The 407,565-nt window shown below is 42.3% G+C and overlaps 9 protein-coding genes, 2 long non-coding RNA genes, 2 other non-coding genes and 1 pseudogene across 31 annotated transcripts; 9 read left to right on the top strand and 5 right to left on the bottom strand.

The window, feature by feature from the left end:
• Positions 1-45,289: 45,289 nt before the first annotated feature.
• On the bottom strand, positions 45,290-65,840 carry THOC3 (THO complex subunit 3). Its single transcript, XM_072756553.1, has 6 exons — positions 65,481-65,840; positions 64,544-64,700; positions 62,351-62,555; positions 58,969-59,130; positions 58,748-58,848; positions 45,290-45,941 (listed from the first exon to the last, which is right to left on the bottom strand). The coding sequence occupies exons 1-6, from the start codon at positions 65,745-65,747 to the stop codon at positions 45,778-45,780; spliced, it is 1,056 nt and encodes a 351-aa protein (XP_072612654.1). The 5' UTR covers positions 65,748-65,840; the 3' UTR covers positions 45,290-45,777.
• A 68,702-nt stretch (positions 65,841-134,542) lies between these two features.
• SIMC1 (SUMO interacting motifs containing 1) lies at positions 134,543-215,668 on the top strand. The gene is made up of 10 exons (XM_072756550.1): positions 134,543-134,836; positions 167,761-169,233; positions 172,400-172,632; positions 173,387-173,456; positions 184,781-184,935; positions 190,495-190,647; positions 192,504-192,632; positions 205,595-205,751; positions 205,857-205,941; positions 214,827-215,668. Exons 1-10 carry the CDS (start codon positions 134,708-134,710, stop codon positions 215,087-215,089), a joined length of 2,847 nt encoding a protein of 948 aa, XP_072612651.1. The 5' UTR covers positions 134,543-134,707; the 3' UTR covers positions 215,090-215,668.
• LOC112928496 (large ribosomal subunit protein uL6 pseudogene) lies at positions 137,078-137,724 on the top strand (annotated as a pseudogene).
• Positions 215,669-215,762: 94 nt separating the features above from the next.
• On the bottom strand, positions 215,763-230,193 carry KIAA1191 (KIAA1191 ortholog). Of its 4 annotated transcripts, XM_072756551.1 has the most exons (10): positions 229,650-230,050; positions 228,489-228,596; positions 228,149-228,233; positions 227,295-227,431; positions 225,568-225,746; positions 222,590-222,716; positions 219,677-219,801; positions 217,664-217,770; positions 217,330-217,472; positions 215,763-217,221 (listed from the first exon to the last, which is right to left on the bottom strand). In XM_072756551.1, the coding sequence occupies exons 5-10, from the start codon at positions 225,715-225,717 to the stop codon at positions 217,013-217,015; spliced, it is 861 nt and encodes a 286-aa protein (XP_072612652.1). In that variant the 5' UTR covers positions 225,718-225,746; positions 227,295-227,431; positions 228,149-228,233; positions 228,489-228,596; positions 229,650-230,050; the 3' UTR covers positions 215,763-217,012. The 4 variants fall into 4 exon arrangements, with proteins under 4 accessions (XP_072612652.1, XP_025862533.1, XP_025862542.1 ...); XM_026006748.2 differs by lacking the exon at positions 227,295-227,431 and having other exon boundaries at positions 229,650-230,193; XM_026006757.2 differs by lacking the exons at positions 227,295-227,431; positions 228,149-228,233 and having other exon boundaries at positions 229,650-230,193.
• A 2,658-nt stretch (positions 230,194-232,851) lies between these two features.
• On the top strand, positions 232,852-232,958 carry LOC112928813 (U6 spliceosomal RNA). Its single transcript, XR_003236797.1, has one exon. It is a non-coding gene; the product is annotated as a U6 spliceosomal RNA (small nuclear RNA).
• An 8,788-nt stretch (positions 232,959-241,746) lies between these two features.
• Positions 241,747-250,315, top strand: ARL10 (ARF like GTPase 10). Of its 2 annotated transcripts, none has more exons than XM_026006714.2 (4): positions 241,747-242,049; positions 242,714-242,915; positions 246,293-246,468; positions 248,203-250,315. In XM_026006714.2, exons 1-4 carry the CDS (start codon positions 241,867-241,869, stop codon positions 248,374-248,376), a joined length of 735 nt encoding a protein of 244 aa, XP_025862499.1. In that variant the 5' UTR covers positions 241,747-241,866; the 3' UTR covers positions 248,377-250,315. The 2 variants fall into 2 exon arrangements, with proteins under 2 accessions (XP_025862499.1, XP_025862494.1); XM_026006709.2 differs by having other exon boundaries at positions 241,795-242,193.
• A 1,880-nt stretch (positions 250,316-252,195) lies between these two features.
• On the bottom strand, positions 252,196-258,204 carry NOP16 (NOP16 nucleolar protein). Its single transcript, XM_026006730.2, has 5 exons — positions 257,932-258,204; positions 257,735-257,843; positions 256,386-256,455; positions 254,460-254,566; positions 252,196-253,929 (listed from the first exon to the last, which is right to left on the bottom strand). Exons 1-5 carry the CDS (start codon positions 258,036-258,038, stop codon positions 253,786-253,788), a joined length of 537 nt encoding a protein of 178 aa, XP_025862515.1. The 5' UTR covers positions 258,039-258,204; the 3' UTR covers positions 252,196-253,785.
• On the top strand, positions 254,844-256,884 carry LOC140598640 (uncharacterized). Its single transcript, XR_012001168.1, has 3 exons — positions 254,844-254,964; positions 256,157-256,212; positions 256,311-256,884. It is a non-coding gene; the product is annotated as an uncharacterized lncRNA (long non-coding RNA).
• Positions 258,205-258,318: 114 nt separating the features above from the next.
• HIGD2A (HIG1 hypoxia inducible domain family member 2A) lies at positions 258,319-259,240 on the top strand. The gene is made up of 2 exons (XM_026006738.2): positions 258,319-258,472; positions 258,827-259,240. Exons 1-2 carry the CDS (start codon positions 258,319-258,321, stop codon positions 258,991-258,993), a joined length of 321 nt encoding a protein of 106 aa, XP_025862523.1. The 3' UTR covers positions 258,994-259,240.
• Positions 259,241-259,526: 286 nt separating this feature from the next.
• LOC140598639 (uncharacterized) lies at positions 259,527-260,518 on the top strand. Its single transcript, XR_012001167.1, has 2 exons — positions 259,527-259,661; positions 260,435-260,518. It is a non-coding gene; the product is annotated as an uncharacterized lncRNA (long non-coding RNA).
• A 609-nt stretch (positions 260,519-261,127) lies between these two features.
• Positions 261,128-280,860, bottom strand: CLTB (clathrin light chain B). 2 transcript variants are annotated; one of them, XM_026006722.2, is made up of 6 exons: positions 280,460-280,860; positions 275,219-275,265; positions 267,076-267,193; positions 266,726-266,837; positions 264,936-264,989; positions 261,128-261,637 (listed from the first exon to the last, which is right to left on the bottom strand). In XM_026006722.2, exons 1-6 carry the CDS (start codon positions 280,644-280,646, stop codon positions 261,466-261,468), a joined length of 690 nt encoding a protein of 229 aa, XP_025862507.2. In that variant the 5' UTR covers positions 280,647-280,860; the 3' UTR covers positions 261,128-261,465. The 2 variants fall into 2 exon arrangements, with proteins under 2 accessions (XP_025862507.2, XP_025862510.2); XM_026006725.2 differs by lacking the exon at positions 264,936-264,989.
• Positions 270,557-373,202, top strand: FAF2 (Fas associated factor family member 2). Of its 6 annotated transcripts, none has more exons than XM_072756545.1 (12): positions 270,557-270,713; positions 281,546-282,016; positions 339,397-339,465; positions 354,297-354,431; positions 356,527-356,603; positions 359,110-359,248; positions 360,843-360,928; positions 361,022-361,113; positions 362,680-362,857; positions 363,812-363,983; positions 364,652-364,795; positions 369,960-373,202. In XM_072756545.1, exons 3-12 carry the CDS (start codon positions 339,418-339,420, stop codon positions 370,140-370,142), a joined length of 1,254 nt encoding a protein of 417 aa, XP_072612646.1. In that variant the 5' UTR covers positions 270,557-270,713; positions 281,546-282,016; positions 339,397-339,417; the 3' UTR covers positions 370,143-373,202. The 6 variants fall into 6 exon arrangements, with proteins under 6 accessions (XP_072612646.1, XP_072612645.1, XP_072612647.1 ...); XM_072756546.1 differs by lacking the exon at positions 270,557-270,713 and adding an exon at positions 281,167-281,321; XM_072756543.1 differs by lacking the exons at positions 270,557-270,713; positions 281,546-282,016 and adding exons at positions 304,990-305,159; positions 312,299-312,343.
• LOC140598818 (U6 spliceosomal RNA) lies at positions 289,277-289,383 on the top strand. The gene has a single exon (XR_012001375.1). It is a non-coding gene; the product is annotated as a U6 spliceosomal RNA (small nuclear RNA).
• Positions 373,203-391,177: 17,975 nt separating the features above from the next.
• On the bottom strand, positions 391,178-407,299 carry RNF44 (ring finger protein 44). Of its 9 annotated transcripts, none has more exons than XM_026006665.2 (11): positions 407,157-407,299; positions 396,084-396,235; positions 395,689-395,905; positions 395,108-395,275; positions 394,545-394,718; positions 394,275-394,436; positions 394,067-394,191; positions 393,664-393,751; positions 393,453-393,574; positions 393,211-393,310; positions 391,178-393,034 (listed from the first exon to the last, which is right to left on the bottom strand). In XM_026006665.2, exons 2-11 carry the CDS (start codon positions 396,188-396,190, stop codon positions 392,972-392,974), a joined length of 1,326 nt encoding a protein of 441 aa, XP_025862450.1. In that variant the 5' UTR covers positions 396,191-396,235; positions 407,157-407,299; the 3' UTR covers positions 391,178-392,971. The 9 variants fall into 9 exon arrangements, with proteins under 9 accessions (XP_025862450.1, XP_025862468.1, XP_072612650.1 ...); XM_026006683.2 differs by having other exon boundaries at positions 395,689-395,875; positions 407,157-407,289; XM_072756549.1 differs by having other exon boundaries at positions 395,689-395,811; positions 407,157-407,237.
• Positions 407,300-407,565: the final 266 nt, after the last annotated feature.

Genomic DNA, 407,565 nt, shown 5'->3' with positions numbered 1-407,565 from the left:
ATCGAGTCCCACATCAGGCTCCCTCCATGGAGCCTGCTTCTCCCTCTCCTGTGCCTGTGTCTCTGCTTCTCTCTGTGTGTCTCTCATGAATAAATCAATAAAATCTTTTTTAAAAATAAATAAAGTAAAAATAAAATAAAAGTATAATAATCCCCACCACCACCAGGGGCATTAAGGTAACTAAATAAAATAATGTCTGTAGATATCCCCTAGCACAGTGCCTGGGCACATAATGGTACAGAAATAATGACAGCCACTGCTACAAAATGCTACTATTACTATGGCAAGACTGATGAAGCAAATGAGAAAAGGAGAATAGGAAATGGGAAAGAAGGAATGAAAAAGATAAGGAGAAGAATTAATTTCAGTAAAAATCCTCAAGTCACCCAGGGCGCCTGGGTGGCTTAGTCTGTTAAGCATCCAACTCTTGATTTCAGCTCAGGTCATGATCTCAGGGTCATGAGATCAAGCCCCATGTCAGGCTCCACACTCAGCATGGAGCCCACTTGTGATTCTCCCTCTCCTTCTCTTCCTAACCCCCCACCCATTAATCTTAAAAAAAAAAAATCCTTAAGTCATTTAAATAGTAAACTGGTAACCTGGATTTAAAACCAACTCTCATGTCTTTTCACATAATATATACAAAACAAGCTGAGAGGCAGGGGTTGCAAGTGAGAAGGGGGACAGGAGGGAAGAACTGCCTCTTCCAGGAAGTTCTCATTAGCTCAAAAGAGACTTAGCAATGTGATTAGTTATCTGTTGCTGCATAACAAATTATCCCAAAATTCAGTGGCTTAGAACAATAAGCATTTATTTTTCTCTCACAGTTTCTGAGAGTCAAAGATTCTGGAGTGGCTTCACTGGGTAGTTCTAGATTAGGGTCTCTCATGAAGTTGCAGTTACCATGTCAGCTGGGGCTGTGGTCTCATCTATAAAGGCTTAACTGGGGCCAGAGGATACAACTACAAGATGGCTCAGTCACACTGGTGGCAAACTGGTGCCAGCTGTTTGGCAGGAGGCTCCCTCTCCAAAGGGCTTCTTAAGTGTCCTCACAATATGGCAGCCAGTCTCTCCTGGAGTGAGTAATCCAAGAGAGCAAGGTGGAAGATGCAATGTCTTTTACGACCTACCCTCAAAAATCACACCATCACTTTTGCAGTATTCTGCTGGTCACAGTGTGGGAGGATCCTACACAGGGCATGAACAGCAGGAGGGAAGATCCCTGGGAGCTGGGGGCTATCTTGGAGGCTGTCTGCCTCAAAATGCATCCTTCCACCCACCTTCAGCCCCTAGTCAGCAAATACTCCTTCATTAATCCATCCACTCAGCAAACATATCCTCATTCCTTTTTGCCTTCAGCAAACTCTTCCCAGGGTACCTCCCCATGGCCAAACACTGGGCTAGGCCCTGCCTTGTAAACCTGAGTCTGATATGGTCATGGGAGCTAAGAATCCAGACATGCACACAAACACACAGCAGAGCATCATGAGACAACATTTGGATTTTTCCCAAATAGACTTGGCTATAAGCCTAACTTGTTATGTTGAAGCCATTTGATCTTGAGCACATTATCTCAGGGCCTCCATACAAACAGATAATAATACTTGCTCTGCCCAGCTTTGCAACAAATGTATTAAAGTGCCCAGCAAATTGCACATTCTCAATAAATGATGACTAATGCTATTATATTAATATTGCTGCCCTAATAAAAGGAGGATTGTACTCCCAAACTGGACAGCAGCCCCATCTAGGTTTCCCGTGCCCCTCAAGAGAAGGCTGGGCTCTTGTACCCCACGGCTGGCCCCCAGCACCTGCCTGCCACTTCCACTCAAAGGCCTGGCTGAGTCCTGTGGTGGCTGTGACAGCCAGAGGTCTCCCTGGCTGCCAGCCCTAATCAGCAGCTCCAGCCGAGACCTCAAATTGATTTGCCATCGTTTAGCTGGGAAGCGAGAGTTCTTCTTGACTCGCGGCCAAAATCCATTTTGAGAGCAAAGTAATCACCTCCATGGCGGGTGTCCGGAGAATGTTATAGAGATCTAGGACAAAAAGTCTCCATCCTACCACCCAGAACCACTGTGTGTGTCCTCACAGGGCAGCATGTCCCCCCACCCCATGCTTCACGCGTTCTAATGCAGTGAGTGCCTCTCAAACTTTGCAGCAAATGGGACAATCTGGGGATTTTTAAGAAATACTGGGGACTGCCTTGGGCCCCCAGATGTTCTGACTCAATTGGTAAGGGCTGTACCCTGGGCATCGGGGTTCTTACAAGATCTTCAGGTGGTTTGAAAGGGCAGCAAGCCTGGTGAACTGGTAATCTAAAGCACATAGCATCCGCATGCACATACCTCTGCATTATTCAAACAATTGTTTATCGAGTACCTATGATGTGCCAGGCACTGTTCTAGAAGCTAGAGATAACACAGAGAACAAAGTGGTTGTCCTCATGGAATTGACATTCTAGACAAAGAAGGCAAACAAAAAAACAGAAGAATAAGAGAAATATATATTAGACAAGAATAATTGAGAAGCCACGTGTGGCCAGTCAATTTTATATGGCACTTGGGTCCCCCAAACATCAGCTGATAGCATCTGTGCTGTCTACTGCTGACCAGCATCTGATCCCCATCCTGGACCCAGACTGAGTCTTCACCCCAGCCACACAGAGATGCCAACTCACACAATAACCCCAACCGTGGCCACATGCTAAAGCCCGACATAAGCAGAGTGAGGCTTGACCCCATTGACAGACAAGCCCTAAACTTGATAGTCCCTGGCCATTTGTTCAGGACCCCAATTCTCCCATGAACCCAGCACTTCATTTGCTCTAACCCACCTCCCTGGCCCTGTCTCAGGTCCCAAACTTGGCCTTACTCGGTGCAACTTCCCCTACAGAAAAAACTCAGGTTTTCTAAGGATCTTTACTACTAGGATCTAGACGCACAAGAAAACAGATGGGCTAAACAGATGGGAAAGGCCTCAGAGTGGTAAGGTCCCTTGGAGGGCATCCCACTTTACCCCCTCATTCTATAGCCAGGCCCAGAATGGTTAATAAGTAACTCACCTCAAAGTCACACAGCAGCAAGTTGGCAGTGGAACCAGAATCAGGACCCAGGTCTCTTCTTAATCCAGGGTTCTTTTCACTACTCCATCTTGCCTTCCTCCAAGAACCACGGGAGCATCACCTATCTGGGAAAACAGCCCCCAGAATTTCCTCTAGGAACCCACTCTTCCTTTGTTCTCTACCCATGACTTGGGTAAAATCCAGTCCCATAGTCCCCTGATTCGTTCGGGGCTAGACGCAAGACTCGGGCAAGGCAAGGCAGGACAGGGAGGCCTGCTGAGATGTAGCAGGTGCTCTGGTTCACTAAACCTCAGGACCACAGGTGACAGTGGCTGCTGCCATGTTGCCATCTCGTGGGGGCTGAGGATGAAGCCCAGCCAGGATGGAGAGGAGATTTGAGAAATGAGGGAAATGAAGGGAGGGAAATGAAGTTGTGGGACATCCTCTGACCCTCAACCTACCCATACCTGGAGAAATTCTCACCTGCGACCTTTTAGTCAAATGGATCAGTAAATCTCCCTGGTGTTTAAAGCCAGTTTCGGCTGGGTTTCTGCCACCTGCAGGCCTGACCATTATAGACAGGAATTCCTTTCTGGCTCTCCCAGAAACTCTCTTACCTGCATCAAATCATCCTACTCTGACCCAGGCTGTCCTTTTGCCCTTTGTCTCCTCCATTCTTAGAGTCTCACAGAGGGGTGCCTCTCCCTCACATGGCACTGGCTTCTCTAGCTTCTTCTTTATTGTGTTGGGCAGGACAGTGGCTACCCAAAGATGTCCATGTCCTATTCCCTGGAACATGTGAATACATTGTTACCTTATATGGCAAGAGGAATTAAGACTGCAAATAAAATTAAGGCTATTAATCAGTTGACCTTAAAATAGAGAGATTATTCTGTATTTTCCAGTTGGGCTCAATGTAATCATCAGGGTTCTTAAAAGTGAAAAAGGGAGGCAGAAGAGAGAACCAGAGAGATGGTAGCATGAGAAGGACTCAGACCACCCTGCTGGCTTTGAAGATGGAGTGCCCACAAGCCAAGGAAAGTAGAAAAGGCCCCAGGAACAAAAGGCAAGGAAATAGATTCTCCCCTATAGCCTCCAGAAGGAACGCAGACCTGTCCACACCTTGATGATGGCACAGTAAGACTGAGCCCCATCAGATTTCTGGTCTTTAGAATTATGGGAGACTAAATTTGCATTGTTACTGAGTTTGCAGCAATTTGTTACAACACAGACAGGAAACTAATACACATATCAAAAGATCCTGATGTTGGAATTTGAGAGATTGGTTGACATTTCATTTCTTCTGTAGCCCTACTTAAGCACTTACCATATGTCTGACTCCGCTGGATGCTAGAAAGAGCAAGATCAACAAGACACCCAACCCTGGCTCTCCAGGCTCCCACAGCTAGCTGAGGGCAGGAGACAGATCTGTAGTCAACTCTGATGGACAGTGCTAAATGCTATGATGCAAAAGCATGTGGGATCCTATGAAAGCCCACAGTAGAGATACCTAGACCTGCTAAAGTGGGAAGTAGGGTGTTCAGGGAGCATCTCCTGGAGGCGGCAAAGCTGATCATACAACCAAAAGTGGGGAGAGGCATTCCTGGGAGGGGGAACAGCATGAGCAAAGGCTCAGACTGGGAGGGAACACAACACATTGTGGTACCTGGAGTATGCAAAGGATTGGAGGGGAACATGCAAAAGGTGGAAGCAGAGGCTGCAGTAGAAGTGAGGCCACATGGAGCCCAGAATACCAGGACAAGGAACACAGACTTCATCCACAGGTGCTGGGGAGCTACTGAGAATTGTAAGCAGGAAAGAGATATGGACAGGCAGCATGGAGGGTCAACCAAGGGCTCAGAGACCAATGTGGAGACTCCAGGAAGAAAGGAAAGTTGTATGAGCCAGAGAGCAGCCATGAGAATGAAGTGGAAGGAGACAATGGAAAGCTAGTGAAGGGTTGGCTTGCCTGTGGCAAGTCAGGGGAGGAATGGAGTTGGGAGTGACTGTGCTCTGGTCTGCACTAGTGGGCAGACAGTGGAGCCCTTCTCCAAGATGGGATGCCACAGAGGCAGAGCAGGGCAGGGGGATGAGAAGAGGTGGAGTCTGTGGAGCCTGGGAGCACCCCTGGGAGATGTCCAGGAGGCAGCTGCTCAGCAGGAAGTCTGAACTGGAGGTAGCATTTGAGCCATCACTGCTGACCTTCAAGGCCCTACAAGCTAATGACCCAAGGGGCTGGTGGTAAAGAAGAGAAGTCTGGGGGAAACTTAACAGATTTCTCTCCACATGAGAAAAGGAAAAATGACGTGGGAGATGGGTCTACACTATGGAAGCAGCAGTATGCAGCCTTAAGAGTACAAGTAGAACTAGTGGGATTCTCAGAAACAGTACTAGGGGTGAGGTTCCAATAGACACCACAGCCCAGCTCAGCCAACCATAGTAGCCAAGAAGCCCCCCGGATGGGGGTACACCTTTCAGAGGCCCTAGGAACCAGCACTGAAGTCAATCCAGCTCCCTGCCTGCGTCCAAGGATGCCCATGACACTATCCCTGCTGACAAGGAGGGGCTTGCTCCATGGTGACAGGTGTAGGGAATCCCCAACTCAGCCTTACCCTCATATGATGAAAGGAAGGTGTCCCCTAGCCCAGAAGAGGCAGAACCAATTGCAGCACCACCCCCCCCACAACTCCCATGGCTGTTTTGTTCCCTCACCTGCCAAGCTCACCATCCTAGGGAGCGCCTAATAACTGGCTGCCAAATTCCCTGGGGACAGACTAATGAAGCTGCCCTCCCTGCCTCCCACCTCCTCTGGGGCCTTGGCTCTGAGCCCCACCCCTTCCCATTTACTCCCACCCCTCCTGTCCCTCTCTGAAACCTCCCATGCTCCCTACTGAAGTGCTCAGGCCTAAGGGCCTCCATCTGGGCCCCAAACTGCTGGCCTTTACATAAGAAAAGGAGCTATGGGCTCTGGGAGAGGCCACAAGGGAACTATCTGGGGCAGGACACCGTGGGGCCAGAAAGAGAAGCCCCTGTCCATGCCTCATTTTCGAGCATCCTCAGCATGGGGAATCTCTCATTGAGTATCTGCTGTGTGGCTATGGGATACAAGTAGCTCAGGCCACTCGCCACATTTCAGGGGGTGTTGGGCTGCAACTGAGTCTCTGGGCCCCAACATTAAAGGAGCCCCAGCTGAGAAGAACCAGCGCTTGGACATCAAATGGGCACCACACCCTCTTAGTATGTGACCTTGGGAGAAGTTTCCTAGCTTCCTGGAGCCTTGGTTCCTTTCTCTGTAAAATGGGGACAATCGGATACCACCACCTCACACAGGGAAGATGAAAGGAGGTCTTATATGTAAAGCACTTGACATAGGGCCCGGCCACAGAATGTTTGCAATAAATTACATGCCAGAATGTTTCAAACTGCCCTCCTCACCAAGGTGAGGTGTCCAATCAGGATGTGGTTTCCCTGGAAACAGGTTTCTCTGTACAAAGTGTCAGTGGATGCCCTGGGGACTGGACTCCCCTCTCTTGGTTCCCCTGGGCTGGTTCTGTCCCTCCTGGAGTTTGTAAAACTCTTTCCTCCTTTTGGTTAACCACTGAGAATCCTTGGAGGCCCTCAACAGGCAGAGTCTTGATGCCTACTCCATGAATCATGGAGGCTCAGATGCTTCCATCACAACTCCTTGCTCCAAACAGCAATCCAGAGAGTGCAAGGAGGGCATAGGACAGCTGCCCGCCACACCCAAGGTGTGGACCATGACCAAACCAATTCACTGGCATAACTCCTCCAGCACCAGGGACTATTGCACTGCCATGCATGCTGCTCCTGGGGCCAGGTGCCTTTCCCTAAAGGGCTCCAGGTAGGCTTTACTGACTCTGGCCCAGATGCCCCAGGCTTCCCTCAGACCGAGGTCATAAGAGATCAATGGACGGGTCTGTCTCCACAGCCCAGGCTGTGGGGATCTTCTGGGGCTCTGTGAGGAACACCCACTGAGTTCTCCAGCCAGCCATCTCCCCTTTTTTCTGGGTGCAGGACCCCAATATCCCCTGGCTGCAGGTCGGTCATGTGAGAGGCCTGATTTGTGAGAGGACCACATTCCCCTAGCCATTCAATTGTTCGTTGAAGGTCATGTGACCAAGTATGACCAATGAGAGGACCATATCCTCTTAGCCACTTGATTGGTTCAGGATGGTCACGTAACCCCGGTGTGATTAGTGAGAAGACCACATTCTCCTAACCATTAGCTTGGTGATGGCCTTGTGACCCAAGTTTGACCAGTGAGAACTCTCTCTAGGACTTTAGCTGGAACCACTGGGAAGAGACTCCCTCTATCCTTTGCAATGGCTCTCCCAGCCCAGTGAAGGCGTGGAGCTGCTAGCAGCCATGTGCCACCTGGGACGGGAGCTCACAGAGCAAAGCGGAGCTGAATGATGGTATCCCAGTTTGAGCACCAGGCAATTTTTCTTCCTTCAGATGCCAAGGCTGCCCCACATGCCACAGCAACCCAACTTAACAGCTCTGAGCTGCACACAGATGGTCTTGAGAGTGCTCACACTCACATTCTGAGGTGAGCATTAACCAGTGGGCTCAGAGTCAGACAGAACTGGGTATGGAGCTCTGCATTCCTGTATGCTTGATTTTGAGCAGCCACATCTTCTGCATGAGATTTGGTTACATCCTCCTTGAAATGGACTTAGCACTTGAAGGCAAGCTGGGAGACCCCATACTATTTCCTGCGTTAGAATGTACTACTCCCATTGTCTTGTGAACTTCTACTTAGCCTTCAAAGCCCCACTCACTGTCACCTCCAAGCAGTCTTATTCCTTCCACTAGGCCTCCACAGAGATAATACATATCAGAAGTTTACTATATGCTAGACATTGTGCTGTTGCATTTAATCTGCACAATAATCCTAAAAGACAAGAACTAAAATATCCCTGTTTTTGCAAATGAGATACCAGAAACTCAAAGAGTTTAATTAATTTACCCAACAACCAAGATCATACCCTCCACTCTAGTCTTATAATTATCCATTTGCTTCATTTTGCTTTCCTGCTGCCTCCAACAAGACTTTTAACTCCTGGATCTTGTTCATCCTTGCATCCCTATCCACTCACCAGGGAGCTTTTAAGCCAGACCAAAGCATCCATTCACATGCTGACCACCGAACCCACAAGTACCACCTCCTATTCATCTTGTCCTCCCATAATCCAAATGCTTGCCCACCCCCCCACCCCCCACTCAGGCCCTAGCATTTGCTGAGTGTCTACAGGATAGACAAGGAAGACTGAAGTCTAATGTTCCCAGGGGCCCACTGGATATGCAAGAAAGAAAAGTGGTATAGGGAGATTTCAGTTAATGGGGTACCTGTCCCCTCCGGAGCGCCGGCATCTCTCTGCAGATTTGGAAATATCTGCTAGACACATCATTAAGTAATCAAAACAAAGGTAGAACCTATTATAAATGAAAGAGAGCTGAAGGCATAGCTATTCATATTTGTTTGTATCTGCATTTTTTAAAAATGGAAGGATACAGGAGAATCTGATACAAGGCTTTATTTGTGGTGAGGGGCTGAGAACACAATGAATGATGACAGGTTTGGGAGTCAGACTTTTCATTCTTTACTGCCTTTTATTGTTTTGGTTTTCGAACCCTAAGAATGGATTGTCTATTTAAAACAAATTTTAAAATGTAAATCACAAAAGAGTAAAGTCCCACTCATCTCTAGCAGACTGTTGCTATGCAAAGGTACAGGCCCTGGGTTGTAGGAATTTGCAATTATTCAGAAGAAACCAGAATATAGGAGTTTAATGTGAAACAGCCCCATTTTTTAAAATGTTGGTAATTAGCAGCACATTTTTCATACGTTAACATCATTAAAGTTTTGGGGTTTATCTTATAATCACTGGCATGTCAGAGTTTGTGAACTTTTTTTCCTTAATGGTACATAAAATAGAAGCATATTTTGCAAGAAGTCTCATAGTAGAGCTGATGAGATAATACAGTAATGGTAATATAAATAAATGTTTTCACATGTTTGTCAGCCAAAGAGAGCATAATTGAAGGCCTGATAGGTTCAGGGGCCTAAGGGTCTGGCCCCCCTCAGCCATCCAGCTCCCTGATGCCATGTACCACGGCACACAATGAGGCCAGGTCCTTAGTCACCCTGGTTCCTCACTGGGGAGAGGGCGTCAGACACTACCACCAGGGCCCAGTACTGGGGCTGGCAAAAGTAGATGCTAATAAATTGTATTGAATGGATACAAAACTGGCAGAGAGAATGATCTAGAAGACAAATTGGAGTTGGAAGTTGCCTCTCAATCCACCTAGACTTGACCTCAGTCTCTGGACCCAGCAGGTGCACCTCAGAATCATGTCTGGTAGACCATGCAGCATGTTTCTAGGCAGCCACATGTCTACATGTGAGACATATTTTTGAACTTACCACATGCCCTCACATGGGCAAGATTGGTCTGATGCTCTTCCATCCTCTAGATGGAATAAAAGAAGTCTTCCAAGGCGGAGAGAGTGCAGATTTCTCTCTCTCTCTCTCTCTCTTTTAACCAGCATCTGCTGCTTTTTATTTTGCTCACAGTGTCTCAGTTTTCCTTTGAGACACCTCCAATCCCTAACTTCCCATCAAGAGAGGCTGACCTCATCCTTTCTCCTGGGCCTCCTTCTCAAGATGGCCATATGACCCAGAGCTGGCCAGTGTCAGCCCTGGAGTGTATCCTAACTAGTCATCACTGGGGGCAGGTTGGCCCCTCTTTCTGCCAATGTTCCTCAGCTGGCTGGATGTGGGCCTGGAACTTTTGGGGGTCACCTTTAGCTCCACGAGGGCAGATTGCCCGAGAGTGGAGGCAACACAGAGGAATTCAGGACTTAGAGATGTGTGTGTGTATATAGAAAAAGAGATTTAGATTTATCCTGATGAAATCCTTTGAGCTCCCGCATCCATCCATTCCTGAAGTCAATTAATTCCATGTTGCCAATTATGTGAACATGTGAATTCCTTTCATTATTTGAATTATTTTGAGTCAAAGTTTTATCACTTATAAATATCCTCAGGAATGCCTGAGTGGCTCAGCGGTTGAGTGTCTGTCTTTGGCTCAGGGCATGATCTTAGGGTTCTGGGATTGAGTCCCGCATTGGGGTCCCCACAGGGAGCCTGCTTCTCCCTCTGCCTTTGTCTCTGCCTCTCTCTGTGGCTCTTATGAATAAATAAATAAAATCTTTTTAAAAAATCCTCAAATAACTACCTATAAAGTTTGCAGGAGCTACCATTTATGGAGTCCTTATCAATTAACCAGGCAATAGCTAGGACTTTTTTTTATCTCTGTCTTACAGACAAGTGAACTCACAGGTTTGGGCGTAGATACTGTGATAGAAATAAAGACCCTATTACCCACTTGGCAGAAAGTAAAACCATCAAGCAGAGAGCCCTCAGCTACCAGTACCTTCAGGGACTGCCTTAGCAGCAGAAGACCATCTCACCTGAGGTGACACCTTGTTCCCAGGGCTTCCAGGGCCTTTTGCCCCAACCTAGAACAACTCTAAAGGATCATACCACCTTCAGGACTCACTGCAGGGTTGAAGCTGAAGCTTCAGTCAGCAACCTGATTTCTCTCTCTGTTCAATCCTGTTTCTGTCCCTCCCCCTCCACAGGTGTTGATCCTAAGAATAATTCTTAATAAATACCCCACATGCTGAATTCTGTCACAGAGTCTGCTTTCTGAGAACCCAAACTGTTACATACAGTTGGTACCAAAATTGGGTCAGTAAAGCAGACACCAGGATGGGAGTTTGGAGCTGAATCACCTGCAGCCCAGCTGGCTGAGTGATGAACTAGGACTGACAGGGAATCCATTAATTGGTGTGGTGTATTTAAGAAATATGGAGGAATCGATAACTTATAAGGACAATTGAATTGGGTAGCTGTCGTTAAACCTCATTGATCCGGAAAACGATAACAGAGCTGAGTGTAATTAGTCAGCAATTAAAAGCTAAATGTGAAAGCTAGGGGCCCTTCTTTTGGTGTTTCTCATCTCCTGCCATGGAAGGGCAGAAAACATGAAAACTTGTCCCAGGCTCAATTCCATCCAAGACACGACCACACTCAAGATCTGCCCCACTTCTCCTGATGCCATTGGGCCAATAACTAGGGTTAAATCATAACATAAACTAGCTGTGGACACATTGGGCCCCATGTGGAAAGATGGGGGCTATCCCCCAAAGTGGCTGCAGTACCTAGTCAACACAGGACTGGATTGGGATGGAGGGTGAATGGTCAACAGAGCCAGAGCATAAATCCAGACAAACGGAGCGTTTATCAGTATGGCAGCACCCACCCAGAACACAAGATTTAACACCCTCCCAAGTGCCCTTGGAGATAGTACAAACTCACTCCTGCAACAGTCTCCAGAAGCATGGAGAAATCAGTGGCCCACGTGTAGTGAGAAGTGCCACAGCAAATGTTGAAGAAGGGATTGAAAGACTCAGAGAAGCAGGCCTGGCGGAGGGGACGTCCTATACTATGTAAGGTCAGAACCCCCCGCCTCCAACCAGAAGCCTATGTTGCACAGAAGACCCAGAAGACATACCACCTGCAAGACTGTCAGGAGTGCACTGGTGAGTGGTTCCAGCATAATTTGGGGATTCAAGGATAGCTCTTCTCTCTAGGCTGGGGCTGATAGGGAGGAGTTACCATTGTAAATGAATCCACTCATAGCAGTGGGGATAATGGAGCCCTGAAAACATGGGAGACACCTGAAGGCAGGAAGATCCAATTTCATGAGTGGTAAGGTAGAGGGACAGGCAGGAGAGCCCAAGCTGCAGAGGGTCGGAGAGTTACTAGAACATGGCATCCCTAGAAGCAACATAGATGGGCTGCCAACCAGGGTACTACTCCATCTACATAATAAAAAAAAATCTAGGATAGTCTGAAGGTGAATTCCTGAAGTTTAGGATAGGTAACTAAAGATAGTCACCCCAATAAGAAGTAACAATCCCTTCCCCCGTTTCATACCTGGGCAGGTTTACGACCTGGAAGCCATTGGTTGAAGGAAAGCCCATGTCCCCAGGAGGAAGGATGCTGCAATAATACACAGCAATGATTCCCCCAGTCCTTTCCTCACGTTACTCAGGTAACTGAATACTGTGGAAAGGGAAATACTCAACCATTTCTAGGACAGATAGAGAATGGAAGATCACTTTGCTACCTGGAAACTCAAAGCATCAACATGGTCCCTGTTAAGGGGGCCAAGTGATAAATGGAGTTCTAGCCCAGACCCTGGTCACAGCAGGTCCACTGCATCCCACCCAGTGGTCTCCAAATGTATCAAAATACACAGACCTAGTAACCAGCACAACCTCCCTTATTCTGTGAGGTAAGAGCTGTCAAGGTGGGGAAGAACAAGTGGATGCCTCTGAAACTGCCCCTTGTGGGTAAGATAGTAAATCAAAACTAGTATCATATCCAGGGAGGAATGGTCCTCTCTCTTAGTGCTACTCTCAAAGATCTAAAGAATGCAGGGGGTGGTAATTCTTATCCTAGCTCCATTTAATTCACAAGTCTGGCCCCCATAGAAACCAGGTAAATCCTAAAGGATTGTAGACTGCCAGAAACACAACCAGTAGTAGTCCCAAGTACATCCCCCTTGCCAGGGGTGGTCTTGCTGCTAGAGCAGATCTGTGTGAAATCAAGTACATGTTACAAAGCCATTGATTGCTCAGTGTATTCTCTTATATCCCAATCAAGAGAGAGAATCAGAAACAGCACATGTTTATAAGAAAGAGACAACAACATACACTCGCCACTTTCACCAGGGCTCTGTCATGGTAGTCCAAGATCAGGACCATTCATACATGCTGCAGAATATCACACCGTCCCATTACACTGATGACGTCATGCTGCTTGAGCCAATGAATAATAGGTGCCTAGCTTGCTGGAGGCCAGAGGATGAGAAAGAAAACTAATGAGGATCCAGGGGCCCACTATGTCAGTAAAATTTCTAGGAATTCTGTGGTCTAGTAAAGACTGGGACACACCTTCAAAGACAAATTATTTCCCCTTTTACCTCCCATCATAAAGAAGAAAGCACAGCATCTGATAGGTAAGTTTAGAAGCAAAATATTTCGTACCTGGGAGTACTATGACATGAAGGGCTGCCAAGGCCCAGAGCAAGGAAGAACTCTGCCAAAGGTTCAGGTTGCTGGCACCAGCACCTGTATGGCTTGGGCCATCAGACTCAGTAAACTGTATGATGTTAGACATCATACACTGACAGGTGATATGTGAAAGGGTGCTCTGTGAAGTGCCACAAGCTTTGAGGGGATACCCCAGAAATTCTGGAGCAAGTGCATATAATTTGTAGCGAAGAATTATACATGTTTTGAGAAAAGGGTTGTGGTGTGCTCCTAGCTCTGGTAGAGACAGAGTGCTCGATTATGAGACATCAAGTGATCATGTACCCAGAACTGCCCATCATGAGTTGGGTCTGTCAGAACCACGGAGTCAGAAAGTGGGTTATCCTGAGTTGAATATGAGCAGGACTTGTGTTCACCAGCAAGCTGCACAGTAGGTAGAAAGACTCCTGTCATCCACTACTGTTGGACTGGTACCCCACCTGGGATCCTGGGCCACCAGCTACAGAGGAGGACAAAACCTTAGATTGATTTGGGTCATTATGTGGTAGATGATGACTTTGGACTCTTCCACCATAGAAAGACCAGGAATATAGACATGTTCCTGACACAGATTGCTCTTCCTTGCACACGGCTTTCTACACAACAGCATATGAGGTGTTAGATCCACAGGTACTTGATCCCACATAACATCACTTCAGACCAAATAACCCATCTTATAGCAATAACCCAGAAGGTGGGGGAGTGAGCTGCCATCGCACACCCCAAAAGCTGCTGGCCAGATGGAGCAAAATAACAGCCTGCTGAGACATAGCTGAAAAGCAACCTCAGAAACAGTACATCATGAGATTTGGGCATCATCCTCCAAGACACAGTATCACTTTAAATCAAATATCTTATATGGCACTGTGTCCCCAGTGGGTGGGATACATGGGTCTAAGAAACAAGGGGGGACGCTGAAGTGGCCCAGCTTACCATCACTCCCAGTGACCCACGTAGGAATCTGTGCTCTCCATCCCCTCAACTCTGGGTTCTGTGGGCACCTTGTTCCCAAAGGGAAGGTACTTTTTATTTAGTGGGCACAGGAAGAGTCCCTTAAACTATAGACTACAAAAATAAAATAAAATAAAAAATAAACTATAGACTACAACCACCTCCTTGGTACTTCGGGCTTCTTGAGTCAGGGAACCAGCAAGCAAGAATCGTCGCCATCCTGGTCAGAGCAACTGATTACTCTGGTCATCAGGAGGAAGTCACACTTGGGGACAGAGAGAATATGGTGACTCATAGGTGATCCCCTTGGGTGCCTCTTAATGCTCCTTTGCTCATTTTGATGGTAAATTACAAGTGCAGCCACCCTGGCCTAAAAAGGGCATGGTGACCAGAGTCTCGTCCCCACAGAGCTGTCACCTGACAGTGACACCTTGAGTGAAAAATACAAGCTGAAACCCCATTGCTGTCCTCATGGCTAATGGAGGAAGAAGCTGAAGAATGTTGGTTGCAGCTGTGATACCACAAAAGCTTCAGTAGGAAGGGTGAGGGGTTCTGTAGTTCATTCACTAGCCTTCTTTTTCAACTTCCCTCCAAGAGGAGCCTCTCCCCAGAGAGGCCCAAGGAATAGCCTGTGGTGGGCTCTGTGAGGTACCACCCAGGTCCCCCTGCAAGAAGAAAGCAGTAATTCCCCCAGCTTCTGGGTGTGCTGCTGGCAGACTGTTTCCAGCCCCTCATGCTCCATGTAGTGGCCTATATACAATGACAGATCAACATGGGGCGCAAAGGTCCAGCTCTTTGCCTCAACTCAGAACAGCCCTGAAGAGCCATCCCATCCTCAGAACTCTGTGCAGGGCCAGCTGAACTTTCATCAAGACAGCATTATAGGTCTGCTTCCTCCTCTGGCTAGTCCTGTGTCTGTCTCCTCCCTTCATACTGATCTCAAGAACATCCCCTGGATAAACTCCCTGGATATTGTATTGCAGAGACCAGCCCAAGACCATACATTGCCCTTGAGTGACAAATACAAGCTAAAAACCCACTGCTGTCCTCATCCGAAGCCCATGCATGCTCCTTCCTCTAGAGCTTCTCTGGCCCCTTTACCGAGAGGTCCCAAAAGTCAGCACCCAGAAGGGGAGACACAGAGCGAACCTCCTGATGGAATTCCCAGCACTAGTTCAATTACCTAAGCTGCTCCAGAATGACTGGTGGCATTGCTGAGTCCCCATTCCCGGGATGGGGGAGAGCAGATGTTCAGCCTCAGTTTCCCCAACTCTAAAATGGGACCAATAAAGATGTACCTGTGCATCTTGTGCAGCTTCAAAGTTTGCACATTTGCAAGGCTCCTGGCATGCAGACACCTCTCCGTGAATGTGGCCATTATTATTCAGGAGCAGCAGAGCTAATTAGCCACGTCGCTGATGCAACAGGAATTCACAGCCAGCAACTGGCCTGTGAGGGGAGGATGAGGCTAGAACATCTCATTTTGACAAATGGCTTTTGTTTACCCACGACTGGCAAACAAACACTCCATGACATGCGGCTAATCACCTAAAAATAACAGCACATATGTTCCCTCTAAGGAGTGTTCCTTGCTAACAAGCACAGTGGCCGTGGGGTGCTGGAGGGGGAGCAGGCTTTGCAATCCTTTCCCTACCCCACAGCCCCATGAAAGCCTGAAAGCTCTGGACATGCACGTTCTGAGTACCCACACTCAACTCCATCAGTCCCACACAAGCCCACCCTGGCTCCAGCCCCCAGCTGCAATCCTGGGGTCAGTCCTCTCTGCCTCTTGCCAAGACTGGCACCCCAGTGTCCCAGCTGGAGCTCCCAGCTCCAGCTCCACAGTGCCCCTCTCCCCCCTGCCCTGGATTTAACTCACAGATCTGGTACAGAATCCTCTTAGAACCCTCCATGGCCTCCAGTCCACAAGGCTGGGCCAGCCTCATTTTCCATACCAACTTGGCCAGCAGTACTCAACGTCTCCTGGCATCCTGAGCACACCATGAACTCTCAAGCCTCAGGCCTTTGCAGATGCCTGGATTAGGGCCACTTCCATCTACCTTCTACCTCAGTACTCTCAGCCAAGCCAGGCACAGCTTTCAATGACATCTATACTAGTGACATACAAGGGTCTTCTCCCTGAAGCCCAGGTCCGTGTGTCCAAGCATGTCCTGGATATCTCTTCTTGGTTGAAGAGTAGGTATCTTAACAATGTGTCCAAGCATACACACATGCATGCGCGCGCGCGCACACACACACACACACACACACACATACACACATACACGTGCACACATATCTCCTGCCATTGTCTTAGTATTTCCAGTTGCTAAGGCCAAAAGCCATTGAGTCTTCTTTGACTCCTCTCTTTCTCTGCCACCCCGCAACCAACCCATTAGCAAATGGGGTCCCCTCCATCTTCCAAACATGTCTGGTGCCCCCTCAGCACTTCCACACTGGCCCCCATCTCTCACCTCCCATGGGCCCCCCAGCTTCTGCCCATGCCTACTGCAGTCTGGTCACAACATAGCACCCAGAAGATCCCTTTAAAATTGATCACATCCTGTCCCTCCTCCGCTCCAAATCCTTCAGCGGCTTCTATCTCAAAGTCAAGCCAAAGACTTAGAGAGAAAGCAAAACACTAGGGTGGCTAAATTTAGCAAATGAAAATACAGGACACACAGTTAAATTTGTATTTCAGAGAAAGGCAGTCTTGCATGGCTCATACTTATACTAAAAAATTATTTGTTTATATGAAATTCAGATTTAACTGGGTGTTCTGTATTTGTCCAGCAGCCAAACCCACAGGGCAGTCCCTACTCCCCACACTACCTGCACGCCCACCACCCTCCCGGCAACTCCCTGGTTCTGCAAGGGTCCTCCACCTCAGGGACTGTGCACTGTGTTCCCTCTGCCTACAGTTTTCCCCGAGTCTCCATCTGGCTCACTCCCTTGCCTCCTCCAGGCCTCTGCCCAAATGGCACCTGTCACCAATCCCTACCCTGAGCACCCGATACAAAACAGCAAGCACCATCACTACTCTGCTTTACCCCTCTCCACAGTACTGTCACCCCCCACCAGAAAGTCATTTCCTTGAAAGCAGAGATTTGTCTGTTTTGTTCACAACTGTATCCCTGTCCTTAGAACATTGCTTGGCACACAGTAGCAAGCAAATATTTTGTTTGATTAATGACATCTCTGCTGTCCCATGCCTAGGCTACCTAGGCTACCTCTAACTGCAGGTACAGCTCCATGTCCCCTCCTCTGAAAGAATCTCCTTGATGACACACATGTGCTCCAGGCAGAACATGTCACCCCTTACCCCAGCTTCCAGGGGCTGGGTTGGCCATTGCCACAGCATTACCTAGTCTGTCCTGGCTGATTCCAATCCCACAGCACCAAAGAACTTCAGGTATGTTGTCACATTTTGCCACAAAAAATAAAAACAGTGATGGAGATTAGCAACGTGTTAATGAGGACCATGAGACAGTACATTTGAAATCAGGATGTGTGGACAAAATCCAGGCTGCAGAGTCCCTAAAATCAACAGCCTGCCTTACCCAAATTCATGGCAATGGTCTCTCCCTTTACCAGAATTCCCACTCAACTGGCGGCCCCGCAGAGGTGAGAATCATGTTCTGTTCACCGTTTTATTGCCAGTGCCCAGTCAATAGCGGCCCATGGGAAACACTCAATAAATGTGTGAGTGAGTGAATGAATGGAGTGAATATTTGAGTAAAGAAATGCATAACTTAGGAAACAGAGTTCTGTTTCTAAGGCTCCCCGTGGAGGCTGGCTTAACTCCCATTGTCCCCAAAGGCATAGAATTTTGCTGTTTAGCACCACTAAAGAACAATCTTGAAAGAGAAGCAAAAGGAGAAGACGAATATGCCATCACATCCCTCTGGTTCACACTCCACAAAGCACATCCACATTCATGAGCCTCTCAGCAGCCCTGAAGAACTGCTTTAACTACCCCCTGGTCCAGATGAGGAGATGGACCCAAAAAATGGAGTTATTTACAGAAGGCCACACCATGAGAGGTGAGAGGTGCAACTGGGACCCAGCCACCACACAACACTGCCTCTCCAACTGACCAGACATTACAGTGACCCATGGGGAAAAGGTATTATATTCCCTGGATTCTTTGCTGGACAGTCCAGGGAGGGAGGAATCAGACTGCACAAGAGGACAGACTCTGCCCAAGTTAGAGCTGCTTTGCTCCTCCCTTCCCACTGGGCATCCTTGAGACCAGGCCTGGTTCTCCTCCCACCACATCAGCATTGTTCCCTCTCTGCCTCTCACCACAGTTCCTTTGCCCGCACCAGCTTCAGAGCTATCCCTACACAGGCACCTAGCCTGAATCACTGCATTTGTTTCACAAGTTTTTGGATATTAATGTCATTCTGCACTAATGAGTCCAGCCTACTTGGTCCCAGCTGGAGCATAGAAGATCGGCTGATTAATTGGTGCAGAGCTTTTGGAGGGAGGCGAGGAGAGTCAGGGGGGAAGGCAGAGAAGAGTGGTTTCCAGCATAGAAACACTTTTCCTTGGCTTACCAGTGATTCCTCCCCTCACTCCCACTCCATCCTTAAGTTTTCAGCTGGTTATGGGGCAGAAACTAGAAGGCCATCCCATCCTTAGCAGCTTTGTCCCCAGTTCAGGAGGAATGAGACCCATGGACACAGCCCCAGGGTGCATAGGGGTGGGCTGGAGAACACAAGTCAGGAATTGGAAGACTTGGTATCTGTCTCACCCCAGCTCTGCTCAGTGCTCCCTAGGGCAAGTTGTTGACCTCTGTGAGCTTCATTTTTCTTGTTCGTAAAATAGGGACAAAAATCTTACCATAGCACAGAGAGCTTAAAGTTCTCAAGTTTGATTATTTGGCTTCTGATTCCTACTCCTTCATTTATAGTCTATGTGGCCTTGGGCAAGTCACTTAATCCCATCTGCCAAACAGGAGAGTGAACACACCTACCTGAGTAGCAGTAAGGACTGAATAAGCTAATGAAGATGCTCTGCTTGGCCTGGCACCTGGCAGGATCAAGCGCTCAATAAATGGTAGGTACTATCACCATGTCCAGCAACAGTCAACTGGTTAAGTCTGTGGAATACCACACAACCTCCAAAAAGGATGCATACAAGATGGTGTGGCCCAGGAAATGCCTGTGTTAAAATGCCTCTGTACTATATCTACTTGAGGGAATCTTACCTCCAATTTACAGAAGGGGTGGCCAAGCCTCAGAGAAGGGGCTGGATTTGTCCCAGGTTGCAGAGTAAGTAAACAGCCATGCGGGAAATGGAATGCAAGGAAGACCTGCCTCAGAATGCAGACTCTTTCTTCTTTGCTACAATTCCTGCACGTCGAATTTTTAAAAATGATTTATTAAAGTCTTGAGCCTTGCAGCCATTTCGCTCTGATTTCTGTCCATGTGATCATGATGTTCTTCTGCCATAGATAATCACTTTTTAAGGCAGATATTAATGCCTGTCCTGTGCTCCCCATGTGGCTCATGGGCAGATCAAAGGAGCTAATGGCTGTGCAAGGGCTTTGGGAACAGAAAGTGCTGGCCTATAGGAGCATTACAGGATTTGGGTGGTTTGGCTTAACATTAAACATTCATTCATTCACTCATTCATTCACTCCGCATTCCTAGAGCCTAAAAGTACAAGTTCTAAGCTTCGAAGACACAGCAGTGAACAAAAGAGATAATACTCTGTCTCCTTGCATCTGACATCACCATGGAGGAAACAGACAGCAGGCAAACAGAAACAGGTATTACAGAAGAAAATAAAGCAGGGTAAGCACACTGGGGAATGAGGCTTTTTTGTCTACAGTATCATGGAAGGCCTCTCTGGTAAGGTGGCACTGGAGCCTCAGATTTAAACAAAATAAGGCAATAAAATCATGACTCCAAGGGGAAAGCTTTCCAGACAAAGGAAACAGCAAGTGCAATGGCCCTGGGGCTGGAGTAGCCTTTTTTTGTTCAAGAAACAGCAACGCCAGTGTGGCTGGGGTGAGAGGAAGGTAACAGGAAAGGGGGTGCAGTTGAGACAGCAGATGATGGGGGCCTTGTGGGCCATCATAAGAACTTCAGAATTTATACTGTTCTACTCAAAGAGTCTAGCGTATCACGTTCTCATTTGTATTCTTTGCATGACCTTTACCTTCCAATAATTTCCTATTTCCAACTAGATAAAACCAAACTCCTTGGCATGGCATTCAAGACCTTTCAGAGTCCCAGCCCCTACATAATTTTCCAGCTTCCAATCTCTTGGCTCCCTGCCCCACCTCTAACCCTGCATCACACACATCACAGAGCTCCCCTCCCCGCTCCTCAGTCTTCACTCAAGCCACACTTAAATACTCGGTGAGCACCTACCAGGTGCTGGGCACTATGGAGGTGCTGGGAAACCATGGGGAACAAAATCATCTCTGTTTCTGCACTTCCAGCATCTAGCAGAGAACACAAACAGTAACCAGCGAAGTAGGGGAAGTGAGTAGGTGGTTTCCATGAGCTGTGGGGCCATGGCTAAAGCTAACAGGGCACCTACCCACTCTGGAGTGGGAGGTGGTCAGGGAGATCTGAGAATGACCAGGAGTCAACCCAGGGCAGAGGTGGGAAAAGAAAGACCCACCCTCCTGCCGCTCCCAGGGAGCAGCACATGGGACATCTGCAAGAGGAGAGAGGAAGAGGCAGGTCTCACAGGACCCTGGGGCCCCAGCTAGGACTTTATACTGAGGCCTGTGCAGGGTTTGGCCGCCAAGGAGGCACTCTCGACTCCCCTATCTACCACATTCTCTGCTGCCCCAGCTTCCTCTGGGGCACCTGAGTCAGGCCAAGAATAGAGCTCAGCAAACAGGCAGTGCCTGCTTGGCTCACTGCTGGGTAAACAGGACTCTGCCCAGCACCTGCGGCCTCCACTCAGCCCACAGCTGCACAGGGATAAATATTTGCCAACAGCCCCATCTTGCCTAATGACTGTTTGGGCATCCGCTAGGCAGGCTGGTCCCAAAGGGACCTGGCAGGAAGGGGGACAGCCCTGGGGGACCCCAGCACCCCACTCCCTTGGGCCCTGCAGTGCAGGACCCAGAATTGGAAGGTCCACAGCCAGCACGTCATCACCAGCACATCAGTGGGATTCCAGGGTGCCTGATGCCTAGAAGCCAAAGAAAGTGAATGACCTTGAGAAGGGCAGCCCTACACCTGGCCACAGAGTATCAGCCAATGCACCCCATCCACCCTTCTTACTCATTCTCTTCCCCCTCCTCCTTCCAAATATCAGAAATACATGCTAAGAATACATTACTTCTCTATCAGGTAGCTGGAGAGGGTAACTGTACACTTCCCTTTGTGCGTTTTGATGAATGTTTTCACCTCATGCATTATTATTAATGGTAGTCAGATTCAAGGTAGTCAAATAAGCAAAGTAAGTAATATATGTTTATAATTTTTTAAAAATCTAATTATTAGTAAGTTGAAGATAAAATCTCCTTATCCATTATTTCAACGTTCTAATTGAATTTCATCTGAATTTTGGTAAGATTTCATTTTTGTTTCAACACAAACAGCATTGTGCCACCCATCCTGTTCTCCCCTACCAATATGGTGTACCCTAGACACCTTTCCACACCCACACCTCCAGGGCTACCTCATTCTCAGCAGCAGCTGAAATGTATTCCATAGTTTGGATGCACTGTGTTTCATTTAGACAGTCTCCATTTTTTTAAAGATGTTATTTATTTATGGAGAGAGAGAGCACATGCACTAGCAGGAGAGGGTTAGACGGAGAGGAAGATAGAATCTCAAGCAGATGTGAGCGGAGCACAGAGCCTGATGCGAGGCTCATTCCCGCAACCCTAAGATCAGGACCTGAGCGGAAACCAAGAGTCAGTCACTTAACTGACTGAGCCATCCAGGGGCACCTAGACAGTCCCCTTTTAAAGGGCATTGTTTTCAGTTTTTGCTGTTATAATATTGTACTGAACAGCCTTTTACTTGCATCTTTGCATATTTGTTGGTGTTTACCTGTAAAGTAAATTTCAAGCAGGAAACGTGCATTTTTACATTCAACAGACATTGCCAAATTACCCTCCAAAGAAGCATGTGCCAGCCCATGAAAGTGTCTGTCTCCTCAGCCCCAGGTGTTAGGCAATATTTAGCTCTTTAACAAACTCACGAGTGAAAATGATCTCATCTTTATTTGTGATTCTTAATTATTAGTGAGATTGGACATTTTTCAGGTGTGTGTTTGTTGTCTATATTTCTTTTTCTGTGAACTGCCTCTTCATACACTTTGCACACTTTTTTGTAGGGGTGTTCTTTCTTTGCTTTACTTCAACAATGTTTGAGCACCTACTCTGTCATGGGTATTGTGCTCAACAACCTTTTGTGAAACTTGGGATAAAGTATGTCCACACATGAGTAGGCATTGGAGGCAATGAAGAGTTCCCATATGGGACATTCCCAAGACAAAAGAGAGTCACCAAGCCTTGATTTTCTTTACCAGTAAAATAGAAAAAAAATCAGTAATTCCTATCTGTTAATGGGGGGGGGGGGGGGGAGCACAAAACAGTTTGTATAAGCCAGAGTAATTTCAGGTGCAAGTGACAGAAAGTCAATCAAAATTGGCATAAACAGGACAACCCGGGTGGTTCAGCGGTTAAGCACCACCTTCAGCCCAGGGTATGATCCTCGAGACCTGGGATCGAGTCCCGCATTGGGCTCCCTGCATGGACCCTGCTTCTCCCTCTGCCTGTGTCTCTACCTCTCTCTCTCTCTCTCTGTCTCTCTCTCTGTCTCTCATGAATAAATTAATAAAATCTTAAAAAAAAAAACTTCAAAAAAATTGGCATAAACAGGAAAAAAGAAATGCATTTAGGCATGGCTGGATCTAGGTACTCAAACAACAATATCAAATATCATCTGTCTCTCTCCATCTTTCAATTCTGCTCTCCCTGTATTGTGTTCATTCTTAATTTAGATGTGCTAAGATGGCATCAGCAACTTGAGACACATCCCATGGATATGTCACAGATTCAACAACCTGTGAAGAGTGACTGTTTTCCATTAGGCCCAGCAAAAATCCAGGGATGAATTTTGATTGATCCCAACTGGTCATATGTCCACCATCAAGCTAATCAATGAGGCCTGATTAGATCACATAGATTAGCCCTTATGAGAGATGAGGATGAGTCCTGCATGAAGCATACACCCTGAGTCTGAGGATGGGGAAATTCAACATCCATTACTGAAAGAAAGGGCAGGCTAAAATTACAGATATCCCTACACTGGATTCTAGCCCAACCTCATCTATGTGATGTTGGACAAATCACTGCTCCTCTTTGACTTATAAGTTCCTCATCTGTAAGATTTGGACATCAAGCTCAATCACTGATTTTTATATGTTATAGCAGCAGAAATTTTTGTTTTTCAATTAATAATATATGGAGCTTGATATAGAAGAGATAAGAGCTATGTTTTCTTAGAAACTATGTTTAATCCCGTTTTAGAGTAGACCAGGACTTGTTGTAATAACAAACCCCAACATCTCAGTACCTTAACACACAAAGACTTGCTTCTTATTCATGTCACAGTTCAGTGACATTCAGGAAGCACTTCGTGGCAGATCCCCAGCTCTCCCAATGACCCACCATCCCACTATCTTGTGATTCTGCAATGATAAAGCCCTGACCCCTACAGAAGGAAAAGAAAAAGAGCATATACCATTTCTGCCCATATCCTGGTGGCCCTTGACACCCAGTCACATGTCTCCATTCAAATGCAAGGGACTCTGGGAAATGTCTTCCTCTGCCAGTAAAAGACAAGTTTTTTTGGTATCTCTGCCACAAACTATAACATTTACTTATTATAAGGTCAATCACTGAGAACAATAAGATTTTTTTAACAGATCAAAAAGAATAGGAATTTTTTTTTTTAAGATTTTATTTTTCTTGGGCAGCCCCGGTGGCGCAGCGGTTTAGCGCCACCTGCAGCCCAGGGTGTGATCGTGGAGACCCAGGATCGAGTCCCACGTCGGGCTCCCTGCATGGGGCCTGCTTCTCCCTCTGCCTGTGTCTCTGCCTTTCTGTGTGTGTGTGTGTGTGTGTGTGTGTGTGTGTGTGTGTGTGTGTCTCATGAATAAATAAATAAAATCTTAAAAAAAAAAAGATTCTATTTTTCTATTCATGAGAGACACAGAGAGAGAGAGAGGCAGAGATGCAGACAGAGAGAGAAGCAGGCTCCATGCAGGGAGCCCGATGTGGGATTCGATCCCAGGTCTCCAGGATCATGCCCTGGGCTGAAGGTGGTGCTAAAGCACTGAGCCAACCGGGCTGCCCAGAATAGGAAGTTTTTTTTAAAAAGAATAGAAAATTAGGTATTATGATGACAGATGCAGTCATGTTTCAACCTCAGCAATAACTTTAAAGCCCTACTCTTTTTACAATTATAAATATGAAGGTAATCCCTGGTTGCAACGAATAGGAGTTGGAGATACTAGTGGTATTTAAAAGTTTGCTTTGTAATTTCAGTATTCTTTTCAATTACACATACAGAAACAAAAGGAGAAACTTTAGGGTCAAGCCTACACATACCTGAGTTAACAGCTTAAGAAACCATGCTGGTCACCTCCAAAATGTTAATATTTAGCATGCAGTGTATCTGAGGTTCTTGTTGCATTTAATACAATGTTTAAACAGTTAAACATATTTAAAAGGTGAAGTTCAAGTGTGTTTGTGGAAGCCTCTGCTTTGGAGAGCACAGTGATGGGTGGGTGACCTCTGAGCTTTACACTCAGTCCAACAGAGTGGAGCCCTGCTGGGTGTCCTCAGGCAAGATGCTTTACTTCATTAGGTATTGGTTTTCTCATCTGTCATAAGGACGGCTTAGCAAACTCAAGGGACTTGATCAGAGAAATAAAAATAAAAAAAAAAAGAAAAAAGGACAGACCAAGGTGTACCACTGTACCACACAGACATCTGTACTCAGCTGGCTGCCTGTAATTTAGCAATGTGCAAAGAGCATTCAGTTGAAACATATGAAACCCCTGTTTTAATAGATCAAAAACAGCGAAATATAACCATATATTTGCAATATATTGCATATTATATACAATGTAATTTTGCATATAATATAAACTAATATATGAACGCTGGTAGCCTGTGGTCCTTTTCTAGCCCATAAACATGTTTTATTTTTATTTTTTTTGACATGTTTTATTTTTAAAAACACAAACTGAGATTTTTCAGATGAAAAGCAGACTTCTGGCCTCTCTTTAGAAAAAAAAAACTGGGCAGCCCGGGTGGCTCAGCTGTTTAGTACTGCCTTCAGCCCAGGGCCTGATCCTAGAGACCCAGGATCGAGTCCCAAGTCAGGCTCCTTGCATAGAGCCTGTTTCTCCCTCTGCCTGTGTCTCTGCCTCTCTGCCTCTCTCTCTCTCTCTCTCTCTCTCTCTCTCTCTCTCATAAATAAATAAAATTTAAAAAGAAAAAAAAACTGTGAGCAAACATAGGAGAAAACCTTTATGATCATTGGTTAGGCAAAGATTTCTTGGGTATAACATAAAAGAATGATTCAAGTAAAGTTGGTAAATTGGACATCATGAAAATTAAGAATTTCTGCTCTTCAAAAGACACTGTTAAGAGAATATAAAGACTACATACTTGGGAGAATATGTTTGCAAATCATATATCTGACTTAAAACAATATGTATCCAGGCCATATATAGAACCCTCAAGTCTTTAAGGTCACATATGATTCCATTTATATGAAATGTCCAGAATAGGCGAATCCCTATATAGAGAAAGAAAGTAGATTAGTGGTTGCTTAGGCCAGGGGGAAGAAGGGTATCCTGGGGAGTTGTGGGGTGATAGCTAAAGTCAATATAGTTTGAGGTGATGAAAATGTTTCGAAATTGACTGTGGAGATAGCTCTTTGAATATACTAAAAATCACTGGATTGTATACTTTAAATGAGTATATTTATGGCACATGCTTTTTCCCCCATTTCCTGGAAGGTACTCCCTCCTGATGGCCATGTGATGCTTCCCTCCATTTAGGTCTCGGCTTAATGGTCATCAGAGGAGCTTCCCTGAACCTCCTATATAAAACAGGATCTCCACCTCCCAGTACACCTGCCCTGTACCCTATTTCATTTTTCTCCACAGCACTTAACCACCCTCTCTCAAGTATTTATTTGTTCACTACAATAGATCAATGACATTGATAGAATAGATCAGGGACATTGTATCTTATTCACTCTATGTCCCTGGTGCCTACAACAGTATCTGAGTCAAAGCAAGGGCTTGATAAAATATTTGTTGAATAAATGAATCCCAATTTTACAAACAAGGAAACGAAGTCCCACAGGTAGTAGGTGGCAGAGCCAGGATGCAGTCCCAAAGCTCATCAGTTTGACTTTAAAGGATGTTCTTTTAATTAGGATCAAGTGGAGGGGGCCTCGGAGCACAGGCTTTGGAATCAGAAAGACCTCGAGCTAACCTCGTATGTCTTTACCATTTGGAATCACTGACCTTTGATAATCTGTTGAAAGTTTAGGCTCTATACTCTCAAAAAGGGACAGAAGTGCAAATGTAAACCATTTTGCAGATGACCATAAGGAGCTCTTGGGTACTCTTTGGTAGCTTTCCTGAGCTTCCCGGCTTGTATCTCTCGACAAGTCACCTTAGCCCTCTGAGTTTCAGTCACTGCCCTGAGGTGGAGATAGTGACTGCCCTCTCAGGGTTGAAGGCAGATGTGAGGACATCAGCATGATCATCTAGTGTTCAAATACTGTCTGTCTGCACTGCCCCTGACCCATCGAGCCACGGTGTGACAAACTGGGGAAACAGACTCAAGAGGCCTTGTTCCAGCCTGTGTAACTCTGAGATCCTTATTTTCTATAACCCGTGCTTGCACCCACCAGGAAAATGAGATTATTGCTCATTTAACAGACAGGATAAAATGAAATAGTTGAAAGCCCTTAGGAAACCCTAAAGTTTCCTGGAAACATTTCCCAAGACATTCCCACTGAATGCCACAAATTGTTTTACTGTTTCAATTTCAGCTACAAAAAGCATTCAACAGACCCAGGCCTAAGGAGTTCAAGGATAATTCGGGTCAAATCCCATTATACCAAATCCTCTCATAGTGCCACTTTGCTGCACAGAGGTACCTGGTGACTTTAATCCCAGAGCCTCTCTGGAGATGTATGGTGCTAACTGGCCAGCTTCTGGGTTTCCACCACAGGTGGCCTAGCTTTCTGTTTCTTCTGTTCTGCTAAAACAGTTATCATCCATCCAGTTTCTTTCCAGCCTCCATAATTTTGTTGCTCCTGTTACATCCTCTCCCGTTTTCTTAGTCATTGTGAGTGAATACCCTTTAAAGCTTTCTTTGTAAAAAAAAAAAATAAATAAATAAAAAATAAAAAAAATAAAGCTTTCTTTGTCACTAGAGGGGCCCTTGGTGAGGGAGCAGAGGAATGTGCACCTGCTCAACCCACCATGTCAGACCAGAAGTTCATCTTTGCTCAAGCTCATTAGTTTAGGATTTCGTCACTTGTAAGTAGAGTTGTGACCCATGTAATTATTATTTCCCTTTGCAGATGAAGAATTCAAGATCCAGAGAGGGCAATCTATAGGCCCAAAGTCACACAGCTGGCATTTGGAGTGATGTCAAGATTGGATCTCATATCTGCCTGACTCTACAGCCAGTGTTCTCTTCCTCCTTCTCCTTACCCCTTACCCAGTCCTACTGTGTCTAGCAAATAAGATATTTTAGTAAATTAAATTTGGAGGAAGTAAATCTTGGTGGCCAAACATTTACACAGAAGTCTGACAAAAATCAGAAGTCAATACATTTTGTCCAACAGAAGTGGGGAGTAGTAGCCTTCTACACTGACTGGAAGGCTGATATCTGCATCTGAGGCCTCCCCTTTCCTAGAATTACACAGTAAACAAGCCAAGGAGAATTATAATCAAGTGTTTTAAATAGTATCCAAAAATTTAGTCTGGAAGGTTGTTATGGGCTGACTTGTGGTCTCCCAAAGACCATATGTTGAAGCCCTAACCTCCAGCACCTCGAAAGGGGGCTGTATTTGGAGATAGGTCCTTTAAAGGGTGATTAAGTTTAAATGACTGGACCAGCTTCACTATTGCTTATCTCTGGTGATTTCTGTGATAGGGGAAGGGAACATGCTGCACGGCCTCACCCAGGCCATCAGGACCCTCTGGAGTTAGAGGGCTGAGTGGAGTAAATGCGTTCAGAGTCACATAGCCCTCTAAACAGAAATCAGGCCTTCAGAAGGAGGAAAGAGAAATGTCACTAGAATTTCCTATTTTCCTTTGCTTCTATCTGCATGTCTGCTTAATTCTTTCAAGTCAGTGTCTCCACAGGGCAAAGAATGTGTCTGTAAAATGATAGCTATGCTATGCTAAGGGGGTAAACAGGGTTGTCAGCTCTACTTTAAAAAAAAAAATCCCTAAGAGAGGATATAATTGGCCTCGTTTAGGTCACATGCTCATCATGGCCCAATCACTGTGGCCAAGGAGATGGAATACCTGCCTGGCACAGCTAGGGCCAAATACATACACTACCTTGACTAGTGGCAGGTGCTGGGTTGCACAGACAAAATCACAGGAATCCTCTCAATCATATCGATAAGGCATAGTTGTTGCAAGAATGTACTCTAAGTTTCTTTTTTTCTTTGGTATCCAATGTGTCTTCAATTTCTTTTATTTTCTCAACCCACCACCCTCACCCTGCTCTCCAGCCCCAAATTTGCCAAGCTAAAGAGCAGGTCCTGGGAAAAAACACAAAAAAACAAAAAACGCATGGGTAAGTTTTGTCTAAGCAGGCTCTGGCTCCCTTATTAACATCTCTCTCATTTAAAATAAATAAATCCAAGCCAAAGGAGCTTGAGTAAACCACCATGTCCTTGAGACTCAGATTCTTCAGCTGTCAGGTAGAGTTAGTAACAGTCCCTACCTCAGAAAGTGCTTGTGATATGAACCAAAATGACACATATGAAATGGGCTCTGAACATACGGTAGCGACTTAGTGAATGGTAACTATTATGTTCCATCCCATTCTGTACTTTTACAAACCCAGTCAAAAGGCAATCTCACTAAAAAGAATTATCCAAGAACATTTCAAAGCCTCCTCCATGGCCAAAAAAAGACCATATCACCTTCTCCCCAGGGAGCCCCTGTCCCTTGGTATCACCCTCCATACCTCCACCTGCGACTCTGCACACCCAAGCTGAGTCCTCTCCACCCGTTTCTGAGAGTTCAGATCTGCACACTCCCCTCCAACTCCTCCCTCCCCACCCTCCAGTCATCTGTGCCACCCAGCCCAGCTGGGCAAGCTGCCTATCTCTCTAACACCTCACCTACTTCATTATTTTATTTTCCCACTTGTCCCACTCTGCGAAAGCTTGGAGCACAAATAATCACGCAAGGCAGGAGACCCTGAGAGCCAGCCAGATGCAGCCCCTGACCCCTGGTGCCATGCCCCCACCCACAGCTCCCACAAACCTACCTCTGGCCTTCTGATGCTCCCCTTTTCCTCCGCATACCTCTCCTATCACTCCCATGCTGAGCAACCAGTGCTTTCCAATCCCCACCTCTCTTCCCTTTTGCTCTGCCCAAGACTGCTCACAAAGCCAGGCCAAGTTCCAGCCCCTCCATGTCCACGGCTCTGGCAAAAATGCTCAATTCTTCTATTGGGCAGGATTTGTTAGCTAGGGCACACTCTGAAGTAGGTTGAGGGAAGGTGTAGTTGGAAGACCACTCATTGAGATCCCTAACCCTCTACAAACTGTAGGCTCATTAGCCCTGTGACCTTGGAAATGTTACTCTGTGAGCCCACCTATTTATCACCCCTCCCCCAACAAATACTTCTAAAAATGTAATACCAACCCTTACTTCATGTGACTCTGTTTCCCCTCCGGAACTATGAGGGCAGCACAGTGAGTGAGGACGAGACTTAATCCCCTTCTAGATTGTGTGATGTTGGACAAGTCCCTTTGCCTCTCTGCAGCTAGGTGCCTTCATCTGTAAAATGGAATGATCTGACACCTGCCTCAGGCTTGATTTGAGAGACAAAACAATCACAGCATAATAGGAACACACTTTGTCAAACTGTTGGTTCTCACGGAGGAAGGTTTCTTCTAAGGTGGATTTTGAAAACAAAATAATGGAATAAAAAGATCAAGAACACTTCTGCTTGCAGCAAATTGGAATAATGGAACAGATTTAACACAACAACAACAAAAAGTGAGAATATGAAACCATTTTCAAGACAGTGGACACAAGGCAATATAAGGCAACCAAGGATAATGACCCCTGTAGAGAGAAAATGAATGAAGTGAGCCCTACAGTTACCATACCTCACTGCCTGGAAGGAGAGTCCTGGCTTGTGGTTCAGGGAGCAGGAAGACACAGGCTGGCAGACAGCGTGAGTTGATGAGACAAAGCTGAGAGCTGGGAGGTACCAGGGTGTCTATAGGATGAACCACAAAGTGCCAGAGAGAAGTGAGCACATGGGGAAAGCTGTGGAGGCCCCTGGAGCCTTTAGCAAAGCACTGAGCAGTGCATGTGAGTTTGTGAGGAAACTAGCTGAGGCCCAGAAAGGCTCATCCTGTGAGAGTGTTTGAAGGACAACTGTAGGCCCTTGCACAGGCTGGGAACCATGCCTGTTCCTACCATCTGGTCTGTAAGGCCCCAAGCTTCACAAAGTTTAGGTAGAACACTCACAGTCCTGCCTTCATAAGGAACAATTAGCCCTTCACTAATACAGGCTCTGCTCCTATGTAGTAATCTTGAAAGTGAAATACAAAAAATAAACTGTTTTCAAGTAATTAAACTGCTTTCTAAAATAAAGCTCAAGACTTTTTGTAGAAAAATTAAAACAGCTAGCAACCAACCAGGTAAAACTCACAATTTTTGATATCCAATAAGAGATTTATAGGCATGGAAAGAAGCAGGAAAATATGACCCACAATGAGAAGAAACATCCATCAAAATAAGTCTAGAGCCAATACAAATGTTAGAATAAGGGCAGCCTGGGTGGCTCAGCAGTTTAACACAGGCTTCAGCCCAGGGCATGATCCTGGAGACCTGGGATCGAGTCCCACGTCGGGCTCCCTGCATGAAGCCTGCTTCTCCCTCTGCCTGTGTCTCTGTCTCTCTCTCTCTCTCTGTGTCTCTCATGAATGAAAAAAATAAATAAATTCACTTCAAAAATGCATATTGGTATCAGTCCAGCTGTGCCTTCTGATGATAGCAGACCTGGGTAATATCTGACTGCAACTGCAGGAGGGACTCCAAGGGAGAACTAAGAAGGAAAGTAGAATTTTGGGTCACGGATTTTTTTCAGTAGCCATGGACCTTCTTTTCAAAGGAGTCTTTTCTACAAAAGGAATGTGTATAAGTTAGAAGTGACTAAGACAGACCTTCCTTGGCTGACTCTGAAGAGGCTAGTGTTCCCAGAATGTTGCCCTTGGCCCTCTCCTTTTCTCTGCATGTTCTCTCTGAAAAATCCCAAACTCCACCATGATCCTAACCATAAGCTTTATGTCTGTGACTCTCATATCTATACTTCTAGCTGTAGGAAGACCTACCCAACTGAGCCCTTCCTAGTTTTTAGACCCACAACATCATGAGCAAAATAAAATGGTTATTTTCAGCCACTAAGTTTTGGAATGACTTGTTAAACAGCAACAGTGACCAGAGCCATGGCTCACCTTCACTACTTTTCTTGCTCCTTCCCTCACTAGTGCTGGTCCTGCACTTATAAGCCTCCCTTATCTCATAGCCCTCTATGCAGGGCCTCATCCAGATATTGACCCATCCTGACTTTCCCACACCTGATCATTTCCAGGATCCGGATTCAGAATAGTCTGGATGGCATATCAAACGTGGATAAATCTAACCAGTCTTTTGTGTTCTCAAAGTTGTTCACAGTAGTAATGTACAATTTTGCTTTCCCTTTTAGTGTATTAGTATGGAAAGGGAAGAGATGTAGGCATAGGGAGGATTCACTTTATTCTTTGTCTTATTTTCCTTTGATTATGATGGCAAAAAACTTTAGAAAAGTTTCTAATATCCCATAACATTATGTATATTAATACTTTATCATATTCAATATATTATGTTAAAATATATTTATATATAATTCATACTTATATATAATATATAATAAATACAAAATATATTTAATATGTAAGAATGTATTTGATATGATATATATTTTTCAGAAAGGTAACTAAAGGTCCCCCTTCCTCTGTCCCTCCCCCTGCTCGTGCACTCTTTCTTTCTCTCTCAAATAAATAAAAATCTTTAAAAAAATTTTAAAAACGCATGCACACAAACTCTTAGATACAGAGAACTGATCAGTGGTTGCCAGAGACTGGGAGTGAGGAGTGGACAAAATGGGCAAAGGGAGTCAAAAGATACAAACTTCCAGTTGTAAGATACATAAGTCATGGGGATGTAATGTACATCATGGTGACAATAGTTAGTAATTTTGTATTGTATATTTGCAAGTTGCTAAGAGAGTAAATCTTAAAAGTTTTCAACACAAGAAAAAAATGTTTGTAACTATGTATGGTGAGGGAGGTTAACTAGACTTACTGTGGTGAACATTTCACAATACATACAGATATCAAGTCATTATGTTGTACACATGGAGCTAATGTAATACTGTATGTCAGTTATATCTCAATTTTTAAAAAATGGATCCTAGATCTAAATGTAAAACCTAAAACTACACAGCATCTAGAAGAAAACATAGGGAAAAAATCTTCATGGCCCTGGGTAACACAGTATCTCAAAGAGTTCTTAGATCTAATACCAGAAGCATTACCATTAAATAGATCAAATAGATAAATTGGACTTCATCAAAATTAAACACTTCTGTTCTTTGAAAGACACTTTTAAGAAAATAAAACAAGTCACACACCGATAGAAAATACTTGTGAAGCATATGTCTGTTATCCAGAATAAATAAGAACTCTCAAAACTCAACAGTAAGAAAACAAACAACACAATCTTTAAAAATATGAGCAGAACATTTGAACAGACTCTTAACTAAAGAAGATATACAGGTGGCAAGTAAGCACATGAAGAGATGCTGTACATCATTAGTGATTAGAGAGGTGCTACCTAAAACCACAATGAGATATCATTACATGCCCATTAGAATGGTTTAATTAAAAAGACTAACCATGGCAAGGGTTGGTGGAGATGCAAAGGAACCAAAAGTCTCATGATGGTGAAATTAAATGTATACTTACCATATGATTCAGTCATTTCACTCATAAGTGTTTACCCAGGAGAAAAGGAAATATATATCCAAAGAGTTATACACAAATGTTCATAGCAGCTTTGCTTGTAATAGCCAACCACTGGGAACAAAGCAAATGGCCATGAATAAGCAAATGGATAAACAAATTGTGGTATACCTATCCAATGGAATACTATTTAGCATCCAAAAGTAATGCTGTCTACAGAAAGAACATCATGGCTAAATCTCAAAGTAACTATGCTGCTTGAATGAAGCAAGACAAAAGAGCTATATGATGCTATTTACATAGAACTCTAGAAAATGCAAACTATGGGGTGCCCTCATGGCTCAGTCAAGAGTCTGCCTTCAGCTCAGGTCATGATCCCGCGTCCTAGGATCAAGCTTTGCATCAGGCTCCCTGCTCAGTGGGGAGTCTGCTTCTCACTCTCCCTCTGCCTCTTCCCCTTGCTCATGCACCCTCCTGCTCGCTCTCTCTCAAATAAATAAATAAATAAAAATCTTTAAGAAAATAAAAGAAAAAGAAAATGCAAACTAATCTACAATGCCACAAAGTTGATCAGCGGTTTCTTGGTAAGGAGATGGAGAACAGAGATAAACAGACACGAAGAAGTATTTGTGGGTGGTAAGTATGTTCACTACATTGATTGTAGGATCGGGTTTCATGAGAAAATGCACATGCCAAAATTTAGCAAACCATACACTTCAAATATGTGTAGCTTATTGTATGGCAATATGTACCTCAAAAAAGCTGTAAAAAAAAAAAAGATAATGCTTATATAAAGGATCACTGCTACATCCAGTACAATTCACTTCAGGTCTTTTTTATTTTTATTTTTATTTTTATTTTTAAATAATTTTACACTTACAGAAGAATTGCAAAGATGACACAGAGTTTCCAAATTATCATTCACCCAGCCCCACTGATGTTAACAACTTACGTAAGAATGTACACAATTTCACCACTTCCTCTTCTTCTCTAGGGCAGCCTACTGTAGTCCAAAAGACCAGTCCTCTCCAGTAAGAAGGTCTAGGCCCTGGCCTCAGCTCCAGCTTTATGCCTGCTGCAGTCAACACTCCACATTTCGGACAGCTTACCATGTTCAATTCCAGCCCCATCTCTCATTACCTCCAGATCCTACAGCTAACTGCATCCTACATGTCTCCCCAGCTATTACACAGATGGCTCAAAAGCAGCACAACTAAAAATGAATGCATAATTGTTTCTGCACCCCAAAAAATCCTCTTCCTCCTGTGGTCTTGAACTTAGCAAATGGCATTGTACCTATCATGCATCAGACATCTCAGAGTCTTCTCTGACTCCTCTCTCTGTTAGGGTCCACAAACAGTAAGAGACCATTCAAGTTCTGCTAACTCTTCCTCCACGTCATTCAACTCCACCCCTTAGGCCCCATCTCCACTGTCCACATCTTTATTCAGGCCCTGAGGTCAACTCTCCTACAGTTGTCAGAACAGGCCTTAAACACTCCTGTACTTCTAGTCTATCCCCCTGACCCTCCTGCTTAGGATGATCTTTCTAAAATGCCCAGTACCCTAAGTTACTTCCTCCTTCCTAAAAACCGTACTGGTTCCCAAATGCCCACAGGGTGATATTGTGGCTTCAGGTATGATATTCAAGGTCCTTTCTGAAACAGCCTTCAACATCTTCTCTTAACTATTAGCCAGCCAGTTCACACCTTGAAGGAGCCATCAAGTTAAATGGAAGTCCTCCCCATCCCAAGCCCACAAGGCATCCTCATGCTTTTGTCCCTCAGCCTAGAAAGGTGTTTTTTTTTTTTTTTCCCATCTTCCCCACTAGGAAACTCCTACCCATGGTGCAGCTCGATTTTTACCCTCAGAATGAGCCTTCTACGAAATAGTAGGAAGAACTCCAAGTCCCCTTTTGCATACCACCAGAGCCAATCATACATACTCTAGAGGCAGTTTTCTGTGTCTTCATCCACAGTATGTGAAAGGCCACCAAGCAAAGACTGATTTTTACTGATCTCAATCCCTCACACCACCATAGGATTGGGGACCTTACAGACACATTGATGGCTACAAAAATGGATAAAGACATAAGCAGACATATCAATCACAGAAGGGTGGAGACAAAAGAAGACTCACAGAAAGATGAACAGAAAATGGATGCCTGGACAAATGGACAGAAGAAGACATAATAAGCACTTTGAGGGCAGAGGCTATTTCTTATTCAACTCATTTGCATACTGTCTAGAATGGAGCTGATATTCAGCCTATGTGGCTGAAGGAGTGAATGAAGCACTAGGTTATTGTGGTAAAGTTTTGGACTAAGAGTTAGAAGATCGGATCTTTAACTCTATCTGTATCATGTCATCTGTATGAACACGAGTGACTTCGCTCAACACCTTCAATTTACTCTTCTGTAAAATGGGTAGACTGGCTTAAGTGATTTTTAAGGTCTTTTCAAAACACTGTGTTCCCTGATTTGAAGCTCCCCAAATCCAAAAGAAGGCTATGGGATAGGAAGTGGAGTTACAGTAAAGCAAACGCATGTTTATTTACAACTTGTCCTAATGCAGAGCCAATTCCAGATCCCTGCCAACAATGGGAGAGAAAAGTTAACACACTCCAGATTAGACTGTGTTCAAACTGTCTGGCTGAAAGCCTTGTGGTGGAAATGAAAGACAGGCTGATGGTGGAGCCTGAGGGGTAATTCAGAGGGAAACATGAACCCTCCCCAAGTTGAAAGGAAGGAGGGAAGGGACAGGCTACACAATGCCTCCCAAGGCCCTTGACTGATGGCCAAATGCACTCTATCCAGAAGGATGGTTGTTTGTTCACAGAGCACGTGGCCTGTCCTCCCAGAGTCACACCTGGACTCCCAACATGCTCTGGAGTCATATTTGTGCTCAGAGCGCATCTATCATTAGTTACAGACTGCTGTGTGCCAGGCACTGTCTATCACCTCATCGCTTCTCCCAACAACCCGGGGAGGCAAGAGCGATGATCCTCACTTCTTGGAGGAGGAAAACGTGGCCAATAAGTGGCAGATTGAAAACTTGAACCCAAGGACTTTGGCTGCCTGTCTGTGGACAGCTGCCCTGGAATTGGTCAGGTAGCAATGCAGAGACTTCAGATTTCCTGCCACACCAAACTATAGTGACACCTGCTGGAGCCTGCCTGATCCCTCTGCAATATGCTCCCACACTGCTCAAGCCTCCAGTGTTGACCCATCACTCCCATTTCACAGATGGGGACACTGAGACTCAGACCAACAGGTGAGTGAGCCAGCCACGGTCACACGGCTTGTAAATGGTGACTCTGGCATTCCCTCTTCGCTAGTGAATCAATCTATTCCCATGTGGCAGCTGGAATGGACATCTGTGATTTTGCCTAAACATGCATTCTACCTACCCCTAGGAACAGCATCTGAATTTTCTTTGGAAATTCACACCCACACCCCACCAGCTACCAACTCAATCCATGTTATTTGGGCCAACCTATATACCCTGTACTTTCCCAACCCCATGCAGGGTGGGCAGATGATCCCCTTCGTTCCAATGAATGCATGTGACCAAAGATGTCCAGTGAGACTAAGTCCCAGGACATCAGAGCACATCATTGAGAAAGAGGCACCCTCTTTCTACTAGGATTTCTGAGCTGGTAAAAGGGAAGCCAGAAGCTGCCAGGGGCCACCTGAGACATCGCAAAGGGACAGCCTGCCAGAGAGTGAAGCCAACACAGAGAAAAGCAGGAACAAGAGATGGGGAGACACAATTTTCTAAGGACCTGTTTTGAGACCTGAATATATTCCAGGTACACGAGCCAAATAATTGTCTTTCTACTTAAACCAGTTAGAGTCAAGTGTCTCTCACATGCACCAGAGAGGCCCTGAGTCAATAAAACCCCTTCATCACACTGAACTATCATCACTAGTGTCCTTGGCTGTTGACTAGTTAGACCCAGGTCACTTGAGGGCAGAGACTGGGTCAAGGCCACCACTGTGTCTCAGTGGCTGATTCCAAGCATGCCTGATGAATATTTGTTGAATAAATAAAAACCCAGCTTGGCTCAATGCTCCCTCGTGAAGCTGGGGGCATATTGGGCCCAAGAAGACTGACTTCTTTGGCCGGGCCCATTCTTCTCTCTCCTCCACCCATCATTTAAGGCCTAATTCAAAGGCTGTCTCTTCTGAAACTGGCCCACAGCCCTACCCTACTCCAAAAGTGCTCTTGCACACATCAGAGCATCCATAGAATGTTTCTACCTTGTGCAGTAATGAGCACCCATGACTGACCTCTCTACCCAACCAAGAAGTCCTGAATACAGGGTCTAAAATGGTATCATTTATATATCGAGCTAGCACTTGTCACTCTCCAGAGCTCAGAAAATAATTCCTGAATTCAAGGGCTCATCTCATTCAATAAACATACACCAACCCCTAGTATACACCAGGCACTGAGAATACAGAGGTGAACACAGCATGATGGTTAAAAACAATGACAATAACAAGAGCTAACATTTACTGAGTCATTTATTACCTTGTGCCAGGCGCTGATCTAAGCACTCTGCCTGTATTAACTCCTTTAACCCTCAAAGCACACTAGTGAGTTAGCTACTACTATTATCCCCCATTTTACAAGTGAGGAAAGTAAGGCTCAGGTGTCAAAGAGTTTGCCCAAGGTCACAGACACGGTAAGTGGCAGAGCCAGGATTTGAACCCAGGTAATCTGGTTCCAAAGCCATACTTGCAGCTGGTCCACTATGCTGTGGGATCATGAATACTTAGTAGGCTGATCTGGCATAAGCCCAGCCTTCTCCTTCCTAACGTCTTTATACCCCACTGCTGGAAAGAGGTAAAAGTAGAACTGAACATACCCAACATTGCTGACACAAAGACCTGGATTCTGAATTTCTAATAGCACCATTCTTTGGCCAAATGTATCCGACTGTAACCTCTCTAAGTCTCAGTTTCTTCAGGATTAATAATACCTCATAGGCAGTTCTGAGGGTGAAAAGAGTAAATATGTGAATATCACTTAGCACAATCAGCAAGAGCAGATTGCTATCGCTGGTACCTTTTATTATTCATGCAGAATAAAGCAACTCATCAATGTACAGGACTTGGCACAAGATGTGCCATCAAATACTATCAGTATAGTTCTAGTTTCTTTTCCTTCCTGCACCACACTCTATGACCTTGGAAGAGCACCCACACTTCTCTGGAACATTCAACCAGTGCTGTTTACCACGCCCCTAGAAAGCCCTGCTTCCAGCCAGCCTCCAAAATGGATTAAGGATTTGGAATTCCCTTTCTTTCTCCACCCACAGGATCAAAGGGTACAGGCAAGGGCTGAGGAGCGGGGGAGGAATGCAAGATGGAACAGGCCGAGCTTTGAACTGGCAGAAGAACAACTGTGGTTCATCCTAGGCTCTCCTGAGCTGCAGGGCCCAGGCCCCCATGGTCTGCTCTGCTTGTGCCCTTGAGAAATAAACACAGCTGCCAAGAAACAGGACGCTTCAGCTATGGTTAATCCTCAGCCACAAGACAAGCAGGAACTCAGAGGTGCCCTGTGCTGCGAAGTGTTTTCCAAAAACGTCAGCAAACACACAGAGCAAGGAGGGAGGGGAGAGCACAATGCAAACACACAATTAGGCTTCAGAGCACGAATAAAGGCTGCGCGCGCACACACACCAGCGCCAGCCTTCTGGACGCCCACCTCCCTCTGGGCGGTCTTGCCTCCTCTGCCCTCTAGTGGCCAGACAGGGACACGCCCGCGGGTTTGAACCAGTGCTGGAAAGAGGTAAAACCCGGCGCCAAGGGGAGGATCACAGGGCTTGGAGCCTGTCAGAGAAACCAGGTCCCCAACTCTCCATCCCTCACCACTGGCCTCGCTCAGCCTCTCCTTCACCTCTCGCTAGCACCTCTGCGACAACCTCCTCACTGGTTTTAATAAAAACGAACAGCCAAGGGAATGCTGACTGCAGGCACTGTGCTGAGAGCTCTTACGTTATCTCATCGAATTCTTATACCACTCTTTGAAGTGGGCAGTATCCCAGCTACAGATGAGAAACACACAGAGGCTCACACGGGTGAGGAAATGTACCAAATGCCCCATGGGTACCTACAAGTGGAAAAGAGGAGTGACCACTGATGGGTCGCGTTTTTCGAGGACAAGGGTAGTAAAATGTTCCAAAATTATCGTGCAGCTCTGTGAATATACAAAAACCCACTGAATTGTATTGCATGTGTATCAGTTTCCTATTGCTGCTGTACAAATGACAACTCAGTGGCTTCAAACAACACCAATTTACTCTTTTATGGCCTGGAGGCCAAAAGTCTAAAACCAAGGTGTTGGCAGGACTGTGTTCTTCTGGAAGCCTACGGAGGAATCTGTTTCCTCGTCTTTTCCAGCTTACTGAGGCTGCCTGTACTCCATGGCATTGGCCTCTTACTGTATCTTCTGTGTGTGTCACTCAAATCTCAAGTTCTAATGTCACACTTCCCTTTTATCTTTCTCACCCATTTGCCTCCCTCCTTATAAGGACCCTCGTTATTACACTTGACCTACCAGCATAATCCAGGATAATCTTTCCATCTCCAGATCCCCAATTCATTCATATACCCAAATTTGTTTTTGCTAGGTAAGGTAACATATGCACAACTTCCGTGGATTAGGACATAGACATCTTTGGAGGCCATCATTCAACCAATCACAGTATGTGCATAATAAAACTGTTGTTTAGAAAAGCATGGGAGTGCCTTCTGAATTAAGATGTGAATGGTGAGAAAGACGTGGTGTGGGAAGAACAGATCTGGGAAAGTTCAAAGGGAAGCCACTGCAGTATTTTCAGCAAGGGAGAGACACGATCTGACTTACTCTCCCGCAAAATCACTATCGCACTGAATTGTCACCATCTCCACACCAGGCTGTGGGTTCCCAGGGGGCAAGGACTGGCTGATCTTCATACCTGTACCTTCAGCACTCGGCCCAGGCCTGCCACAGGGTAGGTGCTGAGTGGCTAGCAGAATGAGCCCCCTTGCCCCTCATAGCTTATTTCCCTTTGGTTCACCAGGCCAAACCTTTCACCTAGATTCTGCCCATCAGCATCATGACAGCTTTGCCACAAAGTACCACATGAAATCCAGTGTTGATGGTGCACGGTCTTCTAAGAATCCCAAGCCTTTATATCTGTGTGATTGGTACGAGACATCAAGATCCGACTGAACCTAAACAGTTGGAATTCTGGACTCATGCGTGGGGCTTCAAACTAACACACTGACCAGGTGACCCAGGGCAAGTTCCCCAACCTCCCTGAACCTCAGCTTGCATCTGTAAAATGGGTCCAAGGTATAGTAGTCTGATCTTCCCCTCTTATACAATGCCCAGCACTCACAGGAAGCTCACACGTTTGGTCAATCCCACAAAGATTCCTTTCTACAAACAGGGTAAGAGGGCAGAAACTCGACTATGCACTTCAGCCACCATTATGGATACAGACCACCAAAGATGTTCAATAAACAAGCATAGGCCTGATCGTCTTCAACCTGAACTCCATGGTGCCATCTCATTTCAGGAGAGAAACTTTTCCCCAAATTAACTTTAATCCTCACTCTGGGTACAGTTGACGAGCACGTACAAATGGGCCTGTGCCCAGTCCAGATCTCCTTTGGGCCTCAAGGACATGCTCAGATGTTTTGACAGATTCCTTGCCTTACCTGCGCCATTGCCTGACCTGTATCCTAGCAGCCTTACCAAGAAGGTAAAAGGAAACAAGCTGAGCTTAGTAACTTGCTCTTGGCAAATCTAGGGTGGTCCCGGTGACCACTGTTCCTTTTAGATACAACACTTCTTAAGAGTGATTTAATTTCCAGGAGAGGGACTTGGTGATGCTCCGGCTGGGTAAATTGTACCCAGTGACTTTGTTGATAGGCCACTGCTGGCTGGACGGGCATATTTTTATACTCTGCCTGCTTCTTCTAAGGGCTGAAAGACTGAGGTGATGGATGCCTTGAGTTCAACAGCTCACGGCCCCATTTGAGCAAAAATTCAAACATGTAAACTGCTAGTAAATTTGTAAATCATTAAATAGTTTTAAATTTAGTGTCCCTAAATGCTAACAATGGGTCGTACGTAGCTCTATAAATGGGCACTAAAAAATAAGCGTTAATTATTTCTTTGTCCAATTCCCGCTCCCTTTCTCCCTTTCTCCACTGTCTTCTTTATAACCTTATAACCCTCCCTTTTGCACACAATGTGGTTAGCTCCGGCACAGGGAAAGCCTCATAAGGTAGGAAGACTTCTATTGTACACAGATATAATATGAACACCTACATAATAACAGCCGCTGTTTACTGACCATCCACAATGTGCCAGGCATTTTACAAATGTCAACTCAGTTCTCATAAGCTATAGTATTATTATGTACATTTCAAGGATAAGCAAAACTATGGAGGTGAGGTAAGATGGCCAAATTCTTCCAGAACAAGGATTTGAATCCAGGTCTATCCAAGTCTGCCCTACTCAGCAGGCCGCACTACTAACCAGTATGAACCAACATCACCAAGCCCAACACCTCCCTCCTTTCTCTCCAACCCCACCTCACATTCCACCTGACCACCTCCTCCACATCCCAGAACACGGATGCCACCTCTGCTCTGTTCCAAGCTGAAGCACCCCTTCTCACATGCCCCTCTCCCACAGCCACACCCTCTGTATTCAAGACTTGCACTGAGCCCACCTCCTCTCCATCCAATCCTCTCCCAGCCTGCTCTGCTAATAGGAGCTTTACCCTCCTCCTCCTCTTACTTCCCCCACTGGTGTGCACAGCTCTGGCTTACACTCCGCTTGTCCACTTGCACACACAGCCATCACGGACCCAAACAGACTGCAACAGAAAGCAGATGGGAGTATTTCTCCTCTGAACCTCCCATCACGTCCAAGGGTGGCAGATAGGTCTCCTCTCTTCACAGCACCTACTTCTGGAATGACGGATGTGGCTCACTCAGTTCTAGCATTTAGAGCCACGAAAGCTGAAAGACTGCTGACATGTCTCTGCGGCCAGCCTCTGTGGATTCCCATTAGAGGCTGCTCCTCCCCGAGGAGAAGGGATGTGCTAAGCATCTCCCGCACACCAGGGGCTGTGTTAGACCCTCTTTACAAATATGTTATGTCCTTTGGTTCTCCAAACCACCTAAGGAGAAGAGGATTTATCATCTGCACTTTATGGGATGATGCAAGTGGGCTCAGGTCAATCACTGCTGGAGTCAAGATTCAAATTCCGTTCTGCTCACCTATGAAGACTGCCCTCTTTTCACTGTACCGCACTGTCAGAGGGAGCAAAGGAGGTAATACTTACCTACCCGCATATAGGTGTTGCTGAGTGTGCAAGGCACTTCTAGGTGTACGATCTCTACTCCCCTTCTGAAGGATAGGACTCACCTTTTAACTCTGTTCATGGGCTTTTCTTCCCCTTCCAAAGAAGGAAGACATTTTCTGGTCCCTTTTGTGATTAAAACCCTTAGGGAGTAAAATACATCTTGGAAACAGGAAAGGGAGTATGGGGTTTATCTACCCCACTGCTGGTCATTCTAAACTAAAAGGCCACACCCCTAGCAGCTCATAACACACCCATACACAGATACACACACAGTCTTCACTCCAGAGCTCACAGAATTGAACTCTTCCTGATTCCCTTTTTTGGATTTAATTACATCTGGTCAATACTCCCTGCACTAGCCTCCCAATCCACTCCCAGGACACCTGCTCCCCATCCCCATAGATCAGGGTAGGGAAATAATCCTCAAGGCACACACATATACCTCACAGGATCTTAACATCTGGCAGGTTTCATCCTTCCCTATTACCTAATGCCATGGGGGAACCAGAATCATAGCACAAAATATACTATAATCTTAACTATCTATTTCTCAGCCTTACTTGTAACTCAAGTCTACATAGCAATGGGTCATTGGCATAGCAAATCCCAAACTTTCTTTACCAACTATAGCCTAACTCAGAGCAGAACTCATCATCCACTTCTGAATTGCCTGTGTTTAGACCTGTATTACATGGCTGGACTGACATCAATTGCTAGGTGACCATGACTGGTTCCCTTCCTGCTCTGAATTAGACAACTCACTCAAACCACAGGGGCATCAGGTCTGGGACAAATTATGCATTTCTCCAAAAGGAACCCAGCTTCTACATCTCCCCAGGACTCTGAAATCAAGACACAGAAATGTTGTGAGCAAGGCCCTGAGAGTCAGCAAACATTGCCACAAGCTGGAGCTCTTTCCCCACAAATCAGTGTTTCCTGTTGCTACAAGTGTCCCCCTAGTTGAAAGCAGCAAATCTCTTAGTGAAAAGTTGAGTGGATCACTACTTTACACAAACCCAGAGGAAAAAAGTCTACATGGATCAAGGGAGAGGGAACTGATCAAATACTAAGATCTAGACTAAATCTTGGTGTCTGATTCCAATGTTAAAGGGGCTATATAGAGAAACATAGCAGCATCCACAGGAATGACAGACAACCATAAAAATAAAGATCAGTGCACCACAGTTTGCTCCTAGTGACACGAACACTGAACTTCTGACATAATGAGGTAGCATGCTGGTTTACAACTAAAAAGAACCATCTTCAGGGAAGGTCACAGGCAGAGCCTGTTCTGGGCGCTGAAGGAAACACTACTGACTGAACCTGAAGAGTGGACTCAACCAATCACTCATTAAGTTGGACTAAGAGTCAACTTCTTAGAGCCAAGGTTTACTCATTTGTAAAATGGGAATGGCAAGTGAAATAAGAACAGCCATTGTCAATAGAAGGCATGTGGACCTCTAAGCAAACCTAGATTTAAATACTGTCACTTAATGAGTTAAATTTCCTAAAGTAGTAAAATGGTGATAACACCCAACTGCAGGAGGGTGTTGCAAAAACTGAGTAAAGTGCTTATTACAGTACCAAGCCTAAGAAATATCTAATAATTAAAAATTTCTATTAAGACTTACTGAGTGTTTATAATACTGCTTAACATGGTGCTGAGCATTCTGCATGTTTTACCTTATCATACTTGTCTACTCTGCAAGATTTGTATAAACATGTTTGTGTAAACATGTTTCTATACATAAATAAGACAACAGAAAAACTCCTAAAAGGATACACACAAAAATGCTAATAGTGGTGAGTGTCTCTTGGGAGAAAAATACAATTTTTTCTTTTCACCTACTTGCTTTTTCCAAAATTTTCTATGAGTATCATTTAGTGAGGTGTATTTTTATGTTTTCAATCCCAAAATACATTAAAATACAATGAAAATCAAAAACTGCTCACAGGTAATTTCCTACACAAGCCACTTCTTTTGGAGGTAAGAGCTAACAAAAGTTCTGTTTTCCCTGAAGAACGAGCATGTGCCCTGCTTTTCAGTAAGAATTGACTTATCCCTTCTTCACTTTGCCGCCAGGGGGCACAGCCAAAACTTTAGTTCAATCATTCAGTCAGGTTCTCATTTTTTGCATATTTCTATTTTAATTTCCCCAGTCTCGCCTTCCTATTCTTATCTATTATGTCTTATTCTGATTTTGGATTTATTTATATTTTATTACTTTTCTCAGTGTTATATCATAAACGTAGTCTATAAATCCTTTGTATATTAAGGTGAGGTATACATACACACAAAATGAAGACTTTAAGGACTGCTATTGCCCATACACTTCAGGCTGGGCATTTCATAGAATTCATGCTGCATTTCACAGAATTCTTGGTTAGGACATTAAATGACAGAATTAATTACAACCTCTAAATTTAATTTGAGATTTTTTTTAATGCAAAACTGCAACATCTTCCAATATGAGCAACAATAACAACACAAATACCATTAACTTTTAAAGTCTTAGAAGTCCCATAAAGTCATCTTTATTAAATGTTCAACTCGAAAAATTATATACATTTCTTTTTACTATAAAAAAATCTCCATTCCCATCTCACCCTTCCTCACTCACTCCCCCACTCAAGGTAGGTATTGTCCAAGCAGAAGCAAACCCAACAAAGTCTACCATATACCAAAAAGCAGAGAAGACAGGAGGTCCCCAGAGGATAAGATATGCTGATGTTATCGTGCAGAGCCCTCCTGCCCTCCTCTAGGGAACTAGAATAGGGAAACTAACAAAGCCTTGTATAATTTATACCAATTTACAAATACCTTAGGTGTCCACCAACTCCAAGAGAACAGACCAAACTAATACACAAAGGAAGGCCTCTGCCAGGGCCCCCTCTCCCTGAGATCCTCCTATCAGGAGTCATTAGGAAGCCCAAACAGCTTCACAGTTCCTGCTTCCCGACTGCTGTCATATTTGCCATCTTTGTCATCACAGGCAAACGCCAGCAGAGGCCTCTTGGGGTGCCAAGCCACGGTGAAAGTTGGAGACTCACACTGCACCTCCCATAGCTTGTCTCCTATAAAAATCAATATAGGGAAACCAATCAATACATTAATAATAAGAAACCATATTCATTCAGTACTTGCCTACATTAAATCATTTAATCCATTTTTTAAAAGATTTTATTTATTTATTTGAGAAAGAGAGAGAGAGAGCATGAGCTGGGCAGGGGGGGCAGAGGGAGAGAAAGAGGCAGACACCCACTGAGCAGGGAGCCCGATGCAGGGCTCAATCCTAGGACCCTGAGATCATGACCTGAGCTGAAGGGAGACACTTAACCGACTGAGCCACCCAGGTACTCATCATTTAATCCACTTATTAACCCTGCAGGATAGGTACAATTATTATCCAATTTTATAGAGAATACTGAGGCACAGAGAGAGCACAAACCAGTAGGTGGCAGAGCAAGATCTGAATGTAGAGCCTATGGTCTAAACATATTCTACACTCCCGGGGAAAACAGTAACAGCAGTTAATATTTGTTGAGCACCTCTTAAGAATCAGATGGATTATATTTTATTTTAATAAAGGATAAATACAATACAGCAAGGCAAGTAATGATTTTAAAGCCCTTTTTACAGGGACGCCTATGTGGCTCAGCTGTTGAGTGTCTACCTTCAGCTCAGGGTGTGATCCCAGGGTCCCCGGATCAAGTCCCACATCGGGCTCCCTGCATGGGGCCTGCTTCTCCCTCTGCCTGTGTCTCTGCCTCTCTCTCTCTCTGTCTCTCATCAATAAATAAATAAAATCTTTAAAAAAAAAAAAACAAAAAACTCTTTTTACAGAAACAGGTGACTGAACAGTTAAGTCATACCTCAAGGAAGCAACAAAGTCAGCACATGAAGTCTGTTTCCAAAGCCACAGATCTTTCTGCTAAATCACAATGCTTTGCAAATCGATTTTTTTCCCCAAAAATGTCATTCTTCCTACTCGTTGAAATTAAGTATGATTTTTCTTTTTTTTTCTTTTTTTTTAAGTATGATTTTTCTAAAGCCATTATTCCTTTAGTCCTGCTTTACATTTTTTTCAACTTTAGGGTTAAGATTAATGTAGTAAAACATTAACAATGTGGTGCTAACGATGCAGGATATATCAAATTATATACTTCAAACTAGACAACAATACAGTAAATAAATTATATTTCAATAAAGCTGTTTAAATATATATTTATATACATTTATATACATTTAAATATATATTTATATACATTTATATACATTATAAATATATATTTATATACATATATGTGTGTAGACAGAGAGATTCTTTCTGTTAAATAATCCAATTTCAGGGACAGTTAACCACTCTTCATGATGCTAGTATCTGGCAGTCTAGCTTTATGTCTGAGCAAATTTTTGTATTACACAAACATAAGAATTAGTTTCAGAGGCTGCTACTCCCCCTTTTACTCCTTTTTAGGCCTTTAACTCCATCATTTGTCAAATCATTTGGGATTGTTGACAATAAAGAAAGTTATACAGTTCAAGAAAACCAGAGTAGACATAAAAAGGCCTTCTAAAACGTTTCCTAAATAACCATGTGGCTTCATAAACTTTAACATCTTGACAGTTAAAAAAAAAAAAAAAAAAATCTTGACAGTTTTATTGGAAAGTTTAATCTCTGAATGATAAACAAGGTGCTATCTGGGTGAGACTGACATTACTACTCCAGACCACTGAAGTTCTAAAAGACTCAGTGCAGTATATATGGTGTGTGACTAAAAAGCTGAAAGTGGACTGTTAAAATACATGCTATCAGAAATAAAATTAATTCTTACTTTGTTTTACCTTTAACCACTAAAAATACATAAGACACAAAATCTCAATATACGATTCCAATTATACATAGTATAGTGTGTGTATATACACACACACAAAGATGTATAGATATCTATATATAAAATATCTTCATAGATATATAAATATCTATATATTTAAAGAAGACTGGAAGGAAATATACTATGTTAGGAATTCACTATCTCCAAATTATGGACCCATGTGACTGTTAATTTCTTCTTTATATATTTGTCAGCATTTTCCAAATACTCTATTATATGCATATATTATTCTTATTTTACAAACTAATATACAAAGCATGCTTATTGCATAAAATTCAAATAGTGCAAAGGCACAGAGCAGCACTAGGCAACAGAAACTTTTGTGATGGAAACATTCTACATCTGCACTATCCAATACAGAAATCACCAGCCTTATGTGACTACTGAAGTCATTAAAATGAGCCTAGGGTGACTGAGGAATTAAATTTTTCATTTTATTTAATTGGTTTCAGTAATAGTAATTAAATCATAATTTAAATTAAAATTTATCTTCTTCTAGTCTTCTAAGTCTGAAATAAATTCTTTCAAAAGTCTTTCTACGAATTTGGCTTTAGTGTTTTTATCTAAATGGGAACATAATACGCATTGACTGGCTACTTGCTTTGCTCATTCAGTAAAATGCCTTACCAATCTTGCATTTCAGCACATATAGACCTATGTTTTTCTCTTGGAACACTGTAATATGTATGTATCACAACTTATTTAATTAGTCTATCATAATGAAAATTTAGACTATTTCCCTTTTATGTGTAAAACAGTGCTATAAATAAATTGTGCTTCCCTTTGATAATCATCTGACTTTTAATTTTTAGCCTAGGTTATAGAGAAAAAATTTAACGTTAAAAGTATTTGTCTGAACCACTTAGAAAAGTTAATACAGCCATCTGTGATATATTCCTGAAAGACTGATTATATGTGAACTAAATCATATTTTAGGGGCACCTGGATGGCTATGATAGTTAACAGCCAGCTCTTGATTTCAGCTCAGGTCATAATCTCAGGATCCTGGGATCGAGCCCCATGCTGGGCTCTGCCCTCAGCAGGGAGTCTGCTTAAGGATTCTCTCCTTGTCCCTTGTCCCCTTCCCAAGCTTGTGTACTTTCTCTCTAAAATAAATAAATAAATCTTAAAAAATGAAAAATCAGGGGCACCTGGGTGGCTCAGTGAGTTAGGCATCTGCCTTCAGCTCAGGTCATGATCCCAGAATCCTGGGATCAAGCCCTTCACTGGGCTCCCTGCTCAGCAGCAAGTCTGCTTCTCTCTCTTCCTCTGCTGCTCCTCCTGACTCACGCTCTCTTTCGCTCACGTGCACGCTGTCTCTCTCTCTCAAAGAAATAAAGAAAATCTTTAAAAATAAATTAATAAAATAATAAAATAAATCATATTTTATATGTATTAGGTGAGGTAGACAAACTTGCACAAAGATGACATGGGAAAAACAGGCACATGCAACAACCCTTCTGTAAGTGGTTTGGTCCTTCACAAAATGTGAACACCTTGGAGTCAGTCAGCAATCCCACTTCACTGGTTTACCCCAAAGGATGACCTAAAATGAAGTCCATGAAGAATATTTCTCACAGCACTATTTATAATGGTGCAAGGTGAGAAACCACCAAAGAGCTGGGCAAGTAAAGTATCTATAGGCAATACTGGCAGTTTAAGAATATACTGATACATTCAGTAGAAATCTAAAATGCATTAAATGTGGCAGTGGAACTCAGCCATCACCATGTTAAGAAGCTGTAACATTCTCAGGTGTGCCAGGCATAGCCTGGAGCAAGAGACTATCCATACATCACACAACAAAGGTGACACAAAGGAGCTTTGTATCTTTTTTTTTTTTTTAATTCTATTTATTTATTATGAGAGAGAGGCAGAGACATAGGCAGAGGGAGAAGCAGGCTCCACACAGGGAGCCCAACATGGTACTCGATCCCGGGACTCCAGGATCCCACCCCGGGCTGAAGGCAGCGCTAAACCGCTGAGCCACCAGGGCTGCCCAGGAGCTTTGTATCTGAGTGGCTGGACAACACTCACCATAATGTTATCAACAGTAACATTTTTAAATTGTGGAATTTCAATTTTTTACTTTATTCTTTGATGTTTTATATACAGTTTAAATTCCTTTACTAAAGTATCATCTATTTCCAAAAACAATAAAGCTATATTACAAAATAAATCTGAGGGTAAAGCACAGAAGATGGCATCCTAAGCTCACCTCCTCCCACAGACACACTGAGGCAACAAGTGTGTCTACTGCATTAACTCTGAAAATGATCTGAAGACCATCAGAAGAGACCTTCCACAGCTAATCACAGAGAGAAGGCCACACTGAAAGGGTAGAAAGGGTGGAGACATGGCCAGGAACCAAACCCCTGGTGCAAATAACCACAAACAGGAGTGCCATCACAAGCATGGAGGAGTGAAAGGATCAAATTCCACAAAGGGCAATCCTGGCCCTAAGAATCTACATTGGGAAGACAAGTTCCCATAATGTCTGGCTTTGAAAATCAGCAGGGCTTAACTCCAAGAGCTTTAGAAATCAGTGGGCTTAACTCCAGTTGAAATGGAGGGCAAAAGAGCCAGCACAATACTAAGTATCTCAGCCAGAGACAGCACTGAAGAAGCAGCTTGAAAAGCACCTAGGGTATACATGAAGGAGACGTACTAATTTTAGGGTGTGTGCAGAAGGGCAAACATGCAGATTTCTCCAGGTATAAAAGAAGTACTGGTGGGTGCCATTTTTCTTGCCCTCCCTGCGTCTAGATAGCTAGATGCTTGCAGAAGCCAATTCTAACACCCTCTACCTACCTTGTTAGCAACACATGCCATGCCCCAGTATTACCCTACCACCCATCCTATCCAACCCACTGGCCTCCGCAGGTACCCCTCCAAAGTGACTCCTGCTCTGGAGGACAAAGGAGATAACCCTACACACCAGCTTGCCCACAGTTCCTACAGCTGGGCCTCTTAACTGGCTGCACAAAGATCAAGCCCTGCCCTTCTATGTACCTGCAGCTGTCGCAGAAGCTAATTACACACAGCTAGGCTGAATGCCAGCCTCACCCACAATTAAGCCCATAGCAGCTGCAGCCAGGCCTCTCAACAGCATGGGAGGAAGTAACCCTGCACAGTGCTCCTGCAACAGGCAAAGCAGGTCACTGCAGCCAGCTGGGCTGAGGGTCAGACCCACCCATCAGCATGCCCATAGCAATCACAGCTCAACTACAGCAGGCAGCAGGAGGGTGCACTCAGCCCACACAGGGGACAGCCCTAGTGTGCCTGGTTCTAGTGACCAACGCAGATAAGTCTACAGGGCACCACAGGGCCTCTTCTATGTATAGCCACACTTTCAAGGTCAGGAGATATAGCTGACCTACATAACACATAGAAATAAACACAGCCAGACAAAATGATGAGACTAAAGGATATGTCCCAAATGAAGAAACAAGACAAAATTACAGAGAAAGGACTAAACAAAATAGAGATAAATGATATGTCTAATAAAGAGTTCAAAGTAATAGCCCTAAAGATACTCAACTGGACTTGAGAAAACAGCTGATGAACTCTGTAAGAATTTCAAGAGATAGAAAATGTAAAAAAGAGCCAGTCAGAGCTGAATACAGTAATTGAAAAGAGAAATACACTAGAGGAAATCAACAGCAGGTTAGAGGATGCAGAAGAACGGATCAGAGATCTTGAAGACAGTAACAGAAACCAACTAAGATGAATAACAAAAAAGACAAAAAAATAATAAAAGAATAGGTGAAGGAACCTCTGCAATACCATCAAGCATGATAAGATGTACACTGTAGGAGTCCCAGAAGAAGAGAGAGGAAAGTGAACAGAAAATTTATTTGAAGAGATAACAGCTGAAAATATATCCTGAATCTAGATCCAGGAAACAAAGAAAGCCCCAAACAAGATGAACCCAAAAAGGTTCACACCAAGGCACATAACAATTAAAATGGCAAAAATTAAAGATAAAGAGAGACTCTTAAAAGCTAAAGAAAAGCAAATAGTCACATGCAAGGGAAAACCCCTAAGGCTACAGACCAGAAGGGAGTAACATGAAATATTCAAAGAGCTGAAAGAAAAAAACATACAGCCAAGAATACTCTACCTGGCAAGGCTATCACTCAGAGGTGAAACAGAGTTTCCCAAACCAAAGGGAGTTCATCACCACTAAACCAGCCACACAAGAAATATTTAAGGGAATTCTTTAAGTGAAAAAGAAAAGGCCATAATCGGAAGAAAATAATGAAAGGAAAAAATATCATTGGCAAATGCAAATATATGATTAAAGTTAGTGGACTAATCACTTATGAAAGTTAAAACACAAAAGCAGTAAAGTCGGTTATGTCTATAAAAATTACTCAAGGGATACACAAAATAAAAAGATACATAATATATACATACATAATATGGTATACACATAAAATGTAGAGGGGGTAGCAAAAATTCAAAAATTCTGCTTAGAATGTGTTCAAAATTAAGCAACCATCAATACAGACTGCTACACACATAGGATGTTATATATGACCCCTATGGTAACCACAAATCAAAAACCTATAATAGATATACAAAAAGCATTAAGAAAAAGTAATCCAAACATAACATTAAAGAAAATAAACCACAAGGGAAGGGTGATGGGCATTAAAGAGGGCACATGATGTGATGAGCACTAGGTGTTACACTATATGTTGGCAAATTGAATTTAAATAAAGAAAAAACAATTAAAATCCCAAGGGAAGAGAGCAAGAGAAGGAACAGGGAAGAACTACAAAAACAACAGAAAACAGTGAACAAGGGCAGCCCTGGTGGCGCAGCAGTTTGGCGCCGCCTGCAGCCTGGGGTGTGATTCTGGGGACCCAGGATCGAGTTCCACATCGGGCTCCCTGCATGGAGCCTGCTTCTCCCTCTGCCTGTGTCTCTGCCTCTCTCTCTCTCTGTCTATGAATAAATAAATAAAAAATCTTAAAAAAAAAAAAAGTGAACAAAATGGCAATAAATACATATCTATGAATAATTACATGTAAATTAACTATGTGGTCCAATCAAGAGACGCAGGTTGACTGAATGGCTGAAAAAACAAGATCCAACTATATGCTGCTTACAGGACTCACTTCAAACCTAAAGACACATACAGACTGAAAGTGAGGGGATGGAAAAAGATATTCTACACAGATGGAGCTGAATAAAAAAGCTGGGGTAAAAATATTTTTATCAGACAAAATATACTTTACAAAAAAGACTGTAGCAAGAGACAAAGAAAGGCATTAAATGATAAAGAAATCAATCCAACAAGAGGATGTAACAATTTTAAGTATCTATGTACCTAACATAGGCACTAGGAACACCTAAATACATAAAGTAACATAAAGAAACATAAAGTAACATAAAGAAATATAAAAGGATAAATTGACAGTAATACAATAACAGGGGACTTTAACACCACACTTACATCAATGGATAGATCATCCAGACAGAAAATCAACAAAGAAACAATAGCTTTGAATGTTACATTAAACCAGATGGACTTGACAGATACATACAGAACATTCCAACCAAAAACAACAGAATACAGATTTTTTTTTTCTTAAAGATTTTATTTATTTATTCATGAGAGACAGAGAGAGAGAGAGAGACAGACAGACAGACAGGCAGAGGAAGAAGCAGGCTCCATGCAGAGAGCCCGAAGTGGGACTTGATCCCAGGTCTCCAGGATCATGCCCTGGGCTGAAGGCGGCATTAAACTGCTGAGCCACCCAGGCTGCCCCACATTATTTTCAAGTGCACAGGAAATATTCTCCAGGATGGATCATATATGGTAGACCACAAAACAAGTTTCAATGAATTTAAAAAGACTGAAATTTTATCAAGCATCTTTTCTGACCCACAGTGATATGAAATTAGAAATCAATTACAAGGAAAAAAAAACTGGAAAAAACAGACACACACAGAGGTTAAACAACATGCCACTGAACAACCAACACATCAATGAATACATTAAAGAGGAAATCAAAAAACCCATCAAGACAAATGAAAATGGAAACACAACAATCCAAAATCTTTAGGATGCAGCTAAAGTAGTTCTAACAAGAATGCTTATAGCAATACAGGCCAACCTCAAGAAACAAGAAAAATCCCAGATAAACAAAACAACCTTATACCTAAAGACACTACAAAAAGAACAAAGCCCAAAGTTAGTAGAATGGAAGGAAATTAAAAGAATTAGAGCAGAAATAAATAAAATAGATACTAAAAAATATTAGAAAATATCCATGAAATCAAGAGCTGGTTCTTTGAAAACATAAATTTGATAAACCTTTACCAGACTCATCAAGAAGAGAGAGAACTCAAATAAATGAATTCAGAAATGAAAAATAATAACTGACAATACAAAAATACAAAGGGTTATATGAAAATACTATGAAAAATTATATCCAAATTGGACAACCTAAAAGAATGAATAAATTCCTATACACATACAATATTCTAAAACTGACTCAAGAAGAATGAGAGAATTTAAACAGATCAATTACTACAAATGAAACTCAACTGGTAATCAAAAAACTCCCAATAAACAAAAGTCCAGATGGATTCAGAGGTGAATTCTATGAAACATTTAAAGAGTTAATACCTATTCTTCTCAAACTATTCCAAAAAAAAAAGGTGAGGAAAAACTTCCAAATTCATTCTATGAGCCCAGCATTATCCTGATACCAAAAACCAGGCAAACACACTACAAACCAAACAAACAAACAACTGCAGGCCAATATCCCTGGTGAACATAGATGCAAGAATCCTCAACAAAATATAGTAGCAAATCAAATTTAACAATACATTAAAAAGATCATACACCATGATCAAGTGGGATTTATTCCAGGGATGCAAGTATGATTCAATATTTGTAAATCAATCAATAAGAGAAAGGCAAAAACCATATGGTCATCTCAATAGACACAAAAAACAAATTTGACAAAATAAACATCCATTCTTGATAAAAAAAAAATTCTCAACAAAATGGATTTAGAGGAAATATACTTCAACATAATAAAGACCATATATGAAAAACCCGCAGATAACATCATACTCAATGGTGAAAAACTGAAAGCTTTTCCCCTAAGATCAGGAGCAAGACAAGGATGCCCACTCTCACCATTTTTATTCAACACAGTCCTGGAAGTCCTGGCCACATCAATCAGACAAGAAAAAAACCAAAGGCATCCAAATTGGTAAGGAAGAAGTAAAACTGTCAGTATTTGCAGATGCTATGACACTATATACCAAAAACCATAAAGATTCCACAAAACACTATTTGAATAAATGAATTCTGGGGTGCCTGGGTGGCTCAGTTAAGTGTCTGCCTTTGGCTTAGGTCATGATCCCAGGGTCCTGGGACTGGGCCCTGGTCGGGCTCTCTGCTTAGCAGGAAACCTGCTTTTCCTTCTCAAACTCTCTCTGTGTCAAATAAATAAATAAAATATTTTTTAAAATAAATAAATTCAGCAAAGTCGCAGGAAACAAAACTAATACACAGAAATCTGTTGCATTTCTATACACAAAAATGACGTAATAGAAAGAAAAATTAGTAAGAAAACAAACCCATTTACAATTACACCTAAAAGAAAAAATCTGGGAATACATTTAACCATGGAGGGAAAAGACCTATACTCAGACATTGAAGAAAGAAGTTGGGATCCCTGGGTGGCGCAGCAGTTTGGTGCCTGCCTTTGGCCCAGGGAGCGATCCTGGAGACCCGGGATCGAATTCCACATCAGGCTCCCGGTGCATGGAGCCTGCTTCTCCCTCTGCCTGTGTCTCTGCCTCTCTCTCTCTCTGTGTGTGACTATCATAAATAAATAAAAAATAAAAAAATAAAAAAAAAGAAGTTGAAGATGTCACAAATAGAAAAATATACCATGCTCATGGACTGGAATAATTAATAGTTAAAATGTTCACACCAACCAAAGCAATCCACAGATTCAATGTAATCTCTATCAAAATACCAACATTTTTCACAGAACCAGAATAATCCTATAATTTATATGAAATCACAAAAGACTCTGAATAGCCAAAGCAATCTTTGAGAAAGAAGAACAAAACTGTCGGTATCACAATCCCAGTTTTTAAGATATACTACAAAGCTATAGTAATCAAAACAGTATGGCACTGGCAAAAAAATAAACACATGATATATCAATGGAACAGGATAGAGAACCCAGAAATAAACCCACCCCTATATGACCATTAATTAATCTACAACAAAGGAGAAAAGAATATGCAATGGAGGGCAGCCTGGGTGGCTCAGCGGTTTAGCGCCGCCTTTGGCCCACGGCCTGATCCTGGAAACCTGGGATCGAATACCATGTCGGGTACCCTGCATGGAGCCTGCTTCTCCCTCTGCCTGTGTCTCTGCCTCTCTCTCGTGTCTCTCATGAATAAATAAATAAAATATTAAAAAAAAAAGAATATGCAAAAAAAAAAAAGAATATGCAATGGAAAAAAGTTTCGTCAACAAATGGTGCTGGGAAAACAGGACAGCTACATGCAAAAAAATAAAATTGGACCACTTCTTACACCATACACAAAAATAAACTCAAAATAGATTAAAATGTGAGATCTGAAACCATAAAACACCTAAAAAACAAAGGCAGCAACCTTTTGGACATCAGCCTTAGCAACATATTTATGGATATGTCTCCTCAAGCAAAGAGAAACAAAAGCAGAAATAAACTACTGGGATTACACCAAAATAAAAAGCTTTTGTGTAGCAAAGGAAACCATCAACAAAATAAAAAGACAACCTACTGAATGGGAGAAGATATTTCCAAATAATAAATCCAATAAAGGGTTAATATCCAAAATATATAAGATTTATATGCTCAACACCGAAAAAAAAAAAAAAAAAAAAAAAAAGGTAAGCTAATTAAAGAGTGTGGTGCCTGGGTGGCTTACTCGATTGAGAGTCCAACTTTCGATTTTGGCTCAGGTCATGATTTTAGGGTCCTGGGATCAAGCCCCACATTGGGCTCCATGCTTACCAGGGAGTCTATTGAGATTCTTTCCCTCTGCCCCTCCCTCCACACTCTACTCATGCTCTCTCTCTCAAATGGGTGAATGAATCTTTAAAAAAAAAAGAGACAGAAAATCTGAAAAAACATTTTTTCCAAACATATACAGATGACCAACAAACACATGAAAAGGTGCTCAGATCACTGATCATCAGAGAAACACACATCAAAATTACAATGAGATACCACCTCACACCCATGAAAATAGCTAGTATCAAAAAGATAATAAAAAACAAATGCTGAACTGGAGGGTATTATGCTGAGTGAAATAAGTCAATCAGAGAAGGACAATCATCATAAGGTTTCACTCATATGTGGAATACAAGAAATAGTGAAAGGGATTAAAGGGAAAGGAGGGGAACTGAATGGGAAAAATTAGAGAGGGAGACAAACCTTGAGAGACTCCTAACTCTGGGAAACAAACAAAGGGTTGTAGAAGGGGAGGTGGCCGGGGAATGGGGTAACTGGGTGATGGGCACTCAGGAGAGCACTTGATGGGATGAGCATTGGGTGTTATACTATATGCGGCAAATCGAGCTTAAATAAAAACAAATGTAAAATTTAAAAAAAAAATGTTGGTGAGGATGTAAAGAAAAAAGAATCCTCATACGCTGCTGGTGGGAATGTAAATTGGTGCTGCCACTATGGAAAATGATATGAAGCCTTCTCAAGAAATCAAAAATAGAAATACTATAAAATCCAGTAATTCCACTACTGGGTAATTACCCAAAGAAAACAAAAACACTAATGCAAAAAGATATGTGCGCCCCCACATTTATTGCAGCATTATTTACAATAGCCAAGATATAGAAACCACCTAAGTGCCCATGGATAGATGAATGGATAAAGAAAATGTGTAGATAGATAGATAGATAGATAGATAGATAGATATACACACACACACAGTAGAATATTAAACAGTCATAGAAAAAGAATGAAATCTTGCCATTTGCAAGAACATGGGTAGACCTAAGGAATATTAAGCTAAGTGAAATAAATCAGACACAGAAAGACGAATACCGTATGATTTCACTTATACATGAAATCTAAAAAACAAAACAAGTAAATAAACAGAAACACATTCATAAATACAGAAAATTGTTGGGTGTCAGAGGGGAGAGGGTTTGGGTGATAGGTGAAATAGGTGAAGTGATCAAGAGGTACAACTTGCAGTTATAAAATAAGTCATAAAGTACAGCAAAAGGAATATAGTCAATAACATTGTAATAATGTTGACAGTGACTACATTTGTTGTAATTAATGACTAATGCACTTAAGTGTCAAATCACTGTCGTACATGAAACTAATATAATACTATATGTCAAATATACTTTAATAATAAAAAAAATTAATTAAAAATAAGTAAATCTGAGAAAATTCTCTGTAAAATGTACACTCTCCTCCCATTTTTCTATTTTCAAACTCTGTTGGTTGTTTTTAAAGCAAATTACATGTATTTTGGTAATTCCTAAAATTATTTTTAAAAATATGCATTTAAAAAAATATATGCATTTTTTTAAGTTCACATACAGGCAAAATATAGGGAAAAAGTATACCACAACACTAAAAGAGATTGTATTTAGAGGTGGGACTACAGGTGACACTTTATTCTTTCTCCTATTTTCCATATTTTAAAAATGTCATCATAATAGAGGAATTAACAGTTAATAAAATGCAAAATATTTTCCTAAATCACTTTCTTTCAGACCCGCCCCTTTCTCAACTCTTTGCTCCCTTATGCACCTGACTATAACAGTCATAATAAACAAGCCTGTCCTAAGAAGAAAATTTATTTATGCTAATGCAGGTGTAGTAGTAATGTGAAGATGAAAACACACGACAGGAAAAGTCCTGATGGCTGCAGATGACAGACAGAAGACTCATTACAGTAGTGAAGGTTTCAGTTACCTGTCTCTACTTCGGCAATGTCAATAAAATGATCTTCTGAAGCTGAGGCCAGCATTTTTCCATCATGGCTAAAACTGAGGGTCCTCACAGGCCAATCCAGCCTAATAACAGAGAAGAAAGAGGAGATGTTAGAATAACCCAGTAAGAGAAGGGCACAATTTCACCCAAAATGAAATCAAATTAATTTATCCAACAAGGAAAGTGCTGGCAGAACCACTTACCTGGAAAAGCACCGAACACACACCAACTCATCCACATCCCAGAGGCTGACCAAGGCATCTGCACTTCCTGTGGCAAAGTACTTCCCCATGGGGTCAAACTTGATACAGATGCAGTTGGAAGGATGGGCATTGATGGACTGCACAGGCTTCAGCTCTGGGTAGCTGAGAAACAAGACAGACAGCAATTAAACTAGGGGAGGGGACTATGGTCCTAAGATGACAACAGGAGATACTGAAGAAGAAATCAAAGACAACAGAACAAATATCAGACTGCAAGTAAAACAAACTTTCCTGGACTTAAAAAAAAAAAAAATTAGATTATCGTCAGGCTTTTCTGACACTAAGACTTTATGACAAAAGAAAACGGGGATAATATATTTAAGATGTATAAGAAAATATGAATCAAAGATTTTCATGTACAGCAAAATTGACTACCAATTATAAAGAGCTCAAATACTAAGCAGCACAATTAAGTATCTATAAGTTTAATAAGCATATAAGTTATAGTAAATATGAACTCAGGGAATACTGTCCATGAACCTTTCCTGAGGAATCTAAAGAATGAACTGTGACAATCAAAATGACTAGAGACTAATCAGCATAAGACTGGTGATGAGTATTACATATACAGCCTCTTGTAGAAACTATATATGTAAAAGAAAAGCATAGTATATTGTAGCTCTATACTCTGACAATATATAGTATTAAGTATATTTTTTAATACAGAAGAATGAGGAAAGCAATGCAAAAAGCAAAATTTACTATTTTAAGTAATCATATTGGTGGCAGTAGTGGTAATAATGTTATTCTGAGATATCTCTACATATAACATGGATAAATGTAATAAGAAACTGTGGGATATTCTATTTCTATAAATCCCTTGTGTCCCTTGAGAACCAGAATACTCAAATACTCAGTTTGGAAGGAGTTATTTATAATATAGAAGATGTTTAGTAAAATTCCACTCATCTTGAATGTTTTTTTCTTTTCTTTTTTCTAAAGATTTCATTTATTTATTCATGAGAGACACAGAAAGAGAGGCAGAGACACAGGCAGAGGGAGAAGCAGAATCCCTGCAGGGAGCCTGACGCAGGACTCAATCCCAGGACCCCGGGATCACGACTGGAGCCAGAGGCAGATGCTCAACCACTGAACCACCCCCGTGTTCCTCACTCTTCTTGAATTTTAATTGAAGTCATCAATATAAATTCACAATGCACATAGTTTACTTTTTTTTTTACAATATACACATATAATTCTTTGCTCTGTCCACTAGAAAGGTCTAGAAATAATGACCAAACCATGAGAATGATAAATGCTTCCATAGCTCCAATATCATTTTCTCATAAAAAGAACCCAGCGATTCTTAGAGGAATTTCTGATTAAAGGTCTGAGGCAGAAAACATACAAGATGAACTCAGATATCCTGTCAGACCAGAGAGCAACAACCTGAAGACTACTAGGATTATGTTAAAAAAAATGACTCAGGAATCAACCTGAAGAGGCTCCCATTAGCTAAAGATGGGATAATTTGAGTTTCTATTAAGGATAATTACTCCAACAGATTGAAATACATCTACCATGCTTAAATACATGAGTTTATGAGTCTTAAAAATACAACCTAGCTCATCATTTTTGGAGGCAATAGAGAACTAATTCATTATCTGATGACAAAGGGAAAGAAGCATTTATCCCGCCTTTTCTAAGTAAACTATATTCTTTTTTTTTTTTTTTTTTTTTTATTTATGATAGTCACAGAAAGAGAGAGAGAGAGAGAGGCAGAGACACAGGCAGAGGGAGAAGCAGGCTCCATGCACCGGGAGCCTGATGTGGGATTCGATCCCGGGTCTCCAGGATCGCGCCCTGGGCCAAAGGCAGGCGCCAAACCGCTGCGCCACCCAGGGATCCCAGTAAACTATATTCTTAAGTAACCAAATAGTTGATAAGAAGTATCTTATATTCCAACAAATAAATTAGCATACAAAATTAGTAAAATCGAAACTAGGAGAATCTCTGCAGGTTAACAGCCTAGCTTTCCAACAGCTATATTATAAATAAAAGAAGGATGAAGAGAAACTTGGTAGTTTAACAAACTTAAAAGACACTAATTTTTTTTAAACAGATGAAACCAGAGTATCTAGAAATGCATACTTGGTAGCTAAAACTATACAGAAATACTATAAAAATCAAGATAGTGTTTCCTTTTGAGGAAAGAGAATTATGACTAGGAAAAATACATAGACAGATTTCTGGGATGGCCAGCAAATTACTATTTCTTGACCTGGATGGGGTTACACAGATAACAGTTCATTAAGGCATAAGTTGTTTTAAGTGGCTTTCTGTATATGTTTTATTTTCTAATAAAAAGGCTTTTTAAAAAAACTAAAGAATCCCCACTTGAATAAAATTCAAGTTGCTAAGCACAGAATTCCAGCCTTTTATAATCTGGTCTCAGATTATACTTCAACTTTATCTTCCCATTTTCAGGCCCTCTCTTCAGACACCTTATCATCCACCATTCCCAGCAATTCTGACCTACCAACTACTTTCCATATAGAATACGCTCATTCACACCTGTTTCGTCCATTGTATGACTGCCTTGTGCTGATTCTTTAAATTCTACTCAGCTTTCAAGGTCAAGCTCAGAAGCTGCCTCCTTCAATCCTCAACTCCCACAGTCAATCTAAGTTTCTTTCCTGGGATGCCACAGCAAACTCTCAGCCTCTCTTCAAGAACCTATTTTATACTGCCTTGCACGGCCCATACAGAATAGCAGAAAGAATAGAGCCCACAGACCTGAATTTCAATTCCAACACTCCATTCATTTACAGAATATTTACTGAGATCCTAACTCTGTGTACCAGATATTAAAGTAAGCACTAGGGATTCAATGGTAATATGTGGTCCCTACATTCATGGAATTTAGAGTCTAGTGGAAGATATAGGTAAGTAAACATGTAATTATAATAAAGAATGAGAAATGCTTCCAACAGGAAGTACATAAAATAAGCTTCTAACCTGGAAAGGTAGGAAACTGATGAAGATGGCTTCCCGGAGAGAAAGTGATATTTAAGGAGAGACTTTACGGGTACAAATTAGCCATAATTCAAGGTGCACCTACTTCCAGTGCTCAATAGTTGACTAGTGATTTAACCTCTCTGGATCCCAGATCCTCATCTGTCAGATAAGACTCATACTATCAACCGCATAAAATTTCTCTAAGGACTCATATAAGGTGCCTGGCTCAAAGGTGCTCAACGGAGGTTAGGATTCTTTATTACCATGTGTCCTTTAAGCTCCTTCAGCACATCTAATTCATCTCTGTATCTAACACAGCACCCAGGGCAAAGATATGACAGTCCCTAAACTACAACCCCCTCACCTGAGGATGTTGATACAACCATTGCCATTTGTCAGGAAGAACATGTTATTGTCATTATTCCAGGAGATTTCATTTACTTCAAACTTGAACTGCTCTTCCGCCTTAGAACGGTGTGTCTTGGCATCAATAAAGGTCACCACATCATCCTTGTTGCCTACAGCTATGGTCTGCCCATCAGGACTCCAGCAGATATTTATATTCTCCCCTAGAAACCCAGATATAATCAGTAAGATATTGTTAGCCCAAAATCCTGCAGAAGTTTATTTTTTTTTAATCTGACAAAGACCAGAGCTATTATCTCCAAATTCCATTTACTAAGGTCCGAATCAATAGAAGGGAATGGGCAGCCTGGGTGCCAGGTGGCTCAGCAGTTTAGTGCCACCTTCAGCCCAGGGTGTGATCCTGGAGACCCCGGATTGAGTCCCACATCAGGCTCTCTGCATGGGGCCTGCTTCTCCCTCTGCCTGTGTCTCTGCCTCTCTCTCTCTCTCTCTCTCTGTGTGTGTTTCTCATGAATGAATAAATAAGATCTTAAAAAAAATAAAATAGAAGGAATGACCACTTACTCACCAATTATGAGTCCAGAATATTCATCTACAAATTTCCCGCTGTGGGTCCTCACTATAATTCTCTAAAGAACACATTATTATCCCCATTCTACATATGAAGATATGGAAGATATGAGAGATGAGTCAAACTGTCAAAGCAGTGAAATAAAAGAGCCAAGATCTAAACTAGATTTGACTCCAATGCCTGATTCTTTTTTTATTTAAGATTTACTTATTTATTCATGGGAGACACAGAGAGAGAGGCAGAGACATAGGCAGAGGGAGAAGCAGGCTCCCTCCCAGGACACCGGGATCACAACCCAAGCCAAAGGCAAATGCCCAACCACTGAGCCACCCAGGCGTCCCCAAAGCCTCTGCTTCTCAGACCAGCATTCCCTAAACTCTGGTCATTTATACTCTGGTCATTTATATGCCACTTTCACAATTTTGTTCTATCCACGTTAACAGCTATATTTCTTGATTCAAGATTTTTCTTAAAATTAACTTAAAAAATTTTTAGTTAAATAAATTTAGTTTCCATTTAGTAATAAATTTTATGGGCTAGTTCTTTTTTCCTGGTAGGCATTAAAATAAACACACAGCCGACTTTTAATGTTCATCCACATACCACCTAAATCATTCATGCATCACCAGTTGTCTACTTGGAGAAAGCACTGTAACATTCCGCCTCCACAGACAAGACTTGTCAACAAAGCCCAATGGACCACAGTGAACACATCGATTAAAAATTTCATCAACTTTATCAATTCTATGATGCATATATTTTCACACTTAATTCTTTACAACGTATCTTAAAATGCATCAAGATGCATCTCAAAAGTTTTGGTGGATCATGGTTATCTAGAAACTTTTCTTTCTTAACAACACATAAAACGTCGGTACACCTTATAATCTGTGACATGTTAGTCGATAAAATATAAGTGGCCTCAAGGTTTATAGGATAATACCTGGTAGAGAATAGATTCTACAAATGTACTGCACAACCCCCAGGTCATTTTCTCCCAGACCTCCAAAACTATTCATTCCAAGATCAGCCATTCTAGCCTAGCAGGAGTTTCCCAAATTCTCCATACATCTGCACATGCAGCTCCCTCCTAGAGCTGCCGCTCACTCCTCACTCACCCACTGGACCCCGGACCACTAAATCCCTATTAGCTATTCTAAGAGTTTGCTCAAATTTTGTGAGATCTTGCTTGTCTCCACAGGCAGACTAAGCACTTCCATTCTATTTTTTTTTTTTTTTTTTATGATAGTCACAGAGAGAGAGAGAGAGAGGCAGAGACACAGGCGGAGGAAGAAGCAGGCTCCACGCACTGGGAGCCCGATGTGGGATTCGATCCCGGGTCTCCAGGATTGCGCCCTGGGCCAAAGGCAGGCGCCAAACCGCTGCGCCACCCAGGGATCCCCGCACTTCCATTCTAGATATCCCTCTTGTAGACATCTCCAGTATAACATGAACCATATTAGGGTTTTAGGCCCTAGGAGCTGGAGATTGTCATATTCAGCCCAGGATGTCCCCTACCTAACACAAGGCCAAACACAGAGAAAATGTTCAGGAAATGCTTGTTGAATTAAATTACTAAAAGTAGCTCATCTTCCTATTGCCCTCTCTCTGAAGAGTCACCTTTAGTGTTCACAGTGGCAATGCATTTTGTAGTCCTCACGTCCCAGATGCGAATGGTTTTGTCTCCCGACGCGGTGACAAAGAGGTCAGGATTACTCGGATGCCAACAAAGCTGGTCCACACTATCCCCATGTCCCCGATAATTGTTTTCTTTGACCTGAAAGAACAGAATCCAAATGTCACCTTACACTTAAGTACCTGCCTCCACATGTAACTTCTCAGCTTTATTTAAACCAAGGCACCTTATGCCTAACAAAGACAATTTAAAAGAAACCAGTCCTTCCAAGTTCCTTCCCCAAAATTCTTCCCAATATCCCCTTCTCTTCCTTTCCAATCATTCTGAATTGTTCTGAGGTTTGGATTCCACATGAACGCCCTTACTCTTTTGCCTTCCCTGGACTTCCTCCTTCTTTCTGGTTCTCCACACTTACTCTACCACCGACGTTCCCGATTTTCTTGCTCACTCCCACAGGAAGTGCTATTATTTTCAAAGGGGCCCACCACACCCTCATGGGGACCCCACCACACCCTCATGGGGACCCCACCACCACCACAGACCCTAGCCACTCCTCACCACCACACAACTCCTTCCATCACTCTCACGCACCCTCACCTCACTCCAGGCCCGTCCACCACCAGTCTTCATCCTGTCCTAGCCTCCACTCCCCGCTCATCTTCACAGCTCCTTTACTGCCACACTCCCTCGCACCCTCACCTCCCTTTTACCACCACCACCTTCCTCTCCACCACACCCCCCAGATCCCCAAGCACCACTCTGGTCACTCCAGCACTCTACCGTGCACTACATATCCCCCTTAGCCCCACACCCGTCCTCTCCCCTCGCCCCCACCCCCCTTTCCGCTCCCACTCTCGCGCTCAACACCACACCTCGCTCTACCTCAGCCCCTCTCTCTCCGGCCTGGACCGGTCAGCTTACCAACCGGTCCTTCTCCAGTAGGAAAACGCTGGCCGTCTTGTCGAAAGACCCCGAGGCCAGGCGACGCCCGTCGCAGCTCCAAGCCACCGAGTGCACCTTGGCGCTGTGTGCAGGGAATTCGCGCGTCTTGCTGTGGCCGCGGAACAGCTCCTGCATTCCCAGCACGTAGCGTGTTGGGCCACTGGTCACTGAGCACCAGGGAGCCATTGAGCCAGGACCACTCTGGCCCAGCGCCGAGGGCCCCATGGCCGCCGCAGGGACCGCCATGGCGAGCTCCCAGTACCCCGCGTCGCTACCGCCGCTTCGGTGCAGTCAGGCCTGCCGCCGCCGCTGCACGCATGCGCCTGGAAGAACGGCTCGCCCCTGCACAGCCGCAGTGCGGGCCATCCGGGAGGGGACTACAAATCCCGGCATGCAGCGCGCGCTCCCTTTTCAAATAGTAATGATTAGGATTTAAGTTTCCTTCATAGTTAGTGATTCTGAGCTTTTGAGGGCATATTTCCCCCTTATCTACTGTCTGGTAGATATATTTGTATCCCTGTGTAATTAAAAAAGAAAGCCAGGGATCCATGGGTGGCTCAGCGGTTTGGCGCCTGCCTTTGGCCCAGGGCGTGATCCTGGAGGCCTGGATCGAGTCCCGAGTCGGGCTCCCTGCATGGAGCCTGCTTCTCCCTCTGCCTGTGTATCTGCCTCTCTCTCTCTCTCTCTCCCTTTCTCTCTCTGTATGTGTGTGTGTCTTATGAATAAATGAATAAAATCCTTTAAAAATAAGTAAATAAATAAAATAAAAGCCAACGTTATCCCTCCAAACCTCAATTCCCCATCAATAAAAAAAGAGTAGATTCTCCACCCCTCAATCCCCTCCCTTAAGAGCATAAGGCCTCCGACTCTGGCCGGAGAAGGACCAGCTGGTAAACTAGAGGTTTTTAGGGGTCCAGAGCAGGGAGGGAAGGGATTGAGAAGGGGCCTGGGTATGTCTTTAAATAAACGAATTCTCCGATTTTTAAAAGTACTATTGATGAAGGATAGAAGCAGGAAAATGTTCACCTCTAGTCCAAAAGGCTGATCTGCAGCCTGCATAGTTCTGATGAGGATGAAATACATACTGATTGCTACATTCTTAAAGGGTCTCATGACTGCGTGTATATCTCACGAATACTTAATATCAAGATGAATGATAAGCACCAGAGAACTCTTTTGAAAATAGTTTTATGAGTAGAAATTTGAAGAAAAGACATAGGATCTAATACTCCCTGCACATCCTGACACCCTTGAGCACTAAGCATGTAACTACTGTAAAGTTGCTCCCGCTGCCGGTGGTGAGAAAAGAGGCTACGAGGCCAGTGGATCCGAGAAATGAACTTTATTGCAAGCACCCTCGGGCGAGGTTTTCCCAATTGGGAAGTTCCTGGGTGGAAAGTTTCAGTTTCCTGATGGTGATGGGGAAAGTCCGCCGTCTTGGAGAGGGTTGGGGGGGTGATCCTCCATTTTGGAGTCTCGGTTTCCCAGCCGGCCCATCAACTACTAACTTCATACAGCAGGAGTGCAGATCCTTCTGCCCTTAAGCCCTAACCCCATGCCACTTAAATAAACTTACTAAGTTATACCATAAAACATCTCAAAAATTCTTTCTTGACCATCATGCTCAATGATGCCACAACACTACATGCACATGATTATATATACAAAAACATAAAAGATACAGAGTAAAAAGTAAATGTCCACCTGTGTCACCCCCTCTCCTTGGATTATTCCCACCCTCTGATGCCTACTTTAAAGCACAAGTCCAGCAGTTTCCTGCTGAAGAAACAACTAATGAGCTGCCAGAGCCAACCAAGGCCCTGGAAAAGGACTGTGGGCTCCGGGAGGGTTTTGGTGTTAAGCCGGTGGGTGGAAATTTGTTTAAAAACAAGCAGCCCCTGGGTGGCTCAGTCTGTTAAAAGTATCCAACTCTTGATCTCAGCTCAGGTCTTGATCTCAGGGTCAAGCCCCTCGTTGGGCTCCACATTGGGTGTGAAGACAACTTTAAAAAAAATTTTTAAAGGTAATATGGCACTTGGTAACAAATGTAGAAAATACAAAAGGGAATAGAGGGGATGCCTCGGTGGTTCAGTGGTTGGGTGAAACCTTTGACTCAGGGCATGGTTCCTCTGTCCAGGATCAAGTCCCACATCAGGCTCCTGCAGGGAGCCTGCTTCTCTCTCTGCCTATGTCTCTGCCTCTCTCTCTCTCTCTGTGTCTCTCATGAGTAAATAAATAAAATCATAAATAAATAAATAAATAAATAAATAAATAAATAAATACACACACATGTAAAGCAAATAGCTCTGAGAAAAGCCTTAGTAAGTGAGGCCCTTCTCTTTCCCCAATTTCCTTCTCTACCCCACTACAATCACAAATCCTTGTAGACTTCAAAGCTTTCTGGACTCCAGAAAATACCAATCAAGCTCATTAAAATCTTAGGTTAGGAGATTGTTTGGTGTTTAGTTTTCTCTCCTTAAACTTTTATTTTCAGGAACTGACTTCATATGCTTGCTTTTTCTTTTTTCCTCCATACACAGAGGATTTCTATCTCCAGGTTCCAGGTAAGGAAACTAAAGAACAAAGAGGCAAAATGTTCTGCTCCAGATCACATGGCTGCTATTGGACAGAGCAAAGATTAGAACTCAGCTGTTACGACTCCAAAATCTACACTCTGATTCTCAGTACCTGAAATCTCCATGTTATGAACATAATTCTTTGTGTTTCTATATTAACTTTGTATTTTTGAACATCATATATGTTCTTTATTTCACTTTCCCTTGTGCTCTTTTTCTATATTCTGTAAACACAAATGTTAGATAAGTGTATGCTTCTGCTCTTCACTGAGACAGAATCTGATACAACTGTTTTGAAGTTAGAATAGTATATGTGGCTATGTGACTGAAGCCAGAGAATCTCAAAGGAGAGATAAAATTCAGGGAACAGAGAGGCATGGGCCATTTTTTTGAAGACTTATATTTGGAAAAAAATCAAATGTACAGAAAAGTTGCAATATAGTAAGAATGCTGTTAGACCTACTACCCAGATTATCTAGTTTCAGCATTTTGTTTCATTTGCTTTCCATATACATATACATATACATATATTTCACTTAAATGTTTGGGAATAAGTTGCATATATTATTATACTTTACCAATAAATTTTTCAGTGAATATTTCCTAAGAACAAGGATATTTTGTTTCCTATCCCCAATATAGTTATCAACTCTGGTAATGGTTAGTAACAAAGAATTTAATCTACTGTCTATATTTCAATTATGTCAATTTAGCCAGTAATATCCTTTAGAGCATTTCTCCAGTTCAGGATCTAGTCTAGGATCTGATACTGTATTAAGTTATCATGTCTCCTTAGTGTCCTTGAATCTATAAAAATCCCTCAGCATTTCTGTAACTATTGGGATATTCACAGTTTTTGAAGACTATAGTTGATCTATTATTATACCCCCTTTGTCACCAGAAATTCTCTTTCAGGGGCTGATTTTTGCTCAAATGCTCAAACTCCAAAGAATATTTTTATATATCGGTGTAATTAGGATTTTTAGGGTCACTCAGGGCAGAATCAGGACATAAATAATAACACCAGAGATGTGAGGCTGTATAGAGGGAATTTTCAGGGGGAAGGGAGGTTGGGAGCCGCGTGCCAGGAAGGGGTTAATGGATCGAGCAATGGCTTTCGGTTGACTCTTCCAACCGCGGCCCACCTGTCTCACCCTTGTTGTTGAAGGCTTGTGGCTCAAGGACCCATACTATTGCTATCTATTCAAGGGCGCATACTGTTGCTATCTACTGTGAAAGGACATGTCTGGAGAACTAAGCTTAAAATATCCTGCTTGTTAAACAACCCTGCTTTATAAAAGAGTGAATAATACAAATAAAGTTGGCATTGTGGCTGAATCCAGCCATATGTCCCTCCTGCTCCCACTCTGTTTATGTCTCTTTTCTTTTCCTCATTCCCTTATCCTCATCCCTGGACGGTTGTCGCCCCGCCCCCAGCGCCCACGACAAAGGGAGACATCCTGCAGTGAAGGAAGAGTAGAAAAGAAAGAGGGAGGCTGGAAGTAGAAGTCTTTTGATCCTGTAGGACTTTGGAGAGCTAATGTAAAGAAAGCAGGAAGGAGCCTGTCACTCCAAGCAAAGCATCACCGTGTAGGTGTGTATCAATCAGGGTTCAAACAGAGAAGCAAACTGGTAGAAGATATATATTAAGAGACTTATGGGAAGGAATTGGCTTACAAAACTGTGGGTGTTAGCCAGGCAGATCTAAAATCCACACAGCATACCAACAGAACAGGCAGGCTGGAACTCTGGGACATGGACTTGGAAGGTATTGTCCACAGGAAGAATTCCTTTCTTTAAAAAAAAATATATTTTATTTATTTATTCATGAGAGACACAGAGAGAGAGAGAGAGGCAGACACAGGCAGAAGGAGAAGCAGGCTCCATGCAGGGAGCCCAATGGGGGACTCAATCCCAGGTCTCCAGGATCACACCCTGGGCTGAAGGCGTCACTAACCGGCTAAGCCACCCAGGCTGCCCAAGAATTCCTTTTCTTTTTTTTTTTTAAATTCTTTTTTTTTTTTTTTTTTTTTTTAATTCTAATTTTTTTTTTTTTTTTATTTTTTATTTATGACAGTCACACACAGAGAGAGAGAGAGAGAGGCAGAGACACAGGCAGAGGGAGAAGCAGGCTCCATGCACCGGGAGCCCGATGTGGGATTCGATCCCGGGTCTCCAGGATCGCGCCCTGGGCCAAAGGCAGGCGCCAAACCGCTGCGCCACCCAGGGATCCCAAGAATTCCTTTTCTTGGTGAAGTCTCAGTCCTAGCTTAAAGGCCTTTCAACTAATTGAATCAGGCTCGCCCAGATAATATAAAATAATCTCCTTTATTTAAAGTCAACTGATTGTGTACTTTGATTACAACTTCAAAATACCTTCACAGAAACATCTAGATTAGTATTTGATTGAATAACTGGGGACTATAGCCTAGCCAATCTGACACATCAAAAAGACTATCACAGAATAGTAGAGGTTTGGGTCTCCCGAGCAAGATAGACTCATTACAATTATCAAACAAGTGAGGAAATCAAACTACAGGAAGGATACAGAGCTTGAGTTCAGCAGCTTAAAATTTTACTTATGAAGCCGATAGTATTATAATTCTATAATATAGCTAACTAATATTGGGAACTAAAGAAGACTTTTTCCCCCCCAAAAATGACCTCATTACTGCAAGGATTATTTAGAGAAGATTCTGGGATGATGGCCAAGTAAGAACCAGGAACCTGTCTCCCCAAATAGATAACAACTGCACTAGAAGAATCTGTCTGATGTAACTATTTTGGAGCCCTGGAGATTATTTAAGGCTTGCAACCTCAAGGAGAAGGTTAGGACAGTAAATTGCAGTTAAGTTCGTTTCAGCTTTTAGAACAGAAGCAGCTACCTGTCTTCCATCTCTAGCACCATGGCAGACAGCTGTGCACATGTTCTGGAAAAAAACCTGCACACAGCCGGCCCTGGGTGAGCAGCAAGGACCAGGACTCTGTCCTCCAAATATCAGGAATATGTACTCTGATTGCTGATGTCTACTTCTGATCATAGAGGTACAAAGAGGCAGACAGCCATTTTTGTTAAACCTGCTCTCCCTTGCTACAAGCCTCTCTTCTGACTGAAGTGACTTGCAAGATATTTAAAGGTCCATACCTTTTTACTCCTTCCTTTTGTTTTTCTCTCTTTCTCCTTTTGGAAGCCACACATTAAATACCAGACATTCCAAAACAACTGCATATATGGGGAAAATTAGAAAGTAAACACATGCCCAGGGAAAGGTTCAGAAAAGACCTGAGAAACCTTAAGTTTGTACTTTGGGCTAATCCTCACAGAGGGAGAACCTACAACAATAAAAAAAACAGGAACAGTAAACAAAAACAATAACAATAATGGAACACCTGGGTGGCTCAGCAGTTGAGCATCTGCCTTTGGCTCAGGGTGTGATCCCGGGGTCCTAGGATCGAGTCCCACATCTTGGCTCCCTGTGAGGAGCCTGCTTCTCCCTCTATCTATGTCTCTGCCTCTCTCTGTGTGTCTCTCATGAATAAATTAAATTTAAAAACAACAACAACAACAAATAGCTAACCCTGGGAAATGAAGAATCTTATTTCCAGAGTTATCACATTCAAACGTCCAGTTTTCAAAAGAAAAAAATCACAAGCCATAGAGAAAAACAGAAAAATATGTCCCAAAGAAAAATAATAATAAATTAATAGAAACTTTCCATGAAAAAAGATCTGATGGAAGATATACTACATGAAGCCTTCAAACAACTGTGTTAAAGGTGCTCAGAGAATTAAAAGAAGATATGGAGAAAGTCAAGAAAAAAAAGGTATCTGAACAAAATGAAAATACAAATAAAGAAATAGAAAACCTAAAAAAGAAACCAAGAAGATATTCTGGAGATGAAAAGTACAATAACTGAAATGAAAAATTCCCTATAGGTATTCAAAGGCAGATTTGAACAGGCAGAATAAAGAAACAAAGAACTAAGGATAAGATCATGGCCATTATTGAATCCAAGAAACAGGAAAGGGAAAAGATTGAATTAAAGTAAAGAGTGTAAAGAGGCTGTGGGATGCTACCAAATAAACCAACATACATATAATAGGGGTCCAAGAGGGAGAAGAGAGAGAAAGGGGCTGAGAAAGTATCTGAAGAAATAATGGCTTAAAACTTCCCAGGTTTGATGAAAGACAAATATAAACATTCAAGAAGTTCAACAAACTCCAAGTAAGATGAACTCAAAAGGACCCACACAAAGACAGATTATAATCAAACTTTCAAAAGCCAGAATGGATACAGAGACTCATGAAAGCAGCAAGAGAGAAACAACTCATCCCACACAAGGATCCTCAATAAGATCATGAGCAGATTTCTCATAAGAAGTTTTATAGGCTAAGAATCCTACATCCAACAAAACTGTCCTTGAAAATTGAGAGAGAAATTAAGACATTCCTAGACAAACAAAAGTTAAGGGAGTTTGTTACCACTCACCTTTCATATAAGAAATGCTCAAGAGTCCCACAGGATGAAAAGAAGAGGCAATAGAAAATAATTCAAAACAATATGAATAAATTAAGATCCCAATAAAGGTAAATATATGGGCAACTATAACAATGGTTTGTAACCCATGTTTTGTTTTCTACATGATTTAAGAGACCAATATATTTTTTAAATTATCGGTCTAAAAGCTAGTGTTATTGTAACTTTTTTTGTAACTCCACATTTAGTTTCCTACATAAATTAAGAAACTCAGCACTTAAAAGAATTACTAGTTTATGTCTGGGGACACACAATGTATAAAGATAGTAATCCCATAATATCAACAACTAAAAAGGATGAAGACAAAGCTATTAATGGAGCAGGGTGTCTATATATTGTTCAAATTAAGTCAGAGTGTTATAACTTTGGGATGTTAAATATAATCTCCAGAGTAATTACAATGAAAATAGCTATAGAAATATACAAAAGGAAAAAAAAAAGAAATATACAAAAGGAATTAGAAAGGAATATAGATATTTTGAGATAAAAAATCAACTAAACACAAAAGAAGACAGTAATGTAGGAAGCAAGGGACCAAGAAAAAAGCCATAAGGCATGTAGAAAACAAACCGAAAAGTGACAGAAGCAATCCCTCCTTGTAAGTAATTACTTCTTTCTTTTAAGTATAAAAGAAAACACACTGGGTGTGAAGCCCAACACAGGGCTTGAACTCACAACCCTGAGATCAAAACCTAGGCTGAGATCAAGAGTCAGAACACTTAACCACTTGAGCCTCCCAGATGCTCCTCCATCCTTATACGTAATTACCTTAAGTGTAAGTAGCTTAAACTCTCCAATCAAAAGAGATTGGCAAAATGAATAAAAATATATGAACCAACTATATGCTGTCTGTAAGAATTCACTTTGGATCCAAAAACATAAATATATTGAAAGTGAAAGGATAGAGAAAAATATTTCATGAAAATCATAACCAAAGGGGAGCAAGTTAGCTTTATTAATATTAAACAAAATGGACTTCAAATCAAAAATAGTTTTCAAGAGCCAAAGAAGGACATTATGTATTAATAAAAGTTTCAACAGCTAAAAGATATAATTACAAACATTTATGAACCTAATAATAGACCACCAAAATATATGCAGCCGAAACTGAAATCATTTTTATTAATGTCTGTGAAAAATAAAGATATATATGAAGAGATCCCTAGACCTAACCTCCAGAATACACTGACTCTTGTTTTATCTATTATTCTTCCCACTTTACTAAACCATTGCAAAGAAAGATACCTGGGTAGGAATTCTTGCAAAATATTAAAGCATCTTCCTTCTAGGGAAACAGCATAACCTGGGCAGAGGTTAGAGTGGCAACTAGGGCTTCTATTCACAGTCAAATCTAGGTGACTGTAAAGAGGGCTCCAGGAGAAAATCTCTGGATTCTGGGATCCTGCATTGGATAATTAAGAAGTTTGGAATTTGCCCATTTCTTCCAGATTGCCTAATTTGCTGGCATATAATTTTTCATTGTATTCTCTTATAATTGTCAAAAAATAGTGTTGGGAAAGCTGGACAGCAACATGCAGAAAAATGACACTGAACCACTTCTGACACTATACACACAAATAAATTTAAAATGGATGAAAGACCTAAATGTGAGACAGGAATCCATCAAAATCCTAGAGAATAACACAGGCAGCAAACTCTCTGACCTCAAGCCATAGCAACTTATTACTAGACATACCACCAGAGACAGGGGAACTAAAAGCAAAAATGAACTACTAGAATTTCATCAATATAAAAAGGTTCTGCATGGCGAAGGAAACAACAAGACTAAAAGGTAGCCTACAGAATGGGAGATATTTGCAAATGACATATCCAAAAAAGAATTAGTATACAAAATCTACAAAGAACTTACCAAACTCAACACCCAAAAAAATAAATAACCCAGATAAGAAATGGACAGAAGACACGATTAGACACTTTTCCAAAGAAGACATCAGATGGCTAACAGACACATGAAAAAATGTTCAATATCACTCATCATCAGGGAAATACAAATCAAAAGCACAATGAGATACCACCTTACACCTGTCAGAATGGCTAACATGAACACAAGAAACGACAGGTGTTGGAAGGATGCAGAGAAGGGGAACCCTCTTGTACTAGTTGGTGGTAATGCAAACTGGTGCAGCCACTCTGGAGAACAGAATGGAGATTCCTCAAAAAATTAAAAATAGCTACCCTACAACCTAGCAATTGCACTACTAGGTATTTACCCAAAGGATACAAAAATATAGATTCAAAGGGGTACATACACCCCAATGTTTATAGCTGCATTATCAACAATCGCCAAACTATGGAGAAAGCCCAAATGTCCATCGACTGATGAAGGGATAAAGAAATAAAGAAAATCACATATTGAAAGCAGTTTTTTTATTTGAATTTTTCAAAGAAGGATCAACAGAACATATTCTTATCCATTTTAAAAATGAATAACAGGGAAAGAACACAAAGATCCATGAAACTCAATGCAGAAGACTCCTGACATATTTATTGTTCATGAATAATAAATATCCCTCTTGTCTAGAGAGAGGATAGTGTGATTTCCAGATGCTCATTCTTTTCTAGTCTCCTCGTGTAAACAGAGAGTAAATAAAAGGCTGGCCTCATATAACCCCACACTCTTCATGATATAAAAAAATGCAAGATCAAGGATCTCCCACACCAGTGGAAAGAGCCACCTTGCTCAGAACAGCAGGATAGTAGAAACTTTTTAAGTAAGACACCCCAGATCCTGCAATGGTAGGGACAGGCTCTTCACAAAAGTAAACTCAGACAAAGGAGTCATTTGCTTCAGTGGCTTCAGCTCAAGACAAAAGGCAAATGTTAGGAGAGCCCCCTGAAAAAAGCCACATTGATTTTAGCCTTGTACAGAGCCCAGCCCTGTTCAAACCAAAACTGGCTTTATGGATTGTGAGGATACTGTCAGGGGCCTGAATCCAGAGGGGAGACTGTGGCTTAGGTGTATGTCTCATGAGCAGAAGGAAAGTCAGAACAAGAAGGAACCCCAGACCCCGGCAGAGCCCAGAGCTGTACATTCCTGTGATTATGGAACCTCCTACCTTGAACAAAGTGATAAATGCCACAGCCTCCGAAGGTTTGAATGTTCTAAGTAGAAGCTGGCAGTTCAGAGAAAAAGACAGACATCATGAGAAAATTATGGAATTCAAAGCACAGCAGCTCTTTCCATGTTCCCAGGAGTCAAGGGTGCCAGGTCCCACAGGCTATGCTGATCACTGCGCTGGGTCCTGTCTCAGTGTGTACACTTCTACTTAGCCACAGAGTTCTCCTCCAACCCCTCCTAGGAAGAAAATTTCTCTCAGAAATCTTTCATTCCCTGTAGAGAAAAAATAATACTCATATTAGTACACTCTCTGAAGAGCATATTTTCCTTTCCAAACCTATTTGTTCCTTTTAATAGGAGTGTGGTGTGTATAGTCTCCATCGCATTTGAGATCAAGGTTGCTGGGATAGCAGTAGCTTGGACTAGAGAAAGGAAGAGATGAACATCTGTGCCTAGTGACTGTCTACTTCAGCTTCTAAACTGTGTCCCAGGCCATGGAGGGAGAATGATAGTAGCACTGCACGGCTACTAATAATTGTAGCACTACAATTCTGGCTTCCTCCATTTGTACCTGTTCACATATCCTAATATTAGGTTCATTATTTTCCTAATCCTTCCATTAGATAAGACAAAAAAAAAAAAAAGCTTCCATGCATATTTTCAGGAGCCTTCAAAAGTGACAAGCTCCAACGAAGACCTAATCACAGGATCTGGTCAATATTGTCACTTTATACAATTCGAGGGTAAACTGTAGCGTGGGTGTGGTTATAAGGATATAATAGGGCAATAAATGCTCCACTTAACCTCCAGGGATGATAGGAGACAAGCAACCTCATATATCACAAAAGTAAGAAATGAAAATTTGAGGTAGCCCTCCCTGAGTTCAGAAGGGTTAAGAAAACTCTATGTCTCCGTATCTCTTGGTATGAGACTAGCTGACACCCACACATAAGAGTCCTTCCCCTTCTTAACGAGAGCTGAGAAGTTGGGTAGTGAAAATGTGGAGCAGTTACCCCTTCTCCTTTGCCCCTTTCCCATATTCTAGAGCATTACAGAACACAGAACTGAAGTGTGTGTGAGGGCAGGGGAGTTGTCAAGGAGGTTGCTGGGGACTGGTTCATCTCTCTGTCCCAAATGAAAAGTGTTCATGGGTTCCCTCCTGCCTACCTCAACCCCAGAGAAAGGACAAACTGTGTAAGAGAGCATGAGTAGAAACATACATGTAGTGATCTCGGCTACTGATACCTGAACACTATGGCTCTCCAGGGGTGGGATGGTAAAGCAGTTTTCTTTATTCCTCTACCCACCCCCAACAAATGAATGACAAAGGGAAGGGATGGAAGTTCTTTTTTAAAAAAAATTCTTTTACTGGAGTTCAATTTGCCAACATATAGCATAACACTCAGTGCTCATCCTGCCAAGTGCCCCCCTCAGTGCCCATCACCCAGTCACCCCAACCCCCCCAACCTCCCCTTCCATTACCCCTTGTTCATTTCCCAGAGTTAGGTATCTCTCATGTTTTGCCACCCTCACTGATATTTTCACTCATTTTCTCTCCTTTCCCTTTATTCTCTTTCACTAATTTTTATATTCCTCAAATGAATGAGACCATATAATGTTTGTCCTTTTCCAATTGACTTATTTCACTCAGCATAATACCCTCCAGGTCCCCCCAAGTCAAAGCAAATGGTGAGTATTTGTCATTTCTAATGGCTGAGTAATATTCCATTGTATACATAGACCACATCTTCTTTATCCATTCATCTGTCGATGGACACCGAGGCTCCTTCCACAGTTTGGCTATTGTGGACATTGCTGCTAGAAACATTGGGGTACAGGTGTCCCGGCGTTTCACTGCATCTGTATCTTTGAGGTAAATCCCCAGCAGTGCAATTGCTGGGTCGTAGGGCAGGTCTATTTTTAACTCTTTGAGGAACCTACACAGAGTTTTCCAGAGTGGCTGTACCAGTTCACATTCCCACCAACAGTGCAAGAGGGTTCCCCTTTCTCCACATCCTCTCCAACATTTGTTATTTCCTGTCTTATTAATTAACTTTTCCCCATTCTCACTGGTGTGAGGTGGGATCTCATTGTGGTTTTGATTTGTATTTCCCTGATGGCCAGTGATGCGGAGCATTTTCTCATGTGCTTGTTGGCCATGTCTCTGTCTTCCTCTGTGAGATTTCTGTTCATGTCTTTTACCCATTTCATGATTGGATTGTTTGTTTCTTTGCTGTTGAGCTTAATAAGTTCTTTATAGATCTTGGATACTAGTCCTTTATCTGATAGGTCATTTGCAAATATCTTCTCCCATTCTGTAGGTTGTCTTTTAGTTTTGTTGACTGTTTCTTTTGCTATACAGAAACTTCTTGATGAAGTCCCAATAATTCATTTTTATTTTTGTTTCTCTTGCCTTCATGAATGTATCTGGCAAGAAGTTGCTGTGGCCAAGTTCAAAAAGGGTGTTGCCTGTGTTCTCCTCTAAGATTTTGATGGAATCTTGTCTCACATTTAGATCTTTCATCCATTTTGAGTTTATCTTTGTGTATAGTGTAAGAGAATGGTCTAGTTTCATTCTTCTGCATGTGGATGTCCAATTTTCCCAGCACCATTTATTGAAGAGACTGTCTTTTTTCCAGTGGATAGTGTTTCCTGCTTTGTCAAATATTAGCTGACCATAAAGTTGAGGGTCCACTTCTGGATTCTCTATTCTGTTCCATTGATCTATGTGTCTGTTTTTGTGCCAGTACCACACTGTCTTGATGACCACAGCTTTGTAGTACAACCTAAAATCTGGCATTGTGATGCCCCCAGCTATCCAAAACCAGACAAAGACTCCACCAAAAAGGAGAATTATAGACCAATATCCCTGATGAACATGGATGCAAAAATTCTCAACAAGATACTAGCCAATAGGATCCAACAATACATTAAGAAGATTATTCACCATGACCAAGTGGGATTTATCCCCAGGATGCAAGGCTGGTTCAACACTCGTAATGAAATCAATGTGATTGATCATATCAGCAAGAGAAAAAACAAGAACCATATGATCCTCTCAATAGATGCAGAGAAAGCATTTGACAAAATACAGCATCCATTCCTGATCAAAACTCTTCAGAGTGTAGGGATAGAGGGAACATTCCTAGCATCTTAAAAGCCATCTACGAAAAGCCCACAGCAAATATCATTCTCAATAGGGAAACACTGGGAGCCTTTCCCCTAAGATCAGGAACGATGATGTGGTATATATACATACCATGGAATATTATTCAACCATAAACAAGAATGAAATCTTGCCATTTGCAATAACATGGATGGATCTAGAGAGTATAAGCAATAAAATCAGTCAGAGAAAGACAAATACCATATGATTTCAGTCATTTTGGAATTTAAGAAACAAAACAGAGAAAAAAGAAAGAAACAAAAATCAGACTCTTACCTATAGAGAATAAATTGATGGTTACCAGAAGGGAGGCATGTGGGAGAATGGAGTGATATAAATGAAAGGGATGAAGAGTACACTCATCATAATGAGCACTGAGTAATGTACAGAACAGAATCACTATACTGTACATCTGAAACTAACATAACACTGGGTGTTAACTATACTGGAATTAAATTTTTTAAATTTTTAAATTTTTAAATTTTTAAATTTTAAATTAAAAACAAAACAAAACAAAATCAAGGTGGCATTCCCTCCAAAGCCTCCAGGAAAGAATCTTTCCTTGCCTCTTCCAGTGGCTGGTAGCTTCTGGTGTCCCTTGGCTTGTGGCGGCATAACTCCAATCCCTGCCTCCATCTTCACATGACCTTCCTCTCCAAGTGTCTCTGTGACCCATCTGTCTCTCCTTCTATTATAAAGATCAGTATGTAAAATTCAGTTGCTTTTCTAAATATTACCAATGAACAGCTAGAAACTGAAATAAAAATACTCTTTACATAGCATCAAAAAATAGAAATACTTAAAGATAAATCTGACTAAAGCTGTGAAAGATCTCTAAAAACCACATAATAGGGCAGCCCAGGTGGCTCAGTGGTTTGGCGCCGCCTTCCACCCGGGGCGTGATCCTGGAGACCCCAGATCGAGTCCTGCGTGGGGCTCTCTGCGTGGAGCCTGCTTCTTCCTCTGCCTGTGTCTCTGCCTCTCTCTCTTTCTGTGTCTCTCATGAATGAATAAATAAAATCTTTAAAAAAAATAAAAACCACATAATATTGCTGAGAAAAAAATCACAGATGATCTAAATAAATGGAGAGATACTCCATGGATTGAAAACCCGATATTGAGAAGATGTTAATTCTCCCCAGTTTGATCAATGTAATACCAAACAAGATGCAGCGGGCTTTTTGTGTATGTATAATAAACATTGACAAACTGATTCTAAAGTTCACGTGAAATGGAAAATTCCTAGAATGGCCAAAACAACTTTGGAAAAAAAACAAAATTGAAAAGCTTATATCACCTGATTTCAAGACTTGTTATAAAGTTTTGGTAACCGGGGATCCCTGGGTGGCTCAGTGGTTTAACGCCTGCCTTCAGCTCAGGGTGTGATCCTGGAGTCCCGGGATTGAGTCCCATGTCGGGCTCCCTGCATGGAGCCTGCTTCTCCCTCTGCCTGTGTCTGTCTCTCATGAATAAATAAATAAATCTTTAAAAAAATAGAAATAAAGTTTTGGTAACCCAAACAGTGTGGTGTTGACATAAAAAAAGCAAATAGATCAATAAAACAGAATATATATAAATATACACATAAATAATGGATTTTTAAAATATAGACTTCATTTACTAAAACAGTTTTAAGCTTACAGAAAAATTGAGAAGATAGCACATAAAGTTCCTATATACCTCTCACCAAGTTCCCCCATTATTAACATTCTACGTTAATATAATACATTTGTTATAATTAATGAACCAATATAGATACATCATTAACTAAAGTCCATCATTAAGTCAAATTCCCTTAGTTTCAACTAGCATCTTTTTCTGTTCCAGGATTCTACCCAAATTACATCTTGCTGTTATGTCTTCCTAGGTTCCTCTTAGCTAAGACAGTTTCTCAGACTTTCCTTCTTTTTGATGACCTTGACAGGTTTAAGGAGTACTGGTCAAGTATTCTGTAGAATGTCCCTCAATTGGGATTTGTCTGATGTTGTTTTCATTAGGCTGAAATATGTGTTTTGAGGAGGAATACTTTAAAGATAAAGTGCTTTGTTATATCAATGTTATATCCTAGCAACATGATTTATCTGATGAAGTTAACCGTCATCCTCTGGCTGAAATAGGGTATTTCACTTTTCTCCACTATAAAAGTACTCTTCCCCTCCCCACTTTCCTATACCATACTCTTCAGAAAGAAGTCACTACACACAGCCCACACCTGAGGAGTAGAGTTATACTCCACTTCCTTACGGGTAGAATATCTATATAAATTATTTGAAATTATTTTTTAAAGAGAGATTTTTCTCACCTCCCTCATTATTTATTCAATAATTTATATCAATATAGACTCATGGATATTTATTTTATACCTTAGGTTATAATCCAATACTACCTTATTTATATCTCTTGTTCAAATTGTTCAAATTGGTCATTGGGAGCTCCTTCAGTTGGCTTCTGTGTTCCTTTGACAAAATCCCATTAAAATAGTATTTTCTTTTCTTCAGCACCTCCTACATTTTTGGGTCTACAAAATCCTCCGGGTCCCTCTTGTATACTTCCTGTCCTAGTGATAAAAATAATCCACTTCTCCAAGGAGCCCTGGGCCTTTTTATTGGCATATGGTATTTAAAAACCAAATTTTGGGCATTAGGTGTGCATTCATTGCTAACGGAGTCAATATTTGATTTTAACAAAGGTGCAAGGGCAATTCAGTAGAGAAGGCAGACTTCCCAACAAATGATGCTAAAGCAATTGAATATGCAAGTGAGCTTGGGTCTATACTTTGTTCCAAGCTCAAATTTATTATAAATAAAGATCCATTACAGAACATATTGATGAGTTGGACTTCATCAAAATTCATGCACTGTTCTCTGGAAAACACTATTAAAAGAATGAAGAGACAAGCCACATATGGAGGAAGAATGTTTACCTAACCAAGTGTTGATCTGATAAAAAAAAAAAAAAAACTTTAATCCAGAATTTATATTTAACTTTTATGACTCAACAATAAGAAAACAATTCAATTTCTTAAATAGATAAAATATTTGCACACATCTTCCCAGAAGGATATATGGGTAGCAAACGAGCACACAGAAGATGCTTGCCAATATTTGTCATAGGGGAAAACATATTAAAACCAGACCTATTAGAATGTATAAAATTAAAAAGATTGATCATGCAAAAAGTTTGAAAGGCTGTGGAGAAACTATAGAACTATATGTGGAGAACATATAGAAATATGTTCATTGGAAAACATTCTAGCAGTTTCTTAAAAAGTTAAACAAATATCTACCATACGATTTAGCCATTCTACTCCAAGTTATTTAATAAAAAGACAGGAAAGTATGTGTTCATTCAAAGACTCGAATACAAACACTTCTTACTTATCTCAGTCCTGAGCACCACAAACCTGCAGGCATACAGACACTCAAGAAATTCTGATAGATAAAGAGACCAATGGATAGATTAAAAGAGAAGGCCTGGGGATGCCTGGGTGGCTTAGTCAGTTGAGCGTCCAGCTCTTGGTTTCAAGGCTCTTGGTCTCATAATCTCAAGGTTGTAGAATTGAGCCCCACATCAGGCTCCACACTCAATGGGGAGTATGCTTGAGGATTATCTCTCTCTCCTTTTGCCCCTCCATGACTCATACACACTCACTTTCTCTCTCTCTAAAATAAATAAATCATTAAAAAAGAGAGAAGAGTAGACTGGAAGGAAATAGGAACAGATGATGAATGGACAGGAAAATAAACAAATAGAAAGCTGAATAATATGTGGACAAACTGGTGAGATTAAAATAAAGAAATGAATGGACAGAGTCAAATGTACAAAAGGTGAAGAATAATGGATAGAAAAAAGGACGGACAGGAAAAAAGTAGATAAAAACATGGAAAGATAGATGGGTGAATGAAGAGACATATGTATTACATGGATGGATGGACCAGTGAACAAAGAGTTCATAAGCACTTCAAGGGCAGACCATTCCTTCTTTATCTGTTTTTCCAATGCCAACAAAAGGACAAGGCATAGGTAGTTAGATACTCAGTACACATTTTTTAAAGGAATGAATGAATGAATGAGGTACTGGGTTATTGTGGAAAGGGTTTTAGACTAAGACTCAGAAGATCTCATTTCCATCTCTGTCTATATCCTCAAGTTGTCTATGTAAATATGAAGGACTTCACTCAACACCTTCACTTTACTCTTCTGTAAAATGGGTAGACTGGCTTAAATGATTTTTAAGGTCTTTTCAAAACACTGTGTTCCCTGATTTGAAGCTCCCCAAATCCAAAAGAAGGCTATGGGATAGGAAGTGGAGTTACAGTAAAGCAAACGCATGTTTATTTACAACTTGTCCTAATGCAGAGCCAATTCCAGATCCCTGCCAACAATGGGAGAGAAAAGTTAACACACTCCAGATTAGACTGTGTTCAAACTGTCTGGCTGAAAGCCTTGTGGTGGAAATGAAAGACAGGCTGATGGTGGAGCCTGAGGGGTAATTCAGAGGGAAACATGAACCCTCCCCAAGTTGAAAGGAAGGAGGGAAGGGACAGGCTACACAATGCCTCCCAAGGCCCTGGACTGATGGCCAAATGCACTCTATCCAGAAGGATGGTTGTTTGTTCACAGAGCACGTGACCTGTCCTCCCAGAGTCACACCTGGACTCCCAACATGCTCTGGAGTCATATTTGTGCTCAGAGCGCATCTATCATTAGTTACAGACTGCTGTGTGCCAGGCACTGTCTATCACCTCATCGCTTCTCCCAACAACCCGGGGAGGCAAGAGCGATGATCCTCACTTCTTGGAGGAGGAAAACGTGGCCAATAAGTGGCAGATTGAAAACTTGAACCCAAGGACTTTGGCTGCCTGTCTGTGGACAGCTGCCCTGGAATTGGTCAGGTAGCAATGCAGAGACTTCAGATTTCCTGCCACACCAAACTATAGTGACACCTGCTGGAGCCTGCCTGATCCCTCTGCAATATGCTCCCACACTGCTCAAGCCTCCAGTGTTGACCCATCACTCCCATTTCACAGATGGGGACACTGAGACTCAGACCAACAGGTGAGTGAGCCAGCCACGGTCACACGGCTTGTAAATGGTGACTCTGGCATTCCCTCTTCGCTAGTGAATCAATCTATTCCCATGTGGCAGCCGGAATGGACATCTGTGATTTTGCCTAAACATGCATTCTACCTACCCCTAGGAACAGCATCTGAATTTTCTTTGGAAATTCACACCCACACCCCACCAGCTACCAACTCAATCCATGTTATTTGGGCCAACCTATATACCCTGTACTTTCCCAACCCCATGCAGGGTGGGCAGATGATCCCCTTCGTTCCAATGAATGCATGTGACCAAAGATGTCCAGTGAGACTAAGTCCCAGGACATCAGAGCACATCATTGAGAAAGAGGCACCCTCTTTCTACTAGGATTTCTGAGCTGGTAAAAGGGAAGCCAGAAGCTGCCAGGGGCCACCTGAGACATCGCAAAGGGACAGCCTGCCAGAGAGTGAAGCCAACACAGAGAAAAGCAGGAACAAGAGATGGGGAGACACAATTTTCTAAGGACCTGTTTTGAGACCTGAATATATTCCAGGTACACGAGCCAAATAATTGTCTTTCTACTTAAACCAGTTAGAGTCAAGTGTCTCTCACATGCACCAGAGAGGCCCTGAGTCAATAAAACCCCTTCATCACACTGAACTATCATCACTAGTGTCCTTGGCTGTTGACTAGTTAGACCCAGGTCACTTGAGGGCAGAGACTGGGTCAAGGCCACCACTGTGTCTCAGTGGCTGATTCCAAGCATGCCTGATGAATATTTGTTGAATAAATAAAAACCCAGCTTGGCTCAATGCTCCTTCGTGAAGCTGGGGGCATATTGGGCCCAAGAAGACTGACTTCTTTGGCCGGGCCCATTCTTCTCTCTCCTCCACCCATCATTTAAGGCCTAATTCAAAGGCTGTCTCTTCTGAAACTGGCCCACAGCCCTACCCTACTCCAAAAGTGCTCTTGCACACATCAGAGCATCCATAGAATGTTTCTACCTTGTGCAGTAATGAGCACCCATGACTGACCTCTCTACCCAACCAAGAAGTCCTGAATACAGGGTCTAAAACGGTATCATTTATATATCGAGCTAGCACTTGTCACTCTCCAGAGCTCAGAAAATAATTCCTGAATTCAAGGGCTCATCTCATTCAATAAACATACACCAACCCCTAGTATACACCAGGCACTGAGAATACAGAGGTGAACACAGCATGATGGTTAAAAACAATGACACTAACAAGAGCTAACATTTACTGAGTCATTTATTACCTTGTGCCAGGCGCTGATCTAAGCACTCTGCATGTATTAACTCCTTTAACCCTCAAAGCACACTAGTGAGTTAGCTACTACTATTATCCCCCATTTTACAAGTGAGGAAAGTAAGGCTCAGGTGTCAAAGAGTTTGCCCAAGGTCACAGACACGGTAAGTGGCAGAGCCAGGATTTGAACCCAGGTAATCTGGTTCCAAAGCCATACTTGCAGCTGGTCCACTATGCTGTGGGATCATGAATACTTAGTAGGCTGATCTGGCATAAGCCCAGCCTTCTCCTTCCTAACGTCTTTATACCCCACTGCTGGAAAGAGGTAAAAGTAGAACTGACCATACCCAACATTGCTGACACAAAGACCTGGATTCTGAATTTCTAATAGCACCATTCTTTGGCCAAATGTATCCGACTGTAACCTCTCTAAGTCTCAGTTTCTTCAGGATTAATAATACCTCATGGGCAGTTCTGAGGGTGAAAAGAGTAAATATGTGAATATCACTTAGCACAATCAGCAAGAGCAGATTGCTATCGCTGGTACCTTTTATTATTCATGCAGAATAAAGCAACTCATCAGTGTACAGGACTTGGCACAAGATGTGCCATCAAATACTATCAGTATAGTTCTAGTTTCTTTTCCTTCCTGCACCACACTCTATGACCTTGGAAGAGCACCCACACTTCTCTGGAACATTCAACCAGTGCTGTTTACCACGCCCCTAGAAAGCCCTGCTTCCAGCCAGCCTCCAAAATGGATTAAGGATTTGGAATTCCCTTTCTTTCTCCACCCACAGGATCAAAGGGTACAGGCAAGGGCTGAGGAGCGGGGGAGGAATGCAAGATGGAACAGGCCGAGCTTTGAACTGGCAGAAGAACAACTGTGGTTCATCCTAGGCTCTCCTGAGCTGCAGGGCCCAGGCCCCCATGGTCTGCTCTGCTTGTGCCCTTGAGAAATAAACACAGCTGCCAAGAAACAGGACGCTTCAGCTACGGTTAATCCTCAGCCACAAGACAAGCAGGAACTCAGAGGTGCCCTGTGCTGCGAAGTGTTTTCCAAAAACGTCAGCAAACACACAGAGCAAGGAGGGAGGGGAGAGCACAATGCAAACACACAATTAGGCTTCAGAGCACGAATAGAGGCTGCGCGCGCACACACACCAGCGCCAGCCTTCTGGACGCCCACCTCCCTCTGGGCGGTCTTGCCTCCTCTGCCCTCTAGTGGCCAGACAGGGACACGCCCGCGGGTTTGAACCAGTGCTGGAAAGAGGTAAAACCCGGCGCCAAGGGGAGGATCACAGGGCTTGGAGCCTGTCAGAGAAACCAGGTCCCCAACTCTCCATCCCTCACCACTGGCCTCGCTCAGCCTCTCCTTCACCTCTCGCTAGCACCTCTGCGACAACCTCCTCACTGGTTTTAATAAAAACGAACAGCCAAGGGAATGCTGACTGCAGGCACTGTGCTGAGAGCTCTTACGTTATCTCATCGAATTCTTATACCACTCTTTGAAGTGGGCAGTATCCCAGCTACAGATGAGAAACACACAGAGGCTCACACGGGTGAGGAAATGTACCAAATGCCCCATGGGTACCTACAAGTGGAAAAGAGGAGTGACCACTGATGGGTCGCGTTTTTCGAGGACAAGGGTAGTAAAATGTTCCAAAATTATCGTGCAGCTCTGTGAATATACAAAAACCCACTGAATTGTATTGCATGTGTATCAGTTTCCTATTGCTGCTGTACAAATGACAACTCAGTGGCTTCAAACAACACCAATTTACTCTTTTATGGCCTGGAGGCCAAAAGTCTAAAACCAAGGTGTTGGCAGGACTGTGTTCTTCTGGAAGCCTACGGAGGAATCTGTTTCCTCGTCTTTTCCAGCTTACTGAGGCTGCCTGTACTCCATGGCATTGGCCTCTTACTGTATCTTCTGTGTGTGTCACTCAAATCTCAAGTTCTAATGTCACACTTCCCTTTTATCTTTCTCACCCATTTGCCTCCCTCCTTATAAGGACCCTCGTTATTACACTTGACCTACCAGCATAATCCAGGATAATCTTTCCATCTCCAGATCCCCAATTCATTCATATACCCAAATTTGTTTTTGCTAGGTAAGGTAACATATGCACAACTTCCGTGGATTAGGACATAGACATCTTTGGAGGCCATCATTCAACCAATCACAGTATGTGCATAATAAAACTGTTGTTTAGAAAAGCATGGGAGTGCCTTCTGAATTAAGATGTGAATGGTGAGAAAGACGTGGTGTGGGAAGAACAGATCTGGGAAAGTTCAAAGGGAAGCCACTGCAGTATTTTCAGCAAGGGAGAGACACGATCTGACTTACTCTCCCGCAAAATCACTATCGCACTGAATTGTCACCATCTCCACACCAGGCTGTGGGTTCCCAGGGGGCAAGGACTGGCTGATCTTCATACCTGTACCTTCAGCACTCGGCCCAGGCCTGCCACAGGGTAGGTGCTGAGTGGCTAGCAGAATGAGCCCCCTTGCCCCTCATAGCTTATTTCCCTTTGGTTCACCAGGCCAAACCTTTCACCTAGATTCTGCCCATCAGCATCATGACAGCTTTGCCACAAAGTACCACATGAAATCCAGTGTTGATGGTGCACGGTCTTCTAAGAATCCCAAGCCTTTATATCTGTGTGATTGGTACGAGACATCAAGATCCGACTGAACCTAAACAGTTGGAATTCTGGACTCATGTGTGGGGCTTCAAACTAACACACTGGGGGATCCCTGGGTGGCGCAGCAGTTTGGCGCCTGCCTTTGGCTCAGGGCTCGATCCTGGAGACCCGGGATCGAATCCCACGTCGGGCTCCCTGCATGGAGCCTGCTTCTCCCTCTGCCTGTGTCTCTGCCTCTCTCTCTCTCTCTCTCTCTCTCTCTCTCCCCCTCTCTGTGACTATCGTAAATAAATAATAAATAAAAAAAATTAAAAAAAACAAACAAACAAACAAACAAACTAACACACTGACCAGGTGACCCAGGGCAAGTTCCCCAACCTCCCTGAACCTCAGCTTGCATCTGTAAAATGGGTCCAAGGTATAGTAGTCTGATCTTCCCCTCTTATACAATGCCCAGCACTCACAGGAAGCTCACACGTTTGGTCAATCCCACAAAGATTCCTTTCTACAAACAGGGTAAGAGGGCAGAAACTCGACTATGTACTTCAGCCACCATTATGGATACAGACCATCAAAGATGTTCAATAAACAAGCATAGGCCTGATCGTCTTCAACCTGAACTCCATGGTGCCATCTCATTTCAGGAGAGAAACTTTTCCCCAAATTAACTTTAGTCCTCACTCTGGGTACAGTTGATGACCACGTACAAATGGGCCTGTGCCCAGTCCAGATCTCCTTTGGGCCTCAAGGACATGCTCAGATGTTTTGACAGATTCCTTGCCTTACCTGCGCCATTGCCTGACCTGTATCCTAGCAACCTTACCAAGAAGGTAAAAGGAAACAAGCTGAGCTTAGTAACTTGCTCTTGGCAAATCCAAGGTGGTCCCGGTGACCACTGTTCCTTTTAGATACAACACTTCTTAAGAGTGATTTAATTTCCAGGAGAGGGACTTGGTGATGCTCCGGCTGGGTAAATTGTACCCAGTGACTTTGTTGATAGGCCACTGCTGGCTGGACGGGCATATTTTTATACTCTGCCTGCTTCTTCTAAGGGCTGAAAGACTGAGGTGATGGATGCCTTGAGTTCAACAGCTCACGGCCCCATTTGAGCAAAAATTCAAACATGTAAACTGCTAGTAAATTTGTAAATCATTAAATAGTTTTAAATTTAGTGTCCCTAAATGCTAACAATGGGTCGTACGTAGCTCTATAAATGGGCACTAAAAAATAAGCATTAATTATTTCTTTGTCCAATTCCCGCTCCCTTTCTCCCTTTCTCCACTGTCTTCTTTATAACCTTATAACCCTCCCTTTTGCACACAATGTGGTTAGCTCAGGCACAGGGAAAGCCTCATAAGGTAGGAAGACTTCTATTGTACACAGATATAATATGAACACCTACATAATAACAGCCGCTGTTTACTGACCATCCACAATGTGCCAGGCATTTTACAAATGTCAACTCAGTTCTCATAAGCTATAGTATTATTAGGTACATTTTAAGGATAAGCAAAACTGTGGAGGTGAGGTAAGATGGCCAAATTCTTCCAGAACAAGGATTTGAATCCAGGTCTATCCAAGTCTGCCCTACTCAGCAGGCCGCACTACTAACCAGTATGAACCAACATCACCAAGCCCAACACCTCCCTCCTTTCTCTCCAACCCCACCTCACATTCCACCTGACCACCTCCTCCACATCCCAGAACACGGATGCCACCTCTGCTCTGTTCCAAGCTGAAGCACCCCTTCTCACATGCCCCTCCCCCACAGCCACACCCTCTGTATTCAAGACTTGCACTGAGCCCACCTCCTCTCCATCCAATCCTCTCCCAGCCTGCTCTGCTAATAGGAGCTTTACCCTCCTCCTCCTCTTACTTCCCCCACTGGTGTGCACAGCTCTGGCTTACGCTCCGCTTGTCCACTTGCACACACAGCCATCACGGACCCAAACAGACTGCAACAGAAAGCAGATGGGAGTATTTCTCCTCTGAACCTCCCATCACGTCCAAGGGTGGCAGATAGGTCTCCTCTCTTCACAGCACCTGCTTCTGGAATGACGGATGTGGCTCACTCTGCTCCAGCATTTAGAGCCACGAAAGCTGACAGACTGCTGACATGTCTCTGCGGCCAGCCTCTGTGGATTCTCATTAGAAGCTGCTCCTCCCCGAGGAGAAGGGATGTGCTAAGCATCTCCCGCACACCAGGTGCTGTGTTAGACCCTCTTTACAAATATGTTATGTCCTTTGGTTCTCCAAACCACCTAAGGAGAAGAGGATTTATCATCTGCACTTTATGGATGACGCAAGTGGGCTCAGGTCAATCACTGCTGGAGTCAAGATTCAAATCCCGTTATGCTCACCTATGAAGCCAGCCCTCTTTTCACTGTACCGCACTGTCAGAGGGAGCAAAGGAGGTAATACTTACCTACCCGTATATAGGTGTTGCTGAGTGTGCAAGGCACTTCTAGGTGTACGATCTCTACTCCCCTTCTGAAGGACAGGACTCACCTTTTAACTCTGTTCGTGGGCTTTTCTTCCCCTTCCAAAGAAGGAAGACCTTTTCTGGTCCCTTTTGTGATTAAAACCCTTAGGGAGTAAAATACATCTTGGAAACAGGAAAGGGAGTATGGGGTTTATCTACCCCACTGCTGGTCATTCTAAACTAAAAAGCTGATATATCACACTGATATATCACACACCCCAAGCAACTCATAACTCATACATTCCTCTGGTACCTCGCAGAACTGGTCTCTCCTGCTTCTTCTGCTGGTATTCCATGCTGCATTCTCCTACTGAGGAGAGCTTAGCTTGCTCTCCTTGGAACTAACTGCTTCAGGCTCATTGAATGTAAATGCCTCTGGCTAGGACTCTGTCTCTCAGCTCTGGTCTTCCAATTTTTCACACCAGGCCCTCTTCTAGGATCCCAGTTACTCAACTTCATTCCTAAACAGGATAACATAAAGGAAATAATCCACAAGGCGCAGGCATACATCTCACACCTAAATAGTGGCATGATAAATAGGTTCATTCTTCTCTGGATCTTAGGCTACAAAATACTTGGGTCTCAGTAAAAGACTAGGAACAACAACAAAAAACACAGCAAAACAAAATGAAATACCATCCCTCCTAGCTTACTAGCTAAAAATTTAGATGAGGAATGATGAGATATGCCTAGACTGACCAATCAATAAATAGCCAGATGTGGGGTGCCTGGGTGGCTCAGTTGGTTAAGCATCTAACTCTTGATTTCAGCTCAAGTCATAATCTCAGGGTCCTGAGATTGAGCTCTTGTCAGACTCCATGCTCAGTGGAAAGCCGTCTTAAGAGTCTCCAGGTTCCCTCCACCTACCCCCTGTGCCTCTCTCTCTCTCTCTTTCTCTCTCTTTTCCCCTCTTACATGCTTTCCCTCTTCCCCTTCCCTCCTGCACTCTCTCTCCTTAAAAATTAAATAAATAAATAAATAAATAGCCAGATGTGACCTTGACAAAATTGGAGAACTGGCCTAACTAGAGTTCTGAGTCTAAGTCGCTGTATGTCATTTCTCTGGCAGATCCTCAAGCTCCACACTCCCTTTCTTGGCTGCTCTCTAGGGCTGGATATCAAACCATTTAGGATTGTGTAGCCAAAGAAAGAAGGGGGTGGACCATGACCTTCACAATTAGCTGAGGCAGCCACAAGCTGAGGCTTTCTTCACTGATAGGTGTATTAACAGTTTTCCTGTTGCTACAATTGCTCCTTTAGCAAAAGGTACGAATCTTTTCTTCTTTAAATGATAAGGGTTAGGGTTTGCTGCTTTTGTTTACCACGTACCCAGAAAAAGAAAATAAAGTAATCTGTATTGATGGGGAATTGCTGTTAATAGATCAAATAATACCTGGATCAAACCCTTGAAATTAACAGAATTAAGTCTGCAGAAAGCCACATAGCCTGTAGGTAAAGATTATTGGGAAAAACACAGGATGCTTTGCTTAAGATAATGACAATGTAGCCTGAGGAGGTAACAAATGAAAAAGGCTGTACATTCATTGCAGTCACAAGGCAAAGGGCCACTGCTTTTGCTAACAAAGATAGCATTACTGACACACGTTGCTGAGATGTTCAGCCAACTCAGACCAGGAAAAGGAAACACTTACCACCTGATCACAATCTTTTTTTTTTTTTTTTAAGATTTTATTTATTTATTCATGAGAGACACAGAGAGAGGCAGAGACACAGAGGGAGAAGCAGGCTTCCGTGCAAGGAGCCCAACATGGGACTCAATCCCAGGTCTCCAGGATCACACCCTGACCTGAAGGCTGTGCTAAACCGCTGAGTCACCCAGGCTGCCCACCTGACCACAATCTTGATGAAGCCAAATGGACCAGCACTAGAAGGACAAGCCAAACAATCTTGAAGTTTACCCAATCTCTGACCAATCAGAAGAACCCATAACCCCAAGCCCCCTACTCTTGATTTTTGCCCTTACAAATTCTCACTTGCAAACCATTGGGGAGTTTGGGACTGTTTTCCTAGGTAAGTGCCACACCAGTAAGTAAGCCTATCTTTCTGCACTGCAAAAGCTTGGTGTCAGTTTTGTTTGGTTTTATTAATTGTCTTGCTGCACATAAGCAAAACCAACTCTCATTTGGTTATACCCTTTGCATTTCCATTTTTTTAAATTTATTCATGAGAGAGAGAGAGGCAGAGACACAGGCAGAGGGAGAAGCAGGCTCCATGCCAGGAGCCCGACATGGGACTTGATCCCTGGACTCCAGGATCATGCCCTGGGCCAAAGGCAAGTGCCAAACCACTGAGCCACCCAGGGATCCCGACCCTTTGCATTTCCCAATGCCAACGAGATATATACAGAAATGGAGCAACAGCAGCCGTTAGAATGGTGGATAACTGCAAAAGCAACCACCAATACATCCCAGTTTTCTCTCATTGGCCTTTCACGGAAATCATGAGAATTAGTGCTCCCCTGGCACCTGAACAGCAATATACTGCCAACATCAAGTAGTAGCGAGCTTGTTTACAACATTCTTCAGGAAAGATGGGAAGGAGCTGTTCTCAGGGCAGAAACTGGAGATATGGCTGCAGAGCTCACTAACCTAGGCCAAAAGTCAATGCCTCAGAGCCATGGTTTACTCATCTGTAAAATGAGAATGGCCATAATTGCAGAGACAGCTTAGCCCATTGCAATAGAAAAATTTAGACTTTTGGGGGCACCTGGATGGCTCAGCTGGTTAAGCATCCAACTCTTGATTTCAGCTAAGGTCACGATCTCAGGGTCATGCGACCAAGCCCCGTGTTGAGTCCTGTGTCAAGCTCAGTGTCAGTCTCCACACTCAGTGGTGAGTCTGCTTGAGACTCTCTCTCCCTCGCACCCCATCCATGCTCTCTCTCTGTCAAAAAAATAAATCTTTAAAAAGAATAATATAGACTTTTCGACAAACTTGATCCTAAATACTGTCACAGTATAACCTTGAGTTACTTAATTTCCCTGAAGCTATAATTGGTGGTGATAATTGAGTTTGAGAGAGATCTGTTGAGACAACTAGGTAGCGGCTTATATAAAGTGCTTATTACAGTACAAGCATATAAGACATGCCCGATAAATGAAAATGGTCTATTAGCAGTTACTGGATGTTTGCTTACACTTTGGCTACAATATTACTTACAATTGTACTGAATACTTCACATGATTTATCTTGTCATACTTGCTTTTGCTTTCTCTACCCCTCAAAAGATTTTTATGAAGATAAAACAAACTAATATATATTTTATATGGAAATATGAGCACAGGAAAAGTCCTAAAAGGATATACATAAAAATGTAGTGGTTATCTCATAGAGCTATGTTTATGGATGATTTTTTTTTTTTAAGATCTTATTATTTAGTCACGAGAGACACAAAGAAAGAAGCAGAGACAGGCAGAGGGAGAAGCAGGCTCCCTGCGGTCAGCCCCATGTGGGACTTGATCCCAGGATCCCAGGATCATGACCTGAGCCAAAGGCAGATGCTCAATCACTGAGGCACCCAGGCATCCCTTACAGATGATTTTTGTCTTATTTTTACTTACCTTCCTTTTCAAACTTTTCTACAAACATCACTGATGCCATTTTGGTTCTGGTTTCTTTTTTATGCCAAAATACTAAAAAACAAACAAACCTACATGAGTCATTTCTTTTGGACATAAGAGCTAAAAAAAGTTTTGCTTTCTCTTAGAAGCTTGCATGTGTTTTTCTTTTAATTTATTTATGTACTTATTTTTAAAGATTTTATTTTTAAGTAATCTCTATACCCAACATGGGGCCCAAACTCACAACCCTGAGATCAAGAGTCATGTGCCTCACTGACTGGGCCAGCCATATTTTTCTTTTTAATAATAAATGTTAGCTAATGGTATACCCTCTTCACCTTGCCAAGGGAACTAAAGGCAGATTTTTATTTTATTTCATTTTTCTGAGCCAATTTTTTTTTAAAGATCTTATTTATTTATTCATGAGAGACACAGAGAGCCAGAGACAGAGGGAGAAGAGGCAGAGGGAGAAGCAGGCTCCATGAAGGGAGCCCCACGTGGGACTCAATCCGAGGTCTCCAGGATCAGGTCCTGGACTGAAAGTGGCACTAAACCGCTGAGCCACCAGGGCTGCCCTGAGCCAAATTTTAATTCAATCATTCAATTAGGTCCTTAACTCTTTGTATATTTCTCTTCAATTTCTCTGCCTGCCCTAGTCTTGACTTTCTATTCTAATTTATATTTGTCTTATCCTGATTTTATATTTTATTACTTTTCTCAGTGTTTGTCATAAGCCACCACAAACCCTTTATAGAATGAAGCCTGGTATACAAACACACACATATACAACTGCTAATTTTTAAGAATTGCTGTTGCCCATGTATTTCATTGCACATTTCACACATTCCACAGAGTTCTTGGTTACAACATTAATGATAGAATTATAGTAATCTTTAAATTCTATTTCTGATATTAAAAAAAAAAGTAAGGGTACCTGCATGGCTTAGTTGGTTAAGTGTCTGACTCTTGATTTTGGCTCAGGTCATGATCTCAGGGTCATGAGATTGAGCCCCAAGTGGGCTCCACACTGGGCATGGAGTTTCTTAAGATTCTCTTTCTCCTCTGTCTCTGCCCCTTCTCCTCCCCCACTCTCAATAAATAAATAAATAAATATTAAATTTTTTTCAAAAATGCAAAACCACAAAATCTCCCTGTAATGACATAATTTTAAAAGCCTTAGAATTGGGTCACTTTTATTAAATGTTCAATTCTCAAAATTTTGTGTATATTTTATATTTATATAATTAAATTTATATATTTTATGATATATAAAATTTTTAGAATTTTTTTTTTTTATGATAGTCACAGAGAAAGAGAGAGGCAGAGACACAGGCAGAGGGAGAAGTGGCTCCATGCACCGGGAGCCCGATGTGGGATTCGATCCCGGGTCTCCAGGATTGCGCCCTGGGCCAAAGGCAGGCGCCAAACTGCTGCGCCACCCAGGGATCCCTAGAATATGTTTTTTAATTTTAAAACCTCCACACTATATGTTCTCATTCATTTGGGGAATATAAATAATAGTGAAAGGGAATATAAGGGAAGGGAGAAGAAATGTGTGGGAAATATCAGGAAGGGAGACAGAACATAAAGACTCCTAACTCTGGGAAATGAACTAGGGGTGGTGGAAGAGGAGGAGGGCGGGGGGTGGGGGTGAATGGGTGACAGGCACTGAGGGGGACACTTGATGGGATGAGCACTGGGTGTTATTCTGTATGTTGGTAAATTGAACACCAATAAAAATTAATTTATTTTTTTTTTAATTTTTTTTTTTTTAATTTTTTTTATTTATTTATGATAGTCACAGAGAGAGAGAGAGAGGCAGAGACACAGGCAGAGGGAGAAGCAGGCTCCATGCACCGGGAGCCCGATGTGGGATTCGATCCCGGGTCTCCAGGATCGCGCCCTGGGCCAAAGGCAGGCGCCAAACCGCTGCGCCACCCAGGGATCCCTAAAAATTAATTTATTAAAAAAAATTCCTCCCTTAAAAAAAAAAAAACAAAAAAAAACAAAAAACCTCCACACTATTCCTCTCCTTCCCTACCTACTCCACTAAATTCTGACACATGTAAGCAATAGCAAGCCCAACAAAGTCACTCCTAAGGAAAGAGGTCAGAGGCACTAATAAAACCACTCTCTCAAAACCCTGGAATAGAATTTCAAGAGGTCCTCAATCAGAACCTAATGCTACAGCCAATGAATCATCCCACAGTAACTTTATGCCACCATTCTTAAACGAGGGGCCTCCCTCAGGCTGGGGAAATAGGAAGTTGGCAATTTCCTACTCCTGGAAAAGATACTGAGGCAGTCAATTCATAAATACTTAAGATGTTTACCAACTTCAAGAGAACAGTTCAAATACACAAGGGAAGGCCTCTGCCAGCACCTCCTCTCCCTACATCAGGTCCTTTTATCAGGAATCCACAGGAAGCCCAAACAGTTTCACAGTTCTTGCCGGCTGTTGTCATACCTACTATCTTTGTCATCATAGGCAAATGCCAGCAGAGGCCTTTTGCAGTGCCAATGCATGCCAAGGTCAGAGACCCACACTACATTTCTTGCTTGTCTCTTATGGAAATCAATATAGAAAAACCAATAAATTATGTTAATAAGAAAAATGTACATTTATTAATATTTGCCAACATTAACTGACTTAACCTGATTAATAACCCTATAAGATAGATACAACATTACTGCATTTTACTGAGAGCACTGAGGTACAGAGAGGTCATAAGCCAGTAGGTGACAGAACAAGATTTGAATGTAGGCCAGTTAACTTAAGAACCTATGCTCTGAATCCCTATTCTCTATTCCCTGGGAAAACAGTAATAGCAGCTGATGTTTGTTGAGCACCCCTTATGAATCAGATAAATTATATTTTATTGAACGCCAATGACAACCTAGCAAGGCAGTTTTCTTTTTAAATTTTTAATTGCAAACAGTAAAATTAGCTTTTTTTCATGTACAGTTCTGTGAGATTTTAAACATGCATGCATTTTTATAACCATTACCACAGATAGGATATAGAATAATCCCAACCAAGGAAATAATTCCCTTGTGGCTAGCCCTTTGTACTCAAACTTCCAACTCTAACTCCTGGCAACCACTGATCTGGTCTCTGTGCCTCTATTTTTTCCTTTTCCAGAATGTTATAGAAATAAAATATTATGTAACCTTTTGAGACAAGGTTTTTTCCTTACTTAACACATCTAAGATTCACCCATGTCTCTGTGTGCCTCAATAGTTCATTCCTCTCTATTGCTAAGGAGTATTCCACTGTGTGAATATACCACAATTTGTTTATTTATCCATTGACAGACATTTGGGTGGTTTCCAGCTTTTGACAACTTGAAGTTACTCTGCTACACACATACACACACACACACACACACACACACAGATGTTTGTGTGAACATAAGTTTTCATATCTCTAGGATAAATCCCTAGATGTAGAATTTCTAGGTCATATAATACTTATATGTTTAACTTGTTGAAACAATTGTCAAGCTGTTTTCCAAAATGGCAGTACCATCTGGCATTCCTACCAGAAATAGGAATGTTCCAGTTACTCCACATCAGCACTTCATGTTGTCAGTATTTTTTAATTTAGCCATTCTAATGAGTATGAATATTTCATTGTAGTTTTTTTTTCATTGTAGTTTTAAACATTACTAGTGGTGTTGAGTGTCTTTTTAGTTGTTTATTTGCCGTCTTTATATCCTCTATGGGGAAAAGTCTGTTCAAATCTTTTGCCCACTTTTCATATTGGTTTGGTTAAGTTTTGCTGAGTTTTGAGAGTTCTTTTTTTTTTTTTAAGATTTTATTTATTTATTCCTGAGAGACACAGAGAGAGGCAGAGACACAGGCAGAGGGAGAAGCAGGCTCCATGCAGGAAGCCCCACGCGGGACTGATCCTGGATCTCCAGGATCACATCCTGGGACAAAGGCGGCACTAAACCGCTGAGCCACTGGGGCTGCCCAAGTTTTGAGAGTTCTTTAAGTACTTCAGACCAAATAAATTTTCTTATGTATGTTTGCAAATAATTTCTCCCAATACGGGGCTGGCTTTCTACCTCTCTTAATGGTGTTATTTTTCAAAGCAAGAGTTTTTCATTTTCACTAGGTCCAATACATCAACTTTTACTTTATGGATCAAGCTTATGTTACATCATCTAAGAAATACTTACCTAACCCAACAGGAAAATTATTTTCTGCGATTTTTCTTTCTAGGAGCTTTATAGTTTTATGTCTTATGGGTAGGTCTGTCATCCGTTTGGAGTTAATTTTTGTATGCAACATAAGGTGTAGGTTGAGGCTCACTTTTTTGCATGTGAGTAATCAATCCAGCACCATTTGCTAAAGACTGTCCTTTGTCCATTGGACTGCCATTGCACTTTTGTCAAAAATCAGTTGGCTCTATTCATGATTTTATCTTGTATATATATATATATATATATATATATATATATATATATATATATATTTCATTTGTCTATATGACTTTCCTTTCACCAATATGCTGTCAACACAGCTGCTTTACAGTGTATCTTAACACAGGTAGTGAAATCCTCTCTGCTTTTTCAAAGCTGTTTAGTTTTTCTAGTTCCTTTCCATATAAATTTTAGAACCAGCTATATCTACAAAGAAGCTGTCTTAGTCCTTTCGGGTTGCTTTAAGAGAATATCATAGAATGGGTGACTTACAAACAACAGAAACTGATTTCTCTCAGTTCTGGAGGCTGGTAAGTCTAATATCAAGAACCTGTAGATTCAGTGTCTGGTGAGAGCCGCTTGCAGTTTCACGGATGGCTGTCTTCTCGCTGTATCCTTACATGGTAAAAGAGGCAAAGGAGCTCTCTGGGGTCTCTTTTGTAAGGGCACTATGCCATTCATGAGGGTTCCACACTAATGACCTAATCACTTCCCAAAGGCCCCACCTCCAAATACCATCCCACTGAGGATTAGGTTTCAACATATGAATTGTAGGAGAGTTGAGAGCATAAATATTCATTCTGTAGAATAAGCTTTCAGAGGCTTTGATTGGGATCGCTTTAAATCCTTAAGTCAATTTAGGAAGAATTAACGATATTGAGTCTTCCAGCCCATGAACACAATATGTTTCCATATTTATCCAGGTCTTCTCTAATTAGTGTTTGGTAAAGCATTAATTTCAATCTCACTATATAAATAAATAGATGATTTAACTAAGGTCATACTTTGTAATGGTGCCAGCATTTTGAAATAAGTTTCATCTGCCTCCAAGGATTTAATTCTTTCCACTAAACCACACTGCCTTACAAATAGATTGGTTGTTTTTTTTTTTTTTTTGCCAATGTTTTATTTCTTTGATTCATTGAAATAATATATGACTTTTCCCCAAGCTGTTATTCCTTCAGCTGTTTTTTTTTATCAATATCAGGATTATGATTAAAATTAAAATAGAAAAATGCTTACAGTATGCTGTTTAAAAATGCAGGATATAAAATTATATCTACTATATGATACCACCCACATAAAAAATACATATATAGAAAAAATGCATTAAAATATATTAAAATTGTTAATGATTCTGACATAGGCAGGCCAGGTCCAAGGACCTCAAGCAGGTCCCACAGGACCAGCCAAGAGGAAACCTGGTTTCACATAGGATGGAATCAAATGCAAGCCAGGAAGAAGTGAGAGTAGAGTTTATTGAATAATGTAAGTGATAGACTATAGCAGAAAAAATGGCTGGGAGACTCAGAAAGGGAGAAGTCTCCCCATTGCTCGGGGTTAGGGGCCTATATTGGAAAGGCGTCCAGGATATGTGTTCTTTCAGGAATCCAGGGTAGGATCCAATCAAGGCAAATGTGAGGTGAACAATAGGTGTTATTCCTTAAGTCGCCAAAATTAGGGGGTATTGACGCCAGTGTTGACAAAGGTTTGTTCTAAGCTAATATGCTGTAATATGCTCAGGATCTGGTTCTTCTTAGAAGTTATCAGGTGTATGGGGGCCTGTGACAAAATTCAGAGAATGATTAACTTTCTTGCATCCACCTTGGAGTGGGAACATAGCTTCTTTGGCTTATTCAGATGCAAGGTGAAATACAGAACATGAGTAAATGGGGCCTAGGGGAGAAACAGAGCATTTCCAAAATGGAGTCCCTTCAGTTTCCTTACTCAATTCTGAGTTATAGATCTATGGGTAATTGTTAATTTCTTCTTTATATCTGTCAGCATATCTAAATGTTCTACAATGAGCAAATATTATTACTATTACTTAACATATAAAGACATGCTCATTGCATAAGATTGATACAAGAATAAGACATCATATGTACCTTTCATCCCCTATCCACTTCATGCTCCCAATGTATTGAGCCTGATGTATATACTTCAAGGACTATTTCTAATCACTTAGTTTTAGTATTTTTTGACTAAATGGGAACACATCACACAACACATTGATTTGCTACTTTCTCTTCTCATTCAGTTATCTTATCTTGCCCATCTTATACTTCAATACCTGTAACTCTTCCTCATTCTTTGGTACCTCATACTATAGGATGAAACTGTAACTTATTTAATTATTCCCTTTCTAATGAAAATTTAGGCTATCATTTATGCTATTCAATGATGCTGTAATTGACATTCATGTTATTACTTATATAAGAACACTGTTTTTGTTTTAACTTGGGTTATAGAAAAAAATCATATATTAAAGGTATCATGCTGAACTGTTTTTTGAAAAGTAATGCAGCTATATTTGTAATATCCCTAAAATATTGTAAGTGAATTAGTCACATTTACATGTTTTAAGTGAAGTAGATAATTAAAAGAAACTTGCACACAGATGGCATGGGGAAAACAATTCATCCAGTGGTGCTAAGAGCATACACTGAAATAACCTTTCTGCACGGTGGTTTAGTCTTTCATAAAATATGAACAACTCTAATCCATCAATCCCATCCCACTTTAGTGGTTTACTCAAAAGGATGATCACATGAGTAAAATAGAAGTACATAAAGGATAATCACTGCTGTATTCTTTATTATACGTAAAGATTAGAAACCACCTATTAGTTGGAAATTTTAAGTACATTCTGGTATAGTCAATGGAATTTTAAGTAACCATTAAAATTGACAGTAGAGCTCAGTAGCCATTGCCATGAGAAGCAAAAACATACTGCTAGGGAGATGAACAGGCCACAGAGCAGCAGGAGAATATCCCTATTACATGAATAAAGAGTTACATAAAATTGCTGCATATCTGGATGGCTGGACAATGCTCACCAGAATGGTATTCTTCACAGTGGTTAACTCTTTCTTTTATATATTTTTTAAAGTGGGCTCCACACTCAGCATGGAGCCTAATGTAGGGCCTGAACTCAGGACCCAGAGATCAAGACTTGAACTAAAATCAAGAATCAGATGCTTAACCAACTGAGCCACCCAAGCATCACATTCTTTTACATTTTTTTTATTGGAGTAAAATTCATATACCATAAATTCCAAATCTTTTCTCCAACTGTGTCCTTTTTTTTCAACATTGTTTTGGCTATACTGGGATCCCCTGCATTTTTACTTTATTTTCCTTATTACTACCTCACCAGCATTAGCAAGAAAGAATTTGTCTTCTTAAGGGACGCCTGGGTAGCTCAGTGGTTGAGGGTCTGCCTTCTGCTCAGGGAATGATCCCGGGGTCCTGGGATGGAATCCTGCATCAGGGAGTCTGCTTCTCTCTCTGCCTATGTCTCTGCCTCTCTCTCTGTATCTCTCATGGATAAATAAATAAAATCTTTGAAAAACAAAGAATTTGACTCCTTAAGACAGGTTTATGTTATGACTATCACTATCAGGTAATGAGGGAGCAAAGGGTTTGGAAAGTATCAGGTATCAAGGAAAGCTATTTATGTAAAATATTTTACATTTTAATAATTGAATTCTTCCATAATGATGACATTTTTTAAATATAGAGTAGGAGAAATGAAGACTCACCTGTGGTGTCATCATATAGACCATCTCTAGTCATGTGTATTTCTTTTTATCTTTTTCCTATATATAAACCTAAACAAGTATATTTCTCATGTAATTTAGAGAATTAACAAAATATTTATGCTTCACTTTAAAAAAAAAAAACAAAATGAAAACAAAGCAGAACTTGAAAATGGAAAATTGAGAGAACAGTATTCATTTTACAAAAGAATTCTCTCAGACTTTTATTTTTCAATGTGGCTTTATTGTTTGTGGAAATGTTATAGTCTTAAAATATTCAAACTATAGGGACGCCTGGGTGGCTCAGCAGTTGAGTGTCTGCCTTCAGCTCAGGGCATGGTCCTAGAGTCCTGGGATAGAGTCCCACATCGGGCTCCCTGAGTGGAGCCTGCTTCTCCCTCTGTCTGTGTCTCTGCCTCTCTCTCTTTGTCTCTCATGAATAAATAAAGAAAATCTTTTTTTAAAAAACCTCAAACTATACATAAAAATTTTTAATTTTTAAATTAAACTTAAAATTCTCCTATTTAAAGTTAATTACTATTGGGATACAGTGATAGAAGAGAAACTTATAAATTAAAAGAAGTTGACTTTGCTAGCCTAGGGAAAAGACCTGACCTATCTCCTTCAAAGACTCATTCAAGATAGTCCTAGTCAGTAGAAGGGAACTACCATTTATGGATCACAACTAGAAGTCCAGTACATTCACCTATAAATTTCCCCATCAGTCCTTACAATACTCTCAGACACATTTTAACCCCATTTTACAGATAGAGAAATGGAAAATAAGAGAAATTAGCCAAAGTGTCAAAGCTATTACATGGATGAGTAAAAAATATGTAATGAAGTTTCACTCCAAAACCACTTAATCTTTTACACAGGCATTAATCATTCACACATCATCTTCAGAATTTTTGTCCTATCCACTATCAGCTACACTTTTCTTTATTCAATAATTTTTTTAAAGTAGGCTCTACAACCAACGTGGGCCTTGAACTTATAACCCCAAGATCAAGAGTCACATGCTCTACAACTGAGACAACCAGGCACCCCTCTTTATTCAATAATTTTTAAGGGGGCTCATTTTTTTTTAACTTAAATAAATTTAGTTAATCTTAGGTAATGAATTCAATGACCTGGCTATATGTTTTTAGTAAGCTTGAAAATACACCCCCACTCTGTGTTTGTCTCACTCTTCTCAGTCCTACCCTCTTATTTACCCCTATCCTTCTCCTCACCACAGTCTCTATCCTCTCCCCTCTCCTCATCCAAACACCTTCTCCCTCCTTATTCCTCCTCCTTCCTTCTCCTCATTCCCACCCCATCTTCTTCTGTACCACCATTCTCTCCTCTCCACCACAATATACTTCTCTATCTTTCTTCTCCCTGGCTCACCCTTGAGCCCTGATAGCTAACTGATAGGTCCTGGTCCAGCAAGAAGACACAGACCATTTTGTTCAAGGACTCCAAGGCCAGGAAGGCTCAATGGCAACATATACCCTATGCCATGAACTCTCACATCCTGCTGTGGATGTAGAACAGCTCAAAATCCTAAACACTTATAGGACAGGCTTTAAGTCACTGAGTTCCAGAGGGCCACTGAACCTCGACTGCTGGTCCTGAGATAGGATCCCATTGCTGCCAGAACCACCACAAGGAGCACCTGATCAACAAAATCACTGTGAACCATAGCCTGTTCTCTGGCTGCTTCCATGTGAATGCATGTGCCCAGAAGTGAGGCATGAGGCAGAGGACTACAAAGCCACACTGTGTCCCAACACACTGAAAATCCCAGCATGCAGCACATGTTCATCTTTGTCCTTTCAAATAGTGATTTTGCCTTAAAAATTTTGAGAGAGAAGCAAACCACAAGAGACTCTTAACAATAGAGAACAGGGGATCCCTGGGTGGCTCAGTGGTTTAGTGCCTGACTTTGGACCAGGGCATGATCCTGGAGTCCCGGGATCGAGTCCCACATCGGGCTCCCTGCATAGAACCTGCTTCTCCCTTTGCCTGTGTCTCTGCCTCTCTTTCTCTCTGTATCTCTCATGAATAAATAAAAAAATCTTAAAAAAAAAAACAATAGAGAACAAATTGAGGGTTGATGGAGGGAGGTGGGTGTGGGATGAGATAGATGGGTGATGGGTATTAAGGAGGGCACTTGTGATGATGAGCACTGGGGTGTTACATGTAAGTGATGAATCACTGAATTCTATTCCTGAAAACCAATCTTACACTACTTGTTAACTAACTAGAATTTATTTTTTTAAGATTTTATTCATTTATTCATAAGAGACAGAGAGAGAGAGAGAGAGAGAGAGAGAGAGAGAGAGAGAGAGAGAGAGGCAGAGACACAGGCAGAGACACAGGCAGAGGGAGAAGCAGGCTCCATGCAGGGAGCCCGATGTGGGACTCGATCCTGGGGTTCCAGGATCAGGCCCTGGGCTGAAGGCGGCGCTAAACTACGCTAAACCGCTGAGCCACCAGGGCTGCCCAACTAACTAGAATGTAAACAAAATTTTGGAAATAAATCAATAAATCACTCATCTATTCAAGAAAAAAAGTATATAATTTAGTGCTTTTAATATGTTCAAAAGTTGTACAACCATCACAACTACCTAATTTCAAAACACTTTCAGGAGCAGCCCCGGTGGCGCAGCGGTTTAGCGCCGCCTGCAGCCGGAGGTGTGTGATCCCTGAGACCCGGAATCAGGTCCCACATCGGGCTCCTTGCATGGAGCCTGCTTCTCCCTCTGCCTGTGTCTCTCTCTCTGTGTCTTTCATGAATAAATAAATAAAATCTTAAAAAAAAAAAACTTTCAGAAATTAACAAGTAACCATTTACTGATACAGTCACTCCTCATTCCCTCCTCTCAGCAATTACTAATCTACTTTCTGTCTCTGTGGATTTACCTTATCTGGACATTTCATATAAATGGAATCACACAATATATAGCCTTCTTTCACCTAACATAATGTTTTCAAGATTCAGTGGGCAGCCTGGGTGGCTTAGCGGTTTAGCGCCTGCCTTCAGCCCAGAGCCTGATCCTGGAGACCCAGGATCAAGTCCCACATTGGGCTCCCAGCATGGAGCCTGCTTCTCCCTCTGCCTGTGTCTCTGCCTCTCTCTCTCTCTCTCTCTCCCTGTGTCTCTCATGAATAAATAAATAAAACCTTTGAAAAAAAAGAGATTCATCAATGTTATGGTAGATATCAGTGCTTATTCCCTTTTATGACTAAATTATATTCCATTGTGTCCCATGGATATTACATATTTTGTTTATTTAATCATCAGTTGGTGAACATTTGAGTTGTTTTCACTTTTGACTATCATAAATAATGCTACTATAAGCATTCATTTTTCTGGGAACATACGTTCAATTGCAGATTTCCAAATATTTTCTTCCATTCTACAGGTTTTCTTTTCATTTTCTTACTTGTGTCTTCCGAAACACAACAGTTGCTGCAATTGGTTTTTCTTCACTTATGTGAAGTCCAACATATCTAGTTTTCTTTAGTTGTTTGTGCTTTTAGTGTCATACCTAAAAAAAAAAAAAAAAAAACCTAATCCAAGGTCACTGCCTAATCCAAGGTCAAAAAGATATTTTATTCTTAGAGTTATTACATTTAGGTCTTTGATACATTTTGAGTTAATTTTTGTATATGGTATGAGATAGGGGTCCAAATCCAGTAAACATATTAAAATCAATTACAACTTGGGGCACCTGGCTGGCTCAGTCAGTGGAGCATGCAATTCTTGATCTGAGGATTGTGAGTTTGAGCCCCATGTTGGGTATAGAGGCTACTTTAAAAATATGAATAAAATCAGTTGTATCTTATATATTGGCAATAAACAACTAGAAAATAAAAATTTTTTAAATATCATTACAAAAGCTCCCTGACATGAAATAATTAGGTATAAACTAACAAAACATGTTCAAGATAAAACTATAAAATTCTGATGAAATAAATTTAAAAAGATTAAAATATAATAAATTAAATAAATAAATAAATAAATCCTACATAAATGGAGAGGCATATCATGTTCCTGAATTGCAAAACTGAACATAATAAAGATCTCAATTCTCCTAAATTGACCTATAAATTTAACAGAATTCCAGTCAAAATCCCAGCAGGATCTTTTTCTATAGCTATAGAAAATTGATTTTAAAACTAACATGGAAAGGCAAAGGAACTAGAAAAACAAAATAAGTTTTAAAAACCAAGTATAAAGTTGGAAGAATCACATTATCCAATTTTAAGACTTATGATACAGCTACTGTAATCAAGACAGAATGGTCCTGGCAACGGAGTACACACAGATAGAGTCATACAATATATGACTTTTAATGTAGCATATCTTCAGAAGTAGACCCACACAGATATGACCACCTGATTTTTGTCTAAGACACAAAAGCAATTAAATATAAAATCATAGGGTTTTTTTTAATCAATAAGTGGCATTAGAACAACTGGACATCCATATAAAAGGAAAAGAATATCAACCTACACCTTACATTTTATACTAAACTAACTCAAAATGGATCATAGACCAAAACCATAAAATCTTCATGATATGGAATTGGACACAATCCCTGGTGATTTCTCCAAAAGCACAATTCACAAAAGAAAAGCTCATAAATTGAAATTCATTAAAATTAAAAGCATTTGTTTTTGCAAAAATACTGTTTAAAAATTAAAAGACAAGCTACAGACTCAGAGAAAGTATTTGCAAATAACATACTCAAAAAGGATGGATTTATGCTCAGAATATATAAATAACTCCCCAGAAAAACAAAAGGAAAACAACTCTATTTATGGGCAAAAGACTTGAACACTTCACTAAATAGGATACAAATAGAAAAGAAACCCATAAAAAAAAAGAAAAGAAACACATAAAAAAAATACTCGACATCATATGCCATTTAAACATGATTTAAAACCATGATGTCATACCATTGCACATCTATTTGAATGACTAAAATAAAGAATAATTATAATAATTCCAAGTGCTGACAAGGATGCAGAACAAGTCAAACCCTCATACACTGCTGATGGGAATACAAAATGATACAGTCAATCTAGAAAACAATTCAGCAGTTTCTTACAAATCTAAAAACACTCTTACCATTTGAACCAGCAATCTCTTGGGTATTTATCTTAGAGAAATGAAAACCACTATTTACAAAAAGAGCTTATGGCAGCTCTATCCATAACTGTCCAAACTGAAAACAACTCAAATGTCCTTCGATTAGGTAAATGGATAAACTGGTACATCCGTCCAGTGGAACGTTACCCAGCACATATCAATAGTGCCTAGATGAATCTCAAAAGATGTGCTATTTGAAAGCCCATATCAAAAGTTATAAACAATATGATTCTATTTATATGACATATATGATAAGACAAACTACCAACGGATAGCAGTTCAGTGGTTGCCAGGTTGGCCCCAGGGAAGGTCATCTCCATAAAGAGGTCCATAATGGAGGGCTTGGGGGTATGTGTTAGTTTCCCAAGGCTGACACAGATAAAAGTACCACAAAATTGGTTGTCTTAAAGCAACCAAAATTTATTCTCTCACAGTTCTGGAGATTAGAAGTCTGAAATCAAGGTAATAACAGGGTGATGCTCCTTCTAAAACCACTAAGAGAGGAGCTTACTTACCTCTTCCAGCTCCTAGTAGCCACATCCTTACATTTCTTGGTTTGTGACAGCATAACTCCAATCTCTGCTTTTATCTTCACATGACCCTTTCCCTGTGGGTGCCTCAAAATTCACATGGTATTTTCCTTCTTTTTAAAAAACACTGGTAGAGCCTGGAGGACTCAGTCAGTTGAGCAACAGACTCTTGGTTTCTGCTCAGGTCATGATCTCAATTTCATGGGATCAAGCCCGACTCTGTGCTCAGCAAGGAGTCTGCTTGTCCCTCTCCCTCTGCTCTCCACCCCACACCCCTGCTCTCCTTCTCTCAAATAAATAAATAAAATCTTTAAAAAACACCAGTTATATTAGATTAGAGCCCACTCTAATGGCCTCATCTTCACTTGATTACATCTCCAAAGACTCCTTCCAAATAAGGTTACATTCACAAGTACTGGAGGTTAGGACTTCAACCTACCTTTGAAGGAGCAGGGGGGCAGGAAGGATGTAACTCAACCCATAAAAAAGTGATAGAACTGTGTTGACTGATTACAATGGTGGTTTCAGGAATCTGTTCATGTACTAAAACTGATAGAATTGTACATTTTTAAAAGCTACTATAAATATAAACACAAAGCAAAAAAAAAGGAAAAGCACAGGTATAGGGATGTCAACTTTCATTTTGCCAAGTAAAGGACATTAAAATATATATAACTGCCACCATTTAATATTGTCCTCATTTTGTTGAAGAAAGGATTGATGACTACCAAAAAGTAAGAACAGATCCAGCAAATGTTTCATTGACTCTGATTGGCTTGCCTTAGATTATCTATAAAATAGTCATTGAAGCAAAAGAGATGCATAGTTGCCCACTTTTTTTAATAGGCAAAATAGGTTAAACAGAAACATGTTCTATAAAAATAGTCCCTTCCTCTCCTGTTGCCCAGTTCATCAGCTTTTCCCAGAGACAACATTGCTACCAATCTTCTGGCAACCTCCCCCCCAAATTCTTTTACTATACAGTCACATATGTGTGGGTGCATGCATGTGTACACTCCCACACACACTCCCACACATACAGATGGTGGCATACTGTATACACTGTGCTGTATCTCCCTTTTTTTTCCACATAATAATAAATCCTGGAAGTTGTTTCATTTCATCACATAGAGACCTGCTTTCTGTTTTTAATGAATGCATAGTATCACAAAACATGAATATACTGTAAAAATTTTTTTTTAAAGATTTTATTTATTTATTCATGATAGACATAGAGAAAGAGAGAGAGAGGCAGAGACACAGGCAGAGGGAGAAGCAGGCTCCATGCCAGGAGCCCGACAAGGGACTCAACCCCAGGACTCCAGGATCATACCCTGGGCCAAAGGCAGGCACTGAACCGCTGAGCCACCTAGGGATCCCCTGTAAAAATGTTTTTCATTTCATTCAACAATCTCTCATAACAGATATCAGAAAGTCAACATCATATAAGTAGAGTGTGGATTATTTTCTCTAAAATCATGAAATTGCCCCCATTTTTCTGCCCTCCAATATCTTATAAGCTATTCCTGTAAGGTATCCTTAAATGATTTGAGACTGTCCCATCCAGAAAAATCTCTTAGTCCTGCAAATGTATACATTTCACTACCCAATCAATTGTAGGAATCATTTCTAAATGTGTTCAATAATCACAGACTTGGCTGAAGGTGGAAAATTGGTCAGTTTCTCCATGCTGTTCTCTAAGCAATTTGTTCCTATTCTCATTTCATAAAGGAGACAGTTACTTTATGTTTGAATTAAAATGATACACATTGAAATAGTGCCATAGTTAAAATATAAATAAAGTCTCACCATATGCAGAAAAAAGAAGCAATGCAATCCCCATCCCACCCCCAATTTAAAACATCTGCCAAGAATTTCATAATTCAAAACTAGCAAGCCAGGTTAATTGTATACTGTGCTTACGTAGTTACCAAATTGGGCATCCTTCAGCTGGCAAAAAGAAAAACTAGTTTTTATGTGCCTTGGAAAATTTCCCGAAGTTAAATTTTTACTTGTCCACTCTACATTTGTTATTGTAATGCAATATCATCTCTATGTTGCATAACAATGTCCTTTAAATATTCTGTTAGGTAATACTTTGTTAGGTAATAATTCTGATTACAGAGCTATTAAAGGTGCCTCTCAAACATGAGGAAACCTTAAGAGGAAGACCAGTCATCATGAGATACCATGTTGACGATTTAAAGAGTACATTCTGCTGAAGAATATAAATCATGCTAAGGAGTTTTTAGAAATCAGCATTAAAACAAATACAAGTGACATTAGTTGTTAATTTAGAAATTCATGTGTTCTGAATTATACAAAAGTTTTAGATTTGTGTCCCCCTCATAATGACAACTGGCCTTGAAATTCCTTCAAAATTTTCATCTCTACTCTGGGTTTTAATAGCAGTGAAACACCTGGCAAGCAACATAACTTCTCAGAGCCTCAGTTTTCTCATTGAGAAATGGGGATAAGAATAGGATTTGGTTTTCAGAGCTCTCCCGAGGATTAAATGAGATAATTCGCATAAAGTGCTTTTTGAAGTGATTCTTACAGAATAAATGATCAAGGAAGGCTCATAGTAAATGTAGTGGTAGTTTTGTTGTGGTTTATTTCAAAACATTAGTTGGATTATTGCTCCCTCAGATCTGATATAGCTGCCTTATCTAAATCCACCAGTTTCAATATAAATCAGAACAGTGGTTGCCTATTGAGAGAAAGGGGTTGAGGATTGACTGTAATGAGGCATGAAGGAACTTTCTCAGGCGATGGAAATCTCTCTATTGGGGTGTTGGCTGTCAAATTTCATTGAATCATATCCTTAAGATTAACACCATTTCACTGCATATAAACTTTCAATTCAATTTTTAAAAATTAGCATCTTATGCTAATGACTGCCCTACTGACAAAACAAAGGCATCATTTCTTAGTGTTTAGGAGGTAAAGGACAGAAATTATTTTTGAGGCCATACAAACAGAGAAAACTGGTTTTTCTTCCCGGCCTAAGACTACAAAGTCCCAGAGATGGGAGAGCGGTAGAAAACAAATAAAGGAAATTAGAAGCAATGTAGTAGCTTCAAGCTCCATGCCAGCTTCCGTTCATCTAGGTTTACGGCAGAGGGAGAAGGCGATGAAGTGCCGATTGAAATCTGGGGGACCCAAGGATGAGACATGTGTACCACCTCTTGTCTGGCTTTTGAGAGTAGTATTCCCATATATGTCTCCTGTATCAGTGGACAGGGGTGTGCAGTGAAAAGGACAGGATGTTAATCTGGGTAAGGGGTCAGGGAGACTGCCTAGATCTCTAGACTCTCCCCTGTACATCTGAATGCCCCAGACTGGTCAAGGCAGAGAGGACAGTAACAATAGTAACGATACATTTGAAGGCCTACTGTGTTCCAAGTACTTTTCTAAGTGCTTTATATGTATTATCTCAGTTAATCCTCTCAGAAATCCTATGTAAGTAGGTACTATTATTATTCTCTTTTTACTGATTAAGAAAGTAAGGCCAGGATGGCAAAGAAGTTTGACCAAGTATAGTTAATAAGTGGTGAAACTTGGCAGCGTGTATGCAGATCCCTCTATCCTCCAACTTTTCTTTTACAAAATTGTCTTTGCTATTGTGAATCGTATTAGAATCAGCTTGTCCTTCTACCAAAAAAAGCCTGCCAGGATTAGGGTTGGATTGATTCTATAAATCAATTTAAAGAGAATTGGCATTGTAATAGTACTGAATTCATGAATATAGTGTATTTCTCCATTTGTTTATGTCTTCTTTAACTTCTCTGAAATTTTGCACTATTTAAATTTTCAGTGTACAGGTCTTGCACATTTTTTGTTAAATTTATCCCTTAGTATTTCATATCTATTGATGTTATTATACTTTCTTTTACTTTTTCAATTTATTGCTACTATATAAAAATACAATAAATGTTCTTTATTGAGATATAATTCACATACCATAAAATTTGCCCTTTTAAAGAATATAGCTAAAAAAAAATACAGAATATAGCTCAGTGGTTTTAGTGTATTCACAAGGTTGTACAATCATCACCACTAATTCCATAACATCTTCATCACGGCAAAGAGAAACTCCATATCCATTAACAGTTGTTCCCCATTTCCCCTTCTCCCAGGCCTGCAACCAATCATCTGCTTCTATTTCCATGGATATATCTGTAGAATTAATTTTTATGTATTGACTTTATATCATGAGTCCTTGATAAACTCACTTATGATTTCTAGAGTTTTTGTAGATTTCTCTGGATTTTCTACATATGTGTTCATGTTAACTGAGTGACTGAATATGTGATAGACCATATATGACAACAGAACTCTAACCCACAAACTCTGCAGCAACTGCTCTAAGAAGCAAAATAACAACCTCTGAAGCAATCAATCCAGAATGGTCAGAACTTGATCAGTGACTGTTTGTGTACTTTTTTTAAATTTTATTTTAAAGATTTATTTATTTATTTATTTATTCAGGAGAGGCACAGAGAGAGAGAGAGGCACACAGGCAGAGGGAGAAGCAGACTCCATGAAGGGAGCCCAACATGGGACTTGATTCCAGATCTCCGGGATTAGGCCCTGGGCTGAAGGCGGCGCTAAACCGCTGAGCCACCCAGGCTGTGCCTTGTTTCTTGATACTACTTCTAACTCAAGACTAATCAGAAAAAGACAAACATGCTCCCCAAACCATCACATCAGATGCCACTTCTAGTTAATTCACCTCTAGCTTCCCTATGATAATAGCCCCCAATCTGGGCAGACTTGAAGCTTTCCCTTTTTTTTCACTATAAAGCTTTCCAGCCTCCCTATCTGACTTTGAGTCTCTGCCAAAGGCAAGTAGTAGTGGCTAATCTCCTATGACAAATTCTGAATAAATAGCCTATTTTCATTTGGGTGGTCTTCATTTCTGAATAACGAGTTTTACTTCATTCTTTCCAATCTGTGACCCTTTTATTTCTTTGCCTTGCCTTATTACTCTGGATAGGACCTCAAGTACGATGCTTTAAAAAAGTGGTGAAAGCAGACATCTTTAGCTTATTCCTCATCTTAAAATATCAAAGTATTTTTAATGAAATTAAACTGCTATAATATTAGACTTCTTTCGATATATCTAAAAATATGGAATAATAGTTTTCTTTTTTTTTTTTAAGATTTTATTTATTTATTCATGAGAGACACACACAGAGAGAGAGAGAGAGAGAGAGGCAGAGACACAGGCAGAGGGAGAAGCAGGCTCCATGCAGGGAGCCCGATGTGGGACTTGATCCTGAGAGTCCAGGATCACACCCTGAGCCAAAGGCAGGTGCTAAACCACTGAGCCACCCAGGGGTCCCTTAGTTTTATTTTTAAATATTGGAGTACCTGGGTGGTTCAGATGGTTAAACATCTGCCTTTGGTTCAGCTCATGCTCCCTGGGTCTTGGTATCTAGCCCTGCATCTAGCTCCCTGCTCATCAGCGAGTCTGCTTCTCCCTCTGCCTCTGTCTCTGCCTCTTTAAATCTTAAAAAAAAAAAGAGAGAGAGATTTTATTTATTCCCTTGGGAGAGAGAAAAGGAGTCAGGGGAGAGGCAGAGGGAGAAGCAGGCTCCATGCAGGGAGCCCGATGTGGGACCGGATCCCAGGTCTCCAGGATCATACCCTGAGCCAAAGGCAGATGCCCAACCGCTGAACCACCCAGGTGTCCATAAATAAAATCTTTTAAAAATAAATAAATATCAATATATGCAGAATGTTAATAAATCTTTTATAACTCTTTAAACTTATGATGAAAAAGCTTAAATTTTTGTGCCTAAGATTGCGAATCTGAGAAACCACCAAGGAGCCAACACCGATGCAAGTACACGAGGGTTTATTTACAAGCTCGAGCTTGGGTCCAAGTATACCCGACACAGCGGAGCAGGGACTTGGACCCCAAGGTGGGTTCCACCTTAGTTTTATGGGCTGGTCTAGGGGATCTCCAGAAGGGGTGGAAGAATTTCTCAAGTTCTGTTTACATTCTGATACGGGGCTCTCAAGGGCATTAAGCTGTAAGCTGTTTTTTCCTGTAGCTGAAGCAAGGTAAATTTCAGCTCTTATTCACAGGGGCCTGAGATGGCTGTACTTGTGCTAACGCTGAACTTAAGGACCGGGATGAGCAAGGAGTTGTCTGCCATTATACACAATGAGGATGCAGAATCAGAAATTAAAGAGTTATTAAATATAAATAAAATTGCTCTATGCACACCTGAGATTGTGACTGAAATTTAAATTCACATTATGATTATAATAATTATTATGATAATTAAAGAGCAGGGAGCCTTCTAAGACAGATGCTGTGTTTTGAAAACCTCCAGCTGGGGGGAATTACAAATAAGAAAGAACTTTCCTTAATTGTCACAATCCCTTCTCTCCCTGGGCATCACCTTACTAACTAGAACTGAAGAATCATATTTGCAACGCTAATACCTGGCCCTGGGGAAGGCCCACAGCTATCCATCTGGTCTATTTACAATCTCTAACTTCCGAAACAAAGAGCTGCCCAAGCATCAGCAGAAGTTCCCAGGAACCAAAAAGCAAGGATCCCCCAAAAGAGAAGAGCAACCACTGCAGGCTGGCATCAACTTAGTTGGGAGTCCTGTCTGTCCACCCATCACAGAGAACCATCTGAAGAAATAGTCAGGGATTAGGCAGAAGAGGTGCCTGCCCCTCATTTTCCCCCAGGAAAACATTACTTACCAAAACAAGGCACATTCTGCACACTTGGAGTCCTAGGTAGAGTCCCCCAACCCCAGGGAGCTAGAGTAGGGACTTAGAACAAAATCCAAGAAACCTCAGCTCCCCAGGGGATCCAGATCCTGGGACTACTCAAGTATGGAACTGGGCCAGAGGGGTTGTTGTTCAGTTTTAAACACCAATTCTTTTGGCATCTTAGTCCTTTCCCTGGTAGGAGGCATCCCAGACTGCACCTTTCTAGCCCTGATGAAAAGCAGGAATAAAAAGCGGGAGATGGGGAGCTGTACCCTCTAATTAATTCTGCATTGGAACTGGATTAGGTTGAGTAGAATGCAGACAACTGGGAGTTCATTACTGACAACAGAAATGGCACTGGAATTTGTCAGGACCAGAGCAAGATGGCCTTTTAAGTGAACTAGCCATACCAGCACTAACATAAAACTCAGTTAAATAAACAAATACTATGATACAAATAATTTCAGTTAAGTTCACAGGTTATAAGATCAATACATAAAAATCAATGCTTTTTCTATTTAGTAATGATGAACAATCTGAAAATGAAATAATTCCATTCACAATAGTATCAATAAGATAAAATGCTTAGGGAATAAATTTGGCAAAAGAAATGTAAGACTTGTACACTGAAAACTACAAAATACTGCTAAGAGAAATTAAAGAAGATTTAAATAAGTGGGAGATAAATTTCATGTTCATGGGATTGGAAGACTCAATCTTAAAATGGCAATTCTCCTCCAAACTGATCTATAGATTCGATACAATCCTATCAAAATCTCAGCTACCTTTTTTGCAGAAGCTGACAAGATGATCCTAAAATTCATATAAAAATTCAAAAAGGGGCACCTGGGTGGTTCAGTCAGTTAAGTATCTGCCTTTGGCTCAGGTCATGATCTCAGGGTCCTGGGATGGAGATTAGCATCAGGCTCCCTGTTCAGTGGGGAGCCTGCTTCTCCCTCTCCCTCTGGCCCTCCCCTTCACTTGTTTTGTCTCTCTCTCTCTCAAATAAATAAATCGATCTTCAAATAAGTAAAAATTCAAAATACCTAGCATAGTCAAAACAATTTTGAAAAAGAACAAAGTTGAAGGGTTTACAGCTCCCAATTTCAAAATGAATTATATATCTATATAAATCAAGACAATGTATGGTCATAAAGATAAACATATAGATAACCCACACTTAAGGAGATGGGGATTTGGGACGCCTGGGTGGTTCAGCAGTTGAGCATCTGCCTTCGGCTCAGGGTGTGATCCTGGAGTCTTGGGGTTGAGTCCCACATCGGGCTCCCTGCATGGAGCCTGCTTCTGCCTCTGCCTCTCTCTGTGTGTCTCTCATGAATAAATAAATAAAATCTTAAAAAGGTGGGGGGGAGAAGGGGATTAGACTCTACTCTTAAAGAGGAATATTAAAGAATTTGTGTCCATATTTTTAAACCACCACAGACCTTGGGTGATTTTTTTTTTAAGATTTATTTATTTATTCATGAGAGACACAGGCTGAGAGAGAGACAGGCAGTGACACAGGCAGAGGGAGAAGCAGGCTCCCCACAGGGAGCCTGATGTGGGACTCAGTCCTGGATCCCAGGATCATGACCTGAGCTGAAGGCAGGTGCCCAACCACCGAGTCACCCAGGCATCCCGACCTTGGATGATCTGAGTGAGCACTATATCTGTGGAGTACTGAGGGACAGGCTATAGTGGGTTGAGAAGTCAATGTGAGGCTAGGAAATGGAGGCTGCTAATGTAGATCATTCTGTGGAAGTTTATAAAGAAGACTAAAGAAATGGGATGGAAGCCAGAGGAGAAAGTGGAGTGACAAAGTTTGGGTTGTGGTTGTTTTTAAGATGGGACAGACTTATTCATGTTTAAGATCATAGGACAGAGATGGGAAGGAGTAGCAGGATATACAGGTAAGGGAAAGAACATGTGAGAGTGTAAGGTTTGAGGATGATGGGAGGGAACTGCATGCAGAGTATAGCTGTAGAACTCAGGCTTAGATGTGATGAGAAACAGCAAGAGGGGCAAGAGGAGAGGGTAGACGTGGTTGTGGGTGCATTTGGAGTTTGGCTTGGGGAGGATGAAGGAGTTCCCATCTGATGGTTTCAATTTTCTTTGTGTGAAAAACAGCAAGGTCTTCTGACAGTATGAAAGGAGATGGAATAGTCAGAAATTTAAGGAGAGTAGTAAATGTGACGTAAATAACTGTAGAAGAGTGGGAAATCAAATTGATGAGAAAAATAGAGAATCACACAGAAGTGTTGAGGGAGGATATGATGTTGCTAATCATATTAGTCTGCTGGAATTATAAGGAAATCTCTTAAAAGGAAGAGCAAATGGTATCAGATTAAAAGAGCAAAGCATGGGGTACCTGGCTGGCTCAGTCAGTATAGCATACAATTCTTGATCTCAGGGTCATGAGTTCAATCCCCATGTTGGGGATGGAGCCTACTAAAAAAATAATAAATAAAAACACATAAACACATGTGTTAAAAAAAGAGAAAATCATAACCTCAAATTTCCAGAGGGGGGAAAAAAACTGAAACAAAAGGGAAGAGCAACTTGAAGTTTCTCCAGCCTCAGAGCCAAGGGATATGGGGAAATAGGAATGAGACACAGGCAACAAATAACGTCATCCTCTGCAGCTTTTGTAAGCACCTGGCAGTAAGAGAAGTGAGTGTCAGTATAAGCACCTAAGCTAAAGAGGCAAGGCATTGCAGTGCCCATGGTAATAATATGGTTGTCCTCGGTTCTAGTTCTAGATATTAAAGAATATTCTACATTCAGCAGCAAGTCTGAATTCTTTCCTGAAATTACTGGCAACAAGATGTGATAAATAGATGTAGCACTCACATGTGGGCTAATAGGGAACTTCAAAAATTAAGATGAGTACCCAACCAAGAATGACAAAACATTTGAGGAATGTTTTAACATCAAAAATGAGAGACACCACATCCTACAAAAGAGAGAATTAACACCTAAGGAAATAGAATAGACCAAACAGAACATGCCTTAGTTCTTCTCTTCTCTGAGCTAGGGAGAAGAAACTGGCTCAGTGTGCCTTACACCCAAGCCCCAGCTTCAAAATTCACAAGTCAAGAATTTGCCTCTTTGTATTCTTGTTCTATTGTGACAATCTCCCTTAAGGCCAAAGGATGACTCAGAGGCTAGTCATCTGAATAGAGAATTACATATTGGATAAAAACACATGGGTTTAAATATCAAAATATTTTCCCAGCACACCAAACAAAAGATTATGTTGTGTACATTACAATGTTAATGTAGCAAACAGTAGAATTCAAGATAGAAAGCACTAAAAGGAACACGTAGTGATATTTCATATCAATAAAAAAACAGTTAAAAAAACTATTGAATTTTTGTATATCTCACATCAGAACTTTTAAGTAAACAGCAAAATCTAATATAAATGTCAGACTTTTTAAAAAGATTTTATTTCTTTATTCATGAGAGACACAGAGTGTGAGAGAGAGACAGAGACACAGGCAGAGGGAGAAGCAGGCTCCATGCAGGGAGCCTGACTTGGGACTTGATACTGGGTCTCCAGGATCAAAACCTGGACCGAAGATGGCGCCAAACCACTGAGCCACCCAGGCTGCCCAAATGTCAGACTTTTAAGTAAGGGGATGAATTTTCTCCCTTAATACCTAATGAAATGCGCAATAAATGGTATACACACATATTGTCAGCATTAGCCAAACTGGACTGGTGTGCAAGAAAATAACCAGAAGAGTCTGGAGTGAATAAAGAGGTCCAACTTAGCTTAGCCCCCAGGAGCATTACTAGTGAATTAATAAGATCCTGAAGATTCTTGCTAATGGCATCAAACCCAGAGTGATCAGAATCCTTATCATTTACCTCTTCTGACTAAAGAGTAGTACATATGGCTCCTGGAGAATGGGGAAGGTAAACAATGGGACTGACTCACACACAAAAGAATAAAATTCAGAACAACCCACTGAACTGGGAGAATGTCCTAAAGAAGAAATCCAAATGGACAATAAACTTTGAAAAGATTGTTTTAAAGCCCACTACCAAAAGCCTCCAGGAACATATCCATAGGAAAGAAGATTAGATTTACCCTCCTGCAGCAAGGGACAAAGTACTCCAGAGGAACTGTAGAGGCCTTAGCAAGGGGACCTCAGAAAAGGCTTCTCATAGTATTGAGACTTGTGCTGGATTATTCCCAGAAAAGTTAAAGAAGTAGGGTCCAGTTATGGATTGAAGGTTGTCAGAAAGTTGGGGCAATTTAGTGGCTGTATATCTCAATAATTTTTATCTAGGAAGCATGAGGATTGAAGCAAGGCTAAAGCTGTCATTGGTAAAAGAGAAGCTGTGACTCAGTTTAGTCAGAAGTGGGGGATGTTATATGGTTTTTATGGTCTTTCTCTGTCTTGTTCCAGAAATGGTCACAGAGTGGTCTTGTGTACCTCTTATTTATATTCTAAGAAGTATTGTTTTGTTGAAGATTTTATTTATTTATTAGAGAGAGAGAGAGAGAGAGAGAGAGAGAATTTATTTATTTATTTATTTATTTGAGAGAGAATTTATTAGTTTCTGTGAGAAACAGAGCATGAATGAGGGAGAGGGCAGAGGGAGAGGGAGAAGCTGACTTCCCTCCTGAGCAGGGAGCCCAACCTGGGGGTTCCTTCCTAGGATCCTGGGATCATGACCTGAGCTAAAGGCAGACACTTAACTGACTAAGCGACTCAGGCACCTGTAAGAAGTATTGTTTATGTTTATTTGGAAACAACATGGCCTAGCTATTGGTTGCCAACAAGGAAGTTTTATACCTTCTCAAGAAAACCAACCTTCCTAGTAATAAGATAAATAAAAACCATATCAACAAATATCTTTTTTCATATATCAGATTGACAAAAATAAAAAAGTAATAATACCCAGTGCTAAAGGAAATATAAGGAAATAGTTTTTCTCATACATTATATAGTATGAATTGCTATAGTTTTTATTATTATTATTATTGTGGAAACTTCAAACACATATAAAAGAAGACAACGAGGGGATCCCTGGGTGGCTCAGTGGTTTAGCTGCCTGCCTTTGGCCCAGGATGTGATCCTGGAGTCCCGGGATCAAGTCCCACATCAGGCTCCCTGTGTGGATCCTGCTTCTCCCTCTGCCTGTGTCTCTGCCTCTCTCTCTTTCTGTGTCTCTCATGAATAAATAAATAAAATTTAAAAAAAAGAAGACAATGGCATAATTATACCAACTTCAATCCACTTTTCTCCCTCCAGTACTTTTCTGAAGCAAATTATTTCATCCATAAGTATTTCAGTATGTATCTCACATCTAAAAAAGTCCCCCCATTCCTTAATTTAATGAAATATCTAGTGTTCAAATTTCCCATTGTCTTATAAATGTACTTCTTAATTTTATAGTTTACTTGAATTGAGATCCAAGTAAGGTCCACACACAGCTTTTTAAAGTAATATGGCATTATACATTAAAAACAAAAAATATAGGGGTGCCTGGGTAGCTGTCAATTAAGTGTCCAATTCTTGATGATTTCAGTTCAAGTCATGATCTCAATATGGTGAGATCAAGCCATACATCCGGCAAAAAAAAAAAGCCTCACATCCGGCTCTGTGCTGGGTATGGAACCTGCTTAAGATTCTGTCTCTTTAAAAAAAAAAAAAAAAAAAAAAAGATTCTGTCTCTTTTCCTCTGCCCCTCCTCCCACCCTGTTCCCCCCAATCAAAAAACATTTTTTTAATTAAAAAAATATACATATATACATACCCTCCAATCTAGTGATCTTCATCCTAACAATCTAAGATCTATGAGAATATTTATTGTGGCATTGGTTGTAATAACAAAAAACTTAAGAACAGCTTAAAAGCCCATCAATGGAGGAACTCTCTATTGATGAATAAGGTGTGTATCTATACTATGGGTAACTATGTGGCTATTAAAAAAAATCAACTTTGATCTGTAGCTACTGATCTGGCAGGCTGCCCTGATGAATAAATAAAGGATGTAACTGAGAAATATATTTAGTTTATGATCTCACGTCTGTATAAGCATATGACAACTCACAACCTCATATATATTTTATAAATTTATTTATATGTGTATACATGTATCTGTATATCTTTTCTACTAGGCTTACATGGTTATGGAGAAAAATACATGGGCTCACATACCTGCGCAAACACATTGGTTACATGACAGTGGTCAAGGGAAAGTGCATGACAGCAAAAGAAACAGTCAGCAAAACTAAAAGACAACCTACAGAATGGGAGAAGATATTTGCAAATGACATATCAGATAAAGGGCTAGTATCCAAGATCTATAAAGAACTTATTAAACTCAACAGCAAAGAAACAAACAATCCAATCATGAAATGGGCAAAAGACATGAACAGAAATCTCACAGAGGAAGACATAGACATGGCCAACAAGCACATGAGAAAATGCATCACTCACCATCAGGGAAATACAAATCAAAACCACAATGAGATACCTAGGATCTGGGATCACACCAGTGAGAATGGGGAAAATTAACAAGACAGGAAACAACAAATGTTGGAGAGGATGTGGAGAAAGGGGAACCCTCTTGCACTGTTGGTGGGAATGTGAACTGGTATAGCCACTCTGGAAAACTGTGTGGAGGTTCCTCAAAGAGTTAAAAATAGATCTACCCTATGACCCAGCAATTGCACTGCTGGGGATTTACCTCAAAGATACAGATGCAGTGAAACGCCGAGATACCTGCACCCCCATGTTTCTAGCAGCAATGTCCACAATAGCCAAACTGTGGAAGGAGCCTTGGTGTCCATCGACAGATGAATGGATAAAGAAGATGTGGTCTATATATACAATGGAATATTACTCAGCCATTAGAAACGACAAATACTCACCATTTGCTTTGACTTGGGGGGACCTGGAGGGTATTATGCTGAGTGAAGTAAGTCAATCAGAGAAGGACAAACATTATATGTTCTCATTCATTTGGGGAATATAAAAAATAGTGAAAGGGAATAAAGGAGAAAGGAGAGAAAATGGGTGGGAAATATCAGTGAGGGTGACAGAACATGAGAAACTCCTAACTCTGGGAAACAAACAAGGAGTGGTGGAAAGGGAGGTGGGGGTGACTGAGTGACAGGCACTGAGGGAGGCACTTGATGGGATGAGCACTGGGTGTTATGCTATGTTGGCAAATTGAACTCTAATAAAAAGTATACAAAAATAAGGGGGAAAGCCCATGAAGTAAGAGAAAACAAGAATAAAAACAGACTAGCAAAATGGGAAAATATTTATGGTATATGTTAAATAAAATGCAGAAATCAAAACTCTACCCATAATATTGTTGCAAATATGTAAAACTGAATATGCATGTAGTGTAAAAAAGACAAAAAAATTTTATTTAAATGGTGAATTTCTACCTAGAATTTTTTTCAAAAGAAAATAACATTGGAAAAAGAAAAATAGATTACATTATTAATGTTATATGTGTGTGTATATATATTCATAATAATCAAATAAATGCATATTAGAACAAAAAAATGACAGCAAACCAATTTTTGTCTATTTAATTTTGTCTATCAAAAATATTAATGCAGAAAATGTTCACATAATTATGTTGTACAAATAGTGTTGATGTAGTTTTGGAATGTTGGTGAGGTCCAGAGCTGATGGCCAAGAAAGAATTATTGAAATATCTTTGGCGCATAAAAGGTGATTTTATGAAAGCACAAGGACAAGAGCTACTGCCTCGGGGTTGTGAGGAATGGCTGATTATATACTTGGGAGTTGGGGGCGGTAAGGAAAAAAGAGAGGTGTTCAAGGCTTTCATATGCTAAAGAAGATTTACAGGATCTTTACAGATTTACTGGGGGCCTTGCTATTGTCAAGCTAAGGTTGTTTTTCCTTCTAGTAAGGCACTAACATCAAGATAATTGGAGCATTCTGGAGGAATCTTAAACTCCTTCTATTACAAGTTCTTGTTAATGGGCTGCAGGTAATAAAGAAACTTAATTTTGTTTCCTTTCCCTTTTGTCTCTGTTTCCCACAACTTTCAAGGAAGGGAAAAGTGGTGTTAGGACTCCAGGAAATTGAGTTATGGGTCTCTGGAAGTTAGGCTATAGATAAGAATGCTTTTTCCTTGTAAATCACTAAAACGTTGTTGAACTTATAGGGACTCCTGTCTTGCAGGACTGTGATCTCTATTAGTTAACCATTTGTTTTTTTCCTTCCCCTAGTTTTAGGGAAGCCAGGAGTACCTGAGGTGAGGAATGTCCCACAGACCCCACATGGTGGGGGTGTTGGTTTGTGGGATGTCAGCTAATGCTTTGTCTTCAGCTTGCCTTCTGCTTCCTCATCAGTGTGACCTACTTCATTTCTTTCTTAACTTTGCAGATACCAAGGCAAACCTCATACTCAGTCAAAACTGCCCAAGCAATCCTGGGATGCCTAGTTTAATGCAGTGTCACCTCATAACCCCTATAAAACTAAAGTTGGCATTGTGGTCATTAATGCAATTTGTGGTCTGAATTGGTGTCCTAATCCAATTATTACTCCAACCAGAAATGTAAATTTCTTCGCTCTGTATTTTCTACTACACTAACCGCTAATGAACAAGTTGTTAGGTACAAAGACAAGATTTATGCAATTCATCCTCCCCCAAATCATTTCCTACATTATTCTAATTTAATGGATTGCTTTGTGCACAGGTTCTTTCGAACTCAGCTTGCACAGAAGGCCACCAGTCCTTGAGGTAAGCTGACTCAAGTCTCCCACGACTTCCTCCATTCAGTTTCAATTAATGAATTACCATAATGCCAAATGTTCCTTCAAACAGTATGCACCACTCAGACAATTGTAAACAGAAATGTAAAGTCAACATTAAAATTGCCTGGCCATACAAGGATTCAAAATGTGCTTATAACTATGTTTTAATACTATTATTCACTTGAAAATTACTTTTTTCTTTTTTCCCTTCACAGCATTTGCAGACTCCCAGGAGATCCAGGCACCAAATGGAGGAGATTTAGAATTTTAAGAAGCTTATTGATGAAAGCAGCTAGGATGATAACATCACCAATTAGCCTTTTAGTTCAATTTTAATTTAGAGCAGATTACCCTTTGCAATCATGAGCTCCTATTTAGTTCCTCTTTCTTTTCTCCCACTCCTCAACTTGGGCTATTCTCCCACCAAACAATGCTACTTTGAAATTCTGACAAACGGGGCAGCCCGGGTGGCTCAGCGGTTTAGCGCCGCCTTCAGCCCAGGGTGGGTACCTGGGATCGAGTCCCTCGTCGGGCTCCCTGTGTGGGGCCTGTGTCTCCCCCTCTCTCTGTGTGTCTCTATGAATAAATAAATAAATAAATTTTAAAAAAAAAGGAAATTTTGACAAACAATCTGGCTTTTGAAAAATCAGCAATTTTACTTCTGTAATCTAACTTAAAGGGATGTTTGATTCAGATCACAAAAATGCAAGTACAAGAAGCCTGAAACTGCAGTATGATATTGTAAACATCCTAACTATTCATTATGAGGTAACTAGTTGAATAAATTATCCAAGTAGTGTAATACCTTGCTCAATAATACCTTATCTGTTTACACAAATTCTACTGATAGCTATTGAAAAAGATGTGCCTAGGAGGAAAAAACAGTGAATGTATACAAACAGCTTCAAGGAACAAAACTACAAACAGCCAATGAATATTTGAAAAGTATCTCAACTTCATTCATAATAAGTAGATGCAAATTAGAAAATAACAATTTTAATTTATTTGATTGGCAACAGCTTAAAAATTTGAGGTAGGAAACAAGCACTGAACACTTCTGTTGTAGTATTATTTGGTGCAACCTTTCTGGATGATGATTTGGCAATTTCTAGCAATGTGTGAAACACATACACCTTTAACCCAAGCCCCAGTGCTTAAAATTTTCTCTATGGATATGTGAGCAATCCTTGTTAAGATAAGTACAAATAGGGATCCCTGGGTGGCGCAGCGGTTTGGCGCCTGCCTTTGGCCCAGGGCGCGATCCTGGAGACCCGGGATCGAATCCCACGTCGGGCTCCCGGTGCATGGAGCCTGCTTCTCCCTCTGCCTGTGTCTCTGCCTCTCTCTATCTCTCTGTGACTATCATAAATAAATAAAAATTTAAAAAAAAAAAAAAAGATAAGTACAAATATGTTCTTGCAACATTATTGGTAATAGTAAAATCAAAACTGCATAATAAATCAACAAACAAGCAAAACCCTGGAAACAACCAAATATCCATCATTGGGAACTGGTTAAATAAATTGTGGCACATCCTAACAAATGACTTCCTTTAGGCAGCTGTTAAAAAAATATATTTACCTTGTAGTTAAGGAATGATCCCCAAAATACATCAAATGAAAAAAGCAGAATAAATACTCTATGTGTGATCTTTTTTGTGTTAAAAACAAACAAAAAAGAGAAAATACATATATGTAAGTAATTTTGTATGCTTTGAAAGATTCACAAGAAAGTAATAAAGGCATTTGGCCTTAGAAAGACTGAGCTAGAAAACGGAGGGTTGCTTTAAACTTTCACTTTTTATTTTGTAACTTTTTGTAGCATGAATTTTTCTAATCCCATAGATGTGTTTCTTTTAGTTTTACAAACTGTTCAATATAGGATATCAAGGTTGAGAGAATGTGATACACTTTTTTGTTTGCTTCTTTGTGCTTTTCTATTAAATAAGAAGAAACATGTTGTACTATTTAAAAATATTGGGAAGCCTGGGTGGCTCAGGGGTTTAGCGCCGCCTTCAACCCAGGGCGTGATCCTGGAGGCCCCTGGATCAAGTCCCACACCGGGCTCCCTGCATGGAGCCTGCTTCTCCCTCTGCCTGTGTATCTGCCTCTCTCTCTGTGTGTCTCTCATGAATAAATAAATAAAATATTTTAAAAATAAAAATAAAAATATTATTATCAGCCAATAAAATGGATAATGTAGATCTATATTCACTGACATAGCAAACTGTAAGGATATATTTTTTTGAACTAAGAAAGCCAATTACAATACAATGTGCATAGTATGATCTTGTTTGTGTAAAATTGTGTGCACCTGTGAGTATTCACCATTCAGAGATGTTTAGAAAGATGTTATCAAAGTGATGATATGGTTACACATTCTGTTTTATAACAATTCTCAATTGCTTTAATTTTCTCAAAATGAGGATGTATCATCTTTAAACAGAGGATACAACAAAATTTTTATGAAGATTTTGACATCTACTTGATGTCTCAACAAATTAGAAACAGGAATAGAAATGAGGAAAGGATAAGAAAATTATATAAGTTATGTACAATGAGAGGCTGCCTACTAAAGCAGTCCAGTGGAAAAGCTAGGAGTGATCTGAAACTGGGAGATCACACCTGGAATCCAGCAGGAAGGACAGAGTGTTCTCTAAGGCATGGTAGAAACCTGAGCTGGCTAGCTGTAGCATAAACAAAAGTGTTCCTTAAGCACTGACCTTGCCATCTAATGAAAAAAAGAAAAATGAAAGAAAATCACAACCTTTGAAAAATGTATATCCACCAAAAAAAATCCCATTAATAAGGCAGAAAGCTCTACAGCTTAGAACATTTTTACTGCAAATGGCAGTTTCAAATTTCCATCTAAAGCAGACATGCTCTTTGGATAAAGCTAAAAATATATGTTATTTTGCTAAGTTCATATGGATACAAACAAATAGAAGAGCTCTAGAGGAGGAAACACAGAACCACTAAAGATGGGGAACTGGGATCAGGATGAAGGAGGTGGTCAAAGGAGTCTTTAACATTGTCCACAATGGTTTAATTTTTTGATAAAAGGAAAATATTCACATATTTCATTGTGGTAAAATACCCATAGAGTTTACTATTCTAAGCATTTTTTTTTTTTACATAGGCTGCAATGCCTAGCATGGAGCCCAGTGTAGGACTTGAACTCACAACCCTGAGATGAAGACCTGAGCTGAGACATAGTCAGACACTTAACTGACTGAGGCACCTAGGTGCCCCATAAACCATTTTTCAAAAGACTTTATTTGACAGAGAGAGAGAAAGAAGCAGGGAGCCTGATGCAGGGCTCTATCCCAGGACCTAGGAATCATGACCTAAGCCAAATGCAGACACTTAACTGACTGAGTCACCCAGGTACCCCTCTTAAACCATTTTTTAAAAGATTTTATTTATTTATTCATGAGAGAGAGAGAGAGAGAGAGAGAGAGAGAGAGAGGCAGAGACACAGGCAGAGGGATAAGCAGGCTCCATGCAGGGAGCCCAACGTGGGACTCGATCCCGGGACTCCAGGGTCCTGCCCTGGGCTGAAGGCAGCACTAAACCGCTGAGCCACTGGGGCTGCCCCAAACCATTTTTAACTGTAAAATACAATGGCATTAGGATATGGACACATTATCATGCAACTGTTACCACTATCCACTTCCAGAACTTTTTCATCTTCCGAACAGAAACTCTGTACCTATGAAATAATGCCCCATACTCCCTTCCCCTAGCCCCTGAAAACTCTATTTTCTATTTCTATGAATTTGCCTATTCTGGTTAGCTCATATAAGCAAAACCATACAATACTTGTCCTTTTGTGACTAGCTTGTTTTATTTAGCATGATTTCCTCGAGTTTCCTCCATGTTGCAGCAGATGTCATAATTTTCATACTTTTTAAGGCTGAATGGAATTCTAATTTATCCCTTCAACTATTGATGGACACATATTATTTCAACCTCTTCCCTATTTTGAATTACTTTGCTATGAAGATAGGTGGATAAGTATCTGTTTGCACCCCTGCTTTTAATGCTTTTGGGTAAAATACCCAGTAGAATTGCCAGATCATATGGTAATTCTATGTCTAACTTTCTGAGGAACTGCCAGACTGTTTTCCACAGCTGCAACATTTTACACTCCCACCACCAATGAGCAAGGGTTCCAATTTCTCCACATCCTCGCCAAAACTTGTTTTCCATTTTTTAAAATAACAGCCATCATAATGGGTGTGAAATGGTTTGATTTACATTTTCACGTATTTTTTTAAAAGATTTTATTTATTTATTCATGAGAGACACAGAAAGACAGAGACACAGGCAGAGGGAGAAGCAAGCTCCATGCAAAGAGCCCGATGTGGGACTCGATCCTGGATTCCCTAAGCCAAAGGCAGACGCTCAACCGTTGAGCCACCCAGGGGTCCCACGTATTTTTTCATACTAAGTTTTTATTTATTTTTATTTTTTTATTTTTTAAATTTTTATTTATTTATTCATGAGAGGCACAGAGAGAGAGAGAGAGGCAGAGACATAGGCAGAGGGAGAAGCAGGCTCCACGCAGGGAGCCCGACGGGGGACTAGATGCAGGGACTCCAGGATCACGCCTTGGGCCGAAGGCAGGCACCAAACCACTGAGCCACCCAGGGATCCCCTGAGATTTGTTTTCTTCATTCATAAACTAGGGCAGCTAAGCTCTCTGAGAAAGAAGCCATGTCTATCTTGTTCACTGTTTCATCCCCAGGTGCTAATAAGGTGCCTGGCACCCAGTAGGCACTCAATACTACAAGTTTCTCCTGACATCCAAAACTGGAGTGCTCCTGTGAAAGCTTTCATAAGTTGAAGTGATATAATAAAGCAAAGAAGTAATTACCATGAACTTAAATGGAATTTTCTGGGTGTTTCCAGACCGAAAAAATAGCCTCTCTTAGGTTTTTCCATTATAGCTCACATCTTGCTAATAGTTGACAAAATAAATAGAGTAAAGCACAGATGTTCACGGATACAGTTCAAAGCTACAGTGGCTTAATGCTGAGATGTTTAGGGTAGTTCCTGGGGATGGAGCTTGGCAGGGCCACTCTCACTGCTTGGGGTGCATGCTGCCTTTATAACAGCTGGCAGCAAACAAATGCTGAACACTATGTTTTTTGCCTTCTTTCATTAGAGTGAAAATCCTCTTCAAATTTATTTTGGTTAGCAAAAACAGATACTAATGTAGGTCTTCCATAAAAGCAAAGTGGTATATGTGAAACTTTCAAAAAGTGGGAGATACCTATACAGTATTCATTGGATGAATAAATGACTGCATTAGCCTTTCAGTTTATATGGGATTAATGTATGACTTAAGGGGAATAAGTCTATGAACTACCACCTTGAAATACACACACAAATATTATTCAGCCATAAAAAAGAAGGAAATCCTACTATTTGCAACAACATGGATGGACCTTGAGAGCATTATGCTAAGTAAAATAATTCAGAGAAAGACAAATACTCTATGATCTCACTTTTATGTGGAATCTAAAACATCAAACTTTTAGAAACATAGAGTAGAGTGGTGGTTGCCAGGTTTGGAGGGCAGGTGGTGGAAATGGGGAGTTTTTAATCAAACAGAACAAACTTTCAGTTTTAAGATGGATAAGAATAGTAAGTTCCAGGCATCTAATGTATACCATGATGATGATAGTTAATAATACTGTATTGTACTTAAAAGTTGCTTTGACAGTAGAGCTTTAATGTACTCACCATAACAAAAACAACAAAATGGTAATTATGTGAGGTAAAGGACACGTTGACTAACCTTATTGTGGTAAACATTTCACAATATATATGTATCAAAATATCACATTGTACATCTTAAACTTACACAATGTTATATCAACTATATCTCAATAAATCTGGAAAAAAATAAGATAAACCACCCAGAAAAAAAAAAAGAAAAGAAAAATACACATACATACTAACCTTTGACTAAAACACCATCATTCTGGAAGCCTTGAGTAAACAGAGTATTTCAAGACAGAACCAGGATGACCAAGAAAATGTAAGTGACACTACTTACAGTTTTAAGAAAAGCAACTTCAGAGCCAGTATTCTTCCATCTGGATTGTCAAATAAGGACAAGGTACTTTTCAAGTGTACTCTTATTACACAACCAGGGTTATGTTTCCTGAATTTTAGGCAAGATGGCTGATGAAAAAGATATATACAATCAGAACATTTTTGTACCCCTAAAGTCCTATCGCTTTTTTTTTTTAGATAAAGAGAGCGTGGACACAAGCTGGGGAGGGAGGGGCAGGAGATGGAGGGAGAGAGAACTTAAGCAGGCTCCATGCTTAGCATGGAGGCCAATGCAGGACTTGCTCTCACGACCCTGAGATCATGGCCTGAGCCAAAATCAAGAGTTGGAAGCTTAACCAACTAAGCCACCCAAGCACCCCAGTCCTATTACTATTTTTATGCTTAAAAGTTAGTTACTAATATCATACATTCTGCAATAAAAGTAGAATTTTATTTTTTCCAATTAGTTCATATATCCATGAATGAATATTACTTATTGTAGATGGCAACCATCCATTACTTCTCCCTAGCTGAAGACTGGGCCATTCAACTTATTTCTACCCCATTCCCTTCCCACAATTTGAAAGTGCAGCAAACTACCTTTTCCCATTCCTCAAGCTGAGAACTTGTCTGAAAGTCACTGAACCACTGACTTAAACAAGTCCCTGATGTCCTTTGGGTGTGAAGGAAGGGGAGAAAAGAGTTAGTTGGCACTGAGATAGGGGTCATCAGGACGAAAGCTGCCTGCATTTCCATAACTTCTTGCTGGCACTCCCCAAGAAGCCCCTCCAGACAAGGATCCCCCACCAATAAAAGGCTATCTGTTAGATTGCCCCTGGCAAGCCCTGGTGGGGATATCTGGGAGAAAGACGTTGAGACTGATTTCTCCTAGGTTGGGAAGTACACAAGGGAGGCCCCAGAGAGCAACCATGTGCCCAGTCCAAGTAAGACTGCTGGCATCTGGACTCTGGACACACTGAAGAATTGTTACTGTAGTAGCAACAACCAACAGAAAGAGAGCAAACAACTCTTTCTGGACAGTCTTGCCGAGAACATTCTCTCTTCCTCCTCCTGATCCCTACTTGGGAAGAACAAGAGCCAAGGGGAGAGAAGACATTACCCACTAAAAGCTGTTGTAATCACAAGTCCACTTGCACCAGAAGAATGGGAAGAGCTATGAATAAAATATGAGAGTAAAGATTTAAAATGGCAAGCCTAAAACATTATACTTGGAAAGTTACTGAAAGTGACTTCATAGTTATGGGACCAGAGTAGGATATTCTTTTTCTAAAAATATTTTATTCATTTATTTATTTGAGAGAGAGAGAGTGGAGGGGGGGCACGGAGAGCCGAGGGGAAGGGAGAGGGACAAGCAGATCCCGCACTGAGTGTAGAGCCCCATGTGGGGCTAGATCCCAGGACCCTGAGATTCTGACCTGAGCCCAAATCAAGAGTTCGATGCTTAACCAACTGAGCTACCCAGGCACCCCTGGAGTTAGATTATTCTTAAGGAAATTCACTGTCAGGGAGCAAGAGGATTTCTGGAGACAATGATAATGGTTATCAGAGAAACAATGAAAGTGTTTCATATTTATATCTCACAAGTTAAGATTTCTCAAACTGGTTATTATCATAATTTATAATTATTTACTAGTTTATTGTTTGTCTTCCCCTCAAACTATAATCACCATAAACCAGAGGCCATGTGTAATTCTGTTCACTACTGTATCCCTTGAGTACAGCATATGTGCTCAACAAATAGTTAAATGAAGATTCCTTATCTTTTAAAGATACAAACTGAAATGTCTCTAGAATAAACAAAGTGATGTCTGGGATTTACTTTAAAATAATTCAGGAAGGTGGGATTGAGAGAGTGGGTGAGGATATAAGTGAAACAAGATTGATCATTCTTGATGCTGGATGATGGGCACATGGGGTTCATTATAATCTCCTTTTTTCAACTTTTTAAAACTGTGGGAAAATCATAATTCACTTTCCTAATTTTAATTTTTACTCATTATAATATGAAAACATTCAAATTTACATAAGTTAAATATCTATTTAACTACTATGTAGATTTGACAATGTTAACATTTTGATATATTTGATCTATCCATATTTATCCACCTACACATTTGTCTATCTTATTTTTGATGAATTTCAAAGTAACTTAGGACATCAGTACACTTCACCCTTTAACACTATAGCATACAAAATTTACCATGTCTTTTTTTAGGATAAAAAGTGAAATCATATATTTACTATATGTAAATATAACACATAATTTACAAATATATATATATCTTTATACTTAAAATTTGATAGTGTTATGTTTGTGTTCCCCTAAAATTCATATGTTAAAACTCTAACCCCCAATGTGATGGTATCAGATGATGGGGTTTTTGAGAAGTAACTAAGGTTAGATGAGACATGCAGATAGGGCCCTCATGCTGGAATTAGTGGCCTTATAAAGAAGAGAGCTCTCCCTCTCTCTTTTTCTCTTTTTCCCTTTCCCTCTTTCCCTTCTACTTTTTCTCTCTCTTTCCCTTCTCTCTCTCTCCCTCTTTCCTTTCCCCCCCTCCCTTCTTCCCATTTTCTCTTCCTTCTTTTTTCTCTCCTCCTTCTCTCTCTCTCCCCGCATGCACCCTCCGGAGAAAGACCACATAAGGATATAACAAGAAATCTGCAACCCAGAGAGAGAGGAACCAAATTGTCCAGCACCTTCATCTTGGACTTCCCAGCCTCCAGACTGTGAGAAAATAAATTTCTATTATTTAAGCAATCCAGACTATGTCAATTTGTTATGGCAACCTAAGCTAAGACCTATGTTACTAGGAAGCCACTAAAAGGGGTTTGATCACATACTCTTTTTTTTTTTAAGATTTTATTTATTTGTTCATGAGAGACACACACACAGAGAGAGAGAAAGAGAGAGAGAGGAGAGAGAGAGAGAGAGAAAGAGGCAGAGAGAGACACAGGCAGAGGGAGAAACAGGCTCCATGCAGGGAGGCCGACGCCGGACTCGATCCTGAGTCTCTAGGATCACTCCTTCGGCTGAAGGCAACACTAAACCACTGAGCCACCCAGGCTGCCCCTGATCACATACTCTTAAAGATCATTTTGCCTGAACGTGGAAAAAGAAATGAAAGAGGGCAAGAATAGGTTCAGGAAGCCTAGATAAGAGGCTGCTACATAGACTGGGCCAGAGGTGATTTTAGCTTGCCTAAAGTCCTAATAGTAGAAGCCTAAAGAAGTGAATGGGTGCAAAAAATATTTAGGAGATAAAGGAACAGGACTTGGTGACAAAGAGGTAGAAATCGAGCATAATGTTCAAATTTCTCACTTGAACAATTGCTGGCTAGTAGTACCACTACTCATTGAGATTGGTAACAAAGAAGAAGCAGGCTTTATTTTTTATTTTTCTTTTGAGGGGACAGTTCAGTTTTCGACATATTCAACTTGAGACACCTATAAGACTTGATACACATTTGGATATATATATCTGGAGCTCTGAGGACAGGGCGGAAGATAAACTTAGGGAGTCGTCGGCATGAAAATTATCATTTAACGCCACAGGAATAGGGATCCCTGGGTGGCACAGTGGTTTAGCGCCTGCCTTTAGCCCAGGGTGCAATCCTGGAGACCCGGGATGGAGTCCCACGTCGGGCTCCCCGTGCATGGAGCCTGCTTCTCCCTCTGCCTATGTCACTGCCTCTCTCTCTCTCTCTCTCTCTGTGTGACTATCATAAATAAATAAAAATTAAAAAAAAAATAATAAAGCCACGGGAACAGTTGACATTGTGTATGGACAGGTGTGTGAAGGTAGCCTATGTGACCTCTCATAGGAGGTCACCTCTCTGAGGAACATTAAGATTTAAGGAGTAGAAGAGCAGGAGCCATCCAAAGAGACTGAAAAAAAGTGGTAATAGAGGTGTAGAGTCACAGAAGCCTTGAGAAGATGGTGTTTCAAGAAGCAGGGAGTTAAATAAAATATTTAATGGCATTTGGTAAAGATAACTTTTTTAAAGATTTATTTATTTTTTCATGAGAGACACACAGAGAGAGGCAGAAACATAGGCAGAGAGAGAAGCAGGCTCCATGCAGGGAGCCGGATGGGGGACTCCATCCCGGGTCTCCAGGATCACGCCCTGGGCTTACCGCGGTGCTAAACCACTGAGCCACCCGGGCTGCCCCTGGTGAAGATAACTTAATGAATCCCTTCACATCAGGGATGATTTCAGCCATTAGACCAGAACTTCTGAAATCCATTGGCAGTAGACTCCTCGCCCACCAGACCAGTGGTTTCCAATGCGTGGTTTCCCCAGAAGAGCAGCATCAACATTACCTGGGAAATTTGTATTACCTCAGAAATACAAATTCAGAGCTCACATTTCCTACCCCAGATTTAGAAACTCTGGGGTGGGACCCAGAAATGTTTGAACAAGTCTTGGCGATTGTGATGGTCTCTAAAGTTTGAGAATCACTGCACTAAACAGTACTTAGGTAGCACCTGATAATCATCCCTTCCAGAACCAATCCATCTTTGGATAAAAACATTTTCCCAGTGAATCTGTCGACACATATTACCAAGCTGCTGGAGCGTGAGCAACGGGATTTTGGTCAATAACCGCACATTTATTGTAACACAGAACTTAATTCGATTTTAATTGTTGGTACAGCTACAACCAGCCAACTACCTACCACTTCTATGAGGTATATCTTTTTTTTTTTTTTTTGATCTTTATAAGTTTCCTCACTCATAACATGTCATTATTCCTGGCGTGTACCACCTCGTGGCTTCTCTGTGCATTTTTTCAAGTATGTGATCCTGCTACCAACTGGACAAGCGTCTAAATCTCACAGCGTAAATTCCTGAGTGAGTCACAGATTGTTGGTGAAACTGCCAATTGGTACGATTTAGCAGCAGTAAATTGGCATCATTCATCAAAATAGCAGAAACATCACCTCTGACCCAGTAATTCCACTTCTAGGAATTTATCCTACAGACGTCCTGCACGTGTGCAGAGGGGAGTGGGGCCTCCGTGCCCCGCTGGGCCACAGGCCAGGCCACCTACCCTCAGCCAGCGCGGGCTCCTCCACAGGGTCCTTCCGAGGGCAGGCCCCTCCCCTCCAGGCCGCTCCCCAGCAGCAGTCTGTGGACGCGGGCTCTGTCAGAGGCCTGTTCACACCTCGCTTCACACTTGGTCAGTTGGAAGCAGGTGAGGAAGCCCTCGCAGCCTCAGCGTCACGCACGCACCACCGCAACACCGGCCCAAGCCGGCTGCGACTTGCTTTTCTCACTCTCTTTTCCTCCCTCCCCAGGAAGGGAGGACCAGCGCCCCCGCCCCGCACAGCGCCCGCAGCCCGCCGCCCGCCGCCCGCCGCCGGGGGGCAGGCTCGGGAGGGGCGGGGCGGGGCGGGGCGGGGCCGGCCGGCGGGGGCGGGGCTCGGGGCGGGAAGGGGCGGGGCCGGCGGGGTGATGGCTCCGGTTGCCGCCACCGCCGCCACTGCCGCCGCCTCAGCAGCAGGAACCGAAGCCGCCGCCGCCGCCGTCGCTGCCGCTGCCGCCTGGGTCGCCGGGCGCCCGCGCGCTGCCTTGGCCGGGGCCCGCAGCCATGGAGGACTTCATCGTGATCTCGGACGACAGCGGCTCCGAGAGCTCCGGGGGGGCCCGCTCGGGCAGGGCGCGGAGGCTCCGCCGGGCCCTGTCTCGGACCCCCGGCGCTCTGCCCCGCCGGACCGTGGTGAGTGAGCGAGCCGCCTCTAGCGAAGCCGCGCCGCGGCCGGAGCGTCGCCCCCCTCGGGCCGCGCATCTTCGCCTCCCGCTCCCCGCCCCCCGGCTTGGCCCGCTGTCCCGCGCGCCCCCGCCCCCCGCCCGTCGGCGCCTCCCAGCTGCAGCCGCTTCCCGCCTCGCCGCCCGCCGGCCTCTCCCGCCCAGAGGAGCGCGTCGGGCCCGGGCCCGGGCCCGGGCCGCGGCCGCCGGGCCTCCCGGGCCTCCCGGGCCTCCCGGGCTCCCAGGCTCCCGGGCTCCCGGCTCTGGCCGCAGCGGGCCGGGGCTGGCGACGGGGGCTGAGCACATGGACGGCGTCGGGCGCGCCTGCGGCGGGGGGTGCGGGCGCCGGCTGCAGGCAGGGGTCTCCGGCCGGGCCGCGGGCTCCGCGGGACCCCGGGCGGGGGGCGGGGGGCGGGGGCGTCGCGGTCCTGGGGGCTGGCCCGGATCTCGAGGCCGGGACGCGGGAGCGTGTAATTGTGTGGCCTGTGGTGGGTACAGATGTGTGCAGGGAGGTAACAGGAGCCTGCGCTGGGAGAGAGGGAAGCGCGGGCCTGAGCCTGAGCCAGATGGTGGCGGAGCTCCAGGGCCTGGCAGCCGAACGAGGGGCCCGATTTTGGAGTTCTGCAGGAGGGCGATTTATTTCGCTTAGCAAACGTTTACCAAGCTCTAGAGGAATAGGGAGGGAAACATCTTGCTCTGTTTCCTTTTCCCTCAAGCCCCTTAGCCTTTGTCCTTTTTCCTGAGATGGTGAATGAAATATCTATGGCCCCTGCCTTTCTAGAATCCTCCACAGATATTTACTGAACCCCTAATGTGTGCTAGATGGACTAGGCCCAGGGGGATACAAAGGAGAACACAACATCCGTGGTGGTCCCTCTCACGGAAGGTGATACATTCAACAAGTGAGTATTGAGTACTCAAGGGGTGGGAGGTGGACAGGCTTTTTCTCTACCACAAGACTCAACATCAGACTTCCAGCAGTGTTCGCAGCCTCCTCCCCAAAATAAAAGAATTCTTATGCTGCTCTTATTTGTATAGATCTGTAACCAAGAGTTTAAGGAAGACACCTTTATTCATATGCATATCTCCTAGTTTCTGCTCCTTTGATCTCAGCCAGTTTGCAATCCCTATGTCTCCACAGGGAGCCCCTGCTGTGTCCCAGGTATAATGCTAAATGGTAGGTGCTCATTACAAAATGAATGCCATGCAAAGCCAATTAACTTAGAGTCCTAAGTGGCCATGGTTCAAGCATGAAGGATTCTCAGGAAATCTCAGTTAAGAATTTAAATGAGATGGACAGACAAGAGATTTTCACGGTAGAAGTGAGCCAACTTGGTAAGTGAATGGCAGTGTGTAGAACACAATAGATCCACAATTAATGTTTATTGGATGAAAAAATGGTTGAAGGAAGAGGAGAGAGAACAGTTCAAGCGGATGTTTGGTAAGTGAGAGTGAGTACAAGAGTAGGAGCAGGTTTGCAGTAGAAGGGATGCTGCATTCAGTTTGGACCTCAAAGAAGAGGACTGTGGAACTCCAGAGAAAAGTCAGGACTGGAGAGAATTGGTAATCATCTAAATAGAAAAGAGCGCTGGGGGCCGAATTGATGACGAAGATGAACAGTGAAAAGACTATAGAAAGGAAAAAAAGGTGGAAGGAAAAAATACTGCAGAATAACTCATAACTATGCCTTTCCTCCTGTCTTCCTCTCTCCTATTGCTCCTTCTCTCAGCCTTTCCTCCTGTCTTCCTCTCTCCTGTTGCTCCTTCTCTCAATCCCCCTTTAACTTTGTCAACCTACCAGCTCCTTTTTCTTCCAGGTATTGCCCAACTTTCCTCATCCTGGCCCAGCTCCCTTCTTCAAATGCACAGATATCATCCTTATCCCAATCTGTGGTGTCTCTTGAGGCCCTTCACTATATGAATGAGTACACTCAAACTGCTCCCCTCCCCTGTGACTACCCAACCAAGCATTTTGATCTTGAGCCTTTTGAATAGTACTCAGTGTAAATCTTGCTTTTCCATGTATTTACTCCAATTTTCTTAAAAACTCAAGGCTCAGTCCTTTTATCACTCTTGCAAATTAAATAGGGTGGTAGGATAACCTTGTAAAAGATCAGAAGCATTGTGCAAAGTTAAAGTGTAAAACTCCTTTGTCTACCTTTCCCTGAAGACCCTGAGGGAGACGCTCTCTCTTTGCCACATCTGTTGCTAGAATGAAGACCATTCTCAGCAATCACCCTGAAAGGACATACTGTGATCGTGAAGGCCCCAGAGGAACCCTGCGAAGGGACTTCAATCACATCAGCGTACAACTCAGTCTTCTCGGAAAGAAAAAGAAGAGTTGACAAATGGTGGGGAAATAGAAAAGAACTGGCTACCGTTCGCACGTTCTGTGGTCACGTACAGAACATGATCAAGGGCGTTACACTGGGCTTCTGTTACAAGATGAGGCCAGTGTATACTCACTTCCTCATCAATGTTGTTATTCAGGAGAATGGTTCTCTTGTTGAAATCCGAAATTTCTTAGGTGAAAAAATACATTCACAGGGTTCGGATGAGGCCAGGTGTTGCTTGTTCTGTATCTCAAGCCCAAAAAGATGAGTTAATTCTTGAAGGAAATGACATTGAACTTGTTTCGAACTCCACTGCTTTGATTCAGGAAGCGACAACTGTTAAAGACAAGGATATCAGAAAGTTTTTGGATGGTATCTATGTTTCTGAAAAAGGAACAGTTCAGCAGGCTGATGAATAAGATCTGAGTTGTCCAGCAACAGGAACAGCAAGATGCCAGATGATTTTTCAGATTTATTTGTGATACCTTAAGAATGCAATAAAAAGTATACTCATTAAAAAAAAAAAATAAAAAGACCCTGATGTCAACAGAGACCTCTGTTCAAATCCAGGTCTCACACATAGCAGCCGTGAGAGCTTGGGCTCCTTTCTCAGCTTTTGCACTTGAAAATGTTGATACTTGGCAGGACTATTAGAAGTTTTTTTATGAGGCAATGCAAGGAAAATGCCTAGCATCAGTGATAGCTTTTGATACACTTTGTGCTATTTCTCAACCAAGCTTTGACTTTCTCAAGCTCGGCAGGCAAAGAAATAAAAGAAACAAGTTTTATTTATTTTTCTTTTTTACAAATATTGACTGAAGAAAAACAACTTGCTTAAATTCAGGAAATCAGAAAACTATCTCCAGTGCTGTAGTTAACATTTCTGAACCCCTAGTCCTTAACTTGGGCTCTAGTCTTCATTCAGTTTCTAAAATGTTTCTCTGTTTTCCATAATACTTAATTGCTTTTTGTTTCCCACTTATAAAAGCTAAACGTGTTCAGATAATTTTTGTTGACCTAACTATAAAAAGTTTAGAAATATATGTAGGAGAAAATCTTAGAAACCAGTATTGACATTTTGAAGTATGTCTGTCCAAAGTTTTATCTGTAAATGCCATTGTGTATTCATACATACCTGTGTGTCTTCCCCATACATGTTTTTGCAAAAATGAAATTTCACTATACATGTGGGGTTTTTCTTAAGATTTTATTTATTTGTTCATGAGAGACAGAGGTGGGGGGCAGGCTCCCTGCAAGGAACCTCATGTGGGACTTGATCCTGAACCCCAGGATCATGCCCTGAGCTGAAGGCCGTGGCTCAACTGCTGAGCCACCCAGGTGTCCCTTTTTTAAGATTTAATTTATTAAAAAAAAAAAGATTTAATTTATTCATTTTTGGAGAGAGTGAACAAGAGCAACAGAGTGCTAATGCAAGCAGAAGAAGGGGCAGAGGGAGAGGGAGAGAATCCCAAGCAGACTTCATATTATGCTAGGAGCTGGACGTGGGTGGGGCTCTATCTCAGGACCTGAGCTGAAACCAAGGGTCAGATGCCTAACTGACTGAACCATCAAGGCTAAGCATGTGGGGTTTTTAGTTTGCCTTTCGATGCACTTTTTATCTCTTGCTGCACCAGTAAGTACTTGCCTCCCCAATATATATTTTTTTAATTTTTTTTTATTTATTTATGATAGTCACACACACACACACACACACAGAGAGAGAGAGAGAGAGAGAGAGAGAGAGAGAGAGGCAGAGGGAGAAGCAGGCTCCATGCACCGGGAGCCTGACGTGGGATTCGATCCTGGGTCTCCAGGATCGTGCCCTGGGCCAAAGGCAGGCGCCAAACCGCTGCGCCACCCAGGGATCCCCCCAATATATATTTTTTAATGAAGAGCAACTTTTTTAAAAAAGATTTTATTTATTTAGGGCAGCCTGGGTGGCTCAGCAGTTTAGCGCCAGGTCCAGGGCCTGATCCTAGAGACCCAGGATCGAGTCCTACGTCAGGCTCCCTGCATGCAGCCTGCTTCTCCCTCTGCCTGTGTCTGTGCCTCTCTCTCTCTCTCTGTATCTCTCATGAATAAATAAATAAATAATCTTTAAAAAAATAAATTAAAAAAAGATTGTATTTATTTATTTGAGAGAGAGAGAGAGAGAGCATGAACAGGAGGAAGGGCAGAGGGACCAGTAAGCTCCCTCCTGAGCAGGGAGCCCAACATGAGGCTTGATTCCAAAACCTTGAGATCATGACCTGACCCACAGAGGTGCCTGTCCTTCTCAATATTTTTAATGTATTTCATTGTACAGATTTATAATCTATTAAAGGATATCATGCTGACATTTCTCAATTTTCTCTGTCATAACCTATGTAAAGTCCTTATGGGGACAGTTGGGTGGCTCAGCAGTTGAGCGCCTGCCTTCAGCTCAGGGTGTGATCCTGAAGACCCAGGATCGAGTCCTATATCAAGTTCCCTGCATGGAGCCTGCTTCTCCCTCTGCCTATGTCTCTGCCTCTCTCTCTCTCTCTCTCTCTCGGTCTTTCATGAATGAATAAATAAAATCTTTAAAAATAATAATAATAATAATTTTTTAGCCTTGGCACGTCTGGGTGGCTCAGCGGTTGAGCATCTGCCTTCAGCTCAGGGCATGATCTTAGAGTCTCAGGATTGAGTCCCACATTGGGCTCCCTGCATGGAGCCTGCTTCTCCCTCTGCCTATGTCTGTGCCTCTCTCTCTCTGTGTGTGTGTCTCTCATTAATAAGTAAATAAAATCTTTTTTTTTTCTTTTTTTTTATACATGTCATTTCTAAGTGGCCAAAGTTTTAGGCATATCAGAATCACACACACACACACACACACACACACACACACCTCTTCATACCCTTCGAAAAATACAGTAAAATTTGATCTCAGTTATATACATTTCACCTTACGATTGTTAGCACTTGGCACAGTAACAGGTACATACATAGCCAGTATCAGTAAATGTTTGTCCAATGAGAAGTCACAGGGGAGTGCTAAGTCCAGAAGGTGAGCAGGATCAAAGTTTAATTTCTTGGACTAAAGACGTCATACTCATGAGCGTCTGCTCTTTAATTCCCCATTTCTGTCTCTTGTGTCAGAGAGGTAGTGAGTGGTATAGAAATAAGAACACAGGACTAGGAAAGGGAGAGAGAAAGACCTAAGTCTTGGCTCTGCCACCACCTAATTTTGTTACCCTGGGAAAAGTATTCTCTAGGGTCCTTTTTTAGCACAAAATACACACACACACACACACACACACACACTATGGCACTGTTTTTTTTGTAAATTATTTTTATAGCTGAAGAGCAAAACCACTTCATCAATTATAAAGTGTCATAAAATGTACAGGTCATAAAATGCACCACCGGGGCTGTGCAGTAAATAAAATCTTTAAAAAAAATAGTAATTGTTTATCCTTGTTCATTTGCTTGTTTAGGATAAGTTCCTCTTAAAAGTAAGAGTTGAAGTCAAAAGATATGCCCTCTTTGAGACCTCTTGATATATATTACCAATTTTCCTACAGAAATTGTGCACCAATTCTCACCATATCCTTTTCTCTACTACCTAGTCACCCCCAGATGTTATCAATTTATTTGGTAAAGATTTACTGAACTTACTATATGCCAGGCATTTGTAGGCACTGAGAATACAGCTGTGAATAAAACCAAGTCCCTGCCCTTGTGGAGGTTCTATTTAAGTCAGGAGGAGACAAACAATAAACAATCACCTAAATATAATGTCAGACAATATACAGAGCGTTAGAAAAAAATAGACATTTTTGTTTTTTTAATCTTTGCTAATATGATAGCCAAATTCTATGAGGTGTCATAGTTTTAATTTTTTTTCTTTGGTTGTGAGTCATTCTTTCAGTAGATACTTTTAAGCACATACTCTGACCCTGGGGACCAGAAGTAAATAAGGTAACAATGGACCTACATTCTAGTGGGGAATTATAAGCAATAAACAACTAATAAATAATAAGTGTAATAGTAACTTGGATGGAATTGGGAACATTAGATTGTGTTTTCAAAGAAGGCCTTTCTCTGAGGAGTTAATATTTGACCTGAGAACAAATGACAGACTAGATTTGTTATGCGATTTAAGGAAATAAGGTAGCAGCAAAGGGTGCAACAAAAGCAAAGACTTGGAAGTAGAAATGGCATGACTAAATAGAGGAATGGAAAAGCTAATTACAGCCCCCTTAGCTTGTAATGAGTGAACAAGAACCCTAAGAGATGAGAAGTAGATAGCCTAGGTCATATAGGATTTTATAGACCACAATAAGAAGTTCAAATTTTATCCTTATGTAATAAGAAATCTTTGAAAAGTTTCAGGCAGGGGAATGACAAAATGTGATATACATTTTTTAAAAGGTGACTTTAGCTACTGTGAAAAGATAGGATTGAAAGGTAAGGTAACCCTATACTTTAGTATACAAATGGGAATCCTTTTGCAAATGAAAGGGGTTGCTGACTAGAGGGGATGTCAAGCAACAGGTAAAAATTGGAACTGTCCCAAACAAACCAGAAGTATAGTCACCTTTTTTTTTAAGAGGACCAAAGTGGAATTAAATCATTTTTTAAGATTGCTGCAGTAATCCAGACCAAAAATAATTGTAGGTTCGAATAGAGTGGGCAGGGATACTGGAAGGATTTGGTAGATATTTAGGAAGTAAAATCAACAAGTCTTAGGAACTTGGATGGGGACAGTGAGGGAAAGGGAGTAATCAAGAATGATGTCCTGGTTTGGGCCTGAGCCACGATGCATGTTGGTGTCCTTCATTGAAATGAAGACTTGGAGGAGGAACAAGATTGGAAGAAAGATACAAGAGTTCTGTTTTGAAAATGTTGTAAGTTAAGATGCTTATAGAACAGCCAACTGGAGATGCAAGGTATATTGTTTGTACTGAGTTTGGAGGCCGGGGGAGAAATTCTACGGACACAAATTTGGTGTCATTGGCACATAGATTGTAGTAAAATCATTTATCTGAATGAGACATCTAGGCTAAGAATCTACAAGAGGAAGAGCATCCTGGACATAATGGTAGGGCACACCACAGTGACTAACTACCTCAGGTGAAGGCAAGGGAAGGAGGAACAACTAGTGAAGTCAGAGGTCAGAGCATGCTCAGCATGTAGTAAACCTGGACATTTCTATCACCAGTAAATATATTGGATATATATAGAGAGAGGGAGAAAAAGAGATTGTGTGTGTACATGTGAGAATTACCTGTTCTCCTATTGGGGTGTTTTTGTAAATTTACCTTACATATTAAAGACTTTATGGGTTGAATTGGGTCCTCCAAAAAGATATGTTGAAGTCCTAACCACCACTACAGAAATGTGATCTTATTTGGAAATGAGGTCATTGCAGATGTTATAATTCAAGATGAGGTCATGCAGAGTAGGGTGGGCCCTTAATCCAATGTGACTGGTGCCCGTATAAGAAGACATGAAGACAGAGGAAGAACACCATGTGACAATGGAAGCAAAGATGGGAGTTGCAGCTGCAAATCGAAGAATGCCAAGGATTTCTGGTGATGCCAGAAGCTAAGAGAAAGGCTTGGAACAGATTCTTCCCTAGAGACTTCAAGGGAGCATGGCACTGCAGAAAGCTTGATTTTGACTTTTAAGCCTCCAGAACTGTGGGAGGAAAAACTTCTGTTGTTTTAAGCCAGTTTGCAGTAATTTGTGCTAGGAAACTAATACAGCCCGCTGTGTCATACATATTACATTTCCCCCCCAAACTTTTGACTTATTTTGGTTCTCTACAGAAGTTTTAAATTCTTATGTTGTCAGTCCTATCACTCTTTTCCTTAGAAAGGCTTTCCTCTTAAAATTATAAAAATATTTTTTACATTTAATTTATTAATCCACCTGAAATCAGTTTCAAAAAAGGGTTAAAACAGTAATATTTTTACTTCCGGTTGGTTAGCTAGTTGTCCCAAAATTGTTTATTGAATTATCTACCGTTTCTACCCAGTGGTTTAAAGAAATACTACATTTATCAAATGGTAAAATTTTATATATTTTTATGTTTATTTTTGGACCTTCTATTCTGGCCTTGTTATATGCTACTTTAATATAAGCAGAAGAGGGGCACAGAAGAAGAGCCTGGCTGTGTCTGTCAGTAGAGCACGTGACTCTTGGTCTCAGGATTATGAGTTCAAGCCCCATGTTGGGCCTGGAGCCTACTTTATTATTTTTTTTAAAGATTTTATTCATTTATTCATGAGAGACACAGAGAGAGAGAGGCAGAGACACAGGCAGAGGGAGAAGCAGGCTCCATACAGGGAGCCCAACGTGGGACTTGATCCCAGTTCTCCAGGATCACACCCTGGGCTGCAGGCGGCGCCAAACCACTGAGCCACCGGGGCTGCCCTGGAGCCTACTTTAAAAATAAAAATAAATAATCATAATCAGAAAAAACTCTTCATTGATCTTTTAAGAATTTTTTTGACTAGTTTTGTGCATTTATTCTGTCATAACTTTAAAATCATTTGGTCAACTTCCAAACAATTTCTACTTTTAAAATTGGGAATACACTAAATTTAGAAATCTATAGTTTGTGGGTGGTGTCTTTACACTTTTATATATGTATTTATGCATCTTTTATCTTTATGGGGTTTTTTATTTGTTTTATGTTTAGATAGATCTTTTCTTCCTGAGATTACTTTCTATTTATTTCCTTTTTATTGGTCTTTTACTATCTCATTTTTAACATGTAGGTCTTTAATTCATCTGAAATGTTTTATATGACTTGAAGTATGCTCACCATTTTCCATATACTGTATTGCCAAATTTCTAAGATAGTACCAAATTGTAATATTTGCTGTCAACTTACAAATAGCTTTTCAGGAAAAAAAGAAACTAATACGTGAAATGTGAGACCAACAACTAGATGCATTCTGATTCCATATGTATGGGAAAAACATTCTAGATGTTAGAGTTTATAATATATGATGTTAATCAGTTGTCTGGGAATAATTTCTCAGTTATCTTTTTCTTCACTTATCTCAAACACATTTTTTTTAAAGATTTATTTATTTATTTTAGAGAGAGAGTACAAGTGAGTAGGGGGTAGTGGATAGGTGTAGAGAGAGAATCCTGAAGCAGACTCCATGCTGAATGTGAGCCTGATGCAAGGCTCCATCCCAAGACCCTGAGATCACGACCTGAGTTGAAACCAAGAGTTGGCCACTCAACCGACTGCACCACCCAGCTGCCCCTTGAAACACATTTTTTTTTTTTTAAGATTTTATTTATTTGAGAGAGAGCACAAATGGGGAGGGAGAAGCAGACTCCCACTGAGCAGGGAGCCCAATGTGTGGCTTGATTCCAGAACTCTGGGATCATGACCTGAGCCAAAGACAGATGCTTAACTGATTGAGCCCCGAAACACATTTTTAACACCAAATTATTTTACACACTTATATCTGTTTCTGGATTTTCTTTTTGTGTTTTATTGATTTGTCTATTCTCAATGACAGAATTCTACTGTTCTATTTCTGTGGTTTGATAGTATTTGGGGGGGTATCTAATAGAGCAATTACATCTCCTTATTCCCCCCCCCCCAAAAAAATTTCTTGGTGATTGTACCCATTTAGTCCTCCAAAAGAATTTTAGAATAATTTTGTCAAGGATATCATATATCAGGATTTCTTTGGATCAGACAATTCTTTGTTGTAGGAGGCTGTCCTGTGTACTATGGAATGTTTAGTTGCATCTTTGGTCTTTGCCCACTAGATGCCAGCCAGTAGCAGCACTCTTCCTCTCCCCTGACTTGTAACAATGAAAAATGTCTTCAGACACTGCCAAATGTCTCCTGAAGGGCAAAATTGCCACTGGTACAGAACCACTACACTAGATTTATAAGTTAATTTAAAAAGAATTAATATCTTTATAATACTATCTTTCTAATTAGAAACATGGTTTAACTTTCATTTTATGAGGTTTACTTTTTTGCAATCAATAAAACTGTCTTTGAATCCTGTGCCTTTCTTATCCTGGAACTAGTGTTCTGATTTTGAATGACTGGTTACCACATAGGATTGAGCATGTTAATCATGGTGAGCCTCACATAGTAAAAGTAGCTAGCATTAATGCCAACCAGTATGCTAATCAAGTACTTTGCCTACATTAATTCATGTAATTTCACTGTAGCCCTGTAAGGTTAGTACTGTTACTTTCCCAATTTGATAGATGAAGAATCTAGGTAAGGTCAAGCAGGTGCTAACTGATAAAGCAGGTTTACCACTACTAGTCCCAATCTTGAAAATCCTGGGGTAAACTTGCAAACCTCTTACCAGGTTTCCAAGGGCACCTCCTCTGGAGATACTAGATATAAATGGATAAGTTGAATAAAGCAAGTTGCAAAATATAATTCTGTTTTTTTTTTTCAGTGTATCATTTGTAAGAATAGACCCATTGGGGCCTTTTAAATAAAAAAATTTTTTTTTAAGATTTTATTTATTTATCCATGAGAGACACAGAAAGAGAGGCAAGAGACAGGCAAAGAGAGAAGCAGGCTCCATGTAGGGAGCCCAGTGTGGGACTTGATCCTGGGACTCCAGGATCATGCCCTGAGCCAAAGGCAGACTCTCAACTGCTGAGCCACCCAGGCATCCCAAAAAATTATTTTTTAAACTCTATCATAGACTTTAAGATATTTTTAAAAATCATCTCTTTCGGGATCCCTGGGTGGCGCAGCGGTTTGGCGCCTGCCTTTGGCCCAGGGCGCGATCCTGGAGATCCGGGATCGAATCCCACATCAGGCTCCCAGTGCATGGAGCCTGCTTCTCTCTCTGCCTATGTCTCTGCCTCTCTATCTTTCTCTCTCTCTGTGTGACTATCATAAATAAATAAAAATTAAAAAAAAATAAAATAAAATAAAAATCATCTCTTTCTCAATCCCTTCCCCCAAATATAAGTTCACTGTTGGACATAGCCATATCCCCATCAACTAGCTTAATGCCTTAAACAGAAGCAGTGCTCAGTAACTATTTATTCAAGGAGAAACAAAATTTGTATTACTGGTTTTCTAAGGAATCTTTTACTCCTGGTAAGTTTTGTTACAGTAATGTCTCCCTTCTATAATGGGAGAGCCAAGAAATAAATAATGGTGCCTGGGATCAAGCCCCACATTGGGGATGAGCAGGAAGTCTTCTTAACCCTCTCCCTCTGCCCTTCTCTGCACTTGTGCTCTCTCTCTCTTTTTTTTTTTTTTTAAACATGTCTTTTGTTGTTTTCTTTTTTTTAATTTTTATTCATTTATGATAGTCACACAGAGAGAGAGAGTCAGAGACACAGGCAGAGAGAGAAGCAGGCTCCATGCACCAGGAGCCCGACGTGGGATTCGATCCCGGGTCTCCAGGATCACGCCCTGGGCCAAAGGCAGGCGCCAAACCGCTGCGCCACCCAGGGATTCCCTCTCTCTCTCTTTCAAATAAATACAATCTTTTTTAAAGTGGGGAGGGAGGATGCACCTGGGTGGCTCAGTTAATTAAGTGGCTGTCTTCAACACAGATCATGATCCCAGGGTCCTGGGAACCAGCCCTGCATCAGGCTCCCTGCTCAGTGGGTTGTCTGTTTATCCTTCTCCCTCTGCCCCCCCACCACGTGTGCTCACATTCTCTCAAATAAATAAATAAAATCTTAAAAAAAATAAAATAAAAAATATTAATACCTCATTCAGATTATTGCTCATTTTGCTTACAATGGTACTCCTAGTGCATAACATGATTCCTGACACATAGCATACATTCAACAAATATTTTATCAACTGCATGTTATTCTGATATTCTAAAAAATACCATAATTATTGGATCAGCCCCTTACAGATTTTAGGTTTTTTTGCTATTACACACTATGGTGTGATGAGCTCTCTTGCATGGTCATAAGAACATGCTTGTAGGACAAATTTCTTATGGTGGAATTTTGGAGTTAAAGAATAATGTGTATTTATAATTTTAATATATGCCATTTTGTGGACATAGTGCATTCTCTGTGGGATCCTAGTATCAGAACCCCAGAACTGTGTTTGCGGAACTCCCATCTTTGGAGATACCATCTGTTTTTTCCCAAATAAGCTGATATGCCAGATACCTTCTCAGGCTTCAGTCTCAGATACCAGTCAGATATACTTACTCTAAACTTTAAGTAGGAAGCTGATGATGGGAAGAAGCAGAGTCAGTGGACTCCATTTTGGTGAGATGGCATCAGCAATGACATTTAGCAATTATAACAGTTCTGGTGGCAGAGTACAACACTGGTGCTGCTGGCCATATAGGCTGGGGTGTTTGTACACAGTGACTGTGATAGTGGGGCATTCAGTTGTGCAACATGGTTTGCAGCACCAGATTCAGACTGTATAGATTCCAAGCTTAGTTTTCAGGCACTTGTCTGGATTCTAGAAGCTACTCATTAACCTTTAATAAGTTCCTTTTGTGGTTAAATTAGAGGGGTTTTGAGGGGGATTTGTTTTGTTTCATACTTGCAGTTAAGATCACTGATTGATACATAGCCACCAGATTATACTTCCAAAAGATTATAACATATATTCTTATACAAACTGTATATAAGAAACCTGTTTTATTGTACTGTAGCCAACCTGGGTATTATCAAACTTTTTAGATTTGTGCCAAATTTCATAGTCTAACGTTCCGATTTTCTAGAATTTTGCTGAAAGGAAAAACTCTTCTTAAATGGTTAGCTCATTAAATGCTGTCAAATTATCGATTCAATTATATGAAAAACTCATAAACTAAGTTTTCATTTAAATTGGACCTATTTTCTGTATATTTTAATTACTGAAGCTCTGCAGTTTATATTTAGTAGGGATTCCTATGATATTGTGATTTTTCCTATGATATTGTGGGCCAAGGATATTTGATTATTCAGATGACAATATATATGTATTTCTCATGTATATTTGGTCTTCATCCTTGGTTCTTGGCTCACAGCTCTCAAAACCCTTGAAACTTCTTAAGTGATGAGACTTTAAAGATGTTCTTTGTTATGTTAATGAGGTGGCATTTAAAAATCACCTAAGGATGGAGCTGTTTGCCAGTGAAGCCAGCCATGTGATTAGAGGATTGGAATTTCAGTCCCATCCTTTAACCTCCAGAGAGTGGAGAGGGCCTAGAGATTGACTTCAACCACCAATGACCAATGATTTAATTAATTGTAACAATGTAATGAAACCTTCATAAAAACCCAAAGGACAAGATTTGGAGAGCTTCTGGGTTGGTGAACTCAGAAGTGCTGGGAGAGTGGCACACCTAGAGAGGATTTAGAAGTTTTTGGAACTGAGCTCTTTACCTGTGGAATCTGATTCTATCTCCAGGTAGATAGTGTCAGAGTTGAGTTGAATTCTCTGACATTGGTGTCTGGGAGTTGCTTGTTGGTATGGGGAAGCCTTCACCAGATGCAATGAAATTGGATCCAGGAACCCTTTTCACCTCCTCACTTATCTTTTGTTTTCCCTTATAATTTTTTATGTTATTCTTGACCTTTTTCTCTTTCAGATGAACTTTTGAGTCATCCATTCCTTTTAAAAATACTATTGGAATTTTGCTTGGTATTTATTGAATGTATAGATTAATTTGGAAAAGAACAAACACTTTTTAAACTTTAAGATTTTTTTACAAAAGCTACATGAACAGACAATCTGAGTAGGCCTATATCTATTAAATTGAATCAATGATTAATAACTTTCCAAATTAGAAAGCACAAGTCATTTGCTGGAGTCAAATCTGTCAGGCAGCAGTGTTCCTGGATAGAGGAAGAACAGAGGCCAAGGAGCAGACAGTAGATTGCACTGTATAGGGATCCACTGGGTTGCACTGGGAGAAAATGTTCCTCTTCCTGGAGTACTTTTGTAAGAGGGTAGGTATATTGCCTCTCCAAGGACAAGGGATCCATTTAAGGCCATTCAACAGCAGAGGACAGAGACACGTGCTGAGGACGGATAACTTGGTCACAGCTTTTTGCTGTACTTCACCATAGACTCCAGGCACCTGCGTAGCTGTGCAACTGCTTTTCTGGGACAGTGGCACTGGATGCAGCACTGGGAGGCTCTCCTCCTGGGAAGGGGAGTGCATTTGCACCTTTGCCAGGGGTCCTTTAAGATTTGGAATTTTGAATCCTAGCCATGCACCAGAGACAAAACATGGGAGAATATTGGCACAGGCATGCCAATGCCCCATCACAGACAAATCAAGGGCAGGGATCCAAAGGAGGCCTGGGTCACAGGAGGGGAGATTGTTCCCTTTTCTGTGAGGGCTTCCTGAGCAATGGCAGCCACGAGTTCCCCTCCTTGGCTGAGAGGGCAGGGTGAGACCATTTTCCACCACCACCCCCTTCACCCCCAGCATAGTTGGTCTTCAGTGAGCAACACAGTGCCCTTAGTAGAGGCTAGAGACTAAATCCACCAAACCCTGCTCCACTGTACCCTGCAGGGGCATCTTTACTAGGACAGGTCTGACTGTGAGCCAGTACACCAAACAGCATCCCCAGAAGACCAGCAGTCACCTTGCATGTACGAAGTCTACTGATCACAGAGTGCTCCAAAGAGTCAGCTTCAGTTCTGGTGGAAACAGGACCAGGCTTTCCTTCAGGTAATACAATGACACTAAATTCATATCTATCAGTAATTACTCTGAATGTAAGTGGACTAAATGCTCCAATCAAAAGACACAAAAGGTATCAGAGTGGATAAAGAAACAAGACCCACTGATATGCTGATTACAAGAGACTCATTTTAGACCCAAAGATACCTCCAGATTGAAATTGAGGACATGGGGAACCATTTATCATGCTAATGGACATCAGAAGAAACCTATAGTAGCCATACTTGTATCAGACAAACTAGATTTTAAAACAAAGACTGTTATAAGAGATGAAAAAGCGCACTATACCATAATAAAGATATCCATCCAACAAGGAGATCTAACAATTGCAAATATTTAGGTCCCCAACTTGGGAGCAGCCAAATATATAAATCCAATAATAACAAACTTAAACTCATTGATAATACAATAATAGTAGGAGACTTTAACAACCCACTCACAGCAATGGACAGATCATTTAAGCAGAAGATCAGCAAGAAAACAATGTCTTTGAATGACACACTGGATCAGATGGACTTTACAGATATATTCAGAGCATTTCATTTGGCAAAATACACATTCTTTTCAAGCGCCCTTGAAACATTCCCCAGAACAGATCACATACTGGGTCACAAGTCAGGCATCAACTGGCACAAAAATATTTGGACTGAAACAGAAAGAAATAGAAAATTTCAACAGACCCATTTCCAGAAAAGAAATTGAATCTGTAGCCAAAAATCACCCAACAAAAAAGTCCAGGGCCAGATGGCTTCCCAGGGGAATTCTGCCACTTAAAGAAGAATTAGTAAGGGGCACCTGGGTGGCTCAGTTGGCTAAGTGTCTGCCTTCGGCTGAGGTCATGATATTGGGCTCTTGGGATGGAGCCCCATGGTCAGGCTCCCTTCTCAGTGGAGTGTCTGCTTTTCCCTTTCCCTCTCCCTGTGCTTGCTGCTCTCCCTGATTGTGTGCACACGCGTGTGCTCTCTCTCCTTGCTCTCTCTCTCTGTCAAATCTTTTTTTAAAAAAGAAGAATTAATACCTATTCTTCTGAAACTGTTCCAAAAAATAGAAATGGAAGGAAAACCTCCAAACTCATTCCATAAGGCCAGCATTATCTTGATTCCAAAACCAGCCAAAGACCCCACAAGAAAGGGGAATTACAGACTAGTATCCCTGATGAACATCGATGCAGAAATTCTCAACAAGATACTAGCTAATCAAATCTGACAGTACATTAAAAGGATTATTCACCACAATCAAATGGGATTTAATCTTGGACTACAGGGGTGGTTCAATATCTGAAAATCAATCAACATGCTACACCACATTAATAAAAGAAGGGATAAGAATCATATGATTCTCTCAGATGCAGAAAAAGCATTTGACAAAATACAGCATCCTTTCTTGATAAAAACCCTCAAGACAGTAGGGATAGAAGGAACATACCTCAACATAATATGGCCATATATGAAAGACTCAGAGCGAATATCATCCTCAATGGGGGAAAACTGAGTTTTTCTCCTAAGGTCAGGAACAAGACAGAGATGGCCATTCTCACCACTGTTGTTCAACATCCTGCTGGAAGTCCTAGCCTTAGCAATCAAATAGCAAAAAGAAATGCATCCAAATCAGCAGGAAAGAAAAGCAAACTTTTACTCTTCACAGACAACATGATACTCTATGTAGAAAACCTACAAGACTCCACAAAAGATTACTAGAACTGATAGATGAATTCAGCAAAATATAAATATAAAATCAATGTACAGAAATCTGTTGCATTTCTTTACACCAATACAATAACAAAGCAGCAAAAAGAGAAATCAAGGAATCCATCCCATTTACCACCAACACCATAAGATGCCTAATAATAAACCTAACGGAAATAAAAGATCTGTACTCTGAAAACTATAGAACACTTATGAATTAAGTTAAAGAAGAAACAAAGAAACAGAAAAACATTCCATACTCATGGATTAGAAGAACAAATATTGTATAAAACAATTTATACATTCAGTGCAATCCCTATCAAAATAATGCCAGCATTTTTCACAGAGCTAGAACAATTCTAAAAATTATATGGAGCCACAGAAGACTAAATAGCTAAGTAATGTTGAAAAAGAAAACCAAAGCTGGAGGCATCACAATTCTGAACTCCAAGCTGTATTACAAATCTGTAGTCGTCAAGACAATGTTGTACTGACACAAAAATGGACACATAAATCAATGGAACAGTATAGAGAACTCAGAAATGGACCCATAACTATATGGTCAACTAATCTTCAACAAAACAGGAAAGAATATCCAATGAAAAAGGTCTCTACAACAAATGGTATTGGGAAAATTGGACAGCAACATACAGAAAAATGTAACTGAACTACTTTCTTATGCCATACACAAAAATAATTAGAAAATGGGTGAAAGACCTAAATGTGAGACAGGAATCCATCAAAATCCTAGAGGAGAACACAGGCAGCATCCTCTTTGACCTCAGCCACAGCAACTTCTTTCTAGACACATCTTTAAATATAAAGGAAACAAAGCAAAAATGAACATTGGGATTTCATCAAGGTAAAAAGATCTGCACACAGAAGGAAACAATCACAAAACTAAAAAGCAACCTATGGAATGGGAGAAGATATTGGCAATTTGTCATTTCTTATAAAAGGTTAGAACCCAAAATCTATAAAGAAGTTATCAAACTCAACACAGAAAGCAAATAATCCAGTTTAAAAAATGGGCAGAAGACATGAATAGACATTTTTCCAAAGAAGACACAAAAAGGGCTAACAGACGGGATCCCTGGGTGGCGCAGCGGTTCGGCGCCTGCCTTTGGCCCAGGGCGCGATCCTGGAGACCCGGGATCGAATCCCACATCGGGCTCCCGGTGCATGGAGCCTGCTTCTCCCTCTGCCTGTGTCTCTGCCTCTCTCTCTCTCTCTCTCTCTCTCTCTCTCTCTCTCTGTGACTATCATAAATAAAAAAAAATAAATAAATAAATAAAAAGGGCTAACAGATGCATGAAAAGATGCCTAATATCACTCATCACTTCACACCTGTCACAATGGCTAAAATTAACAACACAGGAAACAACAGATGTTTGCAAGGAACTGGAGAAAGGGGAACTGTCTTATACTGTTGGTCGGAATGCAAACTGGTGCAGCCACTCTGGAAAACAGTATGGAGGCTCCTCAAAAGTTAAAAATAGAGCTAGCTATCTTTTGACCTAGCAATTCCAGTACTAGGTATCTATCCAAAGAATACAAAAATATAGATTTGAAGGGGCACATGCGCCCTAGTGTTTATAGCAGCATTATCCACAATAGCCAAATTTTGAAAAGAGCCCAGATGTCCGCCAATTGATGAATGGGCAAAGAATATGTCCATATGCAATGAAATATCAGCCATCAAAAAGAATGAAATCTTGCCATTTGTAACAACATGGATGTAGATAGGGTGTATTAAGTGGAAAAAGTCCGAGAAAGACAAATACCATATGATTTCATCATAATAATCACTAAATGGGTGATGGGCATTAAAGAGGGCACTTGTGATGAGTACTGAGTATTTTTTTTTTTTTTTTTAGTACTGAGTATTATATGTAAGTGATGAATCACTAAATTCTACTTCTGAATCTTATACTACAATATATGCTAGCTAACTTGAACTTAAATAAAACCTTGGGGGATGCCTGCGTGGCTCAGCGGTTGAGCATCTGCCTTCAGCTCAGGGCGTAATCCCAGGATCCAGGATCGAGTCCCACATTGAGGTCCCTGCTTCTCCCTCTGCCTGTGTCTCTGCCTCTCTCTGTGTCTCTCATGAATAAATAAATAAATCTTTAAAAATAATAAATAAATAAAATCTTGGAAGAAAAAAGAGATGGAGTGGAGAAGATGGCAGAAGAGTAGGAAGACCCTAGGCTCACTTCATCCCATAAATACAACTAGATAACTATCAAATGATCCTAAATACCTCAGAAATTGATCTGAAGACTGGGAGAACAAACCACAACTAAAAGTAGAGAAGAGGCCACATCAAAGAAGGTAGTAAGTACAGAGACATGGTTTGAAACAAACAGATAGTGGCTGCTGTAGTAGGGAGGGAGCCATGGGCACAGAGAAGGGTGAGAAACTGATGAGTACACAGGGCAAATGAATCCCGTAGCTAGCAGTTGGCTTGGAAAGCAAGAGGGGCCAAATTTCATGAGTTCTTGCAACCAGCATGGAGTTTTAAAGGTCATCAGGCTTGGCTGGGATAGAACCAGAGGGCATTGCTCTGCTGTTGGAGAGAAGGCAGGCAAACAATCCGCGGACATACAGCATGGAAACAGCAATCACAAGAGTACCTGGGGCACACAGTGAGGTGTTATCCACTCATCTTAGAGTGCATCCCAGAGAGACAGTGTCAGCGGAGAGACCCCTCCAGAAACAAAGGAACTGCTGGTACCATTTCCCTCCCTTGCCCCTCAACATAAATACAGAGCCACATGTAAGAATCAGAGCAATGCCAATACTCACTACCTAACTTATTTACACCAAGCCCCACCTACCCCACAGTCCAGTGGAACCAGCCCTGGACCACCCAGTCATGCTTGCCTCACTCCCAGCATAGTGGGCTTCCTCCCCCAAAAGACTGGCCCAAACCCCTGCTCACACCTTGTCTCCCAACTCAGGAGTTTTGCAGAGCCTCTGTTCTGGTGCCAGTGGTGACAGGTCTTATTTCACAAACAGACCAGAGCATGCGTAGCTAAAATGTGCCACATTCAGGCCAGGGACCAAACACTGCCCACTCAGTGGTCCAGAACCTTTGGGATGCAGCAAAAAATAGTTCTAAGAGGAAAGCTTATAGCAATACAGGCCTACATCAAGAAGCAGGAAAAGAATGAAATAAACAACCCAACTTTATAGGAGCTAGAAAAAGAACAAACAAAATGCAAAACCAGCAGAGGGAAGGAAATAATAAAGGCTAGAGCAGAAATAAGTGATATAGAAACTAAAAACAAAAACAAAAAACTGAACCAATAGAACAAAGAAACCAGGAGGTGGTTCTTTGAAAAAAATCAATAAAATTGATAGACCTCTAGTGCCAGCTTATCAAGAAAAGAGAAGTGACTCAAATAAAAATGAGAGAGAACTAATAACCAATACCACAGAAATACAAGAGAATATTATGAAAAACTATATACCAACAAATTAGACAACCTAGAAAAAATGAATAAATTCCTAGAAATATATAACCTACCAAAATCGAGGCAGTAAGAAATAGAAAATTTGAACAGACTTGATAACCAGCAAAGAAATTGAATCAGTTATCAAAAACTCACAACAAAAGTTCAGGACCAGATGGCTTCACAGTCCATGTCTACCAAACATTTAAAGAAGAGTTAATGCCTATTCTTCTCAAACTAGTCCAAAGAATAGAAAAGGATGGAAAACCCAAATTCATTCCATGAGGTCAGCATTACCTTGATACCAAAACCAGATAAAGATGCTACTAAAAAAAGAGCTACAGTTTAGTATCCCTGATGAACACAGATGCAGAAATCCTCCACAAAATACTACCAGAATGAATTCAGCAATACAGTAAAAAAAATCATTCACCATTGTCAAGTGGGATTAATTCCGGGGTGGCAAGGGTGGTTCAGTATTTGCAAATCAGTCAACATGATACATCATATCAGTAAGAGAAGTATAAGAACCATATGATCATTTCAATAAACAGAAAAAGCATTTGACAAGGTACAACGTCCATTCGTGATTAAAAAAAAAAAACCCTCAACAAAGTAGGCTTAGAAGGAACATACCTCAATGTAATAAGGCCATATATGAAAAACCCACAGCTAACACCATCCTTAATGGGGAAAAACTGACAGCCTTTCCCCTAAGGTAAGAAACAAGACAGGAATGTCCACTCACCATTTTTATTCGTCGTAGTACTGGAAGTCCTAGCTACATTCAGGCAGATAGACAAAGGGATGGATGGAAAGAGAGAAAGGGAGGGAGAGGGAGGGAGGGAGGGAGGGAGGAAGGAAGGAAGGAAGGAAGGAAGGAGGAAGGAAGGAAGGAAGGGCATCCAAATCAGTAAGGAAGAAGTAAAACTTTCATTATTTGCAGATAACATTGTACTATATGTAGAAAATTTTAAAAACTCCACCAAAAAACCTACTAGAATTAATAAGCAAATTCAGTAAAGTCGCAGGATACAAAATTCATATGTAGAAATCTTTTATGGGCAGTCCAGGTGGCTCAGTGGTTTAGCGCCGCCTTCAGCCCATGATCCTGGAGACCTGGAATCGAGTCCCAAGTCAGGCTCCCTGCATGGAGCCTGCTTCTCCCTCTGCCTGTGTCTCTGCCTCTCTTTCTGTGTCTCTCATGAATAAATAAATAAAATCTTTAAAAAAAAGAAATCTTTTACATATTTATACACCAAAAATGAAGCAGCAGAAGGAAAAACTAAGAAAACAGTCCCATTTATGGGGTGCCTGGCAAGCTCAGTTGGGAGGTCATGCCTCTCTTGATCTTGCAGTCATGAGTTCAAGCCCCATGTTAGGTGTAGAGTTTACTTTAAAAAAAAAGAAAAAGGAACAATCCCATTTTTAATTGCACCAAAAATAATAAGATACCTGGGAATAAACCTAACCAAAGAGGTGAAAGACCTGTACTCTAAAAACTATAAAACACTAATGGAAAAATTTAACACAAAGCAATAGAAAAGACAGTCCATGCTCATGGATTGGAAGAACAAATATTGTTAAAATGTTTATATAACCCAAAGCAATCTACACATTTAATGCAATCCCTATCAAAATATTAACAACTTTTTACACAAGTTGTTCCAACTTGTGTAAAACTTTAGAACTTAAGAATTGGAACAAACAATTCTAAAATTTATATGGAACCACAAAAAACCCTGAATAGCCAAAGCAATCTTAAGAAAGAAGAGCAAAACTGGAGGCATCACAATTCCAGACTTCAAGTTGTATTACATAGCTGTAGTGACCTAAACAGTATAGTATTGGCACAAAAATAGACACATTGATGAATGGAACAGCATAGAAAACCTGGAAATGAAACCACAACTATATATGGTCAGTTAATCTTTTTTTTTCATGGCTTTCCTCTTTATTTTTATTAAAGTTCGATTTGTCAACATATAGTATAACACCCAATTAATCTTTTTTTTTTTAAGATTTATTTATTTACTTTAGAGAGAGCACATGCATGTAAGCAGGGGGAAGGGCAAAGGGAGAGGAAGAGAGACTCTTCAGCAGACTCCCTGCTGAGCCAGGAGCCCAATGCAGGGCTGGATCCCAGGACCCTGAGATCATGATATGGTCAGTTAATCTTTGACAAAGCAGGAAAGAACATGCAATGGGAAAAAGACAGTCTCTTCAACAAATGATGTTGGAAAAACTGGACAGCAACATGTAAAAGAAACTGGACCAGTTTCTTACACTATACAGGAAAATAAATTCAAAGTGGAGTAAGGACCTAAATGTGACACCTGAAACCATAAAAAACCTAGAAGAGAACACAGACAGTAACCTCTTTAACATAGGCTGTAAGAACTTTTTTCTAGAAATTTCTCATAAGGCAAGAGAAACAAAACCAAAAATATTGGTACTACATCAAAATATAAAGCTTTTTACACAGCAAAGAAAACTATCAACAAAACTAAAAGGCAACCTACTGAATGGGAGAAGATATTTGCAAATGACATATCTGATAAAGATTTAGTATCCAAAATATGTAAAGATATTCTAAAACTCAACACCCAAAAACCAAATAATCTAATTTAAAACAGGGCAGAAGACATGAACAGATAACATTGCAGATAACATTGTACTGAACAGACATTTCTTCAAAGCTGACATTCAGATAGCCAACAGACACATGAAAAGATGCCCATCATCACTTACAATTAGGGAAATACAAATCAAAACTTCAATGAGATATCACCTCATACCTGTCAGAATGGCTAAAATCAACAACACAGGAAACAGGTGTTGGCAGGCATACGGAGAAAAGGGAATACTCATGAACTGTTGGTGGGAATGCAAAGAGGTACAGCCATTGTGAAAAACAGTACGGAGATTTCTCAAAAAGTTAAAAATAGAACTACCCTATGATCCAGCAATCATACTACTAGATATTTACCCAAAGAATACAGAAACTAATTCAAAGGGATGTGTGTGCCCTGATGTTTATCGCAGCATTATTTACAATAGCCAAATTGTGGAAGTAGCCCAAGTGTCCATCGATAGATGAATGGATAAAGAAGATGTGATATATATATATAATGGAATATTATTTAGCGATAAAAAGAATGAAATCTTGCCATTTGCAATAATATGGGTGGAGCTAGAGAGCATAATGCTAAACGAAGTAAGTCAGAGAAAGACATACTATATGATTTCATTCATGTGTGGAATTTAAGAAACAAAACATTTGAACAAAGGGGGAAGAAAGAGACAAATCAAGAAACAGATCCTTAAACTCTTGATTATAGGGGATCCCTGGGTGGCGCAGCGGTTTGGCGCCTGCCTTTGGCCTAGGGCGCGATCCTGGAGACCCGGGATCGGGTCCCACGTCGGGCTCCCGGGGCATGGAGCCTGCTTCTCCCTCTGCCTGTGTCTCTGCCTCTCTCTCTCTCTGTTTGTTACTATCATAAATAAAAAAAAAATAATAATAAACTCTTGATTGTAGAGGACAAACGGATGGTTACCAAATGGATGGGTTAAATAGGTGATGGGGATTAAGAAGTGCACTTGTCGTGATGAGCACTGGCCAGTATATGGAATTGTTGAATCCTCATACTGTATACCTGAAACTAATATAACTATATATTAACTAACTGGGATTAAAATAAAAACTTAAAAAGCCAAAAAATACTAATAAAACATATCTAAAATGTTTTTAAACAAATAACCATACATAGGCATCCATTCATGGTTAAAAACTCTCAGCATACTACAAATAGAGGATGAACTTCCTCAACTTGATAAAGAACATCTACAAAAATCCTATAGGTGATAACCATACTTAATGTAAGAAACTTGAAACATCCCACCAAGATTAGGAATAAGGCAGATGTCCCCTCTCACCACTGCTTTTCAACATCATACTGGAAGTCCTAGCTGATACAATAAGAGGAGAAGAAGAAGAAGAAATAAAAGGTATACAGATTAGGAAAAAATAAATAAAATTGTCTTTGTTCACAGGTGTCATAATCATCTATGTGGAAAAAAACCCCAAAAGAATCAACCAAAAAACTCCTGAAACTAATAAGTGATAATAGCAATATTGTCGATGCAAGATCAATTTACAAAAGCCAGTCATTTTCTATGAACAGTGAACAAGTGGAATTTGAAATTTAAAACATACTACCATTTACATGAGAACCTTAAAAAATAAGATAGTATAAATAAAGTAGGTAGAAGATCTATATGTGGAAAACTACAAAACGGATGAAAGATATCAAAGAACTAAATAAATGGAGGGATATTCCATGTTTGTGGATAGGAAGACTCAATATTTTTTTTTTAAATTTTTATTTATTTATGATAGTCACAGAGAGAGAGAGAGAGGCAGAGACATAGGCAGAGGGAGAAGCAGGCTCCATGCACCGGGAGCCCAATGTGGGATTCGATCCCGGGTCTCCAGGATCGCGCCCTGGGCCAAAGGCAGGCGCCAAACCTCTGCGCCACCCAGGGATCCCCAGGAAGACTCAATATTATGAAGATGTCAGCTCTTATGAACTTGATCTGTAGATTCAACACAATTTCAGTTAAAATCCTAGCAAGTTATTTTATAAATATTAATAGGATAAGTGAAGTTTATATGGAAGAAGCAAAAGACTGCAGATAGCTAACTCAATCTTGAAGGAAAAGAACAGAGAACTGCTACTACTTGACTTCAAGACTTGGTACAAACTACAGTAATCCAAACAGTGTGGAAAGAATAGACAAATAGTTTGATGGAACAAATTTGAAAGCCCAGGAGTAGACCCACATTAATATAGTCAACTGATCTTTGACAATGGATCAAAGATAGTCTTTTCAACAAATGGTGCTGAAACAACTGGACATTCACATGCAAAGAAATGAACCTACACACAGATCTTACACCTTTAACAAAAGTTAACTCAAAATAGATCATAAACCTGAATGTAAAACTATAAAAATGTAAAACTATAAAACTCCTGGAAGAAGGCAGCCCCAGTGGCGCAGCGGTTTAGCGCCGCCTGCGGCCCAGGGTGTGATCCTGGAGACCCAGGATCGAGTCCCGCGTCGGGCTCCCTGCATGGAGCCTGCTTCTCCCTCTGCCTGTGTCTCTTCCTCTCTGTGTGTGTGCCTCTCATGAATGAATAAATAAAATCTTTTTTTTTTTTAATTTTTTTTTTTATTATTTATTTATGAGAGTCATACAGAGAGAGAGAGAGAGAGAGAGGCAGAGACATAGGCAGAGGGAGAAGCAGGCTCCATGCACCGGGAGCCTGACGTGGGATTCGATCCCGGGTCTCCAGGATCGCGCCCTGGGCCAAAGGCAGGCGCCAAACCGCTGCGCCACCCAGGGATCCCTGAATAAATAAAATCTTAAAAAAAAAAAAAAAAAAACTCCTGGAAGATAAAGTAGAGAACACGTACTACATGAGTTTGGGCAATGACATTTTTTTTTTAAGATTTTATTTATTTATTTATTCATGAGAGATACAGAGAGAGAGAGGCAGAGACACAGGCAGAGGGAGAAGCAGGCTCCATTCAGGCAACCCGATATGGGACTTGATCCCAGGATTCCAGGACTAGGCTTTGGGCCGAAGGCAGGCGCTAAACTGCGGAGCCACCCAGGAGTCCCCAGGCAATGACTTTTTAGATGCAACACCAAAGACATGATCCATGAAAGAAATGGTTGCTAAACTGGACTTCATCAAAATTAAAAACTTCTTCTCTGCAAAAGACAATGTCAAGAGAATGAGGAGACAAGCCATAGACTGGGAGAAAATATTTGAAAAAGACACATATGATAGGGCAGCCCCGGTGGCACAGCGGTTTAGCGCCGCCTGCAGCCCAGGGCGTGATCCTGGAGACCCAGGATCGAGTCCCACGTCAGGCTCTCTGTATGATACCTGCTTCTCCCTCTGCCTGTGTCTCTGCCTCTCTTTCTCCCTGTCTCTATCAATAAATAAAATCTTAAAAAAAAAGACACATATGATAAAAGACTTATCAAAAGTATACAAAGAACTCTTAAAACTCAACAAAAAGGAAATGAATAACCCATAGGAAATGAATAACCCAATTTAAAAATGGACGGAGACTCCGCTCTATAAGCCCATGGAAACGAGCCTGGGAAACCCCTTTCATGAAGACTTTCACGAAGATGGTGCCGAAGGCCAAGAAGGAAGCCTCTGCCCCTCCCAAAGCCAAAGGCAAAGCGAAAGCTTTGAAAGCTAAGAAAGCGGTGCTGAAAGGCATGCAGAGTCACAGAAAAACAAACAAACAAAAAAACCAAAGAAGATCCGCACGTCACCTACATTCCGACGACCCAAGACCCTGCGTCTCCGAAGGCAGCCCTTATATCCTCGAAAGAACGCCCCCAGGAGAAACTAGCTTGATCACTATGCCATCATCAAGTTCCCCTTAACTACTGAGTCAGCCATGAAGAAAATAGAAGACAACACACTTGTGTTCATTGTGGATGTCAAGGCCAATAAGCACCAGATCAAACAGGCTGTGAAAAAGCTCTATCACATTGATGTGGCCAAGGTCAACACCTTGATCAGATTGGGATCATCTAAACTGAGTCTGGCTATAAATCTAAATATAAATTTTTTCACCAAAAAATAAAATAAAATAAAAATGGACAAAATGCCAAAACAGATACCTCACCCAAGAAGGTATACAGACAGCAAGTAAGCATATGAAAAGATGTTCAACATCATATGTCATTAGGGAATTGTAAGTTAAAACCAACATGAGATACTACTACATTTGGATTTTAGAATAGCCAAAATCTAAAATACCGATTATACCAAATGCTGGTGAGAATGTAGAATAATAGGAACTCTCATTAATTACTAGTGGGAATGCAAAATGCTACAGTCACTTTGGAGGACAGTTCAGCTTTTTACAAAACTAAACACATTCTTAGCCATATAATCCAGCAACCATGCTCCTTAGTACTGACCCAAATGAATTGAAACATTTTAAACACATGGAAAAAAAAAAAACAGCACACAGATGTTTATAGCAGCTTTATTCATAATTGCCAAAACTAAGATGTTTATCAGTAAGTGAATAGATAAGTAAACTGTGGTACATCCAGATATTGGAATATTATTCATTGCTAAAAAAAATTAGCTATCCAGTCTTGAAAAGACATGGAGGAAAATTGAATGCATATTATTAAGTGAAAGAAGCCAATCTGAAAAGATTACATGCTCTGTGATTCCAACAACGTGACATTCTGAAAAGTCAAAACTATGAAGATGAAAGATCAGTGGTTTTTGGAGGTTAGTGGGAAGGGAAGGCTGAATAGGTGGAATGTGGAGGATTTTTCAGGCAGTGAAGCTATTCTGTATGATACTGCTGTGATGAATACATGTCGTTATACATTTGTCAAAAACCTTGGGATGTATAGCATCGAGAATGAACCATAATGTAAACTATGCACTTTGGTTGATAATAGTGTGACAGTGTAGGTTCATCTTTTGTAACAAATGTGCCATAGTAGTGCAGGATACTCATAGTGAGGGAGATTATATGTGGGGAGAGGAGTACATGGAAATGCTCTGAAGTTTCTCAATTTTGCTGTGAACCTAAAACTGCTCTAAAAAATATTATTAATTTTTAAAAAGATTTTATTCATTTGAGATAGAGAACACAAGCAGTGGGTAGAAGGAGAGAGAGAAACAGGCTCCCCACTGAGCAGGGAGCCCAGTTTGGGGCTCTAGCCCAGAACCCTGGGATCCTGACTTGAGCTGAAGGCAGGCGCTTAACCGACTGAGCCACCAAGGTGCCCCAAATTTTAATTAAATAAAATTAATTAATTTAAATAAAAGTTATATGTACCAGTCCAAGTAATTCAAATACTTTTAAGGTAGTATTAGTCCCTAACTCATTGTTTTTTTTAAAGATTTATTTACTTATTTGAGAGAGAGATTGAGCATGCACAGAGAGAGGAGATGCAGAGGGAGGGAAAGATGGAATCTCAGGCAGATACTCTGCTGAGCTCAGAGCCTAACAGGGGGCTCAATCCCATGACCTCAAAATCATGACCCAAGCCAAAACCACAAGTTGGATGCCCAACTGAATGAGCCATCCAGGTGCCCCTCCAACTTATATTTTCCAGTTTCTTTGGCTTTTGTCACATTTTTTTTAAGTTATTTATTTTTAGTTTCAGCTTTATTGAGGTATGATTGATGAGTAAAGTTGTAAGATGTTTTAAAGTGTAGGGATGCCTGGGTGGCTCAGTGGTTGAGCATCTGCCTTCGGCTTGGGGTGTGATCCTGGAGTCCTAGGATCGAGTCCAACATTGGGCTCCCTGCATGGAGCCTGCTTCTCCCTCTGCCTCTCTCTGTGTGTCTCTCATGAATAATTTTTTTTAAAAAAGATATTTAAAGTATACATTGTGGTAATTTGATACACAGTATATTGTGAAAGGCCTCCCTCCATCTAGTTAATTAGCAAAACTTATATTTTCTTAATCAAAATTTCACACATTATAAATGAACTTTAGTGTCATTTTGTCACGTTTTCTAAAAATCCTCAGCATTTTAAATCAAGAGTTTAACATAGATTCACTATTCTACAATACATCATCTTTCTACTCAGTAATGGTTAGAATAGTGCTTTCGTATATTTAGACATTTAGGATCCTTACTTAAATAGGCTTTTAAAGTTTTCTTCATGTAGGTCTTCAAGTTTTCTGGTAGGTTTATTCCATGACCTCTTTACTTTCTTTTATTAAATTATATGTGTAGAGATATCACACACACACACACAAACGGGGGGTGGGGAATGTATAAAGCAAACATAGTAGAACAAATTAAGTTTAATCCCATGCAGTCATATTGCCAGTATTATAAAAGTCCTAATATGTTTCTTGGTTCAGTGTATATTCTACCTCCATGCCCTGCTACCTTCCTTCTCCCAACTACTTCCTGATTTTCATCATGATCTCTTGCATGTCTCTATAGTTTTATTATCTGTGTGTGTATCTAAATAATAGTTTGCTTTTGCCTGTTTTTGAACTTTTATTGAATGGAATCTAATTGAAAACACTTTTTCTGTTCACATCACTTATGATACGGCAAATATGTGGAGAGTTTTTCCTTATACCATCTAATTCTCTAGTTCTCTTGACATCAACTGGGTGTCCTACAATTTAATTCAATTCTGATACTACCTGGCATTAGTGTAGAACCAACAGGTTAAGGGCTCAGTCCCACATGACTCCCCCCACCATTTCAAGTAATTGCAAGTAGTTGGGCCCCTGGTTACCCACCACTCTGTCTAATTTGGCTAAAAAATGGGGGTTCCCATGACTCCCTTCCTAAGTTTTGATAATAATGGCTCACAAAACTCAGAGAAACATTTCACTTTCTATTACCACTTTATTATAAATGAGGCAATAATAAAGCCAGATGAAGAAAAACATAGGGCAAGGTCCAGAAGAGTCCTGAGTGCAGGAGTTTCATTTTCCCCCCAAACAGATAACCAGTACCATTAATTGAAAGTCCATCCTTTTCCTCCTCATCTTTAATACCACCTCTAACATAAATCAAATTTTCCTATATGTATGGGTCTTTTTGTAAACTTGCTCTTCTGTACCATTTGTCTGACTGACTAGTACCAGTACCACACTGTCTTCTTTAGAAATGTCTTGGCTATTCTTGGTGAGCTCAAGGAGGGGCTCTATCTCAGGACCCTGAGATCATGACCTGAGCCAAAATCAAAAGTCGAATGCTTAACTGACTGAGCTACCCAGGCACCCCAATAATTTATTTTTTCTTCTTAAGAATGGATGCTGAGGGCAGCCCGGGTGGCTCAGCGGTTTACCGCCGACTTCAGCCCAGGACGTGATCCTGGAGACCCAGGATCGAGTCCCACGTCTGGCTCCCTGCCTGGAGCCTGCTTCTCCCTCTGCCTGTCTCTGCCTCTCTCCCTGTGTCACTCATGAATAAATAAATAAAATCTTAAAAAAAAAAAAAAAAGAATGGATGCTGAATGTGTTATCAAATGCTTTTTGGTGTCTTCACATGATCATATGATTTTTTCTTTATGTGGCAAACTATATTAATTTTTTTAAATGCTAAACTAGGTATGATTCCTAGGGAGATTCACCTTGGTTTGCTGGACTTAGTTTATAGTGTTTCATTTAAGATTTTTATGTCTGTGTGCAGACGTGATATTGACTTATAATATTTCCTTCTTGTACTTTCAGATTTTGGATCAAGTTTATGCTAAGTCATAATATGAGTTGGAGGTATCCCTTCATTTTTTATTCTTCTAAATAGCTTATATAAAGTAGAATCGTTTTGTTCCTTGAATTTTTAGCAGAACTCTCCTTTTAAAATCAGTTTGATCTGGAGTTTTTTGAAGGAAAAATTTCAACTACTGATTTCATTTCTTTATGGTTAAGGAGCTATCTTGATTTTTTTCTTTTTTCTTAAGTCAACTTAAAAAATACCTTTTCACTATGATAAATTTCAAACATGACGAACAGAGCAAACTATATAATGATTCCCCACATACCCATCACTCAATTTTTTGGGACAGTTTTGCTAAGCTTTATTTTTCCAAGGATTTATCTATTTCATCCAACATCCCAAGTTTTTTTTTTTTTTTAATGTAGAATTGTTCACAGCATCTTCTCATCTTTTTTATCTTAAGAACATCTGTAATTTTATCTTTTTCATTCTTAATATTAGTTATTTGTGCCTTCATTGTCTAAATTTTATCCTGTTTGCTAATTTTAATAATCTTTTAAAAGAACAAACCTGTGACATTTGCACTTCTCTGATGTTTGTTCTCTGTTTCATTCATTTCTGCTCTTGTTATTATTTCATCTCTTCTTCTTTCTTTGAGTGTATTCTGTCCTTTTTCTGCTACCTAAAAGTGTGTGCTTAGCACATTAATTTTCTTCCATTCTTTTCTAAATGTCTAAGTGTAAATTTTTTTCTACACAATTATTTTGCTGCATGTCACATTTTAATATCTAGTATTTTTGTTACTGTTCAATTCTGAAATTTTTCTAGTTTCTATGATTTGTTCTTTGACCTATATGTTATTTTGTCATACTTCTTAATTTACAGTTGTATGGAGTTTGTCTTAGTTACTTTTTTGCATTGCATTCTAACCTAATAGTATTTTGGTCTGAGTGATAATCTTTTGATGTTGACTAAGATGTACTTTGACTCCTGGTATGTGATAAATTTTTGTAAATATTTCATGTAATTGTGCATAACTATTCTGAGTCCTTTAGATGAAGCTTGTTAAATGTGTTAGAATCTTCTGTATCCATAATAACTTCTTTGTTTGCATTATCTATCAATCAAAAAAGACATGTAAAAATTTCTCACAATGACTGGATATTCCTTTTTCTCCTTGTAATTGTATCTATTTTTGCTCTATGAAGATTATGTTATTAGGCATACAGTTTTGAAATTATTATATCTTGATAAAATAAATCTTTTATTGTATAGTAGCCTCTTTATCTCTAGTAATGCTATTTTCATTGAAATCTGTTTTGTCTGATATTAATATAGGTATACCCACTTCTTTTGGTTGCTTTTTTCTTGTTATATCTCCTCCCATGTTTTTACAAATATATATATGTATATATACTTTACATAAATATATATATACTCTATCTATCTATCTATCTATCTATCTAGATATCTATATAGATTAATAGATGTATCCATTCTAGCGTTTTTTAGGTTTGTTGATCAGAGTATCTATCTAGCTAGCCCTTCTGATCAGAAATGGAATTTTTTTTTAAATACTGGAGTTGATTCTAATAATACCATATAGGGGATATTTGCAATCATGTTCATTAATGAGCCTGATCAGTAATCAGGATGATATTATTTGTCATCCATACTGAAACAGCTTTGAGAGTAAAAGGGAGTACAATATTGTTTCAGGCTTATGGCACAGAAATTAATTATAGTACCATTGGCTAGATCATCAGGATTTATGAACTGCCCAATCATTTTGGCAAGTAATGGAGGTAAAGATAAGTTTTCCAGTAATTAATCTAGTTAGGGCTCAGATTTACCCTGTTGGTTTTATAACTGTTATTGTATTACTCTGCATATCTGACTATAAACTGATTATATATTGAATGAGGTTTTACAGAGAAAGAAGGAAACAGACCTGGGTTTGAATGTCTGTCTCTATGGCTTAATTGTATAATCCTTAGGTAATGACCTAACCTCTCTGAACTCCATTTTCCCCATCTGTATAAAGAAAATTATAATGCCTACCTGATAGGAATATTGTGAAATTAAAGATATGTGAAAGCACTCAGTATGTTCTTAGCACATAGCAGATTCTCTTATGTTAGCTTACCTTCTTCTTTAGTTTCTGCTGCAAATTATCCTGTGTATTTGCTTTTCCAAACAAAGGTTGCTTTTTCTCTTGTGACTTAAGGTTGAAATCTTCCCTACTACTCCCCTGTTTACTTTGGATCAGAAAAAATTTCCCACTATGCCCTCAGTTATATGCATGTGGCATTTGGATAATTTAAGAAGGTATAGAAATTGACAGTAGTAAAATTTTGACCAAAGGAAATAGATTAATGCCTATGTTATATAAAATGTTTATCAGTGAAGTGAAAAGGTAAAATATGATTATCCTTAAAAGCTCAAATGTAAATCTTAGATAAAGCAAAGACTCCCTACTTGACCTTTTATATTCTCACAATCCTTTAACAGGACTTCATTGACTTAACTAGAGAAACCAGACCAAGGACAAAGGATCGCAGTGGACTCTGTGTGATTGACCTGACGAGAACTGAAGAAGAAAATAGACCTATTGCCACACTTGACTTGACTCTAGAACCTGTTGCTCCCTCCCAGAAAGAGCCAACTAATCTTCAGACATGTGCCAGCCTCTCCAGCAAAGAGGTGATGGAAGGGCGGGTAGACAGAAGCTCTTGGCCTGCAGCACGGAGAATCATTAACAGCGATCCTGTGGATTTGGACCTTTTGGAAGAAACCACATTTGAAGGTCCGCAACCCCCTACATCCATCAGTGGGAACTCTGTTTATTCAACAGAACCAAATTGTAGCTCAACTACATTCAAAGGTGACCTTGGCTTCTTGGCAAGCCTACAGCTATCTTCAGATGTTTGCTCCTCCTCCCCAACAAGCAATAACAGTAGCAGCAGCAATCAGAGGGCACCCTTGCCATGCCCACAGCAAGATGTGCCTTGCCCACCACAAGCCTTGCCGTGCCCATTTCGAGCCTTGCCATGCCCACTGCGAACCTCACCATGTCCACCACGAGCCTCCTCATGCCCACCACGAGCCTTGTCATGCCCATCACAAACCATGCAGTGCCAACTACAGGCTTTGCCTCACCTGCCTCAAGAAGTTCCACGCCCTCCTCAAGATATGCTGTGCCCTCAGCAGACTGTGCCAAGCCCACCTCCAGACTCATCATGGCAACCTCAGCACTCACCTAGCCCACCTCAAGACTCACTGTGCCCACCTCAAGACTCTCCTCTGGGCCTACCTCAAGATGTACCAGGCCCACCTCAAAACATATCATATCCACAAGATGTGGCACATTTACAAGATATGCCACATTCATCAGAAGATGTACCACAGTCACCAGAAGACGTGCCACAATCACCAAGACACGTGCCACAGTCACCAGCAGACATGCCACAGTCACCAGCAGATGTGCCACAGTCACCAGGAGATGTACCACAGTCACCAGAAAGTGTGCCACATTCACCTGGAGAAGTCCCAGACTTCCCAGGAGATATGCTCCATTCACCTGGAGATAGGCCATGCTTGCCAGGAGACATGCCACACTCATTTGGAGACTTGGCTCAGTTACCACGAGACAGGCCTTACCCTCTCCAAAATGATGTACAGAACCATGACACTCCTATGGAAGTCTCAGCTCCATCCTCTCCAAGGTTCTCTCCCAGTCCACAGTCTCCACAGTCTGAAACTTCCTTAGAGAAAGTTCCTTGGCTCTCTGTCACAGAAACTCCAGCCAGAAAAGAGAGATCACTGTCAGAGCCTGCTAACCCCAGGTCTGCCCAGGTACAAGCACGAACACCACAGGGTGGGTTATACAACAGACCATGCCTGCATAGACTGAAGTACTTCTTAAGACCTCCGGTGCATCACCTCTTCTTCCAGACACTAATACCAGATAAAGACACAAGAGAGGTGAGCTAACATGTCTTCCCCTAGGGATTAGGTGTTGTTTGTATAGGCCTCACATGAAGTTAGTATGCTAAAAGGAGTCCATGCCTGAGAGAACAGGCCCAGGATAAATTCGTTATTTTTATCTTTCCTCCTCTTGTGGAATTACCTAGTGTAGAGTCAGACCTTGGTTCGAATTTCACCCCCATGGTTAGCAATTGGCACTGTAGAAGTAACTATACCTTTCTGAGCCCTAACTTTCCTAGATGTAAAATGGAGATAAGAACAGACCTCAGGATCATTAAATGACATAACATACTTAAAGTGCCTATTAGAGTGTCTGGCTCATTATAGGCCTTCATTAAATAATTCTCTTCAATCCCTATACCTTTCCCTTCCTGATACCCTTGTTACAGCTCCCATATCACAGAGATAGTGATACTCTTGATACTTCAGTGCCTCCAAAATTACTACTTTCTGACTTTGGGGGAGGAAATTCAATTTTAAAATTTTAATGGGGATGGGTCTTATTGAGCTGAGAACTAAACCAGATGCTTTTCTTAGCAGATGTAAGGGGGAAAAAATTGTGGCTAAGTCCTACAATATGAAGCTATTTTTTCATTATCCATAACCATATTCTCAACATTAAGAAGACTGGCTTGAGGTAGTCCAGGAATTCAAAATGCGCATTCTTGAAGCAATCACCAATCCAGCATAGTGTGTATCAGGCATTCATGTTGATTTGGCCTTTGTCCTCTCATTTTTACTGTTGTTTTATCTTCTAATATGTTTTCTCTCTTCTGAATTACTGTCCCCAACCAGTAGCTCATCCTATTTTTTCTTGTGGGTTTGCCTCAGGGTAGTGATGCATCAAGACATTATAAAGAGCACTTGGGGGACTTGAGAAAGTTTGTGTTTCCCTAGTCAAGGCTGTAGTGCTTTGTAGGAACTGCCCCAACTAGAGAAGCTGCCAGTAGATACAAATGGGGATACCACATCCCCTTTCTGTGTAAACATTGCTTAGATTAAAAGATGGCAAATAAACCAAATAAAAGGGATTTTTCCTCTTAATCTTTATTTCTTACTTTAAAGAAACTCGGCCATCTAGAGTTCATTTGTAAATCTTTTCTGTCTCTCCTATGATTTTTTTTCTTAGGCTTTTAATAAATACTTCTTCACTGGGTCATTTTTCCCCCAGAACATGTTAGCCAGTCCCCATGCTGCCATTTACCAGCCATTGGCCTTAAATCTTTGAGTCTCTCTTGTTTTAACTCTAAAATAAATCATGATAACCATATTATAAAGTTATTTGACTTAAAAGTAAACACATAAACCACAAAGCCACCATACAAGGCCTAAAGAAATGTTTGATAAGTATTAGTTCCCCTTAAGTATATGAGCATCAAAAGAATTCATTAACTTTGTTTGTAGCTGTCCCCATTTGTAGGCAAGAAATTAATAATATAGATTCAAATATAGGTAAAGTGCCTCACAAATAAAATAGTAATCAAAGCAAGATTTTTTGTTTTTGTCTTCTCTGGCTCTTAATTTTCATTAAGAGGTACAGTATTGGTCTCTGATCAGTGATATCAGGGTTTACTCTCAGGTGATTTGAGGCATAAGGAAAGTTCACTGGACTTCTCTAGAAGATTTTCTAGAAGGATAATTCCACCCATCTCTGTTTTATTGTTATACATAAGCTGTCAAATCTTTGGTTGATGTTTTAAGTTTAATACTTATTCTCAGATTTTAAAAATATTCTTAATATAAAACATTTTAAAATATAAAAAATTAATTACTTATGGTGCTATAGGTCAGCATTTATTATTGTTAATAATTTTGGTGTATTGCCTGCTCAGTTGCCTTTTTATACATAGGCATTTTAACTTTTTTTAATGATGGGGATTTTTAACAAAAATATATTTATTATTGTTGGTTTTATTATTTAGAGGTAGCATGAATGTAGAGGGTAGATCTGGAATTATACCACCCATGTGTGAAATCAGCTTCTGCCATTTGTTGCATGACAAATGCTTACTCTAAATCTCAGTTTCCTTATCTATAAAATAGAAATAATAATAGTACGTTTTTATTAGGGTTTGTGAGAATTAAAGTGAGGGTAAAGTAAATGTTCAAAAATTATTCTTGTTGTTACATTTCAATATCAAAAACTTAAATATGGGGATCCCTGAGTGGCTCAGTGGTTTGGTGCCTGCCTTCAGCCTGGGGTGTGATCCTGGGGTCCTGGGATCAAGTCCTGAATTGGGCTTCTGGGTGGAGCCTGCTTCTCCCTCTGCCTGTGTCTCTGCCTCTCTCTCTCTCCCCCCCTCTGTGTCTCTCATGAATAAATAAATAAAATCTTTAAAAAAAATTAAATGTTTTTTTCCTTCTGATTATGAAAGTAATGTGTATCAGTTATGGAAAAATACAAAAGAGCATATAAAGGAAAATCATCCATAATTCCACCCACCACCCAGATAATAGAAAACCACTTTTCACATATTCTCTCCCAGTCTTTTTACATACATACATACTTTTGGGGGATATAGGGGAAGCAACTTAACATTTACTGTTGACAGTAAATCAACAAAATGGGATTCTTCTTTTAACAATAAAACATATTTAAAACATTTTTCTTCATCTCTTTATTTCAGTATCTGATATAGTATCATAACTACCCCTATCTTCTCACCCTCACTACAAAATCAACTTAGGCTAGCTATTGACTCTTTTGTACGTTTTTTTCTATGTTATATTTTATTATAATATTGTAATATTTTATATGTACAACTTTAAATTCTTATTTTTTTAACTTAATATACGTATTTTCCCATGTCATTAAAAGTTTTTAGGTAAGACTTTTCAGTCTTTTTATTTTTAATTATGAATATTTCAAAAGCATGGAAAATTTTGCTATCTATCTAACCTATTTCAGAACCTCTTGTTTTTATGTCTGTAGAAATCTATCTTAGGGGCACTTGGGTGGCTCAGTGGTTGAGCGTCTGCCTTTGGCTCAAGTCATGATCCTGGGGTCCTGGGATAGAATTCCGCATCAGGCTCCCTGCAGGGAGTCTGCCTATGTCTCTGCCTCTCTCTCTCTGTGTCTTGCATGGATAAATAAATAAAATCTTAAAAAAAAAAAAAAAAGAAAAAGAAACCTATCCTAATTTCTTTCTTTTTATCTCTACAGAGTAAGGGTCAAAAATTAGAACCCATTCCTCATCGAAGACTAAGAATGGTAACAAACACCATTGAAGAAAATTTTCCCCTGGGGACTGTGCAGTTTTTGATGGACTTTGTGTCACCCCAGCATTACCCACCCAGAGAAATTGTGGCTCACATCATCCAGAAAATCCTGCTCAGTGGCTCTGAGACTGTGGATGTCCTGAAGGAGGCCTATATGCTTCTCATGAAAATTCAACAGTATGAACCTTAGATGTTGGTGAATCTCCTAGGGAGCCTGAACTCAGGGCATAGCTCTCTTTTGCCTAAGCTTGATTCAGCTAATCATTAGAGAGGGTGACTTAGTATGTCAGTGTTATTTGGGTTGCAATTGACAGGAAACCCAATCCAAACTAACTTTAACAGCTGATTAAAGAGAATTTAATAATTCATGTTACTAGAAACCTAGGAATAAGACTTATTTCAGTTCAGAATGGTTACCAGAATCCATTTTTCAGTCCTGCTTTGTTCCCTTTTCAGGGTCTACATAGTAGTCTTCTTAGTTCTAGCTTTTATGAGAGAGAGAATCCACCTCCTTTATAATCACACAAGAGTTCTGTAATTGAGTCTTATAGGCTTTAATTGGCATAACATAGAACATGAGCCCATTTTTTAACCAATCACTGTGAAGTGAGAGATAGAATATCTTGATTGGCTATATATGCTTCACAGGCTTCATCCTAGGATCCTGGTAGATAAAGCTAATGGGCTAAGAGTAATAAAGAGTTGATTTCTTCAAGGCAAAATTAGGATAGTGATGCCTTCCAAAAGAGAAGTGGATAGTGAATAGCAAAAATACTGAAGTTCCACTACCCTCAGATGGCATAGTATCATGTCAAAGGATGGGCAAGAGCAGTGAGGATAAGAGGAGTTTTCTTGTTTCTGGCATCTTTTACATCCCATCCCCTCTTCATTGAACTCTCCAGAATTCTAATTGATGTCTCTTGACTTTCAGGCTACATCCAGCTAATGCCAAGACAGTGGAGTGGGACTGGAAGCTGCTCACTTATGTTATGGAGGAAGAGGTAACATAATAATTATGAGGGTGTATCTTTTGCACAAGAAGTTTTAATTAGAAACAAATGTGACAGCAAATCTGGTAGTAAAGTCTTTGCCATTACTCCCTCCTTTTACTCTCACCCTGATAAAAAAAATTCCTGCTGAAATGGTATATGCTGTCTTCCAATTCAAAATTAAGTACATTTACTTATTCCTCTCCTTCTTGAGATCCCATTAAAAAGAATAGTCAATGAATAGAGAAAGATATAAATGCATGGCAACAAAAATAAGGGGAAGGGCAAGAAACCTGAATGAAAACTAGAAGAACTAAAGGAAATGTAAGTGTTGACTGGTGAAGCTAGGGAGAGAAAGCCACAGGCTATAATATATGCAGCCAAGGAGAGAGGAAATCTGCACTTAGAGCAGAGCACTCAAGTCATCATGGGATCAAGCCCTGAAATGGGCTCCTTGCTTAGCACGGAGTTGTTGTGTTTTTGTTTTCAACTCAGAAACACAACATATAGAAGAGGGTTGGAGTCAGACATAGGCTGTAAATCTGTTGAAAGCTTGTAGATGGAACTGACAAACTCTCCATTCTTGAGTACAGGAAGTTCAGTCATCAGGTTACCAAATTAATTTCAGGCAAAAAGTCAGAGGATTTATTGTCTAAAAACATTGAATGAACCATCTGTCATAAACAATGGCACCTAGTATAGAGTTAGTATTCCAGAAAAAAAAGTTTTCTACATTCTGACTTTTAGGGATCCCTAAACTTACTTGCCAGCTTTCTGTCTGCTCACCCACAACACTTGGATGGAACAAATTACTTTCAATTTAAATGTCTGTACTCAACAAAACTATTATTCAAGTGTGAGTGTAGCATAAAGACAAGCAGGAACTTGAAAAAATATCTCCACACCCCATTTCTTTGGTTACCTAAAGGTATGCATCAAAAGAATAGGATAATAATAAAGAGGGAGGTACAGGATCCAGGGAACACTAGATCTAATCCAAGAGAACAATGAAGAGAATTCCTAAAATTATGGTGAATAGTAGACCTAGAGAGCATTCAGTCCAGATTGGAGCAAAATAATTTAGAGCTTTATGAATGATCTGGGAAACTACCAAGATGATAGACAAGGAAGCTCTAGACTATTGTCCTCCTATAAAGATGCCATGCTAAAAACAAAAAACAAAACAACAACAACAAAAAACATGGACCAGAATACCTCTGTGAAAACTCTGGAGATCAGTTGAGAAGCTTTGGTACCCAGGAGAACGCATAATCAAGAAGGGACTCAATGAAAGCAGTAGGAAATTTTGTGTTATTTTGTGTGTTTATACTTCTCCCCTCCCCAGCATAGCATGATGCAACTGGGAGAAAACCTCATATTCCCCAGGTCTCCCCTCAGTGTCAAAACAAAAGAGTAGACTTTGAGTCCAGTGCCCTGGCTTGTTAGGGAACTGTGCAAAGGACAGTTTTGTCTCACCTGATTCAGATCACCGATGAGAATAGTGGGATAATTTGGAAGCTGCTGAAAAGTGAAGTGACCACTGCCACATGTTAGAGCTTCAGGGATTTGTAGTTCCACAGGCAGGTAAGAGAAGGACAATAGTCTATGTGCTCCTGAGAAGAAACAAAAGCAAGCAATTTGGGAAATTAAGACAGATAAAAGCATAGATACAAGCCCAGAGAAAACACATACCCAGCAGAGGCCTGAGAGTCCAGAACTTTAGTCCAGGCTAATTGGTGAAGATCTTACCCTTAATAAACTCAGTGGATAGACTGGGGAGGGTATTTGTTTTTTTAAATGCATAAACCTCAGCAAAAGATTACAAGGCATACAAAGAAACTGGGAAATATGTCCTAGTCAAAGAAATAGAATAAAGTTCCAGAAACCAACCATAAAGAAACACAGATTTCTCAACTTCATGACAAAGAATGTTTTTAAACTACCTTAAAAATGCACAAGGAGGGTCCTGCGTGGCTCAGTTGCTTAATCATCCAACTCTTGATTTTGGCTCAAGTCATCATGGGATCAAGCCCTGAAATGGGCTCCTTGCTCAGCACAGAGTTGGCTTGGGATTCTCTCTCTCCCCCTGCTTCTGCTCTGCACCCAACTCATGTGCACTCCCTCTCTCAAATAATAAATAAATCTTTTTAAAAAATGTACAAGGAGCTAAAGAAGAGAGGTAAACAACTAACTGAAGCATGAAAATGATGCATGAACAAAATTAGAGTATTAAACAAAAAACTATTAGAAAGAATCAAACATATTCTGGAGCTGAAATAACAGAATTGAATAATTCACTAGCAGACTTGATGGGCAAAAGAAAACAGTCAATGAACTTGAAGAAAGGTCATTTGAAATCATTGAATCAGAGGAGCAAAAGAATATATAATGAAGAAAATTGAAAAGAGCCTAAGGGACTATGGGACGTAATTAAGTGGACCATATATACATTATGGGAGTTCAAGATGGAGAAGAGAGAAAGGGGCAGAAAGCTTATTCGAAAAAAATAATGACCTAGAACTTCCCAAATCTGAGGAAAGAAATGGATATTTAGTTTTATAAAGCTCAACTCCACTATGGTTAAACCAGAGACCCACAACAAGACACTTCATAATCAAAGTGTCAAAAGTTAAAGACAGAATCTTGAAAACAACAAGAAAAAAGTGATTTACCATATAGAAGAGAGCTTGTATAAGATTTTCAGCAGATTCTCAGCAGAACCTTACAAGTCAAAAGGCAATGGGATGTTATATTCAAAGTACTGAAGGAAAAAAAGCTACCAACCAAAAATACTGTATCTGGCAAACTCATCCTTCAAAAATGAGGGAGAGCAGCAGGAGAGAAGCAACACATCACATACAAGATCTCAGTAAGATAATAAGCAGATTTCTCATCAGAAATTTTGAAGGCCAGAGGGTAGTGGGCAGATATATTCAAAATGCTAAAAAATAAAACTCAACCAAGATTCCTTTATTCAACAAAACTGTTTTTCAAAAATGAGACAGAAATAAAGACATCCCCAGATAAACAAAAGCTGAGGGAGTTCATTTCCACTAGCCCTGCCTAGCAAAAAAAGCCTAAAGGGGATCCTGCAGAGTATAATGAAACACCGAATAGTAACTTGAAGCCATATGAAGAAATAAAGATGTCAGTAAAGGTAAATACATGGGCAATCATAAAAACTACTATTATTGTAACATTTTATAACATTTGGTTTTGTATATGGTTAAGTGACTAATTCAAGTTTCATAATTATTATTATTTATTTATTTATTTATTTATGATAGTCACAGAGAGAGAGAGAGAGGCAGAGACACAGGCGGAGGGAGAAGCAGGCTCCATGCACCGGGAGCCCGACGTGGGATTCGATCCCGGGTCTCCAGGATCGCGCCCTGGGCCAAAGGCAGGCGCCAAACCATTGCGCCACCCAGGGATCCCAAGTTTCATAATTATTAATCTAAAAGCTAGTATTATTATAACTTTGAAATTCCATATTTTTCTTTCTACATAATTTAAGACACTAATGCATTTAAAAGAATTATTAATTTGTTTTGTATAAAGATGTAGTTATATGACATCAACAACCAAAATAGAGCTGTAAAGGCACAGTTTTTTTTTTTAAGATTTTATTTATTTATTCATGAGAGACAGAGAGAGAGGCAGAAAGAATCAAACATATTCTGGAGTTTTAGAATATTCTGGACACAGGCAGAGCGAGAAGCAGACTCCATGCAGGGAGCCTGATGTGGGACTCAATCCCCGGACTCCAGGATCCCATGACTCCAGGATCCCGCCGTGGGCTGAAGGCGGCGCTAAACCACTGAGTCACCGGGGCTACCCAAGGCACAGTTTTTATATATTACTAAAGTTAAGCTTGTATAAATTCAAATTAGAATATTATAACTTTAGAATATTAATTGGAATCATGATGATAACCACAAAGACAATAGCAATAGAAATACACAAAAGGAAATGACAAAAGAATTTAAACCTTTCACTATAAAAAATCAACTAAAAATAAAAAACAGTAATTCAGAAAATAAGGAACAAAAAAGCTATATGACATTTATTTATTTATTTATTTATTTATTTATTTATTTATTATTTATTTTTAGTATGAATCTATAAGGCATTTAGAAAACAAATAGCACGATGACAAAAGTGCATCCTTCCTTATCAGTAATTGCTTTTTAAAAACATTTTTTTTTTTAGTAATCTCTACACCCAACTTGGGGCTCAAACTTATAACCCCAAGATCAAGAGTCGCATGCTCTATCAACTGAGCTCTTTTACTTATCAGTAATTGCTGTAAATGTAAATGAATTAAACTCTCCAATCAAAAGACAGAGATTGATGGAATATATTAAAACACATGATCCAACTACATGCTATTTACAAGAAACTCACTTTAGATCTAAAGATATAAGTAGATTGAAAGTGAAAGAATGGGAAAAGCTACTCCATGTAAATAGTAACCAAAAGAGCACAAGTGACTGTACTAATATGAGGCTAAAGAGACTTTAAATCAGAAAATATTATAAGAGATAAAGGAGGACAGTACATTAATTAAAAGGTTCAATATAGCTCTAAAATATAACAATCATAAATAATTATTATGTAATGACAGACCATCAAGATATGAAGCAAAAACTGACAGAATTGAAGGGAAAAATAGACAACTCTATATTAATAATTGGAGACTTCAGTGACCCACTCTCAGTAATTAGTGGAATAACCATAATGGAAGATAATTAAGGAAAGAGAAAAATTAATGCAATAAACCAACCAGATCAAATAGTTATATACAAAATATTCTGTATTCTATATATACATACAACAGCATACACCTTCCTTTTAGTGCACACAGGACATATTCCATGATAGACAATATGTTAGGCCACTAATTAAGTTCCAATAGATTTTAAAAGATCGATATCATACAAAGTATCTTCATTCTGTGAAACCAGCATCACCATGATATTAAAGCCAGATATAGACACTAGAAGAGAACTGCAGGGATCCCTGGGTGGCTCAGCGGTTGAGCGCCTGCCTTCAGCCTAGGGCGTGATCCTGGAGACCCAGGATCGAGTCCCACATCAGGCTCCCTGCATGGAGCCTGCTTCTCCCTCTGCCTGTGTCTCTGCCTCTGTGTGTGTGTGTGTGTGTGTGTGTGTGTGTGTGTCACGAATAAGTAAATAAAATCTTTAAAAAAAAAAACAGAAGAAAACTCCAGACCAATATCCCTTATGAACATGGATGCAAAATCCACAGCAAAATACTAGCAAACCAAATTTGGCACCATATCATATGGATTATACATCATAATCAAGTGGGATTTATCTGGGAATACAAGTAGTTCAATATACAAAAATCAGTAAGTGAATTACAGTACATTGATAGAATGAAGGACAAAAACCACATGATCATCTGAATTGATGCAAAAAAAACCCACATTTGACAAGATTCAACACATTTCATTATAAAAACACTCAAAAAACTAGCAATAGAAGGAAACTATCTCATAAAAAACACATATGGAAAAACCCACAGCAAACATATTCAATGGTGAAATACTGAAAGCATTTCCTCCAAGACCTGGAATAATGTAAGGATACCAACTTTTGTCACTTTTATTCAACATAGTATTGGAAGTTCTAACCAAAGCAGTTAGCAAAGAAGGAAAATGAAAGACATCCAAATTGAAAAGCAAGAAGCAGAATTATCTCTTCATAGATAACATGATCTTATATGAAGAGAGCCTTAAAGATTCCATACAGAAAAATTAGAGCTAATAAACAAATTCCGCAAAATTGCAGGATACAAAATCACAAAAATCAATTGCATTTCTGTATACTCACAATCTGAAAAGGAAATTAAGAAAACAATTCTATTAGCAATAGCATCAAAAACAATAAAATACTTGGACGCCTGGATGGCTCAGCTGTTGAGCACCTGCCTTTGATTCAGGATGTGATCCCGGTCCTGGGATCAAGTTCCACATCGGGCATCCTGCATGGAGCCTGCTTCTCCCTCTGCCTATGTCTCTGCCTCTCTCTGTGTGTCTCTCATGAATAAATAAATAAAATCTTTTAAAAAAATAAAATAAAATACTTAGGGGTTAAGCTAACCAAGGAGATGAACAATTTATACACTGAAAACTACAAAACATTACTGAAAGAAATGAAGAAGACATAAATAAATGATAAAGTATCTCATGTTCATAGATTGAAAGATTTAATATTGTTAAGATGTTAGTAGTATCCAAAGTAATCCACAGAGTCAGCACAACCCCTATCAAAATCCCAGCAGCATTTATTTTGCAGAAATAGAAAAATCTATCCTAAAATTCATATGGAATGTCAAAGGATCCTGGGTAACCAAAACAATCTTGAAGAACAAAGTTGGAATACTCATTCTTCTTGATTTTAAACATATAACAAAGCTACAGTCATCAAAACAGTGTGTAATCTCATAAAGACAGACGTATAGACATGTGGAATAAAATGGAGAACAAAAAAATTTTTTGTGAGTATGGTCAAATGATGTTCATCAAAGGTGCCAAGACCATTCAATGGGGGAAAAGATAGTCTCTTCAACAAATGGTTTTGGGAAAACTGAATAGCCATATGCAAAAGAATCACATTAGACCCTTATCTAATACCATGTACAAAAATTAACTCAAAGTAGAAAAAGATCTCCTATATCAGACCAAAAACTATAAAACTCTTAAGAGAAAATAAAGGGGAAAGCTTCATGACATTGAATTTGGCATTGTTTTCTCAGATATGACACCAAAGACACAAGCAAAAAAAGGCAAAAATAGACAAATGGAACTACATCAAAGTTTAAAACTTTTGTGCATCAGAGAACATAGGAGTGAAAAGGCAGTCTATGAAATGGGAGAAAGCATTGTAAAACCACATTTCTGATAAAGGCTTAATATCCAGACTATATAAAGAACTCCTATAACTCAAAATTTAAACATTTTACTACAGAACTGACAGAATTAAAGGGAAAATTGAAAAACAAAATAGGGGATCCGTGGGTGGCGCTGTGGTTTAGCGCCTGCCTTTGGCCTAGGGCACGATCCTGGAGACCCGGGATCGAATCCCACATCGGGCTCCCAGTGCATGGAGCCTGCTTCTCCCTCTGCCTGTGTCTCTGCCTCTCTCTCTCTCTGTGTGTGACTATCATAAACAAATAAAAAAATTTAAAAAAAAAGAAAAGAAAAAAAAATAACCTGGTTTTTAAAAGGGCAAACAATTTGAATAGACATTTCTCTAGAGATGATATACAAATGGCCAACAAGCATATGAAAGGATGCTCAGTATCACTAAACACAGAGAAATGCAAATCAATATTGCAATGAGGTATCTTTTCATCAGGATAGGTACTATTAAAACAAAAAAAAAATTTTAAGGTTTTATTTATTTATTAATGAGACACAGAGAGAGAGGCAGAGATATAGGCAGAGGGAGAAGCAGGCTTCCCTGCAGGGAGCCCAGTGCAAGATCTTTGGCCCTGAGCCAAAGACAGATGCTCAATCACTGAGCCACCTAGTTGCCCCTAAAATAAAAAATTTTAACAGAAAGTAAGTAGTGGCAAGAATATAAAGAAATTAGAACACTTGCCCACTGTGGGTAGGATTATAAAATGGTACAATTGCTATGGAAAGCTGTATGGTGGTTCTTCAAAAAATTAAAAATAGAATTACCATATGACCCATCACTCCCACTTCATATATTCCCACATTGGTATATATGTAAAAGAATTGATAGAGGGTCTTGAAGAGATATTTGCACATTCATGTTCATAGCAGCATCATTCACAATAGCCAAGAAGTAGAAGCAACCAAAGTGCCTATCAACAGATGACTAGGTAAACAAAATAGGATATATGCAGATAAGATGAAATACTAATTCTGCTTTTAAACAGGAAGGAAATCCTCCCATCCTATGCTACAACATGGGTGGTAGCATAATGAAGACAAGATACTAAGTGAAAAAAGCCAGTCACAAAAAGACACTATATAATTTGATGTACCCAAGGTGTCTACAGTAATCATTTTACTATAAAAAACAGGGCAGCCCGGGTTGGTCATCAGTTTAGCACTGCTTTTGGCCCAGGTTGTGATCCTGGAGACCCGGGATCAGATCCCACATCGGGCTCCCTGCATGGGACCTGCTTCACCCTCTGCCTGTGTCTCTGCCTCTCTCTCTCTCTCTCTCTCTCTCTGTCTCTCATGAATAAATAAAAAATCTTAAAAAAAGAAAAACAAATAGGGGTGCCTGGCTGGGGGGGTTCAGTTGGTTGGGCTTTCAACTCTTTATTTTTTTTTTTAAGATTTTATTTATTTATTCATGAGAGACACAGAGAGAGAGAGAGAGAGAGAGAGGCAGAGACACAGGCAGAGGGAGAAGCAGGCTCCATGCAGGGAGCCAGACGTGGGACTCGATCCCGGGTCTCCAGGATCAGACCCTGGGCCGAAGGTGGCGCTAAACCACTGAGCCGGGCTTTCAACTCTTGATTTTAGCTCAGGTCTTGATCTCTGGGTCATGGGTTCAGACCCCATATTGGGCCCCGCATTAAGCTCTGCACTGGGCATAGAGCCCACTTAAATTTTCCAAAAAAAATTTTTTAAGAAAATAGAATGTGGGTTACTAGGGGTTGGGGAAGAGGGAAATAGGGTATTATTGTTTGATGTGTATAGAGTTTCATATTACAAGATGGAAAAGTTCTGGAGGTCTGTTGCACAACTATGTGAATATACTTGACAGTACTGAACTGTAAACTTAAAGATGGTTAAAATAGTAAACTTTATATGTTTTTGCCATAATTTTTTAAAAATTTAGAAAGAAAATAGGTAATCACAAATGTTGCCACAAAAGCAGAGATACAGGAAGTCTCATACATTGCTGGTGGGAATGTAAATGGCACAGCCACTTTGGAAAACAGTTTGGCAGTTTCTTTAAAAAATTAAACATGAACTTATCGTATGGCCCAGCTATTCCACTTCCAGGTACCAATCCCCCCAAAATGAGAATATATGTCTAACAGAGGCTTACATGGGAATGTTCATAGCAGCATTAATCGTAATAGTCAAAAAGTAGAAACAACCCAAATGTCCATCAACAGTTCAATGGAAAAGCAAAATGTGCTTTATTCATACATGGGAGTACTATTCAGTAAAAAAAATAAATGAACCCTTAAAAATAAAATCTTAAAAAAAATAAAAAATTACATGAACCCTTGATACATGCTATGATATGGACAAGCCTCAAAAAATATTAAGCTAAGTAAAAGGAAGCCACATACACAAAATCACATATTGTATAATTCTGCATATATGAACTGTCCAGAAGGGCAAATCAGTAGAGTAGAGGAGTGGTTGCCTGGGGCTAGAGGTGGGAATGGGAATTAACTGTAAACAAGTATGGGAGATCCTATTTCAATCATGAAGATGTTCTCTTTTTTTTTTTTTTTTTTTAAGATTTACTTACTTATTTTAGAGAGAGAGCAAGAAACCACGCATGAGTAGGAGGAGGGACAGAAAGAAAGAATCTTTAAGCACACTCTGCACCAAGCATGGAGCTTATCATGGGACTCAGTCTCATGACCAATGAGCTCATGACCTAAAGTGAAACCAAAAGTTGGACACTTAATCAACTGAGTTATCCAGGCACCCCTATGAAGATGTTCTAAAACCTGGGCAGCCCAGATGGCTCAGTAGTTTAGCACTGCCTTTAGCCCAGGGCCTGATCCTGAAGACCTGGTATCGAGTCCCCCCTCGGGCTCCCTGCATGAAGCTTGCTTCTCCCTCTGCCTGTGTCTCTGCCTCTCCCTCGGTGTTGCTATAACATCTTTATCTTACAATGTGGGGGTTTAAGACATACTACCTATAGATGATGGAACGTAGATCAAGATAGTTATTTTAGAAGAGAAGCAGGGAAGTGGCATAAGTGAGTTAAATCCTTATCTAGCACAGCAGAAGCCAATAGGTAATGTCTAAAGTTGATAAATCAAAAAAATAGTGATAGCATATTTTTTAGAGATGTTTACAGTAACTTTCAGAAGAAAGAGTTTAAAAGTTCCCTCGAGGGTACTGCTGGGGGCAAGCAGTAGTGGAGAATGGTGTTAGTGGAAGACTTCCATCATAAATCTAGTGCAAGTACTTGATTTTTCAGAAATCATTTGCACCAATTAATAAGGATTAGAGAAAAAATATACACATTTGAAAGACAAAGTTATCCCATCCCCACCTCCTCTTTAAAAAGAAAGAAATCATTTGTGCTTACAGTGGTCATTATTTTTCCTACTGACTAAATCGTACCCTAGTCCAGGAGTGTATATTCTCAGAATATATGCCTACTCCCTGGTGTTTGAAAAGTTCCTAAAGAGCCCAGAAATGGTTTGGGGCCTTACCCTTTGAATTTTCAAAGCCTGAGCTCCTGGACCTGGGTCCCAGCACTTGTCTCCCAGTAAAGGGAGACCAACAAATGGTATGGGTCTGCCTGGTGTGTCACAGGTACTTACATTGATTTTGGTATAGTCAGGGTTATCACCACAAAAATCACAAAGACACTGAGACTCAGAAGGGTGAGTTGAATAGTGTGGATATGAGTTTAAAACAATCAAACAGGGACACCTGGGTGGCTCAGCGGTTGAGCATCTACCTTCAGCTCACAAGATCCAGGATCGGGTCCCACATCGGGCTCCCTGTGGGACGCCTGCTTCTCCCTCTGCCTATGTCTCTGCCTCTCACTCTGTGTGTGTGTCTCATGAATAAATAAATAAATCTATAAAAAATTCAAACAAAAATAAATATATAAGGTCTGTGTGCCATCAAAGCCTACGTTCTTTATCTCCATCAGTTGGGCTTTCTTATGATCATTTCACCTGTAACAGAAAACCCAGCTTGCTTAAGCAATAACAATATACATCAGTTCATGTTGCTAGAAATTTAACAGTGGTATGAACATCATGGTTGCTGACCCAGCAGCTCAACAGGATCATTTAGAAAACAGTTTTTGTCTCTCCATTCTAATATCCACAATTTGGGGTTTATCCTGAGACTGATAGTCAAGTTTAGTGAGAGACTGACTTCTCTCATGGTTATCTATTTCCTAAAATTAGGAAGTCTGCAGCACTGAGCCTCCAAGATCTGGGACTGCCCTATTTTCCCTCTTTTGTAATGACCTAGACTGCCTGCTCTCTCTCAGGAGAGGATTTTAGGTACAGACACATTGTTGACACATGGCCTTCCCTTGCACTTGTATTTCTGAGAACCCAATACTCAGGAAATTGAGAGGAAATACTTTTCATTTTTTCTTCCATAGGGACAGAATCTGCCTGGGCGAGTCCTTTTTCTGCGTTACGTGGTCCAGACCCTGGAAGATGACTTCCAGCAGATCCTGAGGAGGCAGCGACAGCATCTGCAGCAATCCATTGCAAGCACTGTGCTGTCCTGTGACAAGCAGCCCCACAATGTCAGGTAACCAGCGCCTGAGCCTGGGGGTGACAAGAGGTTGGGGCGCAGGTGAGCAGCTACTTAAGGCTCAAGAACATTGACTGGATTCTCATCCCTTTATGTCACTCAATAGTGTAATAGGGATAGCTATTAAAACTATAGATGATCCTAAAAGGCAGTCTCTCTGTACCAGCTATGTGTTGGGCACTGCAACTTTTGTGGTTTTACTCAAGACCATCAGATGCCCTTTGGTGTATTTCAGAATTGTCCAGACACCCTCAGGAGACCCAGAGGGAAACTTTAACTTATGTAACTTATAAAAGCTGCTTTTATAGAATCAGGGCAAGCAAGAGCTTCTGGAAGCTTCAGAGCAGGGAGGTACCATATCCTTATAAACGTGATTTTTAAATCTATAAATAGATTTCTAGAGTGGTGATCTCAGGCCAGAATTTTCCGCTTGGGACTACAACCTTTGCTTTTTTTGGAAAAGGTCCTCACCAGAAAAAAGTACCGGCATCACTGAAACTCTTCCATTCATATTTATGGTCCCATATATTCTTGCATGTTTGTTAAAAATAGTTTTCTACAGGCCAATATGGGATATTGACTATTATAACTACTTTAGGTAGAAAAAAGGAGGAAGCTTCATATTGTTTTGAGCATCATCCAGCTTCCCTGCTTAGTTTGCATGACCGTTTTCATCTTCCTAGATGCGGCATTTTATGTAAAGTTTAAATGTTAGTGATTATAGGACAGAAAATCAGTAAGTAGGGAATCTACAAAAAGCATGGGATAGCATAATTGGGTTTTAAATAGAAAAATAACCATTTTATTAATGAGAGCAACTCTACCAGCCATTCTGCTTTGTGAGAATCGGATTGAGTGGAGACAGGAGAAACAAACCCACTTGATCCAGTCATATTAGTTGCTTCCATTTCTACTTTACACCATGCAGAGTATGACCTTGGGTTTAAGGTTTAAAGATAAGCATTGTGGCTTCTAAGTCAAGCCAGATCTTCCTTTTGTTTTTTATAAATGAGAAAAATCTGTTCAGATGGAGGAAAAACATGCTGTCTGATTCACCAAGAGACGGATATTAGATTGAGGCTGTGGTAACACAGATGTATACATATGTTTATCAAAATTCAAGTAAAAACCTGGTGCAATTTATTATATATAAACTATACCTCGAAGATGAGTTTTTGTTAATTGAAGTAATAGCTGACGCATAGTGTTATATTAGTTTAGGTGTACAATATAGTGATTTAAGGGGCACCTGGGTGGCTCAGTTGGTTAAGCATAGGCCTTTGGCTTGGGTCATGATCCTGCGGTCCTGGGGTCAAACCCCATGTCAGGTTCTCTGCTCAATGGGGAGCCTGCTTCTCCCTGTTTCTCTCTCTGCCACTCCCCCTGCATATGCTCTCTCTCCTCCCTTTCTGTCAAATAAATAAATAAATAACATCTTTAAAAAAATAAAACAACAGTATAGTGATTTGACAACTCTATATGTTATGCTATGCTCACCACAAGTATGGCTACCATCTGTCACCACACAACACTTCCATAATATCGTTGACTTCATTCCCTGTGCTGTACCTTTCATCCCTGTGACTTACTCATTCCATAACTTGTAGCCTATACCCCCCAATCCCCTTCACCTATTTTACTCATCTTCCCACCCCTTGTGCTCTGACAACCACCAATTTGTCTTCTGTATTTATGAGTCTGTTTCTGGTTTTTTGTTCATTTTGTTTTTAGACTCCACAAATAAGTGAAATCATATGAAATATGAAATGAATAATACGAAATCATATTTGTCTTTTTCTGACTTACTTCATCTAGAATAATACCCTCTTGGACTATCCATGTTCTCACAAATGGCAAGATCTCATTCTTTCTCGTGGCAGAGTAATATTCCAGCGTATGTATGTATGTATGTGTATATATACATATATGTATCACATCTTCTTTATCCATTCATTTATTGATGGATACTTAGGTTGCTTCCATGTCTTAGCTATTGTCAATAATGCTGCAGTAAACATAGGGGTGCTGTTCTGAACAAAAGACACAACAGCCATGTTTCTGTTTTATTATTATTTTAGAAACCTAATAGAAACAGAAGAGGAAAGGAATTTACACATAGATGAAGGTACTAGTAGGCAATAAATGAGAATAAGGCAGTGTTACATTAAATCAGGTGCTTACAACATCCAACCTCATCAGCTGGGGAAACCCTATGGAAACATCCAGGCTGGTGTCATGAGCTGAGGGCACCTGGGTGGTTAAGCATCTGCCTTTGGGTCAGGTTATGATCCCAGAGTCCCGGGATCAAGTCCTGCCTCAGGCTCCCCACAGGGAGTCTCCTTCTTCCACTGCCTATGTCTCTGCCTCTCTCTCTGTGTCTTTCATAAATAAATAAATAAAATTTTTAAAGTCATCAACTACTTTGATTACTGATTATTTATATATGCCCTAATTTTTCCTTCTGAAAGTTTTTAGAATCCTCTTATTGCCCAGTATGTTTGCTGTAGGTCTGTATTCACCCACTATACTGGGCATTCAGTCTAGAAACATCCTTCATTCCTAGAAAATAGAGTTTTTAAGTCTGTTATCATGTTTTTAATTTCCAAGGACTTTTTAACTTTGTCTCTTATGTCCCCTTTTAAAATTAATAAAAAGTATTCTATTCTTGTTTTCTTCTTTCATGGACCCATACATTCTCATATCATTGATGATATTATGGCTTTTGTTTTTGTTTATTCTCTGTATAGTCTTATTTTCTCCTAAATTGCTTTTTTAGGGGGAGAGGGGAGTTGGTCTTGGCTACTTTGACCTTTATTTATCTCTCATAATAGAATATTTCCATAAATGTCTGGTAAACCTTGGTAGTCTATCCAAGTTTAAGGGTGACAGACTTAACAGCTGATGGGAGTTCCGAGTACATGGGAGGAATTGTCATTTCTGCACTTCCCTGTAGGTGGAACTGACTGCCTATTTATTTATTTATTTATTTATTTATTTATTTATTTATTCATGAGAGACACACAGAGAGAGAGGCAGAGACACAGGCAGAGGGAGAAGCAGGGAGCTCCATGCAGGGAACCCGACGTGGGACTCGATCCCGGGTCTGCAGGATCACAACCTACCCAGGCTGCCCACCATTTCTTAAAAAATACTTTGTCAATGTCTTCAGGTCTTTCCTGTTGGGCTGGATAGGTTTTCCAGAGAAGACTTCCTATTTTCTACATAAAGGATAAAGACTGGGATGCCAAGATTTTGAAAGACAAGTGTGGGAAAATAGCAAGAGTCTCTGCGTTCAGCATGCATATGTTTACGTCATGCCCCTGTTGTGCTTTGATGCCCTTGCCTCCCAGCTGTACCTGATATCCTAGTACAAAGACCCTCTGTTTTATCTCTGCAGGATGTTAACCTGTAGTTTAGGGTCTAAAATTTTCTTGAAGAGCTTACAAACCATTATGCTTATTTTCCCTTATATCCTTTAATTCTCACTTCAGAGAAGACTTACACTGCCATTTGCACAGCTTATTGAAGATTCCTTTTTTTTTTTTTTCTTTTTTGGTAAATAGGATTAGGTAGAATTGCTTTTCTCTATTGCTTTTGCTCTACTCTTCCTAAACCAGTTTTCTCAATTCTACTAAGTCAGTTAAAATCCATCCCTCTGGGCAGCCCAGGTGGTTCAGCAGTTTAGCACCGCCTTCAGCCCAGGGCCTGATTCTGGAGACCTGGAATCGAGTCCCACATCAGGCTCCCTGCATGGAGCCTGCTTCTCCCTCTGCCTGTGTCTCTGCCTCTCTCTGTGTGTGTCTCTCATGGATAAATAAATAAAATCTTTAGGAAAAGAATAAATAAAATAAAATCCATCCCTTTGCTAAAGTCAGATTAAGAATCATCCTTAAGGGGCATCTGGGTGGCTAAGTGGTTGAACATCTGCCTTTGGCTCAGATTGTGATCCCGGAGTCCTGGGATCAAGTCCCACATGAGGCTCCCTGAAGGGAGCCTGCTTCTCCCTCTCCCATGTCTCTGCCTCTCTCTGTGTGTCTCTCATAAACAAATAAATAAAATCTTAAATTAAAAAAAAAAAAAAGAATCATCCTTAAAGGGAAGGAGCACATGGGTAGCTCAGTTAGTTAAGCATCTGACTCTTGATTTTCAACTCAGGTCATGATCGCAGGGTTGTGAGATCAAGCCACACATTGGGTTCCATGCTGGGCGTGGAGCCTGCTTACATTCTTTCTCTCCCTCTCCCTCTGTGCCGACTCTGACTTCTCTTCCTCTCTTAAAAAAGAAATCATCCTTAAAGCATGAGGGGCAGCCCTGGTGGCTCAGCAGTTTAAGTGCCGCCTTCAGTCCAGGGCGTGATCCTGCAGACCCGGGATCAAGTCCCACGTCGGGCTCCCTGCATGGAGCCTGCTTCTCCCTCTGCCTGTGTCTCTGCCTCTCTCTCTCTGTGTCTCTCATGAATAAATAAATAAAATCTTAAAAAAAAAACCATGAATACACTTGCCTTATTTAGTTAATTGGTAACTTTTGATTTTATGATTAGCATCTCTTAATTGACTCCTCAAATCAAAGGCTGGGACCTTGACAATTACCTGCATCTAACCATGCATCCATCCCCCATCACCTACTTTTGCACCTTCCTGCACCCAAAGTGATCAACATACTGAATGTGCATCATTTCCTTTCCATTTTTATGTAATTTTATATCTAAAAATGTGTTCCTATACAGTATATGTTTATATTTTAGTTCCTTTCTGCTGTATATTAAAGGATATCATGCCATACATAATCTATTGGGACTTATTTTTCACTTTATGTTATAGAGTACTAAGGTTTGTCCATACTGTTACTTATCACTGTAGCTTACTCATTTTCACTACTATGTAGTATTCTATTTTGTGAATATACTTCATTTCCCTTCCATCCTCTAAAATTTCACTGTTGTTGTCTCCTTTCCTTTCTTCCCATTCCTTGTGGATTTTTTAAAAGAATTATTTACTATAGCATCAGTGGGAATTTAGGAGGTAACAAAATTAGAAGTGTGTATAAATCTACCATTTTTACCTGGGTTACCTAAGTGATCATCAATAGTAATTTTGACTGTTTGAGATGGTTTTACCTTACTAACTTTTAGAGCCTTCACCCTGTATATAGTATGACTCTATTGCACATACTCTAAACCTCAGTTATTTGCATTAGTAGATGATACCTAATCCTAGAAAGCCAGCAAGGACCTGAGTGGTCATCGGGTCTGACTTTCCATCTGCTCCAGGAAATGTTCCTGGTCAGGAGGCCATGGATACTCTTTGACCTCAGAGGTACCTTTCAATAATCTCAGGAAAATGTCAATATTTCAGCTAGCTGTTATAAGCTTACTGGAATTAAATGTAGGGTTTCCATTAGACTTGTTTAAATATTGAAAATCACCTAAGATCCCTCTTCATTGCCTTTGGAGAAATCTAGGGACTTCAGAGCCCAGGTTTAAGGCTGTGGTTTTGAGCACCATACAATAAGACAGAAGTTTAAACTTTTTTTGTTCTAATCTTTTTTCCATTGCAGGGATGTTATCAAGTGGTTGGTCAAAGTAGTAACTGAAGATGGATTAACTCAGCCCCCAAATGGGAATCAAACCTCTTCAGCAACAGGAATCTTGAAGGCCAGCAGTAACCATCCTTCTCCCCAGGCCAACCTGACAAAGAACACCAATCAGCTGTAAGGGGCAGGCACAAATTGTCTTTCCCAGGGCTGTTGGGATTTATTGCAGTAAAGAACAGCAGTATTCCTAAAAGAAGTTTCCACAAAATTAACAGGCTCTTGAAACATAGGCTGATTCTTACTAAAGACTGGCTTAGTTTGTCTAAATTCTGTGCCAAAGTTTAACAAAAGCAGATGCTTTCCCTCTCAGATGAATAGGACTTCACTAAGTGAACTTAAGTTCATAAAGTCGAAGTGAAACAAAAGCTAGGGAATTTTGTTTCCTGGATTCTAAGTGACAGTGCAGGGTTGCAGCTGCTCATCACTTCAGATGACCATTGATGGAAGAGAAGTCATGGATAGTGGGTGTTCCAGCAGCCTGTAGTCCTCAGGGAACTTTATGTCTCTCCTCCAGTCCTGAGAGAATAGCAATTCAACCTGCAGATTCTAGCAGGTTATAACAGCAATGACTCAGACCAGGGCAGGTCCCATTACCTCAGACCACACTGAGAAGAGATTCTTGATGTTTCTTTTATGGGCTTGAGAGTGGTTTTGGCATTTTTTGAGAGATGCCAAGATTTTAGGATCCAGAGCTGTCCTTATAAGTAACCTACCATTCCATGTCAGTCATACTATTAAAAGCCAGTCACATTTGACATTTCAAATACAACATTTATGCCTAAATTCATAACACTATTTTATAATCTAGTTTCCCCAATCTAATTTTCATATAAGGCCTATGGGTTTTAACTAATTGAAGAGAGAATCTTGTATTTAAAGGGAGAATGTTTAGAACAATGAAGCACTTGCTTGACTGGGTGGGGGAGGCCCTAAAGTAGGGCTATCTTAGAACCCTAGTATATAGTTCCAAGAGAGAAGCAGACACTATTCCTACAATAGAAGAAAATCTTTATCATAATCTATTTTATTACTATTATTTATTATAAGTAAATATTGCTAGAAATAAAAATAAGGCCCTTGAAAAGTCAGTTTATCATGATCTTAACGATGGGCACTACCATTTACCATTAATAAGTGTGAATCTGCCAGATATCTTACACAGAACTTATAACTTCATGAAAAAGATGGTATTATTCCCCCATTTTAGAGATGAGAAGACTTGGGCTCAGAGCAGTTTAGTAACTTCTCAAAAGTTGACCAGCTTATGATCATAGAGCCTGTAATGTCATTGCAGAATCTGATGCCAAAGCCCCGGCCCACCTATTGTGTTACTAGCTGAAGATTTTCTGAAAACAGAGCCCTTTCTTCCATCACAAATAAAAATGCATGTTAAAAAAGCCTGACTTCAGGCCAGGCCCACCTTTCTGAGGGAAAGCCTAGATTCTTTTTGCCATATCAGCCTGGCTTTCTCCCACATTTAGGTCTTGATGGGAGAGAGGGTCACAGTCCACCAGCTGAAGTTCTGAGACTGAACTTTGTAAAAGATAATTGTAAAGGAATCAGTGACAGGAAAATCATATGGTAAATATGTATTTTCTCCTGTATCAAAGAAGTTCAAGTGACTAATAGTCATCCTGGACCCGTTTCTTCATCTGGAAAATAGAGAAGTTATAGGTTAGATCCTTAAAGCTGTCTAGATCCTTAAGATCAAATGTTTCTATCTTTGAATTTAAAAGGAGCTTGCTTTTACAGCTCAACCACAAGTTCTGAGAGGTTCAGATAGTATGATCTGGCAAAAGGGATTCAGGTAGGTGAAATTGCTAAATAAAAGCATGCTGATAGCTTGAGTAGTTCTTTCTGACCTAGTATTTGCTTTACAAGATCCTTTCATAGACGGGAGGGGACCTCTCAGCTAGCAGGGTGGCTCTTTGCCACATTCTCCCACTCACTTGTATTCTATGTTCTGGGCACAGGATTGTGTGTCAGCTGCAAAGGATGCTGTCCATAGCCGTAGAGGTAGACAGGACCCCCACCTGCAGCTCCAATAAAATTGCTGAGATGATGTTTGGGTTTGTGCTGGACATTCCTGAGAGGAGTCAGAGGTGAGTCTTAGTTTTATTTCTGTTTTATGTTCTGGGAATAGAATATCTTTTTTTTTTTTTTTTTTTTTACAATTTATTTATTTATTTTAGAGAAGAGCGAGTAGGGGTGAGGGGCAGAGGGAGAGAGAGTCTCAAGCAGATTCCACACTAAGTGTGGAGCCTAACTTGGGACTCAATCCCACAATTCCAGGATCACGACCTAAGCCAAAACCAAGAGTCAGATGCCCAACCAACTGTACCACCCAGGTACCCCTGGGAACAGAATTTCAAAAGAAAATTCTGAGCAGTAGTTAAATTGGGGGGAAAAAAAGAGGTAGAGAGATAGTTCCTGTCTCTTTAACCTTTTGGGGAAAAAAAAAGGTTCTCAATGAATTATGTGCAACTAAGGCATAGGTTCTTGAAACAGGCAGGATACCATAACTGGAGCCTACAGTTTCTTATTTAATTCATTTGGCTAATAACTTTACTCATCCCTCAAGGTTCAGCTATTCCCTGATCCTCAACCATAGAGCCTGATATAAATGTTCACTAGAGGCTTGATGAATGAAGTAGGCATGTCCACTATTAGGGGAAGAAGAGGTGAGCCAAGAATGACAACAGTTGGACCTGTAGAAAAAGCCCAGAGAGTAAGAATTAAAAATTCAGTTTCTCTAAGCATGAATTAGTAAAGCATTCCCTTAGGAGGGAATAAAGAAATAGAGTTCTTGGCTAGGACCAACAATTCCTCCCTTTAACCAGTAATTTTAGAATCTAGAGGAAAAAAATAAATGAATGAATATGAATTCATGAATAGTTGCTAGCACAGGAAATAACCATGAGAGAGCCATTGTAACCCTTGGGGAAATTATCTCCATCAGCTCTATGTCTGACTTCTCATGCCTAACCCCTAAACTCCCAGTTGGCAGCCAAGACTATTATACAGTTCTGGTTCTTCTATTAGAAGAAAATGTCAAATCAAATAGTGCTGTAATCAAGATTTAATAAAAGTACCCCACTAAGATTAAGAAAAACATTTATTGGGTCCCTGCAATGTGCCTGTAATTGTCTGTTATATTTTCATGAAACTATGATGTTATTCTCCCTATTTAGCAAATGAGAAAAATACTCAAAATAAGGAAATAATTAATCCAAAGTTACACAGCTAATTAGATTCATACATATATAAAGCCAGGACTTTTTAATCCCAAGTTCAGTATTCAAAGAAGTTCATATGTTATAGCAGTCAGATCAAAAGAAGTGTACATAAATGTCATGCTTGCTCTATCACTTTGTCAGGATTATTTCATTTGGGTCCAAATCCCATACCATTCATTCATTTAAGCCCAGATTCTTATGAGAGATGGGAAATCTAAGGAATGGGTAACTATAAACACATTTAGACTTAACACTGACAAAAATAATTTAAATAAAGCCTGATCCTATTTTAAAACTCAGAATGGGCAAATTGACAATCACCCAGATTATACTAGAATATAATTTATATAGCCTTTACTTTGATTTATTTAAAATTTTTTTAAGTTCAGATATATGTTACATACAATTTGTATAACTAATTTACACAAATATTCCATGGGTTTTGACAAATGCATAACCGTATGACCTATCATGTTCCAATGGTTCATTGATAGTATATACAAATCCTGCAACCTTGCTAAGTTCACCTATTATATCTCCTGGGAATTTTTTTTTCAGTTTTCTTGGGATTTTCTATATACACAATCATATTGTCTACAAATAAAAACACTTAAGTTTAACATCTTCCTTTCCAATTAATATTCCTTTTGCTTCTTTTTCCTGCCTTATTATATGGACTAGTAATCCAACAGAATGTTGGAGAAGTAGTAAGAGCAGACATCCTTGCCTTATCCCTGATCTTTGGGGAAACATTCAGTCTTTGACCATTAAGTGTAATGTTAGCTGTAGATGTTTCATAGGGGTCCTCTATCAGATTGAGGAAGCTTCCTTCTATTTCTAGTTTATTGAATGGAGTGCTTTTATGAAGAATAGGTATTGAAATTTGTTAAATATATTTTCTGTATCTATTGAGATAATCATAATTTTTCTTCTTTATTCCATTGATGTGATGAATTACATTGATTAATTTCCTAATGTTAAACCAACCTTCATTCTGGAATTAAAAAATTGTACTTGGTTGTGATATGTTACCCTTTTTGTGTATTGACAGATTCCACTTACTAATATTTTGTTAAGGGCTTTCTCATCTGTGTTTACAAAAAAATATTGATCTGTAATTTCATTTTCTTATAATGTTCAACTTTACTCATATTTAGAGAAATATAAATTAAAAACTACAGTGAGATACCATTTTTCACCTATCCAAATAGAATTTTGAGGTACAATAAATACACTCCATTAGAGAAGTTTTAAGAAACCAAGTACTCACACATTGCTGGTGGTAATGCAAAATGGTACAAATCTATCAGGAATTTTGCAATATCTAACAAAACTAAGTGTACATTTACCTCTCGACTCAACAATCTCACTTCTAGGAATTTGCCCTGAAGACACACTTCTAACAGTATGAAAATACGATATGTAGGATATTCATTACAGCATGGTTTGTAATTGTAAAATATTAGAAACAACCCAAAAGCCCATACATAGGGCAGTGGCTGAATAGCTGTAGTACATCTACCAAGTGGAATATTAAGCAGCTATAAAAAAATAAAAATTAAAAGTAGGAGCAAAATTACTGAGCTGATTTCCAAAATATATTGTTAAGAAAGCAAAATACAAAAGAGTATGCATAGTAAGTATATGTATCTTTTTGTAAGAAGGGAGAAATTTTTAAATGTGCATGATTATCCTCATTTGTCAAAAAAGTTAAGATAAATGGCAAGTTAAGATAAATGGCAAACTAATCAAATTGCTTATGTACAGGGAATGGATGGGAATGGGCTGGAAAGGAGAAAATGTAGGCCAGAGTAATACTAGTGGTGGTGTTGGTGGCATAATACTTCCAAGTATACTTCTTTGTATAGTTAAAACTTTTAGGCTTTAGGAACCACATTAATGTTTTATATTCTCAAAAAAGGAAAATAAGTTAACAAGAGAGTTGAAAGATATATCAACAAGGGAGGGCCTAAGATGGAATACAGACACAAATTAACCTGTGTTTTAATAACATAACTGGAGTGAAGGAAGGGGTGTGAGGGAGAACAAGCCCAAGTAACTTTTTTTTCAGTTTTTATTTTTAAATAATTATGGATTCATAGGAGGCTGCAAAAAAACAAAACAGAGAGGTCCTATGTATCTTTCACTCTGTTTTCCTCCAGTGATTACATAACTATAACTCTTACATAACTATAGTACAATACTATATATTGTATTACAATGATTATTACAGTGATTACATAACTACAACTCTTAGATAACTATAGTACAATATCACTAACAGGAAATTAACATTGGTACAATCCATAGAACATATACAGATTTCACCCATTTTATATGCACTCATTTGTGTGCAATGTGATCACATGTAGATTCATGTAACTATCAGCACAATCCAGATATACAGAACTGTCCCATCTCCACAAGGATCCCTTTCCTTTTATGGCCACACCATCCATCTTCCCCAATCCCTGGCAACCACTAATCTTTCCGAGTAATTTAAAACATAGTATTTGGACTAAATACTCTCAGGCTAAAGAGAAAATGAACTGTAAATAAATACTGAACTCTAGTTAGTAGATTCTTTTTCACAGAGGTATGAGTTAACAATTCAAAAACTATCTTATATGTATTCTAGGATTAAACAAATAAATGTATTGTGGATAATGAAAGCCAAGTTTCTTATGGTCAGAGAAGAGAGTTACACATATGAAAAGGGGAAAGGATAGAAGGAGCCCTGTGGTGCTAGATTGAAATTGGAGGTATCAGTATGAACTTGTGGTTTCTAACAAATATAGATAGATAAAGGAATAGATATAGATGTGTGTGTGTATTCATACATCTTTTTCCTACCTCTACCCACTGAGAGAACATAGAAATAATTACACCTTAGTAGCAATAAGCTCACCTAGTACTCAGACATTTGTTTCTAAATACCAATTTACAGTAAAAGAAACCAGAGTTTCTTGAAGAAGAGGATAATTGCACAGCTAAGGTAGGGAAAAATACAAGATGAACCTGGAACATCTTGTGCCAGGAAGTAAGGAAATGTTCAAAGGATGTTCAGAACATGGTAGGGTAAAGGGCTTCTACTGACCAAATCTGGGATAATTTAGGCATCAAAATAAATATTGAGAGTAAAAGACTGTAACTATTAAATAAAATAAGAATCTATGATTCTAATACTGACAAGAAGGAAGGAAGAGAAGGGATGTTCTTCCTTACAGTTGAAAGCCAACTAATAAATGTAAAAAGAAACAATGAATTAGGAAAAAATGCCACTTGACAACCATCATAATAGTTAATTCAGGTATGAATGGATATTAAAATGGTGAAAGTTAAACAAAAAAAAATGGTGAAAGTTTGTGGAGTATCAAGGTATTTTCATAATCTCAAGGTATATTGCCATAAGATATTCATTAATTATAATGGGAAAAATAATAACTTTAGAGTGGAGGCATTACCTTAGTCACTAAGTGTTCAAAGTTAGCATTAACAATAAGACAAGTTGGCATCGTATGCCTTTTCATATGATGCACTGAGAAAAACAATATAATTCTTGCAATACTCTTGCCCAAAAATGCATAACCTCAATCTAATTGTGGAGAAATATCAGACAAATGAGAAATAGTCTATGAAAAAAACTGACCTGCACTTTTTTAAAATGTCAATGTCATGAAGGACAAAATGAAGTTGAGGAACTGTCCCAGTTCAAAGTCAAAGGACTTGCAAAAACAGTCAACTGAATGCAATGTGTAATCTGTGATTTTCTTTTGCTATAAATAGCATTATGAGGGCAATGAAAAAAATCTGATTAAAGTTCTTGGATAATATAATAGCATTGTAATAAAATTAATTTCCTGATTTTGATCATTGTATCTAGTTATCTAAGAGAATGTCCTTGTTTTAGGAATTATACAGTGAAGTATTTAGGGGTAAATGGGCATGATGTCTGCAACTTACTCTCAAGAAGTTCAGAGAAGAAAACTGAAAAACAGAGGGAAGGATAAAGAAGATGTGATAAGCATTTGGTGAAAAGTATTAAGGGTGTTTGGGAATTCTTTGTACTATTCTTGCAACTCTTCTAGGAGTCTAACAAAAAGTTAATTTAAAAAAAAGGTATATTTGTTGTAAATATTATATAATCTGGATTTTTTTAGTCATCTGATAATCCCTGCCTTTTAATGGGAGTTACTTATTCTATTTACATTTAATTGTTGGTTTTATATCTGTCATCTTGCTTTTTGTTTCCTACTTGTCTCTTTTGTCCTTTGTTCATTTTTACCTCTTTTTCTGCCTTCTTTTGGATTAAGTATTCTATTATTTCATTGTATTTTCCTATTGGCTCTTAGCTTTTTTTTTTTTTTAAGATTTTATTTGTTTATTCATGAGAGACACAGAGAAAGAAGCAGAGACATAGAGGGAGAAGCAGGCTCCTATGTGGGACTCAATCCCAGGACCCTGGAATCACAACCTGAGCCAAGGCAGGCACTCAACCCCTGAGTCACCCAGGTGCCCCAGCTCTTAGCTTTTTATAATTAAAATTTTATTTTGACATAATTATATATTTGCACTAATTATAAGTAATAATACAGAGAGATCCCATGTACTCTTTACACAGTTTCCCCAGTGATAAATATATTGCAAAACTATAGTGCACTATCACAGCCAGCATATCAAGATTGATACAAGCCAAGATACAGAGCCTTTTCATCACCACAAGGATTACTCACGTTGCCATGTCATAGGCATACACACTACCCACCCCCACCCTATGTTTTCTTAACCCCTGGCAGGTAAACTGATCTCCGTTTTTATATTTTTGCCATTTCAAGAATCCTTTTTTAAGATTTTATTTATTTATTTGAGAGAGAAAAAAGAGAGAGAGAGAGCACAAACAGGATGAGGGGCAGAGGAAGCAGAAGATTCCCTGCTGAGCAAGGAGCCCAGTGCATGACCTGAGACAAAGGCAAACGCTTAACCCACTGAGCATCTTCCTGCAAGGGTCCCTTTACATACCCAAGCACCTCTCATTTCAGGAATATTTTATTTTATTTTATTTATTTTATTTTTTGTTTTTTATTTTTTTTAATTTATGATAGTCACAGAGAGAGAGAGAGGCAGAGACACAGGCGGAGGGAGAAGCAGGCTCCATGCACCGGGAGCCTGATATGGGATTCGATCCCGGGTCTCCAGGATCACGCCCTGGGCCAAAGGCAGGCGCCAAACCGCTGCGCCACCCAGGGATCCCCTCAGGAATATTTTATAAATGGAATTATACAGTATATAACCTTTTGGGGTTAGCTTTTTTTCATTCTGTATAATTCCCTAGAGATTCACTCCGGTTGTTATGTGTATCAATAGTTAATCAGTTTTTATTACTGAATAGTATTTCATGGTGTGAATGTACCATGGATTTTTCTTTTTAACTACCCCTTGAGGATATCTATTTCTTTACAGTTTAGGACTATTAGGAATAAAGCTGCTATAAATATTCATATATTTCACATAAATCTTCATCTGAACATAAGTTTTCACGTCTCTGGAATAAACGCCAAGGAGTATGATTTTTGTATCATATGTTAATTGCATGTTTAGTTTTTAAGAAATACCAAACTGGCTGTACTATTTTACGTTCTCACCAAAAACATATGTGTGATCTACTTTCTCTGCATCCTGGCCAGCATTTGGTGTTGCCACTCTTTTTTATTCTAGCCATTCTAATAGGTTATGGTGATATCTCATGATTTTCATTTTTATTTCTCTAATGGCTAATGAATTTGAACATCTTCTCATGTGCTTATTGCCATCTGTATAACTTTACTGAAATGTCTCTTTTTTTCAGTTTCTAAGTGGATTGTTTGCTTTTTCACTGTTGAGTTTTGAGAATCTTTCTGTATTCTAGATACTACTTTCTTGTCAGATCTGTGGTTTGCAAGAATTTTCTACTATTTTGTAGTTTGTCTTTTCAGCCTCTAAACAAGATCTTTCACAGAGCAAAAGTTTTAAATGTTTATAGAATACAACTTAGCAACTTTTCCTTTTATGGATAATAGTTTTGTGCCAAGATTCCTTGGGATTTGTTTACACAGATGTGTGTCACTGTGTCATCTGCAAACAGGGACAGTTTTATTTCTCCCTTTCTAGAATCTTTATGCCTTTTATTTCCTCTTCTTGCCTTTTTGCACTGGCTAGAACTTCCACAACTATATTGAATAGCAGTGGTAAATGCAGACATCCTTGCCTTTTTTAATGATCTGGGGGAAAGCATTCAGTTCATTATTTAATTATTTATTAAAATATAAACCCATCATTAATTATGATGCTAGCTATGGGGCTTTTTGTGGATGTTCATTAACAAGTTGAAGAAGTTCTCTTTTACTCCTAGTTTTCATTATGAGTGGGTATTGAATTTTATCAAATACTTTTCAGCAAATGTTTTAATGTTTGCTCTTAGCATTACAATATGCATCCTTAACTTACTATAGTCTGCCTTGAATTAATATTATATCACTTAACATATAATGTAAGAATCTTAAAACTGTATTTCCATTTACCCTACTCATCCTTTGTGCTTTATTGTCATACATTTTACTTTTATATAGCTATAAACTACAGAACGAAGTCATATTTTTGTTTTAAACACCTACTTGTTTTTAAAATAAATTTAAGAGATGATGTGGGGAGGGTCTTTTTATTTACACACCACAATACTGTGATTTATACTAAGAAATATAGATTTAGTCTTCATCCCATTTCTGGCACAGAGCTCCTAAAACTCTTGGACTTCCTAAGTGAGAAGAGAGAAAAGTGTTTTTTTATTATGTTAATGAGGTGACTTTTGGAATGTCCCTAGGGTAAGAGTGGGAGCTGGTTGTCCAGGAACTTTGTCCCAACCCCCCAACTCCTACCCCATCCACTCCTACAAGGAGGTGAGAGGGTCTGGGGATTGAGTTTAATCACAAATGATCAGTGATTTAATCCACCATGCCTATCTAACGAAGCCTCCATAAAAACCCAAGAAGACAGGGCTCTGGAAGCTCACAGTACAGTGAACCCAGGGAGAATGACAGCCTCAGAGAGCTTGGAAGCTTTTCACCCCTTCCCACATACCTTACCCTATACATCTCTTCCATCTGGCTGTTCCTGTCCCTTTATAAAAACTGGTAAACTAGTAAGTAATTTTTTTTTTTTTTTTAGTTTTATGAACTGCTCTAGCAAATTAATTGAATCTGAGGAGAGAGACCTGGGAACCTCTGATCTACAGTCAGTCATCCAGAAACACAGATGACAATCTCAATGTGAGAGTGGCATCTGAAGTGAGGAGGGAGGGAGTCTCATAGGACCAAGCCCAGAGACCTGTGGGATCTGATGATGTCTTCAGGTAGAGAGTGCCAGAATTGAGTTAATTGCTTGATGGTATTACAAAAAAAAAAAAAAAAACATACACGGGACCCACACAGTTACCATTTCTGGTGTTCTTTCTTAAAAATTCAAGTTCCATTTGATGTCATTTCTTATCCACCCAAAGAACTTACTTTTTAAAGTACTTTTTGTAGTGCAGGTTTACTTGTAAGAAATCCTCTCAGCTTTTATCTGAAAATGTTTTTATGCCTTCAATGAGGAATGGCATTTTTACTTGATGTAAATTCTAGGTTGATAGGTTTTTTTTTTCTTTATTTTAAAGATGTTCCATTTTCTCCTGGTTTGCCAATGTAAAGTTATTAGAATATCTAACTATTGTTCCCCTCTATGTCCATGGGTCTTTTTTCTCTGGCTGCTTTATTTTTGATTTTCAACAATTTGGTTATGATACCTACGTGTGATTTTATTTACATTTATCCTGCTTGGGGTTTACTAAGCTTCTTAAATCTGTGAGTTGGTTTTTTTCATCAAATTTTGAAACAGTTTGACCATAATTTTTTTGCCCCAAACTCTCATCTTATTCTGGGGATTCAAGTGCATGTATGTTGAATTGCTTGACACTGTTTCACAGATCAGCAAGGTTCTGATGTTTTCTATTTGCTTTGTTTTGTCTTGACATTTTTCTCTATTTCAGTTTGGATAGTCTTCAGGATCCCTGACCTTTGCTTTCACCTTTGCTTTTCAGTGCCCGGTGTGCTATTAAGCCTATCTGGTGGTCTTTTTTTTTTTTTTCTTCCCATTTCAGATATTATATTTTTCAGATCTGGAGTTTCCATTTATTTCATTTTTTATAGTTTCTGTCTCTCTTTGCTGATAGTCCCCACCTAGTCACTCACTATATACATCTTTGTCGATTGGTTGGTTGGTTAATTTTGAACATTTATAATAGCTGTTCTAAAGGCCTTGTCTACTAATTCTAACATCACTGGACTTTGTTCCTCTGGACATTTTGCTCCTGGTTATGAATCATATTTTCCCACTTTTTCCTATGTCTAATAATTTTTTGCTGTTTGCTGGACATTATGAATGCTGCCTGTTTTTTTTAAAGAGTATTGAGTTTTATTCTGCTATGCAATTGATTTGCTGGCAGATTAGCTTTTTCCTGCTGAGGGTTGTTTCTAGCATTTGTAAGAGTGCTTCTAAAGCAGACCTTGTTAAAGGGCTTGAGTCTTGAGGCTAGTCCTTTTGGGGTCTCAAATGAAGGCCCAGGATGTTCAGTGAGGTCTCTCCACTCTGGCTCATTGAAACCCCAGTGTCTCTCAGCATTGGGAAATCTCCAGAATCTCCACTCAGCTCACAACCCTCCAGTTGCTATTCTTTCTCAGCTTTTTGAGCTTCTTCCTGCACATGTGCCAAGGTCCCCTTTACACACATTTCTTAAACTCCTTCTCCTCCAACACAAATTCCAGCCACCTCAGCTGTCCTGACTGCCAGTCTCTGCTCTGCCCAGCAAGCCTACTGTTTTGTGTTTGGGGCCCATATTTTCCTCTGCCTTAGTTAGAAAATGTCCCCCATAAGAAATCTGGGATAAATGTGGGGTTTACCACTTTTGTTTCCCTTCTTTTAAGAATAACAATACTTTGGGGACGCCTGGGTGGCTCAGTGGTTGAGCATCTGCCTCTGGCTCAGGGTATGATCCCGGGGTTCCGGGATCGAGTTCCGCATCAGGCTTCCTGCGTGGAGCCTGCTTCTCTCTGCCTGTGTCTCTGCCTCTCTCTGTGTGTCTTTCATGAATAAATAAAATATTTTTTAAAAAAGAGTAACAGTACTTTGAAGCAGCTTGTCCAATGCCTGAAAATAGTTATTGCATATATTTCTCCAGTTTTATAATTGTTAATGACAGGAGGGTAAATCCAATACCAGGTGTTCTATGAATCTAGATGTTGACCTTCCTCTATATCTTGTTTTTGAAATTCAAATATCAATTGCAATAGATATTGTACCTCCATTTCCTACTATGGCCAAGGCATTAAAATTACGTTTTTATCTTTTGTATATTTCTGAGTTTGCCACCTGTGGATTATAAAAACAAGACAAACACAGGCCCTAGAAACAAAATTAGAAGAGAAGATACAGTTTGAAATAAAAGGTTATTGAATAGGAAAACTGTCTTGTGAGAGAAATAGGCCAAATACAGAGTAGAAATTGGACTTTTTTAAAAGATTTTATTTATTTATTTCAGAGAGAGAGAGTGCACATAAGTCTGCCTGAGACTCCCCTCTGAGCATGGAGCCTCATGCAGGACTCAGTCCCATGACCCACAAGATCATGACCTGAGCTGAAACCAAGAGTTGGGTGTTTAACCAACTGAGCCACTCAGACGCCACTAGAAATTGGACTTAAAAAGAATTTGGGGAATATCTTGCAAGTGTAATCATTTGGAGTTCCTTGCATCAAAGAAGAAAACTTGTGGGGCACCTGGGTGGCTCAGTCAATTAAGCATCTGACTCTTGATCTCAGTCCAGGTCTTGATCTCAGGGTTGTGAGTTCAAGTCCTGTGTTGGGCTCCACACTGGATATGGAGCCTACTTAAAAAGAAAGAAGAGGGACACCTGGGTGGCTCAGTGGTTAAGCTTCTGCTTTCAGCTCAGGGCGTGATCCCAGGATACGGGATCGAGTCGCACATCAGGCTCCGTGGGGGGAGCCTGCCTATGTCTCTGCCTCTCTCTCTGTGTTTTTCATGAATAAATAAATAAATCTTTAAAAAAAAAAAAAAAAAAGAATAAAATTTGTCAGAGAAGATATAAAATGATTTTCAAATCACTAAAGAGATAAAATGGAGTTTCACAAATATTATAGACTTTAAAACTTTTGAATATGGTGCCCGGATGGCTCAGTGGATTAAGCATCTGCCTTTGGCTCAGGTCATGATCACAGGGTCCTAGGATTGAGTCCTACACCAGGCTCCCTGCTGTGCAGGGAGTCTGCTTCTCCCTCTCCCTCTGCCTGCCTCTCCCTTGCTTGTGCTCTCTAATAAAGAAATAAAATCTTTTAAAAAATAAATAATCTTTTTGAATAGTAAGGCAAAGGTTAAAAATTTTCATTTTGCTTTATAAACTTTGCTTTTATACGAATAATATATGTGCCTGGTGCAAAAACAAAAGGAAAGGGAGAAAAGAAAAGTGAATAGATACTTTGTGATTTATCATTTTTATAAATGGCAGTGAAGAACTTTCTATTTTTCCAAATGTTGCAAAACTACAAAGGGGCAAGATGTTGTAGGAGAAAAACCTCTTGGATTGGGGATAGCTTTGTTCCTCATTGCTGCACCTCTTTATATGTTCACAAGCTATCTGCTTCCAGAACTGCTCTAACCAACAGACCTGACAAGGACTGACAAAAACCTATAAGCTAACACTTTCAGGAAGTCCAGAGATACAATCTGTGCATCTGAGATTTATAACATTCTTTTGGAGGCTGACATTGCTTTTAGAACAATGAGCCACGTGGGTGGCTCAGTCAGTTAGGCAACTGACTCTTGATCTCAGTTCAAGTGTTGATCTCGGGTCGGGGGTCCAGTTTCCACACTGGGTGTGGAGCCTACTTTAAGGAAAAAGAAAAAAAAAGACCATAGAACAATGAGCTAGATTAACCTTCCTGAAGCACAACTGCAGCTTTGTAGCTCTCCTTCTCTGAGACTCTGAATATGCTCCAGTCCACCTTTGCTGGTCAAGCCCTGCTTTAGGCAGAGTGACAAAGTCAAAGGCAAGAGTCCCTCTGCAACTCTCAAGTCCTAGACTTGAAATTTAAGAAGTTGCAATGCCCACAGCTGTGTACTTTTTACTTCTTTCTTTTTGTCCAGGTTTTTCCCCCTTTGGTGTAATGCCTCCTGCCTTGAGCCTTTTTTGCTCCTGCTAGACCACTGTCCCATGCCTCCTCCTCCATTAGAAGGCCACACGAGGTCCCCTGACCAAATGTACTCCCTCCTGTGTGTATCTCTGGAGCACCACAGGCAGCTCACATACAGGTGCACTGGCCCTACATTTTATTTAGGTCCCCACTGCATACATTTGCCTCTATTCAACCATCAGCTTTTTGAGAGAAATGCCTTATTTGGTGTATCTTCATATTTGCTGTGCCAAACAGTATCTGGAACATTGTGGACATTTAGAAAGATTTATTCTCAGTATTAATTCTCTTACAATATGAACTTACTCTTTTTAATGTGTCCTAAACTTTTCCAAGTATCAAAGACTTTCCCTCTTTTTGGCAGTTGTTAATTCATGAACAAATCCACCTCTGCCTCCTTCACAAGCTTCTTGTGAATATGTAGGCCTCTATCATATTCCTTCTTAGCTATCTCTGTTTTAGGGCAAACATTAGAGCTTTCAGGGGGAATTGTGGTATATGTTACCTTAAAGTGATAGTGGTGATGGTTAGCCCTCTTTCTCTTCTCCACACAGGGAGATGTTCTTTACTACCATGGAAAGCCACCTTCTGCGCTGCAAAGTGTTAGAAATCATATTCCTCCACAGCTGTGAGACGCCCACCCGCCTGCCCTTATCTCTGGCCCAGGCCCTCTACTTTCTGAACAATTCCACATCACTGCTCAAGTGTCAGGTACATGCTTCCCCGCCTCAGTCAGGCCTAGAACACCTTGCCCTTCACCCTTGAGCATGTAACTAAAGAGGGCACCTCCTACCAATTGCTTTCACTTCTCCGCAGTCGGATAAAACCCAGTGGCAGACGTGGGATGAACTGGTTGAGCACCTGCAGTTCCTGTTATCCAGTTATCAGCATGTGTTAAGAGGTAAGCATGTGTTAAGAGGTAATTTGTTCACAAACAAGATTGTATGGGAGTCTCACAATGGCCATTATTATGAATTGAAGTTACATGGGGGATTCTAATTTGTTAGCCGAAGTAAAGCATCGTTCCTTGGTTATAGCTATAAAGAACAAAGAATGGCATGTTTGGAATCACTGCTACAAAACAGAAGAATTCACATATTTTTGTTATGGCAGATAATACAGTGGTCCTTGCAATTATTAAGTTGTATAGGTAAACAGAAGTCATCATACCGTGAGAACTATTCTGCAATGACCTGATTAGCCCTGGCATCTTACCCTGGCCCATCATTGCAGAGTGTCTGTTGGGTCATTTGTTCATTGGCTATGGACATTGTAAACATCTGTCAATATGATACAAATCCAGAGCAAATCAGTGGCAAGGTAAAAGCATAGCATACATCTTGCAGAAGCTGTAAGATACTCTAAAGTCTGTGAAAGTGGCTTTCCTTAAGTCCCAGGCAAAGCCAGTGATCAAGGAGGATCCAGGAGAGTTAGACTAATTAATGTTCAGGAAGTAAATACTGACCAGGGTAATAATAGAATAGCCGCTTCAAATGAGAATGATTTTATTAGCCAAAGATTAATAAGGCCCTTGGGAAAAATGATGTAATTATTAATTCTAAAAGGAAAAATAGTTACTTTTTTTGCAGATTTATTTATTTATTTATTTATTTATTTATTTATTTATTTGAGAGCAAGAGAGCACATACAAGCAGGGGGAATGGGAGCAAGAGAGGGAGAGAGAATCTCCAGCAGACTCCCTGCTGAGCATGGAGCCCAAAGTGGAAATCATCCTACAACCCTGAGATCATGAGCTGAGCTGAAACCAAGAGTCAGGCATTTAACCAACTGAACCACCCAGGTGCCCTCCAGAATAGTAACTTTTTAGGGGAGAAAACATATTTCTCTTAATGTGATGCCCTGAGAAGGACACATCATCACTTAGGTGCTCTTGCCAAAAATCCATAACCTGAATCTAATCACAAGGAAACGCCAGACAAATTCACCCGGAGAGACCTTTTACAAAATAATTGGGCTGTACTCTTCAAAAGTGCCAATGTCTTAAAAACAAAGACAGACAGACAGCCCAGCCCGGGAGGCTCATGGGTTTAGCACTGCCTTCAGACCAGGGTGTGATCCTGGAGACCATGGATCGAGTCCCACGTCAGGCTCCCTGCATGGAGCCTGCTTCTCCCTCTGCCTCTGACTCTCTCTCTCTCTGTGTCTCTCATGAATAAATAAATAAAATATTTTTAAAAAATAAAAGACTAAGAAACTGTTCCAGATTAGAAACAAACTAAAGCACATTTATACTAAATGTAAAACATGATCCTGGATGAGCTCCTGAACCAGGGAAAAGAAGCTATAAAGTATGTTACTGAAATGATTGGTGAAATTTCAATGGATTAGATCATAGTATTAAACTAATATTTAATGTCCTATTTTTGATAATGATCCTGGCTTATGAAAATAAATGTCCTCAGTCTTAGGAAATCCAGATTGAAGTACTAGAAGGTGGAAGGACACAATGGTCTACTCCCTCTGAAATAGTAGGAGGGAAAGTACATATTTATACATAAGTATATGTAAATATATAAATAAATGTATATATAAGACAAATTTTATATTTACTTACCATGATCATGTTGAGGTTAATTTTAGCTCAGTAATGCCACTGGGGAAGGTACAATGGCCTTTATCCCCTCTCGGGTCTGGAACTGAGGAAGCTATTGTAGAGAAATAAAAAACAAACACTGAATTTAAGACAGATTTGGGTTTGAATCCCAACTCCACCACTTACTCTGCTAACTTTATGTCTCTAAACCTCACTTTCTTCTATGAAATGGGGACAGTAAAATAGAATTTCCAACACTGATAGTTAACAGATGGGAGAAAAAATAGTGAGGACTCAGTCCGTGGTAGTTGAATCTCAGGCTGCTTCTTTGCCCACCAGGAGTAGGCTACAAAATCTCTTATGTTTCAGGCTCCTGTAACTAAAACTTCAAAGTGTGTCGTCAAGGCCATGAGATATGTGGTTGTGTAGTTTGTGCATTTTTTAGAACCCTCAAAGAAAGGTACATGTCCTTCTCAGAACAAAGCCCCAAAGGCAAATTCCATGTTATATGTAGCCTCGTCAAGGTTTACATAATTGTTCTTTTGGAGATCAAACAGAAAGTTTAATATTAAAGCAGCCTGATTTTACTTAAAGTTCACCTGAACACTCCTTATTTACTTCTGTTTTGCTTCCCAGGGAATACAGCTGGGCCTTGGGCAGTAGTGACTTAAGATGGAAATGGGACCCACTTTCATTCCAGAATCTTTTTATGCTTCTAACAAGGGAGAGGAAAGCCTTTAGACTAGTGTATATTAACCAAGAATAAATGAGGTGTGTTCCAGCGCTATTTTATCCTTACCATTCTCTCCACTTTCTTTGGAAACTGAGAGTTAAGAGGGAGAAAAAAATATTTAGAACCAATAGTTTGGAAACAATGTCCTCCAAAGATAGCTAAATGGTACCCTGAAATGGTCAGTATCCTTGTTAGTAGGCTTTTTACCATAAGGGCTTCTTAGTCACCTCTGCCCTCTGCAAGTGGTCTGAGGACATTGTGGAAGACATTTGGGGTCAGCCTGAGTTGTACCATGGGTGAGAGAAGGGAAGAGGATGGGGAGCCCAAGCTTGTCCTTTGCTTAGGGGAACGTGTTAGCATAGGGAAGAGAAGAAGACAGACTAGGTAAGTTCGCATACCCAGACATTTGTAACCCAATAACCCCGTGAGGGTGAGTATCATCCCCTTTTTATAGATGAGGAAACAAAGGCTGAGAGAAAAGTAGGTGCAGAGCCAGGATTCCAACCCAGGTCTGCTGCCAAAAGTCTGTGTGCAGCAAAAAGATGCTGGAGGGAATCATTAGGGGAGATTAGAGGGAGAGAATCTCAGGAATTTCCAACCCCTCATTAGAAACTCTCTGTATATGGTGAAATTACTTCTGTACAAACCCTTGACCTTGGGGAGAAGTATATGCTGAAGCCCCATATTCTGTAAATATTTCCAAAGGAAGCAAAGCAGCCCCACAGAGGCAGAGATGCTGGGCCACCCACTGAGCTCGCCTTCTCTGGCCAAGAGAATCAATCCCACCATACCCCAGCTCCATAGCCATGCAGCTCAAGTTTGAGCCTCAGCAAAGTTGCAAATTGCTTTATGCCATGAGCTCTCCTGATACTTGTGAATTAATACCTCTTATTTTGAAACTGTGAATGCTTAAGAATTTAAACACCCAGTATTTAAAGGAAGAAAATACCTACTTTTCCTGAATTCCACTTGGCTAGACAGCTTAGGCAGGATGGCTTACAGAAGTCAGGCCTCAGTTCACACTGAGGAGAGACACCAAGCCTTCCTACAAAGAGCCCTGTTCAGAGAGGAGAGAAAAGCAGATGCAGACAAGATGAGTTCAATTCATATATCCAGGCAAGAGATATTTACAAAATGCCTTCTGTGTGCCTGGCTTATTGGGAAAACTTCAACGAATAAGACCAACATGACCCCTGCCCTCACAGAGCTTACTGTGAAGAGATTGACCCTAAACAAATAATCACATAACATATAATTACAATTAAAATAAATGTTCAAGGAAAGGAGAAGTGTCAAAAAGGCACCTAATCTATCTTTGGAGGGACCCACAAAGGTCTCTCTGAAGAAGTGGTACTTCACCTTGGATAAGAAGTATTGGTTGGGCTCCTGGGTGGCTCAGTCGGGAAAGTGTCTGCTTTTGGCACAGGTCGTGATCGCAGGGTCCTGGGATCAAGCCCCACATCCAGCTCCCTGCTTCATGGGGAGCCTGCTTCTCCCTCTCTCTCTCTGCCCCTCGCCCCCAACACCCCTCTCATGCTATCTCTCTTTCTCAAATAAATAAATAAATGAATAAATGAATAAATAAATAAATAAATTCTTAAAAAAAAAGTGTTAACCATGTGAATAGGGCAGAGTTTTCCAGGATATTAAAAAATAGCATGTCCAAGGGCCCTGAGGCAAGAAGTTGCTTAGTGAGTCCAAAGAACGTAGAACAAGCTAGTAAGACTGGAATATAGACAGCAAGGGGAGAATTGTACAAGAGGAGACTAGAATAGTAGATGGATAGGGCATGAAGGGCCTTCTGGGCCATGTTAAGGAATGTCAACTTGATTTGAAGAGTGAAGAGAAGCCATCAAAGTGATTTTGCATAAGGTTGCTCTGCCCGAGGTATGGCAAGTAGTTTTAGTTTTGCAGAGGACTGAGAAGGTCCTGGGAGGGGTCATGGTGGCTTGAATGTGGGCAGTGCAGCGGGGAAGGTAGTGGTTGGAACAGAAGCACTTTGAAGATCAGTTTGTCAGGGTTTGGGTGGCTGAGGCTGAAGTATGACTCTAGGCTTCAGCCACTGCTGACATAAATGGAGGAAAATCTGCAGAGAAGATAAAAAGCTCAGTGTAACTGTTGGGTTGGAGATTCCTGTAGTGATGATGATGATGATAAAATAATAATAGTTCCCTTAGGGGATACCTGGGGGGCTCAGTCAGTTGAGGTGGGACTCTTGGTTTTTGGCTCAGGTCATGATCTGAGTCGTGAGATGGAGCCTTGCGTTGGGCTCCACACTCAACGTGCAATCTGCTTGAGGTTCTTTCTCTCCCTCGTCCTCTGCTCCCTCATCCCCCTGCTCTTAATAAATAAATAAATATCTTTAAAAATAATAATCATAGTTAGGGTATCCCCAGTGGTCCAGCGGTTTAGCGCCGCCTTTAGCCCAGGGCGGGATCCTGGAGACCTGGGATCGAGTCCCATGTCAGGCTCCCTGCGTAGAGCCTGCTTCTCCCTCTGCTTGTCTCTGCCTCTCTCTCTCTTTCTGTGTCTCTCATGAATAATAAATAAAATCTTTTTTAAATTAAAATAAAAACTAAATATAATAATCATAGTTATGCCTAGGAACCTGATAAATAATAATAATAAGCAAAACATCTTGACATCTTGCATGACATTGTGTCAAACTACCCTTTGCATAAATCGCCTTGCGCAGTGTTCCCAATAGCCTCTGACGTAGGACCTTTCATGCCTACTGAAGCAGAAAATCCAAGGCCTTGCCAACTGGACCAGAATGGCTGAGGTCCCCTGGCCAGGAGTTCCTCCCCTTGGACAGGCTTGGATGGAAACCACCACCACTTGCCTGAATGTCCCCTATTACCTTAGGAAACTCCAGATCCTTCCTGCTCCCACCCCAAGTCTTCCCTGTTCCCTCTCTTCAGCCAGTTCTTTCCATTTCCTCAAAGTCATTTAGTATTTTTCAGAGTAGCATATGCCTTAAGAAACTCCATTTTACTGAAGGGTTTTTGTCCCCCTACACCCAGTCTCCAGCAGCAGCAGAGTAAAGCAGAGCACACTCCAGGCTCGGCACCCTCCGGATACTTCATTTGCTCTCAAAGGCCAAACTCCACGTGGCTCTGCGGCCAGCCTATCTTCCAGTCTCATCTGCTACGGCTTTCCCTTACCACTCACATTGTATCTCTAGTTCTCAAAACAAGCTTTTTCCTGCCTCAGGGCACTTACACTTGCTGTTCTCACTACCTGACCTGCATTTCCCCTTAGACCTTTGCACAATTGCCTCCTTCTCATCCTTCAGGTCCCAGCTCAGAGACCGTCCCTGACTAGAGTGGGCTGCTTCCCTCATCCCCCAATACCACTGTTTACCACAGTATCCGATTTATTTCTTTGATTGTACTCACCAAAACTGTAATTGTTTTTGCTGGCTAATTAACTGTTAGGCTTCCCCCAACTAGTCAGTTCATCAGGGTTGGGCCCCGGTCTCAGAGACTGGCGCACTTCCAGAAGCATTGTAGGTACTCACTGGAATTTTTGTTGATTGAATGTTGAAGGGGCCCTGATAGGACATCTCAAGGCAGTCTTGCTTCCTGTTTCCTTTTCAGACACTGTAGTGTATTTGTTATACTTTTTTTCACTTCACCGTTAAGCCCAGTGCTATAAATTTAGAGGGACTTTACCTGAAAAGATACCTGAAGGTTGAAGAAAAACATACTAAGCATATTATTTGAAAATGTAAAAATAAGTTAATTCTGTATTTCCCATATTTCTGGATAAGATGTAGTTCAGTCCTAATAACTGTGCTAGAAGAGGTGCCATTGTCCCCATGTTATAAATGAGGAGATGAAGAAAGTGATGTGCTAGCGAATGCTGGTGCATCTGGGAGTCCGCAGGTCCTCGGATCTTTCCTCCATCCATTCACTTTCTCCATGACTTGTGCTCCTTTGCCTGAACTCCCTGTACTTCCAGAATCCTATTGGAGCTGATCTGTGGATTTGGATGAAGACCTTTGTAACTTCTTTTACTTTTCCCCAGTATTTTTATTTTTGGACCTACAGAAAGGTTGAACGAGAGGTGCAGTGAACACCCATTTACCTTTTATGTTGATTCACTGGCTAACATTTTGCCACATTTGGTTTATATATTGATCCACCTAAATAATTTCTTTTTGATAGTTGAGAGTAAGTTGTACCATCATAATTCTTCATGCCCAAAGATACTTCGACCTAAGGGTAAGGATATTCCCATACAACCACAATTCATTATCGCACTCAACAAATTTATCTTCCATAGAATATTCTCTAATATGTCCTAGTAATATCCTTTATAGGTGGCTGGTTTTGTTTTGAGCCAGGTAACAATACCACACATTGTGTTCGGTTGTTGTACGCTCTTTGGTCTTTTACACACTTCCCACCCTTTCCTTGTCTTTCATAATACAGACATTTTTGAAGATCCAGGCCAGTTGTCTTGTAGCCTATCCCATAATTGGGGTTGTCTAATTATTTCTTGTGATCAGAGTCCTGTTAAATCCTATCGGCAGGAACTCTGAAGGTTACACTCCTTCCCAGTACATGACAGCAAGAGGCAGTAATATCAGTTTGGTCCCCTTATTGGTGATCATTTATCACCAATAAGGGGACCATTGGTTAAATGTGATCATTTGGTTAAGGTAGAGTCTATCAGATTTCCCCACTGCTGTCTTCCGTTATTAGTAAGTCCAGAGAGTGAAACTTTGAGACTGTGAATATCCTATTCAGCCTTTCACTTAAGAGTTTTAGCACCCACTGATGATGGTTCTTACCGGAATCAGTTATTCCAAGAGTAAATTAGAAAGTGGTTACTTTCTAGTTATACACTGCTTCTACAGTTATTAACTGGCCTTTTTCTGCAAAAAAGATCTTTCCCTTCTTCCTCCCCTCCTTTTTTATTTACTATGGACTGGGCACTTTTTAAAACTTAATGTGTATAATCCATTTTTGTCATTATTTTTTATGACCATGTCCAAAATGTAGCCAATAAGAGGCCTCTTCAGGCTGGCTTGTTCTTTTGACATGTTCCCCTGTGTGTATGTGTGTGTGCGTGCGCAGGTGTGCTTCCCCCCACTATTTTTAAGCACTCCCTTACTTTCTTATAAAATATGTTCCAGGTTCACCTCGTAATTTCCTTGCCATAGTCCTAGAATCAGCCTCTCCTCCCAAAAAAATTCTCGTTTCTCTTGGTAGGGAATGAGGGAAAGCATTAAGAAATCAAGATCTGGGTGCTAAGTATGCTGATTACTACTGGGGTACCAGCTTTTAGACCCTTCTGACGACAGAGCTAGTAAATTACATAATTTGTTTTAGAAATATACGTTCAGGAACACCTGGGTGGCTCAGAAGTTGAGCTTCTGCCTTTGGCTCAAGTCGTGATCCCAGGTTCCTAAGATCAAGTCCCGCATCAAGTTCCCCACAGGGAGCCTACTTCTCCCTCTGCCTATGTCTGCTTCTGTGTGTCTCATGAATAAGTAAATAAAATCTTAAAAAAAAAAAATGAGTTCATACCAATACCTCAATTTCCACTCCCTCAGAATTCTTCCTCTCTTCCTATTCTGTAACTGAGTCACTCTTCTCCCACTGCTGCAGAAGGCCATTGTCTTCTGAGATGACTGGCACTGCTGTCCACAATCTGTTCCAGCTGATTTTGTGTTTTTATTTGGCAGGTTTTTTTTTTTTTAAGTTGTCCTCAAATCAGAAATATGAAAGACTTTGTCCTAATGTAGGGCATGATCCTGACACCCAAGGCCAGCTGCCAGCTGGCACCCCACTTCTATCCCAGATTGCCTTTCTCCCCAGCTCTCTGTCCAACTGTTGATTATGTGATTCTTCTGATAAGCCCATTCTCAAATGCCAGCGTGTCCATATCTACCCCCTGCCAGCCCTCCCCACTTCTGTATTTAAAGCTTTCAAGGCCCAATAAAATATTACCTGCTGTCTGGAAAAAAAATATATATATATACCCTTATTTTGAACATGAATATATTTATTTGATCTATCATACAACATATACAAAACTGTTTCTTTTAAACAATTATTACAGCAGACCAACACTACAGCAAGCTAAGAAACTAATTCAATATTTCTTTGCAATTCTTTTTATACTTAGAATCAATCTCCCTGAAGATACTAAAAAATCACATGAGTGTTTTTCAAGTGGTTATATCAACTTGAAGTATAGTTGCATTGTTTAATCTAGGGTCATTATTTAAATCCACAAAGATGAAAAACTAAGACAATGATAATCTGTACAATTTTAGTATGCAAAACTTGAGGACCAGAAAGCCAAGAACAAAGGACTTTTGAGAAATGGAGTGACCACAGATACTTAAATGGCCTTTGGCTTGTACTCCAGTAGCCACCAGTCAAGTCTTTGCCCAGACCCTGCCTACTAAAATTGGACTTCTACTTAAGTCATAAAGGAAAAAAAAAAAGTTCAGAAGAGTTCAACTGACTTTTTCCTCTTGCAGAGCACTTACGGAGTTCAGTGATTGATCGAAAAGACTTAATCATCAAAAGGATTAAGCCCAAGCCCCAGCAAGGGGATGACATCACAGCGGTGGACGTGGAGAGGCAGATTGAGGCCTTCCGCAGCCGCCTGACCCAGATACTGGGGGAGCCGCTTGCGCCCCAGCTCCAAGACAAAGTGCACTTGCTGAAGCTCCTGCTCTTCTACGCGGCTGACTTGAACCCTGATGCAGAGCCTTCGCCCAAGAACTGGAGCAGCCCCTGAGGCCCTGCTAAGCACTGAACACCAAGAATACCTCTTGAATTCTATCTCCGACTACTTGCAAGTTCTAAAAGTAGCTGAAGTAGTTAAAAATCTTACAGGACCAAACCTATCTTATTTATCTGTAGGTTATAATGACTTTCTAACGCTTTAGTAAATACCTTTTTTTGATATTCTATCCTAGCCTGTTCTCTAATATGGCTTAAATATACAAGGTGTATATATTTTTTAATAAATTATTTATCTATACTTTTTTGGAAACAGGTATTACTATATGCATTATATGTTTAACATTTCCATTCAACATGTGAAACAAGAAGCCCTCTGCTGAACAAATTCTGGACATCAATGTATGTCATTCAAGGTACCAACAACCTGTTTCGGAAAAGAAAGACTCATTTCTCCCTGATGGAACACAAACATCCTATAGTAGAGCTGTTCTATTGCCTATGAATTTGACTTTGTGGCCAGTCTGTTAAGATCTAACGTAATGGGGGTGGGGGATAGAAACAAAGGAATGGAGTGTGTTACAAATAATTTGATGTTAAAAGGATACAATAAAAAGGCAACGGTTTTTCAAAATGCCAAGTTTACCATGCTTAGTTTCTATGACTCTAAGTAGGCAAAATGTAAGAACTCTTAAAAAGACCCCCCCCCCAAAAAAAAGCTATCCACATTTGAGAAAGCAGTTTAAGAAGTTTATTGTCAAAACAAATAAGAGATACAAGCATAACAGAAGACACAAATAAATTAATTATTCTGATCATTTTAGACTCCAGGGCTTCCCAATGAAAGGTCAGCTCGGCTCCCATGTAGACACGATATTATCCAGAACAAAAAAACAGTGGGAATTTAAGCCAGTGTTTAAGACAGTAACTGACCATATACATGGTGAGAGAAGAAATTAAAAAGTGGCTTCCTTAGTTCCTTTCCTTAGTAACATATATTTATAAAAGTATGCAGCTCTTTCCAGGGGACAATGATTTCATATAGAAGAATTTTAAATTCTTCCACCTCCCAGAAAAAAAGGTTTTATGCTTGGCCTGGACAAGAAAATCCAAATAGAAAACAAACAAAAAAATCAAAATAGGGTGACACTAGTTTCACATGAACCTCAAGACTATCATCTAAATGTAGGTACCACCTTTTCTGTACTTTAAAGTTTGACATCCACTTATCTATAGGAAACCAGTACACTGAATTTTCTCCCTTAGGAAGTTTTCAACCAAACTGGAGTTAAATTAATCTAATTTTAAAAGTGCAAAAAAGGATATGCAAGACTAGTGTTTGTTCTGTGACACATAAAAGAGAAGCATCCCTCCAACAGTGCTAGCCAAAGAGGTGCTCTGGTAAGAAGTGGCTACAGGATGAAGTGATCTGTAAGGCCTACCAAAACACAAGGACAGCCCTGGTTCAGCACAGAAGGGGGGGTCCCTGCCAAGTCTGGCTGTTAACTGTACCCAGATCTCAAATAGATGTGAGGTCCCCCAACTGACAAGGCTGGAGCACAGAGAAGTGTACAATCAAGAGGGCCAAAGTCTCAACTAGTTTGGGAACACCTGTGTTCCATGATTTGTCCATGCACATGTTTACAGTGGTAAAGAAATCAAGAAGCCTCAGTTCTGGAACAACACATTGTTTACCTAGTAAGCAATGATCAAAGTTCTTGTCTAAGGTTAAATGATACAAAAATGGGTATGAGATCCCCCATACATCACTGCTGGGATTATTTAACTTTAAACCACACAACTTCTAACAAGGACAAGCTTTGCATTAACATTTCTCAAAAGCCAATCATATCTCTAGCTCCAGCCTCAGTTTAAGAGGTTTTAAAAACAAAAATAACTTTCCTATGTCAAAGCCACGGTAAAAGGGGAGTTGGGTACAAGATACCCTCTATCCAGAGTCCCTGGAATACAAAGAGCTCTAGAAGCCAGTGGGTGTGAGCACATTTAAGTCACGAGGTTTGAGATTATGGGTCCGTGGTGGTGGTTTCTTCCCTTCCATCACTGGAATGTCCATCTTGGGCGGCTTGAAGGTTGCCGGATCTTCAGCCATTCGGGTGGCCTGGACACGGATCAATTCCATTGGAGAAGGCTTCTGGGCTCCTCTGTAACTCTGGGTGGCAAAACCTCCTACAGAAGCAAACCAAAAAGCAAATTATTTCAAAATTAGTAGGCAGCCCCCAGTATACATGGTAAAATGCCATCCACATGGGTTTTTCTTGAAGGGGTTGGCTTAACCTGAATCAGACTTCTGAAGAGATCTTGGTCCAAAGAGGCTCCATTTATCCGCCAAGTTTCTGTCCTTGTCTCCACTTGCAGAATCCATGGTGCTAGGATTTGGGCCAGGTAAGGCTGTGGAAGAACCAGAAGCAAACCAGCCTCTGAAAGAGAAAGAACAAAGTGTACCCTTATATCCCCTTCCTACACCTCTAGAAGCATCTCATGCCAAGAGACTAGGAACTGTCAACTTCCCCTGCTCCCTGAAACCACAGGCTTAAATTCCAATTTTGTATGCAGCCCTCGCTTTCCTAGAAGCACACTGCAGCTCGAGAGGCTCACAGGAAGGGCTCACCTGGACTTCTGCTTAGGGGAGGAGTGGGGGCTGCTGCTTGGGGTAGACTGGGCTGAAGCTGGCTGCTTCTCTTCTCTTGTTATCTCTCCACTCTGTAGCTTTAGTTTCTGTTCAGATGGGTTAAGAAGAGAAACTTTTCAAAAATGAGAGCTAATATCAAACAGCTAGGTAGGGTGTAAAAACTTGGTTCCCACTTTAACTTCAGGCAAAAGGATAACCATTAGTAGGTAGCATAATTTTGGATTACAGAACAGATATTCCTTTGATTTTGCCATATTAGACAAAATTCTATCTTTAAGAAAATCTGTTCCTTCTACCACATATCTCAAATAGCTCTGTACTAAATATCACATTAGTTTTTACTTTCGGAGATGTCTATTCCACACTTGCCCAGCCAGCCATAAGTGGAAGAACCAGAACTCAAGCTGTTGGCCTTCCTGGCCTTTCAGGTAGGGCCTCCAACTCTCAAGCTGCTTCTCCTGCCAGATACAAGCCTAGCGCTTCCTGGTGTCTCAAGGCTAAGACTCAGGCATTGCTATTCCTCTCCAGCTAAATGCTTTCTCTGTTGAGCCTGTCCCCTTTCCGCCCTTTTCCTCCCATAGCCAGTCACTCTGGGTTCCCTGGGCACTGTAAATACACCTCTAACATACAGACTAGCTGTCTAGGAGAGGAGAGACAAATCTCCTTCTCAGTTCTTCTAGATCAAGGCCCTTCCACTGTCTGTGTGCTCCATGTCTAGTAAGCCCAAGCTACATTTCAAACAAATGTGCATGTTCTCAAATACTCAACATATCAATTTATGTAAGCTGGGACTTCAGCCATCCTCATGTTCTACTTATGTGGCTGAGATGCAGAAAATGGCCCAAAGTCAACTCTACCATTATACAGAGTACTGCTCACTTGCAGAATTCAACTCACACCCATCCTGGAAGTTATCAAAGACAGTGCCTCTCTCTGGAAGTATATGTCTTGTCTGAGAGCTTAAACTGGCCACCAACCCCAACCCAATCCCCTACAGCAGTGCTTTTTTAAACTTAGGATGCAAAGAATCATCTGGGATGCTCATTGTAAAAGCAAACAGTCCACAATGGCTTATATCCTTGCCCACAAGCCACCAGATCTGTATTATGATACATCCTTCTATATACTATATACCACCTGGGCTGCCCTCCAAGGATTAACATAAAGATTAAGTAAACCAAGTGTCTCGTAGGTCATAGGGCACTATTAAGTACCAATTGCCATTCCTACAGAAAATCCCTTGAAACTATGTCATTCATACAACTGTTGAGTCATCATTAACCTTATCAAAAATTGGGGATCCCTGGGTGGCTCAGTGGTTAAGCGCCTGCCTTCAGCCCAGGGTATGATCCTGGAGTCCCAGGACTGAGTTCCCCATCAGGCTCCCGCATCAGCATGGAGCCTGCTTCTCCCTCTGCCTATGTCTCTGCCTCTCTCTGAGTCTCTCATGAATAAATAAATAAAATCTTTTAAAAAGCTTTATCAAAAATTATTCTTCACTCATCCCAATTTTGGAAATGGAAAGGCAAAAACATGTCAATTCTACATTTGATTTTAATATTGTTAAAATTAAACATAGAACGTGATATTCCTTCCCCACTAAAGTATTACTTGTTAAGACTGCCCGATTCTCCTCTCTCCCTCAAAGATGATCACTCTGGTACACAAAGTACCCACTTCATTGTTTGTAATGTGCTCACAAACATCACATGTGTAAGCTCAGGGTCTCAGCCGCTCCTCCTAACCATAAGGACATAAGGCAGATACCCCCAACTTTGTGGATGAATACGCAGAAACCACCAGGCTAAGAGCTCTGGAGCTTTCAAGAAAGCGCCACCATGGTGGGACTAAACCAGTTCTGAACTGCTCACCTAAATCTTTCCGTTGCTCTCCACAATCCTCACCTAAATGAGCCAGTAACTTCTAAGCCACAGCATGTCTTAAGTTATGAATGAGGAGGGCTTTTTTAAAGTTCCTAAGAAACAAGCTTACGTGGAGCGCTTCTGCCACTCGAAGGTACTTGGTCTCCTCAGTGGTAAGGCCCTTGTGTGGTGTGTAGCCAGCATCTCTCAGCCCTGCCTGCTGCTCAAAACGCTGAATGCTCTCCTGGGTCTGTTCTGGGAACAGAGGAGATGATAGTCATGCCCATTCCCCTCTCCTACCACAAACAGGGAGTTCAACACAGACATTCATGGTTCTCTACAGAAGCAAAAGACCACACTGACTATCTGAGGAAGAGGGATCCCCCAGACAAGCATCACAGCAATAATGCTGAACCTTGTATAAAAGTTCTCTAACTAGGAAGCTTCCCTCACACCAAGCTCAGAACAGGTTACTCCTAAAGCAACAAATATCCTCCAGGGAAACACTCCTTCCCTTCCTTTTGTTTGTACCCTGACATTTTCTTTGTATTTAGAAATACAACATGGAGGGGGATCCCTGGGTGGCTCAGGAGTTTAGCGCCTGTCTTTGGCCCAGGGCAGGATTCTAGAGCCCTGGGATCGAGTCCCACATCGGGTTCCCGGCATGGAGCCTGTCTCTCCCTCTGCCTGTCTCTGCCTATCTATGTCTATCATAAGTAAATAAAATCTAAGAATAAATAAAAAATTAAAATTAAAATTAAAAAAAAAAATACAACATGGAGAAGGCAGCTGACATTCAGAAACAGTGCAAGTTCTCCACGTGTAAAGTTTCCTCAGCCCGATTCACCACACTCATTCTCCACAAAGACTTCTGCCAGAGAGAAATGGGTCACATCTAGGCTGGATGGCACCGAGGTACCAATTAGATCCAAACCACAAAGCACATGCAGTGAACTAGACAAGGTCTACCAATCCCACGTTTCTCGTGTATAAGATCTGCCATCACCACACCTAGCATGACAGACAGGCCTAACTCAAGGTTAGGGCAGTATGACCGGACATCAGTAAGTCAGTCATGCTGTGGACTGACTGACAGCTATATGTTTGCTTAATCTGCACCCACACTACATAATGCACCCCTTCATGCAGGAATGCGGCAGCTATGGACCAAAAGCCTGGACACCAGATGTCGTCATGACTTAGTCATCCCCTTCTGAGGAACTATTTCATTGTCATTAGAAACAGAAGCAAAAAATAAATAAATAAAGAGAGAGAGAGAGAGAAAGAAAGAAAAAGAAACAGAAGCAAAGAAAAAAACATGTAGGGACGCGTCTGGGTGGCTCAGCAGTTGAGCATCTGCCTTTGGCTCAGGGCGTGATCCTGGGATCCAGGATCGAGTCCCCACATCAGGCCCCCTGCATGGAGCCTGCTTCTCCCTCTGCCTAGGTCTCTGCCTCTTTCTTGGTGTGTTTCTCATGAATAAATAAATAAATCTCAAAAAAAAAAAAAAAAAGCACGTAAAGATGTTTTCCAGTATTACTAGGTAGCCACCTGAAAATTTAAAAAGCAGGAAAGAATTTAATGAATTATAGTACACGAATACCTGGATTTTAAATGCAGTGATTGGTTCTTTAAGACTAGAGCAACATCCAAGTTCATGGTAGTATTAGTTGAGAAAAACAGAATGGCATGTCTACTACACCTGTGATTATATAAAGATATACATCAAAGTGGAAGTGACCAGACAAGTACCTGAGTGACAGTAGCACACTGGGCTATTACAGCATTCTGTACTGCTGATGAACAGTATTTTCAATGAAGAAGTTAATACTGTGCTATGACTGTGAACAATGACTAAGCTCTCTAACACTGCCACGATACATTCCCAAGCTGGCAAAATACATTCCCAAGCTAGCAGCTGCTGATTCAAACAATGCCTTTATGTATGAATAAAAAGAGTCCAAGTAAGAGTTTGGACTTGTGGTTTTTAGGTGAATTCTCCAGGAATTGCCCAAGACAAGCTGATGCCCTCCTGGAGCCAATAAACAAGAGCTCCCGACTTCAAAACTGAGCCAACCAAGGAAAACTTCTATGTGCTCTGCAGAGCTACCGCTGACAAGCAGAGCTGTGCCTCTAATAGATGTTAACTTCCCACAGCATCTAGAAGGGCCCTCCAGAACCAACAAGTTTAGTTAACTTGTTACAAGGTTTTAAAAGTTAAAAAATAAAAAAAGCAAGCTCTCATTTCTGGTCTCATTAGAGCCACATACCACACACTCTTAAGGCTAAAAATGGGGCAGCCTGGGTGGCTCAGCAGTTTAGCACCACCTTCAGCCCAGGGCACAATCCTGGAGACCCGGGATCAAGTCCCACGTCAGGCTACCTGCATGGAGCCTGCTTCTCCCTCTGCTTGTGTCTCTGCCTCTCTCTCTCTCTTTCTCTGTGTGTCTCTCATGAATAAATAAGTAAATAAAATCTTTAAAAAAAAAAAAAAAAAAGGCTAAAAATGCTTGAGGCACCAAACTTGCCTCAGGTCCAGGAGAAGAAACAACTTTGAGCATTACAATTAAAAAAAAAAGTAGTAGTAGTGCAGGGCAGGTGGGAGATGCCTTGGTGTATGTGTCACCTTCTCCAGGAGAGCCTGAGACAGTCACAGCAGCAGCTCCAAGCCACCAAGCACTGGGGCCACCTAAACCTCCCCTCAGCCTGCCAGCCAGATTTCTCATTTCATGGAGATGGAAACTGTCTTGAGAGTTAAGTCACCTGTTCAATGCCACACTGATGATGTGGGAAAATAAGATTGTATCAACAAAGCAACAGGAGTGTACCTAAATCAACTGAGATACTTAATATTTGGCAAATCTTCCAAGTAAGTGGATCTTCAACACCAGTGCATCATCAACCAAGCTGACAAGTGCCAGCACAGTCAGGACATGGCCTGCTAAGGCACAGGAGTTTGCAGAATCCCCCACAGCTAGCTTACAGGAAGCCCAAACTTTTCCCACCCTTACTTCATTCTATTCTGAGGAGGAAAAGTGCTTACTTGTGATCAGAGAATTCATGATGACATGGGTAGCTTTAGCCTTCACCACAGGGGCCTTGTCCACACTGTCAGTGGCCGATGACATGGTCATGGCAGGGGAGGAGACACTGGTCTCTCCTTCCTCCGCCTGTTCAAAAGAGGTAAGGAGGCGCTTGAGCAGGGCAGAGGGGTCACATGCCAAAATTTACTCTTTGGGGGAAGAAGTTGCTAAAATATCTTTCATTTGATACGTAACGATCCGAAGGAGGGGGCTGGCTGTCTCCGCCCAGTGACATAGCTATTATCCATAGTGACAACATACAAAGACGTTATATGCACAATATGAATTTGTACAAGTGGGAAAGCAAGAATTTGAAGCTGTGAGGTCTACTACCTGCCCAGCCTCTGTCTGTCCATTATCCTATGCTACTGTGTCCTTAAGAAAGTAGAAGAAACTCTTATTACTAAGCCCAACCAGGTATCAGGCATTATGCCGGCTTTTGCTTAATCACTGCATTTGCTAAGTAGTTCTCAAACTTTGCTGAGCATCAGAATCCCATGGGAGGACTTGTTAAACAGATTGTTGGGCCCACCCCAGAGCTGATGAAGGGTAGGGGTAGAGTGTGCTCAAGAATTCATGTTTCTAATAAAGTCCCAGATGATGCTAATGTTGCTAGTACCCAAGACCATACTTTGATGCCTGCTGCTCTAAAAGTTCAAGTAATAGTCTTTCAAGACAAACCAAAAAAAAAAAAAATCTAAGTAGCTCCTCATCTTTCACATGAGAGGGCTGAGACATAACGCCTTCTGTAATCTAAACACCAGAAACTATGCTTCGGTGGAGCGGGGAGAAGAAAACTGTGTTTATTCTGTTCTCTGCTTCTCCAAAGAAACTGAGGAGAAAGATGGTCCAACAGAAGGAGAGCAGAAGAAAGTACTGAAAGGCTGCATCCTTGTTACAAAATAAGATCTGCATCTTTTAGCTATAACCCGACTCAAGAGGGGCCTCTGCTTCCTTACTTGGAGCGCAGTTGACGGTCTGGACCCAGAGAATCGGGACACATGAGAGAATGCGTGTAAGGAGTCAAGCCAAGCCTTCCTATGAGACGGCAGTTGTTCCAAGCTGTCAACCATTCCAGCTGGGGCTTGCCAGAAAACAAAGCCCACCCCTTGCCCAGTGTTACGAGTAAGCAGCAGCCTTTAGGATGAAAAGGGTGTGCCCCTTCAAAGCACTACCAGAAGCCATGCTGGGGGCACCTGGTGGCTGAGTCATTTAAGCATCCGACTCTTAGTTCAGGCTCAGGTCATATGATTCAAGGGCATGTGATCAAAGCCCAAGTTGGGCCATCAGCAAGGAGTCTGTTTGAAAGATGCTCTTCCTCTGCCCCTCCCCTCATTTGTGTACACTCCCAAAGGCTCTATTTATTTAAAGCAATAAATAAAATCTTAAAAAAAAAAAAAAAAAAAAAAAGAAGAAGAAGAAGCCATGCTTGTTTTCTGCCCTTGTCCCCGGAGTCAGCTGCTCCGGCCTCGCAGTCAGGCTGCTGAGCCTTTTTCCCCTAGCACTGCCTGTACTTTCTACACTAAATATTTTCTCTTTAACAAATGACTAGGTCAGATTTCCATAGATAACTGACCCAAGGAATTCCCCCCAGAGCTGTAGGGGATGCTTTCATAGAAAGAAGCTCCCTATTTTGAGAGCTTTGTGGGGAAGGCCAAGGGGGTTCACTAGAAAGGAAGGATTAAATATAGCTCTACCAAGTGAAAGTTAATCAAGGAGCCAGGAGTCACACTACTGACACCCAATGTGTCAAGCCTTTTAATCCTCTTTTGTTATCCCCACTTAACACCTCCATGATCTAAAGTATTTTCATCTCTCAGGTGGGAGATACTGTAACTGAGGCGTAAAGCTGTGTCCTCAAAGTCATTGCTAGTACACAGACCCTTAAGGGATTCACATCTAAGTCAGCTTAAGCAGCTGCTTACTGTGCACTTTCTGCCATGCCCTGAGCTGTCACCGGTTTAAAGTTCAGTGAAACTAGCTGCAGATTAAATGGCCTCACCAGAACTTGGCAAGCCTAGCTGATTTGGGCTACAAACAGTGCCAACTTTCTTGCATTCTTGGTGACTGGAGTCAGAAGTGAGAGAGACGCAGGCCCTGCAGTCAGGACACATGTCTGCTACAAGCATGTGAGAATCAAACTGCACAAAAGGGCTGGAGAGCAGATCAAGGTGCAATGAGGAACGGGTGTGTGTGTGTGTGGGGACCTTAGGAAGGAGGCATCTTTTATGGAGGATGGCAATGGAAGAGCCATCTGAGGCAGGAGGAACAGCATGAGGAAAAGCACAGCATGTGTTCATAAAAGAGCCAATGTTTCCCTTAATCATTCAATGAACATTTTTTTGGAACCTACTTTATGCCAGGTCCTCTGCTAGATACTGCAGATGAGGGTACAAAATTAGACATGGCCCCTGACCTCAAAAAGCTAATGGGAGGTGATAAAATAATGTAGGGATTATGACAGGGGTCCGTGGTACAGGGGAGAGCTCAAAGGGAGAGGTACTGGGACAGGAGGGAAATCCTCACAGAAGAGATGTCTGAGCTAAGACTTAAAGGATACCATTTATCAGGCAGTGGGAATGGAAACAGGGGAGGGAGAACAGGATGGGGACTGTAAACATCCCAGGCAATGAGCAATGTGACACAAAGACTTGGAGGCATAAGATTCCCACTGAAGAAATCTTAAATAATTTGCATGGTTGGATCATGGGACAGGGGGGATGACACAGAAGAGTCTCAGGTAGGAAAAGACATGGCCATTCTAGTTTGAATTCACAAGAATAAAAAGGCCCACCAACTCCAGCTGAGGCACTAAAAACACACAGGGATTGGTAATTGCCCAATTCTATGGGTGTCAGGAGCCATGGAAGGCTTCTGGAGCAGAGGAAGAAAAACGAAGAGGTTGGGCTTGCCAGAAGCAGTCAGTAGAATCAGATACCTTGGCAAGGTGCTGATACTTGCGTTCTGGAATCACTGGCTTCCAGGGGATGCTGCCCATGTCCGATGGAGGAGGAGTCATGGGTGTAGGGTCCTCGAGGGCATCATCATAGCTGAAGGCCCGGCGGTACATCCCAATAGGCAGGGACATCTTGCCTAGAGGCCCACTAGGCTCAAGAGCTAAGAAGAGAGATACCTGTCAGGATGGGTTTGGCAACTGAACATGCTAGTATCTCTAAATTCAATTCTAGGCAGGAAAGCTCTGAAACACTCTTCTTCTGTGACAGAGCAATAGGTTCTTCTGGATAGCTAATCCATTCAAGGAAAGGTAACAGGACTAAAGTCCTTTCTTTATTGCCTGACACTTTGAATTCTCCACTTTACCCATTCAGAAGCCCTAATCCACTTTTATGGAGTAGAAAAAACAAAGTTCAACTTAAATTTACCTAAGCAAGGTCATACAACTTCAAAGTACAGTTTGGAATCAAAATCCTAACCTATGATTTCAAAGCTTACATTCTTTATGCCACAGAAGCCACCGCACAGCAATGCCAAGGCTCTCAATTCATGCAGGACTGAAGATAGGAAGTTCTTGCTCCCAGTTTATAGATAAGGAAAACTAAGGCCTAGTGGTAAAGTGATTTGCCAAAGCTCATACACAAAGTAGCCAGCTGGGGCTCAACTGCAGATCTTCTGACATCCCTTCCTGCTCTACCAAAAAAAAACAAGAGTGATGTTACAAGAAATATTTAATAAAACAATTTGCTATCCAGTGTCACCTCTAGTTTTAAGTACGCTGTATGACTTAGACAGCAGAGCCAATTTCCATCACAGAAACTGTGAGGGACAATCACTCTCATAAGACACTGCCAGCTGATGCTGCCATTTCTGTTCACTGGAACTGACTGGCAGGATGTCCCACGGTGACGCAGGCACCCTATTTCAAGGGCACTCTCAGTTCTGCCAGACCAGAGAGCAAAGTTCATTTTGTTTGTCTGCCTAATCCTTTCACAGCAGAACCAATGTCCAGATCCTGCCTTCAACATGACATTTTCCTTCTTAAAATTATACCATCACTCTCTAAGACATAAACTTCAATGGCATTAAGTCCCAATCAGGCAAAAACACTTCATTTAAACAGCAAAGGAGAACAAGCAGTTGTCATTTTTATTACTATTAATAATAATTACTAACAAATCCATATAAATAAAGAATTAGTGGTTGCCAGGGACTGGGATGGAACAGATGAGGAGTCATTGCTAATGGGTACAAGTTTTTCTTTTCAGGGTGATGCAATATTCTGGAAATAGATGGTGGTGACAGTCATACAACCATGTGAATATACTAAACACCACGACATTGTTCACTTTAAATAGGAATTTTATGGTATGTGTATTCTCCCAATTAAAACAAACACATAAGCAAATAATGATTACCAAATACCCTTCCTTGCTGGGCAACTACATCCCTCATCTTACCTAATCCTCATTAAGCAGATATTCTTCCCATTTTCCAGCTCAGGAAACTTAGGTATAGGTCTTAAGTGACACCCAGTTAGCAAGGTGGAGACTGCAGAACAGATCTAAGCCAGTGCTCACACTCTCCATGCAACACTCCGTGCTCCCCATGCTACAAAGCTTTACCCTTATGAGTGCAACCCTATGGCCCAGATGGTTACAGGGAGTTTATGGTAATCACAACAACAATCAAAGACAAACTAAAACGCACACTGATGATGTAAGAGACATCCAGAGATGGATCCACATCAGGAGACATGGGGGAAACTCCTCTATTAATCCACTTAATTTGGGAGCAATTTCAAAACATCTTAAAGACTCCTCCCAGCAGCCATCCCAACAGCCTTCCTAAAAATAATAATAAAGTCAGCTAAAATTTAGTAGGAAATATACTCCTACAGATAGAGACAAAAAAATTGAGCAGCAAATATATATTCATCACTAATTTTTAACTCACATTTTCACGTTATGTTTAATCTTCAACAGCGACCTTGAGAGAGGCACTATCTCTTTACTGAGAATCAAAATTTGAGTGATTCAGATTTGATTAAAACTCACTGGCCCTTCCCACTAAAGAGATAAGTGATTTCAGTAACCCAGAAAGTATTGCCCTACACAGGCCCAGGACTCATTAAACATTGCTGTGAGCATTCTCCTAACTGCCCAGGTTTAATATGCCTTCAAATCAGGCTGGTGTCGTTTTTGCCCAGACCTCCATTCTGCCCACTCCCTATCATCTCCAAAAAGGAGAATAAGTATCATCGTTTTGGTGCATATTACAAGAACTACACAACTTATTCTGAATTCTTATTTGGTATCTACAGGAAAGTGACAAATTTGGCACACCCTTAGGTATGAAATGACTGTTCTCTTTCAAGTTAGGGTCTGGGTTCATATGCTGGCTGGGTGGCTAATAATATTTAAATTTAAATGATACCAAGTTTAAATACTTGCCTGGTGACAGAAAGTAACTATTAGTATATGGTTGAGGAAAAAAAAGTGGTTTCTATCTAGCTTAAAACATTAAGGGCAGAACAAGACTTTATCAAAAAGAATTAAGTTTACCAGGCACTTCTGGTTGTCTCGAAGCCATTGAAAGACTGGGATCCAGATGTTTTCTATATAGAATTCGGAGCTGAGTCCCTGCCACCTAATAAAAATAACAAAGGGCATGTTCTTACAGTGAACACCAAAGAATAGCTCTAAAGCTGTTCTTCTGACAGGCACACAGTTTTATAGCTTGTTTACAAGGTTGGAGCACACATAAAAGAGCCAATAGGTGACAAACACGACAAAGGAGATTAAAAAAAATTTTTTTTAAGGATAAAGTCAAAAGTCTCATCCATGGATGATCTTAACACATGTGGTATGACAGACACTATACGTAGTGAAAAGGTCACCTTACCAGAGTGAAATGATGATTATGCTGACAGACAGGTATTAATGAGGAACATTGTCCAGCGGCTGCAAATTAGTAAAGCTGCTTGAGGAGAGTCCATCCATTTCAGAGGTTCTAAGAATAACAAACAACCAGCATTGGTACAGCCTTCAGAGTCTGTCAAACACCTTCGCCTACGATCATGTATTCCTCACAACAACCTTGCAAGAGTGATTACCCACATCATTTTAAGTAAATTAGGACTTACTTAACCAACAGCAAAGGGCTATTTACCATAATAGGTACACTCATTCTCCGTTGCTAACACTAATATTCATAAGGGTTTTATACAACGTTTATCTTGTGTTTTAACCCTTGCAGCAAGTCTGCAAAGCAGGCATTATTTATCCCCTACAATTTTAAAAGAACAAAACTAAAAATCAGGAGATGTGTGTATGTGATTTGCCTAAGGTCACAGATAAGTGGCCCATCTGCAAGGCAGGTAGTTTCACCTCCATTTTCAGGGGAATTAAAACAAAGCCCTGAAAAAGCCCAGTTACTCTGAACTTGCTACACTGCCCCTCTACCTAAGTTCAGAGGACGAGTTTGTTCTTCATTAAAGACCATCAAAGAAACCAAAGTTCAGCCATTCTCCGGGCCCAGGAAGCTTTCCGACCCACATTCATCCCCTTCCACTTCCCTTAACGCGTTCCACTCCCCCGCAAAGCTCACGCAACTCCTTCACGGGATACAGAACAAAGCCACCAGGATCTGAAAGGCCAGGTCTGACCCAACCCCCCTCCCAACCCGTGGGACTAAGGAAAAGGAGATTAAGGCCGGGGCCTGGGACAAGCCAAAGGTTCTCCGAGGGCAGGCAAGGCGGAGGCGTGGGGGTGAGAGCGAGGAGTGCGGGTCCCGGGCTAGGCCGGTCTGAGGAAGCCGAGGCGGGTGCGGGGGACGCAGCGGGGCCATCAGAGAGAAGTCCCACTGGGAGACCCTCACAGAAGACAGGGCAGGAGAGGAAAGGGGCGGTCGGACCGAGCTCTGCGCCTGTGTAGGGGTGAAGGGAGAGGGACCGAGAGGCCCTGAGTCAGCGCCTCGGTGGAGGTGGAGGAGCCGGAGGTGCGCCCCTTCGGATGCAAGGAGGACGCGTCCCCAAACAGGGCCAGGCCCGGGCCCTCTAGTTACCTGTTCTTCCGCTGCCGCGGGGCTGCCTACAGCCGAAGCTGCGGCACTAAAGAGGCTCTGAGGACCCACGTCTCACGAGACGCTGTGGCGCAGTCGGAACCCAAGCCATGGTGTGAGCGGCGCTGTGCCCGTGGCGACGCCGAAGGCCTCGAGCACTGACCGGGAAACTCCGGCTGCCGAACGGGCCGGCGGCCTTTCCGTAAAGCCTTCCGAGGTCTCGTCACATCACGCGAGATTTGGCCCGAGAGGCGTTTAGGACTTGCTGGGACCTGTAGTCCACGGTGGGAAAGGCCCCACGACTTCCCTGGCAGCGTGAGTCGGAGGACACAGTTCTGTCCGCAGAACCAGCCATCTCCCTGAGGAAAAGCCACCCTTCACCACAGCCCGTGCATTGGTCTGTGGAGGAGTCCGATGGAGATAGCATTGAAAAGTGACGTCCGCAAAGCCATTTGGCGGAGGGGAAGTTGGGACCCAGAGAGATGGGAAATCACTTGACTTAGGTGAAGGGAACCGGCACCCTCCTCCAGAAACAGCTACGCCCGGCAGGGTTCATACGAACAGCACAACCGAGGAGCCCCTACTCTCTGCACGGTAAGGTGGTCCTAATATTTCCATTTTACACCAAGGAACGTGACACTTGGAGAGGTGCCAGGTCAAATGTCATACCCTGAAGGAAAACTTCTCTTTTTTTTCTTTTCCTTTTTTTTTTTTTTTTTTTTTAATAAATATGGTGAAGCAACAAAGTTGAGGAAATAAAATAAGATGAAAAAAAATCTACTCCCATTTCTACCCGAAGTCCAAAGCTTGACATCAAGGCTCATCTCGAGGGCTCTGAGGACTGAAGTGGATCTGCAGGGCAGGGCAGGGCAGGGCAAGGTTCTGCATTTGCTCTTTGCCAGGCCTACTAGCCTGAGAGGCTTCGCTCCTACAACTTTAAACTTTGAGTGCTGTTACCATGGTGCTTGAGTGAGCCACCAATTCAAGCCTTTTGTGGATTCTATAGTTAGCTTATGAATGAATAGCACAATTACATTGCAGTGTGATTTTTGTGTGTGTTAAAAGTGTTACTTTGGCAGCATCTGGGTGGCTCAGTCCGTTAAGCAGCCGAGTCTGATTTTGGGATAAAGTCATGATCTCAGGGTTGTGTGATGGAGCCTCCTATCTGCTCCACAGTGAGGGCAGAGTCTGCTTGTCCCTCTCCCTCTGTTCCACCCCCATCACTTGCTTGCTTGCTCACTTGCTCTCAAATAAATAAATAAAATCTTTTAAAAAAAATTGAATGTGTTAATTTGGAACTTTTAAAACATTGCTATATAATTTTTTACATTTTGCAGAAGCAAAGCTGACACCTTACCCTCCTCCATCAAGAGGATAGACTTCATGGCACAGTTCAGTAAAGGGGGAAGAAACAGGACTTAGTGCTATTACATAAATAATAAGCATCAGCTTGTTTTCATCACCAAGTAAAACTAAAGTATTTCCTAAGTAAAACAACTTTATCCCTGACTTTAACAATACAAATTTCTGAACCTATGCATTATGTTGATCATCATCATGTAAGAAAATGGCTGTTTCCCACAAAAAAACAAACAAACAAACAAACAGATTAAACTTTTAACCTTCACAATCTTATAGGGTTTTCCCCCTTTAAGTGTGTGTTGTATTTTTTATTGAGGAGCAGATTATTTTAAAGCCTGGTGTCCCTTAGAAGCCTTCTTTGCAAGTACACTTTTTGAAAGGGTTTGGTTGCACAGGTGAGGATTCAGTCACAACTATGTTTTGAGCTGTTTGAGCTCAGGCCATCTTTTGCAGCTCTTGGGATGGATTTCTTACAGCAATAAAGGTTCCCCTTTATCCCCTTTTGTGCTTTCTTCTGATGCTGGTTTTGGTTCATAGGCAAGCCTGCTTCCATTTCTATGCACAGCCACTTTTTTCCCCAGGGGTGGCAGCATCATTGGGAAGTTGGTCCTTGAGGTCTGACTGTATGGTTAAGTGTCTGGGGGCAGACAACAGTCAAGGGTCCCTGTATGTAACTGACCAGGGAATCCCGTTGCCTTCTTACATATGTTTACAACATACACTTAGTATGAAACTAATTTTCTAAATCCTTTTGCCTCTGAATTGCCTTTTTGCATTTCCTTGGACATCTCATACTTTAACAAATTTGGAGCCTCAAAAATTAGAATTAGGGATCCCTGGGTGGCGCAGCGGTTTGGCGCTTGTCTTTGGCCCAGGGCGCGATCCTGGAGACCCGGGATTGAATCCCACATCAGGCTCCCGGTGCATGGAGCCTGCTTCTCCCTCTGCCTATGTCTCTGCCTCTCTCTCTCTCTCTCTCTCTCTCTGTGACTATCATAAATAAAAAAATTAAAAAAAATTTTTAAAAAAAAAATTAGAATTGACCAGGATCTCTTGTACATCCACCCTGAATGCCCCAAAGCATCCTACATTCCTACTTCATGAGGGTGGAGGCAGGCAGCAGGATAGAGTTCTGCCTACCTGCCTTCCTCTGGACATCTGCGCTCTCTGGCCAGTCCAAACCCGCTCCTTAGACTTGCCAACATTCTCAGCGACCCATCAGCAGACAAGAACTTGTTTACTGAGAAGGGAGCAAGTGGGGCATTTTAGCACTTCTGGGGTTTCTAGACTCAGAGCTCTATCTGGAAGCCTGCCCCATATATCATCACGGATGAGGTATTTCCATTGCCCACTCAGCTGCAGAGAAAACTAACACTCTCAAGGGGACCTTGGCAAAGATATCTCAGCCAGGAAATGGCAGAGTTGAAATTCAAGCCCAGGGCTGAATGCCCTGCTGATAGTTTGGCCGATGGCTGTCCTTGGCCTCAGCTACCCCACTTTTAATACCCCTGGGGCAAGAGGGTTGATGGCACGTTCCCACGGAGGAAAACAAAACAAAACAAAACAAGAAGTAACATCTCCCTCTAGTGGTGAGGGGGAAAGATTTCACTGAAGAGATTAATTAAAAGATCAGTTGGGCCAACTGTCAGGCTGTCCTTAGAGACCAACTTCTCCAGCCTGATATTATACAGGTGGTGCAACTAAGGTACATCGAAGAGAAGGAACCAGGCCAATGTCACACCATTAGTCTGGGGCAGTTAATTAAATAGAAAATGTGTTCTTGTGTTTTACTTAATGTCAGGCATGATGCTCAGAGCTTGGGGACACCAAGCTGGGTGAGGATGTGCTCACTTTAGCAGCACATATACTAAAATTGGAATGATATAGAGAAGATTAGTGTGGCCACTGAGTGAGAGATACGCTGGGAAGGAGGACACAGTCCCTGACTGTTATGGGCTGAATTGTGTCCTCCCAAAAGTTCCAAAACCCAGTGACTCAGAACAGAGCAGTATTTGGAGATAAAGTCTTTAAAGGATAATTAAATTAAAATAAGACTGGTGTCCTTATAAGTAGAGGAAGAACCCCCAGGGTTGCACACACATAGAGGAAAGGCCATGTAAGGACCCAGTGAGAAGGCAATTAACTGTAAGTTTAAGAGGGAGGGCTCAGAAGAAACCAAACCTGCCACCATCTTTATCTTAGACTTCCAACCTCCAGAACTGTGAAAAAATAAATTTCCGTTGTTTACACCACCCAGTCTATGGCGGTTTTTATGGCAACACTAGCAAACTAACATGAGGAAACAGACAATGAATAAATGGTTATGAATAACTACAAATCAAATGTCATGAAGCAATAGCACCAGGTGCTATGTAATAGAAGGGCTGACTCTGGAAGGTCAGGGGAGGTTGCCCAGAGACATACAAGTTGTAGAGGCAGATAAATAGGTAGAGGGTGCTCCAAGTAGGGCAACAGGGTAAGGGCAATGACTCAAAGGTAGGAGAAAGCCTGTGTCTAAAGAACTGAGAGGGCAGCCCGGGTGGCTCAGCGGTTTAGCGCTGCCTTGGGCCCAGGACGCGATCCTGGAGTCCCACGTTGGGCTCCCTGCATGGAGCCTGCTTCTCCCCTCTGCCTCTCTCTATATATCTCTCTCATGAATAAATAAATAAATCTTAAAAAAAAAGAACTGAGAGAAAGTACAGCTGGGGGGTGGGGGAGCCCCCACCCCCAATACAGTTGGGCTTCATAGGCCAAGGTACAGAGTGTGGTCTTTTCCCTGAAAGCTAAGAGAGGAAGTGGCCATCTCAAAGTAGATGTAGTGTAAACAACTCTAATGTCAGCCTTTGGTGAGGAGGAAAGGGACAGTTAGAAAGGTTAGTTGCAATGTGCCCTGGTGTGATTTTTGTTAGGCTAGAATCACTTATCTGGATGGCAGAAATTAGCGCATTTAAATGCAGTTGGGAAAGAATCAAGCAGAGAGGGAGGTGTGGAAGATGTGAGTGAGGGGTTTAGAGCCCTGGGAATCAGGAAGGGGCCCAAGGGATTTGGTAAACTACTTAGGGCCTATGAGCCTTTCAGGGACTTACAAAGAAAATCTCTGAGTGCTAAAAGTAAAATCATTGCCTCCAAAATTTTTTTTAAACCATGAATAATCAATATTAATGTTTAATTAAGTGCCTGAACAATAGATTATTATGTCAATTTTCTTTTATGACAGTGTTTAGTGTTCATAAAAATGGCATTTACATTTGAAAACAATTTGGGGGGCAGCCCTGGTGGCTCAGCGGTTTAGTGCCACCTTCAGCCCAGGGCCTGATCCTGGAGACCCAGGATTGAGTCCCACGTCAGGCTCCCTGCATGGAGCCTGCTTCTCCCTCTGCCTGCGTCTCTGCCTCTCTCTCTCTGTCTCTCATGAAAAAATAAATAAAATCTTTTTTTAAAAATGTAGACTACTCTCTCCTAGCCAGCAAATGCCAATGCATAATTTACTTAATTTATTTCCGGAGCCTTTGGTAAGCCCCCTATGCTTGAATTAATGCCTCTCCTCATATGTGCTCTTTTTCTCGTATCATTGCATTATCACAGTGTCCTGTATTGGAACTGCCTTTTGATTTGCTTATACTCTTTAGCAACATTTATTCAGACCCTGTGATGTACTGGGCAATATGCTTAGCACTCTACATGCGCTATCTCATTTTACTTTTACTATATCTCAATTAGATAGGTTCTTTGGTAACATCTGGCTTACATATGAGGAAATTGGGACTTGGAGAAGTTGCTCAAGCCAGACAGCTAATAAGTGGTGGAGGTAGGCTTTGAACCTGGGCAGTCAACCAGATACTTCTAATATCCTATCTAGGAGCATGTTCTTGTTAGGAACCTTCTGACATATTTGATACTAAAATGCCATGATGTCTGCAACTAATTCTCAAAGATTTTGTGTGTATCTGTGCATTTATGTGTGTATCTGAATATACACAGAGAAAGAGATAAATAGATAAACCAAAAAGGCAAAATGTTAACAGTTTGTGAATCTAGATGAAGGATTTACAAGCATTCACTAAGCTATACTTTAAACTTTTGTCTATAGGTTTGAAATTTTTTGAAAGAAAAAAATTGGGAAAAATCCAAATGTAAAGTGCTTTAGTCAGAATTCACTAGGTTAAATGGAGAGAAACTCAACTCCACCAGTTTAGCTCACACAATCCTTCTTGAATACCTGAAACCAGAGGCTCAAATTTTCTCAACCTTCAGGTTATCTTTATTCTCTCTATGTTTATAGGGAACATGAATGCTGATAGCGCTCCAGCTTTATTTCCACCAAGAAAAGTATGGCTATTTCTCTTTTTTATAATATTTTATTTATTTAGTTAGTTAGTTAGTTAGTTAGTTAGCTAGTTAGTTCATTTTTGGATACATATATATATAGAGAGAGAGAACAAGCAGAGGAGTGGCAGAGGGAGAGGAAGAAGCAGGCAGCCTGCTGAGTAGGGAAACTGATGCAGGATTCAACCTCAATACCCTGGGAACGTGACCTGAACCCCCCGGATCATGACCTGAGCCAAAAGCAGACACTTAACCAACTGAGCCACTTGGGTGTCCCAGAGTATGGCTATTTCTCTAATCCAATTTGAAAGTCTCAAACACTTGCCCTGGCTTAGGTCAGTGCTCCCTCCCACTGCAATCAATCATCTGTGGTCAGGAGCATGTTACATTAGAAAATGTTAGTTTTGGGGGACCTGGATGGCTCAGTCTGTTAATCGTCTGCCTTTGGCTCAGGTCAGGATCCTGGAATCCTGGGATCAAGCCCCACATTAGGTTCCTTGCTAAGCAGGGAGCCTGCTCTTCCCCCTCCCTCTGCTGCTTGCCCAGCTTGTGCGTTCTCTCTCTCTCAAATAAATAAATAAAAATCTGAAAAAAAGAAAAGAAAATGTTAGCTTCCCTAGGAATCTTGTGATAGGGATAGAAGAAACATTCCCACAGGAAAAGGGGGAGGTGACAGAAAGCACATAGTAGGTGCAATCAGTAACTGCTCAACCAGGATTGATGAATACTGAAAGGAGGGGAATTATGCTAGGTGCTGGAGGTACAGCAATGACGCAGTCCCTGCCCTCAGGGACCTTCTACCAGAGGAGACAGGCAATAAACTGATACTCATCCAAATTACTAATTGAACAAATGGAGAAAGGATATGAACAATCACAGAAGAATAAAACTGAATGGTGAATATATAAAACACATACAAAGTTGCTCATTCTCAGTCCAAATAGGAAAAATACCAATAAACAAAGAGATATAAGTTCATTTCTGTCAGATTTACAAAAGTTTTAAATTTGATGATACTATATGTTGGCAAGGTTATGGGGAAATAGAGACTGAATATGTTTTCATATTATGGATTATAAATTAGGATAACAATTTTGGAGAGCAAATTGGCAATATTGACCTTGAGAATGCACAAAAAGAACAATTCAGCAATTCTATTCCCCAGGATACTTTAGAAAAGTTCTCACAAACGTGCTCAAGGAGATGCCTCTAACACACATCACTGTGAGCACAAAAATCACATCACTGTGATAGCAAAAATGGGATCAACCCAACCATTTCAACAACAGAAGGAAAAAAAATAAATTGTGATATATTCACACAAGGGAATGCTACTACACAACATTTGTAATGAATGAACTAGATCTCTATGTATCAACATGGTTGATCTCAAAAACATCACGTTGGATTAAAAAAGATAACAATAGTACATTACCTGTAGAGGCCACTTTTTTTTTTTTTTTAAGATTTTATTTCTTGGGATCCCTGGGTGGCGCAGCGGTTTGGCGCCTGCCTTTGGCCCAGGGCGCGATCCTGGAGACCCGGGATCGAATCCCACGTCGGGCTCCCGGTGCATGGAGCCTGCTTCTCCCTCCGCCTGTGTCTCTGCCTCTCTCTCTCTCTCTGTGACTATCATAAATAAATAAAAAATTAAAAAAAAAAAAAAAAAGATTTTATTTCTTTATTTTGAGGGAGAGAGCACAGGTGCACATGTGCTTGAGTGAGCTGGGTGAGGGCAGACAGAGAGGGAGAGAATCCCAAGTGGACTCCACAGTGAGCAAGGAGTCCCACATGGGGCCAATCTCATGACCCTGAGATCATGACCTGAACCAAAACCAAGAGTCAGATGCTCAATTGACTAAGCCACCAGGCATCCCCATAGAGACCACTTTTAGGCAACAGGCTTGAGCAATGGGAACTTGAAAAGGCAAGAGGGCCAAAGTGACCACAGAGCTGATGCAAACAGGCTCATCAAGCGACCCACCTTGAAATAGCCATAGGACCTAGCTGACCAATTACAACCAGGCACAGTTCCAAAGATTACCAAAAAAGGGAAAATTCCATACAGTCCCTTACTTCCTCACTCTACCCTATAACAATAGCCCCTTACAACCACCTCATAGCAGACAGTCTCTCCTTTGCTGTCCTGCCTGCTGCTCCCTTGCAGTGTATCAATAAACTTTTATCTCTTTTGTCCTGCCTTGGGTGTATCCTTTCACTGCCCATGCCAGTCCCCATCTGATCAGGAGGTGCCACACTACCATTTATGTAAATTATTAAACAAAAAAAAAAGTTTTGATATGTATGTAATGAAAGTATAAAAACATAAATGGGAATGATACACATCAACTTGAGGATAATGGTTATCTCTGGAGATAGGAATAGCACCTTAGTTATACTTCAAAAAATTTTTTTAATAAAAAGGAACATGGCAAAATGCTAATTCTTCAAGTTTTGGTCAATACTTGGATATCTGAACAGGTTTATTTTACATATTTAATAATTTTTAAATTTAAAAGCATTAAGAGGGGATCCCTGGGTGGTGCGGCGGTTTGGCGCCCGCCTTTGGCCCGGGGCGCGATCCTGGAGACCCGGGATCGAGTCCCATGTCGGGCTCCCGGTGCATGGAGCCTGCTTCTTCCTCCGCATGTGTCTCTGCCTCTTTGTCTCTCTCTGTGACTATCATGGATGGATAAAAATTAAAAAAAATTAAAAATAAAAAAAAATAAAAATAAAAAATAAAAGCATTAAGAGCCAATTAATTAAAATGATGTAGAACTCAAGAGCTTGTCTATATCTGTGAAAATGAAATATCCTAAAATCCAACTGAGGACACATGTGAGGGACTTCAAAGCCAATCCCTTGAGCTTCCCTTCTTGTTCGGAAGAAAAGTTTGATTGAATGAGTGTACCTAGATTCCAGGATCTGTACAGGATCTCCCTGTACAGATATTCCAAAATATTGAAAGCATAGTTTTCAAGACACACAGATCTGGTTCAAATCATAGCTGCCTCATTTATTCACTATATGATCTTAGAGAAACCACTTCCTCTCTCAAGTTTATTTTCTCTTTTATGAGATGGAGATAAGCTGACCAGATGGCAGACAACACAAACCGGCCACAGATTGAGAGATATCTGAGAGTCAGAGGGAAGCTGGCAGAAGGGAGAGGCCAGCCCTATGGCCATCAGAAATGGGCTGACTTGAATACAGACAGTGGCAACCCAGAGCAGAAGACAGAGCTCCAAGAAGGGAATCAGGCCCTGTCGGTTTTCAGACAAATGTACCCTTTCTTTTTCCCCACCTTGCCCTGGGCAGACCTTGTCCACTCCTATCACCATTATTATCATAAGCTGAGAAGGTGCTGGCTGGGTGGGGGGAGTCAGTAACAAATTACAGTGCAGTGAAGTGGCCTGCACCTCAGCAGCCTCTCTTCCACCACTCCTCTTCCCTCTCCCTGTACCCTAAGTGCTAAGTTATAGCAACTGGGAGGCAGGGAGCGGGTGATGGCAACTTCTAGTAAGAATCTTACCTGGGTCCAAGGAGGTACAAAAAGGTTCTCCAGAGATACAGTTGTCTGCTCAGAACAGTACCAACTTGAGGTGTAGACTGTGTAGACACCAGAGAGTCTCCTTCCTAACTTACCAGGAATAGTTCAATCTACACTTGGGCTATGCCACCTCCCCCAGGCACTAGCCCTGGCCCCAGGGAAAGAGGAGCTCACAGGAGCAGATAAGAGATGCCTGAGAGGCACACACCCAACAAGAGAAAAGACAACATACAAGACTACCTTATCCAGGCACACCAGAGTTAATGGACTTGGCAGGACAACAAATGAAAATAAGCATTTTGAATATTATTCTAAAAAAGAAAAGAGGATTTTGGAAATATGAAGGGAGAAATAAGAAATCATAAAGAACCAACTACAGAACCAGATATAAAAAATGTAGACAAGGGATGCCTGGGTGGTTCAGCGATTGAGCGTCTGCCTTAGGCTCAGGGCATGATCCTGTAATCCTGGGATCCAGCTCCACACTGGGCTCCCTGCGTGGAGCCTGCTTCTCCTTCTGCCTGTGTCTCTGCCTTTCTCTCTGTGTCTCTCATGAATAAATAAATAAAATCTTTTTTTTTTTTAAAGAAAAATGTAGATGAAATAAAGCCTTCAAAGGCTGTGGTGAATAGCAGAGTAGATATAGCCAAGGACCAAATATGCAAGTATGAAGATTAGGTTTAGAAAATTTCCTAAAAGGTATGACAAAGGTATAAATAACTGAAAAGTAGAAGGTTAAGCCAGTGTAGTCTGAGCTGGCTACTTCTGGATAGTATGGTGCATGATATAACCAGTGGACCCCTTGGTCTGGAAGCTACTCCTGCACCTCTCATTGTAAAGTGGGTCCCCTCATTGGATGCTATCTTGTTTGCAGCTGCATTCTGTAGATCCAGCTTGATCCAAGTCATTATCCTTGGACTAATTATTCATGCCAAGTGTCATATAAACATGGCAGGTTTCCAGTTAATTTAGTCATTAGGAAAACAATTCCCAGGAGATGAAGACAAACAAATGTTTGCATAGCAGTACACTTTACACCAGAACAAAGCCTGATATATAGTAGATGATCATTAAATGTCAGTTCCCTGCTGCCCTTCTTGCTCCATCATCAGAGACACATAGTATTTATCCTAGTAGAGATGGGAAACCACTGAGGAATTTTTTTTTTAATCTTTTTATTTATTTATGATAGTCACAGAGAGAGAGAGAGAGGCAGAGACACAGGCAGAGGGAGAAGCAGGCTCCATGCAGGGAAGCCCGACATGGGATTCGATCCCGGATCTCCAGGATCGCGCCCTGGGCCAAAGGCAGGCGCTAAACTGCTGCGCCACCCAGGGATCCCCCACTGAGGAATTTTAAGCTGAAAAATGACATTGCCAGCTTTTCTTTGTAAAGACTGCTATATAAGCAATATGGAAGTATAAGTTTGCAGTGGTTATCTTTAGAATTTAATCTTTAATTGAAGAATATCAGATGGGGTTATGATTGAAGAGGAATTAACATCATCCAGAGATGGATATATTGACTGATGGGACTTTTGTCTTCTCTTTTCTCAGAAGGTAAAGAGTGACTCTTTTTACGATGGTTATTGCATCATGGTGGAAGCACAAAGTTAAAAGAGGATATAAAAGTAAAACTGGATGCAGAGGGGTGGACTGTGCCAGTCATATGCCAGTTTAGTTTACTCATGGCTCCATCCCTCACCCTTCACATGCTCTGCTCTGTATGGGGGCCAACCCCTGACAATACCATTTCCAAAGTTTCCTCCCCAAATGGTCCAGTTAGTTTCAGTCAATGGCAGCCAATGCCAGGCAAGAGACTGAAAAGGTTTGGATAGAGAGGCGGGTGAAAATCAAGAAAAGAATGTGTCAAGGAAGCCAAGAGCGGAGTATGTACAATTGATTCAATTCTCCAAATATTTCTTAAGTGTGAACTCTGGGCCTCAGTCTTACACTGAGCACATCAGACCCTAAGATGGCAAAGGCCTGGTCAACATCCTCAAGTAGAATGACAGAAAGATAGTTTCAGGCAGACACTGTGACCACACAGGATGACTGAACTCCAGCTGAGAGACAAGAGGATGATCACCCACTGTGTGTCAGGAGGCAGGAAAGGTAAGGCAAGGCCTAATTGGACCTTGAGAAGCCTTTAGTTCTCAAGGGATTAAGTGCTCTCTTTTGAAATGACATAAAACTTACGTGAATGCCAAGACCAAATCCCATAAAAAATTTTTTTCTTTTCTTTTCTTTTTTAATTTTCTGACTGCAAAGCTCTGGATAAACTCATTGGTGCTAATTTTCTCTTTGGGAACCTTGCGTTCCTGTCCCGCCAAGGAGGTGATCCCCCAAGGGATGAGCTGGCATCCTGACCAGGTTTTGAACGGCATCTCTGCTAAGTCTTCATTTAACAATGTGAAATGGTACAAGGAGGTCAAGCAAAATGAGAACTAAGATGTTAACAACAATTTAACAAGGAAGCATCTGTTAGAGACCCAGATGAGAGCAGTTTCCATGGGTGGGTTGGGTGAAGAATAGGAAACACACATTATCCAGAAGGGCTGCAATGAAAAGGAGAGAGAGGTAGTGACAAGTAAGGGAGGACAGTTTCCTGAAACAAGAGAGCTCTGACTTTCCCTTCTAAAAAGCACTGTTTTACGAAGTGAACAAGAACATCGGTCAACTAACCACTGGGCATACAGAAGTGCTCGGGAGGTGCCAGTTTTATCACCATCTCCCGTCCTGCCCTAGCTCCGCAGCCGAACCTGGCATCCGAAGCGGGAAGCCCCCGAGCTCCAGTGGGCGGCCCAGTGCCGCCGCCCGGCCGCGGGCGCCTGTCGCGACAGCAGCGGTGCATTGTGGGGCTTGTAGTGCGGGGCCGGCGGCGGGTGGGTGGGCGCGGACGCCGCAGTCGCAGCGGGGCCATCTTTCGCGGGCCCGCGGGTTCGGCCTGTGCACCCCGCACCCGTGGCCCTCCCCCGGCCCAATGGCTCCGCGGCCGCTGAGCCCCTTGGTGCTGGCGCTGGGCGGAGCCGCGGCCGTGCTGGGCTCAGTACTCTTCATCCTCTGGAAGGCCTACTTCGGGCGCGGACGGGAGCGGCGCTGGGACCGGGGCGAGGCCTGGTGGGGCGCGGAGCCCGCCCGCCTCCCTGAGTGGGACGAGTGGGACGTGAGTGCCGGGCCGGGGTCTGGGCCTCGCACGTGCAGCCGGGGGTGTGGCGCCCCGCGAGGGCAGAAGCGCCAGGATCGGGGACTTGGCGCCGCAGCCCGCAGGCCCCGTGCGAAAGGGCGCGCGGCTGGCAGCGGGGCATCCGTGAGTCCCAGAACCGGGGGTTGGGTGGGCCTTTCAGGGGGTGTGAGGCACCGCCCTGCGCGGCCGCGAGCCTTGGGCTTCTTCGTGAGCGGCCGAGCTCGCAGGGCGCGGTCCCGAAGCGGTGTCGAGCCCGCGCCCGGGCCAGCCCGCGCTCTCCCGGCGCCTGCGCAGTGCGCGCAGCCCGCGCCTCGGGCTTGCCGGGAGAGGCCGCCGCCCCCTTCTTTGGCCCCAGGGCTGGTTTCCTCCGTGGTTCCCGCGATCCTGGACGTGGGGATTGTCAGGCTGAGGAGGCTGAGGCATCGCGAATGAAAGGAAGTTCTCCGAGGTCACTCAGGAAAGCCAGAAGAACCGGGTTTGGGATTCAGGACTCCAAAGGCAGCACCGGTCTCACTGCACCAGACCTTGCTTGCCTGCCGGTTGACGGGTGGAGGACGGGGATGGGCGCTTTGGTGTCTTCGATCTTCCCTAGGGAAGGGTTCGGAGGGAGGGTGCCGGCCGCAACCTGACCTGTGCCCTGCAGCCTGAAGACGAGGAGGAGGAAGAGCCGGCGCTGGAGGAGCTGGAGCAGCGCGAGGTGCTGGTGCTGGGGCTGGATGGCTCGGGGAAGAGCACGTTCCTGCGCGTGCTGTCCGGGAAGCCGCCGCTGGAAGGCCACATCCCCACCTGGGGCTTCAACTCTGCGCGGCTGCCCACCAAAGACTTCGAGGTGGACCTGCTAGAGAGTGAGCAGACCCCCCCACACACACATACCTTCTCCCCGTCACCTCAGTTGGACCCAAGCCGGGGATTTTTGCCTGGGGGTGGCTCCAGCACGTATATCTAAGCAGGACACGATCCTGTATGACATTCTTCCCCTGCTTCTCTGGGCACAGGATACAGTTCAAGCTCTGTATTTTGGCATGATGGGCCATTCATGATCGGGCAGTTCCAACTTGGTCACTGACTGTCCCTCACCCCAACTGAAGCTCCTATGCCTAACACTGAGATGCCAAAAGCCACAGTTTCCTGTATGCCAAGCACTTGACAGGCATTACTTAATAAAATTCTCCCAACAACTCCCAAAAAACTGGAAACAGTTGTTACCCTTGTTACATACATGAGGAAAGGGAAGCCCAGCAAGTTAAATAATTTATCCTGGCTCACCTAGCTTGGCAGTCTGCTAATGCAGACTCTCTGGCTATAGGCTCTCAATTTTAAGCACCATGACACATTGCTTGTTTCTGAAGGGTACTTGCTGTTTTCTTTTTTCTTTTCTTTTCTTTTTTTTTTTTTTTTGTCCTGTGCTTGCACTGTTCCCTCAGTCTGGAAAGCCCTTTTTCTTTATTTCTTTTTTTAAAGATTGTATTTATTTATTCATGAGACACACAGAGAGAGACAGAGGCAGAGGGAGAAGCAGGCTCCCTGATGCCAGGACCCTTGGATTACGACCTGACCCAAAGGCAGATGCTCAACCACTGAGCCACCCTGGTGTTCCTGGAAAGCCCTTTTTCCCCTGATAAACTACTACATCTCCTTCAAGATTTAGGTGAGGGTCACATGGGTGGCTCAGCCAGTAGAGCATCAACCTGGTCTCAGGGTCATGAGTTCAAGCCCCACATTGGGTGTGGAGCCTACTGAAAAAAATAATGACTCTTTAAAAAAAAATTTAGGTCAAACAATATTCCTGTGAAGCCTTCTCTGACTCCCAGGTTAGTCTAACGGCTCTTCCTCTGAGCTGATATTTGCCTCTTACCAGCCTATGTCCCTGACTAGCAAGCACTTGGGACACAGATGAGTCTGATCCAGCTCTGGCCCCTGGGGCCCTGCTTCAAGCAGGTAACTGGAAGAGCTTGTTGAGTGAGTGATCAGAGAGGTTCTGGGCAGCCCCTGTCTTCAGTGTTAGTCTTCTTGAGATTCCAGGAGAGATTGGGTCTATTGAGAGGACAGCAGTACTTAGTGACCTATGTCCCAACCACAGACTTGGTGGGAGAGCTAAGTGGACTTCCTGCCAGCCAAAGGGCTCAGACCATAAAGACTGGTTGAGTTTAGTTAAGTGCTAGGTCGTGGGATCAGATTCTGAGGGTCTGCCTACATCTTTCCTTCCTGATTGTGGCAAATATTGATATTCACCTGGAATCTGGCCCAGGTAAATATCCCATTGGGATCTCCCTTTCTTGTGCCAGGGACACAGAAGGGTCAAGTGGGATTCTGCACTTGACACCCACTCTGGTAGACAGTACCCCACAACCCCCAGCCTTGGGAGAAAAGTTTGGTGTTTTTATATTACCCAAGAATCTGACTGGTTGCAATCCAGGTTCTATAAGGTCACTCCTGGATTCAAACCCAGATTTCCCATTCAAGTCCTGGAACTTTCCCTTCCCACAACAACTCCCTTGGTAATGGTCTACAGTGCCTGGACTGGAGCCCAGCCAAGAATGAGCCCTTTGTGGATCTTTCATGACTGCCCCCCACTCCACCCCCACCCTTGCCCCACCACTTCCTATATCCTATCCATTTTATTAGCTAGTTCTTTCAGCTTTATTTTCCAATAGATTCTACATCTGTCTACTCCCTACTTCCGCCACTGAGTGCTTGGTCTGAGCCACCATCATCTCAGTACTATAACAGCCTCTTTGCTGGTCTGCCTGCTTTCACTTCTGTCCCCAGTGTCAGCCAGCAGTATCTTTCAGAAACCCATGTCACTCTTGTGTAAAACCTGCAAGGGGATCCCTCACAGCCTCACTGTAGCCTGACAGCCCCTGTGTGGTCAAGCCCTGAGCAACCTTTTTGGCTGTGGCGTCTTCTTCTCTCTGGCGCTGCCTTGGCCACCCTGGTAGCCTTCTGCAGATTTCTCAAACACATTGAGCTTGCTCTTCCCTCTGCTTACAGTGCTTTCCTCTGCGTCTTCCCTTAGCTAGTGCCTTCTCATTATCTCAGACTCAGCTCACATGCTGCCTCCTCAAGGGAGACCTTCCCAGACCACCCAATCCAAAGCCACCCCCAGCCATTTTCATTTTTCTCTTATTTCCTTCCTCTCTGAAATGTGCTTATGTGCTATTGCTGTGTCTATCTTGGTTACAGAGTGAGCTCCTTGAGAGCAGGGCCCTGTCTGCCTTGCTCACCTCTGTATCCCCAGCACCCAGATCAGTGCTTGGCACCTAGTAAGCACTCAGTAAATACTTGTTGAGTGCCTGCTATGTGCCAGGCATTGTGCTGAGGGCTTTGGGGGGATCCAGATGTAAATAGCTGTCTCAAAGGGCTTAGAGTCCAGTGTCAGAAGTATATCCAAAAACACTAGGATGCAGCGTGGTTAATAGAGGCTGTGCAGAGGGGCAGAGAGGAACAAGAAAGCAACCCAAGTTGGCAGCACCACAGGGGTGGCCATGTGGTGGCAAGACTGGTGGCAAGACTGAGCATGCTGTTTGTGAAGAAAGAAAATGGGGTGACCAAACTGAACAAGAGACATTGAATGGAGAATGGCTGTGCACAGGCTGGGCAGGGAGTCCTGGCTTTGACAACACCATCACTGTCCTGGGAGAAAGCTAGGAAGCTTTTTTTTCCTGCTTTGGCAGGAAGCAGCCCAGGAAAAAGAACCAGAGTATGATTTATTTTTTTATTTATTTTGCTTTTTAATTTTTTAAAAAGATTTTATTTTTATTTTTTCATGAGAGACAGAGAGAGAGAGACATAGGCTCCATGCCAGGAGCCCTAGCATGGGCTCCTGGAGATTTGAGACTTGATCCCGTGACTCCATGATCACGCCCTGGGCCGCAGGCAGACGCTTAACCACTGAGCCCCCCAGGCATTCCCAGAGAGTACAATTTAATGAGTACCTTGTATGCTAATCTATGAAAGGTGCATTGTGTATGGTATCTTTTGGTTTTGCTGCAACCTGTTAGTAAGGTTTACTGAGGAGGAAAATGCTGCTGCTTGAAGGTAGTGACTTGCCCAGGGAGCCCAGCTACCAGAGCCAAAGATAACCTGGATTGGCTCCAGAGCCTGTGGTCTCCCTTGCCCTGGGCTGATGGAGCCTTGAGAAGCTGGAAGTGGGCTGGTACTGGGGCTATATACAGAGAGCCAGGGCCCAGGGAGGCTCAGCTGGCCCCTGGCCTCTCCTCAGTCGGTGGCAGCCAGAACCTGCGCTTCTACTGGAAGGAGTTTGTGAATGAAGTAGACGTGTTGGTGTTCATGGTGGACTCGGCTGATCGGCTGCGGCTGCCCTGGGCCCGGCAGGAACTGCACAAGCTGCTGGACAAGGACCCTGACCTGCCTGTCGTCGTGGTGGCCAACAAGCAGGTGAGGGCCATAGGCAGCTGGCTTCGGCCAGTGGGGCTGGATCCGCTGATCCCTAGACAGGGGCAGGGAGCACAGGAGAGCGACTGAGGCCCAGGCCTGAGACCTGGAGCACTTGGCGGAGATACTGTCCCTTGCTCTTCTACCTGTGCCCTTCTCTCATCCCTGATCTCTTCCTCTGTCTGCCTTCCTCTTTGCTCTGTCACCCATCATCCTGGGGAAATGAGAAAAATAATGATTAAGCATCTACCGTATGTCAAGTATGGTTTTGAATGACATTTCATATTATGCTTCTAATTGAACCTACCAGGCATGGGATACTATTCCCATTTTACAGATTGGGAATCTGAAGCTCAGAGAGGTTTTATAATCTCCCTAAGGTTGTACACCTTGAAAATAGTGGAACTGGGATGTCTGACTCCAAAACTTGTGCCTTTTCCACTCTTGCCACATCCTTCTGATCTTCTAAATCAGAGAGCTAAAGCTGGGAAGTGATAAGAAGCTAAGCAGATTGAAATAACTATAGTAAATAACATTTATTATAAGTGTGCTTATAGTGTGCCAGGCTAAGCACCTGACAATCATTAACTCACTTAAATCCTACAAAACCCCATGATAGGCCTCATATTATCCCTCAGTGCCCAAAATTAAAACTGGTAGGTGGCAAAGTCAGGACTTGAACTCAGCTATTCCTCAAAGATCCTGCTCTGAACCACGCTATACCCCTGGGCCTTTAGCTCAACAACTCTCAGCATAGACCTAAGACACCATTCTCAATACATACTAGGTAAAACCTTGTCACAGGACAGAGTTCACTGTCATTTTTCCCATGGCCTTGCACATGTCCCTGAGAGCTGTGGCACTTGTTTCTAACCTTGCTTGGAAAGATCTATACATCTTTTGACCCCAGTTTCCCCTGCCTATCAGAAAATCTTTGACAATCATTTATAAATACGTGACCATATGTCCTGGTCTGCCTGGGATGGTCCCCGCTTATGCCTGTTGTTCTGGTATAATTATTAATAGTGCTCACTTTAAGTCTTAGAAGTACCCTGGTTTGAATGATTATATCGCCATTCTAATTATAAACTATAATGTATAGCAGTCTTGAATCTACAGGAGATAACACCTAAGGTTCTGGCATCACATGAATTGCTCCAAGAATTCTTTTAATTTGGGGTCAGGGTTGAAATTAAAATGTACCCTCATCAGCCATGCTCTGTATATAGTGGCCTCTTTTTTGCCTTAGTATCTAGGAGTCTGGGGGAGGTGAAGCTCTTGTCTGGAAATGACCCTACTATAAGATCTCCTCACTACTGAGTTTATTTAGGAAACTGAGCTAGGATTCTGTAAGGGTTCCAGGCTTGGTCATCAGACCAACCTGAGTTTGAAACCTGGCTTTGCCACTTTGTCCTTAGCTAAATGACTTCACCTCCCTAAGCCAGTTTCCTCATCAGTCAAGTGTAGATTACCTGAATAAATCCAAGTGCCTCTTACAATGCCTGGCTTATAGGAAGTGCTGTTTCTTACAATGGCTGATGGTGGTATGAAAAGAAGGTTGGTACAGAGTCAGAGATGACGAAGAGAATTTAGACCAAGGGGCCCAGAGGCCACTTCTGGAAACTTAGACCCCAGTGTTCCCCAGGGTAGCCAAAGAACAGTTCTTTTCATAGATGACAGTTTTGGTGCTGGGAAATTGTCAGCTGTGTTCCAACTGGCTTCTCCATCTCATCCCAGGACCTGAGTGAGGCCATGAGTATGGTGGAACTGCAACAGGAGCTGGGCCTGCAGGCTATCGATTCCCAGCGAGAGGTTTTCCTCTTGGCAGCCAGCATCGCCCCTGCAGGACCTGGCTTTGAAGACCCCGGCACCGTGCATATCTGGAGACTGCTCTTGGAGCTTCTCTCCTAGGCTGGCCCCCACCTGCTCACCACTCAACCCTGGAGACCCCAGTTCTGCTGCTCCGACTTCTCTACAACCAGCTTGGGCCTGAGGTGGGACCCATGTGGCAGCACTTCTCTCTTCCCACCCTCCAGAGCAGGGCCTGGGCAAGGTCAAGAACCACACAGAAGCCTTCCCGGTGAGGTGGCCATGAGACTGAAGTTTGGGAAGGTCAGGGAGGCAGACAGCAGAAGAGCTTAGTGTCTGGCTCACTCCAGGCTGAAAGTGGATCCAACTTTCACCCCTGAAGGCACCCTCCTTCTCTGATGAGTATATTAAGGTGCTCCGCAGGCTCAGTTCTCCCCTCTGTAGTTTTGGTGATTGAGTATAGTGTCAGAAGTACACTCCCAGTAACTTCATGCCCCTCTCATACCAGCAGGTTCTGGGCAGTACACAATGAGCCTTGGCTCCAAGCTTGACCAGCTGGCTCAAGGCCTTGTGCTATCTTTGCCTCTCTGGCCCTGGGGCCCTCATTGTTTTGTTTGTTTGGTTTTTGGTTTTTAAGATTTTATTTATTCATGAGAGACAGAGAGGCAGAGACACAGGCAGAGAGGGAGAAGCAGGCTCCATGTAGGGAGCCTGATGTGGGACTCGATCCCAGGACCCCGGGATCACATGGGGCCCTCATTCTTAAAGAGGTGGTCTCCATAGTTTTTTCTAACTTAGAGATACATTTTTCAGCCACGAAGGTAAGAAGTGCTAGGATGAACCTGAAGAACCTAGCAGGTTCTGGAACCTCCCTGCTTCTGCAAGCCAAGGCCTGCCTGCCAGACTATAAGTATCAAGTGGTATTCACTCCTAATCAGAAAAACAAAAGGCTTCCCCGCCCACCCATGCCCAATCTGGAGACAGAAGCTGCTGCTCTTGCCCTAACTGTGCCAATGTCCACGTTTACAGAAGTCTGGGGAAGGAGCCTGTGGCCCTGGGGAGAAGACTGTCAACTGGAGCTGGGTGTTGGCCTCAGAACTGTATTTTAATTATTTATTTATTTATACGAGGAACAGACCAAAGTTTTAGGTTCTGTTTCTAGGTGCTGTTATCAAAACCCCAGATAATGGTCATGAAAATTTGTGTTTTTGAGGAAATAGCTGGAATTTTGAGACATGTGATAACCTTTACATGTAAGTGGGCACAAAGCTTTAGCTTTCCCACTGTAATCGGTCTTATACTTTACATTGATCCACATGAACTGTATCTCCACCACTTGACCTAGTGTGTCAAAAGGACACAGCCCCCTTCCATGTAGATGGTGACTCCAGGAGAGGACATTTCAAGCGTGTAAATCCAGGTAAAAAGAAATGGGAATTAGCAGATCAGCCGAAGGTACCTGAGGCTTTGGTACCTGGACCTGCTGACTCCCCACCTAAAAGTTGGACAGAATTTCTGTTCTCTGCAGTGCACACACCATGATTCTGTTTCTGGTGATCAGCCAGTTTGTCTATATACTGACATTTCTCTTTAGTGCAGGCAAAGGAAGGAGGACTTTGTCTGCCAGGGACCACTGAGTAATCAATAGCCACAAATGGACTTTTTTTAAAGAGGAGATATCCAACTCAGTTTGTTTTTTGAGACTAAAGATTATGTGCCTTCATTTCATTTGATGTTGACTCAGTGTGCTTCAGTTCCATGCTGTGGCCTACATGAGAGGAGGCACAGGGAGGGAAAGTAGTGTGGGAAGCTACCAAAGTCCAGCAGTGGGACTGCTGTTGAGAGTGGCCTGCTATGCTCTTGGGCTGTGGTATATCAACATAATCACTGTTCTTTGAAATTCTGATTAACTTTCTGCAGAAGAAAGAAGAGATTTCTCTGCTTTTATTTTAAATATTTAAGAAATGACTTAGCTTTTAGAGTAGCCTTTGAAACTTTGCCAGCAACTTTTCATTTTGACATTAAAAGACTGTGGAACTTCTTTGTGCTATAAGCTCCACCTTGTTTTCCAGTGCTTGACATTTACCTCTGGAACCAGCATTGTTGTAGGAGACCCCCCTTTTTTTTAAGATTTATTTATTTATTCATGAGACAGAGAGAGAGAGAGAGACAGAGGCAGAGGCAGAGGGAGAAGCAGGCTCCATGCTGGGGGCCCGACCTGGGATCCGATCCCGGGTCTGCAGGATCATGCCCTGGGCTGAAGGCGGCGCTAAACTGCTGAGCCACTGGGGCTGCCCAGGGGACCCTTTTCTAATTTAGATCTGCCTTTGGTCTAATGAGTATCATAACGTAATTTTCAAAGTCCCCAGTGAGAGTGAACTTGAATAGTTTAACTCTATCTACTTGAGCAACCTTTGAAGACCACTCCCAGAATGGAAAGGTCCCAGTGGTACACCAGAAGATACATACCACTGAGGAGGGCTAAAGGTCCAGAGTACCACCGCTCTGATACTTGTGCAGAATATACATGTTCTCTTGGCCTGGGAGTGTGCCCCACTGCATTTGTGGCGCACAGCTGTGCCCCTCTAGTGGGACTGCTGGCCTGGCCTCTGTGCAGAGTGCCCAACAGTGCTCATCTGCTGGTTTCTGCCAGGACTAGACTGGGTGGAAGAGGCTGCTCTTGTGAACACCCATGTGCCTGGCCTGTGGTGCTCTTACCCAGTGGCTCCTGAATGTGACCTTTTGATTCAAAAGCCCAGATCAGGGATCCCTGGGTGGCGCAGCGGTTTGGCGCCTGCCTTTGGCCCAGGGCGCGATCCTGGAGACCCGGGATCGAATCCCACATCGGGCTCCCGGTGCATGGAGCCTGCTTCTCCCTCTGCCTGTGTCTCTGCCTCTCTCTCTCTCTCTGTGACTATCATAAATAAATAAAAAAAAAAAAAAAAAAAGCCCAGATCAGCTGCTCCTGGGAACCAGCCATTGTTCATCTCAAACTTTCTGAGCTAGCCTGGGTGACACTATTCCCCATCACTGCCCCAACACCATAGCTCCCAACCTACCTGAGCGTGGGATAGGGGTCAAATGTTGGCCCCTCCTATTCTAATGAAGGCAACTGGAAGGAAGGCTCTGGACATGAGAGCACAGGTAGGCATTCCACATCAAAGGCAAGCTTCTGCTTGCCTCCTGAACTAATGTCTAATCATTCACCCTGGCACTGATGGCTTCTGATACTAAGAATCACTTAATGCAATGTGGCTTCTGATCATCCATTTTCTCACCTGCTGCCAACCCTCTGAGGAGCCCAAAGCTTGGTTGAGTGGATGGTCTAAGCAAGAAGGCTCCCAAGACCACCACCTTGACTGGCTGCTTATCCCAAGGAGTCTCCTCTGGTACCTCTAGGTGCCCAGAACTGCTGCCTGTAAGCCTGCACAGATTGGTGTCCAGCAGTAAGGATGGGAGTGGGGTGGTGAAATCAGTTCATCACAGAGAGGTGATGAAAATCTTGAGTTTTGCCTGTCTGCCTGAATGAAACACTAAATTCTGCAAAAAATATTTCCACTTGTCTTTGGAAAATATTTTATTCTTTTGCTTGTTTAATACCAGCTGGCAGCACTTTGGAACTAGCTGCTGAAACTCACCTGTAATATTCATCCTCGTGCACCTGCCCATGCCTCAGACCTGGAATAGCCTAAGGAGTTTCCTGTCATGTTTGTTGGCTCACATCCTCAGTCCTTCCTAGTAGCTATGAAAAGAACCACCAGCTTCTCATGTGCTGCCTCTGTGAGGTGGGCCCATGAGGTACATAGGGAGAAGTCCCAGCAAAGAGTTGGATGTAAAGAGGCCTTGCTATCCCAGCCCAAGCCCTGTGAACCCACACCCCATGGTTGCCAAGGACAAATTGCATAAAGGAGAGCCAGTGGCTACTTGAGGCACAAAATAGATGCCCCAAACTCAAATATTGTTTTATTTGAATTCTGATTTTGAGTATTACAGTTCCAGTGAGGGGCAGGTAAGGAGGGTGGTCGTAGGATACTTCCAGTGACACAATCATTTGTCAACAGCAAATCCCAGTGCCCTAGCCCTTCAGTGTACCTGGAAGTGAGGTGGTAAGGAACATGGGTTTTGGCCTAACTCCAAATCTTTTGGGAGATATCCAAAACTGGCTGCCCCATCCCTGGGAGCCAGAAGTTAGGATGGAGCATTCCCCCAACAGCTGCCTTGGGCTCAGCTCTGGATTCCCAAGGAAGGTGCCTGCACTCAACCCCAGTCTGGTAGGGGACATCAAGCAGACGAAAAGGCAGTTATGACTGGTATGTATTGCTAAGCAAGTCTGGGTTGTAGGGACAACAGGATGGGTGACAGTAGTAGGAAAGACTTCCTAAAATTGGCACCTGAATTGGGTAAAGAAACAAGCGGACAGCTTTAAAGGCCAGAATTCGGAATGCTGTGTAAGATGTGTTCTGAGGTCGAATAAAAGCCCTCACAAGCAGGGAATCTGGCTGGCTCAGTCGGTAGAGCATATAACTCTTTATCTCAGGGTCATGAATTCAAGCCCCACATTGGGCGTGGAGCCTACTTATTTAAAGATTGAAACAAAAAACACACTAAGCTGCAGATTAGATTCCAAAAGCTGTGTGCACTGCTCACAAGGGTTAGTCACTGTTAGGAGCTAAGCCAGCTACGTCCCATAGGAGGGGTTTCTGGGACCCTGTCAGTTTCTAGCCTGCCCTGACATGGGACTGAAGAGGAGGATAGCAAGTGAAAGCCCAGGCTTAGCTGTTAGACCAACCTGACTTCAAACCTCACATTGACCTATCAAGCCTCAGTCTCCTTACCTGTAAAATAAAGCCACAGACCTTAACAAGGTTTTATGTGAAATGACCTATGTAAAAACACCCAATTCTTTTGAAGAGCAGTAAGAACCAGATTAGAGGGGGAAACATTAAAAATGAGAGAGATTTGGTATTGTAATAGTTGGATATAGTGTTGGGGAGACAGACCTTGCCCAAGCACTCCAGGGTTAGCAGCAGGCTTCTGTAGAAGGGTGAATGCTGTGCAGGAAACCAAGGCAGAACAATGGAACCAAAACGGGACAAGAGGAGGGAGGCCACACCTAAGAGGGTGTGGGAATGCAGCACATAAAGGGTTAGATGGGCTCTCTACCCTGAGTTGATTTTCACAGGGGCAGTCCTGGCACTTGGCCATGAGGGGAACACATAACCATCAGAAAAATAAAATAGCCTTGTTTTATTACGTACAGACTGTATGTAAACCACCCACTGAAAACAGTAGGTTCTAGCTTTTTTCAGGGCCCTCAGAAGCCTCTTGGAGACAGTTCCTTCCCCAGAGAAGGGAATGTGAATGTGTCTATTTGCATGTGTGTATAACCTTTTGATTCCATGGGATTTGACCAGCCTCATCTAGCCACATGCCCCTTCTTGCCTTAAACCCTGGCTTCCAGCTTCTCTGGTCCAGGAGGAGACCTCAGCCCCCAGGGTAGGTATCAGCCAATCACTCAACCTCCATCTTATTCTTCTGCAAAGATTCAGTGAAGGTTTGCCACTCCGCTGGGTAAAAACGCCTATAGACGTTGATCTTATTCCGAATCTGTTTTGGGGTATCTTGATAGTAATTCTTCTCGTCCCGGGCCATAGCCTAAGAAGGGAGAAGGGTCACTTGAGGAGGGGCTGGACAGGCAAAGGTTCGATCCTACTACTGCCTGAGTTGGGCAGGTTCCTCACCTCAGAAACCCTGGTGTATGTGGGGAAAAGGGTGTAAATGCCCTTCAGAACCAGGCAGGAGTTGGGGTCAGATGAGTAGTTAATGTCCATCCGTGGCCAGCTGATCCCACTTGGGCACGAGAATCCAGTGTAGCCAGATCTTCTAATTTTTAAGAGGTCAAAAACATGAACTTTCATTTGAAAACTCCCATAATTAAAATGGCACCTCATTCAAGTTCTTTAAAAATACCATGCAAACAAAACATCTCTGTGAATAGAATATGAATCACAGGGCAGTCAGTCTATCCTGGCTATAATCATCTGTCAGTAAGATAAATTTCCTATAGTCTCTATTTCGTTCATTTCCACTCAGTCTCAGGCAAGAGACAAACAGATCAGACCCCATATGGTCCAGGATGCCTTCCCAACAGATCCAAGTTTTTGGATCTGGCCCAAACCACTCACCTTGTAGTCCTCCCCGTGATTCTCCACCATGTAGCGCACATAGTCAATAAGGTCACGAGACAGTGTGTTTCCTTTCTTTTCTGGGAGGCTGGCTTCTGCCTCTAGGTCTAGGGTGAAAGAAACCAGCACACAGAAAATGAGGTTTTGCCTCCTGCACTTTTTGAGTTGTCCAGTCATCCTTTCACCCCATCCTAAACCATGGCCATCAGATGGGCTTTGCCTCTCCATCCCCAAATTCAGTGCCCTTCAGCTGCTGCGATCCCAGGCTCTGCCTATGACATAATCATCTATCAGTATGGCAACCACCTAAAAGGCAAGTTACTTCTCTTTGGGTCTCAGCTGGGTAAAGGGCAGGCACCAAAATAATAATCTCTACTTACTACCAGGTCCTAGGGAAAGAGATGAAGATACACTGCCTACCACAGGTTGGGACTCTCTTCCATCTCTAAAATTCGTGGAGAATTTCTTTTCTTAAAGTGTTACAACAATAACATGAAACGGAAAGGTATGTATGAGAACTAATGCTGCAAGAACCCGGGCCTGTAGCTGGGCCCAGGTGCCTCACTGCTCCACGTGAGGGCAAAAGCAAAGTTGTGGAACTAATTATGGCTTCACTTTTAAAATAGCCAGGGGACACCTGGGTGGCTCAGTCAGACATCTGACACTTGGTTTTGGCTCAGGTCACAGTATCATGGGTCGTGACCTCGAGCCCTGGTTCGGAATCAGTGCCAAGCATAGAGTCTGCTTGTCCCTCTCCCTCTGCTCTCCCCTCACTCTCAGTCTCTCCCTCGCTTGAGCACTTTCCTTGTCTCTCTGGAATACATACATAAAATCTTTAAATTAATTAATTTAATTAAATAGCAAAGCGAATGCTCCCCATATCTCAACTAGGAGAAAAATTGCTCACGGAAACAAGGTGGTTAAATGTTATCTAGAGGTTAAGTGCAAAACCCCTTATAGTCAAAAATTATCTTTGACTTGGTTACCAGCAAAATGGGAGATTTTGTTTAATGGGTAGTTTCAGTTTTTTTTTTTTTTTTAAAGATCTTTATTTATTTATGCATGATAGTCACAGAGAGAGACAGAGACACAGACAGAGGGAGAAGCAGGCTCCAAACCGCTGTGCCACCCAGGGATCCCGAGTTTCAGTTTTGAAGATGAAAAAGTTCTGGGGATCTGCTGCATGACAACATAAACATACTTAACACTACTGAGCTATACAATCAAAAATGATTAAGATGATAAACTTAATGTGATTTTTTTTACCATAATTTTAAAAAATCCTTTAAAGAATGAGAAGTAAAACTTTTAAAATCTGTAAGTACACCTGATTTTATTTATGCAATCCTATGTAGTAATTCTTATGAGAATCACTGATAGGCCAGCAATAGGGACTCCAGGTATTCTCTTATCAAATGTCTGGCAATTTAAAACCCTTTTACCTTCAGGAGAACGGCTAAACATCTTGGACAGGTAAAGGAAGGATGGATGGAGAATTTCAGAGTATTCCTGCTTCCCTGCAGAATTTATTCTGCTCTGTTTTAACACTGTCACTCTAGCATTAATGTACATGAAACTGATTTGCCACTGAAAAGATTAAATGAGATGGTGGAATCTGTAAAAATCCATTCATCCTTAAATTCATGACAAGCTGAACACATGCCTAAGACTTACTGGTTTCTTTTCTATCGTCTCAGGCACCTGGCTGCATCCTCCCTGAACATCTGTGACCTCCTTCACATGCTAGAATTTAGTAAGTAGACTGAAAATGTCCCAGAGACACAGTCTCAACTTTATAAGCCCCGAACCAGCTCCCTTCTTCCCTCTGAACCTCGGTTCTTCCATCTGTAGAATGAAGACATCTGAAGGCCCTTCTAGCCCTGACGGTAGAGGATGGTGACCTAAAGGAATGTGGCCAGCACCCACCATTGAGCACATAGGGCTTCCGCACAAGCTCCTTAGGCCTCTCCTCTATGTCCACCTCCATGGCCTTCACCTGCAGGGAACAGAGCCTGTGAGACCAGTAGACAAAGGAAGGATCCTGGATGAGGGAAAATTCTAGAGGCTCCTGCCCATCCCAACACAACTGCATTACCTATAAGAATCCCTACACAAATTCAGGCAGGAACAGATGACAGAGAGAACCAGTGCTCCAGAGGCTTTATGGTTTCCAAAAGGAACTCAAGGAAGCAATTCATCTTTCTATGCCTATCTATAAAATGGGCATAATATTCCTTGCCTACTTCACATCATGTTTGCTAATCAAATGAAACAATGGCCATGAAAGCTTTTTATAATTTACAACGAGGAAACATCAGATATCTTCTCTATGAAGAGGAGCAATCTGACAGAGCTTGGTTACAGCATCACATAAATAGTAGTGCCACTTTCCTCTGGCATGAAGGGATAAAAAAAAAAAAAAAAACTTGTCTAAAAGCAATGTGATAAGGGTGCCTGGGTGGCTCAGTTGATTTAAGCATCTGCCTTTGGCTCAAGTCATGATGTCAGGGTACTGGGACAGAACCCTGCATCGGGCTCCCTGCCTCAGCAGGGAGTCTGCTTCTCCCTCTGTCCCTCTTCCCTGCTCATGCTTGCTCTCTCTCTCTCTCAAATAAATACAATCTTTAAAAAATAACCAATCAGCAAGTCCATTTATTAGGTTAACTACTGAGCACTAGTCACATCCTAAGCACCACTGGATAAAACACAAAGTGCTTGCCCTTAAGGAGACTATGTTGACAAAAAGGGGCACTCAAATATTTACAAGTGCTATGAATTAAGAGAGGGAAAAAATTACTGAGTTAAAATGGGTGCTATTTTTGAAAGTGTGGTGCAGAAAAAGACCTATTTGGGAGAAACTAAGGAAGCCTCAGACCAAGAATAACTAGATGACTGGGGGAAGGTGTAAGAAAGAGTAGGTAAAAATCCCAAACTCTGGGGAGTTCTTTATTAGGAAAGTTAAGGGCAGAAAAAGATAAAGTCTGGGCAATACCATTGAGAAGCCAAAGAACCCAAACAGGTCAATTTCGAAGAGGAAAAAAACGAGTGAAGAAGATACGGGGGGACCTCCAACCCAGGTCCAATGTGCGCTGGGGACTATGAGGGTGGTTGGTAAAGAGCCCTTCAAGCACGGTCAGTGCAGGCTGCCCGAGTTGGCTGTGGGAAGGTCGCAAACCGAGGAAAAGCGTGAGGGTGACAATGGACAGGAGAAGTTCTGAAAGCCAGCTAAATAGGTGGGAAACAGGGTCTAGGGCCGGGACCGTGCGCATCAGTACCTTTCTCTTTCGGAGGGGCACCGCCTTGTTGGGGTCCATCGCCAACCCCATCTCGGCCAGGTTCTGCCGCACGGATTTAGCGTGGTCCCAGGCATGTCGGATGTGGGAACTACAAGCAAAGAGAGAGATCGGGGAACCGTCACCTCGCCGGCCGTCCCAGTCGGGGTTCCCTGCCTCCTAAAGCCCGGTCCCCTCACCACTCGATCCGTGGCGCTGCTTTCCGTCGAGCATTCCGGTTCAGACGCTTCCGGTTAACATTGTAACCGAACTTTTGTCTCCTGGTCTTCCCCTTGGCCTTGGGCATTGCAATGACCGCCGAACCGGCAACTGCGACCAGGCGTCTCCCCCTCGCCGCACCTCGTGTGGCAGACTACTTCCGGCGGATGCGCGCGAGGGCTTTGCAAGCTTTTTTCGGAAATGTAGTCCTCCCTGCGGCGATCTCGGGCTGATTACCACGACTCCCAGAATGCAATGAGCGGTTGGCGCCTGCGCACAAGCTCAGCGAATGCCTTTTCCCCTCTCCTTGACTTCGCCAGGAGGCGGAGCTTAACGTCGGTGTTTCTCCCAAAGCTGTGGCCCGGGACATGGCGGCTCCTGGCCCTGTGACTCCGGGGGCGCCCTTTGAACCATCACAGCCCCCAGTCATTGAGGGCTTTAGCCCCAGTATCTACAGCACTCCAGAAAGCTTCAAGGAAAAATTCCTTCGGAAGACCCGCGAGAACCCAATGGTACCCATAGGTAAGCAGCGTTGTAGGAACTGTAGACGGAAAGGGATGTCTGAGGGAATGAATTAGGAGAGGCCCGGGAAAGCCAAGGGGGGCCGGAGGGCGAGCTGACCGGAGATGTGGCGAAGGGCCAGGCGCTGAGACGTGAACCTGATCGGAGCGGGAGCGGGAGCAGGGCGGGACGGGGCGGCCGAGGTGCGACGGGCCGTGTCAGTGGGCGCGCCCCACCTCGCCCGGACCCTCGCAGTCGGACCCACCCGTCTTCCCTCGGCTGTCCTCCGGAGCTCTGACCCTGAGCAAGAGGCCTGAAGCGGGGAGGGGCCTCCGGGGCCGGAACGTGCAGCTCCCCACTTTGTCCCCTCCTCAGGCTGCCTGGGCACGGCGGCCGCCCTAACCTACGGCCTCTACTGCTTCCACCGGGGTCAGAGCCACCGCTCGCAGCTTATGATGCGCACCCGGATCGCTGCCCAGGGCTTCACGGTCGCAGCCATCTTGCTGGGTCTGGCTGCATCTGCGATGAAGTCTCGATCCTGAGTCCGAGACCACCTGGCCTAGAAAGTCACGCAGAGATCACCCCCAGCCCCAAGAGCAACCACCGGTCCTGCCACCTAATTCCCTGGTCTCCCCTGACAAGCCCCTGTTTCAGCGGGGGAGGAAGTGGCCAATTCTGTAACTGACAGGTTTTTCCAGGAATCTCAGATTCGGTTGAGTTTGGGTGTCGCATACTATATTTGTGCCCCCACTTTCTCCACTTCCTACTTAATAAACTGATCCACTTGTAGTTCGTGAATTCATTCTCAGTCTAGCCCCCCAGGGTTTTTGGTCTTTGGTTTTAAGAGGAAATTGACAGACTCTTAGAAATCTTAAGAGTCTAATGATTCCAAAACTTTCCTGGTAACAATCACTCCAGAGACTTGTTAAAAATAGAGATTCCGTAGAGTGATGCTATTGCTAAAAAAAACAACAACAACTTATCTTTCCAACAATTTTTAAACTTTCAACAGGAAAACCTTCCTTCAAATGAGGTCGGCCATCGCCCTCTCCGGGCCAGGGGCCCTGCCCTCCACTTTGCTTCTGCTCCTCACCTCACTCCCACCTCCTAAGAGCATCTAAGGGCTCCGCTGAGGTAGACCATCCCCACTTGGTTCTTGATGCATCTTATAGAACGGGAAACAGGCCCAGAGAAGCAGCCTGGTGGAGTGGTAAGAGCATAGTCACAAAACCTGCCACTGCTTTTTGTACCTAGCATCTTAGGGTTAAGGAAGAAAGGCTGGGGACCTTGAGCAAACTCTACGAGAGGCAACCTGTGAGTTTCTCATTCATGTAAAGTCTCAAACAAGTATTCCTGGACTATGTGGTCAGTCAGATCCAGGTTCCTTCCATGTGTGACTCCCATCAATTTCAGCACCAGCTGCAATCTGCCAGAAGGCAAAGTGTAAAGAAGACACACTCTTTGGGCCCCCTAAGCGCCTAGCTTTCTGCATGGAGGAGTACATGACTAGGAGGGCCCACTAAGTTTCTTGCTCCCATCATGGTCCCTCAACTGTAAGGCAGAGATTATAAATGTAAAGCAGTACATTGTGGTGACCCTTGGCTCAAGATTCAAGGAATTGATAGGAAGCGGTGAGGACTATGGCACTTCTAAAGAGGAAGGCAACTATATTTAGCCATTGGGGTTATTGTGTTCCCCTAAAAAAGATACGTTGAAGACCTAACCCAGTATCTCAGAATGGGACCTTATTTGGAAATAGGGTCTTTACAGAGATAATTTAGTTAAAATGAGGGCATTAGGGTGGGCCTTAATCCATTCTGACTAGTGTCCTTATAAAGGGAAAATGTGGACAAAGATAGACATGAATAGATGACATGAAGATGAACTCAGGATTGTAGTGATGCACCTTCAAGTCAGAATGCCCAGGGCAGCCAGAAGCTGGGAGAGAAACCTGCACAACAGATCCTTTCCTTGTGCCTCCAGATGGAATGTGGTCCTACTGACACCTTGATTTCAGAATTTGGATCCCGAGAATGGTGAGACAATAAACTTCTGTTCTAAGCCAGACACTGTGGTACTCTGTTATGACAGCTCTAGGAAAATAAAAACAGTTGGCAATTACTCAAATCTTTTTAAACATTGTGTAGGTCACAGTGGCTTAAACATAGCCTGTTTGCAGCTTCTACTGAGGAGGAGAAAGGTGTGGTTACTGGTAATTTGTTCCCGCTCCACAGAGGGGCACAGCTGTAGGACAGAGAGAGCAGTGAGTCTTCCATATCCAGAGGGTATCGGCCAAAGCCAAGGAAGGAGTCTGGCAGCAGCTACCTTTAGCAGCCTCTGACCTGGGCTCAGAGGGAGCTACCACCAGGAACCTCTGGTCTGGCCTCTTCCCTCCCACTTAAAGCTTCCTGCTCTCCAGGAGTCTTGGTGTCCATGGCTGTAAGATGACAACAACAGAATCCCTATCTCACAGGCTTATTCAAGGATCAGAAAGGAGCAAGGTTGTAAAAGCATTCCATTAGAGGCTGTCTTTCCTCCTGGAGAGGGAGGCAGCAGACATACACAGGTTTGAGACATCCACTTCCAGCTGGGAAGGTTTCTAGGGGGATAGCCTCACCTTCTCTCAAGGCCATGAAGCTGGGAAAATTCTAAGCACAAACTGAGCCCCGACACCAGTTATGGCTTCCAGAGAAATGAGAATGATAATAAATAAGTGTAAAAAGAGTTAACAACACACCCTTTAAGCCAAGAAAAAAAAAAATACGTCAGGAGGGACAGTCACAATTTTGTGGACTGAGAGGAGGTGTCAGGGGCTGGGCCACAGGGCTAGGAGGGAATGAGGTGAGAGGGGGAGGGTTCCCCTTCCCAGCCCCAGAAGATGGGGAGGAACAGAGTAGGCTGCATGTAGCAGCTGCTGGAGGTGCTGTATCCACCAACGGCCCCCTGGCCAAAGCAGCTGCTCCTCCTGTGCTCAGGCCCAGCCCATGCTTTGTGGCCATGCTTGTGACAGGCACCTAGCGGGACAGTGGCATCTGCTTCAGGGACATGAGCACCGAGCGCAGGCGGGACACATCTTTGCACTGCTTGCTGCTCTTGGGGTTGAAGTCACACAGCTGAGCCACTTTCTCCCATTCTGTGCCGGGGGTCTCCTCCTTGGATTCCTTCACGAAAGCCTCCTCAGATGCCCTGCAGGTGGAGACAGGAAAGAGGTTTCATTGCTGTCTGCCTTTTCCCTGAATCAGTGATGCTCTGCTCCCATTGAGGAAGGCTGCTTTGCCTGGCCCACTCTGGGGGTGTGTGTGGGGGTCTATCCAGAGTTCTAGGCCTCAAAAACAGCCTAGCCATCAGAGGAAGCCTACTTTGGTCCTGCCTCAGGGCCTCTGCACTTTCTTTCACCTTTTCCTTGAATACTTTCCCCTAAACCAGCTCATGGCTTGTCACTTTTCATTCAGGTCTGAGTGCAGGCCTCACCTCAGAAAGGTCTTCCCTTGCCACCCTAACTAAAGTAGCCTCTTCCTCCCCCACCCCTTTCCCAGCCTAGCATTCTATTTATTACCTCTCCAGCAAGAGTTCCCAACCTGGGAATCCCAACACCTAAAGACTCTTGGAGGAACTAATGCAGTACCTCAGCTATTTTAAACATTCCCAAAAACTTAGCGGAGGCAGTACATTGACCAACCACCTTACTAACTAGAGTACCTGATTCAGCATTGCCTCAGTGTTCTGTGGACCCTATAAGTGTTCTCCAGAAAAGAGCTGTAGTCAAATATACATAGAAAACTCAGTTAAGGGATCCCTGGGTGGCGCAGCGGTTTGGCGCCTGCCTTTGGCCCAGGGCGCGATCCTGGAGACCCGGGATCGAATCCCACATCAGGCTCCCGGTGCATGGAGCCTGCTTCTCCCTCTGCCTGTGTCTCTGCCTCTCTCTCTTTCTCTCTGTATGACTATCATAAATAAATAAAAATTAAAAAAAAAAAAAAAAAAAAGAAAACTCAGTTAAGGGCAGCCCGGGTGGCTCAGCGGTTTGGCGCCTGCCTTCAGCCCAGGGTGTGATCCTGGAAACCCAGGACTGAGTCCCACATCAGGCTCCCTGCATGGAGCCTGATTCTCCCTCTGCCTGTGTCTGTGCCTCTCTGTGTGTGTCTCATGAATAAATAAAGAAAATCTTTAAAAAAGAAAGAAAAGAAAAGAAGAAAGAAAGAGAAAACCCAGTTAAAGAGATTCTTCAAAGCAAGACTTTCAGTCTGTAAATGTGCTAATCAATGTGCATCCTGAACCTCCAAGGTGGAGTATCAGATGCAGATAGAACCTACTACATTCCAAGTATATTTGACTATAGAGCTCTTTTTCACCCAGAATGACTTTTCTCCATGGAGCCACAGCCTGGGGAATATTCCATGGGAGTCTTTGCTTTTGGATGAAATCAAGTTAGGCTGAAAATTGGTAGGTTTCTTCATCAGTTCAGAAGTTCTGGTGGGCAGTTCTAGAAGCCACTGGTTAAGGAACAATGGGGAAACAATGTACAGTAAATACAGTGTAGTGGACAAATGCCAATGTGGGACTCATCAAGAAAAAGATAAAAGATTTTCAGTGGAGAGGGCTGGGTCTATGTCCTATTTGGCCAGCAAGGGTCCCTGGAAAGCCCTTCTCTCCTTGTGGCCCTTTCTGTATCTCATGCAGGATCAGTTCTGCCACAGGCCAGAGAGGGAGCTCTCCAAGTGATCCCCACAAGCTGTGCGAAGGATGAGCTGCCCTGGATCAGGTGACCTGGCCCCTCCCTAGTGATCTTCCTTCCCCTCTTGTGTACTCATTTCCTAACCTATAAAGTGAGGATCAGAGCCTCCACCTTGCTGATCTGTCTTACTGACCTGAGAATCTAACAAAGTGGCAAATGTGTTCAGGCTTGGGAAAAAGTAAAGTGCTCTGTGGCGTTGGAAGACCAGTGGCGCTGAGGGAGTGTTGTCTTAAGAGCTGTCCCCTGTAGGTCAACAAGGGACTGTCCTCTAATCTTGCTGTTCAGTATGTGGTGTGTGATCCAGCAGTATTGGCATCATATTACCACAGAGCCCACCGGAAATGCAGAATCATGGTCTCACCTAAGTTCTCTCCTAAATCAGAATCTCCTTTGAACAAGGTCCCTTTGAACAGTGGTTCGTAGGCACAGAAAAGTCTGAGAAGCACTGGTCTAGACTCTTCTCCTCTTCAGAACCGCCCTTTGTGCTATTTCCTCAAGGGTGACAAGCACTGAACCTCCTATGGTATATTGCCCAGCACTGATGCCCCTGTCATCCCCACTCTTCTGTTTGAAACCTCCTATGGATGTTCGCTGCTTTCAGGATCAAGTCCCAGCTTAAAGACCAGGCCCAACAGGCATTTGGCAACTAGCCCTGAGCCGACCTCCCGTCCTCGGTGTTCAGCCATCCCCACGGCCCCACGGCCCACTCATGGAAGCTGCCCTTGCTTTCTTCTCACCCTCAGCACCAAGCTCGTCCCTTCTTACACTGTAGAGTCCAACTGAAGGTCCTGCCTCTGAAGCCTGCCCCAGCTCTCTCAGCAGATGGTGGCTCCCAGGGCTCAGTGTGTCCTTCCACACAGCCTTTAGGACAACACTCTCCTGACTATGAACAACTTGTAGAGATAGGCCTTGTCTTATTCCTGTTCCAACAGACTGGCATTGGGCAAGTGCCAGTAAGTACTGAACAGATGGGAGAGTGGACAGAAGGAAGGACCACAAGGCTGTTTCTCTGGTGGGTCCAGTGCTCTGAGAGAGAAATGTTAGCCCAGACGGCACCAGAGGCCTGCTGAGGGTGAATTCAGAGGGAGGAACAGCAAATACTTGGCACACACACATGTGGCAGACATCACACATTCGTCACTGCTTTTCCTTCCTCTTCACCATCCCAACCCTGTCAACTACTAACCAACTGGGGCACCATCTGCCATCTCAGGTCTAGATTAGTCACAGTCCCGACGAGCCCCCAAACAGGAACACATGAGAGGGGCCCATGGTGGTCTAGGCAGGGTCTGGTTGCCAAACTCTGGCCAAAGCTTTGAGGAGGAGCAGTGCAGGAGAGAGGCTGGGGTATTCGTGGGAGCATCTTCTTTATGGCTCTGGCACTCAAAGTTTTGTTCAACAGAAGACTCCTTCGCCCCACCTCCCAGCCCTAAGAGGCATCTCGAAAGGACAGAGTCAGGCTGTTTGCCATTTGCCCCTCCCACCTGGGATGACCAGTGCATTCTTTTTCTTTGCTCTGATTTAGCAAAGCTGTCTTCAGGCAGAATAGATGCTCAATGAACATTTGCTGCAGGGATAGAAGTGAAAGTGGGTACCTGTACCACCTCCTGCTCTGGTCATTGCTCTGCCACCCCCCTGGGCCCCTGCCTGGCCATACTCATTTACACCCGACAAGCAGGACACTCAAGCCATACACAGGGGCCCTTGTCCTCTCCCACTCCCCCTGACAGGAGCAAAGGAGACACGTACACATAGCCGATGATATCAGCATCTGGCTGCTGGTAGAATGCTTTGTCAGCGATCCTTGAGAGGAAAGGGTTAGGTGGGGGAAGACAGATGGCAAGACAGACAGGCAGAGGGTTAAAGAGAAAGGGAGACAGCATTAGTACCTCTAGTTGGAGAGCATTAGGAAGCACAGTCCTGTAAGTCTCAGCAACTAACCACAACCCAGAGAGGAGAGCAGGGATCCTCCATGGCTTGTGTCCCTTTTCTAAAACTGCCCTGACCATACTACTTCTGTTCACAAACCTTCTGTGGCTCCTCACCACCCCTGTCTGTCCAACCCGGTTACTAGAGGTCCTCCACACATGACCCCTCATTCTTGCCTTCTCTCCTGCCACTTCCTGACTTCCTGGGGCCCAAAACACAACAGCCTTTTATATTATGCTGTTCCCTCGTCTCCCCAACCCTGCCCTAATGAATTTCCAGTCACCTTTCAAAGCCCAGGTCCTAGACACAGAGGTCCTTCTCCTACCACAACCCTTGATTCCACAACCTGCCTGTAGAGAGGCCTAGTATGAGTTCACCAGCACACGTGTGCTTCTCTTTTCCAAGCTCTTCAAGGATACAGACTGCATCCCTCTCCGCTCTGTCTCCCCAGTGCCCAACCCAGAGCCTGGCATGCCTTTCCCTGCAAGCCAGGTACCCTGAAGGACACAGCCTCAAGGGCAGAGATGGTGGCCAGACTCTCAGAAGTGGTCTGAGACCATTTCTATGGAAGTGCCCTCTGGTGGGCATTGCTGTCTTTGCCTGCCAGCATCCATCCCCCTTCTTCCCAGGAAGAGCACCCTGATCGTCTTTGGCAGGATCAGGCTGGCCCCACTTTAGTCCCTGTGGTTTGGGTGAGAATGACTCTGTGCACAACCTAAGGAATGGGACTATGGCCAAGGCTGGGTCCATCACAGAGTCCCTCCTCTGGTACAATCTCTGGACCCGGGATGGGCACAGGACCCACACCAAACCAATAAGGGTCAGGTCAAGGATTTCAGCTAGAGCTGTGGGAGCAAGATGTTATGTTCATAGAGGTTGCCAAAAGAGTAGAGCAGAAGGCTGGAGTTGATGGTGGCCATCTCTCCCCCAACCCTGCCCCATTCCAGGGTAAGAGAGAAAAGTGGCATGGAGAGACAGTAAAAGTGAGTGCCAGGTGACTTTGTCTGAGCCCCTGAGACTAGTACTGCAGTCCCACCCCTGGCCTTTTCTGTTTTACAGGCCACTAATTTCCTTTTACTCTTTAGCCTCTCTGGGGTGAAGCATTGTCATTTCTATAAGCAGTACAATCCTGTACCCAGGTTGGTTCTTCACTCCCCACCAGGCCTGTGCTTTCTGTGACACTAACTGCTGGGCCCTGGGCAGTCTGGCTCCCGTGCCACGGTCCTAAGACCTCTTCTGCTGACTGCAGAACTTGCTTCCCTGTCATGGTAAGATGACAGCTCAACAGTGAACCACCTCTGAAGGGCTCTGAACTCCACAGCAACTGAGGAAGCAGTGCCAAGGGCTTCAGCCACAGCAACTGAGGAAGCAGTGCCAAGGGCTTCAGCTTCTCCTTTATATTCTTGCCACCAAATCATCCAGCCTCAAGATGGTCATCTCATAACTTCTCTCACTGTCCACATGGCTGGCTTCTTGTCCTCAAGTCCCCTCATATCCCCATAGCCCCCTCATGTTCCTGTACCTCCTCTCATGTCCCCACAGCCCCCTCATGTCCCTATAGCTCCCCTCATGTCCCCACACTCCTCTCCTGTCCCCATAGCTCCTCTCACCGGTTATTGATCTTGTTCTTCTCAACTTGTTCACTCTGACGCTGGTTCCACTCCTCCAGGTCCTTCTTGGCTTTTTCCCGCCACTCCTGTTCTGTCACCTTGGAGGCAGCATCTGTGACCCCCACAGCAGAGTAAGTGGCAGCTTTCCAGTGGGAATGTGAGGGCACAGCTGTCCTAGCTACTCCTCCCATCAGCCCCCAGCAGGCAACCTCAGGGCCCATCCTCACCCAATACCCCATTAAGGCAGTACAGGGGTGGGGGGGTCCTGTACCCTAAGGCTTCCCCACCCCCACGTGTCCCAAAGAGCCAACGCAGCTGGGAGCTGCTCCCAGCCTCAGCCCTGTACTTACCCAGCTCCTGCAGCCGTTTCCTCTGCTCCTCTCTCCACTTGCGGATGCTCTCAGGTTCCTGAGTCAGTCTGTCGGCCTGGGCAATGGCCGCATAGCCATCCGCTGGACCGTTAGCCTCCTAGGGCACAAACACACACCGGTGTGAACATCCTGCACACCTGCCCTGTTGCCTCTGCTGCCTGAGTACCTGGACACCCCCCACATGTGGCTGCCTCAGGGGTCTCCAGCAACCTCCTACCTGCTGCCTCCTGTGACTATACTCTGCCTTTATTGTCATTGTGCCTTTTGCCAGCGGCTCTCCCCAGTGGGGGATCCTGGGTGAGTGACATGGCCTCTGTGTGCCGCACCTCCCTCATTAGGAAGCAGGCTCAGTAAGAGTATCCACTCCTTGAGGCCCCTGGGTGGTGCAGTCAGTTAAGCATCTGTCTCTTGGTTTCAGCTCAGGTTGTGATCCCAGGGTCCTGGGATTAAGCCCCGCATCGGGCTTCACACTCTGCATAAAGTCTGCTTGAGATTCTCTCCTTCTCTCTCTGCCCCTTCTACCTACTCATGCTGTCTCCCTTTCTCAAGTAAACTAATTAACTAAATCTTTTTTTTAAAAGATTTTATTTATTTATTCATGAGAGACACACAGAGAGAGAGAGAGGCAGAGACACAGGCAGAGGGAGAAGCAGGCTCCATGCAGGGAGCCCAATGCGGGACTCGATCCCGAGTCTCCAGGATCACACCGTGGCCTGAAGGCGGCGCTAAACCACTGAGCCACCCAGGCTGCCCAAAATTAATTAAATCTTAAAATAATAATAATATCCACTCAACACTGATAGAAGGATGAAATGAAATGAACTTAAGAATGTAAAGAATCTTAAATACTTCTTGGCACACAGTTGAGTCCCTGTGTTACTGTTATTAAAGTCTCTCTTGTAGGCTTATTCACTGCTAGCACTTCCACAGTCGGAAATGACCTCACTTTATATGTTTGCTTGTCCACTGTCTGCCTTCTCCATCAGAATGTCACTTTTGTGACAGCAGGGTCCTTGTCCAGCCTGCTCATCACTGCATCCCCTTTGCCCAGCACAGTGCCTGGCACACAGAAGATACTCTGTAAAGATCTGCTGAGTGAACAGGCAGCCCCGACACAGGCAGGACGGCCACGACTAAGATCACACAGTGGTGAACCTGGACTCTGCAGCCAGACTGTCTGGGTTCAGATCCCATCTCCATGGCTTACTAGATGTATGTGTAGCAGGGGCAAGTTGCTCAACCTTGCTAGGCCTCAGATTTCTCATCCAAAAATGAGAATAATGATAAAACTACCTCTGCCTTGTGAAGATTTGACGTGACAGTTTTTGTAAGACATCTAGAAGAGGGCCCCGTGTGGAGTGATGGCTCAGTGAGTGGTAGCTAGAATTATTATTATTCATTCTCATCTTCTAGGGGAAGAAATTGAGGCCAGGAGAGATGGCATGATGTGGTGCCAGGAGTCCAAGCCTCAGACTCCCTGGCCAGGGCCCTACCCACTTCCCTGCACTGCCCGCCATAGCTAGGGACTCCCAAGTGCTGGGGGCTGAGAATACAGCCGGCAAGGATGTGACTCCCCTCTGGTCTCGCAAAGCCAGAGACCCTTTCCAGCCCAGCCCCATCTCCTGCCACTCAGCCCCACACATTCCAGTCTGCGCACACCCCCACACACTCCTGCTGCCGGCCTCTGGCTCCTCCCGCTTTAGCTGCAATTGTTTCCCTCCCCTCCCTTCTCCAGCTGATGAAATCTTCTTCCACCCTCTAAAGTTGCCAGCTCTAGGATATCCACCCCCCTCGGCAGATTTCACACCCCTTCATCTCTCTGCTCTGTCACCGCCTTTACCTTCTGCATTAGTGTCTCCCTGCTGGACTAGGAGCTCCCAGTGGGCAGAGCAGGACCTTGTTTATAGCCTCTCAACCCCTGCTCCATCCTTTCATCTTTCCCTGTGCTCCTCCTTCAAGCACTCATCAAAACTGTCAGGAACAGGGGCACCTGGGTGGCTCAGTCTGTTGGATGTCTGCCTTCATCTCAGGTCACGATCCCGGGGTCCTGGGATGGAGCCCCACACTGGACTCCTCACTGAGTGGGGAGCTTGCTTCTCCTTCTCCCTCTGTCCCCTCCCCGCCACTTGTGCTCTTTCTCAAATAAATAAATAAAATCTTAAAAAAAAAAATCAAGAACATTGGTGCTTAAAGTCCTCTCCCCACAAGACAGTGTCTGGTGTTGCCCTGTGTCAGGGGTGCTCCTCACTGCCATTGGCACCCTCAGTGCTCAATAAGCAGTGACTGCGTGGATAAACATCCCAGGAGCCAGATGCACCCAGGTTAGCGGAGGTTCTAGGTAAACATTTGCTCAAAGGTGTGTGGGCAGCCAGGGTGAAGGGGCACACAGTGGGAACACGAGGGCTACAGTCTCCAGCTGTCTCCAGGGAGAGGGAAGGGCAGGCCCAGGGCAGGGTGTGTAGCCCGGCGCCTCCCTGGAGTGAGGCCCACCCTTGGGTGGGACCAGTGGAGCACTGCCTTATTCCAGTTTCTGGCACAGCATTACACTTCAATTTAGAGAGTCTCTCACCACACCCAAGGGGCCCTTCCAGGGCTCTAATCTGGAGAACACAAGCCAGTGGCTAATGTTGAGTGTGCCCCACCCTGTCCCCTTCCAGGAACAACCCTGTTCTGAAGCCAAGCCACCAGGCGCCCCTACCTACCCGATCCTAGAGCATGTCCCATGTGTAGATAACTGCAGTTACTTCTGTATATGTGTTTATTGAGATGTTGTTTCATTTTCTTCATGGCACTGCTGGCTACCTGAAATGACTTGTTTACATGTTTACTATCTCCACCCCTGTGCCCCAGCCCCAAGAAAGTGAGCCCCATAAGGACTGAGACTGCCTGTCTCTGTGTAGTATCTAGAACAGGGAAGTCCTGGCTGTAGGATGATCTCTAGAACATTTATTGAATGAAGCAGCATATGCCCAGGCTTGGGAACAGTGATAAACAAGACAACCTGTCCCTTGGGAGTTTGGCAGGGGTAGTCCCTCACAAACGAGGACCGTGACTGGGGTACGCGCTCTAACACAGGCCAGGTAAAAAGCAGGGACAAGGGAGGACACGGTCATTCCAGTCTGGGGGCAGAGGAGTATGGGAAGAGACAGGGAAAGGCCATTTTAGACCAGAACTGACAGTGTAAGGTCCCTGTAGGGCCAGTGCCTTTGGGAAACTCTTGAGTACAAGTAATGTTTCCAGGCATGGGAGAAGGGGTAGCGGGATGTGGGCTGGAGAAGGGTCTCTTGGGCACGAGTTTTGTCACACTGCTGTCCTTCAGGCCCACCACCTCCATAAGGCCTACCCTAAACTAAGATTACCAGGTTACAGGGCTTTAAAACTTGGAGAGAAATCACAATTAAATAGTTCTCTTTGATCTTTACAACCCTACACGATGGATTTCATCATCTGTGTTTTACAGGTAGAGAAACTCTAGCTCCAGAGTCCCAAGGTCACCTAGCCGGGAACTGGCAGAGCAGAGATTCCAACTGAATTCCTGGGTGTGAACCTACCAGCCACGCAGCAGGGACCTAAGTCACTTGTGCATCACGTGGTTTGTGAAGCACTCTGTCTTCCCGGTGAGTCTACTTCCCCAAGATTAGAGCCGGTGCCTACTCCTCTAGGTGCCCCCTGCCCCATCCCCCATCTCTCTCTTGCACCCACACACTACCACCCCTCAGCTCACTCCTCAGCGTGACCAGGAACTTAGAAGAAGCTTCCCTGGGCTGCAGAGCACTTTTCCCAACAGCCCTGCAGGGACAGCAGGGCAGGGCCTCGAATCCCCTTTTGACAAGTGAGAAATCAGCTCAGAGCAGCCAAGAGAGTAGTTCAAGCTCTTGGGTTGGGGAGAGCCAGCAACGAAGCCCAGGCCTTCTGATCCCATCCAAATTCTACTGCCACAGCCCACCACAGCACCCCAGCCTGGGTGCGGGAGGAGCCTTGAGGGCCACTTAAACCCCCGTGGGTGCTTCTCAAGGCCCCTAGAGCAGCCGCACTGCAAATCCACGGGCACCACATATCCAGGTGTACAGCTCAGTGTTATTCCAAGCACATTGTGCTCAGAGGTAGCTATGCCTGAGGCTCAGGGTGTGAAGCTTGGCTAAGCTAGACTTGCCTCCTCCACTTGTATACCAGCAGCACCACCCACTAACAGGCTCTAGCTGGGAGCTGCTCTAGGGTGGGGGTGGGGGCACTCCCCTCCCATCACACCATCCCTGTAGCTTTGGCCTCTCTGGGCTCCCTCAGCACACCATCGTCTGTGGCAGGCCCCAGGCTCCAGGCAAGGCCCACAGAGACTGCCTTACCCTCTGTACCTTTGCACATGCTTCTTTATCAGCCAAGACCATGTACATGCCCACTTCGAGCATCCCTTCCCTGTTGTGCTCTGAGTGCAGCACCTGAAGCCAGAACCAGGTTCAAGTCCCAGCTCTTCCCAGCTATGTAATGAGAGTGAGCGATTAAACCTCCCTGTGCATCCTCCTCTTGATCTGTAAAATGGGGACAATGACAGAACCTGCATCATAGGGTTGTTGGGAGGATGAAATGAACTAATTAATACATGTAGAGCTCTTGGATGATGCCTGACACATTGTTAAGAACTTGGACTCCTAGTTCTTGATACTACCTTTGTACCTGAGCCCTTACCTTCCTGCACCACCATTACTTCTTTCCAGGTCTCTGTCCTCTATCAGAAGCAAGCTCTTTGAGGACAACAGCTGGTATATTTGCTGTTGCATCCACTGCCCTGAGCACGATGAGTGGTCTAACAGCATATGAGTTGACTAAGTAGAGGGACAAGTGGCTGCCTGCAAAGCTATGTGGAGGGTGCAAGGACAGCCTGGCACACAGCACCAGAGGGACTGGGCTTTAAGTTCCCTCCTGCCACTCACTGGACGTGTGACCTCTGAGAAGTCCTTTCCCTGGGCTTCTTGTGTCTCATCACCTATTAAATTGGAATGGTGATATCCCACTCAGACTGTGAAGTGGGGCCCGCATGGGATATCTGCTGTGGGCCTCCTGTAACCTGCAGAGGATGTGCACCTGTGAGGGCCAGCAGGGCTATGCGGTTCACCTTTGGGCCCCGCAGACCCTGTGCAGCGGTCTTCCCCGCCCTGGAAGAGCATAGCAGTGTTGACAGCATGCTGAGTCCTGAGAAGCACTTTGCTGGCTCCTCTTCTCTGGCCACTCTGGACGAATTTTCCTGCCCCTGACCCTGCCAGTGAGCAGTGAGGTTGGGGAGACATAGCATAGCTCCTCTTTAATCACTTAGTATCCCATAGAGGAAATCAGGTCACAGGCCAGCTGGCCAGGCAGGCTCCCCAGGGGCTGAAAGAATGCTCTGAGCCCCCCACCCCACCTCAACAGGGAAGGGGCCAGAAATGACCAGGACCAAAAGGCTACAGTCAGAGCCGGGCTTATGTTGGTCCAGTTCCCTGGCACCCTTCTCCTGAGGGACCCTCTGCTGGACATGACTGTGAGAACCTCCAGGGGTCAGGCTGGCGAAGGATGTGCTGGGACTCCAGAGACAGCCAGGAGAATGAGGTATATCTGTCTTTGGGATTGTCCAGCTAAAGCTAAGCTAAGCTGAGCTGCTGATTCCACTAAGTAGCTCAGAGGGGGATGATGGCAGTGCGTGGGAGGAGAGAGAGTTTGTGCAGGAGGAGGGAGTCCTGCAGGGGCCTTCTATCCCTATCCCTGGCAGTGCCAGATGGATCTGGAATAGGTGCGGGCAGACTTATTCTTACACCTTGAGGACCAGGTTTATAGCCAGACCCCTGGTGGGCCAGAGGTTGCCAGGAAAGAATAAGAAACATAGCAAGAAAGCTCTGCCTAGGACCCTTGAAACCACTGGGTATGTACAAGCAAGGCTTCCCCCCACCTTCCTCCTGTAACACAAACCAGCCCCTGGTCGATGGTCAATTCTACAAAAGTCAGCAGGTCTCTCTATCTAAGATCCAGCCATTGTGGCCAGCCAGTTCCACCAACAGATCAAGGGCAGGAGGTCTAGGAGAACCTGAGCTTTGCCTCTAACTTCCTGAGTGACTTACCTACTTCCTGACCCCTCTCCTGCCTGTAAGGATTCAAGGAGGACATGGAGTGAAATGATTTACAAATAAATGTGCAGAGGCTATTAGTAGCAGTGAGAATAAAAGTTCCCACTGAGATGGGAAGGAGGCCTGGGGTCTCCTGTATCCACCAGAGAGAGAGTAAGGCTGGGCAGTCAGGGATGGAGAAGCCTCAAAAACCCTAACTTATAGAAAGGGGAAATTATCTTGCTCGTAGTGTTCGAGATATTTCTGCAGTGTTAAGTGTACCTCCAGCTCCAGGTCCACTTCAGGACACAGACCTTTTGGGTCAAGCGAAGTCCTTTTGAGTGTGCCCAGGATAGGGGCTGCCTGGGTCTCAATGATTTACCAGACTGTACAGAATTAAATGCTGCTTACTGGGTTCTCTCAGGCCCAAGAGGACACAAAGCTCCTAAAGTCCTAGAGACCGACTTTTCTAGCTTGCTGATAGTTGAGTAATTTTCCAGAAATGAGACTTGGCTAGGTTCCCTGTGTAAGGTACCAGCCCATCCCTCTTACATAAGAAAGTATTGTTTATTCCCCACTGAGGATTTGGGAGGCCAGCTCCTCAGTAGGGTACAGCTCAAGAGATCCTGTAGCTGCAGCCCCAGGGGTCAAGCTCTTTGACTAGTCCAGTGGAATGAAGCCTCATCTGGTGAAGACTGCACCCTACCCAAGCATGGGTCAGGGGAAATGTTGCATCTGTGGGGTCCTGGGAATGCCATCTGAGGTCCAACTTCTCCCAGTGTAAGGACTCTTAAACTGATTTGTGTATAAAGGAGGGGAGTGGGGTAGGTGGGTACAGAAAGAAGTAGTCTAACTAGAAATATTCTTACTAGGTGTTGTGGGGGGGGAGGGGTATACAAGGTCATTATGAGGAATTTTAAAACAGTCCAGTGAAAGTAAAAGCCTTTTCTTTTTCTTATCTCACCCCTCTAGCTCAGGGCTAACTACTGCTAACAGCCAGTTAGCAGCAGCCAGTCAGCAGCCAGTTAGCACTGTTAACAATGTTAACAGCCAGTGCACATCCTTTCAGATATTTTGTGCAAATGTATTTCTAAAATAAAAAACTGGACTACACTGTGCATATAATACTGCAAAGGGGCTTTTCCACTTGATATATTGTGGGCATCGTTTCATGTCAATACAGAAAGCTCTGATTGCTCTTTTGAAGAGCGTGGTTTTCCAATTTACCTACCCACCTAGGCCCTTGACCTGGACACTTAAATTCTTTCTAGTTTGTTTTTTTTTTGTTTTTTTTTTTACTTTTTATTTGAATAGAGTTAACATACAATGTTACATTAATTGCAGGTGTAGGACATAGTGATTCAACTTCTGTGTATGTTATGCTATGCTCTGAACATAGTCTGCTATAATCCAGCAGGGGTGCCTGGATGGCTCAGTGCGTTGAGCATGTGCCTTTGGCTCAGTTCATGATCTCAGGGTCCTGGGATCAAGCCCCACGTCGGGCTCCCTGCTCAAGGGGTAGTCTGCTTGTCCTTCTCCCTCTGCTCCTCTCCCTGTTCTCTCTCCCTCTCTCTCAAATAAATAATAATAATCCTGCAAAGATCTGGGAGTCCTTGTCCAATTCCTCCCTTAGGGAATATTCTAAGAAGTGGAATCTCTGGATCAAAGACCTGTCCACTTAAAATGCTCAGACACATTAGAGATGGCCACTCAGTTCAGCTTCCCACCAGTGGCACACATGCGTGCAGGGGCCAGTGGGCACCATGCCACTGTGGGCCATTTTATCTCTTCCTGCTAGACATCACCATGGGCTACCTGAGGCCACACACCATCAATCCCTGGCTATTGTGGTGCTTATTCTTTGTGCCCTTCCCCAACATGACAGAAGAAAAAGAAAGAAAAGAGGTCAAAACCCTTTATGTTCCCACCCCAGTGCATCAGTCATAGTGAATAGAATAACTTGGAGCCCTAATCCTACTGATGATGGGGCCATAAGTTACTGAGACCCAGGCTGTCAGTCTCTACCACTGCTATGATAGAATCTTGCTTACCTGAAACACATCTCCATTGATCGTGGTCCCCATATCCTCAGAACCAGCTAGAGAGAGAACAAAGACATGGCAGTATCCATTACTCAGCTTAAAGCAAGCACAGAATGCATGGTCCCACATGAGCGTCCCGAGTGACCTCTATGTCCATGCCTATATTCGCACCCCCTCCCCGTGCAGACATTCTGGATACATAAGTTGGGCTCGATCTGTAACTGTTCACAATGCCTTCTCATGGCCATTGTCACACTTGATTCTCACCAACCTTGTGATGAAGTTATCATCCCATTTTACAGCTTGAACTGAGGCTCGGAGAGGCTTTGTGATTGGCAACGGCTGCCCAGCCAGCAACAGCCCTCACCCACCTGAAAGTAATTTACGCTTGGCCATGGCTAGGACTGGGCTGATTGTGGGGCCTGTGCTTGGTGGGCAGGCAGAGGCGCTGCGGGCTCAGGGCTCAGGGCGGTGTCTGCTAGAGCTAAGAAGAGGGGCTTGGCTTGTCACTGCCTGTCCCCGCAGTGCCTTGAGCAACTGCTCCACCTGGAGAGCAGGAACTGCAGCCCCTATGTTTCCTCCCTTTGTTCCTCCCAGAAGGATTTTCTTTTGCCCTCAACAGTGACTCCTCCCGGTCCCTTTCCCTGACAGCTGATTAGTCACAGATTCCTGTGGCTTTTGCTGCAACACTGACTCTCAATGTTGCCCTCTGCTCTCTGTCCCCCATTCAGTCTGTCTGCTCTGCTAGTGGCAAACACCTAGAGGGCCATACCTGGGTCCTTCCTCCTCGCCCCTATCTTCCCCAGAGGTGTGCATGGTACACAAGACTTAGCAACCGCTCAGAAGCTTATGTTTAAAATAAACATGAATGAATGCATCAGAAAAAAGAGCACACGGCTTTCGTCTACTCATAGGCCTCCCTGACTCCAGCTTTACCCTCTCCCAACCCTCTTTCAAACCAACCACCAGGGCTGGTTTGAAAAGCATTTGTAAAGCATACACTTACCTACATCACTTCTTGGCTTAAAAATATAATAAACCAAAAAAGAAACCCACCTACCATGGACCACAGTGGACTACGGAGTCTGCTTCTGCCCTGGGAACTCAGCAGGTACTTTCCCTCTGCCTGTGAAGGCCTTCCTACCCATATCCACTGTTCCCTCACTCCCTTCAGCCTCTGTTCAAACGTTGTCTTAGTAGGGGCCTTCCCCGACCAGCTGGGACATTTACCCCTCTTGCCCCTGCACAGTCTGGTACGCTTATTTGTATATTTGCTTATCATCTATCTTCCCCACTTGAATGGCCCCTTGTGAGGGCAGGGACTTTGTTTTGTCCGATGCCCAGCATCTAAAACAGTGCCTGACACATAATAGGACTCAATAAATATTTGTTGAATGAGGACGTCAAACCTCAGACCATAGCACGTGAGAACCTCTACGCTTGGGCCCTGCCTACTTTCCTGCCTCACTTCCCACCAGTCCCACTCACAAACTCTTCTGGGGACGCCTGGGTGGTACAATTGGTTGGGCATCTGACTCTTGGTTTTGGCTGGGGTCATGATCTCAGGGTCATGAGATCAAGGGTGTCAAGCCCAGTGTCGGGCTCTGTGCTTAGTGAGGAGTCTGCTTGAAACTCTTTCTCCCTCTCCCTCTGCCACTTCCTACTTTGCACATGTGCTCTAATAAAAAACTCTTTAAAAATAAACAAACAAACAACCCTATTCTGGTTTCCTCCTTCCCTAAACACACTGGGCTGCATGTCATGCCTTTCTTCCTCCTTCTCTCTCTAAAGAATGCTCTTTGGAGTCAGTCATTCTCCAAGACCCAGTTCACAGGTCACATCCTCTAGGAAGCCCTCCATTACTTCCCTACTTCTCTAGGCACTGAAGAAAGGTCTCACCTCTGGGATATCTCACAAGATTGTACAGCATTTCCCACCCTCTTATGCAATTATTTGTGACCTCCCAAGGGTCATGCATTCCCTGTCAAGCCAGGCTCTGTATCCTATTCAGTTCCTAAGGGTTCCTGCACATAATAGGTGAGTCGTCAGTGTTAGCTAAATGAAAAACGAACTGTTCTTTGGAGTCTACTGTTACCTGCAAGGCCTGCCTAAGGCCTCTCAGAAACTGTGATGCCTCCCAGCAAAGAGCCACAGGAAACCACATGAGCTTCCCATAAATGGACAACTACACGTTTACTAGCCAGATACGGCTTTAAGCAGGAGCCACTGTTATTTCAGCCTGGGAATGGAAAGGAGGGATACTTAATTTCATGGAAATAATCCCTGATTCATATAAATTTTCAAACAGGGATTGATTCTGACCAACTATATCATCTGTCATCCCTGCTCTTTCAATTTAGGGTTACTCCTGCATAGGTGGCTTGGTCTCTAAGTTGGGCTGGGGCTGATGGGGTTTTAGTGGCAGCATCTTCTGCAAAGGGGCTCCTCTACCAGGACCCAACGTTATCAGTGTTCATTCACAATGATCCCAGGCTGTATGCTTGACCTTTCTGGAGTAGAAGCAGCCCCGCTCCACACCACTCAGACCAGACCAGTCTTGGGCCACTGGTCCACAGTCCTGGTGCCCACCCTGGCCTTCAGAAAGTCTCTCTGCCTCAGTTTCTCAGTCCTGTGAACATTCTTCTGGAGATGAAATTTCAGCCTCTTTGAGAATCCACACACACCCACACACAGAACTGAGTATCTGTTCCCACAGTGCTTTCTGGTTATTGCACATTTACAATCATATGTTTGCATTCAGAGGCCTCCAGAACAGAAGCCCAGCAGATATGAGTCCCACGGACAAACCCCGTGGGCATTGCTTCTCTCAGATTCCTGACCCCTTTTGGAATAAGGACAGAGAGGGTCCAGAACATTCCTGGGAGCTTACTGAGGCCCAGCAGGGGAAACTGGCTTGCCAGGAACTGACTAGGCAAGTCAGGGGCAGAGCCAGGACCGGGCTCAGAAATCTGGGTGTAAAAATGTAAACCTGCTGGGCCCTTCCCAAGGCTGACGAATGGAAACAAAGTGTCTGTTGCTCAGGCTGGCCCCAGATCCAGCCCCAGAGGAGAGACTCAACATGGCTCAGGCTCAGGCTTATATCAGACACCTTTTTCCCCAGGGCTAGCAGGGAACCCAACAGCCGGGCACTCAGCACAGGGGCATCACGTAGCAGAACAGACTCAGAGGTGTTGATTGGTGGCAGCTCCAGAAGCCAGCTTCTCCCAGCTCCCAGCAGGCCAAGGCAGTTTTCCTCCTCCCCATCCAAGCTTCTGGCACTCATTACCGGTCGGGGAAGATTACTTGCTCAGCACCATCTAGGCCTAGAAAGGTCAGATCAATTCCATCCTGTCTGGCCACTTACTGAGCCACCATCCCATAATACCTCCCTGATCCTCAGGCCCCACTTAGGAGGGCAGCTGAACTTTTGCAGCTTCAGAGGTAGAGTCTGGAAGACCTTCAGAGGGCCATGTCTCTGCTTCTCTCCCTGTCCTCTTGGGTCTGGGGTCAATCTGTGCCCTACCCCTGCCACAGAGGGAACCTCCTATCCAGGCTGTGAGCCCCTAGAGCCCCACTGTCCTGGGAGACACCACAACCTGCGCAACTCCCAGGTGCCTCTGACTGCCCTCAGGCTAAATTCTACCTGCCTTTCTCTCTCAAGGGGTTCTGATATCAGCTCCTCTCAGCAGGACCTCCTCAGGGCACACCAGACTGAGAAAGCTGGTGGTTTCACAGAGGCAGTGTGGACTAATGAATAATGAAACACACAGGCATTTCCTAGGAACTCCCTGGGATGTGAGGATCCATGCCAAGGTGCCAGGAGCTGCTGCTTCAGAAGGCCTCCACTATCAGCTGGGTTGGGTGGCAAAAGCTACCCCTCCAACCCATCACCTCCTAGGGTGACTGCTACAGCATTTGAGAGTGTGAGGCCCAGAGTTGAGAGGGCTACGATCAAGTCCCAGATCTGTCACTCATGGCTGTATGACTTGGAGCAAGACACTCAGGCTCCCTGGGCCTCCAGTTTCTTAGATGTTACAAAGGGCTTGTTACATTTATTATATCAAGAGATTTGGAGATGTTTCAAGCTCCTCAAGCCACAGAAACTATCTTATTCATTTCTGTATCTCCAGTGGTCCTGGCACACAGTAGGCACTCAGTAAAGGTTGGATAAATACAAATATGACAAAAAAAATACAAATATGACTATAGGGAACCTAAGTTGTAAATGCTTTAGAAAAAAAAAAAAAAGTAAGCTAGTGCTTATTCCAATAGGCCCATAAACCCCCACCAAAATGACAATGTTAATGAGAAGCACTAGCTGTTTTAGATGCACCCATGAAGCTATCTACTTTTTAATTACATATTTTAAGAAACTGTTCTTCCCAGCCAGAACCAGGACAGGAATATCCTTGATGAAAATGCTATCACAGGGACAAGGTCCTGAACCCAGATCTAAAACTAAACTCAGTAGCCCTGGACTCCCTTTAGAAGATGGTTAATAGAAACCTCAGGAGGGCAGGACCACATCTGACTGCAGCCTTTTGTGCTCTTGCCCCCACCTTGGTATCTAACTCAGAGCCAGGCAGTGTGGTCAGGAGGAGACCCTTTCAAGTCTGACAGAAACAGGTTTAAATCTTCACCGCCACTTACTAGTTGTTTCAATAGTGTGTGTACCTTTGGAGCCTCAGTTTTGCCATCTCTGAAATAGGTTTAATAATGCATGTGAAGTGCCTAGCCCAGTGCCTGCAGGATGCAGGGGGTCCCCCAGGAAGGGTTTGCGTGTTCTTGAAGCACCCAGCATTCCCCTGTTTGGCCGGCTGTAGAAAAGAGCTAAGACGGAGAGGCTCGGAGGTCTGTGGTTCTGCCCGTCCCCGCAGGGCTGAGCTGGGAGCCTGGGACAACCAGGCAAAGGGGAGGCTCAGGTGGGGGCTCTGGGGGCTGGGCTGTGCTGGACTGCAGAGCCGGGCCGCGGTGGAGCTGGCCCTGGGTTGGAATGTCATGACAAATTCCTGTCCGCGGAGCCACGGGGTCCACGGTCCCAGGCACGCAGGGCCTCCGCTGAAGCTCTCCACAAAGATTCCTCCCCCTTTCCACCAGGTCCCTCTCAAACGCACACAGCCCGGGGCCTGCTCCCGACCGCCCCGGCGGGCCCCTTTCAGCCCCCGCAGGGCCCCGGGGCCCGGTCTGCGCAGCCAGGCACAAGGGGGCGAGCCCCAGGCCCCCGGCTCTCGGGCCCCGGCACTGACTCACCTCCGCTCGCGGGTCCCGGCGGCGCGAGGGCCGCATGGCTGCCGGCGGGTGCCCCGAAGCCCTCGTCGTTCTCTATGCCCGCGATCTCGCTCTCCTGCTGGGCCAGGAAGGCGGCCGCCGGGTCCTCCTCGGCCGCCTCGGGGGCCCCGCTCTCCGACGACGAGAAGAAGCCGAAGTCATCAGCCATCTTCGCCGCGTCTGGGCTGAAGCGTCCGCCCGGCGCTCGGCTGTGCCCGGCGCGTGTCCCGCGCTGCGCCCGGCGGCCGCGACGCTGTCACCCGAGCCGCCCGGGGAGCCGGCCTCGGCTGGGACGGGCTCGGCGCGGCGGCCCGCACGTCCTCTCCGCCACCGGGCCCGGCTCGCCCGTCACTGCAGCTGCAGGCGGGAGGAGCCGGGACGGGAATGCGGTGACGTCAGCGGGCGAGGGAGCGGGCCCGCGGCGCGGCGGGAGGGAGGCTCGCGGCGGCCACGGGGGGGCGGCAGCGGGGCGGGGCGGGGCGGCGCGGGGCGGGGGCTGGGGGCTCGGGGGCTCGGGGGCGGCGCGGGGCAGGGCGGGGCGGCGGGAGGGCGGCTCGAGGCGGCCACGCGGGGGCGGCAGCGGGGCGGCGCGGGGCGGCGGGAGGGCGGGAGCTCGGGGGCTGGGGGCGGCGCGGCCCGGGGCAGCAGCGCGCGGCGCCGCGCCCGGCGGGGCTCGAGGCCAGCGGGCCGGGCCAAGGGGCCGGGGCGTGAGGGGCTCAGACAGCAGAGTTTGTAGGAGCCGGCGGGGCCCCTTAAACATCCCTTCAGTATCAACCGGCCTGAGAAAGACCTAGTTCATCCAGCGCGGACAGGCAACCCGGGCCTGGCGTGGGGGCGGCACCGGGTGGGTCGCTGCGCAGGCCTTGCTCCTGAGTCATTCTACAAGTTCCTTGGCCTAAGCAAATGTGAATCCCATTCTTATGAGCCTCCCCCTCTATAAGAGGAAAAGGAGACTTGGAGAGGTGACACTATGTCCCACTGCCTCTTGCCTCCTTCCTGCAAGTCCAGGGCTTTCCCCAAAAGGCCTCCTTGCTAAAGTGTATTTCTTACGCATTTCTCTTCATTTAGAGTGGCTTCAGCTCACACCGCCAGAGTCTGGATGACCTGACTGAGCCTCCACCTCAGAGACTGAGTCCCTTAAATATCCCTGCAGTATGAAACTGCTGGAGGATTGCAGACCTCATTTATCCAGGCAGCCCGCCACCCGTCCGCCCAGCCACCCTCATTAAACAGTCTGTGCCTCCTCCGTGCCAGCTCTTCACCAAGCACCAGGGCAACAAAACATGGTAGTAAAAGCCAGCCTCGGCCACAGAGAGATTACAGTCTGTGAGACCAGTACACTGCAAATGGCCTGTCCCATCATCCTATGTGAGGTGCTCCGAAATTTAAATATTAAACATTTAAACCCAATTAAAAACTCCCTGGGAGACCCAGAGAACCACCATCAGATTCAGACTTTGGGACTTTTCTCTTTCTGATTTCGAGATGTGAAGGTCAACTATGAACTGGAAGAGCGAAGGAAAAGATGCACCCTAAACTGTGAGTAGTGATTCCCTTATGGGGTGGGGAGTAGAAGCACAGTTGGGGTAAATGGGAATTTCGCTTTTACTCAGCAATACTTCAAATGTAGGCCTCAATTTTATGAGAATATAGTTGCTTATTAGGAGTGTGAAAAAGAAAAATACTTAAGGCCCTGCCTGTTCAACCTGGTCCAAGCACATTCCTCCACCATGGTCACAAACCTCTTGTTCCCCCAACCGCAGGCTCAGGTTCTGGAAAAACCTGGAAGGTTTGCTAGTTTAACAAATCAGCCATAGATGTCAACTCCAGGTTTTGTGAAGACAGGAGGACTGTGAACACTGTGCCCATTGTGACCTCCATAGGCTGTTCTTCTCTGATTCCTGGAGACTTCAGTCTGTAACTGAGACAACACGACACAGCATATCCACATGTGCAAATCCACTGCAGACCCTCTTCCCACTTTCTCCTTCCTTCTTGAGCCCAACTAATTTACCCATCAGCTGCATTGAGCTCCATGCTCAAATTATATAAGCTACTGGTCCAGATTATTCTGCAACTGTGCTTGCTCTTATACATCATCCTCATTTTTCTACTACATTAATATTAAACATCATCATTAAAGTTCTATTTTGGGCCATGTAGCATTTCTATGTGCTGGAGATTCCCAGTATCTTGACATCTCATACAAGTCTCTGTAGACCTCTGAAGACAATTCTAGTTTTCAAATTCTCCATTTAACTGTGAAACTCAGTAATGGTCAAAAGACATCAATAAATAAAGTTGGGTAAAACATATGGGGCAATCTCACAGAATCTAAATTCCAAGTTATGAAGTCTACAGTGAAGAAATTTTTAAAACTTTTTTAAGGGAAAATTTCAAGCATATATAAGAGTAGATCAAGATTCACATGCTTTGCCGACTGAGCCAGCAAGGTACTCCTATTTTAATTTTTTTGAGGAACTACCATACTGGGTTTCCACAGTGGCTATACCATTTTACATTCCCACTAATAATTTCTTTTTTTTTAAAGATTTTATTTATTTATTCATGAGAGACACAGAGAGAGAGACAGACATAGACAGAGGGAGAAGCAGGCTCCCTGCAGGAAGCCCAATTCGAGACTCGATCCCAGGACCCTGGGATCATGCCCTGAGCCAAAGGCAGACACTCAACCCAGGTGCCCCTAAAAATTTCTTTTTTGTTTTGTTTTGGATTGCTTGATTTTACTTTCAAGGAGTGGGGCTTTTTTTTTTTTTTAACTTTTTTCCAACTTTTTATTTTGACATAATTCCAGACTTACAGAAAATTGCAAATAATTCCCATCTGTCTTTCTTCCAGATTCCCCAAATGATAACATTTCATCACATTGGCTTTTATCCTTTTCTCTTCTATTTTTCCCATACTGATGGGGTGTAAATTGCAGGCATGATGCCCTCTTCATCCCTAAATATTTCATAGCTTTCATAAAAATAAAGACATTCACTTACATAACCACTATACAGTTATCAAAATCTAGATATTAATATTGATACAAAACCATTATCTAATCGACATAGCTTAGATTTCACCAAATGCCCAAACAAAAGAGGAAAAGAAAATCCCAGATTATGCTTGCAGTATCTGCTTGATCTCTTTTAAACTGGAGCCATTCCTCTCTTGGTCTTTCATGACATTGATGTCTTGAAGATTTCTCCCAGTTATTTTGTCCTTCAATTTGAATTGTCTTATGTGTCCTCATGGTTAGATTCAGCCTAAACATCTTTGGCATTTTTTAATAGAATTTTTTATATAAAACAAAATGGCCCTAGCCCAGCGGCAGGAAGAAAAGATTTGAAACATGAGTATGTACATCAATGGTGGAAGGCACAGCGGATCTGTTTGGGATGAGGAGTGGGATTGGGGGGCAGCAGGTTACACAGGTCTCAGCTGAAGCCAGGAGGGCAGAAATAAGGTGCATAGGTCCTAGGGCCCCCTGTGGCCCAGAAGCAGCAGCCAACAGCCCTCTTCTTCCCTCCTGTGGCAGGGTTCAGTTGAGCGTGACACAGAGATAGGAGGTGGGCACCTAGCCCTCACCTCCCTGTTTCTGCCTGACCCAGGTCCAGCCGTCACCATTGTCCTCTTCCATGAGACTGAGATCTTCACCCTCAGCCATGGAGATGGTGCCCTCGCTGGATCCTTCAAAGTGGTAGATGGCCACACAGTGACCTATGGGGGATGCCGGTTCCTCCTCAAATCCTTATCAAATTCCGTGTAGAGCTCTCTTCAGAGCTCTCCGTGTTATCCTGTGACCCAGTGTTGTTGCTGCTGCTGCTGTCTAGTGGGGCGCTGGCTGGGGGGTCTGGAGACTGGGTGTGGCGGCCCAGGCTGTTCCCCCAGGTGCTCAGGACCCCGCTCTCGGCTTCTGCCAGCCAAGCCTCATACTTCTGCATTTCCAGTTTCAGCTGTTCAATGTTGTTCAGGGTTTCTGTGATCTGGGGCTCCAAGCTGGCAGGGTCTCCCATCTGAGATGTCTTCTCATAGACATCCTTCATTTTCTTCAGGGCTTCTCTCTAGTCGACCTTCTTCTGCAGTTCACGATTCCGTTCTTCCAGCTGCTGCACAGATGTGATACTGAGGTCTCAGTGTGTCATATCAGGAAGCACATCATGGCAATTTGTCCAGTTACTGGTGATGTTAACATTGATCATTTGGTTAAGGTGGTGTCTGTCAGGTGTCTCCACCACAAAATTACTATTTTCCCTTTTATAATTAACATCCTGTGGAGAGGTGCATTAAGACAGTGTACAGGGATCCCTGGGTGGCGCAACGGTTTGGCGCCTGCCTTTGGCCCAGGGCGCGATCCTGGAGACCCGGGATCGAATCCCACATCGGGCTCCTGGTGCATGGAGCCTGCTTCTCCCTCTGCCTATGTCTCTGCCCTCTCTCTCTCTCTCTGTGACTATCATAAATAAATAAAAATTAAAAAAAAAAAAAGACAGTGTACATTTTATATCACTCCTAGAACTGTCACCAATTCATTCATTAGGGCACCTGTTGATTTTTGTGTGATTCGGGTGTTGTAATGATAGTTGCCAAATGGTATTTTTCTACTGTCATCATTCCTTATACATTTCTTGGTTGGCTTTCTACTATAAGGAAAACATTTTGTTTGTTCCAGTTTCCATGGTTTCACAAACTCTTCTTTTATCCCATGGGCTGTGATACTTTGCTATCATTATTGCTTTTAGTGTTCAAATTGTCCAAGATCGAGTCAGTGGGAGCCCCTTCAAGCTGGCTCCTGTGTTTTTATGTCCTTGTCGACAATCTTTGAGCGCTTTCTTACTTTCTGGCACAACAAAATGTTCCAGGCTTAAGGATAAGCCATTTCTACAAGGACACTTGGTACCTCTGAGTGGAAAATGAAGAAACCAAGATCTGCGTGCCAGGTGTGATCATCGCTATGGCTGCAGTTTCTCCTCCTCCTCCTCTGTCTTAATCTTTATCTGTGGTTCTTTCAACCACAGAACGATAACATCAAAACGCTTTCTCCCCGAAATTCCTCAGTGTCAGCTTTTGCTAGCCAGTATGCAAATTTCCCCAATTGTCCCTTAAATATCATTTTACTGTGAGTTTGCTGGCTTAGGATCCAAGCAAGGTCAACACAGTACAGATAGGTACAGTACTCTACACAAATGTGGAGATGATAACAAAGTTAGTACAGTAATGAAATTTTAATTGCAACGACATAATGTAATGAATGCCAGTGTGCCTGTCCTCCAGCCTCTATTGATAGTCATCAATATTTGGCCAAACTTGTTTCGTCCACACCCATTCTACTGCCCAGTGCTTTAATTCTTTAAAGCAAATCTCACATGGTCTATCAATTCCTGCGTAAGTACTTCTCTGAAAGAGAAGGACGTCTTTTTCTCTCCTGGAATCTAACCACAATATAATTATCACCAATCGAAAAATGTTAATGTTAACAATACCAGTACCAGCAAATATCCAATCAGCATTCAAGTTTTCACAATTGTCATAAATTTTTTTGCAGTTGGCTTGTTAGACTCGGAATCTAAACAATGTTCCACAATGCATTTATTACGCTTCTTAGTTCTGTTGGAAAACTCAATTTTATGAAGTAAAATTTATAATTGATAAAGTGCACCCATGTTAATTGTACAATTCTCCGAGTTTTGACAGTGTGCCACACTCTAGATATGAAATATATCCATTACCCTAAAAAGTTCTCTTGTGCTTATTCTTGGTCCCCTCCTCCTGCTAAACACAACTCCTAGCCCCAGGCAACTACTACTTTCTGCTCCCACAGATTACTTTTGTTAGTTCATCCAAGTTATTGTGTGTATCAACGTTTAACTGCTGTGTGGAATTCTGTAGTATGAATATAACATAAATTGTGTATCTTTTCACCTGTTGATGGACATTAGAATTGTTTCAAGTTTTTGCTGTGGTGCCTAAAGCAACTATGAAAGTTCATGCACAATCTGTGTGGACATATTTTCAATTCTCTTGCATAGAAATTTAGGAATGGAATTGTTGGATTGTGTGAAAATGCATGTTTAACTTTATGAGGACCAGCCAAACTGTTTTCCAAAGTAGTTATACCGTTTTACGTTCTCGGATTGTTTTCTTATCGGTGAGTTATGAAGCTTGAACAGGTGGACATCATATAGAAAAAAAATGAACCTCAATCTTTATCTCACACCACACGCATAAATTACCTTGAAATGGATCATAGACCCAGACATAAAAGCTAAAACTGTTAGACTGTAGCTATATCTCACAAACTTTGATATATTGTATTTTAATTTTAATTTAGGAAAAATAAGTTTTAATTTCCATCATGAGTTTTTCATTGATTTAGTCATTTATTTTTTTAAGATTTTATTTATTTTTTTGAGAGAGAGAGACAGTGATAGCAACAGGGAGAGTGAGGTAGAGCACAAGCAGGGAGGAGAGTGAGAAGCAGGCTCCCCGCTGAGCAGGGGATGCTCAGGGGATGCACTGAAGGCAGACAGTTAACGAACTGAGCCACCCAGGCGCCCCAGCTTAGTCCTTTAGAAGTGTGTTGTTTAATTTACAAAGATTTGGGGAGTTTTACAGTGAATATTTTTTACATGATTTCAATAATTTGAAATTTTATGGGACTTGTTTTATGACCCAGCACAGTCTATCATATGGTCATGAAAAAAATAGGTATTCTGCAGTTCTGGAGTACAGTAGTTTATATTACTTAAGTTGAGGTAGTGGGTCGTGTTGTTTGTCTTCTATGTACCTACTGGTTTGCCTTGTAGATGTTTTATCATTCACCGAGACAGAAGTATTCATGTTCTTTTGAAGTTTATTTATTTAAGTAATCTCATCCAACATGGGGCTCAAACTCATGACCCTGAGATAGAGTCGCATGTTCCTCTGACTGCTCAGCCAGGCACCCCTGAGAGAGAACTATTCAAATCTCCAACTGTAATTGTGGATTTGTCCTTTCCTCCTTTCAGTTCTATCAGTTTTTTTCCTCTTAGTATTTTGAGACTCTGCTATTAGGTACATGTACATTTTGGATTGTAAGATCTCTTGATGAATTTAATCTTTTACCATGATGGTAAGATTTTTTTATCCTCGGCAATACTCCTTATTCCAAAATCTATTTGATCTGATATTAATATAGCCATTTCAGCCTTTTTATGATTAGTGTTTGCATGGTATCTTTTCCCATCCATTAAGTGTGTCATTATTTTTAAAGTGATTTTCCCTCTCGGGCATGGTGAAGCCACACTCCCAAGTGTGTTTTGGCACTCTGCTATAAATCTGGTTCAGTTTTTCCAACTTTATCTTCATCTCTCCTGGAAAGCAGTGGCCACTGGCAATTGTCTGGGCAACCCAAAGAAGAAAGGAGGCAGGTCAAGAACTGTGAGTTGGTGCAAACTCTGAGTGTCTGCCAAGATGAGGCAGAGGTGGAAGGATTAGGTGAATGGAGATTCACTGGTTTAAATGGCTTAGCTACCTGGCAAAGGCACGCCTCGGAATCCACAATCTCACACGCATACAGTCGTGCCTAACAATAGGAAACTAAGCTTCATCCTAAATCTGAAAACAAAGGCTGTGTCCAGTACTCGGACAGTCAGACAAATTGGCTGGTGAGCTACAAAAGAGTAGTTTGCCTCTTGGAGTTAAAGCCTTAGCAGAAAGATGGATTGATTCATCTGACTTGGATCTTGGAATTAAGTTCTTTTTTTTTTTATTGGTTTTTTTTGGAATTAAGTTCTGAGGGACACCTGGGTGGCTCAGCGGTTGAGCATCTGCCTTTGGCTTAGGGTGTGATCCCTGGGTCCCAGGATTGAGTCCCACATAGGGCTCCCCGCAGGGAGCCTGCTTCTCCCTCTGCCTGTGTCTCTGCCTCTCACTCTGTGTCTCTCATGAATAAATAAACAAAAATTTAAAAAAATTTTGAAATAGAGCACCCTCATTCTTTTCTTTTCCAATTATATACTTAGTGCCCTGTGAATTAAGCCCAAGCTGACAGGCATCAAATCAGTGTGATGAAAAAATGTAAAGCTCTCAAACTATGGCAGGAACATGGGCAAATGTGAGTAATGTGTTGATGTGGGGGGGGGGGTTCCCATTATTATTCTGTAAATTTAGACTTCCATATAATACAAAGGAAACATTTATATAAAATGTCACTCAAGAGGCAGGTGGCTGGCTCTGTTGGTGGAGCATGGGACTCTTGATCTTGGGATTGTGAATTCAAGCCTGGGATCACTGAAAAATAAGATCTTTAAAAAAAAAAAATGTTAGTCAGGGCGCCTGGGTGGCTCAGTCAGTTGAGTCTCTGCCTTCAGCTTAGGTTGAGATCCCGGGGTCTTGGGATTGAGTCCCACATCGGGCTCCCTGCTCCATGTGGAGCCTGCTTCTCCCTCTCCCTCTGCCTCCCTTTGTCTCTCTCTGTCTCTCATGAATAAATAGATAATATCTTTTTTTTTTTAATGTCAGTCAACATTAATAAGGATCAAAAAAAAATCCTTCCCCCCCCAAAAAGAACCAAAATCATAAACTGGAAAATTTTTTTTTTTTAATTTTTATTTATTTATGATAGTCACACAGAGAGAGAGAGAGAGAGAGAGGCAGAGACACAGGCAGAGGGAGAAGCAGGCTCCATGCACCGGGAGCCCAACGTGGGATTTGATCCCGGGTCTCCAGGATCGCGCCCTGGGCCAAAGGCAGGCGCCAAACCGCTGCGCCACCCAGGGATCCCTGGAAAATTATTTTAAAATAAAATGAAGTGTGCTCGCTTCGGCAGCACATATACTAAAATTGGAACGATACAGAGAAGATTAGCATGGCCCCTGCGCAAGGATGACATGCAAATTCGTGAAGCGTTCCATATTTAAAAAAAAATAAAAAATAAAAAATAAAATAAAATAAAATTAAGTGACTTTCTTCTTGAAAGCATGTAGTTGAGTCTGGCTTTATTTATCAAGTCTGATATTCTTTGCCTTTTATTTGAAATGTTTAAACATTTACATTTAATATGTTATCGATCTGACTAGGTTAAATCTACTCCTTAGCTATTGATTTTTCTCTCCTCCCTCCTGTTTTTTGTTCTTTGTTTCTTTCTTATTGCCTGAATATATTTTAGGATTCAATTTTACCTCCATTATTGGCTTATTAACTATGCTTCGTTGTGTATTCTTTTTAAAGATTTTATTTATTTATTCATGAGAGACACACAGAGAGGCAGAGACATAGGCAGAGGGAGAATTAGGCTCCCTGCGGGGAGCCCAATGTGGGACTCTATCCGGGGACTCCAGGATCACACCCTGAGCCAAAGGCAGATGCTTAACCACTGAGCCACCCAGGCGTCCCTCTTTGTGTATTTTTTTATTGCTGTTGTTACTTGCTCATTTGTTTGTGATTGCTCTAGGTTTTATGATACACATCTTTAACCTACTGAATTTATTTTTTTTAAATGTAATATATTTCATTTATAAAAACTTGAAAACAGGGCAGCCCTGGTGGCTCAGTGGTTTAGCATCGCCTTCGCCCCAAGGTGGGATCCTGGAGACCCAGGATTGAGTCCTGTGTCGGGCTCTCTGCATGGAGCCTGCTTCTCCCTCTGCTTGTGTCTCTGCCTCTCTCTCTCTCTGTCTCTCATGAATAAATAAATAAAATCTTAAAAAAAAAAACTTGACAACAAATGGAAGGATAATTTCATTTCTTCCCTCCCATTTTCTTGTGCAATTTGGTTTTTGTGCATATGGTTTATTTTCTATTTTTTTTTAAAAAGTTTTATTTATTTATTCATGAGAGACAGAGAGAGAGAGAGAGGCAGAGACACAGGCAGAGGGAGAAGCAGGCTCCATGCAGGAAGCCCGATGTGGAACTCAATCCCGGGGCTCCAGGATCACTCCTTGGGCCGAAGGCAGGTGCTAAACCACTAAGCCACCCAAGGATCCCTCAACATATGGTTTAAACCATACACTGTATTATTGACATTTTTATTTAAATAGCTTATTATCTTTTTTTCTGATGTTTTATTGTGCTAAATACACATAACATGAAATTTACCATTGTAACCATTTTTAAGTGTGCAATTCAGGGCATTAAGCACGCTCATATTGTTGTGCAACCATCACCACTGTTCATCTCCAGGATTCTTTTCATCTTATAAAATTGAAACTCTATATTCATTAAACAATAATTCCCCATTCTCCCCTTCCTGCAAGTCTTGGCAACCTCCATTCTACTGCCTGTCTCTATGATTTTGAATACTGTATTTCATGTAAGTGGAATCATAAAGTATCTTTTATGACTTCTTATTTCACTTAGCATTAGGGCACCTTTAGTGTCCTAAAGGTCCATCCATATTGTATATATGTTGGAATTTCCTCCCTTTTTAAAGTTGAATAGTATTTCATTGTATGTATATACCATATTTTTCTTATCCATTTATCTTTTGATAGATACTTGGGTTGTTTCCACCTCTTGGCTATCATGAATAATGCTGCTATAAATATGGATATGCAAAATCTATTCAAGACTCTGCTTTCAAGTCTTTTAACTATACCAAGAAGTGGAATTGCTGTATCATCTATAGTTCCACAGCAGCTATACAATTTTACATTCTCATCGATAGTGTACAAGGGTTCCAATTTCTCCACATCCTTGGTAGTGCTATATTTTGTTTGTATAGCAGCCATCATAATGGATGTGAAGGGATATCTCATTGTGTCTTGATCTTCATTTCTCTAATGTTAGTGTCATATGTGCTTATTAGCTATATATATATATTCTTTGGAGAAATGTCTATTCAAGTTCTTATCTCATTTTTTAGTTGGGTTTTTTTAATTTTTGTTGTTGCATTTTAGGAGTTCTTTATAAATTCTGGATATTAATCCCTTATCAGATATATGATTTGCAAGTATTTTCTCCCATTCTGTGAGTTGCCTTTTTACTTTATTCACAGTGTCTTTTGATGCACAAATTTAAAAAATTTTCATGAAGTCCAATTTGTCTTCCTTTGGTGTTAAACCCAAGAAATCATTGCCAAATCTAATGAGAGGAAGGTTTTATGCTGTATTTTCCTCTAAGAGTTTAATTTTTTTAGGTCTTACATTGGATCCATTTTCAGTTAATTTTTGCATATGGTGTTAGGTAAGGGTCACACTTTATTCTTTTGCATGGGAAGGTCCAGTTTTTCCAGGACCATTTGTTGAAAAGACTGTTTTTCCCTATGGAATAGTCTTGGCACCCTTGTCAAAAATCATTTGAATATATATGTAGAAGGTTTATTTCTAGGTTGTCTATTCTATCCCATTTATCTATTTGTCTATGTTGGCACCGCTCTATTTTGATTATTGTAGTTTTGTTGTAAGTTTTGAAATCAAGAGATACGAGTCCTCTAGTGTTTCAGATTGTTTTGGCTATAGGGTCCCTTGAGAATCCATATCAACTTTAGAATTTTTTGTTGTTGTTGACATGGTTCTCTTCTATTTCTGCCGAAATACTATAGAGATTTTGATAAGGTTTGAATTTACATTGAATTTGTAGATCGCTTTGGGTAGTATTGACATCTTAACATTATTAAGTTTTCCAATCTATGAACACTGGATGTCTTTCCATTTAGGTAGAACTTTTAAAATTTTTTCTAGCCGTGTTTTGCATTTTTCATCATACACATCTTTCACTTCCTTGGTTAAGTTAATTCCCAAGTATTTTATTCTCTGTCTCTCCCTCTTTCTCTCTCTTTTTTTTGGGAGAGTGAGTGGTGAGAGGCAGAGGGAGAGAGAGAATATTAAGCAGGCTCCATGTCCAGTGCAGAGCCCAATTCAGGGCTTAGTCTTACAACCCTGAGATCATGACCTGAGCTGAAATCAAGAGTCAGATGCTTACCTGACTGAGCCACCCAGGCGCCCCTTTATTCTCTGTGATGCTATTATATATACATGGAACTGTCTTCTTAATTTCTTTTTCAGATTGTTCATTATTAGTATAAAGAAATACAAATGAAACTAATGTGTTAACTTTGTATCCCTATGCCTTCTGAATTCATTTATCAGTTGTAATTGTGTGTGTGTGTGTGTGTGTGTATGTGATCTTTAGATTTTCTACATATAAGATCACATCATTACAAGCAGATTATTTAGCCAAAGATTCAAGGGCAACTTCTATGCATATTCCTGTGTACTTGATCTTCCTAGCTCCTTCTTTCCAGTACCCTGCCCCGTAAACCCTAGGTACTTCAACTTTTCCAAACTCTTTTCTTTGTCTCTTTGAGTCTTGAGACCACGGGGTTCTGTTTGAGTTCCCCTTTCTTACCCAGCAATTTAAAAATTCCTTCAGGGGAAACCTGGAAAATCACAGGGCTCATCTTGTTTGTTTCTTTTCTTGCAACGATCACAGTTCTGTGCTGTCTCTTGTCAATATCTTTTTTTTTTTTTAAGATTTTATTTCTTCATTTGAGAGAGAGGGTGAGGCAGAAAGACATAGAGAAAGACAGAGAGAGAACGAGTTGGAGGAGGAGCAGAGGGAGAAGCAGACTGTTTTTGGGACAGGGAGCCCGATACAGGACTCAATCCCAGGACCCTGGGATCATGACCTGCGCAGAAGGCAGATGGTAATCTCAGCTGCCCCTCTTGTCAATATCTAAAAATTCTAGCACATAGTTTGTTGAGTTTTCTGGTTGTTTACAGTGGGAGGGCAATTTTGAACCCTGTTATTCCTTCATGGTAAGTATAGAAAAGTAAGTATCTCTCTTAAGGCTTTTTCTTAAGATTTGTGTCGGGCAGCCCGGGTGGCTCAGGGGTTTAGCGCCACCTTCAGCCCAGGGTGTGATCCTGGATACCCAGAATCGAGTCCCGTGTCGGGCTCCCTGCATGGAGCCTGCTTCTCCCTCTGCCTGTGTCTCTGCCTCTCTCTCTGTGTGTCTCTTCATGAATAAATAAATAAAATCTTAAAAAAAAAAACAGTTAAGAAAAAAGATTTGTGTCTGTAAAGGATTAAGGGATCATTGCATATGAAAAGCAGAGTTAATTCTCATTAGAAGATGTGTGAGAGTTAGTGGAATTGCTGAAACTAGATAGAGACCATTTTTTGAACAAAATTTTCTTCTCCAAAGGAGTTGGAGGAGAACTTTCTGCTTGACAATGAAACACACATCCCCAAAGATGGAGACAACATTCTGGGACCCTGGCACTCTTTTTTTTTATATTTGATTTATTCATTCATGACAGACAGAGAGAGAGGCAGGGAGAGAAGCAGACTCCATGCAGGGAGCCTGATGTGGGACTCGATCCTGGGTCTCTGCTGAAGGCAGACGCTAAACCGCTGAGCCACCCAGGGATCCCCCTGGTCCTGGCACTCTTGTTGCATCCTGGCTGGTGCTAGATGGGGCACAGGATCCCAGAGGGGCAGAGTAGGAGGATTCCTCCACCGTAGTTGCTGATCTTGGAATTTCACAATTTTCCTGTGACATCCTTCTTTGTTTCTAAACTGCTTATTTCTGCTTTGAAAATTCAGGTCCTCACAGGCCACATGAAAGCTGTAGGGACATCCAACTAAAGGATCTGCCTGTGCTGGGACTCCCTCCTTATGCCTGAGCACTAAGTTGACATTTTCTTCTCTAAGATCTGCAACAGCCTTTCTTGTTCTCCCGACTTTTACTTCTTAACTGCCCCAAATTATAGTCCCACTTAAACCAAAGCACTTTCTCTTCCCGCCTCTCCCCATCTTCCAGAGTCCATATGGCAATATCCAGAGACTTTTCTTATTGTCACAACTTGGAGAGGTGTTACTAACATAGTGAATAGAGGCCAGAGATGCTGCTAGGCATCTTATAATGCATGAAACAGCCCCCCCAACACACACACACAAAAGAATTATCCAACTTAAAATGTCAGTAATGCCCAAGTTGAAACCCTGATTTAGAAGCTTGATCAGATGCCACATGAATATTTTTGCAGGAGTATTTCATATATACTGTTGGGAAATCCAACTGCATCATGTTATGTCTAGTTGCCCCTCTGTAATACTAAGATTGATCAACAGATTTAGGTGTTGTCAGCCTGATCCATCAATAATAAAGTTCTCTAGATCAGCTTTTCTTTTCTTTTTTTCTTTTTTTTTTTTTGTTTTGTTTCCTGGGGAGGGTAGAAACCCATCTGTTTTTTTTTTGTTTTTTTTTTTTGTTTTTTTTTTTTTTTACTGGGCAACAAATTTTTTTTTTCAGGTGTAGAATTTGATAATTTTATTTATTTTTATTTTTTTAAATTAATTTTTATTGGTGTTCAATTTACCAACATACAGAAAAACACCCAGTGCTCATCCCGTCAAGTGTCCACCTCAGTGCCCGTCACCCATTCCCCTCCAACACCCGCCCTCCTCCCCTTCCACCACCCCTAGTTCGTTTCCCCGAGTTAGGAGTCTTTATGTTCTGTCTCCCTTCCTGATATTTCCCAACATTTCTTTTCCCTTCCTTTATAATCCCTTTCACTATTATTCATATTCCCCAAATGAATGAGAACATACACTGTTTGTCCTTCTCCAATTGACTTATTTCATTCAGCATAATACCCTCCAGTAGATCAGCTTTTCACCTCAGGTTTTAGCAGCCCTTATGAGCTTCATCTAAATCGATTACTTTATTTGAGGTTTAAAAATTGTGGTGATCCTATTTTTGTCAGTATCTCTGTATTAGCTGGAAATTTTTAAAATTCAGCTTAAAGTCCAGTGTGGTTCACATACAGAGTCATGTTAGTTTCAAGCATACAATATTGCAATTCCACAATGCCGCATATCACTTGGTGCTCATTGCAACAAGTGCACTCCTTAATCCCCGTCACCTATTTCACCCATCCCCATACCCACCCTCTCCTGGTAACCACCAATTTGTTCATTTTAGTTAAGAGTCTATTTCTTGGTTTCTCTCTCTCTCTTCCTCTCTCTCTCTCTTTTTCCTTTGCTCATTTGTTTTGTTTCTTAATTTCTACATATGAGTGAGATCATATTGTATTTGTCTTTCTCAGACTTATTTTGCTTAGCATTATACACTTTAGCTCCAACCATATCATTGCAAATGGCAGGACTTCATTTTATTTTTTATGGCTGAGTAATATTCCATTTGTATATTCCATTGTGTGTGTGTGTATATATATATACATATGTAGATATATAGATTAGATAAGGTATAGATATACCACATTTTCTGTATCTATTCATTTATCGATAGAAACTTGGGCTGGGGATCCCTGGGTGGCGCAGCGGTTTGGCGCCTGCCTTTGGCCCAGGGCGTGATCCTGGAGACGCGAGATCGAATCCCACGTCGGGCTCCCAGTGCATGGAGCCTGCTTCTCCCTCTGCCTGTGTCTCTGCCTCTCTCTCTCTCTGTGTGTGACTATCATAAATAAATAAAAAAAAATTAAAAAAGAAAGAAACTTGGGCTGCTCTCATAATTTGGCTATTGTAAATAGTGCTGCTATATATATAGGGGTGCATGTATCTCTTTGAATTAGTGTTTTTGTATTTTATAAAGATTATTTATTTATTTATTTATGAAAGAGAGAGAAAGTGCAGTGGGGAGGGGCAGAGGGAGAGGAAGAGAGAAACTCCGAGCCCACTCTGTGCAGAGTGCAGAGCCCCACATGGGGGCTCAATCTCAAAACTCTGGGATGACAGCCTGTTCTGAAGTCAAGAGTCAATTGCCCAACTGACTGCACCACCTAGGTGCCCAGTATTTTTGTATTTTTTAGGTAGATAACCAGTAGTGTGATTACTAGATTGTAGGGTAGTTCTATTTTTAACTTTTTATGGAAACTGCATACTGTTTCTGATAGTGGCTGCATCAGTGCATTTCCACTCGTAGAGCAAAAGGGTTCTTTTTTCTCCACATCCTCATCTAGTCTTGTTGTTTCTTGTGTTTTTTCATTTTATTCATTCTGACAGGTGTGAGGTGATATATCATTGTCATTAATTGGAAATTTTTGAAGAACTTTCACTAATTATCAGTTTGGTTACCCAGAAGTAGCAGAGAATGAGTAAATTCTTGATTATTTCTCTTAACTTGCCAGCTTTCATAAAAAAAAATGAATTAATATGCTGATAATCTTCAAAAGTGATTATTGAGCTATTTGTCTGTGGGTTGTTTTTGTTTTTTTTTTTAATTTTTTGAAATCATAATGAACTCCTGTACATATCTGATGTGTTTCAATTTGTTGTCAGCCTTATACTTTTTAAAGATTTTTTGTATAGAATTTATACATTTAACCACTTACTTGTCTGTGAATAAATTTTCCTGACCTCAAGATAAATTTTAATTTCCCTACTAGTTTTTCTGATAGTCCTACCTTATATGCCTTATTGTTAGAAACTAATAAATGCTTTGTGTCAATAAAAAAAGATTTTATTTATTTATTTATTCATTAGAGAGAGAGAAGCAGAGACACAGGCAGAGGGAGAAGCAGGTTCCATGCAGGGAGCCCGACGCGGGACTTGATCGCAGGTCTCCAGAATCACGCCCTGGGCTGAAGGCAGCGCTAAACTGCCGACCCATGGGGGCTGCCCAGGCTTATACTATTTAAGTACCTTTATTTAGGTATAATTGACATATAACAAACTTTACATATGTAAAGTTTCCAATTTGATAAGTTTTGACATATATGTACACTTAGGAAACCCTCACCACAATAAAGATAATAAACATACCCAATATCTTGGACTTTTGATGCTTGAATTTTCCCATCTTTGGCCCCTTGTAACAATTTGATAGCTTCTTTGCTTTTCAGTAAAGCAAGGTGCTCCTGGCTCATCTTGTACATTTCCTGTCCCGGACTCAAATTAGTTATTTCTTCCAAGAGTTCTACAATCTTTTAGTGAGAAGTGATATTTGGAAACTATTGTCAGGGCCTCTCAGTAGGTAAGTACTTTTTAATAGGGCTCTTTAGTCAACAGAACTAGGAAATATACATTTTTTGAACTAGAAAAATGCATTGTATTCTTACTAATATTTTTTTTTTAAGATTGTCATTTTAAGTAATTTCTATACTCAATGTGGAGCTGAAACCCACAACCCAGAGATCAGTGGTTGCATGCTCTACTGACTGAGCCAGCCAGGTACCCCAACTAATATTTCTAATTCTTTTTTTATAAGATCATATTTATTTATTCATGAGAGACACAGAGAGAGAGGCAGAGACACAGGCAGAAGGAGAGGCAGGCTCCCTCATGGGAGCCCGATGCGGGACTTTTTTTTTAAATTTTTATTTATTTATGATAGTCGCACAGAGAGAGAGAGAGAGAGAAAGGCAGAAACACAGGCAGAGGGAGAAGCAGGCTCCATGCACCGGGAGCCCGACGTGGGATTCGATCCCGGGTCTCCAGGATCGCGCCCTGGGCCAAAGGCAGGCGCTAAACCACTGCGCCACCCAGGGATCCCCGATGTGGGACTTGATCCAGGGAATCTAGGATCATACCCTGAGCCGAGGGCAGACGCTCATCCACTGAGCCACTCAGGGGTTCCTAATATTTCTTTTTTTTTTTTTTAAGATTTTATTTATTTACTCATGAGAGACACAGGGAGAGAGGCAGAGAGACATAGACAGAGAGAGAAGCAGGCTCCATACAGGGAGCCCGATGTGGGACTTGATCCTGAGACTGCGGGATCACACCCTGAGCTAAAGGCAGACGCTCAACCACCCGTCGTCCTGTCCCTAATATTTCTAATTCAAATTTAATATTACAATGTTTTCACTTAATCTATTTTATTTTATTTTATTTATTTTATTAAAGATTTATGTATTTATTTATGATAGACAGAGAGAGAGGCAGAGACACAGGCAGGGAGAGGCAGGCTCCATGCCGGGAGCACGACACGGGATTCGATCCCGGGACTCCCGGATCGCGCCCTGGGCCAAAGGCAGGCACCAAACCGCTGAGCCACCCAGGGATCCCCAATCTCTTTGATTTTAGATGTATTTTTCCCTTTCACTGAAAAATCGGTTCTGATGCATAACATATTCTTTTTACGTGTATATATAGTTTTGAAATAATAATATCAATATTATTACTGACACTGCGATTACAGAGTATCACTTAAGATTTCGTCACTATTCTTTCTGTTCTTAGAATATAATCTATGGAGAATATATAGACAAATCATGTGTTTTAAATTAACCTGAAATTGTTATTTTTCTCTGTAGTTGAGCCACTAACTTCATATACAGTGTCACAGCTTGGGTTCCATAGAAAACATAGCCTGAGTCAAACGCTTACTTGTTTGTTTGTTTGTTTGTTTGTTTAAGATTTTATTTATTTATTCATGAGAGACACACAGAGAGAGGCAGAGACACAGGCAGAAGGAGAAGCAGGCTCTCTGCAGGGAGCCCGATATGGGACTCAATCCCAGATCCCAGGATCACGCCCTGAGCGAAGGCAGCCGCTCAACCGCTGAGCCACCCAGGTGTCCCAAAAGCATACTCGTTTATACTTTACAGGGAGTGTAATCCCAGGGAATCAGGCATGGCAGAACCAGGGAGTGGGGCAGGGAAATACTGAGGGCAATTACAAGGGTCTGGCTACTGCTTGATAGCAAATGTGTTGCTCCATCCCATAAATCTCTCCTGGGAGAGACCATTTACATGATTGAATCTCAAGATAGCTCACCATAGGGCAGGAAATGGGTCTTTATTTGGCAGATCCCATTTCTTATTTGTCAGGGTTTTGCTCCACCAGGATATTCATTGCCTTGCACTTCTGAGTTATGCATGTGTGGGCACCATGTTGGCCTGTGATGTATTGTGCTTCAGTAGCAATAGACAGGCCATAGGGTAGGAGGCAGGAGGTTTGTGGTACATGTATGAGGTAAGGTGCTGTTGGATTGTGTCTGGCTAAGTTGGTCGCCAGGGTGGTGACCAGACAAAATTGATGTAGAGTTGGCCACCATAGTAGTGGCTGTGGTGAAACAAGTGGCCAAGAGCCTTGGAGACAGCAAAGATCTGAGGTAAAACCTAAGAGGTGTTTGATACAATAAGCTTTGTTGTACTGCTCAGTTCGCTCCTTCCTCTCATTATGTCCAGTCCTGTACACAATATGGGTTCTCTGCCATTGTGGGGACAAAATGCCTTCACTTCTTCCGAGAGGGACAGTGCATGTCCAATCATTTATAAAAATCCCTCTAATGGTTACCAGCCACAACCTCTGTAAAGACTTAAGACAAGTGAGTCAGAGAAATCCAATACAGATCTCTGAACCTACATCTGGTCCCAAGGCTGTATGTGATAATCAAAGCATCTTTCCTCCATTACTTGTTCTAGATTCCTTCACTCTTGTCTTAATACTTCAGTTGGCCTTATTGCTTTCCAGTGTACTAACCCAGACTTTCATTTCTGAAGGGTCTGAGCCTTTAGTTGTCTTTCCTTTGTCAAGTTGTAGTCGTTACAATTGTTTACTTTCTGTTATTGCTGGGTATGGAAGTATCCAGAGATGTTCCAGTGAATCCCCCAGCCCCCAGACTTATCCCTCCTGACTCTACTGTGTGTAACAGGAACACTGGCCCCTCATTGTCATCAGGGGCCTTGGCAGCCAGTATGGTAGCTCCACCATCTCCAGATCCACAACCTTAAGGATACCCCAAGGTGTCCAGATGGTAATCAAAGCACCCATTTCAGTGGAACCCACAGTCTGTTCCCTGAGAACCATGCTCCTCCTCTCTGAATCAGAGAGAGCCTGAGATTGTGGGGACAATTTAAATGCATCTGGGTTATTTAAACCATCTGTAAATAGGTCTCCTGCTTTTCTTCCCTTCCCCAATTCTGCCAACTGAGGTGTTGTTTGAACTTGTTCTCAGTTCACAAATCATGTAATTTTTTATGGGCACGGGGTTTTAAAAAGAGCAATAAAATAACTGTTTTAAAGGTCATATGTTAGCAGCACTCTTTCCCCCATCACCCAAAAGTGATGTGGTCCTTCTTTTATCTTTTGATTTGAGATGCTCTAATTAAAGACCATCTCTCTATATCCCACAGTCACTTAATTTTCCCATTTAGTTCCCATGGCTTTACTCCCATAATCATGCCTCCCACCCTATCCATAAGGCCCTGCTCTATTGATCTAGCCTGGGCCATATATTTACAGACCTTGTACTCTGTGCCTGGTATAGTTCTTAGCACTAAGGACTTAGTGGTGGCCCAAGCCGTCTTGGCCTCTGTTACCTTCATGGAATGCAGAGCTGGGAAATAAAAAAATAATTAGGTAAACAAGAAAATAGCATCTAGTGGTAAAAGTGCTTTGAAGAAAATATGTTTAGGTCTTCATTAAGCATACAGCACACGTGTGCTGAGATCTGAACGTCAAAAGGGGCCAGCCATGTGAGGACTCAAGAAGAGTGTTCTAGGCAGAGGGCACTGCAAATGCAAAATCCTTGAGGTATAAATGCGTACAATGAGGTGAGGTTTGAAAGCAATGAGTTCCCAGTAATGAGGTCAGAGAACCAGTAGGGGCCAGATCACTTAGGGCCTGGTAGGCCACATTAGGGAGCTTGATTCCATTCCAAGGACATTGGGAAGCCAAGAAAGAGTTTTGAGTCCGGGAATGATAGGATCTGATTTCCTTTAGCAAAAAGATTCTTGGGGCACTTGGGTGGCCCAGCTGGTTGAACATCAACTCTTGATTTCAGCTCAGGTCTTGATCTCATCATCATGAATTCAAGCCCTTCATTGGGCTTCATGCTCGGCCTGGGGCCTATTTTACAAAAGAAATGAAAAGGAAAAGATTCTCTGGCAGCTGTGACAAGACTGAAGTAGAGAGGGATTAAGAGTAAAATCAAGGAGACCAGTTAATAGGTAACTACAGTGATCCAGATGAGAGATGATATAAGGAGCTAATAGGGCCTATGTTACTGATACAGTCTACTACCAACTACACACTTTTGGTTCTCTATCATTTCCTGCCTGGTATTCCTGCTAGACTAGGAGATTCCTGATGCCAGGTGATCCTGAGAACTAAGTAATTATAAGACAGTAACAAATGCATATTGAATCAATCTACATTACTAATTTCTGCAAAGGACTTTAGCATTGACAAAGCCTTTTTTTTTTTTTAATTGCATTTATCTGAGAGAGAGAGAGAGCATGAGCAGGGGGAGATGGAGTTGGGGGAAGCAGACTCACCGCTGAGTAGGGAGCCTGATGTGGGCCTCTATTCCAGGACCCTGGGAACATGAGCTGAGCTGAAGGATTTTGATTCAATAGCACTGCTCCAAGAGGCAGAATAAAGTTAAGGGGGAAAAATTATTCTTAAAGGAGAGGGCAAGCCACTAATTAATTACACTTTCCATACTTTTCACCTTGAATTTATAAAAAAATCATAGGTTTCTTCCAAGGCCATCTTCTCCCATGACAAACAGAGGACATCAGGATTCTATTTAGGTCAGAGGGGCAGATTAACAGCTCATAGGCTGGAATATGGCTCGCAATTATGGTTGACAGAGTGATTTTCTTTTTTTCGTTTTAAATTTTATTTATTTATTCATGAGATACAAACAGGCAGAGGGAGAAGCAGGCTCCCCACAGGGAGCCTGACACGGGATTTGATCTCGGGATCGTGACCTGAGCCAAAGGCAGACAGATGCTCAACCACTAGGCCACCCAGGAGCCCGACAGAGTGATTTTCTTAAGACTGAATTAAGAAAAAAAAAAAAAAGACTGAATTAAGTTATCACCATTTTATTTTATTTTATTTTATTTTTTTTAAGTTATCACCATTTTAAAATGCAGAGATTTTATATGAAGCTCCAAACTCATAGATGCTCTTTTTAAATTTATTTTTAAATTTTTTTAGATTTATTTATTTATTATTTATTTATTTATTCATGAGAGACATAGAGAGAGAGGCAGAGACAAGGCAGAGGGAGAAGCAGGCTCCATGCAGGGACCCCGGTGTGGGACTCAATCCAGGGATCCTGGGATCATGCCCTGAGCCAAAGGCAGACGCTCAACTGCTGAGCCACCCAGGTGTCCTGGTGCTCTTTTTTTAAATTTAAATTTTAGGTAGTTTACAGTGCAATATTAATTTATTGAGTAGTATTCAGTGATTCATCCCTTACATACAACACCCAAGTGCCCTCCCTAATACCCATCTAGCCCATCCCCCCATGCACCTCCCTCCACCAACCCTCAGTTGGTTCTCTATCATTAAGAGTCTTTATGGCTTGTTTCCCTCTCTTTCTTTTACCCCTTCCCATATGTTCCTGTTTTCTTTCTTAAATTCCACTTGAGTGAGATCATATGGTATTTGTCTTTCTCTGACATTTCACTTAGCATAATACCCTCTAGTTTCATTCACATTGTTTCAAATGTCAGGATTTCTTTTTTGATGGCTGAGCAATATTCCATTGTATATATATATACCACCTCTTCTTTTTCCATTCCTCAGTTGATGGACATTTGTAGGTGCTCTTTTAAAAATGGGAACTTTTGGGGGCACCTGGGTGGCATTGTTGATTAAATGTGTGATTCTTGGTAATGGCTTAAGTCGTGGTCTCGGGATCATGAGATGGAGTTCCGCTCAGGTTGGAGTCTGCTTGGGGTTTCTCTCTCCCTCTTCCCCTCCATACCACATGTACTCTCTCAAATAAATCTTTTAAAAAATTAATAAAACTAAAAATGAGAAGTTCTAGGGGCCTGGTTAGCTTTGTCAGTAGAGCATATGAATATTAATCTCAGGATCATGAGCTCAAGCCCCAAGTTGGGTGAAGAGTTTACTTAAAAAAATAAAATAAATGAATTAGCTATAAAAAGAAATGGGAAGTCCTAGCAATACTGATCTTACATGTAAGCCATCAGCTAGGGCTAAAAAGCAGAATCCACCTTTGCACAGAGAATGAACTCTCCAGTTTGCCACATTGTGTTCTCTACACTGAGGCAAATTCTTACTGGTAGATTAAAAAAATAAAATATTTTTGTAACAATGTCTTAATTCAAAGAAAACAGAAAAGTAGACCAAGAAAGGATGTATTTCTTTGAGGAAGTGAAAAACATTCCATGGTTTTTAGTAGAACTACAAAGTTTATCTGTTGAAGGAATATATCTTAAACCAGAATTATGCAATAACTCCAGAGGGTGTATGATTTTACAATCTCTCATCTAGTTTGGCTGCATCCAACATTATCGAAGATATTGAATAGTACTAGGTCTCCTTTGCGGTTTGAGTTGATGTAAAAGGCACATCTGTTTACTTCCAAATTGACCTTAAAGGTCTAAGAAAAATTCAAGGTATTGCTATTAGTTATGCAGTTTGTGCCGACCTGGTTAAGATCTACATGATACAGGCCTGTAAGAAGTGCCCTTCCATCCCTTAATGTAGTCCTCACATAACTTCAGCTTTCAAAGCACCTCTTGTCCTATCTTGCCTCATCAGACCTTTAAAGTGGGTAGGGGTGGGATTCCACGGATGCTGAGCCAGAGTGACTTCCCAGGTACACATACAGGTAGTCTGGGAAAAGCATACACCAGACCCAGACCCCTCTGCCTTGTACAGGCCTTCTGGAGGGGGACAGAAGCAGATGGCAGAAGGAAAAAAAAAAGTGTAATTGAAAAAGAGATCTAAACAGAGGTGGCAGTTTGAAGGGTCAGGGAAAGTGCAAGGGAAGTCAGACAGTGAAGGGTAGAAATAAGGCAGTGGAAAGGGTGAGGGACTACCTCCAAGGAGCTGAGCTGAGGCAGCATGTCTGTCAGTGGCTTTGGGGGAACCCCATTCCACCAATGGCAAAATGGCCAAGAGAGGAGGTGGTTTGTCCAAGGACGTCCAGCACTTTTCCAGGTGGGCACTGGACCCTGAACCCAAGTGTCCCGATCCCAGTCCAGGATTTTCCTTCTGTCTATCAAGGGATGTGGGGCCAATGGGCCTGAGGCAGGTAGGAGTACAGTCACCACCTGAGTGGATGGAAAGCTCTGCCCAAGGCTGGTAGCGCCATGAACCGTCAAAGTCTCAGGTGGCCAAGTCCAAACAATCCTAACAAGCGACTCTGAAGCCCCGATTTTCACGTGGCTGAAGCCTTTCACAACTTACAGCTCCAGACGGCATCAGAAATACCTAACCACACCATTCAGGGTCTTTCGGAATCTCCTGAGAGATGGTCAGGCGCTCTTGAAAACGTCATGGAAGGAATCAAACATCAAACGGCCGATATTTTGGAACGGCCACAATTTCCTAAGAAATATTCTGGAATATGGGAGACTATGGGAAAATGGTTTAGGAAGCAGACGAAAACTGCCAGTTGGCATTCGGGAATTTCCGGAGCTTCTCGAGGAGCCCTCGGGACCTCTCGGCAATTTGCGATCTTATTCTGGAGTCTTGGGTCTGAGCAGATCCATTCGTCGCCCAAAGCGTTAAGAGCGACAGTCTCTCGGCCATTTACGGAAGTGTTCGGGATTGCTCGAGAGTGGCGCCCTCTGACGGCGGGAACTGTCACCACGAGCACCCCGGTGACAGAACGCGCAAAACGCGCAGACGCAGTTGCGCGCCCGCGGCCGTTCAGACCGGACGTGGTTGCTGCTGAGGTCATTTCCGGCGGGTGACGGTGCGGACGGGTCAGAAGCGTAGAGGCGGCGGCAAAATGGCGGCGCCTGAGGAGCGGGATCTAACCCAGGAGCAGACAGAGAAGCTGCTGCAGTTTCAGGTAGCAGCGAGTACTCGGTGCAGGAAATGCCGTCACGGGCTGGGGAGTGGGCCCCTGTTGGAGCCCAGAACCTTCCTCAGATTGGGCCCGAGATTCTCCTCAGATCAGCGGCGGCCCCCTCCCCCCCAGACGCCAACTGCCCTGCTGCTCCCGGCCCCCGAGCCTCTGTCGGTCCTCAGCCTTCCAGCCAGGACTGCGGCCCTCTCATCACCCCTCGGCGGGTCAGCTTCTCTGGTTTCCCTTAGCAACACCCGTTCTCTACCATTCTTCCCAGTCCGGTTACCCGTCGGACCCTCTCCGCCCTTCGACTCTTGTACTACCCAGATGCTTAATCCCCACCGCGGAGCTGGCCTCGTTTCGGGTCTCTGGAAAACCTACCAGGATCCCATGCTATTTCTGCAAATATATATTGATGGCCTCTTGGGTGCCTGGTCCTGTATTGGGCGCTCTGGTGGGGGAGGTGGCAGACCTGGCCCCCGCCCTAAAGGTGTGGGAGGACACCACCTAAGGAAACAATGCAACAATTTTAAGTATCAGTGGCTTCTGACGGGGTTTATTACCCTGGGCTTATTCCTGGACTCACGTTCTTGACAGTGCTTGACGTGGGTGGTAACTTGCAGAAATCTGCCTCCTTTTAGTGGTAGTCGTGTTAAGAACTTTTGGCACTAAGCACTTACTTCTGAGTTGGAGAAAACGATTGGAGGAGACCAATAGGGTGGGTAACCTTGGCCCTTTATCACCCTAATGGATACCAGTTTCCTTATTTCTAAAGTACTTCTCTTAAAAATGTCTACCCCCTAAGGATATCGTGAGCTTAAATGAGTTTATGGATCTATGAAGGGCTTTGTAAACTGTGAAATGTTCCCAAGCGGTATTGCTACTATTCATCATTATTTAACTTAGGATAGAGTAAGTTAGTGGTACACTTTCTTCCGAATATAAAATGTGCTGGATATTCATTAATTTGGCATTATTTACCAAGAACCTTAGTGCTCAGGCACTGCTAGTTCAAATATCATTTATGGAGTACTTACCATGCTATAAATACTTTGCTAAATACATAACATACTAGATCGTATTTAATACTACAAACCTATGAGATTCATGCTGTTACAAGGCCTATTTTACAGATGAGGAATATGAGGCTTAAGGAAGTAACATACTTAGGTTTCATAGCCAGTATCAGATTTAAAGCCAGATCCATCTTTCCAGAACCTTTCCTGAGCTCTTGACTTGAGAAATTGAGGACACAGCAAATTAGGATCAGAATGAATTAAACAACAGACAACCGGCTTCCTCTTCTTGGTGGACCACTTATTTCAAAGTTTTGTTTAATTTGGCCGGCCATTTTACCCCTTACAGCTCTTTAGGGATAAGGTTCCAGATTAAGTATTCTGAGGTGATATGAATTATGCTATGATTTACTTGGTCTGATGCTCGGAAGACATGAAAACGTAGTATTTCTGAGGTAAAGTACATGGATACCTCTGTTTTGTCTTCATTGGATGCTTATATTGGTAAGAGGTGAGTAGTAGGTTAAAGTTGTATTAAGATTGCTTTGTGAGGTACTCCTTGACTGGCTTAGTAGAGCATGCAACTCCTGATCTTAGGGTTGTGAGTTCAAGCCTCACATTGGAGGTAGAACTTACTTTAAAAATAAAACCAAAAAAGTAGATTGCTTTATGAAATTGGATTTACCAAGGCAAGTGCATTTTGCATTTTTGTGTTCTTTAAGCAGTTGCTGGATCAGGTTCATCATTCAATTGCCATTGAACATTCTTTGAAATTTACTAGATGTCAAGCATTATACCAGATATTTAATGTATTTTAACTCTTAAACCTCTTAATAACACTAAGGAATTAAGCTTCATTTGTTTTGTTAATGAAGAAACGGAGTCTGAGAGATCAAATAACTCACAAAAGTATTAAATGGCAGAGATTTAGAGATCCATACCCATAATCCTCTAACGTATAACCTACTGTAGAAGCAAGATAACATACATACGTGAATAATGAGTATCTTGCGGTATATTCGTGCTTATAGTATGATATGATATAAACAAAGTGCTATGGGAATTTATGGAAGGATAGGAGTATTCCTGGAGGTAGGAGGAGGAGAGAAGAGAGGATGACCTAGTAGTTAACCATTTATTAAGTATCTACTATGCCTTAGGCATGGTGCTTGATAGTTTATAACTATTACGCTTAATTCTCACAATAGCATTATAAAGTGACATAGATGATAGAGCTGCTCCTAAGTGAGGAAACCAATCTATTGAAGTATTTGCCTAAGTTCATTGAGCTATTAAATAGTGAGGATGGAATTAGAATTAGAACTGTAGTGGGTCTGAATCGGACTTTAAGGCTGGGTTCTTTCCACTGTACTTTACTAATTTTGAAGGAGGAATAGAATTTCAACAGGTGGTAGGCAGAGGGATGCTCAAAGCTGAGGAAATGGCTCAAGCAATGTATGAAGATGGAATAGTGTGGAATGTTTGTTGTGATGGATTGAGAGAATTGGAAGTGGAAAATATGATTGGAAAGGTAAATTAGAGTCAGATTTTGGAGGCCTTTCAAAGCTTTGCAAAATGATTTAAATTTTACTCTGTATACATAGGGAGCCATCAAAGGTTTTTTTCAGCTAGAGAATAGCATAACACTAAGTTTCAGGTTTCCTTCACTAACGCTTTGGAGTGTGTGCTTGGAATATCTATAGGAGTCAGGACAGAACCAGGTGGTACTGCTAGGCACTAATTCTCAATAGTATTGCTTCATTTGATGTATTGAAATTAGCAAAAGTAAAATATTTTAGAAATCTTAGGTTTCCTCTGTTTCTTTTCTTTCTTTTTTTTTTTTAATGACATGTGATTTGACTAGAACTTCCCAGAGTATATTTATCGTGTTTCTCAGACCATTTGATTTTTTCTAAGATTTTTTTTTTTTTTTTTTTAAGATTTTATTATCTATTCATGACAGACAGAGAGGCAGAGGGAGGAGAAACAGGCTCCATGCCTGGAGCCTGATGTGGGACTCAATCCTGGGACTCTGGGATCACGCCCTGAGCCAAAGGCTCAACCACTGAGCCACCCAGGCGTCCCTCTAAAATTTTTTTCTAATTATCCTTTTCTTCTGTTTATTTTGGAACCAATTGAATATGAATGCACACGTTTGTTTTAAGCTGCTTCAAATGGAAGAGAATAGGTCTTAAGAGTTAATGCAGATATGGGTAGGGTTACTTTATTGAAGCCCATTTTCCCAAATATCCAAATATAACAGACTCCTTTAGTGCCTTGGTTTACTGCTTTTAGGTTGCTGTTTGAACACCTGGAGAAAAATGACATGGACAGAGAGAAGGGACTCAAGGAGCTATATGCAAGGCCAGGAGGAAGAAATGATTCCTTTCTGCTTTTGTATGGGAGTAAGAAATTTCCTTCTCTTTTCCTTTTCCTTTTTCTTTTCCTTTTCCTTTCCTTCTTTTCAGATTTTATTTGAGAGAGAAGAGAGTGTGAGCAAGGGGGAGAGGCAGAGAGAGAAGCAGACACTGCCTAGCAGGAAGCCCTATTGTGGGGGCTTGATCTCAGGACTCTGAGATCATAACATGAGCCAAAGGCAGATGCTTAACCTACTGAGCTATCCAGGTGCCCCAGGAGTAAGAAATTTCTTTCCTTTTAAATGAATATTAGGGTGTGATCTTTGTTCTTTTAAATTATAGAAAGTTAAGCCTGAACTCTGGCCTTAGAGTCAAGCTTCTCATTCACTTTGAAAATCTCTCTTTTTGGCTTCATCTCTTTATTACCTAAAGGAGAAAGAATAATACAATGCTCTTTGTTCATATATTTTAAAAAATCAGAGAGATCAGTTTGATTTTTTTGCCCAGGAATTTGGTATTGTAGAAAAGCCATGAGCTTTGAAACTTGGGGCAAATCGGAATTAGCCTTTCAACTTAGCTTCTGATGAATTCTGTGACCTTGGCCTTGTTCCCACTTTTTTGAATCTTTTCTTATCTATAAAATGGGGATACTATTACCTAATTCACAGAAGTTTTGTTTTTTACTTAAAAAGAAATTTTACTTAATGCATACTTTATGCAAGTCAGCAATGTAAAATTGTAAAAGGGTAATGAAATTTCATCTTATTTCCCTCTCCTCATTCTCGGTTTGTTGTGTGTCTTTGTATACTTTTTTCTTTGTGTATATAGATACACATGCTTAATGTCTAAGCTCTCTTACTCTTTGACTTATTAGTTGGAGCAGATGGCTTCTTTTTCCTAAGATCTGCTCTGTAATATGTCTAAGTATTTTTGTTTTTACCAGATGAGTTGTACTCTTGACAAGAGTCAGTTGTATTGTTCCCAAACCATTGTGTGCTGGTTATATTTGTCATAAAAATATAATACATAAGCCTGTAAAATATCACTGCAAGAATTTTTATCTGAAAACTAAATTAAATTCTTTGGAAAAGATGTATAGGATCAAGTTGCTAAAAAAATTGCTCTTAAGTTAGGTGTGGGCAGGATGGGTGTAAAGATAACTTTGAGAAAAATCGAGAATCAGTATTGTGCACTTAATGCTTATTAGCAAGTGCTTGGAGTTCTTGCACTCCAAGAAATTAAGTCAGTGATTTATGGATATGGTTTATGCTAGAAAGGCTCCAAAGAATGCCAGTGGACCCATTCCCTAAAGAAAAGGGTAGGCTTTCATCAAAAGATTGCTGCATAAATGTGTGCTTTATGTTTTAAATGAAATATTTAAGTAATGTATGAAATGTTTTTATTCCTCACTTTATGTCACTTTTTAATTGACTAGTAAGTCTTATTCTCATTGAGTAAGAGCTTCGGCTGTCTTTGTCTTAATAGAGGTAGGATCATGTTAAAATTATGAAGGTCAAAAAAATTATGAAGGTCAGCACAGCACAGTAAGTTGTTATGAAGACCGGTTATGAAGTAAGACACCTGGATTTGAATCTTAGCTTCTCCAGTTATTAACTCTGTGACCTTGGGCAAGTTACTTAACCTTTCTGCTTTAGTCTCTTCATCTGTGGACTTCCTACTTCATGGGATTGTTTGAGTAATTAAATGTTAATATATGGAAAGCACTGGCAAATATTAAGTGAATGTTAAACATTATTAGAGTCATTTTTGGTTTGTAAAAAATTATGAAACAATCAGGTTGTTTTCATTTTTTTTGGTTTTATACAACTAATGTTAGGGATTATCCTTGTACCCAAACATTTATCCCATTCTCAATCAACTTTTTTCAGTATCTAATATGTGCTAGTATAGTTCTGGGCACAAGATCCAATGGAATATTGAATATAATTCCTACCCTTGTGGGGCTCACATTCTAGTGGAGGAGAGAAAGAAGAGTCAAAATAAACAAATGAAATATATGCTACGTTAGATGGTGATAAATGCTGTGGAGAGAAATAGGGAATTTTGAGGAGGGAGGTGTTTGATTTTATTTTTTAAAAAGATTTATTTATTTTAGAAAGGTAGGGGAAGAGAGATATGTTGCTGAGTGGAGGAGGGGCAGAGAGAGAGGGAGAGAGAAAGTAGACTCCCCAGCATGGTGGGGCTACATCCCAAGACCCTGAGCTTATGACCTGAGCGGAAATCAAGAGCCAACCACTTAATGGACTAGCCCCCCAGGCGCCTGGGGAATGTGTGTGTGGGTGTGTGGGTGGGGTGGGGTGGGGGGGGTGTTTCATTTTAAATAGGATTATCAAGGGGGGGGTGTTTCATTTTAAATAGGATTATCAAGGGAAAGCCTTGCTGAGAGTGTGTCAATTGTGTGAAAACATACTAAACAAATCATGTGGTACCTAGGGAAAGAGGATTTGCACATACAGGGAATAAGGCATACAAGAGTCCTAAGGCATGGCCTCAAGTGACTTTGTCCAGAAATGACAAGCAGGCCAATGTGGCTAGAACTGAGGGAGGGAAGAAAGTAGTAGGAGCTAAGGTCAGAGTTGAAGGCAGGGCTAGTTTACAAATGGCCTCGTAGGCTATTGTGAGGATTTTGGCATTAGTTCTGAATCAAGGCAGATTTTGAGTGATGACAAGATTTATGATTTCTTAGGGTCACTCTGGCTATTTTCTTGAGGATAGTCTAAAGGAAAGTAAAGGAGGCATAGGGAGACCAGTAAGGAGATTTTTGCAATGATGCAAGACTGCTTGAACTAGTAGGAAGTAGTTATGAGGAATAGTTGGATTCTGAATATATTTTGAAGGTAAAATGGATGGGATTTTTCTAAGGAATTGTGTGTGAAGTGAGGGAGAAAGTGAGGATATCTCAGATTTTTGACCTAAGTAACTGGAAATGGAAGAGTCATTAACTGGGATAAGGAAGGCCATGGGAGGAGCATATTTGGGTGGGGGAGTGAGATGAAGTAGCTCAATTTTGGTCAATTCAAGTTTGAGGTTTCTATTAGACATTGAAGTGAAGATGTCTAAGGGGATATACTAGTATTGAGTGCAGGAGAATGATCTAGGCTAGCAATACAAATCCGGAAATTATCTGCATGTAGGTAATAATTAAAACCCTCAAACTGTTTGAGATCATCTGTAGAACAAGAACACAAAAAGAAATTTTGAGATTTGAAGGTGATTTTGTTATTGATGTCAGTTAAACATTTATTGAGTGTTTACAGTTGACCCTTGAACAACATGAATTTGAACTGCACACATCCACTTATAAGCCAATATTTTTCAATAATTACAGTACTGTAAATGTATTTTTCTTACCATTTTCTTAATAACATTTGCTTTCCACTAGCGTACTTTAAGAATACGGTATATAGTATATACATATAAAATATCTGTTAATCAGCTGTTTATCAATAAGGCTTCTGTTCAATCAGTAAGGCTTCTGTTAGTAGATAAGTTTGGGGGAGTCAAAAGCTATACTTAATTTTCAACTGCATGGCACTTAGTACTTCTGACTTCTATGTTCCTCAAGTGTCTGCCATATTCTATTCAAAGTGCCATAGATTCATTGTGTCTTTGATTCCTCTCAAAAAATAAATGGTGTAGTTTCTGGTACTGGTGAGTAAACTAGGATCAGTACATAATTTACCTAAGGTTAGTAGTGACAAGCTTAGATCTGATCCAGAAATCTGGATTCTTTCTTCCTCTTTCCTAGCCACTGCCTCTCCAGCCCTCAGTGTTGATTTGTTTTCAACTATAGGTAAGTGAATAGGACCAATAACAATAGCTATGTGTTAAGTTTTTTTTTTTTTTTTTTAAGATTTCTTTGTTTGAGGGAGAGCATGTGCACACGGGGGGGGGGGGGGGGGGGGGGGGAGGGCAGAGGGAGATGGAGAGAGAAGCTCAAGCAGACTCTGCACTGAGCACAGTGCAGACGTGGGGCCCAATCCCAGGACTTCAGATCATGACCTGAGCTGACATCAGGAGTCAACCTCTTTTTTTTTTTTTTTTTAATTTTATTTATTCATGATAGAGAAAGAGAGAGGGGCAGGGACACAGGCAGAGGGAGAATCAGGCTCCATGCTGGGAGCCCGACATGGGACTCAGATCCCGGGACTCCAGGATCACGCCCAGATCAAAGGCAGGCGCTAAACCGCTGAGCCACCCAGGGATCCCCAGGAGTCAACCTCTTAACTGGTGGAGCCACCCAGGAGCCCTGCTGTGTGGTCTTTTTAAGAAAACAAACTGCAAAGGAAGTCAAAAGTATGGTTCTAATTCTGGACATCATCACTCATAATTCTCTTAACCTCTTCTACATAAAAGTGGACTTTTTAATTAGAAAGAAGAATTCTCAAAGGTGGGAAAGAATAGAGGACAGTTCTCTCATTTCCATACCCTGGAAATACAAGTGAGAAAATGGTAGAATGCTTCAGAGGAAGAATTATATTCAGAAAAAAAGCCAAGTTTCAGTTAGAATATAAAAGTGAAGATGTCCAGAGACGTAGTTATGGATATGGGGGATGTTACTGATATAGCAGACCTTTTGTATCTGTAGAACAGAATCCTAAAAATATGTTACTGGCTCAAAACATGTACTTTGTATGTTTTAATAGCTCCTGGTAGTCTGTTTTCCAGGGAGTTTTGGTAGCTCACACTCCAGCCAATAGGATGTGAGAGGACCTGTTTCCCCATATCCTTGCCAGCATTGGACGATAGCTTTTTGAATTTTTGTCAGTATGATTAAAATTTTTTAAGTTTTTGATTTATTTATTTATTTATTTATGATTTTATTTATTTATTCATTCATTCATGAAAGACACAGAGAGAGGCAGAGGGAGAAACAGGCTCCATGCAGGAAGCCCCACGCAGGACTGATCCCAGGACTCCAGGATCATGCCCCAGGCCAAAGGCAGACACTCAAACACTGAGCCACCCAGGCGTCCTGAAAGTTTTTGTTTTAATTTGCATTTCTAGTGTTAGTGGTGGTTGTAGTTTTCAGTTTCAGTTTCAGTCAAGTTTGAATAACTAGTGCAAGCACTTGTTTTAAGCTATTTCTAATAGGAAAGAATAAGGAACTTTAGAGACCGTGATTTGCTTTGCAGTCTCTTTTTTTATGTTAGTGTTCCTGGGTGTATGGGAGGTTTGCTTTCTGGCCAAGCTGATTGCAGAATAAATGCTTATTTTAAGATTGAATCCCATTGTTCCATAAACTTCTGATTACTGACAGATTGAGCTTCTTCTGGCTATTTACAGTTATTGTGTAAATTGCCTGCCTATCCTTTGCTCTTTTGCTGTTGGATTATTTGACATTTTATTATCAATTTGTAGTTCTTTATATTGGTCATGTATAGCAGATATTTTTCATGATATCCTTCATCTTTGATTTTGTTATCTTTCATTTACATTTGTTTAAATTGTTATCAAATTGGCATTTTTTTTCTTTCGGCTTTTCAGGTTTTTTTTTTTTTTTTTAAGATTTTATTTACTTATTCATGAGAGACAGAGAGAAGCAGAGACATAGAGGGAATAGCAGGCTTCTGGATGGGGAGCCTGATGTGTCCGGGACCATACCCTGAGTTGAAGGTAGATGCTCATCCCCTGAGCCACCTAGGCGTGCCTGGGTTTTCAGTTTTTTTTTTTTTTTTTTTTCAGTTTTTTTAATATTGCTTTTTTTTTTTTAATTTATTTATGATAGTCACACACACATAGAGAGAGAGAGAGAAAGAGAGAGAGAGAGAGAGAGAGAGAGAGAGAGGCAGAGACACAGGCAGAGGGAGAAGCAGGCTCCATGCCCTGGGAGCCCGACGTGGGATTCGATCCTGGGTCTCCAGGATCGCGCCCTGGGCCAAAGGCAGGCGCTAAACCGCTAAACCGCTGCGCCACCCAGGGATCCCAGGAATGCTTCTACTTAAAAAAAAAAAGCTTCTACTTAAGTTATACAAATGTTCTCATTTGTTTTCTTTGAAATGTTTTATAGTTTTCTTTTTAAAATCAGACCTTTAATCCATGAAGAATTTTATTTTTTGTATGTATAAGAACCTAATTTAACTTTCTTCCACTGGAGATTATAGGTTATTTGAATAATCCATCCCTTCCCCCACTGTGAGTAGTCCTCTTTATCATACTGTATTCTGTTTCATTAATTTGTCCGCTGATACCATTACTGAATTAATAACAATAAGCTTTACACTGAGTTTTAATATCTGATAGGATAGGACTCCTTCCCTATTTATGTATTTTTTGAAAAATTATTGGTAATTCTTACAAGCTTTTTACTATGCATGGAGTGGGGCAGAGGGAGAAGGAGACAGAGACTTAAGCAGATTCCATGCTAAGCACAGAGCCTGACATAGGGCTTGATTGCACAGCCCTGAGCTCACAACCTGAGCCAAAATCAAGAGTTGGACACTTAACTGACTGTGCCACCCGGGTGCTCTTTATATACATTTAAGAATCATTTTGTGCTGTTGTGGCATTATTGGAATTGCATTAAATATGTGTATTAATTTGGAACTGGTTGATATTCAGGAATATGTGCATCTTTTTAAAGATATTTATTTATTTATTCATGAGAGACAGAAACACAGGCAGAGGGAGAAGCAGGCTCCATGCTGCGAGCCCGACGTGGGAATTGATCCCGGGACTCCAGGATCGCACCCTGGGCCAAAGGCAGGCGATAAACCACTGAGCCACTCAGGGAGCCCCCCTTTTGCTCATTTTTTAATTAGGTTACATGTCCTAATAAGTTGTAAGAGTTCTTTATATAGTCTGATACAAGTCCTTTTTCAGATATATGATTAGCAAAAATACTCTCCCATTCTGTGGGTTGCCTTCATTTTCTTGATGGAATCTATTGAAGTTTTACATTTTAATAAAACCTAATTTATTTGTTTTATCTTTTGTTACTTGTGCATTTGGTGTCAGTCATATCTGTATCTTTTGGTGTCTTACATATAAGGTCTGATCTATTTTGAGTTAATAGTTGTGAGGTAAGGGTTTGACTTCATTCTGTTGCATGTGAGTATTCAGTTTTCCCAGCACCGTTTATTTAAAAGATGATTCTTGCCCTGTTGAATGACCTTGGAACCTCAGTTGAAAATCAGTCGACTGTAACTGGATTTATTTCTGGACTCTCTCATTTCTATTCCATTGATTTGTATCCTTATGCTAGTACTACACTGTCTTGACTATTGGCAGTTGTACAACAAATATGAAGTCATAAAGTATGAGTCCTCCAACTTTATTCTTTTTCAGAATTATTTTGGCTATTCTGGGTCTCTCATTTCCAAGTGAATTTTAGAATCATGTCAATTTCTGCATAAGAGGTAGGTAGGATTTTGATACAATTGCTGTTTAATCTGTAGATCAATATGGAGATTATTGCCATCTTAACAAATTAAGTCTTCCAATCTATGAACATGGGAAGGGTTCCTTTCATTAGTTTCTCTCAGTAATGTTCTATAGTCTTTTGTGTACAAGTCTTGCACTTCTTTGGTTAAATTTATTCATAAATATTTTACTTTTTTTGATGGTACCGTGAAAGGAAATGTTTTAATTTTATTTTTAGATTGTTCATTGCTAGTGTATAGAGTTTTATATGCTGATCTTACATCCTGCAACCTTATTGAACTCGTTATTAGTTCTGTCAGTTTTTTTGTAGGTTTCTTATACCTGAGATCATGTCATCTGTGAATAAAATTTCATTTCTTTCCAATCTGGATGCCCTTTTTTCTTGTTTAATTGCTCTTTTACAATATTGAATATAAGTGGCAAGAGCAGACATCCTTGTCTTGTTCTAGATCTTAGGGGGGAAGCATTGTCTTTCACATTATTGAGTTAGCTGTGTGCTTTATCTTTTTTTTTTTAAGATTTCATTTATTAAAAAAAAAAGATTTTATTTATTCATGAGAGACAGACACAGAGAGAGAAGCAGAGACATAGGCAGAGGGAGAAGCAAGTCCCTGTGGGGATCCTGATGCAGGACTTGATCCTGGGACTCCAGGATCATGCCCTGAGCCAAAGGCAAACGCTCAACCACTGAGCCACCCAGGCGTCCCTTGATATGTGCTTTATCAGGGTGAGGAAGCTCCCTTCTAATCCTAGTTTAAGTTCTCATCATGAAAGGGTGTTTTGAGTTCTTAAAAAGATTAAATGAGATAATGCATGTAAAGCCCCTGATGCATAGGCACTGCCCAGGCCTCTCAGTGCTCCACTTTACCTTGGGCAGGTCTCTTTTAGTTAGAAGCTGGGAAAGTGGTCTCCATCTAAGACTCAAGATCTGTGCTAGCCAGCTACTTTAGTCTTACTATGGCTAGCACATCCTCAACACCCAGAGGAGGGAGAGCATCTTTCTTTTTTTTTTTTTTTAATTTATTTATTTATGATAGTCACAGAGAGAGAGAGAGAGGCAGAGACACAGGCAGAGGGAGAAGCAGGCTCCATACAGCGGGAGCCTGACGTGGAATTTGATCCCGGGTCTCCAGGATCACACCCTGGGCCAAAGGCAGGCACCAAACCGCTGCGCCACCCAGGGATCCCATGAGAGCATCTTTCTAGAGCCCCTAACTCTACCCAGCTGTCCAGACCTCTCCCAACCCAAATGGGCTGTGATCCTGTTTTGTCCTATCTTAAGACATTGGGTGGGTGGTCCTGGAGAATGTTCAGTTGTATACATGTTCTTATATTTCTGTTTATTTCTTGTGGGACTATTTAATAAAGGGTGGAATTGAGAATTTGCGAAATTGTTGTCTTTTTTTAAATTTTCTTTTAAAGATTTACTTATTTATTTTAGAAAGTAAGCATGCATGCATGCGAAGCTGAAGGAGGGGCAGAGGAAGAGGGAGAGGATCTCAAGCAGACTCCCTGCTGAGCAGGGAGCATGATGCGGGGCTTGATCTCATCTCACAACCCTGAGATCACGACCTGGTCCAAAACCAAGAGTCAGATGCTCAACCAGCTGAGCACCCCCCGCCGCCCCAGGCACCCTTGTCCTTTTGAAAAATTGGAATTTAATATATAAGATAAATAACCAAAAATATGCTTGAAGGAGTACAAGTCCTTTCAAAAATGATACAGAAAAGATTTTACATGCAGAAGGTTTATTCAAATGTACACAATTAAACCTGTGATTTAGGAATTAAAAGTGTTGACAATTAAATTTTGTAGAATTTCTTCACTTAATTCAAATTTAGCTTACAGTGTTAGTATCCTTAAGCACATTTCCATAAGCTTAATATCAGTACATTGTAGTTCATTAGCTTTTACCTAGTCTTTTCACATACAAAATGAGGACATTCCAGTTCTCTCATTTCTTCTTTATTAAATAGGGATTCCTGTATAAAAAGATTTAATTTCCTCATCTATTTAGTTACACTGAGTTATAGTATGTATAGTAAAGGCAGGATAAAGATTTGATTCTTTCAGTTTTTTACTAGTTGTTAAATAATGAGTTGAATTCCTAGAAGTACTTCATCTAAAAGTAACCAGTGACGTTTTTAAAAAAATTGAGTATTGATATGAACTCATGAATTTAAACACATTTAATGTAACTTATTGCCATTGTGCTTATTGAGGCTCAGATTGTTCCATCTTTGACAGTTGTGAGTTTCTTAGTTTGGCTCCTGATGACTTTTTTTTTAATCCTCATGTTTACATAGTTTATTTTTTCAGAGACACAAAAAAGATTTTCCTTTTGAGTTTGTAAAAACCTTATATTATTGCTCCTAAGTAATTTTGTCATATTGTCATGGCCCCAGTAATCTTTGATAGTTTTTTCTGATGTAAGATGTTTCAGTAGATCTAAAATTTCTTTTTTTTAAAAAAAATTTATTTATTTGAGACACACACACAGTGATAGAGAGCTAAAGAAGGGAGGAGAGGGAGAAGCAGGCTCCTCGCCGAACAGGGAGGTGGATGCAGGGCTCATTCCCAGGACCCAGGGATCATAACCTGAGTTGAAGGCAGATGTTTAAGTGACTGAACCACCCAGGTGCCCCTCTTTAAAAAAAAAAAAAGAGAGAGAGAGAAAAAGAAAGGATAAAAAAGATTTTATTTATTTGTTTGAGACAGAGCATCAGCAAGGCGGGAAGAGAGAGGGACAAGCAGACTCCACGCTGAGCATGGAGCCTGACCTGGGGATCGATCCCATGACTCCAAGGTCATGACCTGAGTGGAAATTTAGTCAGCCACTTAACTGACTGAGCTACCCAGGCACCCCAAGATTTATTTGTTTTTGAGAGAGTAAGAACCAAGAGTGTGTGTGCGTGGGGAGAAGAGGCAGAGGGAAAAGAAGAGAGAATCTCAAGCAAATACCACGCTGAGCGCAGAGCCCAGAGTGACATAGGGGAGCCCAATTTCACAACCCTGAGATCATGACCTGAACCAGAACCACGAGATGGTCACTTAACACTGATTGTGGGCCCCCCCCCACCTCTTAAAAAAGATAAACAGTGATATGTATCACACCCTTTTCTCTATCTTATTAATTTATTCATTCAAAAGAGACAGAGGCAGACACAGGCAGAGGGAGAAGCAGGCTCCTCGAAGGGTGCCCGATGCAAGACTTGATCCGGGCCCTGGGATCATGCCCTGAGCCGAAGTCAGATGCTCAACTGCTGAGCCACCCAGGTGTCCCTCCATCTTCTTTTTATATCTAATGTGTCCTGGTAGTACTTGCATAGGATAATAGGGAATTATTTCTCTTTCATATTCCTAGCTGTGTGATACTTTGTTATGTGGGTATATGTAATCTGGCCCCCTGTTGGTGGGCACTTGGGTTATTTCTCATCTTTAGCTATTACAAATAGGGCAAATAAGTAGCCTTATGCATGACTTTGTTTTTTGCTGGTGTATCTTTGGGATAGATTACTGAAAGATTTCTGAATGCTTATGTATATGCATCTGAATATGTAACTCTTATTGCCAAATTTTCCTCCCTGAGGATTGTACCATTTTGTGTTCCCACTAACAATGTATGAAGGCCCCTAATAATAGTCTCACCAACAGAGTGTGTTGTCAAACTCTATAGTTTTTTCTGTCAGTTTGTTGTCGTTTTTCTTCTCTATTTTTAAAAGCTAAATACTAGGGGTAAATTGTAAATATTATTCTAGGTCTTTTACTGTGTATATGGTGTTTTATTGCCACATACAAGGTTTTGGGTGTGGTGGGGGGGTTATACTTTTAATATTTCTGTAAACTTAGAATTGTTCTAAGAAATTATGTCTGGTTTTTTTGTTGTTGTTGTTGTTTTAAAATTTCATTTATTTGAGAGAGGGGGGAAGCACAAGTACGGGGAGTGGCAGGCAGAGGGAGAGAGAGTAGGCTCCCCATTGAGCAGAGAGCTCCAAAGTGGGGCCTGATCCCAGGCCCTGGGATAATGCCCTGAGCTGAAGGCAGACACTTAACTGACTGAGCCACCCAGGCGCCCTTTTTGTATATCTTCATGTGACAAATACAGATATATATGAACAAATTTGTTCAGGTGTTCGAGTTTGGGGTTATTTCTTCAGAATGGGCTAGGCATCAGTGTTTTTGTACTCCTCTATGTGTTTTAAAGAATATTGTGTTATTGGCAGAGTAGTATAAATTCAAATTACTCTGAATAGTAGAAATCACTGTGACCACTGCATGCATGTTGGCTTTGGATTTTCCCACCAAGGAAATTTTGAAAATTTCTTGTTGTTCCTAAATATGTTTAGAAGAGAAAAATCTCTTCATATCTGTTTTTTTTTTTTTTTTTAAGATTTTATTTATTCATGAGAGATACAGAGAGAGACAGAGGCAGAGCTGCTGAGCCACCCAGGGATCCCATCTGGGGATTTTTTTTTTAAGTATATGTTTTAGTGTGTGTAAGTTCTATTGGAATTAAAGAAATATCACAGGAATCAAAGCCACAGCATAGGGAATATAGTCATTAGAATTTTAACAGCATTGTATGGTAATATGGTGATGGATGGTAGCTACACTTTTGGTGAGCACAGGATAATGTATAGACTTGTTGAAACTAATGTAACTGTGTGTCAGCTGTGCTTCAGAAAAAAATAAAAGTACTAAAGTTGAAGAGAAGTCAAAATCCACTACCCTCAATTAACCCTTCAATGTCTCTGCATTGTCTCTACTGTTATTTTTCCTTTAGACTACTTCAGTAACCTTATACTGATGCTCTTAATTTCAAGTCTCTCTCCTCTTTAACTTCAACTTTCCTACTTTTTCCAGAATATTTTTCCTAACATTTCATATCACTCTCTAAGATTTATTATTTGCTCTGTATTGATTAGAAAGGCATAAATCTTTACATCTCATAATCTGATTCATACTTCACTAACCTCAAAATTCTATCCTTCCCCACCCTTTTTAAAAGATTTTTTTTTTTTTTTTTTAAGATTTATTTATTCACGAGAGAGAGGGAGGCAGAGGCACAGACAGAGGGAGAAGCAGGCTCCACACAGGGAGCCCGATGTGGGATTCGATCCCGGGTCTCCAGGATCAGGCCCCGGGCTAAAGGTGGCACTAAACCTCTGAGCCACCCGGGCTGCTGGATTTTTGTTTTTTAAAGATTTTATTTATTTATTTATTTATTCCTGAGAGAGAGAGAGAGAGAGAGAGACAGAGACAGAGACAGAGACAGAGAGAGGCAGGCAGAGACACACACAAGCAGAGGGAGAAGCAGGCTCCATGCAGGGATCCCGATGCAGGCCTCGACCTGGGGTCTCCTAAGATCAGGCCCTGGGCTGAAGGCAGAGCTAAACCGCTGAGCCACCCGGGCTGCCCTAAAAGATTTTATTTTTAAGTAATCTCTACACCCAACATGGGGCTCAAACCCACAATCCCAAGATTAAGAGTTGCATATTCTATGGACTAAGCCAGACTGAGCCAGCCAAGTGCCCCACACCCTTTCCCTGTCTATTCCAACCATACTTTCTTGACTTTCTAGTTCCTCTAATGTAACATTCTTTTTCATGCCTCTGTGCCTTCACACATAATCCTCCCTTGCTCTGAAACACTTCCTTTTGCTGATTTTCAGCTTATTTTGTGTCTCCTTTACATTTTCCCTCCCCTGAAAGACTTGATTTGTTAACCACTGGTGTATGGTCATCATCACAACAGTACAATTATGTATATGTTATTTTACTCCACAAGGTTATTGAGGATTAGTACTGTGATTTATTTGATACACTTATTGGTCAGTAGATGCTGAATTAATATTTGTTGGTTAAGTTGAGTAATTTACCAGAAGTCTCACTTAACCAGAGAGTTTTTGTTGTAGTTGTCCTTGATTTTTTTTCTTTGTTTATTAAAGTATTTCCAACAGCATTAAGTACCCCATTTTTAGGAGAAAGGGGAAAACAGAAAATCCAGTTAACTACATTCTCATCTTTGCAGCATGGTATAGGGAAAGAACTCCATATTAGGAGCTTGGCCATTTGAGATCTGTATGCTAGTTAATCCTAGGCCTCAGTTTCCTATCTGCAAAGTGACTCTAATATTTCTAACTTTACAAGGTGGTAGGAATCAGTAAGAAATCACATATTGGGACACCTGGGTTGCTCAGCGGTTGAGTGCCTCCCTTCAGCTCAGGGCATGATTCTGGAGTCCTGGCTTGAGTCCCACATCAGGCTACCTGTATGGAGCCTGCTTCTCCCTCTGCCTGTGTCTCTGCCTCTCTCTGTGTGTGTCTCATGAATAAATAAATAAAATTTTTTTAAAAATCACATATTCTAGTTTTTGGCTCATAGGTGCTTAAGAGTGGAATCTAAATCCTAGAACATTCTGTTTTGAAACTGAAAAGTAATAAGTTCTAAGTTATTAACATTTTGTGATTTGATATAGATTATGCTTATATACACACATATCTTATGCATGGCAAGTTCTAAAATGTGATTTCAAGTTATTTTGAAACATACATGGGGAGGAAACTGGGAAGGCCAGACTCTCAGATGACTTTTGGAAGATTGGTAAAGTTTGATGTCTTATAATATTTCTTGTGAAGAGGAAAATAATATTTTCATGTCTCCCTAACCAGCTTTTCTGCTTGATCCTGAGTAGTGCAGTCACATTAGGAAAGGTTAGATAAGGCCAAAGTGTTTTTGTTCGTTTTTTAGTGGCATTGTGTTAAATTAATAGATACAGGGGTAAGAATTTAGTGAAAGGTTACTAATTTATTTATTTGTTTTAAAATATTTTCTTTACTTATTCATGAGAGACACACAGAGAGAGGCAGAGACATAGGCAGAGGGAGAAGGAGGCTCCCTCTATGGAGCCTAATGCTGGACTTGATCTCAGGACCCTGGGATCACAACCTGAGCTGAAGGCAGATGCTTAACCACTGAGCCACCCAGGTGCCCCGAAAAGTAATTTATAAAAGTAATCAGAACCTTTTAAGCAAGTTCAAGCTCATCTCACAACACTTCACAAATGTCTTTTTATCCCTTTTTTTAATGTGGCAAAATATATATAAAATTTACCATCTTAAACATTTTAAAATGTACAGTTTAGTCATAAATACATTCATAATATTGTACATCCATTGTCATTATCCATTTCCATGTTTTTTCATCTTATAGAACTAAACCATTTGGTAGCCCCCCCCTTATCCATGGGAAATACCTTCCAAGCCCCCCAGTGGATGCCTGAAACTGCAGGTGGTATCAAATCCTGTATATACTGTGTTTTTTTTTTTTACATATACATACCTGTGGTAAAGTTTAATTTATAAATTAGGCACATAACAGATTAACAACAATAATAAACTAGAACAATTATAGCTATGTTATGAAAGTTTTGTGAGTATGGTCTCTCTCAAAATACCTTACGGTACTGTACTTTTTTTGTGATGATGTGAGATGATAAAGTGTGTATGTGATGAGATAAAAGTGAGGTGAATAATGTAGGCACTGTGATGTTGCATTAGGCTATTAATAAGCTTCTGATGACACATCAGAAGGAGGATCATCTGCTTCCAAATGGCAGCTGACTGCATGTAACTGAAAACCACAGATGAGGGGAGATTACCTATTAAACAATAACTCCCCTTTTTTCCCTAGTGGCAACCACTATTCTGTCTGTATGAGTTTGCTCTAGATACCTCATATAAGTAGAACCATAGAGTATTTGTCTTTTTTTTTTAAGATTTATTTATTTATTTAGAGCGTGAGTATGTGCACACACGAGTGGGAGGGGCAGAAGCAGAGAGAGAATCTCAAGCAGATTAGATGCTGAGTGCAGAGTTTGGTGTGGGGCTTGATCTCAGTATCCTGATACCATGACCTGCGCTGAAACCAAGAGTCAGACACATAACTGACCGTGCCACCCCTATATTTGTTTTCTTGTGACTGGCTTATTTCCCTTAGTGTACTGTATTCATAGTTCATCCATGTTGTAGCATATTGTAGGATTTCCTTCCTTTTAAAGGCTTAATAATATTCCATTGTATATAGGCACCACATTTAATCTTCTCATCTGTTGATGGACACTTCAGTTGTTCCCACATTTTAGCCACTGTGAATAATGCTGCTGTGAATAGGAGTATACACTGGCACTGTGCTTTCCTTTATTTTGTGTGTATACTCAGAAATGGAATTGCTGTGTCATACGGTAATTCTTCTTTAAATTTTTTGAGGAACGCATGCTGTTTTCCACGGTGGTTTTACTATTTTACATTACCACCAACGGTGTACAAGGGTTCTAGTTTCTCTACATGGTCACCACTACTTTTTATTTCCTGTTTTTTTAATAGTCACCATCCTGTTAGGTGTGAAGTGGTAGCCCATAGTTTGATTCGCATTTCCCTCATGATGTTAAACATCTTTTTGTGGATTTATTGGTCATTTGTATTTCTTTGGAGAGTTTGAAGTGTCTATTCAAATCCTTTGCCCATTTTTGAATCAGGTTGGTTGTTTTTTTGTTGTTGAGTTTTAAGAATTCTCTATATGGGGGCACCTGGGTGGTTCAGTGGTTGAGCGTCTGTCTTTGGCTCAGGTCATATTCTTAGGTTCCTGGGATTGAGTCCTGCAGCAGGCTCCCCATAGGCAGCCTGCTTCTCCTCTGCCTATGTCTCTTCATCTCTCATGAATAAATAAAATCTTTAGAAAAAAAAATCTCTTATAATCTGGATATTAATCCCGTATCAAATGCATGATTTGCAAAAACCTTTTCCCATTGTATGTGTTGTCTTTTTACTCTGTCCATAGTATCTTTTGACGCACAAATTTTTAAAATTTTCATGAAGTCCAGTTTGTCTTTTGTAGCTTCTACTTTTGGTATAATATCCAAGAAATCATTACCAAATCCAGTGTTGGGAAGCTTTGTCCTGTTCTAAGAATTTTATTTTAGGTCTTATTTTAGGTCATGGATCTATTTTGGGTTAATTTTTATGTATGTGTTAGGTAAATGAGTGGGAAGAACACATTCCTGTGTTTCTTCTTTATTCTCATATTGTTAACCACACTCACCATACTTCTGACAGCAGATGTATGAGGTTTCCACACATCAAGCAATTCTAGATTCAGTTCAATTCAATTCTGATGCTGTCTACCTGAAATTAGCATCAGATCCCACAAGTTAATGACTCAGTCTTACAAAACTACCCCTTTTAAGATTCTAATCACAAGTCTTCCAGACTGTCACCTGTACTGACCAGCTATAATTGAGGTTCCCATGACCTCCTCTTTGGGGATGATAATTTGTTATAATGGTACATAGAACTCAGGGAAACACTTTTGTTTACTGGTTTCTTACAAAGGAGGGTACAGAAGAATGGCCAAGTGAAGAGATACATAGGGCAAAGTCCAGAGGGGTCCTAAATTTATGAGCTGCTGTCCCTATGGAGTTGGAATGTATTGCCCTCCCGACATTTTAATGTGTTCATTAACTCAGAAGCTCTCTGAACCTTATTCTCTTTGGGTTTTTATGGAGGCTTTATCTTGTGGGTATGATTGATAGTTCGTGCTATTTCTCCCTTCCTTCTCTTGGAGAATGGGGGTTAGGGCTGAAAATTTCAAGCTTTTAATCAGGATGTAGTCTGTCTGGCGAGCAGTCTGTATCCAGGAGCCCACTGAGATCACCTCATTAAAACAAAAGATGCTGCTACTATACAGGAAACTCCCAACGGATTTAGGATCCCTCTGCCAGGAACCAGGGTCAAAGACAAAATATTAGAACAAAAGATGTTCTTAGTGCTCTTATCACTTAGGAAATGACAGGGGTTTTAGGAGTTCTGTATCATGAACTAGGGGCAGATATATATATATATATATTTATGTATATATATATGTATATATCTCATCACAGTAAGGGTCCAACTTCATTCTTTTCCATATGGATATCCAGTGTTCTAGCACTATTTGTTGAAAAGACTGTTCTTCCTCACTGAATGATCTTGGCACCCTTGTCAAGAATCATTTGGTCTTATTTACATTGTTTTACTTCTGGGCTGTTATCCAGTTGGTCTCTATGTCTTTGTACCAATACCACACTGTTTTGACTACTGTAGCTTTATAGTAAGTTTTGAAATCAGGAGATGTGAATCCTCTAGTTTTGTTCTTCTTTTACAAGATTGTTTTGGCTATTTGGGGTCCCTTGAAAGTCCATATAAATTTTAGGGCTAGTTTTTCTATTTCTACAAAAAAGTCATTGGAATTTTGAGAGGTATTGCTTTGAATCTCTAGATTGCTTGGAGTAGTGTTGACATTTTAACACTGTTGTCTTCCAGTCCATGAAAACTGAATGTCTTTTCATTTATGAAGATCTTTTAAAATTTCTTTAATCAATGTTTTGCAGTTTTCTTTCACCTCCTTGGTTAATTTTATTCTTTTTGATATTATTTTTATGTTATTTTAAGTGGAATTGTTTAATTTCCTTTTTATATTATTTATTTATATATTTAAGAGCAAGAGCTAGAATGGGGGGTGGGGGGGAGGAGGGTGGACAGAGGAAAAGGGAGAGAGAGTCTTTTTTTTTTTAAGACTTTATTATTTATTTATTTATTTATTCATTCATTCATTCATGAGAGACCCAGAGAGAGAGAGGCAGAGACACAGGCAGAGAGAGAAGCAGGCTCCATGCCAGGAGCTGGACGTGGGACTTGATCTCAGGACTCCAGGATCACGCCTTGAGTCGAAGGCAGACGCTTAACCGCTGAGCCACTCAGGCATCCCAGGGAGGAGAGAGAATCTTAAGCAGGCTTCATGCTCAGCATGGAGCCTAACATGGGGCTGGATCTCACAGTCCTGACTAAGATCATGACCTGAGTCAAAACCAAGAATCAGTCACTTAACCTACTGAGCCATCTGGGCACCCCTTAATTTCCATTTTATTTTTATTTTATTATTATTTTTTAAGATTTTATTTATTCACAAGAGACACACAGAGAGAGAGAGAGAGAGGCAGAGACACAGGCAGAAGCAGACTCCATCCATGTGGGGAGCGGGACCTGGGACATGATCCCAGGATTCCAGGATTCCAGGATCATGCCCTGGGCCAAAGGCAGGCTCTAACCGCTGAGCCACCCAGAGATCCCCTAATTTCCATTTTAGATAGTTCATTGTTAGGGTAAAGAAATGCAGCTATTATTTGTGTTGACTTTGTATCTTGCTACTTTGTTGAATCCATTTAATAGTTCTAACAGGATTTTTTTGTTTGGGACTTTTTTGGTGAGATCTTTAGGGTTTTCTACACATAAAAAATTATGTCCCAGTAGATTTTAAAGATAGATCTTTAGTCTCAGCTATACCACTTGTTATTCCTAGGTAAGAGTATTCTTAGACAACTTACCTAACCTCTTTAATCCTTGACTTTCTCAGTAGTGAAAATAAGGGCTTTATTACAGTGCCTATTACATAGTAATAGGTGCTTGGTAAATGGAAGCTGCTGGTATTTAATTTGGGAGAGTTTAGTAATTAAATACGAATAATAAAGATCTGAGTCTTAAGAGTTTTAGTTATAGATCAGAGACTGAGTGTGATTGCTTCTTGAAGGGACTTTTTTTGTTTTGTTTTGTTTTGTTTTTTTTGAAGGGACTTTAGATTCCATTTCTCCTGCCACTACCAGAGAGGGCATATTGCTTACTGCATAAAGCAAAGGTATCTGTGTAGTAGGAGGGAGGTAACAAAGATCACTGGTTATTGCCACGTTTCTCTCTAGGAATAACTGAAAAGTTAAAATATCCATCCCCAACAACCTAGAGCCAACAATCCAATCAGAAGTTAGAGAGTACTTAAATTTCAACTGAGATTTCACATCAACTTCCTACAGTGTCTATTAGTATATAAACAGATGAGAGGTGGGAAGAGAAACACTTCTTAGGATAGCACTCGAGTGACTACACTCGGGTAATCTAGAATGTTACCGAAGCCCTATCCAAATCGTTGAATGAGACATCTAGTTAAAATACTACGCCATTTATTGTCTGTGATTACCTTCCTTGAATCATACTTAAGTGATAGGTCAAGGATTACAGTATTATGGAAGTGGGTTGCCAAGTGGTGTTGCCATCCTCTTGTCTTCTAACTTTGGAGAAGAGATAGTTAGACCAAGGGTGAAATAGGAGAAGGATATAGAATAGTCCATACACTTTCTTCCAATTTCCCCTATGCATCTTAGTAGTTAGAGATTGGTTGAGGTTCAGGGTATTTTTTTTTTTTTTGCCCTAAAGATACATATTACCTTCTTCTTATTAATGTTATAAGTCAATTACAGTTTTGCCTAAATTGTGGTAACTAAATGCAGTATTATCCTAAATCCTTAGGAGAGCAATTAATGGAAAGGGAGTTAGCTCTGAGAGGAGGAGGAGGAGGAAGGTCGGAAAGATCATCTTGGAGCAAGGGATATTTCTCAGTTAAAATGGACCTGGATGGACCTGCCCAATAAAGGATTTGTAGTAGCAGTTGACATTAGACCTTGGCCCTGGGAGATTAGAGGGAGAAAGAGGTCCCCAAATTAATATCCAGGCAGTAAAATTAACCTTTATATCCATGGCACCTATTTTATCTGGTGGCATCCCAAGTCATCTCAGATGTTAGTAAATCTGAATGTAAACCAGAGTTCTGAAAAGCAAGCCAGTTAGGGGATAAAGGTCAGCAGATTTAGCTAACCCTTATTGAGCGCTTGTGGTGCTACCTGACTTGGTGTCTGGGGTACTTCTACGTAATTTCTTTTTAGAGTTTCAGCATTCTCAACTGATGATGGGTATGATGGCAATATCTATCTATCTCAGAGGATTATTGAGGAAAATGTAGTAAAAGATGGCTAGCATTCTGACACAAAGTAGGAGTAAATGGTGTAATGAGAAGAACAATATTTAAAGACAAGAGAGGTGGGGTGCCTTGCTGGCTTAGTGGAACGTGCAACTCTTGATCTGGGAATTGTGAATTCAAGCGCCTCATTGTATAGAGATTGCTTGAAAATAAATAAAATCTTTAGGGGTGCCTGCGTGGCTCAGTTGGTTGAGCAACCTACTCTTGGTTTCAGCTTGGGTCGTGATCTCAAACCTTGAGTTGGGCTCCATGCTCAGTGAAGAGTCTGAACTTCTCCCTCTGCCCCTCCTCCCAGTCTGTCTCCTTTCTCTTTCTATCTCTCTAAATGGGATAAATCTTTAAAAAAAAAACAAAAAACAGAAAAACTATATAGATAAAAATCGATTATGGCATAAGAACAGGATTCATTCATTCAAACATTTTCTATTTGCTGAAGCACTTCACTGCATCTTGGGGATACAGAAATAAATGGGTTCTCTCCACAAAAGAAACTTTTCTTTTAAAAATTTTATGTTATTCTTATCTTTTAAAAGATTTTATTTAGGGATCCCTGGATGGCACAGTGGTTTAGCGCCTGCCTTTGGCCTAGGGCGCGATTGTGGAGACCCGCGATCGAATCCCATGTCGGGCTCCCGGTGCATGGAGCCTGCTTCTCCCTCCGCCTGTGTCTCTGCCTCTCTCTCTCTCACTGTGTGCCTATCATAAATAAATAAAATAAAAAATAAAAATAAAAGATTTTATTTATTTATTCATGAGACACACACACACACACAGGCAGAGGGAGAAGCAGGCTCCTGCAGAAACCCGATGTGGGACTCCATCCCAGGACTCCAGGATCACTCCCTGGGCCAAAGGCAGGTGCTCAGTTGCTGAGCCACGCACACGGCCCTCTTTTAAAAATTTTAAATTCCAGTATAGTTAACATATGGTGTTAAATTAAAAAGCAAATTCCTTTGAGTGCAGGGGGAAACAGAGGGACACTTGGCTAGCTCAGTTGATAGAGCATGCAACTCTTGATCTTAAGGTTGTGAGTTCAAGCTCCACTGGGCATAGAGCATAATTTTCTTTTTTGAAGGTTTTATTTATTCATGAGAGGCAGAGAAAGAGGCAGAGAGACAGGCAGAGGGAGAAGCAGGCTCCCTGCTGGAAGCCCATTGCGGGACTCGATCCCAGGACCCCGGAATCACACCCTGAGCCAAAGGCAGACGCCCAACCACTGAGCCACCCAGGCATCCCGGGCATAGAGCATACTTAAAAAAAAAATAAAGCTCCTTTAAAAGTGAGTCAGGCTTTTGAATTCTAAAGAAATTAATTTGGGAGAGGCTGGAAAACCAGTGACTATGGTTATTAAACCAGCATTTCATCAGCTTCTCTGTTTCACCTGTCTTCTATAAGTGCCAGTAGCAAAGCTAATACAGCGTCTCTAGTCAAAACTGTAGTATTCTTTGTTCGAACAAGGTTAGCATTGCAGAACTCACTTTGGCATTGAAATGAGAATGAATACTGGCTTGAGACATATTTAGTTTTTTGACTCACATTGAAACTAAGCCCTATTTAGTGTAAATTGAAATAGTCCTTTCAAAGTGCATCTTGGCAATATCTATTAAGAACTTTAAAAATTATGTATATTCCTTGGCTCATTATTTTAATTGATTCCTAAAGGGCGAAATTCTAAATACAGAGAGACTTTTTAAGGAAAAATGTTCATCAAAGTGCTATTTTAATAGTGGAAAATCAGAAGCAGTTGTAACATCTGTATCTAAATTGTTTTGGCCAATTGGAATATTATAGAGTTATTAAAGTGGTTACGAAGACTAATGTATAAGAGTACTTGATATAATAACTAAGAGTGCTCAAAATTGTATGCATCTAGGAAAGAGGAGTCTCACAGGGAAGAAAATATAGAGAGCTCCTCACCTGGTGACTGTAAACAGTGATATGGGAGATGGGGCTGATTAACGGAAAAGGAGTAGTGGAGGGATTGGTTCCAAGCCAGGAAAGAAAACACCAAAAGAGCCCTACAAAGATCAAAAAGCAAAAGTGGGGGAGGCCCGGGTGGATCAGCTGTTTAGCGCTGACTTCAGCCCAGGGCATGATCCTGGAGACTGGGATCAAGTCCCACGTCGGGCTCCCTGCATGGAGCCTGCTTCTCCCTCTGCCTGTGTCTCTGCCCCGCTCTCTCTCTGTGTCTGTCATGAATAAATAAATAAAATCTTAAAAAAAAAAAAAAAGCAAAAGTGGATGGATTCTTATCAAGATGCATATAGTCTAGCAAAGAGAAGCAAGCCCATTAACTAGTTCCCTCTATAATTAAAAAAAAAAAAAAGTTTGGAATGGAGGTTGAACCAAAACCTGAAATCAGGGGTGCCTGGGTGGCTCATTTGGCTAAGCGGCGGACTCTTGATTTCGGCTCAGGTCATGATCTTAGGGTCGTGAGATGGAGCCCTGTGCCTGGCTCTAATCAGGGAGGAGTCCGCTTACTCACTCTCTCCCTCCATCCCTCTGCCCCTCCCCCTGCTCTTGCACGCGCGCGCGCGGTCTCTCTCTCTCTCTCTCTCTCTCTCTCTCTCTCTCTCTGTAAATAGATAAATAAAATCTTTAAAAAATCCCAGTCCTTTTCTTGAGGTGCAGTGAACTGGAAGGAAATACTAAAATGTAAACCAGCTGTATTAATAGCTATTGGGACCACAGGGAAATGTCCCTCTTCCCCATCTTTCTCTAGTTTATTTTTTTTATTTTTTATTTTTTTTCTCTAGTTTAATTTAAACTTTCTTTACCTGACTTGCACTAGGTTTGGAAAAAATACAAAACTGAGAAAAGGTAGTCAACTCTATCGGGCCTATGAGTGCAACTGTTTTCAGAGAGTGGGGTGGCAAATGAGTTCAACCATGTTTTGCATTTGACCTTTTGAGTAGATCTCTATCCATCCTACTGGCCAGCATTGAGATCAGGGAGTCTATTAACATGTGATGCATTTAGCATAGAGTGCATTCATCTTTGGCAATCTGTTTGCTTTACCAGGAGTGTCTGAGTGGCTCTGTCAGTTAAGTGGCAGGCTTGATTTCAGAGTAGTGAGACCTGTGCCCAGCTCTGCACTCAGCTGGGAGTGTTTTCTCTTCTCTTCTCTTCTCTTCTCTTCTCTTCTCTTCTCTTCTCTTCTCTTCTCTTCTCTTCTCTTCTCTTCTCTTCTCTCTCTCTCTCTCTCTCTCTCTCTCCCTCTCTCTCTCACACCCTCTGCCCTCCCCCCACTTGCACTCTCTCTCTAAAATTAACAAATCTTTAAAAAGCCACTTTGCTTTACCAGCAGTAAGTTTTTCTCACAAAGAGATGCAAAATTATTTCAACAGTTTTCCCCATTCTTACCAAATGACACAATCATTTAAGCTTGAGTATATCTTAGTACTTCTCTTCCACCCCGCATCTTTATCATCCAGTCCTTTTGGCTCTAGCTTTACAATATACCCCAAATCTGTCCTCTTCTTTCCCTCTTCACTGCTACCATCCTATTCTAAATTACCATTCTCTTGTCCTTGGACTTCTGTATAGTCTCTTAGCTAGTGTTTTTGCTCTCCTTCATGCCCTCTGCAATTAATTCTTCATACGGGCCGGAATGACTTTTTAAAAATCTACGTATGATCATGACACTCCTGCTGGACTTAGAATTAAAGATCTTGGTTCCTGATTCTCAGCCCTGTGCATTAGAGTCACCTGGAAATTCCTACTCCCCTCGGAAAAAAATTGTGCCACGGCTATGTATTCAGTGAATCTGATTAAATTGTTTGTGGTAGAGGTCTAGACTTCTGTAGATTCCCCTCAGGTACTTCAGGTATGCAAGTCAAACTGAGAAATGCCACTCTAGATGAGTGTTCTCCCCTGCCTTCTTCTCAGACCTTATTTGCCAGCTTGCCAAATTTGTTCTGCATTAGAAGTGTTCTCCCACTTTTGTTTTTTCTTGCTCAAGTAAACTTTCTACTTCAGAATTAGATTTATAGAAAAGTTGGGAAAATAGTACATAACTCCCCATGTCCCATGCACTCAGTGTTTCTTATTAACATGTTACATCATTAATTTGGTACTCTTGTTACAATTAATGAACCAATATTGATACATTAACTCAAGTCCCTACTTTAATCAGATTTCCTTCATTTTTACCTAATTTTTTTTTCCTGTTCTAGGACCCCATCTCAGATACCATATTACCCTTAGTACCCAACTTTCCTTGGGCTCCTCTTGGCTGTCACAGTTTCTCAGACGTTCCTTGTGGGGTTTTTTTTTTTTTTAAAGATTTTATTTATTCATGAGAGAAAGAGAGAGGCAGAGACACAGGCAGAGGGAGAAGCAGGCTCTATGCAGGGAGCCCGACGTGGAACTCGAACCCGGGTCTCCAGGATCACACCCTGGGCTAAAGGTGGCGCTGAACCGCTGAGCCACCGGGGCTGCCCCACGTTCCTTGTTTTTGATGATTTTGGCAGTTTTCAGGAGTACTAGTCAGGAATTTTGTGGAATATTCCTTAGTTGGAATCTGTCTGATGTTTTTCTCATGATTGGGTGACAGTTAATGGATTTTTGGGAAGGAATACCACAGAGGTAAAGTGCTTTTTTATTATATCTTATCAAGGGTACATAATGTCAACACGATTTATCACCATTGACATTGACTTGATCACCTGGTTGTGGTAGTGTTGGTAGTGTGTTGTAGGGTTTCTCAACTCTAAAGTTAATCTTTTCCCCTCCTTTCCCGTATTGTACTCTCTGGAAGAAAGTCACTGCACATAGCTCACACTTAAGGAGTAGAGAGTTATGTTCTGCTTCCTTGAAGGCATAGTATCTACACAGTCTTTTGGATTTGTTTTGCACAGGATGTTTGTTCTCCCCTATTTATTCAGTTATGTATTTATGTGGACTTCAGGATGTTTATTTTGTATTTATTATTATAATCTATGACTGTTTTTGTATTTTGTTACTCAGATTTGGCCTCTGGCAGCTCTTTGAGTTGACTCTTCTTGATATACCTCCATCATTGTTTGGTTCTTTGGGGCACTTCCTTACTTTTTGGCACTAGGAGATTCTCTAGGCTCACTTGTATATTTCCTGCCCTAGTCCTAGGATCACCCATTTCTCCAAGGAACTTGGTTCCTTTTTTTGGAGAATGGTTTAGCAACTGAAATTTGGGCATTCTTTGTGCTTGTTACTGGTGTGTGTGTTGTGTTTCTAGGAGCTCTGAGCTGATGGAGCAAGTACATATATATACACTAAGTTAACTACTTCTGTCTATAACCATTCTGTATTAAACTAAACATGAGTTGATTCAGATGTCTCCAACTCTAATCCATTACCACATAGATCATTCTAGACTTCTGTCCTTGGTTATCTTTAATTTCCCACTTCAACACTGAGAAAACTGGCTCCCTGCCTCTGTTTATTTAATTGTTCAGTTCCTGTATATGTGGGTTTTTTTTTTTTTTTAGATTAATTTATTTATTCACGAGAGATAGAAAGTAAAGACATAGGCCGAGGGAGAAGCCAGCTTCCTGCAGGGAGCGGAATGCAGGACTCCATCCCGGGGCCCCAGGATCACGCCCTGAGGCAAATGTTCAGACACTCAGCTGCTGAGCCACCCAGGTGTCCCCCTGTATGTTTATCGATTTAGTGGCTTTAAAATTAACACCCAGTGGCAAACAGCTGTATCCACTGGAGAACAGCTCTTATGTGGAGTTTCCTTTGCCTGTAGTCTTACAGACTCCATTTCCACAGGTATTTACATTAGTTCCTTTATGCTTCACCCCCTTCATTGAGGTTGTTTCCGTGTATTTATAATATAATTAGATTATTTTGTCGTAATCTGTATTCCATCTTAGGATCCTCTGACCTTTTAAATGATTTTTTTAAATTTACTTGCATTAAGATTCACTCTGCTATAAAGTTCTGTGAGCTTTGACAAATACATAGTGTCATATATCCATTTGCACTTGTTGTTTTTGCACTTGTTGTCCTGCCCAGACTACTCTTTCTGCATATTTTTCCATGAATGGACCCTTACCTTTCACCAGCTTTCTGCTGAAATGTGTCATAGTGTCATATATCCATTTGTACTTGTTTTTGCACTTGTTGTTCTTCTTATTAACATGTTACATGTTGTTGTTCTGCCCAGACTACTCTTTCTGCATATTTTTCCATGAATGGACCCTTACCTTTCATCAGCTTTGTGCTGAAATGTTAGCTCCTTTTAGAGAGTTTTCCTCAATCCAAAGGAATCCCCTACCCTAAAAGAGTGTTTATTTATTTGCTTTGTGCGTGTGATTTGTTTTGGTCAGTCTGCCTCTGGTAGGATATAAACTTAATGAGTGCAGGAACTGAATTTGTATCCTGGGTATGTAGAATACTGGGTCAGTGAACATTTGTTGATAGATAAATAAATAGTCCTGTCCTAGGTGTGTCCAGCATTGCATTATTCCTAGTGCATGGTTTTAGTACTCACCAGTAGTGATCAAAAGCAGGCTTGTTCAGTTGGACTTCCAGTTTACCCTGATTCACTACTTACAAGAGTTTTGCATGCAAATTAGGGTATTTCAGTATATTGAAGATATATTGAGCAATTACTGATTGTTCTCTCCTATAATGGTTCTCTTTTTCTAAAAAAAAAAAAAAAGTAAGTGACATACAGTATAATCTCTTGTCCTGGGTAGAACTATATAATACCATGAATTTCCCAGCCTGGCTATACATTAGGATTCATTGAGGAGCTTAAAGAAGAAGAAAAAAAAAAAAATCCTGGGCTTCATCTGTGACTTACTGATCTTCAGGAAGATTCTGCAAATTTGTGTTTTAACAGCCAGCTTAACATCTATTCAAAACATTTGGAATTTTAAGCACCAAGGTATTAGTATGTAATGAGACTTGGTGAGAATGTCTAGAGGATTTCAGTTTATAGTGACAATTACCAAAGCTTACATAAAGGTCTTTTTAATTTGGACTTTTTCTATAACTTTTTAAGTTACTCTGTGCTATAGATATATCCCAGATCTTGCTCTCAAGGAGCTTGTATCCTCTGATAAGGTAATAGAATGAGTATAAATAATCATGGTAGGGGCGCCTGGGTGGCTCAGTGGGTGAAGTGTCTGCCTTCAGCTCAGGTCCTGGGATTGAGCCCCACATCAGGCTCCCTGCTCAGCAGGGAGTCTACAACCCCCTCCCTTCTGCCACTCTCGCTGGTTGTTCTCTCCCCCTCTTTTTCATAGAAAAATAAAATTCTTTTTAGAAAAATAATAATCATGGTAGAAGGTAGAAAATAATAGTTACATAAGAGAGATAGAAAACAATTTAAAGCAGAATGGCCATTCACCCTGAGAAGGTAAAAGTAGTCTAAACCTTTTATTTTATTTTATTTTTTTAAGATTTTATTTATTTATTTGAGAGAGAGCATGAGCAGAGGGGAGGAGGAAGAGGGAAAAGCAGACTCCCTGCTGTGCGGGTAGCCTGATGTGAGGCTTGATCCCAGGACCCTGGGATCATGACCTGAGCCAAGGCACACTTAAGTGACTGACCCACCCAGGCACCTGAGTAGAGTCTAATTCTTTTTTTTTTTTTAAGATGATATTGATTTATTCATGAGAGACACAGGCAGAGGGAGAAGCAGGCTCCATGCAGGGAGCCCAATGCAGGATTCGATTCTCAGGACCCCAGGATTGCACCATGGGCTGAAGGCGGCTCCAAACCGCTGAGCCACCCAGGCTTCCCAGTAGAGTCTAATTCTTAAAGAGAATGTATATGAAGAGGGGAAACCCTGGATGTCCCAGTCTTCTGCAAAAAGCTGTGAGAAAATTGGAAGTTAAGAGAAAAGTCGGCAGTAGCCAAATTGAGAAGAGGCCTGGAATGGTCAAAACTAAAGTCCAGACTATTAGAGCTGTGAAAGCCAGTGGTGTTTTTTGTTTTGTTTTGTTTTTTTTCTTGTAAGAGGGCTGGGGAGAGACAGAGGGATAGAGAATTCTGTCTCCACACTTAGCACAAAGCCTGATGTGGGGCTTGATCTCATGACCTAAGTTGGACACTTAAGCCACTCAGCTGCCCCAAAGCCAATGGGTCTAATTAATAGAGCTCTAGAGTAATTAAAAGAGCTTTCCAATTTCAGTTTTGAATTTTGTACAGTATTTTGGGCAGCCTCCGTGGCGCAGTGGTTTAGCGCCGCCTGCAGCCCAGGGTGTGGTCCTGGAGACCCCGGATCGGGCTTCCTGCATGGATCCCTCTTCTCCCTCTGCCTGTGTCTCTGCCTATTCCTCTCTCTCTGAATGAATAAATAAACAAATCTTAAAAAAAAAAAAAAAAAAGAAATTTGTACAGTATTTTTTTTTATTTTTTTAAAATTTTTTTTTAAATTTTTATTTATTTATGATAGTCGCACAGAGAGAGAGAGAGAGAGGCAGAGACACAGGCAGAGGGAGAAGCAGGCTCCATGCACCAGGAGCCCGATGTGGGATTCGATCCCGGGTCTCCAGGATCGCGACCTGGGCCAAAGGCAGGCGCCAAACCGCTGCGCCACCCAGGGATCCCTGTACAGTATTTTAAACATAAAACACTTTTTCCTATCAAAATTTACATATTAGTTGGGTTTTAAAAAAATAAACAATTGCATACCTAAATAATACAAACTTCAGGTTTTTTGTTTTTTTAAGGTCTGGAAAGGACAATCAGTCCAAAAACTAAGTCCCTCATGGTGCACATAAAGGAAGCTAATCTTTTATTATTTATTCTATTTAAATATTTATTTATTCATGAGAGACACAGAGAGAGAGGTAGAGACACAGGCAGAGGGAGAAGCAGGATCCCTGCAGGAAGCCCGCACGGGACTGGATCCTAATCCGGGATCATATCCTGAGCCGAAGGCAGACACACTCAACCGCTGAGCCACCCAGGCGTCCCTATTATCATTATTATTATTATTTTTAAAGACTTTACTTATTCATAAGAGACAGGCAGAGACATAGGTAGAGGGAGAAGCAGGCTCTCTATGGAGAGCCCGATGTAGGACTTAATTCCAGGACCCCAGGATCAAGACCTGAGCCAAAGGCAGATGCTTAACTACTGAACCACCCAGGTGTCCTACTAAAATATTTTAGAATTAAATCCTAAGGGGTTAAAGTGTGTCTAGTCCATGGTTATAGGGTACAGGAATAAGGCGGAACCTCAGGCTCCTGATTCAGAAGTGCATGTTACCACAATATTGTGAGGTTGAGATCAGTCTCTTTCTCCTGCTGCTTGCTGGTTGTTAAGAGGAATTTCTTTAGAACAGAGACTTTATCCTATTCATCTCTGTATGTATCTTTTGGGCATAGTAAGCAGTATATAGAATAGACAATAACAATAGACATTTGTTATATGAAAGGATGGATGGATGGATTTGGCTTTTGTATTAGACCTCAAAAGAAGTCTAGGATTTAGCTTTGTGCAAATTTCTGGTTATTATAAACTTCAGAAGAGATGGCAGGCCCAGGGATTAAATTAAGAGTCATCTGAGTAGAAAGGGCAGTTAAAGACTAAGGATTAAATGAGATTGTGGGTGTGGGGGTTGAGGAGGCACCTGAGTGGCTTAGTTGGTTTAGTGTCTGACTCTTGGTTTTGGTTCAGGTCATGATTTCAGGGTCATGAGATTGAGCCCCATGTCGGGCTCCACGCTTAGTACAGAGTCTGCTTCAGATTCCCTGCTTCCCTCTCAGTACATACATATATACATACAATCTTTAAATGAGATTTCCAGGGAGGGGGAGGTATAGAGAGATGAAAGGACATTCCATGTAGAGGGGTGGAAGACGAGGAGCCAGAGAAGGAACAAAGTGAAATCTGAGGACAGTCCAAGGAGAAGGGAAAAGGGAAAAATACCATAGAGAAATCTAAGTGGGACACCTGGGTGACTCAGCGGTTGGGTGTCTGCCTTCGGCTCGGGGCGTGATCCCAGAGTATGGGATCGGGTCCTGCATCGGGCTCCCTGTGAGGGGCCTCCTTCTCCCTCTGCCTGTGTCTCTGCCTCTCTCTTTGTGTGTTTCTCATGAATAAATAATAAATAAATAAATCTTTGAAAAAATAGGGAAGTCTAAACAGACTCAGTTTTACACAGTTCATGTTATAAGGTAGGTTATGTGCTAGTAGGCAAAATGATGTAAGTTATTGAAAGGCATTACCTTTTCTCAGGAAACTTGTATTTTTATATTATTATGCATTATAAACAAGTGTTGAATTAAATAGTATTTTGCTGGACCCAGTGGTTGAAGAAATACTTAATTTTTTTAAACTTAAATTTGGGAGGAGAAATTGATTTTAATCACTAGTCATCTTAATTGAAAGCCTTGAAGTTTTAAATGGTAAGAAACTCATTCTTTTGTTCTATAGGAGTAATACCTGCTATAACTGACTAGATAAATTCTGAATAGTGACATTTTTGCCATATTTGAACACCTATCTTCAATACTTTTCAATGTAGTTTCCCAGCAGCATTCATAAGTATTAGGGAAATATCTACATATATACTGTTGGTTTCTCCCTAAGTAACTTTTTGGTTTTTCCTTCTTTTCAGGATCTGACTGGCATAGAATCTATGGATCAATGTCGCCATACCTTGGAACAGCATAACTGGAACATAGAGGTATAGGGGAATTCATTCTGAGCTTATTTCTTTTTTCCTGGTTTGATGAACCAAAGACCACTTTTCCACAGCAAGAATTCTCTCTTCATAGTTTCTTTTTCCTTCAAATTTGCAACTCTTTAGTCTTTAAATGTGTAGGAAAGATAAAAATTATGATCAAAGTGGACACCTGGGTGGCTGGGTGGTTGAGTGTCTGCCTTTGGCTCAGGGTGTGGTCCTGGGGTCCTGGGATTAAGTCCCTCATCAGGCTCCCTATGGGGAGTCTGCTTCTCCCTTTGCCTATGTCTGCCTCTCTCTCTGTCTTTCATGAATAAATGAATAAAATCTTTTTAAAAAAATTATGATCAAAGTTTATTATAAAATTAAGGGGCACCTGAGTGGCTTAGTGAGTTAAGTATCTGTCGTTGGTTCCAGTCATGATTCCAGAGTCCTGGGATTGATCTCTATATGGGTCTTCCCCCTCGGTGGGAATCTGCTTCTCTCTTTACCTCCCCCCCACCCCCCCATTCTCTCTCTCTCTCTCTCTCTAAGTAAATAAAATCTTTAGAAGAGGGCAGCCCCAATGGCCCAGTGGTTTAGCGCCGCCTTCAGCCCAGGTTGTGATCCTGGAGACCTGGGATCAAGTCCTGCCTCGGGCTCCCTGCATGGAGCCTGCTTCTCCCTCTGCCTGTGCCTCTGCCTCTCTCTATCTCTGTCTGTCATGAATTTAAAAAAAAAAAAAATCTTTGGAAGAAAAGTATTATAAAATTTTATAAAAGATGATGACCGAGGATGCCCGGTGGCTCAGCAGTTGAGCATCTGTCTTTTGCTCGGGGCATGATCACCTTAATGTGAACCTCTTATTGCATATTTTATAGTTTATTCTTCTATATTTTCTTGGTAGCTAGCTGTGTCGTCTGCAACTCTTGATTTTTCCCCCATATATAGATCTTTTATTTCTTTTACTTGATCATTGAATTTCTAGAACAACAGTGTCACTTAGTAATAATAGCAAACATTGGCCTCTAATGTTTTATTATCGAGTGTGATGTTGTTTTGAGATACATCACTAAAGATTAGTAAGCTCCATGAGAGCAGAGATAATTTTTTTAAAGATTATTTATTTATTTATTTATTTATTCATAGAGACACACAGAGAGAGAGAGGCGCAGAGACACAGGCAGAGGGAGAAGCAGGCACCATGCAGGGAGCCAGACTTGGGACTCGATCCAGGGTCTCCAGGATCACGCCCTAGACTGCAGGTGGTGCTAAACCGCTGCGCCACCGAGGCTGCCCCTATTTTTTGGTTTTGTTAATAACTGCTGTCTTCCTAGCATCTGAAACATTCCAACACATCATTAGGCACTCAATATATATCTGCCAACTATTTTCCAATTTTAGTATATTCATACGATCTCTGTTGAGATTACTGTTTTAATTATAGTATGTTAATTGAAGAGGGTGCTAGATTTCATAAAATATTCCTGAGTTATATTTAGTTATTCAACACACTTTTTTTTTTTTTTTTTTTTTTATTCAACACACTTTTGAGCAACTAAATTCTAGGTCTGGCACTATACCAGAGAACAAGATTAATATCCTACTCCCGTGGAGCTTAATTCTAGATAATTTCAATTTGTAATAAATGCTGTGAATAAGATGACTGTAGAAAATGTCACAGGATCTGAGAGTTATTCTAAATAGGGTGATAAAGTAAGGCATTTCTGAGGAGGTTATATTTGAGCTGACACCTGAATGATGAATATGAGCATTTGGGGCAGGGAATGCGTTTTAGACAGAGGGAATGAATGATGTTGCTCTGTATGATAATTTTGTGCTATCTCCTTGTTAGATTTTTATTTCAAGCATGTGCTGGCTTTATAAGATGACTGACTTGATAAAATGAATTGAAAAGGTTACATAGGGTAGATTTGAAAGAAAGCACATGAAAATTTATTTCTGCCAATTTTCTTTTAACTTTTTCAAGTTTCCCCCATCATTCATAATTTGCTATATCTTTCTCTTTTAATATTTTATTTATTTATTTGAGAGAGAGACAGAGGACAAGCAGGGGAGGGGCAGAGGGAGAGGGAGAAACAGACTCCCCATTGAGCAGGGAGCCTGACATGGGGCTCAGTCCCAGGACCTTGGGATCATGACCTGAACCGAAGGCAGATGTTAAACCAACTGAGCCATCCAGGTGCCCCTTTACTACATCTTTCTTGATAAGCTTTCTTAGAAGATGCTTTTTCCCCAGAGATTTTCTCTCTCTTTTCTTTTTTTTTTTACATAGGCTATACAAAGGAACATATCTTCTGCTCTTTTCTGTATCTATTGTTGCCCCTTCTCTCTCTCTCTCTCTTTTTTTTTTTAAGATTTTATTCATTTGAGAGAGAGAGCTTGTGTACAGATGGGGAGAGAAGCAGAGGAAGAGGGAGAAGCAGACTCCCCCTTGAGCCCATGATGGACTTCATCCCAGAACCCTGAAATTATGACCCGAACTGAAGGCAGAGACACTTAACCAACTGTTTCACCCAGGCACCACTTTTTTTTCCCCTTCTTAATAAGTGAGACTTGATGGAGACTGGTTTATTTTATTGTTTATATGTTTGGTTTATGAAAAGCTCTTGTATTTATCAGCTCCTTTTTTCTGTTTCTTTTTTTTTTTTTTTTTTTAAGAAAAATCTAAAAAAAAAAAAAAACCCCAAAAATTAAAAAAAAAATATTTTCACACTTCTTGTAGATCTGTACTCTTTTTTTAGCATATTGATTTTTATAGCTTGGTTAATTTATTTGTGTTCTTTCTTGCATTTAAGGTTATGAATTTCTTCTGAAAATATACTTTTAAAGTTTAGATTTTCTTCTTTGACCCAAAAGTTATTTAAGAACATACATGGAATTCCTCATATCTTGTTTTTTTGTTTATTATTTTCATATTAATTTTTCATTTTATTTCATATAGATATGTATTGAGGTTTTTGTGTCTTAATGTTCCATTAACATTATGAAATATATATATATATACATAATCATTATATATATAAAATATATATATAATAATATGAAAAGTACAATTGCTGGGTCGTAGGGCAGGTCTACTTTTAACTCTTTGAGGAACCTCCACAGAGTTTTCCAGAGTGGCTGCACCAGTTCACATTCCCACCAACAATGTAAGAGGGTTCCCTTTTCTCCGCATCCTCTCCAACATTTGTGGTTTCCTGCCTGGTTAATTTTCCCCATTCTCACTGGTGTGAGGTGGTATCTCATTGTGGTTTTGATTTGTATTTCCCTGATGGCAAGTGATGCAGAGCATTTTCTCATGTGCGTGTTGGCCATGTCTATGTCTTCCTCTGTGAGATTTCTCTTCATGTCTTTTGCCCATTTCATGATTGAATTGTTTCTTTGGTGTTGAGTTTAATAAGTTCTTTATAGATCTTGGAAACTAGCCCTTTATCTGATACGTCATTTGCAAATATCTTCTCCCATTCTGTAAGTTGTCTTTTAGTTTTGCTGACTGTATCCTTTGCAAAAGCTTCTTATCTTGATGAAGTCCCAATAGTTCATTTTTGCTTTTGTTTCTTTTGCCTTCGTGGATGTATCTTGCAAGAAGTTACTGTGACCAAGTTCAAAAAGGGTGTTGCCTGTGTTCTTCTCTAGGATTTTGATGGAATCTTGTCTCACATTTAGATCTTTCATCCATTTTGAGTTTCTCTTTGTGTATGGTGAAAGAGAGTGGTCTAGTTTCATTCTTCTGCATGTGGATATCCAATTTTCCCAGCATCATTTATTGAAGAGACTGTCTTTCTTCCAATGGATAGTCTTTCCTCCTTTATCGAATATTAGTTGACCATAAAGTTGAGGGTCCACTTCTGGGTTCTCTATTCTGTTCCATTGATCTATGTGTCTGTTTTTGTGCCAGTACCACACTGTCTTGATGACCACAGCTTTGTAGTACAACCTGAAATCTGGCATTGTGATGCCCCCAGCTATGGTTTTCTTTTTTAAAATTCCCCTGGCTATTCCCCTGGCTTTCTGATTCCACACAAATCTTAAAATAATTTGTTCTAACTCTCTGAAGAAAGTCCATGGTATTTTGATAGGGATTGCATTAAACGTGTATATTGCCCTGGATAACATTGACATTTTCACAATATTAATTCTGCCAATCCTTGAGCATGGAATATTTTTCCATCTCTTTGTGTCTTCCTCAATGTCTTTCAGAAGTGTTCTATAGTTTTTAGGGTGTAGATCCTTTACCTCTTTGGTTAGGTTTATTCCTAGGTATCTTATGCTTTTGGGTGCAATTGTAAATGGGATTGACTCCTTAATTTCTCTTTCTTCAGTCTCATTGTTAGTGTATAGAAATGCCACTGATTTCTGGGCATTGATTTTGTATCCTGCCACGCTACCAAATTGCTGTATGAGTTCTAGCAATCTTGGGGTGGAGACTTTTGGGTTTTCTATGTAGAGTATCATGTCATCGGCGAAGAGGGAGAGTTTGACTTCTTTGCCAATTTGAATGCCTTTAATGTCTTTTTGTTGTCTGATTTCTGAGGCGAGGACTTCCAGTACTATGTTGAATAGCAGTGGTGAGAGAGGACATCCCTGTCTTGTTCCTGATCTTAGGGGAAAGGCTCCCAGTGCTTCCCCATTGAGAATGCTATTTGCTGTGGGCTTTTCGTAGATGGCTTTTAAGATGTTGAGGAATGTTCCCTCTATCCCTACACTCTGAAGAGTTTTGATCAGAAATGGATGCTGTATTTTGTCAAATGCTTTCTCTGCATCTAATGAGAGGATCATATGGTTCTTGGTTTTTCTCTTGCTGATATGATGAATCACATTGATTGTTTTATGAGTGTTTTTTTTTTTATTTTTTTTTTATTTTTATTATTATTTTTTTTTATTTATGATAGGCACACAGTGAGAGAGAGAGGCAGAGACACAGGCAGAGGGAGAAGCAGGCTCCATGCACCGGGAGCCCGACATGGGATTCGATCCCAGGTCTCCAGGATCGCGCCCTGGGCCAAAGGCAGGCGCCAAACCGCTGCGCCACCCAGGGATCCCATGTTTTATGAGTGTTGAACCAGCCTTGTGTCCTGGGAATAAATCCTACTTGGTCATGGTGAATAATTTTCTTAATGTATTGTTGGATCCTATTGGCTAGTATCTTGTTGAGAATTTTTACATCCATGTTCATCAGGGATATTGGTCTGTAATTCTCCTTTTTGGTGGGGTCTTTGTCTGGTTTTGGAATTAAGGTGATGCTGGCCTCATAGAACGAATTTGGAAGTACTCCATCTCTTTCTATCTTTCCAAACAGCTTTAGGAGAATAGGTATGGTTTCTTCTTTAAACGTTTGATAGAATTCCCCTGGGAAGCCATCTGCCCTCGACTTTTGTGTCTTGGGAGGTTTTTGATGACTGCTTCAATTTCCTCCCTGGTTATTGGCCTGTTCAGGTTTTCTATTTCTTCCTGTTCCAGTTTTGGTAGTTTGTGGCTTTCCAGGAATGTGTCCATTTCTTCTAGATTGCCTAATTTATTGGCGTATAGCTGTTCATAATATGTTTTTAAAATCATTTGTATTTCCTTAGTGTTGGTAGTGATCTCTCCTTTCTCATTCATGATTTTATTAATTTGAGTCTTCTCTCTCTTCTTTTTAATAAGGCTGGCTAATGGTTTATCTATCTTATTAATTCTTTCAAAGAACCAACTCCTGGTTCTGTTGATCTGTTCCACAGTTCTTCTGGTCTCGATTTCGTTGAGTTCTGCTCGAATCTTTATTAACTCTCTTCTTCTCCTGGGTGTAGGATCTATTTGCTGTTTTTTCTCTAGCTCCTTTATGTGTAAGGTTAGCTTTTGTATTTGAGTTCTTTCCAGTTTTTGAATGGATGCTTGTATTGTGATGTATTTCCCCCTTAGGACTGCTTTTGCTGCATCCCAAAGATTTTGAACGGTTGTATCTTCATTCTCATTAGTTTCCATGAATCTTTTTAATTCTTCCTGAATTTCCTGATTGACCCTTTCATCTTTTAGCAGGATGGTCCTTAACCTCCTCGTGTTTGAGGTCCTTCCAAACTTCTTGTTGTGATTTAGTTCTAATTTCAAAGCATTATGGTCTGAGAATATGCAGGGGACAATCCCAATCTTTTGGTATCGGTTCAGACCCGATTTGTGACCCAGTATGTGGTCTATTCTGGAGAAAGTTCCATGTGCACTTGAGAAGAATGTGAATTCAGTTGAGTTTGGATGTAAAGTTCTGTAGATATCTGTGAAATCCATCTGGTCCAGTGTATCATTTAAAGCTCTCGTTTCTTTGGAGATGTTTTGCTTGGAAGACCTATCGAGTATAGAAAGAGCTAGATTGAAGTCACCAAGTATAAGTGTATTATTATCTAAGTATTTCTTCACTTTGGTTATTAATTGATTTATATATTTGGCAGCTCCCACATTCGGGGCATATATATTGAGGATTGTTAAGTCCTCTTGTTATAGATAGATCCTTTGAGTGTGATATAATGTCCCTCTTCATCTCTCACTGCAGTCTGTGGGGTAAATTTTAGTTTATCTGATATAAGGATGGCTACCCCTGCTTTCTTTTGAGGACCAGTTGAATGGTAAATGGTTCTCCAACCTTTTATTTTCAGGCTGTAGGTGTCCTTCTGTCTAAAATGAAGTCTCTTGTAGACAGCAAATAGATGGGTCCTGCTTTTTAATCCAGTCTGAAACCCTGCACCTTTTGATGGGGTCATTAAGCCCGTTCACGTTCAGAGTTACTATTGAGAGATATGAGTTTAGTGTCACCATGATATCTATTCAGTCCTTGTTTTTGTGGATTGTTCCACTGAGCTTCTTCTTAAAGAGGAATTTTAAGAGTCCCCCTTAATGTTTTTCTGTATGTTGGTAAATTGAACACCAATAAAAATTAATTTAAAAAAAAAAAAAAAGAGTCCCCCTTAAAATTTCTTCCAGAGCTGGTTTGGAGGTCACATATTCTTTCAGTTCCTGCCTGTCTTGGAAACTCTTTATCTCTCCTTCCATTTCAAATGAGAGTCTTGCTGGATAAAGTATTCTTGGTTGCATGTTCTTCTCATTTTGGACCCTGAATATATCCTGCCAGCCCTTTCTAGCCTGCCAGATCTCTGTGGAGAGGTCTGCTGTTACCCTAATACTCCTCCCCATAAAAGTCAGGGATTTCTTGTCTCTTGCTGCTTTAAGGATCTTCTCTTTATCTTTGGAATTTGCAAGCTTAACTATTAAATGTCGAGGTGTTGAACGGTTTTTATTGATTTTAGGGGGGGATCTCTCTATTTCCTGGATCTGAATGCCTGTTTCCCTTCCCAGATTAGGAAAGTTTTCAGCTAGGATTTGTTCAAATACATATTCTGGCCCTCTGGCCCTTTCGGTGCCCTCAGGGACCCCAATTAAACGTAGGTTTTTCTTCCTCAGGCTGTCGTTTATTTCCCTTAATCTATCTTCATGGTCTTTTAATTGTTTGTCTCTTTTTTCTTCAGTTTCCCTCTTTGCCATCAACATGTCTTCTATGTCACTCACTCGTTCTTCCACCTCGTTAACCCTCGTCGTTAAGGACTTCTAGTTTGGATTGCATCTCATTTAATTGATTTTTAATATCTGCCTGATTAGCTCTAAATTCTGCAATCATGAAGTCTCTTGAGTCCTTTATGCTTTTTTCTAGAGCCACCAGTAGCTGTATAATCGTGCTTCTGAATTGGCTTTCTGACATTGAATTGTAATCCAGATTTTGTAACTCTGTGGGAGAGAGGACTGTTTCTGATTCTTTCTTTTGAGGTGAGGTTTTCCTTCTAGTCATTTTGCTCAGTGCAGAGTGACCAGAAGCAAGTTGTATTGGGAAAAGGAGAAAAAGAGAGAAAAAAAGAAAGAAAATAGAAAAAGAAAAAAGGAAGAAAAAAAGAAAAGAAAAGAAGAGAAAGAAAAGAAAGAAAGAAAAAAGGGTGGGGGAAGGAAACAAATCAAAAAGCAAAACAAAACAAAACAAAAAACTAACAAAGAAAACAAAACAACAACAAAAAAAAAAACACCACGGGGCAGTATCTTCTGTTTCTGTATACTTTAAGTCCCTTGACTTCCCCTGGAATTTGTCCGTCTAGTTGGTCTTCTGGGGGAGGGGCTTGTTGTGCTGATTTTCAGGTGTTAGCACTTGGGGGAGCTGCTCTGCCCCCTGCCTGGTGCAGGGCTCAGTGGGGGTTGTTTATCCCGTGAGGCCCCAGGAGGAACAACCCCAGTGGCAGCGGCCAGGTTTGGAGCCCTGGATTCAGCCCCCGCAGTAACTACGGAGCTCTGTCTGCAGGGCCTGGAGGCTCCGGAGCGGGGCCACTGATATGCTCAGCTCCAGGCAGGAGCGTCCTTTCGGTCCTGGGCCCTCCGGCCTCTGCCTGTCCCGGGGGCGGCCAGATCCTGGGCTGTGTCCCGGCGCCCTGTGCGCCGGGGCCTGTGCTGTTGGATTCGCGCTCCTGGCCGCCCAGCCCCCTCTCAGCGGAGCCGCCGCCTGAGCCCCTCCGAGCTGCTCCCAGGCTGCCCAGGCCCCTCCGCATGGAGCCTCTTCCTCTGCCTAAGCCCCTCCAAGCTGCTCCCGCCGCGCAGCCCACTCCAGGGAGCCGCCGCCCGAGCCCCTCCGGGCTGCTCCCGGGTCCAGCCGTGCAGCGCTGCAGCCCTTTCGGGAGCTCGGCACACTCTCCCGGGGCGCAGTTCCTCTGTTACTGTCGCAGGGAGCCCGAGGGCATCCCCGCCCTCCTGGGGTCCTGCTCCAACTCCCTGTGAGCCCCTTTCCGCCTGGGAAGGTTAGTGCAGCTTCTGCTTCTCCAGATGGAGCTCTCCTGCCCTGGGGACACTCGCCCTCCTCGCAGGGCCCCTCCCCCTTGGAGGCCTTTTGTTTCTTTATCCCCCCCCCCCCCTTCCTACCTTGATAGAAGCACAAACTCTTCTCACTGTAGCATTCTAGCTGTTCTCTCTTTAAATCTCAGGCCGAATTCGTAGATTTTCAGGATGATTTGAAGGTTTTCTAGGTAATTTGGTGGGGACAGGTGATTTGGAGACCCTACTCTTCCGGCATCTTGCCCCTCCTCTCATATATAGAATTTAAGAAAGAAAACAACTTTTCATTGTCTTTTACATTGAAATCTGTTGATCTATCTTGCAATTTTTGTTGTTGTTTAGTTTCTTATGAATGGTCTTTTTTTGAAAGATATTATTTATTGGGGCACCTGGGTGCCTCAGTGGTTGAGCAGTCTGCCTTCAGCTTGGGTCTTGAGATTGAGTCCTACATGAGGCTCCCTGCAGGGAGCCTGCTTCTCCCTCTGCTTATGTCTCTGCCTCTTTCTCTCTGTGTCTCTCATGAATAAATAAATAAATACAGTCTTTAAAATAAAGAAATAAAAAATACTATTTATTTTAAAGAGAGAGCACACATGTTGCCAGCAGTGGGGAGAAGCAGAGAGAGAGACAAGCAGACTCCATGCTAAGTGAGGGGCCTCTCTTGGAGCTCACCCCCACTACCCTGATGAGATCATGACCCCAGCTGGAAATCAAGAGTTGGACGTTCAGCTGACCCCTGGGCACCCCATGAATGGTCTTTTTAATGTAATTAGTAGATAGTTCCACACACAATTTTTTGAGAGCCGTCACTTTTCTTCAATTATTTTTTTGAGGTATAGCCTTAGTTTTTATTTGTTTTAAGGTATAGTCTTAATTTTTATTTGTTTTAATTAAAAATGGTTTTTGTTGAAGTGTAATTGGTATTTAACATTATATTAGTTTTAGGTATAATGATTTCAGTATTTATATTGCAAAATGATCACCACAATAAGTCTGGTTAGTGGTATCTGTCAACATACATACAGTTTTTTTTTTCCTCTTGTAATGAAAACTTCTAAGATCTACTTTTATCAGTTCTTTAGCTCCCATCATCCTTGAAGCCCACTGGCCACTCACCTCTTGCTTTTATGCCTTGACTCTGCCTATGGAGAAAATATTTGGACATGAGTGGCATTAGGACTCTAGATCCAGTCATCTCTTTCTTAAGTTATACCTCTAGTTCTTTCCTGTGTTGAATGTCCCCCATACTTGTTTCCCAAGAATAAATGGTTCCTTAAAGGCTATCATGAGTCAAAAGTGGAATTGGCAGCAGCAGATATTAGATAAAGCTATCTGGGTGTCTGCCACCTGCTTCTCCTCCCCACCTCCACCCCCATTACTTATGTAGGTATGGTTGTCTTGTAGAAAGCCAAACTGTTGAGTACCAGTTTAAAGAGGAAATCTAAGCACATCTAGCAAGGTAGTGGTGTTAGCTGGCAGTAGGTACTCAGTTCCCTGCCGTGTGAAATGCTCTATAGGACTGCTTGAGTATCCTTCCAGCGTGGCAGTTGACTTACTGTTTAACTTGATTCTGTCTGTGTTGAAGACTACATCTGATCTCTCTTTCACCATCCTGGGCTTTGTGCTTTGTGCTTTCTTTGTCACTTTTCTTTGTCACTCCCCTTGTCACTTGCCTCCCTAAGATCCCACTGAAAAGTAATTGATGTATCTTGTACTTTGTAAGGATCTCTGACCATTGCATGATTTTGTAACTTCAAGCATTGATTATTTGGAAAATAGGGTTCCTTGAATTAATACAGATTTTCTAAATGTTACATTTTACTATATAATTTCATGTCTTAATAACACCACCAAACTCATCAGAAAAGCTTTTAAAAAGTATTAGAAATTGCCAGGTTTACAATGGCAAACAGAAGTTTTCCAAAATTCTACTTTTTCCCTGGGAGATCTAATTTATATAATTGAGCACTATTGCTGTCAGTTGTGGGTTTTAAATAACAGCTCTATTATTGATATGTGTTTCACATACCAAAGAGTTCACCCATTTAAAATGTGAAATTCAGGGATCCCTGGGTGGCGCAGCAGTTTAGCGCCTGTCTTTGGCCCAGGGTGCGATCCTGGAGACCCGGGATCGAGTCCCACATCGGGCTCCCGGTGCATGGAGCCTGCTTCTCCCTCTGCCTGTGTCTCTGCCTCTCTCTCTCTCTCTGTGACTATCATAAATAAAAAAAATAAATAAATAAATAAATAAAATAAAATGTGAAATTCAGTAGTTTTTAGTATATTCACAAAGTTGTGCAGCCATTACCACCATCAGTTTTAAAACATTTTCCCCAAAATATTTTAGAATACTGACATTACTCCTCCCCCCCCCCCCCAGAAAAACCCGTACCCTTTAAACTATTACCCACCAACTTCTATCCCTCCATCCCCCTAAGCAACTGCTAATCTACATTCTGTTTATGGATTTCCCTTTTCTGGACTTGCATGTGAATGGAATCATAGTTACATGGTCTTTGGTGACTGGCTTCTTTCACTTAACAATATTTTCGATGTTTATCCATATTTGTAGCATATATCAGTATTGCATCCTTTTTTTGTGTTTACCATTTTAACCATTTTGGGGTTTACAGTTTTGTTGCATTAAGTACATTTATATTGTGCCACCTGACCACTGTCCATTTGAAGAGCTTTTTCTTCATCCCAAACTGAAACTCTACCTATTAAATGATTATTTCCTATTATCATCTTCCCCTGCCCTCTGGTAACCACAATTCTGCTTTTTGTCTCTATAGAATTTGGTTATTCTAGATACTTCATAGAAATGACATCAGAGGGTATTTGTCCATTTGTGTCTGGTTTATTTCATTTAGCATGTTTTCAAGATGTATGCATGTCATAGTATGTATCATTTCATTCCTTTTTATTGTCAAATCGCATTCCCGTTTATGAATATACCACAGTTGATAAACACTTGGTTGTTTCCACTTCTGTCCTTATCAGTAATGTTGTAGGGAACATTACTGTACAAGTTTTTGTGGAGATGTAACTTTTCATTTCTCTTGGATGTATTTGCTGAGACCTATGGCAACTCTGTGTTTAACCTTTTGAAGAACTGCCAGACTGTTTCCAAAGAGGCTACACTATTTTACATACCCAACAGCAGTGTATGAGAATTCCAGTTTCTCCACATCCTCCCCAACGTTAGTTAATATGTTTTATATTACAGCCTTCTTGTGGGTGTGAAGGTACTGTCTTGTGATTTTGATTTGCATTTTTTCTGATGGCTAATTATATAGAGCATGTTTTTATGTGCTTGTTGGTTATTTGTGTATCGTCTTTGGAGAAATGTCTGTTCAAGTCCTTTGGCCATTTTTAAATTGTGTTATTTTTCATGATGAATTGTAAGGGTTTTTAATATATTCTAGATACCATACTCTGGTCAAATACACAATTTGCAAATCTTCTATTCTGTGGGTTGCCTTTTGACTCTCTTGGTAGTGTCCTTTGATACACAAAAGTTTTCAGGTTTTTTTTTTTTTTTTAAGATTTTATTTATTTATTCATGAGAGACAGAGAGAGGCAGAGGCACAGGCAGAAGGAGAAGCAGGCTCCATGCAGGGAGCCTGACATGGGATTCGATCCTGGGTCTCCAAGATCACACCCACCTTTAGGTGGTGCTAAACTGCTGAGCCACCTGGGCTGTCCCAGTTTTCAGTTTTGATGAAAGTCCAGTTTATCTAATTTATTTCTTTTGTTGTTTGTCCTTTTAGTGTCATATCTAAGAACAGTTAACTAATCCGAGGTCATGGAGATCTTCATCTGTGTCTTTTTTTAAGCGTTTTATAATTTCAGCCCTTATATTTAGGTCTGATGTATTTTGAGTTAATTTTTGTATATAATGAGATTTAGGAGTTCAGGCTCATTCTTTTGCATGTCAGTATCCAGTTGTCCCAGCATTATTTGTTGAAAGACTGTTTTTGCCATGTCAAATTGTGCCTTAATACTCAAAAATATGAAAACTTAGAGAACTACCTGGCATTAGCCACACTGCAAAGTTTAAAACCAACTATCATGGTTAGAGAGCATATAGGTGGGCACCCCAGGTGGCTCAGCAGTTTGGCGCCACCTTCGGCCCAGGGCGTGATCCTGGAGACCTGGGATCGAGTCCCACATCAGGCTCCCTGCATGGAGCCTGCTTCTCCCTCTGCCTGTGTCTCTGCCTCTCTCTCTCTGTGTCTCTCATGAATAAATAAATAAAATGTTAAAAAAAAAAAAAAAGCATACAGGTTCTTAAAAAGACCACCTTCACTTATGACAGTAACTGCAGGTTCAGGAATTTCCCAAAACCATCCTCAGGTTTGATAATTCACTAGAAGAGTTCTCTAAGAGCTATACTTGTGATTACAGTTTATTCCAGAGAAAGGATATAGATTAAAATCAGCTAAAGGAAGAGACATATAGGGCAGAATTTTGAGTTATAAATATAAAGCTTCTGTATTTCTCTTTCATAGAATCAAAGATTTGTAACATTATGCATGAAGTATTGCCAACCAGGGAAGCTCACCTTAGCTTCAGAGTCCAGAGTTTTCATTGGGATTTCATTATATGGTCATAAATAAATTTGATTGATCGCCTACAATTGAGTTCAGTGTCCAGGTCAATTGATACTACATTACCCAAAGTCCCCACTCTAAACTGTATAACTAGTCTTTCTGGGATGGCCATAAGATCTGTCCCCACTCTAAACTGTATAACTAGTCTTTCTGGGATGGCCATAAGATCTGGTAACAAAAACACTCCTGTCAGGTATATAGGTTATCTCCCAGAATCCAAAGCCAAAACCAGATCTCATTTTGGGCAGGACCAAATTTTTTACTACACTGGGACAAATACCCATTTCCTAGGGCAAAGTTAAGAAAAGAGTAAGGTTCTGGGGGACATCTGGGTGGCTCAGTTGGTTCAGTGTCTGACTCTTGATTTTGGCTCAGGTCATGATCTCTCAGGGTGAGATCAAGTCCTGTGTGAGACTCCATGCCCAGCGAGGAGTCTGCTTAAGATTCTCTGCACCTCCCCTCTGCACCTCCCCCGACTCACAAGCATTTGTTTACTCTCTCTGTCTTTCTCAAACAAATAAATCTTTATTAAAAAATAATAATAATAAGGTCTTCCTGAATGTTTTCTGTCAGGAATTATATTGGAATCTTTACAAATGGACATTTCATTAAATTTTCAAATTAACCATGAGAAGTACTATTCCTTCAGTTTGCACATGAGGAAACTGAGGCTCATAAGCCAACTGACTATTCTGAGTGGTAGAGCTAAGATTCAGACCTAAGTTACTGTTTCAAAGCCATGCCCTCCATCAAACACTGCTTGTGGTGACTGCTCCATTGCACAGCTCCAAGGGCAATTTCTACATTTTATTCTCTTTGGGTGGCTTTCCTTCCTACACTGAAGCACCTTGGATCCCAGCCACCCTAAATAACACATACCATCTGAATAAAAGCAGTTTTGTTTGCTGCATAAATAGGTCTTCCAGACAAGTTTCTTGGACTCCTCTACTGTGAATTCTGGAGTCGTCACCACACATTGCCTCCCAGCATAATGAATTAAAAGTCTATAAAGATATACTCAGGCAGCCCGGGTGGCTCAGCAGTTTAGTGCCGCCTTCAGCCCAGGGCATGCATGATCCTGGAGACTCGGGATCAAGTCCCACGTCAGGCTCCCTACATGGAGCCTGCTTCTCCCTCTGCCTGTGTCTCTGCCTCTCTTTGTTTCTCTCATTAATATTATAATATAATATAATATAATATAATATAATATAATATAATATAATATAAAAAATACAATATAAAAAATAATAATCTGCCCTCATTAAAAAAAAAAGATACACTCATCAGGTGATCTGTTTTGAAACACCAAGCAATAGTTGCCTCATCTTTTCTTTTGGGTGGATTTAAGTATCACTGAAATTCTTACTACTGTTTTTTCCTTCTCAGGCTGCTGTACAGGACCGATTGAATGAACAAGAGGGTGTACCAAGTGTTTTCAACCCACCTCCATCCCGACCCCTGCAAGTTAATACAGCTGACCACAGGATCTACAGTTATGTTGTTTCAAGACCACAGCCAAGGGCAAGTTATTTTGTAACTGGAGTTTCCCCCTTGTTTATTTTATAAGTCCATTCACGAGGTTGTATTGATCTCTATATGATAGGAGCAAAGGAAATATTCAATGTGAATCTGTTAGTTAGACCTGGCACCTTGGCAGATTTATTGGGTTTATCATTTTCTCTTGATTCCTCAATGAATTGTTAGAGTAACTATCCTTTTTTGTTTTATTTTTGTCTTTGCTAGTTATTTGAAGAGTTCTGTACACCTTGTTTTGAGTACACAGTTTTATTTACATATCTAAAAATGTTTGTTACATGTTTAATAGATCTTTCACTATTTCTTTTTCAAGATTTTATTTTTTTAAGTAATCTGTACGCCCGACATAGAGTTCAAACTCATAGCCGTGAGATCAGTAGTCACATGCTCTACCAGCTGAGCCAGACATCCCTAGATGTTTCATTTTCACTTTTAAGTAAGAGTGTTTACTGGGTTTTTTTGTTGCTTCATTTTACTTAATTTTAAGCTACTTCTGGGAAAGTTATTTGGAATCTCTGTGGAGACCTTGGCCATATCTTTGAAATTCATCTTGAAGGGGTAGTAACTGGGAGGTGATGGTGGTTCCTTTAAATTCAACAGGTTAATTTAAGAGTGCTCCATTGTATCTGCTATTTTGCTGTTGGTGATCCAGATAGGAATAAAGAGCCAGTCCTCCCTCTTCAAACTGCACTTATAGTCTAATTAGGAAAGTCAGATATGTATATACTGATAATGAACTCCAGAGAACTTTTTGGAGTTTCTCTTTCTTATTCTTGAAGTTATCCCCAATCTCTTATACTTGGATTTAGAATTCCAAAAAGGAGTCTCTTTAACCTTGCAGCAGTTAGAATTTACTCAATTATTGTAACTTTTTTGTAGAGGACTTGACAACATTTTAAAAATGGGAGTTTCTAACTAGTTGTTTTAGGGTATGCTGAAGTAGAAGAAAACAGATTCCTAGAGCAATTATATGACTCCAGAAATTCTGTATATGCCTAATGCTTTGTCAGTTTGTTTGGGCTTGATTCAGTGTTTGGGATCCTAAGGTTAGCCATGAGGCTTCAGAACCCCCTGCCCATAGACACAGGGAAGGTCTCAGGTTACACAATATGACATATAAGAAAGGCTTTGTAAACTGTAAAGCGTCTGTATATGTTCTAGTTAATAATAACATCAGCGGGGCAGCCCGGGTGGCTCAGCAGTTTAGCGCCACCTTCAGCCCACGGCCTGATCCTGGAGACACGGGCTCGAGTCCCACGTCAGGCTCCCTGCATGGAGCCCACTTCTCCCTCTGCCTGTGTCTCTGCCTCTCTCTCTCTCTGTGTCTCTCATGAATAAATAAATAAAATCTTTTAAAAAAATCAGTAATAAATATTGCTAAAATAATAATTAGTATTATTACTAAGATTAGCAGCTATATGGGGATTTATAATTGTGGTTAATATAATTATTTGTCTTTTATATACAGATATCCAGGGCAGTAGTATCTTATCTTACCCTGGATAAGATAGTGGTTATCTTTATTGTTATCTTTATTTCTGAATACCATATTTTATTTTATTTTTTTAAGATTTTATTTATTTATTCATGATAGAGAGAGATGCAAAGACATGGGCAGAGGGAGAGGGAAAGAAGCAGGCTCCATGCAGGGAGCCTGACGTGGGACTCAATCCCTGGTCTCCAGGATCATACCCCAGGCCGAAGGCGGCGCCAAACCGCTGAGCCACTAGGGCTGCCCTGTATACCATATTTTAATGTGTAAATCTGAAAAGGAAAGAATTGAATATTTATGATTTAGGGAAACATACTTGTAATTGGATTTGATAACTCATAAAGGTACAGAAAGTGTTAAAGCAGGTTTAATACAAAAATTTATGTGATAAGAGAAAAATGTGTTATTAAATGAAAGAAATGAAAGGCAGTTGGTCTTTAAGAAGGTTGATATGGCCAGGATGAGGGATCTGTATTGTAGAGGGAGGAATCATGTGAAAGAACAAAAAGAGTAGAAACCTGAAGTAGTCATTTTGCAGGGTGATAGGGTTTGAGAGAATTGTGTCTAACTTTGTTTTTGGAATTTCAGGGGCTGCTTGGATGGGGTTATTACTTGATAATGCTTCCATTCCGGTTTACCTATTACACAATACTTGATATATTTAGGTATGTACATTTGTATTTATGTGTTAGTAGCAATAGGGTAGACTTTGGAGCTGAAACATAGACCAGAATAATAAGGTTTGTGCTCTGTCAGTTTTGACTTGCCAATTTGTCATCACATTGAATACTCTTCCTGAACAATCTTTTAATATAATATGACAGTATTTTAAATTGGTCAAACATAACAGATGTTATGAAATGGAACTGTCTTAAATTAAGCCTGTAAAGTAGTCCTGCTTATTATTCTCAACGTCAGCCTACCTACATTTATCGTTATCTGCCCTCCTCCCACCATCTTTGTCACCTTTACATTCCTTAATCTTCACACCCTTTTCTTTCTAACCACCATTATCTAGTAGCTTCACACTCCTTGTAACTTTTACCCTAAACTATCTAACTTCATCTGACTACTCATAATCTCAACAAACTTTCTTGCTTTGAGATTATCCATTTTTTTCCTCTCCCACAACAGTTTTACCTCTCATACATAATCTGTCCTGGCAATGCATACGTTGCTGACACTGGCACCCTTCTGTATGTATACTCCCTTGATGCACACTTTCACTTTTCTTCTCACTTCCTCCATGTACCATTCAGACAGCTCAGCACCAGGGTCAGGACTAGAAAATATCAAAGGGGCCCAAGTTTCTGTCATATTAGTCTTGGGGCATCTGATCTAGAGCTGAGTAGTAAATGAACCTATACCTAGATTTTATGGAGGAACTAAAATGTTTTATGGGCATCCAGGCCAACAGATGGAGCCAGAATATGTTGTCTGGACCTTGCATACAGGGCAGCGGATATTTTCCCCCATATATGGAATAGCTTTGCCTTGTTCTAGAGAGCAGGGGCTGTGGAGGTCTGGACCCAGCAGGTTAGTTGTGAAGGATCAGGTAATATCTTTTACCTTGACTACTTGGTGTTTTAGGAGTCTGCCTGCTTAATGACTTCCTTGCTTTAGCAGTTCATCAATTGGTACTTTTCCCATCCTATTTTATGCAAGAATGGGCACATATAAAATGTTAAAACTAATAAAGACTGAATTGAGATCTCTATTTTTCTTTAAGAGCTGATTGTCCTGAATTGTGTAGGCCATGGAAAGATATTGTAATTAGAAAGAAGCTACAGCCTTTATCCATTCATTCATTAAAATTTGAAAACTTAAAAAGACTAGTAAGATAACCTTAAATACTTAATTTCAAAGAAAGTTATCAAAATATCAGTCTTGTAAAGGATTTCTAACTACTCCCCCACATACACAACTTCTTATATATGTTTTTAATTTCCTATGGAATGTTTGTGTCAGTGAATTTGATTTGATTACTCAGGAGAATTTCTAAATGAAATTGTATGCACATGGGTAATTTGAGGGGCTAAGAAATTGGCTCAAGATTTGTTAAGGAAAGTGTCATAGTTTAGTCACTTTTCTGTGCTGAAATGCCTCATGTATGTGAATATTGGCTTTCCTTGGAAAAAAATATGCATGGCATGTGTGACTAATTTTAATGCAACTGTATCATCCAAGCAACTTTAATGTTATGTAGCACATTGACTTACCAAAACTGTCCATTGCCTTCTCTGGAAACCCAAAAGATAAATAAATGATACTGTACAAATATGATAAGATAGGCTCTTTAGAAAGAGATGTGTGGTGTATCATCCCTTATCTTGACAATAGCTGTCAGGTCTCTAAATCAGCCAGTGTACTCTAGATCAGTTTTATAACTTCCTTCATGGATGCCATTAACCATAAATCAGTAAGCAGAATTTTATTGCCCCCTTGAAAAGCAGGTAAATCATGACCACAAGTTTGGGTTTGAAGCCTGTCCATAATTTGAATAGCTTGGGAGTATGCACTAAAAATTCAAAATCCCAGGACAACAGGAAGGAGAGGGAGAGGCAAGTAGGACAACCAGAAAGAGACAGAGCTCTATTCTAGAGCAGTGCTATCCAGTAGAATTTTCTGTGGTAATGAAAACATTCTGTATCTTCACTGTCCAGTGTGGAAGCCACTAACCACATGTGACTATTGAGTACTTAATTGTGGCAAGGGTGACTAAAGATCTAAATTTTATTTTGCATTTTATTTCGCTAATTTAAATTTAAATAGCACAAGTGGCTAGTGGCTACCTTATTAGACAGTGCCATTCTAGAGACTCTGGGGGGCACAGCCTGACCTGTGATCTTTTTGGACTGTGTCTTCCTTTCCCGTTTTTTTTCTAGTCCTGAATTTTTCTGCAAAAAGCGCTCTGGATTTGCTCAGGCCAGTGTTGGAATTTATAAATCCTAGTAGGGTTACATTTGTCTTGAACAGGCAATGGAACAACACTTGCTGCTTTGCAGCTTTTTTTGAATAAAGCTTTGCAGACTTTATTCTCAGGTTTGATGGTCCATTCACAGACCATACACCTCCTTTTGCTGCCATGCCTCTGGCTCTGTTGTAGGAATCTTTACAAACTGGCCCACTACAGTAAGCCAATTCATGTGATATTTATTCCTTCCTCCCCAGGTTTGCTCTTCGTTTTATACGGCCTGACCCTCGCAGCCGGGTCACTGACCCCGTTGGGGACATTGTTTCATTTATGCACTCTTTTGAAGAGAAATATGGGAGGGCACACCCTGTCTTCTACCAGGGAACGTACAGCCAGGTCAGTGCCACAAACCATATAGATGCCAATTTATTGATATGGTTCTATCCATAAAGGAAAGCATAGCCCAGCACTGATCATGTCATTCTTTTACTCAAGAACCTTAACTACCTCTTGACTGCTTCCAGAAAAAGAAAAACCAGCCCTACTTGATCTAATCCCAACCTCCTTTTGAGGTCTTTGCTGTATAACTTGTTTCTCCATACCCTAGGTTCCAGCTGAACCATTTCCTGAACATATTTTATATACTTTTTCACCTCTGTGCCTTTGCTTTTGCTTTTCCCTCCACCTGGAATGCCTTCCTCACGTTTTTTTGCTAAATGGAAGCTTTCCCATCCTTCAACTAGGTCATACCACTCCCTTCTTATAAACCCTTTCTGATTGACGTGTCCTACCTGGCCTACCTTGCAGTCTAACTAAAATAGTAGTCTTTCATTTTGTGCTTTCATAGTTTTTTTGAAAACTTAAAGCAGTTTCACATTCTTCCTTATATTATGGTTGATTATGTTTATTTTTTATCTCCTATACCAGACAGTAATCCCCTTAAAGGCAAAGTCTAAGTCGTCTTTGATCCCTCACAGAATTGAGTAAGAACATAGGCCATAGACTGAAGGCAGCACATCTCAGTCAACCCAAGCCACATAAACCTTTGACTGATACCTCTTAAGGGGTGAAAATTAAAAGTTCTGTGGGTGTTAGGCATATCTCGAGTTTGCCAAAGAAAAATGTAGAAGTAACGCTGTGTCTGTAGTCCAAAGGATGGTTCTGTTCTGCAGCCTCCAGTATTCCTGAATCTATCTGGTAAAAAACAAACAAACAAACAAACACACCCAAAAAAACATACTCTTGCTTTCTGCTTTGATTCTCCCATATTGGCTTTTTCTCTTAGTTGGTCTCCTCAGAGGCTCTGCTGCCACCCTACTCAACAAGCCTTAAGCACCTACGCTAAAGATGCAGTTGTGAATGTGATTGGTACCTCTGCACCCTCTTTGCTATGATCCTGAGGGTAGACCACCATTGGTCATTCTGGAGATACTAATTGAATTGTATTGTGCTGAGGATTATGCAAAATGCAGAAGCATACAAAGAAATCTTGGACACTTGCGTTGTCTTTGAAGATCTTTTAAACTTTGTGCTCTTTACAATGTATTTGGGTCCCCTAGTCTTGCATCCCTGCTTGGTATGCGGCCTGAGATCAGGCTCATCTTTGCAGTATTTTTTATGTATAAAGATGTTGTAGCTGTAAAGTGGCAAAACTCTCACCTCCCCTTTCATGTGGTCAGATTCTCGTTTTTATCTTCCTTTAGACTGTGGGAACAGCTGACTTTTCTGTGATTTGTTGGGGACCTTTCTTTGTCAGCCTGTCTACTCTCATGTGCCTAATACAGTTTAAATCCTAACACCGAACCTTTTCATTAAAGCTTGTTAGCTTGGACGTTTTGTAGGGAGAAAAATGCCAGGGGTATGAAGGTAGGAGCCCAGAATCTGATTTCTTGTTCACATTTTTTCCTCATTTCTCCTTTTGTTCTCTTAGCCTAAGGAAAAGCTCAAGGCATAGTCATCATAATAATTAGTGATCTTCTGTTTCTCACAGGCACTTAACGATGCCAAGCGGGAGCTTCGCTTTCTTTTGGTTTATCTTCATGGAGATGATCACCAGGACTCTGATGAGTTCTGTCGGTAAGTGAATTGATTGATTGTTTAAATTTTTTTGTCTGCTGATGTTTTGTAGTAAGCAATTTCTTCTCATATCCTTTTCATCCCTCTCCACAGCAACACACTCTGTGCCCCTGAAGTTATTTCCCTAATAAATACTAGGATGCTTTTCTGGGCATGCTCCACAAATAAACCTGAGGGATATAGGGGTAAGTTGTGTTTCTTTTTCCTCATTGAGATTGTTGAGATATCTTTGGGATAGTCTGAGAAAACACGCCGTTTATTGCATGGCTATTCTGTGTTAGACATGTGCTCATTACATTTTATATATTATCATATGTAATCCTCTCAGTAGTCCTGAAAGGAGGGTTGTATTATCTTCCCTTTATGGTTTAGGAAACAGGCTCAGAGAGTTTAAGTGAGATTGTACAGTTAGCAAGCTCAGGTCTGTTAGACTCTAGTGCATTCTTTACAGGTAACCATTGCCAGGTTTTATTTTTAAAACATCCAGTCCTATCCAGCAGGACTAATCTAATCGCTTTTAATCTAAATGGCTTTTTACTGAGGAGTTGACTCTCATCATGAGTGATTTTATTTTATTTATTTTTAAGATTTTTATTTATTTATTTGAGAGAGAGAGATAGAGGGAGAAGCAGGCTCTTTGCTGAGCAGGGAACCCGATGTGGGGCTTGATTCCAGGACTCTGGGATAATGACCTGAGCCAAAGGCAGACATTTAACCACCTGAGCCACCCAGGCGCCCCCCATCAGCAATTTTAACAGCCTCTTGCACATTGAATTAGTTGGGTACTCGAGTGCTGATAGGGATTCAGAAAGTTCAGATCTTTGCTGACAATAACTCTTCACTAGAGATAAGTATATTTCGAAGTCAATATAAAGTATACATTAAGAAAAATGTAGTTACTTTGTAGTTACTTGTGTTCAGCAACTTTTGAGTATATACTAGCATAGATACTAAGAATCAAAGATGTTTTGCCTACCTCTTAAAATCTGAATCTTTACTCCTAATTAGTTTTTAAACATCTGATAAATTCATACAGCATGCATTTTGCCACTCTAATATGGCTTTGGGGATACCCTATGGAGGGTAGTTGATAGAAAGAGATATATTTTTTATAGAAGCTTATAAAATATCTTCTTTAAAACCATAAGAAAAACATAAATAAAACACCTTTATGGTAAAATCCTGCTTATTTGGAAAACTAACTTTCTAAAACTTCTTTGGAACAAAAAAAAACTAGCTCTTTTGTTTGGGGGTAGGTGAGGGAGACATGAGGAAAGGACTAAGGAAGGGATTGAGTAAGAGGAAGAAAAGGCAGAAGACAGTGGTGGATCTCATCACCAGTAATAAAAGGCTGAGATTTACAGCCTTATTTTCTTTAGTCCTGATACCCAACATAGGGAAAAATTATACTTAGCAGTAGCCAAATTCTTTATAGGTCCTTTTTTTACCAAAATGGCTTTGTCCTTGACTTCTGCAGTCTTCCCAAGCATCATTATGACAACCACTCCTGCCAGAATAGTTTATCCTATTCTAATCAAATTACCTGGGAATAGGGACACAAAAATAAAATAAAACCACAGCAAAGATTAAAAAACTAGGAGGACAAAAGGTATGTAGAGAATAAGTGAGACCTCCTTTCATTCCCAAGTGGGAGTAAAAACCTTCCTGTCTTGCTCCTTGTGGAAAGTCTAAGAGTTGATCTGGTTCATCCGTAGGGCTGCCCTTAATCTGTTGACTCTTCTTTCTCTCAGTCTCGCAGGCTTTACGAGAGAACACCTATCCATTCCTGGCCATGATTATGCTGAAGGATCGGAGAATGACTGTAGTGGGACGGCTAGAAGGCCTCATTCAACCCGATGATCTTATTAACCAGCTGACATTTATCATGGATGCAAACCAGACTTACCTGGTGTCAGAACGCCTTGAAAGGTACAGGGGAAGTTCCTCTGAAAAGAGAGAGACCAGCTGTAAATTTGGATGGCTGACCCAGGGCTCCACAAATCCTGACTTACTCTTAGAGGCAACTTTGAAAACCTTACCCATTTAGTGTTAAAATATTTATGTACGTTGACCAAAATAATTCTATCAGATCATCTGTTCTTGGAGATGTGATTCAAAATAAAGACAAGGCTGTATGCTCAAGAATGTATATATCATGTCATTTAGGTGAACCATAATCTAAGGAGCTTAAATGTAAAAAATGTGGAATTATTAAAACTCTTCCTCCCATTATGTAAGTAGTGCACATTAATTGTAGAAAATGTTGAAACCTAGAAAAGCACACAAAAATTTTTAAATCCCCCTTAATCCTACCATAACTTTTAATATTCTGGTGTATTTTCTTTCATTTTTTTAGATCCATTCTCTCACTCACTCCTATGTAGATATACATAGTTTGGGGAGAAAATAGGGAGTATACCAGAATGTTACAGTATTTTCTCTTTGGTTAGTAGAATTCTGAACAAGATTTTCTCCATTTTCCAAATATTCTAAGATACATTTATATGGTTTTTGGTTTTATGAAAGCAATATATGCAAAAATCCAATAATCCTGCAAAGGGGTATTTAACTAAAATACGATCTTGATTATCACTTTTTGGCAACAATACTGTTACTTTTGCTAGAATTAGGAAGAGAGGATAGTTTTACTTGTAAAGTTAAAAGGGAAAGGGAAAGAAAAAGTTTGCCATTTCTTTTTCTGCCATATTAAATTGGTAAATGAGATGGCTCATTCAGATTTTGCCATGCTGTGCTTTGGAATCCTTTATGGTGGTATGAAATACTCACCTGTCAAGATTGTTGACCTTTTTACCTCCCCACAAATTTTGGTATAAGAAAACAGAGATTGCTCTTTGCCTTCTCTGCTTTTTGGTCTGGCCACAGGGAAGAACGAAATCAGACCCAGGTCCTGAGACAACAGCAAGACGAGGCCTATCTGGCCTCTCTCAGGGCAGACCAGGAGAAAGAAAGGAAGAAACGGGAGGAGCGGGAGCGGAAGCGGCGGAAGGAGGAGGAGGTGCAACAGCAAAAGTTGGCAGAGGAGAGACGTCGGCGGGTAATGAACCTGTCTTTACTCCTCAAGATTCCCAAACTGATCTTAAGTGTGAAAGGAAAAAAACTTGAAGATGGTGGGATTTGTGGGTGTTTTAATTCCTTGCCGTATTTTTTTTTAAAGAAGTTTTCTGTCCAGTGTGGAGCATGAACTTGCAGTTAAGAGTTGCATGCCCTACTGACTGAGCCAGCCAGCTGCCCCCTCCTTGCCATTTTTACATTTATTACATTTCCACAAATATTTTAAAAATTTATTAAAACACAACAGTGAACAAAAATCAGGCAGAAAACTCTATTCCATGAAAAGTAAGTACAAATGCACAACAAGCAGTTCAAAATCCACAGCAGTAGTTTGTATATCTTAGCAACATTGTTAACTAATTTGGCATTTCATTCATGCTCTTTCATTGTATATTACCACTTGATTACAGCCAGTGTCTTTTAGCCATTCCCCTTTTTTCCAGACAGGTAAATACCCTAACATAGTTAATAAATAATACATGTGATGCGGTAGCACTTTGAATTAGGGTCTTTCTGTTTCTGACTCTTGCCAGGAGGTTTTTCTTATTAGTCATTTATTTTTCTTCTGGCTGCGCGGTAAACCTACATGGTGATAGTATTCCTGTTTCCCTGTTAGAGCCATAGCCTTAACTTTGCTTTGTATCTGTACAGAATTTACAAGAGGAAAAGGAAAGGAAGTTGGAGTGCCTGCCCCCGGAGCCTTCCCCTGATGACCCTGAAAGTGTCAAGATCATTTTCAAATTACCCAATGATTCTCGAGTAGAGAGACGATTCCACTTTTCACAGTCTCTAACAGTAAGGACCACCTAAGTTGTGTGAAGTGTATGTAGGGTCTGGGCTGTAGATTTGGAAGCTTTTAAGGGCTCTTGAGAGTGTTGTTGGTGTATCTGCTGCTCTCATGAACAAGGCAGGAAAGGGTGGGGCAGAGAGAAGAGTGCAGTGAACTATTAGATTCTTTCAGTTCTAGCTGCCAACTCAAAGGAAAACATATTAAGGTTTTCTTTCATCATATTTGAGTTCTGCTAAGAAACAAGTGTAACTTACCAAGAAGTTCCACAAAAGACTTGTACATTAAGTTGATGGGAGGCTCTTCCATGCCAGTTAGCTCACATTGCCCTCAGAATCCCACCAGAACTCCTCACTTCTGTCTACGCAGAAAGCTCTGTCTCCACTGACCTAAAAGCACCAGAATTACACATCTGAATATAAATGCATGCAGTTATCACTCTCCCTTTCTATCCATTTAGCCCATAAGAAGCCCCACTTTGTGGGGCTACCTTGTATATCTGATATCTAGAGGTAAGTAGTGTTTGTCATTCCATAGGAAAATAGTTAAAAGCAGAGACTCTTAGAATATCACAGAATGATGGGGCACTTGGGTGGCTCAGTTGGTTAAGCTTCTGTCTTCAGCTCAGGTCATGATCTGGGGACCTGGCATCGGAGCCCTGTGTCAGGCTTATTGCTCAGTGGGGAGTCTGCTGCTGCTTCTCCCTCTGTTCTTCCTCCCGCCCCCACTCATACATGTACACACACGCTCAAATAAATAAAATCATCTGAAAAATTATCAAATTCTCATTCTTCTAAGATCAGTAGGTGTGTTTTCTTGGTCAGTATACTTCATTGACTGTGTTTCTTCATCTGTCAAATGGGTATAATAATAGGTACTCTAATGAGATTATATTTATTATTAAATTTGTATGTATAAAAAAAAAATTTATATGTAAAGGGCTCAACATTGTGCCTGGCTCATGTGAGCACTTAAATGGTTACTGTTGTTTTGTTGTTTATAACCAAAAGGAAGTGTCTATTTATATTGATAGTTGGTATGTTGTCTTTCCAAATTTACCAACTATATAGTAGATTCTGCCATTTCCCTGATCACTCAAGATAATCAAGAGTAAACTGCATAATAGAAATAAGGATGCACTGCAGTTAAGGGAGGCTGGCTAGCACATTTTTACTTCTCCTGTTTAAATAAAAAGCATCGGACAAGTTGCAGAATTTTTTACAGGGCCTCAGATACCTTACCAGTTAAATGGAAATATAATCTACCCTTTGATAACTATAAATTGAAGGTATCTCAGGTACTGTTCTAGGCACTCCAGGAGTGCCTAGATGAGTGAGACTCCTGGAGCTTATGGCCAGTGGGGAATGTGAGACTCAGAGCTAACACAAAGTAAAAAGTTAGAAGGTACCCTGATGAGAGAAAAATGAGTAGCATTCTCATTTTATTTATCTCATTTATGCATTTATTTCTATTGAGGGAAGGTGTTCATATCCCTAACTTTAGATTTTTAAATTGGGATGATATGAATGAGCCTCACACAATACATACCATGTAGGTGGTTACTAAATGTTCGTTCCTTTCCCTGGTGTGTTTCCTAACTATTGGTTTGCATTTGGATTTTAGCTTGCAACCATGTTCATTAACAGTTTCACATCATAGTATAACTGACTTTTTTTTTTTTTTTAAGATTTTATTTATTCATGAGAGACACAGAGAGGCAGAGACACGAGCAGAGGGAGAAGCAGGCTCCATGCAGGGTGCCCAATGTGGGACTCGATCCTGGGACTCCAGGCCCAACGTCCCGGGCCAAAGGCAAATGCTCAACCACTGAGCCACTCAGGGATACCGTATAACTGACTCTTAAGGAGCTTCTACTCCCCAAATTCTAATTGTGTGAAAAACCTAACAAAAATGAACTCTCTTAAGAGTTTCAGAAGAAAATCTATTAGAATTGTGAAACAGTATAGGCTTCTGGCCTAAGGGGAACCAACCCATTTATTAACTAATCCTTAAAGACTCTTATTTTATTTCAGTTTATTTTTTTAGATTTTATTTACTCATTTGAGAGAAAGAGCATCCACAACTATGGGGGGAGGGACAGAGAGAGAGGAAGAAGCAGACTCCCCACTGAGCAGGGAGCCCTATGTGGGGCTTGATCCCAGGACCCTCAGATCATGACCTGAGCCAAAGGCAGCTGCTTAACCAACTGAGCCATCTGGGCCCCCCAGTCCTTCAAGACACTTAAATAGGTTCTCAGCTTTGAAAAACAAATCTCAGACTGAGAGAAATAGTTGGTCATAAGTGGGGACAAGGCTCAGAGATGGGAAATAAGTGTAAAGGAGAAGTCTTTAGTGATGGTATAGGCTTTTAATTTAACATTCATGGGATTTATAATATAACTGAGTAAAGATTTACAGTTCTTTTATGTTCTTGCAGACTTTGTGTCATGTACAGTGAAATACTCAATTTGCAGGAAGCTCAGCTCTTGATAGTAGTAAAATGCTAAGATAAAAAAGGAAAAACTGGAAAAATCTCTAGATCTCATGAGTGGGGAGAAAAGTAACAAGCTGTCTTTCTGTTAAAATGAATGCATATTAGAGAGAATCCAAATTATACTTAGCCCGGGACTCATTTTTCTATCCATTAGAAACCAAAAGCAACCTCTGGAGGTGATGTCCATTGTCAGTGGTCAACAGAAAATGCCAATTTTATAACAGGGCTGACTATTATCAAGCAAGATTGAAATGGAAACAAAATATTGTTTCACACTATATAAAGCCCCTGTTGGGCTCATACCAGTAAACTTTGTTCAAGTCTATTGATGCATCTTAATATAAGAAAAGAAGGTAAATGTTAATGGAAATTGCACAGAGAGACAGAGACTCTAAATGAGGTTGATAGATTAAAATATGTTAATTTATAAAATCAAAATATGTGAGTTTATAAAATCATAAATGGATTTAGAGAAGAGGAGCATGGATTTACTCCTTAAGTTTTGGAGTGATATGTTGCCTCTTAAAAGCTCTAAAGAGGTAAGTTTAAGACCAATAAAGGACTGCTTCGCACAAAGGGGACTAAATTTATGTGAGGTACAACAAAAAGAAAATAGGTTCCCTCAAAATAGTAAGGGTAATTTGAGTGTTGTGGGATTGACCTGAAGGAGGTTAGCATGCTATGCCCTTCATAACATATCCTTCAGACTCTCTGGTAGAAGTAGCATGCTAGATGAAGAGGCCCATAGAGTAGATCCAGTGTGCCCGTTCTTAATATATGGCATCAAGAAACAGGGAGCAATAAAGGTGGCCCATTCCATAGGTACCTCACATTTTAAGTTTTAGCAATATGAGTTTTCTTGATGTCACCTTAACTTTTTATTAAGAATTTACCTTTATCAGCCTGAGTAGGGTGAGGAGGGCATTCTCACAGAGGACAGGTGCCCATGAAGGATGTTAGATCATTGACCAAATTTAGGACAGTGTCCACACAGTCAGAGCATGAGCGCAGCCCATGGTGGGGTGTGGGGTGTTAAAGCCAGAACTGGATTAAGGGGGAAACAAACTCATCGTTTTTTGCGTTATATACGAGAAATATAGACATTGATGTGTGTATGTGTATACACATATTCTCTAGTTTTTTCCACAGAGAGTGATTGGGAGCAGCAACCCCCCAGTAGCAATGAATGTACATAGCACCTGGATTGTGGCTTTTAAATACCACTGCCCCTCCTCCCCCAATATATATATGTACCACTGTCCATTAAGAAGAACCAGGGTTCCTTGGAGAAATGGCTTATTCCAGAGCTGGGGCAAGAAAACACAAGATCAGCCTAAAATACCTTGTGCTAGAAAGCAAGGAATTATTCAAAAAATGATGGAGACTTGTCACCTTGGATGGGCTCTTCTGACTCCATCTGAAACATTTGAACATTAAAATAAATACTATAACATTATAACCTTCTGAATAAAATAGGAAATCGTGAATCTATGTTAATATTAAATAAATAAGTTGAAAGTTTGAGTAACAGAAGTCTCTGTAGTCTCAAAGTACCTCCCCACAAGATCTCTTTAATTATAAAAGTAAAGGGACACCTGGGTGACTCAGTGGTTGAGCGTCTGCCTTTTGCTCAGGTCATGATCCTGGGGTCCTGCAATCAAGTCCTCATCAGGCTCCCTCCAGTAGCCTGCTTCTCTCTGCCTATGTCTCTGCCTCTCTGTCTTTCATGAATAAATAAATAAAATCTTTTTTAAAATAATAATTACAAGGAGAAAGGAATGGCTGCAACAGTGTAGAGGCCTAGCAGTCACCACCTTAATGAAGAGATCAAAATGCACATCATAGGTACTGGGGCAAATCAGAATTGTGCTCCAGCTGGATAGGATACTATTAGTAGAATGCAGCATCATTCTAGAACATTCCTGCGAAAGAACATATCTGGAACCTAATTGTGAGTACACATTAAGGGAATGAAAGACATTCTGCAAAAATAACTGACCAATAATCTTTAGAGGTGTCGAGGTCATGAATAATAAAGGAAAGGCTAAGGATTTATTCTAGACTGAAGGAGGAGACTTAGAAGATGTGACAGTGAAATGGAACACATAATCCTAAACTGGTTGCTTGTGCTGTAAAAGGCAGCTAGCAAAACCTGAAAACTTTAATAATAGTTTAATATATATTGCTCTGTCATAGCAATAATGTGCCAGTTAAATTTCCTGTTTTTTGAGAGCTGTATTATGGTTATGTAGGAGATTGTCCTGTTTAGAAAACATACACAAGTATTTTGGGGGTGATGGGACATCAGGTTGGCAGCTCATTCTTAACTGGTTTAAAGAAAATTCTGTATTCTATACTCTCCACTGTTCAGTAACTCTCTAATTATTTCTAAGTAAAAAAAATTTTAGCTTTATATCAGGCAAGTTGTCAAGAAAAAAAGACCAAACAGATGAATCATTCCAGAAGTAGGACTAGCATTGGGCTGTGTAATCACTTAAAAGAGCTGCCCTACGTATTTCCTCTGAAAGGGAAGGACCTCACAATAGAATTCCAGTGTCATGCAATAATTTCATATCTCAGAGTCATCCTGGAGAGAGCTGGTGGAGATACCTGATTTCATAGTTGTGTTGAGTGCTCCTTTGTCTTTCTCTCACCTCCCTTTTCCTATATGATCTGCAGGTAATCCACGACTTCTTATTCTCCTTGAAAGAAAGCCCTGAAAAGTTTCAGATTGAAGCCAACTTTCCCCGGCGGGTGCTGCCTTGCATCCCTTCAGAGGAGTGGCCCAACCCCCCCACACTTCAGGAGGCCGGACTCAGCCATACAGAAGTTCTCTTTGTTCAGGACCTGACAGATGAATGACATTATTTTTCCCTCTCCCCTCCTACCCTAATCCCTAAAAGAAATGGAAAAACAAAACGAGAGAGAGAAATTCATATTATTATTATTATAATACAATATTTTTTTTAAAAGACTGCTGCATCCTAAGGAAGGATCAGAAACCATGCTGCCTAAAAGAGTCACCACCTGTGTGTGTGCATGAAGGTCAGCAGTGAACGTTCCCACTGGCAAGCCCACCCTTCCCTACTGGCTCTGCACCACGCACCTTCCAACGAAAGGAGACTCTTCAATCCAGTTATTGTCCCAACTGGGGAAGGGGAAATTCCCACTAGTTCTCATTCATTCTTGCTTTTATGGAAAATAAAAGTGGAAAAAACATCGACCAGCTACTACTGCAGCATCTCCTGAGGACTTGCTTCTCCCACCACCAGAAAAGAGGGAAGAGAAGGCACAGAACAGAGATGTTCCTTGAACTTCCCACAATTTATGAATAACTTCTAAACATTTTTTGTTGCTTTGTAATGACCAAAGGAATGAGGCTGACATAGGTGTTCTTAACTTTTATTTGATAAAAAGCCAATTCTTAAGCCCATGAGTTCATGCCCTGGGCTCCTTAGCCCATAAGAGTGTAATAAAGGTGACCTGGGCTGGTTTGTGCTTATTTTTGCCATTGTCCCTCTCACATTCCTAGAGAGGTGGTTCTTTTTGGTCCAACTCTTGCTGTCCTTTCTTAGCATCTATTGTGCCTCGCTTGGAGTATTGGGAGGAAATCTGGGTTCATTGCCCCACAAAGTCTCTGTACAGATATCCCCATATATGCAGTGTGAACTCTGTGTATACTCATTATACACATAACTGTAGTTGTCCCTTGGAATCTGTACTAGATGGTTATGCAATTTGAACCAAAGGATAGCAGCTCTTCATTCCTCTTCTGATTTGTGCGTGCTCTTCCTGCCCATCCCTGAGTGTTCCTGAATTGCCAATCTTGGTGCCTTCCCAAAGGACTAGCAGGGTCAATGGTAGAACCAGCAGAACCCCATGAAGGTGCCCTGCCTGTCTCAGTAGGAGGGTGGTGGTGGTGGTTCAAGGATAGAACTAGAAACCTTGAAGGGAGCCAAGACAGAACTCCAGGTGTGTGTAAACTGTTGGAAGGTACAGTTAGTTTCTGATATAGCCACCTGCTGGAAGCAGTTTTTAATCCTCTCCCTCTATTGCTATGTTGAGGTAATAGGGGTTTTTAAACCTCAGGATGGATGTCTCTTCTTTGGTTGAGTTTATGGTAATGGGTACATGGGTCATGCCATGTATTATTAACAGATGTCAGCGTGAGCTGGCAAATATTCCAAAGTGTTCTATAGCTAGACTGGTGCAGACTTGTAACACAGCAACCTACTGAAGTAACTAGAGCCTAGCATGCTTTGAGGCCAGGGCCCATATCAAGATAAAACATAACTTGGTAGATTTGCAGTCTCCAAAGGCTTTCTCTCTTGCTTACCTAAAAATCTAAGGGCAACTCTTTTAGGTAGCACTGATGTATGTGACTTCTCTGCATCCCACAGTGGTTGGGGTAAACATGGGTAAGGGACGGGATAAGGAACCTCACAAGGCACCACCTAGGGAGCCTGGGAATTACCCAGTGGTCTTGGCATAGATGTCTAAAACACCATCTCTAGGAAAATTTAATTTCGTTCTGCTCCTGGCTGCCTATTATTCCATTTTGTTTACTGCTGCCTCAAGGCCAGATGAGTGGGAAGTCACTGTTGGCATGAAAGGTATCTGGAATGAATACCAGGATAAAGCATATTCTCTATTCAGCCTTATGTGAAGTCTGCTTCCTGCTTACAACCATGCAAAGAGGAATTTTTCCACATAACTCCAAGTCTCCCTCCCTGTCAAACTCATAGCTGTTTCCCTAGCAGTACACAGAAGGGCAGGATATTAAGGGCCTTCTCTAGGTTGGGTATTGTTTTGGGTGTTTTGCCCACACCTCTTTGGGAAGTTGTAAAACTTTTTCCTTAATTCAGTCTGCATCTTATTCTACAACATGCACTTTATGTCTCTTGGCCTTTCGATACTTGTTCAGTGAAGGAGGTCAGATGCCAGACTATTAAGAAAAAGTGTATGTCGGTAGAGTTCTTGGGATGGCTTACCCATTTACTTTAGGTTTCAGGAAGTTTTATCTGAAGCACATGTTCCTTCCTAGTCCATGTTGAAACAAGCGTGCTTTGTTCAGACCCCATTCCTGTCTCCTTACCGTAGGGCTGCTGCATAGGTGTCATCTCCCTTCCTCCATGAAGGATGAACATTTTGTCACTTAAAGCCAGTACAATCTGTTACTCCCAAGGACCTCGGAACTCAATGGGACCTGCAAGGGAGAAAATACTGAGAAGCCGATGATCTGCAAGGATTCACTCATTTCCACATCACCTCTGGGTTATTTCAGCTGTTTATCAAACAGCAAGCCATCAACCTAACAAAAACACTTGTTTCAAGTTGTGTTCTGCAGTCCCAAAACTGACGTTGTAGATTCAACTGAATAACATGGGAAATGACCAAACAAAGACACCCAGTTGGAGTCCGTTGAATTTCTGCAGTTAGTGGGGGCATTTCTGGTCTTCCACTTCTGCAGAATTTCCTGCAGCAAATACTTTTTTGTGCTTGTTTGCCTCCACTATGATGTTTGGATTAAAAATGACCAGAGAATATCTCTTAAAAAATAATAAAATAAGGAACCTAGAATCTTCAACTGAGCAGTCATTATGAAAATTGCTAATGGTGCCAAGGCCAAGGAAAGAGTTTCAGAAAATGACTGTGGGAAAGAGTGATAACCCCCAGAATGCAAAATCGGGAGTATTACCTGGTGCTTGAACAAGGAGCTCCACTTTGCAACTGGTTTTTTTTTTTAGGACTTGTGAGGAACGCAGCAACAGGAAATCCATCCACAAAAGATGCAGTGTCCCAACTTGTACTGCGCCTGAATAGTTACATGATAATTTACTGAAGAAATCTAGTGTACTTAAAATTTTTTTCATAAAAGTTTACATTGTATTGTAGGTTAACATTAAATGTTTTATAACAAAAGTCTCCTAAGAAATTGTGGGTCTTTCTGTTGAGGAGAGATGTGGTAGGTATTTTCCTGTGTGTGAAGGAAAGTTTGGGAAACATGAGGATGGGAACAGGGTATTGCATTGCTGAGAAGCAAGGAAGAATCAAAGATGAGCAAGGAGTTAAAATTGTGTATTTCAGTGAAAAGAGGCAACATAGCAGACAGATCCAGGTTCAAGTTTGGGCTTATCTGTCCTCAGGCAAGTTCTTTAGTTTCTCCAACTGTAAAGTGTACACCATCTGTCTCAGGATTGGTTTATAGGTTAAATCAAATGTATATGAAGAGCCCAAAACAAGTGTCATTGTTTCCTTTCTCCTTGGTAGTGTGTTTTGAAGGAATATTTTCTTGGAGTTGTAACTGTCCGTTTGATAAGGGATGCCATGTCTCCTGCTAGAACAGACCTATGTCCTTGTGAATGAGTGCCTAAAGAAGAATCACCTTTGATCTAATGAAGTCTGGACTATTGGAGCTCCCCTCCTAAGGTATTTTTACTTGTTTATTGTTTTTGGTTTTTTAAATATTTATTTATTCATGAGAGACAGCGGCAGAGACACAGAGAGAGAAGCAGGCTACCATGCAGGGAGTCCAACATGGGACTCAATCCCGGGACTCCAGGATCATGCCCTGGGCCAAAGGCAGGTGCCAAGCTGCTGAGCCACCCAGGCGTCCTTGTTTTTTGTTTCTAAGAGGAAATGTGGCCAGTCCCGGTGGTGCAGCGGTTTAGCACCGCCTGCAGCCCGCGGTGTGATCCTGGAGACCTGGGATCGAGTCCCACGTCGGGCTCCTTGCATGGAGCCTGCTTCTCCTTCTGCCTGTGTCTCTGCCTTTCTCTCTCTGTGTATGTCTCTCATGAATAAATAAATAAAATCTTAAAAAAAAAAAACTCTAAAAAAAATAAGAGGAAATGTAAGTCTTAGTTCTTTGCCTTTCTCTTCCCCACTGTCTGACCTTATGCAAAGAACTCATTTCTGTGAGCTACGAATTCCTGTCACCATCAGAGTCTACCCTGTTGCTTATCTGAAGATGTGGGCTTCCATTTTTGTTTTGTTTTTTTTTTTAATATTTTTTTAAATTAATTTTTATTTATTTATGATAGAGAGAGAGGCAGAGACATAGGCAGAGGGAGAAGCAGGCTCCATGCACCGGGAGCCCGACGTGGGATTCGATCCCGGGTTTCCAGGATCGCGCCCTGGGCCAAAGGCAGGCGCCAAACCGCTGTGCCACCCAGGGATCCCCTGTTTTTTTTTTTTTAATGTAGATCATATGTGTAAACTAGAATGTCTTTTGCTCAGTCTAATAAGTCTGCAAGAAGAGTTTGTTCACCGTAGGTCAGAATCCATTTTTAAAAATGAACACTTCACAATTGATTGTGAGGGTTATGTATAAAATTTTTGCCATCAATTAACAGAGTAAAGGATGATTCAAACTCTGATGCCAGACAAACCTGGTTTCAAATCCTGGCTGTGACTTCAACTCTGTAGGCTTCACTTTCATCATCTGTAAAATGGGTTGTAGCCTTGCAGTCCAGATGAAGTGAATTGCTGCTGCAGTTATTTAGCATGCAATAGATGTTCAGTAAGTTATAGCTCCTATTACTATTTTCAACAGTCTGTAGCTTGCCCCCTGCTAATAGTTCATCCTAGATACAGGTAAAGGAAGAAGAGAGGGGAGGGATTAAGTTGAGGCTTTTTCAATGAGGCAGATAATGCCTGACCTTTTTTTTTTTTTTTTTTTTTGCCATGCCTCTGGTGATGTACTCCGTATACTTTTCCCCTGATGGAGCCACCAGCCCCTCAAATCTCTCCCTCATGACTATGAGCTCAGCCAACAGTATGCTGAGACTCTCCTGCCCCTGGAGCCTTTACCCCTTCCCTCTTCTGTTTGCTGTTCTTGGTAACTCTCAGAATGATGCCTCAAACTCCCAGATTTCTAACCCTGGTAAACTGAAACCTGATATTCTCTTGAAGATACCACTTCAGGAAAGCCTTAAGCAGATAACTTCATTTTCCCTTGAGTCTTGGAACCAGGGAATGCATCTGTGTTTCTCTTTTGCCACTCTGATGCCCTGTCTTCTAAGACAATGCCCCTGAAGCATATGCCATCTCCTTGGACTACTTTATCCTCTTCTATCTAGTTGCTACCAGACAATATTTCCCCAGATGTAGGCATTTGATACTTTCCCCTCCACCAGCTACCTAGGTAACTCTCAACGTCTACATATGTGGATTTCTTAAAATTCTGGTTCTGGTGCTCCTGATTTGACTTGTGTAGCTGCTGAATGTAGTGGAAAGAGGCCTTGAGTCAAATCTGAATTTGAAACTGCCCCTTGGTGAGTGATCTAGGGTGTTTCCTCATCTATAAACATAATGGCAGTGCATCCTCGCAAAGTTCAGGTGCTCTTTCAGTGGGCTGCTCTCTCTGAAGTGCCTGGTGGTGGGTAGATGGATGCTTAGTGAATATTTGCTTTCTTTGCTCCTCTCCCTCCCAGCAGTGCCGTGCTTTGAGTATAGCCTTCACTATGAACTGCTTCACCCTCCAGACCTTAGAACCAAACCCTTGCTGACCACAGCCTTTAGTGCTCCAGTTCCACGCTCCCCTCAAGGCCTTTCTGTCCTCACTACTCCTCCCAGTTCTCTTTACTAAAATTCTGTTGGCTTCATGCTCCTCTCCACTACAACCCAGAGCTGTCACAATTCCCAGAGTTAAAGTGAACCATTTGATTTCTCTCTTGTTCTTTATGTTGCAGAATCCTGGCATATACTGCAGCAAAATAAGGAGCCCAGATGTCAGTGCCCACTTTTGTGACCCAGCTCTAGGGAGCCCTGTGCATTTCTACATAGGCACTGCTCTGTTGTGTCCCCTTTCTCAAATCCAAGCCCACCTGCATCCTCCTCACTCTCCACACATTACAGCCTACTTCCTGAGGAATTTGAGATCTTGTCACAGAACTTCATCCTCTTCCTTTTTCACTTCAAAATTGTTCAGTGATGTTACCTGCTTCTTCTTTCCTTTCTGTCTTGTGGGTGTCTTTTCTTTTAAAGGAGATATAATTGACACACGGTAAAATGCTCGAATCTTAGAGTTTTGTAACACTTAACCTTATGTATACTTACACCAAAGACCAGATGCTCAGTATGTTTAATTATCCCAGTAAGTTACCTTGTATGTCTTCCCAGACTAAAGCTCCTCAGAGAAAACCAGTATTCTGGCTGCTTTTACCATAGAAGTTTTGCTTTTCTTAAACTTCGTATGAATGGACTCACTGTGTGTGTGTGTGTGTGTGTGTGTGTGTGTGTGTGTGTGTGAGAGAGAGAGAGAGAGAGTGATTTTATAAATTGTTTTTGTTTTTTAGAGAGAGTGCATGAGTTGGGGTGGTGAGAGGAAGGAAAGGAAGATCGAGAGGGAGAGAAAAAAATTATAAGCTGGCCACCATGCCTAGCTAATCTTGAGATCATGACCTGAGCTGAAATGAAGAATCAGGTGCTTAACCCACTGAGGCACCCAGGCACTCCTGTTTTTGTTTTGTTTTTAATTAACCTATATACCCCACATAGGGCTCAAACAACCCCGAGATCAAGAGTCACCTGCTCCTCTGACTAAGCCAGCCAGCCATAGATTGTTTTCTTTATTCAGGTATTCCTATTCATGATAGGAAACTTTAGGAAGTGCAAAGAATAAAAAAAACTAAAAACACATTGTCCAGAGGTATCTCTTGTTAATATTCCATTGTATGTCCTTCCTAGACTTTGCACATAAAAACTTTGTTTTCTACAAAAATAGGATGGCATTGTAAATATTGTATTGTCTCAGTTTCACATCTTCTTTATTTTTTTTTCTTCTTTATTTTTTTAAATGACTATGCAGCATTTCACTGAATGGATGTACCATAAACTGACCAAAATCCTCTTTAGACATTTTAGGTTATTCCATTTTTTTTTTCCTTCAAAGTACAAATTGACAAACATCCCTGTAGTGCTAAAAGTACACATCCATGCTTGTTTTCTCAGGGGGAAAAGAAATCCCTTCTAGAAGTAAAGTTACTGCGTCACAAAAGGATGGAAATTTTACTTTTTTAAATGATTATGTGATTTCCAAATTATAGTCCAGAAAAGTGACTACAATTTACATTCCTTCTAGCAGTGTGTGCTCAGTCTCCCATTTGTGTCATTGCCAGAACCTTTCCTAACAACTATCCCCTTTTCAATTGCTTGATTCTCTTCACGTTTTAATCACTTGAATCTAAAAAGTCAAGCAAAACCTTTAACCTTAACCTTACCCACAAGTTACCATTCTATCTGCTTTCCTGCCAAGATGGCTTGCACCAGCCTCCACTTCTTTCTTAACCTCCTGTTGATTGAACTTCCATCCACTATCTCTTATGGTGAACTGTCATCTAATTACCGTGTTCATTGGTCTATTACAAGATCTTTGTAAATGTACAGAGCTAAGTGTCCCCTTGTTTCTGGCCCACAGATTGGGGGTCAGATTATGTGAATTTTATTCCGAGGGCCATTGAGGGGCTTTAAGCAAGGGTGATACATTAAATTTGGATTTTAGACAGCTAATTCTGTCACTGCAGGGAGACTGAATGGGAAGGGAGCAGGGATAAGAAGTGATAAGATGGAGTCTTGGGTGAGGAATGGTTTGGGGATGGTGGGGCATTATTGATGGAAATGAGAACTATTTAGAAGGTACAATGATCAGGGAGGACCTGGAGGCTGATAAGACTTGGAGGGTGATGGACTGAGAAACTGAGGGTTTCCAGGTTTCTGACAGCTGCATTTAGGAACGGTCACTGGTGCTATTTCAGTGGAGTACAGACAGTATCAGAAGGCCGAAGTAATGAGTGGGAGATAAAGTGGAAAGATGGAATGTAGGCAGCTCTCAGAAAATTTTTCAGTGGAAAGTATTGGAGAAGATAGAACAATCCAGAAAGGTATGAATGAGGAAAGGTTATTTGTTTAAGTTGGGAGGGACTCCATTATGTGTAAATGTTAAAAGCTATGAGAGAAAAAGGTTGAAGATACACAGAGAAAGATGTACCTAGGGTGGTAGAAGGGGTTGGCCTCAGGAGGAAGGAGGGAGCAGAAGTCGGTGTACTTGTAAATTTGAAGGCAGAAGTTGAGTGTCCGCATGTGATGGTATGTTCTGTCAGGTTGTGGGGGATGATGGGGTCAGAGGTCTAAGACTGACATAGATTTGAATTAGCCATTTAAAAGAGCAGGCCAGGGGATCCCTGGGTGGCTCAGCGGTTTAGCGCCTGCCTTTGGCCCAGGGCACGATCCTGGAGTCCCGGGATCGAGTCCCACGTCGGGCTTCAGCCACGGAGCCTGTTTCTCTCTCTGCCTGTGTTTCTGCCTCTCTCTCTCTATGTCTATCATGAATAAATAAATAAAATCTTAAAAAAAAAAAAAAAAAAAAAAAAAAGGCAGACCAGAGTATAGAAAGACCTAAGTGGCTTTCTGGAAAAACTGAAAGCCCAGGTAAGATTGAAACCAGAATACATGGTGAGAGTAGACCTGGAAAGCCAGGCACTGTCACCAGTCTATTTTCTTCCTGCTGCCAATTTTCTTTATGAAAACAGAGATCACATGTGGGTATTCAGAAGCTCTCAGCACCCCCTTCACCCCAGGAGAAAGTCTAGCTCTCAGCTTGGAAGTTGGGGACTTGCAACAGAGCCCTTTCAGAACTTTATAGTTTTTTTTGTTGTCGTTCTTCCACATAGTCACACTAACTAACCATACAGATCTCTTGATTGTTCCCTAAACACACCATGCACTTCCTGCCTATAGACTAACACAATTGACAAGAGAAATGATTTAAAAGATATGCAGTTTCTCAAACTCCTCTCTGATTGCCAGGAAAGCAATGCCTAGACCACGTGATTCTGGTTTTCTGGAATCCTATTTGTAAGACTGGCTTATAACACAGGTACTGACAAGGACAGTAGATATAAATCATAATTGCATGGTATACCAATTTAGAAACACAGTAACTGCACACACGTGGATCTTCTCAGCTCTTACCTTTTGGTGTCTATATTAAAGATCTTTAGTTTCAAGTAACAAATAGGAAACCCACTGTAGGTAATTTAAGTGTTGAAAGACCATGGGGTAGGTCCCAGAATGGAAAGCCAAATCTCAGAAAGGAAGAGGTCTAGGTCTCAGAAAGGGTAGGTGAGTGGGAGGGTGTTGTCAGAGGTAGAGGACACCCTTGGGATGTCAGGACTTCTACCTTTGGGAAGGAGGAACATAATTGGTCAGTAGATAGGGCTATCTGTGCTTAGTTGCACCCCATATATGGCAGGGCCTTTTCTTTTTAAAAAGTTGCAGGAAAAGTATAAAGAAGAAAATAACCCTTATTTATATTCCTACTACCCCAAATTATTAGTATTTTAGCATATTTGCCTCGAGCTTTTTTTCCCTCAATATACTTTGGTTAAAATCACATAAAATGTTTGTACATTTGCTAATATAAATTCATTCATGTTCAACAGATGTGACTAATTTCTGGCTGAGCAACCTACCATTGTGTTGAGCACTGAGTGGCAGTGAGCCCTCTGTTGTTCAGAGGGCTTTCCCAGTGCCCACTTCTCTGTCAAGAAATTTGATCTGAGGCTGAAATAACAGCAGAGGCCAATGGATTTGCCCCAGCGTATCAGACTATGGAGGCCAAGCAGGGGATGGTTTAAGGAATTCTCATTGTACAGAAAGATCATTGGGAATGGGACAGGTAACAGTTAATTCACTATGCTGGGACACTGGAAAGAAAGAGAAAGCAGGGCCTGTGCAAACTCACCTGGGCCTTGAGACTGGGGTCAACTTCACACATGCTTTCCCTCCCAGCAGCTCATTTGTTCACTTATTCAATCACCTGTTGAGAAAACCCTCACTGATGCCTACTGTGTCCTTGCCATTTTGCTAGGATCTGGGAACATGGTGACTGTGATGGCCCTTGGTCTAGTAAAGCAGAGAATGGGCAGCCAGCTGGATTGATCATAACAGGTGAGATGCGTGGGGGAAAGCCATCTGCATGGTGTGCTAAGGAAGCACAGTAGAAGTGTGGCCTCCTGTGGTTTGAGAAGTGCACTTGAGGAGGGGACATTCAAACTGGACTTTGGAAAAGAAGCATGGTTACCAGGAGATGTTAAAACATTTGAGGCAACATAGTGTGGTTCAAGGGCAAAGGCTACAGAGAGGGTAGATGGACCTGGGCTTGATCCCAACTCTGCCGTGCATTGACTCTGGGATCTTTGGCAAGTCCTCTCCTATATCTGAGCTTCCACTTCCTTAGCAGGAATTATGAGGGAAGTAGTAACATTTTTACAGTAAAGAAAACCAAAGGGTCCTGTGAGGGATAACTCAGCAGCATGATGGGTGCTCACGAAATGTGAATGATCTTCCAAGCAGGGCAAACAGCACACATAGCACAGGGGTAAAAATAGGGCATGTTGGGGAAACCGTGAGAATCTGGGGGTGGCTTAAAGGAAGAAGGGAGAGGCAGGGGCTGACAAGAGTGAGACAAGATTGGGATAACAGTTCTTCTACAGCCTCCATCCCTTCCCAAAGGGAAGCCAGAGAAGGCAGGCTAGAGGAAGGAGAGACACATGGAACCCCATTTCTTTGACATCACCCATCTTCTGGTGAAATGACAAGGGGGGTTTATCTTCAGGGCTGCAACCAGTCTAACTTTAGCTTACCTGTTCATAATAAAAGAAGGAACCAAGACCCCCTCTGTGGCTGTCATTCCCAGGAACCCCATAAAGGACAAAGGACTTCCCTTTCCTATTGTATCCCAAGAAGTGTATGTAAGGTGGCGGTGGAGCATGGAGGAGGTGAGGGGGGAACAGACTACGGAAGATCTCTGTTAGGGTTTTTCAAATGTGGGTTCTCTGGCTTGGAGAATGTAGGAGTGGAATCACATTATTCTGATTCTCCCATTTTTTGCCTGGGCCTAGGGCTAGCCTGGAGCCTCTCTGAGCCAATCCTCAACTCTGGTAGCTGAAGAGTAATAGAAACACTGGGTTATAAGGGCCTCTGGGACCTGGCCCCTCCCTTCCCCTTCAACTTCATCTCTCCAGCTTCACCCTGTGCTCTTGCCCAAACTCATTCTTGCCTCTGGGCCTCTGCACATTCTGTTCCCTCCTGGAATGCTTTTCTCCTGACTAGCTCCTTTTCACCATTCAGGTCTCACTGATCTCAGTGTCGCCTCCTCTGGGAGACCACCTCTATTATCAAGACCCTTGTGATACTTTAAAGTTCTTCTTATATATTGTCTGTCTCTCCTGAATGCCAGCCTCCTAGAGGCAGGAACTTTGTCTCATTCACTGGTGTTCCCCTACTGCCTAGAACAGTGCATGGCTTTGGGCAGAAACCCTCAGCCAGCTTTGTTGAATGACTTTATTTAGCACAAACAACATGCAAAACACCCTACAAGGTGTTGGAGACTCCGTAGCAGTGAAATTGCCCTTATAGAGTATGTAGCCTTTTATACCTTCTGTGCCCAGAGAAGAACTCAAAGTCTTGGCCATGAGTATACAGGCTGAGTTCAGAGGGTTTTGAGGTACCAGGGCCAAAGGGGTAAGAGAACATCTGGTCCTGGAGCTCCATCTTCTGTCCAAGGACTTGTGGTGTGCACCCCTTGGAGAGATGTTGCCAATTCTATGGTTATTAAACTGTTACCAACTGTTATTACTGCCAATTCATTCATTCTTCAAGAAATAGCTGCCTTAGGCCAGGCATGGTTGTTGCTGGCAGGCAGAGCTTCTGATAGAACAGCAGTAACCAGAATGACCTTCTACGACCCCAACCTCCCACCTACTGCCACACCTTCAAGTAACAGACTATAGCCCAAAGATGGGCTATAGCCCAAATAAGAAATATTTTACAAATTTATTTTTTGAGTAAGCTCTGTGCCCAAAGTGAAGCTTGAACTCATGACCCTGAAATCCAAAGTCACATGTTCTACCAACTGAGCCATCCAGGCATCCCAAGATGATAGGATTAAAAAATTGTTTTAAGATTTTATTTATTTATTCATGAGAGGCCCAGAGAGAAAGGCAGAGACATAGGCAGAGGGAGAAGCAGGGTCCATGCAGGGAGCCCGATGTGGGACTGGATCCTGGGACTCTAAGACCACACCCTGAGCCTAAGGCAGACACAACCACTGAGTGACCAGGCATCCCTAAAATTTATTTTTTACTTGAGTATGGTTGACATGCAATATAGTATTAGTTTCTAAGTGTACAACTTAGTGATTTAATACGTTTATACATTATGCTATGTTCAATACAAGTGTAGCTGCTATTTGTTGCCACACAATGCTATATCACTGACTAGATTCCCTGTGCTGTGCCTCTTATTTCTGTATCTCCTTCTCCCCTTCACCCATTTTGCTCATCTTCCCACCACTCACTTCCCCTATGGCAACCATCAGCTTGTTCTCTGTATTTATAGGTATGAATCTGCTTTTTATTTAATAATTTCCTTTTTTAAAAAAGATTTTATTCATGAGAGACACAGAGAGAGGGAGAGAGATACAGGCAGAGGGAGAAGCAGGCTCCATGCAGGGAGCCCGATGTGGGACTTGATCCACGGACTCCAGGATCACACCCTGAGTCAAAGGCAGATGCTCAACCGCTGAGCCACCCAGGCATCCCAATAATTTTCTTTTTTAGATTCTACGTATCAGTGGAACCCTATGGTATTTGTCTTTCTCAGTCTGATTTATTTCACTTAGCATAGTACCTTCTAGGTCCCTCTAGGTTTCCCACAGTGGCTGTACATTACATTACATTCCCAACAACAATTGCTTTTTCTCCACATCTTTCCCAAGACTTGTTTCTTGTCATTTTGATTCTAGTCATTCTGACAGATATAAAGTGATTGTAGTTTTGATCTGCATTTCCTTGGTGATTAGCGATGTTGAGCATATGTCAGGTACTTGTTGGCTATCTGTGTAACCTCTTTGGAAAAATGTCTCTTCAGGTCCTCTGCCCATTTTTAAATCAGATTGGGTTTTTTTGATGATTTGTAAAAGTTCTTTTAATACATATTTTTTAAGATTTTATTTATTTTTTAATGAGAGACACAGAGAGAAAGATTGGCAGAGACACAGGCAGAGGGAGAAGCAGGCTCCATGCAGGGAGCCTGACATCAGACTCGATCCAGGATCAGGCCCTGGGCCAAAGGTGGTGCTAAACCACTAAGCCACCCAGGCTGCCCAGAAGTTCTTCATATATTCTGGATATTAATCCCTTAGCAGATATATCATTTGGAAATATCTTCTTTTTGTTTTGTTGATTTCTTCTGCCATGCAAAAAGCTTTTTATTTTGATGTAGTCTCAATAGTTTACTTTTGCTTTTGTTTCCCTTGCTTCAGGAGGCATATCTGGAAAAGTGTTGCTACAGCCAATGTCAGAAATTACTGCTTTTGCTCTCTTCCAGGATTTTTATGGTTTTAGGTCTTATATTTAGGTCTTGAATCCATTTCTTTTTAATTTTATGATTTTTTAAAAGATTTTATTTATTTAGGGCAATAAAATAAAATCTATTTCATTTATTCATGACAGACACGGGGTGGGGGGCAGAGACACAGGCAGAGGGAGAAGCAGGCTCCATGCAGGGAGAGAGAGAAGCAGGTTCCTTATGGGGAGCCCGACACGGGACTCGATCCCAGGACCCTGGGATCATGACCTGAGCCTAAGGCAGACATTCAACCACTGAGCCACCCAGGTGCCCCTTGAATCCATTTCAAGTTTATTTTTGTGCATGGTATTAGAAAGTAGTCTAGTTTCGGGCAGCCTGGTTGCTTCAGTGGTTTAGTGCTGCCTTCAGCCCAGGGCATGACCCTGGAGACCCGGAATCGAGTCCCACGTTGGGCTCCCTGCATGGAGCCTGCTTCTCCCTCTGCCTGTGTCTCTGCCCACCCACTTCTCTGATGAAAAAATAAATACAATAAAAAAAAAAAGAAGATTCATTCTTTTACATGTAGCTGTCCAGTTTTCCCAGCATCATTTATTAAAGAGATTGTCTTTTCCCTATTGTATATTCTTGCCTCCTTTGTTATAGATTGACCATATAATTTTGGGATTATTTCTGGGGTCTCTATTCTGTCCCATTTTTTTTAAAACAACTTTATTTTTTTTATTTTTTATTTTTATTTATTTATGATAGGCACACAGTGAGAGAGAGAGGCAGAGACATAGGCAGAGGGAGAAGCAGGCTCCATGCACCGGGAGCCCGACATGGGATTCGATCCCGGGTCTCCAGGATCGCGCCCTGGGCCAAAGGCAGGCGCTAAACTGCTGCACCACCCAGGGATCCCTCTATTCTGTCCCATTGATCAGTGTGTCTATTTTTGTGCCAGTGCCATACTGTTTTCATTACTACAGCTTTGTAGTATGTCTTCAAGTCTGGTATTGTGATAGCACCAGCTTTGTTCTTTCTTCTAAAGATCACTTTGGCTATTCAGGGTCTTCTGTGGTTCCATACAGATTTTAGTATTATTTGTTCTACTTTTTTGAAAAATGCTGTTGGTATTTTGATGGAGACTGCACTGAATCTGTAGATTGCTTTGGGCAATATGGAAATTTTAACAATATTAATTCCTCCAATCCATGAGTATGGAGTATCTTTCCTTTTTTTTTTTTTTTTTTTGGAGTATCTTTCCATTTGTATCATCTTCAAGTTCTTTCATTAGTGTTTTATAGTTTTCAGAGTATGTAGTTCTTTTACCTCTTTGGTTAAATTTATTCCTAGGCATTTTATTCTTTTTGGTGCAATTGTAAATAGAATTCTTTTTTTAATTTCATTACTAGTGTATAGAAAGGCTATCAATTTCTGGGTATAATTTTGTATCCTGCCACTTTACTTAATTCTTTTATTACTTTTAGTAGTTTTTGGTGGAGTCTTTAGGATTTTCTATGTGTAGTACAAAAATGATAGGATTTTATTTTTTTAAAAGATTTTATTACACACACACACACACACACACACACACACAGCGCAAGCAGGGGGAGCAGCAGAGGCAGAGGGCGAAGCAGGCTCCCTGCTTAGCAGGGAACCTGACATGGAGTTCCATCCCAGGATCCTGGGACCATGACCTGAGCCAAAGGCAGTTGGCTTAACCAACTAAGCCACCCAGGCACCCTGAAAAATGAAAGGATTTTAATCTGATTCATAATGTCAGCCTTTATCTAATTTCCCACTGGCTTTTTTTTTTTTACTTTTTATTTAGAACTAAATATAGATTTATAGGAAGTTGTAAAAATATTACAAAAAAGGCCTGGTGTAACCCTTAGTTTCCCTTAATAACATTTTATATAAAACCAGAAAATTGACATTGATATAATCCAGATTTCACCAGTTTTACATCCACCCATTTGTGTTTGTAGTTGTTAAGTTTCATTATTTTGTATAAATTCATGTAATCACACCATAATCAAGATACAGAACCATTGCATTGTCACAAAGACCTTACCCCTTGCTACCCTTATAGTCAGACACACATACCCTTGTTCCACCATCCCTAACCCCTGGCAACCACTAATCTATTCTCCATCTCTCCTGATGTTGATAATGTTATAAAAATGGATATATATATATATATATATATATATATATATATATATATATCACCTTTGTGATTTTTTTTTTTTTTTCACTCAGCATAATTCCTTTGAGATCCATCCAAGTTGTTGCATGGATCAATAGTTAGTTCCTTTTTTTTTTTTTTTTTTTTTTAAGTGAGCTCTATACTAAATGTGGGGTTTGAACCCATGGCCTCAAGATCAAGAGTTTCACGCTCCGGCAGCTGAGCCAGCCAGGGGCCTCAAGTTTGTTCCTTTTATTGTTTAGTATTTCATGATTTGAATGGATGACAATTTAACCATTTGCTCACTGAAGGACATGTAGGTTGTTCCTCATTTGGGGTGATTATGGATAAATCAGCTATGGACATTTGCATACATGTTCTTGTGTGGACGTTTTCATTTTTCTGGGATAAATGCCCAGGAGTGCTAGGTCATTTAGTAAGTATATGTTTAGTTTTAGAGGAAACTGCCAGGCTGTCGCCAGACTGAAGCTAGCAAAGAGGCCAAGCAGAGGCTGCAGCAGCCCTTCAAGGGTAGCCAATTTGCCACTCACTGGAGCCGATTCCTCTCATGATTTACCTGGGATTTAAGAGGGTTGCAGATCTAGGAATACCTGAACCAACCATTTTAAGCTTACTTAGGGGATAAAGAACTATTTGGTCATCTGGATTGATTGGGATGCAATTAATGGACAGGAACAACATGGAAGGTGGCTGGGATAAAAGATAGTACATCATTTAGACACTCATCAGCTGAATGGTACAGGGATCTTCAGAGATGCATCTATGGCAGAGTGAAACCTCTACTGACTTATGATAGATTGTATCAAAATAATTATTTTTTTTAAAGATTTTTATTTATTTATTCATGAGAGACAGAGAGAGAGAGAGAGAGGCAGAGACACAGGCAGAGGGAGAAGCAGGCTCCACGCAGGGAGCCCGACATGGGACTCGATCCCAGGTTTCCAGGATCACTCCCTGGGCTGAAGGCGGGGCTAAACCGCTGAGCCACCCGGGCTGCCCTATCAAAATAATTATTAAAAAAATACTTGCCAGACTATAGTCCAGAGTGGCTGTATTATTTAATAGTCCCATCAGCAATATACAACAAATGCATTTCTGTGCATCCTCATCAGAACTTGATATTGTCACTATTTATTATTTTTGTTATTTTTACAGGTATGTAATAATCTTACTGTGGTTGAATTTGCATTTCCCTAATAGCTTATGGTGGTGAACAAATGCAATATCCTCTTTGCTTTTTTTTTTTTTTTTCTAAGATTTTATTTATTTATTCATGAGAGACACACAGAGAGGGAGGCAGAGACATAGGCAGAGGGAGAAGCAGGCTCCAAGCAGGGAGCCTGACGTGGGACTCAATCCCAGGACCATGACCTGAGCTGAAGGCAGGCACTCAACTGCTGAGCCACCCAGACATCCCTTTTGTTGAGTTTTGAAGAGTTCTTTATTGATCTGACATGAGTCATTTCTCACACATATGACTTGTAAATTAATCATATAATTTCTGATGAAGTCCAATTTATCACTATTTTTCTTTTATGGATTGCTTTTGGTGCCATGTCTAAGCTCTTTCCACCTAGCTCTAGGTCGTGGTGAAGATTTTCACTTGTTTTCTTCTATAAGTTTTCCAGTTTGTTTTACCTTTAAATCTATGATCTATTTTGAGTTCATTTTTGTATGAATATCCAACTATTCCAGTATTATTTGTTGAAGAGACTATCCTTCGTTGAATGCTCAAAAATTAGCTGGCCATACTTGTGCAGGGCTGTTTCTGGGATCCTTCTTCTGTTCCATTGATCCCTCTGCCATATTGTCTTTTTTTTTTTTTTTAAGATTTTATTTATTTATTCATGAGAGACCCAGAAAGAGAGAGAGAGGCATAGACACAGGCAGAGGGAGAAAGCAGGCTACATGCAGGGAGCCTGACATGGGACTTGATCTGGGGTCTCCAAGATCACACCCTAGGTTGAAGGCAGCGCTAAACTGCTGAGCCACTTGGGCTGCCTTGCCATATTGTCTTAAAGCTATACAATAACTCTTAAAATCAGGTTGGGTGATTCTTCTCATTTTATTGTTATTTCAAAGTTATCTTAGCTACTTGCTTGCCTTTTCATATAAATTTTGAAGAATGTCATCTCACAATTTTAAAAACATTTTTGATAGGATTGCATTAAACCCATAGACCAATATGGTAAGAAATCACATCTTTACCTATTGCTGAGTCTTCTAGCCTGAGAACAGGTTTCTCTATTTATATAGGTCTATGATTTCTTTCATCCAGTGTTTTGTCAAGATTTTCAACACATGAATCTCATGTTTTGTTAGATATATTTCATCTCTTTTGAGTGGTTATATAGCATGTTTTAGATTTTGGTTTTCATATATATTGCTACTATACAGAATACAATTAATTTTTGTATATTCATCTTGTAACCTATGACCTAATGAATTCATTTAGTTCTAGTTTTTCTTGGTAGATTCCTTGGGATTTTCAAATTCTCCATGGAATTTTGATAATTTATAGGTTATCAAAGCTACAAATAGGGAAAATTTTCAATCTGCTATGTTTAATTTTATTTCATTTTTCTTGCCTTTTCTTTTGTGCTAAGACTTCCAATATGTTGTTGAATAGGAGTGGTGAGTCGGGACACCTGGGTGGCTCAGGGGTAGAGCCTCTGCCTTCAGCTCAGGTCGTGATCCCTGGGTCCTGGGATCAAGTCCCATGTTGGACTTCCCCACCGTGGGGATCCTGCTTCTCCCTCTGCCTGTCTCTGCATGTCTCTCATGAATGAATAAAATCTTTTTTTTTTTTTAAACATTTATTTATTCATGAGAGACACACACAGAGAGAGAGGCACAGACACAGGCAGAGGGAGAAGCAGGCTCCATTCAGGGAGCCTGATGTGGGACTTGATCCGGGGTCTCCAGGATCACACCCTGGGCTGAAGGCGGTGCTAAACCGCTGAGCCACCCAGGCTGCCCATATGAATAAAATCTTAAAAAAAAAAAAAAAAAAAAAAAAAAAAGGAGTGATGAGAGTAGATAGCCATCCTTGCCTTGTTCTAATCTCAAGGGCAAAGCACCTAGTCTTTCACACCATTACATGTTAGTTTGGGCTTTTTGTAGATGTTAGTTTATCAAGTTGAGGAAGTTACCCTCTTATTTCTGGCTTGCTGAGAGTTTTTATCATAAATGAATGTTGAATTGGGCAAGGGTTTTTTTTTTTTTTTTTTTTTTTTTGCATCAATAAGCTCATGTCTTCTTTTCCATAGTGTTTTTTTTTTTTTAAAGACTTCATTTATTTACTTGAGAGAGAGTGAGAGAGGGCATGAGCAGGGGAAGGGGCAGAGGGAGAGGGAGAAGCAGACTGCTTGCTGAGCAGAGAGACCTGGGGCTCGATCCCAGGACCCCAGAGATCATGACCTGAACCAAAGGCAGACACTCAACCAACTGAGCCATCCAGGCACCCCTCCATAGGTTTTTTTAAATACTGAAAAAAACCTTAAAGACTACCCTAGTCTTCAGACTAGGGCCCTGGGAACTCTGTTGCTATCACTGGTCTAATCAGCACTTTTCAGTGTGCCCCAGAAAATGCAACTTGAGTATTACATGTAGCCAAACAATCAAATGTAGGAAGTGCTGCTCACAGTATCCATTCCTAGAGGGTTATAACATACATCAGCATAACCAGGGCTCAGAGAAGCCCTGCAATACAGGCTCTGTTACCTTTAGTGTGGAATTTCCCAAACTAACTTAACCCCAGAGCCCTTCTTGACTCCCTTTATGCTCCCATAGCACGTCCTCTGAAACATAATTAGGAAGCCACTTAACTAATTATCCCTTATTTTGCAGTTGATCCAGAGACTGAAAGAGAAGGGACTTGACCAAGGCTACAGATAGTGGCATCACACAGACACCAGGTCCTGGGTCTCCGGACCCCAGCCCACTGCTCCTGCTCCAGACCATATTGCTTTGATATGCTAACAAGTCAGCTGGTATCTCTGCAGTACCATATACCATCATGGGTAAGAGAAATGCAACTGCATCACCAACCTAGTCCCTTGGGTGGTTTTCAGGCCCCTATCTCCCACTGGGCCTGGTAGTGAGGGCCTCCAGTCCATGTAGTCTTAGTACGGCCTGTGGGTAGCAGGGTATGTAATGCAAGTCAAGCCAATCCTGCTGGTGTAGCTCCTTGATCTGCTAGTAAATGGCCTGGGGATGCACCCACAATCCAAATTGGGTCTAACAAGACTCCATCCCAAAAATCCCATTAGAATTCCAGGGAAAAAATGGTTTTCCCATGGAAAGATGCTAAACTACAAGAAACTGAACTAGAGCTACCAAGAAATACCACACTGAGGCAGCTCCTTCAAAACAAAGTTGTAAAATGAAGGACATCTTGGTTCTTTATAACATCCCCATGCCCAATCCAGTCATGCTTGAGGCAGAACCTACATCCAGAACTTAAGTGACAGACCAAAATAAGTGACACTTTCCTAAAACCAGTTTGATGGAATCCTGCCACTTGCCAACAGAATCCTACTTTGAGTGTGAAGCACATGGCCCAGAATGTCATGACTAACCTGGCTTGGCAGACCCTCTTGATCAGGAGGTACCCTCAAGGTATCATAGCAGAGAACAATCTTTTCTGCCCACCTCATCCCTAGCCCCTACCCACTCTCAGACTGACATTTACCCCCACTTCCCACCAAAAGAACAGGTAGCCAAAGGCAGCTTGAGCAATACTTGATATACATCATACATTTATTAGTGAATATCCCTCTGAAATCAGCAACAATATTAAAAAAAATAATGATTGCACTACTTGGTCAAGCAGAACTAGCAACTTTCATTTTAAAAAAAGTACAAATCTGTTAAAAATTTCAATCAGTATACACATATATATAATACAACATACTAGTTATGTTAAATGCTACAAACCAATGTGAATCCAATGGAATGGAAAAAAACCACACATTTAAGCTTTAAGAACCATTTTTTTCTCTATATATTAGCATTTTCTCAAATACATACATGGGAAAAATGAGGTAACTGTAAAATGTGCAAGGAACAGGGCCCCCCAAATTACATATATTTTTATATATATATATGTAATTATATATATATATATATATATATATATATATATATATATAACCTTTCTAACACAGAACACAGGTGCTGGGCCCAGCCAAGGCTGGGGGATGGTGCCCACTGTCATGCCTAGGCCAGAAGTTGGTAAATAAAAAGAGTAAACAATGACAAGCCCCCACCACAGGAAATCATTGGTAACATGGCATCTATAGCAAGGTCGGCAAATCACAAACATCCTAAATAATTGTTTTATAAATCTTTTTTTTAATGATTTTTTTTTAATGTCGTGTTTCCCCCCCCAATAGCTGCTCGTTGGAATCATTGCTGCAGCCGACACACAATCCGTGAGCCTGTTTCCGCCTGCCCCAGGAACCTTAAGGATTCTGAAAACCTTTTGTTGGGGTGGGAAGGGGAGGGGTTTGGAGAGGGTGGTTTTCTGTGTAAAACACGTGGGATTTCAACACTGCTATAAATATAGAAACGTCACCTGGAGTTATATACAGTAAGACTTTGGGTTCTCCACGGGGGTGGGGCCAGGGTGATGGGGCCCCATGGCAGGCTGAGGGGATGCAGGGAGCCAGGGCCGCTGCAGGGAGAACGAGGGTGGTTGGAGCATCCCTGAGGCAGCAGGCGCCAGGGGCTGCCTGCTAGGATGTGCCGGCCCCACACGCAGTTCGTTCAGGGCAGCAACCCCAGCTGGGAGTAGTACAGGAAAGGAATGGGACCAAGAAAGGAAAGGGTGGGAGCTCAGCCAGACTGTGTGTGGGCCTCCTCCAGACCTTGGAGGGCAGGGCTCAGGCTGGGAGGGGGCCCCTAGATGTGGGGTCCACGCCCTCCCTGGTCCCTGTCCTCCTGGGACTTCCTTGGAGGAGACTCACCCAGTCAGGTGGGAGATGGGCCCTGGCTGGAGGGAGAAATGCCCTGAAAAGCGTACGGTCCCGTTAGGCTCTGGGGACGTGTGCAGTACAGTGCATGGCAGTTATCAGCTGAGCACAGACCACCCCCCAACCCCACCCATGACTGCCAACCGCCCAGCCCAGCCCCAGCCGCACACGTGCATGCAGACCAGGCGGCACCACCAGACCATTCCTGGCCCCCTGGGCACTTGGTCCTGGTTGGTCCCTATATCCCCCATTAAACCAAAAGGAAACAAATTATTTAAAAATCCACACTCCCAAATCCTACACGCGATTTTGGGCCAAATGAATAAACAAAAACTGCTGCTCTTCACGTTCATGCAAAACAACAGAGAGGGGAGACAGGGTGTGTGTCTGGCCCCCTTTCACTGCCAGGGAGGGGTGGCCACCAGGAACAAAGGAGGTCACTCTCCCCTGCATGGCCCGGGCCCCCTCAGGATACACGCCACCCCAGCTCAGGGCCAGTTCCCCATATACTGAGGAGGCTGGCTCTGATATCCTCCAGCCTGGGGGTGGGGCTGGAATGTTGTGACAGGTGAGGGTCCTTGAGGGGGCCAACCCTCACAGAAGCCTGGGTAGGGCTGGCTATCTGAGTCTGTCTGAGATCAAGGCTCCTGGACTCAGGTCTGGGGCTCAGGAAATGGCCTCATGCCACTCTCTGTCTGCACACCTGTCAGTGCCATCCAGTCAGACGGCATACCATTTCAGTGCAAGAGACCAGGCAACCCAGGATGGAGCCCCCTTTGCCCATCCTGGGGCTGAGGATCTCCCCCAGCTGCACTGGAGGGTGGCGGTAGGGGGGGGACGGACCCTTGGCTCCCAGGGCTGGCAGGAAAAGGAGACGGACTCAAGGGCAAACAGGAGGGAGACTGAGTTACGGACAGTCAGGCAGCTCCGTGGTGGGCAGACTGGCAGGCAGATCGGGGCAGGAGTCTTTGGAGCTTGGCAAATGCAGGGGCTTATTGCAGGGGCTTCTCTCGGGGCTGACCCTGGCACCAGCTCTGGAGATGCAGGCGGGAATGACGGGGCAGGCCTGGGCCACTCCCTCCCCGTCCTCCCCAGGTCCCCCCAACCCGAGCTTCCAGAGCTTCGGGCAGGGTTATCCTGGGCGGCTGTGGGCCTCATTCAGCCTCCCTGGGCACCTCGGAGGCGTCGGCCCGGCAAATGGGACACGTCCGGTTGGCCTGGGGGAGCAGCCACACATCAGGCTTCACTCTTGTCTGTCCTCCACCCCAGCTGGGTCTATTCTGCTTCTGGGACTTGACCCATGAACAGAGCCTGGACTTCTAGCTAACAAGAAGGGAAACCCTCCAAGGTCTACCACCCCCCATCCTTCACATAATGGAATCATATGTGTTACCTTTAACCACTTGTCGACACACTTGGTGTGGAACTCGTGGTTGCAGGGGAGGACTCGCAGCAGCTGCCGTGCCTCAAAGTCACTGAAGCAGACAACACACCTGAGAGAGGGTATAGAGTGTCACTTCCACAATGATGGCAGGAGAGGGGGGAGGCTCATCGCACAGCACAAAACCCCTGGAGGAAGGGGGCCCCTGCAGCCCCCTGTGCTCACAGAGGGGCAGATGAGGGAATAGTACTCACAGTGTCTGCTCTGACTGATGGCTGTCTGGGTTAAAGCGGTATGATGGGAGCTGCTCAATGTCCGCTTTGGTGAGGCCTCGTGGCTTGGCATCTCCTAGTCGCTCTGCCAGGTTCAGGAGGGCCTGGATAAGAGCAGGAGGCGGAGGGTCATTAATGCTCAGGGCCTGAGGTCCCCCAAGCTCCCACCTCCCAGGACAGTGCTCCACGGGACCTCATAGTTCTCCATCTCCACGTCATCCACATCGAGATCCAGGCTGATGGTGGGCCCCATTGCTGTTGGTGACATTGGCAGCATCGAGCTAGGGGAGGGGAGACAGGTGTGGGGGGCCCAGGGTCAAGGTCAGTAGGTGTAGGGGGTGCAGAGCTGTTCCCGTCTCCCTCCATGAAACAAAGCCCAGAGCTCTGCACCGTTCACACCAGGGACTCCAGTGTTTGTCCCAAGGCATTGTAGGAGGGTGAGAAACCCAGCTCATGAGTGTTGAGTACGTGTGGTTTGGTAGGGATGCCAGATGGCTTTAGAGGCCCCAGGCACCCTGTGGGGCTCTGTTGGAGTCCAAATGGAAGTCCCAGGAAACCAGGGCACATGGCTCTGGGGCAGATGTGCTGGTACTTACAGAAAGTAGGGCAGGAAGCTGGGGTAATACGGTGGCGGGGGTGGCGGTGGGGGTGGCGGGGGAAGTGGCTGTTGCAGGCGGTATCTCTGGGTGCTCAGTCTCCGTGGCATCATGTGGGAATATGGCTACGAGAGGGGTACCAGGTGCAGGTCAGCCCAGTGGGCCTGTCTCCTGATCACCCTAGAGTCTGGGTGGGGTCCGTACTTACCACACCAAAGGATAGCTCCTGGTGCAGTGGATCATGGGGCAGGTAGTGCAGGGGCACAGATGGGGACAGGGCTGGGCCTGGGGCAGAGGTGGAGTAGGTGAAGCTCCCCAGGGGGTGCTGGTCCCCCCGCAGGTCCACATCATTGTCAAGCCGCTGCAGGGGCTGGAAGAAGCAGGGGTGGGCCAGCCAAAATCAGTAATGAGGGAAACCCTGCCCCCACCCCCCCACCATGCCATCCCCTATACCATCAAACCCATTGCCCAGACTCACCATACGTGGGTGCTGGGCCTGCAGCGATACAAACTGCCCAAGAGGTGCCATGTGGGCAGGCTGGGGGTGTGGGGCTGGTGGTGGGGGGTGCAGGATGTAGTGGTCACTGGAGATGAGGTGGGGGTAGGCCTGATAGGGCACGGGGAGCTGCTGCATGGTACACGCCTGGATCAGCTGCCAAGAGAGGGAGGGGGTGGGGGCTGTATAGTGTTCTAGGCTCTGCCTATGCTTGTGCTAAGGGCCAGGGGCCATTCCATGCCCTCTGGACCCTCCTATTCCTGCCAGAGGCCACCCAGTCAGGACACTACAGTCCTAAGGCCCACAGTTACAATTCCAAGCCATAGGCAGGCACTGGGGTGCAGGAAGTTCCCTGAACCGAGGTGCCCTCTCACTATCTGTTAATACACACATGCGTTTCTGGGCAGGGTTGAGGCGTGGAGCTGGGTAAGTGCTCTCACTCTCCCAGCCTGGATGGGTGTCATAAGCTCAGCTTGCTTCTGCTGCTGGCCTGTGTCTGGGGTTTTCAAGTGGAGATAGGGCAGAAGGTGAAGGCACACACTCACCGGGGGTGGGAGGCAGCAGAGGGGGTAGTGCTGCCCACTGAACATCACGGAGCATGCTGGGAGCTGCTGGGCACTGCAGCCAGGGATGTGTTGGCCTGTAGGCAAGGGGAAGCCTTGGGTTGTCACCGTGGTGACTGTGTAGGACAGAGGGACGGGTCCCTGGTGCACCTGTGGGTGGAAAGAAACCCAAGAAGTGTAGAGAGGAAAAATGGGCCATGCTGCTGTCCCCAAATGAGAAAGTCCTGCTGGGTCACCTCCCTTCCCTTCCCTAGCTGGGGCCTACCTAGGTACAGACCTGGCTGTACCCCTGCCCCAAGCCCTAGAGGGCAGAAAGAACACTCTGGGAACTTGGGAGGGGCTTCCAGCTCTACCACTCATCCACTGTATAGTTAGTTCCAAGGAATGCCCTTCCCTTCTCTGGGCCTCAATTTGCCAACCCGTAAAACAGGGCTAAAATGTCTTGATGAACATGCAATGAGTTAAGCAAGATGAAGTCAGGATTCTGCTACCTCAGGCTTGCCAGAGGCTGGTGGGGAGGGGCCAGCAGGGTGGGAAACAAAGGTGATGGGTGCTCTGCCTACCTGCTCGTGGAGATCAACCATGAACGGGCTCTGTTGGGAGGCTGGGTGCAGCATTCGGGGGCTCCTGCCGGCAGGAGCCGAGGCTCGGTGCTCCTCTACAGGGAGGTGTGGCCGGGGTGGTGGCTGCTGGGAGGGTAAGCGCTCATCCTGGGCAGGCAGGCTGGCCAGGGGGCCCTCGCGGCTGGGGCTGCACCACAGAGAGGAGGCCCCAGTAGGACTGAGGGGAGCCACTCATTCAGAGAGCATGGAGAGAAACCAAGGTCACTACCCACTAGGGAAGGAAGACAGCTCAGGGTCCTGTGCCCTGCCACCCCTGGCCCCTAGGCCACAACCCAGGCCATCAGCCCCAGCACCAGAGGCTCTAAGCTATGTAGGACTAGGAGGTTCCTTCCTACCTTCCCCGGAGCTGGCCCGGGGTACTGCCAGGTCCTACAGAGAATCGCCGCTGACCCACAGGGGCAGAGGGTGGCCACCTAGTCACTGCCAGAGCCCATGGTCTCATCAGAGGTGGCAGTGGGGTGGAGGGGCTGGGCCAGGGCTCACAACCCTAGGAGGCAAACAGATAGACAAACTGAGGCACACAGAAGTCCAATCACTTGCCCCATCAGGGACTACAGAGACAGAATCAAACCTCAGGGGTCTAATTCCAGGAGCTACTGATGTCCACCATGCCCCTGTGCTCCAGGTACAGCGTGCACTCTGGGTCTGGCCTTCTTGGCACTGATAATCAGGGACAGGGAGTTCAGGCCTCAGTTTCCTACTCTATGAAATGGGGTCAAGTTCCTCTTCAGGGTTGTTTGAGTCAGGAGGCTGGCTGGCATGCTTTCCAGGCCAGGTGGCTCCAGTAAGTTCCCTCAGGGTGGGGTCCCCAAAGCTATAACTTCAACCTCAACCTCCAGGAAGCTGGAAGTTCCTGGAAGGGCACTCCAGTTTCTTCCCTTCCACTGGGTCAGCTCAGGGGGGATTCATTTTTTTTTTTTTAAGATTTTATTTATTTATGAGACAGAGAGAGAGAGAGAGAGCGGGGGGGGGGGGGGGGCGGGGGCGGGGGGGGGCAGGCAGAGACACAGGTAGAGGGAGAAGTAGGCCCCATGTAGGGAGCCTGACACGGGACTTGATCCTGGGTCTCCAGGATCAGGCCCTGGGCTGAAAGTGGCGCTAAACCGCTGAGCTACCCGGGCTGCCCCTGGGCGGGGGATTCTAATTAAGCCTTCTCTTTGCACTATTGCCAGGTAAGAGGTTCCAAGCTGGTTCCTGTCCTCAGTGGCTCCCAATTCAAGTCAGTTTGCTTTCTTTTCATAACCAGCTCCCATAGTACCTATCCACATGTGACTTGATCTACTCTTCAAGGAAGGCAATGTTAGCTCCCTTTCACAGAAGAGAAAACTGAGGCTCAAAGAGATTGAAGGGGACTTGCTCAAGTGTCAAAGCGGGAGGTGAGCTGGCCACAGCCTCTTACTGCACTCTGCTGCCAGCAGGAAGGGTTCCAGAATAAGAGCTTCACAGGAGGGGATGAAGGTAGTGGCCACTGGTGGATGGGTAGGTCTGGCATACAGCCAGGCCTTGCTCTGGGGGCCTAACACAGCCCCCAAGTGGGGCTTGCTGAGAAAAAAGGGGAAGCAAGAACCTCAAGGAGGAAGCTGAGAGGGAAAGGGGTGGGGTGGGTCTCCTCCCTCAGGTAGGACCTGGGGGTCCAGGTGGCATAAGCTGTTGGGGCGGGGGGCGGGGGGGGGACCATTTACTAACTCCAGAGGTTGGGATGAGGTCCTGGCAGAGAAAACTCTGGAACCTGTCAGGTCCTGCAAAGCTGAAAGGTGTATCAAATAGGACCAGCCCTTTGCTGTTTCTGCCACAGGGAGGCCTCCTCTGTCCACCCCTTCTGCAACTCTGACACCCAGCTTTGAGTACTACCTGCCCACTAACACAGCTAGGGACCCAGCGTACCGTACCCTCAACACCTTGTTCCTTCCTGCCAACAGTGGCAAGAAGACTTCCTCTGTGCTCAGCTTTACAAGCCTGGGCCCTAACTCTCATAAACCAGCCTGCAGGGGAAGCTCTTCACTTGATAGGGCAGTGCCTGGCTGGCCACAGCCAGAAGTGTAAGAGTGGAATTCACACTTCTTCTGACTTGGCCTCTGGCACTTGGCAGAAGAGTAGGCAGGGCCCAGTGACCAGCTTGTGTCCAGCACCTATGTGGTAAATGTACACTTGAGAGCCAATCACACACAGTTTGGCAGCAGTGAAGTTGGTGCCCATGATTAAAAACTGGGAGATTACATAAAAATCTGGCCTTTAGTTGAGAGGAAAGAAAAGCAGAAAATGTGGTCCCACTAGACCCTCATTTCTGCTTGGTTCCCCTCACTGGAGCATGAGCTTTCCCTCCAGGCCACCCCAGGCCCATTCACTACCTGCCCATCGTAGGTGACTAGGTTTGTAACCCCTGGTACACATCCTTATGCACATGTGTACACCCACAGCCTTCCTATTCTTGCTGACAATCCAGCCTAGCAAACAAAGGCCAAGAAAGATTCACAGTAAACCCCTAAATATCTCCAACAACAGACTCCTAGGCCACTCCAGACCTGGGTCACAGTCTTTGGAGGGCTGGGGAACAGAGGCATCTAGATATTTTACCAAATCCCCAGCAGTTTCTACTGCCAGCTTTGGGCCCCACTGCTCTAACCTCAGAGATCCTGAGAGACCATAGTCCTGCTGATGAAGAATTTGAACAGTAATAACTATGATACCTCTCAGTGCCACCTTGGGTCCTCACAGCAACCCTCAGAAGTAAGGACACTGAGGGTCAGAGAGTTGAGGTCTAAGGCCTGTCAGCTAGAGCTGTGAGTGCACTGGGACACAAACCAGGCAGTGGCTTCAGTGGCTCCTCCTGTGCCAGGCTGCCTTGCTGAAATCTGGGGGGTGAGGATGCCACAGAGGCCCAGACACAAGGGATTCTGCTCTGGCCAGCCCCTTCAAAAACACCCATTCCTCAGGAAAGGGATGTGGCAAGGAGCTGAGAAACCAAACCAGCAGACCAAAGGGCTTCTAGCCATAGATGATGGTGCCAAAGTTGAAAAGTGTCAACCCTTGCATTCTTAACACATGATACCCCAATTCTGGCCAGAGTCTCTAGACTTAGGACTGGGCACATCACTCCCCCTCTCTGAGCCTCAGCCTCTTCACCTGTAAAATGGGAATAGCCAAGTAACCACCTCCCAGTGGACTGGAAAGACTGCTCAAAGGCAGAAGTGATTTGCAAAACGTGGGTGTGAGTGATCACCATTAGACATTAAGATAGGCTAAACCCCACTCTAGCCCCCACAAACACAAGTCAGGTACCACTTCAAGCTCTGCAAGAGAAAGTTGGGACATATGCCCCCATAGGGGAAAACCCGAGCTGGCAACTGAGGGATCCCTGGTTCTCGGAAGTCGTACTAAGAACAGAGGTTGCACAGAAGGGACACACCCACTTCACAGTTGAGGAAACTGAGACCCAGAGAAAGGAAGTAACTTGCTCTAGCCCACAAAGCCAGAACTTGTCCTGCCTGGCTGCCACCTAGGCCCAGATTCCCCTAATCCCTGACTCTCATTAGCATCAGCAACCCCAATGACCACCTAATCCCAACTAATTCCAGTCCCCAAAGGGGATCGAGAGTTTTCTGTTTCAGGCACTTATGACTAACCCTATTGTGGAAAAGCTAACGAGGCCCAGACTTGGAGCAAGCAACTTGCTCAAGGTCAAACTGCAAAGGTGGAAGCCAGGTGACCACCCCCAATTTCTCTGCCTTTCCATAGTCCTCTGTACTGTGCTTCCAAGGAGATCTGGGTAAACGGGTCTTCAGGGTCCCATCCTTAAATCCAATCTTGCCTGGAAGCAGGCACCACACTTTGCATCCACCCCTTTCTCCAGGAGGCAGCCAACTCCCTACTTCCAGTGCCCCATGCCACTATCTCAGTCTTAGTCTAGGGAACCCCAGCCCAGTCATTTGCCCCAAGGGTATGTCTGCCTGAGAACCTGAGTAGATTCAGGCAGGATGAGAAGCCCCGACCCCCACAAAGGGCAGACTAGGCCACCACTGCCGGGTAGGCCAGCGTGCTGCCTGGAGGTAGTTGGGGGCAGGACCATCAGCCACGGAACTAGTAGTTCCTGGTCAGCCCAGGCTCCCTAGGTGACCTTGGTCAAGGAAATCTCCCCATTTCTGTGAGCCTCAGTTTTCACAGCTGTGAAATGGGGGTGGAAATCTCTCCTTCATAGAAGGCCCAAATAAAGCCAGAAGAAACAAGACGCAAGAAATCAGGTGGTCACATTAGCAGGGGTTGGAAACCAGTGTTCCTGAGGGACCAGTCCCTCCTCAACGGGGGCCAGGCTCAGGTTGCGGGGCTCTGGGGAGCTTCGTCGGCCACCCCTCCCCGGGAAGGGGGCCGAGGTGCAGACACCCCCACGGAGAGGAGACCCCCACGTCCCCCTCTCACTCCTTTGTACCGCACTCGGAAGAACAAGGGGGGGCGGGAGTCCAGACTGCGGCGTTGGGGCCAGAGCGCTGTGACTTTAAGAGCCGAGGATCCCGGACCATGTGCTCGGCGTGAGACAAAAGCAACAACAAAGGAAGTGGCGGCGGCAGGGGGAGGGGGCGGCTCCTTCCTCTCCAACCGCAGCACTGAGCCTCCGGAGAAGGGAGACTCAACCTGGGCTTGGGGGGTTGGGGGGAACCCTCCTTGATCTCCCTGATTCTAGAGGTCTCGCCGTCCCCACGCTAGACCGCCCGTGATTAACCCCTGCGGAGCCAGCTGGATCACAGCCCCCAGTCCCAGGGGAGGGAGACAGGAGTTCCAAGGATGCGGAAATAAGGGAGTTGGAGCTCTGGCCCCTACTCACCTTCTGCCGCCAGGCCACACGTTGACTCCTTTGTTCCCGATCTAGGACGGCCAAGCTGGGCAGTGGGGAGGGGGCTGCCTGGACCCTTTAAGAGCCCCCGCCCTGCGGAACAATGTGCTCCCCTCCCCACCCCCCGGTCCGGGGGCAGTCCAGCTCCTTCCGGAGCCCTCTCTTTGTTGTCGGTCCGCCGGCGTCTGCCTCGCGAGGCCCACGCGCGGTCTGCCTCTCTCAGCCCAGGCCCTCCGGGAGCGGGAGGCGGCGCAGGACGCAGCCGGGTTTTGCGCAGCTGCAGGCGGCTGGCCCTTTAAGAACTGTCCGCGGCGGCAGCGGAATGTAACAAATCCCACATTTGATTCACAACATTCGAAGCGGCGGGGTCGCGCGTCGGGCGGGAGGGGGACTCGCGGGGACGCGCCGGGAGGTTCCGGCAAACAGTAGCGGGCCACTGCCCGCGGCAGCCCTGCCAAGAGCTCCGCCCCGCGAGGGCTGTGGGAGCCAATCACTCCCCGCGTCTCGGCACGTGACTAATGGGAAGCCATCTTGGAAGGCAGATTTTCTTTTAAAACCTTCTTGCCCCCACCTTCGCACTTAAAGTGACCGCAGTCATCACAAGCAAGGGGCGGGGCCACATGGCCTGAGCTAAAGATGGGAGACCCCAGGGTGGGCAAGGCCACCGGCTGCAACTCGAACTTGCTATGCAAACTCGCGAACCACTCGCGCCTCTGAGGCTCAGTTTCCCTGCCGGAGAAATGGGCTCCCCTAGGAGAGCCGCAACCCGGACTTACTGTGTCATGGTCTTCTCTTCGGGGACGGGGCGCCGCCAGGGACACTGAAGTGCAACGGGACTGGCCTTCGACGGGGCAGGAGCGGCCTCTTAAGCCAGCCCAACTGGGTTAGGAAGGCTCTAACAGCCTTGGGTCGGCAACCTCCCCGGAGATGACGTCAGCCCCAAGAGCTACCGCGCCGCGATGACATCATGGCCTGGCCGCTGTGCATCTCCTTGTTTATACTACGCGGCAGCTTTAAAAAGCTGGGAGGGCCTGGGTTGCCCAACGAACCAATAGCGGGCAGCCCATCCAAAGCAGCTAACGCCTGCCAGGCAGGGGGATTGGTCTTGCGTGCGCTGACGTCACAGAGACACTTAACCGCCCCGCCCCCAGCGTGGCCCGGGAAAGGGGCGGGGAACAGTTTTAAGCCCGAGCTGCAGTTGTCCGGCGCTCTAATAGCTCTCGGCGCGTGGCCAGGAAAGCTTGGCCTCCCTTGTGGAGGGTAACCTGTTTAAGGGTATTGGCGAACTAAGCTTAATGAAGTCTTCGGTTACCTACTCCTGTACTCCTCCCAGCAGCGATGAGATGGAGGGATTACTGCAGCATTTTACAGATGGGTAAAGAGGATCAAAGGGGTCACTCACCCTAGGTCACACAGCTAGAAAGTGTGGCTGAACAGCTGAGCTTCGTTCTCCTTGGCCTTAACACTGGGCCAGCATCATACAAAGTGGAGTATTACCTCCGCATCGATTATTTAAGGAAAAAAGTCAGTAATACTCTAAATATCCAACAGCTGGGCATGGCTGAAAAGAATGTGTGCTTATAGTCAATAAACTGGACTCCTCTGCATGTGGCTGCACTGACATAGGGTTGCTTCCTTAAACAAGATGCCAGCGCAAAATGTTATATAACATTTGTTAAACCTGTGTATAGGGCTACAGGGTGTGTGTGTGTGTGTGTGTGTGTGTGTGGTGGTGGTGTCATTTTCTGTGCTGCTTTGGTGTACTTCATAACCCCAAATTTAAGAATAAAAATTGAAAGCAATTTGCTGAACAGAGTGTAACTATGTATCTATTTTTCTGAAAACTGGGTATATACAGTATCTGCACAGAATATTTCTGGAAGGATATACAGGAAACTAACAATTGTCCTTAAGAAGAACTGGACTGGATAGACTTTTTATTGTATATGCTTGTGTACATTTGCTCTTTTTAAAAAATCCTATACCGGGGTGCCTGGATGGCGCAGTTAAGCCTCCAACTCTTGGTTTCAGCTCAGGTCTTGATCTCAAGAGTTGTGAGATTGAGCCTTGCGTCAGGGTCCATGCTCAGTATGGAGTCTGCTTAAGACACTCTCATCTGCCCTCCCCTCCAAACTCTAAGATAAATAAATCTTAAAACAAAACAAAACAAAACCAACTAACCCATACCCTGTACAATCTGGGTGGAGGCATGGGTGAAGTAAGGGATGGGGGTTAAAGAGTACACCTATCAAAGTTAAAAAAAAAGAGAGAGAGAGAGAAAAAAAAACAAACCCATACCATATAACCTACAGAAAATTCTAAAGAAAATTACTGTTAAAAAGTACGAGCATTTTAAATCTAAGGCATAAAAACTTCTGTTCCCTTAAAGTCAGAAGTTCCCTTTCAGGAAAAGTATCCAATGGAAACAATCCAGAAGTCTAGGGAGCAGAGATACTCATCCAAGTGTTGTTTAGACCAGCAACAATCTGTTACTGCATGGTGAGTGTGCAGCCAGCAATGCAATGACTGCAGATGGTACCCAAGGGCAGTTTGCAGATACCTAAGCACAGGAGATCAAGTTCAGGATGCAGTACTGCAGGTGTTAACCTGCCTACCTCTATCCATGGGTTAAAACTATGTGTGCATGAGAACGAATGGGGAAGTACAGGGTAATGCCTTTCTCTAGCCAACCCCCTTTCACTGGCTCTCACTTCTGACCTTTTATTTTTCCCACCTTGTAAAAGTAGTTAGAAAATCTTCCCTTCGTTGGAAGGTGCTGTTGTTAAGACCACCCCCTGCTTGCCTGAGTAGGGACAGAACCTGCAGCGGCTCCCTACTGCCTGCCTCTGGAGCTGTGCTTAACAAGCTCCCCCCAGCCTTCCAGGCTCACCTCTCCCCAGTCCTTCTCCCACAACCATGATGGTGCACCCACTGGCCTTCCCTGCCTGCCACCTTCCTGCCTGTGCTTAGCTGGATGGCCTGCCTGAGATGCACTCTCTCTTCCTTTCTACCAACCTATTCCTCTTCTCTGTCCTTTGGGGCTCTGTTCCCTCTTACCTCTTAAAGGAAGCTTGGAGATCTCTAGCTTGTACTGATCTTCCCCATCTCTTAACTCAGTCCTAGACGTACCCCAAACTTCACTTCATACCATCTAATTTGTACAGAGCCCTGCCACAGTCACTTCACTTTATGTCTTACTCCATTACTCCTGTCTAGCCTAAGGGGATTCAGATTTTTTTCTTTTTTGATTCAGAATTTTTAAGTGCACTGTCATCTAGCCTTCACTGGAATGCCTCATTTTATGTGTGACATCTGAGGCTCAAAGAATCAAGTACTTGCCCAAGGCCACAGTGAAAATACCTTACCACTCATGCACCCTCAGAATGCAAGTCTTCAGCCACAATCAAGTCATGTACTTCGAAGCCACCAAAGTCCTGACTGTACAACTCTAATTAAAACATCCTTACCACCCATTACCCCTGGCAAAACTCTCCTCAGCCTTTGGGGTTCAGCTCTAAGACTGCCTCCCCAAAGCCCCCCTGACCTGTCTTCTGGCAGTCAGCTGCTCTGAGTTCCTTAATGCACAGCAGGACTATTACCACACTGCATTGGGACAGCAGAAACTATCTCCACGGGACTGTTCTCCCCCTCTCCCCCCAGCAGGCTCTGGCTCACACTGGATGGCAGATGCCTAAGGAAGAGGCTCTGAGTTTGACTCTCACCTCTGATTCTACAGGGCCAGGAAATCCCTGACCTGTCCTCCCACATGCATGACCTTCTGGCTTACTCCCCTGGGAGACCTCGAGCAAATACTCACAGCCCCTCAGGGTTCCCCCAGGGCCAGAGGCCTGTAACATATCTCCTGATCTGAAAAACCTTCCTGGGCACATGCAGAATCACTCTGAAACAAGTGGGAAGGAGGCCCAATTTCTCCAGGTTTTCAAGATAAGCCAGAAGTCTGGGCTTTCCTGTGAAATCCCCTCAGGTTTACCAGTAGGTCTTTTTTGCTTTGGAATCCCAATGTGGTGATGTGGCCCACACACCTGCTGTGTGCCTCATTCTCATCACTCCACCCTACTTCTCCCCTGCCACTTGAAGACAGCTTCTGTTTTCATCTCACAGATGAGGAAAGTGGTTCAGGAAGTGCCTCTCCTTGCCTAAGATCCCAGAAGTGTGACCCAGTGGGCTCCGGAAGCCACAGTTGGGGGTGGTTCACTCTTTTTTTTTTTTTTTAATTTTTATTTATCTATGATAGTCACACAGAGAGCGAGAGAGAGAGAGAGAGAGAGAGAGAGAGAGAGAGAGAGGCAGAGACACAGGCAGAGGGAGAAGCAGGCTCCATGCACCGGGAGCCCGACGTGGGATTCGATCCCGGGTCTCCAGGATCGCGCCCTGGGCCAAAGGCAGGCGCCAAACCGCTGCGCCACCCAGGGATCCCAGGCTCACTCTTATCCACACATCTGCAGTGAGGTTCTGTGGAGAAATTAGGGCTCTAGGGTCTCCTGCAGAGTGTAAGCAGGCCCACTCGATTGTCTCACTGGTCCTCCCAATGACCTAAGAGTTAGGTGCCAGTATTTTACAGATGAGGAAATGTATGAGGGGGTATGACTCAATAATCAATGGGCAAACCAGGTATCACATTCTAATCTAACATTAAGTTTGGTTCATGCGTCACAAATGTCAAAACAGAGTCCCCAAGGGTTGCTCAATAATCAAAAGGACAGATATTCCAAGGCAAGAGTAGACCACGGAGGCTCAAGGACTGGTGGATGAGCAGCAGAGGATTCAAACCCTGGTCCCTCCAAGTGCAAAGCACTGGATGTTGCATTCCAGCTTCCATCCCCAAATCTCCTCTTCAGGTGGGAGGGATTCCACTTTGGCAGGATAGGGATTAGGATCATGGATTCCTGCTGGGGCCCTGCCCCCTCCCTGCTCTACCCAAGAACTTGGGACAGCTGGCTGCCTCCATTCCTCCCTCAGGGTCAGGAAGCACCCTACTCCTTTCTTCTAGGACCCCTCAAACTGTCCTCCAGACACAAGGCTAAGTAGCCTTCCCAGGTGGAGCTTGGGGAATACAGACTGAGGGATCACCCAGAGACACAGCACAGCCTGGCAGAGCCAGTTCAGGACTCAGACCTCCTAGCTACCACAGAGCATTGCAGACCTGAGCCCAGAGCCTCACATCCCAGTGTGGGGGTTGATGGGCTCCCTGCCAAGTCCTTTCTCAGGGCATGCCTGAAAGAACTGTTTACGCATAAGGGGGTAGGGTGGGGCATCTATAAAGGTGTTCCAAGGGCCTGGGGCTCAGGTCAGTGGTACTTTAATTCTGACTTGGGTCAGTTATTTGGCTTCTCTCCACTTTAGTCTTACCTGTAAAATTAGGGCAATAACACTAGTGACACATGACATTTACTGAGCACTTAGTTTGCACCACTGTTACCTCTTATAGGCTAGTGAGGACAAGCACACAATGATGGTTAGAGAGCCTAACCTGTCTGGGCCTGAAACCCAGCTCTACCTCTTACTGGCTCTGTGATTTTGAGGAAGTCACCACCTTTTTGAGGCTCAGTTTGGCCAGGTGTAAAACGGAGGTGACAACGTCTACCCCAGTGAGTCAACTGTAGCTCTTACTATGTGTGCGTCTCTTGCGGTACCTGCCCAACTTTCTGGGTCTGGGTCTGCACTTGAATGTGCGAGTGAGCTTTGCGGGTACGGTGTTGGAAGGGGCTCCCCTTTCCGACTCCCTTCCCCCTGCAACTCTGGCCACTGTAACTCCTAGGGTCTGCAAAGGTGGGAGCAGGTACTATCACATCACCGAGAGATGAAAAGCAGGGTCTGCGTAAGTGCGGGCGCCTGGCAGACCCAGGGAGAGGAGTCCAACCGAATTCCCCATTTTCCCTCCATCTTGTTTCTGTCCTCCTGAGGGCCGGCTTCTTGCCTCCATCCTGCCCACACCACCGCCCTGACCCCCCGACAGCAGCCCGATTCGAGCGTACAGATCCTTAGGCAACGGAATGTGTGACCTTGGGTAAGACACAGACCGTCTCTGGACTCCCCGGCATTCCGGCATCCTAAAAGTTGTAACGACGGCGCTGGGGTGCAGTGGTGTTCCCCGGACCTGCAGCCGCTCCAAAGCAGGGCTCGGAGAGCTGTGGCTCCCCAGCGGCTGGCACAAGGAGCGCCGCTAAAATGTCTGGGACCGACGTTACGAGCCAAAGGACTGCGGCGCCTCTTCAGCTCAGTCCCTGAACGCAGGGCCCCAGCTGAAGCCGGAACCCGTCGGAGGGCAGGGGTGGGGGGGTCGATCGGGTCACGTGCGGGGCGCAAGACACTCTGGGACTTGTAGTTCCCAGGGTGGGGAGCGGGTCCCCGAACTGGGGCACTTGGACCTAGCGGAAGGACTGAAGAGCGGAGCACCTCTGGCTCCGGGTCCCGGGGCAGCGAGCTGGGCACTGCAGACGCAGGCGGAGGCCTCGCTGGAAGTTCCTGAGCTACTCTGTCGGCCCGCGGCCGCCCCCTATCGTTCCGTCCTCGCTGGCCTCGCGCCTGGGGCGCACGGCGCAGGGTCCGGGCCAGGCGTTACCTGGAGCCGCGGCTGGGCTCCACCCCAACCCGGCGGCCGGCGAGTCGCTCCCGCTGCAGCCCGGGGTCCCGGTCCCGCTGCGGCCCGAGCGCCGCCCGCCGCGGCCCCCCCTCTGGCCCCGCGCAGTGGAACCGTCCGCGGACCTCACCACCCGCGCCTACGCCGGCTGCGGAGCTTCACCCCCCGCTCCCGTGCGCCTGCGGAACTACCAGGACTGCACCAAGGCGAGGGCGGGGGGGGCGGATTCAAGGATTTGAATCCTCTGCGGCTCCTCCACCGTCCGCGGGCCACGCCCCTCGGCTTCCGGCGGCAGAGGGCGCGCAAGGGCAAAGCGCCCGGCGTCTGGCGTCCCAGCGGCGCGCTACTGCCTGCGTGACCTTGGGCGAGTGACCGACTCTGTCTCCTCTGT

The sequence above is a fragment of the Vulpes vulpes genome, chromosome 4 (genome assembly GCF_048418805.1).
Source record: "Vulpes vulpes isolate BD-2025 chromosome 4, VulVul3, whole genome shotgun sequence".
In the NCBI taxonomy this organism is placed as follows: domain Eukaryota; kingdom Metazoa; phylum Chordata; class Mammalia; order Carnivora; family Canidae; genus Vulpes; species Vulpes vulpes.
This window is presented reverse-complemented; position numbering and strand designations above follow the sequence as displayed.

Bases quoted from the DNA above. Each gene is read 5' to 3' on its own strand.
- THOC3 (XM_072756553.1), bottom strand. From the start codon at position 65,747: ATGGCGGTCCCTGCGGCGGCCATGGGGCCCTCGGCGCTGGGCCAGAGT. The intron at 62,556-64,543 runs GTGACTCTTCAG...CTGGGTTTCTAG, and splicing joins TGCCACTGTGAACACTAAAG to GGGAGAATATAAATATCTGC. The intron at 45,942-58,747 runs GTAACTGAAACC...TGATTTTTATAG, and splicing joins CATTGCCGAAGTAGAGACAG to GAGACAAGCTATGGGAGGTG.
- SIMC1 (XM_072756550.1), top strand. From the start codon at position 134,708: ATGGAGGACTTCATCGTGATCTCGGACGACAGCGGCTCCGAGAGCTCC. The intron at 169,234-172,399 runs GTGAGCTAACAT...TTATCTCTACAG, and splicing joins CAGATAAAGACACAAGAGAG to AGTAAGGGTCAAAAATTAGA. The intron at 192,633-205,594 runs GTGAGTCTTAGT...TTCTCCACACAG, and splicing joins ATTCCTGAGAGGAGTCAGAG to GGAGATGTTCTTTACTACCA.
- KIAA1191 (XM_026006748.2), bottom strand. From the start codon at position 228,176: ATGGCTTCGAGACAACCAGAAGTGCCTG. The intron at 222,717-225,567 runs GTATCTGATTCT...TCTTTTGAACAG, and splicing joins AGTATCAGCACCTTGCCAAG to GCGGAGGAAGGAGAGACCAG. The intron at 217,771-219,676 runs GTAAGCTTGTTT...CCATCTGAACAG, and splicing joins GAGTGGCAGAAGCGCTCCAC to AAACTAAAGCTACAGAGTGG.
- ARL10 (XM_026006709.2), top strand. From the start codon at position 241,867: ATGGCTCCGCGGCCGCTGAGCCCCTTGGTGCTGGCGCTGGGCGGAGCC. The intron at 242,194-242,713 runs GTGAGTCCCAGA...TGTGCCCTGCAG, and splicing joins CGGCTGGCAGCGGGGCATCC to CCTGAAGACGAGGAGGAGGA. The intron at 246,469-248,202 runs GTGAGGGCCATA...ATCTCATCCCAG, and splicing joins TCGTGGTGGCCAACAAGCAG to GACCTGAGTGAGGCCATGAG.
- NOP16 (XM_026006730.2), bottom strand. From the start codon at position 258,038: ATGCCCAAGGCCAAGGGGAAGACCAGGAGACAAAAGTTCGGTTACAAT. The intron at 257,844-257,931 runs GTGAGGGGACCG...CTTTGCTTGTAG, and splicing joins GCAGCGCCACGGATCGAGTG to TTCCCACATCCGACATGCCT. The intron at 254,567-256,385 runs GTGGGTGCTGGC...CTTTCACCCTAG, and splicing joins GAAGCCCTATGTGCTCAATG to ACCTAGAGGCAGAAGCCAGC.
- HIGD2A (XM_026006738.2), top strand. From the start codon at position 258,319: ATGGCGGCTCCTGGCCCTGTGACTCCGGGGGCGCCCTTTGAACCATCA. The intron at 258,473-258,826 runs GTAAGCAGCGTT...TCCCCTCCTCAG, and splicing joins GAACCCAATGGTACCCATAG to GCTGCCTGGGCACGGCGGCC.
- CLTB (XM_026006722.2), bottom strand. From the start codon at position 280,646: ATGGCTGATGACTTCGGCTTCTTCTCGTCGTCGGAGAGCGGGGCCCCC. The intron at 267,194-275,218 runs GTAAGCAAGATT...TTTGTGCCCTAG, and splicing joins TCAATGGAGATGTGTTTCAG to GAGGCTAACGGTCCAGCGGA. The intron at 261,638-264,935 runs GTACGTGTCTCC...CTCCACCTGCAG, and splicing joins GCTGATATCATCGGCTATGT to GGCATCTGAGGAGGCTTTCG.
- FAF2 (XM_026006700.2), top strand. From the start codon at position 308,494: ATGACATGGACAGAGAGAAGGGACTCAAGGAGCTATATGCAAGGCCAG. The intron at 360,929-361,021 runs GTAAGTGAATTG...CCCTCTCCACAG, and splicing joins GACTCTGATGAGTTCTGTCG to CAACACACTCTGTGCCCCTG. The intron at 362,858-363,811 runs GTACAGGGGAAG...GTCTGGCCACAG, and splicing joins GTGTCAGAACGCCTTGAAAG to GGAAGAACGAAATCAGACCC.
- RNF44 (XM_026006665.2), bottom strand. From the start codon at position 396,190: ATGAGACCATGGGCTCTGGCAGTGACTAGGTGGCCACCCTCTGCCCCT. The intron at 394,719-395,107 runs GTGAGTGTGTGC...CTCTCTTGGCAG, and splicing joins TCTGCTGCCTCCCACCCCCG to CTGATCCAGGCGTGTACCAT. The intron at 394,192-394,274 runs GTAAGTACGGAC...CCCCTCTCGTAG, and splicing joins AGGAGCTATCCTTTGGTGTG to CCATATTCCCACATGATGCC.